Here is a 470,747-nt window from a genome sequence, read left to right as displayed (position 1 = left end):
AACGGAAAGTTGTTTGAGGATAAGGAGAAGACGTCAAGTTTCCCAGACATATAAATATCCCTGTCAATGCTGTCATTCTCAACGTCACGCCTGTTTTTAGAAACGAAGGATTCAATCCATGCGAGGGTCTTCCTCAATCGACGGGATGGTAGGCGCGAATCCTAGTAAACAAACAGAGTCAGATGACATTCGCGCGCGCGGGACAGTATGCACAATGCAATAACAGCATAATGCGGGGGTATGATCATCTTGTTCATATTAACTGCTATGACGAAACCCTGGACCCAATCCATGGGATGATCGGAGTTTCGAGTAGATTGAGTCTGGACAGGCAGAGGCTGGACCAAATGAGATGTGGGGAAGAACGGCAACGAAACCTAGGAGGCGCATAAGAGGGTCAAAGTCTCAAGAAGCAAGCCAAGAACCTCGAAAAGAAAAATGAAACCCCGAGGAGACATTTGCAAGCGATCTCAGGAGCTCAACTGTTTTCCATGTCACGAGAACAAGATACCGAGCCGCTGGTGTACGGAGCCTGCGCACCGGCTTCCTGGAAAACTCTTATCTTGGTTCTATCCAGTCTGTAGATGCCACGACGGTAAGAAGGCGCGGGGCCACGCGGGAAAGATAAGGGATCTGTAGCCCTGTAGCCCATGATTATCAGCAGCTCAGCGCTCAACTCACCTCGTACTCCTAGCCTCACTCATGCAAGAAGTCCATTGCGTGGGATGCCCCAAGTGCGACACCCAAAAAAGGGCTGTCGCGGGATCTATTCACTAGCCGGGTTAGGGCCAGAGGAGCAGTAGCGTTCAGTAAACCGCGGGGTATCACTCCGTTAGATAGAGATATTGACCTTGTCAATCAAGAGGAAGTATGCACTGTCGCAGGCGCCAACCTTGTTTTCCCGTGTTTTCACACCAACTCTTGCTGATACCGGGTGTGTTATCTAGAGATATTGTCGAAGGATTCTGGAAACCACCTAGTATGCGGACGATTGGGTAACTAGTCCCGTATTCCAAGAAACAAAATGCTATTTTTAGAGAGAGATCGAGGGGTGGAGACGTCGATTTTCATGTTTCAGTGGTGGTTTTCTGGCGATACAGTGCTTGAAACGAGCAAGTCCCGCCTGACAGCACAACTGCTTGGCGAGACCCTTAATTCTCCGAACCTGATGACTGATTTGCTGCTACAGAGCACGCAGAAAATGCAGGTCGTCATAAACTCGCTCTCCAGGGTGTATCTCCTCGCTGCTCACGATTTGTGTGCGAGGATGGTGCTGGACACGGGAGTGGCGCTTTTGGGTTGGCGCGGACCGAAAGTAAGAAGGCAGACGCTCTAGGCTCTGGCTTGCAATAACGTGAAAAGCAAGATCGTTGAGTCGAGTCAAATATGGTCTCTGTAACCAGAATCGGATGTTCGATAGACGTCTTCCCTCTAGGGGACAAGTTGGGTGGGCGACAAGGCGAGACAAGAACGGTTTGGCATCAGCCGGGGATGCTCTGAAAACGACAATTAGGCTCTGGATAAAACCAAGAACCACGCCATGGATTCTGAGGTCCAACGCCGGTGTATATTCCAGGCGTAATACAAGCGGGAAAAGGAACAACGAGTGTGTTTTCGGACTTATCAGGACATACCCAAACAGTCGCACGTCCCCACCCTAAGGTTAGTGTCTATGTATAGCCCGCAAGAAGTCAACGAGGCCCCCCCCATGTCTCGGAGATTCTGAGGTTAGGGCCATCATTTTTTTTTCCCGCTGCAAGGATCAGGGAAGGTTAGAAATTAGGAGCCTCATGACAAGGTACCGAATAGCCGAAGTAAGTGAGGCACTGCCACTGATGAGCAAAACTCTTTTGAGTGGTGCAGGAATCCATAGTACGTAGCTCATAGTTATCAATGTGTGCAATCGCAGCAGGTAGTTGCGACGATCCCAAGACAGGCCCCCTTCAGTCCGCACTCAAAGAGAGCAAAAAGCATGAGGCAGAGAAAAGAGATAAAGAGAGAGAAAAAAAAAAGCAAATCAAAGGAAAGCAAGGATGATCATAAGATGCAACAGATATGGGAAGGGGAGGGCATCCAGTGCCCCTCCCCTTCGCAAGTCCTAGCCCTCATTCTGTTATTGGCAAAACGCAACCGAACTAGACTACTGTACTATCGACAACCATGCGCAAGCCACGGCATGTTGCTCAACTGACAGGCTGGCTGGCCGCAGAGCGAGAAGACCAGATAGGTGAATAGAGAGATGGTCAAGAGTCAGGGACCAGATCAAGAGTCAGACCGCAGCGAGGCTAGCGTGTACAACACATCAGTCCAAGGCATCAGGAGATGGCCGTCTGACAGCATCGCATCGCGGGCGCATGCTCTGTGCCACGCAGGGTGATTGGAAAGAGAAGCCAGAAGACGACCGAAGCATCGAAGACGCATCGAATGATGGAAGCGGCTGAGCTGAGCTGACTAGGCTGGTGTTCCATGCGCATATGCCTCAGGCAGGACTCTGCATTCCCGCGCACATTTTTCAGCTGCCTCAATCGCACACTGCTGCAGTGCAGTCAGTGCAGGACAAGGCGATGCTCGGTACTCCGTAAGTCTGTCCTACGATGCGATTCGGACTACCAGTGAGTGTATATCTTGGATCGAATCGAAATGAGTTGTGACTTGTACATCGTAGTGCTACAGGCCCTATGGACCAGAGTCTCCGCAGTCCTCGAACGGGAATTGACAAACCACCCCGTGCTAAAAAGCCAGTGGGCAGGAAATTACATCCCAACCCCGGTTTGAGAGGCGCAACGTTCCATCCGGTTGGGAACTACCTACTGAGCTCATTATTAATTACAAAGGAATTGCGATTTCAACACCCTGGTCAGTGATGATGTCAAGAGTAGTGAATACAAAAATTACTGGTCTACAAAGGAGCGTTATCTTACCCGTTTTGCATTCCATTGCCTTTGTCAGTTGATTCCCCTGAAGATCAACTGCAATTGCCTAAGGTCACCTTTTCTTTTTTTTCCTTTTTTTTTCCCCGTCCTTGAGTAAATGATGAATAGATTGTCAGCTCTTGAGTCATCAAACCCGAGGAAGACTGAAAAACAAAAGAGAAATGAAGTGCTCCTACTCCTAGGTTACGAACCACTTGACTCGAGGGTTTGATGGAGCATCGTGGAATGTGGATTATTATTAAGGGTCATAAAATACCAACAAGGCGGGCAAGACTCATGAGTCTGACTGTACTTACAGAACGGTCATCAATACCGTAAGTCAGGTACGGAGGCTTATGGCGTACTGGAAATACCATCCTAGATCTTGTAATACACGCTAATGCATCTGATGCGGTAACCATGATGGCGGGAAACGATAGACTAAGGTACCTACTATCTAGTCTATCTAACTGTAGTCTCCTTTTTAGTTTTATAATTCTCTTTCTTGTGACCGATAGACTAATGAGCAACTCATGTTTCTTATCCAATTTCCCCCTTTCCACCCTCCCTTTTTCTACTCTATGGGTGCATGAAATAAATACATACCACAACGGAGCACCTCGCTGTATGATTGTCTGGAAACTCGAACAGCGGGGTTCCCTTGTGTCGCGCTGTTTGTCCATGATGTCATAATGTCCTCAACCCTGATCTGAAAGCGTTTCTGGTAGTATTGATTCATAGATTAAGCTACACCACCAAAGACTGGGCGGGTTAAACTGCCACAGCTGCAATAATTGTCATTGTGCAGGTATGCAAAAGTTCTTAGTCTTTTTGCATGTCATTCCCTCCTCTGTTGGTGGGGCTGAAATTAACAGTAGTCGTAGTTAGTCTCTACTTGCCAGGAGATATGGTTTGTGGGGGATGAAATGAGAAAACAAGGAACTTGGAACAGCGACAGGACCCAGGGGTATCTACTGGGGCCAGCAAAAATAATTGATTGATATTGTTGAACCAGTTATCTAGGTCAAATTGCTCTCGCTAGTCTATTAGTCTGTCAAATAGTTATCACTGCTAGAGGAAGGAAAGTCAGAGTGGGGGGGTTGACGGTGTCCAATGGACTATGGAGACGGAGTATTATTGAATATTATTGAGACTTGAAAAGCACTGAAAGTTAAAAAGCGTGATCGTAGCAAGGAATTCACGGATGCAAGATCCTGGGCAAAAACAGGAGAGAACAATGGACGGAATCATGGAAGGCTTGGAAGCTGTCACCTACTACTACTAAGTCTACTAGGTAGTACCAGGTAAGGTAAGTGTGGGGCAGCTACCGTTTGGGAAAGGCCCCACGAGGCAGACGTCAAGGGGCCAATCATCGCTGCGACACAGCAGACCTGAGTGCCTGAGGCTTTCTTTCCAGTTTCCATTCGGTCTGGGATGTGCAGGAAAGGAGGCTGTTGTTATTTGATGCCGTAAGGCAGCCGACAATAGGTAATCCAACGGACCTACCTACTAGTTACTACTAGATAGGTGTTATCCTGGTCAGCTCTCAGCAAAGTACTTAGTACTCATGCAGAGTACAGAAGTCCTACCTAGTATTTCTGTTCCCCCCTTTTCCGATAGATAGATAGTCTACATACAGCTTTCTGGTTTTATGTCTTTTTTCCGAATGAGACCTCCGAAATATTAATGCCTGCTCATAGATAGTTGCTGGTGCTGTATCACTTCAATTGGGTCCAACTGTCATAGTAACACAGCACTAGCAGCCGGCTCATCCCGCCACGAATAAGGGCGATGCGATGGTGGTCACGGGGCCCCTAGAGAATAGATGGGCTATTTACCCTCAGCCTTTCAGATCGTTAAGTCGTATCATGCCTGCCTACTTAGAGTAGAATTCATCCAGTTGAGAATACTCCGAAACAGAACTTGCTTTGATAAACCCAATCACGCCAGTCATCGATTCCAATCATCATCAACACTTGGATTGCAGCAAGAATGCATGTCGCTATCTGTGGACTTTCGTGGCACGTCAGAGCACCGCTGAATGATGTCCATGAGGGCCGTGACTCTCCGATCAGCATGATTATCAGCATACAAGATGCTTTGGAACTTTGAACATCGACATCATTGATTCTGGCTGGGGTTGACGGGCTCATGTGGCTTGACTGGCCAACTACATAGTTATCTCGCACGTTGTAGAAGTAGTTAGTAGTAATAAGACACGAAAAGCAGTTTTAGCGGCTGAGAAAGAAAAAAAAAAATCACTAAGAAAAGAAAAAGAAACCAGAGGGTGTTTTTTTTTTTTTTTGGCATCGTCATTGTTCATCGCATTCTTTGGGAGGGGTAAATTTGGTAACAGTACGGAGTAGGATGGGTTACACTCCTAGTCTTCATCCTGGTATCTCATCCCTTGAAGCAAGTCTCTTCATGTACATGCATATGCAATATGCAACAGGTAAGGTTGGGATGGAAGCACTGTGTCTGTGTGGTGTTATTTGTTGGCTTAGCATCCTGATTACCCCGGGGAGGTAACAATTTGATAACATGATCATTGCTTGCAGTTGAAGCGGAATTACACAGTCTGTCTCTGACCACCAGAACAATAGGGTTCTTCATGATGATCTCGCTGATGATATTGATAATCTCTGGTACCTAGATACACGGTAGAGGCTGCCAGTTGTCTGCTCCGACGACTATACCTGAACAGTTTGGACTTGCAGCCATTTTTCTTGTTGATCTTGAGCAGCATCATTAAGTATGTAGATATCAATATCCCTTGCGTCATAGGATTCAGACATGAGGCATTAACTTGAAACAAGTAGGTTCCTCCATTTGATGCTCCTCTAGAGTCCCGCTATAGCCGCGATATCGATTGATCATTAGACGGGTAAGCCGGCAAAGGAAGAAAAAAAAAAAGGAGGGAGGGAGCAGTAGGTAATCTAACAGTCACGATATTGAGGGTGAAAAACGACTGCCTGCTTCGCTCTTCTACATACTCCCGGGAGACCATTACAGAGTACAGGTCCAATCCGTCCAATCCTCTGTGGCCATTTAAATTGCGGTGATCTGAAGCCAAGACCGGGACTGTTAGCCTGCTGCCTCCCACCTGATCATTCGCATCGAGGCTAGCCGTCCATTGGAGGATATGCTGCCAACTAGTTCACGCCGGAGAGGCTGACCACTGTACTGTGTATGATTGTGAGACATCTCAGGAAGATAAATTCCACAGAGCAATCTAATCAGAACCTGCTCCATGGAAGCGTGAAAGAATTCTCGAAGACTAGAGTAGACTAAATGAAAGTTGTTGAGGGTTCCATGAGACTAAAACGTCGCGGGCCTGTCAGAGCCCGATAGCCGACCGGCCGGCCGGTCAGGAGGGGGCGAATGTCGTGCTTTGAGCAATGACACACCGAGTGAGTAGTGACACCTTCAGTCTGGTCTGCTCATTGATAGGGTTGGAAGATAAGATGCAATCTCCGTAGTGATGAAACGTCATCCCTTAATGGACCGGAGTAACCGATCAGTCGGTCGCGTCAGGCCCTTGATTGCATGAATTTCCTCGAACCACGTAGGTCGACTAAACCCACGCGCGACGAGGCAAGTGTAGATAGAGTTCGTCGACGCGAACCTTGAATTCAGGATATTTCCCTCTGGAGGGATGCCGTTCATGACATAAGCTGGGTATGGTAGGACGACGATGGACATCTCATTTTCTGGGCACTGGGCACGGTGGGCAGTAGTCATGGAGATAAGAAGAAATGAGCATCGTTGATTCAATTCAACGGGCAGAATCACCCATGTGTGCGGGGTTGGGAAAAGGCCGCCCCGCAAGAGTCATGTTGCTAGGTAGTCTACCTATGTATCTGGTCAGTAGTATTACTCTCACAGTAACAATGTCGAAGTCGGTGATCAGACCAGGTGCATTCGCGATGTTTGAGACTTTTGAGGATCGTTATCCAGGTAGTAATAGATCATTCTTGATGACGCTGTCACCAAGATAAATGATGAACGATCGTCAACAACCTAGCAGTGATGATAGCAGCTTGGTTGCTCTCGAGACAGCCACACAGGAACTCATACAAGTTTACAGGAATACCTCTAGCTGGACGAAAACAGGAACGATGCTCCGGTATCGATATTTGACCGCTATTCTGATGCGTCAACATTAATATTCTTCCTTTGAAAGTAATGGAAGGCAAGAAGAAATCGGATACACAATGTTAGGTACCTAGATAGTTTTAGGTATCTACATTACTTGTCTACGGAGTAAATAGTGTTCAACAAACTTCTGGAGAAACAGTTCCCCAGAGATCGGCCAGCTAGCGTTTGTAAATCACGGTTTCATCTTTCTTCATTACCTGACGGGATCACGGGAGATGATGATCTCTTTGATTATCTGTCGGAGTTTCCAACCTCTTTGCCCTGCGCTGCACCGCCTCTTGGCCGCTGTTTCACCGCCACTTAATACATCCATCCAGCCTCAGCCGTATGACTAAGAAACCTTATCCGTCAGTATCTTACCTGTTTTCATGACACTTACCACAGAGACAGAAATTACAGAAATACTGTAATTCAGAGCTTACCCCTCCCCCCCCCCCGCGTTTGACAGACAGATCCTGACCTGTAGTTTGCGATGACTCAGAATTCAGAAAGCTCGAAAAATTTTCTTTTCTTGAGATTTGAGAGGTCCACCTCAGTACGGAGTAGAACGAGCTGCATTATTGGAAAATTCCGCCTGAAAATCTCCCGCCTGAATTTCCACTGCCAACCAGTTGCCCGGGCTGCAGTTCTGATAACCCGGCCCTATTGATTTTTATCTCGATACGGTCAACATGGATAGCCATCAGGTGACTGACTCTACGCTTTGCTTTGCAAACGTATCAAAGCAACCAAGTAAGCGCTGGATGAGTCGGTAGGGATCCCTAGAGTTCGCCTGCATTTGTATGTACTCCATTGCAGCAAATTTCGTGATCAGTCTCATTGTGGTCATGGGGTTTTCTTGTCAGAGACCATCGTGTTGGTGCCATCCGGATGCACGCTTTCCGTAACGATAGTCATGGCAGCCAGGTATCAATTCTGGATCGACATGTAGGGCTTGTCATATCGTGTGGGCTGTATGGAAGTATGGGGGTATTCTACCACTTGGTTGTCCGGCATAATGCCAGACAGAGGAGACGAAACCATACCATGGTACACATACCTACCACGGCAACCTCTTGTGTCATGATTATGATCACAGCCTACGGATCTGTGACGGAAGCATTATCTACTGATTCATCTTGTTGACTGGAGCATGTGGATAGAAAGGATATCCCGATGCCATCCCCCAAACTCTTACCTATTTCTGACAGCGTATGGAGACTGGATGGAACGAAATCTGAAACATTCTATATGGGTCTATCACCAACCTATCTGTGAGATTGACATAGAGAATCGTCGAGGCATGCTGATCCAATCAAACCGTCGAACCCAGGTTCCTAGGAGATTGCATGATTGCTACCTAGATACCTCGTAGTAGTCGTGGACTTGTGGTAATATTGCTTTCCTCTAACCCAGGCTCCGACAGGAAGTAGATAGATATCTTGGTTGGTTGACGGGATACATCCATCATACCTGTTGAAGAAAATGCTTAGCCTATTGGCTGCTCTTTCTTTATTGCATTGATCCAATCACATTGCTTACCTCCGTTTCTCCATCTCTCGGAACGCAGGCGGGAAATGAGAATCAAAGAGAAAAAGAAAAGGATTCATTTTGGGCCGCTGTTATGCTGTGCTGTCCGAATGCCCACCCCCATAGTTGCGATGCCCTAGTGACAATCAATCAGTAATGGGCCATCACCCCCTTTCTTAACCCTTTGAGCCCCAGTATTTATATAGAAGGTTGCACTCCTCCCAGTGTCCATGATTGTCTCCATCATTGGAATCTTTTGACCCGATTTCTTCATACCAACAAGAACCTGCGATCGATAAGCCATCGCATAGGTCATCATTACTTGTGTCTCATCAGTCATACTATTTCTTTCCGTCCTCTCGTTTTATCAACCCAGCAAATAATACCTGCAATCTGCATGGAAAGTAGTGCAAAGGGCGACGAAATACCAAAATAACAGAGAACCAAGAATCGCATTACAACGTCAATTTCCATACATTTCGATACCACGGGAGCTGGTCTGTACGCGTATCAGCGTTTGTGACGATACATCAATACCGCCAGTGTACGTAGGTACCCACTCCAGCTTTCTTTCACCTGGTTGAAACATCCATTGGGTTTTTTCTTCGAATTCGATTCGAGCCTTCCAAAATCCTTCTTCCCAAACCAGCCCTGTGCCGTTCGGCCCTAAAACCATCATCCTCTTCCATCTTGTTCGGCAAACAGAGGTATTCAAGAAGACAAGAATAAAATCAATTGTTATTTTTGCCCCCTCCCTTTTTTCATCATCACCACCTTTTTTTTTTTTATATTTTACATATATCTCTTTTCTTTCTGTCTTTCTTTTTTATTTTTATTTTATTTTTATTATTTATCTATCCTCTTTCCAGCCTCTTCCCAATTTCTCCAATTCTATCCCTACAAGTACCTTGTATCAGCCGTCCTATCCTTTGCGTACCCGAATACCTGGACGAAGGATTAACACGCTGCCACACTTCTCCTCCGTCGCATGATCACCATCACTTCTTATCTTCATTAAGAAAAAAAGGAAAAAAAAAAGTGTCGGACTGCTTACTTCCCTGGACGGTATCGCTGCAGGTCCTCTTTCTCGCACCACGTAACTGTGCAGGAGGAACTTGGATAGCTTTGACATCGCGAAAGTGCACACCACCTCCACGACTCTTACCCTCCTCGGTCCAATCTCCGATTGCTCATCCTCGATTTCTCTTCCCTTTTTGGACCACCTGCATCCATCTGCGTTGGCAGGCATCTCCAGCGACTGGCATTGCAGTCGCTCCCGATCCTCGTCGCCGAAGTCCTTATCCGTCGTCCCGCGCCGTCTTGTCATTTTGTCAGAAGTGACGCCAGCCGACGCAGAGTCCATTTTTCCCTGTTCTCGCATACCAATTACCAATTACCAATTACCTCCTTGCCGTCGCGAAGAGGGAAAAAGCTGCCTGGTTTGCGGAGGGGGCTCTGCTAGCATCAAAGCACATGCGCAGTGCAGACGGCTTCTCGACTTGCATTCTGCTATCCCCTTAGGATCGAGCGGGAAAAAGAAAATTCATTCTTCTTTCCTTTTTTTTTTCTTTCTTTTTTTTTTTTTTTTCGACCATCCTGCGCCTTGTCTCACATCCTTGCGCAGAGGACATTGCACCACCTACCTACCTATATCGCAGACAACTCTAGACGATCCTGTGTCCGCAAGCCCCCCTCTCATATTTCCTGCAGCTATTATAGCTTTCCCCGCGTGCTGGAAGATCGGCAGGCTGAAGAGGGGCTTTATACCATAGATGACTGTGAGGATTGGATAGAAACGTCAAAAAAGGGATTATTATAAAGCAAAAAAGAAAAGGGAAGTTCCGGGAGATCGAAAATCAGGGCACAGGTCAGCTCATTTTTTTTTTTTTTTTTTTTTTTTTTTTTTTTTTCTCTCTTCCAAACAACCGAAGCCGACGCCAAAAAAGCAGACAAAGCACACACACACACAGCCTATTTTCCGGTCATACTTTACAAACGGGAATTGCACGATTGAACCACTCATTGCGAGCTGAGCACCTGTCAGATTAGTGGCACGGCCTTTGTGTTGTTACACAGCGGAATCAGTACCTGTCTCAATTCCTGTCAAGCACCTAAATCGACGCCCCGGTCCTTCTTTTTCTCCTTCTCCGTTTTCTTTTTCTCGCGAGCGCTCTCGGGCAGGGCTCTCCGCATTGCATCCAAGGCCGGCCAAGATGCAGATATCAAAACAGGAGCATTCCCGCTAAGGACGTGGCTTGTGCATTTCTCACTCAGACACGTTCCCTATTAGGGCTCGTATTGCATCCCAGCTAGCTTAGAGACCGCTCGCCGAAGCCGATTTGATCCCTTGGTCACTGCCTTGACGTTCATTCGTCCTTTGAAGAGTCCAGGTGACTCCAGGCATTGACACCGTTCGCATCACTGTTCTATATCCCACGCTTTTTACAGCTAAGCGGTACGTTTGACAGCCGCAATGGCGTATGCTACCACCTCGTCGCCTGCAACATTGAATGGTGAAGCTCCTCCTTCTCTTCCTCCTCCTCCTCCTCCTTCCAGTTTAAAACTCACGACCTCTCTCCCCAAACCTCAAACACTACATCATGCCATCGCTTCTATCCCGCCCGCCTCCAATTCCTCCTCCGCTTCCTCTTACGTTTCATCTTCTTTCACAAATACACCTGCCTCTCTATTTCCGCCCTACAACAATTCGAATGTGTCTAGTCCCTCCGGTACCCCCTTACAAATTGCTACAGACGCCCTTCGAGGACGTCTATCCTCCTACCCTCCCGTGTCTCTTTCTTCAGTCGAGCTTGGTGAATCTGCGATGGCTGTGCCAGGCAACTCGGCTGTCTCGACTTCCGGGGATTCGGTTGGTCCGAATTCCAACAAAGGTGCTGGGTTGATGCGCCGGATCTCCCGGGGCGCCGCCAGCAAACTCGCGCGAAGGAGACAATCCACGACTCACAGCGACAAGCGAGACCGCAGCTCGGGTCCCGTCATCATGCGCAGACGCAGCGACAGCAAGACCAACGCTCAGCCCAGCCGAGAGAGTGCGCTGGAATCAAGCAATGAGGAAGATAGCAACGATGCCTTGGAGTCTCTCGGAATCTGGTGCGGCTCCGAAGCGACCGGTCTTCCCAATGACCTCAATGCGATGGTCTCGCGGAACGCGGGCGCTGTTGCGCCCAAGGTTGATTCGGTGATCCAGCGCGGGACCGTGTTGACCAAAGTGACCAAAAAGCGCAAGAAGCAAGTGCGCTTCTTTCTGGATCTCGATGCGGGTAAGGTCTATTGGGACGTTTCGAATCCCGCGAAACGCTTCTACATCGACGACATCAAGGAGATTCGCGTCGGAGCGGATGCGCGCAATTACCGCGAGGAACACCTGGTTCCACAAGATGTTGAAAGTCGCTGGTTTACGATCGTCATTGCCGATGCAGAACGGCTCAAGGGTCGGTCTGTCAAGACTCTGCACCTGATTGCGCCCAACGACATGATCCTCGATTTGTGGACGACGACACTCGAGAATATCTCCCAGTATCGGATTAACCTCATGGCTGGCTTGGCTGGATCCGGCCAGAGTGAGGCTGTCCTGAAAGCCCACTGGCAACGCGAGATGTCGAGGTTGTTCCCTCAGGGCTTGAAACCCGGCGAAGTCGAGAGTCTCGACTTCAGTGCAGTTGAAACCGTGTGTCGGAGCTTGCATATCAATTGTTCGAAGAATATGCTGCGGGCTCAGTTCTCCAGGGCCGACCTTGGCTGCAAGGGCCGACTGAGCTTCCCCGAGTTCCAGAACTTTGTTGCTCGTCTGAAAGAGCGAACAGATGTGAAAGACCTCTACAGAGCCTCGGCTGCGAACGCCCACGAGGGCCTCACTCTGGACGATTTTTTAGCTTTTCTCCGTGATTCACAGCGGGAAGACGTGGACGGTGACCGTACCTATTGGGTTTCGGTGTTCGACAAATATGTTCGAAGATCCAAATCGCGTGCCCCTAGTCTTCCGGAAATCCCGGATGGCCAGGTTTCCCGGATGTCCCTCGAAGCCTTTTCTGCATTCCTCTCCTCTAACTGGAATGGGATCTACGCGTCTCACCCCCCTCAATCGCGATTTGACCGGCCGCTCAATGAGTATTTCATCTCGAGCTCTCATAACACGTACCTCCTGGGGCGCCAGGTGGCCGGTGCATCTAGCACGGAAGCGTACATCAGTGCTTTATCCCAGGGCTGCCGCTGCGTGGAGATCGATTGCTGGGATGGCGCCGATGGCCGGCCGATCGTTTCCCACGGGCGGACAATGACAACCAGTGTCCTTTTTGCGGATTGCATCACTGTCATTAATCGATATGCGTTCATCACCTGCGACTTCCCCTTGATCTTGTCTCTTGAAGTGCACTGCAATCCCGAGCAGCAGCTGGCCATGGTCAAAATCATGAAAGATACTTTCAAGGAGCGTCTTGTCCTAGAACCACTCTTGACCAACAGCTCTGTCCTTCCGTCGCCTGAAGAGCTGAAGGGTCGCATTCTGGTTAAAGTCAAAACGTGTGATGAGACGCTCGAGGAGATGCGACAGGATCCGTCGAGTTCTCTTTCCAGCGCCGGTCGCAAGCGGAGCTCGAGCTCTCCCTGGATGCGACCGACCGTGCCTGAGTACCCTCTGATCACGAGCCTTCCTGCCCTCTCCAGCTCCTCGACCACTGCTCAAGAGAGCGTTGGGCCTTTTATCTCACAGGATAGACGATCATTCACTACGACAAGTATCAGCAGTGCTACTGAGGACAGTGATAGCGCGCTGGTATCTGCCAAGAGGGAGCGGAGACGCCGTCAGAAGAGCAAGATTACCAAACCACTGTCCGATCTCGGTGTCTACACTCGTGGTTACAAATGGCAGAGTTTTGCATCTCCCGAGAGCCAGCGCTACAATCATGTTTACTCCTTTGCGGAACGTGCTTTTGAGAGCATCTGCCGTGATGCAGAGAACAAAATCGTTTTCGAGAAACATAACCGACGATATCTCACACGGGTCTATCCATCGGGTTTTCGTCTGCGATCGTCCAACTTCGACCCTCTGAAGTTCTGGCGCCGCGGTGTGCAGATGGCAGCTCTCAATTGGCAGACATACGACATCGGTATGCAGTTGAATCAAGCCATGTTTGCTGCAGGGAGTGACCGCACTGGCTATGTTCTGAAGCCCAAATCTCTCCGGTCTTCCACAAATTCATCGGATGAAGAGGGCAAATCCTCCACTGGGCGGAAATTGGTTCGGTTCTCAGTGGATGTCATCTCAGCGCAGCAACTCCCGCGGCCCCGCAGCATTGGACCCGAAGACAACATCAATCCTTACGTGGAGATAGAAATGTTCAGCGCAGACGACCGTGGCCAGAGTTTTGTCGTCGGCGAAGGAGGCATGAACGCCTCTGCGCGCAATGGCGTGTCAGGCATCGGCTATCCTCATCGCAGACGCACGAAGATCGAGCAGAGCAACGGGTATAGCCCGAATTTCAACGATCGCTTTAAGCTGTCACTTGAGACCAAGTATCCTGATCTGGTCTTCGTTCGCTGGACTGTCTGGAGCTCTCAGGATGGGCGCAGTACCGGGAATAACAACAGTATCCAGTTGGCCACCTTCACGGCTAAGCTCAGCAGTCTCTCGCAGGGCTACCGCTACCTGCCGCTGTACGATCTCGGCGGTGACCAATATCTCTTTTCGACTCTGTTCTGCAAGATCACCAAAGAAGAGCCGGTGCCTGTACAAAGGCTGGCTGCCGAGGAGCTTCGCGCTGAGCGCATGGGTATCTTTCGACAAATCGGCCAGACGGTTTTCAAGCGCGGTTCATCCACTGAGAGATCCGATAAAGGCAGCGAGACGCCTGTAAGTCCTGACGAGAAGGACAGCTCTCCAGCTCTGACGCCGACTGTTTCTGCCGCATCTACTTTATCACTGTTTTCTTAACATAATGTGTGTGTTGCACACGCAGGCCCCTGGGATCCCCATACCACCTGGTTCATTTACTTCCTTTCCCACTGGGCTTCCACCTCCCCGGAATCATCCACAATCTCATCATCTATTTTCGTTGATCATTACCCCTGTGCAAATAACGGAGCGGCGTTCTTCCGATTAGGATTATATGTGTGTTTATTTTGCTGTTGTTCTGTTCGACAATGAGGCGCTTCGCTTTGGGGAACCCTGGCGTACCACTGGTCGCTCGCATCACCACTGGATGGCTTGAGGGAATCCACGATATCATGTGTTTGCTTAATTTCGATCTTATTTGCTGCATCTGGGGCGTTGCATGGCATGCCTGTGCGTGCACAATGCACACCACAGACGCCCATTGTTTGATGGCGGTGTATCTGTTATGTCGATTTTCCTTTCCATTATACTGACTGTTATACCTGTGGCGATACCCAATGTGTTTTTTTTTTTCTTTCTTTCTGTCCGGTTGCGTGCATTGCGGCTTGTTTCAACTGGTTTACTTCTGCCTTTTGAGATCATTTATTCTCTGATCAGGATCCGATTCTGGGTCCTCAGCCATCGAGGCGGCGTTCCTTATGTGTTTTCTTTTTGTACCGGACGGCATGGTAGCATTCGAGGAGTTCCCAGCGAAAATGATTGTTGCTTCTGCTGAGCTGGCGAAGCATTGCGTCTGATGCATCGCTCTCATAGCCAGAACTCCCCAGGGGAGTTATGGATACTCATGCTTGGAGCCAACCCGATTGATCGAGAATCGGATTTCCTGAGGGTTCTGGATGACTTCCTCAGGGCCATCAAGGCCTATCTATCCTTTAGTTCTTCTTTTGAGTTAATATGAAGATGCGGCTGGGACGCTCATTTGACCAACTGAGGACAACAGCGATATTCCTTGTAGTTTCGTAGCACCCTCCAGCCGATGAAGCTGGCAGTACTCTAGAGCCAGAAATCATTCAAATCTTTCAAAAAACAGTCTGCGTTGAATACAGGCAGTTGTGCTCTGGAGATATGCAGCCTTTCGGATATGCCTCAGGAAAGCTTCGGCTCACCTGCTCTCACCGCCCTCGGAATTAAAGACACCGTGACGACTTGGGGGCAGTCTGAGAACCGGCGTCTACTTACTTGTCCTACTCGCTAATTCGGCATTGATTCCCTTCAATTGAACGAATCCAGGTTGCCTTTCTATTGCCTTTCACTCAAAATGGACCCGTTTTCCGCAGAAGGGGGTGCGTCCTAGCCCCTACCCCTGCCAAATTCGAGCTGAACTGACCCCCCTCTTCTCCGCGCAGAGCTCATCAACATCCACAATGCCTTCCACCAAGGCCAATACCAGAACGTAGTCGACTTCGACACCTCGGCGCTATCACCGGAGAACCAGCTGCCGGCGCGCGTCCTGCAGCTGCGCGCCCGCCTCGCCCTCGGCCAGACCGACGAGGTCCTCGCCACCGTCGACGGTGAGGATGAGACGCCCGACCTCGCGGCCGTGAAGGCGCTGGCGCTGCACGCGGCGGGGAACGGCGAGGCGGCGCTGACGCTCGCGCAGGAGCTCGCGGACAATTACCCGGATAATGCGGCGGTGCAGGTGCTCGGGGCGACGGTGCTGCAGGGTCAGGGCCGCAGCGAGGAGGCGTTGGCGGTGCTGGCGAAGCATCAGGGGGGTTTGGAGGCGTGGGTTTTTTTTCCCCTCCCCGTTTTTCCTTGGGTTATTTTCTTTCTTTGGAGGGGGTTGGAAAGTGGTATTGGAGTGGAGTTGGGGGGGAAAACAACGCTAATTGGGTTGCGGTTGCGGTTGTAGGGTTGCGTTGATCGTTCAGATCCATCTGCAGCAGAACAGGGCCGATCTGGCGCTGAAGGAGGTGCAGGCTGCGAAGCGCTGGGCGCAGGATTCGCTGCTTGTCAACCTGGCTGAGTCGTGGGTGGGCATGAGGGTGGTATGTCTTTCCCACTCCCACTCCCCGTCCCCCGTTTCTTTTGCGCTTCCAAGATGGCGGGCTACGGACGTGATTGCTAACCAGTCATCCTCTACTGTTCTCCCAGGGCGGCGAGAAATACCAATCCGCGTTCTACGTGTACGAAGAACTTGCCTCCGCGCCTGGCACGTCTGCTCCCCTTTCCATCGTCGGGCAGGCCGTTGCGGAAATCCATCTGGGCCGGTTGCCCGAGGCCGAGGCCGCGCTGTCTGCTGCGCTGAAGACTTACCCCGATGACGCGGAGTTGATTGCCAATACCATTGTGTTGAATGTATTGGCGGGAAAACCTACGGAGGATTTGGAGGCGTATGTTTTGTTCCGCTCCTCGCCTTGCATGGTGGTGTGATCGATCGATCGATTGATTGATTGATTCATTACGTCGACTAACCTTTATTGTTTCCAGCCATCTTGAACAGGTCCAGCCGTCGCATGCGCTACTCACCGACCTCCAGGAGAAGAGCGATTTGTTCGATACTGCCGCGGCCAAGTATGCGGCGAGGGTGACTGCTTAGAATGGGGCTGGTGCTTTTCCCTTGTTTTTGTGTATGTCGTCTTCGATTGGGGCCTTCTATGGGTGGATCGGTATGACGGCTAAGCTATTGTGTTACCCAGCGATGACTTTTTTTTCCCCCTCTGTTAATCATCATTACTGTGATTGTAACAAAATGAACCACTTAGAGATGATCATCAAGTGTGCAGTTGACATTGTGTGAAATTTGCATCTGATATAAGCAGAGCAGTACCGTCGCTGGTTGGACATGACTATGATTTCATCATATACCCCCCCCCCCCCAACAAGCTAAGCTGCGGGTTCTACCAACAGATTATAAACGAGCACTCAACCATCTCTTCAACTCTTTCCCCTGCTGGCTCTCCGTGCTCTTCAGCGAGCTACTGTAGACGGCATCAACATGCGTCTCGCCATATCCCACGACATAGGTAGTTTCCGGCACCACCGTCTGTCATCCCATTAGACTACAAGCTCCGAGGGAGGGAGGGGGGAGGTATGCAAAAGGAAATGCAAAGACCATACCTTGAACCGCGCCACAAACTCATCAATCATCGAAAACAGAAGCTCATCCCGTCCCGCCAGGATAAGCACCCGCGCCGTCTTCTCCGCAGCACCCGCCCACCACTCCACAGGCGCCAGCGCCGGCTCGCTCCACGCATCGCTCAGCTTCAGGTTCCCGCCCAGATACGCCGACGCCCACATCGTCAGCGCCTCCTTGGGGATCAGGTCCTTGTACCTGTTGAATTCCGTCGAGGCCCCGTCGGCGGCGAAGCTGACCCACGGCGCGAACCCGAAGACCCCCGCCAGCGGGGCCGAGAGCTCAAGGGGTTTGATCTCGGGATGCGGGTGGAGCAGGTGCAGCAGCGTTGCGAGGGCAAGGTTCCCGCCTGCGGAGTCGCCGCCGATGATCACGTTCGACGGGGAGCGGTGGGTTTGCGTGAGGATGTATCGCAGGGCTGCGATGGCTTGCTGCAGCTGCGTGGGGTATACTGCGTGGGGGGTGAGCGTGTATGCGAGGAAGAAGAAGGCTACATCGTGGCCGTTGGCGTTGAGGTCTGCGATGAGCTGGGTGAAGAGGTCGAAGTGCGCGGGGGTGCCGGCGAGTGCGAAGCCGCCGCCTGGGGATTGAAATGAGCATGGCTTGGTTAGTGATGTGATTTTTGGAGATGTGTTTGAGAAGCATTGCTCGAGCTTACCGTGGTAATAGATGACTACATTCTTCGCATTCGGGTTTCCGATCCAGTGGCCGCGCGCGCCGTGGTCGAGCGTCACGGTCTGTGGTCGGAGACCCTGCTTGCTCATGCTGTCGTCGTATGCTTTGCTGGTGGGCAATGCTATGGCCCTGGTGTATGTGGTGTTAGCGACTTTGACTCGAACCTAGACGGGTGTCATGCACACGTACTGCATTTGCCGCGACGAGAACCGCATCACCATCTTCCTCACGATCGCGTGTCCGACATGGACGCCGTACTCTTTGGCGCCGGTTCTCCCCCGAAAAAGCCCCGTCACTGCGCCGTACAGAGCACTCCCCAGAACAGACAGAAAGCCGGGGACCAGGTCGGCTTTCTCTAGGAGAGTGAGACGGACATTATCCGGGCTGTCTGTCATACTGAGCAAGGTGACGGCAATCTACGTATCCCAAAGACGGGTTCAAGACCATGAAGCTGCCCGGTAGAGATGCGTGATTGTACGAAGGAATGCATTCTGGGTCACTGTTGGAAATAGGATCAACCAGCAAATTTTGGGAATTTGGGATGGGAGCTGTTTCCCCGCACTCGCATACTGCAGAGTCGGGTGATAAGCTATTGACTAGCTGCAGTCGAAAGTGTGAATAGTCATGCAGAAGACTAGCTCAGAAAGATCGGTGATAGTGGTGTGTCATTGACTCCGATCACTAACCTCGGCTATTCTGCGAAGCGCTGTTGGCTGAACCTACTGGGCAAGTTCAAAACACAGCCTTTTGGAGTCTAAGAATTCAGCGAATCATAACAGAACGAGTTATGGAACCAGATTGCATCAATGAGAAAGGAAAAGAAAAAAAAACATTATCAATTAAAGGATAAGGATGGCATAAATGCGCCACAACTTTTATTGGCAATCTAGTTCCCATTCACCATGTCCTCCTTACCCGTCAAGTCGCAGAAGGCCTTGAAAGTGGTGAAGACATCATCTCCTGTGCTCTCAAGAATGCATTCCGCATTGGCTCCAACAAAGAACACATAGCCCTCTTTGACCTCCTCGGTCTTAGGACCGACTGTAATCTTCCCCGTGCCAGCGGTGCAGATCATAATGCTAGGACCTGAGATCCCGTCAAATGTGGTCTTGGCTCCTGTGCGCTTGAGATCCGTCTTGACCACGCTGAACTCCTCAATCGGGGGATCGTACAGGGTGCAGGAAGAACCACTGGAGTAAGCCGGGGCGTTAAGTACCGCATACGGATAGTCGGTAGGCTCCAGTTTCTGCTCCGAGATGGGCGCATAGGAGTATGTCAGCATGTCGACGAGTGTGTCAACATCTTTGAACTTGGGCGTGAAGCCTGCGCGCACGACATTGTCCGACGAGGCCATGCATTCGATGATGTCGCCAGAGATGTATGCGTGGATATCATCAGCCTTGAGGAACATGGCCTCACCGGGTTCCAGCTTGACAAAGTTGAGAAGGAAGAACACAAAGGAACCGATGTCGTTGGGGAATTGCTCATTCAGGCGCACGGTAATGGCTGCCAACTCCGCGGGATTGCTGGGGTTGGTTTCCGGTGCGCTATCCAATGTCGCAAACGTTTCTGGGGAGTTCTGCGCGGCGGCAACAAGGCCTTTCGTCGCGGCCTCAATGCTCTCGGGGGAGGATTTCATCAATGAGGCGAAGAGCGAGCGAAGCGCCTGCTTATTCTTCTCTGTAGCCGCCGGATCTTCCGAGTTCTCCGCGCCTTGGACTGTGTTCTCGAATTCGCTGGCAGCCTGTTCGCCGACCAGTTGACGGAGGGATGCTACCGCTTTGAGAAAATGGGAGATCTCGGCCAGAGGTCGGAAGCCACACAGGCCTTCGAAGGGGGTGATGGCGAGGGTCATCTCCGGTTTGTGGTTGTCATCTGAAGTTTCCTCACCACATGTTAGCACTCAAAAGCATTCGTGGTAGCTCTGTAGGTTTTGCTTTGCTGACCAGGGTAGTTTCGAGAATCTCTAGCATGAAGCTTCTCCGCAAGCTTCTTGTTCGGATGAGCTTGGATGCTAAGCGCTTTTCTGATCGAAAGCACCTTGAACAAGAAGGGGAGCTTTCCGCCATACCGCTGGCTGACCTCCGGAGAGATCAATGCTTGGTTGTCTTGTACCATATCGAGCAGGGTCCGCTGAGTCTCGAGGTCTTTCGAAGGAAGCGAAGGATGCGTGCCCATCCATAACTACGTCATAGGGTCAGCTCGTCCGTTATCCTCGGTCACCCCGAGAAAAAAAGGAATTGTCGCACCTCTGCATAAGGCTTGTCGGACTGTATTGAGAAATCAGAAGATGCTGTGGTTGCTGCGTATTTCGCAGCAGCCGACTCGTGGCCGACCTTGCCTATGACGATATCTCAGCTTCCGCTTCATGGTGTTGAACGATAAGGAGCTTACCCCAATCATAACTATTGACTCCTATTTGAAGGACATGAAACGTCAGCTTCTGGCCAGTTCTATTCAGGATGTCACTATGTTGATAATCAATAGCTTACCGCACTGGAGTCGAAGCAATGGTACCTGAGGCATTTTGATGGGGAGGGGTGATATGATTCCTGGAAGTGTAGTAGAGTGTAGAACAACAAGTAAACAGCAGAGGAAGCAGGGAAAATGAAGAGCGCTAGTCGATAGAGATTCACTTAGAATGCTGTGAATCTTCTCTCCAACATTCACTCAGCAGCAAACTGTGGATTGTATAAAAAGAAAAGCTCTGTCACCACCTTTTTGTACGTCTTCTTTCTTCCTCTCTCTCTGTCTGCCCCTCCACCTTATTGATTGCTACCTTACTCCAGAGGACACGGACTAAATCCCGATTTGGCTGACCGCATCCGTTCCTAAGGTATCCAAGGCATCCACAGCACTATCCTCAGGCACCCACATGGCATCTACCAATCAGAAGCCGCCGCGCAGCTCCAAACGCTTGGCCTCTTCGGGCAAAGCTAAACGCGATGCCAGTAAGAAGAACGCCAAGCCATCCCCGGCCACCGCGCTTGACAGGAAGAATAGCCGCCACGCTGCCCCCGGAGTGCTTATCGGTGTCAAAGTACCTCCTGCGGCTCTTTCTTCTGCTCAGGATCAGAAATTATCCATCAAGGGGTCGGTGTATACTCCGAGCCAGCCGGTTGCCGCGGAGTCCAAACAGTTAGAATCACCTCCTTCTACCGGGTCCGGAGGTCTTCCGCATCAACTACGAGTGGGTGCGGCTCGGGGCACACGCAGTTCCTGCCAGGACATCGTCTCTGCCTTTGAATGGGAGGCTTTGAAGCTTGAGAAGCTCAGACCCAAGCAGCCTGGCGCTGTTGAAGCTCTCAACACTGTTCATGTCAAAGAGGAACAGCTGACTGTCACGGTTAACCTTCGCAAGCCGGCACCAGACGAGATGTCCCGGAACCGGCCTAGAGGCCCTCCTATGCCTAGGGACAATGGTCTCGCGGCGAATGAGGAGACGGATATGTGGAACAAGATTCTGCAGGATCTCCGCAAGGCCAAGGAGAAGAATGACAAGCAGAAAGTGCTGGCTGAGCAGATTGCCGCCTTGAATGAGAAGATTGGCAGAGAGGGTGGAAGTAAGTCTTGTTCCTATTTTCATTGACTACGGTCTTATATTACTCGTCTTGCGATGCAACTTCGCTTTTCTTGTATCTGTTGCTTTCGGGGCCTGTAATTGAGATTCGGTGGACGCGCCTTGCTCTTTACCCCCCACCCCCTTCATCATTATGCCTCAAGCTAACTTACGGAACAGGACCAACTCTAAGCGAGCACAACCAGCTGGATAGTCTTTACCGTCAGATGCTGAAGCTCTGCGAGGACGAAAGAGCCATCCTGCAAGACGAACCCAGCGATGTAGTCAAGAACCTGGGCCTTTTGACCGCACTTCGCCAAGCATCCGAGGCTGAAGCACCATTCAGTCGCTCTGCTTCTCTGGTGAAATCCCGAAAGAAGCGCAATGACTTTGACGGATCGGCCACTGATTCGCCGGGCCCCTCGGGTCCCTCGGTCTCTGATAAAGTGAGCCGCGTCAAAAGTGCCCAGCGAAGCGCCAGTGCGTCCAGTTCTCAGCCCCGTGATCGGGAGATCCGTGATAATGTCATGGTGAAGATTGAAGAGACAGCGGAGAGCATCCGGGGTACTATCGCCGAACGCAATGGGCAACTGGCCGTCGGGGCGGAAGTGGTTTTCAAGCATAACAAGAACAAACAAGGTGTCGAAGGCGAGGGCATACAATGTATCATCAAGGGCATTTCTGGCGATGGTCCCAAGAAAAGGTAGGAAATTGTCTTCTATGCTTCTCGTTTTCTCTGGGAAATTGACCCGGTGGCGTATAGATACGACGTACAAGACCCTGAACCCAACGAGAATGGCGAACAGGGAGCCGTTTACAAGACTACCGCTGCATCGCTAATCCCAATCCCTCAAGTTGGTGCGACCCTGCCGGTGTTTGCTGTCGGAAAGCAAGTTCTTGCACGATACCCCGATACCACCACCTTCTACCGCGCCGAAGTGATGGGGACGAAGAAGGACACCTACCGCCTCAAATTCGAGGGCGAAGAAGACGACAAGGAAATGGAAGTAGACAGGCGGTTTGTCCTCGACATCCCCGGCAAGTGACTCGGCGAATGACCGGGGGAGGATGACGGCCAAAGCGAGGGGATAAAGAAAGACGAGGTCAATTATGGACCGTGGATGACTCCGTTACGATGATACCCTTGAATTGAGTTGTTTTTTTTTTTTTTTCTAAATTGTCACTGGGAAGAATAGGGTCGTTCGGGAGTCTGGCTTCTTCGATTGCGTGGTCTTCATTTCCTTCAAGAGTTCGGTGTTGACAGGGTATGTGTTCAGGATGAGAAGTTTATGCAGGCTTGTGATATTTCTACGGGATTCATCAACATTGTATCATCTCAGCCAATATAGGAGTAAGACTTTGCCTGATATTCTGCCTACCCAGAGTACAAGAATTGTTAATCCTTTTCCTTCTGCTTTCATCAATCTGCCTGAGCCCTGAGGATGGATTATGTGATAACTCCGCGTCAGACCTGACTAATGGGCCCTCTGAGATGAGTCAGCGGCAGTCCCCCACCAAACTTGAGCCTACAAGTACAAGATGTCCCGAGGAGCCGAGAGATCGGAGGCTGATGCGGATGGCGAGATGATCCAACTTCCATCTTTTCTCTTCTGTGGCTCAGAATAATAAAGAACATCATGAACTAAGCGATACTTCCATTTCTGTCCAGCTGTCTTTGATACCCCATTGTTTGTGAACAAAGCTCGCTTTTCCCTTTCTGTGCATTACATTTCAGACTCAGTCATTGCAATGGCGAATCTACCCTCCCACGCTTCCCCGTCTTTCGGAGCGCAATCGCCTGCGACGTCGCACAATGTCGACGAGCTATCATTGACACTCAATCCCACATCAACCCCTGCCTTACACTCTAGATTAGATGATATTCGTGACGATGCCGCCAGTGACCGCGGGGACATGACTCCTGCGGTGCCCGCGTCGCTCCTCTCCCCCTCCTTCACCCCTCCAGCAACCCCCGGGGGCACAATCAATACCGCCCAGCTGCTTCAACAGGCCCAATTAGCGGGCGTACGAACAGACACCACACACACAAAGCGTCCGAAACTGCTGTCCTGCTTGCCTGATGTCGAGTGTATTGTTCGAGCTCGGATACCCACCACAACGGGGGCGGAGATGTTTCTCCACCTGTACCACAATGATCTGGACAACAAGGAGCATTTGGCGATCGTGTTTGGAAATACCATCCGGAGCAGGAGTTTGGACAAGGTCCGACCGGGCGAGACGGAAATGGATCGCATGATCCGGGGTGCCTACATGGGAAAGCTGCGTCCAGGTCGGGTAAGCAGCTGGACTGATGACGAGAAGAACGGGGAGAGCAGCAATGCAGAAGTCGGCGGCGCCGTATCGGGCTCACAGACTCCGTTGCAGAGTAACCTCAACGAGGCGCCTCTGGTGAGAATCCATTCGGAATGCTACACGGGTGAGACCGCGTGGTCCGCGCGGTGTGATTGTGGTGAGCAGCTGGACGAAGCGGCCAGGCTTATGTCGCTGCCCATGGAGACACTCAACGAGGTTGCCTCGCAGCAGTCCATGCCGGTGCCGTCGAATGCTGCTGGCGGTGTGATTGTGTATCTTCGCCAAGAAGGCCGGGGCATTGGCCTGGGAGAGAAGCTGAAGGCATACAATCTTCAGGATCTGGGGTCGGACACGGTGGAAGCTAATCTCCTGCTACGCCACCCCGCGGATGCAAGGAGTTACGGTTTGGCTACGGCCATTCTGGTCGATCTGGGCCTGGGAGCGGATTCCAACCCGCACGGTATCAGGCTCCTCACCAACAACCCGGACAAGATTCAAGCAGTTGAAGGACCGAATCGGGAGGTTGTCGTAAAGGAACGGGTACCGATGGTGCCACTAGCTTGGAGATCCGGGGGCAAGATGGGCATCAAGAGTTCTGAAGTGGAAGGCTATTTGCAAACTAAGGTATTGTGGCCATTCCTGCCAACTGCGCTATTTGGCTGCAATCTCACTAACCTTTGGGGTTTAGATATCCAAGATGGGCCATCTCCTGCAATAACTCGGCTCTAACTTTCACTGATTCTGACATTCTGTACATTTTGAGGCCTTTCTAAGGGCAAGACAACCTGAACCATTTCCCCGACTATTTTCCCCCGTGGTGTTGCAGCGCATTCCCTGTGCCCCCTTTTTACCTTTTTTTTTATTATTTTTTCCCCCCCTCTCTCTCTCCCCTTCTCGTATACAACTTTGGTGTGTAGCACACTATACACAGATACCCGGCGGGTCTTTCGTGTCTCCATTATTCTGAGCAGACATTTGGAAGCATGAATCGGGTCGATAGGTGGCCACTAATCACTATTATGAGAGCGAGTCATGTACTTCTACTATTATTATCATGTGTGTGTATTCACGGGTTCCGTCTTGATCCACCAAGATATGGATATGGTCCTGGCATCAAATCTAACACTCTCAGCCCATTTGAGTCAATTGCGTCAAGTGGCAATTCTTCATGGTGTTCTGCTTCGTATCAACCCTGGTTCACTGTGTTTGTTGAGATGGAGAGTGCTTTTTGTTTTTTTGCCTCCCGTGGCTGGCGACACAGTGTGCCACAAAGGGAGCCTGCAATTGGGGAGTTTGGGAATTAGACGGGATCATTCATCTGGTCGCATCGGAACCATTCTGTAAAGAATCCTGTCGATTTGTCGCAATGAAGCTGGGGGGATGTTCAAACGTTCATAAGATCCAACCAAGGATGACTTGGCGACTTGGAAAGATTTGGCTGGAACTCCACTTGGTTCCCTCACAGTCCATGTCCTTTTGTCTTAGATCAGTCAATGAGCTGAAAAAACATTGCGCTTCCCATGTAAATCCGTACGAGTGTTAAGTCGCAGCAGCAGCAGCAGCAGCAGCAGCAGAAAAGACGCAGCACTTCCAGACTAAAAGACCAAGGGAAAAGAACATATTATACAAATAGCGAATACCCCGCCCCAACTATCCTCTGCCGGATGTTGATTCCTTTTGTCTCGTGCTTCCCGCTGTCCTAGCTCGCTCTCTCTCTCTCTCTCTCTCTCTCCTTTCCCCCCGGGGGTGTTCGGTCCCTCTTCATCTCCCTTCTCCATCGTCATCGTCGTGGATTCGAATTTCTCTCAAACCTTTTGAATGGCCGTTGGCGGTTAGCTGAACGCGCGACTGAGGGCCATGGCCAGTCGCCTGCCTCCTCTGAACGATGTGGCGCCCTCGTCGATCCTGGAGCCACCGACATCCGTGACCAGCACTCCAGCATCAGGACCACCACCGCTGCTCACGACGACCCCGTCCTCCTCCATCCTCCTGACCCCGATTCCCGAGGCAGACTGTGTGAAGCAGGAAGACTCGCCGACCCCGTCCGGGTTCACCTCCGCCGATGCCGAGACTCCCTTGGCGGACTACATTGGCGGGCCCGCAACGGCCGCCGGACGCAAGCGCAAGCTGAATAGCACCTCGTCGCGCGGCGTAGCCAACCTGACCCCCGAGCAGCTGGCGAAGAAACGAGCCAACGATCGCCAGGCCCAGCGGGCTATCCGGGAACGCACCAAGTCGCATATCGAGTCGCTGGAGCAGCGCGTGCGCGAGCTGTCGTCTCAGAAACCGTTTCTGGATCTCCAAGCGGCTCTCAAGCAGAATGAAGCGATTCAGGCGGAGAATTGCGAGCTGAAGCAGGGGCTGAAGGCTGTCATGGATATCATACAACCGTTGCTTGCGAAGCACGATGCGACGGGTGAGTTTGTCAATCGCGCTTCGGTTGCTCGTTTTTCTTTTGCTCTTTCTTCCCTATATTCCGGTGTGCTCATCTCGGTCATTTTCTAGCTTTCCCACCACCACCACCACCACCACCTCCTCCTCCTCCTTCTCATACCGCTACTGCTCATTCTCTCCCGCCTTTGAATCCTCTGTCGAATCCCCCACACTTCTCCGAGACGCATCACTTCACATCGACTACCCATAGATACGAACAGTCCTACTCAACTTCCACTCCCGGCGCGGGAACACCTACATCAACACACTCGGCACCGGTGGTCAGTATGCGGCGGGATAGCGGCAACGGCATGGCATCCTTTCGCATCGCGTTCGACTATCAGCGCGACAATCTGGCGCACGGGTTAGATTTCGGCGCCGACGAAAGGCTGGGATTCAATTTCTTGCTTGATGCGTCCCAACAGGTTCCCAAAATGGAAGGTTTCCGGCGATCAACTGAGAGTCTTAGGCCATCTCAGTCGTCTCAGATGAACACACCTCTAGCATATACGCCGTCACCGAGCGCCGCGGGGCCAGAGCAACCATTACCCGCATACATGACGCCGATTCGGAATATCGCTCCGACATGCACACTAGACGCCATCTTACTGGATTTCCTCCATCACCGACAGCGTGAAGCTGCCCAAGGGGTGCCCACACAGAGACTCGTTGGGCCTCCGTATCCAAGTGTTTCATCTCTGCTGAATCCGGAGAAAGGCGCTTATTCCCACCCTCTCTCCAAGGTCTTTACGGATATTCTGCGCACATTCCCGGACATTTCCTCCTTGCCCGAGCAAGTGGCGGTGCTCTACTCGATGTTTGTGCTCATGAGGTGGCAGATCTATCCCACGGCCGAAAACTACGATCGGCTGCCTGACTGGCTCACCCCCCGCCCTTCTCAGCTCCTCTCTCCTCATCCTGCCTGGATCGACTACCTGCCTTGGCCACGGATGCGCGATCGGCTTGTTATGTCTTACCAGGACTACCCATTCGACAGCTGGTTCATCCCGTTCACCCGGACCCTGTCGGTCAACTGGCCGTATGAGGCCACGGACTGCCTCCTGTCCACCAATGACAATGAGGACCTCATTATCAACCCGGTCTTTGAACGCCATTTCAGAAAGCTTAGCAATTGGTCTCTGGGGCCAGCCTTCGCCGAGGCGTTTCCGCAGTTGGTCGAGACCGCGCGAATCAAAACCAACTGACTTCCTCGGACTCTTTTTTTTTTTTTTATTTTCTAAAGTCCTACCAGACTTTCGTTTGCATACGTCTTCTTCTTTCTTCTCCCAAGTGTCTTTGATATCTTCCCTCTCTGTCTTGTTTGTTTCCAAAAGGAAATGGGCGTCCTTGCTAGGAACGGGGGCTGCCACTCTGTGATCGGCGTACGGTCAACCGGGTTTGTATAGGCTTTGGTGCATTCGTTTCAACAAGTGCTGCTCTCAGGGAGTAAGTGGCCTTTCTCTTTCTGTTGATCTATACGGCCTTGTTACCCCTGTTGTGAAACAGTGGTATATAGTATATATATTAAACAGTGTTGAATAACATTGACATCAACGATGAACAAACGAAAATTAGCCAGTATTTAGACCGTTGAGCCCCTGATTGATAGTCAGCCAGCTGTGTAGTGCCTGAGCCTGAAGGGGCTTATGCCTTTCTGTACCTCTATTTCCCTCCCTTCCTACTCTTCTCATTCCAGAACTCCAAGCCCGCCTGTTGGCGCAGGACTCCATACATGGAGCTACTATCCAGGCATTCGCCCGCATACTCTCGCGCCGCCACCATGTTCTCCCGGGCGATCTGCAATCCAGGCAGCTGGACATCATGCTCCTCGGCGATGGCAAGCGCATGGTTGGCGTCCTTGATGGCCAGCGATACCCCGAATCCCGGCCGGGAGTCGAGAGACGGAGCATAGGCGCCGGTTGTCAGGCTATCGAGGGATATGAGAATTGAGCGACGTTCCCGGATATCATGGGTGGAGTGTATATATATGTATATGTATATACCCATACGCATACGCACCGTTTGGAGTAACCACCCGCCACCGCACCGAACGCCTCCCCGATTAGCTCCTCCATCGGCCCCGTCCCCAGCCCCGTGCGCTCCGCGAAGACCTGCGCCTCGCCCACGGCCTCCATCAAGTTCACCGTGACGATATTACTGCACAAAAACGGAATCAGCCGACGTCGCCAAGATCCCTTACGAGATCTGGACAGAGAAAAAAAAAATCTCACCCTGCGATCTTCAACAGCGATGACTTGCTCGCATCCTCGCCGCAGTCAATTACCTTCCGCCCCATGACGTCCTGGATCAGCGGCTTCACCGTCTCCTTCGCCGCGTGGGGCCCCGCAATCGCAAACACCAGCTTCCCGTCCACGGCGATCGGGTTGCCGCCGAACACGGGCGCGGCTAGGAACGTCGCCTGCTGCTCCCGCAGCTTGGAGACGGTCAGCCCGACGGTCGCCGGGTGCACGGTCGAGCAGTCGACGAAGATCTTGTCCTTGAGCGGGTGGCCGGAGCGGAGGGCGGAGGAGATGAGGTGTTGCAGGACGGAGTCGTTGGAGACCTGATGCTGTTAGTTGAGGATGTGCGGACTATAGAGGGGCATAGAGGGAACAAGGCCTGGAAGTGAGAGGAAAGACGGAGACTGAGACGGTGACGGACCATGGTGAAGATGATCCCGCACTGCGCGACGACCTTCTCGAAGCTGGACTCGGGCACGGCGCCGAGGGTCTTGAGTGTGTCGCCGCGGGCCATTGTGCGGTTGGAGTAGACCAGGTTCAGCGATTTTTTGGCCAGATGGCGTTGCAGGTTGGTGGCCATGGCCAGGCCCATGGAGCCGAGGCCGTACTGTTGACGGTGTTAGCAAGTTGTTACATTTCAGTTCAGATGGGGTGGAGTGTGTCATATGTTGTGATTGCCGTACCCAACCGATTCGAGTCATCGTGGATGTATGGTTTTTAAGAGAGTATGTGGAGGAATCAGAAAGTAGTAAAGAAGGAAAGTGAAGCTATACTCGTAGGCTTAAACGATGTATCCATAGCACCGGGCGGTCCCGATCTCGGGGTGGGCATCGGCCGATACAGCGCGCGGAGAGGGTATTGGAACAGAGCAATTGATGGTTCTTGAGGTGTTGATGAATATTGCTATAATATTAATTGTCTAATTCTTCCCTAAATTTCAAGTCCAGTTCGTGTTCTGTGCATACTTCCGAAGTGTTGACTTGCAGTTCTGTTTACATTATTGCCGGGGTACACCCATTATTGATGGGATGAGCTGACCACCTTCACAATGATACGGTTTAAATACTTCAAAAGGAGAGTGATTAGGAGGGAGAAGTAGATATAGATCTCTCCAGATATCTTCTACCACTCTACTTTGCTTGTCTCCAGAGTCATGAAGCACCAGCCACTGGTGGAATGCGGCTCGGCACGCCAATGACGACTCTTCCTGTGTGCTCTTTCTATGGGGAAGCACTTGGCCAGGACTAAACTACTCCTATCACTACGTTGGCTCCAGCCCAAACTCCCTTTCCTTCCCCTCATATCCACGCTCCATAAACATCCTCCATCTCCAACGACATTCTTTGAGATTGAAAACTCCCCTTTTATTCGACAGAGGAATTGACTGGATCAGAAAGAGCCTCGTCCTCATCCATCACCATGGCGGAAATGCCCATTGGTGAGCATCTCCTGCTCCAGGCAGCTTCCTCCCCGTTCCGCCAGCTAATGAATCTCCCCGTTTAGTCCTCGACGGAGGAACTGGTTTCCTCAAGGTCGGATATGCTGCGCAGGTATGTCCATCTGATCTCAACAGTCCCTCAATACTCCCTGCTAACATGCTCTTCGCCCCTCGATAGAACTTCCCAGAGCACCAGTTCCCCTCGATAGTGGGGCGGCCCATCCTGCGAACCGAAGAGCAGGCCGGCGACATTGTTGTCAAGGATATCATGTGCGGAGATGAAGCAGCCGCCGCCAGATCAATGCTTCAGATCAGCTATCCTGTACGTTCACCTGCCAGTTGGGTTTCGCTGCGTCGTCGCAAGGATGCGCGTGCTTCCCTCCCGACATCCCCCTCAATCCTCCCAGTCCTCCTCCATCCGACAGACATGTTAATACGAGGGACCATTGGCTGTTTCCCGCCGCAATAACAGATGGAAAACGGTATCGTGAAGAAATGGGATGACATGCAACACCTATGGAACTACACTTTCTACGAGAAGATGAAGATCGATCCTACAGGGCGCAAGATCCTCCTCACCGAACCCCCCATGAACCCCCTGAAGAACCGCGAGAAGATGTGCGAGGTCATGCTGGAGGACTACGGGTTTGGGGGTGTCTATGTGGCTATCCAGGCTGTGCTGGCTCTGTACGCTCAGGGTAAGTGCGGAAAGGCGTGCCACCCCGATCGGCATGCGATAACTGACTCCGGCTCCATTCGTCGTTCGCATTAGGTCTCAGCAGCGGTGTGGTCGTCGACTCCGGTGACGGTGTCACGCATATTATCCCCGTCTATGAATCCACCGTTCTCAAACACCACATTCGCCGGCTGGACGTCGCCGGTCGCGACGTCACCCGGAATCTGATCGCTCTTCTCCTGCGTCGCGGCTACGCGCTCAACCGTACCGCTGATTTCGAAACCGTCCGCCAGATCAAGGAGAAGCTCTGCTACGTCTCTTACGACCTGGAGCTCGACAAAAAGCTCTCCGAGGATACCACGGTCCTGGTCGAATCATACACACTCCCCGACGGTCGAGTCATCCGAGTAGGAAGCGAGCGCTTCGAAGCCCCCGAGTGTCTCTTCCAACCGCACCTGGTGGACGTGGATCAGCCCGGTATGGCCGAGCTGCTGTTCAACACCATCCAGGGAGCCGACGTCGACGTCCGCTCAAGCTTGTACAAGGCCATTGTTCTCAGCGGTGGAAGCAGCATGTACCCCGGTCTGCCATCGCGGTTGGAGAAGGAATTGAAGCAGTTGTGGTTGACCCGGGTACTCCACGGAGACCCCGAGCGGTTGGGTGTACGCGGTCCATCCCAAAGCACTAATGCAAAGGTTTCGGGCGAGACTAACTCTACTCTTCTGCAGAAATTCAAGGTCCGCATTGAGGACCCGCCTCGACGACGACACATGGTCTTCCTGGGTGGTGCCGTGCTCGCCAACCTGGTAAGTTCCACCCATGTCTCCCTCCCGTCCATAACCGACATCTCTAACCCTTTGCCAGATCGCCGACAAGGAGGATATGTGGGTGTCCAAGCAAGAATGGGAGGAACAAGGGGTCCGTGCCTTGGCCAAACTCGGCACCAGCTAGTTTGCTCTTTCATTACTCCGCAATCCTCATCAAACACTCTTGTCGATATCTAGCCTCCTTTACACTTACCCCCTTCGAGAACCTTTCTGAGAATCATGCCATATATGGTTTCCAGGACGTCAACCTCCTCCCCTTTCGATTCTTTGTAGCTAGTATAGAAGTAACCAAAGCGAGCCTGGTTGGAATAAGCAGTGCACTGTCAAGTTCTCTCTTCCCTCCCTGCTCCGATGTGAATCCGTATATCTCTTCTAGGTGTTCTAGTTCTCTAACCTCCTGGTCTTTAAGCAAACCTCTATCGATTCCTCCCGCATCGCTCCGGATGCAAAGCCAAACCCCACAAACCCGGAACGTGTAGATTGTACAGTCCCAAGCACAAAAAGAAAAGCAAAAAGCAAAGAGATCAATCCCTCCATCAAGGAGATTCGGTCTATTGGATAGCAAACGCAATTGAGGCAAAACGATAAAGAAAGAAAGAAAGAAAGAAAGAAAGAAAGAAAGAAAGAAAGAAAGAAAGAAAGAAAGAAAGAAAGTTGTCTAAAATATAAGACAGGTTATGATAGTCTAGTATCATTCATCAGGATCGGATTCCATCTCCTCTGCTTCGATGGACTTCTTCCGCTCCTCGTTCATTTCGCGGTACGTGCTCCAGCTGAGGAGGAAAAAGGCGAGGATGATGAGGATGCCGCCCATGACGGACGAGGCGGGGAGAGGTTGACCCGTGCGCAGCCAGTCGACGATGGCGACGAGGAAGATGGTGAGGAGGGCGGCAACGGAAGAAAGAACCGGGGAGGTCAAGGAGATGAGGACGAGGAAGGAGCCGGAGAATGCTAGGGAATGGTCAGTATTCGTTTGATATGCGGAAGAGGGTGGGTAGACAGAAGGATTGGGGTTGACTGACTGGCATTGGCGAGAACGGAGATGAGGAGCATCCACGCGGCCTCGCCGGTGGGCCATCGGAATTCCTCCCAGCCCAGGACATGAAGGATGGGCAGGGGGATCCAGAGGACCAGTAGGGTGAAAGTCCCGATGAGACTGCCGAAGGTGTTGGCGAAGATCATGCTCCGGCCGGCGCTGGTGCCCTCCGGGGGACAGGCGAATCGCTTGTATAGCACCTCGTACAGACCGTAGAGCACGCTTCCGACGCCGATGATGATATTCCCCACGAGTCTGCGTGATGCATCGCGCTTGTGTTGGCCAGGTGTGCCATCTGGAGCGGTGGTTGACTCGTGCCGATCTCCGTACGCAACCACCAGTACTCCGACGATGGCAACGACCACCGAAAACACTTTGTCAAATCGCAATTTATCCTTCAGCAGCGGGATAGAGAAGGCGTAGGCGAAGAAGGCCGAGCAGTTGTAGATCGCGGTGAGGTCGCTAGCCGTCGTCAGATTGACGGCCACATACCACGATCCACCAGCAACCGTCAGAGCAACCGTAACGAAGGCCGTCGTTCTGAGCATGTAGGGAATCGGTGACCGGTGATAGTCGCGCGACGTAAGATGTAAATCTCTCGACTCGACCATCTGTGCCGTAGTTCGCAGTAAATAAACATGACGTCGCCAAAAAGCATCCCAGGACAGCTTTCTTTTCTGTAACCGCAGGATAAGAAGCTGGACGGGCCATAGAAGAGCCCAAGAACCGTGGGTGAGATAGCTATGAGGAAGCACAGAATAGTTAGACGGTATCCGATACAGATGGACCCTCATGGGATTCCTTTCTGACTTACAGCATACAATATGGCTTATCCCAATGGAGCTCATGCTGGATGTACACCGCCGTCTCGGTCTGAACCACAAAGCTGGCCAAGCTCAGAAGCAGAAACCCTGATGCAAGCATATACTTCCGTCGAGTCGCTATCTCCGCAGCATACTCCGGGGTCCTGATGGTCGGCCGCCGGGTATGGTGCAGCATCGGCCTGCCTTCCGCGTCACCATTGCCGAAGCTCGTGGTCGATAACCGCCGTCGCTCATCCTGCAGTAACGGTTGATGGGAGCGGCCGTCTAACGGACGATGTACAGCTGGACGATTTGGCGACATCTCGTCATCCGATTCGTGGGAGTCGAGGACCGGCGCGAGTTCCCTACCTTCCTCCGAATTTCCCGCGGCTGGTGTACTGGATAAAGCCACAATGAATTAATCGTCTGTATTATGGTCCTGCACGGGAGATGACAAAGGCGAACGGAGAAGAGTCTCCCAGCTTTCCTGTGGCGGATTCCAGAGGTTAAGCGTCTAGAAATCGCTGGGATGGAGGATCGGCAGCGTCTTGCAACGATGCGAAGGTGAAAGAAGGAGATATCGGCGCAGTGTATGGCTCATCCATGCAGAAATGCTCGGACATACGGCCGTGTCTATTGAATTCAGCCTGCCTCAGGACGAAACGGTCGCTGAGATCGTGGGGACATGCAGCTCTTTAAAGAATGCGCTTCCTTGGCCGATGAGGTCGTTTTGCTGCGGCCACGTTTGCCAAGTAGTATACTGAGTGATGTCCGCGGATCTGAGACTAGGGGATTGGGTCCGCAAGCCTCTTCAAGAAAATAACCCTAGCGCAACTATGTGGAATTCATACAATCAGAGAATGTCTGCTAAGACGGAGGATATCTGGCCATACTAATAGGAATAGGGACATGGAGAGCGTCGCATCCAAACGCAGTCGCAGCCTTACGTTGTAGGCCACACTCTTTACCGCTTTGGGACCGTGACGCTGACCCTGACACGTGATGATAGCCTTATCACCTGAACCTAGGCTCTTGGCGTCTTGTGCCTGAGGCAGCCCTACTCAGTAGATCTTGATTCTATTGCTAAGAGCGAGTCACAATGCACGACGGCTTTCTGAGGCCAAGATCCATTACGTATGCATGCAGTCCTGAGTTAATGTGCAAATCTGAAGTCCAGCCTCTTGTTTCCCTCGACTTTGGTGGTCGCAACATAGTCGACTCTTTGGTCCTCCGTCATGGCCATCCATTGCCTGTCTCGCCGGCGGTTCCGCAGCACATAGTATACCTTCGTCAATCCATACAGGAGGATGTTCGTGCAAACGATGATCAGTAGCGTTCTGTTTCCGACGACATAGCGCGGTGCATCCCCTACAAGATCGAAAGTGGATGCCTAATTAGCCAAGAAACAATGGGCGGTCACAGATGGATTTGGCCAGACTTACAGCCATGGTACACGTTTGAAGCGATGATTGAAGACATCTGCATGCACATGTTGTACAGTGCTGCTGCGACTGCTCGCGTTCGTACGCTGTTTGAATTGCGGGAGTTCCATCCAGCGTGCATTGCATGCGCTGAGGTGTTATCAGTATCAATCTCGAAAGCAGAGATAGCGAAAGAGCTTACGGTTTGGGAAAGCGAGTAGCAATGTGAGGACTGTCCATGCAGCCCACTTGTTGATCTGACTAAAATTGACTACATTCATGTACAGGAGCATTGGTAGCATCCAAACTTGGGCTAGAATGCCCATGTATGCAAGGGACCCGAAAGCCTCGGCTCCGAATGTGATGAAAAGTCGTGTTACGGCGCCCAGGGCCTTGTTATCAGTCAGTAAACATCAGGTATCAAAGTTTGGTCTTGAAATGACATACATTGTATGGGATGGACAAAAGGATGACTTTGAAAGTGCTAAATCCAAAGTCTTTCATGAGGAGAGTGAAGTACTGAGATATTGTTGCTATTCAAATTAGCTTATTTCAGTTGAGTCAAGGGATACGAGACAATACTCACAGTTGGGTATAACAAATAACAGACCAATGATATACAGTGGCCACAGATCGAAGTCCGTGACACTGCTCCAGATGAGTTTGAGAGTTAATGGCTGGCGATTATGCATGGTGCCCTTGCTCGGATCCTCTCGAATGATCCGATTGACCATGATGACCTCCTCTCTGCCTTTCATGTCAGCATGTCTTTCTTTTTACGCAGCAGAAAGCAGGCCAGGGAACGAACCTCTCTGTGAACCATCCGTCTTTGCCTCGCGCCCAGTTCGCCGTCTGTGTTGGAGATGCGGGCATCAGGGCAAATGCGAGTAAGCCAAGCGTCAGAGTGAGCAAGCCCTGTATCCGATTAGGAGTGAGATACCATAAATAAAACTGTTTGGTCACCGACCTCAATCAGAAAGAGCCAACGCCAACCAGCAAGGCCGCCGACTCCTCGGAGATGCAGAATGCCATAGGCCAAGAGCCCGGCGAAAATATCAGCAACAGAAGACGCTGTGTACCAAAATCCAAGTCGGATGGAAAGCTCATGGTGCTTGAAGAAGTATGATAGATAGAGGATCATCTACCCAGGCATGAGCACAGAACATCCCGTGATCTTCAGGAACGACATCACTCACCGTTGGCGTGAATCCTCCCGAGAGCAGCCCCAGAAGGGCTCGGGTGCACAAGAACGACGTCCTGCCGGAGAGCCAGAATTGGCATAGAGCAATGGTCGACCACGATGTCATCTGAATGGGGACCCATCTGTCGGCACCGACCCATTTCGCAATGACCTGTGCAGGCAGTTCGGCGAGTAGATAGCATAACTTATGAATCGTATTTCCTAGATTATAATCTAGAGGAAAGGCAGAGCCCGTATCAGCCTGATTGAAACGGTACTTCTGCCCTATGTAGACTGACCGTCTCGGGATAGATTCAAGTCGCGCAAGAAGTTATCCGCATTGGCTTGCTCTGAACACCACGTCAGTTTTTGGACCGGGCTTTTGTTTTTTTTTTGTTTTTTTTTTTTTGGCCATGGGTATACCCACGGATATTAGACCGGTCAAGCTCCAGAGCCATCAACATTATGCAGGCCCACACGGTGATACGAAGGTCGATCTTCCTGACAACTTTCTAGATCGCCGTCAGCTTCGATGCACAAGGAATTCGCAAGAGGCGGCTGACCTTCTCTTCGCCCCATGTCCATCTCGCTGAAGGATCGAATCGGTGGATATTCTCCCAATCTGTTCGTGGCCTATATTCCTCTGCCAGTTCCGGGTCGTCATATACAGACGGCTGAGTAGCGATGGCATTCAGGTCCTGGCCCTTTGACCACCGGAACCAGGACCGACGGTCTTTGCGTTGGTCACCTAAGTCTGACTTCTGTGTACATGATAGCACTCGCGTGATAGCAATGGGGGTCTTTTCAAAATCAGAGTCCAAAGGCGAGATAGGCTCGATGTCCGAGATAACCTCTTTCTTCACAGGGCGAGCAACGACAACGGACATCGTGGCGAGGATCGAGGGAACGTAAATCGACTACAAATATATTTACACGCTATATCCTATTCTCCGGTTGGAGGGGGCCATGGTGCTCAATTTAAGCGCTTATCCTTCCCATATGACAGTGTTATCATTATCAGAAGAACCACTCCCATAGCAAACAAGGGGCGCCATGGTGTCTAACCGCCATGATCCTGTTATCAATCCAAGTCCCACAGTATATCACACGACTAGAGCTTGTCCATGGCTGGGGTTGAACAAAGGTGCAGCCGTTTCAGCTCCGATAACTTAAGCAAGAACCCTCCAAAGACACCCTGCGGAGGCATGGAACCCCTTGATTCAGAGTCCAACCGCCACTGAGTCTGTGGTAGTGTGTGGTTCTAACAGCAGCAACTGTCAGAATGCTGAAGGGCTGCCAATGAATGGGACCTGGGTAGAAGAAACCATTGTTTGGCGAAAAGGGTATTGATATCATCTGGATTTTCTCGCCGCTGACTTCCTACATTTCTTGTTATTCCGAGTGATTCTTCAGACCGTTGTAGTCTGCGGAATTCCTTCCTAATTCCTTTGTTTGATCGCTCGCCGATCTCATAGCTTGCTTTCCTGCTATCGCTACGCAGGGAATGGATGTCCACATCGAGAAAGCATAATCGTTGATTGAGGCTAACGAGAAGTTCTGGAATGCTAGCATATCGGCAGTATGTAACAAAGCTAAGGGCCTCTGCCGGAAGCTTCTGATCCCATGTTCCAATCAAATACCGGTCCAGACCCGGAAGCAAGGGCGTCATATACTAGGCTACCATGGTGTCTTTCAGTTATGTGGCAAACTGCTGCATCGTGGAAGCGATACCTGCAGCATACTGTCTGGGTTCTTCACGCGCAGATTGGTGTATAGACGTAGGCCACGACCAGAATTGGGAGACTGGAGGGTTGTTAGAAAATGCAAAAAAAAAAAAAAAAAAAATCGCAGTTCAATCCTACCCTCTTCCCCATCTGGAATTCGGATGCAACGGTAAACTCGGTCGCAAGAGTCATTCAGCAAGGCATCGACATCGAGGTATGAAGATGCAATCTTTCATGTGGGAGTAATGCCAGCGTCTCCGGCACTGACGGACTTGTCGAACAGAAGCGTCTGTGTTGCCCTCTTGTGATACATGTTCCCTCTCACTTCTCATTGCAGAGCTGCACGGCTTGAATAAGACTGCCGGGCTTCTGTACATTCCGAGTCTCGAAGCAGATGTGTGTTATGTTCAAATCCACAAGGTTTGTGGAAAAAGTTGAATGTGACAGCCGCCTGCTGTGTACCAGTTCACGAATGACATTCTCGCATTCTTTGCAATTTGGGAGGGCGCATCACTGCATCCGAATATTGGATTCCGAGTTCCGTTCAGAAAATACTAATGAAGGCAAATGTCTTTTTCATTATGCAATGTCTTCGGGGTCATTCCCCCCTTCTTGTTTCTGATTTATCTTGTCAGGGCCGGGTGTAATGAAGAAATTCCCGGTGATAACCTCTCCTAATGTGCCAACGGAGACGACTGCCCAGTGAATCACGACCACCAGAGAGAGAATCTAGAACGAGCACCTTAGCGTCCATTTGCCTCGTCAAATGCTTGGAGTTACTTACAGTTCCCAAGACTCTGAAAAATGCAGAAGGGAGCTCCTTTCCCAACTGACATGTTGCCATCGCATACGCCCCTACCGGGAAGGTGAACGCCCACCAGCCGATGTTGAATGGGAACCGTCCGGATTTCAGGATGGATGCAAAAGCAAAGAAAAGCCAGGGAAGCCCGAACGCCCAAAGAATGAGAGCAGTCATAGCCCCAAACACATACACTATCGAGGCGGCAGAACTATCGCGGAATGTATAAGTTATCGAAAAGACAGCCTTGGCAGATTCGGCTAATTTCATTGCGCTGAGAGGAGGAAAGTCAGGATATCGTGCTTTGAAAACTCGGTGGACGTCTTACCCGAAAGATCCGGACCCCAAAGGTCCCATAGGGAGGAACACACTCATTATGACTCCCTTGTGCGGCAGCTTATGCATAGTGAGTCGCTGGAAATATATGACATAGACCATCATGGCAAGGCATATGCCGACGCCCCATAGGACGTAGCTCGCAACAATTGTCCACAATGCATGCTGGGTATTCGAGAGTATACCTGCAACAATCGCTCCAGTTCCCGATGTGACAACGCAGGTGACAATCGGCAAAAGCCAGATGGCGGTCATCGACGAGAGTTGGGCGTCGACATCTTGAGACATGCTGTTTTTGATCAGTAGAGTCCATTGATTGATTACCAGATAATATGGGAGCCAACGCACAGCGAAAATGGTAGACATAATGCTGACAATATCGAAAGAGAAGCATCCACTATCCACAGGGCCCAGGCGAGATCCTCGACCCAATACCCCCATACTGGGACACACACGTAACAGATCATGTTGACAATGGTCGCCAGTCCCAGTGGAATCGTACTTAGAAACATGGACTGAGCTGGTTGAGTCAACATGATCTTGAATGTCTCCGGGTACATGGTGTAGCGGAGGAAGCTCAGCAAGCAGCATGCTGCGAAGATGCCAATATTGACGGCGAAGATCACGATCGATATCCAATACAGCCAACGGCCGTTATATGGAAGGGTATATAGAATAGTGGAGACCATCCCCGTTCCCATCACCACAGAGAACCATCTGCGTTTCTTGCATTAGAGAGAGGCTCAAAAGTAACTGGCAACGGGTGTGTTGAAAACCAAAGACGTACGCTGGTGTGAAGTTATAGACGACCCGTCGCCAGCCCATATGATGCTTTGCAGGCAAGTCCTCGTTGAGAGAAGAGCGGCATTCATGCATATCTGGAGTTGCCTCCCCCTGATCTGATGGAGATTCATATACATCTTGTTCTTCCTTGTCCAGTCGGCTACTACTGGGCAAACTCGAAAGCGAGATTCGACACGACTTGATGATCTTGTCCATCGTCAATAGATGTACCCTTCTCATCACAGACACATACTGCGATAAGCCCTTCTCAACCCAGAACCCTCAACTCTCGACTCCGCGTGAAAGGACAAGCTTCAGTAGTTAAGGGCGATTTCCATAAAAATTCATCATTGGTCCTGCTTGGCAACTCTGCCCTCTCAAAGCAACTCGTCACCGCTGTGGTCATTAGCAATCGGGATCTGGGTCTCAGGCCAGAAAATGGAGCCTGTTGCCGAAATTCTCTGGTCAAGAAAGCGTGGAGATCCACAACGGACCGGTCTTCCATCCATAGTTCCATACTAATCACGACTCACGAGTGTGATGCTCGGGCTCCGGTGTTTGCTGAAAATCCATAACTATAGTAAAGGTGGACAATGAAGGCTAGCTGCCGAGAATCCCGATATACTTCAGAATAAGATAATTCCATCATCCTGTCTCCCCATCTTTGTGTGAAGATTCTTGCTGGTTCTTTTTTTTTCGATTTTGAGTTGCCTCTCTCTTTCGTGACATTTGTAGTCTTCCCTGGTTCTTAGCCAAAGCGGGTCTGAACAGATTGACGCTAGAAAATCATCCGTCATCTCAAGGATTTTGTTCGGCTCATTTTCGGCAAGTGGCGTAGCCGTGGAAGCCGTGGAGATAGAATATAGATATACGGAGTAGATAGATAGTGATATAGTGAGATCGCCGGCATATCAATTGCTAACAGTTCCTATCTACTATGTATATCTTCGATTCTTTATCTTCAATACAGACATGACATCTACAAGCTTCACATTGCAGAAAAGGCTTCAAGCCCCCGCGAGGTATCAAGGTTCTTGTGTCGTTCAAGCTGAGCATATGATATCGATCTAGGCCTTCGATTTGGGCTTGAACAATGCCTCCTTGGTATCATACGTATACTTCAGATCAAGATGCCAGTAGTTGGGTGCGGTTGGTTTGGCCACCAGCCAAGCTTGGTCAAGCGCATCGACAACTTCCTGGGGCAAGGGACCCTTCTTGACATCTTTGAGGTTGCTCTCCAGCTGCGCGAAGCTGCTGACCCCGATGATTATACCATCGCGGCCATTTTCCTCCATGTTGAGCCCGGAGTGGTGGTGGACCCAGCGGAATGCAATCTCAGGCATGGTCAAGCCATGCTTCTCAGCGACCGGCTCGATCAAGCGCAGAGCGTCAAACGTCGCATCCTTGAAGTAACGCTGGCGGTAAAGCAGTCCAGATGATGTCTGGTCACTATACCTTCCTTCCGTGGGGATGTCGTGCGTCTTGTACTTGCCAGAAAACAGACCACCAGCAAGCGGGTTGTAGATCACGATGTCAATCCCGTAGCGTTTGCAGGCAGGGATCAATTCGGTTTCGATGTTGCGCGCTGTGTGATTTAAGGTCAGTTGAAATTATTGATACGAGCAATGCTTAGAGAGGACAGGACTCACTGATCGCATTGTACATTGCCTGGTAGATGGTGGGTCGCACCCACCCTCTTTCGTTGCAGAGAGTGACAATCTCCGCAACTTCAAAGGCAGTGTAGTTGCTGAGGCCCAGCTCCACAAACTTCCCTTCCTTATGCAGCTCATTGACGGCCTCGAATGTTTCGGCAAAGGGCACGGATCGGTCCGGTGCATGAAGGTAGAAGATATCCACTTGGTTGGTCCCCAGTTCCTTCAAGGACAGCTCGAGATTCTCGCGGATAACATCAGGTTTATGCGTACCAGGACTATGGGGGTACCATTTCGTCGCCAGGGTTAATCCACGCTCCTTCCACTTGGCTTGTGCCGTGAAAGCCTCTTGTTGTCCTCCGATATAGACTCGCGCCGTGTCGACCTCATTATAGCCCTGCGACTGGAGATAATCCAGGCACTTGTTGAATTCGTCAAGGGATGTAATTCGAGCACCTTTGGACTCGTCCGGTCCAAAGGTCATCAATCCAAGGATAACCCTTGGTGTATTGATTGGTACAACTAGCGGCATATTGGCGATCGATGGGATATGTGGTGGTCAACCTGAGGTGATCTCAACTGCCGGTCTCTTAAAAGAAGAGTGGGAATTGACGGAAGAGCAAGGTTAGAGTCGACGCTCGTGGAATGACGAATTCGTGGGATCATTTCGCTCTCTTTATACGAATTTTGGCCTTTCTTGAATTATATTATTAATACGGCTTTAGGACTTAAGCAAGGAGATATCGGGATATTTCATGGCCGTCACAGGGATGGGAACCTGTTCATGTTCATGGGTTGATGCTTTACGGAGTACGGAGTAAGCTTACGAAGTAAGCATCATCAAAGTGGGATGACGATGATAATTATCTTCCCCGCATTGACCTGCCTGTTGGGACTTGGGATGGCTTCACACATAGGAAGACAGCCCTTTATCACTATGGGATGCTATAATACATACACGAAATCATTTTGCTGTTGCCATTATTAATTGCTATTACTCCAGCTTTAGCCCTCTCAAGCGATGCCGAAGTTCCACTCCATCTACTAGTGTAGAGCTGGCGGAGAAAAAGCAGGGGAATAGCTTTTGACTCCGCGAATCGCTCTCCATCCCCTACATGACCCATGAATCTAGCATAAAGCTATAATCGGAAGTGACCTGGCCGGAATCAGATCAGTAACGAAGTAAAATCATCAAGATCGCTGTTCATTTATTGCAACGAACTACAGCGAAATGGCTGCATCAAGAGCCAACCGCCGGTTCTCGGTGCTCATCGTCAACCCGAACACATCGACGCACATGACGGATGCACTCAAGCCCATTGTTGAGAGCTTAAACTATACAGACGTGCAATTCCATTACTTCACGGCCCCGACTGAGCCCGTCACACTTCCAGATGGGCGTGTTATTGACGGAGTGCCGAGTATCAACTCGGGGGAAGACTCGGTCACATCAGCCTTACACTGCAAACCCTTCGTCGAGCCGCTCCTCCCAAAATACGATGCGTTTCTTATTGCCTGCTACTCGGCTCATCCGCTCGTCGGCATGTTGAAAGATGCAATTGCGAAATTGGATCAGGAGACCAAGAAATATGCCACTGGCATCTTCGAAGCTAGCGTCTTGATGTCCCTCTCTTTGACCAGTTCCTTCAACCTATCAGGTGGACCAGGCCTAGAAAAGGAACAAGCAAAAGACACATTCGGCATAGTCACTACGGGGAGCATCTGGAAAGACGAGCTGACCAAATCCGTCACAGAATTGCTTGTCAATTCTGGTGATAGTCACAATTCGTCTACTCGTTTTGCGGGAGTGGAAACCACTGGGTTGACGGCCGTTCAACTACATACCACTGCACCTGAGGAAGTGAGAAAGAGAATCAGCGATGCGACAGAGAGGCTTATCAAGAGCACACCGCATCCTCTGAGTGCGATTTGCATGGGCTGCGCGGGAATGGCAGGCATGGAGGAAGCAGTGAGAGATGGCTGCATCAGAGTGTATGGCGAACGCCAAGGCCGTCGAGTGAGGATAGTCGATGGCGTGGTTGCTGGTGCTGGAATGCTTGTGACAGCTTGCAAAGCAGGATTCTGACGACCACTTGGGCTACTTTTGCTATCTTTGAAGAGCAAGTTGGTCGTACTGTGGTTAGCAACAGCTGAGCCCTGTCGAGCCTGAGTGATATCACCAGGATACATCTTTTGCATAGATGACTTTGTGATCTCGGCATAATGGGATTCAAGGGATTATTGATGTTTGCCTGCGTTTAGCGGATATGAGCAGAGGACATTGCAATTGTACAAAAGAAAAGGAAAATATATGATCTAAATCAAACAAATTTTACTATCGACTCTGAAAATAGATCACTATCAATGTAAATCCAGTCTATTTCATTTGTTGATGTTGCTACCAGCAGGTCATTTTTATTATCAGTCGATCTCAAAGTTGCATACCTCAGGCAGGCCCCCACCTACCTTCTCCAAAGCAAGATTCCCCGCGCAAACGCGCTACGCGTAAGGCTATAACCTCGACTTCTTCTGGTCAAGGGAAAGAAGATGCCCAGGTATGTGCACCACCCAGAGAGTTTTCTGCGATTTGTTTGATCTCTCGACTACATGCGACAGATATTAATGATGAACTAGAGAAATAATAACACTTCAAGCCGGCCAGTGCGGCAACAATGGTATGAAGTCCGCCGCAACCCAACCTCCGCCGTCGTGGGAGTTATCACGACTCGGATACGCGCTTTCTATGGGCATCAAGGCTTCGTTCGCTAACTGATTCAATGTGCAGTGGGAAGTCAGTTTTGGCAGCAGCTATGCCTTGAGCACGGAATAAGTCAGGATGGGAATCTGGAGGAGTTTGCGACAGAGGGCGGAGACCGCAAGGATGTGTTTTTCTACCAGGTACGACTTCTTCGCTTTCCAGTGGAAGACAGAGTGTATGAATTAGCAATGAGCTGACTGCGATGATTACAGAGTGATGATACCCGATATATCCCCCGAGCGATCCTGCTGGACCTAGAACCCAGAGTACGAAAACACCCACCCTTGACCCGATGATAGTTCGCACAATTCTGGATTTGGATTGATTTTTTGTGTGAAATAGGTACTCCATTCTATACAGAGCGGGCCATACAAGAATATCTACAACCCGGAGAACTTCTTCATCGGTCAACAAGGAATCGGCGCAGGAAACAACTGGGGTGCCGGTTATGCTGCGGGTGAAGTGGTACAGGAAGAGGTCTTTGACATGATCGATCGAGAAGCGGATGGCAGTGATTCTCTGGAGGTAAGTCTGGCTATATCAGACGGCCGCACTTGCGCATGGCTGATCTTGATGTCTTGTAACAGGGCTTCATGTTCCTACATTCGATTGCAGGCGGAACCGGTTCGGGACTCGGGAGTTTCATTCTGGAGCGGATGAACGATCGTTTCCCAAAAAAGCTGATCCAGACGTACTCTGTCTTTCCTGATACCCAATCCGCGGATGTCGTGGTCAACCCGTACAACAGTTTGCTAGCCATGAGAAGATTGACACAAAATGCCGACTCAGTGGTAAGTTCTTCGGCTTCAAGGATAATATTGTGTATGACATGGCTAAATCGGTATAGGTTGTTCTGGACAACGGCGCCCTTTCGAGAATCGTTGCAGACAGACTCCATGTGCAAGAACCTTCGTTCCAACAGACTAATCAACTTGTGAGTTCTGCTGAACCGTACAACCTCCTTATCGTACCGGTGACTAACTGTCGGAAGGTTTCCACCGTCATGTCAGCCTCTACCACCACCCTCCGCTACCCCGGTTATATGCACAATGACCTCGTTGGGATCATCGCCTCCCTTATTCCTACGCCCCGCAGTCACTTCCTGATCACATCGTACACGCCTTTCACCGGTGATAATGTGGAACAAGCCAAGACGGTCCGAAAGACAACCGTTCTGGATGTGATGCGTCGCCTACTGCAGCCGAAGAACCGCATGGTTTCGATCAACCCCAGCAAATCCAGCTGCTACATGAGCATCCTCAACATCATCCAGGGTGAAGCCGATCCGACCGACGTACACAAGTCTCTGCTGCGGATCCGCGAGCGACGCTTGGCATCCTTCATCCCCTGGGGCCCGGCCAGTATCCAAGTGGCGCTCACCAAGAAGTCTCCCTACATACAGAACACGCACCGTGTCAGCGGGCTGATGCTAGCGAATCACACGTCTGTTGCGACTCTCTTCAAGCGGATCGTTTCACAGTACGACCGCCTGCGCAAGCGCAATGCCTTCCTGGAGCAGTATAAGAAGGAGAGCCCCTTTACGGACGGACTGGGGGAGTTTGACGAAGCGCGATCCGTGGTGATGGACCTTGTTAATGAGTACGAGGCGGCCGAGAAGGAAGACTACTTGGATCCAGGCGCCGGCCAGGAGAAGGAGATGGGGCTGTAATGAGAGTGTGGTATTGCGAACCTGGCGTTAGTCGTTGCTCGTTGGGATTCCCTTGCGCTATTGCTACTGCTCTTTTTCCGATGGGGGGTTTCATTGTTCGGCAAAAGGCGTTTGTTGTATTACTTTTTTTTTTGTTTACATGATATCTTTGCTATTTCGTTACAAATAGTCTGGTTGCCACCGTGAAACCGAGAAATGAAAGTATTCTCAGGTCAGACCTGAGGAGATAGAAGTCAAGACGAATGAGACGACTTGGAGTTACAAACTCCGCCACCCTAGTCAGTCCAATCTCAACCTGAGCAACTCGAATAACTAGCTACTTGGCTTAAATACTAAGTAGACAGAGGACACTACTGCAGTGGAACTATGCATGTGCCTATCAGTGCACGGACAGGGATGATCTGAGCTCTCAGTCTCCCCGATGCTCCATCAGCCTACCTACGGCCTACATAAGTAGATATCTACCTGCTGCAGTCTGCAGAAGCGTTGGCGATGGATTTACGGTACTTCGTAGACCATTCCTCTTTCCGACGCTCTAACCGCAACAACGCATTGTCCACGAAGCAGAACCAGGGTGGGTTTTCCTGTATCTACATAGTACATACATATCTAGTACCTACTACCCAGGCACTGCACATCCTTCCCACCCTTGTACAGAGGGACACAGAAGCCGATCAACCCGCTCCATCTCGCCCTCAACATCCACATGACAAGTCAGATATGTGTGCAGAACTGTGGAGCATTTTATACTTATTCGCACTCATCTTGGCTGCCTACAGGAGGCAAGTAGATCAAATTACAGTAGATCGTATCTACAAGTTTAACAACCGTACTCTCTCTGCGGCAAGGAAATCCATTTCCAGGTATGCCTTTCACTAAAGGAAGCATAATCTGGAAGATCCCGAGATATGTGTGTTATTTGTTCATCCCAGTGGGCATGGTGGTGTGCTGGTCACCGCTATGACTGTGGATCCCAGCAGGTTGACTGATGCGCCCAAGTGGTTTCTCCCAAGGAGGGGTTGGGTTGGGTTGAGTTGAGTTGGGTTAACCGCCTCACCTGTAACTCGGAGGTAGAGAGATAGATGGATGGATGGATTATTTTACTTTTTGGTGCTTATCGAGTGGCTTAGCTTGTGCGGAGACGAAGACGGAGATGGAGATGGAGATGGACTATCGGGTATGGGAATGGGGAGCTAGGCTGTTATACAGTACTCCGTATACTCCAGGAGGGGATCTCTTGTATGTATGTAGTTAGTTGTACTTCGTAGGTACCGAGTACCGAGAATCTGTCCTCCATAAGCTATCTACCTTGCATGGTACAGAGGACGCTGTTACACTGTACACTGTAGGATCCGAGCTCATTGCCGGGTATGGAATATGGAGTACGGACTACGGAGTACATATTTTGGTTACAGGATAAGATGCTGGGGTGCCTGATGTCCTGTTAACGGTACGCATAGTCCATCCAAGTGATTTTGATGGAACCACGGCGGTGTCCCCCGCCAACTCAACGCATGCTGTGCTGTATCTGTGAGGTGGAAAGGCACTGGTGCAGGTAGTGGCGTTTCCCGGGTTGACTGTGGACTAACTATCTATCTAGCATATACAGTAGTGAGTGATTAAGTTCGTACTAAGGACATACATAGGGTCTGGAAATTAAGACCCAGCTTATCACGATTCACGATGCTTTGAGAATTGTTCCTTCGTAGACAGGCTGTCCACCACTGTACTTGGTCTTCAGATAACGGCTTCTACTCCGCACTCCAAGTGCAAGCTCCCCCTCGGAAGCGATTCCCCGAGCGAATTCGGACGCACTCTTCATCCCTGTCTGTCAAGGGATGGATTCTGAATCGATCGTGTACGGTGTACCTGTAGAGATAGATAGATAGATATATATAATATATATACGTGGGATTCTCTGTGAGACTGTTCGACTCCAATGCTTGCTTTTACCCTGGGCTACTGATCTGAAATGCAAAGAGCCTGGTTGGGGAAGAGACGGGTTCACGTGACGCTCTGTTCCTGGTGCGGAGAAGCCTCAGAAATAGCGCCATCGGGAGGCTTGAAGTTGAAGGTCACTTGGACAGAGAGGAATAGGATGGAGGATTAACTATTGAGTCAGTAGTAAGAGCAGATTAGAGCGCCTTGTTTTTGCGTGATCCCACCCCAACAGATCCCAGTTTCTGATTATCGAGCAAGGCATCCTCTTCATGCGAACCTTCAATGCCAGCAGATCACAATCAGGCGGATGGATTGCGATTTGCGGCCAATGTCCTCCCGTCATCTATCTGCTCCGGCGGTTATGACCTGCATTGCTGAGGACTGAGGTTGTTGAGGTGACGATCCCAGGGAGAAGACCAGACCCATCATGTATCTTGCCTCTTTCGTAGAGGACGATCAATTTAACTTGAATTATGGATAATTTGAATCATTGCTGGATTCTTTTCATAGCTCAATGATCAAGTCGATAGATAATAATAATAATAATTATTATTATTATTTGACGGTCGGTGCGTCCAAACTCCAAAGGGGTCAGAGGCACTGATAGGAGTCGTCATCTCACCACCAGAAAGGGGAACAGATGTCGTGGTCATCGGGAGGACAGGACACTTGTACAGTCTCATCTTGCTGATTCCATGATTGAGCTCGTCTGGTGATCTGTCTGGCCATCTCCTTGTTGGTCCATCAACCCATATGAAACCGCCATGTCGACTACAGCGCTAATCTCGCCAACAGCTAGCTACCTAGCTAGGTACTGTACAATGTTGCTTGTACCAACCTATGACTATTATTTAACCATCAATGGATACAATATGAATTGACACTCGACACGGCGGTTGAAAATCGTCAAATTTATGAGACGGGCTGTGTACCAATCACCGCAGAACCCGTAGTCGCTATTAGGTAGTAGGTCTTTACGGTCTCGTCACCCAAAGAACGCCAAAGTTGGTACCGAAGGCAAACCAAATCAACACCAGACAGACCTCGTGTGCATCCGAACAAGTCTTCAGTTGGAACTCGAAGCTTCCTTCATCGCTCCATTGAATGTAAAATAATCCGTCATTTCCTTTTATTTTATTTCCTATTATTTTTTTTTTTTTAATTTTTTTTTGGGCTCCACCCCCGATTTTGCCTCCATGGTAAGGACGGGAGTCGGGACACTACTTAACTAAGTAGGTAGCAATTCCATTTACAGTAGTCAAATCAAGTTGGCCAAAGTCTAGTTTGAAATATGTACAGAGTACTAATAGCAGTCTAGCAATCCAAATGTATTAAATGAATCCCCCCCCCTGTTGGATCGGCGGCGACACTAGTACCTCTATCGGCATTGGGACGTACTATCATGCTACGTACTATGTGACCACTTAAACCTCCTCCTACGTAGATGGTTCTACTACTATTGCTCCATCGCCTTGGACTTATTGTAATTGTAAAGTACTGCTGCTGTGACTCAGCGCGTGCCATTCTTCTACTCCTTCTTTCAGTTTCCTTTCCTTCCCCTTTGCAATAATACATAAGTATTATAAGTATTATTCATCAGTGTCGTCTGGCCCTCTCCTCATCCCTTCTCCCCCCCCCCCCCCCAATTTCCCTTCCGTTCTTATTAAGGGTCGTCTTTCGCCTCCTTTGTCTCTGTCTCTCTGGTTCTCTCCTCCATCCGTTTGTCTAAATTGACTTTTCCTATTTTTTTCGCCTCACTGCCACCTTCAGTCTCAAGAAACAAACCAGACATTTCAATTTCCCTTTCCTCTTTCTTCCACTCCCGTGCTTTCCGATTATCGGTCTGCTCTCCGATCCTCCGTTGACGGACAAGACCTCTATATATAGCCAACCCACCAGGGAACGATTGACCACCTTATCTTCCTTCCTCCTTATCTGCTTGGCTTCTTGACCGTCTCGTCTGCTTGCTTCTCTTCCTTATCCTCTTCGCAACTCCTTCTCTCACACACCGCACCCTCGCCACCGCCAACTCGTCCCTCTACTACTGTCAGCCTCGCCATCTCTGCCATCTCTCCGCCACGACAACAACCTTTCTCACCGTCCTCATTAATTCGAATTCGTGCAGCTTCAAGCTCATTAAGCGAACGTGACGACCAGTCCGAGAACGAACTGAAATACATTTCCTCTTCTCCAAAACCCTCAAACCCCCGTCACATCGTCAACATGGCTCCCCGCAAGCCTCGCTGCAACTTTAAGGAATGCAAGGAAGCCGCTCAGCGGATCGTCGGAGACTGCAGCTTCTGCAGTGGACACTACTGCTCGAAACACAGAATGCTGGAGGCCCACTCCTGCACGGGGCTGGAGGATTGCAAGAAGGAGTCCCATGCTCGCAACGCCGATAAGCTCAACAGCGAGCGGACACAGGTCATCAAGGGCGTATGAGCCACCTGGGGGACGACTTTCTTTTTTCGCCGCTTGTGGACCGTTTTCACATCTCCTATTATCATTCGACTCATCCTTCGTCGCGATCGATTAAGCGCGTTGGAATTTAGCGCGGTGTTGTGACTCAATTTGAAGCGTTGGGCCGGTTTGGGGAATCTCTATCGATTCGTTCTCTATGGGTGGCAGTTCGCCGCTCATCTTCTATTTTCACTAGGCTCTTGGATTGGGGAAAGCTCGTTTTTGGTTCTCGATTTTACTTGGTTCTTGACTATCTCAGTATCATACGCCTGGCGTTCATGCATTGGAGTTCAATGATTTCTTATCTGTCATCCTCAATTTGTTGCACGGGATCGAATTGTGACCATAAGACTATTGTCTAGTTAGCCATTGAGACGATCAAATTCTCCTATCTCTATTTCTCTTTTGTTTCTGACGGATGGGATCTATCGGGAGCTTCCGCCATCTATGGACATATCATAATGGCACGATCGTATAGCTTCCGCAAAATGTGACTCTCATAAGCAATAGTGAGGCGACGACAGGGATGCGGTATCCCACGTTTCATAGTTCAGGCCGCGTAGCTCGCCAGCAATCCCGGGTTGCGAACGATACCATGTCATATGATGTACAACAACAGCATGCAAGCACTATTGTCTTGGACATTGGCCTATCCTAGTCCGAGAAACATTGAAACCAGATATTGGAAACTCTACCCCATAGTCGTAGGAGAAATTACATTAATTTGAAGCCATGGATAAATAGTAGAAGAATATATGCATAAAATGAATAGGGGAAAAAAAACAAAACAAAAAAGACTATGTCTATCCTGGTCCAATCTTCGGCCTATACCATATCACGTCAGTCTCTTGCTCCAATGCATCACAACATCCAAAACCCAAAGGGCAGAAAAACAGGACATACATATCATGATGCTCACTCAACCTACTGAGATACTTATTCAACTCCTCCACCCGCTCCTTGTGAGTCTTGACGCCCTCGCGCTTCAAACGTTCCAGGAGCTATGAAACAATCACCCCATCAGCGTCCCATCCTTTAAAAAAAGTAGATGTAGATTATACATACCCGCTTCTTCCTCGCCTCCTCGTACTTCCGCTCCGCCTCCGTCTTCCCTACCCCGGCGGCGTCATACTCACCGCTGTGCTGCTCCTCGCTGCGACTGCGGCTGCGCTGCTCAGCGTCCTCGGACGTAGCCGCTGCCGCCGGTGACGCGAGAGCCTCCGTGTCGACGTTCTTGGCCTTCTTCTTCTTCTTTTTCTTGTCTACTCGGCCATCGCTCGTTTTGAGGCCCTTGAGTTTGAGTTTGCCGCCCCCGCCGGCGGCGTATTCGTCGCCAGGGGCCATTTGAGTGGGTGGGGTGCCGTAGTGTGAGGACCTTGCTTTTTTTTTTTTTTTCTCTTTCTTTTTGTTTCCCCCTTTTTTTTTCCTGCCTGTTTAGTCTGAAGGTGTTTGGGGGGGAGGGTCTGATCTGTTTGGTTTTACGGAGTACTTCGTGGGGTTTTGGCTGGGTGATGGGCGTTGTATGGGTGGGTGTAGATGGGAGGTCATGTGATTTGGATTGTTTTGAGTTTAGCGTATTTTGGGCTGTAGTATACAATAGTGATGGTCTTTTCGAAGCTCTCTAATAGGTAATGGGGTTGAAGAGGTTGCAATGTTCCTGAAAAGTAGGGTCTGAGACTGTCAGGCTTGAGCAGGAATGGGTATGGGAGTATACTCTGTAGATTATTTCGAATACACATGTATCCATATTTGCCATCCCTTTGTTCTCTGAGAAGGACTCCACGCTGCGGTTATGTGTCATGTCTGGACTCTGGAGCCTCTGCCTTGTCGACATCCATATCAACATGACGGATAAAAATACCTAGGCTTTGTTTCCATGCTGACTTTTTCCAGGCACGCATCTCATTGTTTGTTCCAAATTAGGGTAAAAGGAACCCCCCCCACCCACCATCCCCTTTCTCCTTTCATACCACCTTGATAGTCCTTTGAAACCAAAAGATGCATCCAAGCATGTCTCTAATACTTACATATGTATATGCCCCTTATTTATGAATAATCTTCATCTCCAACCCATTCTACCATTCCCAAATACACCATGTCACAATCTCCCTCCAACAGCAGCAGCAACAGCAACGGCGAAGACAACTCTCTCCCCCAAACCAGCCCATCGACATGGTACGTCCACATCCCTCTATCCCCCAGCTACGCACACTGCAACATCATCCTCTTCGACGCCCTCTGCGCCGCCCTGCAGGCGGGCCGGTACCAGATCTCCTCGTCGCCGGAGACTACGCGCGGTTTCGTGATTGAGGTTCGGGGGCGGTATACGCGGCCCGAGGCGATCTGGAGGGCAGCGTATGGGATTGCGCAACGGCGGTTGGAGTTTTGGCGGATGGCGAGGGAGATGAGCGGTGGTGTTAGGGTTGGGGTTGGGGTGGAGAGGGGGTTGGGGAGGTTGAAGATTGGGAATGGAGGAGAGGTTTAGGAAAGGGTGAGCTTGTGTGTGGGGTGGTGGTTTGCTGGAGGGGAAGGGGAGGAGTGGTTGTTTATTTGATTCTTTTTTTTTGGTGTGATTGAGGTGATATCCGGTCTGGGGGGAGATGGGGGTTGGGGGTTGAGATAGGCAGAGAAGAAGGCTTGGATATGTATGATGCCATTGTCTGGTGTGCTTTTGTCTAGTTGATGTCTTATACTGCGATAAAGCAGTTATTGAGGACAAGAGCATTGCCACCTTTCAAAAGTCTAGAACATGCATGCTCTTCTTCCAAGGTCTCTCACCTTCTCTCTGAATATTAACGATGAAAGCCCGTTGTACACTTTCAAGCTCTCCCACTCAGAGCCTCTCTCACTGCTGGCAGACACCATTTCCAACCATCAGATGGATGTCTCACTTCCAGACTATAAGACTCAGCATGAAGTCCTCTGTACCCCAGCATCACCAGCATCATCAACCAAAATGGGCCTCATCGAATTCCTCCAATGCCTCCGGGGCCCCAAACCCACCGGACACACCTGGTACGTCTACTTCCCCCTGCACGGAAACCCCGTAACCAAAAGCGAGATTTTCGAGACTGCGCGCCAGGAGCTGCGCGACAAACAGATCACACTGCGGGCGTCGAGACTTGGAGCCCCCGAGGACGGGATGCTGATGCAGGTCGTCGTGACGGAGAATACAGAAGAGGAGGTGCTCACGGCCGTGAGCGCGGTGATTGACCGTCAGTTGCAGGATGCGCGATTGTCACTTGAGCGGATCTTGCAGGTTGATAATGACAGGAGGGCCTATAATCGGGTTGCTAATCTGGAGAGGGAGGCGAGGGAGGCGAGGGAGTTGGGGAAGGGCGATAAGAAAGAGCGAATTAGTGTTCTCATTGTTGGACTATTCTGTGGGTAGGTTTCTTGAACCCTGAGAACCTTTTTTTTTAATGATTTTATTGATTATATTAACACGCTTGATCATTTCAGTCGTGCCAACAACTCATTGTAGAATAAGTTCTTTGGCTAATCGAATGGGATGGGTCGCAGACCTGATCCCCCGATTCGTTTCCGCATCTCAGCTCCCGCAGCCACAGTACTCGGCACTTTGATGCCGCAGCAGTCTCCAAAATAATCCGTGTGTCGAGCATGGGGATTTCCATCCCCATGGTCGTGAAGCTCCTCCGCCTCGGTGTCACCCGTGCGCTCTCCCATACTGGGATCCGCCAGGAGCAAGCTGCCAAAGAGAAAATGCTGCATGATGGGCAGTTTGCCCAGAACCTCTTTGATGAACATCTTCTTCATTCCTCCTTCGATCTTCAGCCAGTTCTTGGCGCCGGAGATGTCATCCAGCATGGGACTGTGCCACCGGAGGCCCTTGACTGTCTTCACACTGTCCACCCACCGCACTTGATCGAGGTAGATATATCTGTCCCCTTCTTCATCCAATATCGCCGTGTTGTGGATGCCCAGCGGTGTGATATATGGGTGGTCCACCAGCTGAGCTGCTCCAAACAGGAACGGCAGAAAATGGTAATCGTCCAGGCCCCACACGCCGTGGGAGCCAGCGGGTTCTAGATAATAAGTAGCTTGAACATCGCGCATGAGATGCATATAGCTCAGATAGACCCTGAAGACAATCATGCGAAAATCTGCAGTCGATAACATCTGCATCTGGCGAAGACACAATAGCCACATCATGAAATTCAGCTCATGTCCTGAGCCATAGTCTAAACGGTCTCTTGATCCCAGGGAGTGAATCAGATATGAAGATATCTCAGCTATCGCATCTTCATTTTGTAACCCAAGAATGTCTTTATGCCATGATGTGCTCTGCGCAGCCACATCGTCAAACAGATCCCGAAAAGCAGGATTGCCGAACCTTGAACCGCCCTGGTCAATCGACGGATGTTTGTCAAGAAGCTCTCGAATCCGATCTACCACGGAAAGAATTTTCGAGACATTGGCAGAGGCAGGCTGATCCTTGCAGTCTGTGACCGCATGCCCTCGCACGGAATCAGAAAGACCAAAGATGAAACCAACGATCAGCGTATAGGTCGGCGATGCGAGAAACGTCTCGTGGTCTTTGCGCGAGAGAATGCGCCGAACAGGTCGCATGTATTGATGGGATGATAGGTTTGGCGGGTTAGGAAGACGAGGGGTCACAGGAGCAGGCTCTCGTGACGAGAGACCAGATTGAGACTTGCGACTCACTCGGAGCTCGGACAGCTTCTTGGACAAATCGACCTTCGGTCCTGAGCCTGCAGGAGAGGTAGTCACGGGAGAAGTCATCTTACAATAAGATTCAGAGTAGGGGCCTCGTCGTTTGATCCGATGCTGAACCTATGTGTGCTGCAAGTGATATGGCTTGAATCAGTTGACGGCCCGACAACGAAATAGAGTGGTATCTTCGGGCGGCAGATCGACGCTCCAGATACCCACCGCCTACCCCTCGTAGTAATATGACGACATGGATACTCACAGTTTAGCGCCATCCCGTATCACCATGTGATTAGCCAAGGCGCTAACCTAAAACGGCTAGGAAGGTCTGTCGGCTGGCGCGTGATGTTTCTCTGGGTGAGACAAGACGAGCAGAAAGAGGCAGATGGAAGAACGAGGTTAGCAGTGGGAAGTCTCAGAAATTGCAGAGACCGACTACGAACTATCTACAGAACGCTAATCCAACTCTCTCTACAGTCTACATACAATCTTCATCTTATCGTTTCCCCACCAGCCGTGGTTGATGTGAAACTCAAAAGGACAATCTCGCCAGAATTAACATCAGGCAACTGACGGAGTACTTAGCACTTCAGAAGCGGAAGAAGCAAAAAAAGAAACGCGTTGGGTCAGACTGGTCTACTGCTGAGTGCTGACCCTGACGATTTAGCGAGCACGCCATCTCCAACACTTCTGATTTGATTGAATCCCACGCCAAAGTGGCCACCGACAGAGGACTCGCACACAACCCGTCGTCCATCTTCCCGATCCGAACATGTCTCTTTTGAACTCACAGGATCGGACTACCACGACCCCCGACCGTGGTCAGCCTCAGTTGACGAACAGGACTGGCTTGGTTGTAAACAATGGAGATGCAACACGGCAACATCCCGATCAGACGGAGGGCATGAGAGCCGGGGACTCGGCACCTGGCAACGGCCATCCGAAGAATCCGATACAGCAAAATCCAGGGAATGAAAGTCAGCAGAATAACCAGTCTGGCCCACAAGAGCCTCATTCAACGTGGTATAGTCGACTTGCGGAGAAGTATGGTAGTTTAGAACTAGAAAACAAGGGAAGCGTTGCACGAGATCATCTTGCATTAGGTGTGCCCCCTCCCACGTCCAAACCGCTTTCTTCATCGAGTTTGTATCAGTCATTGACAATGTGCATGGATGTAATGTATAGAGCGTACATTTCTCGCCTGGCTGAGGACGTCGTTAGCCTTCGCTTCCGTTGGTATTGCAGTGACACAGCTCTTCCGTCTCAACGCCGGCTCCACGCAAACGACCGAAATCACCTCCCAGGCCTTTCCTCCGCTTCTATCTCCTCCATTTTATGATCCTGCACAATTAGGAGTAACGTCCGCATCACAACGACTGCGAAATGTCGGCAAACCGCTCGGTACCACGTTCATAGGCATTGCTATCCTCATTCTGCTGATTGGGTTTCATCGCTACTTCGAGAGTCAGCACTGGATTTTGCAGGGTAAATTTGCAGCCAGCCGTGGGAGTATTGCTCTTATTTCGCTTGTTGCTGGCGCTTTGATCGTAACGTCTTTGGTTGTTATACTTGCTGTTTCTCCGGGTGCTGTTGAGACGTAACGGGGGAAGAGTCCACGAAACGTGCCGCATTCTTTCTTCCGCGGCGGGAGTTCTATTGTACATGGAATTTGCCCACGGGTTGCATTTACGACTGTCATCATGATCTGCTTTTTTCTTCCTCTCTCTTCCTTTTTTCTTGTACCCTATCCCTCATTAGAGACAGCGCTGATCTCAGAGGTGGAAGATTCGCTTGAATATAGATGAGAAAGATCTAGCCTAAGTCAGGCCCTTGAGAAGTTACAATTTTATGGCTTAGAGTACCGAATGAAGTAAGACGCCCTCGTATCTGGGAGGATGCTATCCCCTATCTGAGCATGGACCAGATGTGGGGTTCTGACTGAACTATGTTTGTTTTAAAACCACGATACATGCTCATATTGGACCTGGACGAATACAATGACCGACTTGATGATTGTCCTCGTATAGCCCACCCCCCAAGATCTTTGCCCAGGTGGTATGGTCCATTTTTTTACCTGCAAATCGAAGGAGTTGAATAGTCAACTTCCTCTCCGGCCACGATGGCTGGACGGGCTGAGCTATCGAGCATCCTCCTATACCAACTTGCTTGCAAAGATCCAGCAAGAATCGTATTCCTTGAATGACGATGGTGGTCCACCGTCAGAAATGATCACCATGTACACCTGAGTTGGTCCGTAGTAAAGGGGGAAATATGCCTCTCGCCTCTCGTCATTTCAATCCGTTATCTCCAGTAGAAAGACGGCTAATAGGGTCCTCCACTATAGAGAGGCAACACAATCCCCAGCTGATTATTTGGGGGGTATGCGTCGGGTCCGATTTCTTTTGGGTATCTAGCCCTGGGTTCCATGACAGTGCCATCACTGTATGTGCTTTAGGAAGCAGAGCAATGTAGCTCAGAACACTTTGTGTGTTCAGCGTGAGGGCCTGCCATTCACAGCACGCTCTAGCCATCATAGAGCGTGTTCTACGGGACGTCTGTTTAAAACTGTTTTATTTTTCTTATACCTTAGTGATGACTGTGGCATTACGAGCACATGATTGCATTGTGGATTTGAACTTTGTCGCGTGACCAGCAGTCTATCTTCGTCCGGTGCCCACTAGGCTCGGACGGACGGGTATATAGATACCTGTGGCACCGTCATAGCCATCGGCATACCAGCATCGCTTTTCTGCGAATCGATCCAGCGACTGATGGGCACTGGAGTCCATGGTGGCGCCCGATGCCTCTCAGTAATCCGGAACATGTACAACCCTCTCGAAGTCGGACATATAGACCGTCACCAAGAACGTCAAGGGCCCCATCTGTAGCATATCTGTGGCATACGCAGCTGGCCACCCATTCGTTGCAGATTGCCCAGGCGCACCCATCGTCTACCAACATCGAAATCCAGGTGGCCAATTTTTGCGAACACGCCCTAGTCACTGGGGAAGAGAACGGACCGGGTCATGAAGCGGATCTAGATCAGTGCCATTCAACCAGCCCAACGAGGACATCGTCGTCTACGGAGGTGTGGTGCAAAAGTATAGGTCAGTCACGTGATATTGTACATATCATTTCTGAATGCTAATTGGCTGTAGGTATGTGGGTCTACCGGATACTTTTGCACCACACCTCTGTAGATAGTCTAGCATTAGTTTTGGACGACACATAGCCCCGCATGAAGGGACAACCAAGAACCCGACATGCCGGCGGGCGAAATGACTGGCTCGATGCATCCGGCGTCTCCCTGGCGGAACCTGCGTTGGGTGTCCGTCAGCTCGCAGGAGAACAGGACTGCCCTGGGCTCCTGGCGCAGAGGCATGGGGCTGGCTGGCAAGACAGATGCATGTTGCAAACTTTAAGTACCTGATAAGCAAAATCTGTACGGAGTACAGACCGCAAAGAGTCAGGTAGCAGCCTTCGTATCCCAGGGAGAGCCGAGGAACAATCCCAACCAACGGCTGCAGTGAACCGAGACTGTAGGGCTGACATCACGATCGGATTTCGCCGGTTCGGGCGTCAGCTGTGGTTGTCCAGCTCTGACTGGATCACTGGACGTTGTCTGGATGAGCCACTTTCCATGATTTTCGGTAGAACCGGAAAATCGTTTTTATCTCGATCACCGAGTGGATCGAAATCAACCACATCCATGATCCAAGTTCCAACTCCACGAACAGGCAGCGATGTCCCGTTAACGTTAACCATGGTTCGGCCATTCAATGTCTCTGATTCCTTGGTCAGCCGAATCCAACAATAGCTTTGACAGTGATACTTCCATGATAGTTGTTCGGGACATTGTTCTCAACTTCTCGATGTTCCAGGTTTTTTTTCTTCTCTCGCGAAGACAGTTCAAGTGAGACAGTGATGATCTATCAAGACCCTTGCATGAACGTGGCTGGTGGTGATATCCCCATCCACTATTGTATTGTATTGTAAGAATGCATACAGAATGGAATACAGAAATAGCATTGGATCATTCGGAGGTGGAAAATAGGTACGGAGTACTACCTACTAGGTACCTAGTATTCTACCTACTGTGTACTCCATAAATTGTCTCAATATGCGAGTTAAGCGCCGATACTACCCAGGGGGGGGGGAGGAGTGAACTGGACTGCCTGTACTTACTTACTGTAGTCTACTACTTACCGAAGAGAACAAACCAGGATCTGATGCAAGAGAACAGAACAGGTACACCTGTGAACAGTCAATCTGCATCGAAATCAGTACTCCGGAACCAACTTCGAGAATATCCATATTTTGCTTTGTTCCTGAAATAGAGCTGGGTAGTTCAATAATCCGTTCATCCAATAACGATCTGACAGCGCTATCTGGAAATGAAACACATGGGCAACTCGAACTAATAATCCCCTCCTAGCGTCAGGAGAGTTCGTTGCTCAACATTATTATTCTATGGTGGATTATCACTCAACAAAATGGATCCATGCTTCATACGGTGTACTGTGTAGATACTCACTAAAGACTAGACAGCACTAACCTAGATAGATAGTGTCAGCACTCAGCATTCAGCAGTGAGCCTGGAAATAGCAGCAACCAATCGACCTGGTCCGTGTCTCAAACCATGCGCCATTGCTGACAGGGGGGTTCGAATTGGTGCGGTCTATCCGTGCTCCGTAGATACTCCGTAGTCCATCCGGAGAAGCTGAAAGTCTGAAACAAAGACAGACAACGCAAAAGAATCGTCCGAGGAATGTGTCAAACTGTCAATTGTCCATGGTCGACTCCATACTCCGTAGGCGCTCATAGCCTCACACTCCACTTGCCAATGCCAACAACAACGAAGGACGTGAAAGCTGGAGGCTGACTGAAGGAGTCCATGCCTATGTTGGTAACCTGGTATCTTTGACGATTGATGTTGGGGGCCTTGGAGCTTTTTTAGGGAATGCTGGTCCATGATCCATCCGGTATTTCAGGTTTAATTTGCCGACAGAGGCCTGCTCATTGATAAGCGACTCAAGCAGTGGCTAAGAGCTTTAGCCTTGAGATTGATATTCTTGAGATGCAGAAAAAGGAAAAGTTGAAACTCAAGAGAGAGGATGTTGAAATCCTTCTCTATGATCTATGAGAATGTTGTGCTCTGTTACTATTCTATGTCTTCATGGCTGGCCTCCAAAACAGGCATCCTTCTATCAGGATTTACTTTGGTGTTATATCTTGTAAAATACACTTAAGCCACGCAAGTTTACTGCTAGGCTACTTTCGCTTAGTAAATCCTGGCTAGCGGTGGCACTTGGCCGATTTTGCGAAAGACAGCAAGATTTCCATCATTTGCAGAATCTGCAATTCTGATTGGGTGCCATATTCAGGAACGGGCATTTAATTCTGCTGATGCCTGGAGACTTTTCTCCGAATGGAGCCGGGCTGGGAAATCAATATTAATCAACCTGATTGTCATTGAACATCCAAATTTACACTGACTATCATGAGATGAGTAGGTTGCATTCTTTTGAGTTTATTCGGACTAGTGATCTTATTTCAAATGAGATCTGTTATATGATGATTACTTCATGAGAGATACAGAGTCACATAGGGTATTTGTTTTATTATCTTATCCCTTTCACTAGGTTTCCAGTCCGTATTTCCCCAGTGGCAAGTGGCAAGGTGGCAGGGCAGGGTCCATGACGCTTTTATTCTCTAACCTTCCAGTGAGAATGAAGAACAGTTCTTGGATGACACTTACATCTCGCTATCTTATTTCTCCCATCTTTTTTCTTTCTTTCTTTGTTTTTTTTTCCCCCATTGTCTGGACTTGGGCCTTGGAGCTCATGCATCTTCTATTCCATGAGACTAGGAACGTAACTCCATGCTCCAAACAGCAACATGGATCGAGATATTCAGCGTACCTGAATGGATTAATGCGTCAATATCGATAATTAGTTAGGCTAAGTACTATTAATCAATCAACTATCCATGTTGTTGAAGAATTAGGACCAGGTACCTCGTAGTACCTAAATCAATTAATACCACAGAATTATTAAATTAACCTGTTCGGTACTGTAATATAGTAGTTCGTCCCTTTCATGGCACGCCGTCATTGGCTGGGTGAGGCGGGTAATACCGCGTACTGGGCCGGTCTGGTCAGGTACCATCGCGCTAAGGTAACTTACTAACCGTCCTTGGGCCCCCTCGGCTCCACTGTCATCAGCACGTTGACCAATCAGCCCCTGTTGCCCTCCACACTTTTGCTTTTTCTGAGTTTCTCCTCCTCTGGGCTGTCTTGCTTGCTCAATAATGCCCTGGGCTGCTCTCTTCTCGCTCTCCCCGTCATTATTATTCCACTTGCAAATCAGCCTTTCCTCCCTCTTTCCTGGGTTAACTTCGACTTCTTTACTCCTCTTCTTCTTCTTCTTCTTCTTCTCTTCCTTCTTACTGACCTTTCTTCGCCAACTAACCTTTTTTTTTTTTTTTGCTTCACATCCTTCTCCTCTCTCTCTTTCTTTCGCTCTTCTCTTTCCTTCTCCTCCTCCCCCTCGACCTCTCTACTCTTCGTTTCGAGACTCGCTCTGGCCCGTTCTTGTGGCCGTCCGCTCCTTATCCAACCAACATTTCCAGATTCGCGCTGCAAATTGGAAACTCCAGTCCAGTCAACGTCGAACGATTCATTCATATTGCCTCAACACTGCCATCAACTGTTGGATATCCTAGTGCAGCGTCGGGCATATTTCTCGATCTCAATTCTCCGCCTTCTTCTCCACCTGTTTTAATTCTCCTTATCCCGCAATTGTCCCAGCGTCGTATTTGGTTCGCCTCTAAGAATTCGGCTCAACGCTTTCGATGGTCTCGTTGCAAAGGTGAAGGCCTCCAGACATCGTCGGGCTTTCCAATTACTGTAGGAAAGTCACTTTGGTCTGGAGGTCCCTGTGCGTCTGGATCAACATCAACTGTCGATTTCATTTCTTCCTTGGAGTTGGTCGTGTAATCAGCTTTGAACGGGCAGGTCATATTTGCCCTCTGCTAATCATGGCGTCCATCTCTCTGCCCTTGCCGCCTCACGCCCCTACCGCATTTCCTCAACACATTGATTCACCTGGCCAATCTTACAGCCGACATAGCCGGCGCAATCTAACCATGTCGACTCCCCTTCCCAATCCGCCATTTGTCTTCCCCGCTCGTGAGCCAGACGATACGAGTGCTCAGCCTTCAGTAGTTCCTGAAACACATCACAGGGCCCCTCTACCACTACCAGCTTTTTCCTTCAACCCCGGATCTACCAGTACCACACAACCTCCGGTACCAGCAATTCCTCCGAATCGGGCGGGCGGGCACCGTCGACGATGCAGTGAGTTGATTGGGGGAGATAAGCTCGTCACCTCGGGGGCAGCGGAGGGCGTTCAGACTAGTGACGAAAGTCCGCTGCCAGCTCCTGCCAACCTTCCTACCCCCGGGCCTGGCTTCAGTGCTGGAGGACATGGACGGCGCCATCATGCTCACCGACGATCGGCAGCTATCTCTGGCGTAGATCTTGCTGCTATCACGAAAGCGCTTGAGTCAAAACCAGTGGGAAGTGCTCCACCGACACCGGCTGACTCGAAGCGTGAAAATGGTGTGCATGAGCTGGCCCGCCCTGTTTCTTACTCTGCAACCGCCTTGAACCGACCTACACCCCCTGCCTCTCCTCGAATCTCTATAACAGGAAGCTCACCGCTTCGAGCCAAGTCTGAGTCTCCGGACCGTCTTTCTGCAACTGGACTTCCGTATTCACCTGTCATAAGGCAAGGCTCTTCTGGAAGCATACCGATCTCCGAACCGCAGATAACCACCAGAAATATCGAAAAGACTGGTACGGCCGGGTTTCTTTACAACAATGAGCAGGCCTCTACTGCAAACGGAAGTATCACACCGAGACCGAAGACTGCCGACGCCCTCTTAATGTTCGACCTAAATGCAACTGCTGTCAATCATGATATTTCATCGTTGAAGCGGCCCACATCTGCGGCAGGACACACTCGTTTCCACAAAAGCCTGTCGTCTGGAATTCTTGATGCGACCACGGGCCGGAAGAACCGGGTTAGCGATGACTATCATCTTACAGACTCGTCTAGGCGCTCATCCTCTGATGACTTGAATTCAAGCTCGTCTGATGATGAACATCCCGGGTCAGACGAAGCCCATGCTTCAAAGAAGAGTCGATTAAAGGCCAAAAAGAGACAGAAGAAGGTCCGGTCCTGGGCGGGGGCCATTCTGACTCGAGGCAAGGGTAAGCGGCATCAGTCGAAGAAGGAAACTTTAGAAGCAGATTCTGCCGTTGTGCCACCGGTCATTACCCGCACCAATTCGGATCTTGGTTCTGGCTTGGATGTTGACTTTGACGACGATACTATTGTTGTTATCCGTACCCCAACCAATCCAAACGCCCCGGATTCGGGTCGTTTCCCCTCCGAGGTCGAAGCACAACCGTCGTTCGAAAATTCCTGGAAACCAAGGAGTTTCTACGAGCAAGGCTCACAGGACGATGCCCTCAGCCCTGTCATCGACTTGGATGCAGCTCTCGGTCCCTTCAACACTCCTGATATGCGCGCCGGAAAGGGTGCCGGCAATGGATTTTCCGCGGTGTCTAGACGGATGTACAGTGGTGGGCGACGGGGTGAATTTGTCGGCCCCGAAATGCGCTATCATCGTCGTGCTGAAAGCGCGCCTGAGATGCCTCCCTTTGATCGGAGTTTTCTGAACAATCGGCTGGCTAATTCCTCTTCTCTGGAAGTTCCCGATGTGTTCTACGAAGAAGAAGAAGATGCGTTCTTAGCAGCCACAACTGAATCGCCCCAGGATGGCCGTGAAACAGTGTCTGATATGTTGCTCAACTCATCAAATGACAACTCTGACCAGCAAACTGTTGGCAGTCGGGACACCGACGATACCATGATTCGACCTACTGCAAATGTTGAACCCAAGTCACAGCAAGCTGGGCTTGGAATTTCCAGCAACGAGTTGTGCGAAGGAACGATTGCCAACACCTCTTTTGACCGCCAGGAGATGCAGAACAAACCTGAAATGGTTGCGCAAGAAATAGCTGTGGACCACCTTCGCAATGCGAACAATCCTTTTGGCAGTCCTGGAAATCCAGTGGAAAGCCTTCAGCAGGAGAGCTGGCCGAACAAAGCACCAATCCCACTTAGCCCCGAAATCTCCCCTCGATTCCTGCCCGCTGACAGCCGGCCGGCGACATCGCCACTCGAACTCACCGGCAATATCCCCCAATTCTCTTTACAAAGCACCTGCTTTCTGTCAAACTCCTCTTTTCCATCTCCCGATTTCACCCTTTCTTCATCTGATGCTCCACGCTCAATAACAACATCGTCGACGACCGACCGGAACTTCTCCAACCCATCATATAATCCCTCTGTGGACCTACCTCATGCGTCTATGGAAGATGTGCCGTCATTGACCAGCAGTGCGTCGACCACGACCAACACTCTCGGCCGGTTCTCGGGGACATTCTTCCATCGGTCCCGCCCTTCCACTGACCGCTCCGCTTCTTTTTCTGCTGCGGTTCACCGTCGCAGCAGCCATGCTCGTAGCCAGAAAAGGTCGAGCCTGGCTAGTTTGTCCAAGCTGGTCGGCGGTCCCAACGGTGAGAGGAGCAAGCTCAGCATTGAAGAAAAGCCACCAAGTGATGCTCCCGAGAAGACCAAGAAGAAGGGCCGCCGGCTCAGTCGTCTCATGCACTTCTGGAGGACCAACGAGAAGGAAAAGCTGACCGAGGATGTTGTTCGAGAAGAACAGCGGTCATGAACATCCAGGTCACTTTCAACGATTCCCCTTTATTCTTGTACATATTCATCCGCATTATGAACGATTCGATCGGCATGGTCTCTGCAGGTCTATCCATTGCTGGCCTCTTTTGCTTGTTTCCCCCTTGTTTGTTCCTTCTTATTCTTTCGAGATCACTGACGAATCTCTTTTCTCGACATGTTATTTTCAGCGTAAGAGTGTGATGCTCTGGTTTTACTTCTTGTCTCTCGTTGATGTTTGATTGCTGTCCGCTTGTTCCCGAGTGTGGTCAATCTTGTTGCATTTACTTCACCTACTTCTTGACAGTCCTTTTCAGCCTCCATTTCTCTTCTCTTCCTTTTCCTTCTTGCTCCCCATCTCTAATCTTCTGGCGGTCATATGTGAATTTGCCAACATAGCTGCTTTTATTGCGGTGGCCGGTTTGAACAGGTGTTACTGGCTTTCATCTTCATTTCTTATCCGATGACGGATCTGCCTGGTCGGCTTTTTTCGATGTCTTTGGTGTTTAGTTTACATGTGTGAGGCGACATGTCCATGAGACTACCATAGATGTTAGTATCAAATTGATACGATTCAATGTCGAAAGTTTTAAGATAAATATGAGTGTCGTCGTCCGAGGACAGTCTACACTGCACCACTTTGTATGATGGTCTCCAGCATTAGATGGAAACTTGTCGTTGTGCTAGCTATGTATTTAGATGTCGAATCCATATCGTCCTTCATCGGCATTGTCAAGTTTAACACTGATTTCCTCATAGTCTTTTCTTTCCTCGAAACTTTGCTTGGATGTAGCTTATCGTTCAGCGGGTGGAGTCCCCAGAAAAAATATACTACGTATGTATGGAGAAAAACCAAAAAAACCTCAAACCACCAACAGAGAAAGCTCTATAACCCAACAAACCAAAAAATAAAAAATAAAAATGGCACCACCAAGATTAGGGGCCGGTAAAAAGCCCACCGCAAAGAGCCAGCAGGGCCGCGACGACAACAAGAAGCGACAGGCCCCGAACAAACAACCCCAGCGCAACCAAGCAGACACCAACACCGACACCAACCCAGACGCCAGTAACAAGATCGACCTCTCCGCCACCATCCCGCTTCCCCTCCAACAGCTCCTCCTCAACGTCTTCAAGTCCGCCCTACTAACAACAGAGGCACAAGACCGGAGAAATGACACTGAGAACGCCAGCAACGAGCCAAGCCAGGACACCGCACCCGCGCAGCTAGATATCAAGACCCTCGTGCAGACCATCAAGTCGCATCTGTACAACCGCGACTTCGACTCGGCGTTCACGGACGCGAGCGATGATCTGCTGCGCGCGTATGCCCTGCGCTGGAGCGCGTCCAGGGCCCTCGGGTACGCCGGCGTCTTCAAGTCGGTGCTAAGGGTGCTTTTTCCGGACTTGAGTTCGGCAACGGCTGCGGGCGCGGCCGCAGGCACAGGCACGGACCATGTCGTTTGTATAGGCGGCGGGGCTGGCGCCGAGATCACGGCGCTGGCGGCTGTCTGGCGCGATCTGAATGCGGGGAGCGAGGGGGATGCGACGGGGCTTGCGGGTGCTGTCGCTGGGGTCTCGCTAGAGGGTGAGGGGATGGGCGTGGAGGGTGCTTCTTCCGGTGTGTCTGCGCCGCGGCTTAAGGTTACGACTGTCGATATTGCGGACTGGTCGAGCGTGGTGGATCGGCTGGCGCGAACGTTTCGGTCGGCTGCGGTGCCGGCTTCGAAGGCGTGTCCGGCGCCGTTGCAGCGGGATGAGGCGGGCGATTTCGTTGTTGGCTTCAGGCGCGCCGATGTGCTTTCGTTATCGGAGGGGGAGCTAGGGGAGATCTTGCACCCTGATGCAGAGAGAGGAGGGAGTGGGAGTGGGAGTGAGGCACCTGTCCAAACGGTCATGGTCACGCTCATGTTCACCTTGAACGAGCTCTTCTCGACTTCCATGGCGAAGACTACGGCGTTCTTACTCCGCATGACGGATCTGCTGCGACCCGGCACCGTACTCCTGGTTGTGGATAGTCCCGGGAGCTATTCGACGCTGACGCTGGGGAAGGCTGCGAAGAAGGATGCGGACACTGCGGGAGATGCGACAGGCGCACAGGAGCGGCGCTATCCCATGAAGTTTCTGCTGGATCATACGCTGCTTTCGGTTGCGGTGGGCAGATGGGAGAAGATTTATTCGCAGGATTCGCGGTGGTGGAGGAGGGATGCGGCACGGCTGCGGTATTACGTTGGTGAAGGGGCGGGTCTGGAGGATATGCGATTCCAGGTTCATGTGTATCGTAGGTTAGGTGACTGAATGGGAGAGAGACGGGAGACGTTAGGATGAGATCGGAAGGGAGCTAGGCTAGGAAAGATACCACTTTGCGATATACTGTTGGGGAAATCCAGCAGGACAGAGGATAGAGAGGAATGGATATACTATTGCTACAGATAAATTATGAGAAAAGAGAATTCAGGTACAACCATACAACATCAGTTCGCCGGGAGATCATGCAAGCCTAAATCCCCATCCCGTTGGAATAAATGAGATTGAAATTCAAACGAAAGCCACATCCAGTGACAGCCCTTCTTGCTCTGTTTTCTTCATTGGTGCAAGTTTTCTCTTCCCTTGCCCTAGTTTCTCAAACCCAGCAGAAGGCTCGTGCCCTTGCCGCCCTCCTTGCCATCGCTGCCTGGCAGGTACGTGACGTTGGGGTTGCTCGCCAGCGTCTGGGCGATTTCCTTGGTGGCATCGATCCGACGGATCTCAATGAGACCGCTGCCCGCCCGAGCGACGGCCTTGCTGATGATATCGGCACTCTCAGCTTCACCCTCGGCACGGATAACGTTGGCCTGACGCTCCTGCTCGGCTCTCTCGACGATGAACCGGGCCCGCTCGGCGTCCTGCTGTGCGATCTGCTTCTGCTCGACGGCCCGCGTGAACTCCTTTCCGAAGGTCATGTGTGTAATGGAGACGTCTTCCAGAGCGATGTTGAACTGTGCGGCGCGCTTCAGCAGGTCGGTGCGGATGCGGTTCGATACAGCCTCTCGTTGTGTGATGAGCTCGGCGGCGTCAAACTGGGCGACGATGGCTTTGAGGACTTCGTTGCCGATCGAGGGGAGGACACGCTCATCGTAGTCGGTACCGTATTTCTTGACGATTAGCATTAGCATACATCGAATTACACATCCTTCTGGACAAGGATCAGCTTACCTGATAGATAACCGGCAGCTTCGGGACATCTGGACGATGAAGCACTCGCAGGGTCAAGCTGACCATCTGCAAGTCCTTACTGCCCGTAGTGGTGGAGATGTTGCGAGGCTTGGTGCGGACATCGTAGACAATAGCCTTCTGCAACCAGGGAATAAGGAAATGCGTGCCCTCGTTGATCACCTTCTCCTGGACACCAGACAGTCGGTCGAAGATGACCGCCCGTGTACCACCGCGGACATCGTAGATGGAGGCGTTGAAGATCATGGCGCCGGTGGCCACGGGGATGGCGAGCCGGTAGAGATTGTACAGTCCGTTAGCCGCCATGATGGATGAGAATAGATGTGATGGATGAGGTGGAAGCGGTTCGTTCTGGCGTCGATTAACTGCTCTCTGGACTGTCCTTGTCATTTGATGATGTCGGGCTTTTCGCATGCTGTCCCGATGCGGCCTAGCGCCGGACGCAGGGCCAAACCTCCAACTTCGCCGTTTTGGCCCGACTCGACCTCGTCTCTCTTTCTGCTGCTACTCTCGCCCTGTGCTGCTCGTCCACGCATTCTCTTTTACGTTTGTTTTTCGATCGTCTTGACTACAGTCACAATGGGTGGTCATCTGAATCCTAAGACCGGAGTGTGAGTTTCCCTCAATCGCGGCGTCAGGCGGCTCTGATATCCCTGGTATCCGTGGGCGGTTATATCCATCCTCATACCGGGGACAAAGCAGCCCTGTGCTCGCTGCCTCCCGATTCTTCATGCAATTGAGGATCTGCTATATGGCCGCATGTGCTGACACTATGGTTTTTTGTAGTTACATCGGCGACTGGGGTGACCTTGGTAGGTCTATGAACCCAATATGATTATATGAACGCTTTACCTGGATCGCGCATCGAAGATGACCTACTGGTTATTTGAGTTCAATGCATACTCGAGCCCCTGGAAAATTGATTTACACTATTTCCCTGATCATAGGGAAGCGATAGGCTCGTTATTTGCGGATGCTGATATTGTAATTTTGCGCTGTCTCTAGGCTGCCCGACTCCCCAGCGCATTACCACCTACTCTCTGTCTGCCAACCGTCAGCGCCCCCTGGCCGGTGCCTTCAACGCTGCCATCTTCAACACCTTCCGTAGATTCAGACACCAGGTCCTCTACGTCGTTCCTCCTTTTGTTGCCGCTTACGCCGCTATGAACTGGGCCATTGAGAGGTATGCGTCTTCTTCAGCCTACATCCCTCCCCAAAAAACCACTCGATCGATCGTGGCTCATCTGCTAATGCGTTGTTTTTGTCTAGAAACGAGTACCTCAACTCCAAGCCTGGTCGTCTCACCGAGGGTGGTGGTGATGAATAAATGGATCGCATTCCCAGCTAATTACGAAAAGTGACATGTGCGGGTATGGCTCTTGAGCTAATGGCGGGTGTGATTCTTGTGATTGCAATGTACAGTAACTAGAAAGCAATCAATTGTTCTTGTCTGTCTGAATTCAGTTCTGTTGCCGAAAGTGGTTGTAGGCTCAGCTTCTTCGGCGATGTCTACCTATATTCTGAGTAACACCTACACCAATCAAAGGCCTTGATTCTATGGAATCGACCTCTATTAAGTATAGTTCTAGATGTAGATGATGTTGAGAGCAACAGATGATGCTCAACTATCTCCCTAGTCCCTACACGCTACATGGCAGTACCTGAAGAACACCAGACAGATTTGATATGGCCTTTAGAAGATCTCCTATTGGTTGAACGGGTTCTGCTTCCTTATGTAATCTTTTTGTCTACTCCCGCTACTACTAGTACTGGGGTATCTACACAGTACGAGCAAGCTCAAGATACACTTCCCAAGTTCCCGTTTATCCTCTGAGAGTGACAGCATCCCAGGTGAACAAGAGAGTATGGATAGGCATGATACAAGGCAGTGAGGGCCACTATCTGGCTTCCAGCAACGCTATCTAGTACTAGATACGGTGGTGGTCAACAAATCGCACTTCGTAGATACTACACAATAGACAAAGACCCCACAATGCCCAGGGATTTCTCACTTTCTCTTCTACTACTGGACTAGCACGGAGTTGTATCTATTACCTAGATCACCTTGAGGTCATACAGCCCGAAAAATTAGCAGAATCGGGCAAAAGAAGTGAGAAGAAAAAAAAAAAAAAATCCCACACCACCAATATCAGGCAGTCAGGCATCCAGGCACCCAGGCCAGCTCCCCCACTTCCGCATGCGCTTCTTCTGCTTTTCTTCGCTTTTCTCATCGCCGTCTTCTCTTCCTTCTCCTCTACGTTCATCGTCTTCTCTGCTTCGTCTCCGTGCTCTTCCTCCTCGTCGACGTCCTTTTCACTCCATCACCATGTCCGAGATCACTCACCCCACTATCAAGGGTATGTACAGTCTTTCCTCCGTCTTCATGTCTCTATCAACATCAGCATCAAGCCCCTCCCATCAGTTTTTCCAACTACCCCGCTCCGCTCTACATCGCATGTATTTCATCAACGATATGCTCTTGGTACTCAATGAGCTCTAAACAAGCATTAATTGTGCTGTCATACTGTTTTTCTGTGGCTCTGGTGATTTCTTTCTTATAAGGTTACCCTGCTAACATCACTTCCTCGCCCCTCAGATGGCTGGTTCTCCGAGCAGTCGGGCATGTGGCCCGGCCAGGCCATGAACCTCAAGGTGAACCAGATCCTGCACCACGAGAAGTCCAAGTACCAGGATGTCCTCGTCTTCGAGAGCACCGACTATGGTACCGTTCTCGTTCTCGACAACGTCATCCAGTGCACCGAGCGTGATGAGTTCTCGTATGTTTACACGCCCCTCATGATCTTCTCCCAATGGATTCTGATGATGCGCTTTCGAATGACCACAGGTACCAGGAGATGATCACCCACCTGGCCATGAACTCCCACCCCAACCCCAAGAAGGTTCTGGTTATCGGTGGTGGTGACGGTGGTGTCCTCCGTGAGGTCGTCAAGCACGAGACCGTCGAGGAGGCCATCCTCTGCGATATCGATGAGGTATATAACACCATACTTTTAATTCCTCCCTTGCATCCCGCTTCAGAACTAACACTCTCCAGGCTGTCATCCGTGTCTCCAAGAAGTACCTCCCCGGCATGAGCATCGGCTTCCAGCACCCCAACGTCAAGGTCCACGTCGGCGATGGTTTCCAGTTCCTCAAGGAGCGCCGCAACGAGTTCGACGTCATCATCACCGACAGCTCTGACCCCGAGGGTCCCGCCGAGAGCCTCTTCCAGAAGCCCTACTTCGAGCTTCTCCGTGACGCTCTTCGCGAAGGAGGTGTCATCACCACACAAGGTTGTTCGTCGCCTTTCCTTTATCCCTTTTGCCCTCTATCATAATCTCCTCTCCCACCCGAATTTCTCTTCCCCCTTCGTTCCCTCCCTCCCTCCCCCTCTCTCTCTTAAATAATTTTTTTGTTCTTTTGCTTGTTAAGATCATGAAGCTAACCAGTATGCGTCCCAAATCACCGACCCCCCGCACGGGATCGGTTTGGGTTCGTGTTTCCCTCGCTATAGCCGAGAACCAATGGCTTCACCTTCCTCTCATCACCGACCTCAAGAAGTCGTGCAAGGAGGTCTTCCCCGTCGCCGAATACGCCTACACCACCATCCCTACCTACCCCTCCGGCCAGATCGGCTTCATGGTCTGCTGCAAGGATGCCACCCGCAACGTCCGCGAGCCCGTCCGCTCTTGGTCCCGCGAGGAGGAGGAGCGTCTCTGCCGCTACTACAACCAGGACATCCACCGTGCCAGCTTCGTCCTGCCCAACTTTGCCCGCAAGGCTCTGGATGCGTAAATTCCAAAAAATCATGAATCGCATATAAACTAATCTGAAATGAAAATGATATCAATTCACGTGCACTTTGATGTTTATATTTTTAGAGCCTTCCTTGGTGGCCTGTATGGACTGTATTCTGAGTAAATTGGTCTCACATAGATCGCTGGTACGAATTCGCGATATCGATTCCTATGGCAGGTACCACTACTGTACCGCACATTAATCAAACGGAAAGAACATATTGAACAATTTTGATCATCTCATTTTGATCCCTCTAAATCTAGCAGATATTCACTAACAACCAAAGGGGGGGGGATAGGACAGATAAGGACCATTTTCACAAAAAATTCGTCGAGCCGTTAAACCATTAACTTATAGAAAAAAAAAGGAAACAAGAAAAACATCCATCATGACGCGAAGACGGGTCGTCTACAGAATCTGCTCGAAGGCGCGGTTAATGGGCGAGCGCACGGTGTGGCCCTTGTAGAAGTCGATAGTGGCCAGAGCACGCTTGCTGATGCCCTCAGGGGTGAACTCGAATTTCTGATCATGGTTGTTAGTATACGTAGGATTCCGAAGAATAGGGTGGACATTAGTAGTAGTCTTACCTTGTAGACTTCCTTGTAAGGGCCAGAGGCACCGAAGCGGTTGAGACCGAACTGCTCGTGCGAGTAGCGCTCCCAGCCCATGGTGGTGAGGGCCTCGACGGAGAGGACGGGGATGCCGTCGGGGAGGACCTTGAGTCTGTAGTCCTTGGGCTGAGCATCGAAGACCTCGAAGCAGGGAACGGAGACGACGCGGGCGACGACGTTGTGCTTCTCCTTGAGGTAGGTGGCGGCCTCGATACAGATGCTGACTTCAGAACCGGTGGAAATGAGGGTGACGGCGGCGTTGGGGGCCTCGACGGCGGGGTAGGCACCCTTGAGGGCGACCTCGATGGTCGAGTTCTCGAGCTGAGGCAGGTTCTGGCGGGTGAGGGCGAGGACACTGGGAGTGTGCTTGGCGGTGAGGGCGGAGTAGTAGGCGGCGCTGGTCTCGTTGCCGTCGGCGGGACGCCAGACCATGCAGTTGGGGAGGGCACGGAAGTGGGCCAGGGTCTCGATAGGCTGGTGGGTAGGGCCGTCCTCACCCAGACCGATGGAGTCGTGGGTAGCGACGTGGATGACGCGGACGCGGGAGAGGGCGGAGAGACGGAGAGCACCGGCGGCGTAGGAGACGAAGTTGAGGAAAGTACCGCCGGCGGGGATGATGGTGCCGTAGGCGGCGAGACCGTTCATGATGGCAGCCATGGCGTGCTCACGCACACCGTAGCGGATGTAGCGGCCGGACCACTCACCGATACCATAGACGGGGGGCTGGAAGTCGACGGCGTTCTTCCAGCGGGTGTTGTTGGAGCCAGTCAAATCGGCGGAACCGGAGATGAGCTCGGGGAGGACATCGTGGACCTTCTCGAGGACGGTCTCGGACAGCTTACGGGAGGCAATGGCAGCGTCGCTGGGGTTGTAGGTGGGGAGGCGCTTCTCCCAACCCTCGGGCAGCTTGCCGGAGAGACGACGGACGAGATCGGCATGCTCGGTCTTGTACTCGGAAGCGTACTTCTCGAGGAGCTGGTTCCAGGCCTGCTCCTTGGCGGCACCCTCGGCGGCGTGCTTGTTGTAGAGGTCATAGACCTGCTGGGGAACGACGAAGCTCTGGTTGGGGTCGAAGCCGAACTTGGCCTTGACGCTCTGGGCATCATCGGCCTTGAGGGGGTTGCCGTGGACACCACCGGTGCCCTGCAGCTTGGAACCATAACCGATGGTGGTGGTCAGGCGGATAACGGTGGGCTTGTCGGTGACCGACTGGGCCTCCTTGATGGCGGCCTCGATCGCATCCAGGTCGTTATCACCGTCCTTGACCCAGACGTGGTGCCAGCCATAGGCCTCGAAACGCTTCATGACATCCTCGGTGAAGGCACACTTGGTGTCACCGTCTGATGGGGAAGAGGGATTATAGATTAGCCTTCTGGAGGGTAATTTTTGTTTTTTTTTTTTGTTGGAAACTCTAAAAAAAAGGGGGGGGAAGAGTGGATTAACTTACCGATGGAAATGTGGTTGTCGTCATAGATGGCAATCAGGTTGCCGAGCTTCAAGTGGCCAGCCAGAGAAGCAGCCTCGCTAGCGATACCCTCCATCGCGCAGCCATCACCGAAGAAGCAGTATGTGTAGTTGTTGACCAGGTCATAGCCGGGCTTGTTGAAGACAGCGCCGGTGTGAGCCTGAGCGATGGCCAAACCAACAGCATTGGCGAAACCCTGGCCGAGAGGGCCGGTGGTGACCTCGATACCGGGGGTGTCGTGGGCCTCGGGGTGACCGGGGGTGATGCTGTCAAGTTGCTAAAAACAGGCGGGTTAGGATAATTTTCTACCCCCTAAAAAAAAGATGTCCATTTTTTTCAATGGGGGTCAACCTACTCTGAAGTTCTTGAGATCATCGAGGGTCAGGGCATAGCCGAAAAGGTGCAGAAGAGCATACTGGAGCATGCATCCGTGACCGTTCCTGATGACGTAAACCGAATTAGAATCCTGAAATTCAGAATCAGAGCGTTGCAGGGAGCAGCTTACGAGAGAACGAAACGATCGCGGTTCAGCCAGTCGGGGTTCTTGGGGTTGAAGTTCATGAACCGGTTGAAGAGGACGTGGGCCACAGGGGCCATGCCCATAGGGGCACCGGGGTGACCGGAGTTGGCCTTGGAGGTGGCATCGATCTGGAGGAGCCTATTAGCACTGCCGTTGGGATAATACAAAGCTGTATAAATAGCATGCTGGGGAATTCTTTTTGAGGGTTTGCTAGAGCTGGTGCCCCGCAAAGATTACGATGATAGCATCATGATCAATCACCACTGGGAGACAGGATAACAGTGAGGAAGAAGGGAAATTGGATGAAGCTTACCGCGAGGATACGGATCGTATTGATAGCCAATTGATCAACGTCGGTGAAACCCATGATTGCAACTTTTGGAAAGAAAAGAGAGAGGTTAGATGGAGAGAGCGGAGGGAAGAGGGATGGAGAGGAGGGGAGGACATACTTATTTCACAACCTTTTTTTCTTCCTGATTAAATTAAGTTTGGATGGGAGGCGGGGGGGGGGTTCAGGAGAGAAGAAAAAGAAGAAGAAAGAGAAGAGAAGAGAAGAGAAGAGAGAGAAGAGAAAAGGAAGAAGAAGAAGAAGAAGAGTTGAACGAAGACAAGAGAGGACGGACAGAGAGACAAGGATTACTACTACTCCTACCTGGAGGAGGGGCTGTTGAGGTGGTGGGGGACAAATGATGTCGGCAGTGGGGCGCTCCCAAGTCCCAGTATAACTACTACTGTTAGCAACGATCACTAACGAGTGGGAGCTTCACCGAGTGCTCAATTGACTTGCCCAGGACGAATGCTTTCAATTTGCCTCGTGTTCTCCATGATGGCCATCTCATCAGTCAGACACGACTAATTATTTGTTCCAATTCTGTCTATTCTACGGGGTACATTGTCGATACTGGCGTACAGACGGGACAGTACTACTTCTGTCGTGTTCAGCCCAGTTTGAAGAAGGTCCGTGTATATACAGGGTACATTCCTCAGGCAGTCAGGCATCCACCCAGCAACTTCTCCCGCGGAAATTTGCCCGATTCTCTTAGTATTAATAATAATAATAATAATAATATTATTATTATTATTACTTCTCCCACGCAAAAAAGAAGAAGAAGAAGAAGAAGAAGAAGAAGAATGAGCATTTAGCATAATCTCTCAAAACATTACCATATCCTTATCCTGCTGATTATTCTTCCAAGACAGGCTAGACTAGGCTTTTGATTCCCGACCTGATACTCAGCAAGAACAACAGCAACAGCAACCGCAACGATGTAGCCAACTAGCCATGAGTATGACATTAGCCGATGCCGATCTCGGCCAGTATTCCCAATTTCCCATGCTACAAATAACCCCTAATCGACCTCCTCCGTAGTTAGTGACTTGCAGACTGAGCTCATCACCCAAATCACAGACACCTAGCATACGGGGTGAACCTCCCCCTCCCTCCCCAGACATTATAGATAATAGTACGGAGTACTACAGAGTATTTCCCCCTCCTAACCCCAATCCCATTGCAGCCATTCGACCACGAAGTATTGTAATTCATCACATATCATGACTAAAATATACTAAACCATCAGCTCCCAGATCCCCCAATGCTGGGTCCGGAGGACGCTCCTCCGACTCTTCCTTAGTCCAAACTACATACACTTGGAACTCCATAGTTAACTCAGTGTAGATGCGACTAGATAGATAGATAGCCGTTACACATGAAATAACTGTGTAGTGTGTACGGCAAAGCAAACCCCATAATTCTTCCCATGGCTATTTTAACTATTTCGGAATCAAATTGAAATCACGGATAAATAGTTCCTACCCATGAAGAGTTTTTTTCCTTCCCCCCCCCCCCACCCTCTGGATTTGTGATTAGTTTTGCTGATCTTATTATTATCCAGAAGACTACCCCTCGAGACTCTAGACTCTAGACTCCAGACTCCAGAGGCTAGATAGTAGATACGATATATTGTAGCCACTTAATGCCTGAGGTACAACACACTGATGCATGAAGTAGAATAATCAGCCTTCGTAAATATCAGATCCAACTACACTCCACTTCACAGACGCATGTGATCAATCTCACAAGACTCTTTCCCCCTAGGTCGAGAAAACGCTGGGCAATTGTTCGCGATTCCTCTGTTGGCGTATCGCGAACGGCTTTGCCGATTTCGTTCGTTCCGGGGACTATAGACATTAGAACATATCGTATATACCCCCACGGCATGCTGTTTGCGGAGGATATCAATCAGTCTTCTCCGTACTTCCTCCGTACGCCACCCCCCCCCCATATAAATATATAGATGTGTGGTGGAAGGGCTGGATTGGATTGAAAATGATAGGCACTGATTGACCATGTCTCATTCGGATGAGAGCTATTGTCGACAAATAGAATATGAAGTCCAATGCGTAAGGTTCATGGCTTGATCAAGTTCTCATTCAAAATTGGCTCCATATACACGACAGGGAGAGCTCCCCAAAGTCAAAACGAGAGACATATATATATACGATGGAAAAAAAAAGCACCAAGAAAATCAACGACAAAACCATCACAATAATGGCTGCACAAAAACCACACATCGTCAAACCCCCCAAAGACTCCAGAGACATTAGGTATCATGGCAAAAGAAAGGAAAAGAAAAGAAAACCAAAAGATCGCCCCCTAGACCCCCTAAATAAATCCATTGGCCTCCCCAAGGCAAACTCCTGAAAATATCAGAGAACTCAATTAGAGAGATCCCTCAGACGGCCAGCCGTCGGTTCCATCCGTGACTCATTCCAAATTCATCAATTTCGTCTTCCACCGCCGGGATCAGAATCCCCCGAAACGGATCCAGTTCATCCAGGGGGAGCTGCAGATCATGATACGGCAGGGCGTCCTCCGCACTGCCCATGCTCTCATCCGAGAAGCTGATGACACTCTGCGGCGCCGCACTCACTTCGTGATGAGCCAGGACCTCGCTGCTGCTGCTGGCCGACCACGCCTCGGGGGACAGTCCGGGGACATCATGTTTCGGTCCAGGTGTCAGCATCGGTGTCGGCTCCGGTTTGTGGGTGCACTCTGCAGTTAGCGACGCAAATGGACCGCTGTCTTCGCCGCAATCCTTGCCCCCGTAGATCCCCGTAAAGATGTTCGAGTAGCCGCGATCCATATCACTCAAGACAAACTCCCAATCCGCCATGGTCATCGTACCGGCGGCGGCGTTCGAGGGAGCCGAGCTGGACAGATTCTGGATAGAGTCCTGTCCCAGGTGGGGCGAAGTGTAGAACGCCTTGTTCATGTCATTCTGTTGGGTGGGATAGTGTTCGGATGGCAGGCTAGACCGGCTAGAGGACCGGATATGACGCTGACTGATTGGCGGGCTGGCACCTGAGATGGTCGCCCTTCGGGAGAGTGATTTGGCTGGCTGGCTGGACTCGGCATGGCCAGCAATGCGCGATTTAAGAGTTTGCAAGTGCTTCTTGGGCGACTTGAGCGGCTTCTGAGCGGGAGGTGACATGGCTTGGGGATTGGCGGAGCTCCCACGCTTGCCGGTGTCGAGCGAGACCAACACACTGGCCACCGAGCTAAACTCGGCGGCCGCGGGGGCGCACTCAGCCTCGAGCTGGTCAATGACAGCAGTGAGTAGTTTCTGACTCTCTTTGACGAGCTTGCTTTCGCGCTTCAGGCCAAGGCTCTGCCACAAAAGACCCAGACCAGAAGAGTAAACCAGCTCTTTCCGGTTCACACTGATCGAAAGGCAAAGGCGCCGCTCATCAAGCAGCTGCAGAATCTGGATAATATGTTTGCACGAGTCAGAAGTAGCGAGGATAGACTGTGACCGAAGATGCTCTTCGCCAAAGCAAACAGCAGGGCGATGAACGAGACAACGGATATAATAGTAAGCAAGCGACTAGATTATTTGGTTCTTGAATTAGCTTGACTGTATCGAACCGGCAGGCAAGATGCAGAGATTGCTTACCAAAAGAGGCGATCGACTGCTTGTAATATTTGTGCTCGGCTTATCTTGGGAGAACTCAAGCCGCAGATGAGCAGGGAGGTTCTTCACCCACGCATCCAGTTGTTCGGCCACGGTACGCATCTTCGACACCGAGATCTTATAACCGCCATCGGAAGGATACAGGCTCTCTAAGGCCTTATTCAAGATTCTGGATGCAGCGAACAACGCGAGGGCACTGGAAATACGAGTGGACTCGCCAGGAAGAGTGGGCAGAAAGCCAGTCTCGGTGACATTCTCATCATCGACATCCTCGGGGTACTCTGTGCGGATGTCCTCTTCGCGCATAAGCACGGGGAGTCCGGTCAAAGCAGCGGTGAAACTTTTGAGGGGGTCAGCTACTGAAGAGTCTGAAGGGGACTAGTGAGATGGGTGCCACTAACCGATCGAGAAGATACTGGCACCAGAACACCTTCTTGCGTGTTTCAGCAACAAGTGGGTTGGAGGAGAAACGCTTCTGACTCTGGTGGAGTCTCAATTGATGGCAGAGACCAACGGCAAGACCCCGGTAGCGAACCAGACCAGTGTAATCTCCCTTGGTCATGCAGTACATCTGAGCGAGCACATAGCATTGCAGCGTCGAAACTGAGATATCGTTCGAGAGCGACTCAAGGATCGGCGACCAGTTGTCCTCAAAGAATGTAGGATCCTGGTTGGTTCGTGACTTTTCAACAGTCAGTATACGGGTAACGACACTGTTTCATAGTCTAGAATCTTACAGTAGAGGCAAGGGCAGCAATGCCGAAAATCAAATTCAATTGTGCCATGTCGTGTGTGCTGCCCTGCAGAAAGTCCGAGTTTGAGAGATACTTCTCGTAAGCTTTGAGTATGGTCGGACGGTGGACAACAGGGTATAATGGCGCCCATTCCTGGAAGAAAATGTTGATGAGCTGGTCCGACACCAGCCGTGGCGCGGTTTTGATGGCTTGATCAACGCGAGCATGCGAAATTGGCGCAGGCGACGCTGTCAGAGCCTGGGTTGAGAGACTCGAGGAAAGTCGTCCTTGTTCAGTAAGTCTGTTGGTGAAGACATCTGCACTGCGTCAGCGGGACATTCCCCATCGCAAATATCATCAAGATTTGCCGCCTACCTGAGAATCCACGCGTACTAGAAAGGCCACCACACTGCGCGTCGACCGATTCCGACAAGACATCCGGAATCTGAATGACACCCTCCCCAGAATCAGAAGCTTTCGAGCGCACCGACTCAGCAGCTGGCGACGCCCGCGAAGCAGCCTGAGCCCTCTGTTGCACAGAGGGCGAAAAAGAATGAATACGCGACAGCACATCGATCTTCTCATCCTTCTCATCCAACAGAGTCTTAAGATCTCTCACTTCCGCCTCCAAGGACCGGACCCGTTCCTCCAACGATTCCGTGTAACCACGAGGAAACGCGCGACGGCTCAGCTTGTCGCTTGTTTTGCACTCGAAACCAACATTAGCGCATTGGGTGCAGCATGGACGGACGCCGTCGCAGCGGATCTTCTTGCTTCGGCACCGATCACAGGCCTGGGCGATACGGCTTTGCGAGCCGTTGCCGACCTTGATCACTTTCATAGGTAGAATTCCAGGCATTTTGGCTGGATGCTCTTACGCATCTGCCGCCGAGTCGATGGGTGGTCTCTCAAACTGGAGACTTTGGTAGATGACGGGCGAGACGGATTAAGGTCGTGTGTGCCGTGTAGTGTAGTCTACTGGAGTATCTCCCGCAACGGATCGAGGAACGATCGATGGTATGTTTGGGGGCCGGAAATAGAACACGAATGGCAGAGATGGAAGAGTGGAGATTTCGATAACGAGTGTTTTTGACGATCGGGCGGGATGAGCAGGAAGAAAGCGAGGAGAAGGGGCGGCAAGAGGAGTGATAGCTACGATCTGGTAGTGTTGAGATAGCAATATACGGAGGAAGATAGGGAGCGAGGAACAAAAGGAGAGAAGAGAAGAGAGGAGAGGAGAGTGAGAGGAGAGATGGAGGATCAAGCCTGTTTGGGACAAGAATTATGTGGGAAGAGAGACCATATTAGGAGTTTGAAAGTCAGGTACTCCGTAAGGTACTCCGTAAGGTACAGCGTACAGGTTTAGATACCAGATACAAGAACCCGAATCGACCGAGATTCCTCCCCAAGAGGAATCATAATACAAGAGTCACCGAGTGTATCACGCATTCTCTAAACTAGAGTATGGGAGAGTGTCAGGGGAGGGGCGGTGGGGCGCGAGCCATGTGGGGGCCCCATGCTGGGGTGTCTCACCAATGGAATGGCAGATAATACCGTGTGCTGCCTATTCAGCAGACACTGGAACAGTAACCGTGGCTCAGATCGTTACGGTAATACGCGTACAGTTACCGAATGGGGTTCTATCCTGAACCTACACAGTACTATGTACTAATGATCGCTGAGGTTAATCATTTTAGGAGTCGGTTTGTCGGGACCTCGCTTCATGATAGACAATGAGGTCGCCGTCATAGGATGATCATAGGTTTATCTAGACTTTGGGATGATGAAACCAAAGGAGTTCATGAAGACTTGAAGAGCCACGGGGTTTTGCGGAGGCGAAACCTGGAGAAACAAAACCATTATATGACTATTTGGCTGGGCACTTTGTCTGCCGTGCACCATTCGCAGGATTGTCCTCCCACTCTGTTGCCAACAAGACGGCACCTTATGATGCGATCTGAAACTCAATAGGTACTCTTCTATGAGTGATTAATCCTTCGATATGACATCCCTAAGCCTTGAGAGAGGATAAGTACTCTAGGTTATATCTGAGAATGAAGCAGGTGCAAGAGTCCTTAACAGCTCAGACCAACACTAGACAGGCATGATGAGACAAGTTCGGTTAGAAAGCGAGAAGGATGCATAGCTCGACAGCAGCCTGCTTCTCAAGAGCACTGATAGATGCTCGATAATCAATGAAAGCTCATCGTTTCTCCTCCCTCTGCAATGTACTCCTAAAATGACAGACAAGCCCGAATTAGATCTCTCAAGACAGCGATCCTGTCGTCAACGGCACGTCCATCAAGGCATCAACAAGTCAACTCTCCTCCCTTCAGAAATGATTTGTATCGAATGTACCCATGATCGGAGCCTCTGAAACAACTCAATACACAGATGTATCAAAACTCATCATCGTGGACCTCTTGGGGATACCGTGATGATCATGTCTTCCCCAGTCTCACGGCTAAACCCGCCGAATTATTCTCTACCGCTTTCAAGCTTTCACGAGAATCATTCTCTCCCACCCACAGGCAGGAGTCCTATTCCTGCATAAATCCTTGCATTATTGTCTTGGAATTTTCCGCAATAATATCACGATACACAGTAGTCTAGTCTAGTCATGAACAGACTAAACAGCAGCCCTGAGGGTACCCAAAATACCCTAACAGGGGAACCGAGTCTTGGCCGAGATTTTCATTACTGGTAGGAAAGACTCGGAACCACTTTTCCATTAAAGTTAGCTTGCCACTTTCAAAAAGCCCCGTCCGTTCGCAGCTGGAGAAAATCGCGGGGGATCCTCGTGGACTGGACTGGACTGGACTCGATTCTTCGATAGGTTGTCCTGGCCTGAAGGGCTAATGAGATCAGAAGACGACTCAGCCATTGTGACACTGGTCATGGGATGATGCCGCTGTGGCCACCGACCAGAGAATCATCCAAAAAGTAGAGTTTTTGGCGAGCACTGGGAATGTGATCAGCATATGATTGTCGCTTGACAACCCTGATTTCCGCCGAAACAAGAAAAGAGTTTGTTTCTCTTCAGCGCCGAGTGTTGACCGAGAAAATCGCGAGCATGGCCCTGAGCGTCCTTGTCAATATTTGGGTATGATGGATCCGCCAGCATCCGGGTTCCACCAGCCATGCGCTACTAGACTCTCAACGGGAACCAATTTAACCAACTTGATCAAAAATTCTGGTAGACTGTTGAAGACCAGCTCTGAAGTTTCTATACACAGCAGGTCTGTGTATTGGTAGTTGGTACTGTGTTGTGGGGGAGCACGCAACTACTGCAGTCATCATGACTCCTTTAAAGGTGCGACGCCGGGTTGCGCACTTGCGAGCCATTTTTACGGTGCAGTGCGGGATACTAGATGTCTGGGCACTCCTCCAGAGTCCAATGCCCACACGAGAGGGGCGTTTTGGAAGGCGAAATCTGCAATGGCCAGCAGTTCATTGGAGTTGATTGCGACATGGCGTGACTCCCTCGTGGCTGGCAAGGATGTTGTAGGCTTGTAGCTGAGCTTTGAGTCGTTGATTCTTGAACACCCCAGATAACCTTCTAGTTAAAGTTCTGGAAGGATGCACGCGATACGCGTGTATCAGGCCACACTCCATCTCTATCTAGAATTCTAGGACCTAGAATCTAGGTAGTCCATTCTGGGCTCATCAGTCATCATAGAAAAGTCTTCCAGTCCGTATGGAGTGGAGAACAGCCAGTTAGGCAACGTCATTTATCTCTTTCGGGCTTGTTTTCGCGTGGACTAGTAATCGTAATACCTTATCGAGTCTAGAAAGGAAAACGAAACAGAGTTTTTTTGCTCGTAAATGTTGACGTTAGACCAGAGAATCTCCAAGAGCCTCGAGGATTATGGTCCAGATCCCCAGTTTCTGCCCCCGTCGTTTTACCCCAGACCCTCAGAGACCATGCCCCGCCATCCACGATTTTTCGCTAATCGTAGGAATGAACCGGGTACCATTAGCGTGATCCTCCCAGGTTGTTCCTATTTGTTTCAGTTTGACCTATGGCATAGTGCATACTGTATCCTCATCCCGCTGTGGGGTGGCCTTGTGAGTTGATAAGTCAAAGTCCAGAGCTCAGAGAACCATGGAGATGACCCTTAGAGCATGGGACTCTGCGGTACAGTTAATGACTGAAATGAGCCACATTTCTTGAATCGAAAGTATCGTGATGGAGTACGGTACGCCCATAGTTGAATTATCGGGAGGCAAAATTGGAAACCAAGAGGCCAAGTGCACTTGATCTGCTCTCACGAAAAGTCTTCTTCTACGTCTTCGGCCGGTTGATTGAGATACAGTGTGACCGCCTCGGAGGCTATCAATTCCTGTCTCTATCGATTGATGATGATTAGCACTTCTGGATAGAATTGCACATATCTCCAAGAGATCTCTTACCCTTTTCATGAGGTCCTCGATGCCCGTATCCAGCAAATCAGCCTCTAATTTTCGTAACTTTGATACTGTGGCCAGGACATCGGGTCTGAACAGGGCTCGCATATCCTCATTACTGTTAATTTCGGAAACCAGCTTCTCAGTCTCGCGTAGAACAACGAGCTGGGTTTCCAGTCGCTCGAGTATAAGTACCACCGCACGAAGCTGGTAGATATCCCACAAAGGATCTGCTGACAGGAGACCTTTGAGGCGACTCGGAACATCCATGTCTTCCCCTTTCCAGCTAGCTCGTAGTTCTCGGCCTCCATCGGTGGTTTGCGCTACCGTGAAGTTGAGACCATCTTCCTCATTGACACAGGCCCACCAAACAAAGGGACTGTCCCAAGTAATCTGCCCCGAATCTGGCGATGTCGAAGTACTCCTGCACACTCGTACCCCCGGTGCCTCTTTACAGAACATCTGCTTTGCCATCCTCAAGGGATCATCGTCAGGAATTTCCAGGTCAAGGAAAATCTGTTTTGCATCGGTTCTCTCGTTTTCAACGAACCCGTACGAGAACACCATCTCTGATGCTGGTTTCTCACTGCCATACCTACCAAACCACCCCTGTCAGTAAAAGTTCCTGCACCGTATCACAGGTCCTAGGCCCTATAGACTTACGAAATTGTGACTTCCTCACCAGAACATATTCTCCTTCCTTGTCGAAGCTGAAGTAACGCATCTTCTGTTGAACTTTCGTCATACCGTGCTTTCACTGAGTCCTCTGAAGCATGATTCGCCATATCAACGCACGGGACGATTGCATGCCCGCTCTCAGGCAGCTCCACCACCCGCGACCGATACACAGCATCAACGTACTTCCAGTCATCGAATGTCAAGCGGCCCGTGTCCTCGTCCCACCAATACTTTTGACACCAGGGTATACCCTCTGTGGACTGGCGAAGGCGCTCGAATTCTTTCTCAAGGGAGGCGAGTTTCGCGAAAACTGCGGTCCGCAATGACGTACCTCGCAGTAGCTCGAGTTCTGCCTCCGTGTAGAAGGTCGGTAGACGTATGGAGGGGGGCATAAATCTGATATACTCCGTCCAAGGATTGGAGATGCCGATCGTCTGGTGCTCATCGGCAAAGTCTGGGCTGCAATGTGTTATTTGGAGAATTAGGAAGATTATGATGGCTCCTCTAGCTGTCTGTATATATTAGCTCAGAGTCGTCTACACGCCGTTGCCGAGATCCCATAAATTTTAGGACTTGCGGGGAGTGCAACATACCCTACTAAAATCGCCAACAGCATCCAGGACCTCTCGAAGGTAGTGATCCGTCTTCGCATGTTGATGAACCAATTCAAGAGAAAGAACTAAATCTGATGGAACTCTGAGAAGCGTTGTCGCTTCAGCCTCAGCTTCATCTGTATCCAACCCGTTTCCTTTCTGCTCGGTCGCTATGATGGCAGACCCCTTGTCTGTCCCGTCGTCTGCGTGAAGCTTCTGGAAAGTGACCCCGTCAATAGAGACGCTATTGAGCTTCGCCCACGATGGCAGAGACTCAACTGGTAGATAGTCCCGTCTCATCTCGTGCTATATTCCGCGATTATTGATGGTTGATTATGAAGTAGTACCATGGAGTCCTGGGCAGCTCCATCAACTCCCCAGTCCCCACCCCTCTTATCGATAAGCAACAGCAGGCCTCGAACCCTAAGCCCTACTACCCAGATCAGTGCAATCTCCCATTGCAGCATAAGGACGTCATACAGAGTCGCATCACGGGCTCGACACTTGGACAAGGCCCTCGATGGCGGCTCTCAGAGCCCAGGACTCTACTTATATAAACTCATTGTACTGCAAGGATTCGTAGTTCTCAAAGTCTTGAAGTTTCATCCTATCATCCTTGTTCACCTACAGAAAGAAACACTTATACCCGCAGCTCATCATGCCCAGCAACGCTCGCATTCCGTCTACAACCACCAAGCTCAAAAATATGCTCACTCCACGCCCTCCACGCGTCTGCATCCTGCCTCTCCAATCCGTATGGCAACCCGCCGGGTTCCCCACCCCTGCCAATGTGAGAGCCCGCCTCAATAGCTCGCTGGGCAAGGAGTGGAAGGGTTGTTCGCCCGATGAGCACGCCGTAAGGCGGACGGAAAAGAACCGGGATACAACCGACCCGGAGGCAGAGGCTTCTGCTTCGGGCATGAAGGAGAGAGCGGAAGACTATGGCATTGCAGATGATTCCAAGCAGCAGGGGGCAACGGAAAGGGAAGGGCGGAAGTTTCAGCGCCAGGCTAAGGAGGATCATCCAAAGGCGCCGGAGCCAGTAATCGGAATGAATGATGAGAGAGCCCGGGTAAGTGGTGCCATGAAATTGGAGGCAATACCAGCCAGCAGCTGGTTGCACTGTGTAAGAGTTCACTCGGCTAACCTGAGAGTGGTATATAGAAGGGCCCTTGAACTCGGATCTGCTGAGGTTATCTTTGCCCGACTTGATATGCGCCAGAAATCCATGAAACCAATTGAATGGTGAGATGCTTTATATTTGCATGACGATTTCGTTACAACTTTGTCCTTGCATCAACTGTACATAGATGAAATGATGATGTTGGTCTATCGGCCAGGCTTGAATGAGAGTACCTGTGATATCGTCGTTAGGGAAATTGTCATATGGCACAGTGGTTGAAACTTACATCGTGCTTCCCAACTCCGACTATCTCGTCTTCCGACACTCGGGTTCCACCGACACCCTCGATATATGAGATGGGTACGTCACCCATCACCTTGTGAGCCACGTCGCCCACCGTACTACCTCTGTTGGGAGTCAGATAGGATTTCCTGGTTCTCAGAGGACGAGATACTTACTTCTTCACTAATACACAATCTCTAAAAGCGGCAGATCCTGCACCAGATGAGAATGTGTGTACGTTCCTGACGGGGAAGACAGGAACAAGACCGAGAACCTCGGCTGCTCGCGAGAGACACTGCACGACTCCCGTGGACCCAAAGCGGTAGAGGACCATGTCTTTCAAATTTTCAACGCGACTAGAATATTGTTAGTCGAAACATTTATCCTTGATGAAATCACACATACCTTCTCAGTTTCTCATCCATCTCTTTCAGGCCACCCCCATCAGGATCACCCATTTCGATAAGGTCTTCTCGAGTGTCTACGAATTCACTGCCTTCTGTGTACTTGATATAGCCTTGTTTTGCCAATCTGCGGAGGAAGACCTCTGATATAGCAGAACAGAGAACTATAGATTTCGGATCCTGCATTTTCGCGATCTTGCTGATATTCTGCATCCTTTTAGTCAGTACGCAAGCCAGCAAGTTCCAGGAAGATCAGTGGTAGGGCCAACCTTGTCCGCGTCAGGATGATCAATCTTATTCAAGGCGAATACTGTAGGAAATTTTTCATCGATGAAGGCCTGAACGACCCGTTCAATGGTCTCATCAGACCAATCTTCGAGAGGTTCTTTCAAGCCTAATCGATCCAAGCAGCGTGCAACCGTTGTGGATGTGCTTCCGTAACCAGAGAATTGACCTTGCAAGGTATCCACGGCCGTCGATTCTGTGTTCAACGGTCAATATATGATGAGCAACACTGGGAGTTACGTCTGACTAACTGATTGCGATATGCCTTCTCTTGACAGAACCCCTGTAGAAGATAATAAGTCATGGAATTTACGGTGGATATCCCCAGATGTGCATACCATTTTTGCATCAGGTTACCCAACACCCATCGCACGATTTCGGACCGCAGCCACTCAATGTCTTGCGATGGGTCGTATCCTCGCGTTGCCTTACCTGTAATCACAGAGCTCTGTTAGCAGATATTTCTTAAAGAAAAGTGCCGAGCCTGGGCCAACAACGGCTACTAACCTTCCGCGTCTGTAGTCCCGCTGACATCAACAACATGAATCAGGGCGTCTGCATGGCGCAGATCGTCCAAGAATTTATTTCCCAGACCGCGCCCCTGGTGTGCTCCTGGAACAAGACCTGCGACGTCAAGAAGCTCGATGGGAACGGATCGGCGTCCTTCAACGCAGCTTCCGTAATTCGGCTTACATTTATCGGCAACATTATATCGTTGGCATGCGCATTCTATCTGGAGGTAGCCAATGGCGCGCTGAGGATCAATGGTCGTGAACCTGCATTATATCCGTCAATATCGCAATGCACACATGGACGGAGAAGACGAGAGCGGGTGTGTCGGAGGCTGACTCACGGGAAGTTGCCTGTACCGAGATAAACAGTTAGAGTCGGTATCTCACACGAAAGTAAGAAGTGATAGTTCATAGACTAACCAACTTTAGAGCTAGCATCGGTCAAACTATTCAAAGTCGTGGATTTTCCGCTGGATGGCTATATGCCCCTCCTCAATCAGCGGCGTGGTGCTTGTCCAAAACAACAGGAGATACAGACCTTTCCAACCAGCCCAATCAATGGATCTCGAGGCATTCTAGTAGTTTGGCAGGCGCCCTAGCTGTACACAACAAGAAAGAATACAAAAATCACGGTCTAAGTCGTTCACTTCTTTCCTGATCAAAAAATATCACTTTTGATGCAGCAGGGAAATGGTCAAATTCTGCCTACTATCTCAGGAAGGCGGTAGAAGCCGCCGGGCTGTATCCGATATGGCACGATCGCAACCAGAAGATTATCAGGAACAAACAACCAGAGAGATCGATTGAAAACCAATGCAATACTCATTTACATAATGTAGAGCAAGATCCAAACGGTCTCAAAACTGTGCAATAGGCCAGCCTAGAATGTTACTCCTACTAGAACACAATCTGCAGCAGAAGCTCATAAGAACCGATCAAGGACAATGCTAACACGTGCAGTTGTTTCCGCATCTATCTACAATGGCAGCTCACTTAAGTGGAAATCATCCCCGATTCTGCCTTATTGGATGCGACATATCCTGGGGTATTGCCTGGGTACCTACCTAGTCTCAGGTCACGACGGTTTCGAGTTGTCTTGCGTGGCTCAGGATTCCAAGAACTCCAGATGCTACTTACTCAATCACTGCTATGTTACCCTTGGATCCACGATGACGACTGTTGAGTCTTTGCGAGCATTCCGAGAACAGCAGAGAATCAGAGGGAATCTGAGCTGTGATGGCTCCCAGATGCAATCTCTGTACTATGACATCTTTTCGTGGTCGATTACTTACTGATATGGCAGTGCCCCTGTATGAGTGGAGAGGATGAGACCTAAAGACTGGAGGTACAACCGTACAAACAGTATCATTCAAAGCAATATTCGACAAAGATTCTCCTCCTTATGATGCATTGAAGCCCACTTCAACCGTTAATCTTGCCCTCCTTGTGCAGTGAATCCCCGCTGGAGTCATTCTGATCCAAAGGCGAACCAAGGCCTGCCCGAGCCTTATGGCGTCATTGCGGCCAACGTCACTGACCTTGCTTCGACGATGACGGGCAGCCGTTAACAACAGCTCAACATATATGAACCTCCATCTTCTTCATGCATTTGGTGAGAAACATACACATTTGACAACTCCTGACTCAAACAAAGAAAGCTATCTCATCAGCCTCGACAACCTCAAAAGAAGAACTTCTCCCCATTTTATTACACCGCAAATCAACGAAATCTCTCTACAAAATGTCTGAACAAACCTTCCACACCACTGCTCAAGACATCCGCAAGGCTGAGTCTCACGCCTCTCACGCTCGCTCCGGAAACACGCCTAAGGACTCGAACATCTCCGCCATGAAGGTAAAACATACCCACATTCCAAATGCAAACAAGCGAACGAGTTCTTGCCAAGATAGATACTAACCCTCGAACTTCAGTCCATCATCGATCAGAACACAGATAAGGCTAAGGAGATTGAAGAGCGCAAGGCTAACCTGCCTTTGCCTGACCAGCCTCCCGTCGCCAGTGACTGGCAGTCGGCTGATCAGCGGACCGTCAACGTCGGCTCGGGCAGATTTGAAGCCCCTGTTTCTGGCGAAGGTAACAGCGCTCTTAGAGGGCCTGCGACGGCAGGAAGCAGTGTCCGTATCTCGGGAGACGAGCTGCACAAGGAAACCCAACCCACAGGCAAGGTTGGCCGCCAGGCTGTTGAAGGCCTGTCCGACCTGCCCAAGGATGCTCTGGCTCGGTAAATTTTTTTCTTTTTCTTCGAGATGAATGTATTATTACAAACTTCATGATAAGCGACTTGATTTTAATGACGGCTCTCAAATTAATACTCGATTGAGTCTGGTAATTTTGGGTCAAATTCACCTTGTATTCCTGATCACGTCCTCTATGAATTCCGTAGCATTTGTAATTCCACCCGATACTCTGGAAGCTGGAAACTCCTGGTACAAAGAAAATAATCTGATTCTTTAGTTGCATCAAGACCCTGTCAACGAAACTGTGTAAGTACAGGTGTAGCCTTAGTCTGCCCTAACAAGCATAGACATGTCACATGACCTCTATACAAGAGGTTAAATCAACGTCCGCCTTGTTTTCTGCACGGTCGCAATCTCAAAATAGGTGGAATCAAGCGGCAGAATATCTCTCAATGCCATCAACTTGTTCACCATTGCGAACATCACTCAGTCTCCATGCATTGAGCTCATTGACCGACCAGACAAATAGTTGGAAAGTCAACATGCCTTGACGGTCTGACTGCCTGAGGCCCATGACGTCAAAGCGTCTGCCCGGGTCGCCGAACCTCTGCAGCAACACTCCATGGCGCAATCAGGGTTGCTTTCCGGGCTGGACAATAATGCTGCTATGTGGAGAGCTCGAGAGGGGCTGTCTACTCCAGTACAGAACTACGGATCGACCCAATAAGCCCTGGGTATGGATAGACGATCATCCGTGTCTTTATCTGATATGAACAAGAATGGGGATCAGGGGGGAAGGCCCGCCTGGATACCTCGGAAGATGATTGCTTGTGTTGCCGGTCACAGGAAATACCTAGAACAGAAAAGAAGGGATGGGAATGGAGGAAAGGCATCATGTCTATTACCTTTTTTTCCCATCTCCACCGGGTCTTCTGTTGCGCGTGCCACTCACAAGGCAATGAATGATGCACGTACCAGATGTTGCTTGCTGGCACACTGACTGCCTCGCTGTGGTGGATAGCCACCGTCAGGATGATATCACCTTGCTGATATGGCTGTCAATCAGCAGTCGTTCCTATATAGCTTTCCTGTTGACGCAGTGGACTGTATTTGGACAATAATCAGTTGAATATCAGAGCAGAATCACATAATTTCTCATTTTCGTTCGAGCTATCTACTCTTTCATCTTCATCTAGGACAACCTCAACATCATGGATCTGCAAGGCAACGCCATCCCCCCAGGCCACAGAAGCACCAAGGTAGGTGACATAAAACATCGTCTTCCCTTCTCCCCAACTTCCGAGAACTATGGCTAAGCGTTGGTATAGGTGACCCAAGACCCTGCCGCCAGAAACCCCATCCAAGAATCCACCGGAGCAGTCGCCAACGACTCTCTCGCCGCTGAATCGACCAAGTCCGGCGGAGGATTCTCTCAGAATCGCGGAGCCGCGCCTCTCGGAGTCTCCGGCAACCAGTCCACCTTGAACAACACAAACACCTCCGGCGCCAGCAAGCTGCCGCCGGCCTCTAGCGGCGCTGCCCGTGAGGACCCCAACAGAATGGAACGATACCCCGAAGCCATGGGTGGCCAAGGGAGCTTCCCCGGCACTCACGTCCCCGAGACCGGCTACACGGGCGGCTCCACCGCCGCCAAGCAGGAACTGGGGATCAACCAGGGCGCGTACCCCGCCTCGCAAAAGGTTTCGCAGGCCGCCCAAGCCAGCGGAAGCGGCTACGACAGTCAGGACAACGGCGGCCAGGCGCCTTCCTACGTCGAGGATGTGACCGGCCACCTCGGCAACGCCAAGCCCAAGGGCAAGAACCTGAAGGAAGGTGGCTTCGACGACGACCCGAAGAACAACGCCAGCTTCACCTCCGAGATTGGCAGCGACCAGGATCCTGGTCGGTACGCTGAGAAGGTGTTCGAGCGCAAGGTCGCCGAGACTGCCGCGGATACTGCCCGCGGTCCAACAGAGAAGGGCATCAGTGACCGAACCTGGTATCAGCCGCTGGAAAGCGACCAGAGAGCTTGAGTGGATTCATCTAGAAAATGATCCCGACGAGTTACGGTGGACGTATCAGCGAAAGACCTTGTTGAATTCCTTTTTTTTTTTTTTTTTTTTTTGAAAAAAGCGGACTGTGTCTGCAGATTGCATCTCTTATGTACGATAGAAACATGACATGAATGACTACTTTGTTTATGATTAAGGTCCATTTTGTCCTGTATCAGTATTGGAATCATCATGAGCTGATATTGTCTTCCTCACCGATTCGTTTCTACAGGGACTGGTCATTAGAGCCAACATTACTATCCAATTCGTAGTCAGCATAGACTCCCAACACCATACCAGTCTTTTCTCCCCGTTCCGAAACGGACTGCTTGTCTTGGTCGCCTATCCTCTAAGGGGGTCAAACATTCCCATGGAACTCAAAGGGACATCTTATACATTTACCCATTCTCGATTCAATTGGTCTACTATTAACCCGAATCTTCACTACATCGTGCGTTACAGACCATTTACACTAAAATGCCCATTGATCTATCCAATTGGCCATCAATTCAGGCGAAATGGGACCCAGGGAGGTCATGGTTGCGCTCGCCTCTTTCGTTCGGCTCACCTCAATCGGCGCCAACGATGCCCCCTCGCTCTTTACTAAGCAGCGATAGAAGCCAAGTAGCTTCAGAGCGGGCTTCTCTTCAATCTCCTCAGCTGACGGGTTCTCGATTCTTTCAAGATCCATGATCCAATCGGACAGCTCGACCGGTTGGACACCGTACCGTTCCACGATTGCTGGAAGGAGAGATTTCCACGATGTGCTGGCCGGATTCACCAGATGGAACACCGAGCAGCGTGTGTCTGACTGTGTACGGCGACGAGTGGCAATAAGATCGAGCACAATAGTAGCAAGTGTATCCTTAGCACATTAATGTTAGCCAGGGTTGTCTTAAGACTTTTTAAGAAAATTTTGGGATCCTTGGTACTCACCACTGGTATCCAGTCCACCGGCATCGATCCTAGAGAATTGGGAACCTTGCCAATAGCTTTAGAGGTTGTAACAATGGTAGGCAGCCATTCTTGCCGAGCCCACATTCCCTTCTTCGTAGTTGGACCGGCTATCTGTCCCACGCGCAGAACCGTTGTCGGTACCCCCGACTGTCGAGATGCCGCCAGGCAGATCCGTTCCGCGATATGCTTGGACTCTCCGTAGCCCTGAGCCATCGTCACCTCGCCGTCCTCCAAGGGAATTTCAGGTACAGTGGGTCCATGTCTCGAGTCCCAACCTCTGATTGTTGATACGGAAGATACAAAGATAATGTGTGCGTTGTGGGTGCTTTCTAGACTGAAGTCAACCAACCGACGCACTCCGCGGATATGAACATCCTCGAAAGATGCAACTGAGATGTTGAAGTCCACTCTCCATGCGTTGTGAATCACGGTGTCCACGGAGCGCACCATCTCCTCATACTTTGCCCTGTCAAGGCCAAACAGGGGCTCCCTCAAAGCCACCTGGAGGAACTCTATCTTAGCCCACGCGGCAGAGTCACAGTTGAGTCCCTTATCTTCGAAGCTCTTTGCCTGTCTAGCTTTGGCCTCGGATCGGTTCAAGCAGTACACTTTGGACACACTGGGATCTCCTAAGAGGGCGTTCAGAATGTAGTTTCCGAGCGAGCCTGTCGATCCAGTCAAGATGACAGTATGTTGGTCGTTAGCGCCAGAACCATCCGCGTGTTGTTCGGGAAGATCTTGGGTGTATTTTTCAACGAGCGCATCCAATCTTTCAATCCTCGAGGTAATACTCTCCGTCATCCCTGTCAGGATGCCGTAGAGGAGGCTTGTCAATTGTTCCACAGTGGGATTGGCGTAGATCTTTTGAGCAGTGACGCTGCCAGGCGACTGACGAGCGCGCAATGCACTCTGCAAAACCTTGCTGAGATGCATTGTCTGCAATGAATCAAGACCTGCGGCATAGAGATTGGTTTGGTTCGTGAATGCCGACGATGGCAGAATGTGCGAGACAACGTTACGAACCAATGTCTTGATCTCTGAAGGACTGGCTTCCACCGGCAGCTCAAACTCCAATTCATCCGCATCTGACTTGCTGTAAATACCGTCAATTTCGTCTTTGTAATCCTCGACAACGAGCCAACGACGGGTGCTGCCTTTGGGTGTGGTACGGAAGGGTTTGCTCTGAGATGCGACTCCAATTTTGTACTTCATGATCCGTCCATGCGCTTGGCCTACATTATTTGCTCGTTGAATGGTCGGCCATATATGCTCGATGAAACCCTGGACCGGCACATCTTCATTCCAAAGCTTCCAATTAGGCTCCACGAGAAGCGCCGATTGGAATCTACCTTGGCCTACAACAACCGCGCGGGAGACCAAGGGATGGCCCTCAATGACCTTTTCCATTGTGATGGGGTTGAATTTCTCTCCATTGCTCAACACAATGACATCATCTAATCGGCCATGATAGCGCCAAAGAGCGGGTTTGGTTGGGTGCGGGGTGAAGATATCCCTCGTGTGGTATTCTTGCAATCCGGGGTAGGTGTGGAAGACCGATTGGATATCTCGATCGACCTTCCTCAAGACAAGCTCATACAAGCCGTGGCCTGCAGATTGCATCTCAATACCGCAGTGCGGGTTCCATTCGAAATAAGACCAATCCTCCTCATCCCTGGGAAGCAATGATGGGATAAGGCCAGCCTCGCTGCTGCCCATGACATTGATGACCGTGATACGCCTACTGATGAAGTTGCCAACATCAGTTGAGAGAGGTGCACCTGCGTAACAGACACATCTAAGCCGGGAAAGGGCGTCCATAGCTGTGCTGGACTCGGACATGTCTTCCAAAAGAGATGGTGAAAATACAGCCGCAGTAGGCTTTGTCTCATTCAGAACTTCAATCACAAGAGCAGTAGACGGAGGTTTGTTTGGGGCTATCACGCAGGGAATGCCGTGAAGCACTGCCACGGCCAACATGATGATGCCCGTAATATGAAAAAACGGGTGAGTCACAAAGACAAGATCGTTGGCACTGAAGATGCTAGTTGGTGTTCCGGCCACTCGCCCTTCTGGAACAGGAACATGTGCACAGTTCTCGAGAGCACCTAAATAGCCGTGAGTGATGGTAACAGGTTTTGGGGTTCCTGTCATGATTTATGTCAGTATTTTCCTTCTCTTGATGGTAGGTGCCCATCGGTGCTCACCAGTTGTCCCAGAACTGTGGATGATCAATACAGGCTCATCCCGGACTTCTTCAAACGTCTTGGAGAACATATATGGCTTGGCCGAGCCTTCCAACATCTCGGTAAAAGATGGAATTTGGACGGTCTGAAGATCCGAACGAAGGGTTCTAATCTCCATCGCTCGTTGTTTGTGCTCTGCAGTGTAGGCGAGTCTCGAGCAATCAGTCACATCGAGGAGATAAAGATGAGCGTCATCCGAATTTCGCGGCGAGAGAAGAAGTGGCTGCAAGCCTTTTAGTTAGTCGAGGTTCAATCGCAGTAAACTCGAGGCCAGTAGGTCACCTTATAGCCAGTTTTGTTGCATGCCATGACCATCACAAGATAGCGTATATCATGGGTTCCGATATAGGCCAGAGTTTCCAGCCTGGAACTGGGACCCAGGGTATTCTCAATCCACCATGATGTGTAGTTGATCATTTGAGCGACTTGTTGGAAGGTCAAGTCAGAGAACCCATCTGATGGAGAGATGCCCTTGGGTAATGTGCAAACTTTCCTCCTCGGGTTCTGAACGGCCAAGTCGTCAATGACCTGAGCCATGATCCTCTTGCCGACATTGGTGGTATCTCCAGCCATGAGCAAGTATATTGATAGAATATGGATGTGTGAATGGAAGAAAGTTGAGGTAGACAACAAGTTCTCAAGAAGATGAGAAGAGACGTTTTAAAACAAGGCTATCAACCCAGAATGTAGGCCGCCACTTCCTGCTTTTCTAAGAGGACCATGCAAGTGTAGATGCATAGAATGATCGAGTTCGTCAATTCATCAGGGTCTAAACCCAATCCAAATGGATTTAGTTAAATCTATCTAGGTCTACCTATAGGATGCCTTGATGGTAGTAGAAGGATGATCTATCAGATGATGATCTCTATGCTAGAGATCATTAGCAGTGGCAGAAGGTATGACCTTTCTATCGTATATAATAGAGAGTAAGACTAGATCATTGTAATATCCCCCTTACATAAAGATAGAGTCAGTGAAAGAAAAGGTGTAATAATAAACAGAGATTTCTGAGTGAGGCATGGCATCTGACAGGTTAGGCAGAGTTCTTGAAGATGGACACAGAGAAGGAATGTCTCGAGACCAGAAACAGATCGACGGTCCAGTGTCAGCAGATCAACCCCAGCTTGTGTCCCGGTAGTCATGGCCACCTGGTCTGTAGAATACTGGAAAAGCATATATTGAGTTGATAGCAGGTTCCAGAGAGACCCATCAAGTAAGAGAGCCTCACAAGGGACAATGCCTCATGCCAGTAGGTTGCATGTTATCCTGCAAGTAGGTATGTATACTGCCTATTTGATCCATTAGTCTTGTGCCAACTTTGCTGGATGGTACACCTACCCAGTGATCCACCATGATCGATCTACTAGCAACATGACCTCGAGTAAGCAGGCATAAACGGCTGGGAAGCCCCGAGAAGTGAAAGAAAACAACAGACCAACAGAGGGCAGTCGAGAAAATACCATGCCGTCTGTCCCGCTTGTAGTCAACGATAGTAAAAATCAGATATCAACGTCATGTTGACTTTCATTTGAGACTTCCTGCCTTTTCATACACCAATTTACAAACGCCAGATTTTGCAACGGACATATCATCAAAGATCAACCCAAATGAACACGTCCCAAAGGCCAGACCCCAAAGACATGCACGGCCTTGTCAAACAAAAACGTGGAACTGTACAGCCATAGCAATTGACAAGACAGCAGGAAAAGAGAACAGCAGCCCTGACATTAAGATAAAACAAGGAAAGAAAAGCAAGCATAAGAGAAGTGGGAAAAAGGAAACAAGACGTCAGACCCTCACAGGTTCACCTTCTTGGCCTCCTTCTGAACGAGCTTAGCCAGCTCCTCAAATACCTCGCTGAAATCCTCTCCGTCTGACTCGCCGTCCTTCTTCTTGTTCTTCGAGGCTGACTTGGGCACAACCATGACGACACTGGTAGGACGCTTGGTAGCAGCCGAGTTGCCCAGCTCGGCTCGCGATGTGACGAAAATGTAGGGGATACCGTGATCTTCGCACAGTACGGGGATATGTGAGATGACATCCATGGGCGAGATATCCGCGGCGAGGACGACAATTCCGTTAGGGATAGAGATGGTAGCGTTGGCAGCGGGGGTGGGCGACTTGCGAAGGGCCTTGACGACTTCCTTGACACCACGCTTGAGGCACTTGTTCACAGCAGCTAAGATTGAGAATAGTCAGTACGAGATAGATAACCAAGGGGTTCAGCGAATAATCGTAGAACGACATACCCTTCTTGACGCTCTTGAGAACCTTCTTGGCCTGCTTGTCCTCGGCCAGAGGATTGGCGAAAGGCACCAGAGCGCCGACAGGGCGGCCGTCGACCTCCATCAGCTCGACCTCAACGGTTCCATCGACAGTGGCCTCGGCGGCGACAGCCTTTTCAATGCCATCAAGAACCTTGCTGGTGAGCTCCTGCTCTACTGCCTCGGCGAGAACAGTCTTGTCCTTCTTTTCCTTCTTGTCCTTGCTCTTGTGGACGCCATCCTTCTCCGAGCGCTTCTCCTTCTTCTCGCGCTTGTCCTTCTTCTCAGACTTGTCCTTGCCCATGTTGACTGAGTTGCGCCTCGCTAAGGGATATCTATCAAAAGAAATCAAAAAAGAGAAGCGAAAATTGGTGGGATTGGGCGTGAACGTGGGGAGGAGCAAATCACAGTATGGTCGTTTTGGTGTCTTGAAAATCCGCAAAAAAATCGAAATCCATCTGGAAAATTTTGACGCTAGTCCGATTCGGGAACACCAGCTTCCTGCACTAGGCTGCTGACTCATCACTTGCCCAATCGGGGTGATCAACCATTCATCGAAAACAAGCCCGATAACTGCGCAACGTTGAAGACTGGCACAAGCATCTCTTTGTTATTGTTATTGTTATTGTTGCGACTTTCTAGCAGGAAGGCCGTGGCATGCGGTGCGGCCTGTTGACTGTATGACCAGAAGACCAATTGAGGTCTGTTGCGCCTCGTCAATTATCTATTTTTAGAGGTCAGTCGCATTCAAACGGCGCGATATTAAGGGTGCTAGGACATCAGACCTGAGAGATACTGATGCTTTCTAGATGGATTCAAGTAGGAACTCGCGACCATCTTGGGGGTCACCACCCGGAAATGCCTCTCCCTTATCCATATCCGGAACCCAAAGCGTCCTCCGCCAATCTATCCGCCCTTCACAGCCTGCGAGGCCTGGTCAGCGCATACTACACTTCTTAGGAATTATAATGCCAAAACTGACTTGCTACATACAGATACGGAGAAGGAGGAGCTCCGCATACAAGTTAGCGCATTACGATATGAACTGGAGAACTTCAAGCAAGAACGGGATCTGATGGTCTTGCGTCATGAGAAAGAGCTTCGGGATTTACAACTGAAGGCCGACGGGGACTTCAAAAGGGCACAGGTCTGTCCTCAGTTGATCCGTCTATTGTTAACCTGCGGCAGTTGTTGACAGTCTGTCACAGGCTGCGGAATCCGCTAGCAATCGCGCTGCCCATAAAAGCGAGACACTTGCGAAGGAATTGAAGGAGACCCAGGAACAAACATTAACTGAGAAAGTCGGACTCGAGCGGAAAATCCGAGGTCTTCAGGATGAGAAGCAGAATCTACAAGAGGAGATGAATGAGACCCAGGCTCAGCTACTCGACCAGGAAAGGCAACATAAGCACCAGATCAACGAACTAGAGACTATCCGCTCGTCACTCCAAAAGACGCTCGAAGAATTGCAGAATGACCTACAAAGTGTGCGGAGTAACCTACAATCGACTCAGGAGAAGCTGACTCAGCGAGAAATGGATATCGGGACTCTTGAAACAGAGAATATTCGCTTGAAAACAGAGGGGGCTGATGGGGAAACATTAACGGTACTGAAAAGAGAGCTTTCCGACCAAGTGAGTCACATCAGAAATCTGGAAACAGCGAACCGCGACCAGACCGCGGAATTGCGCCACCTGCGGAAGGTTCAGAAGAATGTCGAGGTTGTGGAGGAACAAAAGAAGTCGCTAGAGAATCAACTGCAACTCATGAAAGACGTGGAGTCGGAGCTGGGAACCCTCCAGATACAGAAGCAAATTCTCGAGGACGAGCGAAGCTCGTGGACCAGCCTCTTGCAGGAGAATGATCAACCTGCCGAATTTGACTCACCGGAGGCAGTTGTCAAAGCTCTGCTGCAGGAGCGGATCGAAAAAGTGGCTTTGGTTGATAAGATGGGCAGCATCGAGGCACAATTTCTGGAGAAAGACGAAACAATTCAAAGCTTAGAGAAGGAAAGAGTCAATCTTCGTCAAGAGCTGGAGAAATTGTGTCCTGCAGGTGCTGCAGCTGGAGGAGCGATGGCCGAGAGCCGGATTAGAGCCCGCCTCGAACGTCAGCGGGCTCTTTCGGTCAAAGAGGTCGAATATCTTCGCGCTCAGTTGAAGACGTTCGACACGGAAGAGGTCACGATGAATGCGGAACAGAGCCAGTTCGACGAACACAAGTCGGAACAGATTGCCAACTTGGAGAAGCTCGTCGATGAGTACCGTGCGGAAGTTCAAAAGGCCCATGAGGAACTTGCGAAGCGCGAGGCCCCTCAGCAGAACGATGCCGAGCCTCGCGGGCTCAAGCGACCACTATCTCCTGCAGAGAGCGACGCAGAGAGTGAGCGACTATCCGTTTTATCCCGGAAAAATCGGACGCTGCAGGATTCGCTCTCCAAATCCGAACAGGCCGCAACCCTCCTTCGTCGCGAGCTTGACGCCACCAAGTCTCAGCTCAAATCGCTAAAGGCCAAGTCTCGCACGCGTATCCTAGAACTACGTGACAATCCCACCGCAGAGGCAGAGAATATCAAAATGTCCACGCTCACGACCCTCCGCGAAGAAAACCGCGATCTCCTAGCCCAGTTACAGGGCAATCATGCAGATGTCAAAGTCGTCCCAGTCAGCACGCTCGAGAGCATGAAACTAGACATCGTTGAGATGGAAAAGGTAGTCGCCGACAAGGAAAAGCGCATGCGCCGCCTCAAGGAGATCTGGACCGCCAAATCCTCCGAGTTCCGCGAAGCAGTCGCCTCACTCCTGGGGTACAAGCTCGATTTCCTCCCCAACGGACGCGTCCGTGTTACCTCAATGTTTCACCTCTCTGCAGCCTACCGCCATGGTGATCAGGATGCCTCGTCCGACTCCCGCGGCCCAGGAAGCATGGGTAACGGTGAGGAGAATTCGATTATCTTTGATGGTGAGAACGGGACAATGAAGATCTCCGGCGGGCCCAACAGTCTCTTCGCGATGGAAATAAAGCACCTGATCAAGTTTTGGGTCGAGGAGCGGAAAGATATACCCTGTTTCCTTGCGGCGATGACACTCGATTTCTATGATAAGACTACACGGGCGGCGAGGATGTAGAAGAATATGTTTTGAGTGATTTAACCAGAGAGTTATGATATCGGAGATGAAAGTTATCATGTATTGGCCTGCACCAACAGTCCCCGTCTATCAAAATGTGACTTGACTCGACAAGAGCAGTATGATTACGACTGAATAGAGCTCGATTATTACTTGTTTCCGCCATCAAACTGTTCAAATGGTTCGTTGCAGTGTTATTAACAGAGTCTTATTTACAGACCAGGTGGCATCCATGGATGACTGCTGTATCCTAGGTATGACGGTTGACAAAGGAATTAGATAAAGGAACAAATGAAAAATGGTAAAGTGTAAAAGGTCAAGAAAGTTATGAGACATCCAACACAAGCGGCTAGGAGAATAAAAAAGGGTCGATCACATGAATGCAGTATCGCCGTGATCAAGAGAAGGTATTTCCATCATAGGACATTAGTGTGAGGTTTTCCAGAGAGACGAGAGGATGCGTCAGCCTTAATGTGACACATATTTCCCAGCTACCAATTTCCGCGTGGTTGGAAGTCCCTTCCATACAGCCAACGGCTGGGACTCGGGAGCGTGTGTGGCTGCACCCTCGTCGGCGAAGGGGTCCGAATCATTTTGCGATGCGTATTCCGATGGGGACACCGTACTGATTCCCAACCGTGAGCCTGCGTCGGCTGTGTGAAGCTCGAACTTGGCATCAACCTTGCCCTTCCGCGGCCAGCTGGCCGAGGTTGCGAACCGGACGAGTAACTTTCCATCCGTTCCAGCCTGTACGTCAAGCTCGGGGATCTTCCAGGTCACTGCTGATTGCTTGCGACGGAACGCAGCCCCGGCATTGGGATACATGACGGCGCTAGTGGCATGAGCTACTTGACGACCGTCTTCGGGAGAAGTATCCAAGTTCACCGTCAATGTTAGGTTCTTGAGGGTTATTGATTGTCTCGGAACTGAGGAGGCGAATGATGGGTTCATGGAGTAGAAGATAATCACGCTTGCCTGGAACTCCTCGAGGTTCCAGGCAGGTTTGAAAATGACAGGACAATAGGCTGATAGATCTAACGGGTCGATATGAACTTGGTACTTGAACGCTACAGTCGGCGAAGGACGAGCAATATTCGCAAGAAGGACGTCGTATTCGCCTCTGTTCTCGTCTCCCTGTTCTCTCTCTTCCTTCACAAAATGCGGGTTCGCAGCGACTTTCTCCAGCTCTTGGAAGTTGTCAAGCCGCACCCGCATATGATCAATGCTTGGTCCAGTTGATGCATTGTAAGCTAGCGCAAGCTCTCCAACAACAAAGGACTTGGTTACCGCGCCCTCTGTAAACCATGCGCTGACTGTTTCAATGATGGATGCGTTGAGACCGGGTTGATGGAGATCAGGGTGGGCGACTGGACCCGAGATGCTGTGCAAGGTATGCGATGATCGGATAGACGTTGTGTCCGATAGAGTATGGTCGTCTGTGGCGGCACTGGGAGAGGTAATATGCCTGGTAGGCAGCCCTGGAGAAGTTGGGGCAGAGATATCCGACCCGGACGCCAAAGTAGGGGGTCCATGGCTCGACCCTGGGGGGTTTGGGATGAAAACTGTGTTGCGCACGTCGCGCCGGCCACGCAAGGTACTTGCAGTTCGCCTAACTCCACTATGTTGGGCTTGCTGCATGGAAGGTTAGTCATGAGAACAGAAAGATGGTGTATGTCTGGTAATCTCACCAGTCTTAGTTGGCTAGCCATCTCGTCCATGGCTTGCTTGGCCTGATTTTCATCTTCAAGAATCGGTTGATCTCTGATGGTGAGATTCATGCCTTGTTCGTCCAGTCTATAGGAATTAGCGCTCGGTAATTGTAATGAATGATAGTGGATCAATGTACCCAGCTGCTTCTCTCTGTAGTCGGGTGATTTCATCAATGGTTTGCGGTCTTTCCGAGAAACCCTCAGAATCGACTTGCGGCTCCTTTTTTTGGGGTCAGCAGTCTGATTTACAAAAATCTATTGGTCCAAGCATACCTCGTTTGCGGACGGGATAGGTGGGAGAGCTGGCTCATTCTGAATTTCTGGGTGTGGTGCTCCATTTGTGGCTGCTGGTGTCTGCTGGGGTCCAGGTTCTGGACTCATTGGCGGCGAAGCAGGCAGCTCGCGCTCGTGAATATCATTTGGAATATGTGCAGTTTCACCACGGCTCTCCTGGGTAGTTAGAGCAGTAGCGGGGCGATCTGCTTCAGTAGGAGATTCAGGTATGGGCATATCACGCGAGTCACCTCGCTTGAATGAGGCGAACGGACTGCGGTGTTTTTTATCTGAGGAGAATGGCGCACCACCTCCAGTGTGCACAATACTCTTTCTTCTGCCCATGACCGTCCCCAACCGCTTAAGGCCACCAAGAGGAGTGTTTCGGGGCTCGGGAACTATAGTAAGGATGTCAGGGAAACGCTGGGAAGCATATCGAAGTAAAGTCTTCGAGAAACTCACCTGGAGGGGGTCTAACGGCCCCTGAGCTTCCTGACCGTTGACTTGCAGCATCGTCTTGGAGCCGCGGCGGGGGAGCAAGAGGCGGCGCGCTGACGGGCATCGATTCTTGTCGTCTAGGAGCAATAGGTCTGCCCCCATTGACCTTTGCGGCAAATGTCTTGATCTCATCCGCAGTCTCGGCATTGAGAAGGACGTTTAGGCAGCTCTCAGCGGCTTGGCGAGATCGTTCCACATGATCCGACTCGTGAGTTTGTAATTGAGTCAACACATCACGAAGATGGTTCAGTCGACCTTCATCTGCGGCTTGCAATTGTTCGAAGACAAACGGCGCCCTTGATTCCCACTGTTCCCTTACCTCCTCAGCAGCAGAGATAGCACTGGCCAATCTGTCCGCTCCCTTTGGGCCCTTGTCGCGAGCCTTATCCACTTTCTTCTGGGCTACATCGAAGCTCTTTACCAGCGCAGCAAGGTCCCTCTCCACCCCGGGCATCGAGGATAGTTCTCGGTTTTTGCTGCTGTACTCCCGTAATGGGCGTTCAACATCCTCCTCAATTTTCTGCGCGAAAATCTCGTGGGACGACGCAACGGTCTCGGTGGCATTGATAATGCGCTGCCATGGTAACTGGAAGATCCTAGGTTGTCGCAAAAACACACCGAGCTTAGCAAGGCATTTTACTTGCGTATGATACTGATGAGATCGCTCTCAATGTCCGAGCTTACCCAAGCGCTGCCCCGTTATCCAGCTGCGGTCGATGCGCCAGCTTCCTTAGTCCTTGAGCGTATGCTTCCTCGACACGGCGGCGTTCCTGTCGCATGGATAGCAGAGTTAGGTCGACGGTATCCATGGCGAGTGCAGCCCAGAAGATCACAATCATACCTGAAGCCAATCCGCGATATCCGCGTTGATTTTGTTGATGACACGAATGCGATCATTGAGTACATTAATGGCTTGACTCGGTTGCAAGGAGGCCTATGCAACAAGCGAGAGCGAGGCATTAGCATTAATGGTAGGTTTTGTAGTAGAGAGGGCAAGCAGAACGCTCGCAGACAGGGAAACCCTACCAGCAAGGCTGGATACTCCTGCCGTGAGAGATCCATTTCGAAGATTCATAGATCGCTAAGACTAGAAGGGAGCGATCGGAATGCGCATAATAGGAATACGGAAGTAAGAATACAGTGGGCGGGGGCAATAGTGAGCGAGCGATTGAGCCACTTTCCACAAACAAATCACATCAATAAGAGAATAGGGATGGAATGGCGGAGGAGAGGACAGGTAAGGCCGGGTTGATGGGGATGAATGTGATGACGATGGGGTTGCAACACCGGAAGAATCACGGGAGAGGGAGGATTACTACTACTACACGGAGCCCCAAACGAAACAAGGTGATTGGCCAATTAGCACGGGGAGACAGGAGGCTAGCCGGATTGGGCTAGCAGAGTAAGTGGCGGGATGATACCTCAGGCATCGTAAGGCATGAATTTCCTTTGCCTATTCCAAACGGTCACATGTTCTCTTGCTGTCCATGCTGCTAGAGTAGCAAGTAAAAGAGGCACCGGAGAATATGCTCCTGCATCGGTAGTGCTGGATCCTGCTTTCCTTGAGAGAACTGTCGCTTGACGAGCTCATCCTTATCTATCCGTCATCTCCAGATTCATTCCGTCATTGCTGCCCCACGTGTCTGATCCTAAACATCGATCATCCGCGATGGCTGCTTCCGACTGGAAGAAAGCTCTGGGCTTCACAGATCGATTGACGGCAATCCAGTCACTGTGAGTAAGGTCAGAGAAAGCTCCTAAGTCGTACGTTCTGATACCTTCCAGCACCACCGCTTATCAACGAGCTTCATCTTCCGCTGCATTTGCAGAGGCTCAGTCTCAGGCAAAGCGATTCGAGAATGAGGCCTATAATCAAGCTACTTCAAAGGTCGGATTCGAACCATTAGGAAACAGGCTTCTGCTAATGCCAGATGTGCAGGAAGAATATGAACGAATGTGTCAGGATGCAATTGATGCCGCAGAAACTACCAATTCGGTGGCTCCAATGATCGGTAGTCCCCATCAACTGCACAACGAGCCCGAAGAGGCGGCTTGGACGGCAGGTGATACTATCGGTCCGTTCAAGGGATGTCTTCACCTGTTTGACGGACTACATTCCACCATTTATAAATCCAAACGCGAGGATGGATCTGTGGTCGCAGTGAAAGTCACCATACCACATCTCTTGTCGGCACCCCATGATGCTGAACGCGAGGCCCGGCTGCTGAAAGAGGCTGCCAGCCCTCATGTGATTGGACTGTTGGAAACGCTCAAGATCGACGGGGGAAGGCTGATCCTGGTTTTCCCCTATACGAAGTATAACTTGGAACATCTGTTTCGTCGCGACATGGTCACTGGAACGCAGACAAAATCTTACCTGCGCGACATGTTCAGTGCATTATCACATCTGCATAAGCTGGGGATCATTCACCGGGATGTGAAGCCGTCGAACATCTTGCTAAACTCACCTGCAGGTCCGGCTTATCTGGCGGACTTTGGCATTGCATGGAAAGAAGGGGACAAGGGTTCTGAGCCGGCTGATCAGAAGATTACTGACGTAGGGACTACATGCTATCGGGCTCCCGAGGTGTTGTTCGGATACAAGGGATACGGAACCGCTCTGGATCTCTGGGCCGCCGGTTGTGTTGTCGCAGAAGCTATTGCTGTCGGGCATAAGCAACTGTTCGATTCTGGGCCTGTCGGAAGCGACTTGTCGCTTGTCCAGTCCATTTTCCACACCTTGGGAACTCCGGATGCCACCGTCTGGCCGGTGAGTCAATACCCTCAGATGATATCCTGCTCTCTTGCGACTCCAGCCATGCTAAATTCCTGAATAGGAGACCGCCAAACTTCCCGACTGGGGAAAAATCGAGTTTTACAAATACCCTCCCAAGCCGTGGGACGAAGTTCTCAGGGGAGCCTCCTCTCGGGGCCGCGATCTCGTGAGCAAATTGGTTCGATATGAGGGCAGTGAGCGCCTATCTGCTGCAGAGGTAGGCACTCCACACCCAGGGGACTCAGAGGCCCAGAGCTCCTAGTTGCCGAGAAGAATCAGCCTGTCAAATCTGGTACTGACTGTCGCATAGGTCCTGGACCACCCGTACTTTTCTGCGACGTGAAGCTAGTGCAGCTCCGAGGTTTTCTATGCTCGAAAATGCACCTTGCCTCACATGACTCAAGAATCACGTCGTCTTGATTTCCGTGATTTAATTGACCAAGCTTCTAGTGGCCCACCGTTCTGCAGCGGGTGTTTCAGCCTTGGATTGGCTCAGAGCAGTGCCACTGCTAACCTGCCACAGGCTCACAGCGCTGGTCATGACTGGAGCTGCGCCCCAGTTGTTGGATCCCCCTCAAATTTGCTGGAATCCCGCGCGCTTCCTCCTTATTCGACGGCCACCGAGGCATCGTCGCTGCATCATTTTAGCGGGGGGTGATTTCAGTCCCATGGTACCATCATTACAGAACGCAGCGCAGAACAGTAAATCTTCTGCTGGCCTGCCTGAAAGGGTCCATACTCCATACTCCATAGGATGTGATGTAAAGGGTGGAGGAATCAATCATAAGATGTTAAGGTGGAACGTGTTCTCACCATTTGTTTCGATACCGTAGTGGTCGATTCGCTTGTCGATATCTAGGTTGCATATCTTCGGATTTATGCCAGGGGTACGTGACAGGTCAACGGGAGCGCAAATGTATTTATTGTTCAGATATCAGGCTCTCAGGGAGCCGAGAATTCTTCTTTCAAAATCTGAGAGGCCAAAATCCACTACAAGTCTCAATATGTTCAACCATTCAATACAGATGCCTCAGACAAATAGACTGATTATTCAATGACTGAAATTACTCCAATCCTTCAGATGGATGACGCTAGGAAGGGCCGGAGAAAAGAGGGGCTTGGCTAACCAAACTGACAGGGAACAACAGTGAACAGGGCAGTTAAGTGAGACAAAATGATCTGTGTATCTAATAGTTAACCAACCATCTATCTATGTATCTATCCTAATCAGACAGCAGGCAATTGATCTTCTTGAGCCTCGAGGTGCGAGTAATCCAGCTATATGCGTCTGTCTAAAGGCGCATTCCTCGCTTGAAGCCCCGAAAGAACTTGGTAAATATGGCGCGGGTGGGAAAAAGGGGCTAATCTTATGACAGTGACGGTGACAGTGACAGTGGAAGGGGACATCATCCAATATCCAATATCCAATGATTCACTTTGGGTGCAGCCGAGGATTCCTTCGGTATTTTGATTACAGATCTACTCCGATATCCATCTTTTTTTTAGTAGTAGGTATTTTCCTCGAGGTGAACCCTTGCTTAATATTAATACCAATGGAGGATCAAGGGTAGGTATTCACCAGCCTCATAACTCAATCAATTATCGATCTCCAATAGATTCCACACGCATCAATGAAGGCTGACAATAACAAGAGAATGACGTGCCTTGCTGCCTTGCTGTCTACCCCTGTCACTCATAGTATCTACTCCGGGGTGGTATCTAATCCTCCTTGTTGTACTGTGTAGGTACTAGGTACTCGTCTAGATTTGGGACATGAGCGGCACGTTCCTCGTGTTTGGAACCAATACTGTCATAAAACCAGGCACCGTAATCACGGATGGCCAATCACCACTTTCTAGTGCCTGCCGATAGTGGGTCAGAGACAGAGATCTTCACCCCAGTCGGTTAGCGTGGTCAGACCCAAATCATCTCTTGGGTGTTTTTGATTGGCCAGTCCCCCTCCTTGGAGTTCTGATCTCATTTCGTTTACTTTTCGACCCGTTTACGGTAAATGATTTACGGAGTACAGTTACACTTGACCAGACTCCAGTACACTAACTATAGGTACCTACCTAGTACCTACAGAGAGCGAGAGAACTACAGCCTCAATGATCCCATCCCTAGTGATTAGGAGGAATAAGAATAATAGTGACATGGAAGTGACGGTCTCGTAAATCCCTCCTAAGTGGAGGATCATAAATCATAATAATAGTTAGTACCAGCGACGAAGGAACTACTGAGTACAGCGCTACTACGACCGAGGTATCCAGCCTCTACACTTACAGAGTACCTAGTCACTCCCACCTCCAGGTCTTACTTCGCTTCCTGTGATTTCTCCCCAGAAACCCTTTCTCCTTCTCTCAACCTTCTTCTCCTCTTCCATCGTCCCATCCTTTCGTTCTTCTTCTTCCATTTCGTGGGGGTTTTCTCACGTCTTGGTCTGTCATTCTTTTGATTTGATCATCTTTCGCGGCCTGGAAGCTCGTCGTCCTTTCTTTTATCGAGCGGCTTGTCCTCTCCAGCCCCTCCATAGCACTCCAGTCCAGCCCGTCCATTCTTTTGCCTCCCACATTCCTCGACGCGCTTGCGCTCCTTCGCTTCGAAACGCGGTCTGTTCCATCAGGCCTGGACTGAAGTGAAGTCTAGACAGACCTCTCTGGTTTTAACGTGGTTCGATCTCTGTTTTTAACGAGCAAGATCCCCCCATCCGCTCCCTACTATCAGCGATCTTAGTGAGGTCCATCTTACCAGAACAATATCACATCTTATCATCTCTGAAACCAGGGTGAACCAACAATCATACGTCCCTTGCTTCAATCGTCATCTCTACCAACTGACTACGAAACATCGGTCAACAACAATCGCTCACTCTAACCACACCGCAATCATGGTGCACGCGCATGCACATCATGATCATAATGTCGTTCTCGAGCAACGAAACGTCGAAGAACGCGACCTCGAGAAACGTGAACCCCAGGGTCATGTGGTGACGATCATCTATGTCACGGCGCCTGCCACCTTCGACGGCCCTATCGGCGGCTATGTGACAGGCTCGGATCCAGCAACACAGCAAACTCAGGGTGTTGGCGCTCCTGTTGCACATACGCGACCTTCGGAAACTACAGAGGAGGAAGCGACAACGACTGCGGACCCAAAGACCAAGCCCACCGTGAAGACACAAGCCAGTGTCACCAAGGAGACCGAACCGACGACCAAGGAAACTGAGTCCAAAACGACTGATCGTGCCACCAAAGCCACGCACGAGATCACCACTGACAAGAATGCAAAAACCACTCCAACCACCTTCTCCACTGCCACATCGGACTCGACTTCATCGTTGGCCATTCCGGGTCTGGATGACAGCTCTACCACTCGGGGATCGTCCTCTTCGGGTCATTCAGCTTCCGCGTCCGCCAGTCCAATTTCTTCAGGTTCGGATTCTGGGCTCACAGGTGGCGCGAAGGCGGGAATCGCCATCGGAGTCATTCTGGGTATCGGATTGATCGCAGGCTTCATCTTCTTCTTCATGCGCAAGAGGAAGCAAGGGAGACAAATGGCTGAGGCGGAAGCCACGAACGAGAAGTCATTTGCCGCTGCAAACATGCCTCCGCCAGGTCCACCACCGAAACACGAACCCATGACCCCGTCGGAGCCTCCCCAACTCAATGTTCGCCCCATCACTCAGTTTGCTCCCGATTTGACTCCAACCAGCAGTGGCATGGCCGGGCTTTCCGCTGCAAACGCCGGTGCTGGTGCTGGTGCCGGTGCCGGTGCCGGTGCTACTCTCGCCGTCGCCGCAGCTGGATCGCGCAATCTTACCGGCAATCCTTCGCCTCCGCATACTCCCCAATCGAGTGTGAGTCAATCCGATCCTTTCAGTGATCCTGTCAATCCATTCGGTAATCAGGCCGAAGCACCTTCACCTATTGCACCAGCGGGTCCCATCAGTCCTTCCATCGCCTCTGGTCCGCAAATCCCCCAGATTACCATTGCGCAAGCGCCAAGTGAGCATGTCGTAGAATCTGCTGTGGATTCAGCCGCTACTACCGGTGCTGTCGTGGCTGGTTCTGCTGCTATTGGTGCCGCCGCCGCTATCGTTGCCAAATCCTTGGACGCCAAAGACCTGCCGAACCTCCCAGAGAGCTTATCCTCACAAGCATCGTCAGTTCCTGAAGGTTCCACTCAAAGCCCAGTCGGTGCTACCGATGCGGATGTGGCATCTCTTACCTCTGCCGGTGCAGTTGCTGCTGTTCCAGCTTTCGGACCCGGTGGAGCTGGCCCAGCCCCGATGCCATCCAATGTCCATCGTGTCCAGATGGATTTCAAGCCATCAATGGAGGATGAGTTGGAGCTCCACGCCGGTCAACTTATTCGACTCTTGCATGAGTATGACGATGGCTGGGCCCTTTGCGCCAGACTTGATCGCTCGCAGCAGGGTGTGGCTCCACGCTCTTGCCTTTCTGCCCGTCCCGTGAAGCCGCGAGCCCGTCCGCCACCAGGACCTGGTGCCGGTCCCGGTCCTGGTCCTGGTTCTCGCGGGCCCCCACCGACCATGATGGGACCGAATGGCCCTCGCGGACCCCCTGGACCCCCTGGACCTCCTGGTCTTGGGCCCATGGGACCGCCGCCCCCTCGCTTCTATCCTCAAGATCTCCGCCCACAATCGCCATCTCGTCCAATGTCACCAGCTCGCCCTCCGCATGGCGGCCCTCCACCACCACGCCCATACCCACAGCGCTCTATGTCGCCAGCTCAGTTTCCACCCGGTCCGCGATCCTTCTCTCCGGGCCCTGGAGGTCGGCCAATGCCACCCAGGTCCATGAGTCCCGGCCCCTATGGACCTCCCGGGTTACGGAGACCCGAAATGCCAGCGGCGAACCAGCGGAAACGTAGCAACAGCGCCAGTGGGGCGATGGGACCAATCTCCCGATCAGGAGGATCACCTGGTCCGAGCCCTCTAGCAGGACCCACGATGCCACCCCCATCAGGTGCCCTGCCGGCGATTCCTACTCCGCCGCTAGTTCCGCCGCCACACACCATCTCAGACGATTTCGCGTGAAGTAAATAGGCTTATGACCGTTCATATGGAGAACAGAGAAGACACTGCAAAATGCATTTGATTGATATGAGGGGGGCACACTTGATTGTCATGTCCGCTGGACGGAACGAGCCTGGGTATGAGTATCACTTGCGTCTGGGACGAAAGGATTTTCCCCCTGACCCTTTGTGCAATATGTTTCCAATGTCACTTTTTTATCTCTCGCCTTTTTGCTTCATTGAACCATGTCTCGTGCTTACACTCTTCTTCTCTTTTTTTTCTCTCTTCTATATGTCTTCTTCTATGATGCTGGCACTGCCCTGTCTTCTACAACTGGATCTTGTCTTCTGTGGACCAGCGGTGCCCATGTCTTGATTAACGGGAATACCCATTTCTTTTGAGTTAGCTTTTTCTTTTCTCCAGGGAGGTCGATTATAGGATTCATATATGGTCCCTAATCATTTACCCCCATACAATCTCTTTTTTTTTTATTATTATTCCCCCAGCCATTTCTTTCTCCCTTCTGCCTTCTTGCCCATGGAAGATGAGCAGAGAAAGGAAGCAACATGGTGCAACAATAATTCTGTCTGTGTTAAGTGTGCTTCATCACTCGTCGTTTCATGTACAGTCCGTAAATACTTGTGGAGAGAGTGGTAGATAGAGCCAAAATCAAGTACTACGCACCGACACCCGTGCATTGGCGATATCATTTTGAGTCACCAATAACCAATAGGTAGTTTATAACTTTGTCTGTCCCGGCGTAATCCAATAATCGTCTGTATCTATTTATACATTATACATGAATCGTACGCAGATTCTAGAGGTGCGGAACGCTCGCGCTCGCGAGCAGAAGATTGACAATGCTGATAATCCCTTCACCGAGGATCAGACCAGACGCCAGGACTACCAAGGACGAGGACGCGGCGTCTGCCTCCCTGGCAATCTGTTCGGCTGGTTTCCCGCCTGCGGGTGTTGTACTTTCTAGGATCTGCGGTGTTCCCGATACCACTGGAGCCTGGGGCGTAGAAGGCCGCTCGGGGCTAGAATTGGCGGGGTGTTTGCGGGACCACCACCAGGCAATCAGGCCGCCGATCGCTCTCGCAAGCGTAAAGGAGGGGACATTGAAGATGCCCACGGCCACGGCGATGCCGCCGGGGATCCATGCTCTCCAGGGTGCGGTGGCGTCGCGGCGGCCGCCGTTCGCCAGCGGCGAAGCGCCGAAGATGCGCAGGATGGTTATGCCGACGAAGACAATGCCTGCGGTTAGGGAGGCCTGCCAGGCCATTGGGGGTAGGCCTTGGCCTGTGACGAGACGGGCGGTGAAGATCCAAACGTAGGCGGTCGGGGTCTGGAACATGGGGCCGGGGACCTCGTAGACGCTTACGTACATTTTGTACACGGCGGTGGAGAGCACGGCGCCGACGAGGCTACCGATCATTTGGCCGTAAAATTGAGCCTTCGGGCTGGCGCCGAGCAGGTGGCCCGTTTTCAGGTCTTGCATCATGTCGCCAGCCTGGAGAGCGCCGGACTCAGAAACTGCGCCGGCAAGGAGATTGGTGATTAGTGCGGTTCGTCGGGAGAAGTGGGAGGCGGGTGTCGCCAGAGAGAAAAGGAGCTGGGTTAGTTTACTGATCCCGGAGACGGGATTGAGATCTGTCTCGCCTAGTGCACGAACGCCCATAATCGACAGCAGGACGGCCAGCAGTGTGGCGAGGCTGGAGAGCATAGGCGACATCACGTCGCCAAATACAATGTGCATGCAGACCACATTCAAAATCAAGGTCAGAGGGAGCAAAATCATCACGGTCCGAGTAGAGATGAGTTGGGACGGTGGAGCATCTTCTTCTTCAGGTTCTTCGTGCCTTGCGGCAAATCGGGCGGAGTAGGCTGCTGTAGATGACTCTTCCGAGATAGGACTTAGGGTAGAGTATCTGACATATTCATGTCGAGCCATGTTGCTCGATCCTTTAGAGAGAATCCACTGCCCAACCCGGCTGGACAAGAGTTTCGCTTTCAGTTTTGGAGCGTGAGTGATGAGAGGTTTCACCACAAGCCAGCCGAGACTGACAAGTGAATCGGCCAGCATGATGGCCAGAGACACCCACACAATCCAGGCTTTACTCCCGTCTTCCCAGCTGTCCACGGGGCCAGGTGCCCAGCCACGAGCCTTTGCAAGCGGGGAGAGGATGCCCCAGCCCAATATAGCACCGAGGAGCATGTGCATGCAAGTGGATGGTCCCATGATAATACCTTGACCGATATATGCGGGGGAAGGATTGAGAGTCCACAGCCAATTCTGCGCCAGGGTGAGACCGAGAATGGGTACATCGCGAACTTGAGGGACAAAGTAAGAGAAGAGCGTCTACGACAGTCAGTTATCACTGGACTTTTTCGATGTAGGAAGTGATAAGATGTCTTACATAAACACCAGACACCACGAAAGCACCAACTAGTAAGCGCATCTTTGATCTCCAATCCCGCTTATCGGCTGAGTGGCACTCGCTAGCATCCTTTTGTAGAAGGGTGCCTGTCTCTCCTCGTTCAGACGCCAATGCAACTGCTTCGCCTTCCTCTTGACGGTGAATAGAGGCGGAACCCACTGCGGTCTTTGCTTTCTCGCTACTGGATCCACTTCCATGTAGGACTTTCAGCATGAGCGCTGAAGCCGTTCCACTAGGGAATCTCAGTTTCTCCCTTACTATCACCTCCTTTCTCAATGGCACGGCAAAAACAACGCCAAAGAGACATACTCCCAAGCTCCAGAGGACCAGCTTCCAGAAATTGAGCTTTAGCGGCCCTCCTTCACCCACACCACCGTCACCAGAAGGTCCATCTTCCCCATCTCGGATGAGAAATTCCAGTGCGGGAATGACCCCCACAAAACCACATCCCAAAGGCATTGTTCCCACGGCTCCTGCTACCGTTTGAATGAGGACATTTTCGATCGGCGTAAACGGGTACGAGAGATATTTCGAGAAGACCTTGAAGACTGAAAAGCCGATAAGCGCCGATGGCATCGCCATCGTGCTGATCCAGCCTGTCTGTAAGCCGAAGTAGGTGTTGGAGAAGGTTATCAAGGCACCAATGACGATTCCGACAAAGAGTGACCGAGGCGTGAAGCTCTGGGGGGACGTTCGCGATGAACCCTCCGTTGCCAGCATTGTTCCGAAATGAGGATCCCCATCGTCAGCTCTTCGCTCCCCGTTATCGTCTGATGGCCGTGATGCCAATAAACCATCTGCCGAGCGGCGGCCATTGTTTGTGGCATTGTCCGCCATGGTGATGGATTGGTAATTCATCGATTTAGCTGCCCACAATGCATCTCTGAGAGCTATGGCTAAAGATACCTTCGACAGACTCCAAGGGAAGTACCCCACAAGATGGCTACCGAAGGTTGAAGAATAAGAGATTATTTGAGGAAGATTGACAGAAAGTCGGAGCTACAAGTGAGGCGTGACTCAGCCGATAAGATAAGTGATTGATAAGCAACAGTGATGTCAATTCTGGATGACACAAAACTCAGGCTGTTTTCTGAAGAATCATCAATTGTCTATCCTACAATCGTAATTCCATCACTAGTCTATGAGATTCAAACGCTAGGCTATTTCTATTGACCGTCAGAGACCGAGCTTCGTTTCATACTCAAGCCACAACGTTGCAGGGCTGCCCAGCGCTCCATCCCTCAATCGCCTTCTTCACCATCTGAGAATAGTTGGCCAAGGTCTTCCTCGACAGCCATGCTAGATGAGGGGTGACGATTAAGTTGAGGCTTTTTGTTTCTTCTGCTAGTAGAGGAGAGTTATGTGGAGCAGCAGGCTCCTCTCGAAAGACATCTGTTGCCGCACCCGCGATGTAATTCTCTTTCAAAGCGTCGAGTAGTGCCTCTTCGTCAACGATACCTCCACGAGACACGTTAACTAAGATAGCATGCGGTGACATTGCCCTCATCTCTGGAGTTGATATGAGGTTCCGCGTTGAGTTGCTCAAAGGCACTGCCACGAAAATGACTGTGCTTTGTTTGATGACGGAATCGAATGGAACTCGCTCGTCATCATTCACCATGCTCGACGAGTCTGTAGGGTCTTTCCGCGCAGAGATGAGCACCTTCATTCCCAAATTACGTGCAAGCTGGGCGATCTTTTGACCTAGGAGTTTCTGTCAGCTCTCAATCGACTGTTTGGGCACAGCTTGCTCTGGACGATAAAAACAGTCCACAGATCCTAACTCACCAACGATCCCATTTCCAACAATACCAGCTACTTCTTCTTGACAACTAAGAGGTGGCTGACCGTCCTTGTCGAGGACTTGAAACATGACAGTTCCCTTCCGGTGCCACTCGCCCTCTCTCGTCAGCGTGTGCATGTCGAGTAATCTTCGTCGTGCAGCGAAATACAGCCCGATCGCATGCTCGGACACTGCATCCACATTTGCACCGACGGATCTGCTCACGATGATGCCTCTTCTCCTGCATGTTTCTAAGTCAATGCAGTCGGTCCCCACCGCCGCAACAGCAATGAGTTTGAGGTGCGGCGTGATTTCTGGTGAAAGGGTATGCGCATCAAAGGGAATATAGGAGAACACAACAATAGAGGCATCACGAACTCGTGAATGCAGCTCTGAGACTGAGGTCTGCTGGTAGACCGTTGTAGAGAATGTATGACCGGGCGGGAAGTGAAATTCTGGCAACGGGCAGTAATCTGCCTGGAGGAAAACAATATGATGATGTGTAGGAGATGGGATGAGAGTCATTTTCGTCTTGGGAAAAAATCTTCTATCCAGCAATGCTAGATGAATCCGATATACAGGTACGTTCGTTGGGCTTTGGAGGTTTGAAGGCTTACCCATTTCTCACTGCATCCCCGCATTATATATCTTCGCTTTGTCCACGGACTACCACGCCCTGCAAGTGACAGTCAGCTAGTGGGTCTGATAACGCTTCGGCAAGACAGTTTCCAACAGTTCTGAACTAAGCAATAATGGCAAATTTGCTGTTTGCGTCCAATTTATCTCATGGTTAGAGAACAACTCGGCAACAGATTTGGGTGGTTGTTTCAGTCAACACGATACTATTGCGCTTAGGCCACCATCCAGGAGAAATTGCTGGCGAGATCCTCACAGACATCCTCTGGAAGTGCATTGAGTCGTTCATTCTTTTACATTCTCATTGGTACCTTGGAATGCTGCTTCAATTCTACTATCAAAGGACTAAAGGAGCTATTTCTGCACATGGTTTGCGGTCTTCGCGACGTCGTTGGGTTGATGGAGGACTCCCTCAAAGTATCCGGCCAACTCCTTGACATCCTCAATGTTTCCAACCCAACCAACATGTTGATCCGGCCTCAGGATAACGAGAGCTCCTCGCATCCTATCGACACCCCAGGCGTCGTATGCTTTCCCTTGACAGTGTCTATCCCAGGCGCACTCACTGTCACTCCAAATTTGGTCATAGGCCCAGCCCTTCTGCTCATCATATGGTCTCAGCATCTCGGGAAATTCGAAAAACTCCAATGCTTCCAGCGGATTGCTATGAATGGTGACAACATCGATGATACTGTTGTTTTGCTCCCCCTTGGGCGTGAAGCGTCGAAGGACCGAACCTGATGAAGCCAAGTACGCACTGAAGGTAGAAACTCGGTGTCTCTGCTCGTCGTGACGCATGTCTCCTGCCAGAAGCACGATACGGAACCTCCCGTCGCTCTCAAACAGCCGTGTTGTCCACCAGGCCCGGCCGTCTACCTGATTGCGAACCTTGGCCGGTAAGAACCTCTCTCCCGGGATCAGACTCGCACTAAAATCTTCACTCGATTTGTGAACTAAGGGGCTGGCTCCGTAATAACAGATGTATCCGTTGGCGAAAGACATGGTCAGTTCCATTACCTTCACCAGCGTTTCGTCAGGTGATATTGCTCCGGGGCCATTCTCTTGCTGCTTCGTGAACAATGGCTGCAGACGACGATCGAGATCGATGAGCATCTGGGCGGTCTTCTTTCGCTCTAGCTCGTAGGTATCGAGGATACAACTGCGAGCGACTCCTTTTGCGACAAGCGCAAGTTTCCAACCAAGGTTGAATCCGTCTTGCATACTCATGTTCATGCCTAGGCCTGCCTTGGGAGAATGGGTGTGGATGGCATCCCCGGCTAGATGGATGCGGCCTTTACTGAAAGTCGGCGCAAGCCGTTGGCCAATCTATTATCGTCAACGCTTAGATTATTCAAACCTGCATACTCAGTCTCTCGGGAATGATCATACCTGATAGACTGTCCACCAGTCGCACACCTTGAAGTCGAAGCTGAAGGAGCCAAACATCTTCTTGGCTTTCTCACGAATCATTTCCAATGTAACAGACGACCTGTCGAAAGATGATGATGTGTTATTGACATCGTGCAGTGGGAGGTATAGGCGAACAAGCTGCTTCTCCCTGGGAATGACCAGCATGGTGCCGTATTCACTTGCCACAGTGCTCACGCACCGGATATCAGCTATAGAGAAGTCAGCTATGATTTCACTGTTTGGAGCAAGGTCATGGACTGACGGAAATCCGTGATGGGAATCATATCAACAACGCCCCTACAACAAAGAGTCAGCTGATTTCGCACGCTGGATGAGGATGAACAATTACCATATGTGCTCGGTTGTAGACCCTTCAAAGGGTATTCCCAACTGCTTTCTGGTCCAACTGTGTGCCCCATCGCACCCGATGAGATACTTGGCTTTCACAGTCTCGATATTTCCTGGTCTTTCTTTGCTCTTCTTGATAAGATCATCCCAGTCATCCGGTGTTGTGTTACTCCGGAACAAGCCATTTCGGACACCTTCGGCACCTCCATACGCCACAGATGGATTCGCCTCTTCCTCGCTGAGGGTCCTCAGAGTAACCGTAATGGGATACTCGTCGTCATTCTTCTCGAGATTACTATCATAATTTAGAGAATCGGCAATGACGCCTCTTTCGACCTCGAGATCAGAATGTTCTTTGATGGCATCCAGCATGAAACGCTCAATTCTCCCTTGGTTTAAAAGGGCATTGCCATAGGGCGAGCATGAAATATCGTTAATTGGATTCCGGTCTTGTCGCTTGAGTTTGCCAGTCTCGTCTGGTCCCTATTTGTGACTGTGTCAGTCAACCTCCTCAAGAGATTCGTGATGTTATCCGAGCCAAGGAACCCGAACTGACCCAGAATGCGAATTCTGATGCTTCACAAGCCTCATGAAGGACGCGGTGCACAAAGCCCATGCTGTCAAACAGCTCAAGCGTCCTGGGCCTCAGCCCATCAGCTTGGCCGGTGAATACTTTCGTGCCGCGCTTATCGATGATCCGAGCCTTGACGCCACAGCGTGCCATCCAGTAGGCCGCCATCAGGCCGGATGGCCCCGCGCCGATAATCAGCCTAGCTTAAGGTGAGCATCTAGAAAGGGAGGAAGGTAGCATGAGACTTACACATCAGTATAGGATGCAGATGGGTCCGACATGATGATCACGTGAAGCCCGGGCAGAGATCTGTCCTTATAATTATTGTCACATTGAGGGTACGAGCGAGCACCTCCGCTTTATACATGGCTTCTTGAGCCTCAGTTTTGTCACTTCAGCTCCGATTCGGACATTCATCAAGCTGACATCAGAGTCTCCTCTCGCGCGGAGATTATCGGCAAGCGAGATTTCCTATGCATGGCACGAGACCTGAATGGTTGACATCAAGCCTGGCCAGGTCGATGCATGAGTCGCATCGTATCAGACCACAGAGCACAAAGATCAGCCCAACTGCCAAGATAGTAGGCGCTTGGCATGGGTTCCCTGGGGGAAGCTCGATGTACTTCATCATCTCGTCGCGGTCAGACCATTCACTGTCGGCGAGAGGTCCCGTTCCGAATGTCCGTGATCTCGTACAATCACTGAGCATACGCGTCTGTGCCTTGATCTTAACTCCTCAGTTTACTATGGGATACCCTTGCAGAATGCAGTCAGAAAGATGGAAGTCTTCTGATCCAGTTGTCAAGTATACAAATGGGTGGCTGCACTATACTTGTCATCGAATAAGATGACAACGAAAGCATCCAACACCCAGAGCTGAAACAAGTCTACAGATCAAGGCAGCAGCCATTAATTTGGGCAACGGTCATGGTATTCCTCAGGCGGACAGGATGTGCTGCGCGGAATATGCCTGTGGACTCAGCTGACGTCAGGAATAACATCCGCAACAGCGCTGATCATTTAGCTAAATCTGATCCGAGAGGAGGCTTTTTCGCGAAGCAGTATCCTAATCGCTAATGATGGAGGCTTTTCAGTTTCGGATTGGCTAGTTTTCCCTACTACTACATGCTTATTCCCAGACTTGATTGATCACTTTTGCATCACTGCATCATGTCCAAGGGTGTCAGTACGATCAACCACAAGAATGAGAAATACTTCTGAGAGATGATACAGGATTGACAACCCGCCTGGAGGGGAAGACACGAGACAAAAGCTGTGCAACATATCTTGTGGTGCTGCACATGAGGCATGAATTTGTCCGCCTTCCTTACCACATGAAGACACATCAGCAAAACTTCAGAGCGACTCAATACGCAGAACCACTCAAACGACTATCAAGAGATCGCTGGACTTGTCGTTGAACAAGAATCTTGGAGAAATGTTGAGAAACGTACGCGCTTTCGGGGATACTCATGGGACACTCGGGTTCAAGCTTTGGGAAAACAAGCGATGACTCCTGTGTGAGCCCTTGGTATGCCTGGAATCTCCCCAGGTGCATTCTCAGGCGTCAACATGGGGCTTGAAATTCATCAAGGGAACACTTTTCTCCCCTGACTTAGCAGCACGGCCAGCCATTGGTCCCAGCTGCATGGATGGATATGGCCCCTTGCAGAGGAGCTGCAACAGCTTCCCCAGGACAACCTGAGGTTATAGGGGAGAGAGCTGTTGGCAATGATTAACAGGTGCAGTTTCCAAGGACTAACTACGATGGGATGCTCCTAGGGATGATCGCGTTCCCACCCGGCCTCGTCTCTTCCATCGCCCTTCATGAACCAGATACAATACATTCCACATTCAACACTCATTATTTGGATATTTTAGTCTATCGCTCTGTAGTAGTGTTGTTTATACAAGCTCATCAGACTCCTACATTCCACAGGAGGACACTACGCATCCTGGTTGAGACAAGGATGATTCTTGCAGGATAATGGAGATGATTGGCACGCTGTAACGCGTTTAAGGAATCTTCTCATGCGGCGCACATAAATACGCGATGGATCGTCCGCAAGTGCCTTTTTGCAAATTCCATTCTCCTCAGATTTCGCCATTGAAGAGGCTACTGAAGAAAATCGTCAAGGACAGACACCCCGTGTCTCCAACGTGACAGTCAAGAAGATCCGCTGTAAAGACCTCAAAATGCATTTCTCTCAGGTAAGACTCCGCTGGTTTGTCTATCGAGGTGATAATGTCAAGGAGTCAATCTGATCGCTCGCATCCTGACAGCTTTTTGCCGTGGCCTTGGCCCCCGCAGCCGTCGTTGCCCGTTCGGCAGGTTCTGCTATGGTCTCTCTCAGCTCGCTGGACGAGTGCAAGAATGGCTTCCCAGACGAACAGGGTCAGGTGCACCAACCCTCGCCCGTGGTCGCCAGTCCGTATACTTGTGAAAGAGTCGCGCTCAACCACGACGAGCTGTTCTTTGCCTTCCATGCGAAGCTGATCGGCTCTGATACCGCTTCCTACTGTAGGGGTATCAAGGTTTACGACAATGACCACTGCGATGGCTCCCCTCGGTATTTCGTTCCCTTCCATGGGGACAAGTTGGATGTGCAGGATCGCTGTGTCCACGAGGACTACTTCGATAATGATGTGAAATGGTTGGGGATCCAGCTGGATTGTGAGGACGAAGGAGAACCGAAGACTGCCAAGAAGAAGGAGGAGGAGGTAGCTCAGCCAGTTGCACCCAAGCCTGTTGCATCTCAGCCGGCTGCCCCTGCCCCTGCGCAGGCAGCACCTCAACCCGCTGCGGGTCCCCTTGGCATCATCCCGGGTATTCTGTGAAGGACATGTGATTTTCAGGGAGGATATAGGTCCAAAGGGCTGCGAAGATAACGCTGCACAGATGTTGCATGTATTCTATAATTCTGACGGAATTCTTCCTCTTCATTCGTGTTATTGAAGACCTTAATGATAATCACTTTTCGAATAGTCTATATCAGCGGCTCGTAGTTTCCCATGGCCATTGCTGTTCAGCAGCTAATGTAAAGCTTCATTATTCCGACGGAAAGACCTCGCTCCTGGTCCAAAGCGCTTCCTTGAAGTGATCGAAACCCGCTACAACTCGAACCCTGAACGCCAAACCGCCGCAATACCTGAATCTTCTCAAAGTAAAGTACGAATTCAATATGTCGATCTATTCCTCTCGGCTAGAGCTCGCCGTGATTCCAGTATCCATTGCTTGCATAACAACCCATGCTTACATCGCATCCTTCAAGACCAGGAATGGAATGCCAGCCCTCAAGCCACTTGCCGACTTGCCGTCTGCCACCATGAGCTTGGCATGCACTTGATACTGGTGTACGTACTCTGGAATGCTCGACCTGAAGGACTTCTTTAATTGTGAGGAAATATGCGGAAGGTGTTTCAAACACGTTCAAGGTTTGATGGAGGTGTCGAATGTCAAGCATGAATGCTTCAGCCAGCCATCCGAATAAATGAAATAACAGGTGTAATTGAGTAGTGTCGAGGTGATGAGATGGGGCATATAAAGCGGATACGGTATTCGTCGCTGTAGACAACTGCTCATAATCATAGCCATACTCAACGAGAAAGTCCACGATCAATAGCCCCAACCCAGCGCAGGCCGCAAAAGACATACATACACACGCCTCTATACAACAACCACCCAAACATCCACAACCATGCATCCCACAAGCGTAAGACGCCGTTCATCCAGCCATCTATCCACGTCCAACAAATCTAACATCACCCAGTTCCTCGCCCTTCTTCCCCTCCTCACACATACACCACTCGTCTCGGCCCTGACAACCGCCCGCCTCTGGGCCCAATTCTACCCCCGGTGCCCGTCCACCCCATCCTACCCCTTCGACGGCCACAAGCTACACGAGGAATACATTTCCGCCGTGAACATCTACCCGGATACCTGCGCCAGCGTCTTCGTCCCGCTCTCCTACGCCCCGGAAGTAACGCACCTCTCCATCGCCGCAGAGCTCGCCGAGCCCGGGACCAAATGCACCATTGCCGTGCATGAGGTGCCGGGGTGCGTGGACCAGCCGCTGATCGAGGAGGAGGTGCGTCGGGGCGTCGGACTCAGCGCGTGCAAGGCGCGGAACTTCATCTCGTATAACCAGGTCTGGGTGAAGATGGAGTGTGTGGAGGACAACGACGAGGAGGAGAGTGAGAGTGATAGTCAGGAGCAGCCGGTGCCGTCGCGGAGACCGGTGCATCACGATGGGTTGCACCTGCTTGCTAACAAGACGATGGCGGTGGCGAACCAGACGGCTCCTTCTGCGAATCAGACGATTGCGGGTTACGGTGGTCGTGGGAACCTGCTGCGAAGGGTTTTGCGGAACCGGTCATAAGTGCTGCAAAGTGTTGATGAATGGGCCTGGATTTATTCTGATTGCATAACCTGTTTGTTGGGGAAGCTGAGAGGCAGAGGGTTATGTGTGTGATTTACATCTTGAAATTCACGAATTCACGTCCTCATTGACTTGGTATCAAGAAAGAAGCCCGTATCGAACCATATTATACAGGCAAATTGGAGGCCAGTCCAAATGTTGCTCAATCTGCGCGCGGGTAAAAGTAGTTGACACAAACAAACGCCATATATACATACACCAGGGACGCCTCCTCGCTAAAATGGACAGGTAGAAAACCGCAAGCGCTCAAAACCCAAAGCTGTCAAGCAGAGAGTTGGCATCCGGCTCGTGGAACATCGTAGGCGGGGGTTGAGGTTTCTTTGGCTCGGTGGATGGCTCTGTCTCCTGCTGTGCAAGCTCAGTCTTGGTCGGCAAATCCGCTACCACAAGACTGCTTCTTCGTCGCAGCATCTTCCGGTAGTCGACACCGTTCTCCTGCAATCTGGCCGAGACGTCTTTGATTGTCTTGGGAAGAGGTACGCTCAGGAACTCCCAATGGCGTACCAGGTCGAGAGCCAGAAGATCGCAACCCATTCGATCATACAATCGAGCATTACGAGTGATAAAATCCCATTCGGCTCGCGCCGATACTTGGGAGGCCCCTTTCAATGTCTGCAAAGTCTTCTCCCGAAGTTGCTTGTACAACACGACCAACGCAGGGTCATTCGATAGATATGATCTCGCTTGAAGCGAGATTGAGCCGGGGCTCCCAGGTGATAAAGGTGTAGAAGGGATCAGTGTCTCGATTGGCGACTGCAATGGCCCATTTGTTAGCACCTTGGAACCAGGTATAATAGAAAAGTACTCACAATCAGAGAGCGCACAGCCATGTCGCGGCGGCCCAGCATCCAAAAGGCCCACGATGCCATCCATCTGTTTCCGTCGGACGTTGCTTCTGGCAAAACTCTTTCTTCCAAAATCTCCCTTAGGACTGGTCCACTGTCGCCTTCGTAGGCACGCGTGATCGCGATGGCAAGCTGCAGATCACCAACCTGGTTCAAGCAGACATTGGCGGCATCGCGTAAATGGTCGGCAAGAAGAAAGAAGGCTGCCGCATATTCTAGAACAGAATGTTAGAGTCGATCTAGATAATTGGATTGTACACAAAAGACTCACCAAACCTCCGTTTCCCAAGTAAAGCATAAGCATTTTTCAGAGCTGCAGTCTTCCATCGCTCTTCTTGGAAGTTATTCGCCAGTAAACGTTGGGTAGCAGCTTGTTCCCGATGCCAGGTCGCCATTCGCCAGAGACCCTGGAGGATGTTCTTTTTCCGTAGTGCTATGTAGAGTAAGGAGCAGTCGAGAGGGTTCTTTTCCTCCGTCTTGGTATATTCATTCCGTGCGACAACTTCCAATTGTGCTCGCTGTTCAATGTCAGCAGATTGAATCTTTCACGCGATGTTTTATGAGGGCACAGGCATGCTTACTATAGCATAGGTATCGGCGAGCCACATAAAAATACCGCTCTCTCTCGCAGACGTCCATTGCAATTTGCCACCAAACTGTTTGGACACGAGATCAGAAAGGATATCCTGGCTATCACTATGGTAAGCCCAAACAATCTCTCGCCAAGACACTGTATCTTTGTTCGCAACTCCCTGACTCCTCCTTAGCATATGCTGCCGGAAGAACAAAAGATAGCGAGCGGCGTTATCATCCATTGACCTTCGGTGCTTCTCGACTGTCGCCACGCACTCGACCGTATCGGCGAGGCGAAATTGTTCATGGCTGGAGAGCTGCGGTAGTGCGAACCGAGACAGATTCTCATTCAGTGCCGTGGCCGTGGTTTCATCGATGACAGTGGAAGATTCATCCAGGTCAAGGTCAGCGAACGAGGCTTGAAGTTGTTTCGAGGACGCTTGTTGTGAGATCTGCTCATGTCAGCTTGGCCTCCATATAGTCCGCATACCACTACTTACATCGTGTTCCTCATAGAAATTCTCGAGAGGCATTTCCAAAAATCCATCGATATCATCGCCTTCGGTGTAGAATTTCAGCTTGCGGTAAAGAGTTGTCAAAATCGTATGCACCAGATTAGTCTTTCCGCTCAGAATGCACTGCGCAAGGAACTGTGGATGAAAGACGGGTAGCGGACCGTTCAGGCGGCCGACAACCTCAAATAAATCAACTGAAGAAAAACCCCGAGAAGGAATTCGAAGTTGCGAGACCAAACGATCGCTGGTCGCAATCTCGTTATCGTATACGAAAAGCTGATTTCCAGCACCAATCCCGAGGTGGCCATTGCTGAGCCAGCAAGAGTCTCCAATGGGATGGGGTGTCAAATCCCGGATCCAAATCTCCCTGACCTGCGTCCAGGACGGACCAGCGTCGAGGTAGTCATAGCGCAACTGAGATAACAGAATAACTTTGTGGGGGAAGCCGACCGCCAGTACTGACTGTTTATCTGGTGTGGATGTCCAATCGAGATCGCGAATCACGTCGTGCTGCGCGAAATGCTCCTCGAACTCCAGCTGTGCACCGTTTGTATCCCAGATCGTCAGGTGGGTTCGGTCTTGATCCACCAGGGCTGCTTTCCTAGTAGAACTGCCGCTGGCAAGAGTTGGGTTTTCAATACCCGTATTCACAGTCGAAGTCAGCAAGAATTCCACTTGGCTATTCTGCTGATCAACCTTGGCCGTCCAAGTATGGAGGACACCGTGACTCGTATATGACAGTGCAATGTCTGGAGAGAAGAGGTCGAAAAAACCGGAGACGGTTGTCTGAGGGCCCGCAGGGTCAACAGGCAATATGTATGACATGTCCTCGTCAAGTCCTAAATTGAAAGTACAAAACTTTCGTAGGGAGCACTGAGTTGATTCAGTATCACCATTTGTCTGGTGGGATGCAGTTGGCAACCGAATTTCCCATGCTATGCCATTCATATCGGCGCCTATTGTTGCGATATAGACAACGTTGCCGTTCCTATCTGCCGTGGGTATCGGAAGGACGCACAGTGGTTTGCTTGAGAGTTCAAATACGGAGAAGGCAACCTGCTGAGCATGGAATGATCGGATATCCCAGACAGAGATACCGTAATGATGAAGATTGACCAAGAAGTCGCCGCTTTCGATCACGCAGCTGCGATGGATGTGCTCGTCCGAATAGAGCCAACTCTTGCGGACTAGTATTGATCGGCCATGTCGCCATTTTTGCTTCCAGATCGTGGCTTTGTTCTCGTTGGTACGAGACACAAGCGTATCACCAGCTGCATTACGGACAATCTTTTTGATCGGGTCCGTGTGTCCGGTCCAAGACGCCTTGAGGGCTATGCGATTCTTGCGCGCCATCGGGTCGAATAAAACATCAACTTGCGAGTCAAACCATTCAATTCTGCCGTCAAAATGATGAACAAGGATAGACAGCGAGTCTGCCGATGGTGTGCTCTGAAACGCACAGAGCTGAGCATAATCTTCCTCAGCAGGAAGCCCGGGGATGAACGAGAAATCCAAGCCTTCCACATGCAGGATGTTGAAGACGTTCATATTCGATTTGACTTTAGAGCCTACATCCTCCAAAGCCCAAGCAGACATGTGACCTTGCCCATCCAGCACAACGCAAATCTCCGGATTTTTGTTCGCGACTTCAATTATATGTTCCAGCGCATGGTTCTCTTTGTCCCCAGCGCTTCGCTGTACCGCCCGTTCCGTAGCAATGCAGAAGTCCCGGCTGTCGACAATGAAGCCGTACCGACGAGTCTGCTCCCTCTCATCCGTAGTCTCTCTTGGCTGTACAGAGACACCCATGTCGATTTCCGTCCACAACTGGAGGGCCGGGGGACCATGATGATCTATTGTTGCCCATACCCTGATCTTGTTATCCGCGCAAAGTGTATAGAATACATTCTCCATTGACTGCTCACGGTGATACAGCTTGCGCCAGTGCATCCCAGTCACAATGGCCGGGTGTGGAAGGTACGAGACCTCGAACCGCACATCGTCCGCGCCAAAGGAGAGCCTTCGCCAGACCTTGACCATGCGGTCGTAGTGTCCTGTTGTTACCACGAGGGTCGAATCGGGCGAAAACTGCGCGAATTTTACCGGGTTGGCAAGCTTCCGCTTCCATACAATCCGCGGCACGTCGTTCAGAAACCAGAGTCTAAGGTGTGAATTGCCCAGGAGCAGCTCGTCGGAGGAGCCCCAGCACAAGGTGCGGATTGTTTCATCATCATCTCCGCTGCGAAAGGTATGTAGGAGGGACCACTGTATGTGGGATACATCAGCGACATCCGAAGAACCCAGTCACGTAGCTCCAGAGTACACCGTCCAGAACCACTGACCTTTAACGTTTCGTGTTTGATGCCGTACGGTTGGTAGATGAAGACATCTGGCCCCCCGCATACCGCGATCCGGCCCGATGCCTCATCGATCGTCACAGCTTCAAGGGTCTTGGTATCGTCCACGTAGATGGTCTGGAGGAGCGTATGCGGACCGCCGAGGATAACCAGCGCATTCCCGGAGATGTACACCTACGTAACAACGCGCAAAGGGCCGGAGTTAGCGGGCTCTGTACTCAAGTATTGCGCCCATCTTCCAGGAGCTTGTGGATGGAATGTGCTTACCACAACGCGGAGACCATCCCACAGCGCCGTGCTGAAAGATTGGAGCTTCGCTGGGGGTCTCCCTGGCAGCACCGCCCGCATAGAGGCGGTCGTTTGTAGAGGTCGGAGTTGGACGCTGGTTGCGCTCAGAGTGGTACTACACCATTGCCAGAAAAGCGCGCAGTGTCCTCAGCGTTGGACTTTGGATGGTGTTAAATTTTCAAAAGAGTTTCGAAATAAATATGTGAGAAGTCTGGAATATGTCTGTGGTAGTGCATTCAAGAGGTGAGGAAATACGGGGGAAGCTCGAGAGTTGTTGATGTCGATTACGCTGTTTCCGCTGTTGCTCCACCACACTCCCGTGTGACCAGACAGCATACGATCAACCTTCCACGGCTCGCGGTCACCCACGACTTGGAGGATATGTATGAAATTCTGATACAATGGAATGAGGCCAGATTCTCAGAGATATGGTCTAAGATGGTGCTCGAATTCTTAGAAGGCATGCAGATGCTCGAAATCTAGATGAACACAATAATTCCATGGCGTCACTCATTATCTCTGGATAGAATCGCCTGATCATCTATCATTCATGATACATACTTCTATCCAAAATCCAACATTGTTTAACGTCAATATAAATAAATGTCCAAGAGAGCCCCAATGCACTCAATCGCACGCCGCAGATCATGCAACGAGGTATCAACAGTTTTTCTTCCCAGGCACCAGACCCAAGACAGAACTAACAAATGGCATGTACATGTACAAAGCTCGAAGACTTCAAGTCTCCCAAACAAGAAAGCAAAACGAAATTCTCAAGGTCGTCGATTTCCCGAGCCTCGTCCGTCCGTCGGTGACTCGGGGGGTTGATCGGCAAATCGTACACTTGTGCCCATGGAGCTCCCCCGACCACTGCGGCCCCGGAAACTGGAGCCGGTTCGCGTGCCCATGGCTTCCGCACGCAACAGTCGGCTAGCAAAGGGCGTGTACAAAGGCGTCGCAGGTGTCGTGGATATCTGTGCCAGAGCTTTCGCACGTGCCGCTCGTTTGGACGGAGAGGCCATGTAGTTCGGCGTGGCGAGGGGAGTGGCCGAGGCGACCTGGGGCTCTACCGCGAAGTCATTAAATCTAAAAGGGGTTTCATCCTGATACCAAGGATCAAACAGAGGTCGGTCCAATCCGTTGACGAGTGGGCCATCAAAGGTCCTGGCAGGAGTTTTCAAGGGACCCGGAACGTCACGAGCCTCCAGTTTTATTCTAGCTTTTTCCACCCAGTGACGGAACATGCTTCTTGAGTGTTTCCTCAGGTTGCGCTCGCGCATCGAGTCCGCAGTCTCTGAAGAGCTTCTGATCTGAAAGATACGCAGACTCAATTTGCGGGCCTGCACGTTGGCTCGGCTCAAACCATGCAGGCGATAAACATCACTCGCCTGTTGTGTTAGGTCACGATATTTGGTGGACTTCTCCGTCCAGCGTGCCAACTGGTCACGGGCAACTTGACGGGCATAGAATACCTCAGCCTCTTCGATTTCTTGTATTCTCTTGACAGCCGCCTCATGCCACGTTTGCAGGAGCTCCGCTGCAAGGACCAAAGTTTTGCTTCGGCACAAATCAACCGCTTGCTGTTCCAAGTCGGCGATATGTTGAGCCCTTGAATGCCAATGTGTCAGTGCCTTCAGGGCAAGATTGATCTTGATCATTCTCCGGACTTGAGCATAGGCCTCCTGGCGACGTCGCTTGGCGGAGTCCAATGTAGCCTTGTGCCATGATTTGATAGTTTTGGTCGCTAAGAAGTAGAAGCGGGCATCATGAGCCCATCCCTCCATCTTCACCATCTGTTGGTGCTTCGAATGCCAGGCCACAAGCGACTCATGCTGGAGGCGTGGCGTGTAGAATTCAGAAGCAGCCACTTCGCGTTCGCGTTGAAGGGCAAGGCGATCTCGCCAGATGATCAGCTTCGAGCGCAGGAGTTCTTCGTTTCGGTGATCCTCGTGCACATCTGCATGATGCAAAAGACGAGAGTAAGTCTTTCGAACATTTGTCACAAATGTAGAGAAGACATCACGCGTGATCCGCTGATCTCGAATTCTCTGCATCAAAAGATATCGCTCCGCGAGAATCCATTTGTACATGGTCTCCATCTTCAAACGCTCTTCTATCCGAGCAGTTAAAGCCTGGCATCGAAGCAAGTCGTTCCAAGCTGTCCAGGAGTTGCGCATGATCCTCATTCGGTCCACCTCCCTTGCTTGCCTGAGCATTTGAAGCCGCCTGCCCCACTGCGAGAAGGCAGCCTGAACGATATTTCGATCTATCTTTGCGGAGACGTTCAGGGCCACTGGACCTAATCGAGCTTGTACTTTCCATTCCTCGAATGTGTCTTCCAAGAGTCGCTTGCGTTGGATAGATTCAGCTTCTCGTTCAGCAGCAACAACAGCTTTCGATCTCTGGGACCAGATCTGCCATGCTGATGTTATGGCAGCCTGTTTCTCCCTGACTTCGATCTCATGGATCTGTTCTCGGTTTGTGCGAAACTTTCGCAACCAGTAGAGCAGGGAACGTCTCTTAAGTCGATGATCGTACCACTGTGGAGCTCGGCGATCACAGAAACTCCAAAACCATTGCCAATAAACCGCGTGTGTCAATTTCTTGTTCTGAATAGCCACAGCTTTCTGCTCTATCCGCTTCACTTCAAGCGCCTTTTTCCGCCAAATGCTGAAGGGTCTTTTCAGCGCAAACCTTTGAGCCTTCAGCTCATTCACGGCCGTAATTTCACGCCAGGCATTAAAATACTTGACACTGAGGACATGCCGACGCGCAGCAGACGATTTTGCAACCTCATCAGAAGCAACTTGGGCCCAATGTGTGAAAGCCTTTGTCATGAGATAAAGATCTCTGGCGCGTCCAGCACGCTCTTCGAGATGTTTGAAGAATCTTTCTGTCTGAGCTGCGCGACGTTTGTCTCGAATAATCGTATGCCATGTCTCGAAGGCTTGGCGCACGAGTGTTATTCTATCGCGATTGACTGCCACAACTTCCATACTCTGGTGAGTTTGTCGCATCTGGACCGCCTTCTTCAGCCACTGGGTCAAAATACGTCGAGATATTGCGCGCTGGCGATACATGTTAAACGTGGAGGCGTCCCGCAGCAGATCAGAGAGCGATGGTCTATACAGCATCTCCAGTGGAGCTTGCTGCTTAGAATATGGAACATTATCGTCATGTTGCGCGGATGCCTCTGACTCTTCGCTGTCTTCATCCGAGGCCATCGAGGCTGTAGAGCGAGGGCCGCGCGAAGCTGAGGCTTGCGCCATTCTCTCCGAGCGGTCTTGGTCAACGGCGGACCTAGCATGTTTCCCACTGGATGGTGGTGAATCGCCCTGTTTACTCTTTTGAGAAGCGAGCATGTCGAGTCGATTCATGAGCTTCCGCCCGACATCAACAAACTCCGCCATCAATCGAGTTCTGTCGGATGATGGAGGTTTTCTCTGTGCTGGCGCCGGTGTCAGCGGAGGCGCGGGCTCCGGAAACTCCTGTTTCCCGGTCTGTAGTCGCGACATCGAGGAGCGGGAGCTCGGACGGTTGGCGAAGCTTCTTTGAGTAATGTCATCGCCGATATCATACATCGAATTGAACGATGCGCGTCTCCGCCGCGTCGTCTGTGTGGTATCTTCCTGCACGGAGACATCACGATCATGGCTAACCCTTTGGTGACCCCGGCCCTCAACTGAAAGCTCGAAATTTTCATAAGTGTCGTTTTCTTCAGTCCGCGTATCATCGCCGCCAACCTCAAGAACGATTCCCATCTGGTCAAGCAGGTTCTCGAATTTGTCGAATAGAGAACCACCTACGACTTCTTTGCTTCCCATCTTGAAGAGGAAGCGCATACAGGCATGGCCTGGATCCACGTCCACCTCATGTTCCGCAACGACTTCATCGTACGCGTTGAACAATGCCCTGAACGGAAGTCGCTGGGCATCCGGATCCAGCTCCGCGCGGGAAACAATCTGATACAGGAGACCGACATCTTTAGATGCAAGGGACGGTTGTCAGCCGAAGTCACCAAGTCGCAGAATTGCGACGGACAAACGAGAACAAAAGCGCTTACCTTCGTCTGCGAGCGCCGGGGTTTCCAAGGACAAAGCTCTACGCTGAGGGGGATTCGGAGGCATCGATAAGTCCGCGACCTAGGGCGCGTTCTTCGCAGATCGGTCATGGAGGCGGAAACCCAACTCATTCATTGCGGGACGCAAAGATTGGGTTGGTAGGACAAGAGTCTGCAGTGTCCAAACCTGCGAGTGTTTTAAATTTCCCAAAAAAAAATGAAACAGAGAGAGAAAAAGGCAAAAGAAGCCAATCGCTATCGCAGGCGGCGCAATGGCATAGTGTACCCAATTTTGTCCCCAACTCTTGAGTTGTTTTGTTCGTGTCGCGCCGAGCCAGAGGGAATGTGTACATCAGGTGATTACGAGCTTATGTAATCCGTCGCCCTGGAATCCATTCCATATGGCACTCCGAATTGCATCACCGCCGAAGAGCTTGTCGTAGATAATAGTCGAACACAACACATAAAATGCCGTCGACAAGGACAAGACCGATTGAGAAGTTTGCAAAAGCTGCTTCCAAGTGCTCCGTGGAGGTACAGTCATGACCTATCCAAAAGAGCTCATCGCCGGTATGCATGCTGACTGTCCTCCAGGCAGCTGCTTATGGCAAATGCGTTGTTGCTGACTACAATGCGGTGCACAAGGATATGTGTGCTAAAGAGTTCATGAGATTGAAAGACTGTTTCCTGGTACGAGTATCGTGGACTTGTTTTGGTACAAGATGGCTGACTGGGGGATTGACAGGCAGCATCAAAGAAGATCTAGAAGGTTGAAGCCAGGAATTGTACTGGGTCTGGCGTCAGGGATGTTCATTTCTAGAGCAAGTTTATGGCGTGAACCGGGTATCATATGCTGAAGAGATTCGTAAACATGATTCATTTTTATAGAAATATAAAGTCTTGGCTATCTTCACGTGGCACATTTCCGTCTAATTCATCCCAAAGCTACAGCTTGAGCAACCGCAGAAGGAAGGTTGCCTTCTGAACCTCCTGCTCCTCCTCCATAATGAGAGCCTCCTTCTCTTTACCGGAGACCTTGCCATCGACAACAGTCAATTGATCGAGCGGCCGGCGCACGGCCTTCTCAATGGCCTTGGCCTGAGTTTCGAAAGCCTCACTGATACCGACGCTATCGGGGTCAGAGAGAACAGCGTACTCCATCCTCACGTCATCAGTAGGGACTAGTCCAGCCTTCTTGCGCAGACGTTGCAGACGGTTGATGATCTCACGACCCAATCCTTGTTGGGCCAATTCTGGGTAGAGGTTGGCGTCCAGGATGGTCAACAAATCAGCATCGGTGTTGGGCTCCATCCCTTCAGATGCTGCATCCTCCTTGAGACCCCGCTTGACGACAAGATCACCTTCAACAAGTTCGATACCATCGACAAGGATCTTCTTATCAGCAACAAATCTCTTAACATCATCGCTGGTGAGGGAGGGCAAGGCCTTCTTGACCTTCTGGGCGTCCTTCTTCAGCTTCTTGCCCAGGGTGGGCCAGTCGGCACTAACGCTGTACTGAACGTTGTATTTGGCCTCATCGGACGACAAGACAAGTTCCAGGACGTTCAATTCCTCAAGGATGTAGCCTTCCAATGACTTCACGTCATCCAAGTATTGCTGATCCTGGTGAATGACAACCAGCGTCTTAAGAGGAGACTTCAAGCCGATTGACCGGCGCTCACGGGAGATACGAGCCATTTCGATGACCTTCTGCATGCGTGCCACTCTCCTCTCCACAACTTCATCGAACAACTCCTCGCGCACTTCAGGGAAAGAAAGGAAGTGAACGCTACGGCTGTCTTCACCACGGAGGGACTCGGGAATGTGGGGGAGAAGCTTTTGGTAGATGGTGTCGGTGATGAAAGGCGTGAAGGGGGCGAGACCTCTAACCAGGGTATAAAGAATCTCGAAGAGAGTGTTTAGAGCATGCAAAGTATCATTAACACCGTTCTCGCCCTTCAAACGCTTTCGGTTGAATCTGATGTACCAGTTGGTTGTGTTGTCAATCAACTCAAGCAACCGAGGAACGACGGTGTACAAGCGGTAAGCCGCCATCTCCTCGTTGACAAACTTGAGAAGACTCTGGCAACTTGCCAGAATCCAGCGGTCCATGACGTTAGTGTTAGTGGCTTCCGCCTTGGGGTCGAAGGCAAAATCCTCGCCATTGTTCTTTTTGAAGAGAGCCGCCTGGCCCTCAAAGAATTTGTAGCTGTTCCACAGAGGGAGAAGAACCTTTGCAACAATCTCCTTGACGCCAGCCTCCTTGAACCTAAGAGGTTCGGCACGCACAACGGGAGAATTGATCAAATAGAGACGCAGGGCATCCGAGCCGTACCGCTCCATAATCAGCGTAGGATCCGGGTAGTTCTTCAGTCTCTTCGACATCTTCTTTCCGTCTTCAGCAAGGACAATACCATTCACGACGCAGTTCTTGAAAGGAAGCTTGCCGAAGAGATGTGTACCCAGAACAGTGAGAGTGTAAAACCAACCACGAGTCTGATCCAGACCCTCAGCGATGAAATCACCAGGGAAACTCTTCTCGAACTGTTCCTTATTTTCGAAGGGATAATGCTGGGAGGCATAGGGCATGCTACCGGACTCAAACCAGCAATCAAATACCTCACTAACACGACGAAGGACACCCTTGCCTTGCTTGCTGGGGATAGTGATCTGATCCACCTTGTCCCGGTGAAGATCAGTGATTTCTCCTTCATAGCCGCTCAATTCCTTAAGCTCCTCAATACTGCCTACAGCCACAACCTCTTTGAAGTCATCGCTGACCCACAAAGGAAGCGGTGTGCCCCAGAATCTGTTTCTCGAGATGTTCCAGTCACGAGCATTCTGGATCCAACTAGCGAATCTCTTCTCCTTGACGAACGACGGAACCCAGTGTGAACCTTCGATACCTTCCAGCATTTGAGGAATGATGGGGCCGATCTTGACAAACCAGGATGGCACGGCGCGGTAGATCAGAGGTGTGTCAGAACGCCAGCAGAATGGGTAACTGTGAGTAATCTGGCTATCGACAATCAGACGGCCATTTCCCTTCAGGTGCTTGATGATAGCCTTATCGGCAGCTTTGACATGCTGACCCTCGAAGTCACGAACTTCTGCTGTAAAGCAGCCTGTCGCGTCGACAGGGTTGGGGGGCAGACGTGTCTCGCTGATGACGCCTCCATCCATAGCAACCTTGTAATCGTCCTCACCAAAGGCAGGAGACTGGTGGACAATACCAGTACCATCCTCAGCGGAGACATATTCGGCATTTAGCACACGGAAACCGTGGTCCTTGAATTCATCGTAAAAGTAATCAAAGAGGGGTTGGTACTTCCAATCCTTCATATCAGCTCCTTTAAACCGATCCACAATCTTGAATTTGGCCTTCTTGGGGTCTTTGTAAAGTGTGCGGAGGAGAGATTCGAGAAGAACGTAGTGCTTGCCAGAAGCTTCGTCAAGAATCTTGATGTACTCGAAACCTGGGTTGACAGCGAGGGCCACGTTAGAAGGCAGGGTCCAAGGTGTGGTTGTCCATGCGAGAAGGCAGGTTTCCGGATCGTTGACGAGAGGGAACGATACAACTACGGCAGGATCTTGGACATCCTTGTAGTTCTGTTGCGCTTCGAAGTTACTGAGGGGAGTATTAAGGGCCGTCGAGTAAGGCATGACACGGTAACCACGGTAGACGAGGTCTTTCTCAAACAGCTGCTTGAAAACCCACCATACCGACTCCATGAAGCTCGCGTTCATGGTCTAATTTGTCAGTATCCAAGAATATCCAGGGATAATACACAAAATGATTGGCGGGGTGACCAACCTTGTAATCATTGTCAAAATCGATCCAGCGACCAAGTCTCTCGATGGTCTCGCGCCATTCAGAAGCAAATCTCATGACAATGGCTCTGCACTCCTCGTTGTACTTCTCAATACCGAGTTTCTCGACAGCCTCCAAGCCCGACATTCCAAGCTTCTTGTCGATTTCATACTCGATGGGGACACCGTGGGTATCCCAGCCGAATCGTCTCTCCACGTAGTATCCTTTCATCGACCAGTACCGAGGAATAATATCCTTGATAGTCGAGGCCAGCAAATGGCCATAGTGAGGAAGGCCAGTCGCGAAGGGAGGGCCATCGTAGAAAGTGTAGGGTTTGCGACCACGGGAAAGCTCGACCTGCCTCCCGAAGGCATTGATCTCCCTCCAGTTCTTGAGGATGAGTTCCTCCTCAGCCGGGAAATCAATGGACATGACGGGCGAGCGGACAGTCGTCAATCAAATGGCTGTCAGTGCAGTGCAGTCTGTGCCAGGAGCGAGGGATAGGCCGCGGGGTAGATAAAAAAAGGATAATATTGAGCGGTAAGTGAGTCAGACCCCGCGGGCCGAGTTTTTGCCAAGTTTTTGCCTGATTTTCAAGGCATAGTATCGCCTATAGATACAGAAAGTAGAAGAGGCTTGAACAAATGAGTATACAAAGGTATGGGCAATGGTTGAAGGTATCTGGCATTGTGATCAAGATGCAATAGGCTATATCGTCTAAGTCTCATCTAAGCGTAGCATGCCTGCTTGGCTTAGCGGTCTCATTCTTCGTCCTCATCCTCCTCTTCCTCTTCGTCATCCTCAGCCTCAGATACTTCCTGTCCAAGGTCTTTCAAACGTTTCTACAATATCTTAGTATTCTTCCTGAAGCTGGAATGCGGAATCACATACCTTGTCTTGGTTTCTCTTTGCCTCTAGATCTCCGAACACTATCAGAAGATCTTCGAGCTCTGACTGTGCAGCCTTGCGAGCTTCCTCTTTCTCCTTCGCCTCTGCCCTGGCCTTTTCAAGTTGCGCCTGAAGTTCCCTGAGGGCTTCTTCGGATTTGTGCGCATCTGCCTCGGCCTTCTTAACCCTGCTCTTGGCGTCCTCGGCCTGGTTTTCCAGTTTCGAGCACTTGGAAGAGTAGTCGTCATGTAAGACTTGGAGATCTTTCTTCGACTTCTCCATGGCAGATTCAAGCTCTGATTGTAGGGATTGAGCTTTTGCTTGAACGTCGCTAATCTTTGTATTATGCTCCGCTTGCAGAGTTTCATTCTTGGCTTTCAGATCAGCAACCTCAGTCTCATGTTCTTTCCTGGCTGTTGCAAGTTCAGACTGAAGATTTTCAGTCGCAGTCTTCAGATCAGAAATATGATCAGCATGCTTTGCCTTGCTTTCATCTAGTTCTGATCGCAGACTTTCAATTAAACTCTGAAGTTCCCTGACCTCAGCCGAATGCCGTTCTCTGAGCTGGTCTGCTTCCGATTTCAGAGACTGAATAGTCGTCTGAAGATTACCAACATGGCCTGAATTCTCTTCTTTGACATGAGCAAGCTGCGATTCCAGCGATCGGATTTTTTTGTGTAAATCAGCAACCTCGGCGTCATGAAGCTGTTTCATTTTCTGGCTCCGTCTCTCATATTCGGCTGACGATTCTTTTAATTGGTTGTCAATAGCTCGAAGTTGTTCGCCATGCTGTTTCAACAATTCCTTCTTGGCATGTTGGTGTTGTTCTTCTAAAGCTGACAACTCCTGCTCGTGGTGTCGCTGAAGTGATGCGTTGATCTGTTGAATCTTGGAAGCTTCCGAGCTACTCAACTCCTTGGTTTTCCTATGCTCAATCTGCTCTTGCTCAAATTTATTCCGTAAACTGAGGATGTCAGATTCGAGCTTCTGCACAAGTTCACTTCGCTCCTCCAAGTCTGCCCTTAACGAGTCGACCAATTCGCGTGAAATTCCTCGCTGGACGCCATTCGTGATGATTGATACTTCAAAGCCAGGTTCGCGATCAATAGCACGAATTAGTCGACCAAAGTTATCTTTCAAGAAATCGATGAAGGTCCTGTCGAAGAAGATTTCAGGTAAACCCGCGTCGAATAGTCCTCCAACGGTCTGTGGTAAAACTTCAAAGTCCCTGACTAGAGGCGATTCTCGGAGCCGAGTAATCTTGTCGATGAACTGCTCTCTTCCCATTTGTTCAATCAATAATTTGTACAAGGTAGCACGGGGGATAGGGGAGTCTTTTGTAGAGAACTCATAAAGAATGCCCAGCAAAATCGTGCTCAGACCAGACACGAGTACATTGGAAACGCCCCGATGCTTGGTCTCTTGCAATAGTGTCTGGATGCTGCTTCCCTCTCCGAGAAAATCATTGACAGCGTCTGGCTCCTCGAAAAGCCATCCACAAAGCAGCATCAGATATCCTATTGTGATGCGCTCATCATCGCCTCTTTGAATCCCAGTAATCAGATTTCCTACTATTGTTTGGATGCAGGTAATCACCTCTTCGCCACTTTCGGCATCGCCCTCCGTCACCTCCATGGCAACTGCTTTCGCTTCGGCATTGTCGAACACCAAGTGAAACATCAAGACAGAGGCTATCCACACCTGATACGGATCGGCATTTCCCCGAGCCTCTGGCGGCACAAGCAAAACGGACAGGATATTCGGGATCTGATCTTGACCGCTGATATGTCCGTCAATGGCTCTCCTCAACACATGAACCCGGATTCCCACGTGGTTTGCGAAAAATGCCTTGATACATTCGCAAGCAGCAAGGCGGGCGTCCAATACTTGAATCGAAGCTGGTTCAAGACTCAATTTGAGAAGAGCTTCAATGACATTGACACGCTGAACCCCATGGTGCGCTTTATCGCCGTTAGCCGCTTCATCCCGGTTAGATTGTCGACCCCATGTGACTTCAATGTCCGCGAATCTTTCCTGCAGTGACGAGTTTCCGCGGATTAAGTCGGCACACGTCGCTAACGCCTGCACGGGTCAGTCAAAGGAAACGCCATCGGAAACGGAGGTGAGCGAACCTTAGATGTGACATTGACATTGAACTTCTGACCAAAAGCTGCGCTCAAAACTTGCTCCATTACCCCATTGTTCCAGAATGCCGTCTGGTTGGCAGGAGTGTTAACCCCACCCTTCACAAGGAAGAGCTGGATAATGACCAACAAGCCCCAGATGTTTTTATCGCGCTGAGCATGCGCCCACTGGGCAGCATCCTCAGTTGAGTCCTCATCCTTGTTCACATCGGCAAGCAACTTTGCCAATCTCTTTATGCAGCCAGTTTCCCGGAAGTGGGACTGGTTCGATACATTAAGCCGTAGAAGATTGGCCAGTAGTGACAAGCAATCTTCCACAACCTCCAATCCATGTGTCAAGCCACCTTCGTTCTCGATTAGGGATAAGGTCACATCAAACGCATTTTCAAAGGCAACGAGTTTCTGGAATTCCTCGGAGGCAGGCGTCAAGGCAATGAGAAGGAGTAGCGCTTCTATAGACGGGCAAAGCATGTCAATTAGGCACACAGGTTCATACACTATACACATATCCATCTTACCGTTGCGAATCGGCTCTCTACTATCTCCCATTGCACCGACAAGCCTGGGAATACCGAGCGGAGCTGTGAGTATGCATTCTTGCGTTCTTTCTGGGCGAGCACTGGATATCTGGAACATCAATTGTAACGAGTATAGCCGGGAGTAGAAATCCCGGGTATCAAGCAGATCTAGAAGTGCGGTGATATTGTCTTGTCGCTTTCACTTCATTAGCCATAGAAGCAACGCTTCATACCACGTTAAACCAGTTCATACCTGCGTAAATTCATCCGCAAGCCAGAGAGCAATTTCGTCAGACGCTTCGGGCTATAAGCTACATTAGCAACACCCGGTGGGCAAATCGAGGTACGTAACGCACACTGCTCTCGTCCGGAGAGAATAGCATCAACAAGGTCTCCAGGACCACCTTGATTGTGTCCACATCTTCTCGATCATTTCGCAAGCTGCTGATCAACGGTCGCAGCGCTCCGGATGCAACTGAGGCGGGATAAATTTTCGAGAAGCTCCTTAGTCCTTGGATAGCTGCACGTCGGTCCTCCAATAAAGTCGCACTCTGGAGTCTACTACTGAGAGTATTGATAGTGTCCGTTGCCGTTTGTTTGGCCGGCGCCTGTGATTCGAGGATTCGGAACATCGCAACTTGTTTCTCGCTGTATCATGGTCATCGCCGGCCGGGGGCGTAGCAATATGTAGGCATTGAATAATTTGACGAAGTAAATTCACTTCTTTAGCTGAGTTGTCACCATTTCCAGCGCCCAGTGTTGGTCTGGGGGCACCAGCTGTCCTGTGGCTCAAACAATCAATGCCAAGCGGCCACTAAGACTTCCGGAACCGCGACCAAAAAAGCGCCGAAAACCCGGGTTCATCGTTATCGCAGAGACTTTCAAACAACTGCCCTTACATCTACGCGCGGTTTGCTTGATCTTTCCTTCGCACGATTGCGATTTTTATCATTTTGGAGGACCTTCGACTTGGTGTAATATAAGTGAACGAGAAAACCGTCACATATTGTACAGGGGCCTTTATCTGGCCAGCGATAGGAAGGCTGCTTAGGAGCTATTGTTTGCGAAAGCCGATGGAGCAAATCAACAACTCGTGAATCTCGACTTTTTCTCCGTTTCTGCTACCTCGAGTCTGTAATATATATCCTTCGCTGTCGCCATCATGGGTGTCCCAGCCTTGTTCCGTTGGCTGTCCAACAAATACCCCAAGATCATTTCCTCGGTCATCGAAGAGCTGCCTTACGAAGTCAACGGCGAAGAAATTCCCGTTGACACTACTAAACCGAATCCCAATGGAGAGGAGATGGATAACCTCTATCTCGACATGAATGGTATCGTCCATCCATGTACCCATCCTGAGGGCAAGCCTCCGCCGGCGAACGAGCAAGAGATGATGGTGGAAATCTTCAAGTACACCGACCGTGTGGTGAACATGGTCCGGCCCAGAAAGGTCCTTATGATTGCCGTCGGTATGTAACTCAATTCAGGCCACCGCTTCGTGATTCACGCTAATTGATGATTCCTTAATAGATGGTGTTGCGCCACGAGCGAAGATGAACCAGCAACGAGCACGTCGATTTCGTTCGGCCCAGGAGGCGAGAGAGGCGGATGAGAAGAAGGAAGAATTTCGCAAGATGCTTGCGAAACAGAATGGCAACAAAGCCGACCAAGAACTGCACGAAGAGGTCATCCAGAAGACGTGGGATAGCAACGTGATCACACCTGGCACGCCTTTTATGGACATCCTTGCTGCATCCTTGCGCTACTGGATTGCTTACAAGCTGAATACTGATCCGGCTTGGGAGAAGGTATGATATATTTACAAGGACTCCTGCTATACTCCTGAGCTCATACTAATGGCCTTAGCTCAAAATCATCATTTCCGATGCGACTGTCCCTGGAGAGGGTGAGCACAAGATCATGGAGTTTGTTCGTTCGCAGAGGGCGGCACCGGAGCACGACCCGAACACTCGCCATGTTATCTATGGATTGGTGGGTTATACTACTCACAAACCCCACTGAGACACTGCTGATCATCTATTTTGTAGGATGCCGATTTGATCATGTTGGGTCTTGCTACCCATGAGCCTCATTTCCGAGTGCTGCGTGAAGATGTCTTTTTCCAGGAATCGCGGCCACGAACTTGCAATTTGTGCGGTCAGCCAGGTCACAAGGCAGAGGAATGCAGGGGTCAGGCAAAAGAAAAGAATGGGGAGTTTGATGAAAAGCAGAAAGGTTCCTCACTCAAACCATTCATCTGGCTCCATGTGTCTGTCCTCAGAGAATATCTTGCTGCCGAGCTGTATGTGCCGCAACAGCCGTTTCCCTTCGATCTCGAACGGGCTCTGGATGATTGGGTTTTCATGTGTTTCTTTGTAGGAAACGATTTCCTGCCTCACTTGCCGTCATTAGACATCCGTGAGAATGGTATAGATACTCTGATTGCAATTTGGCGTGATAATATTCCTGTCATGGGCGGATACCTGACAGAGGACGGACATGTCGATCTGAAGCGGGCTCAGCTCATTCTACAAGGACTCGCGAAGCAAGAAGATGCTATCTTTCGGCGTCGTAGACAAGCAGAGGAAAGGAAACTCGCCAATGAGAAACGACGCAAACAAGAAGCAAAGGCCCGCGAGGAAGACCGAGCGAGCAAGCGCAGAAGAAGCTCGCCCAATTACGATGCTTTGGAGTCAACCAGTGGCCAGCGTTCCCGCGGAGGCGGAGATCTGGCACCACCGACTCCAGTGGAACTGATTACCCCCGGTCGAGGAGTGCTGTCGCGGGAGACCAGAGAATTGACACACAGCATGGTTGTGAATCGCAGCGCGGTCTACAAGGCAAACATGGCCAACAAGAGTGCAGCTGCTGTTCTCAAGAGCAAGCTGATGAAAGGCTCCCAGGATGATGAAAATGCGGGAGCGGATGCTGAAGAGCCCGACTCGAACAACGGTGAACCGGCACAGGAGTCGCAGGACCCGGCAGAGCAGACTTCGCCGTCGGTTCTGGGCAAGAGAAATGTCGAAGTCGTGGAAGAGGAGAGTGCTGATGCAGGAACGCCAGTTGTGCCCGCGGCTGCCAAGGAGGACGAGCTTCCTCCTGACACGGTTCGCCTGTGGGAGGAAGGATATGCCGATCGGTATTATGCGCAAAAGTTCGGCGTTGGCCCTGAAGATAAGGAATTCCGCCACAAAGTTGCCAGGGCGTATGCCGAGGGATTAGCGTGGGTGTTGCTGTACTATTTCCAGGGATGCCCGTCCTGGACTTGGTACTTTCCTTACCACTATGCGCCCTTTGCCGCTGACTTCGTGGACATTGGCGATATGGAGATCTCCTTTGACAAGGGTATCCCATTCAGACCATTCGAGCAGCTGATGGGTGTTCTTCCAGCCTCATCCAACCACGCCATTCCTGAAGTCTTCCACGACCTGATGAGCAACCCGAGCAGCGAGATTATCGACTTCTACCCAGAAGATTTCGCTGTGGACCTGAACGGCAAGAAGTTTGCTTGGCAGGGTGTCATTTTGCTGCCGTTCATTGATGAGCGGCGGTTACTTGCCGCCATGGAAAAGAAATATCCTCTACTTAGTGAGGATGAAAAGCTCCGTAACAGCGTGGGCCGAGACGTGCTGTTGATATCCGAAGCTCATCCATTGTATCAGGATTTGGTCGGCAATTTCTATTCGAAGAAGCAGGATGCCTCCAAGTACAAGCTGAACATGCGCATTAGCGACGGCTTGGCCGGCAGGGTCGAGCGTAATGATGCATACATCCCCCATAGCTCGCTGGTATCATCACTCGAGGAGTATGGCATGCCGAGCTTGGATGATGACCGCTCATTGATGTAAGTTCCATTTTCTTTTCTACATTTTTCGAGTTTCCTTGATATCACTAACCTTCTCTTCTAGCGTGAATTACGAGATCCCCAAATCCTCCCACGTCCACAAATCCATGCTTCTTCGAGGAGTCAAGTTCGGTCCTCCTGCACTGGATAATGCAGATATTCAAGCCGTCAAGCATAGGGCTCAACATTCAGGAAGATCATATGGCGGCGCGCCCTTCCGCGGTGGCAATCGGGGCGGACGTATCAACTATGCAAGCGATCGGCCTAATCCGTTCGCTGCGCACCTCGACCCCAGCTTCATGCAAGGTGCCCCTGGCAATGCAGGTGGTAATGGTCCTATGATGCCCTCAGGATGGGCTCCGCCAGTTCCTGGATCGGGTGGATACTCCAGAGGTCCTCCTCCCCCTCCTCGTGGAGGAATGTCAGGCTCCCATCATCGTCCTCCTTATGGGCAAGGACCCGACCAGTATCAGGGAAGCTATGGACAGAACGATTACCGTGGTCATGGTCAGCAAGGGCACTATAATCAGTCCTCGTACTCCAATCACTCCAACCAGTATAATGGCGGATCGTCAGGCCATGGTGGTGGTGGTGGTGGTGGTGGTGGAGGATACAGAGGCGGCGGCAGAGGGTATTCTCGTGGAGGAGGAGGAGGAGGAGGAGGAGGAGGAGGTTATCGCAACCAGCGACAATATAACCAGGACAACTACTCTTCTAGAAATTCGGGCGGGTATGGACGTTACTGAGCATTAATCCGGTGACGCCGGATTACTGTGCCCATCGGTGACCGCGGATATGACTACTTCCACTATTGTTACAACAAACGGAGTTCAGCTGGTTGGGGGAAAGGAACAAGTCTTGGGTTCGGCAGACCGTATACATTTAGAGATTATCTGGAAATCTGACATTTTTGGTGTGACTATCCTTCTCTATCCATGTAACTTATAAATTTCGAGAACACTGCATGATTCCTCAGAGTTCGAGCATTATTATCCGTGGCTAAAGTACACCGAAGCCTCTAAGGTACTCTTGAATAAGGCCTTGTATTACCGCCGCGACATCGGAGCGGGACACGGTGAGTCAGGTCAGGCTTGGGGATTTCCGTCGCTGGGTGGGAAAAAAAAAGAATCGTCTGCTCTAACTCCACGATACTATCATTTCCTTCTTAATTGACCCTCTTTTTTGGTTCTCTTGCGAATTAATTGAATCATACTGGTCCAATTACTCAGCGTCCCTGCTGCTTCGCTTTTTGTCCAGCGGCTCTCCAGGTACAGTCCTGATTGTTCTCCCCCGCGCCATATTTCTCCGATTCCGTGATTCTTTGCTTCTTTACTCACTTTCAGCTCCTCCGTCACTCTCTAGTATTTGGAATTAGTGGCATTGAGCGAATCTCAGGGCGGCTTGCAAACTGGCCACAGTATGCAATAAAAGAAGAAAAGGTCGAATTTCCCTCGCAATTTGAACCGCATTCGCAATTGTCATCCTTTCCTCTACAAACCCCCTCCCCCCCCGCTTTCCTCTGACGATGATCGAACCTACGAAAATCAGCATTCTGGGTCAGGAGAGTATAGTCGCTGATTTCGGGCTTTGGCGCAACTATGTCGCTAAAGACCTGATCAGCGGCTGTCCTTCGACAACCTACGTCCTGATCACCGACACAAACATCGGGTCGATCTACACACCTAGCTTCCAGAAGTCCTTCGAAGAGGCTGCCGCCGCGGTCACCCCTTCGCCCCGCTTGTTGACCTACTATGCTCCCCCTGGAGAGGTCTCGAAGTCGAGACAGACCAAGGCGGATATTGAGGACTGGATGTTGAGTCAGAGCCCGCCATGTGGTCGAGATACAGTGATCATTGCTCTCGGTGGAGGTGTCATTGGAGACCTGACGGGATTCGTTGCAGCGACCTACATGCGCGGCGTTCGCTTCGTGCAAGTGCCCACGACGCTTCTGGCTATGGTGGACTCTTCGATTGGTGGAAAGACGGCCATCGACACTCCTTTGGGCAAGAACTTGATTGGCGCAATCTGGCAGCCAGCGAGGATCTATATCGATTTGGAGTTCCTGGAGACTCTCCCCGTGAGGGAGTTTATCAACGGTATGGCCGAGGTGATCAAGACGGCAGCCATCTCCAGCGAAGAGGAATTCACCGCCCTCGAGGACAACGCGGAGACGATTCTGGCCGCTGTTCGCCGTGAGGTCAAGCCTGGTCAGCGGCGATTTGATGGTATTGAGCAAATTCTGAAGGCGAGAATCCTCGCATCGGCGCGCCACAAGGCCTTCGTTGTCTCGGAGGATGAGCGTGAAGGAGGTCTTCGTAATCTCCTGAACTGGGGTCATTCGATCGGCCATGCCATCGAAGCTATCTTGACTCCCCAGATCCTCCACGGAGAGTGCGTTGCAATCGGTATGGTCAAGGAAGCCGAATTGGCGCGTCACCTTGGTGTCTTAAAGGGCGTGGCCGTAGCTCGAATTGTCAAGTGTATTGCCGCTTATGGACTGCCGACCTCCCTCAAGGACGCTCGGATTCGCAAGCTGACCGCCGGCAAGCACTGCTCTGTCGACCAGCTCCTCTTCAATATGGCACTGGACAAGAAGAACGACGGCCCCAAGAAGAAGGTCGTCCTTCTCTCGGCTATCGGTCGCACTTATGAACCTCGCGCCAGTGTCGTGGCAAATGAAGATATTGGGGTGGTCCTTGCTCCCAGTATTGAAGTGTTCCCCGGCGTCTCGCCGAAGTCAACCGTCATCTGTGCGCCCCCGGGTTCCAAGAGTATCTCCAACCGTGCTCTGGTTCTCGCCGCTCTCGGTTCAGGTACTTGCCGCATCAAGAACTTGTTGCACTCTGACGATACCGAGGTCATGCTGAACGCCTTGGAGCGTATCGGCGCCGCTACCTTTTCCTGGGAAGAGGAAGGGGAAGTCCTCGTTGTGAATGGCAAGGGAGGAGCTCTTCAGGCCCATCCCTCAGAGCTGTATCTGGGCAATGCTGGTACCGCCTCGCGTTTCTTGACCACCGTTGCAACGCTTGCCACTCCCAGCAATGTCGACTTCAGCATTCTCACTGGCAACAACCGCATGAAGCAAAGACCTATCGGTGATTTAGTGGAAGCTTTGATCGCCAACGGTGCGCAGGTTGAATATATGGAGAGCAAAGGCAGTCTGCCCCTCAAAATCGCCGCTTCGGGTGGCTTCACTGGTGGTCAGATCAACCTCGCAGCCAAGGTGTCCTCTCAATATGTATCATCGTTGCTCATGTGCGCTCCCTACGCTAAGGAGCCCGTGACGTTGAAGCTCGTGGGCGGCAAGCCCATCTCGCAGCCCTACATCGACATGACCACGGCCATGATGAGATCCTTTGGCATTGACGTGCAAAAGTCTACGACTGAGGAGCACACCTACCACATCCCCCAAGGACGCTACACAAACCCTGCGGAGTATGTTGTGGAGAGCGACGCCAGCTCTGCCACCTATCCTTTGGCAATTGCGGCCGTCACCGGTACTACCTGTACCGTCCCGAACATTGGTTCCAAGTCGCTCCAAGGCGATGCACGCTTCGCCGTTGATGTTCTGAGGCCCATGGGCTGCACTGTGGAACAAACCGACACGTCGACCACCGTCACCGGGCCTGCAGACGGAGTCTTGCGGCCCTTGCCCAATGTGGATATGGAACCCATGACTGATGCGTTCCTGGGCGCGTCGGTTCTTGCGGCTATTGCTCGGGGCGAGGGTTCGAACCATACTACTCGCATTTACGGCATTGCCAACCAGCGTGTCAAGGAATGCAACCGGATCAAGGCTATGCATGACGAGCTTGCCAAATTTGGTGTTGTTTGTCGCGAACACGAGGATGGCCTCGAAATCGACGGCATCGATCGCGCAAACCTCCGACAGCCGGCTGGCGGTGTGTTCTGCTACGACGATCACCGTGTTGCCTTCAGCTTCAGCGTCCTCTCGCTCGTGGCGCCTAAGCCTACCCTGATTCTGGAGAAGGAGTGTGTGGGTAAGACATGGCCCGGCTGGTGGGATACCCTACGTCTGAAGTTCGCCGTCAAGCTCGAGGGCAGAGAGCTGAAAGAGGCCGAGTCTCCAGTACTCACCAGTGCTGAAAAGGCTAGCGCCTCGGTTTTCATCATTGGAATGCGTGGTGCCGGCAAGACCACCAGCGGCCATTGGGTTGCCTCTACCCTCAACCGCCCTTTCATTGACCTCGACGACGAGCTCGAACGCATCGAGGGCATGACCATTCCGGACATTATCAAGGAGCGCGGCTGGCAGGGATTCAGAGATGCCGAGCTTAGTCTCCTCCAGCGAACAATGAAGGAGCGACCCACCGGTCATGTCTTCGCATGCGGTGGTGGTGTTGTGGAGGTTCCTGAGGCCAGAAAGTTGCTCATCAACTGGCATAAGTCGAAGGGCAATGTGCTCCTCATCATGCGTGATATCAAGCAGGTGATGGATTTCTTGAACATCGACAAGACCCGCCCGGCCTACGTGGAGGACATGATGGGTGTGTGGCTGCGCCGCAAGCCCTGGTTCCAGGAGTGCAGCAACATCCAGTACTATAGCCAGCACGCGAGCTCGGGACTTACACGGGCCTCGGAAGACTTTGCGCGCTTCGTTAAGATTGTCACTGGACAAGTGGACAGTCTCGGCGCCATCAAGAAGAAGCAGCATTCATTCTTTGTGTCTCTGACACTACCTGATTTGCGTCCTGCGGGTGATATTCTGGAGCAAGCATGTGTGGGCTCGGATGCTGTGGAACTCCGTGTCGACCTGCTGAAGGACCCATCCTCCTCGAACGGCATCCCGTCCGTGGATTATGTTGCTGAGCAGATGTCTTTCCTCCGCAGCCACACCACTCTGCCGCTGATCTTCACCATCCGGACCAAGAGCCAGGGAGGTTTCTTCCCCGATGAGGCTCATGAGGAAGCAATGCAACTGTACCAGCTTGCCTTCCGGTCCGGGTGCGAATTTGTGGATCTTGAGATCGCTTTCCCCGATGAGTTGCTGCGCACCGTGAGCGAGATGAAGGGCTACTCCAAGATCATCGCCTCGCACCACGACCCCAAGGGCGAGCTCTCATGGGCGAATATGTCCTGGATGAAGTACTACAACCGGGCGCTCGAGTACGGCGACGTGATCAAGCTGGTGGGCGTGGCCACAAAGCTTGACGACAATACCGCGCTCCGCAAATTCAAGAGCTGGGCCGAAGAAGCACACGACGTGCCTCTGATTGCGATCAACATGGGCGACAACGGGCAGCTGAGCCGCATTTTGAACGGTTTCATGACGCCGGTGTCGCATCCCGCTCTTCCGTTCAAGGCTGCGCCTGGCCAGCTCTCCGCGACCGAGATCTGCAAGGGTCTGTCGCTGATGGGCCAGATCAAGAAGAAGCGGTTCGCGCTGTTCGGCACTCCCATCTCCGAGTCCCGCTCGCCAGCCCTTCACAACTCTCTTTTTGCCGAGCTGGGTCTGCCTCATGAGTACACCCGTCTTGAGACTGCCAACGCGGAGGACGTCAAGGAGTTTATCCGCGCTCCTGATTTTGGCGGAGCGTCCGTTACGATCCCCCTGAAGCTGGACATCATGCCGCTTCTCGACGAGATCGCCCCGGAGGCCGAGATCATCGGCGCCGTCAACACGATTGTCCCTGTTTCCGACGGAGAGGGCAAGCCGCAACGGCTGGTCGGCCACAACACCGACTGGCAGGGGATGGTCCAGTGCCTCCGCAATGCCGGCGCGTACGGATCCAACGGCGATGCCAGCGCTCTCGTTGTGGGCGGCGGCGGCACCTGCCGGGCGGGGATCTACGCTCTGCACCAGATGGGATACTCGCCCATCTACATCGTGGGCCGCAACCTCGGCAAGCTGCAGGCCATGGCGTCGACGTTCCCGAGCAGCTACAACATCCGCATCCTCGAGGGCAATGAGACGCTGGAGCACGTCCCGCACGTCGCGATTGGCACGATCCCCGGAGACCAACCGATCGATCCCGGGATGCGCGAGATCCTGTGCCACATGTTTGCGCGGGCGGAGGAGGCGGACGCGGACGCCGTGCGGTCGATCGAGGGCTCGCCTCGCGTGCTGCTGGAGATGGCGTACAAGCCGCCCGTAACGGCGCTGATGCAGCTGGCGACGGATGCGGGGTGGACCACGATTCCCGGATTGGAGGTACTAGTTGGGCAGGGATTCTACCAGGTGAGCCGATCGCTCTTTTGTAAATGTAATCTTTTCGTTGCTGACGATAGGGGGGGATTACACAGTTCCAACACTGGACGGGCATTCGGCCTCTCTATGAACATGCGCGGGACGCTGTCCTGGGCACCAAGGCCGACTAAAGGATGATGGAAAAGTGTTTATTGTAACTACATGAGTCGACTTTATTGGGGGTATAATACGAACGGACTAAGTGTTCCATTTCGGGGGTTTCCAGTTGGATGGTAATGATCAATGTTTGCTTTATTCCGCTTGATCTTCGCATCATTCTCTTTCGGGTTCGAGTTGAGAGCTGTGAGAGTCGGTAGAGGAGAGGCCATCATTGTTATCACGATTCTACACCATAGTTCACTCCATTTTATTCGTAAACCGAGTACTTCATCGACTCAACCTCTCGATACCATCCTAATAATAGAAACAACGCGCAACCGTTGCGCTGTGGTCAGTCAAGTTGTGAGACACAAAGCACAAAATCCAGAGTCGGATCACACAATCCCAAATCAATCGGAGTCAGAGTCAGGAATCAAGATCTTGCAAAGTAAACTACCGACAGACAGACAGACTAGGCTCGATTGAAATTCCTCCGATGAAAGGAAAAAAAAGAAAAAAATCTGCAACTCCGGAGTGTCTATCTAGTCAGTCTGGATCGTCTAGATCGATAGATAATAATATAATAATAATACTTGCATGGTCAATTCATCAATTCCATCTGGGATCTCGACTCTTGTCGAACAGGCCTCGACTCGCATGGACCCGGTCGGATCGACTTCGCTTATGGCAGTGCTGGATCCAGAACGTCGATTTTGAATGCTTTTTCGACTGTAGAGTATAGGCAGATTTTACAGAACTGTGGGGAGAAGTAACTAACTAACTAACTAACTGTCTGACTTGCGTGGTTTGTATCAAATACTCCATAATCTGGTCTATACAGTATACTCCGCAGGGTATTTGAAAGGATCTCTCTGTCTATCAGTCGATGCGGACATGTGACCTCACCCCGGGTCGGTGTCACGCGACCGTGGATGACTGTTGCGGAGCCGAGAGTGGTGTTGTCCAATTCTTCTTCCAGAGAGAGAGAGAGAGAGAGAGAGAGAGAGTATCATGATAATGTTAATGATAATAATATGATATGATATGATTAGGATTAGGATTAGAAGTAAAATACAGCCATATCAAATATCATGATATGATCCGGTTCTATAAAGGATGAGTCAAGCGGTCGGGTTGCAGTGCTCCAGAGTACTAGAGACTAAGAGTATACGTAGGATACGTAGTATATAGCCCCGTCCACGGAGTCCTGGAGTCCTATCCTAGGTCTACATAGTAGTCTCTACTCTCTACAGATAAGAGAATCTTGGTTGTTAAGAAACTGGATCAGACTACTGACGACTCGTGGTGATTCGTATCGTCGTATCTGTCTCTGATTGCTAAATCCTTATCAATTATCAATTATCAATTATCATGAGATCGGAGGGTGAACCGTGGTGTAGTGTGTACCGTATGTGCCGCCTTTCCGAGCAGGATCTGCCGGGCCGATGGGTCCCAAGTCCCAACCCAGCCTGTTTTTGACTTTGATACTTTCCTATCTTATGTACGGAATCCGGAGTTGGTGCGTTAAGGCTGTCGGTAATGGTATATTGATAATCGATGATCGATAATCGATAACAGCTCGCATTCGTATCGCTTAACATCTACGTATCCGTATACTCCATATCGATATCGATATAGACATAGACATAGACATAGACATAGACATTGTACTCGGAGAGATATCAGTCCCAACCCATACAGATCCTTAATATTATTGATTATGCAATGCGTATGTACTATAGAGTACTCTTCGTATCTTACTCGAGTATAGTTATAGTTTGATTAAAAACTCTTCACCGAGATGGATGACGACCGTTCGAAGTTCGCTGTACGCAACCCTCGGCACAATCCCAACCATGAACCAACCATCCACACCGACCACAAGCCATGGAAGGAAAAAATTTTTCTTCCTAGCGTCTTCTTCACTCCTGCAACCTGCATGCTGCAAGAAAAAATCAAAAAGAAAGGGGGGGGGGGAAAAAAGTCAGGGACAAGAACCTCCGGCCAGCATCAACCAACCCAACAGGATTCGACGCACTGACAGCGCTAATGCATGGCCAAATTTAGACGGGCTTCTAGAAGGATAATGGAAGAGTTTTCTCTCTCTCTTTCTAACGGGGGGGCCGAGCTTGGCGCTTGGCTTTGCTGGTAAGTGGTAAGCATACTGTCATTATCAATACCAATGGTTTTTTTTTTTTTTTCGCATCGGTATTCCGGGATCGCAAATTTTTTCTCTTTTTCTTTTTCGTTTTTTTTTTTTTTTTTTTTACTCTTTGCGTACTCCGTATTACCAATCCATCTTTCCCCCCACCACCCCCTTCTTTGATCCACCACATGACTGGCTCCCAATCCCAATTTTGACCCACTCTTACCACTAGGTAGGTCTTTTTTCCCTTAGTCTCTTTTTTTATGCTTTTGTTTCTAAAAATCTACCGAGGAAATGGAGATCGGTCCAACGCTGACGGATGTGGCTGTGCTCAGACTGTTTTGGCTGTCTGCGAATCAGACAGGAGGGGAAAACAATGCAGCTGGGACTCTGCAGAGTGCAGACCTTCCCAGGAAGGAAGAGTGTGGGAGGAACTACCGAACAAAGAAACATTCTGTTCAGCCGTTGCATTATGCAGCTCTGCAATCTAGGATTACTGGACATGTGGCTTTTAAAGTGCTGACTGTTCGGGTAAATCGAGGTGATCTGGGTTACAAAAAGTGAAATTCTTTGGGTATTGCATACTCTGTAGATGTACTACTATGTAGTACCCCTTCTGCCAAAGTAAGCTGTGGGAGATGGGGGAGTACTCAACGTACTCCAAGGATAGGACAATAAAATCTCCAACGTAAAGCAACCTAGCCAGACCTACAGATGTGAGTCACTCGCTGTCAGAGAAGAAATATCGCTTGTGAATAATCGTAAGCAAGATCAACGACAATCACATGGCAATCTCCCCCGGATTTCTTCTCCTACCTAAATTAATCCTCGCGGAATGGAAGATCAAGATCCAAAATTGCAAAAGTACACCAGCGGGCTGCGGGCCAGCTGATGAATCGAACTCCATTCATGGTACGCCTGGCCTACCAATAGAACCCCGAATACCGGGGGAAGCCTTGCACGTTCTGAAATCCCGAGTCTATGATCCCCACTATCGCTACCACATTGCGAGCAACCAAGACCCCGCCAGGTCCAGTCTGGCTCGACAGCTGAAGCAGCCACTGCCCACTACCCACTGTTACATTGGAATCCACTGGGGCCAGGACACCGGGCTCAGAGCTAGATTCAACCTTGCACTTTTTGAGGTGTTAGTACTTAAGTAGCTGTAGCTGATCATTCGCCCCCAGACCTTAGTGCCTCTTTCGTACAGTAGGTAGGACTAGGTAGTAGGTATCCCTCCAATCTGGACAGCCAGGTTGGCTCCTCTATGTGTCGTCTCGCCCGGCTGAACGGAGGATCTGCGGCATTGCATGCGCAATTGGACACGCATACCGGCGGGGGGATAAAATAACCCCTGGACATCTTAGGGGAGCGCCGAAGGCAGCCAGATTTTTTTTTTTTTTTTTTTTTTTTTTTGGGACTTGCAGATTCGACGTACAAATACTCTGTACAGCTTCAGTTGCCAGTTGCCACCAAGTTCAGCTGTCATGGATTGAACCCCTCTCCCGGGTCTCAAGCTTGCATGGAGTGGGGATGGAGAGCTCCATAGCATGTATCTTGGACTCTTGTCAGGGAGGGGGGAGAGTTTGGCTGGCTAGTGTTGGGATACGGGGCGAGTTGGTCTTTGCGCTGATTTGGCTTTTTAGTTGAATAGAGTAGTACTTGGTGTCACTGTCCGCAGCCATGGTTTTGGGAGGCCATAGGTCAATTGGACTGCAGTAGTCGTAGCCTCGTAGCCTCGTAGGTACGATCCTAGTAGTGAATAATACTAACTAGCTTGCTGCTGCAGGTTACCCCTGGTCCTTCTACTCTCAACAGAAGTTTGTTTGCATGTGATCGAGCAGGCGAGGCTCGGCCGGGAAGGTAAACAGAGAGTCATGATTCATTGAATCAAATAGTAGAACTATCCTATTGTGGTATGACTCTTACATAGCCTTGTCTGTTGTCTGGACCCGCGATGCTGATATCGACCGAGACCATGATGCAGGTCAGATGACCTACCGTATAACGTGACTACAGAGCTGGTGCATGGAACCATGGGAATCAAGTCATGCCATTGGGGAAACAATGCATCAGCTGACTACCTAATTGAAGGAGAAGATGGTTTCTTGCTAAATTCCCCGCTTAGAAAAAAAGGAAATGGACTTTACCAGAGCACAAACCCCATGAACATCCAGCTGCAATTATTTTCGATGTGGTAAATAGTAGTTGTGTTTTTGAAAGGCTGAGCAAAAAAAAAAAAAAAAAAAAAAAAAAAAACCAGCAGCAACGATAGGTAGATACGGATTACGGAATACTCCTCGGAAAATCATGCCGCAAAGACTGCAAGGCTCTAGGCGATCCCGAACCCGGGATCGCAGCGGATGACCGGACATGCTTGGGTATCTCCGAATCTTCTCCGCTTTGCGGTCGAAGGAGTAGTCTCGACCGCATCGCTTAGATGGACAAGTTTTACAACAGCAGCAAGGGTATAACAGTTGATAATCAAGAACCAAGACCAAGACGACAGGGGTTTCAGTGACGAGTGGAATGCAGTAGTAACTGCCAGAAGAAAAAGAAACATCCTCGGGCAACTCCGTAATCAAGGACAAGTTCCATCCTCAGGCATCAATTTATAATCATGGGCAACTGCTACGAGCGTCATCCATCCAATCATTTGCGCCTCTGAGTACTAGCCACATATATGTGGCGCAGATGTGGCTTATGCATGGTGTTTGTACTTCGTACTAGTAGTTGTGCTACTCCATAGGCATACTCTCTGTTGGGTTACGAGTACAGACTACGGTAATACGGAGTATTGAAAGCCACAAAGCACTAAGAGGCAGAGTCTTTTTAACTTTTTATGAAGGGAAAATCGCTCGTAGGTTGTTTGGTCTGATTCGTCAGCTTTACACGGCCCTACCGTTTGGTGCATGTCAGGGTTCCCCCGATCGTAACGACACGAGATCGGGATCTTCAGCAAACTGCGTGGACACAAATGCATGGCTAAGCCACTGCAGCATGTGATTGGTAGCCCTAGCCTCAAGATGTCATTCATTGATTTCTCAGTGGTCAGTCAGCAGTAGTAGACACTTTTGGTGGACTGTCTTGACTCTTGAGTCTCTGTGATGGGGGGGGGTTCTGAGTTTCTCTAGTGTCACTTTAGGTATCTACATAGTACTATCTGCTTACTGCTACGATGATAATCCATTTGCCTTTCTTGCCGTTATCCCGTATCTATATAGCTACTCCGCAGTACATATGGTAGGGAACTGCGCAGATGGTCAAGGATATTCTGAGTCATCTTGTTCATCATCATTATCGATCACTTCAATCAGTCTAAGACTTCCGCCTAGAGTTGTTTGATGACAAATAAATCCAGATCACCAAATCCATATCATTGTCAAGTGCTATGTTGCTATGTACGTATGCTACACAAACGAACAAAAGAAGCATCAAGAACCTACTTGGATAATCGGCACATATTTCGGATCGTCCGAGTCGCATTTGGTGGGATTCCATGCATAACTGCTGCACTCCATACCCGGGAAGAATGTGGCTCAGTTCACTGCAAGGGGAGGAACGATAAAATGCCAGTCGTCCTCGACAGGGCGAGTGACCTGTCAGTAAAGGCCAACGCATCGATCTCTATCTACTGCATGAAGTGTGGCTTGGGTGGGTGCTCCATTCTCTCCATGGAGTCTTGTGGTGTGTAATCTGTACCAGCCTAAGGGGCCCTACTCCGGAGTAGGCTCCTACCCGAACCCCAAAAATGGTTGGTGGGGTGCTAAAAGTGGTGACTGACTGACTAGCTGGGTGGATGATTTGAGTCGGCCGGAAGGTGGAGCGTTGGATGGAAGTCCATGCAAGCGCCAAATAATCCCATCGGTCGATCGTTTTCCAATACGCCGTATTTTTTGAATGCTGGTATTTTCTATTTGTCACACTTGGTAATTCTGAGTCAAAGATCAGCTATTGTCATAACTCCGTCGGGCATACCCGTAATCAATGCCTCTCAGTCAGTTGAAGACTAACACCGACTACACACACAGTCACTAGTTACAGTCTAGCGTCGACTCACCCTAGCAAAAAAGAAAAAAAAAAAAAAAAAAGTTATTTTTCCATTTTACTTTTGTCGTACAATTAATACCTTCCACTAATCCCGTTTGGGAACACTTGATTGCATCATAAAAAGAGACCTTTGTCCCTCCCATACAATCATCATCCTGCTCCCAGTCTCCAGATATCTTGTATATCATACTAGCAATATCCTATCACTATTCGATCTCTCTCGAGTCATTGTCACATCATTATCATTCCAACTCGAACCTAACCTCCCTCACCTACCCAATATTTAACGACTATCTGGGGTTTCCTTCTTCTTCAAGTGAGTCAATGATCTATACTACACTACACTATACTATACTATCCTATCCTATCCAGCACCAAACTCCTACCACTACCACAACCACGTCTTCTACCACACTGCAGCAAACCTTCCCATAAAACTAATTCAAGAGGAAAGCTTTGCAGATAAATCCCAAGTACCAAATTTCCTCGCTCCTCAAACCTTAAAAGAAACCACTCTCTCGTTCCATCCATTGGAAACTCTGGTCTACCCGCCGCTTCCAGACTCTTCGATATCTCATCATCAATCTTCGACTCAACAGTCCCGTACCAAGCTCGTCTCGACTTTGACTTCCGCTCGAACCATTCACTCGGTCGCAATTGATCAGGAAGACTTTTATCGGATCTGAGCCCGTCGGGATTTCTTGGGGCCATTGGTGCCAACCTATTATATAACCCTCTTCTTCTACACGACCCCCCCCCCGGTGGCAAATCCTCTTGGGTTCCCTCCACTCGGTGTCCTCCATCTCATTTTGACGTGCCATCTGCTTTTACTCAGAGACCATTATGCTTATGTACCCTTCTGTACGTAAGGGTCTCATCACCGAACCGACTTCTGCACCTTTCATCAATCAGCAAGATACCGTTTGCATACAAGACGACCAATTCATTCCAGACTTCTCTCAAGAACCTTCTCTGCAGTGCTATTACCAGCAACAGCCTCGACTGCAGTCTCCCTTCCAGTACCATCCTTCGTTCGACTTTGTCTCTCCGCCCTCTTCCGCTCCCTCATCTCCTTTCTCCTCGCCCGCCTCTTCCTTCTCCCATCTTCCGGCGACGGCAGTCGCGGACTACTCACCTGTCGCCTACGACGGCAGTTCCTTTGAGGCTCCTTCGATGACACCTGTTTCCTCCTACAACCCTTCGATTCAGATCCAGCATTCTGCTTCGCCGCCCAACTCGAATCTATACCTTCAACAGTACCAGCAACCTCAATACCTCTACAGCAATCATCACCACAACGACAGCACTTCCATGTTGGCGCAACACACTGTCACAAACAACCACGGTTGGGATGGTAATCTGCAGCTGTTGAGCCCAGCTCGCATCCCCAACGGCCTCCCCCGTCACGCATATCAAGACTCGCAATTGCACACCTCGCCGGCTTCGACAAAATCGGCCCCAGGAGGGAGCGTGCAACGGTCCAACAACGGTACTCTGTCCAAGCCTCTGCCCACACCGGTGCAGACGCCTATACAGAATTCCTTCCTGGCTACTCCCTTCCAGAACTATGATCCTTCTGCACACGATGCTCGCCAGGCCGAAGCAGAAGCGGCTATGAGGCAGGCCATGATGGAGCAACAGCAACAGCAACAACATCCCCGTCAGTCAAGTGATCACTCTCTGGCTCCTTCGGTTTCTACCGTCAGCCACAACTCGCCTGTGACCCCGCAGACGAGTTTTGACGAGATCGACGATGCATCGAAGGCGATGGCTAATGGTGAGAACCGATTTCCTGATGTTGACCGGTGGATGGATGAATACTTACGTGCCGATGCGCTTTCAGACTATGGCAACCAAAATGGGAACAACCTCACCACTGGCATTCCCAAGCTCAACCGAACCATCTCTGACATCTACCAAGACGAGCTGTACAACCCTGCCATCATACCAACACCGCAGGTTCCCAAGCAGCCCTCCAACAACAACAGCCACCAGCAGCAGCAGCATCATCTCCTAAACCCTTACCGCAATGTCTTCGCCGATCGACTTCAGGCTGCCAATCAGGGCCACCTTTCTGCGCGGTCTCAGTCTCCTGCAGTCAACCTGAACCGTGATCGATCTCCCTTCCGCCAAAACTCACCTTTGGCTGCCGAATTCAGCGGTGCTGCTCTTCAGCAACCGCAGCTGGCGACCAGCGTCCCCATGACTCAAAACGTTATGAACCTGGGCCCAGTTCAAACCGAGCCTAAGACCATGTCCCCCAAGGATGCGGTTTTGGACTTCAGTGAAGCCGAAGATGCTGCGATGCCGCCACTGTTCTCCTCGAGTCAGCCTGACTTCAATCTGAGCGACGCTCTTGGGTTGCGACGAGAGAGCTCTTCGTCCTTGCGCCAGACTCAGAACTTCCCATCAATGGATTCGTTTTCCCAATACACTACGCAGACTGGCACTGTCCCTCAACAGTACCAATTTGCACCCCAGCCGCAGAATCACCGCCAGTCGCAGCAGCAACAGCAACAGCAAGCCCAGAACACTCTGTTGCATCACACGCCCGAATTCCCCGCGTCTCTTCCTCATCTGGAGTCTACGGGCAGCGATATCATCCACAATGACATGACTTCGCCGCAGTCCAACATGACACTTCTGCCAATCAAGGACGAGATTACTCGACCTAGTGATACTTCTACGGATGGTGGCACCTACACCTGCACCTACCACGGCTGCACAATGCGCTTTGAGACACCGGCCAAACTGCAGAAGCACAAGCGAGAGGCGCACCGACAGACCACCCCTGGTGGGCACCTTGTCGGCCGCGACCACTCCGCACGCAACTCGCAGGCTGGTCCCCACAAGTGCGAGCGGATCAACCCATCCACAGGAAAGCCCTGCAATTCGGTGTTTTCGCGGCCTTACGATCTTACGCGGCATGAGGATACGATCCACAATGCCCGTAAACAGAAAGTCCGCTGTCATCTGTGCAGAGAGGAGAAGACCTTCTCGCGCAATGATGCGCTAACCCGGCACATGCGGGTGGTCCACCCTGAAGTCGATTGGCCCGGCAAGCAAAGACGCAGGGGCCGGGAGTGAAGCTAACGCGGGACCAATTGCTTCACCTCTCGAATCTTCCATTGCAAGGCTTTACGAAGCGACGAATAGGAAGCGGCCCATCGGTTTCCGCATCGATTGTCTCCTTTCAATTCACTCTTCTTCATAATCATTACACACTATGACGGGGTTTAAGCCTATGATGTCAGAGGCTTGGTCCAATCGGGAAAGGACCCACCGGGGGTTCCCGATCGCCGGCGCCAGCTTCCGTATCTGGACTATTTGCCTGAGGCCACCACCGCAGCCATATGACATCACCATCTCGGGTGTCCAACTGACGTATATTTGACACCGTTGGATGATTTGCTGGTTACGTCCTGCCCATGGTTACGAAATCCATTCCATTGCATTTCATTCTATCTATCCATTTTTTCTTTGATGTTTTTATGATTTCAGCCGGCACTGATTTGATCATCTACTGCATTGCGCGGTCTTTTTTCTTTTTCCTCCTTTTTTAGTTGGGTCTGAGCACGGGGTGCCTCAAAAGAGACTTTTTGTTTGGGATGGGATCAGGGATGTATCTCGAAAATTGAGATTGACATTACAAATGGGTTTCTTCTGTTATTTTCGGCATGCGTTACGCCCTTGTACTATATGATCATTTCTGTATGATTGTCACGTTTATGATGTGCTGCATGTCTGTGATTTTATTTGCTTTGCATTGGCCTTGGGATGGCCCGGGGAGTGTACAAAGGATGCGATGGGATTTGTATAGTATGGGGGACTTGTACACTACGATCAGTGTCAATAGAGACTGTTGATATATTACATCTCTTTTTTAAATTGGTATATTCAATAATAGTTCGAAGCCTCCAAAGATCGCCATTCCTATCCAACCCCGAGTAGTACGAGAATACCCTTCCACCACTGAAAACTCCTATGACAATGACCTACATACCCACAGACATCACCACCGCCCAAAAAAACCCCCCCTCCTCAACTAGGTCAACTCAACGACGTCGTCAAAAGCCCGTCGTACATCAGATCCCATTTGCCAATAAGCCCCCATTATCCGCGATCTACACTCGCTACTGCGCTTCAGCGTCCAATGACCAGCGGGGAGAGGGTGTTCTTTGGGTCCTCTCGGCCAGGGTTCATCAGCCTGAAGAGACAACACAAGTTCAAGCTACGAGTGAATCGAGTGGTGCTTTTGGACTTTTGGGTGCGGAGACACGCTGTGGAGCTGTGTGGAGCAGTTGTTTTGGGGAGGGGGGGAGGATGGGGATGGGGATGGGGATGGGGATTGCAATTTGGAAACTGTCAACTGTGTACTTTGCGTCTTGCGGGGAATTTTGTATACTGTACTTGGTGTAAGTAAAGGGTATGGTTGTTTTTTTTTTTTTTTTTGACTGGAATTGACTTTTGATTATACGTTATTTATTACCTGTATGTGTGGATGGTGGACTGTGGACGGTGGACTGTTGGGTATCTCTATTACCTGCAGCATGGTGTTAAATTATCTGCATTGGGCTATTGTGTCTGCGTACTCTGTGGTCATTGATCGGACATGGTTGAATAGGCAGTATAGAACTGTATCATAGATATTAGATAGTGATACCCAACGAGTCAACTACAAACAGAGTAAAATGTAGGACTAAGGGCCCAAGGGGGCATTCCGTCGGTACGGATGCAAGGTAGATCATGACGCCATGGGCGGAGCATCCGCAATCCACAAGGGATCATCCACTATCGTGCTGATCGCTGGTTCCACCACCTGTGGCTGGTGAGACGTGACACTACGTAGTACGGGGGGTCGGGGCATTTATCGAATGGGGCTTTGGGCCATGGTGGTAGACTTGTAGTAATACTATTGATTGAGTTCAAACCCACGGAATATGGCTAGCATGTCAATCACGCCCAGATGGTAGGGTAGACCATGTTCTCCTGCTAAGCGTTGAAAGGAACAATATCAATGTCTGAACTGACTCTCTCTCAATGCTCGTGTGTGGCCTTCATTGGCTTCATGCAGAATCGCCTCGTCTGCTACCGTTGCCGGCAGGGCTTGCTCATGCCGGGCCATCCAGACTGCGTTGGCGAAAATGTCCGATTTCTCCTCCTCCTCGGCCGCAGCTGCCGCCGCTCGCCTCGCACGGTCTGCTTCCACTTTCCTCTGGTACATTAGATACAGTGCTGCTGTCAGCAGAGCCGCTCCCGCCACGGAACCGACGACGATACCTGCAATGGCACCGCGAGTAAGCTGCTTTTCGATCGATTCGGGTCCGTTCGCGCTGCCATTGTTTGGTAGAGGGTTGAATAAGCCAGCGACCTGTGGCATGTCGAAGCCGTCGGCAGGTGCTTTTTTGCTTGCATTTCCTTTCGGCCTAGCACATCATGTCAGTCAGTTTGCAAGGTGCGCCGCCAGAAAGCATACATGTCGCGACTTACCCGCCGCCTATAACTCGGTAGATCGCAGCAGGCACTTCATATTCAGGAGCAAGAGCGTTGTACACGCTGCCCCATGTCAATGTCGAGAGGTCGTACATCGCCACGCCCTTATACTCCCAGTCGCAGGTCGAAAGGTTGTCCGATGACGCTCCACCCACACTCACCATCTGCCTATTGGCAACTAAGTGACATGTGTGTCCGTATCGAGGGGACGTGCCCTCGTAGATTTTCGTCCATGTGAACGATGGGATGGACAGGACGTAGATCTGATCATATGTCCCGTTCATACCGGTGCCGCCATACATGTAGATATTATGGCTGGAATTGTCCTTCGCAGAGACGGAGACTATGCAAAAGTCGGACCGTCCAGCAGGTATGTCACCGGACGCTTTCTGGGTATACCAGAGGCCGTTATCGTCGCCTTCGAACACGGACGAGATATCGAAGATGTCGATTTCCTGAAAGGGCACCTGTGCAGCAGTGTTAGCACATCCCAGTCCGGGACCATCCGAGATCTGGACTACCCACATAGCTTCCCTCACTTGATGCGCTGTCATCGCTTGTAGGTTTGGTGATGCCACCAATCGCGACTAAAATGCCTTTAGGTCCAATACCCGGAATGTAGACCATGCCGCCCTTGGCTCGAGGAAAATTCGCTAGCGAGCTGGTAGATATATTGGTCGCCATCTGGCTATGCGTATCAATGACGATCAATCCGTCCAGGTAGCGCCGGAAATTATCCCAATGCTCTAGATCATTCGACGTCCCGTTGTTGATAAAGCCGTTGAGATAAAATGCCAGTCCCTGATCTTGTGCTTCGGCATATGCTCCTCCTGCAGGACGGTACTCGGTGCCCAGCGTGACATCGTACCGGTCCCAGACCTCTTGACTGGTGTTGTAAGACCACAGCGCATACTGCGACGAAGTCGGTCGCCTAAGCCCTGGGAAGCTCGTGTTCGCGTAGGAGACAGCCCCACCATACTGGTAAATGCTCTGGTCTGAAGATGCCCCCGCGTAGAGTGCGCCACGGACTACTACAGGAGGATCCGCGCCGGTTTTGGGGTTTGATTTCTTCGGGATGGCCCTGATGGAAATATTCTGCTTCCAGTCCCATGATGAAGTCATGTCGATCTCGATCAGGTTGGTGTCTAGCTTTAGTCAGCTCGTCTGCCAGTAACCCATCAAAGCGTATTGAACGGGGTACATACTGTATCCAATGATCTGAGTGCCGTTAATTGGTCCATGGTCGTTCCTCTCCACGAAGACCTCCAACCCTCCATCAATATACAACCGCCCATTTTTTACTGTGGACTGGTGTTTCAATCGCACACAGTAATTGTCGATGGGATCAATCCCAGATGCATTTGTAGCTCCGCTCACGCGGGACACAGCGAACAGAAGTATCCAGATTAGCAACGCAGGCATCTTGCCGGGCTATATTCTACCTCTGATCGTCTGGATGGTTGAGTTGCGGCATTCGGACGAGATCTGGAACGGCAAGGGCTCCGCACGCCCTCAGAAAACTGGTAGAAGCCCTCGACTTAATAAATGCATTGGGTAACGTCTATCTCCTGCGGACCGTCAGTTTGGGATCTTCCTGACCAACCCACCGGCCAGTGATTTGGGTTCCTAAACTCACCTGTATGGTGTACGAATCCTTTTTTCACAGACACAAATCAACGATTCCACAACCCCATCAATTCGAGGGGAGGCGGTCCGGAATGACAGACGTCGACACAAGGTGACACAAGGTGACACAAGGCCTTGCAGGTAACTATTTGAAACTAGGTTCTGTTATGGCAAGTCTTTCTGTTAAAGGGTCGTCGCGTGCTTGGTGCAGACGGGCAATTTGGGATCAAATCTGTCATCAGGGATTTCCCAGTCCCCCTGTGGGCAGAGGGATCAATCTCGTCTTAGTCGTCTAACCCTCACATTGTTCTTCTGGACAAGCGCCGGCGCACATGCATAATGCTCCGTCTCATACTGGTCCGTGGCGCGATCTCTAGTATGGCTGACTTTGGCCCGCACGAGGGAGATCTTCCCATGATTGGCGTAACAAGAATGTGCCAAGACCAGAATCACCCGCGCCAAGAATGGCTGTCGCTCTTGGAGTTGTTGGAGTTGTTGGAGTTGTGGGTGTTGTGGGTGTTGTGGGTGTTCCGTCGGATAACGATGCTTGTTGTGTGTGCACTTGCCACTTTGCCAGTTGCCTCCGTTGCTCGAGTCGTGGGGATTAAAGACACGACACGTATGAGCTAGCTGAGTAGTGGAACTACCTATGGCCGTTATCCTCGATGTGAACACATCAGTCTATTTGGCTCAGAGGGTTGAAGTTCCCCTAAAGTGATACCACCTTTTTGGTGAATTATTGTGAGACTTGGGGAGTTCATGGAGTGGGGCAGCCTCCCAAGGCAGAATAGTCATCAGTCAGCCTTTCGCTAGCTGTTGCTAGCTCGCAATAATCATCAGGATCGAGATATTTGATGGATGAATCCTTTAGGGACACAAATACTGACTATGCTTCTTCTGAGGCTGAGATGTTTCATATTTGCAAGAGTTGCAACACGTTTATACTGGTCGAGTCCTGGAGGGTCCTCGACCACAGTGAGGTGAGGAACCACGGCAGATGGGACACTTTAATCCCAATGTTCTCAGTCTCTGCGTTCTAGGCTGCTTCCTCGATCGAATATGGACATCGATGGGAGAATTCGGAGAATTCGGAGATTCCTCGTGATTTCCACCCCTGGTCACTGGTGTCTTACGGCATCAGCTGCAGGCAGGGGCTGGGTCTACGGCTGAGTTGTCTGACTTTTTAATTTCTACAGTCGCCTGTCGCGTGAGACTCTGCTTCCCTGGGTCATCTTGCTGGTGTTATAGTATCTTGTCCTCGGTCACCTCGGCCTGTCCAACCTGTATATAGCATCGTTTGTGGTGTGGGCTCGGGTGTAAGTGTTGATCCGGTCGTTCAGTCGAGTTCATGCAGGGGTGCGTATACCACTCCCACTGTTCCGTAGCCAAGCCCTGTATCTGTTTGCTATCCGTATGGTTGTGACTATGTCTCCCGACCGTCCGTTTGGGGGTGTATGGGAAGGGTGGTGGTTCGGACGCGATAGGTCTTTTGATCAGGATCGCAAGCTCTTTCATGTAGATATGGTCCGTAATGCTGGATAATGGGTTGTAGGTGTCGAAGCTTCTTTTTAGTTATGCATCCGTGAATGTCGCATTTCACTTCCCTGCCGGTCTGTAGTGTGAGGGGGGAAACCCCGGTCTGTGTTAGTCCAGCATGGTTGTTATGGGTCTTCGATTTGAGACCTCCTTTGCGTGTGTGATTCCGTATGGCTCCAGTAGCGCTCGTGGTTCCAGCTTGGGGATGTCGTCTCTTTTCTATATGTTGTAGCGAAGGTACTGCGTTGAGTCTGCAGCAGGACCACTGACGCGACGGGTATGGTAAATCCCTGATCTCGAGGTGTTAGCAGGCGATATGAGTATCATTTGGATACTATGTTGGTATTTTTTGGGGGGGCTTCATCCGTGTATGTCCTAAGTTGAAGGCAAATGGATTCCAATGCCCGTTGTTGCGTTGTCTTCGTTGTCTTGGTGGGCTGTGTTTTGGTTTGGTTTGGTTTGGATTATGCAGTTGAACCCCAGTTGAACCCCCTCGAGGTTCAACTTTCGCCACCCTGGATGTCTGATCTATGACCGACTGTCTACACTGATCCTGCTTGATCCTGGGCCTCTGGGGCTTCAATGTTGGCTGAGAATATCTGCTCTGTGCCCTCCATCTTGTTTTCCTGGTCGATTTGGATATAATCCCACGGGTTGAGCGTGTTGTGGTATGGTGGTCGCCCTTGATGGCCATTCCCTACATGCCACCAATATATATACGTAACCACCATAGCTAGTTGTCAACACCCACCTCAGCATCCAGCATGATAGCACTGCAAATGAACAATATTCGATAGAAGACCAAGTAGACCACACAATTACAACACATATACGCATAGTCTAACACATTAGGAATAAAGTCCAAACAGTGTCGAACCAGACGCTCAAGAAATTGAAGCTGGACCAGCCATAGTACATGATACGACTACTACATCTGCCATCCGAGCACCACGACAAGACACAAAATCGCCACAGTATAGAATCTCAAGGAGAAGGGACCATAGAAATGTAATAATACGCAGACTGAGGCAGATACTATCCGAGTCAACAGTTCTCAATGCTCGAACATCATGATCAAGGTCAAGTTCAAGCATACTGTGACCGCCAACCATCAAAGGGACGAAACAGAAGACGCGTACGGAACTGACCCGACACGAACGTAAACAAAGCCGCGCGCAAAATTACGTCCAGAGCAAAAGGTTGAATAAATTTTTTCATGTTTGTATTCATATTAGACTGCGTTTAATGTTGCAATCTCTTCGAGCCTTGGGGCACCAGCCGGAAGCATAAAGGCCGCTATGATACAGAAATTCAAACACGAACACTAGCAGACCAGTAGTGGACGCGCAATGGTAGTAAAGTAAAATACGATAAAAAGCAAACCCAGAGACCCATGACACTTGTAGTAAAAAGATCAAGAGAACACCCCAACGTCCCAGTCATACCGTAAACCAGCCCGAAAAAGCAAACCGTCGCGTCACTGCTGCGGAAGGACAATCGACGCGCCGACCGCGCAGGAGGGCCGCAAAAAGAAAAACAGAGAAATGAAATCGTTTAACCACCGAAACCGTAGAGAGTGCCTGAAGAAGTCACGTTAGAGACGCGTCAAAAGAAGCTGAAACGCAGAAGATACTTACGTCCTTGTCTCTTAAGAGCATAGACGACATCGAGGGAGGTGACAGTCTTTCTCTTGGCGTGCTCAGTGTAGGTGACAGCGTCACGGATGACACCCTCAAGGAAGGTCTTGAGGACACCACGGGTCTCCTCGTAGATCATGGCAGAGATACGCTTGACACCACCACGACGAGCGAGACGACGGATAGCAGGCTTGGTGATACCCTGGATGTTGTCACGCAAAATCTTGCGGTGACGCTTGGCACCACCCTTTCCGAGACCCTTGCCACCCTTGCCGCCTGAAGAAAAGAGACGCGTCAGTATTGTTGACAGGAAAAGCGCGTCATCGAACAAGAGATGAATGGGCGAAGCTACTTACGTCCAGTCATTTTGATAGATGTGAATTAAAAAAGGTTTGCGTGTGTGGAATTAAGATTGATAGATGCGGAGCTGTCGATATACGACTTTGAAGTGGATGATAAGCTGGGATAGATGGATGAAGGAAGAGAGTGACGAAGAGTTTGGGACGGGAGATATTTGTATAGCGAAAGGGAGAGCGCGGGGAGAGTGCTGGAATCACACGCTAAGGCAGGGAACGACCAATCAGAATGAAGGATCCGACCGGCGGGTTTGATCTCTCGGCAACGTGACCGAAGAGACAGTGATTCCGCTGGAATGGGCCTGATCTACACGGAATGCCGTCCAGCCACTTTGATTAGGATGGAAAGATAATCAGAAGCATTCTTGATCATTACTAGAGTTATTCTAGATAATCGAAATACCCAACATTCCACACATGTGGTTGGGATCAGGATGTTCTGGGGTGGCATTCTATAGCCGTGATCCTGCACTCCTATTGGCTGATGCAGAAGCTGTCTCGCTTAGGTACTAGCGTCCCGAGCAAGGGCCGCTCGCCCGCAGGCCTTTGATTTTGCGTAGGCTAACGTTGCTGCCAGAACTGCGGCCCCGAAATCACGGCTTATGGTGTGCTGCTTTCCAAACGTTTTTTCTGATCAAAAGTAACCGCGCTAAGACCACCCAAATTTGCTGGCAACCCAACACCACCTCTCAGATCACCACCCACCCCTCGCTTACTACAAATACCTTCCCCCCACCCGCTTTCTTCATCCTTCTTCCATCTACTCATCTCATCGACCACCCAACTCGACCATCCACTTTTCATCAATACCATCACATTTTCATCAATTAAACAACTAAATCCATCAAACCTAATCATCAAAAATGGCTAGAACCAAGCAGACTGCCCGTAAGTTTTAACCTCACTGTCTTTCCTCTTGTGGGGTCACTGGCCACCGCTGTCATCGCGTCACGGTCGCGTCGGGTTGACTGCCACACCATCGCGTCTCTCCAATGAAACATATCAACTAACTACTCTCTCATTATAGGTAAGTCCACTGGTGGCAAGGCTCCCCGTAAGCAGCTCGCTTCCAAGGCCGCTCGCAAGGCCGCCCCCTCGACCGGTGGTGTCAAGAAGCCTCACCGTTATAAGCCTGGTAAGTTCTTCATGTTATGATAACACCTTGATTATGATTATGATCTAACCCCTTCAAAAGGTACCGTCGCTCTGCGTGAGATCCGTCGCTACCAGAAGTCCACTGAGCTTCTGATCCGCAAGCTGCCCTTCCAGCGTCTGGTCCGTGAAATTGCTCAGGATTTCAAGTCCGACCTCCGCTTCCAGTCCTCTGCCATCGGTGCTCTCCAGGAGTCCGTTGAGGCCTACCTCGTCTCCCTGTTCGAGGATACCAACCTTTGCGCCATCCACGCCAAGCGTGTTACCATTCAGTCGAAGGATATCCAGCTCGCCCGCCGCCTCCGTGGTGAGCGCTCTTAGATTGTTTAAAATCTATTGAGTTCTTTTTCCGGTTGGCTCTTCTGGGAAGGCGATAACGGGGTTTTGTTTTTTCATTTTCACTTATGATCACTGGCGATACATGATGGGTTTGCTTGCTTTTCAAATATCAATGGGTTCGGTACTGGGTTTCTAGTTATTACTGCACGGTGAATAGTAGGCTGCTAATACAGCGGCTGGGACTTGCTCATGTACATTATGGATTTCACCGAGTGGTTGCTTCCTTAGGAGGTACCACATGACGGCATAGACGCGAAATGCGAATCTCTATGTTTACATCAATCAACCCAGTCCGTTCTACTTTCAATTATTTGCTCTTGATCGAGATCGTACATCGCGCCGATGAGGGGTGAACACTAAATTCTCCACGGTCGCGAATCCGGTGTGCGCGTCTTTGTTCGTTGCGAGGGACATCTGGGTCATCGAAGAATCATGCTTGGCAATGACCGAATCATGACAATGAAGTGCTTTACTACTTGAACTCAGCAAGTTTGTCGTTGTCCATCCTCATGATCATTCTGGCGGTCATTTGAGGATATCTACCTAGTAGTACCTGTATGTTGCAGGTTGCCATTTGAAGGGTTGAGTCAGGACGGTGGCGAATGCGACCCTGCTTTGATGTATGTATGTACTTCCCTAGGTATGGGGATACTTGATGCTTAAACGCATCAGTAGCGTCGGGTAACAAGTCTCTGGTATCTACTATAGCATCAAAGTGACTGAGGTCCTTTGTCCCTATTTTACATCGGGAAATCCTCACTGAATAACAGTCTAATAATATATCATACCAAACACTGAGCGAAGATACTCTACCTAGCGTCCCCAGTAACCTCCGCTAAGGGACACAGGCTATAAGCATAAGATTCCAGATATATATTATATATAAAAAAAAGTACTTTAGTAATAGCACAGGACTCAGGAACGTTTGAAAATTCGCTCCCTGGCCACTCTGTCTCGAGGTCCTGCTTGTATACGTGGGCTATCCATGGTGTTCATATGTTGGCTTAGTGGGAGAGGATTACTGGTTGAGCCGTGGCCCATGGTTCGTGGTCCCTGTTCGTTTTTTGCCATCGGGAATCGTCCATAGGGGCATCAGGTGAGGGGATATAGACGCGGGCTCGGAAGTGATATATTGCCGCTACTTGCTGGGTTGATTCTGATGGTGTTTGATTGAGTACCTCTTTTTCTTTCTTTCTTTTCTTGAGGATCTGCTTGATCTTGGTGGGTAGGAGGGTAGTGGCTAACTACTGTGAGTAGATACTGCCTCTCCTCCAAAGTATGTACTTGAAAGAGTAGTCTACAGACAGAACAGACGGGGCTTTCTCGCAGTATACATGCAAGAATCTAAATTATGTTTGATGATGAAGTGCATTTGAAACCCAGAAAATGGGACCAAGAAGCTTTTAACGATAAGACAGTCTTTGGCGGTGCAAAAGCTTGATATCGCTGTCATAGTATACGGATATATAATAATGCAGTAGACAACATTGGCAGAATACAGAGTACTGACTATTGGAGTGCACCAGTCGACTTCTGTGATGATTATAATAATCTGAGATATACTGACAGTCTCATAGAATGACCGCCTGCTTTACATATCGAATGTGAGGACCTCTGAAATTGATGCCAAAAAATGACTGCTACCGAGGCCATTTACGACCGCATTTCCCTCTGTAGTTGACTCCCAGCGGCGAGCCACTGTTTTACCGTACTAACACCTGCCAAGCATTTTTTGGTTAGTCCCCAGTTCATAGTCACCATCAGCTACTATTTCTACAACAACGTGCTAAGTCTAACCAGCATGCTCGCCGCAGCGGAGTACAGCTCGTACGGTACATCGCGCAGGCCTCTCCGCGTCGTGAGACTGTTTCCTTGCCAGAATGGATGGTCGTGGGATCCGAGGTGGCCCTTGCCCACTGCAGTTTCACCTCCCAAGAAGTTCCGAAACCGTCGCTCGATAGAATGGTGAGCCTAGTCCCTAACCTCTACATTGATTATTGTGAGGGTGGGTCTACCAATCTCCAACGAAGGCCACGACCAGGAATTGGACCCTATTGTTCCGGAGCACCGGGGCGTGAGGGTAAAGGAATATACTAGAGGTCATGACTCATGATAAAGGTGGAGTTGATAAGAGGGCATATCAGGACGCCATGGCGAAAATAGCAAAACTAACCATAAAAGGAGTTCACAGGTCCTTGTTTTACAAGTTTACAGGTCCCTTATGCGCACTGCTGATGACCTGATGGTCGGTTATGCAGCCTGACCAGGCCATGAGGACATCAACTCATCTTTTTACAGCCTCCACTGAAACAGGGGCAGTAGTGGACTAGCGATAGATAGTCTAGCCCTAGACTATCTAGAGTTCTAGACTATCTATTAGGCACCGAAAAGAAAAGGAGTGGGTCGAGATTACGGAGTTAGGTGATAAAGTCTGCCGATGGGGCATGAAGTTATGAACTGGTCAATGTCTACCCGGGTAGACATTGACCCGACACTTGAACGCTTCCCCAGATTGTGCAATCATCTGGCACTGAAATTTAAGGTGGCCTCGAAGGCAGTTCCTATATTGGAGGCCGCTTTATGCAACCTATCTACAGAGCAAATCCTTTTCATCTGGAGCTATGCGGCCTAGCAATAATCTGCAGCGCATTCGCACCAACCATCAGTCATCTGAGGCTATAGAGTTAGATTGGTTCAACCGTTGAAGTCAGGAAAGAAAATAGCTGCCGAATCGCATATTGGCTACCATCGTAAGCGCCCACAACTGATCATTCCAGTCAGATATTCCAGCGCCCACCTAGAGACCACGAGGCTGTCTGGGGCATCACCAACTTTCAGCGTTTCTGGTCCTTGTTCTGGCCAATCGTTGAATCAGGACTTGACTCCTATTCGAACCTAAAGCCCTTGTTCCCTTCAGGTCGTTCAGTATCTTGCTTGCGCGAAAGGGTCGTGCAGCCCTACACAACCTCACCCAATTCCACACTATTATGCATTAATTCTCAAGCCGCTACGTTTGATAAGATTTGACAGCGTGAGGCGCGGTTAGATCTGCTCTTCGACCGACATACTGGAAAGTCTAATGATTGTGGGCCAAGCGTTTGAGACAAGTCGAACCCCTTCTAGCTTGGCAGAACTGGGAACAAGTAACAACAAACGGCTGTTGAATGGGACTGCCAGGATTATGTGCTTGAATTGCTTGATAAGCTGGAAGACGAATTCATTCTAGATGGGGCAGATGAGGATTATCGCGAGGCTAGGAAGGACTTGAAAAAGAAACGAGGAGCTATCCTTTGAATCCTGTTTGTTTCCATCCCACAGATGGTATTCTTGAATCTTCAGGTCATTATCTATACTACTCTCACTTCTCGAGCCTGCCACTCCGACGAAGGTGTCTTCGAATGTCTTTGCAGCCTTCGCCCCTAACTTCTCCAAAGGGTGTGACTGTATCATACGGCAAAGACCTCAAGTCATTCATGATTAAGGTAAGCTGTTCCTTGATTACGGTTTTTTGGACTGTATTTAGAGACGGCCATACCTCAGCCAAGGTAGTCGAATGCAAGTGGGTCATGAATATGAGCGAGATATCGTTCATTCGAATGAAACCAAGAGGTTTTGGTGCAGCTATGTTCGGTTTGTGCTGGTGAAGGTAGGCTAGTGTTGTGTATTCAGTTGTATCGTCCAGGCCTCGCACGGCCTTCAGAATGATATTATGACCACAGCTCAAGACCATTTTCTGACGGGCAAAGGGTCCCTTCCAGACAACCTTGCTTGAGCCTATGACATCGATCAGTCGCTGCGCAAGGCAATCCGACTGCGCTGCGGCTGAACTAGACATTCCAAGCAGATCCTGAACTGTGTCGGATAGAGGGAAAACGATCTCAGCCAAGTCTGATGAGCGGATTGAAGCGCGAATGTCGTCTTCTCCGTGACATTCAGTTACGGTCGCATTCTCTAAATCTCGAAAAGATATTAGAGAGTGAATTGCTTCGGTGGAGAACTACTTGCCAATCTGGGCATTCTGGCGCATATCATTCAAACGATCGGAATACCTCAAGGGCAATTTCGCTGTTAGGTCAGTCTCCGGATCCTTCTCGATGGCCGCTTGAAGCTTGGTCAAGGTGCGTGCATTGAACTTTGCAGCTTTGGATTTGCTGATACGAGCCATAATCAGATATCATTCTATTTAGGTGATCAAATTCGTGCAAACAATTGTATATGAAGGTGAGAACGTAACTCCGAGAGCTCCGATCATGTGACTTCCCTAGGTAGTAACTGATGCGCTAGTCCGAAAGCTATCATGCAATATTATCTAATCAACGAGCGGCCTTCTGGTTTAGCCCGATCAAGAAGAGCCCTTTCGGACCCTGTTCGTTCTGTGAGTGCCATGCAGAAAGACTTGGGATGTGGAGTGTTGGTTTAGTGGATAAAGGTTCAGTGGAGCAGTCATACAAATTAAAATCTTTCCCGAATCGTGGTCATCGATCGCCCTGACGAGTCAATTCCACATGGTTTTAGGAATGCACGGACTATCTAGTCACAGTGATCCCAGCTGGGTAGCCCAGGTGGGAAAGAAATGAAATCACTGAATAAAGTAAACCACTATATTCTAAGAGTTAATGATAGACGGAATCGACGATCAATGACAGAGGGATCAAACTATCCAAAGCGAATCTTTTGCGCCTTTTGTTGCCAAGATATTTTCAGAGGAGGAAGTAAGGTACTTGGTTGATAAGCAATCTGCCGATGTTAGAGTAGTAGCTAGAGTCAGCCCAGACAACTTACAACTTACAACTTACAAGAGAAAAAAAAAAGCCAAGACTGTTATGAAGGGCTTAGCTTGGTGGCGTCAAGGTATCCAGAAACATCCAGATGACCCAGGAAATTTGACGAAGAATAACTAGTTACGGAGTAGTTACCTCGGCAAAAAAAAGCCAGTCACTTACGGAGTAGACATATCTATTATCTACCCTAGATTTGTGTGCGACGTGCGTGGCGCAAGATGAGAAGGAATAGAATATAGATACGGTCCATGCTTGATAATCAATTCTACAGATGATCTTGCTTATATACTACTCACCCGGCATATTATTAGATATTCTCTAACGGAGATAAGCAGTAGATAGTACTCCGTACAGTAGTACTTAACTGCAGTCTTGCAGATTTAAAGGAGCGGCGATTGATTAGGTAGTGGGCTAATATTAGCTAACGAGTAGATATCTAACGAATAATGAGCTGGAAATGCCGGAAAGCCGAGCACAACTGGCGCGCTAGTACTTAGTCCGCAACCAAAGTCTTTATGCACTGGATTATATCTACCAAGTAGTGCATTATTAGTCTGAATGCTCAATGCTGATGATCGATGACGCGACAACCAAACTCTGTCTCTGTCTCTCTGTCTCTCTCTCTCTTCTCCAGCATTAACTAGATATACTGATTTATCAACAGCAGAGACTCAAATAAAGTACACAAACAAGGTAGATTCTCTAGACTCCAGAGTCATGGGAAATTCCCACCACAGTTTTAGACCCCGAGATCATTTCCCACCACAGTCTTACACAGTAGACCATGAGATCCATCCGATATTCATCGCCCATGGATTGTAAGCCTGAAAGTGCTGGCTGCTGCTCCACTTCGGCTAAGCCCGATGTTGGCTGATGGCATTAATGCTGCGCATAACTCTGGTTAATGCTGAGAACCCTGGCATATGGAGATTGACGATTGGTCATGGATGGATCTCTTGTCAGTTCTCTTATGCTTTTTTGGCTCTTTTCTAGAGCCCAAAAATCCCCGGCAGGGATCCGAGGCTAAAAGTGACTCCCCAGTGACGGTGCCATGAAATCAAAAAAGAAAAAAATCAAGAAGCAAAAGAAGAGACTAAAAAAAAAAGGAAAAAAAAAAGGTAGTGGAGAAAGCGATTATATAGGTAGGCTGCTGCCTCCCTCTTAATCGCGATCTTGTCTGTTACTACGGAGTATTGATTGATAGTTGACACCTTTTTCCTGGAGTCTCCTATCTGACTCTCTTTCTGTACATACTCTATACAACTTACATCACCTCCCGCTTTCGGCAGTTATACTTCACCCCCCGTCTCGTTTACTTCGGCTGAGTTCATTCATTTTCACGGCCAATTTATTCTTATATATATATATATATATATATATATATTTACCAGTCTCGCCATCGGAAATATCGATTTCGGTACATACGGGCGCCCCATAATTTATATTGATATAACGCCTCATCATGGCCACCGAGAAAGGGGGCTCCATCCCCGATAAGATCGAAGCGCCAGCAAGACAGAAGATTCCATACTGGCGATTGGTGGTGGATCAGGGCGTCGTCACACAGGAGATTATCGACTATCCCTACGCAGGCTCAGGAACCGAGGAAGATCCCTATGCTGTTACCTGGATTGAAGATGATCCTCGTAACCCCATGACCTGGACGCAGCTGCGCAAATGGTCGTTGACTATGACCGTCGCCATCGCGACTCTCGCTGTCGCGCTGGTCTCTTCGGCCTATACGGGCGGTGTCCGGGAGCTTGAACAAGAGTTCCATGTTGGCAGTGAGGTTGCCATCCTCGGTGTCTCTCTCTTCGTCCTGGGTTTCGCTATCGGTGAGTGGTGTTTATACTGTGGTTCGGCATTGCTTTGGAAGGCTAACGTGCGGAATAGGACCTCTACTCTGGGCACCCCTGAGTGAGATGTTTGGTCGGCAGATTGTTTTCACAGTCACATATTGCGCGCTTACCGCATTCAACTGTGGAACTGCAGGCTCTAAGAATATCTGGACCCTGATTATCCTCCGTTTCTTTGCTGGAGCCTTCGGAGCTTCGCCCTTAACCAATGCGGGCGGTGTCATCGCTGATATGTTCCACGCCCAGCAGAGAGGTATTGCTATGAGCTTGTTTGCTGCTGCTCCATTCTTGGGTAGGTCTTTCTGTGTCTCTGGTGATGTGATCTTTTGAGAATAGAGCTGACGAGCCATAGGTCCTGTTCTGGGTCCAATCATTGGCGGCTTTCTGGGCATGAATGCGGGCTGGAGATGGGTCATGGGTTTCTTGGGTGCCTTCTCAGGCGCTGTCTGGATTGTCTGCACTATCTTTGTGCCCGAGACGTATGCGCCGGTTCTCCTACGTCGTCGCGCCGAGAAACTGTCCAAGCTCACCGGCAAGGTGTACCACAGCAAGCTTGACATCGACCGGGGTAGGGTTACTCTCAAGGAGGCATTCAAGACCGCTCTTTCCCGGCCTTGGATTCTGCTGTTCAAGGAGCCAATCGTTTTCCTTCTGAGTCTTTACATGGCTATCATCTACGGAACTCTGTATATGCTGTTCTCCGCCTACCCAATCGTCTTCCAGGGAGTCCGCGGATGGAACTCGGGTGTCGGCAGTCTTCCTTTCCTGGGAATCATGGTTGGCATGATCTTTGCCGTCACATACAGTCTATGGGACAACAAGCGCTATGTCAAGACTGAAGAGGAGCACGGTGGATTCGCACCCCCTGAGGCACGTCTGCCCCCAACTCTGATTGCCTCTGTTGCGATTCCCATTGGGCTCTTTTGGTTTGCCTGGACCAACTACCCATCAATCCACTGGATTGTCCCCATCCTTGCTGGTGTTCCTTTCGGATTTGGAATGGTTCTGGTGTTCCTCGGCATCATGAATTACCTCATCGATGCCTATACCATTTTCGCCGCCTCAGTCCTCGCCGCCAACTCCGTCCTGCGTTCGATCTTCGGTGCTGTCTTCCCGCTATTCACCACCTACATGTATCAAGATCTTGGTACGTCTACATGATCCTTTCCATCTTCCTGCTATCATACTGACTTTTTTGTTTTTTTTTTTTTTGTTTTCAGGTATTCATTGGGCATCGTCGATCCCGGCATTTTTGGCGCTTGCTTGTGTTCCTTTCCCCTTCCTCTTCTACAAGTACGGCGCCACCATCCGGAAACGCTGCACGTATGCGGCGCAATCCGATGCCTTCATGCGGAAGATGGCCATGCAGATGAAGCAAGCTGCCGAGCCCGAGCCCGAGCCCGAGGAGGCCAGGGAGCCCGTTTTTGACCGCACTGAAGCGCCCGGCCCCGAGGTTTCGGATGTCAGCGAGGCCGAGTCCGTCGAGGAGCTCCCCAAAATCCACCAAATACGCAGCAGAGCTTCCACGAAGACGGCTACTTCGCAGCGCCGCCAGAGCATCAGCTATGAAGGCAACCCCTACGACATCGATCGCGTCAACACTCGCGAGTCTTTCAAATGAACGTGACGATGCTTCATCATCACCAGCACCCCGAGGCAATGATCTTGAGACCTATCGATTGTCTACTCGACTGATTAGTAGCATATCCAAAATGCTGCTTGCCGGCCTCGCATCCCATGCGGCGTCCTTTTTGAGGTTTTCGACCACGCTGATGGCTAACGTTGACCTTTTTATACCCCCACCTATATCGAATATCTAATCACTATTACCGAGTGGCCGCGTCACACCGGCACTCCACCAGCTCAGAAACATATGCGTCTTCAATGTGGCATACGTATCACGGCGACGAAAAAAAAGTTTGTTTAGAAGTCATTATACCCGATTGACTGATCTCGACTCAGCTCAGCTCATGTCTTGTTTTGTTTTGCATTATAGAGGGCGTCATTTGCATTGGAAGAGCAACTTGGGAGGTTTATCGTGTACACAACGAATCGCACATAAATATCTAATTCTCAGAGATCTATAACGGAATGTTGGTACTTAGTATTCGGTCATTGTAGGTTTGCTTAGTAGAGAGCACTACCCTGACCCCTGTACCCTGTACATACTCTACTCTGTATGGCGGGCTTGACGACGGATATAACTGTCCGACGAAGGATCTCGGAAAGTTGCGGTCATTCGGCAGCGGACAAGGTTGAGTTTGTGCCGATGATCGCTGATGAGTATCTCTAGTCGCGGAAATTTCTCGCTCCCTTCCCCCCAACGATGACAAATGACTCTCTCTCTTCCCCTTCCCCTTGACGGTGTCATTATTTTTCTTTCAGATTCTTGCTGCATGATGTGAAAAAGAGCATTATTTGGCTTTCTTAGTCTATTTCTTTTGTTTATCCCAGTTTAATATTGCTGGACTCAATTCTCCACGACAAGCAGATTGCGCCTTATCGTCGGTCCTCTGCGCGACTTTCCTTATCGCTGTTTTGAGTCAGTCCCGCCAACAAAGTCTACGGAGTAAGGCAGTCTGTGTGTTTTTCTCAGATAGATACCTCACCTCCCTTTGCGACTTGGCTCTCGATCGGAATGACTTCGATCCTGCAGAATGGAAGGGAAACCCTGAGACAGCTGTCCAGGCGAACGGCCCAGAGTCTCCGATCGCCACGAAGGCACCATTCGTCCGAGCCTAACACTGTGCCTGAGAAGAACACAAAACCCGCCTCACAGCCTTCGTCACTCTCGTCATCTCCGTCCTCTTCACCAAGCGTTGGTCCATCTCCGATCACCGCTTCAGCCGCGCCCACAGTCCCTGCTTTCCCCGTCCGCCGAACAGTTTTCCAGGTCATCCAGGCAGGTCCCATTGGGCGACTTGGACAATCGTACTCGAGGGCTCAGCAGAGAAGGCCCTATACGACGCAGCTGATTAGTTCAGTTGTGATATATCTGTGCGGCGACTTGAGTGCCCAGCTGCTGTTTCCCTCTGAGAGCCCGACGCCGAAATCGCAAGCGTCATCCGAGACCGAGCCTGCGCCAGCGGAGGATGGCGAGGAACAGACTACTTCTGTTTCGAGTGGAGGGTATGATCCCTTGAGGGCTTTGCGGAATTTGACGGTTGGGGTGGGATCCGCGATCCCGACGTATAAATGGTAAAGCATTCTTTCCAATGATACTGAGAGGTATTCGAGTGGCTAATGCATTTGTGCTAGGTTCATGTTCCTCCACAACAACTTCAACTTCCGGTCCAAGTTCCTATCCATCCTTACCAAAGTCTGCGTGCAGCAATCGGTTTTCACCCCGGTTTTCAATACATACTTCTTCAGCCTCCATTCGCTCCTCGCCGGGGCATCCCTGGAAGAAACCTGGGAACGCTTGAAGGTGGCTCTCCCCGTCAGCATCACGAACAGCGTCAAGCTCTGGCCCGCTGTCACGGCCTTTAGCTTTACGTACGTGTCCCCGGAATTCCGCAGCATCTTTTCCGGCGTGATTGCCGTCGGCTGGCAGACCTATCTCAGTTGGTTGAACCAGAAGGCGGCCCGGGAAGTCGAGGCGGAAATGGCCGAATCGGAACGTTTGTCTCATACGGTGGTCTCGGAGAGCATCAGTCCTTCAGCAGCGACGATCAAGGCATGAGATACCATACCATGTTCGTGCTTTTGTTCATCTTCGATACCCCCCCCTTTTGCTCGTTATACGCATGTCCCGGCGTGACCGCCAATAGATTTCCCAAACTAGACGATAGATTTTTGTTCTTGCAGCGCTGCATTCTAGCAAAATATTCAGATAGAGTATTGTTTTTATAGATCTGAACTACCAACACCTGATCTGATTCAAGAGTTGTTCTAAACCGTTGAATAAACCCCGTCTCTTATGACAAATGCCCTAGAACTTAATGTCTCGCGGGATGACCTCCGGCGGACCACTGTGACTTCACTTGAACCCAAGCAATCCTTACACCAAGGACATGATCTCATTCTACCCGCGACGGGCTTCTTCCGCCCCCCAATAAATCCAGATTGTAATGCCGGTCGATTTCGACGATAGTAGTGACTACGGATCCGATTTTACCCCGGATGAAGAAGAGCTGGTGAACGAACTGCTCGCCAAAGTCGCCACGGACCACGCGACCGTCCAGGCCGCTGCCACAACCGCGGCGCCAGCGACTCCGACGACACTGACCTCGACAGCGGCAGTCCAGAATATACTACGGACGACTGTCGCTGCGGTCGCTGATATTGAGGACTATGCGGAGGTTTCAGCGACTGCACGAGTGCCTCGGGTGCTGGGTCGAGAGAAGCCCGATCCATGGCAGAAGCGCAAGCACTGGCAGGGTTCGACGGCTGCTGGGGGCCGGGCAGTTCAGATCTCAGGCGACGTTCTCGCCGCGTCTGGTGAGACTTTTTTTCTTTTTTGTCTCTCTCTCTCTTTTCATGGGAATCTTGGTTTTGTTGGTTTGTTTAGCTGCGGTGCTTGAGTGGGAGCTGACGAGTTATTGCGAAGCGCTTAGTCGAGCATCCAAGTTCCATCGAAGGTCGTCAACGACAGCGCGAAAGAGATGTAGCTCGGGAACAAGAGTGGGTTGGTGACTCGACCACGACTCCTGCGCCGGATTCCCGGTCGCCTATTGAACGTTTCAGACAGCCGCCCAACAAGGCCTTCTCGGTCACGGACTTGATCTCGCCTGCGTGGTGTGAGCTACAATACTGGTATACCTTGACCAAGCATGGGAGGAAGAGGAGGACCGCCGCTATGAAGCAGGGGAGTACGATCCACAAGACCCTCGAGGATGAGGTGTATACTACGGTGGCCGTGGAGATCACGACCAAGGAGGATGCGCTGGCCTTGAGGCTGTGGAACATCGTGCAGGGCTTACGGACACTGCGCGAGTATGGTCTCACTCGGGAGCTGGAGGTATGGGGCCTTGTGGACGGGGAGCTGGTCAACGGGGTCATTGATCAGCTTTCTTATGAGTGTCCGGACCCGGTGCTCGAGGCCACAGCCGCGAGCTACTATGCCGATGTGGAGGCCTCGAGGGCGGCCCTGCCTGAGTACCAGATGTCATTGACAGAGTACCTGCTATCTCCGTCGCAAGGTGGGAAGAAACTATCGGACATGATGTGGAAGGATGAACAACCAGACGAGCCGGTCGAGGAACCTCCAAGCACCCAGTCCTCCGAGGCGTTCAATATCCCCCGAATCTACCTAACGGACATCAAGACACGAGCCAGCGGCTCGATACCCACCACCAAGAGCACGTCTTTCCGGCCGACGCTCCTCCAGCTCCAGATGTACTACCACATGCTGAACCGTCTCGCTACCACTGACGAAGTCACGATCGAGCTGCTGGCTTCTCGGTACAACCTCGACCCCCAGCGCACCTTTACCGACGGCTTCATCGCCGAAGTCGGCGGTCTGAACGACCAGTTCTTCGATACTTTCTCGACCCCGGAGTTTGATCCGGATTTTACTCCGTCACCAGAAGACGCCGCGCGAAGACACCCCCACAACTCACCAGGCTCCACCCCCTCCGCCAGCCAAGACTCAACCAGCATTCTCCTCGCTCATAATAACCTAACCAGCCTGTGGAGATTTATGAAGGACCAGCTGCGCCTCACCTTCCTCCCATCCCAACAATCATCTATATCCATTGCGCCGTCCATCCCCTCCGAATTCCAGCCCAGCATGCTAGAATCCTACCCTACGATCATCTCCCCGCTCCTGACAGCGCGCTACCTCTCGTCTGCCCCGACGGCTGATCTCAACTCTCGCGTCCTGGGCAGTCGGAGCTTCCTCTTCGATCTCACAACCATGTCGTCGTATCTGTCGGACCAGATGGACTGGTGGCGCGGGAAGCGAGACCCGCGCGGCGTCGAAGTCATGGAAGCGTGGAAGTGTCGCATCTGTGAATTCCGAGATGAATGTTCGTGGCGCGAGCAAAGGGAGTGGGCGATGGCGAGACGTAAGAGAGGGAGGAAGTCTCTTGACTTCGCTACTGTGTGAGATAGAACTTGCCAGGCGTTTTGGGAAGTTACCTATCATGTGCTTTTGGGTTGGGGGTTTGTTGTGCTATGCCTTTATTGGGCATGGGCTACCATTGAGCCCTGCGTGCATAACTAGAGTTGTTACGTAGATTATGAAGCGTATCTCAAAAGGGTATGCATTTAATTTGATAAGACTCGATTCCTCAAAGCGGATAGCTCCGAACTTCCTCCTCCTTCTCCAAATCTAGCCCAGCAGCCACCTGCTCCTCATGCTTCCGATCTAGATACTCCAGCAACACCTCCCCATACTTCTCCCTCCCCTTGTACCGCGAGACGTCCCCATCCCAGCTCCGAATCGCCGACGCCAGCCGCCCAGGCACATACGGTTCCCTGGCGACCTCCGTGATCGGCTCAAAGTACGTCCGGATCGTGAACACGACCGCCCCGGACCGCGGCAGCCGGCGCAGCGACTGCCTCTCCGAGCGGAAATAGTGGTGCTCGATCGCGCGGTTCTTCTCCGCCGTGTTCCAGGAGACGACGGGCGCGTCCTCGGGCCCGATGCTGCGCGACCACGCGAGCCCGTCGTCGACCTGGATGAAGTAGTTGTTCCGCAGCACGGGGTCCTCGGGCCGGATGCGGCGGAAAAAGTTCATCATCCCTTTCTCGAGCTTCGCTTTGTAGCCCGGCACGTCGCCCGAGGTGTGGATGTCTGATAGCCGCATGCCGAATTTGTCTTCCAGGCGCCAGAAGCCTGCGAGCAGGATCGCGCCGGCGAGGAGGTGGTACTCGCCGTCCGGTTTCTCGATCATCAGCGCCAGATCGTCTTGGACGAGCCGGGCGCACGTCATCATTGGGTCTTCGGCGAGGGGGCGCTGGGTGGTGTTGAATGACTCGCCGGTGATGATGTTGTCGAGGCCGGTGGCTGTTTTGCGGAACATGGAGGGGTAGCGCTCAGGGAGGTAGGAGGAGCTGTTTCTCCGTAAGATGCTGTTTGGGCGGTTTGTGGTAGGGGGATACTGCGACTTACAGCTCTTCTAGCAATTCAATCGCGCCGTCCATCGCCTCCGGCGCGGTCTTGCAGCATTTTGCGCCCCGTTCGTTGATTCGACGTGCCTTGTCTGCGTGGTATCGCAAATAGTGATTGTCCAGCTCTGAGAGGTCTGTTAGACTCTGCAGGTATCCTCGTAGACGATGTCATGGTTACCTATCCACTCATCCCATTTCATGCTTCTCAAGCCCATCGTGATGAAGTATTTCCTGTGCTCTTTAGTCTAATGTATTCCACGGCGGCTTCCCAGACACTCACGGGCCATATCGGAACGGGCGATATGGAATTGGTTTCGTTGTATGAACATCCCAGTCAGGATAAGGAGAGGCAGTTGGTCTTTTGAAGTCCGAAGGTATCCATTCTTCAACTGGAGTTAGATGTAGCCTTAGGCGTAGACGATGGTACACATACCTCCTGGCCTCCGATCGGACTTCCGAGTTCTTGATATCGAAGATGATTCCTTATTAGGATGTTGAGCTGATTGCGGGCTGTCTCTCGTCTGTGCAATACGAAAAACAGCCGTAGCAAGCCATATAAAAGACACTATAAGACATAAGGATGCTGCATGCTTGATATGCTGTTGGCTGTACTGCACTAGTTCAAGAACCATGATCTCCAATGTTGTACGGTGGCTATGAGGGACAGATGAATATCATCTGTGATGGAAAAGCCCAGAGATGCATGTTATTATAACAGAAAGACAAGCTGTTGTACAAATAAGGCCCATTCACCCACTCCGTATTCTGCGTGTATGATGGCCACTCCATCAAGCATATCGCTCCACAGCAGTAGTTGCCCTATGTGTTAATCCGATGCGACCGCTGATTCGACTGGTCCAACCCAAAGCCTATCTGTATACCGTGAATCTGGTCTACATCTTGGAATCGAGCTAGGCGTCATTCGTGCGGAGAGCTCTCTTATCTCACGGGCTTTTTGATAGGAGATGGTGATCGAGGGATTTCTTATCCAAATCAGGTAAAGTCACACCGCGATTGGTGGTGCCTGAGCCATGAGAATGTTGGTATCGGTGTCGCACCTGTCCAGGTCGCTTGCGCTATACAAACTTGGGCAACAGCTCGAGAATACATGCATCAAGACCGAAGTGATGCATGGTGTAAAAATTTTCAAAATCTAATTTGACGCTGGAGTGACATCACGTCGCTTCAGGAGACAGTATTGCCCCCAGCTGCGGCGGAAGCGAGCAGGTATTAAGGGCAGATCGGGAACCCAGATCAGTCGACCTAGCAGGCTTGTTTGAGAAGCATCGAGGAACTCCTTGCAGGACACCGTCTCCCATTCCGATTCTTCGTGGAAAAAGTCAGGCTCTAGTTCGGTGACTGCGTGACCCGGGAAGTACGAGTCGACCAAGTACGAGCATTGAGATATATCAACCTAGATCACATTAGGCCATCCACAAAGATCGAGATGTGATGCACTATCTTACATATTTGCTGAGGTCCTCCTCATTTCGATCATTCATGCCAGAAGGAATCTGCGATGTTCCTACAATGAGGCTAGAGTAGCTCGTGGCATCGGGAAACTCTCCAGGAAGAAGCCCCCGGAATTCGCTCTTGATAAATTTCGCACGCAATCCATTTGGTAGGAAATAAGATGATGGAAATCGATACCATTCCTTGCCAAAGCAAACCGAGTCTCCGGGTTGAGCCATCCCCGTTTGCGCTAGCGGTTCCAGCACCTTTAGAGGTGCATTGTATGCTGTGATCATTCCAAGAGTCCGCAATAATCCAGCATTGATAGCCACCAGAATCAAAGACATTACCACCGTCAATTTCAGTTTTGGTGATACCCGTCCGACGATGTCTTTTGGATTGCTGGACCCGATGTATGATAGGATCATGTGAAACGAGATGGCAGCGTTGAGCGCAAGAAAAGGGTATACAGGGTACATGAATCTCTCCTCCTTGTGAGGTTGGAGAGTAAAGATAGCCAGCCACATATAGAAAGGCGTGATCAAGGTGATGGTCCGCAATAGAGTCTGTATATTAGTACTCTGAGACCGGAATGCAGCCTGGAGGGTAAGTATAGGCGCGGCGGATACAGCAAATACAAACCAGATATTGAAGTTGAGGAGCAAGTTCCTGACATAAAAGGTCCAGGGTTCTGTACCGAAAATGTCGGGACCTTTACCCTCGCCTCCAAAGATGTTATAGGCGACTATGTTCCATGGCACAATGGCAAACTTCTGGAAGAATACATAGTCGACTCCAACTTCGATAGTCTATATTGGTCAGCCGGGGAATGATACGGTCTCGGAATTGTCAATAGTTGTACCAGTATAGCGAGGCATCTCACAATGCCACCGACAATGCTCTTGCAAACCGGCCAAAAAGAACCCGAAAGGAAACCAATGATGATCTCCTCAAGTAGAAGAGGGAGAATCAAAGCTCCGGCGAAAGGCCATCCCACAATTGCTCCAAGGCCAAACCACATGACGCCCCGAGCCAATTTGTGTCCCCCTCTCCAGTCCAAGAAGGATGTGAGACCAAGCATGGACGTGTACATGGTAAAACTAGATGGGAGAAATGCGGCGGACGCATGAAACATGCCCGGGCTGAAAGCGATAATGATCAAGAATAGAAGACCGATCCGGGGGTTCAGTGTCCGACATATTGCAGAGTATAATCTGGTCTCGCACGCCGCGCAGATGGCCGCCAAAACGAATCGTATCACATAGAACTCAGTTGCCTTGCTGTTGCTCGAGAAGAGAGACACTATCTTCCCTACAAGAGCATGTCCAGAGACATAGAGCCAGCTTCGAATCGAATAGACTGGGGAATACTCCCACGTCTGAAGTCCGTATCCATGGTCCAAGTAATGCGCAGGTTCCCAGAAGTTGAAGACTTCATCGCAGTCTTGAATCGGGGCAAGAGCAGCCGCAATGCAGTTGGAAATGAGAAATATATAGAGCGTGGTATTCAATGGCAGGTAGAAAGGTACTGGTCGGGAGCTTTGAGAGGCACGAGATTGTGAGCTAGAAGTGAAGTGGGTTGATGCTGTTGGGAAATTGTACATACCGGCCTTTGGTCCGAGGAGGAGGATTGCTTGACTTCACTGGCTCACTTCCCGGAGCCATGACTGATTATTGTCGAGATTATCTAGATACTCGAAGAACCCATCAGACAGATTTGCTTTGTGGTTATAGCGACATTTTGGCAGCATCATCTACAAATGGACACGATAACGATAACGAGCTTATCCGGTGGCCCCAACGGCAACTTTTGGCAGATTCAGAAAAAAAGTTCCCGCGCAGGACAATCGCCTTTTTCACGCACACATTTACCTGACATTCGCATTTGAAGTTTCAGAAGATCTGAGCATTCAGAATGGCGGATCAGAATCCCCTTAATAAATTTTCAGGCACCTCGGAGGTCTCCAACGACGGTCCTGCAGTGAAACGAACCTGCACGAATGATACGCCACCCATCGCATTGACGCCCGCGGACGATGGCAGCGATTTTTACAACACTCCCTGGACTGCAGGTACACCCGTGAATAATACTGAGAGCAAAGATACTGCAGATACAGAAATGAGCGAGTCGGTTTCTTCTTCTAAACCAGCCATGGCAATCCCGGGTTTGAGCCTCGTCAATGATAGCCTCCAAGATCTGCAACCCTTGAGCCAGGAGTCCACACCAGCCCAGAAACCGCAGGTTGAAGCTGTTGGTGATGCGGTCATTGAGGATAAGCCGCAGGAAGCAATCTCACAGCAGACTTTAGAGACACAAGACCAGGCGAACAAGGAGCGACTTTCTGGAGACGCCGTGCCGATGGAAGTGGAACAACGTTCTGAACAGCCTGCCCAGGGAGAGGCTGGAAACCAGCATATGGAAGGAACTATCACCAACACACAAGGAAATGATGAGGCAAATCAATCTGCTGCAGACGCTGCAGGGAACCGACCACTTGAGGAAGAAGAAGGCGAGCATCCCGAATGGGAGATTGACTCTTCTCCTTACGAATCGTCTTCCGACGATTCTACGACTGATTCCTCCGATGATAGCGATGAAGATGATGACGAAGACTACCCGATCCTTTCTCCCGAAGAACAGGCGCGCATTCTGATGCTCGCAGAAGCCGGTTCCGACGATGAAGGAGAAGGAAAGGGCAAATCAGGCGGTCACCTAAGAACAGCGAACGAACTACCGGAGGAAGCACCCCCGATCCCTGAAATTACTATTACGCCAGATATGAAGGTCGTGCTTCTGGGGCACGTTGAAGCAATTGTCGAAAACACCCTACTTATCGCGGCCAACGTCTCCGGAGAATACCAGGTGCTCGAGTCTGGCTCGTTGCTCTGCCTCGAGGACCGAAAAGTGGCTGGTGTGGTAACTGAAACACTAGGAAGGGTTGAAAACCCGCTGTATGCCGTTCGGTATCCTAGCGCTGCCGCTATTGAGGAGCGTGGGATTTCCAAGGGAATACATATGTACTATGTCGAACCTCATTCGACGTTCGTCTTCACTCAGCCCCTGAAAGGACTCAAGGGAAGCGATGCTTCGAACTTCCATGACGAAGAAATTGCCGAGGACGAGGTTGAATTTTCTGATGACGAAGCGGAGGCTGAATACAAGCGGAAGTTGAAGCAGAAGCGACAGGAGCGAAAGGATGCCAGGAACGAAAACGGCGGTCCAGTTCGTGGAAAGAGAGGTCTGCCTGGCCCCTCGAAACTCGGCCAAGCAGAGCTTAACTACGATGATGTACCGACAACTGAAGATGGTTACACCCCATTGGCTCGCCCAAAGAATTTACACGAAATGATGGGCCACCAGGAGGCACCTGTTGAGAGTGACGGGCATGCAGGAAGGAATCCTGCTCCGCGTGGCGGTCGCGGTCGCGGTAGAGGCTCTGATCGTGGTCGGGGAAATCGTGGACGAGGAGCAGCAGGAGGATCGAGGGATTCTCGCGATTACAACTCGTACCAGGATCGCCAGCCTTACTCCATGCAGCAGCAAAGGTCGCCAGACATTCAGACTCAGCCTTCGAACTACAGTCAGCAGCCGGCATACCCCCAGAATCAGCAAAATATCTACGGCATGCCTCAGCAATTTCCCTTCCAGCCATTCCCTCAACAGCCCCAGCAAGCATTTCCTCAAGGCTCGTTACCGGCCCAGTTCAACTTCCAAATGCCTTTTCAGCAGGCTTATCAACAGCCGAATCCATATCAAAACTTTCCTGCCATCAATCCTCTGTTCTTAGCTGCCATGCAACAGCAGCAACAACAACAGCAACAGCAGCAACAGCAGACGCCCGGTCAACCTCAGGGACAGAATCCAACAATGAACTTTGATCAGGTCAAGGCTCAGCTCGATCTCTTGCGGCATCTGAGCAACGCGAACCAAGGGCCACCACGCTCATGAAGCTTTGATACCATTTCGACTTTTTAATTTTTCCTTTCTGGCTCTTGACGGTATTCAGTTTTGCATGAGAAAATTTGCATTGGGTGGGATCTCAAAAGTTACATCATTGTTTATATAGGTGTTCTGCTGAATGTGCAGCATATTTTTACGGCCACCCTAGATGGCCACTGCCTGTCATACATGGTGCTTGTTCAATATATTACATTGCCGTTATCCTCATGGGCAGACTATCTCGTAGAACAAATACTATGGACATTTAAAACTCCTTTTGTTTCGCAGTCTTGGCCAACGCCCAAAAGTTCTCCATCTTCGCTCGAGCCAGAACGTCTTTGGCTTGCGAATCAGTCTCACAGACTCTGGCACCCAACCATTTTCTGAATGAACGAGCTTTAGCCTGGCCTTCCCAAAGAAGACTACAAGTGTTTGTGCTAAGGTCCCTCAATTCTCCCGTTTTCTCATCCTCAGCCGAAAGCCACGACGCGAGAGCTTCGCGATTGCCTTCACGCACCGCATTCGGGCCCGCGTTCTCCGTCCAGTCAATCCGATTCAACATCAGTTTCTTGTAGCTGTTGATTGAGTGAGCACCTCCTTCCACAATCACCAAGTTGAGCCGAGGATGCATGATGCAGACTCCAGTAAGAGCGTGTTGTTCAGCATTCTTGCTGACTTTAAACCGATTACGTCCGTTTGCTAGGCTATCGATCCGGTAAACTGATACATGGATGCCTTTCTCCGCGTCCTTTTCTTGTTGCTGAGCAAGCTTCTCTCGTCTCTCTTCTTTTGTTAATTTTCGTGCCTCATTGGCAGCTTCGTGCGTTTCACGCCGCTCTGCGATCTCCCGGTTCACACGTGCCTCGACCGCGGTAGGGTCCTTGACAGCCTCCTCACCCAAAACCCGCATGAGGTTCGATTTCTTGACTTTTGGTGGAGGCGCTGGCTCAAGACCTAGCCGGATCTTCGCCTGTTGCTCTTTGAGATCGGCCATCCGTCGCTGACGACGGATCTTCGCTTGTTCCTTCGGTGTCAGATACATAGGTTTTTGTGCGGGCATATGCTTATCCTGGGGAGGTTCGAGGAGTACGGGGTGTTGGACGTAGACAGTAATGATGGAATCTGGGGTGTCTATCTTGAGATTCCGCTCGTCATCGATAGCAGAGTAGTCCTCCCCTTCAACCAAACCTTCGTCCCACCACTCAATAGCTGGTGGAGCTGAAACCAAAAATGCTTTCTCGAGATCCATGTCTTCATCAATACCGGCCTGCCGAGCCCTCTCTGCAATGCGCTTCTTCATGGCCTCCAATTGGGCCTGCCGGCGTAGGGCTGCCGCCTGTTGTATGTATTTGCCCTTCTGATTGAAAATAAGTTGCCGTGAATTCCTGGGTTTCGCGATAGTTGCTTTAGGACCAAGACTCGGATCAAAATAGGGGTTGTTCTTGATTTCTTCAAGTGACGGGCCTGACAGGTCGAGTCCGGCTCGATCTTTGGTGCCAGGTAACGGCGACTCAGCATGACGGCCCCCCGCAAACTTCTGCGCACCCTGTCGACCTTTGCCACTTCGAAACTCTGTCGTATCTGCGAGAAGTGCAGGATGAAGACCAACATCTAGGCCACCTCGAGCCCGTGAAGAGCCATCGTCGTCATCAAACGCAGGAGGCGGAGGAGCAGGTGTTCGTTGCTGCGCCGCAGCATTGGCTCGCCCAGTAGCTGCTGCTACTCTCGCTTTCATTTGTTCTAATTTCGACATGGCTGAAGTAGCGGCTGGGGGCGTAGGACTCGGGCTTGGGGCAGCTGGTGTGAGGGCTGAGGAACCGCCTCTGGCAGCTTGAAGCCTAGCGCGCACGGCTTCAGCTTTGGCTCTCGCCTCTGCCACCATTTTTTCAATGTCGACCTTCCCAGAGGCCGCGCCTCCCTGTGCTGGCATTGGAGAGCCATTGTTGGAGCGAGTTCGTTTCTGCGCGTTGTTGTCTTCATCTTCGGGATGAGGCCGCTTCAGCATGTTGCCTGACACGTCCGCCATTATTCAAACCACGTAAGCGCGTTGCGCACACCCACTGCTCAAATGAGATGATGGTCTGGAAAACGACGATGCAGAGATCACACCCCGGAGACGTAGCAAGGAACTGGAGAGAAACTTGGGAGAAGACGATAACAGTGGATGATCGTAATGCGGAACAAATCAGATGGAGATCACGGGATGAGCGCTGAGTGGAATGAACATAAGGGCGGTGGCACACGGCAGAAAAAGTTCTTGGGGTCAACTTTTTCGCAGCATCAAGACCGACCAAACCCGCCTTTTAATTTCTCCAGGCCAGCAGCCAAAGAATTCGCACTGCTTGCGATTTCTGTCGCTCAAGGAGCTGCAGGGAATCATGGCGACTTTTGCACGGCCCGTGGCCTCATCAATCGCGGGGATCGATTTTGGAGTCTATTCAGATGAAGATATCAAAGGCATCTCAGTAAAGAGAATCCATAATACTCCGACCTTGGATTCCTTCAACAATCCCGTTCCTGGCGGTTTATACGATCCAGCTCTGGGTGCTTGGGGTGATCATGTGTAAGTCAGAGACTTGTGCTTGTTTCATGCTTCGTGATCTTCTGTGGATGATCGTCGCTACTAGAAACTCTTTTCTCATACTGACTCTATTAAAGCTGTGCCACTTGTCGCCAGAACGCCTGGTCTTGCACAGGCCATCCCGGACACATTGAGCTTCCCGTTCATGTTTACAACGTTACCTTCTTTGACCAACTATTTCGCTTACTCCGGGCGCAATGTGTCTACTGCCATCGGTTTCAAATGCCACGGGTTCAAGTCAATGCCTATGTCTGCAAACTTCGACTTTTGCAATACGGATTGGTCGACGAAGTCGGTGTTATAGAGTCTATGGGAACCGGCTCTGGAAGCAAGAAGAAGGCGGCGAAGGATGCAGACGATTCTGGCAGTGAGGACGAGGATGACGAGGATCTCGTCGCTCGCAGAAACGCATACGTCAAGAAAGTGATTCGGGAAGCGCACGCGGCCGGCAGATTGAATGACATCCTATCTGGTGCGAAGAATCCGATGGCAACGGAACAGAGGCGAGACTTAGTCAAGCAGTTCTTCAAGGATCTCGTCGCTATCAAAAAATGCAGCAGTTGCAGCGGGTATGTCATGTCCTTCAATTCCATCTCCAGCGCTATCCAGTGCAAATGCTGACGAAGGGTACAGTATTTCACCAGCTTACCGGAGAGATCGTTCCTCAAAGATTTTCCGAAAGCCATTGCCCGAAAAGTCCCGGCTGGCCATGGTACAAGCCGGATTCCAAGCACCTAACTCCTTAATCCTTCTCCAGCAGGCCAAGAAACTGAACATGAAGGAGAAAGAGGCAATGGCCAATGGCGTCTCTGATTCAGCCAGCGCCACATCGGAAACACATGGAGCGGAGGAAGAGGTGGCCCGTGGTAATGCCGTTGTTGCAATGGCTGAAAACAAAGACCAAGCAGATGGCGATGGTGGACAATACATGCCGTCCCCTGAGGTACACGCTGCGATAATTCTGCTCTTCGAGAAGGAGAAAGACATTTTGAACCTGATCTACAATTCTCGGCCTCTGCCGAAGAAAGAGTCCCAGGTCAGCGCAAACATGTTCTTCATCAAAAATATTCTGGTACCACCGAACAAATACCGACCTGCGGCCCCTCAAGGGCCGGGTGAGATCATGGAGGCACAGCAAAACACGCCTTTGACCCAAATCCTCAAGAACTGTGACATTATCAATCAAATCAGCAAAGAAAGACAAAATGCAGGTGCTGATTCTGTCACTCGGATGCGGGATTATCGTGATCTTCTACATGCGATAGTTCAGCTACAAGACACTGTCAATAGCCTGATTGATAGTGAGAGAGGCGCTTCTGGCGCGTCAGCAGGCCAGGCCGCCAACGGTATCAAGCAAATCCTGGAAAAGAAGGAGGGTTTGTTCAGAAAGAACATGATGGGCAAGCGTGTCAACTTCGCAGCTCGAAGTGTCATCTCTCCCGACCCCAACATTGAAACGAATGAGATTGGTGTTCCCCTGGTCTTTGCGAAGAAGCTCACGTATCCCGAGCCTGTGACCAACCACAACTTCTGGGAGATGAAACAAGCAGTCATCAATGGACCGGACAAGTATCCCGGTGCCACGGCAATTGAGAACGAATTGGGCCAAGTTACCAACCTCAAATTTAAGAGTCTTGACGAGCGTACCGCGTTGGCCAACCAGTTGCTCGCCCCGTCGAACTGGCGGATGAAGGGCTCACGTAACAAGAAGGTCTACCGACATCTTACGACAGGTGATGTTGTCTTGATGAACCGGCAACCTACACTTCACAAACCATCTATCATGGGCCATAAAGCTCGTGTTTTGGCAAATGAGAGAGTTATTCGAATGCACTATGCTAACTGCAACACCTACAACGCCGATTTCGATGGTGACGAGATGAACATGCACTTCCCCCAGAATGAACTCGCTCGTGCCGAAGCTATGATGCTTGCTGATGCCGATCACCAATATCTTGTCGCGACATCTGGTAAGCCCTTGAGAGGTCTGATTCAGGATCATATTTCCATGGGAACATGGTTTACGTGTCGTGATACTTTCTTCAACGAGGAAGATTATTATGAGCTGCTGTATAGCTGTCTTAGACCGGAGAACTCTCACACTATTACGGAGCGGATTCAACTCGTAGAGCCTACTGTGCTGAAGCCAACTCGTCTCTGGACAGGAAAGCAAGTGATCACAACGATTCTGAAGAACATCATGCCTCCAGGCAGAGCCGGACTCAACCTGAAGAGCAAGTCGTCAACTCCCGGAGATCGATGGGGCGAAGGTAATGAAGAGGGCAGCGTCATTTTCAAGGATGGTGAAATGCTATGTGGTATCCTCGATAAGAAACAAATCGGTCCTACTGCTGGCGGTCTCGTCGACGCGATTCACGAGATCTATGGTCACACGATTGCAGGAAGGTTGATCAGTATCCTCGGAAGACTTCTGACCAGATATCTGAACATGCGTGCCTTTACTTGCGGTATTGATGATCTCCGCCTGACCAAAGAAGGTGACCAGGTACGCAAGCAGATCATTAGCCAAGCCGCCAGCGCTGGACGGGACGTTGCTCTCAAGTACGTTACCCTCGATCAAACCACAGTTCCTGACCAAGACACCGAACTTCGACGACGATTGGAAGATGTACTTCGTGACGATGATAAACAGAGTGGGTTGGATAGCGTCTCGAACGCTCAGATGGCGAAACTGTCTACCGAGATCACTAAGGCTTGCCTCCCGAAGGGCCTAGCCAAACCTTTCCCCTGGAATCAGATGCAGTCTATGACAATCTCTGGGGCCAAGGGTTCAGGCGTCAATGCAAACCTGATTTCTTGCAATTTGGGACAGCAGGTTTTGGAAGGTCGACGTGTACCTGTCATGATCAGCGGTAAAACTCTACCGTCCTTCAGGGCCTTTGATACCCATCCCATGGCTGGTGGTTTCGTCTGTGGTCGTTTCTTGACCGGAATTAAACCTCAGGAGTACTACTTCCACGCCATGGCTGGTCGTGAAGGTCTTATCGATACTGCTGTCAAGACATCTAGATCTGGTTACCTCCAGCGTTGTTTGATCAAGGGTATGGAAGGTCTTAGAGCTGAATACGACACCTCTGTGCGTGAGTCTTCGGATGGTTCTATCATTCAATTCTTGTACGGAGAGGATGGTCTCGATATCACAAAGCAGGTCCACTTGAAGGATTTCGACTTCCTCACTTCGAACTACGTCTCTATCATGTCGTCTGTCAACCTGACGAGCGATTTCCACAGCCTTGAGAAGGAAGAGGTCACGAACTGGCACAAGGATGCTATGAAGAAGGTCCGCAAATCTGGCAAGGTTGATGCCATGGATCCAGTGCTTTCGCGTTATCACCCTGGCGGTAACCTTGGTAGTACATCGGAGGCCTTCTCACAGGCGCTCAAGAAGGTATGCAGCCCTTCCCTAGCGCTTCAATCCCACACATTCAATACTAAAATCTTCTTAGTACGAGGACATCAACCCGGACAAGCTTCTTCGAGATAAGAAGAAGCAAATCGACGGTCTAATTAGCAAGAAGGCGTTCAACACCTTGATGAACATGAAGTACCTTAAATCTGTCGTCGACCCTGGTGAAGCAGTCGGAATTGTTGCTGGCCAGTCAATCGGAGAACCGTCCACCCAAATGACTCTGAACACCTTCCATTTGGCTGGTCACTCTGCGAAGAACGTGACGCTGGGTATCCCACGTTTGCGTGAAATTGTCATGACTGCAAGCGCTCATATCATGACCCCTACGATGACGTTGATATTGAACGAGGAGTTGTCGAAAGAGGATTCTGAGCGGTTTGCCAAGGCTATAAGTAAACTGAGCATTGCTGAGGTCGTCGACAAGGTCCAAGTCAAGGAAAGAATCTCTTCAACCGGTTCAAGGTCGAAGGTATACGACATTGATATTACCTTCTTCCCGGTCGAGGAGTATACCAAGGAGTATGCCATCACCACCAAGGATGTACAGAGCACTCTGCAGAACAAGTTCATCCCGAAGCTTGTGAAGCTTACTAGAGGCGAGTTGAAGAAACGAAATGACGAGAAGACATTGAAGAGCTTCTCGACTGCTCAGCCTGACATTGGTGTTTCGGTGGGCGTTGTAGACGAAGGCCCGAGGGGACCAGACCGTGAGGCCGAGCCTATGGAGGACGATGTTGAAGATGATGAAGATGATGCCAAGCGGGCCCGGAGCGGCCAGAACCGGTCGAACCAGGTTTCGTACGAAGGGCCCGAGGATGAAGAAGTCGCCATGGTCAGAGAGCAAGATGATGAGGAAGAGGATGAGGACGAGGAAGAGCAAACGGGTAATCGCCATGAGTCTTCTGACGTCGAGATGGAGGATGCTTCTGATGATGAAGCGGAAGACCACACCAAAGACACCAAGTTGCGCGAGGAGGATATCAAGGGCAAGTACGGCGAGGTTACACAGTTCAAGTTCAACCCCAAGAAGGGCACAACCTGTACCGTGCAACTGCAGTACGACATCTCCACTCCCAAGCTCCTCCTCCTGCCCTTGGTTGAAGAGGCTGCTCGCAGCGCTGTCATCCAGTCCATCCCCGGCTTGGGTAACTGCACGTACGTGGAGGCGAACCCACTCAAGGGCGAGCCTGCACATGTCATCACTGAGGGTGTCAATCTTCTCGCCATGCGCGACTACCAGGACATCATCAAGCCTCACTCGCTCTACACCAACTCGATTCACCACATGCTCACACTGTATGGTGTTGAGGCTGCGCGCGCATCCATCGTCCGCGAAATGTCCGACGTTTTCGAGGGTCACAGTATCTCCGTCGACAACCGTCATCTGAACCTGATCGGTGACGTGATGACCCAGTCTGGTGGCTTCCGCGCCTTCAACCGCAACGGTCTTGTCAAGGACAGCTCGTCACCCTTGGCAAAGATGAGTTTTGAGACCACCGTTGGTTTCCTGAAGGATGCTGTGATTGAGAGGGACTTTGACAACCTCAAGAGTCCCAGTAGCAGAATCGTGGTGGGTCGTGCTGGAATGGTCGGCACGGGTGCATTCGACGTCCTTGCTCCCGTGGCATAAGTAGATGTGTGAGTGTATAGTGTGCATGGCATATTACCTTATATTATTTTCAGTTACTGTACATGTTTGCGAATTTTCTTTGTCTATTGATTGATGTCTTTTGTATTTTTGATGTGTCCAATGATTCGGGAGTTTGTGTCAGCGGAACCCAAGAAAAAGTCTTGTTCCTTTTCTGATAGCATTTACAGTATTATTAGCAGATGGATAGATCAGTCAATTCATTCTATTAGTTTGTCTATATCGTATTCGCCTGATGCGCCCTTCCCATTTCCCAACCATGCCTCTGTTGTACTGCACAAGAATATCTCGAGGACTACCGTGGTATCATATCCAAGAACCCAAATATGCAAAAAAAAAAGTCGCTTGAAGAAGTGATGGAGAAAAGTTGAATTCTGCCAAAAGAAACAGTGTATGTGCTGAAATGGATTATTGAGCATCCAACATCATGAGGTCTTCATCTATGCCGTCGTCGAATTCGTCCGCAGCGGCAGCAGCTCCACGGTGAGTAGCCCCGTTTATGGTATGTCCATTCGAAACCACTTCTCTGCGGACTCTTTCCTCTTCTAGCATCTGCTTTTCTCGATGCCGTTCTAGGTCGGCCAAGCTCCATGTGGAGATGCCCTCTTGATCTTTGGCTTTGAACGGTTGAGCCATTGTGCGCAAGAAGTTCTTCGCGGTGGCCACAGCCATATCCGTACTAAGATTCGTCTCACTTTCCAACATGGCCTGACTGATCCATTTGGGCAACTGATTGCGTTTCTTCTGGAATCGGCGGTCAGCAAGAACCATGACTCCGTAGTCATCCTTGCCACGCAAAACACGACCCAGACACTGTGCGGCGTGTCTCATAGCGTCGAATGATAAGAAGTCGTTCTCCCGAATGCGATAATTCTCGCGCAGGAACTCCAAACGAGCCTTCAGGATACGAGACTCCGTATACTGGAAGGGGACCCCAATACATAACACGGCACGACCGTAGTGGTGGTCGAAATCGATACCCTCGGAGACTTTTCCTCGAGCGACGCAGAATAGAATAGCGCCTCGGCCATTGCAGCATGCTGTTCGGTAGGTCTCTAATGCTAGCGAAGACTCTTGCGCATCGGGGGTTTCAACCAAAATTAGTTTATAGTTCCATATTGAGTCTAGAATGCCCATTCCTTGCCACATGCTGACGATAGATTCCATATAGAGATAAGATGGAAAGAACACAACGATTCCGTCCGGTGTGATGCGCGAGAATTCCAAAACAAGATTTCCATAATTGCGCACGACACCGGGGTCGTTACGGATCTGGAAGGAAGATGAGATCTGCGCTTGATCCGACCCTCGAGTCACAATCATAGGTAAGAAAGATCGGCGTGCCAGAGTCATACTGTAAGACTCCTGCAGAACAGTATCAAAATCGAGCATCTTCGGATACATCTCGAGTGGAGAGAGAGTTCCGGAAGTTATAATCACTGAGCTGAATCGGTCAAAGACCGGTTTGATCGCGATAGAAGCGTCCAAACAAGTGAAATGCAGTATCGGATTTGGGACCGTCGCTGCTTCGGATTCAAATGGCTCCAAAATCAGCAGGAAACCCTTCTCGTAGGTCGCCACTAGAGTTGCAAACGTTGCAACTTCCTGTAAAGGTTGGTAGTCCTCAATATTGATAAGTTCTAGCGTCCGTACCAATGAAGTGAGGCGTTCCGCACAAAAACGTAGAGGCTTCCGCTCAATGAATGTGAGGTCTTTGACATGCGTCAAGAATGAGGGTGGTGTTTCGGATATAGTATGGGTGACTTTCATTCGAGTTTTGAGGTATTCGATAAACCTTTTCAAAAATGCGACGAAATGTTCTGCTCGCCGTATGTTACCTGGCACAGCCTCCTTGAGCAAGTCATCTGGAAGAACAGGGTTCGCGATAAATTGTTCCTCTTCTCGAGCTTGTTCTGCTTCCCTTAATCCCTCGACAAGTTTTGAGTATTCATTTTGGAGCTTCTCCGCATCTGAGCTTTTCATCTCCTGAATCTTCCTTTCCAAGTTATTCGCTCCCTTTGTGGCTTTTCGTAACGAGTCTTCGGTGATATCAATGCTGAGAGCTTCGATACATACGTTGTCGATGTTGTGGGCCTCATCGAATACTACTATGCAATCCTTCGAAAGTTCTCGCGATACTCTCTCGGCAATTTTAGGGTCAAGGAGGTAGTGATAGGAATAAATGATGACGTTGCAATATGGCATCTAATGTATGTTAGCTGACTATAATGCCGCAGACAGTCAAGGGGATACAATACCATGCGCCTTGCTGAGAAATAAGGACATTGCTTGTGTTCTTCTCCGTATTTCAGCAGTCCGTCAAGGGTAAAGACTCCGGGAGGAACGAGGTTATGCGGTTCGAGAAGATCGAGGTTCTAACCTGCGTCAGGCTCCTTCCTAATGGCGCAGAGCACAATTATCATACCTCGTGATAAATGCACAACTCCACATCTTCGCCCCTCTCTTTCTTTTCCTTAACGAAACCAGCCGTCAGACTCCTACACCTTGCATCGACAACTGCACCACTTTTCTCTCGCTTGACGGACGGATGTAGGCAAAGGTTCTTTCGACTGGTGAGACCCAACGCCCTGAAATCCTCAGTGTAGCCCAGCTGCTGAGTGCGATACTTCATTAACTCCTTCAACTCAGCTAAGGCCTTTTCGATCTCTGACATTGTTCGAGAACAGTAGATGAGCTTCCTGTGTTCCGGGTAATGTTGCTGATATGCAACGATCAACGAGAGCAAGGTCACGGTCTTTCCCGTACCCGAAGGCATCTCGAGAACGCAATTACCCTGGGCATCGAGGGTCTTTTTGAGATCACACATGTAGGCATACTGTTCTGGATATATACGAGGATAAGGGAAAAGAACGGGAAGATCACTATTCGACGAGAAGGACCATTAGAAGAGCTTGCTCCCCAAAAGATTTTAACTTGCTATGGATACTTATGAGCGATAGACTTACTCAATGAAGAACTTCATTGTGAGAATGAAGCGCCACTTGTGGTGGTGCTGCAACTTCCGGAGAGAACTAGAGGAAATCAAGAGGCTCTTTCTGCCTATATTCTTGACACCTTCGGCAAGGCGGACCGCGTCGACTTGACTTTTTTGGGCGATCGATGACACCAGACCACGTGACTTCCTTATCGGGACTCCGATCGTCAACGGCCGCCTTTGATATGGGAAAAGAAACCAAGTGACGTTTGTCAGAGCCGTCAGGGCATGATATAAAGAACGATACGTGGCGGATTCGAATGACTCTTGGGTTTGAGATTCATATACTGTCCGCGACTGAGTCTTCTGAGGGTTTACTTATATTCCCCTCATATTCCGTTCGTTTATATTTCTCCCAGTCAAAGTGAGCCAGTTACCCCACATTGCTATGAGCAAAAAGTTCAAATCGCAGGCTTCGAGCAGCCGTGCTGCTGCCAGTGCGTTTGGGTCTTTTGGGGGATTCTCAAGTGCCTTTTCGAGTCCCGGAAGAGCACCATCCTCTCTCACATATGTGACTGAGCCGCCAGATCTTTCACGGATTGCTGATGCGCAATTAGCCATCTCTTTCAAGAACTTTCTGAAGAAGGATGAAGTTACGAGGATACGGTCGTTAGATGAAATTAAAGATTTTGTATCTAAGGTGGAGAGCCGCGGTGGCACTCTCGACGAGGGATTCCTAGATGCCTGGGTATGTCTACAAGTATGTCTTGCAGGCTGGAAATCGATGTTGATTGTGTTCTGCAGATAAAAATCTATCCCCGGGCGTCAATCGACCTTAGTCGTAGGGTAAGGCAAACAGCCCACTCAGTTCAAGGATCTATTGCCTACCTTATTGGAAAGCGCATTGCCCCCTTCTTACCCAAGGTAGTTGGCGCGTGGCTAGCAGGAGTCTATGATAATGATCGGCCGGTGCATCTTTCAGCGCTTGAGTCGTTCACACGGGTGTTTTCCACCGATCAAAAGAGGAGCGGGGTGTGGAAAGTCTACCAGAGCTCGATCCTTGAGTTTGTAGATGATGTTATTCTCCAACAGACTCCTCAGACTTTGAGTGACGAGAGAACGGTTAAACCTGACGATGCGGAAGCGAAATATGCTCGTGTAGTAGGGACGGCTCTCATGTTGTTCAATCGGATTTTAGGTGTGTTTGTAGTGACTCCCAGGAAAGATAGCAGTTCTGACAGGTGATTTCAGCAAATTCGACTCACGAAGATCTCCAGAAGGATTTGTCAACCGTCGAGACTCTCTTGCAGAGCAAAACGCTATGGTCTCTCTGCTTTCATGATGACCCCTTTGTGCGCAAGTCTGTATATGTGTTACTCCGGTCTGCAGTCTCAAAAGAACCCGAGGAGTTGGATTGGAAAATCCTCAGTGCGGCTCTAATTGGCAAATCGTTGTCCACCCCTCAATTGGGATCGGGATCAGAGTTGTCTGAGACTTTACTGCAAGTGACATCGGCACGACCACAATTATGGACAGAAGATTACTCCGGGAAGACCACTTCGTCTAAGAGGTTGCTCCAATATATCCAAAAAGGCTCTCAAGGAGGCACGGCCTCTTTCTGGGCGAACCTCTCCCAATTACTGCAAATTCTACCCTCAGAAGTTTTGGCGAGAGCCGATCCTCAGGCTCCTGGCGAAGGTAATATCGGACTGTCCAGTTCGATCTCACTGTCGGAGGCATTCCAGGCTGGTTTGAATTCAAGGGAAGAACCTCGACAAAATCATCCAGCTGGCTGGAAATCTTATGTTGAGACGGGAATATGGCTCGCACATTCACTACCCGAGATCGACAGAGACAAATTTCTTTGCGCAAGGTTATCTCCTTTGGTCCTGCAATATGTGAGAGTTGAGCAGGATGTGCCCCAATGGTCTCTTCCAGTTCAAGCAGCTGAAGCTATTTGTACCGAGTACATTCTTGCTCTGGCTAAGTATCTATACGAAGGGGAAGTACGACGGCTATGGACGGACTTGACCGATGGGCTACTTGAAGCTGTCAAACTGTCAGCTCCCGAGCAGTCGAAAGAGTTCAGGTCTTCGCAGGACGCTGTATGCGCGCGATCTGGCCGACTTTTTGCTTTGGAGGCTTCGGTTCTTGCGAGTGTAGCTGATAGCGACTGTAGAGCTCTGCTGTCGAGGGTTTTCGAAGAAACAAACTTGCCACTGCTGGACGGTTGCTTGCAAGTTCTACAATCCCGAAATGGCAAGCCGTATGCAGCAGCTGCTGTTGTTGAAGAAATGATACGCAACGTTGCAGACATCGCACGGCAGTCTCGTGACTTGCCAGAATTTGTTCAAAACGAGGCGTCCAATCTTTTGGCCTCCCCATCAGCGGATCGTCTCATCTCGATCATCTTATCTTGCCGCTCCTGGGACGGGTTCGGTTCCAGCTTCGAGAAAGTAGTCGAGCGGGTAGCGGATTCTGATCTACAGCAGTCAAATGTACAAGCTGTCCAGAAACTACTGTCAACTCTCGATTTCGCAGAAGTGCGTGATAACAAAGGTCTTGATTCCTTGATCAAACAAGCATTGGACCAGGCCTGCAGAGGCAGCCGTTTCCACTGGCCAATCGTGATCGCAGCACTACAAAATCAATCTACCCAAGGCGAATTGGTTGATTCAATTTTTCTTTCTATCATCAATACTTTATCTGACAAAAACAAGCTTTCCGATGCCCTGTTTGGACTCTCTCAGATTGCCGACTCTGTCCCGGATGCGATCAGAGGATTCCAGAGCGGAGCATATGGGTCAAAGCTAGCTGCAAAGCTCCTGTTCCTGACAGAATCTTCTGATGAAGAAGTGGCAAGTCTTGCAGAATCACTCATAGTGAGACTCAAGGAAATTGCAATCGGTGAGACAAGTGCCAAGTCGAGTGTCGAAATTTTGCAGCATAACTTCGACCATGTCAATGCGGAATCGCTCTCGTAAGTTTTGACCAACAGAATGAATGGACGTTTGATGGTTGCTGACGCTTTTCAAGGCTTGGGTCCTTACTCAGCATAGCAGAGGACCTCCTTCAGGCTGTTGACTTCGAGGATATTGGCTCAATCGCCAAAGATATTTTACCTTCTCGTCAATCCTGGGAGAGAGCCATACAGCCGTTCCTAGATCTTCCTCCCCGCTCATCAACGGCTATCACAAACCCACTCGGCGGAACATTGTATTTAGTTCACCGGGATTTATCAGACACATTCAAGGAACAGTATCGCAGTATCCCTCGTGATGCCGGTAATTGTTCATCTGCATTTCGACTCGCATATTTTACTGTTCGAATTCTGTCCTCCTTCGACATAGTGAGCAAGCTTTCGGCAGTAGAGCTGGAGACAATAGCCTACTTTATGCCACTGGTTGTGCAATTGATTGATGATGATTTGAGTATTGAGAATTGCAACGGTATCACTGGGCTATCGCATTCAGATCAACGAGACGAATACATGGAGCTCGTCCATGATGGCCGGAAGATGATCAGCCAGTGGGCGCGCTCGGAAATCCAATCCTTTGGGACGGAAGAGAGCATTTCGTCCATCATTCTTTCGTTCTGGCAAGGCAGACTAGAAGCGTTGGGTAGTACCTCTCCGGCAGACTATCGCATTGGAGAAGCATTTGTGAAGTTGATGAATAGCGTCGATTCACCTGGCAGGAATAAATCCCCTGAAGATATTACCAAGTTGTGCAGGGAAATGCGAACAGCGAACGCCATCAAATCAGCGGCTTGGGTGGCTGTCCTGCGAGACTCGATATTGACCAGCCCAACAGGCATCCGGCTTTGCAACGAATTAGTTGCAGATTCTACCGGTCTTAAGCCGCAAGATGAGAAAAAGGACGGTTAGTGAGGTCGAAAATCGAGCTTATCAACGTTTTGCTAACGCGGCTTAAGGAATTCGAAAGCTGTCCATACTCAACCTTCTTCTGGCAGGAGAAGTTGATGTTGCAGGGACTTTTCCCACTCAGCGTTTGGTCTTCCTTGTCAAGCATCTCGTAAGGTGTCTCCAGTCTGAGGAGTTGCCACTCAGTCTCAAAGCAGAAATCATCCGTACCTTGACCTTCGTCCTTCCCCATTTGAATGAGATTTATGGATCCCACTGGGAAGACTGCATCGATGTTCTGTGCGCGATATGGCACGAAGTCAACGGTGGGGACGATGCTCTACCCCTCATCCTCTCTTCCTTCAGACTGTTTGCAGCTCTCAGGTCAATAGTCGCGGATGAAGACAGCAACGATGAAGTGAAAGATGTCTGGTCGGAGCGAAAGACGGAGCTTTTCAACAATCTAGTCTCGACTCTCGGAAAGCTCGGTAAGTTCAGATGCATACAGTTAGATATGCTGATGCTAATTGACTCTCGAAAGATCATTCTACCACTTTTCATCAGCCACGGGATATCACCGCCGAAGTTCTATGCCGCCTGATCGAAGTTATTCCCGCCGAAAGTCTTGAAGACGTGAACAAGATGTTTTACCTCCTGACTGCAAACAGTCGGGCTGTCCAAAAAGCAGCCTATACGCTTCTTCATCGTTATATCCCTTCAACACAGGAGCAAGTGTCTTTCGACGTGGCTTTATCCAACTCGGTGGCAAGACTTCCTGACGAGCTCATGTCTTTGCTTCTGGAAGCGCCTACAAAAGAATCAATCGCTCTTGCCGAAGACGACGATAGGACATGGACTGGTATCAGGTCATATCTCCTGAGCTGGAACGTGGTATTTGACCACTTTGTCAATGCGGTATGTGTGAGGGCCTATCAGTGGCAGCTCCGTGCTAATCTCGATAACATAGTCTCTCACGGTACAAGAACAATATGTTTCCGGCATCAAAGAAAATGATAGCCTGGGTCCATTGTTGGAATTCATGTTTGATTTGCTTCAGCAATCCCAGGGAAAACTTGTCGATGCCTCGAAGTTTGACATTCGCTCCTTTGAGCTCGATGAGTCAGAAACTCATGAGAAAGAGATACAGTGGCTCCTCGTCCACTTGTACTTCTTGTGCTTGAAGCATCTTGGCAATTTGACTAAGAGCTGGTGGCTTGATACAACGAACCGCATCAAAGGCCCTGTGGAGGCGTGGTCCGAGAAATTTGTAAGACTTGACGTACTAGCATCCGACTACTTGTTCAGAGTGCTAACTATCCAAATCAGGTCTCGCCTCTGATCATTGAGGACTCACTCAAGGGAGTGGACGAATGGATAGCAACCCAGGACCCGAATGAGGAACGCGCTCTGTCAGTGAAGATCGCCCCCAGGACAGCGGAGATCATTGCCAGCATTCCCGTCGACGAGGATTCGCCCCCCGTCGCAATCTCGATCTCTCTCCCGCCCGCATATCCTCTGCAGCCGGCCCTTGTCGTAGGACGGAGCCGGGTGCTAGTCGATGAAAGGAAGTGGAGAAGCTGGCTTCTCACCATCCAGGGTGTGATCATGTTCTCCAACGGTAATCTTGTGGATGGTCTGATGGCATTCCGCAAGAATGTGCAGGGCGCATTGAAGGGTCAGAGCGAGTGTGCCATCTGCTACTCGGTAATCTCGACGGACATGCAGACTCCGAACAAGCGATGCGCCACCTGCAAGAACACCTTCCACTCGGTGTGTTTGTTCCGGTGGTTCAAGAGCAGTAACCAGAGCACCTGTCCTCTGTGCCGGAACAACTTTGTATATGTATGAGATATGGTTGTTAGATAGAGTAGTATAAACGGCGTATTGATCTAGAGTCGTGGAAGGTCAATGATGGCCATTAAAATATATTTTCAAGATCGACGGAAATATAGCCCTGTTTTATATCATCGTTATCTGAGAAATACTTTTTTTTGTTTTTTTTTTTTTTTTTTTTTTTTTTGGCATGGCTATTCGAAGCGATCAAAGGACAGCAGGGCGTCCACGCCGCAAGGAGGCTTGCTGTAGGCTCCAGTGGGTCAAGTATGGCGGGGAGATTGACAACCCCGCCAGTATCATCATCACCGCCCAAAAGCTTCCCTTCTCTGGCCATAGAACCTCTTCCGCCATGTCAGCCCCGCAAATCCCCAACCTGAACACCCTCCGTCGCGGTGGAGGTCGAGGACGCTTACGAGGCCGCGGAGGTACCAGTGCTGGCGAAGACGGCCATGGACTGCGCGCAACAGCAGCCAAAGACCGGGTTGTACAGGGGACAGACAATGACGCCAGTGTCTCCCGGCTGAGTGCAGTGGAAATCGGATACCTGGAGGACCCATTCGCTCGGGCGTCGACATCGCCGGGATCAGAAACGAGAAGACTGCCCATCATCAACAGAGGTAAGTGGCTGCTTTGACTGCGATAGGGACCACTACCACCCTTTCATCCCTCCATGTCTGACTCGGAGATGTCTGCGATTAGGTACATACGTCCGCACCACTGCCATCGACCGCCTCGTTGCGCGATTCCTCGGCCTCGAATCAACGAACAGCACCACCACCGAGACCAGGAAACAAATCATCTCGCTAGGCGCTGGATCAGATACGCGAGTATTCCGTGTCCTCTCCCAGCCAACGGTCCGCAACCTCGTCTACCACGAGATCGACTTCCCCGTAAACACCGCAGCGAAAATCAAGTTTATCCGCGCGGCGCCCCTCCTCCAGCGCGCACTAGGGATTAAGGGCCCCAACGACATATCCATCTCCGACACGGGGGACGCACTGCACACCCCGACCTACCACCTGCATCCGCTTGATCTCCGAACACTCGCCGCGTCCGCGTCCACATCAGCAGAGCCAGCCGCGCCTCCACCTCCCCCCTCGCTCCCCGACATCGACCCAACCCTTCCCACCCTCCTCATTTCAGAATGCTGTCTGATCTACCTGTCCCCGCGCGAAGCCGCCAACGTCGTGGACTACTTCACGAAGATGCTGTTCCCGGCGCGCGTGCCGCTAGGCTTGGTCCTGTACGAGCCTATCCGACCGGACGACGCCTTCGGGCGCACGATGGTGGCTAATCTTGCGACGCGCGGGATCCAGCTGCAGACGCTGCATGAGTATGCGTCTTTGGAGGCACAGCGGCGACGGCTACGCGAGCATGGACTCGATGCGGGCCAGGCTGCAGCGGATATCGACTTCATCTGGGAGCGGTGGGTGAGTGAGGCGGAGAAGGAGAGGGTTGCGGGGCTGGAGATGCTGGATGAGCTTGAGGAATGGCGGTTGCTTGCGCGGCATTACTGTGTTGCGTGGGGGTGGAGGAGGGGGGCAGCGGAGGATGCTGTGGGAGTGTTTGATGGTTGGAGGGATATAGAGGGACAGTCGGGGGAGTAGATTTTGGTCTGTTATGCGTGGTTGGGTTGCTACTTGTTCGATCTTCATATGGACGATAATAATGACCGTCAAGAGGCAGCGAACACGACCGGAACCATGGCCGCCAGTTAGAGAACCCGGACCTACTCCACATCTATTAGTAGGGGAGGGGGGGTTATCTAGTCCCCAACCAAGTTACCAACATATAACAAGTTAACAACCCATGGCCCCATGGTTCCTGCTTGAAGATCGTTGATATATGAGTCTCGAAGGTATTCTTTGTTCTCGTCTGATCGAAGCATCCGATTGGCCCCCTTTTTCGCGACAGGCGCAAGTTGTTGCACCGAAAACTCGAATGAGAGTTTAATGGTGTCGGCTAGTGGAACTGTCAATGTGACTGTTGATTATAATTTATAACTATTGCTCGATCATGGTGCAATACTTAGCTTCAGTGTGGGGGCCTTATGAAGCGATGATCCTTATTTTCTGATGGACATTGTCTCTTTGGAGAGAAGGTCCAGTACTCTGTAGTACTACGCTATCTAGGCTGTAGCCATCGTCAACTACTTACTACTAATATCAATGCCCCTCAGCCGCAGCCGCAGCGATACAGTGATGACTGATGAAGACAGACAAAGAGAGTTGCTCAAGGATCCAACATCACACGCACCAGGAGTCAGGAACATACCCGCTGTGATTGGCCGAGATAAAACCCTCCCTTTCCCCACTGGGACTAGTGGGGCACGAACCACCGGGGCAAGATGTTGGATAGTGCTCTAATTGGCTGCAGCTAGCGAGGTCCCCAGCTCGATTGGGAATAGCTTTCAATAGCCTCGAGGTTATCCCAATGAGGAAATCCGTGGCTTCATCAAGCAGAATCACTTACTCCGTACAGTTACGGGGGGCGTTGGACGGAGTTTCGGATTGGTGACTCCCTAGCGCAGGCGCCATACGGTTCAAGTCATCAACTCCAGTCTGGAGTTGGCCTGATTTATGGGCTAACGATGGACTAGAACTAGTTCTCGTGTTGGGCTGGTCCCCCGTCCCTATTTCCTCGCTCACCCCAGTCACTTCTCTTACTTCTCTTTTCCCCATCCATCTCGCTCCTGTCTGGTGGTGGTTCCCTTCTTTTTTCGCTCTTCGGAGTAGTCACTCGTTCTTTTTGGTATTACTGACCATAGTCTTTCGTTCCTGTCGCGTTGAGATTGATTCGGATTCGACTCGATCCCAATCGGCCCACCTCCTCCAACAACTTCAGCGAAGTCGCACTATATGAAAGGAAAAGAATTTGGAAGAATAACGTCAGAATGAAGTTTGATATGGTTACCGGCGCATCGGCGCTGCTATGGCTCATCGCGGGCGTCGAGGCATCCGGACACGCCCGCCTGCATCAATCGAGACATCAACACGGTGGTATCCACTCAGTTGCCGAAGTGGGAGCTCCACTGGAGAAGAGAGGAGGGAAATGCGAGTTTCCTACCGATGCCGGCTTGGTCGCGGTGACTCCGAACATGAAGAACGCCGGCTGGGCCATGAGTCCCGACCAGCCTTGTGAGCCCGGCCACTATTGCCCGTATGCTTGTCCTCCCGGCCAAGTATCGATGCAATGGGACCCCAAAGCCACCTCTTACTCATATCCCAAGTCCATGGTGAGTCGCATCGAAGAAAGTGTCCAAGAGCAATCAAACGATTTCTGACAATCGTGCGCTTCAGAATGGCGGTCTTTATTGCGATGATGACGGCAAGATTCAGAAGCCGTTCCCCAACAAGCCGTATTGTCAGGACGGCACAGGCTCCGTCGGCGCCCGCAACAAGTGCGGCAAACAAGTCGCCTTCTGCCAGACCGTTCTACCTGGAAACGAGGCCATGCTGATTCCCACTCTGGTGGAAGAACTGGCGACACTTGCTGTGCCTGATCTCAGCTATTGGTGTGAAACAGCCGCCCAGTGAGTGCATATGCCCAGAAGAATACGACCACTGTAGAAATCTGACTGTATTCAGCTTCTATATCAATCCCCCGGGTTACGATACCGAAACCGCTTGCGTCTGGGGTACCTCTGACAAACCGATCGGTAACTGGTCACCGTATGTTGCCGGCACGAACACCGATGGAAACGGCAATACGTTCTTGAAGATCGGTTGGAATCCGATTTACCTCGAACCCGCAACGCCTTTCCGCAATGAGATTCCCGAATTCGGTGTCGAGATCGAGTGCGAGGGCGGCGGCTGCAATGGTCTTCCATGCAAAATCGATCCGGCGGTCAACGGTGTCAACGAGATGGTCGGCAGCTCTTCCGTCGGGGCCGGCGGCGCAACATTCTGCGTGGTGACAGTCCCCAAGGGCGAAAAGGCCAATGTTGTCGTTTTCAATAAGTCTGGTGGCGGCGGCGGCGGCGGCGGTGGTGGCTCCTCGTCGACCAAGAAGCCCGAACCCACGACTAAATCCGATCCCACAACTAAGCTCGATCCCACAACTAAGCCCAGCGAGAGCAGCACCAAGACTGCCGCCCCATCCAGCACGGATTCCCCAAGCACGTCGACCGATGCGCCGTCCTCCACCTCCGACGAGCCCTCTAGCACATACTCAAGCGCAAGCTCCACCACCATTACCACCACTACACCTTCCGTGACTAGCGGTCCAAGTCAGAAAGCTAAGGGCTCCAAGAGCGAGTGGCCTTCTGGATCTGCGTCTTCTGAATCTGCGTCGTCTGACCTGCCTTACACGTACGAACCGCAGATGTTTGTTAAACAATCGGTGTCTGTTGGACCTCTTCCGGCAATGACCACTGGATCCGCGCAAGCCAGTCCTACACCGGTTCCTGAGAAAGAAAATGGAAGCGCTGCCAATGCCGCGGTGTCAGTGCTGACACTAGGAATGGGAGCCGTTGCGGCCATCATGGTGAACCTCTAGGTTTAAAAGAAGCATGGCAACTGTACACGTAAGCTGCCAGGCGTGCAGTCTTCCAAGGTCGTCACCAACTTTACTTCAGCTATGAGCTCTCCTTTCTTCTCGTCGAAGTCAACTTCGCGTTATAATTCTCCCCTTTCTTGTTCCTTGTTTTCACTTCTCTGGGATACCCCTTGGTCCTGTTCAACTGGACCACTTTTTCTTATTCGAACCATACCATTCTTCTTGACGACTGACGTTATCTGTATATTGACGACCCTTTAACTTGATTATATTCTCTTCGTCTGCTCATCAGCAGTTTTCTTTTGGTTTTGAGGGCTTTTTTCCCCCCCCTTTGAATGGATGATCTGACACGTTAGCTTGGAGCTCTTGAGTATCGTTGACGATAATGGGTGGACGGGGATTGGACATACCATACTTTTCCTTCTGGAGATATTGTTACTTGAACTGAACTTCTTTTGATAATTTTTGATAATGTCGATAATTAGCTGATCTAAAATAAGGTAGAGCAATGTGATAATCCATAATAAAACCAATCCCTTGGAAGACAGAGATGTATTGGAGTCAGCAACCTTATCGAGACTTATCAGTTGATCAACATCCGCCTTGCACCTGCACATCTCAACTCCCCCCCCCAATTCCAACATCAATCTCTCCATCAGCAACATTCAACAGCCAAGATGCCTCCTTCAGTACAAACAGTAAGTCCTCCCGTTCATACTCAGTCTTCAACAAATCATTCTTCCCCTACCTTATCATCCTCCACACCCCGGAAAGCCCCCCATTGCCTTACCCCGCATTCACCATCCTCCCATGCATCCAAGGCAACACACCTCCCCGGACAAACAAACTAAGTAACCACCATCACCACACCAGAACAAACTCACCTCAACCCTGCGCCTTCTCATCCCGCGCCTCCGCCTCCTCCAGAAGAAAGACACCGCGTCCTCCGTCATCCAGCGCCGCGAACTCGCCCACCTCCTCGACGAAGGCCGCGAATCGTCCGCCCGCATCCGCGTCGAGAATGTCATTGCCACCGACATCGCCGTCGAGGTCATGGAGATGGTCGAGCTGTACTGCGAGCTGCTCCTCGCGCGCGCCAACGTACTCGATCAGGTCGCGTTCGGCGAGAAGGGCGCCCGTGCGCGCAGTCGCGCCAAGGAAGCCCTAAAGGCCGGGCAGGGTCATCGTCAGCCTCAGCGGCAGAGCGCGAGCCCCGCACCGGCCCAGGTGGATACGAGCACGTCCTCGAAATCCTTCCTCGGCTTCTCGCTATGGGGGTCGGGGTCGGGGTCGAAGAAGCAGGCCGGGGCTTCGGCTCCTGCTGCGGATGTGGATGCGGATGCGTCGACGTTGCGAGGACGCAAGACCGAGGCGGAGGAGTCGGAAGAAGTCGCTGCCGCAGAGGCGGACCAGCGCAGTTACATTGACCCCGCGCTCGACGAGGCCGCCGCTGTCATCTTCTACGCCTGGCCGCGCTTCCCGCACGAGGTCCGCGAGCTGACCATGCTGCGCGGCATGCTTGCCGAGCGCTGGGGGAAGGAGTTCATGGCTCTGGCGCAGGACAACAAACTTGAGGACGTGCGAGTGCCGGAGCGGGTCCTGAAGGCGCTGCGCGTGAAGCCGCCGACCCAGGAACTGGTCGACAGCTACCTCCGGGAGATTGCACGGGCGTATGGGAGTTCCTGGGGGGTGGAGGATCAGGCTGAGCTCGGCGGCGCCCCAGAGTTTGTTGATGATGGCGATGGCGATGGCGATGCTGCTATCCCCTCGACCCCATCGCGGCCGACGCTCGCAGAAGCGCGTCGCGCGTCTGAAGCCTCCGAGCTGAACAAGGCAACGCCGCCGCGTGGCTTCCACACTGGAAAGAGCCCTGTCAGCGTTGCGCCGCCGGGACCCCGGTCGGATAACCCGAACCCCCGAGTCAAGGTTCCCGGGAGTGATGTCGAGTCGGAGTCGCAGATTGACGGGCAAAAGCCGCGGAAGAACAATGCTGGTGGTCCGGGTTCGATACCGGAGCTGGACGAGTTGACTCGAAGATTCGCAGCGTTGCGCCGGTAAACCTAGAAGTTGAGACATTGAGCGAGATGGGTCACGTCGGACGATTGACGAATTGAAACGCATGTTGATGTTGATACGAGGTCTACGTTATTGTCTATGGTCGAGCATACCTCAAATCCGGTAATAATGAGAAGGTTAAATTCATGAAATATTATTTGTATCTGATGCATAGATACAGTCATCTATAATCTAGCCCGAAGCGGCCATGTGCCTTCATCGCTTCGTGCATGAGAAGGCCCCCCGTGAACGCAATGAGAGAGAACAAGTCATATACACAGAGAAGCGAAGAAGAGCCCTGCGGGAAACGAAGCCGTGACGAAGCCGTGAAGGCCAGTTCTTCGGCCCAGTCCAACAGTTCATGTACAACAGACAGTTCTCGCTGCCTGGCATCGTCCAGTCAACTGGACAATTAATATGAGCAAACTTGCGAAGAGCAAAAATGACGCAAGCAAGTGAACACGAATATGGTGAGCCACAAAACGGTATAACCCCGACAGGACACCAGACTATGCATGTGCCCGAAACATATGTACAGAGCAAGGTAAGGTAAAAAAAAAAAAAAAAGTGCGAGAACAGAAACAACTCAATGGATGTCTTCTTCCTCCCCGGGAAGAAGAACCTCATGGCCAGAACCTTCGTAAACAAAGATCGCGGCTATGCATCCGAAAACAGACACGAGGGCTATCAGCCACCAGGCGAAGCCCACCATTCCGATTTCTAGACCATATCCGTACCAAGCCCCAGAGAAGATGGGGCCGATGGTGCGGAAGGCCGAAGAGACTGACTGCCCGATGCCGTGCATCGTACCGAGCACCGAAGGATGTGGTGAACAGTTGTTGAGAAGAATGATCGAGGTCGGGAGTGTAAATGTCCGCGCGGTGACCTGCAGGAAGAGGACGACGATAATGGAAAACCAGACCCATGGGCCATTGGCTTGTCCGGGAGGAGCCGTAGTGGATGGCGCAAGCGCGATATATGGCGCAAAAGCATAGGCCAGGGGGAAGAGAGAGAGAAAGTACCGGTAGCTCTTGGCCGTACCCAGACGGCCATTGATAGAAGGATAGATGGTAAATTGGAGGAGCATGCCAATTACACCAAGGATAGCGGTCGCGAATCCAACACTCTGCGGCAACATGCCCAACCCACCGGTGAAGATGAAAGGGAGTTCCTGGGCAGGACTGGCGGGGTCGCTGGAGTCATATCGCGGGGTCGAGAGGAAAAGCAGCCAGAGATTGTTGAAGGCACTGTGAACGATGTCATTATACATGCACACACGAGTCGAAAGAAGTGCAATACATACCCCATCTGGAAATCGAAGAACGCCTGGGCTAAAAGAGTGCACAGAACATTCTTCGTCCAAATGCGCCGGAAAGGCAACACACGCGCATTTCTTCTAGAGTTGGTGGCCTTTTCTTCCAGTTCGTAGCTTTCGGTAGGATCGGTTGGTCGGCTCAGCAGCGGTCCTTCCTCGTCATAGTCGGAGAAAGGGATTCTGGTATACAGGGGTGATGAGGAAGGAACAACGGCCTTCAGACCACGGGCGAACAGTTTCAACGCAAAAGCGCCCAGGCCAGGTTTTCCCTTGCATGCTTGCAACGTTTCGTCCAGTCCCATGCCGACGCAAACGGCGCAGGTTGTCAATAAGAAGGCATTGGCCAGCATTGGCAATGCATACGGATACTTTATCAGCCATTGCACACCAGCCGCACCTCCAAAGGACGAATTGGTGCCAAACAGCCTCGGATAGCTCTTGACCGGATCGGCAAGCATGCCTCCCATAACTGGAACCATGGGAATTAGCAATCATCATCTTCGAGGGGACTACCATCGGTCAACGAGTCGACTCACCTGGGCCAAACAGCGCAGCGATATTGAACCCAATGGGAAGGATCAAGAAGGCCCGAGAATGGTATTTCCTCTCCTTAACATTCTCTGCGATCATTGTCCGAACGATCCCCACTGTTCCGTTGATCGCACCACTAAACGAACGCCAAAACACGGCCTGCGCGAATGACGTCGAAAAGGCAACACCCAGGCAGGATACTGCCGTGCCTATCAACCCCACCAACAAAACAAATTTACGACCACCCCACTCAGCATCTGCCACTCGACCCCAGGGTATCGCAGTCGCGAATTGTGCGGCCGTGAAAGCACCCTGAAGAATTCCAGCTTGTGTAGACACGTCGGAGTCGGAGAGCGTTTCGTCGAAGGATTTGAGCTGGTAGAACATGTACGCTTGTAACGAGGCGATCTGCAAGAAGTCGAAGACGCGACACAGACCCAGCAACGCCAGCTGCTTCTTCCTAGGCAACGACATCCAGGTGACGGGCCCGCCGCGGGTCGCTGGACCTCCAGCAACATGTCTCTGTTGTTGTTGTTGTTGATGTTGCATAGCGTTGGCCTGTGTGATACTCTGGGAATGATTGCGGGTGTGACCTCGATGCCATCCTGACGAGGTGCTCTTCATAGCCATATTGGGGTGGTCGAAGGATGAAGGAGGAGACGAGCCCTCAGAGAGGTCGGCGAGATCGGCGAGTGAGAGGTTCGATTCTCGTCGGCGCCGTGTGTGAGGGTGATAAGCGGGAAAGGAAGGTTCGCCGCCTTGATCGTGACCGGATGTCCAAGAAGTCGCCCGGGTATGGCGAGCATCCCGATTTTTGCTGCCGCTGCTGCTGCTGTTGCTGTTGTTATTGTTCTTGATGACGATGGCAGGTTGATGTTGAGAATAATTATTACTATTATTGGTGGTGGTAAAAGCCGTCGAAGTCGGATTGGAAGCGATAGGAGTGGAGGAGGAAAGACTGGTTACGGATTGCCGCCGGCTACCTTGGGAAGCCCTTAACTGGACAGGCATGAGGATGGAGATGCTTCAGAGCGATCTGATAGGGCGCCGGCTGAGGCGAGCTGGAACTACTCCGGAGTAGGCCGATTATGAAGTCGATGGTAAGACAAGTATCGAAATAAAGAGTGAAAAGAAATAAGAACTAGTGAAGCATCTGCCTGCAGGCTGTATGCCGTATGGAGTACGTAGTGGTGAGGCTTTACAAGAGGAGGGGCCACAGAACGCAGTGCTGGGGGGTGACGACAGCTGTAAAGCACCAGAGCGCATGAACGAGAATGGTTGATTTAACAGGGGGGAAAAGAGCGCGAAGTTGATGAAAAGACTGACTGCTACAGAAGAATTAAGAAAAAAAAAAAAAAAAAAAACAACCAAAAAGGCAGAAGAGAGCGAACTTCATCCAGGAGATGAAACGGGTGTCAATCATCAAGAATTAATCTTTACTGGGCGTAAGCGGAACGGAGTCGGTAGAGGACGACGGAGTAGATAGGCGATCCTTGAGGAATACAACCGATGCCAATAATAAAAATAAGAATAATAATAATAACAAGTGTGATTCTCCATCCTCTGTTCAACTCCGAAGTGCCTCACCAGCTTCATATCCTTCTGTCCCAAGTCCAACGCCTACCTACATAGTTACCTAGGTACCTAGGTAGTACCTGTGTGGACTTCTCCAAATGCCAAGTCTGTATAGAAGTTTCATCAGCACTGTATTCTGTGACTGAGAGGATATCCATCGCAGCATACCCCACTGTGATTAATTGTTTCTGGTATCCGCCAAGAGAATGCTAGATCCACTGATCCTTGGCTTTGACTAAACTCTTTTGATATTCTAGTAATCTACACAGTACTATAGGACCCATGGAAAGGCTGGATGTACGGAATATAACAATTGGTATTTTATTCAGGAACTGGACTTCTCCACTGTAAAGTGTAATCTCCTTTGCTGGTTTGGTGGAATCCATGAGAGTATATATATGAAAGTATCCGTAGACGTTGCTCAGTGACAAGAGGTAAAAGCTCAAAAGCATCCATATTTGGGTGGAGGTCGAACTATCTGATCAGTATCTACTTTTTTTTTTCTTTTTCTTTTTCTGCAAAGTAAAAAGAAAAGAAAAAAAGATACGTATGGACTTACGTACTCAGTACTTATGTATATACTCCGTACATCCTCCAGCTGTCGCGCGGTCAACGGCAGTGCAGATCGCTTTGACAGCAACGCTGCAGACAAAGAGGGCCTTCCATACGTCAGCATCGACACACGAGTCATTTGTACGCGAGTATTTGCCCATACGACGAACGGAAAACATGGAAAAGATATATATATATATATATATATAGGTATATTTTTCGTTCGTTCGGCCCTATGTACTGTCACGGCATGACAGAACGGTTCCATATCAATCCGTCAGGTATTGTCGTGCCGGATCATTCATCATCCCTACTTTTGCATATGCAAGAATATAGATAGCATTATGAGCATAATACTGGGTATCATAGTAGAATTTTATTCACGATGTGTCAAATCATACATCACTCCCGTGCCGTTGCGTCCTTGGCTCCGACAAGGGAAAGTAGTGTGGCGGATCGTTCGGAGCATCTATCCATCGCCGCCAGTTCCACCAGGGCAATCGAGCAGCATCTGGAGAAATCTTCTGGTCATTTGTCCCGTTCGCCACTTCGGATGAAGCTCTGTCTCGTTGGCGCTGGGGTTTTCGTCGATATACCCGGAGAATCACAAAGATGCCAATCGTAACGCCGCCAACTAATAGTACAGGAACAACCCATCCAGCTTTTCCTACAAGACATGTGTCAGCTAACTCAAACGAAATCACAGTGCACAACTATGTATGGCCTATGAGCCGAACTTACCGTATGTGGCCTTGGACCCAGCCGAAGGAGAGGATGAAGGCGCTGGAGCACCCGGCTGCCCCAGGTTGTTATGCGACGCCGGGTGCTTGGGATCAACCCACGGCACGCTATTGATTCCCACGGAAGGGATAAAGGGCTGTGGCTCCTCCTCGCCAGGAAGCCCGAATGCTGGCGCATTTGCGCAGAAACTGTCCGCACAGTAACCCTGCATATCGGCCGGTGGCGTGAAGGTGAATTGCTTCCGGGACGTGCCCAGAACCGCGCCCTGCTTATCCACGGCCTCCGCGTACGACCAGAGGTAGAAGGTCTGATTGGTGTAAGTGGTCTCGAAGCCATTCTTTCTGATCTGCCGCAAGAGAGTGTACGGGCCGGTGGGGTTGTCAGAGCCGTAGAAGCGCCAGTACTTCACGCGTGTGGCGCCATTCCAGCTCACATAGAAGGTGGTCGGGGACATCGCATCGGGCGATTTGGCGTACGTCCAGAGCGCCGGCACATCGGTCGGGTTGCCCTCCCATTCGAATTTCAATGCGCGATAGTTCATGATCCTATCCTTGTCGATGTAACCCCAGAAAAGAAGGTTCCCCTGCTCATCGTGCTCGGAGATATACGCATTGTTACCCCAGCCTATGAAGGCATTGCGATTCGGCAGCACCTGGAGGTTGCCTTGGCTGGAGCTAATCATTTCTTCATCAAATGGCTTGTACTCGCGGACTTGTGTCGCTGTCTTGGCCACGTGGTCGATGAGGATGATCATCCCGGATGAAAAGTCATGCGTCTGGTTGTACCCGTTGTAGCCGTTGTTGTACAGCGATAGCAGCGTATGGGTACTGTTCTCGCTGAGCCATCGCGCATCGTGCTGCTGCGAGAAGCTAAAATTGATATTCTTGAACGATGGGTGCGCTCCGTGTAATCGCCAGAGTATCGACCCGTCCTTGCCGGAGATCTTGTAGATGCAACTCGTATGGCGCGAGGATATCAAATAATCTCCGTCCTTGTTCTTGTCGACGGAGTTGATGTGGAAGTAGTCCCATGGCGAACGCGGTTCCAGCCCAGTGCCCGATGTGTCCGTGTGGGCAGGGTAGGTGTAACTGTCCGACGGGTCAACATGATCGAGAGACCGCCACTCGAATAAGACCTTGTTCGTTTCCACATCGATCTCCTGGAAGATGCTCTCCATCAACCAGCCCATGCCCGTTCGAACATTCCAGAGGCTCATGTCGAACTGCCGCTGCTGATACACCGTCATCAACGCCGTCTCGCCGCCGTTCACCAGCTTAAATTCGTGCATGTCGCTAGAGGCGATTCCACCCCCTGGGACAACAGTCTTGACGATGCGATATCGATTGTCCATGATGACCCCATGGCCCCTACAGTATCCATTTTGCTGAACACCCTGAAAGAAACACAAGTGATTTGTGTCCTTGTAGTTGCAGACGTGCATGCCATGGGCGTTCCCCGGGCCTGAATTGCCCCAACCGCTCCATACTAAATTCTGACCGAAATATTAATCCAGCTGCACAACCACACAATCCCGGATGCGATTGCATTCCTTACCCCTTCGGTATCGTAGATATATGGCCCAGAATTATCCGCCTCGTATGGACCGAGGAAAATGTAGCCAGGACTGAGCTTATCGGGTACGTTATGTTCGACCGTGAAGACTGGCGGATATAGATCGGGCCTCTTTAAAGGGCGCCATTCATGATAAATTAGCTGTCTCTCATTTCAATTTAGATTCCGGCCATCCCCGCATGTCCATACAGCCCTTCTAACCCCAAAAAAACTTACCGATTGGAATTCTGAATCAATTTCTGCAATGGCTTGATCGGAGCATCCTAGCAGCATTATCAGAAGGCATGCCGATATGGCCTGGAAGGCCAATGAGGGAGCCCATCCTCCGGAAATGTGAGTAGGATTGATCATCATGGGTACATGTCCCTCCGGTTCGGAACCTCCGACGGGAGGAAGAAAGGAAGCAAGGAGACGACGGAGATGTTGAAACTTCGGGAAAGATAGTCGCAGATATGCAGAAAAGAGTAAAAAGAGCAGTAGGTCAAAGATATACAGGGGTATTGTTGATATACACAAAACCCTCTCCTCCGGGGAGAGATGATACACAGGCCAACGATCTGCAGAGAATCAGGAGACAATACAGAAAATCCAACACTTTTTTTGAAGGGTTTCGACAACAGGATCACAGCCTACACATTGGAACTACATATTTGGTCTAAGGCACTAACTAGATACTGCTTTGTGCCTCAAGGTAACGCCGAGAGAAGTACAGATATTGTCTCCAGGCTTCTTCCGGATCCAAGCCGATATCAGTTCGAGCAATGGGTCTTGGGACATAAATTGCCAGCTACGTATCATCATTGGCCTGGTCAAATTACGCAGGGCTCTAGGAATGGAACGATGGAAGTACATGGTTCATCATTCACATTGCCATTGCCATTGCCATGGCCCATGGGCATGCAAATATCTCCACAGTCCGCAGCGATACTCCAGCAATCCATAGTGACAAATCATTGATAACCACTGACTGTATGGAGTACGGGGCTATCTACTGACTACGGAGTACTGACTTCTTGGATCTTTATTGATTACTGATGAGTAAAGGAAGGGCAAACTCACTCTGAGAATGTATCAGCCTGCTGTGACTAAAAAGATAGGTAGAGACGGTCACTATTTTCGTGAATAATTGCATGTTTAATATATGCTGCAGGTGCGATAAACTAATTCAGCAAAAATGCATTTTGAATGTATTTATGGAAACAGATTACTTCTATCTCAGTCTCCTATATCCCTCCTCGCCCTTTATCAAAGCCCATCACGTCTGGTAAGCTTTATTCAAACATATCATATCAGCCATATTCAACACAAACAAAAAGTTGAACTTTGGTTACGGACATCATCATCAGTTACAATCTCATTACAACTCCCTTCACCAGTGTATATAATACACCCATACCATACCCGTATATAATTCCAATCCTCCCGTATCAATCTCGTAAATCTCTCCCCCATTGAAGCCGAGAAAACCACCACCTTCTCGGGAAGCGTCACTAACCCGCATACCTTCCGCATATCGCATTAGTATTACGCTGCAACGCCCATCCCTAAGCGCCAGCGCCACGCTTTTCTGGGTTTAGCCGGGGGTCACAGTGTCAGTAGCGGCCTCTGTGGCTGGGAACGTCCGCTCCACCTCGCTTCGGTAACTTGTCAGGCAATGGGGTGGAAAACTAGACTAGGGGCCAGAACAAACTACTCTACAGCAAGATAGGTCGAGGGATTCGTAAGTCTGCTGCAGAGATGTATGTGGGTGACGTACCCGAGTACGTACACTCAGGAGAGGCGCAAGCGCTGAGAATCTAGCCAGGGAGATAGAGCACCAAATGGGATGTTGATTCCAGTTGGAACTACTGCGTTCATACGTATACAGCTTCTCTTCCGGAGTCCGGGCAGTGTAGCTGTGTAGGTATGCAGATTCGGACACCATCAGCATTCGTATTCCTAATCTAAATAAACAAGCCACAAGAATTCATGATTACCGAACTAACTACGCAAGTTGATATTATCTAGACTAGGTAGATAGACAGCGAGGGGGAGCACAGGTTCGCTTCTCTTCCCAGCAAATTGCAGATGGCCATGTCCCCGGGTATCCGGCATGGCCCACATGGCACACCCGCAACATATCAATAACAATTGTTGGGATTTGGGGCTCACTACTCAGTTATGTGCCCCCTTATAAAATACATTGTGTTTGCCTCGAGAGCCCAGTTCAACCAAGACGCCACGACTGTAGCCAAGCAGACCATCTCTCGCGGCGCCTAGTTCGGCAGCAAATAGGGCTGCCAAGTCTCCCAGTCCCAGGTCTGCGTCTTGGCCAAGGCGGGTGGACGGCTTTCCGACGTTGAGAATAATTATAACTGGAGATGCTGGGCCCCCGGGGGCCCGGAATCCTGCATGATAGCGAGTGCCGAGTCTCTCCTGTGCATGCTACAGCGGCCAAGACAGCGGCAAGGCTGAACGAAAGAGGAATTGATAGGCCAAATATGGAGTAATGTGCATTCTTTATTCATTCATCTTGAAATGCCTAGCTAGGCAGCAACAATTCGCATGTACCTGTGGTCGAAAATCCTTTGAACACCCCCTTTTTTAAACAGAGTCCCAACATCGAAGGCCAAGAGGCCTTCTCCACCGTCCCGGTCATAGATGATAGATCAGAAAACAACAAATGATAGAATGAAAGATAGGTTCGTTGTGCTGCATTCGGGGGTAAGAAAAAACCGAAAGGGAGGCAACAAATTGGAAAAAAAAAGGCTAAACAAAGAGATCAGAGAAGCAGTAAAAATTAGAAAACCAAACATAAATATGTTCAAACGAAGAGATTAAAGTAATTGGATCAGGAGCTTGGAGCGTGGGTCAAATGGAAGCTCCAGCAGCAAGTTTTGTCAATGGCGCCAGCACCCATGACAAGGAGATATTGGTGAATCGGTCGAAGAATGATTACCGGGAGAAGCGCTTGAACATCATGGCTGCGGCCATTCCAGTTGCCAGCAAAGCTCCACCCATGGCGACAGCCTGAAAAGCAGCGTTCATCATCTGGCGTCGGTTACGGGTACGGCATCGGTTGAAGAAGTCTGCCATGTCATTTCCGCGGGGGAAGGGAGTGTCAGGGACATCTTCGCCCAGGAACTCGCACAGCGGTCCCCAGCCATCCTTGATCTGGTACTCAAGCAATCTCTCAGGAGGAACCAGGCTGCGGATTTCTGCAACATGGTCGAGATAGACCTGCTTGCCCTTGTTGGGGAAGTCGCCGCGGAAGAATGTTTCGAAGAACTTGTTCAGCATGGGGTAGTACATGCTGGCGGCCCAGCTGAAGTGGGAAACTAAGCGGTGCTCGGGGTCAGTGACACGCCAGTAGACGGTCTTCATGACGGAACTGCGACAGGTTAGATTCCAGGTATCCTTTCGAGTATAGACGCGGATTTACATACGCATGCCACGAATCCACATCACGGGTCGACAGAATGACCTTAGCGTTGGGGTAGGCTTCGATCAACTCCTTCGCAAAGGCACAGGCAGGCCAGTCGCAAACAGCCTGGGGAAGGTATTAGCGCAACCTGATTCTTGCTGGTGGTAGTTCAATCAGCATCATACCTGGCAATCCCCCAGCAGCTGATCCCACTCCTTTCTTCCAAACTCACCAACACCATCGTACTTGGCGGCAAGCGCATCGTGCCACATCAGACAGTCGGGGGGGTTCTCTACACTGGCGGACATCATGTGGTAGCATTTGACGTATCCCAGTCTCTCAAGGGCAATGCGAAGAGCTAACAGCAGGTCAGCCAAAGTCCACCACTACTGCAAACCCGTAAGGTGAGACATACAGGCTGTGCCAGTTCTTCCTACACCCAGAGCAAGGACCTTCATAGGCACTGTGCGGTGGCATTTTCTGCGATCAATGCAGGTATCGCTGGTGAAGATGTCTGTGGCAGGCTGAGGAGCCAGGTTATCGGCGTGTATCAACGACATTGTGTATGGATGGGAGAGTTTCGAAGTCTATGGTGTCTTTTGAGGTGTGATACAAGCAGAACTGTCTGATAACGAAAGTATACGGCAGTAGAATTGACGCTCTAAGGTAAAGGATGGACAACGGCACAACAGAAGAGCGAGAGAAGAAGGTAAACGGCCGTTTGAGAAGAAAAGCGAATGTCCAGAGTAATAAAATAGGTGATGAAGAGTCTACGGAGTGATTAATTAAAAAAGGGAGACTCTCTTCTGAAGTGCAGATCAATAATAAGAAACAGATAGGAAACTACCTAGATCAGTAGGTATCTTTTCCAGAAAAAAAATAGCTGGTGCGTAGATGCCAAGGCGTTTGTAACAGATGGAACAGTAAATGGGCGGGAATACTATTGATGATCTGACCAATCCAATTAGAATACTTACTCTGTTACAAGTGCACTGGGCCGACGGGGTTGTTCCTGGAGCAATTTACTTGCAGCCCGTCCTCAATCCTTAGTGACCTTACCCCAAGCCTCTTACTACTACTCCGTAGGTAGTAGTACCTACGGAGTAGATATTTCCTGTTCAATAATAGCGTGTGGCAACTCTGAAGCATAATTCAATTATTTTGATTTTGATTTTTCTTCGGTTTCTCGTGCTCGATCACGCTGTCTCTTGCCTCTGTTGTCGCCCTGATCCATTGAATTCTAGGGATTGAACCTTGATCTCCCCTATGTGGCTGTTCACTACTTCACTGTTTCCTCGGTTCTCTCTAGCGGCCGCCCTCTCAACCTTCCGCCCACATTCTGGGTAGTCGAACTGATACCGATGGCTGATAAGAACGTCACAGGTATCGAAGAGAGACAAAATGACGATACCTATTGGGTTTCAGTAATAACTCCGTTTTCTCTGATAGGTGTCTCATCAACACACTGATAGATAGATAGGCGCTTCAGATAATGCATGGCTGTTGGTTGATGGCTGGACGCAAATACTACACTACGTACTGCGTATGCTGCCCCCCTCCTTCTGTGACTTGATGGCGGGGCAATTGGACGGAGAAAACCACTTGAATGGGCCTCTCAGAGCAAGCAGAAGAGCCCTGCCAAAAACTCTGGGCTGCAGACTCAGAGATCGGCCGCGTAGACAACTCGCTTGCCTATCGGTAAAACGGGTTGAGGACTTGAGCTTCCTGGATTGTGTGGAAATGATCCATACGGAATTCCCGGCTCAGTAAGGAATGGCGTTTCCCAATGCTAAGTGGGTGTACTCCGTAGATTGTGGCGCTGACGCGTATCGAGCTTACGGTACGTAAACTTTGAACTCTGAAACGCAGGTACGGCCCCACATGGCTTTTCTTCAACAATCATCCGTGCTGCCGTGCATAAACCGGTATCTATCAATACATAGTACCTCGAAACGAAAGATTGCCTGTCAGGCTCTTTGGCGAGACTCTTTCGAGACTGAGGTAGAGATACTCTAGCTACTTCAGATGGTATCTGGGATTCTGGGTATCCCATTGATATTCGTAGACCTCAGTCTGACCCTCTATCTTGAACAATGCAGCCATTACGTCATTTCCTTGATAGAGTTTCCTGTGCAGGGGTCAGTCGGTTACAGAGTAGTTGTCCCTGTCACAGCACATGAAAACTCCGTGACCGCCGTCGGGACAATCCATGGCGGTCATCAATCGTAAGTTCGTAACGCCTTGTACGGATGGAAACTTGTAACCTGCCAAAACGTCAAGTTTGGGCTGACTACTCCGTAGGTACTAGATACCTAGTCTTGATAGTCCCCGCAAAAGGCCAAAATCACTGTATCCCTATTTCCTTGGTTAAGTTGACGTTTCTAGAACAGGGCCGATATTCCGGCTTAGTGGGCTGGGTCGTCTGTAGCCAGAAGCGAGATGACCTGAACTGGATGCCTGTGCTACGATTAGTTGGCCCTATGTTAGTGGTCGACACTTCGACTTGGCACATTAATCATATAATGGTTCTCTCTTACCCCTTTCTTGAATCAGGACATCTTCCAGTTCCGTGGCGAGTTCAAAGCGGATTTTTGTGCTCCGTGTGCATCCTCTGGTTGCATCTGGCATTTGTTGATCAAATGGATCATCTGTTGACTTGACAAAACCACCACGTCGACCAGGGGTTGGGCTTCTATTCTGGAAAACTAGTCATGAGCTGAAGGCCTGAATGACAAGTGGCAGTGTAGTTCTGAACCGGTGATTCCCCGCTTTCCCGCATGGTAGGTCGATCTATGCTCAAATGATATAGCGGTATGGCCATATCATGAGTTGAACATCGACTATTATGGAGTATCGATGGGCTTTGTTTGAATTCTGCTCCGCTCCATCTTCGTTGATAGTCGCCCCATCACAAATCATCCGAGTTTCATCCTCATTGAGAGCGTTCAGTATGCCGTTGATCGACCTCTTATCAACTCGGCGAACAATATGCTGTCTTCGAAAGCCGGTGGGTAAACGAACCCTCTGGGAGCCAAGAAGCTAAGACGGCCGAGTTTGACGGGTAATCTCTGGAGTGGTAACGATTGTCGGATCGCTTATGAAGTGATGGTGATCTCCGACTGACTCCCGTTTCTGCCACCAAGGCTCCAGCAGTCGGCACGTAACAGACCACGACGTCGATATCATCCCTATCCGTCCGGACTACGGAGGATTCGGCATGTGGTCCAGCGTGTGGAGCAGAAGCTTTTTCCTCAAGCAGTCAATGGCAAGCCGGAGATGCCGTACTTCGCATGCTGAGACGGCAGGGTATCTTTAACGGAATTCAATGCTGGTTGTATTCCGTAAGCATCCTCATGGTACTCTGTAGTAAAAGAACCACAGGCATGAAGGATGCTGGGAGGAAGTCTCTGGTAATCAATAGCTCCTGTAGATCCACAGGAAAAATGGTTGGACATTCTGTCCGTTCTGGTCAGCAATGTTAGCTTTCTATGGCAGCGATTTCTACGGAGTAAACTGAACTGAGAAATCAATCAATACCATATTATCAGTCTATCCAAACCAAGAGTCTTCTTCTACATCAATGAGAAGAATTCTGAGAAGACAATATGGGAAGATAATATATTGAAAGATAAAAAAAAACAACGCTGTGAGAAGGTCTATATTGTGCCTTCTTATACCGGATGCCAAGACATGTTGTCACAATACGTACTACTATCGCAATCGCGAACCTCAATCACCTCACCTGCAACGATCGTGAGGTCCGGCATGAACTCCCCATGTTTCAGACTGCATGGGCTTTAAAGCAGCTACATTGAGCTTCAGAAGTTTAAATGAGCTTAAATGCTGTGGCTTGGTGCATGCAATCGTTGTTGAATCAGTTTTGGGCCTTTGGGGCTGGCATGTCTGACCTTGGTATTCCCCGCTAGCCCTGTCGAAACATCACGGCAGTTTTTTCGGCTGTTGCTGGTGAACCTCGTGACTTTGAGGCTCAAGCTCTCATCAATCCTCTTAGGCTGTTACAGACATATAGATGCAAGGCTGGCTTGGCTGGGGCTACCTGAAATGGATATTTCAGAGACTCGGTTTCACAGGCGTGGGTATCGATGTATTCAAGAATTAGGTACAGAGAATTTTGAATAAGATGCAGATATGAACATCGCGAGAAATGCGCCCAAATATGTGACGGATAATATATCAACTCCTCATAACTCCGTGAGATGACCATACCCCGAGGTCATCCTGATGCAAAATAACGACCAGTCCAGCAAGTAAAGGAAAGGCCAAGGGCCTCTATTCGCGATGCCATGATCCTTGATGGCACGCTTTCACTCTAGCTTATCCAGGTGCTCCAGCCTTGTGAGCACAACCTGCTTGCTAGTTTCTTCGATTTCGCCTGCGAGAAAGACCTCATCGAGAATCGCATAAACCTGCGTGCATGATCCAATTAGCTTTGATTCCATGGCCTCTGTCACGACAACTCGCGATTCTTAAGGGAATCTTGGACGACCCAGCAGGAATCCGATGTATACCACACGCACCTTGTAGAAGTTGAAGACCAGGTCCAGCTCACAGACATTGCCAAAAAACTGATCCAGAACCTCGACAAAGAAATGTATAGCCTCCAGGTACGCTAGCTCATTGTCCGTTGCGTCAACGCACACACAGAAGAACAACCCTGCATATCTTCGATACACGACCTTCGTACTCCGCTTGAACTCGACGAAATTTGACTGGTATTTCTGATCTCTGGGGGCGACAAGGCGATGAACCTGATACTCAATCGATTAGTTGTCCGCTCAAATTGTATGAGGCGCATGAGATCGCAAGGCCACGAACCTCGCCCTTGAGTTTCACTTTCTCCTCATCCTAGAATAGACATTAGATCGGCTTATTGCGCTCCCTTGCTAGAGGTTAAAGATAGACTCACGCTGTAAGGCGCATACCACTTGGCCAGGCGCGTCTTACCCCTGTTTCATCCGTTAGGAACGATACGGAGTCAACCGGACGTGGCCAGGCAACTCACTGGCGGTTCTGCACTAATATAAATGATAAAACCATCCTGCTCTTATTTTTTTTTTTTTGTTTTTTTGGCCGGTATGCAAGATTTTAGAAGGCTATGTAGCGGTCAAGAACATACCAGTCAATCCATTTGGCTGAGGTTCTCCGCATCGGTATCAGGGCCTCGATTCTACATTGCCACCACTCACCGCCCATGGTGATTGTGAAAGCAGAAGCTCCCTCCCCCCAGGTATGATGCGCCTTGCGTAAAGGGATATTGCAAGCGACTACGGAGTACTACTGCTGATAGGAGATACCGCAATTAGGGTCTTGTTATATTATCTGATCTACAATGGTGATATTGAAAGGAGAAACGTTTTCTTCCTCAAGCACAAATCCATAAATCGAAATGTCTGAATTTGTATGACACTAGATACTCCTAGGTCAAGGATTTCGTGTCATGTCATTAGAGAAACATCTCATGAACATCCGAGCTCATATCTTCGAGCGTACATTCGCCTTTCACCTGCCAAAGAACCTGACAAGCTTATCAGGAAATCGGGCCTGGAGGGACTTCGAAATATTAGCACAGCTTCCTCAATGAAGGGTGATCAGACTTACTGCAGCAGGACTGTTCGGCGTTACTGGTGCCGTGGAGTCCCTAGCACTTTCACCATTCGATTCGGTATACTCATCATAGTCATCGTCGTCATCGTAATCATAATCTTCACCATAGCTATCCTCGCCCTCAGAATGAGGATAATCTCTTTCAGGGTCCCCATTATAGACAATCCACCATCCAATTCTTTCGCCCGCGGCGTACTTATCTCGAAACTTTGTCAGAGCCTCCAAAGCGGCCGGGTCCAGTGGTGAGTCCTTGGCCAGATCCTCAGGGTTCCAGCTGAGAGCAGGGGCGCGCGCTCCGGGCTCAGAAAGTGTGATCACCTTGGCAGCGACATAGGCGTAGGGCTGGCTGACGGCCATTTCGCTCGTTGTGTCTTCGGGGTCATATTGTTCGATGAATCGCAGGTCCGGCAGATGAGCTACGATATCTGGGTCCGTCTTCTTGAAGCATTCGGTAAGCAAACGATTCGTCTCTGGTTGCTGAACATATTCGGCTGTAGCGTCTTCTAAATTATGGAGAACAATGTAGACTCGAATACCAGTGAAGCCAATGCGTGGCCACCGGAAACCATGGACCATGTAGACGGGCATTGCGGGAACGGAGCTAGATTTGGTTGCTAGATTTCGCGTCTCTGGCTGGAAAGGCGAGGGTGCGATAGCCCGAGTGGAATGTAATGCAACTTCATATTATCCTTGAAGTCGAGAAACAGCCATGTTGTTGCACAAACGGTATGCAGGTGAAAAGGAAGCTTGCTACCTGTCGCATTTAATCCATCGTTTTCTGGGTGGACAGGGGAATTTGGCGCTAATTCAGAACCCCATCAATTGCCCCGAATGGACTGCCACAAATGTAATTGAAGACTCGTCTGTGTCGCTCTGCCTCTGATGACATGATATTTGACTGCTTTCCGGTCTATCTACATGTGGAAGATCTCTGATGACTATTTTTTGAAGGTTAGCTTTAGCGTATGATTATCCCATGCAGAACCCTGCCATGCAGAACCCTGGTAATACTGCATAGCTAATTCTCCGATGAATATTTAGACTAAATTAGTAGAACAAGAACACCCATATTTTTGGTATTGATATCAATTTATTGTAACCTTCCTTTTTGATTTGAAATAGAGAACGTAGACACATTGCATCGGTATCATCATGAGGTCGCTCCATATCCCTTCTGCCAACTGGCATCGAAAGTCGCTTTATCCACAGCAAACTCCCTGATATAGTCCCTTTCCAGATCATGCGCCCTTCTACCAAGCAGCACCAAACTGTGCAATGGCTGACCCATATCTACCTCGGACAATTCCTTGAGTGTACCTGCAACCAATTTCTGGTCAGGGGCTCCAACTCTGGCAGCTCCGATCGCAAGGCTGTCGGGTCCAAAGACGCCCTCCTTTCGTTCTTCCTCGGTCTCCAACATCTGACTCGCGCATTGGGCGACCGTCATATATCTGGGAGGCTCAAAGACCCTGCGTCCTCTGGCCATATTCTCCAACGATTGCTCCTTAACCTTGATATCCAAGAGCACCAGTGTGTGAAGTCCCAGCTGTACATTTTCCTTGACGCGGTCATAGTAGGATGATGGTTTCCAGGTTTCTGTGAAGAAGACCATGCTCACGGTTTGACCGAAGTTGTAGAGTTGCAGGCCTGTGCATCCGATTCCGGACATAATTGAGGCATTCGGGATGACCTTGGATTCGATTCCCATCTCGCGGGCACGGAGGACAAGGTCCGTATGTGTCGTAGCACTTTGACAGTTAGACAACGATCAATGAGTGATAAAAAGGGACAAACGTACCCAAATGGATCGCCCACTACGAGGAATGCGATATCTGTCTTATCGGCTCCAGCCAGAATGTCATCACTGCCAGTCTCAACCAACTCTCTGTCCGCTTCAATGACAGGACGCCCATAGAACGCTTCCTACTGATGCGCCAACCATACTTTAGTCAAGCCGATTTACTTTGCAGTAACAATTCAAAGATTGACTTACTAGCTTCTCTTTGCTCACAAGGAGAATGCTCGTGTAGGCCTCGAGGTAGACACGCTCGGCCCTCTTGACAACCTCCAAGCCTCTGACAGTAATGTCAGTCTCATCAGCAAGCCCAAGACCCACGAGGTACAACATTGTGAATGCGAATAGTCAACAATGAATATTATCTTTCAATCGCTGGACAAGATTCCCCGCCAGAAATTCTGTCTTGTCACCCCACCAAATGCGCCAGGCGGAACGGGGACCGGAACAATTTGATTCCCGGACATCAGGTCCCTGGCCATCTCCGTGGATCTAGATACTCCATAGTAATCGTAGATCAGTTACTTCATCTCTCGATCCTATCATCTCATGTTCTCTGGATCCTAAGATAAAAGGAAGAACCATTGTTGGAGTATTGCCTGACGTAAATTTGAATTTTACACCTTGTTTATGTGTGGTTATTCCCTTGATCAGCTCCAACATGGCCACTGATCGAACGCCCAAGTATCGGCAGGAAATCCAGCAGGTATGTCGACGATGCCCATCCAGTCAATTCCTGCCCGGTCCTCTCAATGGCCTTGGGAGAAAGAGATATTTGGACTTGAAGCACAGGGATACCGTCATGCACCCAGTTCCTGGGCTGTCTGCGACCTTTCATGGTCGTTCGTTGCGTTGCTGGGTTCGGTATAGCATGTGCTTCAAGTCCATTTTGATCAATGTCTTCGCGCCCTCTGATAGTGCTTCGTCGCAAGGCTTGGGGGATCCAAGTATTGGGTTTTCTATGCTCAACACCTGGCCAAACATCTTCTTTTGCACACATCTACCCTGAAGCATCGAATTCCTACTTTCACATATTTTCATCGTCTTCCCCTTCCTATTCTCTACCTCTACACCCCTCTCAAGTCTGAAAGAGCGATGCCGCCTGGAAACGATTTGGTACTCTCAAGTGCTTCTTTTCGTCAACCGGCAGAGCTTCAACATGATGAGGATGAGCCATCTTTTTCCGATTCAGCCATGTCCTCTGAGTCGGATGATAGTTCAGACGAGACTATAATCTCCGGATCTGTGGACCCTCCGGAATCTCAAGAAACAGAGACTCGGGGTAGTGCTGGAGAAGAAATTGACCACCCTGACCTTGACTTTGGAACCATGGCGGATTTCAAGCACAAACTTGCTGACTTTCTTCGTCAGATGATGTTCGTCTCTGGGGAGACTGCCGAACCTTCTGTCGAAACAACAACCTTGATTGAAGAAATTGTCCGCCAGCAAGTTATTGAAATAGTATGGCCTCACCTCTATACGTCCTGGTAGTTTGACTAACAATTTTCTACAGCTCGTGCGAAGCACAACGTTAGCTGCGCGCCGTGGAGTCCGCGCCATCTCTACTGATGATTTAATATTCTTGATTCGACATGACAAGGCTAAAGTGTCGCGTCTCAAAACCTTTCTCTCCTGGAAAGATGTCCGTAAGAACGTCAAAGATTCCGACGACAAAGGCGGCGCCGATGCTGCGGACTTCGCAGGGGCCGATGATCCCATTGCTGGAGGCGTTGTCGCTGGACCCCAGGATGGGCCCTCTAAGCCTAAGAACAAAAGAGCGCGCGTTGGCCTTGCGTGGGATGTGAATAGCTTCTATTCCATCCAGGTGCCCGAACGTGAAGATGAAGAAGATGAAGAAGAAGAGGAGCAGAACTACGCCACCCTTCAGCGTCTTGCAGCAGCGGATGAGCGCACAAAACATATGACTAGGGAAGAATATGTGTTCTGGTCAGAATGCCGTCAAGCATCGTTCACCTACCGCAAAAGCAAGCGTTTCCGGGAGTGGGCTGGCTTTGGTATCGTGACAGAATCGAAACCCAATGACGATATCGTTGACATCCTCGGGTTCTTGACCTTTGAGATTGTCCAGACGCTCACGGAAGAAGCTCTCAAGGTCAAGGAACGCGAGGATCGTGAGAAGATTCGGCGAGGGGGGGCTGAGAGCGGAGCAGGTGAAAACAACAAGAAGCGTAAGCGCGAGACGGGTCTTTTCGATCCTCCTGAGGAGGGACGCACGCCAGTTGAACCTAGACATATTCGTGAGGCTTATCGTAAACTTCAAGCGACCCCGAACAAGAACATTGCGATGCTTCTTCACAATGGCCGTATCCCGCCTCGGATGCCTTTGAGATTGGTAGGTTTTTCGTACCTTCGGAACTGGGCTGGTACTGACATGCATTACAGATTTGATCTCCCTAACCCACCTCTTATTCTTTTTTGCGACTCAAGGCGTTTTGTTGTCCGGCGTCATTGTTATTTTGGGAGAAGCCATGCTACGATAGATACCCACAAGCCATGATTATTGTACGATACCAGATTGCTTCAATTGACACAGGGGCCTGTCCGACTAATTTGAACCACCCTCGAATCAGAATGAAATTTCACATTTGTTATTAACTGATCCGTACGACAGATTCATGCAGTATGAGAAGAAGAAAACCCGTAATAGATCGCCTAATTAGGAGATCGAAGCTCGTGATATCATAATTCGTCTTCAGCAGAATATTGACTTTATTGATGCGTGCGGCGCCCTGCGAACTGTCAGCACATATTGCACAACCCACCTTTGCGAGAGACCTCCAGATCTCCGAGTAAGGAGACAGAAAACACTCACATTCCGCCAACTCCTCCTCACTCAATTCCCTGATACTAGTGATCGCAGGGACATCACCCTTGGCAACGCTCTTGACCGTTTCCACGGCGCGCCCAAGCATCCCCTTACGCGCGAGCGCATACGTCGCCAGCTTCGCCTCGAGCTTGATCACCCCGATGCGGGGATCCTCGGGACCGCCATCATGCACGCCGTCGCCCAGATCACCCAGCCAGGCCTGCAGCGCCGGCGAGTAGTATTTCTTCACGGTCTCCTTGTCGGCGATGATGGCGGCTCTGCCGGAGATGGAGGCCCAGGAGCCGCTCACGGGGTCCAGGAAGGACATGTTGACTTCCTGCGGGTGGGCGGTCAGGTCCATGGTCTTGTTAGAGAAGAGGTTTGTGTGGAAGATGAGGTCGATGCCGCCGTTTTCCTGGAAGATGGGGTGTGGTTGTTAGCGTTCCTTGATCGTTTTGGTTTCGTAGGTGTTGCTTGTGGGCTGGGGAGGCTGAAGGATGTGAAGTACCTTTCCTGCGAGCGCCATACAGCGCGAGGTCAAGAGGTCCTTGTTGGAGATTTGCGTGGTCAGCATGCCGAACTTGGTCTCGGTGATGAAGTTGACCAGGTCCTCGACCTTCTGCGGTAGAGGGGGGTCTTCAAAGCTCTTGGCCTTGTAGGGGTCAATGGGCTTGTTGCCGGTGCTTGTGTTGATGGTGGAGGACATTGTGGTAGTGGTTGATGAGTAGTAGTTGATGTTGCTGTTGTTGTTGTTGTTGTTGGAAGATCAGTTGGGCTTGAGAGATGGAAGGTAGCTAGACGATTGTTGGAACTGGTGGGTTATATATAACACAACGGATAAGAGTATCATCGGATAAGTATTCTGATCACAGATTCGACTGACGTATCGTGAGCTCCTTAAAGGATCAGAGGAACAGGCCCATCCGGAATGTTGGTGATGATGATGATGTTGTTGTTGCATGCAAGCTGGCCCTGGCGTAGCAGTGACGTCAAGGCAGCAATCCCAATTCTGATTTCATCGAGATTTCCCAGTGAACATTATGCATAAACATAGAGGGACTGTGATCATTGCTTTTACGGGGTGATCAATATGGTAGATCGATAAAGAATTATCTATATAACTACAATACTGATCTACATAGAAGATGGGCTAGATTACTTAGTCCTGGTTGAAGTATACAGAAAGACTTTCTGCCAGCTACAAATCACCAATACCACAGACTATTTCAGATAGCTATCCACTTCTAAATTTATTCTCATTCAGGGTGCATATCCTTACATTAGAAGTATTCCTTGTAGGCTATCTATGCAGGTTTTGCACAGTAAGAGTGCTGCACATTAGGGCACATATGTAATATATACATAAAAACCCTTAGCTATCACTCAGTTCTTCAAAGTGAACAAATAACCACAACAAAGATGCCAGGAAGCGCTCAAGCCTCAAAGGTATGGCCTCATGTTGCTCATCCTCTGGGCCAAAACAGGGTCTCTGAAGAGCAGGGGCCAAGAAGTCTCGTGCTCTTATCACAATGCCAGCCCTGGAGCGGATTGTCGTCAGGTGCCAGGTAAACACCATTACAAAGCGTGAAAGCACTAATCAGGCTCTGAAAGACACAGCCTATAAGATCAGCATCAAACGGCACGAGAAGTTTGCTTCAGTCTTGAGCAACTCGCACACTTCAAGATGTAGCCACCACATGCTTAAGGTTTCCCCATTGTGCAAGGCACAGCAAAAGCAACCAAGAGACTCTGGAAAGAAGCCGCAGCTTAACTCTCAGTGTCCCAATGAGATGTTCGTCATCAACCTAGTATGAAGAGCGCAGATGCCTCAAGACTCACTCCGTATAAGGATAGAGCTTGGGCGAAGCCATGGGGTAATTCGACATTCCAGTGATGTCCATCGCACGGTATCTGGTATTGTTGGACAGATGGCACCGTGGATGCAGGTCCCAGGAGTATATCATGATGTCGTCCGGTAGTCCGTCAATGAATAAACCATCTGTGGCCGTCAGCGAGTGCTCAAGTATAACACCAACAGAAAGAGGCTGAATCTACCTCACAATGAGATTCCATAATAGGTTGATGCAAAGAGATATCAGCCCATGAACAAGTCCTACAGCAGACAAGAGTCAGCAATTATGAACACCACAGCATTTCATCGAGGCCTTGCAAGCCTCACGGTGATCGCTCCAGCACAGGAACTATCCTAGGAGGAAGACAAGGCAAACGGACCTTCATATCCCACATATTTGAGGAGCTTCACACGATCTTCCTTCTTCAGCCAGATGGGAACAAGATCCTTCTGGCACGTCCTGCCCTCAATGACCAGGCAGCCGCCTCTTCGCCGAGGGCATTCCCAATGGCGTCGTCTGCGTTCCATGATCCTCCGGATTCTTCGGTTGCAGAATGCCTCGTCTGTCCGAAAGGAGCACTTCTCCAAGGGACATTCCAGCTTATGTTCAAATCGCTGAACCAGCCAGTCGACCTTCAGATGCACGCCGGTATAGACCATAGAGTAGAAATGACGAGAAGTGTGTTTCAGGGCCAGCGCGTCAGGATAAGAAAGATACGAAGATATTTGAAAATGAAGCTCTGTGGGTAGACCCATAAGGAAATGCTTGGGGGAATGTTGTTGCTCTTCACATGGAGACTCCATGGTGGATTGATTGATTGATTAAGGGGGGAGGGGGAATGACTGGAAGAGAAGTGCTTGCTTTGAGAAGAAGGTCCAGAAGAAGCCAAAGACACCGACTTCAGCAGCTATATGAGATAGAATAGAGAATGGGAACCTTGACTTGAGCCCAGGACAAATATATACCAAGACAACAAAGGTGTTGCCTAGATCACTGAAGCAGAGCAACGTGGCTGCACAGCCATGGACAAAATGGATAGATAATACAAGGCGTTTCAACTATTTAAAGCAAAAAGCAAAGCACAGAGCGTCAAAAAAGGCAATTGAACGACGCCCTTGAGTCCCTCTCCTTCCTGTGTTTCCTGTCAAATGGGGGGGTTTCGGACGATTGGAGGATGATAGATGATCGTCCGCTATAAGATGAGGCTTGGAGCCACCCACATCACACAGCGTCTGTACTCTGTACACAAACGATCAATGTGAAACAAGTGGAAAATAGGTACATAGTCAAGATAGAGGGGAGGATGCGAGACTGAGACAGTATGATGCAGGATATCGATCTGCATTTCCCCTCATCTCATGTCTCATGTCCCATGAATCATGATACTTCGACTCGATAAAGGGTTACCTAGTCTGGAGTAGACTATCTACTATCTATCTATCTAGTAGTAGTCCCCTAGGATGAAAGTCAGATAACTGCGGATCTCACCGCCTGCCGCTTTTGGATAATCCTATCACCACCCATTCTTCAACGCTTCGAACTACATCCATTATTATTATTCGCCTCAATTTTAGAACACCTTAGGATCTACCTTACGTCACATCTGTCTATTTTCCAGACTTCCGTATCTGTATAAGATTACCAACCTCAGAAAAGAACAGAACCCCACACTCCCCAAAAGTGCTCCCTCACAAACTTCCTCTCACCATGGCCAGCAAAGGCAACACCGCATACGGCGCGCCCTCATCAGATACCGCCTTCCGCAAGACCTGGGACCGCGAAGAATACGCAAAAAAAGCCGCCGACGAAGAGACCAAGCGCAAGGAAGAAGGCAAGGCACGCTACGAGGCAAAGCTACTCGGCAAAAAATGGCACGCGCCGGTGGATTACAGCTCCCTCGAGGCGACGACATCCCGTAAGCAGCGGCTCGATGTTGCGTCGATGGTGGGAAAGACAACAATCGTGCCGGCGGGATCGGCAGTGGGCAAGAGAGGTCGCGGCGCTGGTTTTTACTGCTCCGACTGTGATCTCACCTTCAAGGACAACCTGCAGCTCGTGGAGCATTTGAACAGCAAACAGCATCTGATCGCCACCGGGCAGAGTGGGGAGGTTGTTCGGGCTGGGCTGGAGGATGTACGACAACGGTTGCGGTTCCTGGCTCATCAGAAGCGAGTTCGGGAGGCAGAGGAACGGCGGGCGTGGCAGCTGGATCTCGGGGAACGATTGAAGGATAGGGAGGAACAGGACGCCAAAGAAAGAGAGGAGAAGAGAAGGAAGAGGAATGAAAAGCGCCGGAAGGGTGGTGAGAACGGGATCAAACAGGAGGATGATGGTTGGGAAGGTCGACTGGGCATCATCGCATGACACAAGGCGTTTGGAAATGGGTCTTTTTGATTGCATCGGAAGGAGGGACACAGTTTGCAGTATACCCAGGCGTTTTATTCGTTTTTACTTTGGACCTCAGCTATCTTTTTCACTGACATAATTCTTCTAGCTCAGACAGAGCAAGGCATCGTGTTGACTGCGTTATGATATGGCAGATCGATTCAAATATAGTATCGCCGAATACTTCAAATAAAATAAAATAAAAGTGGTTATACAAAGACCCATTGTCCATTCGCCTAACACCAGCCCAAACCAGAATCCGAATGCCATGGCATATCAATCAATACATTCAATGCCTTCCAGTGCGTGCATCGCTCGAGCACCTTCCTTCTCAAATTGAGTAACCAGTCTTTCGCATTCACGCTTGAGCTTCTCTTCGCCGTTCTTAGCGTTCCAGAAAATCCATTCTTCGACTGTCATCTTCCTCTCAGGGCTAGTAAGGTCGCCTTTCAGGATGTTGAGACCAGCTCCAACATCGGTGTTCTCTTTATCGCTCATTGATGCATAGAGGACTTCATCGATATTGACAGGAGTCCATGGGTGTACGCTCTTCAATAGCCCGGTATTTGCATTTCGCTTCGATGGCGAGGGTGTGCTAGCCGCCAGAGGAATGCGAACTGCTTTCTCTTTGGATGGCGACGATAGAGGAGCTCGTGCTACTGATCGGTTCACAGTGGGGGGTTTGTTTTCAGCATCAGAGGACTGCGGCGACAAGGAAGGCGTGCTCTTCGATGTGGAAGGAAGGGGGGACACGGTATCGTTTCGCTGGATCCCAACGTGCACCCCAGTCCGCGGTGTCTTGTTGGAATTCGGCGTCCGTGTCTCCGCAATGGATTTTGCAAATTGTTTGTCCTGCGAAATATCACTAAATCTTTCGACTGTCTTGGGTGGTACTTTAGATGAGCGGCGACGGGCAGACGACTGGCTGAGATCTGGTGTATGCTCTGGCTGTGGCTCTCGCTCTGGCGACGGCGATGGCGCGAAATCCGGCTCCTGTTCTTGCTCCGACTCGATCTCCTGCTCTGGCTGATGTTCCAACTCTTGCGCATCTTGCTCGATGAGTTGTTCGGGTACAGGCTCGTCTGGTTGTGGGGATGTCTGTTTTTTGAGGCTGTTTCTTGTTTCCGACCTCTCGCTCGCACGGCTTTCACCCTTGGAAGAGTTTGAGTCCTCGACCTGACTAGTCTTCTTGGTCTTACCTGTTGAGGACTTCTTCTTTGCTTTCTTCACCTGCGGCTCGTCGTCCGTTGGTTGGTCTTTGACATCTAGCCCTGTATTTCTCGTCGTGATCTCCACAGACAAAAAAGATTCATGTCTGCGATCAGGCTCATCATCTGCAGTGTCATTGCGTGACTTTGAGCGACGTTTAGGCTGCTCGGAAACTTTGTCTTCGGATTCCCTTGTTTCTTTTAAGGATTTTGACTTGGTTGTAGACTTAGTAGAGTTTGGTTTTTCGAGCGGTATTTCAGCTTCGATTGATCGTTTGTAGACAAATTCATCGTCATCCGAGGGTACCGGCTGCTCCATAGATTGATCAACGGCATCATAGGACGCCTTGGGAGACTCTTCAACTGTCTTCTTGGCTTTCTTCCTGGATTTGGATTTCTTCGGGAGCGGTTGTGTCTCTGCAGGAGCTGCTTCGGTCATCGCCTCAACCCTGTCGAGATTGGGCTCAATCACCGCGTCAATCTCAGAGTCTTGTGATACATGGGTTTCTAGAGCTGCCTTTGCCAGGGATGAGGTCTCTGACACCTTACGAGCTTTAGAAGATGTCTTTTTCTTAGTAGTAGTGCGGCCCTTCTTGGATTCCTCTTCGCGGGAAATCCTGTCATCCTCCTCGCGCTCACCAGTGGGGGTGGTGTCTCTCTGAACGCTCTCCTCTCGCTGAGCGGTACTGTTGCGTGATTTGGTTGCTCTCTCCTTAGCGGGCGGTTCGGAATGGCGATCGGTTTCGGGAATCACAATGTTCGACTCGTCTCTGTCCATTTCCTCGCTCGTTCTCTTCTTGCCTCTGATGGCTCGCTTCGATTTCGGCTGCTCGGGCTCGACATATTCGGCGGGGTCCACATCCATCTGGCTGTCAACGTCCACTGCGTCATCTTTCTTGGACTTGGCGCTCTTTGATTTAGACTTGGAGGACTTCTTCGTTGTTTTCGTCTTGGCCACTGGCTGAGGTATCTCATCTCCGTCCATCGGATCGTCAAGCCCGACTGTGGGTGCTTCAGAGACTGTAGACTGAGTTGAGAGGCGCGATGAAGCCTTGGAGACACGCGATTTCTTCGATCGGGATCCTTTCGATTTCTTGCCGGGGGGCTGTGCAAAGACGAAAAAAGAACAATCGGCTGAGCGTCGGTAATGTTCATCGCTGGGGAAGTCAATAGCAGCAAAGAAGGAAGGAGCGACAAGATACTGACTAGGGATCATCCTTGGGTTCCCAGCCGTCCAGGGACAGTTTACAATAAGCGCAACTGGCTAAATCATTGCTCTCCTCAGTCGGGCAGAAGTACCAACCACCTTCCACCATCTGTTTCAAGCGAGGGATATTAGATTGCAAATTCATGATCACATGGTCGCCTTGTCGTGATAAAAGATGTTATGCACGCTACCTTTTCAGACTGGCAAACCCATCCCCGCTTCCCATCGTGAGGCCACTGTTCACCAAAAGTGGCTTGTCTTGCCCGTGCTATGTTGTCGCTTGTTGGGTCCTCAATCTCCGCGGGATTCGAGCTATGTTGCTCAATGTCCATCATGATAGCCCATCCGCAGTCTTGGGAATGCTTAAGATGCTCCGTCACCGGGTTATCCTCCGCTTCCCATCCATCGAGCGCGCGCTGACACAAATAACATGTCGTATTATCCGGGTTCGTCTCATATGGATTGTAGTAGAAGCCTGCGTGCGCAAGCTATGGACTGGAAGTCAGTCACAGCACGGAAAATCGGATTATTTTATGGGAAGTAGTACATCAGCTGGTGAGGGCCTGCTATGCGGCCAGGAAATGGGCTTCACGGCTTTTGCGCTTGATGTCCGCCGTCTTTCTGGATGGAGAACCAGGTCGAAGCTGGCCAGACGGGCGGCGAAAGTCTCCATTTCATGAATCATTGTTGGAAAATATACAGACGCATTGAGAAATTGTCGTGATAGAGAATCAAGAAGTGCTGTACATTAGATACATCTAAGTTCGCAGTCGCGGTTGTAATTGTCTGCGACGGTTGCTAAGTGGGGAGTGCGCTCTGTTTACAGTCTTGTTTGGGTCAAGTAGTCAGACGCGGTTGAGGAACACGGTAACACGTGACTGGGGCTTCGTGGGTTCGCATAAGCTGAAGGATTGTAGTCTTCTCACAGAATATCAGGGGACACGAATTGTCTACACTTTGGAGATAGGAGAAGACAATCTAGATTGGTATGTCGCACTATTTGCAGGCATTGTATCTCCTCAGCAATCATATCGCATCTTCTGTTGTTTATCTACAGGCGGTGAACGTTGCTATATCGCGCTTTAAAAAGCTTTGCTTCTTGGCTTGTAGTTTTATCTAGGGCCAACTCTAATGTCTTCTAAACCCCCGATGGTCTAGTTGGATATGGCGTTCGGCTGTAATGTAAAGTGTAACCGAAAGGTCGCCGGCTCGATTCCGGCTCGGGGGACTACAAGACTTCTTTTTTTTCTCGATTCTTATTCGAAGTCCTTTCCCTTCCCTCTCGATTGTATCTTTTTATTAAAAATTTGAAAGTAATCGTTTTTCTGCTAGGCTTGGAAGCAAGGATAACAAATAAAAGGAACACAAAGTGGCCCTGGATTCCTACAAGGCACACTCCCACCGACAATCTGCTGGTATGTGACTCCAATACTCCGTACAGCGGAATAAAACATACAGCCATGCTTGCCCTTCCTCCTCGCCGCTACTGCTGCCTTCAGGCTAGTTGTTATGTCCACATACACTAGCCTCGGTATTGGCTGGCATATTTGAACTGGCAGAGACAAGACTGTCACAGGCGAGACAGGGTATGTGAGAGTGATATCTGCGTCACTGTCCACATCTCATAGAGGACAATCCCCAGATACCCCCAATCTATTACCCAGGAAGCCTTTTGGTTGTTGAGAAGCTCAGGAGCTGGATACTCTAGCGTTCTAGCCTTCTAGGTATAATGTGATCTCCATCCCTGTCCTTCATTCCTTCCAATCTGAGAAGTGCGGGGTTGCATAGACTAACATGACTAGAGGGATCTAGAAAAATGCTCTCTGGCTTTAGAGAGGCAAAAGTGATACATTTATCATGCAGATATTCTAATATGCAAACCAGCTCCGCAGCATAGAATCTAGCCTTGCCAATGTCAAAGAAATTGTCTCTTTGTAAGTGGTCAAAGAGATATCCATTACTAGCCATTGGTGAAGGGAGGCTCATTGAGCCATTTGCCGCTTGAAAAGCAAACTTGAGCGGTGCGATGAAATGGTGGTGGATCGCGGACTAGAGGCTGAGGCTTTGTGCCATATCGATGTCCATGTTAGATTCAAGAACAGCATCATCGTCAACAATGTCAATTATTCTCATGCCATAGCTTCGATTTGTGTCTTTATTTTTAACATGAATGGGATCTAGATCACCATGGCTACTTTCACTATGGACACCCCACACTTCCCATGTCTCCAAGAGTTCTATTCTCTTCTCCGTGTAGGAGATTCCAAGTTGCACTCTCCCCATACCATTCTGATGATCATACCACTTTGGAACCGGAGCCTGAGCTTCCAGGAACGGGTCTATATTGACCGACCCAAGAAATATGATTTGGTGCTTGTATCTCCTCGCCGGCATCGACGCATCGAAGTTGCTGTTCTTGACGAACAAGGACACAGTCAATTCAGAAGAAGCAGAGGCAGGGATCTCAAATTTCACTGGTTTGCGCCATGCTGCCCATTTGCATGCGCCATTATACCGCGTAACCGCCCATCGCCTCGGTAGAGGCCTGGACCCCTTCATATTCAGCAACCGCGTAGGGCATCCATCGCTCCCACACTTCCGAGTCGGTAAGGGTCTCTCTCCAAATCAGATATCTTGAACAGGCCCGAGTTTGGGTTGTATGGTAGCCTCAGACGCTCAGAGAGGCTGGATTTAACAGTCAGGATTTCTGGTCCAAATAGCTTGGGTGTCTGGTCACACATAAAACCGTCGGTCTGGCTTGTATCGAATGATTTGAGCATTGACTCCTTGCACCGTTCTATTCTGAGCGGAGGGAAGAGGGAATATGTGAGGATCTTAATAACCTGATCAGGTGCCTGCATCGACAAAGTTGGGAGTGGATGGTTTGTTTATACTCATGGCTGCTGAAAGACTATGGCTTGTAGAGACACGTGGTTTGATCTATGACCACCGAAAATACATGGGTGTGTGCAAGCGGTCAATTAGCTAGTTCGAGGCGATATATAATACTATCTTCGCAACGGTCGTCCGTATCCCTTTAGAATGTTCAGGTCATTCACTACCCCAAAACCCACACAGACCAGAGTCAGGGTCCTAGTTATACAGCTGTTTGCCTTGTAGAAAGGACAGTGATACTTCGATACGAGCTTCTGTAAGTGCATCTGCGCAAGAGTGGTGCATATCCCTTGATATGACTAGAAACCAGAGATAATCGCTTCACGTCAGTGATAGAACGACTTGTATAGTTTTCAACACACGCGGAGTAGAATAGTGATGTGCTACTTGTTTGGGACGCGTCTATACTAGAAGCTCTTTTCGTGGAGATGTCAGCTCATGGCATGGTGCCAATGTAATTTATAAGATGGTCTGGAGTGACAAAGTAAGATACCAGGCGGTATAAAGTACCTACTATGGACAACAGCATCTTCCCAGCCTGGACGGAAGACAAGCTGCTGAGCTTGGATATAGAGCCAAACAGGGGGTTTAGGTTGTCTACCTAGGTGTCCAGCCAGCCGTCATCTCTTCAACCCCTGATGGTCTAGTTGGATATGGCGTTCGGCTGTAATAGAATAATTGTAACCGAAAGGTCGCCGGCTCGATTCCGGCTCGGGGGACTACGAGATATTTTTTTTTACCCATGCCAGCTATTCAAAATCCTGAACATAGGTGCTCTGTTTATTAAAGGTCCGTCGACTACCTGCTGAATATAGATGTGTATTGCCTTGATGTTGCTCGACGCGGTAAACCCCCAACTCCATGCACAGTGTATAAAAAAGGCTTGAGGATTGGAACCAGATAGGGCCTCAAGCGTTGTGTATACTTTAGTCGGATCAAAACATACTCTCACTAGTCGAAGAGGAGAAGCATCTACGTAGTGAAATTCAAGTTGCCTTGACTCTGTGCACACTTAAATGTCTATACATGTGTCGCGGCAAGGGGGTGGGCCTCAACGAGATCGGGCTGTGATGCATCCGCATGTCTGTGCATGTAGCTAATGTCCGGCGGAATGTATCAGTGTCAATGTCTTCATTCTGCCACCTGGTCGGGGATAAGACACTCGTCTCAAGGCGTCCAATGATGTAGGATTAAAACGGAGGTCCTGCTGGGATACGTAAGTGAGGAAGAGTAAAAAAAGAGGAGAAAAACAATTCTCTGAGTCCCCCGAGCCGGAATCGAGCCGGCGACCTTTCGGTTACAATTATTCTATTACAGCCGAACGCCATATCCAACTAGACCATCAGGGGTTGAAGAGATATTTTACGACGGGGTGCTTTGGTTCATCTATAGGGTGTACTTTTTAAGCGAGAGATCATGCATGTATGGCTTATGCGTCAAATCAATGTAGACTCTCCAGACCAAATTTCACCATACTCTTCAAAAACACCCTTATAATTTGATCAAGAGGGCGTCAAACTTGAGATTGAGCAGAACCCATAGCATTCTTCGGCTCGACCGGGGGGGCAAACGCATATTGATATTCGTTTTGTTGTTGCTTGCGTTTTGCATCGAAGCCTTCGCCGAGCCGACCCACCTGTCTATCCCACGCATCGCTGCACCTCAACCCTCCGGATACACAGGCAAAAAAAAAAGAAACAAGTGACCAGAAATAGGACAGACAAAAAGAAGATCCTGATCCCCCGAGCCGGAATCGAGCCGGCGACCTTTCGGTTACAATTCCCATTACAGCCGAACGCCATATCCAACTAGACCATCAGGGGTTGTGAGGATATCTAGATAGATATCCTCTTGACCTATGTTCCTTCCGGCTGACGTGAGATTGCTCCAGTGTATGGGTGTTTTTGGGCCTTGTGGACAGATCATCTCGGTCTTGCGAGTTGCGGCATGGTCCAGGATCGACCGTGGAAAGTTCCATCTTTTGCTGGCCTAGGGTAGACCGTCCGAGTCCGACAAATGAACCGGTGCCGTGACGAAGATCATACGGAGTAGACAATGGCAATGGAGCTTGGGAGCGATTAGGGTGGTGGACTGGTGGTAGTGGTACAGACTGCAGCCTGCCGGCCAGCCGGCCTGCACAACGTAATCCGCGAAAATCCTTCGTCAAGGGTCATGATCCTGATTGACCAGCCACCGGGCATCTCAGAAGAACTTAAGCGCCAATGCGATCTTCGACGGTATGGGGTTGATTCGGTATATGTCTCATCTCTTGGGACTTGATTTTGGTGATTGAGGGGTGGTTGTCGAACTGTCCAGAGCTGCAGACATAGGTTGGCGAAATTGGTAAGAGTTAGAGAACAACAGGGGGGTAGGGGGGGGGATAAAAGCAAAAATAAACAAAAAGATAACCATTTGTCCCCCGAGCCGGAATCGAGCCGGCGACCTTTCGGTTACACTTTACGTTACAGCCGAACGCCATATCCAACTAGACCATCGGGGGTTTTCTGGTTGAGGGCTTTCAATTTATTGTGGTTACATATAAGATATTTAGTAGTGTTGCAACCAACTGACGTATCTCAATGTTTATGGCGCTTCCGTTTCATTCATTGCATAAAGAGCATAATCTTGTAGTCCAACAATGCAGCAGCTAAGCATGTCGGAGATAAAATAAACCTATCATTCCCGTCAAATGCCTATTTAGAATCATGGTGCATGTGGAATCGTTGACTGTCACTTGGTTGGCGTCATATGATCTGATATATATTTGTCTCTGACACTCTTGGTGTGTCTCAGCGGATACATTCCAATCCCTCCCTGAAATGTTTCCGTCTCGAATGTCGACATGTCGCTTGGTATGAAGTTGCTCCACTGTGTATACCTATCATACCGGAAACGCTCCCCCCAGAAGAGGTAGTAGTAAAGTCGCACTGGAAGTCTCTCGACAGCTCCAATGAACGGCATGATCAATATATGCCATACGGTGAAGGTGTATTGAGTAATGAATCCGCCAAACCGGATCCAAATATGAGTACGAGGCTGCGGTAGAATACCCACAATAGCCAGGAGCATGAGATGACCGCCTGCTTACTGAAGTATCCGAACAAAGACACAGCAACTGCCTTAACATATTTATTAACTGGGTCATAAATCCCGCTAACCAACTAACCAGGCAATACTCCAAGCCAGACCTGAAAGCGCCATGCCGACGCCATCGCTATAACGCAAAGTAAACAAAAGTAACCTGCCAAACCAAAAAACCCAGGTCCAAAAGCCAATCCAAGGATAACATCACTCCAAGAGGATGAAGCAAAGAGATGCCACGTATTCATACACGAGAGAAGGTTGTTTCAGAATCCGCAAGATCTATGTGTCTCTCGAGAGAAGCCCGCCAACATCCTGGAGCTCCACATCATGGGCTCCCTCAAGGACCGGGGCATGGTTATCTGAGTGAGAGCGATACGGAGGGACTGGATCCGCCTGATTTCCGAGGTGGAAATTGGAGCTTATTCGGCGTCCGACAGAGAAGCTACGGCTGGTCAGCCCCCCGGGCCGCGAGAAATTCTGCGGAGAGTTATGTGGTGGAGACAAATGGTTGTTTCCCACGTTTGGGATTGGGGCAGAAAGTAGGCCTCCCACATCCTGCAGAAAAGCCCTGCTACCGCTACGGTATCGGTGCGAGTCCGGACTCAACCCGTGATCGCGCGCAGTACCAGAAGGGGCATGAGAAGCGGGTGTCGAGGTGTCCGACAGGAGTCCGCCGACATCAAAAATGGAGACCTTGCTGGGTGAAGACATGGCCCCGTCGTTGGATCTATTGGGAGGGATTTTGTTGGTTTCGATGTACTCATGGGGGCTGACTTTCAGCTCCAAACTACCAGTAGTCGACGTGCCATCGTCGGATTCCATCGAATGACGACCCTTGCTGAAAGACCAGTTCGGATCCACTGTCCCCGTACGGGCTGTGAAGGGATGATAAGGGACGGCAACTGGGGCTGGGCGGGGAGCTCTGGTGTCTGACTGGCAAAGCTCAGGGTTGAGTCGAATTCCCAAATCGCCAGCAAGATCCGAGTCACTGCCCCACTGATGATGGGTGATGGTTGTACGCCGCATGGTGCTCTGATCCACACTCTCGCTCACCGAAGCGGAACCGATGTCTTTCTTGAACTTGGGCTTCTTGACACCCTTATCGCGAACGAAAGAGCCGATCACCACCGCGTTCGAAACGGCAGTGGCAGCTAGAATTTCCAGCGACGCCAAGAGGGATCGATATTGCTGCGAGCCGTTGTGCCAGATCACCGATGGGACGCGATAGCAAGTGATGCCGACCAGGATCAAAGACAAGGCGAAGAGAATTGCAAGGAACGCCTTGCGCTTTACGGGCATATGGGTCATCAGAACCAGTGGAATGGGGAAGGCGACCAGAAGAAGATCGGTGACGACATCGCATGCCCCCATTGTGATCAGGTTGGCGTAACCCAGGCGACATTGTGGTCCTGGATCTGGGATAACCTGCCAGTAATGGTCGAAGGGATGGCACTCGGCGAGCGTCGCAATCAACACTGCAATCAACGTCGACGCCAGAAAATAGTAGATGATCTGGAGAAAGATCCGAAGCGATCGGCGCCAGATCATTCCCGCAACTCGTTTCAGAAATTCACATACGGTGAATTTAGCAGTCCAGATACTGTGTGATCAAGAAGGATAGAGTTAGTATTGCCTCGAGCAGAGAAGCGACAATCGGATCCGGGGATGCCGTACAAAATAGCATAGAATATACGAGCAGCAAGAACCAACTTGCTGCCGATCTCTCTTTGATGTATATCCTCGGCCGTCAGCCCGGCGGTTTTCGTATTGTTGGTGCCATAGAGCAAGATCACATGGACCAAGGCCATTCGAATAAACAGCGGGATGATGCTGGCCATCATCACCCTATCTTCGGGAAAGAAGCGCTCTGTCCGAATATAGCGACCGCAGACACGGGTAATGATGATGGCGAGGGAGAAACCGGTGGCCCACCAGCTCACCAGCAGCGTGGGGTGAGTGTCTAATCGGGTCTGTAGATCTGGGGGAGTCTCCGCATAGATCCCCCGCGGATCCAGCATCGATAGCTGTGCATCCATAACCGCTGCGCCGCCTCCGAAGAGGGGCCAGGGACTAATAGAGGGCAAGGGCGCCTTGTTCCTGTCCCGCGGTCAACCAGCGATGAATAAATCGGGAGAATATGCCGTGTGGATTCGACGCGTCCAGATCCTATTCACATCACTGAGCTGAAGTATCATTGAGGACCACGGGTCGAACCCAGAGCACGTGCGCGCAACTCTGGGGAAACGATGTGGGGAGAGAGCAGGCGCCAGGCAGAGCAAGGTGAGTGAAATGGTACTGGAGACTGGGGAGAGTTGGAGAAATCGAAGGGACGATTGGAAGATGTTAGGTTCCAGAAAGGATTGTTTAATGAAGAAGAGATGAATGAAAGATGATGTGATTGTCTTGTGTGAATGGCACTTCCCAACAATGATGGATGATATCAGCCGTGTCTGCTCTGGGAAATCAATGACACAACAAATACGAGAGGAGACGAGACGGACTGATCTGACAATGGAGAGAAACAAAGACCACCAGAAGCGTCGGATGCACCGCCGCTTTTTTTTTTTTTTTTTTTTTTTTATATAAAGGACGTTGATCCTGCTGATATATATATGAACGAAGAAGAGCTTCGATAGACTATCTACTACCAATCCCGGCGAGGGGCCTTTAGGAAGCTAAAGGAACTGGCTGACTCTTGGGAGTTGGGAATCTGGATGGCTTGGGAAACCTGGTTGCGCGATGAGCGCCATGCAAAGAGAAGCCCTGGTGGAGATTAAGAGATCAACCCAACCGTCGACTCGAGCCATTTTATTTTACCAAGATAATCACGATCGAATCAACGGGATTGGACGATGTCGAACTTAACCTACCTAGTTAGTCCCCGCGAGGATTTTCTCTCTAACAGTCCAACTATCTAACACCTCAGGTACCAGAGTTCAAAAGGCTAGAGGAGATAAACCAGGATTCGGAAGATAACGCCTGGGGGGGAGGAGGCTGGCCCCGACAGAGCAGACGACTTTCGGTTGCTGATTGATCGGGGGTGAGAAGGGAGCTCGTGTGATGGGACAAAAGGGAGAGGAAGAGAGAGAGAGAGAGAGAGAGAGAGAGAGAGACAGAGACAGAGAGAGAGGAAGAGGAGGAGAAAACAGAAAATGGCAAGGTGAGACTCGGACCACTGGAAGAGGCCAAGTCCCAGAGGGTCAGAGTTTGGAGATAAGTTGGTGGTAACTAATTCGACCAGCCAGGAGGACGCGATAGAGTCAGGGAAGAATTGATGGCGCAGGTGATGGCGTTCTTTTGGAGACTCGAGTCCAAATCAAATCAGGCCTCCCCTCAAGCTTTCCAACCGAGGATGGATGGATTATCTCTCAAGTCTCAGTCCTGGGAATCAATCAATCCATGATGGGATATGGACTGAGAGCTTTCCCTGATCGCTCACTAATTTTCCTTGACTCGCATGATTGATAGTGAGCAAGCAAACATGATTGCGCTCGTGCTTTTCTGATGGACTGCAAGCCATTATTTGAATGACAATTAGCGGAGATAATAATATGTGGTCGATTTCTAGAGTGATGGACTAGCACATACGCATGCAGATTGGATTGCAGACGCTGACTTCCTCGTGTTATTATTCCGCAGCCGGACTGATTGCTCTTCTCCGTCGTAGGTTTGGACTTTTCTTTTGGAGTGAAGTTACCCGATACTACGGAGTAGAGTTTGGACGGTTGGACTAGTCTGACTGACTAGGTATCTTCCACTTGGTTACAACTTACTGTGTACTGCTCCGTAGATACAAGATATCTCGACCATGGGTGATACCCGCTTGGCTCATTTTGGGGCTGCGAGAATGCTTGACTCTGTAGATACTAATGCAATGCAATGTTAGGACTGCGTGGCAACCATCGAGGTCAAATCCCTACTACGTTGATTTAAATCTAGTCCGTGTCACGGTCGACTGATCCATCGCGAAACCCTGCGTCTGTGACACTGACACCACAACCCTTCTGCCAGGCCCATCACCCATTCTCCACGTGGAAAATGCTGACTGCTGTGAGTTTGTGCGATAAACCTAAGACAGATAATCAATCTGGGTGGTTGAGAGAGATGGAGAGAGTACTTCGTAGCATCATCGCCGATCGCGACCCACGAATCCGCAGGAGTAGAACAAACAAACGAACACTCGAATGTGATAGAGGCCGCGAGACAGAGATAACCTCATTGATTCGAGGATACCTAGACTCCTCTCCGAGTCCCTTGTCCTCCGGAGTCCGTACTGCTCTAGTTCTGTTGACTAGTTGGCCTTGGACGAGATAATCGATTCACTCCCAGTGCGTCTGTCTGACTCTGAGACAATCTCTCGACCCTTGCCCTGAGCTAACTGCTAAGCCCATGCAGGCATGCACAGACGGACATGACTCGTCCGGGTCGTACCTGATCTCACTTTCCAACTCTTGACTTTTCCCAAGTACCAGGGGAGATAAGAGTCCAAATGCGAGACATTTGTTGTTGTACAGGGTGGGCCGACTATCACTGCTAGTCCTAGTCCTAGATAACTAGTAGACACCTAAATAGATAGTAGTAGTTGAGCTTGAGCTTATCTGTGTTCTGGACCTTGGACTCTGGTTTCCAGGACCCTGCCATCACAGGGCCGGTTTCCTGTGAATTCGGAGGTTACCGATGGTAAGTATCAGGTGTGCGCACTTATCCCTGTCGGGTAGTCTGGCTGTGCATCGGATCCCAGCTACTGGACCAGATCGAGGAGAGGGGGGAAATGCGAAGAATCTCATAAATCTATAGGTAGGCTAGGCTATAAAAGAAAAGCTCCCCCAAAACACAGCAATGGTCGATAATCAGGCAACAACTTGACTAGCTTCGTTCTCCTTGTTCAACTCGTCTTGGACCGATGGGATTTCCATGCCTTTCAGGATCCTGTCAAGCACATCGCGCAGCTCCTGCAGGAACCGGGTGACCTCCGCCTCGGTTCCGACTGTGATGCGCAGGCAGCCCTCGCATCCGAGCTCCTTGCCTCGGAACCGCACCACGACACCGCGCTTCTCCGCCATGGCCTCGTAGGCGGCCAGGGCGACGACATTGCTGGGCTTCCCCCCTACGCTGGCGGGCTTATCCAGCATCTCCACGAGAAGGAAATTGGATGCCTGTCCGCCGAGCAGGCGGCCCACACCGGGGATCTGGGGGAGCTCTTGTACCATCCGGTCGCGCTGAGCGATGATCTGTTCCCGGTACTGGCGCATGACGGCCATGTTCTTGGGTGCCAATGCGGCGGTCGCGATCGCGCTCGTCGGGCTGGAGATGTTGTAGGGGGCCTTGAGGCTGTTCAGCAGCCGAGCAATCTCCGGACTCGCGAACGCAACTCCGAGACGGATACCCGCAAGTCCAAAAGCCTTGCTCAGCGTCTGCATGACCACCAAATTTGGCCATTCATTCACCCACTCGGCCAGACTGGACCCTTCGGGTGCAAAGTCAATGTATGCCTCGTCCACCACCACCACTCCGTTCCATGTGGGGTGCTCCAGCACCTTCTGGATATCCTCCTTCTTGATCAAGTTCGCCGTGGGGTTGCCAGGCGAGCAGATGTACACCAACTTTATCGCAGAGTCCGCTGATAATTTTTCGCTGATCAGATCTGGCTGCAGTTGGAATCCATTGTTGACGTCCAGAGGCACCTTCACAATCTCGACGTCGTTGACATCGGCGCTGACTGCATACATGCCATAGGTGGGAGGGCATGTGAGAATCTTATCCTTTCCGGGGACGCAAAAGCATCTCAAAAGGGCATCGATGGCCTCGTCGGATCCGACACCAACAAACATGTTCTCCGGGCCCAACTCCTTCGGAGTGTGGACGTGGGTATTGCGGACCTTGCAAAACAGCTTCTTCAGTTCAACCTGGTGTCTGCGACCATATGACCCTGTCAGCTCGTCCATCTGCCCGTGCGTGTGTAGAAATGCGACCGTAGAAAATATTGCGCTTACGGGTCAGGGTATCTATTCAGTCCCAGGAAATCAATGTCTGGCTTTGAAGACCCCGTGGAATCTCCAGTCACCGTAGATTCCGCTAGGGCGCCTTCGGAGTCCAGAGCAAGTCCAGGGCCGTATGCATTTTCGTTCGCATCGAGCAAGATGTTTGTCCCGTCATCTTTGTAGTCACTGAGTTGTTAGGTCCTGGAGCGGCCAAGTGAAGAGATGGTTCAAGGGATGAGCATACTCTCTTGCGCAGCGGTAAGGCTGCAATTTCAGGATATTTGGCCGCGCGCATTTGGAAAGATCGAACGGTGATGTTCTTGTAGCCATTGTGACGGTTTGAATGATGGAATGATGAGAATTTTTGAGATCTCAAGGTGGTGGGGGGAACGGCGGGGAGATGGGAAAGTTGATCACCTCCGGAACCCGGTGTCGGAATCCGTGACTCGACTCTGCGACGAATGACTCAAAGGATTCTATCCCGCTGTCGTGCACCACTCTATACCATTTCTCTTATTTATGTAATTTGATATGCATGCAGCTGATGATCGGATACGATGGATAAATATATACTGTAAGAGAACTGAAAAAGAGAGAACGCCTCAATATGCCTTAGGATTCCGAGAATGGCCGATCCATACCAACCTTGTATTGACGATGTTCAGGAAAATCCATTGAACAAGTGCTTATTCTTGCTTCGTTTCTTTTGAAGTGGTCTCTTCAGGAGTAGCGCTGGTTTTCTTACCGGACGTCCTGTACTTACTCTGTTTCTCGCTCACGTAACGCCAGGTTCTGCTCAGTCCGGAGGTGAACAAACCCTTGATACTCTGTACAGTACTGGGCCAGCGGATCGTTTTTGAAATTGATGCCTGCACCTCCTTCTTGAGGTTCTCATCATCAGCTATTCTCTGCTCGAATGGGCCGCCCTGTCTCGGGCGCACTACTTCCGAGTTGCTGTCGCTGCTATCTTCCATCATTTTGTTAAATGTGGCGCGCGGAATCTCGAATCGCGACTGATACTGGAAGTACAGCTTCTGTTTGAATGACTCGGGTAGCCGTCGCACCATATTGCCGCGCTTCACGGGGTCCATATCCTGTGTCAGTCGCACATTGGCGTTGGGATCATCGATCCAATCTTCTTCCAAGCAGCGTTTGTCGTTGAATGTGACGTTAGGAAGATTCTCGATGAGGGGCGCATATAACCGCCGGAAATGAGCCATCTGACCCGAGACGATGTTCCTAACTTTCCGAGGATCCTCAGCCGGTAATGACATACGAAGGTCGCCCATATAACTGATTCCCGCGATAGTCGTGTACAGCTCAAATTCGCTGAACTCGGCTGGCAGTAAGAGCAATGCCACCCGGACCGCCGACAGCAAGTTCATCTGGTTGGCTAGGCGCACTTTGGGATGGTCGCGCAGAATCTTCACGGGTTTTTGTAACCGTCCAGCGAGATACAACGTATCCCACTGGGTAAGATCTCTGCACAGCGTGTCGAGATTCACGACACCGTACTTAATCAGCGTGCCATTGACGGTCACATATGGATTGAAATATACGCCCGCTCCCAGTTTGTCCTGAACTTGAGACACCACGTAAGACCCACAAGAGCCTAAGCCAGAGTAATGGTCACGGTGTTGATTTAAGTTCAAGGCGTGCCAATGCTGAGAATATGACACCCCAAAGATGAAATCGATCATTTTGCCCTTGCCTTGCTGCATATTCTGGATGGCTGCTGGGGCAGACGGGTGGCATTGGCTAGAGCCAGCCGCACTGCCGGATTGCGAGAAGACGCCGGAGCCATATGCGAAGGCGTATCGAATTGGGGCTCGAAATTGCCATAGAATCTGACGCAAGGCTTCCTTGAATTCTTGGTTGATGATCATATGTTGGTTGACACCGAAGTCCTTGGACGGTAATTCCGAGAAAGCAGATATTGAAAGATCGGGGTTCTCATCCCAGTTCTGGGGTTCGGAAAGCGATGCGGAGGTCGAGAATGAAGCTGTCGAGAGCGACGGCGAGTAAAGGCCATCGCTGGCAGTACTCAATCTCGCGCTGGGGCTTCCGCTGAGAGGGGCGTGGCCTCCGGATGGTAGAAGCGTCTCAATGGACGAATTCGAGCGAGAGTCGTTTGAGAAAGAGCGTAGAGAAGGCCGCGTTCGGGGGCATCGCGGAATCGACGGATAAAACGAGCGTAGACGGGCGTAAGAACCCGGTCCAGTTCTCACAAAAAGAGTCTAGGCGCGACTTGCATTAGCGAATTTACTCAATAAAGGACAGATCACAAGGAGAATGAGAGACAGCCGTACGGTCACTTCCTGCATCGTCGGGAGTCCGGCGATGAAGTCGATAGCAGGAGGTGCAATAGTATCACAAAACAAGGAGAATTTTATCAAGTTAAATTCAAACCATTCTTTCAAGCAAGCACAGAAAAAGTGAGAGTCGAAGCTAAGTGATTTTAATTTCGAAAAGATGGAAGGGATATGGCCGAGAATCACAAGTACAGAATAATTATGGCCGACGAGGAACATCGATAATAATAATCACTGAAATCACGGGGCGGCGCCCAAGATCAGATCTGACGTACTCCGTATTCTCGGCAGCGTTCTCGGCCTGTCCAGCGCGGTGGTCCGTCAGTGGAGCCTGAGTGCCTCAGGCAGTCAAGGCTTTTTGTTTCTCTTGTTTTCGTCCCAAGGCGCCTTGGGACCTTGGCCAGGCTCATGGTTCAAGGTACAATAATGAAGGCAAGATAGGAATGTTTCTCCTTTGGTGGTGTGTTTGAATCCCCAGAAATTCTCTGCCGTGGATATACAGCCATACATGAATGCATGGGGGGAATGTGCTTCTTAGAAAGTATTGCGATAAAATAGACATCCCAGCCAAAATCAAAAATCTCTCTTTCGCCCTTACGCCATGCTGCCCATAATACGTACAAGTGGACGCACTTTTTGATGTCTTTTCCTTCTTGTCCTCTGCACCGACCTCTCTCCTCCCTCTGCCCTCAATGCCCTACCTGGTTTTCTATGTCCACATCCTCCAATGGCTGTTCCCGTATTCTGAGGGTATAAATGAAAGTTCAAATCGAGAGCAGACCCAAAAGCGTATCAGCCCAGCGCAACGAACGGGAATAATAGTGTAGAAGGCCCTATCTTCCCATCCAATAGAAAGATGTACCAAACCTCAGTTCACCGAGCTTTTAGTCCTCGCGAAGGATGGACAGTTGGCCCATGGCAATGGGAGTAACGTACTACGGGACCCCTCGAAGCAGAGTATAACCCAAACCGATGTATTGGTCAACTTCAATCGCAATTAGATTACCCAGCGATAACTGGCATAACGACCGGCAGTTTCACTCTTGCGGATAATCTTGACCACCTGACCTCGTCGCAAACCCAGATATCTCGCCACAGGGTCGGAGACCTGGATCCGGGGAAGCTGCGACTCCTTCAGTCGGTATCTTTGGAGAAGGTTCTTCTTCTCCTCGGGGCTCAGCAAGACGTGTTTGGGGACTAGTTCGTGCCGAGTGATGTTGACTAGCAGATCCTGCTCCTGGAAATGTTCACAAATACGGCCGGGAATGCCGCTCAGCAGGCGCACGGCAGATGGCGAAATAGGGGTCTGAGTAATGAAAACTCCGGTGTGGAAGTTATTCTCATCGACGAAGTGATTGAACGCGCGAACTTGCTTGGTACCAACACCAGACGAATCGGCACAGAATTCAACATAAATCGTACCGCAATCAGGTTGAGGATCGGGGTTAGCAGGTGTGGGCAGAGGTGTGTATTTGGCTTGCATAGCCGCTGTGGGGCGAGCGCTGATTTTCATCTTGGTGCGGCTGTTCAAAGGCGAAGAAGAATATGTAAGATAAGCTCATGGCAAACTCCAACGAGAATGGGGGCAGTCGCATACTCAGGATAGCCCACGGCATCGGAATACTTGTGTCTGAACTCCTCGAGGGGAATTTGGATCTCCTCTTCTGTGACTTCGTAGCCCTACAAAGAACCATATCGTGTTAGTTGAGCCGCATGACAACGCAACCTGCAACGCCGAAAAAACTCAAAGAATCACTGACTCGATCCGCCAGCATTTCGAACACTGTTCTCCAGGTTCGCCAAAGTCTGGTCATCTCGCGGTCGGCCTCCGCGGAGCTGGTATATTCTTCATCCATGGCTGAAATATTTAAGGGCTCACCCAGTCGCTATTCTGAAACGAAGATTGTAGCAGGGATGATAGGAATTGGCCGCCCAAAAAGCGCTAAGCAGGATGTCGAGCGCAGGAAAGAAAGGGCCGTCGAAAAAAAGGTTGATAGGTGACGATCTGGAAATTGATAGAGAGCGAAGTTCTCGAAAAATCGGGCGGACCTGCGCTAAAGGCGCCAATGATAAGCGCGCCGGCAACACAGAAATCAAAAGAAATGGCCAGACCAAAAGAAGACAGCGGCAGAAAAAAAAAGAGAGTGAGAGAGCGGTTGAGTTTGAGAAAGTAAAGAGAGGCACGAGTCCTTCCCCGTCTTTCCGCCTAGCTGGCATAATATTATTACTACCACCACTACTGACGCCCTATTGTTAATTTCTTATCGCTTCTGTCTTACCATCCCCTTTCCCACTCCTGGGTTCTCTCTCTCTCTCTCTCTCTCTCTCTCTTTCTCTCTCTCTTTCTCTCTCTCTTTCTCTCTCTCTGTGCGATTGATCTACCACCGATCAATCTCAGCTCATTGAGTTACTTCCCCCCCTCTCTTCCTCTTCCTTCACTTTCCCTCCAAACCCTCACCATGGCCGACAATGCCACTTCTGCCACGGAGCAGAAGGTCAGACCGACCAAGCCCAACGAGGAGACCTTCAAGGCTGATCTCGCGCAAGCCGAAAAGGAGCATGCTGCTGTTCAAGAGAAATTGGTATGTGATGCCTCATTGAAGTTATATCATTCTATTTCCCTCACTGTTTTTTGTTGATTGATACTTCGCACAGTGAGACAATTCTCATATCTGTGCTTTTCTCCTGGTCCCTTACCCCTCCTCACGAGAAACCACCCTCACATCCCTTGCCTACATCTCTCATCTTTCTGCAAGGACTTGTACTCAATGCATTGTATAACCACACGTTCAGGATTGATATTGACTGTGCGCAGAACCAAATCAAGGCCAAGATCGAGACCGCCAAGCCCAACAACAAGGACTCGCCCGCAGCCAAGAGACAACAAGAGCTTCGTGCTGAGCTCTCGTCCATCCGTCAAAAGCAGCAGGGCTTCAAGGCCTCGAGATCAAGCACCCAGGAGAAGATCAATGCTCTGGAGTCGACCCTCAAGGCCCGCATTGCGGAGCAGAACAACTCCCGTGGCCGCATGTCCTTCAAGAATGTGGAGGAGCTTGACCGTGAAATCGTGCGTCTCGAGAAGCAGGTTGATTCGGGTACCATGCGGTTGGTAGACGAGAAGAAGGCGCTCGCCGATGTCTCGACACTGCGCAAGCAGCGCAAGAACTTTGCCAGCTTGGAGGAAGCCCAGAATGTCATCAACGACCTCAAGGCGCAAATTGCCAGCTTGAAGAAGACGCTCGACAACCCTGAGGCTAAGGCCCTTAGCGACAAGTACACTGAAATCCAGAAGGAGCTGGATGCGATCAAGGCCGAGCAGGACGGCGCCTTCAAGAACCTCAATGCCCTCAGAGATGAGCGGACTAAGCTCCACGGTGAGCAGCAGCAGAAGTGGACCGCCATCCGCGAGATCAAGGATACCTACCACAAGGCCCGCAAGGCGTACAAGGAGTATGAAGATGAGGCCTGGAGAATCCGTCGGGAGAAACAGAAGGCTCAGCGTGAGGCATTTGAGCGCGAGAAGAGGAAGAAGATCGCCGACAAGAAGCTCGAAGAGGCTTCCCGGCCTGCCTATACCGACGAGATCCTTATCGCCCAGGGTCTCATCCGCCACTTCAACCCCTCCTACGATTTCTCCACTCTGGGTCTTGAGGATAAGAAGGATGACTTTTCCGCCTTCCGTGCTCAGGTTGGACGTACCGTTGACGATGCCAGCATCAAGGGCATGAAGGTTCTGAAGAAGGATGACCGTGACGAGGACTACTTCGTCGGCACTGGCAGCAAGAAGGGAAAGAAGGGCAAGAAGGGTGGCGCCAATGGCACCGCCCCAGCTCCTGCTGAGACCGCCAAGTTCAACCTCAACGTTGGTGTCATCGAGGACTTTGCCAAGGTTAAAATCGATCCTCCCATGAATCAGTCCGATGTCCCTGCTGTGGTCGAGAAGCTTGCTGCCAAGATCACCGAATGGAAGAAGGACCAGTCTTCCAAGACTGAGGAGGTAAGCCAAATTCCTCGGAGATCTTCCCGAAGTAGTAATGCCCTGAACGCTAATTGAAATTTTACAGAACATCAAGAAGGCCCAGGAAGAAATCAAGCGCCTGGAGGAGGAAGAGGCACACTCTGACAGCCAGCGTGCTACCGATCATGCCAAGAAGGTTGCGATCGAGAACAGCGGTGTCAACGGCAAAGTCTCTGCCGAGGCTGAGCTGAAGCAGGAAAACGATGCCGCCGCCGACGTGTCCGAGGAGCTCCAAAAGGCCTCCCTCGAGGACAGCGCATGAGAAGACATACTCACGATATAGACTCGGACCGTGCATATCTACACACACACACGCTTCATTGCATCAGCGGGTGCTTCTAAACGTTCTAGATCTGCAAGAGCTTTCTGAAGTTTAGCGTTCTCATTTTGCTTGTTATTCAATCCCCAATATCCATTTTACCTACATTGCCATCATGAGCGCTTGCTCCTTTTCTCCTACCTGACTGACACCACCCCTTGAAAAAAACCGGCAGATGCCACGGAATGCTGGTGCCCTTTTTGCCGTGGCTGAACTTGAGATTTATTTTTCTGGCTTTGTCTTTATATATCTATTGCAGCCTTTCGTCTGGAAAGATTGCTGGACATTTCTCCTTGTGGAATAAAATTCTCACGTGTAATTTCACATTTTTCTCCAGTTTGTTTTCCTCTTCCTTCGCAGCATATGGGAGGATAATGTTTTAAGGAATAGGATACTTCTACCTCCTTTCCTCTGTGATAGTTTCTTTTTGGACTCCAAAAGCATTTGCAGAGAAAGGCAAACCGATCGGGTTAGCGATTCATTTCAGCCTGTAAGTAACGACACGAGCGTTGGAAATACACGTTTTAAAGGGAGTGCAAATGTTCGTATGAACAGGATAGTGGTCTACCATCGGCTTAAGCAATCATGGCCAGGAGGTGCTGTGTGCTTCTTTTGCACATTTTGATTTTACCTCTAATGGCCAAGCACCTCTGCTAGAAAACCTGCAACGGCATCCAACTGTTCAGGGTCCTTGAGCCACCGCTCGCCTGGCCGTGAGCCTGGAAACAGCCTGCAGACCATCCTTGCATACCCCAGTCGAACCAGCATGTCGTGAACCAACGTAGGAGTTCGCAAACCCACCCGCGCATCAGCCTCAAGGTAACTTAACAGAATTGGTGTCTTACACGTTGAATCGGGCAGCTCGTACGATGGTGCCTTGGTTGCGGCCGGGCCGGGAATACCAGAGGTTCCAGTAAGCAGCTCCAACCCCAGATGATCCACAAAGGCCTGTCGAATTTCTTCATCATCTGCCCCTTCGTAGCGGCCCATCTCCTCCAGAAGCGGAAACCACCCGTTCAGCCCGATGAAGCCGCCAACTCGTCCCCGAGCACACAGTAACGCGCCCACTGCGACAGCCATCCCCTGTCCTAGCCCCCCGAGAACCACACGACGACTGCGACCCGCTAACCGGTTGATCTCCTCATCTACAATACGGAGCGTGTACGCCACGCTCTCCCTGAGGCCGTCCATTGCCGCGGGGCCGAGCCGTCCCCCTGGGGAGGGCGACTCGAACCAGCTCCCCGGGATGGTCTGGCAGGTGTCTGTCTGGCGGGGCTGAGCGGAGGGGAACACCCAGCGACAGGAGGGGAAGTGTTCAAAAATAGAGGCTTCCGTGGACTGGATCTGCGACATGGCGAGCCGCGCGGCTAGCTCTGGGCCGGTGCTGTGTATGTCATGGAGCAGGATGACGGTGCAGGAATGCGAGGGTGTGGATGGGAAGTAGACGTGGCGGGGCGGGAAGAGCTGGACCATGCTGGGAGAGACGTGCGGTTGCAGCTGGAAGGAGTGATGGCTTCATGCTGCAGGTTTGTAGAGGGTTTTGTTGGGAAAGGGTTAAAGTTAGTGATGGGAGTTGTTTCCAAGCGTTGATCACTACTGTGTTGGCTGCTGGGAAGGTACGTCCACCTTTGGCTTTTCTTTTCCTCCTATGTGGTTTTTCTGTCTGTCTGTCTGTCTAGTTCTGGGAGATGAATTCTATAGATCTTGATCTGCGGACTCAAAAGAGACATACATATCTAGTAGCTAACTGGTGGAGAGACGGGCGATTGTAGGTGTGGGGGAATGGTTAACCGCTCTCCCAGGCGTGGCGGTGCTCAATGGTATATACTCTTGTGGTTACTGGTCTGTGAGAAATGTTGGATGCCTACAGCCATACCTACTATCTACTACCTAACACGTTAGAATCTTGTAGAAAGAGGCCACTTCACTGTCTTGATATCAAGACTTCTTATCGCTTCTCGTCTTCTGTACAGCCACACGAAACCAAACCTGCCGAATCCGGACTTCCCGTGCCAAGTGCTTGGTTCTGAATTCCGTGATGCGCTTTTTATAACTTCTCTTCTTCTCCCCTCTTGCTTGCATTCTATGCTCACTGTTTCTCATATTGTCCTTGCGACGACCCACCTTGAACCAAGTGAGCCTTAATTTACTGTTTATCCGCCCGGGTTCCAGTCTATAACTGCCTCACCACCTATCTAAACCTACTCTATATCTCGATACTTGCCAGCTGTTAGTGCACTTGTGTTCAGCCCCATATTCATAGGTATTGACTCGGTCTGCTGACAAAGACAAAGACATTATTACCTCTCTTCCTTCGACCAAGACCACGGATTCAGTCCTTCATCCTGATCCTGAAGCATCCTGAAGCATCCTGATCCCCTATACGCAGTAATATCGTCGCTGCGCCAGCCACCACCTCACTGTCAACATGTCCTACAATAAGCCTGTAAGCATCTCCAGCCACACCATTGTCTCTTGGTCTCATCGACGATTTTCTACTATCATGCACCATATCTACAACCTTGATGACCTCCTGTGCTAATGTACTATCTCTAGGACGGCCCTCCCCCCTCATATCCTGCCCCTGTTCATGATGCAGGCCCATACAACACACCTCCCCCTGGTGGCGCGAATCATGACATGTACAATCAGCAAGGCGGCTACTACCCTCCTCCCCAGAACTATGGTCCTCCCCAACCAGACTACGGTTACGGAACTCCTCCTCCCCAAGGACAGCCGATGTACTATCCCCCGCCGCAGGGATACCCGCAACAACAGCCATATCCTCCGCAACAACAGCCGGGATACTACGCTGATGAGCGCGGCGGTGGCTCGTCGGGCGGTGGTATCTGCGCTGGTATCATGGCTGCCCTGGCATGCTGTTGCTGCTTGGATATTCTGTTCTAAGCAGTGAGGGAGACGCGAAACCAACAGCAGAGGATCGGATGGGACATGGGTCCCATCTCTACAACCGGAAAGGGGCGTTCTCACGAGCACGCTGTTTCTACATCGAAATAACCTTTCTGTCCATCATTTTCTTGACTTCATTTGCAATGGCGCTGGATCGGGTACGGAGCATCGTCAGGGTCGGGGCTCGTCATATCTCTTTTTCTTTTCTTTTTTTTTTTCTCTTTTGTGTGTATCTTTCAGTCGCTCGCTCCATTGCTCATCCTTTCGTCTGGGTGGCTCTTTCCTCAAAGTCTTGTATATTCTTTTGTCCGTGGAATCGTTTTAGATATTGCTAAACAAATAATCATTTCCGCACTCGTGGATCAAACCGTCCAACTATATAAAGGCCTCCCTCCCGGTATGAAATGAAGGTAATAAGACATGGTATTCGTAACATCATTATCTAGGTATGTAAGCAGAACACCAAGCATGATCATAACATGAAGCGCAACAAAAAAGCCAACAGGGTATCCAAAACAAACAAACCAAAAAAAAAAACACAACCCACGACTCTCCTCCCCAACCTCACCCCCCTCCCCCCCATCCCATCCATCCCCTACCGCCCATCATACGAACTCTCCCCACCATACCCATACGGATCCACCGTCCGATACGACCCCGACACCCCGCGACTCCTCCTCGACGCAGACCGCGGCGGCGGCCTCCCATCCACAGATGAATGCTCCTCAATCACCTCGACGACGTCGTCGCCGTCCGTGCGCGACGCAGACATCACCGACTCCTCCACCGACACATGGTCGCGGGGTCCATGCCGCTGGTCCTCGACCACCTCGATCGTGTCGCCGCGCCGCGACCGCCGCGACCGCCGCGTCACCCCGGACTCCGTGCCCGTCCAGGTCATCGAGGTCGCCGTCGCGGTTACGTCGTCCGCCGGTTTGTTGTTCAGCCCCAGGCCCAGGTAGGCCAGGTACAGGAGGAGGATGAAGCCTGCGACGCTGCCGAGGACGATGCCTGCGACGGTGCCCGGGGTCGGTCCGTCGTCGAGGCGGCCGTACGAGGCTGGGATGGAGACGGTTTGGTAGCGGCGGTGGAGCGCGGGAGGCATTGGGAGTGGGTGTGGGAGTGGCAGTGGGCTCATTTCTTTTTGTTTTTTTTTTTTTTTTTTTTTTTTTTTTTTTTTACGTCCTCCAGGTTCTGGTCTCGGGGCCCTGGTAAGGAGTTTCGCGGGAAGATTATGGACAAGGGAGAGATAGAGAGGATGGTTCTCTCGTTTTGATTATTTTCTTTGCGATGTTATAGGTGTGGTGGGCTGAGCGACATGAGTCTGTCTGTGAAAACGAGGGTTGACACTCTCGCTGGATGCGCGAGAGGGGGTAGGATCATTGGCATTTGAAGAGGAGGAGAATCGGAAGAGAAGAGAGGAAGAAAAGAAAGAAAAGGGAATGGTGGCAGTGACACAGTAGATGCAATGCATTTAGTAAGGGTTGGGAGATGAACGATTGGGCGGAGCGTTTGATTTAAGCGGTGGCTGGGAAGATCGATTGTTCGCTGTCACATCGGGCCATCCTATAGGAACCACAGCTTCCGGGATGACCTGCGGCATAGGTAGTTACGATCTCTGAATGTGACGATGGAGAATTAATTTGGTTTAGGTGATATGCATGCCAACAGCGCAGTATGGTCTACATGAAGATACGATGGTTTAGATTCCTTTCGCAATACACCAACTTCCAAAATCAGCTGCAAGATCCACATCAGTCGACCTGTACGCTCTCTCGCAACCTAATAAGCTCCCTTGCGTGGGCTGTACTTCGGCTGCTTCGATGCCTCCACCTCCGAAAGTGCAGTCAAGACTGGAGTGGTGTTCGCCAGCTCAAAGCTCTCCAGCTTGGCACCTGCCGACTCCAGAGCCCACAGCGTCAGCGCAATCCAGTTGGTCCCGCGGTAGTTCAGGATACCCTCCGGAACCGGGAAGCTCGTCTGGGGGCCGATATTGCTAACCAGCTTGCCGTACTGGTATCCGTTCACGTACAGCTGCACCCGGTACGCGGCGCTCGTGGTGCTGTTGCCGAAGTTCAAGTACAGCGGCACGTCCCAGCCGCGGGGGATGTCGAGATCGAATCTGGCGCTGTAGAACCCGATGCCCGGCTTGGTTAGGCCGTCAAGTGGACTGGCGGATTCCCATCTCGTGCTTGGAGGCTGGGGCTGGTGGAACCCTTGCCGCTCGGCGTACAATCCGCCTTCGTTCAGGGGGCCTCTGATCTTGTCCTGATAGTCCTCGCCACCCAGATTGCCAGTCAGCCTCCAGGTGATGGCATCGGAGTCTCGGCCGGAGAGTTTATAGGATAGGATGCCACGGGGGTTCTTCATCTCGTCTGTGCCGACAACCCAGTTCTCGTCGAGTCCCATTGTGTCAACAACGACAGTGAAAACGTAGGGCTTGCCTGACTCAACCTTAGGTAGCTTATAGGTCGAGTTGTAATCCGCGTCCGCGTTGAGCCCAGTCCAGGATCCTAGAAACGTTCTATTCAACCATATAGAGCTTCCAAATACCGAGCCACCCTGGGTGCGCACGTCGAACGTGGTTTCGCTACCGTCCGCTACAAAGTGGCCGCGGTAGATCAAGTAGCCGGCATGAAAGCCGTAATCAGATGAATACAGCGACGTCGGAGTGGTGAGAGGTCGCAAGGTGTTGGGAGTTGTCTTCAGGTCGGCAGCCGTCCACGCGGAGTCATCGTACGAAGACTGGATCTCAGGTAGGGTGTCAAGGTATCTCCAATCCAAATTCTTCAAATTAGGCAGTTGAATCTTAGGAGGACTGTATTCAACCTTGGTGGACCAAAACCCGTTCTTATCCACATTGACTTGAGTCTTTTTGCCATTGATAAACAAGTGCTTGGCTGTTTCTGGGGCTCCGATCACTTCGAGGGGGGTCGTTGCATTGAAATCGGCGGTAAGATAGAGACCAGAGCCCTTGGTGTATGCCGTTCGGACGAGATAACCAGCCTTGACAATAATGGACGACGCAGTGGTCTTTTCCGTGCTGTAGCCTGTTGACGAGCCATCCTCGTCCAGCTGTGGTACCCAGTAGTTGTACGCGGAATTTCTATCTGGAACAAGAGTTTAGTCTGATCCAGGTGATATTGAGCCGCAGCAAGACATACCAAGAAGGAGGACCTTGAGGTCATCAATCTGAACGATACGTCGCGTAGCAGATACATCCCAAGCAACCACCACAGCACCGCTGATGTTCTTCGATTCGATTCCGGACTTGGACCCTTCGACGATTTTAACGTCGGATGTCGACGAAATGGCGAACTCGTGATGTTCACCGGGTCCGCCGTACAGCACCAGTACCTTACCATCTGCAAATTTCTTCCAGGTAAACACCTCAGCAGTCGAGTAGAGGATATTGGTGCCCGCAACTTTGTAATCGGCAACATGAACCTTGGAATCGCGGCCATTCAGTGACAAGGTGCCACCAAGCTGGGGAATAGTGACTTTGCCAGCACTGGTCGGGAGGGTGAGCTTGTAAGAAGTGGACTTCTGGCTGGTGTAATCCGTGTGTCTGACAACAAAGTACGATCCAGTCCCGTTACCAAGCAGCGGAGTTACAATCAACTCGGCAGTATCGGCATATCCAGTGGTACTCAGGCTACCAGGAGTAGCCACAAGGTAGGATGGCGATGCCTTGAGAAAGTTGCCAATCAACTTGAGCTCACTGTACTTCTCCCGCGTGATGTTACGAGATTCGGTCAGAGGCGAGCCGTAATCGTAGGAGGAGTATCCTCCGGGATGACCCAGATTCCCCCAGTTTGTTCCGCCAAAGGTCTTTGCCGTGTTAGCCATTTGTTTCCACTAAAGAGACAGATGAGCCCCTACCATGTACAAGTTCAGAATGGCAGACCCGAAGCTTAGGTCGTTTTTATAGAAGACTCTTTCGAACTCGTGGTCGACAAGTGCAGCGCATGCTGCAAACCCTGGACCACCCCACGGATCGAAGGCACCTGCTTGAAACTGCGTAATGTTTAGAGACCGACAACATAGGGGATCCGGAGATGCCCACCTCAACGAGAGAGTACGGGGTGTTGGGGCTTTGCGCAAGGTGATCCTTCCGGAAATTGGTAGGCAAGCTACCTTCTGGCCACACGCTTGGATTTCCCTAGCTCATGTTAATGCTTGCTCAATCATTTGTATGTCCGGAAATGGTCCATACACAATCAAAACCAAGGCTTATGCAAGTTAGCAAAATGGCTTCCAATTGCAAAGTGATGCAACTCACGGATAGCTATCATGGCCATAAATGTCAACCTCTCCATTGCCCGTTCCAGGAGCATTGTGTCCTCCTGCATAGGCATCGTTGCTGATCATTGGGACCACAATCCCAGCGTCACGAGCCTGGTCGATGACATATTGCATGTAGTCTGGATCAGGGAATTTCTGATCACAGCAAGCGCCGCTGTACTCATTCTCAGGTTGGTATAGTATCACTGGTCCGCCGTTTGTGATTTGAGCTTTGGCGATAGTCTTGGCCACATTGGAGATGTAACTATCGAGCGGTTAGGGATAATAATGCTCTACTCGCAGAGACCGGAATCATACTTGTCGGTGGCCTTCAAGAACGCTGGATCGGCTGAGCGCAGAGTTCCATTAACCCTCTGCAACCATCCGGGGAACCCACCGCCAGAAACCTCGGCGTTGATGTAAGGGCCCGGGCGTGCAAGGAGATAGATTCCAGCCTTCTTAGCTGCGTCGAAGAATGGTTCTAGGGCAAAGTTCCCCTCGGCAGTGTATTCCCCCGGCTTTCCTTCAAGAAGCGCCCAGTCGATGTAGAATGAGACGCAGTTGAAGCCCAGTGCCTTTATTTTCTGGAGAATATCAATCCACAGCGAGGGGACCGGAAGTCTACCATACAGTTAGGGTCGATCTCGCATCTCAATGTCTTCTCGGGTAGGTGCAATACCTGAACGGATGGAATTCACCACTGAATATCATGATCCTCTCGCCATTGATGAAGAGAGACTTGTCATCCCAGGCGACCTATCGTCGATTTGAGTATGCCATACTGGAACTGAATTGGTATCTATGCCGGCTAGTCACATACATGTTTCTGCAGCAGTTCCCGCTTCGCAGGGTCCGCGTGCTCTGTGAGAGTGAAGCCATTAAGCTTGTGTCTGATGGACGCACTCGCTGCCTGTGTCGCCAACAAAGCAACCGCACAAACAGAGAGAAGCTTCATGATGTCCCTCGAGAAGAAACCCAGAAGAAAATAGGACTGAAAACCCAAAGAGAGGAGGATAGCATAAAGCCCTCTCTGGTCCGGTCGTGTCTAATATAGGAGAGGACTGGACACCCCGCACATTCTCCGGAGAATTGACATGAACTTGCTAATCCTAGCCATGCAGGACTCTCATCATTGCACCGAGGCCATCGGCATTGTTCCATTCCAGCATAGCAGACATCCAGAGAGGAGAAGCGGATCTCCGGGGAAGAGACCAGACCCGATCTGCCACGGGGGTTGTACTCTCTGTGTATGCAATGCATAATTCGTGCTAAAGAAGGCCGAGACGGAGTCAATTCGAATTAGGGAAGGCGAACGAATGCCGGAGATGTGGAATGTCATCATTGCGGACGATGCAAAAGGACGCAAAATTGGACCGCCAATCCTCCACAGCTGGTCTGAGCGAGTGCTGCGTGCTGGCAGAGTCAACTATAACAATAATGGCCAAATGCATGCACGCTGTATATATTGCGGGGCCGGCCGGGCTGTATTTTTCCTCATATCGGAGATGCCTCCGGCGATGATCCCTGGTATTGTGATGATCCAGCAACAGTTGCATCGATCCATGCTCGATTTGATATGTGACTTACACACATGCAAGGAACAGGGTGTGTATTGTTGTAAATCTCGACGAGAATCGTGTTTGTCGCTGCGATTTTTCCTCATCTGGTCTTAGCAGCCCAAGCTTTCGGATGGCTGAGATGGACACGGGACCGCGAGAGTCTGTGTGGATCATCAACTGTCAAGTGGAGATTGTGGAGTCAAAAGGCATCAGTCAGCTTCACTCATGGCGTTATACTTATATATCTATCCTGCGTCCCTGTGGATTGCGTCGGTGGATATGCTTGTGGAATTGGGGACCCTGGGCATCTAACTCCGTATGTACGATCTGCTCCATGGATATGTACCCGATTTCAAAACCCGAGACAATCCTCCCGTGCGATAGTCGATATGGATTAACTCTCTAAAGAATACAGGCAAGTGAAAACCCCTTGACTACATGTACTTGTCAACTGTAAACCGCGTTCTCAACGCTTGGCCGTAATGGTAAAACAACCACGGCACTGGCATGAATGCCAGCGTGATAAACCCCAACACACTGTTACCCCAGCCCAGTCCAAGAGTCTCATATAAAGGCGCGGCGGCCAGATCCAGAAAGGCACCAAAAGGAGATCGGATGAGGAGGTTGGCCGCGAGGGCGGACGCTGCCGTCGCCGCTCCGAAGGCATCGACGAGATAAATCTGGCCGGGGATGACGACGAATAAAGAGCCGAAGCCGATAATGAATGTCCCGATGATTGGCACTATCCAGTGTGTATGGTACTGCGCACTCCAGCCATACATGAAGCACCCCAATGGGGCAATCGGAGCAAGCCACTTCATTAAAATAAGGCGTTGTTCAGGCTGGCCCACGACTCTGCCTGGTGTCTGTCTCAAGAGCTTATCGCTAACAACAGAGAACAGAACGAGACCGAGCAACATGCCAAGCCCTAGGCCAAGGTAGGCCAATCCAGAGGTTCCGGCGTCGAATCCGTAGACCCCTTGAAATACCGAAGGGAAGGTGGTAAACAGTAAGAAGATGAGGCCGAACATAACGCCCGTGTATAGCGAGATAAACAAGACGATCGGCGAGAAGATCAACATCTTCACAGGACGTGTAAGGGCATGCAACAGCATCTGACGGGGTGTCTCCTGTTGTTTCCCTTTGGGCTTGGTTATCATGGCGTTTCCAGTCTCTTTGCGCATTCGGTCAGCTTTTCGACTCAACAAGATAGCCGCACTCGTCTCTCGCATAAAGACGACCGTAGCAATTCCAAAGACCCCGGACTGAGAGCGAACCTGGGTTAGGAAGACTGCATATCAATCATGGGGGACCATTGTATCTTACCAAAATCAGAATGATCCGGAGTGTCCAACGCCAGCCTGCATACTGAGAGACAAACCCTCCAATGATTGGCCCCAGCACCTATGCTCCGAAGCCTCCTGTCAGTATTGGAATTACCAGGGAGAGCTCCTCTCCAAGATGAGATCACATACGGGTCCTAATATTGGGCCCATGGTGAACAAGGCCATGGCCTTTCCTCGTTTCTGGGGGGCGGTGACATCCGCAACTGTCCCACCACCAATACTCATAGGACCTGATGCAGCGCATCCGCATATAAATCGAAAGACCAGGAACATGCTAACGTTAGTGCTGAAAGCGCAGCCTGCTGTGAACGCAAAATATAGAGTGTTGCAAAGGTGGTAGAGGATGAGGCGTCCGTACAGCTCCGACAGCGGTGCAAGAATGAGAGGGCCAAAGGCAAACCCAAGCACGTAGAGGCTAACTGTCATAGCCTCCACAGTCGAATCGGTGACTTTGAACTCTTCGGCCAGCTGTCCTGCCCCAGGAGCAAACATGGTGGCCGCCAGGTTTCTTGGAACTGCGAATTAGCGAGCTTTCACTATGTATGTAGGTCTTTTGGTGAGGATTTCGATACTTACGCATTCAGCGTCAAGAGGCTCACGACTATGACGTGCAGATTTCTTTTGCGAGATGACCAATTGAGCGGATTCTCGGGATCATTGGGACCGTCCCAGTCAACCTCCTTGAGCTCTGCAAATGCCTCGTCCATCTCGTTTGTGAGCAGTTGGGTCTTGTTATTCACTTGATCTGCGCTGGTAGCTGTAGAACCTTGATGAGAGTCCAACTGGGGCTCGGAAGGATTTGACATGGACATAGTTCCAACTCGAGTGAATGAATTGATTATGATAGACTCGTCTCATACGGAGAGACATCATTTAAAAAGGAACAACTTGCTTCCTTTGACTGGGGTCAAAACCCCCTTGGCCCTGCTCCGTCATGGCGGACATAAACTGTTTAGCTAGAACATTACATTGGAGAGGAGCATCGGGACGGAGCATCGGGGCGGAGCATCGGGGCGGACGAGTTGAAGAGGAGGTATAAGTATACTCCTATAGATAATAATCTATATGATTTATATCCAGTCACATTAGTAACCGAGGAGACTAAAGGTAAATGGCAGAAATTATTCCAAGGGGGCGGAGCTGACCTCCACTGACCGAAACCCATGTCCATGCCATATTACTTCCTACCTCAAGCGAACCTCATGCCAGTCTAGTAGACTAGTCCATCGAATCAAAGTTTCTGGCAATGCTCACCTGGATCTATCGCAGTGCTTGATTGACTCCTTTGAATGTCTAGAGACGAAATATGGCAGATCACGAAGAACCTCAGCTTCCAGAATGGGGGCCGGGCAAAACAGCAAGAGGCAGAGCACGCCGGCCAAGTAGCAGACGTCGAGAACGACCACTGCTTTCCTGCCTTCTTTGCAGACAAAGGAAGTGAGTATGAACATGTTTTAAAAAAAAAAAGAAAGGAATTCTGAGTGTTGAACAACAACAACATCTAGGCTCCGATGTGACCGACAGCAACCATGTGGGACCTGTACAAGCAAAGGGTTGGGCTCTACTTGCGCTTACATGTCCAAGCCGATAGATAATCCGCAGCGACGGCCAAATGTTTATGAAAGGGTCCAGCAATTAGAAAGTCTAGTAGTCGACCTGATGCAAAAAACGTCAACAAGCGACTCGCATCAAAGGCCGTCTGTAATTGCAGCGCACCCAGATTCTCCTGCAGCTTCCAGGGATCGATCATTTGCAGCTTCCCCATATGCAGATCCCTCCAAAGGCAACTCCCCAGCATCTGATTGCGGCAGCTTGCAGCACACTCAATCGAGTACCAACTACGTCAACAGCTCTCACTGGGCTGCTGTTCTTGATGGGATTGCTGAGCTGAAGAATCATCTCGACGAGAACGGAGAAGTTCAAGATGATACTTCGCTGGATGATATGTCCTTTGCTGAGCAGGGCGGTCCGCAACTACTCTATGGGTGTAGCAGGCTTGTGACGAAGGAAGAGATTCTGGAGGCAATTCCAGAGCGGCCGGTTGTCGACCGGTTGATCTCACGCTATTTCAATTCATTTGAAATGTCCCCAGGTTAGCACCACCTCCCGAAATGCCTGGTGTGGATTTAAAACTCATGAATCATCAAGCGGTACTGCATAGTGTCGAGTTTTTAAACGAGGTATTGGAGACTTCTCCCCCATCCCCCCCCCAAACCCGGCCTGCTTGAGACTGACTGGCGGCTCAATCCAGTATGAAAGATTCTGGGAAAGCCCGTCGGAGACGCCAGTAATATGGCTGGGCCTCCTGTTTACTATAATGTGCCTCGCAATCCAGTTCCAGAAATCAAGGTTGGATCCAGGGATACAAACCCCCGCATCCTTGTCGACAGAGCATGACCTTCAAGGCAAGATTGAGCTTTACCGGCAGAAGGTCGTGCAATGCCTCGTATTGGGAGAGTATGCTAAAGGGGGTCCATATGTGCTCGAGACGCTTATGCTGTATATTGCGATGGAGTTATTTCTCCGGAGTGACGCCGAGATTGGAGTATGGATCCTGCTGGGAACAATAGTCCAGCTGGCAATGCATATGGGCTACCACCGGGACCCCCGTCACTTCCCCAGCATGTCTCCCTTTACAGCTGAAATGCGGAAGCGCGTCTGGGCTACAATCGTTGAGCTTGACCTTGGACTCTCTACTCAAATGGGTCTTCCCCGACTGATTAAGCATTGGCAGACGGATACAGGGGGCCCATCAAACCTCCATGACAATGATTTTGATCGATCCACGGCTGCTATGCCGGCGTCGCGGCCCAAGAATGAACTAACACCTATGCTCTACCGTCTTGTCAAGGCAAGCATGGTGGCAGCGATTGGCTTTGTGTGGGATCTTGCGACTGACACAAGGCCATGTTCCTACACCGAGATCATGAAGATGGATAACATGCTTCAGGACGCACATAGCGCAATTCCAGCATGTCTTCAGTGGCGTTCCATGGCCCATTGCATCATGGATTCGCCGCAGATGATTATGCAGAAGGTCTTCTTGGAGATTATGTTCCACCGTGCACGAATTGTTTTGCATCAAAGAAACCTGCATCGCTGGCAAGCAACCCTGCAGAATGACTACTCCCAGCAGGCATGTTTAGATGCAGCCCTCAAACTTCTCGACTATCAGCACGTCCTCCAAGAAGAGACCCAGCCGTTCTGCCGGTTATATCAGGAGCGATGGCGAGTCTCCTCTCTTATCAACCATGATTTTCTACTTGCCACTAGCATTCTGTGCTCATATCTACAGCAAGCTCATGCACAAGGAAAAGGAGGCGCGGGCTCTGTGATTGAGGCGACTATTTGGACATCACTACAAAAAACATACGACATTTGGCTCCATTCGAGCAGCTCTTCGAAGGAGGCACAGAAGGCAGCGAAAGCCCTGAGCGTGGTTCTCGGAAACCATAGTTATACCAATAGCGACAAGGCAAATGATGAGACAAACTCACTGCTCTCGCAGGTTTCACCGCCAGCATTTCCCAATGATACCACCTGTACAGATTCTCAAGGTAAGTGTATAAATCGTACCCCTTCGCTACCGTATTCACTAGCGTTAAAACCTAACAATCGGATGCTCAGGGAGTCCTGCCCGTTTCAATATCCAATTCCCCGTCTTTGATGCAACCGTGCTAGCTAATTGGTCTCCGACATATGACGGCATTGAAAGCTTTCCAATTACGACACCCGCCTCCAGTGTCGACTGGCAGATGATAGACAGTAAGCCCTGCTGTAGTAGCCCGTTGTCGTTGCTAGCTTCGTTAACGAATTTCCGCAGCGATAAGCACCATGCAGAGTCAAGGCGGCGAATGTTCTCAGTTTCCAGAAGGCGCTTCAGGACGTCAATAATGGCATTGGTGTTTCGCCTAGACCAATATCTCAGAATGTCTATCTATTATAGAAAGTAGCCATGCAGCACTAGTATCTGAAACCCATAACGTAGAGAAGAACAGGTATCAAAGTAATAAACTTATGGTGATCAACTCCTCTGCCCTATCCTTGCCATTCCAAAAACCTTGCAGATTTTCCCGCGATAAAACATCCGGATTTGTCAAGATACAGAGAGAGCAGCCTTTCAAAAGATACCTGTCGCAGTCATAGTGCCCGAGTAACGCTCATGGTGCATGGTGTCCGAGTACTGATCCAGAATCATTGGCAAATACGTCGTCGACCATTCTTCTTGCCTATCAGCAGTATGTTATGCCTTGCAAGCCTCTCAGTATGCAGGGAGCCAGCCCAGACAGATCAAAGTCGACAATTGAATTGCCACAGCATGATAAGGCTAAGATGGGGTCATGATAATTGTTACTATGGTGAATATCACCATGAGTAAACTTAATGGCACAGTTGTCTGGCAAGGTCCTGACTGAGTGCGGATCAGGCATTGGCCTTTGATATGAAGGTCCAGCTTCTGACATATAGATCTAATACTTCCCTCATCTCTACTCATATTGATTCCAGACCGATGCTGCTTTTTTTTTGTCTGCCGCTCCCTTGGCCTGGTCACTGAGAAGTACGAACGAGTCCAGCTCCTCCTGGAAAATATAGCAGCGAGTGTGTGCTAAGGTCACTCACGGTAGAAGTGGTTGGACAGCCTTGATCTGAGCTTGGATCTTCCTCCCTAAGTAGACCAGAAACGCGTAGCAATAAGTTCTATTCGAGAAGCAATATTGGTTTCCATGTCGTCCAAGCAGACATCGAGCCTTAGCCGCTCAGGTACATGCTCAAAGCTTCCAGATCATACCAGTAAGCCGGAAGATGCCGAATCTCTAATTCAAAGGCGCCATCTTGTGTAAGGGGAATTTGGGTTTAGATACGAAGAGGTAGGTCTCTGAGATGCCGGTGATTGTCGCCAGTGATTGTGGCAGACACGCAGCCTTTGTAAGTTTGAAGGACAGGCATGCATCTATATTTCTCATTTCCAAGATACAACACTCCCCCTCGGCAGAGCAGCAAATCCACCCAGTGACGGGAAGGGTGATGATTCACTGGTGCTTGGCTCGATCTCTCGACTCTCAGAAAAGTCTGCGGACTGGCTATATCAGCCATATCTTCGATACTGTTGCTGTCTGATGGACAGTTAGGGTTCAGCTATGCCATGATGTTTTGATAAAAGTGCGCTGCCTGGCTTGTTTTTATTGGACTGTGTTCTTGATTATTCTGCTAGCAGGATTCACCGATAGTAACCAGAATAGAGTCAAAGATGGTCACATTACTAGAGAGATTGCATCAAATCAGCGATTACGGTATCACATACTTTGGAACGCTGGGGCTTAGGGGCAGTATCATGCCTACAAGTCCATCCCTCCAAATGTGTCGCTTATTCATCCCCATCCAGAAGCTCTGGAGTACCTGCAAATGAAAGAAGCGTAAATCCAATTCTTTTTTCCCAAACACCGTGTCAAAGGCTAGATACAAAGTGTCCCAAGTCAGTTGGCATGACGCTAGTTATACAGTGGTGTTGAACCGGTCCTCTTCGTCACCAGCCTTGGTCCATGTCTCCCGCTGATCCACCTGCTCCTGCTGGTCCTCGCCCAAGACGAGATTCTCTTGCATCAGCGCCTTCTCCTCTGCCTCGCTGGGTGCCGTGGCGGACATGCCTTCTCCGGTCGCCTCAGCGGCAGGTGTCACCGGTGTCGATGTTTGGGGTGTACCCTCCTGCTGCTGGTTTTGGGTGATGTTAAGTAGTTCGGGCTCGTCATTGAAGATCCGCAGAAGCATGGCGCGGCGGTCTTCTTTGGGAAGCATCAGGTTGACGGAATGCAGCGACCTCCAAAGCGGGAGGACCATACGCTCGCTGTTTGATATGTTAGTCATTTGACTTTGGGCAGAGAACGAAAGAAGATAATGTACCTGAACTTCTCCTCGGGCTCGATGTACAGGATGCAACATCCCATCTCGATGTCTCGCACACGTTCGCCAATCTCGCCAAGATCCTTCCAGCCGCCATCAGTGACCTTGGGGAACATCTCCACGAGAAGCTTGCGCAAGGTGTCCTTCTTCGTCAGGACGACAGCGCGGCCAGGCCCAACCCAGGGCTCAAGGATTCTCAGACCGTCCGTCTGGATACGCCAGCGGCAAACGTTGGGACGCTGTGCATCCTGCTTCACAAACATCTTCACACCGCAGTGCACGAACTTCATGCCATGACCCTCGTTCGCCACCAGTATGTCGCGGGCCAGAGCACTGGTGTAATAGATGGTTCGTGTGGGAACGGCCTGCGCATTACGGACCATAAAGCGATCCCGTGGGAAGCGCTCGGAGATCTCAAAGAAGTTGAAAATTGGGTCGAGTTCCTCATACTTGGGATCTAAATACTTGAATGGCTCCTCAATGGGCTGACCAGGCTTCCGCTTCTGGGGGCGCTCAGGCCGTGCCTCGGTCGAGACAGCGGGTTGAGCAGTTTCCGTAGGAAGGGGAGTCGGGGTGACATCGGAGACTTCCACATCCTCAACCTCAGGCGCAGGGCGATGGATCGGTCGATCACCGAGCACAACTTCGGTATCATCCTCCAACTTGGCCTTCTTGGCCGGAAGCTCATCTTCCATGGACTCTGCGTCTCTCTTAGCAGGGGAGACTTGGTTGGTAGCAGAGTAGGGGAGCTGGTGGGTGGCTTCAGCAACGGAGGCATTCTTCGAAAGTTCCTCCTCTACTTCTGGACCCGGGACCACCAAGTCGTCTAGCGCTTCGATCTTCTGCAAAGGCTGCCCATTGCCATGCTTCTGTCTGTAATCGAGCTCTTCTGCCAAGGCTGCGACGGTGGCCTTGGGGATGACCTTGGAGGAATCCTCTGGCTTGGCGCGAATCTCGGACTTCTTCTCGAGGACAGTGATGAAGAAACCACCAGTATCCTGCAGATGGGGGTAGATACGGATGCATCTGTCAAGAGGCAGATCTGCATTCTCTCCTGTAGGAGGGAACATGCCTTCGGCAATCCGGCCCAGGCCGTTGATGCCTTCGCGCTCCCTCTGCTCTTCAACCTCCTTCCAGTTGTTGTACATCCGGCCTTCGCGATCCATGACCTTCCACGAACGCACACCAGCGGCTCTCTTCAGGCCGGGCAATTCCTTGCTGCAGTCAAGGATCTCCACATTGGCCGCTCCGCCACACCGGGCGATCGCACTAGCGACGACGGCCTCGTTCTCCACCGGATTCATACTGCAAGTAGAGTAGACAACGCGTCCACCAACCTTCAGCATCTGCAGGGCGCGGACGAGAATTCTGACCTGCGTAGCATACAGTCCCAAAGCATTGGCTGGGCCCCATTCTCTCCAGACGCTAATGTTCTTTCTAGCAGTTCCATCGCCAGTGCAGGGAACATCGGCGAGAATACGATCGAACTTCAGGTATCTGTTCTTGTGGACCTTGCCCTCTGCATCGAGGCGCGGCGGCAGCCTGATTGAGGGGTACATAGTGGCATCATGGTTTGTGACGATCAAGTTCGGCGAGCTCAGTCGCTTCATCTGATGGACAAGCATGTGCGCGCGCTTGAAGTCGGAATCGTTGGCGATGAGAAGACCCGTTGTCCTGCCGTCATCACTGAGGCCTTCTGGCCCAATAGGCTCCGGGCCCGCAGTTCCATCCTTCACCTGCTTAGTGACCTGCTCCATCGCCTCTTCTTCTCCCGCATGGAGGAGTTCCATCAATTGCGCAGACTTGCTTCCTGGTGCAGCGCACATGTCCAGCACTGTCATACCAGGCCTGACATCGATGAGCAATGGAGGAATCATGCTCACAACCTCCTGCCGGGTGATGTTACCGACATCCGTCTCGGCGACAAGAAACTTCTGAAACGACGCAAATGGTTTGAATCGGCGAACAACATTTTTGGGAGTCGTCATCCACCATGCGAGCTGGTCCGGATACCAGGGAACAGGGCGAGGTGGCTCAACAAAGTTGCCCTCATACTTGATCGAGGTGATTTCGGGAATATAGCGGTCTTTGAGCTTTTCCTGAACAGCAAGAGCATGTCTTCAAGGCGTGTCAGAAATGCCCAACATATCATTTGGTGCTTCGCGCATAACTGCATGCGCAAAAGATGCTCGTGACGTACCCTTTGGAACCAGTGAATCGGAAGCTGTTAGGAAGATCTCTCCGAAGCGTCTCCCAGAAAGCTTCTCTCTCCTCCTCCGGGATGAAGCCCTGCTCCGTATAAAAGCGCTCAAGCTTCTCATTCGTTTTGGGGATGTCCGCATAATTTTGGCGCTGCCCGCGCCCACCACCGCCGCCGCGACCACCCTGCGACAGAGAAATGTTAGAGAGGCAACGGTTTCTTGACACAGTACGACCAATTGGGGGTAAAGATGACTAACCTTTCTACCACCACGTTTACCCATGGCGAAGAAGTATTTTCAAAATGATAAAAGCCGAGACGCAGTGATTTACTCAGCCTGCCTCTGCGCAAAAATGATTCCTCTTCATTAATGAAGCGCCGAAAAGTAAAACATCCCGCATCGGATCATTCCTCGGGCCGGAGCCGGATTATGTCATGCTCTCTACATGCATGCATTCTAACTACAACGAAGCGAAAGCACGAGATGATTGACAGTATAATCGGTTTGAGGAGGGAAGTGTCTCCTGGTTTGACGTATCAGGGCTTGCAAGCAATGGCTAATTTCGCGCATGCCTCAATGAGTGTAGGCTAAATACCGTGGAAAAAGGGGTTTCCCCCAATGCCCCTGACCATGCCCTTACAACAATCGCATAACTACCAGCTCACCTCAAGAACGCGGAAAACACAGAGAAAAGGCTCAGGCCAGTTTGCTTCCAATGTTGGGGCTTCTTGCCTGTAGATTTGATTGGTCGTTGACTGTCGTCGGCTACGCAGAATACATCCGATGCATCTTTCAGCCATGATCAAACTACAGTCATATTGAAGGAAAACTTGAAGGAAAAGAAAAATACACATTTTGAGTATATCAGTCAACAGTTGTGTACTGTACAGGACACGCTACCTCTGCAACTACCACCTCATCTATCTATTAACCACCAACAGGACAAAGGAAACATAACTGGAGAAGCGGCAGCTGCCATGAACTTGAAAACATCAAGAAAAACCAGATGGGCTGTGTTTACAAGCTGTTCCGGCTCATGTCACTGCGGATACGCTGGTAATCCAGGATGCCCTCAATGGATCCAACAGCGCTCAGAGCGATGTCCTGATCCCAGAGTTTGCGGTTGGCGAAGTCCATGACGTCCTTCTCGGTGATGCGTCCGATGATGCGCTCGACATCCTCGGGGCTAAGACGGCGGCCGGTGGTGATGATCTGGCGACCAATGTCCTCGGCGACGGCGGTGGTGCCATCGAGAGACAGGAGGATGGAAGCCTTGAGCTGAGCCTTGGCACGCTCAACCTCGGCGGGGGTGACGTTGTAGCACATGCGAGACCACTCACGGAGGGCGAAGTGAACGAGGTCGTTGAGGTTGGTCAGGTTCTCGGAGACCATGTAGATACCCCAGAGACTATGATTCAGTCAGTTTCTGAGCGCTCCATATAGCTTGCTTGAGTGCCATGAAAGAAGTGAACTTACCCAGTGTCGCTGTAGCTGGTCGAGAAGCTCATGAAGCTGTTAGCGAGATTGTGGTGGTTGATGAAGGAGCTGAGACGGCTGCCCAGGTAGGGAGAGTTGCCCATGGCACGGTCCCAGTTGCCAACGATGGCCTGGGCAACGAGGGCAGTGAAGTAGTCATCATCCTTCCAGCTGACACCCTCAACAGCAACGGCAATGTGAGCAGTAGGGAGAGTGTCATCGCGAATTCTGACCTCCGATCCGATGAACTCGGGGGTACGCTTCTGCTCAGCGGTAAGGGCGAGGGCAGCGGAGGTTGGGGGCTTGCTGGGGAGGGAACCGAAGTGCTGCTCAGCGAGCTTGACGAGCTGCTCGTGAGGGATACCACCAGCACCAACAAGAACCATGCGGTCAGCGGTGTAGTTGGTCTTGATGTAGTCGGTCAGGTTATCGCGGGAGATGGTCTGGATGTTCTCCTTGGGGCCGAGGATGGTACGGCCGAGGGGCTGGTGCTGGAAAGCAGTGGCGTGCAGGTGGTCGAAGACAACCTCCTCGAGCTGCTTGTCAACCTCCTCCTGCTCACGGAGGATCACATCTCTCTCGCGCTCGATGGCAGCGGGCTCCAGCTTGGAGTTCTGGAGGATATCGGCGAGGATGTCGACGGCCTTGGGGACATCGTTGTTGAAGGACTTGGCGTAGTAGACAGTGTTCTCCCTCTGAAACCAATGTTAGCAGACTTGTATTTCTGATAAAGGATCAGTTCAATCGTCTATCCGGGTCGTACCGATGTGTAAGCGTTGAGGTGAGCACCCATGTTCTCAATCTCGAGTTCCAATTGGTGCTGGGTTCTCTTGTTGGTGCCCTAAACTGCTATCAGCATCCAGCTTACGATCTAAAGTCTCCACCAGATATATACCTTGAACGCAAGGTGCTCGAGGAAGTGCGCGGTTCCGTTGGTTTTGTCAGTCTCTGCCCTGCTGCCGGCATCAATCCAGACGCCAACAGTGGAAGTCTGAGCCCATGGCGAGTATTCAGTCGCGATCTATGATAGATTAGCGACATTGCGAGGCCATTGAGCTCTATTTCAAATTCAATTTTCGTACCGTGAAGCCGTTAGAGAGGGTCGTCGACTGGGTGGTGGTCGGCAAGGTGACGGGAGAAGCAAAGCCACGCTTCACGGGCTGCACGGCCTTCAAGGCAGCACGACTCCGAAGAGCCTGGTTGAAGTTGAACGCTAGGCGCCGAGAGGCCATTGTGAACGACTGAAGGTGAGAGTGGAGGGAGAGGGAGGGATGGAAGAGACGGTTGCTGGAGATGGGGCAGCCCTGGAGATGCGAGGTTGAAGTTCGGGAGTCAAATTGTTCGCCAACCCGGCAGCCAATCACATGACCCGCTTTTCCAAACCAGCCTGCATTCCATCCCGACAGTTTCCTACACGCTGAACAGCAGATGTCAATATGGCATTTTTGGCGTTCTCGAGCCCAACGTCATTTGTCGAATTTCTATATATTTATTTCATTATCTTATGACAATACTAAATCTTTCTGGAGGTATCTCGAAAGGAGATATCGAATACATCGGAGTTCATACTCTCCTCGTGGTTGGCATCATAACTCCGTTCCTCCGCAATCGGGTTGAAGTCACACACATCTATCATACTCTCCTCCCGTCTCCCATAAGCAATGCTACATTGAATGGTTTCGCACAATATAAACCCTGTAACGCTATATGGAACTGAAGAAACGCTCTGGTATTTCTATTGGAAAGCCATCGGCTGTACATGAGTCTATGCTGCAAATCACTGGAAGCGGCTGGCATATTGCCTGATATTCTCCACCATCGAAATGTCCTTTGAGAATCCCAACTTGTAAGCACGCGCAGTGTCAAAGTTGGGCGTCCATGTCTGGACAATCCGATCAACATCGGCGTCATACTTCTCCTCAACGAGCTCCCGCTTTTCCTTGCCTCCAATCTCCTCCAATGCATCCAGCATCTCCTGCACGCTGACCTTCAATCCCGGTAGGTTGACAGACCGGGAATCACCAAAGGCCTCCTTGGGGATTTCTCTCGCATGCAACAAATTCTTGACAACCGTGTATGGTGAGCAGATCCACAGCTCGGTGGTCCTGCTCACCGGCAGGATGGCCTTCTTCCCATTAAATGGCTCCCGGATGATATCACTGGCGAAGCTACTGGCAGCCTGCGTGGGCGCTCCAGCTCTCACCGTCACGGTGGGTAGTCGTACGGCTCGACCGTCCAGAAATCCACGTCTCGAGTAATCATTCAGAAGCGTCTCCATGATGAGCTTCGCGGAACCGTAGGAGGACAGGGGAACGGGAGGGAAGTTGGTCTCGTCGATCACAAATCCAGCAGGCGCAAGTCCGTATACTGCCAAGGTTGAAGTGAACACGACCTTTACCCCGGGCATGGTGGCGCGTAACCTGTCCAGGATGTACCGGGTTGCGTCGAGATTCACCCGCATTCCGAGCTCAAAGTTAGCCTCGGCGCCACTGGACATGATCCCGTGTAGAAGGTAGACGGTGTCGTAGCGATTGGACTCGGTGAACAGCTCGTCGACCACGCTGGGCACTGTAAGGTCTGCCTGGATGCTCTTCACACGAGAGGCATGCTGCGCAGCAGAGGCGGGGACTGTGGGGGCGACGACATCGGTAAGAATGACTGTGGCATCAGGGGAGCTCGAAAGTAGAGCAGCAGCCAATTCCTGGCCGACGTAGCCGCCTGCGCCTGTAATAATAATAGACATGGTAAGTGTATTGTCTTGAGGTCTTCCGTGGGCGTCGAGGAAGCTAGAACAAAGAGCAAGAATTGCAGCGAGCTAACTCTAATTATTCGGTTATAGTGCAATGAATCTCTCCATCGAGCCTCCTCTAGGAAATAAAGCACATGGCCTCGATATAAATACCCTCTTCGCTTTCCCTGGGCTGCCCAATTCTGCGGGGTCAAGCGGAGAGAACTGCTCAATGACCCCCACGCCCGCCATTCAATTTCTCCGTTGATCTCAACGATGCCATCATTAGCTACCAGTGCTCTTGCGGAAAATTACCTCACGAATCCAGTTTAGCCAGTAGCCACACATACCACCACGCAAGTGTTCCGATGCGAGTGGGCGTGGACACAGCTCGTCGAGTCGGAGAACTGCCCGACTACCGAACTGATGCTGTATCATGCAACGGTCGAGCCGGCGAAAGTCCGATGGAAGGCTGCCAGCTATCAGATTTCGTCTGCGGATGCACATTTTAATATGGTGCATGAATAGAAGCACAGGTCCTACGCGCAGAACGGGCAGCGAGAGAAGACTATAAGCCATCACCTTCGTTTGATATTGAAACAGAAAATGGGTCTCGAGCGTGTTCTTCCGAAAACAACCCAGAAACCGCGAACCTGGAATATTTTTTGACTCGAACAAAAATACATTTGTCAAAAGAAACCTGGACATGGACAAGGAACAGAGTGAAGAAAAAAAAAAAAAAAAAGGAAAGGGCCATTTCAGCATATCACGGAACACTCGACGCCAGAAAAGAGCAAAAATTTATGATTAGAAACATGACAAAGAGATAAGACCCCCAAATTTTTATGCAGAACGCTTGTAGATACCAGACACTATACAGTGATCACGTTCGAAAGGCTCCAGAGTCAGCTGTTCCTTGGGCTTGATCTTCTCTTCTCTCATCTTCTGGACCTCACGGGCGAACACAACCTCGGGCTTGGCGGTACTGTCGATACAGTTGGCCTTGACGGAGACAATGACACCACCCTCGTTCTTCAGGAACATGTGAGCGTTCAGACCGACGATACGAGCCTGATCGGGCTGGGCAACATCGGCGAAGATGACATCGACCATGGGGACGAGCATACGGTAGCGGAGAGGGTGTCTGGCGTCCTCGACGATGGGGATAACGTTGGTGCGGTGAGTAGCCATGCCGATCAGGTCACGACCGGAACGGTGAGAGAATTCAACAGCGTAGACGTTTCCAGTGGGGCCGACAATATCAGCGACGTGACTGACGGAGGTACCGCTGGCGGAACCCAGGTACAGAACCTTGGAGCCAGGCTTCATGTAGATTTCATCAAGACCACCGAGGATACCGGCAGCCATCTTGGAACGGAAAGGATTCCAAACACGGTACTCGGTCTTGGTAACGGCGCCATCCTCAGTGGCGGGACCCTCGACAGCAATGCGCTTCTCACCATAGACGGACTCGCCAGGAGTCAAGTTCTTGGTGACGAGCAGATCTTCCTTACCGCCACGGGCAACAAAGACACCAGCGTGACGATGGGGCTCCTGTGATTTTCCATATTAGCAACAGCTTCCGTGATTCTCTGCATCTAGCCAGATTGGAAAGACATACAATGATGACCTTGGCACCACCCCTGGCACCGCTGGCACCGCCGCGGCCACCACCACGGCCACCACGGCCTCCACGGTCTCCAAAGCCGCCTAAAGTTGATGAAGAGATCGAGTTAGCGTGCCGTTTTTCCAAGGGGACTCAGCATGCCAGGCAAGCTTTCAGCTGTTACGAGCTGGATTTCACAAGGAGAGCCAGTTCGAATGATAACAGCACAGCAGACTAGAGCATATATGCCTGTTGACTGTCCCAGGTCGAGGAGCTGATCATGAACAAACCTCTGCCACCGCGTCCACGACCACCACCACGGCCACCGCCGCGACCACCACGGTCTCCAAAGCCGCCTAGAGTTGACGAAAAGATCAAGTTAGCGTGCCGTTTTTCCAAGGGGACTCAGCATGCCAGGCAAGCTTTCAGCTGTTACGAGCTGGATTTCACAAAGAGAGCCAGTTCGAATGATAACAGCACAGCGCACTAGAGCATATATGCCTGTTGACTGTCCCAGGTTGAGGAGCTGATCATGAACAAACCTCTGCCACCGCGACCACCACCACCCCGAGGCGCACCACGGCCACCACGGGCACCGCCGCGACCACCTCCTCTAGGAGCACCGAAACCCATTGTATGTTATAATGTGATAGTTATCGAAAGAGATTGATATCGAAGTCGTTCACAGCCGAACAAGAAGGCTGAGAAGCAAAGGTGCGGAGCTGCTGTAACAGCGCTGAGGAAAGGGCAAGAAAAAAAAGTTTTCGTAGCGTCAAGAGGACAGTGAAAACTGCTGCGATAGGATAAATCTAAATGCGGATAGAATGAAATGGCCTTCAAATAGCAGCTTCTGCGATAATTCCGCACCCGCGCTGGTTTTCAAAATTCGTCGAGGCCGTGCTGCTCGTCGTTTTGTAGCGGTCGAGAATTTTCAGACTGAGCATTTGGATCTTTCAAAAATCAGAATTGACCTAGGCCGGATAGGGATTAGTGCGCCTCTGACTGGTGTGGAAACTTTGCTATCACGTGATGCTTGCTGTCGGAATAGCGAGATCACCTGACTCCAAGGAGCCCTTTTTCAATTGGACCAAGGAAGGCACTGCTTCTACGTGACTATCATTATTTGATCGCTGATGAATGGATATTGGGAATGCATTCGTCAATAATTAGGCTAATCGTGTCAAACTCGACCAGCTGTCAATATGTCCAAATATATATACATTACAAAAGCCAATGTGCCGCGATGCCCTAGGTATCTCACTTCCCGAAGAAATAGTAATTGGCTGCATATTGCACTGTAATCACAGGCGGCATGTTCTGGCAGGTCTTGGGCGGTGCTCCTGAGGCAGTATCAACGCGATAGACACTTGAGTAGTCTCCAATGGTGCCATTGATCGTTGAGAGGTAGAGCCATGTGACAGCACCATTGGCACCCTTGACTGCGTTGGATGGCGCCGGTAGTTCAGCCTGTTTCTTTGTGTAGGCTACTCCGTATTGGCGACTCGGGGTCGTGTCGAAGTTGAACACTGGTACAGGCCCTGAGAAGAAATGGTGGCCCAGTAGATTGATGTTTGCCGGTGGGAGAGGATCCCATGGATTCTTAGGGACCTGCATCTTATATACGATGTTCGGAAGCATGGCCAGCATGTCCGGGAACTTCGCTGCGATACAGGTTGCGTTGTAGAGGCTCGCAACAGCCCCAATGGCCACTGGTTTCGAGTCTGCGGTTGAGGTCGCGCAGGTGTAGTTCTGAATGGTGTTAGATACCTTGACCAGATATGGATGATTTGATTCATCAGCATGTACTAACCTGAGTACCGCGACCAACAGCGACATATAATGGTTTCTGGCTACTGGGGGACGGTAGTCCAGAGGCGAAAGCGGGCAGGGCAATCCTGGATGTGTCGCATGACATCGAGGCAGCAAAAGCATCCTTTGCACTGTCGATGTACTTGCTCACTCTGCCATAAAACTCCCCCAGCTCGTCTGAGTAGTCATAGGTGTTGTCAAATAATGTAGGAGCTGCACCAGCTGATGCTGTCAGCCAGGCAGAGAGCAGGATAAATGGCCGCATCTTGTATTTCTTGCGAAACAGCTACTCTTTCTTGTAACGCGTATACCCAGCAACGCACTGCGTCGGTGATAGTGGAGTGGAGATGTGTCGAAGTTGCCTGTTGAGTGGAGATGGAGTTTCAATGGGAATATAGTAGGAAGCCTGTGGCGCTGATGCAACTGAGGGGGTATTTGAAATCAACTGGTAATGAATGTAAGAGAAGAGGGAGATAATGAGAGACAAGGGGCCCGCCCAGAGGAAGTATACATGAACGAAGAGAGAAAGAAACAAAGAAATGGTCCATGGACCGTGACTTGGGCGTAAGCATGTCTTTATTGCACACATACGATGCAAACGCCATGTCCATGTCGGTTCCCCAGGCATGAGCTCCTCCCGGCCTGCCACAGGATCATAAATTGCACGGATCTCTTGACTGCATCTCGTCAGAGTTGAAATATAGAAACAACCAATTTAGGTCCGAAACCTGAGTCGTAGGATCTATTAACAACCTCGAGTTAGGAAACTGCTAGACCCGCCCACCCTGGCCGTGTAGCACGGAATTCGCTCATTGGCGCCAGTGTGCGCTGGTCGAATCGCTCAGGCTTCGTCGGGAGTTTACTCGAAACGGCGTGTGCTCACTGGGCGGTACATGCTGCAGAAGAAACGCCTTCCTTGCACCCAGATTGGTGCGTCTGACTCGGTATTCCTGACGATTACCGGCTCATTGGAGCTTGCATGTGTGGATGAGATCCGGCTGGCCTTTCTTCGCGCTGATTGGTATCGAACTCTCCGACCTCCTTGGGTGTCTAATTATATCCCCGTCTCGCATGGACGGCGCTTAGGGATATTGCCAGCCTGGGTTAGCGTGAAGAGTGCCATGGAGACCAATCCTTTGCCTATCAGTGGCGATCCTTGTTGCTATTTTTCCTTCTGCATCTCTGCGATCAGACGCGCATGGGTATTAAACAGACAAACTTCAACCGGAGCGTTTGGATACTTTGGAGATATATCCTGTTGCGGGGTAATCTCCGCGGTGGAAGTGGAGGCTCACAATAGTTATTCCATATGCAGCCATCCATTGTCAACTGAGCTATACCAGTTGCGCAAAGGCTTTTACCATGGTGCTAATATGTTAAGTGTGCCATACGTTCTCAACTCTACTTGGGACATGAAGTAGACTTAACCACTACTCTTCAATAGAAGCTGTTTTGGATTATAAAGACAAATATAACGGCGTTCTTTCAACAAGGCCCGGGTGGTCTAGTGGTATGATTCTCGCTTAGGGATTAACCCAAGCATATCTGCGAGAGGTCCCGCGTTCGATCCGCGGCTCGGGCCAACACCTTATTTTTTGGTTTTTTTTTTCTTCTTCTTCTTTTTCTTCTTCTTCTTCTATCTACTATAGAAGAAGTAGGTAGTATCACAGGAACAGACCCACTCTGCACAGAGTAGATAAGCAACAATGGCCTGTGTGCATGGACCGACAATGCTGCTCATACGTCAATGATGCACTTGGCTGACCTGTAGTCGTCCCTTGAGGTGTAAACATACCCATCAACATGGGAAACAGCACATGACGGCAGGGAAGCGTGATGGCTCATCCCCACACTCTGGTCACGTAGATAAAAGATGCTCCATTCACGGGATAACAGACCCAGATCAATACATACTACATAGCCAGTGAAGCAATATATCCATAACGACGGCTAGATAACTACATCTTCCCGACTCCATAAACGCCCAGTCCAAAAATAGGGAGTCTCACATGGAAGGCCCGGTGCAGCCATTAGGTTACTTGATTGAAACCCTCTGCCTGCCAATTATCACCGTGTAGCTTCCCACCACTACCACCGTAGCCACTGCTACTTCCGGACCCGCCAGCGCCGGCCATGGCAGCAGCAGCAGCAGCACCTAGACTGGCACCGCTGTTTCTCTCAATCTCCGTGGAGCTCATCATATACAGAACCAGGAAAAGTAAGACATGAAGCGCAAAGCAATATCCCGCGAAGAGGTTCCGGCTGGTTCGGTTGGCCAGGATAATGCGCGTGAGAGAGAATACGACCCTCTCAGGTAGGCTCATGCGCTTGTATGCACGCACTGACTCGCGACCTCGGAAAGCAGCAAACGGGGAAAGGTTCGCTTCGTATGCAGTCTGGTACCGGTCCAACGAAAGACCGGAAGGCGTGTCCGCCGAAAAATGGACGGACGAACTGCTGGGCTTGTTAGCATAGGCAGAGGCAGAGGATGCTGCCCCATGGCCACGGCTATACGTGGAGACATATCGCGTTTTCTCATAGAGATTGAGATTATCCTTCTGAAGGGAAGCAACCTCCTGCCGAAGGGACTTGACTGTGCTGTACAGCTTGGACAGTTCCTCTTCCAGCTCCGCATTTTTCGTCTTGAATCGGTCTCGCTGTGCCTGTATCATGGGCAAAAGGCCTGAACCACCGCCCACGGGCTCACCGGCGCGAATAGACTCCATTGTATTGGCGGATGCTGCCGCCTGGTCGAAGCCCGAGATGATTGACGAGGTCGGTGAAACTGCCCCCCTCCGAGACGAGTGGGGATACCTTGAGCTATAGGTCCCTGCCACGGACATTGCCGAAGACGGGAAAGCATTCGCTGCCTCTTGTTGCACACGGAGTAAGTCATTCTCAAGGGTCGTGGAGAGCTGTTGAGATTTCTCCAATTCCTGCTTGGTGCTGGTTAGGTCTTCCCGAAGAAGCTCTAGTTGCCCTTGCAGATCGCGGTGTGAGACACGAAGTACAGTCAGCTCATCTGTGAGCTTCTTGTTTCGTGCCAGAAGCAGCTGCTCCAGACTGGTATTTTTAGAGCCATCCCTGGACCTCGAAGAAGAACCATTGGCAGTGGTCCCGGCGTCATTGTTGACGAGTTCCGCAACCTCGTCATCGTCGCCGTCGCCCACAGAGAACTCGATAGACTGAAGAAGGATTAGCGAGCCCGTCGTAGCGCTATGTGCTCATAGATGCAATCCATACCTTGATCATTTCCAACTCTCGACGGATATCCTCGTAGTCAGCAGTCTTTTCCAACCGCGACCGCAGTTCATCTCTCTCCGCCGCGACCTTTGACCCTTGTCTCTCAAGCTGTGAAATCTTAGACTCCCATGTGTGGCGCACCGAATCTCGGTCATACCGTGCGGCATCTAACTTGCGCAGCAGTGAAGAGTTCTCTGATTGCAGGCGAAGATAAGCGGGATCATCCTCGACCGAGGTTGCCTGTGCTGTTTGCGACGAATGCGAGACAGCCTGAGCCAGCTCAAGCCTAAGTTGTTCGTTCCGCGCCTCTACTTCAGCAAGCCGCAGGCTGGTTTTTTCTAAATCAGCAGACACAAGTTCTAGCTCCGCAGCGGCCGCCCCATGGTGGGAGCTGTCACCACCATCATCTTCTTGTCCTAATCGCTGAGATACCTCGTAGCTTGCCTTGACCTCCTTCAGCAAGCGTTCCTGATTTTCAACCTTCTCCTCCAGGGTTTTCTCTTTCGCAGCCCAGTTATTCGTCTTCTCCGCCAGGACAGCTGACCATGACGACTCAATTTCCTTGATCTTGGCTTCCTGGTTGTCCTCCAGATTCTTTCTTGCAGACCTTTCCTCCTGGAGTCGCTTCTCGGTATCATCCAGCTGGGATGTGAGACGATTAACGGATGCTTGCAATTGCTCTTTCTCGGACGTCAATTTGGGTACGGTTTGCTCAGAAAGGACGAGGGAGTCAACGGATGCTTCGAGAAGCGGATAAGGGTCAGGAGCTTCCGATAGTGACGAATATAGCTGTAGAAACGCGGATGACGAGGCTTTTCCTTGGTTGGTCAGGAGATCAATGAAGCTTTGGTACGCTGTCGCATGTTAGCCCTTGGAGCAGATATCGATACTGTTCAGACCGAGACCGACATTTTAGGAGGCTCTTGTATTCTGCGAGCTTGGAAGAGTCGTCCAACTTCCGGAAGTCCTTGGTCTTTTGCGCAAGGTCCTTTCTCTGGACCAGCGCATCTCGTTGCTGAGCGACGATATCCGAGGCGGTAGAATCTAGTTTTGCGACAGTTGTATTCAGATCGATACCTATTTTGAAATCAAGGCTTTAGTACCGGCAAGGTAAAAGATAAACAGCAAGCGATGAGTGGCGACATACTTCTCCAAGCCGCAATGGCACGCTGAAACTTGTTGGCCCCCTCTAAGTGTTGTTCGGAGGTGGCATTTTCGGACTCGTGGCCATCTTGGTTGTTAGATTCGGGAACAATGCCTTCCGTTATCGCAAAGGTATCCATGATTTGTGTCTCCAATCCCGGGAATCGCTATGGAAGGGCCAAGTCCATCAGATACCGAAAATCAAACAACGCTCTCTATCGAGCAAGGCAACAACTAAACGGGGCGGTTTATCTGTGATACGGAGACCGTTGACAGTTGACACGCGGAGCGGATTGATGGTTGTTCCGAACGCGTAAGCTGGTCTCCTCAGGCACAAGGGACCGAGGACTTAATAATTTATACATTGGTCAAGAAGCATAGGGTGAAATTTTAGAAGGCATTGTCTTCGATCACAGCTGGATACTGACTTGAAGCCCTGACTGTACCAATTATCTCATTTTCTAAACTGCAATGCGAGACTCCACGGTCATTGCTAACTAAATGAGAATCGCCGAGGTATGATTCTAGCATATACATTGATCAATGAGGCTGCAACGTGGGTGAAATACCGCTGAAAGATGAGATATGGAAATCGATTTCCCGCACAGCTGCGAGTGCAATGTCTCTTCCATTCTTTCTCACCCACGAACCCCTTCTTTATTTTCAGCCACGTTGGTCTCCTGTTCTTGGTCTGAAGATCTCTCTTGATCTTGATAATTCACCCAGCGGATCAGGCTCTCACATAATCGGTCAAGGACCCACTCTGGCTCCGACTGTACTGAAAGCATCGGACTTGATTCCCCAATCCAATCCCAATCCAGAATACCAAAATCATCCTCGTGTAGTACCATACCGTGGGGATCGGGACTAGTGAACCGAATCAAGCTCATGATCTCGACCCATTCCTCGTAGCCGTAGTGTTTCGAAGGGCTTTGGAGTGCATCCTTGGTGGTTCTCTGGATCGCGAGTGCAAGTTGCTGGGCTAAATCCGTCGCAGTCGAAACCTGAGCGAGTTCTTCAAGAGATTTCGGACGATGAGAGGATTTGTCATCCCCATGACGAGACTTTCCTGGTTCAACGTCACCATCGGTGAACCCTTCTCGTCTGTTCTCTTCCCCCTGTTCGCCAGCAAAGGAGGACATATGTAGTCTTCGAAGGAGACCTCTATAATTGGCTGCTTGGGGAAGGACGGTCCAATCCGCGGCGACATCCGTAGCTCGTTTGAACCAGGCAACGACGGTGTCGCTCAATCCTGAGATAAGAATGGTCATGGTCGGAATTGCGATGAGAGACCACACCACAAAGAAAGGTCTAGCTGCGTTGGTAGTAGGGGTGAAATCACCGTATCCAATTGTCAGAAGCGAACAGAACCCGAAGTATAAGGAATCGAAATATGTCCAATTTTCCTCAAGCCGCCAGAAAACCAGTGCACCACAACTCCACACTATGCCGAACATGATTAGGCTCATTACTAAGTTATACGTCCGACGAAAGACGGTGGTCTTGTGTTGAACGGCTCGCATGGCATCAAATCGATCTTTTTCTTCTCTCAAGATGATAAGTTTTGACCGACCTTTTAGTCCTCGAGCCCAGGAGCCGATGTTGGTCTTCATCGGATGCCTGTCCGAAGAACGGGAACGGTATTCGATCTCCGCTGGTCCTTCCAACCCACTAGTGTATGATGCATTTCGTACTGCGCCCCTATGATGGTCGGGTATTGTGGTACTGGCATGTCTGACGATTGTCTGTCGTTTTCGCTCGAAGTGCTTCCGAATAACATTCTCATATTGGACTTCTTTGGCGAATTGATTGATGCTTCCGATCACCAAGCCTAGTATGACAATGCCCACTACCGCATAGGGAAAGACTATACCTCGACCCACGGCAGAAATAGGTACAATATCGCCATATCCCAGAGTTAAGATCGTTATATCTGAGAAATATAGCGCATCTGCGAAAGATATGTCTATGAGTTCGTGAAATATTGCAGCACCTACCAAGAGCCAGGCGACAAATGAAAAAGTCTGCAAGATCAAAGTCCGCTGGTTATCAGTACGAGCAGCATATTGTGGATAATGCCCCAATACGTAGCCAAGCATGTTGATCATCAAGAGGACGCTGAGAACGAAGTGAAGGGCCGCCGAAATAACGGCACTCCAATAAGCCTGGGAATAGACCTGCCCCGGCGGCACTGGGCTTGCATAGACATTCATCGTAACAGTTGCTGCGATCAACTGGTCGACTCTCAGGTCAGAACTTGTTCAGCAGGCTAGACCACCTCACTCACTAAAATTGTCGACAATGACCAGCTGATTATCGACGCAGGAAAAGCTATTGTATAACGTATAATTCGCGTAAAGTTGCATAGTAGAAAGACATTTCCGGTCACTCCAAACGCAAGAGAAGAAGCATTCAGTGCAATGGCCCTGCGAGGGTCAGCTTCGTTGAGTCGAGCGAAAATATACGCCCAGGCGCCTCTCTTACCATCTAGGATCATGAAAGCCAACTTGTACAACGTCTCCAAATGAATCTACCTTGTCATGAATGATATTGCTCCTCCATGGCATGACCAACGCAACTATTGACATAACATTTGAGAGCGGGGCGGATGCAGCAGCGATAAGGGGAATCGCGGTGGAGGCAAACCACCAATCTTGAGGCTCATCATCGTCGGGAGGCCGTGGGTTGAATTGGCTTCGAAGCCATTGCCCCCATGATTGCTGATCGGAGTTATCAGAGGCCTGATCGGTATAGGTATTGACGGCGTCGTCGGGGTTTTCGTTCACATGGGAATCCATTTCTGTATTTGCGTCCCACTAGGGTAACCAGAAAAGTGGTGACCAGACATCTTATTCCGCGCGCTTCATCATCATGAAGATCTGAAAATGCTAGACGTCACTGGCAGTATGAGCTGCGCTCTCTTGATGAGGTAGGCTGTCGTAACAACAGCTGCAATAGTGGTCTAGAATCAATGCAGATACTTCACGTTGGTCAAATCTTCAGCAGAACCCCCAAGGCCAATTTGGAGTGATTTGAAAGGAATGTAGGATGTACCTTTGTGCGTATTTATCCATCTTCGAAAGTGGCAGCTGTGGCTTGGATGAGAAAGGGCCCAGAGGTGACAGAGGGACATGTGCGGGGAGGATCTTCCAGCAGTGATTCTAATTCGTTCCGCCCGATCCGTCATACGGTCATTTATCATTATTAGACATCTTCTGCACATTATAGTATAATAATTATACAATATTTTAAGCTTAGCGCCCTCCATTCAAGGTAGGCGGTATAATGAGGTGAGTTCAGCACCCGCCCGATTATAATACGGAGTATACTGATTAGTCTATAATAATAATACCTATAATTATTATACGAACGTAATAGGCTTAGCGCTGAATGGTTGGCTGGCTCAACGCGCTCATATTCTGTATGTTAAAAGGTATCCCATGGTTTTTTAACACTCTATTTCTCCACTAATACTTGTACATACTGTGTATAGAATAAAATTAGGGTCTCTAGATTGATCTTCTTCAGTACTACTTTATTATCTGGTTTTATACTCTTAGGTGCTAAAATAGCTCATTAAAATACTAGAAAGTATGACCTTCGCGGTATCCTTTCACCTAAGTTAGCTGGAAATATATATTTCACCATGCTAAGATAGTATTCGAAGGGACCTCAATGCGTCGTAAGCGATATCAGACATACTTGAGGGTCGGTTTCCACTGTACACAATCAGGGAATACGCATAGGACATTTGTCTTTCAACAGTAGCCAATCTCAAGGTCTTTGACAAGCCACTTTGTACCTGCTGTAGCGCCACGGCCATGGAAAATCATTGTAATAGATAGCATCCAGTCCATGTGCCGCGCGGATGATTCGAACTCCTGCGTATTCTGGCGTTTTCCCGGATGCCATTGATGCGTGGTATGCACCTCTAGAGGTGCCCATCATTAAACGAGAAGCAGAGAACGCTTATCAAGTAGTCTCGATGGGTGTGGTGGTGTGCCTTTCAATAAGTAGTGATAATGAAGACTTATGCCTGGGGCATCAATCATGTGGAGCTCCACCTGCTGACACATCAAGGTCCCCCGGTTCAGGCCCACTTTTTGAGGCATCAACTCCGCCGAGCTCCCAATGCTCGTGTTGTTTCCCCTCACGATCCATGAGTTCATGACCGGTTTGTGTTGAGCGTGCCAGAGCTGGTCTCAGTATGGTGTCCGGAGATGATGGCATTGGCCCTCGAAAAAAGAGGAAGATTACTGCTCAGAAAGCAGCTCCTTATGTGCTTCGATCTTTGTTAGACCAGGTGCCATTAACCGCCGAGGACCCGCCAGCTGATGATGTCTACATCACTTGTGTCGAGTACTGGAGTGAGTACCCGATCTTTCTGTCTTCTACTCATATGAGAGGTAATTGATTGAATGACTGAAATGCTTGTTATGTCCCAGATGATAACCTCTACATTGGCACTTCCGTTGCGGAGATCCTCCATTTCGTCTGCTTTCCGCCGGACCCGTCCGACAAGTCGCTCGAACCCTCCTTTATCCTAGCCTCCAGACTGCCTATACCATTTTCGCAGAACTCCCAATTCGCTGCAAAACATCCTGGAATCCAGCAAATTGTTCTACTTCCCTCTGTCAACAAAGCATGCGTGCTTTGCAATGGGACCGTCACCTTCTATCATCTGCCCGAGCTCAGTCCAGCCTTTGGCAATACGAAAGTCAACAATTGTCGCTGGATTGGGGGTCTAGACTTGAATGCAGATGGCAATGACAACACCAATCCGGTGGTTCTGATTGGGGCGCAAAGCAGAATGATGTTGGTGCGAATCGGCGAGGATGCTCGGCGCGTTCGGAACATCGAGTTTCCTGCTTGTCTCATGGCATCGCGAAGAGGAAGCATCGCGTGTGCGGCCGATTCATACGCTTATTCATTGCTCGAGGTGGAACATCAACAGAAGATACCTTTATTTCCCATTTCCTCATCGAATGAAGTCTTTGTATCAGGCCATGTGGAGGATATGCCTACAGCTTCGTCTCCGCCCCCGCACAGCGGAGGCGCACATGGGAGAAGCTCCAGCTCAAATACTCTGGTTGGAATGCTCCAACCAAATCCGCCGTCCTTTCAGCAGAATCGGTCACGCTCTGCGACACCCGAACTTTCTCTCGACTCCGGGACTCCACGACGGTCAATCTCGCAGGATCGGAGTCGAAACGCATCGCCACGGACATCATTCGAAAACCAGTCAGCGGAACCACAGGCTGGCGCTGTCGGGGACAAAAAGCCACTTCCAGCATTGCCGAAACAGACCGTGACGCACTTGAAACCGCACATCGTTTCTCCGACGCCATCAGAATTCTTGTTGATTACTGGAACAGAAGAGAAAGAACCAGGAGTGGGGATGTTTGTCAATCTAGATGGTGACGTTGTTCCCCGAGGCACGCTCAATTTTCACAGGTACCCTGAATCAGTTGTCATTGACAGAGGGGAAGAGAACAACCTGATGCAATCGCCTGGAGACACGCATGATGAATTTGTTCTTGCGGTCATAGAGATGGAGCAAGAAGGAAAATGCGGTAAATGGCTAGAGGTGCAACCGTGGGATGTGGATCCAAGAGAAGAAGAGAATCCCAAGAGTTGGGTAGAAATACCTTTCACCGAAGGGGTGCTGTCTTGCCCTGTGGGCATCTGCCATACATTAAGCTCTAGCCAGCTCGAAATTGATGAAGTGGGGAAATTACTACAGATGGTTCGACTGAAGACACCCTCTCTTTCTCCTCATATACCGGCGACAGACCCAAGGACTCAGGCATCGATCGAGCAGCTCCAGAAGGAGAAGGAACTCTTTGAGTCACAAGAGCTAACGGACACTGAAGGGTCCAAGAAAGGGGACGGAACATCGGAACGAGGATGGGAGGCAGAGCGTAACAACGAAGAAGCCATATTTGCCCGGGCTCTGGGTCAGACTAAGAGCAGCCTAATACTGTGGTCCGGCAATCGAATCTGGAGAGTTGTTAGGAATCCATTAACGACCCAGCTGAATGATGTTTTGCATGAAGCCCAGGGATCCAAAGACCTGATGTACGCAGATTTGAAGAGGGACATGATTATGCATGTATTTGAACAGGTCCAAGTCGCCGAACCGCGCTCAGAAGCTGAGTTTCTAGGCCTAAACTTTGTGAAACAGAAGTCAAGTCTCCTTCTCTTTGGCGATCTGATTTTCATGGGCTCAGATGCCAGGGATGAGTCGGCTATCAATACTACGGAGCGGGTGCTGATCGATGGAGGCTTGGATCCTCGAGTCATCTTGTTGTTGATCCCAAAATTGCGACATGAGGCTCTACAAGGCCCGCAGGGTATTTGGGCTCATGGCGGCCTGGCGCAGGCTGCAGAGATCTACTTACAACGCCTAGAGAAGGCAGAAAAGCAGTCCAAGGAATTGAGTGCACTTGATACCGGAGTCTTGGACATGATCAAACGCTTCCTCTTGTCGTGGCAGCAGAAGAGGGGTTATGGCAGCATCACGGACGAGATCTATGTGTTCGATAGCGTTGATGCGGCTCTCCTGCATCTGCTCCTGGAACGGGAATCCATATTGCTAGCAGAGCAGAGCCCGGTCTCATCGATCCGCTCAGAGCTAAACAAGCTTGTCGACACCTGGAAGGGTAACTTCGACCGGGCAGTAACATTATTAGAGAGTTATCACCGGCTTTACCTCCTTAGCCGGCTGTATCAAAGTCAGAAGATGTCGCGAAATGTTCTCAAGACGTGGCAAAGAATCATTGAAGGCGAGGAGGATGTGGGTGGAGAGGTGACTGGCCCAGGTGTTGAAGCTCAAATGCGCAGATACCTGGTCAAGATCAAAGACGCGCAGCTTGTTGAGGAATACGGATCGTGGCTTGCGGGACGCAACCCTGACCTTGGTATCCAAGTCTTTGCAGACAACACTAGCAGAGTCAAACTCGAGCCAGCGGATGTTGTGACTGTGCTCAAGGAGCGCGCGCCGAACGCAGTGCAGGTGTATTTGGAACACCTCGTTTTTGCGAAGAATGTAAGTTCGATGGTAGTCGTTTTACTAAACCCATCGTCGGATGCTGATTCGTGCAGTACACCCAATATGCGGATGATCTTCTTTCCTACTATCTAGATACCGTGCTGTCGGTCCTTGAAACCTCACCTGCCGCTCGAGAGTCTCTCGCAGAGTCTTACAGCACCTACCGGGCGCTGCGACCGCCCAAACCGACGTACATGAACTTCATCACGGAGAACACACCGTCGGAACCGTGGTGGCAATCACGGCTTCGGCTGCTGCAGTTGCTCGGCGGCGGAAGCAGCAGCCAATTTTCCTCGATGCCGCCCCCTTCGAAACTGACATACTCGATCCCCGCAGTCCTTGCGCGGATCGAACCCTTCCAGAACGAGCTTGTCTCGGAATCCGTCATCCTGGACGGCCTCCAAGGCCGGCACCGGGAGGCCCTCCACCTGCTGACGCACGGACTCGGCGACTACGACTCCGCAGTACGGTACTGCCTGTTCGGTGGGCCTCACAGCGCCCACTCCACCGGGCCCGCAGTCGAGCTGGCCGACAAGGCACACCAGACGGAGCTCTTCCGGTACCTTCTCGACGAATTTTTACAAATCCAAGACATCTCGGAGCGGATCGAACGGACCAGTGATCTGCTGGGGCGGTTCGCAGCGTGGTTCGACGTCACAGAAGTTCTGCGGCTCGTCCCCGATGACTGGAGCGCCGATATCCTGCGCGGGTTCCTGGCGCACGTCTTCCGGGTCCTGGTTTCGCAGACGCGGGAGGCGCGCATTGAGCGGGCGCTGAGCGCGAGCCTGAGCCTACGTGTGGGCGCGGAGTATATCTCGGGAATGGAGAAGGCAGGGGCGTGGCTTGAGGATGATTCGGGGGTAAGGAGGTTGAAAGACGCCGGTCCTGGTGCGGGTGCAGCGGACCCGGACGCCAATCTGGCTTCCGGCGCAGGGCAGGTGGTTGAGGACACGAGTGAGTTTGGGGATATGGTGGTTCCTGAACAGACCGGATCCTGAGGCATCTGTTGTTTCTTGTTCGTGGTCGGTCTATCAATGTATATTTGCAAACTATATACTACGATGTCTTAATGATAATGCTAGAGATAAAAGTACTCATGAAACAACTCCCTTCACTCAACCAATATATACAAGAAAAAAAAAAGGTATATAATAACGCATATCTCAATCCAAATCCGGCACCGGCAACCCATTGACGATGCGCACCTTGTGCCCCAGCTTATCCAGCGCCTCCCTGGAGTTCTTGGCGCGCAAGTCGGCAGTCTCCTGGTCGGTGACGAGGATGAAGTCGTAGGTGAGCAGGGCATGGTCCTCGGGGACGTTGTACTTCTTCGCGTACTCCGGGCCGGCCTTGCCCAGGTCGACGATGAGCGAGTCCTTGACGCCGAAGACAGCGTCGGAGGTTTCGTAGGGGTCGTTGCGGAGGTAGAGCGCCCTGTTGTTTTTTTTTTTTTTACTGTTGTCAGCATTTGGCTACGGCAAGAGGGAAGAATGGGGCTGCGGGAACTGAAACGGGGACGGGGACGTCGACATACGTGATCAGATGATCGTAGCCCTCCTTCTGGAACATGAAGTGCATATGCGAGGGCCGGTACGGATGGCGGTGCAGTTTCTTCAGCAGCTTGCCGACGGGCCCGTCGTGCGGGATGGGATATGGCACGGGGGTGATGGCCTTGAACCAGAAGACGCCGTCGGCGTCGCTGCGCATGATGCAGCGGCCGTCTGGCCCGTCGCGGCCGGCATACTGCACGTCGTAGTGGCCGGTCGAGTCGGTCTCCCAGATGTCGACCTTGACGTCCTTCAGGGCGTTGCCGTTGGTGTCCTTGATGGTGCAGACGACGAGGAGGGGCTTGCCCTTGGGATCGTGCGATATGAGGCCGCCCTGACTGATTTCCTCGGCTTCATGGGTGTGGAAGGGTCCCAGGACGGTGCCTTCGGTGGAGCCGGGGAGTTTGGGGTGGTCGATAGAGTCCACGAGGATGGAGAGGCCGAGGACGTCGGAGAGGAGGATGAATTCCTGTTTGGGTTGGGCGCGTTAGTTCTCTCATATCGTCTTCTTCGGCATGGCGCTGTAGCTCTCAGCTACGGGAAAAGTAGAAATACGTACCTGTCGTACATCGGAGGAGATCTGGCCCACCTCCTTGAGGAAGGTCAAGCCGGTCATCCACTCCTGTGAGCTGAGCCGAGTCTCGCGGGCGAAGTCGTGGAGATGCGTGACCAGTCGCTCAAGGACATACTTCATGCGCTCGTCCTCGCAGAGGGAATTGATCCGGATGACGTTCTCGGTGATGTTGTCGGCCGTCAGGTCTTTCATGGGAGGGATCTTGACCTGCGAGGGATCCATTGTTCACAACCGGACAACAAACACAGCGTAGACAGGAGAAACAAAAAGAGAGGAAGAGGGGGGGGGGGATATCTTGAAGGTATTGACAAAATAGAGAAAGAAAAAGGGATTCTCCAAATGCCGTGACCGGGGAGGGGAGGGGGGGGGGGCGGAGATCCCTCGATTTTATCACTCCTGGCCCTGAGCCCAGCCCATACTCCATCCACATCCCCCGCATGGAACTGGAGGTGCCGACGGATATCTAGTCGGCCATGATCGTCTAAGCAGAGGTTTGTGGGCCATCATTGGCATGGCAGGATCTCGGCAATACCCCCGCTGTATTGCTTAATGCCTTACTTCCGGAGATATCGACTTGTAACGATTGATCGTTGTTATTCGTCTCCCAGACAGTTGGAGCCATAAGGAGACCAGATCCCAGACGTTGATCTTCAGGATTGCGCTCGGAAATCCCCCCCGCGCCATCAGCCAGGATTTCCTCTTTGGGAATTCTGCCTGGAGCGGTCAGAATTATAGCCAATCATTGTCCCGGAATTACCGCCTTCGGCCTCAGGCTCGAATCCTCAGGCAGATCCGCAAATCCGTAAATCCGTAAATCCGACATCATTCTTGGATGACTACGGACTACGGAGTACGGAGATGGAGTCAATGAATGGACAGTGGATGGTATGTAGTACCAATTATTGACTATCATTTAGCGGAGAGCAAGCATGTTGATGGGTGTCTCTCACAAGTGTTGTGAGCACAGGGGCATTATTTCGCCCAGGTCCATCATTCGTCGGGTAATTGCTTATCCAGCCGGTTGAGACTGTCTACTGATATAAATATTCTTCGATTCTTCCAGTGGTATGATGAAGAGAAACTTGCTGTACAATATCAATTTATAGAATATATATGACATCACGAATATAAAACACCAGGGATATCCGCTGAATTCGCTCAAAAAAAGTACAAATCCATCAAAGGGGGAAAAACAAAAAAAAAAAAAAAAGAAAGGTAGCCACCTAATTTAAACATCGGATCCAAGACGCCCGCTCAGATCCTGCGCGAGAGTGGAAACAATTGGATTCAGGCTTTTACGAGCTTCCGCTCTCGGTCTCGGTCTCGGTCTCGGTCTCGGTCTAGATCACCGTTGAGCGGTTCGGGCCCGTTTTCTTTGACGGCAGCCGCCACGCGCGCGTGGTGGTCGACCGTGTCCATGATGGCTTGCATGAGCCGGGAATTGGCGTCCGGGTCATCGTCGTCCGGCAAGGGCTCGTTGTTGCGATTGATACCGACACGCCGGTCATGGTTGCCCATCGCACTCCCATGAATCTCACTCATCGCCCGTCGAGGGGTGGCATCCTTGAGTGCTGGTGTTCCCGTCACAGGTCCTCCGGTCGGGGCGGATTCCCTTCGGGCGTTGTAGATGCTCGCCTCTTCGCGCGGTCGGTCCTGCTCCGGCGTGTATGTCATGGAGGGGGGCGTAAGGGCGGCAGAGGCCATGGTGGTAGTGGTGGTGTTGGCGGCGGTGGCGGCGGCAGCGGTCACCGGCACCGAGGCGGGGGCGGGAGCAGGAGCGGGTGTGGGTGCCGGTGCGGCGGAAGAGTCTTTCGACTGGGTGCCTTCAACAAACTCGCGAGGAGTGCCGTCCGATCGCAACTCGCGCAGTTCTTCCTCGCGGACGTCCTTCCAGGAACACTTGGCATGCTTCTTCGTGCATCCCATGCAGGCGGTCAGGTTCTTCAAACAGTCCATGTGAAGCCGACGACACCGATCGCACGGGGGAAGGATGCGCTCCCCTCGTTGCAGTTCCTCCATGCGCGCAACCATTTCCATCTTGAACGGACCCCCGTCATCCTTTTCGAGATGGTTGGACTTGGGTGGAGGTAGTAACGAAGATGGTGTACTGGGAATTGCGACGGTCGCTGGAGTCGGGTTGTACATGTTGTAGTCAGCCGCATCCGACGCTCTCGGCCGCGGCCGGGACGACCCCCGGTTAGTTGACCCCGGGGTCTCTTCGTAGCTGCGCGACTGGCGGTCTTGCGTGGTGAAAAACTTCTTCATCAACTCCGCGCGTGTCGTCGGAGATGCGCCTTTGATCGACGTTCCATTGATGATGGTGACATTGTCGGTGTTTGAATGCGAGAACATGAACTGCGACGAAAGCGTGTTTTCTTCCGCAGGAGGCTCTCCGGGACCATGCCGGACAGCATTGACGGCGACAAACCCGGTCGAGGGTGAGTGAGCGTTGGAGGAAGGATTGCCGTTCAAAGGATTGTTGGACACCGCGCCGGCGACATCACGCCAGATGGGGCTGAGCGAGCGGGGCGGTTGCGGTTGCGGTTGCGGAAGTTGATGCTGCTGTGGTGGGAGGTGGGACTGCAGGGAAATATCGTTTTCTCGGCGCGTGACAATGGCAGTTCGACGATTTTTCAGACGATGGTTAAGCTGTCTTGCTCGAGCGGACACTACAGTGAACGCGTCAGTAAAGCGCTTGAGTCCTGTGCGCGCCAGAATTCGCGAAACAACATGCAAACCAACCTTGATCGGCAACCTGGATGATCTGCTGAAGATTCTTCTCCAGAATTTCCAGGGCTCCCAACTCCTTCTCCTCATCCTCGACAATGGGTTGCGGCGGGATCATCTTCTGCGGCATTCCAGACGCGATGAGCACAAAATCCTCCTCGCTGATCTCAACCCGACACTGCTTGGTATAGAACTGACAGACGCGCACTCCGTTGCGCGACTTTTCTAGATTGAACTGTTCCGGTTTGCTCTTGGCGAACTCCACGACATCCAGCCAGGTGATAGTGGCGTCTTTGCCGTGCGACTTGAGGACCCGAGGAGGGCCGTCGAACAGGCGCTCGAAGCGCTTGATCAGGATGGGTCCCAGAGGACATGCGCCCAGGTTACCAGCGATGCTTTCATGGCGATGAAGCACGCCGTCATATTCGCCGATCAGGTGTAGAATGGCCGGCATCGTATCATCGAGAGAGACCAGAGGCAGATTATCCGGATATTGACGCGCGAGATAGTTGATCTGGAGATGGTTTGAGTGGCTCTTGAGGATCTTGGAGGCAATGGGATGGTAATCGCCGGACGGCGACCTAGGCCGTTTGTTCGACGGCTCTGGCGCCGCTGGTGGTCTGGACTCCATCGGGATATGAATGTGAATCGATTAGAAACGAAATGGGAAAGGGCGACTGAGGGAAGGGAAAATGAAATGATGAGGTCGTGTGCAGTCGGGATCGGAGAGGGAAAAACCAAGGAGGAGGATGGGATGCTCGGGGATTTCCGAGAGAGAATTATTAGATAGTGAGGGAAAAAAAAAAGTCAAATAGCGGATCGAGTAAGACGACGGAAGTTGACGAGAGTGACGCCGATGGCGGAGCATAAGGCTCAGGTGCGGATTCAAAAATTAGCCACTGGGCAGCAAGGAATTGTTTGAGTTAGGTAATAAGGAACCCCCAAACAAACAAGGCAGTCAGGAAGGGGAGAACGGATGCAGGACACTAGAAAAGAAAAAGAAGTCACGAAAGGAGACTAGGAGAGGAAAGTGAAGAAATGGGAGATCGGAGGATGGCGGCAACTAAAGAGGTTAAAAACAGGACGGGAGATAAGACAAAGAAAGAATAATACACGAGAGCGAGAGAGAGAGAGAGAGAGAGAGAGAGAGGGAGGAAGAGAGGAGATGATGGGTGGTGGAGAGGCGGAGCTGAATAGCCGGTGTTGGGTAGTCACAGACACGGGAGTTGGAGTTGGACTAGGCTTGGAGCGTCTGGATAGCCAACAGAAACGAAGAATGAGGAATGATGTTGGAGATGCTGCGGATGGCGGAAGCCGTCCAAGATAGATAACTACAGAGTAGGGTCCTACTTCCTCGGACTTCAGCCATAGGTAGGTGTATCAGGACCCAGGGGTTTAGGACATGGGGGGGGTGCTATCGGAAATCAATCCGCAACAGGGATGTCAACAGTAGTTAAGACGCGAAGTGACCTCAGATAACTACCTACTCTCCTGCCAGTCCCTATCGCTAACCTACCTTAGATAGTAGGTAGTAGTAGATACACTCTTGAGGTACAGATCTCTCTCTCTCTCTCTCTCTCTCTTGGAGTGTGAGAGGGCGGAGTCCCGCCGGGCTATTCCGCTGGCCATTCGGTATGGCTCGGGAGACCGGAAAAGACGGGTAATTACCTTACCAGGATTAAATACCTACAAGGGAACTTTTGGAAGACAGGGAAGATCAGAAGCTTCTTTGCAGCAGAGAATAATCGACAGGATTATTATAACTTAATAAGTAGTAGTAGGCTAGTAGCCCTTATCATTATTACTATAATAATTATAATAATGATAATGCAATGAATAATAGCTATTGTAGCTAGCTAGATGATCGTCCGATCTGTGATAGTTAGATACTCCTTGCCCTTCAACTCTGGCCAGACCCCTTGCAACGGCCGATACACATAGTCTAGTCAATAGGTGGACGAACCTGGCGGCTCCAGACACGTCGGGGTCGGGATGACGCGACTGGAGCTCCTTGTTGCTGTCACATTCCGAAGAGGTTTTTTTTTTTTTAATTATTGGGTGTTGAACTTGATCGTTACTTTTCTTAATAGAAAGAGGAAAGGAGCGGGCATCTATTCGTATTTGAAAATGTTGCCCATCTTTCATCCATACGACGAAGAACCGGTTACAGGTTAGGCGGTTATCCATAGCGCTCTCTCCCTTGATATGCTGATAGATGCAATTGCGCTCCGCCGTCTGTTGTATGAAAACCGCAAGTCCCGTAATACCTTTTCAGTCACAACTTCACAAGATAGGTGGTTGCCTAAGTCTCACCGCTGTATCCAATCAGCAACCGCCCACCTGCCGCATTTCCCTCCATGACGCAGCCGTGAAGCCACTAAAGAGGTATAGCGTAAAATACACGGGTGGTATTGGTGGTGTATGCGACTCCCAGCTGTGTGACTTCGGTTACTCAAGGAGAAAAAGGGTTGTCAAGTGACTTGGGTCGAATTTTCCTACTTACTTACTTTTCCACCTGTTGTATTCCATACAGCAACCAGCATCACTATCTATCATCGACAACTAACTCTTATTGGCATTTCCCCCAAGGCCCCCAACGGTGTACAGAGCAAGGTACCACCACCACGTTTGACCCTGCTGGAAAAATCCCTCATACAGACTTGTCCCTCCCCCAACAACAACAACAACAACAACAACAAGTTGACACAGCTTGAAACCCCCGAAAAGTCCTAAGGTAAGCTCTTCTTTGGCCCCCCCCCCCCTCCCCCTTCCAGTCTTCTTCTGCCCTCCCACACCGAGTCTAGTCTAGACCAAACTGCTGTGGTGGGATCACATCACGCCCCTCTTCCCTTGCCAGCCTAGCAGTCCATGAGGTCTTAACACTGCAGACATCGTGACCGACTCCCTCCGTGCCCCCCCCAAATCCTGTCTCTCCGCCCACCCCCTCTTTTTTTTTCTATTACTTTTTTTTTTTTTTTTTTTTTTTGAATATCTTTCGGTTATCCTTATCTTTTTGTTTTAACATTATCATTACTAAGCCAGACTTCTTTCCCATCCCGACTTCTTGTCAATTAAACAAAAATTAAAAAGAATTAAAATAATAACCCCTAGGCTAGCCAAGCCATGTCCGAACGAGGTTCGTTCCGAGGAGGTCGTGGTCGCGGCGGAGGTCACGATCGATCTGGCGGCCGTGGCGGTGCCCACTCCTCCCAGCACAGAGGTGGCGGTGCGGGTGGCGGTGCGCAACAGCAGCACCAGCAGGAGAAGCCCAAGAAGGAAAACATCCTCGATCTGTCCAAGTATATGGATAAGGAGGTTAAGGTGAAGTTCAATGGCGGCAGAGAGGGTAAGTAATTGCTATCAAGGTTGTCGCCGTCTCTCTTTAAACTGACCCTTTTTTTTTTTCTTTCCCTTAGTGAGCGGAATGCTCAAGGGTTATGACCAGCTGATGAACTTGGTGCTGGATGATGTGAAGGAGAGTATGCGTGGTAAGTACTTTCCACCCTTTCCTAGTGGGATGGTTGTCTAATGCATGACCAGATGACGAGGGCAACGAAACCACCCGCTCCCTCGGTCTGATTGTCGCCCGTGGTACTCTGATTGTGCTCATCTCTCCTGCGGATGGCAGCGAGGAAATCGCCAATCCTTTCGTACAGCAAGAGGAATAGATGACATGGAAATCCAGAAAAAGAATGAACCGATTTCATCAGTAACATGCCTCCCCCGATCTCTTCCTGAAGAAGAGCCATGAGTCCTCTGAGCCACAACATACAGCTAGCGGTGTTTGATATTCCTTTTTCTCCATCAGCTCCCTTTGGACTTAGGACTTGTGCGTCACCGACGGTGTTCTTTAGGTGTATCGTGGAGGGAGCCTCGAACCCATCTTGATATGTGTCCACGAAGCCAGCCAGTCCAGTACCTACGATAAATGTAATGGATTAATAGTTCAATAACTCTACAAGCAAAGCTCCGTCCTATCTTATGCATGTACGTTTTTTATCATGGTTCACAGACCTGGATGCGTTGTAGTTCCACTATCACGAAGATGCCTCAGGCAGCACATCCAACATCTCAGCATAATCGTCGTCTCCAGCCGAACTACTCCTCCATCACCTCAAACCCAGTCAACTTACATATCTACGTTAATAGTATCAGACACCATCAGATAATGTGTGTCAATATCAACGAGTCAGTCTAGATCTTCAATAACCAACTATCAGCTAGATGCCAACCTGCGTGGCCATATCCTTACATCACCCTATTGCCTCTGTTGCTGTCGTCATGGAACCTCCACAGCCCAAAGCTAAAATCAGCGTCCCGTTCAGCGGTTCGAATCCTAATTCCATCCAAAAGAAAACCGATTGGACATGAACATGAAACTTCAAGGAATCATCCCTGTTCGATGGGAGTCTGGCTGCCGACTTGACAGTCAGCGCTTCCGACCAATTCCACCACATGGCGTCGTCATCCACCTTGAAGTGCTTTTAAGTGTTGCACAGTGCACCCGGATGGTCGGATTTGAGATGATATTGGTTTTTGGATTTCTCTATCAATCAATGTGATCCTTTTGATCGCTCAAAAGAAATAAAAGAACTTAGCGAAATGAAGTTCTTCCATCTCTGGCCCGTGGCACTCTCATTGTGCTCCGCCATCGTCATCCCCGATGAGCAGGTCCTCGGTAATATCGCAAAGATCGATACACACCACAGGGATAGCAATAGCCAGAGGGAGTCACCATCGTTCTTCGGCTCCATCCATGATGTCGCAATTGACTTCCGAAACGCCCTGGATGAAGCCCTCGACTCCGCCTCGGACGCCGCCTCGGACGCCTTCAACACCGAGCGACTGCAGACCAGCGCCTTCGAGGCCTCCTCCTGGATCACCAACTTTTTCAAGTATCCCATCGACGCAGAGAATCTGCCAAAGGACCTCAGGCAGCTGCCCCAATATCTGCATCCCCGTCGGCCCCTCCCGCCTCACCACCCGTCCTTCAACAAGACCATTTACGAGCTGATCAAATCCAGCAAGTACACCACCATCCTGGCCAAGATCATCGACGAGGACGATGAACTCGTCCAGTTCCTGAACAGCACCAAGGCAAACCACACCGTCTTCGCGCCCACCGACAAGGCCTTTGCCAAGATCCCGCATCACCACTGTAGGCATGACCATGACCATGACCATGACCATGATGATGACAACGACGACGACGACCATAAGCACCACAAGATTCCTAAGGAGGTGATCGGCAGAGCTTTCCGCTACCACACCGCACCAGGCCGCTACTCTGCTTCAGACATCTTCCACAGCCATACCATCCCGACGATTCTGAACGAGTCCACCCTGGGTCCCGACCTTCCGCAGCGGCTGGCCGTCCGCGTGGGATGGAAGGGCCTCAAGCTGAACTTCTACAGCCGCATCATTGCCGCAGACATTGTACGTCCCTTTCCTCATCATCCATGACATTGATGATAAAAACCCCTTGACCATAAGAAACCTAAAACTAACCCCAAACCAAACCAGGGCGCCACAAATGGCATCATCCACGGCATCGACGCCATCCTCCTCCCGCCCCCAGAAACGCTCACCCTCCTCACCATCATCCCCTCTGAATTCAGTACCTTCACCCTGGCCCTGCACAAGACCGGCCTCGCCGCCACCCTCAACGGCACCGCCACCCCGCACCACCACGGCGGCACCATCTTCGCCCCGTCTAACTCCGCCTTCCACCGGCTAGGCTTCAAGCTCAACGCCTTCCTCTTCTCCCCGCACGGCGAGAGATACCTCCGCGCCCTACTGCAGTACCACATCGTCGCCAACCGCACCCTCTACTCCGACGTCTTCTACACCGCAGACGGCAAGATCGAGCCCTTCGGCGTGAAGGGCTTCACCCACATTGATCTGCCCACCCGCCTGCACGGCCGCAAGCTCGCCGTCGACCTCGCCCGCTTCGGCCCCTATGCGTCTCTGAAAATCAATGGCTTCCAGCGCGTCGCCTTCGCGGATGCCCTCGCCAAGGACGGCACGGTGCATGTCGTCGACCACGTTTTGATCCCGCCCCGGAAGGTCGATGGGTCAGCGCCTAATTGGACGGGTCATGACGATGAGTTGACCGTGGAGGATCTGAAAAGTCGTCTTGGAGATTGGTTGGACGAGGAACAGGAACAACAACAGGAGAAGCAGCGAGATACAGTGGGTGTGTTGGATGATATGCTGGGACATACATTTGAGTTGTAAATCTGCCATGAGTGAATATTTGTTCAGTAGCCATCGTTTCCATTTCATAGGGTCTCAGGTCGCACATACCTGCTTTCTAGTTTTATTTAAATTCCCTCGTTGGGAGGCAGGCATCTAGATCACTGTACAAATGATACAGAAAAGCGAGCAATATACGGAGAACTCCTGGTAAATCGATGAAATCAAGTATATTTTCTATTCAATTTTGCTTGTATTGTGTATTTGTATATCAGAACACCAAATCCTTCCAGGTACATTGGACTCAATGCCACCAATAATATGCCGTGGCTTCCTCATAGCAAGAATTCCAGTCAAGCAGGCAATCGATGCTCGACTCAAGAAACCGCCGCCTTCTGCCAAGGATCATCAGCTCAGGACATGTATTCATCGTGTTATCAGTGGTACAATATCCCCCTTTCAATCGTCACTACCTTGGGACGATTGGGAAAGTGATTCAATCTGTCAATTCGTCGACATCAATATAGCAAAGCGCGTTGCGGGAAAGAGAAATAAATCGGCCGTCGTCAAAACACAATATTGCTTGCTGCCGGTCATTCTAAGGATGCCGCTCAATGCATCCTCCTTGCCGGCTTCAGCAGAGCCTGAAAGGATGACTCAAGTGCCTTTTTCAGCTCCTTGTAGCTGACAATGAAGCAACTCTGTTCGTCGCGACTCACTAATGTGATCTTTTCGTCCGATCCCGCGTCCAGTTTGTTCAAGCATGAAAGCACATGACCAAGATCGACGACAGCATCGCCCTGGGCATCCACCTGGTGAAAGACATAATCACGGAAAATCTTCAAGAAATAGCGCTCTCCATTTTCTGACCACTGTCTGTCATGCTCATATTCTGGTCGTTCGTTCACAAGATTCAATTTCGTCATCAGGCGCACAAGGCGGCCATTCTCGAGTTCCCGGCTCAAATCCGAAGTGAGTTGATCGTCCAGGTGGAGCGCTGAGTCAAAAGTCGACATTAGCTGTGACGATATGCCGGTGATGAAGATGTCGATATTCCGATCCTGGTCTTTCTGCAATCCATTAAGTAGCCAAAACACCGAATTTTTCATCTGCGGACTGTAGGCACGGGTAAAGTGCTCCATAGCTTTTGTTGGGTTATGCATAACAGTGGGGGAGTTAGCACCCAATGTAACAATAAGTTGTCCAAAATTGACCAAATCCTGACGTTGGAGGTCCGCAACTGTCCGCTGGCTATCATACTGGACGACATCCATAATTGCACAGGCGTTAAGACGGATGCGGTTCTTGCCAGTCAGAAGAATCTTGCTTGCGTCAATAATTCTCGCTGCAAGTCCATTGCTATGAATGGCCTTCAGAGCGTTGGCAATCTGAGTCATATAGCCCCACAACACTTGCTCAGGTATGTGAACATTATGGCGGCCTTGGAATCTTTGACCAGTACCAAGATGCTGTTCAGCAAGTGTTTTCGAAAGCGGATAATAATCAGTAACAAAGATCAGCGAGCTGTCCTGAAAGCTTCTGCTGGTGAATGCGTCATGGATCGTAACAACACTGCCATTGCATACACGTTTCCAGGCCTGTACGGATCGGATAGCTTTCTCGTTTGTCAAACGGAATCCTAGGAAGTTGTAAATATCCACAACCGAAGAAGACTAATGAGAGTTTGGCATTCTGCATACCTTCCAATCTTCGAAGAGCATAGAAGTTGCCATCCTTGCTGGATTGTGCTTTGTACACCCAACTCGGAAAGCCAAAAACAGTCGCGTTTTTCTGGTGATTCAGATCTAAGGGGACAAGAGAGTGAAAGTAGTCGATCTGAGCTGGTAACTGGGTGTCTGGATTCGATTAGCCTTGACATGACGCCACCGACTTGATGCCAAAACACATACTGGGTAGAGTTTGCAGTGTGGCCGCTGCTTTCTTCTGCAGTTCTTCTCGAAAGTCATTGGGAAGGAAAAGATCGTGAACGTTTCGCTGGTATCCCAATGTGTTCTGGTTATGGGGACCGATAGGAGCATACATATGGTATTGGACCTGTTGACATGATGTCAGAGGAACTGCGGAAAAAAGGAAGACAGCACGTGTATGACATGGACTGGAATACTCACTGGTTGCTGAAAGCCAGATGAACCGGGGAAGAAGGCAGCACCGCCAAGTGCTGCGCTGTCATGCGAATAGGGATTTGGCTGGACCGGGCCGACGGCACCACCAGCGGAAAGCGGAGTAGAGGCTGTCACGAAGGGATCAAACGCATTTGTAGGTGTAATAGTTCCATTCCCATTTCCTTGTAGAGCAGTCTGGAAAGAAGGGTTAGCCATGGGAAACCGCACGCGAGGCTTGCGCTTTCGACGTCTGAAGACATGACCCGATACCATAGATGGAATGGGGTTGCCTTCACTGGGAGTGGACTGTCTAGTACTAGTTGTGAACGATGAAGGGGAAGTAGAAGGCAAAGGAGAAGCATTGGGGTCAAAGTCATCAGCAAGAGCATTCAGCCCGCTATGAGTGGGAGCAGTGCCCATCGTGAAGACAGGTATCCCACCCTTTGCGCGATAGAAATCCTTGCTGTGCGAAAACATTGCGGATTCCAACGAACACCTTGTTCCTTCAGACAGATTCATATGTGCAGGCTGAAAATGTAATAGTGTGACAAAAGCAGAGAGGATGACGAGTAGGCGAGCAGACAGTGATTGTGATAGCACTCGCAAGCTGTGAAGGAAAGCGCGACTTACCATGTGTGCCACGTCAAAACCTTGAGGAACAAACTCTTGTACTTCGGCTACAGTCCAGTCGGGGTTTATGTTCTCTTGTCGAGAATTAGGAGTGCTGGTATTGGATCCTGATTTAATCAGCACAGCTGTTCATGATTCATCTGTGGAACGACTGAATCATACGTGAAGCGACACTTCTAGGTTGAAAGGGAGCTGCATTTGCAGCTTTGGGGGATATCGTAGCCATTTTCTTCATTGTTGCTGATGAAATCGTCGGTGACGAGCCATTCGATGGCAGAAGGGAAGGGGTGAAGCTGGGGGAGTCGACGTTGAACCGCTTTTTACTGCTGTGATTGATAGTTTCCGTGTAAGCTATCGTCCAGTCTACAAACGTGAATCTGACTACCCGACGCAGATGGAGGCAAGCGGCAAGGTTTCGGAGTGAGGAAATCCAACCTGTCAAACTGATATGCCGAGTTGACCTTGAGAGGGTCATGGTTGAAAGCGCACCCTTCGAGGCGATATACCAAGGTTAGATGAGCTCGCAGTTTCAATATACGCATTATGAACCAGGGATAATCGCAGCACCTTTATCTTCATACCGACATCGACCGTAGATAGTGACATTGCGACAGAGAGTGTCTTTCGCATTCTCTAAGAGGGAAGGACGCGTCGTGTCAGCTATTTCGTGCTGCATTAACCTGACCCATGTCTCTCAAGAAGAAGATAGTAAATCGATTTCGTGAAGCAGACTAACCTCTCGCCTTCATTTTTGGGGATCCCGTCCCGCGTCGAGAGTCGTCCAAAGCAGGCTTCCCAGCAGAAGCCATGGTGTGTTTCAATCCAGATTCAAGCGGGGATCAACATAGAGGAATCTCCATTGAATCAAAATAAAGGAAAGGAGGACGGCCGGATTTATCGAGGTGAGACCACATTCCTCTATTGATCGCAAGCAAAGATATTTCGTACTCGTAGCCAAGACACTTGATAGATGGAGTCGGATGCCACTAGGGCAAAACACACGGGAGACCAAGAACAGACAGATGGCCCGGAGATCCCCACCTCAAGAAGAGCTGGACCTATACGGAGTACAACCAAGCGATACCAGGCGATGGCCAACACTATTCAAAGACGATAGGCATCGAGACAATATCGACACCACGGATGGTGGAAATGGAAGGGCAGTGACTCGCAAGGCGACTCGGAGGAAGAAAGAGCCCGCGGGGGGTGGAGAGGGGAAACGTCGATTGGTACTCGACAAGTTGACCTTGACCTCTCCGATGCGCGGAGCACGGGCCAATATCCGCAGCAGGCGCGCGTTTCTGGCGCCAAGGTCCCAAACCCGGCGATGACGAAGCTTTCAAAGAGGACAGCTAGACTGTCTATCCATCAGCTGGATTGTTGAGTTCTTGCACTCTCATCGTGTATCTCGCTGCTACCATCGAATCTATCGCTAGAGATTACCTCGATTACCGTCTGGTAGTGTGCCCGAAATTTGCAGTCGCATTCGACATAGTGTCCTCCTCCTCCGCCACACGTGATAGCTTCCTACACTTCCCTCAGATCGCACCACTTCCATCCTGGGATTGTATGGATTACGACTTTCGTTGACCATGTCCTCCTCAGGGCTGGATATTTCTCAGCTGTCTGACAGCGAGAAGTCTGCTCTTGAGACCTACATTGCCGTAACAGGACAGGAGCCATCGGAGGCGATCCCATTGCTGCGCCGGTCCGAATGGAATGTGCAGGTATGCATGAGGATTGATGGACTGGATGATCAAGGCTGAGGATGCTGACACGTTGATGCAAAGATTGCCATCTCTAAGTTCTTTGACGGGGAAGCGCCGGATCCTCTAGAAGAAGCTCGTGCCGCTCTCAACAACCCGCCGCCCCCCCGACCTAGCCGTCAAACCCAGAATCTTATGAGCGATGACCTGACCGCGCGATTCTCTCCGGCAGCTCAAACTTCTGAACCGGCCCCTCATATTACCACTCAGCCCGAAGACCAGACTGCCTACCGGCCTCCTTTCTTACTTGCTCTACTATTCACTCCGTTCAACCTCATATACCGGCTACTCTGCGGCTCCTTTCGACTCTTCAGCACGTTATTCCCGTTCTTACCTCGGCTGCTGAATACCACCGTCAACCCAGCTTTGCAGAGTGCACGGCGGAATACCACCGGGCGCCGGGCTCTGGGACCCCAGGATACGGCCGCCCGGTTCATCCGAGAGTTTGAAGAGGAATACCGGTCGAACTCGATTGGATTCTTGGAAAATGGATACAATATGGCGTTGGAAAAAGCCCATCGGGATTTGAAGTTTCTCCTTGTGGTTCTTTTGTCCCCTGAGCATGACGATACGAACCGCTGGGTACGGGACACGTTGCTCTCGCCGGAGGTCACCGAGTTCGTCAATGACCCCCAGAATGATGTGCTTGTGTGGGGAGGCAACGTGCAGGACTCTGAGGCCTACCAAGTGTCTAATTCTCTCCGGTGCACCAAGTTCCCCTTTGCGGCTGCCATTGTTCATACCCCGAATGTGTCCTCGACTGCTATGTCCGTGGTCTGTAGGATCTCCGGACTGACGTCACCGTCTGAGTTCGTGGAGAAGCTCCGGACCGCTATCACACAGCACAAAGAGGCTCTGGAGCGCCTTCGGGCCTCGCGCGCCGAGCAACAAGCCTCGCGCAGCCTTCGAGAGCAACAAGATTCAGCCTACGAGCGATCGCTGGCTATTGATCGGGAGCGTGCCCGACAACGGCGGGAAGCGGAGGCCGCTCAGCAACGGGCCGAACAAGAGGCGGCCGATCGCCAAGCGGCCGAGGAGAAGCGGATCCGTGATCTTCAGCAATGGAAGCAGTGGCGGGCGCAGTCGATCCAAGACGAGCCCGGCGCGGATGTCAAGGACGCGATTCGCATCAGCATCCGGCTACCATCCGGTGAACGAGTTATTCGCAAATTCGCGCCCGAGGCCGATCTCGAGGAGCTCTACGCCTTTGTCGAGTGCTACGAGGTCTTGCAAGAGGCACAGGGGCAGGAGAAGCCGGTTGGGGCGGAGAAGCCCGACGGCTTTGCGCATCAATATGGATTCCGACTGGTGTCTCCGATGCCACGGACGGTGTATGAAGTTGCCGCTGGGGGGACTATTCGCGACAAGATTGGGCGTGGAGGAAATCTTCTCGTTGAGCCGATTGAGGATGACAGCGACGAGGAGGAACCATGATTGGACTTGGATCTGTACTACTTATACATGGACATGGACAAATAATCCTCGGCTATTGCAGACTTTGTAGTAGATGTCGCTCTACCTTTTCTCGCCTTGCACGTGCTGGTGTCGTTCGAGTAGGAAGGTAGTCTCCCCCCGTGCACCCGTCGCTCAGACCCGTCCCGTCGGGTAGATCTACGGAAGACGGGACATTAGCCGGCAACGCCATACTGAGCCAATGAGAAAGTGTGGTCAATGACAATCTACGACTGAACATCCTGGTGAGCAGAGAGATTGTATGAGGGTATCTATCTATCTATCTATCTATCCACATCTTGGGATGAGGAGCAGTTGGTCGGAAGCGCTGAGATACTTGCATCATCTCGATGGCTGATGATGCGGCATGCAGGTGCGGAGGTCTATCTTGTTCCTTTATGCTTGGCTGTTCGGATAGGGAAAAGCATCGAACTTGAATCTACCTAGGTACTCCATAGAGATCTATCTAGTAGCTATTTTGTAGTATCCTCGATCCAAATACCAAAGTCAATCAGATAGTTGAATGATGAATGCGATTGTACTGTCTTCTTGCATCGGTGATGTTGACCACGAGGAGGAAGCAAGGATGATCCTTACTGTTTGCGCACTATGACTATGACATGACCGTTGTAGATAGGTAGTTCAGGATTGTTAGTTGTTGTTAACTTGTTACACAGCATAAGACGTTGGAGACAAGACAAAACGATTGACTCTGGAATGTTAGCTGACAAGTAGTACTGTAGTACATACGGAGTACTCTGTACCAGACTACCAGTGTATACAGACTACAGAGGAGATCAGGGTTATGCTCACAGAGCGGATTAATAATAATCACCCAGTTATGCCTTCGGAGACGAGCAGATCCGAAATAGTTCAACTTGTACCGGTTCTTGTCACAGACTGTTTTGTTACAGGGTCACGGCTTCGGATGACTTGAATCCCGCCCCACACTCGGCCAGTCTACGATGCCCCTTTTGGGAAACACTGATCATGCCTCTTGGAATTACCGATACCAATATTGTCAATCTTGTCAGAGTGACAAGTGGAGGATGTGTCACTGCCCAATGCCACGTTTTTCCAGGCGGAGATTTTCTTCCTCATTCAACTTGCATCATTATTATTATTATGATTATTATGGCCACCATAGGATCGAGGTCCGTCCTGTAGGTACTAGGTACATCTACGTTACGTATCTACCGGTGGAATGAGATCATGATTGACTTCCATTTTCATAATAATTTCATTGCTTACGTTGGACTTGAAATCATTTGAATCAGAGATTGTCTCTTCGACTAAGGAGTAGTTTCATCTTGGCAGTAGTACCCTTCGGAAGTTATGACTTAGACTATGGGGATGGGGATATTCATTTTGCTCATTATGATTCATACTACCGAGTATAGGATTGTTCTCGGTATGATAATCCTCTCTTTTTCAGGGACCATCTTGATAATATCTGTACATAGTAGTCTTAGTCTTAACTACTACTACTACTCCCCCCATAGATAGAAGTATCAAATGATATCCTCCATGCCCCATACAAAGTCTCGACCTGAGTCAGGATTCGCGGTGGCTCCGATCCGGTTCCATTGCACGACTCAGCCCCATTACAATCCGAGTTAGACATACCGAGTAGGCTAGTAGGCTATGGCTATTAGACTGTCAGACTTAAGAGGATTACTCGAATTCGCTTAGTGCAAAGAAACCCCCCCCGGTTGTCTGGCTGCGATTAGTTAAATGCTAACAGCCTAACAGTAACATCATCGGACGGAGATAATCGTCGATTCTGTTCCCGGTCCTCGTCTGGGTCCGGAGTGAGCTGCGTAGACAGACCCGATTCGTTGTTCCAGACGGGGTTCAAAAAAGTTTTTATACTGTTCAATTCAACTCTGCATGGTGATTGGCAGAGACAAAGGGGACCAACAGAGATTGACTACTAGTAAGTAAAAAGCCCAGACTAAGTCCTGTTTAAGAAGCATAGAAGTTAAAAGGATACACGGGGGGGGGGGGGGGGAAGGCCCTCTACTTTATTTGATCTTCACTCTTGTCTCCATCTTGTTTTCTTAACCCCCCTCGATCCATTCATTCTTTCTTTGATTCTTATTCCCTTCGTCGCCCCTATCTTTCTCAAGTGCTCTCTTATACTCTATTCCTTTACATCTGGTGTTCCCAATCCTTATGCGTCCGAGCGTCTGGACGCCTTCTCACCCGATTCGAGACTAGATATCCATCATGTCTCTCTTAGGGACCATCAATCCTAATCTTAATCCAGAGCGTACCGTGGCTGGCCAAAAGGGTCAGGAAGAAGAAGATAGCGGCAGAGTCCAGTCCAACCATCACAAGCTTGCTAGCAGTGTGAGCACCGATGAGACCATCCTGGACCATTCAAAGGAGGTCGGCAATGAGGAATACGCAGAGGAAGAGGTCACCCGTCTGGCGCGCCAATTAACCCGTCAATCAACCAGATTCTCCGTCAGTGGCCATGTCGAGAATCCCTTCCTCGAGACCAAGGAGGATTCGACGCTGAACCCCCACAGTCCCAACTTCAAGGCCAAGAACTGGATGAAGAACCTGCTCGCGCTGTCATCACGGGATCCAGAGCGATATCCCAAGCGTGTGGCCGGGGTCTCGTTCAGAAATCTGAGCATCCACGGCTACGGCAGTCCCACCGATTACCAGAAGGATGTCTTCAACTCCGTCCTGCAGGTCGGCACCCTGGCCCGCAACATCATGGGCACCGGCAAGCAGAAGATCCAGATTTTGCGCGGCTTCGACGGTCTCGTCAAAAGCGGAGAGATGCTGGTCGTCCTCGGTCGTCCCGGCAGTGGATGTTCGACCATGCTCAAGACTATTGCCGGCGAGATGAATGGTATCTACATGGATGATAAGTCGCAGCTGAACTACCAGGGTATCTCCGCCAAGCAGATGCGCAAGCAGTTCCGCGGTGAGGCCATCTACACCGCCGAAACCGATGTGCATTTCCCACAACTGTCGGTGGGTGATACGCTGAAATTCGCGGCGCTCGCTCGTGCGCCACGGAACCGGCTGCCGGGCGTCTCCAGAGAACAGTACGCTACCCATATGCGGGATGTCGTGATGGCCATGCTGGGTTTGACGCACACAGTCAACACGCGGGTCGGTAATGATTTCGTGCGTGGTGTCAGTGGTGGTGAGCGGAAGCGTGTCAGTATCGCCGAAGTGACCCTCAGCGGCAGTCCTCTGCAGTGCTGGGACAACAGTACCCGTGGATTGGACAGTGCAAACGCTCTGGAATTCTGCAAGACTCTGAACTTGATGACCAAATATGCCGGTGCTACGGTTGCTGTGGCCATCTACCAGGCCTCTCAGAGTGCTTACGATGTCAGTACCGAAGACGAAGGGGTTATCCTATCCACTTGGTCTGATCAATGCTAATCCTGCTGCAGGTCTTCGACAAAGTGACGGTGCTCTATGAAGGACGACAGATCTACTTTGGACGCACCGACGAGGCTAGGGGATTCTTCACCAACATGGGATTTGACTGTCCTGAACGTCAGACAACAGCCGATTTCCTGACATCCCTCACAAGCCCTTCGGAGCGCTTGGTGAAGCCGGGCTTTGAAGGCAAGGTCCCGCAAACTCCCGATGAATTTGTCCAGGCCTGGAAGAATAGCGAGGCCTATGCCAGACTGATGAGAGAAATCGACGAATACGACCGCGAATATCCCATTGGTGGCGAGTCGCTCGATAAGTTCATCGAGTCTCGCAGAGCGATGCAGGCCAAGAACCAGTGAGTCGCAGCAATGTTCCACGTCGCAGTCCACGAGCTAATTTTTTTTTTTTTTTTTTTTCTCGCAGGCGCGTCAAGTCTCCTTACACCATTTCCGTCTGGCAGCAGGTCCAGCTGTGCATGACCCGTGGCTTCCAGCGTCTAAAGGGTGACTCCAGTTTGACCACGTCCCAGCTAATCGGTAACTTCATCATGGCTCTGATCATCGGAAGTGTCTTCTTCAATCTGCGGGATGACACGTCTAGTTTCTATGCTCGTGGTGCCCTGCTGTTCTTTGCCGTGCTGCTCAATGCATTCTCCAGTGCTCTCGAGGTAAGCCTTTGGTCCCCGAATCGCTCGATCACTCATCTAATCCCCTCTCCAGATTCTAACACTGTACGCACAACGTCCCATCGTCGAAAAACAATCGCGTTACGCAATGTACCACCCCTTCGCCGAAGCCATCGCCTCGATGCTCTGTGATATGCCGTACAAGATCCTCAACGCCATCATCTTCAACATCACCCTCTATTTCATGACAAACCTTCGCCGGGAACCTGGGGCGTTCTTCGTCTTCTTACTCTTTTCGTTTGTCACCACTATGAGCATGTCCATGATCTTCCGTACCATCGCCGCATCGTCTCGGACCCTCTCCCAGGCTCTAGTGCCTGCCGCCATCCTCATCTTGGGTCTAGTCATCTACACCGGCTTTACGATCCCCACAAGAAACATGCTTGGCTGGTCGCGATGGATGAACTATATCGATCCCATCGCATACGGATTCGAGAGCTTGATGGTGAACGAGTTCCACAACAGACGGTTCCTCTGCCCCGACTCTGGATTTGTCCCGTCTCGTGGTGCCTATGATAGCCAAGCTCTGCAATACAGGATTTGTGCGACGGTCGGTGCCCGCGCCGGCTCTAAATACGTCGAGGGCGACGACTATCTCAACCAGAGCTTCCAGTACTATCAAAGCCACAAGTGGAGGAATCTGGGCATCATGTTTGGTTTCATGTTCTTTTTCATGATGACCTATCTGCTTGCCACCGAATACATCTCGGAAGCCAAGTCCAAGGGTGAAGTCTTACTGTTCCGCAGAGGGCACGCTTCCTCCGCTGCTCCCCACGATGTCGAGACAAACGCTCAGGTATCCACCGCCGCGAAGACCGACGATTCCAGCGGCAAAGAGGCTACCGGTGCCATCCAGAGACAAGAGGCGATCTTCCACTGGAAGGATGTGTGTTACGATATCAAGATCAAGAAAGAGCCTCGGCGGATTCTCGACCACGTGGACGGCTGGGTCAAGCCTGGTACTTGCACTGCTCTCATGGTATTTTCACTTCGCATAGCTGAAGGAATTGACTATCCACTTGCTAACTTCGTCACCAGGGTGTTTCCGGCGCCGGTAAAACTACCCTTCTCGATGTGCTTGCCACCCGCGTGACTATGGGTGTTGTGACTGGCGAGATGTTGGTCGATGGCCGTCCTCGCGATCAGTCTTTCCAGCGTAAGACCGGATATGTGCAGCAACAGGATCTTCATCTTCACACTACCACCGTCAGGGAGGCACTGCGCTTCAGTGCTATCCTCCGGCAGCCCGCTCACGTCCCCCGCCAGGAAAAGCTCGACTATGTTGAAGAAGTCATCAAACTGCTCGGCATGGAATCCTATGCTGATGCCGTTGTCGGTGTCCCCGGAGAAGGTTGGCATTCTTAACTATCCCTTCTGGCCGCTTGATCTAACACATTCCGCCCCAGGTCTCAACGTCGAACAGCGCAAGCGTCTCACCATCGGAGTTGAACTCGCCGCCAAGCCTCAACTGCTCCTCTTTCTTGATGAGCCTACCTCCGGTCTTGACAGTCAAACCTCTTGGTCCATTCTCGATCTCATCGACACTCTCACCAAGCACGGCCAAGCGATTCTTTGCACCATTCATCAGCCCTCTGCGATGCTCTTCCAGCGTTTCGATCGTCTGTTGTTCCTTGCCAAGGGTGGTAAGACCGTGTACTTTGGAGAAATCGGAGAGAAGTCGTCGACCCTTGCCAGTTACTTTGAGAGGAATGGTGCGCCGAAGCTCTCTGCCGAAGCCAACCCCGCCGAATGGATGCTTGAGGTCATTGGCGCCGCCCCCGGATCGCATAGCGACATCGATTGGCCTGCAGTCTGGCGTGACAGCCCGGAACGCAAAGCGGTGCATGACCACCTGGAAGAATTGAAGTCGACGCTCTCGCAGAAGCCCATTGACGCCTCCAAGGCCGATCCCGGCAGCTACAACGAGTTCGCCGCTCCCTTCGCCGTCCAGCTGTGGGAGTGTCTGCTCCGTGTCTTCTCTCAGTACTGGCGGACGCCTGTGTACATCTACTCCAAGGCCGCGCTCTGCATCCTCACCGCGCTCTACATCGGTTTCTCCTTCTTCCACGCGCAAAACAGCGCGCAGGGCCTGCAGAACCAGATGTTCAGTATCTTCATGCTGATGACCATCTTCGGGAACTTGGTCCAGCAGATCATGCCCAACTTCTGCACGCAGCGCTCCCTGTACGAGGTCCGCGAGCGACCCTCCAAGACCTACTCCTGGAAGGCCTTCATGACTGCCAACATCATCGTCGAGCTGCCCTGGAACACCCTCATGGCCGTCCTCATCTTCGTCTGCTGGTACTACCCCATTGGCCTGTACCGCAACGCCGAGCCCACCGACTCCGTCCACGAGCGCGGCGCCCTCATGTTCCTCCTCGTCTGGACCTTCCTCCTCTTCACCTCCACCTTCGCCCACATGATCATCGCCGGCATCGAGCTCGCCGAAACCGGCGGCAACCTCGCCAACCTCCTCTTCTCTCTCTGCCTCATCTTCTGCGGTGTCCTCGCCTCCCCGGACGCCCTCCCGGGCTTCTGGATCTTCATGTACCGCCTCTCCCCCTTCACCTACCTCGTGTCCGGCATGCTCGCCACCGGCGTCTCCGGCACCCGCGCCGTCTGCGAGAAGGTCGAGCTCCTCCACTTCGACCCCCCAGGCAACCTGTCCTGCGCAAAGTACATGGCCGACTACATCTCCTCCCGCGGCGGCTACCTCGAGATTCCAGACGCCACCTCCAACTGCGCATTCTGCACCATCTCCGACACGGATACCTTCCTTGCCGCCGTCAGCAGCTACTACAAGGACGCCTGGCGCAACTTCGGCATCATGTGGGCCTACATCATCTTCAATATCTTTGCCGCCGTCTTCATCTACTGGCTGGCGCGTGTGCCCAAGGGCAAGCGCACCAAGGAGTGAAAGAAAGTTCTTCTTCATTCATCACCCTCCCTCTTTCAATTCTCTGAAATATTGACAATCCCTTCCCATTGAATTTTTTTAAGGGACCTGCGTCTTTTCTTGTTTATTATCTTCCTTTTTCCTTTTTTTTTTTTTTTTTCTCCTCGCTCTATATTGTTCCATTTATTTTCTATTCCCCACCCCTCCCTCCTTCATTGTTCCACGTATCTTGCGGCAATTTCTGTACTCCTGAAGATCGACATCGTACGCAAGGTTGGTTGTGCATATTTGGTTATTCTTGGACATATATTGACCGACTTTTCCCGTGGCTTTTCTTTTCTTTTTTATTTTTATTTTTTTTATTTTTCATATTCTCTACTACTCTTCTTTTGTTTAATTTTTGCTCCTGTACGGGTCTTTTGCTTTTGGATTATCCATTGCTCGAATAATAGACCGATAGATAACAATTGTCAATTTATTATCAATGATCCTGAGGAAATATAGATAGATAGATGTATTTGCTATTCGAGGAAGAAATTTTTTTCTTGGGGACAAGTTCTGCATTGGCTGTGCGAGAGATGCGTTATATTCACGGCTGTACCCGGTTATGGGGCTAGTTGCAACAAGTGAGATGATAGTACTCCGTAGACGCCAGGTGATCGACAGGAAGGAAGTCAGAGAGAGAGAGAGAGAGATTGTGCAAGGCCGTACAAATGTAGATCGTCGCCAGGACAGGTGGCGCCGGACAACTTCTATCAGCGCAGAAGCAGATATAGAAATGAGAGAAAGAAAAGAAAAAAAAAGGCTAATGACACGAAAAAAGGTCGATTAATGTACATATTAACCAAAGAGATCGACAGCGAAATTAAGAGAAAAAGAAGGGAGCAAGGCAATCTCGTCGTCAAGACCAATAGGGCTGGGTACGAGCCTACCACGTGAATGCTTCTTCGACGAAATCAACCACCGCCCCTTTGCCGATATTACTCCGCGCTGCCGCCCGGACTTCATCTGCGAACGCGCCTGGTCCGCACACTGACACGATAGTGGCACCAATACGTTTTGGGATGACTTCGTCGAGGACAACTTCAGGTCGGCAGCGACCGGGGAACATCTGCACGGTTGCGCTGGGAGAGACGATCTCGCGACTGCTCTTCGGTTTTGAGACGAAAAGCTTGACGGTGAGGATTTCGCGGCGGCCCGGAAGGCGGAGGATCTGGTCCATCCAGTCACGGACCCATGTAAGGTGTTCTGTGTTGCGGACAGACCAGATGAGATAGATCTGCTGAGTGGCTACGCGGCCCTCCGAGGCACGAATCAGAAGGTCGCGTACGAAAAGCATATGATGCGTGATGCCGGCGCCGGCGGAGAAGAGCACCGCTGTGCCGTAGCTACCCATGTTTGACGCGTGGGACGAGTACGGTCCTTCAATGTAGCCAGTCGCGTGGAGGGTCTGGCGCGGCGCGACGAGCGCCTTGTTGTACAGCTTGCGGGTCATGCCCTGCCGCGCACCGATGATGAGGGAGACAGAAGTGGGCTGTCGGTTGCCTCGCATGTAGTCATCGAGATCCAGGGCGGGTTGCTTTTCGAGGAGGGATGGGGTCATGGGACTCGAAGACGCCTCCGACGTCGAAGATGAAGTCACGGCGTTGCTTGGTTCAACCCAGGCAATAGAGAACGGATGTGACATCCATAGGGAAACGCTGGGAATGTAGGCGAAGACGTGGCCACCAGGGTTGATGCGTACACTCTTGGGCAAGTGGAAAGTCACCTTGCAGGCCTCTCCGGGCAACGCTTCAACGACCAGTTTGGTCGCACCCTTCTTGAGCGAAAAATTGAGATAGAGCAAGCGAAGAAGTCGAGCTGTTCGCTCAAACAGCCACAATGCACCGATCGCCTGGGCCCAGGGGATCTGAGGGAGTTTATCCAGGTCCAGATGCACGTAGACGCCAAGGAAGGCCAGGAAGGCAGCAAGTTGGTGGAGATGCAAAAAAGTCTCGTAGAAAGCATGGCGGACTGGTGAAGGAGAGTGGAGGCAGAGGAAGACCATCGCCACTGTTCCGACAAGACCCCAGGTAAAAAACGGCGTGGTGGTTAGCCGTTCCAGCATGCGAGAGAAATCCTCTTCATCCACGGCATTGACAGCCCATGCTATGGTGTGCACCACACTTTCCAGCACGACTATACGACCCAGCCACCGGTGAAGAAGGTTATATGTGTCGAAGCTAATGTGTAGCAGTGGAATCAAGGGGTTATTGCGGCCTGCGAGGAGAAAGAGTGGCACCATGTTCATGACGGCGAGGGTTCCCGACCGTCCGCGGAGCTCAGCAACGAGGGCTGCTTTCACGTTCACTTTGTAATCCAAGAAGCAACAGTAGGCTACCTGGCTGACCAGGTACAGCAAAATCAATATGGAATGGAACCTCGACGGCAGGGTGCCCACGTTGAGGGCCGACGAGAGTTGGATTTCTCGGTTGTGTCGCTTGCGACCCAAAGGTGCATAGAGAATGTGTTTTTTGATGTTCGCCCATAACCGTGATTCCTCCACGCTCCAGAACATTTGCTGCCTTCGACCTGCCGTCAGAGAAGTAATATGGCGAAGATATGCATGGCTGATCTGGGCGATTCGACCGCAGAAGACGAGCAGCGCTCCTATAACGACAGATCCATAGATGATACGCGTGAAGATAATATCTCGGGGGACGTTGACCCCGCCAAGGCCTCGAGAGTACTCGTAAACATAGGTGGCATTTGACCCATGACCACGAGGGGCGATGTGTTGATGAAGGGCGTCCATCGGAAATTGAGGACTATGCCGCCCAGGAAGTCAAAAGGCCGCCTGTTCTGCTAGGATACGAGCGACTTCAAGGCTGAACAAGGGCGGGGGGAGACAAAAAAAAGAATGACGAAGGGAAGAGATCCTTTGCCAGAAGGTCTCAGTGGCGGGCAATGCAATTTTGCAAGGGCCTAGACACCAGTGCCGTATGATGATGTAGGCGTTAATGATGGCTGGGGAACGGCTGGAATGCGGAGAATAGGCACGCTGTCCAGAACAACTATGAGTCTTCGAAGCGGGATTGACAGATGACAAAGGCTCTGTGTGTGATCTAGGCAGACTGATGATTCTCGATAAAGGAATGACGGCTGAGATCTTTTGTTTGTCCAGAAAAAAAGAAATCAAAAATCAAAAAAGGGCGATTGTTTCAACCGGAGAGCGAACAAAAAGAGATTCTCAAGATGATTGTTTCTAACACAACCGACGATGTCAATACCTCAGCTAAGAGTTGCAGGCTCCACGTCTTAGTCGCTGAAGCAGTGCGGATCAGAGACAGTCTCGTCTCTGAGAGCCGACAGGAAGACAAGCCTGGAAGCACAGCGGTACAAAGCACAATGACACTCACCTTCCACGTGCATGATCGTCCAACGAGGATTCCAGCAAGCTTTTTACGAGACGCTCAGCGTCATGAAATATTCAACGGCTAGTGACGTCGGATGTGTTGACAGAATGAAGATTGACGACCCTTATTTTGCAGATGCGAGCCATCCAAAGCGCTCTGAGGGAGGAAGGGATCGACAAGAACGAAGGGAGACGGGAGATGCTCAAGCAAATTCCGTCTCTGATTGAAGAAAGAAGCTGCCAAGAGAGTCTAGCAGTGGAGAGAAAAATAGATGCTACTGGGGAAGGGAATCGAAAGTCTCCTATTTGGACGCGACGATCAGAGCCAGCTGAAGGCGAAACCGTGAAATATCGAGTTATAAACACCAGAAGAAGAACTCGAGGGGGGGGACAAGAGATTCCCTGATTTTCAAGGCAAGATCCACCAGGGCAGTGAAGAAGTAAAGTGAAAATCAGGAAGAATCAGAAAAGCAGACCGGTCTGCAAATGCTCTCATTATGAAACAAACACACAGGTCAAAAGGGGATGGATGTACCCCATATACGGAGTCCTACTCGTCTTAGAGGCGAAATGGCGTGGTCTTGGAAGCAGAGTTCTTCTTCAGAGCCAAGACGGGCGTCTGCCGTGGAGCGGTGCAGGCCAAACCCTATCAGGCACCCCGCGACGCTGATGCTCTGGCTTCGACGGAGAACAGGCGAATTATCGACTTGGCTTGCCTCCGTACCTTGGAGTACCTAGTCTTTCTTTGATCCGGGAAAATCTTCATGATGGTGAAGAACACGATGATGGATATGATGATGATGATGATGATGATGAGCGGACAGCGCTCCCTTGCAGATGACGTCGGCCCAACAGCGTATCGCTGGCCATACTCTGTACATTCAGAGGGTTAATCAACCCTCCGGGTAGGCGCTGAGCTGGAGGAGGAAGCGCCCAGCGCCCCAGCCCCTCTTCAGCAGAATTCATTCACCAGTGCCCCCGAAGGCCCGTATACTCGCCACTTGGAAGTGGGCTGGCTGGCATTAGTTAGGTCGGATGATTGTGGGAACTGGGAAGAGAGAAAATAGAATAAACAAAAATAAAAAAAAAAAGACAAATCACCCATCGAGTCATCGACAATAATACATTATTATTCGATGAATGGAAGCCTGAACGTGTTTCAAACTAGATAGATCAGACTGAAACACTCGGTCCATATTGGCCCAGCGCTAGCTGATCCACTGAGGTCTGTACAGCTAGTCGGCTACAGAGTGTAGATAGACTGTAGACTTGTACTCCGTAGATAAACCACGATCGAGTAGATACTCGACTCACAGACTGTCATCTGCAGAGGCGCTTTCAGAATCACCGAGCTGCGATAACCCAATGAGAAATAGCATCGCCATGCTCTTCTGGATAGGAAATTAGAGATGAAACCCTTGAAGCCACTGTCTGCGACGGTTGAGTTGTACAGACTCCCAGGCCGGGGGAGATGAAATCATGTTGGGAATCAGCCGGGGTCACATGGGTGTCACGGGAACCATCCGGTAAAAGAGACAGACGCCTTTTAATCTATTTTCATATAGCCTGTCTCATCTTCACTTCTTATCATCCTCCTGAGTCCTGATTCTTTTGGGATCCAAGACTCCAAGACTCCAAGATCATACTAACAATTCAGCTATCTGTTCATGGCATGCCCATGCTCAGGGTTTGACCGTCTGAGCTATCAAATAGTTACCATTCAGCCGAGCTCCGGAATCTTTTTACGCAGCCCCTGAAGAGCTCTGGAATCCTACGAGAAGGTCGCTAACTTCGCTTCCATGCGATGAAGCGAGTCGCGATATTGACATATCCACCTATCCCAAACCCAAGGACCCATCGGCCATCGGTATCGGTTGGGTCGAGGGTCGAACCGGATCAACCGATGGATCCCATGTGTCCATGAGTCTCTCCCGTTATTATTATTATCCAGCCGATTTTGCACATGTGAGCAGTCATAATTCATAATATCCTCATAACCAAGGTCCAGGCCTCCTTGGTTATTGACTATTGAGCCTGGATGGAGGCGCCCAGACACCGGACATGGCAAACTAGCAATTCTCAAGACCATGGCTGAGGGGCCGGCCAGCAATGGTAGGACAAGGTAAAGGAGAAGTTAATATCGTCGGTTCCAAGAAGTCCAAGTGTGGCTCTCCATGAGATGGTAGATACTTCCTACCGGCTAATCGATCCATGTCACAAAGTTATCTATTATTATCATACCAAGATCATAAAAGCACCATAGAAGAAAAATCATCGCAGCACCCCTTTATCGTCCCATCCAACCGCCATCGACGCAAATAATATCCCCTGAAACATAGCTACTTGCTTGACTCGCCAAGAAGACGACCACGCCCTTGAAATCTTCCGGCTTTCCCCATCGGCCGGCTGGGATTCTAGCCATGATACCGGCGTTCCGGTTGGCATCGTTGATCAAGGCCACGTTCATGTCTGTGTCAATATACCCAGGGGCAATGGCGTTGACATTAATACCCTTGCTGATCCATTCGTTCGACAAGGCCTTGGTCAATTGGGCAATGCCACCTTTGGATGCTGCATATGCCGGTACGGTGATGCCACCCTGAAAAGAAAGAAGCGACGCAACGTTGATGATTGAGCCCCTGCGGCCGGAAGGGAATTCAGAGACATCCCGAGCCAGTAAGTAGGCTCCGAATTCGCGACACAAAGTAAAGACCGAGGTCAAATTCACTTCGATAACCTGTGTCGTTTCGTAGAGACTGTTAGCTTCTGGACGGTGGGAGGCTGTGCGCCGAATCTCCACTAACCTCGTCCCAATCTTCGTCTGGGAATTGTTCGCTGGGATGCCTTCTCTGGATGCCAGCACAGTTTAGAAGGATTTCCGGCTTCAGCCCCTGGCCTGTGACTGCTGGTATGATTCCCTTGACGGCTTCGCGCTTTGACAATTCTGCGACATGAATCCAAGCTTTGCGACCAATCCGATTGACAATCTCATCCCGGGTTTCTGTGTTGGATTCGTCTCGCTGGTATGGGCTGTTAGCGATTCCAGCATTCATGAAACAAGTGCACCCCCTCGATATACTCGTACCTGAACCAGAACGATATCAGCACCGGCCTCGGCCAGGGCCAAGGCCATTGCCTGACCGATCCCCCTTGTTCCACCCGTTACAATTGCGGTCTTTCCGCTGAGGGAGAATAGTGAGGTGACCGTTGCGGACATTGTGATGATGGATAACCGAGGTCTCCTCGTAAACTGACGTTGATGAGTAGGTAGGCACTGGACGAGGTTCTGCAAGAGGGATAGGTATTGTCCAATATACTCTTGTCGGTAGAGATGCAAGAGTTGATAGAGATGATTTACTTGAGAACAGCAGATGACTGGGACTGACGAAGTTCCCATCCATAAATATCAACTTGCTGTGTGCTGCGATGCTCGTTCTTTTCCCCACGCGCGGGGCAACCCAACCATGTTGCCCAAAAGGGGTATGTCCATTGCCGTCATTCGCCGCCCCCACACACCAGTCGGTGAATGAACTTTCCTGAAATGGCTAGTGGATGGCACGTGGACTGTATTACCACTGTCATGACTACTACTGAGTACCTAGGTACTGACAATACCTGAATCTGGGGTGTAATAATTCCAGCCAGATATCAAAATACTACCTATTGACCTCCCTGGCATGTCCCTTTTCCCACGGCTCAGAGACTCGAAAGCTTCACTGCGACAAGTTGACTGACCATCTTTGATGAAGCTGTCCCGAGCCGATTGCTACGGTTGCAGTCGTAAGTTGACGTGAAACGGGGCAATCATATACATGGTCGTTTGCTGAAACAGAGGCATGTCGAGGTTGAACTTGGAATCGGTCTGCTTGATGAGGACAATAAAAGCATGATATATACATGCTTGGCTTCGATTCCAAGTCAGAAATCTCGCATCATGCCATCACCGATTAAATATGGGATGATCGAATATTGTATCACTGGGTGGGAGGGACTTCTGTCAGCCTTGTAAGTGATGATTCCTGATGGGCAGACGGCAAGAGGTAGATCTCTAGCAGATCAGTATCGAATTCCAATTGCCCTTTTAAATTTCAGGATATTATCAGTGATCATCTTCATTTCACCTTCATTTCATCGTTTCATTTGTTAATGATTCTGGTGACCTCGGTGGACTTGGATAGATAGTGTGGTATGTAGGTATGTATGGTTAGTAGTATTACCTACTATGTACTCTTTCATACTCGTATATACGAAGTATGGAGTACAGCCAGCCCATTCAACCCACAAGACCCTACAAATCAGTTGGCGCCAGAAATCGCCTTAGTAGTAGTACTTTCCATCCACTTCCCCCCCCCAAAAGAGACAGGGATTTGACTCCTATCGTCCTTAGCGATTCTTTATCAGCATGTGTCCAATAATTTCCTCGTCCAAGTAATCGAACTGTAACCCCATATTCTACTGTGGGTCTGTCTAAGCAAGCATCTTCCCCAAGATTCCACGATCGTCCGGGGTTGACAAGAGCTGTTCGAACTTCCATTCCAGCCAGTGTTGACTGTTGCCTTTCTCATCTAGTCTGTGCTTTCTAGACCCTGAGCAGATGTGACATACGGCTGTATTGCAGACTGAGAAATACAACAGAGGTGGCTACTTTCCAGACACCGCAAGTCTCCTCAGCTTCGCAGCAAAACGGCTTCACATATGCACGCGTCCAGCCGCCAAGCCTCACCAGCACCACGTTCATGAGGACAATGATGCTGTTGCATCACCAAATTTCTGATTTGTGACCCGAGCTTGATGTTTTCTGGCGACAATGGATCAAGACGACCAGACTCCACAGTCGGAGAGCGCCTCCGGATCGAGGCTGAAATCTCGCTCCGACCCTTCAGCGAAGCGCGTGTCAAGAGCCTGTTTACACTGCCGACAGCGTAAATCCAAGTGTGACTTGTACGTCCCTGGTGTCTTATACGCACTGAATCGGATGTTATTTGTTTCCGATCGCTAACGGTAGAATAGAGATAGCAGTGGCAGCCCCGGGGTGCCACCATGTCAGCGGTGTCTCCGAGAGAACCGCGAATGTGTCCTTGGAGGCTCAAACCGCGGAGGACGCCGGATTCGAAAGAACAAAATGAAAAATTTCACGCCGAGCACTGACCTGGCCGCGCGTATAGAATCGTTGCTGGACACCACCAGTCCGTCCACCTCAGACAGTCGCAAAAATCCGCCCGGTGCATATTCAAATCCGGTTGTCTTCGTGCCTCCTAATCCTCCAGCGACGGTTTCCGTATCGGTGGATGACGGAGACACGGCCTCGATCGACTCGGTACCGCAAAACCCGTCGGATGCATGGCAATGCTTAACGGGCATTGCCAAACGCAGTGCGGACGACCCAACTCCCGAGACGCACACCGACTCCATGCAATCGGGTCCAGGTGGGTTCCCATCCTTGAATGCGTTCCAGAATCCTGCGACTGCCGAGTATCAATCAGCCACGGGTATCAGAACATACAGGCTGGTGCAAGCAAGGTCTCTGGACCCGGGCACAGTGTGGCAGCTGGTGGCTCGCTATGCCAAGAACTTTCATCCTTATCTTCCACTGGTGCCCCGCAAGTACTTCGACCGCAATGCTCTGGACGCCTTCGCCAACAATGAGAAACATCTCCTGACCGCCGTGCTTACCATCGCTTCGAAGGACCTGGTGGACCGGCCGGAGATCCATGAATACTGTTCCAAGTACATGCACGAACTCATCTCTGGCATCGCGGCTGGTGCCGACTGCGACGTTGAGGCTGTGGAAGCGCTTCTTCTTCTGGCAGAATGGGAACCCCAGGGTCTTCGGCCCCGGATTGAGCGGGTTGGGCGTGGAGAAGAGGACCGGGCGGCCTGGATGCATGTCGGGTTGGCCTTGCGATCGGGGTATTTCTTGGGATTAGACCGGACGTCGTTTCGAAGCGACACCTCGGGAAACACAGAGACCGAAGCCCGCAGGAGACTGGCATGGACCAGTTGCTATATCTCCGACCGACTCATATCCGTTCGGATCGGACGGGCTTTCTGGTCGCGAGGTCCAGGCCCTATGACCGGTCTTGTCAGTCAGGATTTTCCTTCCTTACTGCCCGTCAATGAGAGTGACGAAGACTATGCCAAAATCTTCCAGGCCACATTGGATCTTACGCAGCTCTACAACAACGTCCATGATGTATTGTACTCTGGAATGCGGACCAGTAATCAGATGATGCTCATGGGCGACTACGTGAAATATGTGGATGATTTTCGTCTTGCGATTCTTCGTTGGAAGTCCCGCTGGGGCTCGCTGCCCTGTATGTCCTTTCCATGCAATTGCGTGGTGTCAGATACTAACATCTCTCAGGTTCTGCGCCGATGCGAGCCACTCTGCAACTCTCGTACGAGTATCTGAGACTCTATACCAATGCATTTGCATTTCAAGCCGCGATCTCCCAGTCACTGGTATCCAAGCACAAGAACAACGATCAATCACAAAGAGAACATTTGCGCTCGACTTTCAACAACGTGGCATCGATGCAAGATGCGCGATTCATCTATGAATCTGTGGATGCCGCAAAAGCGTACCTGACCATCCTTGTAGATGAAGTGCACCCGGAGAAGCATTTGCATTTCATGCCTCTGCGGTATTACTTGTACGGCATCTACGCGGCTGTCTTTTTGTACAAGGTGGGGTTCGAACTCGCATAGTCTTGGCTTGGAAGCTCACGAGTGTTATAGGCGCGCTCATTCGGGGTCATGCCCAACTCGGAAGAAACCAAGGTACGCAACTTGGTCACTCGCACAACCGAAGTCTTGAAGCGAGCAAGTGCTGGACCAGACGATATCGGGGCCCGTTACGCACGGCTTTTGGAGCTCTTGTGGCAGGCCAAAGCTCCGGCTACCGTCTCCCCTGCGACCACACATCATAGTGATATCCTTGTGCAGAGTACCCTTGCCAACCGCCTGCCGGAGCAGAATGCTTACGTGCACTTCAGCCCTGCCAATGATTTCTCTTGGCTAGACCTTGAAGCAGTCGGGGACTTTGTTTCCGGAGACCAAATACCAGGAGCAGGCACCATGGCGTTCGATGCGTTCCAGAACCCTGATCTGTACCAGACACAAGATCGTTCGCTGGCGTGGCCGCTGGCAACCTGGTCCGGTGATATGACCAACCTTTTATTCTAAAAACTCTCGTCGGGGAATTTACACATCGGAATACCTATATAATCATCCCCCCCCCCCGCACTGAAAGTCATCAGATCCCAGATCGGTTGGTTCCAGCGTGGTTCATAGCCGTGGAATCACTGAGTCGATTGCCCACTCTGTTGTGTTACCCCCACACTTGTGAATGCGGGGCTGCGGGGCGACGAAGACTCGGGAATCTCTCCGATAAAGCAGCGTTCGAGTGGGTAACCGAGGGCTGTGAGCTCAGGAATTGCTTTGGTTTCTTTCGCAGGGCTAGCAGACGCTAGTTTGTGTGATTCACTCTACGCTCCGTCTTCTGCAGATCGCCATATCTCGATCTCTTCAATCTATTACATTCCCGACCATGGCGCAACTCAATGAGATTCGCGGCCGTCTGGCCCTGATCACAGGCGCATCTGGAGGGTAAGCAGCGCGCACCTGTCTCTTGACTATTCGCCCGCCCACTGGTATGTCGCTGACTGCATACTCTCGACCAGAATTGGAGCAGCCTGTGCTAGCCAGCTGGCGCAACGAGGCGCCCACCTTGCACTGACATACTCGACCAACCTAAACGCAACAAACGCTCTTGTGGAAGAGCTCAAATCCACCCCCGGCGGTGACGCACTCCGCATCTCGATCCACCAGGTCGACGTCGCCTCCGCAGACCAGATCCAGAACATGTTCGCACAGATCGACAAGGAGCACGGCCAGCGACCGGACATTCTGGTGTCGAACGCAGGCTACGGCAAGCGCATCCCGCAGGTATGGGATATCTCGCTGGAGGAATTTGACTACACCATCAACGTGAACCTGCGCGCCTCCTTCATCCTGGTTAAAGGCGTGGTAGACCACATGAAGGAACAGCGATGGGGGCGCATCATTTTCATGTCTTCGATTGCCGGATACGGCGGGGGAATCAATGGCTGCCGTAAGTACCATATCATCCTCCCTTTTTCCCTCAGCCAAAAAAGAGGCTGACTCTGGCATGCAAAGATTACGCTGCTTCCAAAGGCGGCATGACCGGCATGATGAGGAACCTCTCGACGCGTCTGGCGGAATACAACATCAGCGTCAACGACGTGGCGCCTGCGATGATCGGCGACACGGGCATGATCCCCAGTGCCCAGGCCATCCCCGAGGTGGCGGCGGGAATCCCTCTGCGGCGCCTGGGGGCTCCTGAGGAAGTGGCTAATGTGGTGACCATGCTCGCGACGACGGGTTACATGACGGGTCAAAGCCTGCTGCTGGCAGGCGGGTTGAAGTGAGCCCGTATATATATGTATACACACACACACACACACACACAAAAAGATACCTATATATACAACACTGAGAAATTGTTCAAACATGCCGTGATTCAATTGATTTTCATCTTATGTACATCCTTGATCTGTCCTTGCCGCGCAGGGCCATCATGCAATCGTTCTGTTCGAAAGGGTATAAACAGAGTATCTGGAAGAGGGGGAAACGAAGAAAAAAAAAACACAACATCAAACGCCTAGCTCTCAATCACAACCTTCACAACCGGTCTCCCCTCCTCATCCACCCCCTTCCCAGCCAGACTAAACGCCCGCTCCCCCTCCTCCAGCTTCACCCGATGCGTCACGACCTGCTTCTCCACATGATCCAGCTTCCCACTCGCCACCAGCTCAATCGCCGCCGGGTACGCAAGCCCATCATACCGAAACACGCCGATGATATCGACCTCGCGCAGCGCCGCCGCCCCCACCGGCAGCGTCTGCACGGGATTGCCCATGCCGATTTGCACGAGCACGGCGCCCGGCGCCGCTGCATAGATCCCCGCCTGCACGCACGCTGGCACGCCGGTGCAGTCGTACACGCGCACGAAGCCGGCGCCCACCCCCAGCGCGTTTTTCAGCGCGGCTGCGGTACGCTGCGCGCTCTGCAGGGCGTGGGCGACGTGGTCGGCGTTCGGGGCGGTGGCGGGCGGGGGTGGGTGTGCGGGATCGCCCTTGGGCAGGAGATGGGTCTGGAGGCCGAGGTTGAGCGACTCGGCGATGCGGAGGCGGGCCGGGTCGATGTCCGCGACGACGATGGAGGTGAAGGGCTGGGAGGTGGCGAGGGCGGCGGCGAGGAGGAGGCCGATGGCGCCGGCGCCGAAGATTAGGGCCGCGGAGGAGTCGCCGAGGGAGCGGGCCAGCTCGACCTCGGCGGGTGTGGGCGGGTGTGAGCGGCGGATGGCGTGCAGACAGACGGCGAGCGGCTCGACGAGGGCGCCGCCGGCGTAGGAGACGGTGTCGGGCAGCTTGTGGCACATCTCGGCCGGGTGGTTGGTGAGCTCCATGAGCGTGCCGTCGAGATGGGGGAAGCTCTTGGCGCTGCTGCGGAACTTCATGTTGGCGCAGATGTTGTAGCGGCCGGTGCGGCAGAGCGTGCAGTTGCGACAGGGGAGTCCGACCTCGAGGGCCACACGATCGCCGACCTGCAGGGTAGTCACGTCTGGTCCGACAGCGGTCACGGTACCCGAGGACTCGTGGCCCAGGCACATGGGCTCGCGCACAACGAAGTCGCCATTGCGGCCGTGGCTGTAGTAATGAAGATCTGAGCCGCAGAGACCGGTGGCGCGGATGGCGACTTGGACGTCAGAGCCTGTGGGAGGGGAGATGGATCGTGATTCCTGGTGATCACTGCGTTAGGTGCTGCCCACGTTAACATGAGGGGAAAGCGGAAGTATATACCAGACGGAGATCTTTGGCGCCGTGGAGGACGAGAGCTTGTGTGGAAGTCATGGTGATTTGATTAGGTTGTCGGTGAGTAGTGAGATGGATGTAGAAGAGAAGAGAGAGGATGTGCCTCTCATATTCTTGTTCTCATGATAAACGCCTCAGCCTGGCTTTGATCACAGCTTCCCAGCTGTTTGTCGGCCATTGAACAACGTGGGGTCAACTTCCGGATTGGCTCCGCAGCGGGATTTGACCCGGCCAGGTCAATAGCCGACAGTCGTGTAGTAGTGGGATGTCAACAGCACTTAAGAGAGAGGGCACATTCACCCCGTAGCTGATGGTTAAAGATGGGTTCATTGACTCAGTAGAGACCCAGTGGATTGGATTTCTGCCGAAAAGTATGAATAGATATTGCACTACTTTTTTCTTCGAGGAAGCAATTCGAGTCTGTATCCTCTGTATGGATGTATTCGAGTATTGTCATCGAACCGTATGTAATAACGTACCGTATGCAAACCAGGTAATAATACCCCCACGCAACATGGAGAAACCTAGCGGAAAACAAATACAGACACGAATGGAGTCTCGTAGATGTCCAGGTTGAGGTTTCTGGGTACATCATCAAGGGGATTATTTTAATCGTCTGCGGTCGAGCGTGTTTTCCTTTGTTTTCTCTTCTCTCATTGCATCTTCCTCTTCTTCTTCTTCCTCCTCCTCCTGCATACCCTCTTCTCATCCTCTCTTATATCTACATCTTCATACTTTGCGATAAGAATATAACACCCCGCTCTCCAACTCTGACATCATGCCTGCTGCACTTTTGATCGGGGCCATCACCCACGCTAGAAAGGAGTGGGAGGATCTCGCTGCCATTCTGACCCTGAAGGTGAGTTTGTGATTCATGCTACCTGATTGAGAGAGAAATTCTAACTTAAGTTTCTCAAGGAATTCCCCGAGGGCAGCCGAGATGACTTTATCCGCAATTGCAAGGACGGCCAGTATGACGATGTGCTTGTGATCTACCGGTCCAATACGTCCACAAAGGTATAGCCCGATTTCTCTGAAGGATTTGGGAATCTCCATACTAATGGTGTCAAGTTCACCGGTCCGTTCGATTCGGAGTTGCTTGCAGTTCTTCCCAGATCGGTCAAGTATATCTGCCACAATGGCGCTGGCTACGACAACATCGATATCGCCGGGTGTTCAGAAAAAGGTATGCGTGTTTCCCCTTGATGCGTAAACAGAGCGCAAGTGGAGCTGATAATTACAGGAATCGCGGTCTCCAGTACTCCAGTCGCCGTGAACCATGCCACAGCCGATGTGGGGATTTTCTTGATGATTGGTGCTCTGCGCCAGGCCTATGTGCCACTGTCTGCTCTTCGCGCCGGTTAGTTCATATACGTCGGATCTACAGGATACAAAGTTTGACAAGTGACCACAGGTCAATGGCAAGGCAAGGCAACACTGGGTCATGACCCCCAGGGCAAGGTGCTCGGTATTCTCGGAATGGGAGGGATTGGAAGGGTAAGTCCATCCCCGAGAACCGCTGCGCCAGACTGCTCTAACCCCCTGCTTAGGAAATGGCCAACCGTGCCAAGGCATTCGGAATGAAGATCCAATACCACAACAGATCGAGACTGTCGCCGGAGCTGGAGGGGGACGCCCAGTATGTCTCGTTCGATGAGCTGCTGGCCAACTCAGACGTGCTTAGCCTGAACCTGGCTCTCAACGCCCATACCCGCCACATCATCGGCGAGAAGGAGTTCCAGAAGATGAAGGATGGCGTGGTCATCGTGAACACGGCACGTGGTGCGCTGATTGATGAGAAGGCGCTGGTCGCCGCTTTGGAATCGGGCAAGGTAAGCGCTATGCACTCCATACTGATTGATATCTGATCACCAAGTCTAATGGGGTCCTGTTTTGCAGGTGATGTCTGCTGGTCTGGACGTCTATGAAAACGAGCCCGAGATCGAAGCTGGTCTCGTAAATAACCCTCGGGTGATGCTGCTGCCGCACATTGGAACCATGACATACGAAACGCAAAAGGACATGGAGCTATTGGTGCTGAACAACTTGCGCTCGGCGGTGGAGAAGGGCGAGATGATCACATTGGTGCCGGAGCAGAAGGATGTATTCAAGGGACAGAATGGTCAATAGATCGCCAGTATGATAGAGCATTTGAATTTCCTTAGAATAATGTATGTATGTCTCATGAGCTACTTCGGTACACAAATAAAGATAACCTCAGTTCCTCACTCTATGAGCACAAGTAGCCAACAGCCCGACCGCAGACTGTTTGGGCGTGGTGGTTGTGTCGCGGCAGAGCGTGACTGTATCTTCCTACCTCCATGATTCTGTTGGTGAAGACGAAGCGTAAAAATATTAACATGTTATCTTGACAACAAATGCAGAAGATACTACACCTTTGGTCAAGTAGATGATAGAGATATCTTCGTTGTCAAGGAGTCTACACGGTTATCTGCCTAAGGCAAACTGCCGGGCGGTGAGCAGGCCAGCCGCCACGGTGGGACTAGTGTTAGGGCTCGCTTAGGGCAGGCGGGCGCCAAGAGCGAAATAGCGCACCACAACGAGCGAGCATCGCGATCTCAAGATTCCAGCGGCCGACGAAAGAAAAGCGACAAAACTTCTCATCCGACATCGAGGACCACCCCGCTCGGCAATCGCATCAAGATGGTGAGTGCTTTCTGGCATACATGAAGACGACGGAAACGGCTGGGGAAAGGAATGGGGCAAAAAAAATATACAGAAGTAAAGGAACGGAGGAAAAATTCCACGCCTCGAAGAGACTATGTGTCCCGTTGCACCCCCGATGACTGCTCGACTCTTTGACTGCGTCGTTTCTATCTGGCCTGTGACTCTACCTTCTCTCGAAAAAGAAGGAATGACACGCTCCGATTCCCACCCGTGACCGTCGTTTTCAAGCCGTCTCTCTACGTTGATAAAGAATGGGAAATGGAAATGGATATATGGAATTTTTTTTGCTGATGTTGGGTCTGTTTTGCATCAGGTCCGTTACGCTGCTCAGGACATTCCGGCCGCTAAGAGCGCCCGCGCCCGGGGCTCTCACCTGCGTGTCAGCTTCAAGAACACCCGCGAGACCGCCCAGGCCATCAACGGCATGAAGCTGCAGCGCGCCCTTACCTTCCTCGAGAACGTCACCAAGAAGACCGAGGTTGTTCCCTTCCGGCGGTACGCTGGCAGCATTGGCCGCAGCGCTCAGGGTGAGTGCACGATTTCCTTTTGCATTAAATGAATCGGATCATCGAAAAATTGGAGCGATCAGCATCAAGTGGAGAAATAATTGGAAAGAGACGGACTCGGCTATGCTGAGATGATTTATGGAGCACGAGCGGATGATGCCGGTCGATTTTGGTGGAATACAAACCTCAAGGAACATCCAAATGGCTGACTCGGTTACAGGCAAGCAGTGGGGTGTCAGCAAGGCTCGCTGGCCCGTCAAGTCCGCCGAGTTCCTCATCGATCTCCTGAAGAACGCTGAGTCCAACGCCGACACCAAGGGTCTCGACACTGGCAACCTTGTTGTCAAGCACATCCAGGTCAACCAGGCTCCCAAGGGCCGGAGACGCACTTACCGTGCTCACGGTCGTGTATGTTGAAACCCCGATCCGAGCTTGGTCTTGAGCTCTCAATGGGAAGAAGAAGAAACAAAACTAATTGAACCCATAGATCAACCCCTATATGACCAACCCCTGCCACATCGAGCTTATCCTGACCGAGGGTGAGGAGACCGTCCAGAAGGGCCCCGTCGCCAACCGTGACGCCCATCTCAGCTCCCGCCAGCGTGGTGCTCAGATCCGCCGTGCCCTCACCGAGGCGTAAGCGATCTGTAGATGTCGGGGGGTTAAGGGGCAGTCGGAAAATGAATGGGAAAGCCGGAGTTTTCTGTTGTACGGAACAAATACCTGGTCACGGAAGGAATACAAAAGAATTTACATTATTCTATCTCCTGAATAAAAAAAAAAACGAAAAACATTCGAACCCCATGGGACGATGATCATAAGACAGAGCGATGTGCTCCGGGTATCTCGTGAAAGGGCCCGGTAGCGTTGAACCTTTGGAGATCAACTCTCATTCTTTTCGAGATCGAGCTTCAGCTACAGCCGTTTTTCACTGAACTCTCCGATTGGGTTTTCTGGTCCTGGTACAACGGATCCGGACTTCTCTCGCTCACATATTTTTCGAGATAATGAATATCAAGCGCTATTTCATGAATGGGATCCGGTTCTTCTTTTCCGTCATGTTTTCGAACTACCCAGACTATATCTCTACATTGTAATACTAGCAACACGAGGCATTCTCTTGATCTAACGACTCTCCCCCGTAACTGATAGCTTGCATGTATTCGTCATGTTGGATCTGCATGAACACTGATGCCTTGAGACGCGAAGCCGCCAAGAGTGGCGGTGCTGCTGTGCTTGAATGTCATTCATCAATGAGCAGAACGATTTGCGTATTGTCTGGTGAGCTTAAAAGCGATTCGACAACTGAATTGTCCTGATAGCAGTGGACTGTGCTGCGTGTGGCTTTGAGGATGACGAGTAATACTCTTAACTTCGATATGCATCCATGTAGAGCGTATCTATTCCTGCTACTTTACACAATCAGCACCACATCCTCCACTCTCGACTTACGCAGCGTGGGAATATATCTATTTCTTGACTTCTTTGTAGTCAAATGCCCCGGGATGCTTGCGTGTCATGCAGTCGTCAAATGGTTGAAAGAGCAGTCACATATATCTATACGGCCACCTCTCTATTTGGAGGGATCTGGTCCAGGCACGCCTGTCCTCCGCGTTTCTGCCTTCCGCACTGCCTAAACTACTAAGCCTACTTGAGTCGGCCAATTTTGTTTATTTCGCCCTCTGCGTTTTTTCTGCATCGTGCTTTTGATTCTGTTTCTTCTTCTTTCATCTCCCTCATACCCATCTTTATAGCGTTTTTTGTTTAATTGTTCCTGTTTGATCAAAATGAAGCGCATACTCAGCACTCTTCATAAGCGCTCGGGTGAGTTTCCCTCGGCCGATGTTGTTTACCCCGAATGCTCACAAGCCACAGGCCCCTCTCTCAACAATGCTTCGGAATACACCAGTGACTCACCGGAAGCAATTATTCTACAAGGCGTGGTATGTGTGATTCATTGGGGTCATGTTTGACCGGTCTCATAGGGCAGTAAACACTAATGCGGTGACGGTGATTACAGAAAGCCTTCTGCGAGACGGAAGAGAGTAGCGTACGTCCACAAGCGACCGACCATCTCCTGGCATCATCACCATCCTATTTTCATTGCTAATGGAACGGCCTTAGCAAGGAAGCGAGTTCGTCCACCTGCCTGCCGTCGTCGAAAGCGCAGAGTCCAGCCCCAATGCCGCCAGCGAGGCCGCCCACCGAATTCGCAAGTACCTGTCCGATCCTGCATCGACACCAGGCCGTATCCAATATAATGCCATCATGCTGATGCGCATCCTGATTGATAATCCGGGCCATACGTTCACGCGCAATATCGATGCCAAGTTTGTGGCTACGGTGAAGGATCTCCTGCGGGATGGCCGCGACATGGGCGTGCAGCACTTCCTCCGGGAGACGCTCGATACGTTGGAGTCGCAAAGACCTGACGACCTAGATCTTGCGCAGCTGTCGCAGATGTGGAAAAAGGAGAAGAGTAAACTGAGGAGGACAAATAGCGGGGTATGATTGTCTACGACGATGAGCTGGTGATGGTAACTTATATGCTGATCGTACTGCGTCGCTTAGAGCACCTGGAGATCGTCACTGTCGCGGCAATCGCAACAACAACAACCGGGACAGCAACAGCAGCCACGGCCACCAACCTTGCCCCGGCCAGGACCGTCATTACCGCCACCAGATGAACTGGCTGCTCGCGTGACGGAAGCCAAAACCTCGGCTAAGCTCCTCCTCCAAATCGTCCAGTCGACTCCTCCGGCAGAATTCAAAGGGAATGAGCTCATCCAGGAGTTTTGTAACAGATGTCAGACGGCATCGCGGGCTATTCAGAACTATATACATGCGACGGATCCTGCGCCCGACGAAGACACGCTTCTGACGTTGATCGAGACGAACGACGAGCTGTCGGTAGCCATGTCCAAGTACCAGCATGCGTTTCTGACTGCGCGGAAAGCTGCAAGCCCTTCAGGCAGTCAGTCACCTGAGTCTTCAAGTGGGGCCACCGCCTTCACCACATCCGGCGCTGTGCGTCCAGTCCCTGCGCCGCCAGTGCCACGGCGCCATGTGCAAAGTCCTTCGCCTGTAGTGTCTTCGTCGGAGCCGCTGCAGCCGCAGTCACAGCCGCCCAACACTGCAATGGCTCCTCCCCCGATTCCAGGCTCTTTTACCAGTAATAACACGGCTCCGGGTCGTTATGAGTACCGATCTGAAGATTTTCAGGTACAGAATCCATTCGCGGATGATTACAGTTCGACCAACAACACTTTGAGTGCTACAGAGAATCATCGGCCTGCAGGATTATACCAGCGCCCTGCACAGCAAGCACCTTGAGATGGCGGCTGATCTACATCATATTTTGACCATTTGGCGGCCGAAGCCTTGTTGATTGACTTGTTTCAAGTGTTGGAGAAAAGAACTTTATATCTAAGTATCTGACTGACTAGTCATTCTCACATCATGTTGTCTTCTTCCTTCAGCAACTTCCTGTGATGGATACTATGAATGATGCGATACCACTTTTGCGATTCATGAACATTGGAATATTCCCCCTGTGTTTTGATTGATTGTAGCTTGCTTTTCTTTTCTTTTGACTGCTCGTGTTCTGGTCTTTCTGCTCCTTTCCATGTGATATAAGCTGCGACTTGCGAGTGATCCATTTTGGAGGATTCTGGATTCAGGATTCAGGAATTGAACACACAACCTTCATCTTGCAGTGGATACTCTGGACTTTGGCGCCTTTTTGACCATTGGATGTCGTGCTCCACACATGGGAAGATTGGAGTCAACTCTTATGGTTATGAACTGTTTATGATAACTATGTTGAGGTTTTTCAAGCTCCAAGTCGTGAGCCATCCACGGATATTACACCAGGACCATCTAACTGACCCAGCTGCAGACTAAGAACGATAGTCTCCATCAACTACAAGTCTAGAAGTCGCACGATACGAAATTTGCCCTTTCGCTTAATGAAGATGAAACTCCCAGAGCGCCAAGCATCCCCAACTGCTCCTTAGCACGAATCCACCCGCCTATCCCCATCTCTCCTGTTTCACGCCCATCAACTTGAAACCACTCCGGCGCTTCGGTCCATCCCAATTTCTTGTTACCTGTTAGCTATCTAATTACTGGGTCAGTCTTCGGCTGGGTTCCGATTCCCTATGTTTCTCCTCGGCTGTACTATTAGGTATCCAGTGCCTCAGACCCCTATTCGAGTATCGAAGTGTGTCTCACGATGGACATCACCAGGGGTCGTTTGGAGTTGGTCGAGTTCGGCCGTTGAGCAGAGGGCTTCGGTATATAGACTCAATGGAATCTCCTGGTTCTTTTGGTTCTCCTCACTCTCTCAGCACGCAGTCTTGCTTTATTCACACTCTTTCTTGAACGTTCTAGGTCTGTGACCATTCATTCATTCTCTACCGTCTCTCGTTGATCCTTTGGTATACTGGTATACCTGATTCATTCTCTTCAATCCATTATCTTCTATTTTCATTTTTGAATTTCTACCTCAAAAGAAAACACCCCCACAACCACAATGAAGCAAACCGGAACCCTCATGGCCCTTGCTGGCCTGGTCTCCATGGTCCACGGTCACGGATTCGTTACCTCTCCTAAGGCCCGTATGCCCGGTCCGGCCATGAAAGCCGCCTGCGGTAACCAGGTGGAGATCAACCAGCAGTCGGACAACTACGGCAACATCCAGGGCGAACTCCAAGTTGCTAAAAGCCAGAGCGACTACAACGCCGAGGCATGCAACATCTGGCTCTGCAAGGGTTACAAGTTCGACGACAACAAGGACAATGTGAACTCGTACACTGCCGGCCAGAAGGTCGACTTTACCGTCGACATCCGCGCCCCCCACACCGGTGTGGCCAACGTCTCTGTCGTCGATACCACTACCAACACCGTCATCGGCGAGACTCTCAAGTCCTGGACCAACTACGCCTCGACTGCCACCGGTGTCTCGGCTGATGAGACCAACTTCAGCGTCACCATTCCCGACAACCTGGGCGGCAAGTGTTCCGAGGCCGGCGCCTGTGTCCTTCAGTGGTACTGGTTCGCCGAGTCGATCGATCAGACCTACGAGTCCTGCATTGACTTCACTGTCAGCGGCTCCGGCTCCGGCTCCGGCTCCGGCTCCACCCCTTCGGCCCCTGCGACCAGCAGCAGCGCTGCTGTGACTGCTGCTCCTACCGCTGCGCCTACCCAGGCCACCACCATGGTCACCAGCGTCAAGCAGACTTCCACCGCTGCCGCCCCCAGCGCTACTGCCCCCTCTACTTCCTTCCCCACCGATGGCAGCGCTGAAGAGAAGCTGACCTACATTGCTTCCCTGCTGCAGGGCCTGATGAAGTACCTGGGATAGATGGATTTGTTGTGGAATCATTGATGTGGGGATGTGTGTAATTAGTGATAGAGAGCACAATTGTCTGCGTCGTGTATAACTGCGAGAAATAGAACAGAAACCTATTATCATGGGTGCCTACAATGCCGAGTATTCTGATTTGCTGGGCTTCAGATTATCAGATAAGATAGTGGAAAAGCTCCGCCACCGCCAAGCCCGCCCGATTTCCTCTTGGGGGAACCCGGAGTACCTCATCTTTTGTCTCACCTGAATCAAAAAAAAAAAAAAAACCTTTTCCCCCCTCCTTCCACCACCCCCCGTCTTGTTTATTTTTTTTTTCCCATCATTCAATACCATCCTCCATCATCCACGATCAATTCACAAGATGGAGGACAGTCACTTTCGCCACAGTATCTCCAATTATCCCTCCCCCTTGAACCCGCACACGCACACCCACGTTTCTCGGGACCGCTCCACCTCCGGCTTGTCCTACAATGAAGCGACAAGCACCGCCCTCGACCCCCTCGATCAACAGCCATCACACACCTCGCAGCACCGCGGGCACACAAGCAGCGATGAAGAGGACCAGCCGCCGCCCCGATACACGCAGGAGAACGATCCCTTCCAGCTGGCTTCGAAGCTGAAGACGGCCGAGGAGATCCGGCAGATCCAACCGCAGGCCAACACGTCGCGCAAACGCAACATCACCAGCACCACGACCCCCGCCGCCAACGCCAGCGACAATGGGCGCCGCAGCACCCGCAACCCGATCTCCCGCACGCTGGCCTCGCGGCAGCTGCAGCGCTTCTACCGCACGCAGAACGAGAACATCGAGCGCATGCTCAAACCGGTGGAGGAACACGTGCGGGATGCGCGCGAGCTGAACGCCAACAACCAGCTGCGGTACCGCATCGCGGTGTACGGCTCCTTCGCGGCCAACATCATGCTCTCGGTGCTGCAGCTGTACGGCGCCATCTCCAGCGGCTCGCTCTCGCTCTTCACCACGATGGCGGACTCGATCTTCGACCCGTGCTCCAACCTCACCCTGCTCCTCTGCAACAAGGCCGTCAACCGCGTCGACCCGCGCCGCTTCCCCGCCGGCAAGGCCCGCATCGAAACCGCCGGCAACATCTGCTTCTGCTTCCTCATGACCGCCGTCTCCTTCATCCTCATCGCCTTCTCCATCCGCGACCTCGCCGCCGGCTCCGACCAGGCCACCGGCTCCTTCCACCTTCCCTCCGTCATCGCCGTGGTCGTCGCCTTCTGCACCAAACTCGCCCTCTTCCTCTACTGCTTCGCCCTCCGCAACCAGGTCTCCCAGATCCGCATCCTCTGGGAAGACCACCGCAACGACCTCCTCATCAACGGCTTCGGTATCCTCACCTCCGTCGGCGGCAGCAAGCTGCGCTGGTGGATCGATCCCATGGGCGCCGTCATTCTCTCCGTCCTCATCAGCGGCCTCTGGCTGCATACCGCCTACCACGAGTTCCTGCTCCTGATCGGCGTGACCGCCGATACCAAAATGCAGCAGCTCATCACGTATATCTGTACGTCCTCCTTCTTCCCCCCCCTCCTTCATCTCATCTCATCTCCTCTTTTTTTTTTCCCTTCAAAGGCTAATGTTGGTGGTTTAAAAAAAAAAAGCAATGACTCACTCCCCCCTCATCACCGCCATCGACACCGTCCGCGCCTATACCTCCGGCCCCCGCCTCCTCGTCGAGGTCGACATCGTCATGGATCCCGAGGACTCCCTGCGCGCCACCCACGACGTCGCCGAGGAGTTGCAGATGAAGCTCGAGTCGCTGCCGGATGTCGAGCGCGCGTACGTCCATGTCGACTACGAGACCACCCACAAGCCGGAGCATTCGCTGAAGAAGGAGCTGTAAGTTTGTAAGGTTGCTTGAGTTTGGTGTGGACTGATGGTGTGTGTGGATATGGATTTGTTTTGGGGAGGGGGGAGGGGGGGAAGTTTCCTTTTTTTTACTTTACTTCACGGTACGCTACTTGATAAATTTGAAGTATAGTACTCTCGATAATAAATCATGACCATTTACTGGGCACTGGACGGAATTGGAAAGATAAGTCGTAGTCGTGGCTGTAAAAATTGTATTTATCGGGTCTCTAGCTACCAAGATCGATTACGAAGAGAGCCAATCAGTATCCACAAAAAGATCGCAAATCACGACTGTTCAAAAAGAGCGATGGTTGAGCAGAAATTGCTCCTGTTCTCATCCTGAGGCACCAGACCTGCACCGTCGGAGGATGTGATCATGTTGGTGCTGGCCTTGGTGCTCAGCCCGTACAGATGGATGTCCGAGCAGTCCACCTCCACCATGTTCTCCTGGCAGGACTCCGTGGCCAGACACGACTGCTCGTAGTTCTCGAAGAAGCTGTACAGACCCGCGCCGTACACGAACATGTCCGACGTGTTCATGACGCGCAAGCCCCACGCCTTGCGGCAGCCGGCGGTCGTGCACTGCGCGAAAGTCGGGTCGTGCCACGAGGCTTGGGGCGTGAACGGAGTCAGCGCGTCCGGGTTGGACTGGTAGTACGGCGTCTCGGTCTGGATCAGAGCCATGAAGACGTTCTGCGCATTAGTGACCTGGTAGTTGTACAGCTGGTGATGCTCCGAGGACGTGCCGTACATCCAGACGGGCCCGGTGCTCTCCACCAGCACCCCACGACCGTTGTAGACGTTGATCTGGTTGTGGTCTGGCAGATCCAGCTCGTGGTCCGCCGTCCAAAACCAGTTATTCTCAATGTACGCGCTGGCCTGCTCGGTGATGTGCAGCAACATGAACGAAGCAATGCACTCCGGGTTCGGCTTTGTGGTCGATTCGGGAGTCTTGCTGCACTTGTCGCTCTGCAGTTCCGTGCCAGCGGAACCGCCAATGCGGAAATGCACGTCCCAAGACCCCGCGGCTCCTTGGGTGACTCCGGCCACGTTCCACTCCATGAGGATCGCACCCGGCGCAGGACCCTTGGTCTGGATGACCAGGTCAGTGATCTCCACGGAGCCCTTGTCTCCCACTTCACCAATCTGAAGAAGCGGAATGGGGTTGTGCTCGTCGGCAAACTTCTCTCCATGTGCCATGATCAAGGGCCAGATTTCACCGGTGATCTTGATGTTCTTGGGAACCTTGATGGTGTCGGTGATGATGTACGCACCATGGTCGAAGTAGACGATCTGGTCTTCGGTCGCGCTGTTCAGCACCTTTTGGATGGCCACGGTATCATCGGTCTGGCCGTCACCCTTGGCGCCGGCGGATTTGACACTGATAAACGATGACGCGGGGTAGTCGGTGTACAGAGGCTTAGATCGCTCGAAGACCTTGTCCCCGGCCAGGAGGGCGGCAGGTTTGGGTGCCTGCGGCATAACGGTCTGGAGACGGGTCTTCGTGACGGCCTGGCTCACGCACTGGCGGGCACCGTGACTGGCTCCTCCGGAAGCGATGGTGGCCGAGGACTGGGGTCCATGATGGGAGGGTTCGATCGCTTTCGAGCTCGTGGGCCTGGCAGGATCGGGAGTGCCGTTGGACTCTCCCGGCAGAGAGCTTCCTGTGACAATGGTGCCAGCCGGAACAGATGGTTTCTCAGTCAGCGATCCAGAGCCTGTCGGGACCACCGTGGGGATGGACTTGAATGGGCCAGTTTCGCCAGCGGCCTGAGTCGACTGGGCAGGATCCGCGATCGGCGGGTGTATGTTGGTCGACCATGCCTCAGCTGGAGACGTCTCGGTGGGCTCCGGGTATTCTGCAGCGCAAGCGACAACGGTTTCAACGATCGTCTCGACCACGACATGCTCCTTGGGCTGAGTGGCACGCTTGTTCAGAGTCTTGGACGGGGAATAAGCGTTGCCCTGAATCCAGCTCGCAACCACCGAGCCACCCGGCAGGATGGTCTTTCCATTCACGTCGGCGACGGCCGCCGTGGAGCCCGTGAAATCGACATTGTCGAGCACCAACACACCGCCACCAACGGGGATACTGTCTTGGGAGAAAGCAGTGATCACACCGGTGGGAGTATTGACGAGCTTACTGTCGAGGAGCAGAACGGAGCCCACGGTCTGGTTCTGGGGCACGTTGGACATGTTGAGGCCGACCTTGCAGTTGTTGATGGAGACGGATTTCAAGGTCCAGGCCCAGTTCCAGTTCATGTAGATGGCGGTGTTGCAGTTGTTGAAGACCAAGTTACGGGTGGTGAATTGCTGGTTGCCCAGGAACATGCCATAGTTACCACCGTTGAATGTCAGATCCGACATGAAGCCACCGGAGCCGTTGTCCATGAAGATGCCCTGCTGCCGGTTGGCCTCACCGCCGCCCTGGACCATCTCGAAGCGAATGTTCTGCAAGCTGGTCGCCTGACCCACCTGCCAATGGATACCGGCACCGGCTCCCTGGGGCATGGCGGTCAGATCAATGACCAAGTTGCGGATCGAGCGGAAGAAGTTGTTCTGGTTGGTGAACCAGTTGGAGCCATCGTTTTCGTAGGGGTCGGAGTCGATGACGGCCATGCCTTGGAAGCCCGGTGCGGCTTTGATGACGGGCAGGTTGACGGCATCACCAACGATCTGGGTATAGTAGTACTGGAGGATGGGCTTGGAGACGACATAGGTACCAGGCGGGAAGTAGACCAAGGCGGGCGTGGTGGTCGAGGAATCACATCCTTTCCCGCAGCGGTCACCAGAGGCGATTGCCTGATTGATAGCGACGGTATCATCGGTGACGCCGTCACCTGAGCATGATTAGCAGAAGGCCCAGTGGATCTGAAACACACATGACATACCTTTGGCGCCAAAGTCCTTCACATTGCGGAATACCTGATAGTCGGGGTTCTTGCCGAACGGCACAGCGCCCTGGCGTTTGATATTGGCTACCCAGTAGGTGCCCGCCGCGTCCCTTGCGGCGGGAGCTCGGACATAGAGAGACTGAGGGGTCGGGACTGCATTGACAACACCCAGGAACAGTAGAATGTGCGCCAACAGAAGCATGATGGAAGTGTGGGAAGCCATCTTCAAGATGACTGATGGAGGAGTGATCACTGAGCCAGCAATGATCAATGCAAGAAGCAGAGAGACAGACAATGAACTTCAGCAGCCCGCACTGAAGATCCTCTCTTCTCCCTAGCCAGGTTCTTTGTCCTTGGGGGTTCTGAATGAAGGGAGTGGGGAACAAGGGAAAGAACGAGACTGCAAGGAAGAATGAGAGAAAGGAATGAAGCAGAGAGGGAGAGGGAGAGACAGAACACAACCACACCGCCACTTGATGGAAAGAAGGATAGGAAGAAGGACAGGAAGAAAGAGAATCAGAGAGAGAAATCAGCGTGAAGGGAAAAGTGACAAAAGTGAAGGGATCCAGATGGATTCCTCAGGCTGCACCGTGTTGATACCTGAAGCAGCAGGCAGAGCAGCCGTCACAGTACGGTCAATACCGTACAATACCCGTGATCGCCCAATCACAGTATTCCTTTCTAGCAGCAGCTGCCGTTCTGTATCGAAATTACGCTCTTATAGTCCGGGAACACAATGACAGCCAATCAGCAGTGCGTGTTGGGCCGACAATCGCCCTGGACAGCCAATCACAGGCACGGAACGCGAGTCTCCGGGGGGTGCGTGAAACACGGAAACAGGGTGATGAAACAATCACAGCAGCAGATCAGCTTCGCTCTTCACCCGGATGGAAGATGGATTCTATTGAATGACGGCCGAGCGGTTAATCGAGATGAAGATGAGCCTGAAGAAATTCAAGGAACAACAAGCCTTGACTATCTAGCCCGCCACTCAGCCCATCGGGCAAGCATGGACCTGGAAGAGATACGAACCTTGAATGAGTGAGTCAAGAAGCAGAGCAGATCGGTGAGAAAGGCCTCCTGATTTCCGCCTGAAGCATCATGGGAAAAGAGATTGCTACCGTCTTCGAAAGCAAAAGACAGAGAACAACCCATGCCCTGAAGCTATATACCTGATCCCGATGATCTACGCGACAACAGGAGGGAAAAAAAAAAAAAAAAAAAAAAAAAAAAAAAAAAAACTCAGCACATGCCTCACACGAATCTCGGATTCCTTCCAGCCCAGGCTGTCACTCCCCAACCTGGCACAGCGCATGGGCATTCCATTCCAATCGAAGCGAACGGGAGGCCCTGTTCGTCTTGTCGCTGGGTCTCGGCTGGTATCTGAAATCTTACCTCCCTCCCCCGATCGGCTCGATGATTCGCCGGGACTGCCAGGGACAAGTATCTGGGATCTCAGGGCGTGTCGTCGCACATTCTTGTTGACGCCAGCCGAGCGCGTGCGGGTGGTCTCAACGCGCAGATCTTCGGGGCTCCACTGGAAGAGTCATCACTCCGTTAGATAGACACTAGGAGGTCTACCCCTGGTAGATAGTCAGGACTCAGGAGTAAGAGCTCTTTCGTCCCGTTGCTCCGAATGGTTGGAGCCATGGGACATTCTTGACGCGGGACCAAACAGGCCATGGTCTTCCGGCCACTGGGCAGTAATGTGAAGGAATCTTGAAGGTTTCGCATAGAGCGGATGGAATATGGATCATACTGTGTTTATTCATGACGGGTGGTGGCACTTTCATCAAGGAGTCTGACTGCACTGCACTATGGAGTAGTATCAATCACATCTTCATGTCCTGTTTAAGCGCACAGGCATCCCACTGTGTTATCCAAGGGGTAACACCTGCAGGTCACTTAACTATCTACTTAGCCTCCGTAGTCCGTACAGTCGTAATCTCTATTTGAATTCCAACTTCTCCCCAACTGATTAACCCCGGTGGAAAATCAGCCATTTCCAAATGTCGATCTACTCCTCCCGCAAGCCAAAGAAATATTAGAAGTCCTCCGCCTGCACTCTGTACTCTAAAAAAAAAAAAAAAAAAAAAAAATACACAGTTATCTAGAGTGAAGATATCAATCACATCGGCCCGACTCCCCTCAGCTTCTTCCTCGCCAACACAAAGAATCCAGGAGAGACCTGGTCTTCGATGAACCAAGTTTACCAAAGGCCTGATTCATCCAGAAAAAGAAATGACTGTTTGGGTCGTCCACGCTTCCTCCAGTTTAGCCAGGACTCACTGGACACGGACGAGCACACAGACTTGTTCCAATCTGATTCATTTATTGATATTGAAAATCAAAGATGTCCGTGATGACATGAGTCTCGTAACAATCCTCTAGAAGACAGATCTAATCGAATGGATGTATTTACAAAAGTCTAGTATCTATATCTATGCTTTCTATGTCCAACCTCCGGGCCGATCCGCAGCTCAACCACGGTCCCCATCTATTTACACTGTATATCAAACTCAATCCATTTGTCGCCAGGTCTACAATTTCCCCGAGGACTCGAGAGCCTCGCGGATCGCGCGTCCGAGCCGACACACTCCCTCCGCGAGCTGTTCCTCCTCCACCCATGCAAAACACAGGCGCAGGTGGTCGCAAAAGTCATTCGCGCCGTGCTCAGAGTCCCCGGGGACCTGGAAGATCTCGCCCGGCGCCACGTTCACCTGGTGCTTCTCCAGCGCGGTGCGCGCGAGATCCCTTGCACGTAGCGGGGCAGGCAGCCGCACCCAGATAAAGTAGCCGCCGGCGACCCTGGACGACTCGCGGGGTGCGGCGCCCACAGGGACAAGGTGTTCGCGCACGGCGGACATGAGACGATGGTAGCGTCGGGCATATGCGGGCAGCAGCACCTGCGCCAGATGGGTCTGGAAGGCGCCGGTCTCGAGCAGCTGCGCGACGATCGTGGATGCCATCTGGGATGGAGCTCCTCCAGATCGCGACGAACCTCTGCCGTGCCATGTTAGCTCACATCGCATTCCCATTCCCATTGTGAAACGAACGCCGAGGACGAGGGGACATACGTTTGAGAAAGACCGTAGGCAAACTTCGCCGTCCCCTCCGCCCATCCCGTCCGCATCCCCGGTCCGATCAGCTTGCTGAAGCTCCCGTTGCTGACGACATTCCCCCATTCATCCTTGGGCCCGCCGTCGAGGTAGGCATCCACGTCCACCAGGCGCGGCTCGGGCGCCTTGTGCGGCGTGGACAGGGGTGCGTTGGGATCCGCTGACCACTGCAGAAAATCGTAGACGTCATCCGTCACGATTAGAGCGTCGAAGTCGCGCGCCAGCTGCACTAGACTCTCCCGGTCGGACTGGGACATGGTCAGGGTTGAGGGATTGGAGAAGGTCGGGATGGCATAGATGACATGTTTGTAGATCTTCCCCCACGGTCTGGGGGGTTTGAGTTTCTTTTCCACCCCGATCATATCTACGCATTAGTTGGTCATGGCAGAGAAGAAAAAAAAAAAAAAAAAAAGAATCGCAAAGGATCGCAAGGCTCCGAGCATTCTACCGTACCGGTTCAGATCGATGTTCCGCATTGGCCTTCTCCTCAGCGACTTCCAGCTCACGACGGAGGAAGGCCAGATCGAGCCCCGTGGCATCCTGCGGGATGACCCTCATCCGACCCGCGAAGCCGGCGTCATCGACCATGCGTGAGGCCAGCTGGTAGGTCGGCGCGACCATCCAGACATTGCGGGTGTAGCTGGGGTCAGTGAAGACCTGGAAGATACAGGCGAGATTCTGGCTGGCGCCGCCGGTGATGCAGATGCGGTTGGAGGTGATGGGATGGCGCGGGTGGTAGAAGGAGGTCAGCCACTGGGCCACAGCCTGGCGCAGGGGCTCATAGCCCGGATCGGGACCGTAGAGCAGCGCGGGCGTCCAGATGGATGGCGTGGACAGCACGGTGGCTGAGGCATTGGCCAAAGCGGTGGTGGGTAGGAGGGCAGGGTTGGGCCAACCGCGGGAGAGATCAATGACCGAGTCCATAGGGTACGGAGTAGTTTGAGTCTGGGCTACTACTACCGTAGTATGTCCTAGGTAGGTACTAGGTTGTCTGTTAGTGTCGACTGTATGTAAAATGCAAGTCGGGTAGGTAGGGACTAGGGAGTAGTCAAAAAGTAAAGGCGCAGTGGGCGAAAGTAACAGTGGATTATAAGCCTGTAAGCCTGTAAGACTCGGGACCAATGGAGGACCACAGTTTGTCGGTACACGTCACGGCTCACGCAGCCCAGTGGGACTCTTCTGAAGTATTTTGGGATTGAATACATGGTAGATGACTATGTAGAAGTATATTTGCCGCCTAGAACTAATAATGATGATTCTAAGCATGAAGTAATTTAGATATTTTTCCATTATTTTCATGTTGGTCCTCGGTCGTCCCCAGGTCTCTGCGACAGACTTCTCATGACTACAGGGTCCTTTGTAGTGTTCAGTCCCATCAGGTAGAAAATTAGTGGAGGCAGCAGATGAATGACAATTGGATGATACAAGAGCGGTGTGGACTTATCATCTCAGTGATGGTATGCATTTTATTGCCTCTTATTGGCCACATTCTAATTTATATTCTATCTATATATTCATCTATCTACATATTCTATATATATATATCCATACTATATATCCATACTATATATGCCTTCCTGATCTCCCTCCTTGAAAACACATTGACCGACTCCATTCAATCAACCCAACAAACCCAATAAGAGCAACCTAGATAGGTCCGATCCCTAAGAAAGAACCTGAGACTTCTTCAACCACGTATGCGCCTCCTCATAAATCCTCTGCGCAACCTCCTCCCTCTTCCTCCGACTATTCCCCCCCTTCTTCCGTCCTGGCGACGCATGGGTAAACCCATGCGGACACCCCCTCGCCAACGTCCACTTATACCTGCCCACCTCAAAGTCCTCCTCCTGCTCCACCCCGACTCTCTCCTCCAACCCGGCCAACCCATGGATCATCTGCTGCGTCTCCAACCGGAGCATATCCCACTGCGCCCCAATCATATAGATCCACGGCGGCAGCTCATCCCTCCCCGCATACACCGGACTGAGCAGTGGATCCCTCCGATTCTGCCCGACACTCACATACCCCCAGTCCAGCCACCAGGAGGTCTTTTCCAGCGTATCCGCCGGACCCCCTTGGTACGGTCTCGAATCCAGCTTTTCGTTGGGTGGGTGGCTGAAATCCACGATGGGGTAGTAGATCACCGCCGCGTTGATCCGGCCTTTCAGACCGGGTAACTGCGAGGCAGACAGCGCGAGGTTGCCGCCGGCGCTGAACCCGCCGATGGCGATGCGCGAGTGGTCAATGGGGAGGGAGTCATCGGCGAGCACGCTCTTGGCTACCTCGGCAACGTCCCAGGTGGCTGTTGGGAAGGGATGGAGCGGCGCCTTGCGGTAGTTGAGGCTGACGACTAGCATTCCGGTGCGGTTGGCCCAGGCGCTGCAGAAGGGGTCGTCGATGGTGGCGTCGCCCAGCACGAAGCCGCCGCCGTGGATGTTCAGGTAGAGTGGGAGGAGTTGGCGCTGGGCGGAGTGGTAGGAGCGCGGGTAGAAGACGCGGGTTTCCAGGGTTGGACGGCAGGCGTAGCGCTTGGTGAGGGTTGGTTGGGTGCCCGGTTGAGGGGGTTTGACAAGGCGGAGGCAGAGGAAGTAGAGGGTGGCGAGGGATTTGAGCAGCCAGAGTTGGAGGAAACAGTTTAGGCGGTGGGGGAGGGATCGTCGCTCTTTGGGGAGAGGAGGGATGGGGATCTCCATCGCTATTTCGTCCTTGTCTGGATTCTCGATCATTGTGCTGGGCAGTGGTGGTGGTGAAAGGAAGAATCGAGGTGTTGGCGGAGCAGGGTCAGTCGGGCGAGGGCTGTCATGGGTGGATGAATCTGTTGGGATACAGCGAGGGTGACTAGTATGTGTTGGTCATAGCATCAGCACTACTTATCGTTCTGTTGAGCTTGTCGAGTTCTTTATTTTATGAACCCTAGGCCCACCGCACCAGGCCCTTCTCCCACCGGTCTCGATTCAGTCTCGCGAACAGGGATAGTCATAAAAGCTGAGGATGCATATAGGAACTAGCTATTAGAAGTATAGAATAGAGTACTACTGTAAGGTTAAATAGATACCTACTATGTATAATCTACAGAGTAGTACTTAGTGTCTTCTAGTATAATATAACAGTGCTAACTAGAGCTCTAAATTAGACTATAATCTAATAAAAACAAAGGAGTCTAATAGCTAATAGTAATAGACTTAACCCCTTAGAGACAGAGCGTTAGTACGTAGTATAGCCTTCCTGAATTGCGGAGGTGATAACTCTGGGCTACTTACGGCACTAAGGGCCATCTCAAGATAGAGCATGGTTCTGCCCATGCTTGCTGGGTGTTACCTGTTCCATGGAAGCTAATATTAGATAGATTATAAGCTGGTTGGGTGGAAATCAGTACATCCAGCCTGAGCGCCTGGTGGGTTCTTAGGAGCGAGCGGGCCGTTCCCGAGGATGGTGGTGCACTGGTGCTATATATATATATATATATAATCTAAAATTGCATGAGTAAGAGACGGCCCGGAATCTAATGTCTTGTAATTAAATTTCAATCAAGACTTGGTTTGCCCTTCCACGCATTGGAGAACCTTCCATGGTACCTATAGGATATAGATTCGGGAAGGGAGTGTCAGTGAGCAAAGCCAGATACCTAGCCTTGTCAAGACCATCCCGAATAGACAGCACACGAACCGACCGCGGGAGCACATCCCATAACGGCGTGATGGGGACGTGGCGACACTCATGAAAATGCATGAGATTACTCGGCCGCATATTGATGGTTTCCAGCACAGAGGAATCAGCCAATGACCCAAAGAACCGACCGAGGCTGCGGAAATTGCGCATTTTGATTGGTGTCTGGTTCCCCATGGAACAATTCCCATGCGATATTCAGCCCCCGTAGGATCGGTCGCGGCCTTCGGAGAGGGGGCGTAGAAGGCGCAGGGATTCATGAAATCATGGCCACGATGGGGCTCATGGTATGGGTTTGAATGGTGAGAACCACAGGCGATCATCAACTCGTGCAATCGGCCATGCAGAAGGTCTATGCTATGGCTATACCGTCCAGAGCGGAGATTACTGCGCTCTCCTCGCCCAAGAGCAGTATCACACGACGGATGAGATCGAGGCGTACAACTCCGAGACCCGGGGTTGGATGGGCTGCTATCTGCCTCAGCTCCGACGACCCTCCTATGCCGGCTATTGGCAGAAAATACGCAGACTGATATGTATTGGTCGTTCTAGAAGCACATCTGATGATTCTCAAGTCTTAGAACGCGATAGCACAAACTGCCGCAGGCTTCGTGGACACTCACTTGTGAATTTGATAATGTCTTAGCGCCGCAGTCGGCCCACTGAGACGGGTCTCATTGGCCCGTTACTACTTCTAGCATAAAGAAATGAATGGTGCCTTGGCTACTTACTGATTATGCCTAAGTAGGTAAGTATTGCATAATAGTCCCCCCTGTATGCGTACTTGACTCAGCCTACATACCAAAGGTACTCACCCTGACCCAGGTCAACTACATGATCTCAGGGCGGCACTGCTCACCTACTAAAATCAAAATGGTCATGTAGAAATAGATAGTTCGATAAGTAAATAAATACATACCAGGATAGGACCGTACCAAGGCACAGGAACTAGCACTGGCACTGGAACTGGAACGGGAACGACCGAATCCAGGGGATATATACCGAGTATACGGACGGGAGTACCTTACCCTGTTACCATACTATTACCAGGATGACCAGGCGCCGGTTCCGGAAAGCCAGCATTTTTGTAGGCTCAGCTGAGCATTGGGATTCTTCGTCAAAGTCTAGAGAGTAGAGTATGGAGAGGACCATGATCGCTGGAGAAGAGGTATGTCCGAAGCATGGACCTGGCCAGAATCGAATACATCCGCGGATCAATATTATGCAGGAAAGAACTCGCAGGGGATCAGATACATCAATTGCTAATAGAGTACGGAGTACCTGTACATAGACTAACTACTACTAGTTACTCTGTAGAGTGTAGTAGAGTACTAGAGTGTAGTAAAATGCTCCGGTTTCTATTCTTAGCCTACTCCCAGCGATATTAAAATGAATATTATTGCCTTCGACGAACTTCGACGACTTCTAGTGTCAACGGCCCCTGTCTGAGCCTCATGATGAAGTTGTCGTCTTGTTGAGCTTCTAGTTCTCCTAGTTCTCCTAGTCCAAGGACATACTAGTCTAGTCTACTACCCTCTGTACCCCCAGCTCTTAACTAAGACACATCCCACGTCATTATTCACTTCCACCACGCGTTGGAATTCCAACCGAAAAAAAAAAAAAAATGTCCCACTACTTGATTCTTCTTTGCTCGCTTCCATGATTCCATCATCAGGCAGATTCCACGGAGCACACCGGAGACTAACTAACTAACTCGATAGTCTATGCGCCGCCTGTCTTGCTTATGGATAATGACTGCACTATGGAGTAAAGTCAAGTACCTCCTCTGAATCCTCAGGCACCAACATTATCAGTCATATGGCGTTGGAACAGCTTCATCATTGGCGGGACTCGGGGAGGGAAGGGATTTTCTCATTACTCGAATACGGAGCATATTAATGGCGACGGAGGGAATGATCGCTTCTTCTTCTTCTTCTTATTCTTATTGATCAGGTCGAACTCTGTTTTCAGACACAGCCCTCTCGTCCCAGCTGTCCAAGGTCCAGTCCAAGACGAACGCTCCACTTGGGATGGAGACACAGGAAGAAAGTATCAACAGAAAAGAATCTCTAGTTTTGAAATAAGTAATAATAATAATAATAATAATAATAATAATAATAAATAAATAAATAAATAAATAAATCAGATCTCATCGTTTGTTCCTATTATTATTGGTATTATTACTATTCCTACTGTTGTTGGTCATCCTCTTCTTTTCTTCCTCATCCACATCCTCTCTCTCTCTCTCTCTCTCTTTCCAACTTCATCCTCAGGATCAGCATCCTCTCTGTCTTGGTTTCTTCTTCTTCTTCTTCTTCTTCTTCCAGTTAACATCCCCTCTGATCAATTCGGATGAACTACTACGTAGTCTCTCCAGTCCAAGAAAGAAAACTCTCTTGGATCCACTCACTCCTCTTCTGATCCTCTTCCTGCCGATCCATTCCCCCCCTACTCCTGTCACAAGAAGAATCGCTGGGGATTCCTTCACTCCCCATACTTCCACTTGCCTAATCCCAATCTTCTCTTTTCCTCGATTCACCTCTCTCTCTCTCTCTCTCATTCTTCGTTTCTTCCTTTCTGTCTAGATCATTGATCTTTTCCCTTTTCTTCTTTTGTATCACCTCTCTTCCTCAAATGATCGGCAAATAGTCATCAACGGATTCATTTTTACCTCCTCCCATCTCATCGCCTCGTTTCTCTCTAGTCTAGTTCGACTTCCCCCGCTGTTCTTACCCTCCGCTACGACAAAGAGGACAGAGACAACTTCCTACTGCCTACGATGTTGTCAGCTCCAGTGAGATCGGCGAGGCGGATATCCTCGCTCTTCTCTTTGGGATCCCACAAAGAGAGCCCTCCGACGCCGTCATCTCCAGTGTCCCCGAGCATACCGAAGCAATCTCCTGACCAATACCCGCAAGATGCCCAACAGCGTCCGGGAAGCAGCTCCCGCCCCGCGCGTTTAGTGTCAAACCCCATGTCCGAATATTCCGACGCTCGGAGCATCCGATCCTCAGCACCCATCGATCATCTTGACCTGGATGAACCGTTACCCCCGCCTCCGTCCCTGCTGGCCGTGAACCAGGATCTTGCGACCAGTGCCAATAGCGCCCCGGATGGTCGCCCACAGAGCAGAGGCCGGTCAGGAAGCAGACCCTCCAGTTCCGGCGGATTATTCGTCCCCGGCACTGCACCAGATTCGCGCCCAGGCACGCCCTCGAAACGTCGCAGTTGGATTCCCGGTCGAGCACGAGCCAGTTCAATCGATAATCGTCCGCAAAGTACCAGTACGCAAACTACGCAGATGCCCAGTGCCTGGATCGCTGGCTTAGACCAGAAGATTCTCTATGATATCGGGCCGTTGGTGCGAGGGGAACAGGTCGGTTTCTTAATCCTTTGCATCGTTCTGAACCAAAAAAAAAAAAGGAGAAAAAAAAAAAGAACGAAATTGGCTAATCCATCACCGACAATCATAGATCCCCGAACTGTGGAATGAAAGTGGCGACACCTTTGTCTATCTCTTCCCACAAAACACCGGGCGGTCGCCCTCCTTCAAAGTCCACTCCACCATCTTCGCGGAATCGCCATCCCTCACCTTCCTCGCTCGCGGTACCGATGCCAACAAACTCGACTCACAGACCCGTTCCATATCGCTGGGCAGTCCGACGACAGGGCCGGCGTCGCCACCCTTGACCCCACAGGATCAATACGCCGACCACGATAATGAGAGCACTGGCAGTAGGCGGATGGCTTTTGTGGAGGATGAGGGGCTGGAGGACGAGCAAGAACTGCATCTCTACCTACCGATTCCCCTGAATAGCGACGTCTCTAGCTCCGAGAATCGAACGTCGTCGGAGGATACCGAGACTCTCGTCCTGTTCCGCAACCTTTTCGCCTTCTTGCTCGGTCAGTCGTTGGTGGCCACCCCCCGATCTCCCACCCTTTTCTCCATCTTCATGGACGTTGCCAGCTTGCTATCTCGATTCGAATTCAGCAACTTTGACGGCACCAACTTCGGCGAGACGGCAACCAGCAGTTTCAGCAACTATTGCGATGAACTGCACCTGGCGGATGTCCGCAAGAGTCGGGAGAAGACCATCGAGGCCATCATCCTGGGAGAGCGCCTGCGGTTCTTCCCCCTGTATCTCGAAGGCTTTGTCCACGGAGTCGGCAAGCTGGACGAGTTGAAGCAACTCCGGAGTCCCAAATACACCCTCATCAGCCCCGTCACTCAGAAACGGATGGAACGCGGCTTCATCGATCTTGATACCCGACTCCGCATCCTGCATAGTAAACTGAACGAATTCGAATTTCCCTCGGTCTTCTCCGGCGTTGCCAATTCCACCACCTCCGCCGAGAGTAAGGTGGTGAAGTTCAAACTGTGGAAGGTCGCCTTCATGGAGTTCCGGCGGTTTACCATGCAGTACTATCGCACCAAGTACGGCTCCTGGCCCCCCAAGGCGCGGTCGAAGAAGAATCACTTCGAGGAGAGTGGACTCAATCGTCAGGTCCTGAAAGATCTGTACGACGACTTTGCCAATCTCTACGATATGCTGGTCGATCGAACGGCTCTCACCACCCGCACCGTCGACATGGCCGCGGACGGCGAAGTGTCAGCCGACCCGCATGAGACCATGACCCGGGCGCTGCGCCAGGTCCTAAGCGAGTACGACCGCGCCACACCGCCGGTCCAGCCACCCATCCCCTTCGATGTGCCGCAGTTCCCGTCGTTGGAGGCGCTACAGCTGAAGCCCGCGGATCCCAAGAAGGATGCCAAGCGCCGGGCCAAGAAGCTGAAAGACGCCGACATCAACGCCGTGCTGATGGGATCATATACCCGGGAGAGCATGCGACCCACTCCGTTCATTGAAGCCTTCATGCAATTCGAGCGGCGCAGTGCGCATGGCAAGAACCTCGAAGACCTGATCGATCACCGGTGTGGTCAGTGGATCTTCCTCTACTGCGTCATCCAGGCCCTTCCCCTGCTCGTCGTGGATGTTCAAGATGTCAAGTATACCGAGGGTGTGGAGTACCTCCTCTGCATCGCCCCTCGTGGCGGTGCCCCTTGGATTCATAACGATGGCAAGACCGCGCGCAGCTGGTTCGGTGTCGCTGGTGGAGCCGGCGTCGTCAGCTTACCGTCCGATGTCGTGGTCAACGGCGTCGAGGGCATCTACCGACGCAGTCACTGCTGGCAGGTCGCCGAGCAGTGGGCGGAGAAGGACGATATCCTGGGCCCCCCAACCATCGATGACCCGTACGACGATGAGTCCTCGCTTTCATCCCCGTACCCCGGCCAGCCATCATCTGGGGGCTCGTCGACTGAGCAACAGTTGCAGCAACCGATGTCGCTCATGGGACCTGGCGGGCTCACCCCACCGCCTGTGATTCCTCGCACGAGCTCACCTGCTGCCCGAGCACGTGCTGAGCATCGTCATTCCATCTACCCGGGTCTGGAAGCGCTCCCGTTACCAGCAGGAGTTGCGCCAGTGGATCCTCCTGCCAGACCGATCAGTCGATTTAACCCTAACATGAGCTTCGATGATATCTTGAAGCAGGTGCCGAATCAGAAGGCGAAGAAGTGATACCTCGGATAGTCTTCGTGTGTACAGAGTCTGGGAGAGTTCCTCCCTGTAATTCATTTTTTTAATTTCTTTCTTCTGTTTGTGTGTGTGTGTGTGTGACAGAGCATTATTGATTCACTCCATCTGATCTTGCATTACTACCCGTCATGTTGTTACCTGGCCATCACATCTTTCCTTTGCAGACCTCGTCTGCCATCATTTTCCTTCTTGCTCTTCCTTCTTTCCATTAATCATTCATGGGTGCACACATTTACAAGGACCCAATGGAGGGCCGGCGCATTATAAAAAAAACCATGGGAACAGCATCTCGGGGCCGGACACTGGTCATTGTGTCTTCTGCTTTTCATTTCTTTGGGTCCATTTTTCCAATTCCCTTGTTTTCCTACAAACCGGCTGGGGCAGACGGCCTACCTCGATGTCACTATAGCATGACCGGATAGAGATAATAGGTCCCAATAATGGACTGGCAATCGAAGACCGAGAGACTGTCGTTGGGGGGACGTGCCTTGTCTGTGGCCATAGTACTCAGGCAACAACACCTCCCATCTATCTTCCTTCTCCCTTCTTCCTTCTTCCATCTTCCATCTTCCATCTTCCATCTTCCATCTTCCATCTTCATAAACCACATCGATTATCATCCACAAGACCCTCGTTTCATCATCAATAGACCTTCCCTTGTCGCATAGAGTATCAGAGATGCTCGGACTCGATTGTAGATATTACCATGCTCTCCACGCCCTCGCCGTATCCCGCAAATCAGTCACAGGGAGTGACAGGGGACCCAAACCCATCTGTCGCACCGGCTATTTAACGATTGCTTGTTTCTTCATCAGAATCAACCCAAGTGAGCATTTCCCAGTCCAGACCGCGTGGCGGATGAGGTGTCTCACTCTGACAGCCGCCAGTGGCCGATCTGATTCGACCAGCATGCAGCTAAAGGGCCGCCGGCCGACTCTTAAACGATCGTCCTCGTATCGCGTTCTGCGGCTGAGCTCTTAAAGTCGTAAGTGTTTCCGACTAAAATTTTTTTTTCTCCAACCATTTGTTTTAACTACTCTGTTCAGCGGTTGTTGATACTGGGGTGTCTAGGTTTCTACTGTTTTTTCGTTGTTTTATCTGCAATATATCTAAGGGATAATATTTGGGGTGGAAACTGAACATGAGGAGATAATTGTTGATCATGTCCCGCTCACGCTCCAGCGTCGCTAGTGACAGCCACGATCGGCTAGAACCTCAGCTACTGCGCGCAGCGGAGCACGACGACGTCGAAACCCTGCGACAGACGGTCGCGCTGGCTCGCGAGAATGGCCAGCTCAGCGATAACTTCCTGCGCGTCGGGCTCATGCGCGCCTGCGAGCGCGGTTCCGTCGCTGCGACACAGTATCTCCTGAGTCAGGGTGCGAGAACCGACGTGGCCGGCCATCGGCTCTCGCCGCTGTTGCGCGCCGTCGAGCGTAACCACGTACGGATTGTACAGCTGCTTCTCGACTACGGCGCCTCGCCGGCCACGGCGGATAAGAAGGGCCGCACGGCGTTGATGACCGCCGCGTGGCGGAACCACTGGCACGTCCTGCAGCTGCTGATCGCGCGCGGGGCCGACGTCAACGCAAAGGATCTCCGGCGTAGGAATGTCCTGCACAACCTGGCGGCGGACAAGCAGTGCGACTGGGGGGAGGATGTGCTGGAACTGCTGCTGGGGACGGGGTGCGCGCTGAGCGGGGTCATGGGCCAGGACGAGCTGGGCCGCACGCCGCTGCACTGGGCCTGCGCGACGGGCAAGCTGCGCTTCGCGGAGCTGCTGCTGATGCCGCGCGCGCACGGCCCCGTTGCGGACGTGGACGCCGTCGAAGCGCGGGGCAAGACGGCGCTGCACATCGCCGCGGCGCATGACCGCGACGACATCGTGCAGCTGTTGCTGCGTCACGGCGCGGACATCGAGGCGCGCAGCGACGGCGGGTGGACCCCACTGCACAATGCCTGCGACCGGGGCTGCGTGGTGAACGTGCGGCTGCTGCTGCAGGCCGGGGCGCGTGTCAACGCGCAGCTGCTGAATGGGGTCACGCCGCTGCATCTGGCGGCGCAGGCGGGCCACCGCGACATTGTCGAGTGCCTGCTCGAGCGCCCGGAGATCAAGCGGCGCGTCCGCGACAATTTCGGCAGCACGCCGTTCCTGCGGGCGGCGCAATTCAAGCGCAAGGACATCGTGCTGCTGCTGGCGCCGTTCAACAACATCGAGGCTTTGTCGGCGGATGCCCGCGGCGCGTGCGAGGGCTTCGAGGCGACCGTGGTCGACTTTGGCAACTTCCACAACGAGAACCGGGTGAAGAAGACCTCCGTGTTTAACCTGCTGTACGGGCGCGACGCTGAGAATCCGCGCAAGCAGGCCTTCAGCACTGCCCCTGCGGACAGCAAGGCCACCGAATTCCGCTGGATCCACCTGCCAGCCAACAACATGGCCTGGGTCGAGGCGCTGCTGACCAAGTCGTTCATCGAGGAAGGGGCGCACGACGTGGAGGGGTTCAAGGGGCTGGAGAAGTCGTTCAATTACCAGCATCGCGGCCAGCGCACGCATTCCCACTTCATGCGCCCGCTCTGTCAGAGCACTCCTCGGGCGCGACATTTCCGCGATGAAGACCGCGCGAAGGACACGCCGAGGTCGGAGGTCGCCGAGCTGCCCACAATAGTTGTCAATGGACAACAGCGGGACACCAAATCGGCTGATGATTCCAAGTCCAAGAAGTCGAAGGCGTACGGGTACAAGCTTGAGCAAACGGACTCCTACTGTCAGGATGACGGGCTCAGCAGCTCCCAGGGCAAAAAGGGGAAGAGTACGCCCAAACGGACCACGGGGAAGGCCTCGAGCAAGACCGACACGAAGAACGGGAGTAAGAATCCCCACGACGAGAAGCACCGCGCCCCCTTGTCTTTGTGCAAAGACCACCCGCTCACACCCTCCTGCAACGTCTGTGTGTTCATGCCGTACTTGCATTTCGAGACCGCGGAGCGACGGCAGAAGATGCAGGAGGCGATCCAGCGGGCGGAGATGCTCAGTTTCCAGAGTCCGGGCATCTCCCGGTCATCGACCCGCGATGAGATGCTTATCAGCGCGCATCTTGCATCCTCAACGACCTCGCTGCACGTCCGACGCACGCTTGACCAGTTCTTCTACCCGAACATCGACACCCAGAGCCGCGATCAGGACCAGGTGATCTACCGTTACCAGACCAAGGGACAGGGGCGGGAGAGGTTCCGGTCGGACCCCAAGATCTTCATGGTGGACCAGCTGTGGATGTGGATCCTGGGGACCAACCTGATTGTCACCAGTTTCGCGCAGCGGTGGGAGCAGCCGAAGAATGATCCGCTCAACGTCCTGGACGGCATCATCGAGGACATCAACTCCAAGACCCGCGAGCCAGTGCGATCTATCTACGACCTGGCGATCATCATCACGAACCGCTGCTCGGGGGTCTTTGACCGGCACCGCATGGGGGACGAGGAGTACCAATTCCTAGACATGTTCGAGTCCTCGATCGGCATCGCCACGGACCGCGAGACGCTGCTCTTCACGATGTTCAACCGCGCGTCCGCGCAGGCGTCGGACTGGCTCAAGAACCACCGCAAGCTCAGCCGGTTTGCGCGCAACGCGCAACTGCAGGACGGCGCCCACCGGCCCAAGGAGTTCTGGTGGGAGGAGGACGAGAAGGACGAGGACGAGCAGCCGCTGTTCGTGGACAATCTGCTGGACATCGGACAGGAGACGGATCTACTCGCCGAGGCCAAGGACATTCGTGACGAGCTCAACATGATTCGCCACGTGCTGCAGCACCAGCAGCACGTGCTGGCCGACTTCCAGGAGGTGATCTGCGAGATCTACCAGGGCCAGCACCGCTCGCAGTACGAGGTCAAGAAGCGCTTCAAGGAGCAGCAGCGCACCATCGACATGCATCTCAAGGACATCGACCGCATGGACAAACAGGCGGAGCGCATCTACGACTCCATCACGGACCTGCTCGACTTGAAGCAGAAACACGCCAACGCCTTCGAGGCTCGCTTCGCGCGCGACCAAGCCGCGGGGACCACCCGCCAGGGAAAGACCATCATGGTCTTCACGGTCGTCACCATTATCTTCTTGCCGCTCTCGTTCATTGCCTCGCTCTTCACCATCAACCTGCAGGAGTTCCCGCGCGGGCCCGACGGCCAGGAGTTTCTGTCACTCTCGTACGTGGCCAAGTACATCTTTGGCATTGGCTTTGCCATTTCGATTCCTTTGATCTTTCTGGCGCTCTCCGTGGACGAGATCGGCGATGGGTGCCGCGAAGGCTTGAGGCATCTGCGCCGGTGGCTCTCGGACCGGCGACGGCGGCACCGGGAGGGAAACCACGACGATGACGGGCCGACGGTCGAAATGGAGAAAATCATCAGCATCACCACGACGCGTCGCAGTATAGAGGCGGAGTTTGCCGGGACTCTGTTGCCTGTGTCGACCAGGGGGACAGGACGCGCTTGATTCATACTATATGCAGGATACGGAGCATACGGACCGCTTAACGATTGACGAATAACGCACCTAAATATTCTACTTTAATCATTGCTTGTTTTCTTCGTTATTTACACTTTCCAACTTCCATGGATCTGTTATCTCAGTTAGCCAGCGTTGACTCGTTTGCACTACACATTTTTGATTCACATTGGCAATGCCAGTCTCTTTCCTCCTCACATGGACCCTTTCTATCCACGGGATTGTCATTATCGGCTCCAGATCCACAGATCCCTTATGACTCTTCACCTCATCTTTGTGGGTATCGGGATTCTATCCGCCACTTCCCGCTCGGGACGAGAACGGGACTATCTCATCTTCCTAGCTTTGACGGAAGCATCTATCGAATTTTACAAGCTCAGATGTCTTCTTCGCAAAGATCAAGACACCATCTTCGTACCCAATCGCGTATCTACTATGTCCTGTACAGACTCAAGATACAAGACCGGCCGAATTCTCCCGACCGAAGCCTGACACGTGCCTCGGAGGCAGCCGGAGGGCGTCGATCTGCCCTTGTGGATAAGCTTGCGTATCAGTACTCCATCCAGCCTTACGCAGTACAGTACAGAACGCACTCGCTCTCGGTGAGATGGAAGTCCGCCCGACAAATGGTTTCTTTGCCTCACTTCTTATCTTTGGCATTCCTTTCATAGTATCAGCTTCGGGATCCGAATCTTGCCGTTGGGTTTGGCTGAGGGGATGAGGTCATCATGTGTTCAGACCCGCCGGGCAACAATCCACAATCACTAAGTTGTGGTTGCTTGTTTAAATAGAGAGAGCGCCTAGGGAGACCTGCGCTGAGCTTTTACGATGCCGATTGGCCTTGACACGATCCGTTGGACTAGGCGTGGCTGGATTGACGCGCCAGAATGAGACCGAGAACGGCACTGTTGGACTCAGTCCTATACCTAGGGCGACGAAGGGTACCATGCACGCTTCGGAGCAACGGAGGAAGTATACATACTCACACACGAACACTAGCCACGCAAGCCGAGCATTCCACCGCCCTACCCGACTCGGAAACGGGAAAGGAGCGCGTCGTGATCCTGGGCTCGGGCTGGGGCGGCTATACGCTCTCGCGGCGGCTGTCGTCCAGCAAGTTCTCGCCGCTCATCATCTCGCCTCGCTCGTACTTTGTCTTCACGCCGCTGCTGACGGATGCGGCGGGCGGCTCGCTGGATTTCTCGAACATCGTGGAACCCGTGCGCGACCCCAGGGCGCACGTCGACTTCATCCAGGCCGCGGCGCGGGCGGTCGATCTCGTGAACAAGCGGATTCTCTGCGAGGCGACAGTTGTCAAGAGCGGTGTTACTGAGTCGCCGCGGACGGAGGAGGCGGCGGCTGAGAGCAGTAGTACTAACCAGTCCGAGGGTCAGAGTCAGAAAATGACTCGGTACCAGCCGGAGTCGGCGGCGCGCCGCTGGGAGGAAGGTGAGATGTTTGAGATCCCATACGACAAGCTGGTGGTGGCCGTGGGCGCGGTCAGCCGCACATTCGGCACGCCGGGCGTGCGCGAGAACGCCATGTTCTTCAAGGACATCGGGGACGCGCGGCGGGTGAAGCGGCGGGTGCGCGAGTGCTTCGAGCTGGCGGTGCTCCCGACGACGACGCGGGAGATGCGGGACCAGCTGCTGCATTTTGCGATCGTGGGCGCCGGGCCGACGGGCACGGAGCTGGCGGCGTCGCTGCGCGACTTCATCTACCGCGACATGATCACGTTGTACCCCCAACTACACGGGGTGCCGCGGATTACGCTATACGATGTGGCGCCGACGGTGCTGTCGATGTTCGACGAGACTCTGTCGCAGTATGCGATGGAGACGATGCAGAAGGAGGGGATCGCGATCAAGACCTCGCATCATGTGGAGAGTCTGCGCTGGGGGCCGCCTGGCGCGCAGCCGCCGTACGAGATGGATCCCAAGCGTTGTCTGACGCTCAAGACCAAGGAGGAGGGCGAGGTGGGCGTGGGCATGTGCGTCTGGGTGACGGGGAACGCGATGAACAAGTTTGTCCGGAACGCGCTGCAGGACGTCAAGGCTCTTCCTGCGTCGGCGGTGGTCAAGGACGCCGATACCAACACGAACCCCAGCAACAGCGACAGCAGCAATGCCTGGCACGTCAAAAAAGCCAAAAACGGCGCGCTGCTGGTCGACGGCCAGCTGCGCGTGCAACTCCAGAGCGACGACGGCCGCACCGCCGTGCTCCAGGACGTCTTTGCGCTCGGCGACAACTCCATGCCGGAGACCGGGGCGCCGCCTGCTACAGCGCAGGCAACGTTCCAGGAGGCCAAGTGGCTTGCCATGCATCTCAACCAGGGCGACCTACAGCAGTCGGGGCCGTTCTCATTCCGCAACCTGGGGACGCTGGCGTACCTCGGCAACGCGCGGGCGCTGATGCAGCTGCCGCACGAGAACGGGAAGCAGTCCAAGTACCTGCCGACGGGGCTGACAGGGCGCATGGCGTGGATCGTGTGGAATTCGGCGTACCTGACGATGAGCATCAGCTGGCGGAACCGGCTGCGGGTGGCGTTTCGGTGGTTGTTGAACAATGTGTTTGGGCGGGATGTATCTAGATATTGATGTAGTAGTAGCGGCCCTGGTAGAAGGAAATTGCATTGCCAATGTTATTCCATCGTCCATCCGACCAGCCGAGGTCAACTCGTGCCGTGAAGAACCTCTCCACTCGCTCTCCCCGCATTCTCCACAAAGTCAAATACATCCACTTGCCGAAGGGATTCCAGACAATCCGGACGAAACAGTCAATTGAATATCGACAAGCAGCAAGAAAAAAAAAATGAGCTACAAAGAAATCTCGCAGCGCAAGCTCGCCGAGCTGGACGCGCAAATCCCCGCGGAATGGCGCCTCCACCCCTCGCAGATCCCACCAGGCATGCTCTCGCCGGCTGAGTCCGTCACGAACGTGCAGCACGACCGCATCAGCGTGATGCACATCCCGCGCAGCTGCGGCCTGCTCAGCGCGCGCGAGCTCGCCCTCACCGAGACCCACGACGTGCGCAGCCTGCTGCACGCCCTCGCCACCCAGCAAACCACCGCCGAGGAAGTCACCACGGCGTTCAGCAAGCGCGCCGCCATCGCGCACCAGCTCACCCGCTGCCTCACGGAGCCGCTCTTCGCGCGCGCCCTCACGCGCGCGCGCCAACTCGACGCCCACCTCCAACGCACCGGCCAGCCGGTCGGTCCACTGCACGGCCTCCCCGTCTCCGTCAAGGACAGCTTCCACGTGCACGGGGTGGACGCGAGCATCGGGCTCGCGGCGCTGGCGCACCAGCCCTCGGCCGCCGACGCGCCCCTCGTCGCGCTCCTCACCTCACTCGGGGCCATCGTGCTCGCCAAGACCAACGTCCCGCAGACGCTCGGCGCGCTCGACTCGGCCAACAACCTCTTCGGCCGCACGCTCAACCCGCTCAACCGGCAGCTGACGGCGGGCGGGTCCTCGGGCGGCGAGGGCGTGCTCGTCGCCATGCGCGGCGTCATGGTCGGCTTCGGCACCGACATCGGCGGCAGCATCCGCGTGCCCGCGCTCTGCAACGGCGTCTATGGCTTCAAGCCCAGCGTCGGCCGCGTGCCGTACGGCGGCCAGGAGAGCGGCCAGCTCGCCGGCAAGGCGCGCATCGCGCTGCAGGCCGTCGCGGGGCCCTTGGCCCGCTCCGTCGCCGACCTCGGCGCCGTCCTGGAACACATCGTCCCGCGCGCCGAGCTGTTCGGCGAGGACTGCATCCCGGGCTTCTGGGGGCCGTTCCCGCGTCCGGCTCCAATTTCCTCCTTCTCCTCCTGTCCCACTACGGGAGTGGGACAGGGACAGGGACAGGCGGGTAAGTTGCGGGTGGGCGTGCTCCGCTCCGACGGGCTGGTGGAGCCGCTGCCGCCGATCGCGCGCGTGCTCGACGAGGTGGCGGCGGTGCTGCGGCGCACGCCGGGCGTCGAGGTGGTCGAGGTGCCGGTGCCTGCGGCGCTTTCGAAATGCCAGGGCGTGGCGGGCCGCCTGATGGGGGTGGACGACGGGGGCCCGATGGTGGATCTGCTGACGGCGACGGACGAGCCGCTGATCCCGTGGCTGCGCGGGCGCATGCGGCTGGCGCGCGGGCGCGCGCTGAGCATCGAGCAGCTGGCGGGGCTGCAGGCGCAGCGGACGGCGCTGGAGCGGGAGATGCTGGGGATGTGGACGGGGGGTGAGGGGTCGGGGGCGGGGGCGGAGCGGGTGCTGGATGCGATCATGTTGCCTGCGGCGCCGCATCCGGTGCCGGAGCTGGATCGGTGGAATGCGGTCGGGTATGCGTCGAGTTTCGTGCTGCTGGATTATCCGGCCGGGGTGATTCCGGTGCGGAAGTTTGGGGAGCGGGATTTGGAGCTGGGCGTGGAGATGGCGGCGCCGGTGCGCGGGAGCTGGGATAAGGCGAATCGTGCGCTGTGTACGGTTCCCTTCCTTTTTTTTTATTTTTTTTTCCCCCTTTACTCCCGTCTATGTGTAGACTTGCTAACTGGTGGGTAGGGACCGAGAAAACCGTGGACCGCCGGGTGTATCTGGACTCGCCGCTGGGCATCCAGGTGGTGACGCCCAAGCAGCACGACTACGACCTCTTCCGGGCTATGGAGATCATCGACCGGGCGGTGCGCGCGGAGGGGACCTGGGAGCCCAGTGCTAGATTATAGATATTCTCCCGAAAAAAAAAGCTCTGTCCATATGTCATGACCGTCTTCTATTAGGGTATCGTATCTATCTACCATCCACCACACACCAAAGATTTTCATAATTTGCCCTTCAAGAGAGCGCCCCCATCTGTCACGATCACCGCGCCGTTCAGATGACTCGCCGCCCGGCTGGACAGGAAGACCACCAGGCCGGCGATATCTTCTGGCCGCCCCAGTCGGCGGTTGGGCGAGTGCTCCTCCAGCTGCTTGAGGCCGCCCCGGGCCTCGATCAGCCCGTTGGCCATCTTGGACGGGTAGACACCCGGGGCGATGGCGTTGCACAGGATGCCGCGCGGGCCCAGCTCGACGGCCAGGTTCTTGGCCAGATGGATGACGGCGGCCTTGGAGGCCGAGTAGGCGGGGGTGCCATTGTTGCCCACGGCGCCGACCCCAATGCCAGCGACGGAGCCGGTGACGATAACGCGCGAGGGGGCGTCACGGGTGGCCTTAGCCGTGAGCAGGGGGGCGAATCTTTTTTTTTCCCCCCAATCAATCATCAATAAACCGCCCTTGTAAGAATGGACACCACTGTACTGTCCCACTCACTTCTGCACCACGTAAAACACACTCTTCACGTTCAGATCCATGACCTTGGCAAAGGCCGGCTCCGGATACTTCTCGAAGCGCTCGCCCCAGGATGCGCCGGCGTTGGCGAAGAGGATGTCAACGTGGTCGGTGGTCTTCTGGACCTCGGCGACCAGGCGGTCCAGGTCGTCCATGCTCGCGTTGTCGGCGGGGACGGCAATGGCGACAGCACCGGGGCGTTTGTTGGGGAGGGCATTCAGGGCGGCGACGGCTTCCTCGCAGGCTTTGGCTTTCCGGGAGGTGATGTAGACCTTGGAACAGCCTGCCTGGAGGAGACTGCGATCAGTTCGTTAGCCGGTTGTTCGTGACTCGTGGGGGAGAGGAGACATAGTAGACATACCCGCTGGCAGCGTGGAGACCGAGACCCCGCGACCCCCCAGTGACCACGGCGACTTTGCCATCGAGGGAGAAGATGGAGCCAAAGTCTTGGAGCCGGACTTGCTCTTCGGCGGACATTGTGTGTTTTTTTTTCTCTTTCTTTTCTCGGAGAGTTGGTGATTGATTTGGGGGGGTTGTTCATGATGATAGACCGGATGGACTTTATATAGTGGCTGTTCTGGTTAGCTTTCCCCACGTTTGAACCGACTGGGGCCGAGGTTCGGCAGGTTTGATGATCGTATCGAATTGTTCGATCTTGGAGGTTGACGAGCATAAGTCATCATGAGGTTGATAGTGATGATAGGAACTGTCAGAATATCGCGAATGATGAGGAGATTCGATGAAGTGAAGTGAAAGAGATGCGATGAGTCTGGGTGCCTAGATGCCTGGATACCTGGATGCCTGGGTCATCAGTGTAGCCTCAGGCTGCACCTCCATATATCCATCGATGATCCATCTCTCGATCCTCTCGATCCTCTCCTCAACTAACCAATCCTCCATCCATCGGTCTTCCTACCAATGATGCAACACTGACAAGCACCGCATCCAATCAGTAAGCCCAAAGCGCCCATAATCTGCTCATTTGTGCTCAGGATCCCAAGGTCCTCTCACGTCAATTGCCTCAAACCCGCTCATCGGCAGCATGGGGACCTTTGCAGTCAATCCAGTCATAGATAGATAGATAGTAGCATTAGCCCCCATCTCTCACTCCTTATTCCTCATCTCTCTATCTCTCTTCTCTTCTCTTCTCTTCTCTTCTAATTCTCTATCCAGTCAACCCGGAAACAGCAAGCTATCATGGCCACCAAGTACACCCTCCCACCGCTTCCCTACGCCTACGAGGTCTGTCTCTTCTCTCTCTCTCCCTCTATCACCAGCACCATCACCAACTAACAAAACCCAGGCCCTCGAACCCATCATCTCCAAACAGATCATGGAACTCCACCACCAAAAACACCACCAAACCTACATCACGAACCTCAACGCCGCGCTCGCCGCGCAGACCACCGCCCTGCAGGCCAACGACGTCCCGCAGCTCATCGCCCTGCAGCAGAAGATCAAGTTCAACGGCGGCGGCCACATCAACCACTCGCTCTTCTGGAAGAACCTCGCGCCGCCCGGCGACCCGCAGACGCGCCTCGACGCCGCCGCGCCCGCCCTCAAGGCCGCCATCGAGCAGCGCTGGGGCTCCGTGCAGGGCTTCACCGAGGCGTTCGGCGCTACCCTGCTGGCCATCCAGGGTAGTGGCTGGGGGTGGTTGGTGAGTAGCGGGCCGCGGGGGAAGTTGGACATCACCACGACCAAGGACCAGGATCCGGTGACGGGGGCTACGCCGGTGTTTGGGGTGGATATGTGGGAGCATGCGTACTATCTGCAGGTAAGTTTTTTTTTTTTATTTCCCCTTGGGTGTTGATGGGACTGGAGATTGGGGAGGGGCGCATGGCTAATCATGAGGGATGGATGGATAGTACTATAACAACAAGGCCGCCTACGTCGAGGGCATCTGGAAGATCATCAACTGGGCCACCGCCGAGGAACGATACAAGAATGGCGTCGAGGGACCGTCGATCCTCAAGTTGTAGCCGTAGCTGTAGCTGTAGCTGCTCTTGCTATGAATCTGAATATGAATATGAAGTACGATGATCAATATGCAAAGAATAACCCCATCCCTAACTCCCACACAAACAACTTCACACCTCTCAATCATACCCAACCACCCCCATCCCCATCCCCATCCCCATTCGCAACATCATCCTTCCCTCTGCCACCACCGTCACCGTCCGCCCCACAATCCCCTTCTCCGAGACCCCCAGATCCAGCTTCTCGGGCAACTCAAATGCCATCTCCGATTCGATCGCTGTCATGCCCTGCTTCCGCGAGTAAGACGGCCGGAGCCGGAATTGATGGAGAGGCGGCGCAGTCAGTGCAGAAGTAAGATCGCCATGGCGTCTGCCATTCATCATTCAGCAATCCGTCGGGCAGGAGTAGAAGAAGAAGAAGACCTACTCGATTCGGAGGTCGATGCTCTCGCAATCATGGAATGCGGCCCGAGTCAATGGATCCTCGATGCGGAAGATGGCGGTTGTACGGTCGCCCTCGTAGAAGAAGAGCGTGTAAGGGTTTATGTTCATATTCAGGTTCATGTGGTTGGTGGTGGAAGCGGAGGGAAACATGACTGCGATGCGGCCGCCGGAGCTGGGGCGGGAGGAATTGCCACACATGATGATAGATAGGTGATAGAGAGAGAGAGAGAGAGGGATTATTGACATATATACATCCATCTGCTGTCTCCAGGAGAGAGAAACTATTTATACCCGGAATGAGCAGGATTGAGCGAATATCAGTCCCCAAGGTTGCTCAAATGTGCTCATGTGGGTCGGGGAGGAATGTCATTCATCATAGGCAGAGACTCCTGGGGCATAATTATTATAGGGATATGAATGGATAGATAGAGAGGCAGATATATAGATAGATAGATATTGATAAATATATAAAAATACTGCCTATCCTCCCTCTCACGTATAGCTCAGACCGATGAGCAGATCGATGAGCAGATCTAGGAATGATGAACCCGGATGGGATGCGCTTCAGTGTTGAACACAAACTGGTTGCCGTCTCCCCGTTGGACTTGCCATGCATCCTCTGCTGCCATTAGCTCTGAAGGGATGCTAGGAACCCTCCCCCCCCCCCCAAAGAGACATACCTTCGGAGTGCGTCAGATACGCATACTTCAACACCTCCGCAAACAGGAAGCTCTCCTGGTTATCGTAGCGACCCCCTCCGTTCTCTGCGTTGACATTGGTCAGGCCAGCGTATCCAGAGCCCGTGCGGCACGTCTTGTTGATCGCCACAAATGCCGTCCACACCCAGTCGCGGTACTACAGGAATCAGCAGGGGGGAAAACCTCCTCTCGATCAGGAATCCAAAGGACCAACCTCGCTCCGGCCAGTCACGCGCCACGCATAGTAGAAGCTCTCGATCACCTCCGGTCGCAGAATGTACGCACCATTCTGGACATAGAAGCCGGCGCGCTCATACAACTCCTTCTGGTCGGCCGGGACCGAGTTTGCATCCCAGCCGAAACTCTCGGGGCCGATCCCCGTCAGCGTTTGGCTGTACGTTTCATGGCAAGCATCGACCAGCGCCAACCCAAAGTCGATCAAGTCGCGGCGGTCCAGCACCGTCCCGCCCAGCAAGAAGTTCCCGCCGTCGAAACAGGCCAGGTGCTGCGAGCTGAGTCCGTAGCGACCGCCGTCGTAGGTCGCCAGGAAGGTTAGATCCGGGCGAGACGCCGGGTGAGAGGCGAGATGTTCGATGCTCGACTCCGCGGCGGCCACCCAGCGGTCTCTGTAAAGTGCAAACCGCGTGGGATCGTACACGTACATCTTGATCAGATACTCATAGTAAGAGTCGTCGCCACCGTTCCAGCTGACGTGACCGTCGGTGAACTGGCCGGTCTTGATGTCGATGTTGCTCCCGATGAGGCCCGGGAACGGTTCAGCCGAGCTGGGCTGCGGGTGCAGCAGATAGGATTCGGCCTTTTGGCTGAGTTGCGCATACTCGGGGTCTCCCGTCAGATCGGACAGGCGGGTCCATTCCAGAACCAGTGTGCCGGTCACCGCCAGGCCGTTGGTTTTGGCGCCGTCGTGGCCATGAGAGGTGATGTTGATGTTGTTGTACGGCACGCCCGACGGAGTATCAAAGGCGAATTTGAGAATGTCACCGAGGTTCTTCGACTGCTTCAGGAGGATGTCCACTTTGGAAGTATCCTTGACGAGGTCGGCGGCGGGGCCTTTGAGCAGGTCGTAGCCGGACAGCATGCCCCCGAGATAGCGGATGGTCGTTTCAAACAGACTGACGGTATCCGAGGTCTTGGAATAGTCGATGGTGGCGATGTGATCGAGGATCTCATGGACAATGGTCGCGTTCCGCATCACAATGGCCGTGGACAGGGCGTCAACGGCCGATGCGCCCCAGCCGTTTCTACGATCTCTGGTCAGACAGACATCCCATGTTCCGTTCGACATAAAAGCTCGACAGGGTCATACCTGGAATTGCCGTAGCCATTGGAGATGGGGTGCAGCTCGTCGTGAGGAAAGGCATATTTCTTGTAGCCATCCCAGGCATGCGAAAAGGCCTCTTTGACGGCGGCTGCACGAGACGACGCTCTGTCATCCTGCAACACCGGCTGCTCGGCTTGCGGCAAGGCCAAGGAGGAGCCTGCGAGGGCCCAAGCGAGGGACAGCGAGGGCAGATGCATGATGATGATGATGATGATCCAGGCCGACGGGATAACTTCAGGGGCAACAACAATGGAAAAAAAAGAAAGAAAAAAGAAAGAAAGATAAAACGAATGACAGGCTGGGCGAGCAGGCGAGATTTATGTTTTTAAAAGAGTGAAGAAAGTGGAATCAATCAATCATTCTGGATGAAAGCGAGGAATGAGAGAGAGGAAAGAGGGGGGAGGAAAGGGAGGGGAGTCGCGTGTTGAGGGAGAGTGACGAGCAAACCGGAGGTGCATGATGCATCTTATTATTTATGATGATGATGATGAATCTGGAGATGATGATCATCACCTTCATTTGATCATTCAACTATCATTAATTGATTCATTAGTGTTGGACTGTTGGAGGGCGATCAAAGCTCGGAGATATACATCGTTAGTTGGTGATAGTGGGAGTCTTGATCGATCGACTAACTATAGAGTATAGACTAACAGTAGTAGTGTTAGTCTCTGGGTCTCTCGTCATCTTCAAAGACCTCATGTCCTGGTACACCACAGATATCCCGATCGCTTTTGAATCCGACTATTCTATATTCTATCTATAGTCTGTCTACCTATCTTGAAATGTTGACATGTTTCTGATGCAGGGGAACTCCAGGTACCAGGTACCGTATCATATCATATCATATCATATCATCCATACCGTTACTGTTTCAGTATGTATTGGGCAGTACCAGTCATACCTGTATATACATCCATGTATCCCATAGGTATCCTATATCTATCTATCTATATATCTCCCCCAACATAACCAGATCGATGGATAGTCACCGGTTACACTCCCAGTTCTGTTATAATCTTCTTATGTTCTCAATCCTAATCCTCTTATAATCCTGGAAGGTCATTGTGATTCATCAGCTGGTCCGATCACTACTGACTCGCAGCTGACCGTCTCTCCCAGATGACTCTCCGTAATCGGCTCATTGATACTGCCTCAACATTACAGAGTATAGACTCTCTCTCTCTCTCTCTCTCTCTCTCTCTCTCTCTCTCTAGACAACACTCTATAGACACAGATCCAGACACAGACCCTCGTAGAATATCATCTTCCACTCTTATACCCTAGAAATATCTACTACCCTCTGTGTTGTTCACACCAACGCAGCTCTGCAGCGCTCAAGCGGGTTCCCAATGCGGGGCACCCGAATCCGCCCAAAAGAATATTTCTTTCTTGCGATGATTCACAGCCTCCAGTATTCTCTCTCAACCATCTTCATCTTCCCTCCTTCTCTCTTCCCTCATCCCAGGGATTGGGATTCATCTTTCATCTTTCATCCATCCATCATCATCATCATCGAATTAGATCTAACTCTTGTATCAACCTCCCAACTCTCACACTCTCACACTCTCACCATGGCCACTCCCTTCCTCGTCTCCCTCAACCCCTCCTCTCCCTCCGGCCTCCCTCTCGCCCAGATCGCCTACTTCGGTCGCGTCCTCATCAAAGTCTCCTCTCTCGCTCAGGCTGAGGAATTCCTGCGTCAGAACTTTCGTCTTCTCGATGTCTACGTCGATGCCACCGAGATCGCTTCCGCCGGCGACATTGTCGATATCCTCAATGCCGGTGCCGCCAAAGTCTTCGTGTCCCTCGACCAATTGACCACCCTCTCCCAAGAGCAATCCGTTCCCTCGTCACGGCTCGTCGTCTACACCTCATCGGACAGTCAAGTCAACGCCTTCAAGACCTGGGTGGGTGAGGATGCCGAGAGAAAGGATGCGGGTGTTTGCACCGATTCCTCCGCCGTCAAGGCCCTGGCCGACAAGCTGAGCTTGGACCTGGAGGCTCAGAACCTCTACCGCACCTACTCCAACAACACCACAGCAGTCACCGAAGAGGCGCTGAAGGAAACATTGAAGCACGGTGCCGTCAGCATCGTCACCTCCGACGCCCTGACCCTCGATCACAAGAACCCCGACGGCAAGATCCCCGCCGCCGCTCTCGTGGCCGCCCGCGCGGTTGCCGACCAGAGCAACGGACTATACGCGACCTCGGTGACGGATGAGCGCGGTACATGTCTGGGCCTCGTCTGGAGCAGCGACGAGAGCATCGCCGAGGCTCTGCGCACCGGAACCGGCGTCTACCAGAGCCGCAAGCGCGGCCTGTGGTACAAGGGCCAGTCCAGCGGCGACGTGCAGCAGCTGGTTCGTCTGGGTTTCGACTGCGACAGCGATTGCCTGGTCTTTGTCGTGCGACAGATCGGCCGCGGCTTCTGCCACCTGGGCACCGCCAGCTGCTTCGGTCCTTACAACGGTCTCTCGCGTCTGCAGAAGACCCTGCAGGCCCGCAAGGCCGACGCCCCCGCCGGCTCCTACACTGCCCGCCTGTTCAACGAGCCCAAGCTGGCGCAGGCGAAGATCATGGAGGAGGCCGACGAGCTGTGCCGCGCGACCACCAAGGAGGACATCGCCTTTGAGGCCGCCGATCTGCTCTACTTTGCGCTGACCCGCTGCGTCGCGGCCGGCGTCAGCCTGGAAGACATCGAGCGGAACCTGGATCTGAAGAGCTTGAAGGTGAAGCGAAGAAAGGGCGATGCCAAGGGCCCCTGGGCCGAAAAGGCCGGTCTAGCCCCCGCCGAGCAAGCGAAACCCGCGGCCCCGACGGAGACCGCGAAGAGCCAGCCCGTCGCGGCGGTTCCGGATGACTCTCGCATGGAGATGACCCGCGTGTTCACCGCCTCCACGCCCGTTGACGTCGTCAAGGATTACCTGAAGCGTCCCTCGCAAAAGTCCAACGACGCCATCGTGGGTCTCGTCCGCCCCATCATCCAGGACGTCCGCGAGGGCGGCGACGCCGCCGTGCTCAAGTACACCCACAAGTTCGAAAAGGCCACCTCGCTGACCTCCCCCGTGATCCGCGCTCCTTTCCCGCCGGAGCTCATGCAGCTGTCGCCCGAGACCCGCGACGCGATCGATGTCAGCTTGGCCAACATCGAGAAGTTCCACGCCGCCCAGCAAGACAGCACCGCGGTCCTCCAGGTCGAGACCATGCCCGGTGTCGTCTGCTCGCGGTTCTCCCGTCCCATTGAGCGGGTCGGTCTCTACATCCCCGGCGGCACCGCCGTGCTGCCCTCCACTGCCATGATGCTGGGTGTCCCCGCCAGGGTGGCGGGCTGCCAGAAGATCGTCTTTGCCTCCCCGCCCCGTGCCGACGGCAGCATCTCCCCCGAGATCGTCTACGTCGCCCACCAGGTCGGCGCGGAGAGCATTGTTCTTGCCGGAGGTGCCCAGGCAGTGGCCGCCATGGCGTACGGCACGGAGAGCGTCAGCAAGGTGGACAAGATCCTGGGTCCCGGCAACCAGTTTGTCACGGCGGCCAAGATGCTGGTCGCCAACGACACCTCAGCCGGTGTCAGCATCGACATGCCGGCGGGCCCCAGTGAGGTGCTGGTGATCGCGGACCGGGACGCCAACCCGGCCTTTGTGGCATCGGATCTGCTGAGCCAGGCCGAGCACGGCGTCGACTCGCAGGTGATCCTCATCGCGATCGATCTGGACGAGAAGCAGCTCCAGGCGATCGAGGACGAGGTGGACGCGCAGGCGCGGGCCCTGCCCCGGATGGACATTGTACGCGGCTCCCTGGCGCACTCGGTCACCTTTGTGGTGCGGGACCTGGACGAGGCGATGGCGCTGAGCAACGATTACGCCCCCGAGCATCTGATCCTGCAGGTGCAGAACGCCGAGGCGGTGGTAGAGAAGGTGCAGAACGCCGGCAGTGTGTTTATCGGCCAGTGGACCCCGGAGAGTGTGGGTGATTACTCTGCGGGTGTCAACCACTCTTTGCGTAAGTTCCTCGTCTTTCATCGGGATCCTCATACGGCTTGTCCAGTATAGCTAACATGTCGCAGCAACCTACGGCTACGCCAAGCAGTACTCCGGAGTCAACCTAAGCTCGTTCCTCAAGCACATCACCAGCTCGAACCTGACGGCGGAGGGCCTGCTGGGCCTGTCTCGCACGGTGGAGCAATTGGCGGCTGTGGAGGGACTGGATGCGCACAAGCGTGCTGTGAGCATCAGAGTGGCGGCGATGAAGCAGAACCCGCGTAACTAGAGCTGGAGCTGGGACTGGGACTGCATGACTTTTTTTTTTTTTGACTTTTTGCCATGACGACGAGATGCACAAGGGGAAAAGAAAAGTGTAATTGATGAGATGAAGTTAATTGAATGGAAAGAAGACATTCGGATTAGTAGCAATGATAAATGATTTGGTATTGCAATGGATAACTTTCGGATCCACGCCTGAACGCCTTGACCTCTATATAAAGGAAAAAAAAAACTTTTGTCCGGGCCCCAAAACGAAATACACACACACCCAGAGACAGAGAGAGAGGTATCATCATCATCAAACTATAGGCGAATCACTTCTTGCGCTCGCGGATCTTCCACTTGATCCCGTGCTTGTTTGTCCCTCCGACGGAGTTATCCATGCGGCCTCGCTGCCAGTCCAGCTCGCGCTCGGCAGCCGTGAGGTCGGCAAACTGCTTCCGGAGCGCCTGGAGCTTGTTCTCGCGGGCCTCGGCGGCGCGTTTCTTCATCTTGCGGGCGCGCCGGGCCTCGACGAGCGCCTGCCGCTCGGCCTCGAGCTGTTTCGGCGTCTTCCTCTGCGCCGTCTTCTGCCCTTGTTCCTGTCCATCGGTATCATCCCCAGCCTCATCCCGCTCGTTCTCCCTCAGCCTCCGCTTCTTCAGCACCCGCTGCTCCCGCTGGTCATCCGCAAAGACCAACTTCCGCCTCCCATTCCCACTCTGCTTCTTCTTTTTGCCGCTGCTGCCCCCCTCCTCATCCCCAAAGTCAAACCCACCAAACTCATCATCATAATCCTCCTCGGAGTCGCCATCTTCACTCCCACCCTTCTCCCCCTCCCCAAGAACCTCCCTCATCCCCTCCTGCAACCGCACCTCCCCCTCCACCTTCTCCATCTCCCGCCTCACCCGCTCCGCCGTCGTCCGCAGATACCCCGCATCCTGCGTCTTCAGCAGCTTGATCGCGTCATGGCCCAGCCCGCGCTTCGCAGCCGAGTCGCGCGCCCCGGCCCCGTGCTTCCCGCGCACGCGGCTCTCCGCCGCCATCATCCCGAAGGCGAATTCATCCGGGTTGCGCGCCGACGCGAGTTCCTGCAGACGCTTGATTTTGGTCTTTTTGGCGTTGTAGTCTTGGGCGCGGAGGGTGTAGTCCTACAAGCCATGGGGATGTTAGTTGGTGGGATCTTGGGGGAGAGAGAGAGAGAGAGAAATGGAATGGGGGAAGACGAATAGAGAGAAGAAACGGACTTTGTGTTTTTCGAGAATACCCCATTTTTCGCGGCCTTGGAGTTGGCCTCGTTCGCGGTGTTGCCGTCTTTGGACGGCGTTGCGCATGGACGACATTTTGGTGATTTGGTTTTGTTTTTTTGTTTTTTTGTTTTCTTTTTCTGCTCTCTTATTGAAATAGATGTGTATAGTGTAGAGTGTAGAGTGTAAGGTGGTGGTGGATTGAGCGGAGTTTTGAGGTGAGTTGGTTGAGTTGCGTACGGAGTAGAAAAAAAAATAAGTGATGTCGGGCTCGGCGGAGAATGAAAGAAGTTGAGTGAGATGACCGGAAGGTGAAAAGACCTTTTGCTTTTGCTCCGTCAAAGCACAGCACCACCACCACCACCACCACCACACCCACTGGCTGGCTACCACAATCCACTGTCTCTGTTTCTCTGTTTCTAACATCTGATCCCCGAATACATTCAGACTGATCTCAATTGAACTCCTGGTTTCATCCCTCCCCACCAGAGCAAAACATGTCCTCCTCACCACCACCACCAACAACAACAACATCATCATCATCATCACCAGACTCCCCCCTCCCCCCCAGCAATAAACCCGCCTACAACCTCCGCAATCCGCTACCCTTATCCGCGTCCCAAGAGCAAGAGGTCAAGAGACTATACTACAAGCGTGTACGCGCGCACTGCGCCCCGGAGATCAAAGGTACCCTACCCTACCTCGCCCGCTTCCCCCAGTCCCAGTCCCAGTCCCAGTCCCAGTCCCAGCCCGACGGGACAACAAGCTAACAGACGACGACGAACGCGCAGCATTCGCCGAATGTGCTGTCAACCGCACCGTCACGGCGACGTGGGTATGTCGGGTGCAGCGGCTGGCCATGAACTCGTGTATGCTGGAGCATGCGAAGCCCGAGGAGGAGGACCGGGCGCGGGAGGAGTGGTTTGCCACGGTTGAGGAGCGGCGGCGGGCCAAGGAGGAGGATCTGGTCAAGGTGGAGAAGCGGCGGGAGGAGGTCATTCGGATGATGAGGGAGGATGAGGCGCGGAGGGGGAAGATGATGCGGTGATGCCGTACTATTATTATCTCCTTCCTCTTTCCTCTGGGTCTCTTGGGGGTGTGTGTTTGATTATGGGGATGGGGAGATGGATGAATGGGAGATGGGTGAAGAGGATGGATTGAGGGCGTACATAGGATGGGCGTTTCTTTGAACTTTTCTTTCTTTCTTTCTTTTTCCTGCATGCTTGCTTGCTTGCATCCGTTGCGTGATGGAATTATGGTTATGTACAATAGCTTTTGTTTGAAGCGCTGGCATCGGGGATCGTGACACCAATGCATATGCAAATCAATGGGAAATCTCCGCCCTTAACTATCATGGAAATTCCATATCAGAGAAGAAGAGAGAGAGAGAGAGAAGAAACGCCAGAAACGCCCATGCCCTAGTCCCAGTCCCAGTCCCAGTCAAGACGCCCCGTTTAAACATCCGTCATCGCCTTGTCCTCATCCTCCCCATCCCCCTCCCCCATGGCCGTATCCTCGCCGAAGATATCCTCCATCTTCCCATCCCCATCATCATCGTCCTCATCCCCTTCTGCTTCCTCCTCCTTCACCCCAGCTCCAGCCTCCCCACCCTTCCCCTCCCGCTCCGCAGCACCCGCCTGGTCTCCCTCCCCCTCCGTCTCCACCTCCTCCTCCCCCTCACTCTCCCACTCATCCTTCATATCCCACCCCGTCCCCGTCAAACAGAACCTCTCCGGCGGCAGCCGCATGCCACCCATGATGACACTCTGGTTCACCTGCGCAGCACTCTTCGCCTGCGCCGCCGCAGAGTCAAACCCCCTCGCCGCGCCCGGCAACGCCACCCGGTTCCTCTCCGCCGCCACATCCAACAGAAACTCCTTCGGCAGGCCCGTCTGGAACTGGTAGTGCAGCCGCGACGCAATGCTCAGCCGCAGCGCAGGCAGCGACACGCTGTTCACCTCCACGGGGCCGCGGCCCGCTCCGCCGCCGCCGTCGCCCACCGCCCCCGCGTAACCCTCCGTTGCCAGGTGCACCGCGTCCTGCAGCACGCCCGACGTGTACCGGTACGCGAAGTCGAGCAGTTGCAGCGGCACGCGCTCTTGGTACGCCGTCACGCCGAGCGAGGCGAGGAGCATGTGGATCAACCGGACGTCGCGCGGGCGCCGCGACTTGCCGCTGTCTTTGAGTGAGGTGGAGGGGATTTGGGCCGGTTGGGCCGTGTTGTTGGAGGAGGAGGAGGGCATGGTTGTGTTGTTCGTGGTGTTGTTGGTGTTGGGGGCGTGAGCGGGTTGCGAGGAGGTCGTGGCGATCGGGTTGGTGGAGGAGGGTTCGGCGGGTGGTGTGAGTGGCTGGTTTGATGACGAGGCCGGGGCCTGTGTTTGAGCTGGCGATGCCATGGTGTGTTGGTGGTGAGGTGAGGTGAGAGAGAGAGAGGGGTGATGAAGTGCTGGGGGGATGAGAGAGCTGGAGAATGGGTGTGAAGCTATAGATGGTCGAGGATGGCGGTGTGTCACGTTGTCTGCAGTGCAGCGGTTCACTTCAGAAGATGGGGACCATGCAATTCAATGTCTCTGATCGCCGGATATCATGAACAATAATGTCGTCGAGATGGAATGAATCCCCATTCATGTTGTCTGCTGGATTTCTTCGACTCCGAGGCGGCGCTAGACCGCATTCGGAAATCTCCTCTCCTCTCTTCTCCATCGACCATATCAAAGACGCAAAATTCAAGTTACCAACAGCACGATTCCTGGCTCTAAAAATGTATATTCTAACGCTCTATCTACCGGCCTTCGTCTAATATGCAGCTTGACAGGCTGAACAGCAAGCAGCAAAGACGCGCCAATCGACCTCTCCTGCGCCAGACCGTCCAGCAATGCTCCACCGAATAACAAACAAATTAAACATGACTATACAATGGTTCAGAACGCCGCTCATGCAGATGACTGGGTTGAAAACAGGCTGTGCAAGGTATATGGTGTGTCGAGTGACAGATTGTCTTACTCGCCGATGGTGGGTATCATTTAAGCGTGGCCGGGGCGACGCGAAACAGCTTCCAATATATCCAGAATCGTTTCCTGCAAAGATGTCTCACGCAGGACGGACGACTTCAGACGAGGCTTTCTGCCTCGACTGCGTCGGCTTGGAGCCGATGGTCTCATCCTCTGCATCTTCATCGTCGACAAGACTCTGGCCGTCTGCCACGAAGTCGGTCCTGTGCTCGGACATTACGATTCCGTCCATCGAGAGTTCTGAAATCATACTGGCGCCCAGGTCACCCTCCTCGTCATCGAGGATATCACTGCCCTCCTCGCCCTCACTCAATTCGCCGTCATACTCCTCCTCATCGTCGTCTTCCTCTTCGTCTTCGTCCTCTTCTTCCTCGTCCTCCTCCTCCTCGATCTCATCTTCCTCGTCTTCCTCATCCTCCTCACTGTCCGTGTCCGAGAGAAAATCAAGCTCTGGAGGAGGCTCCCTCCAGTAGGTAAAATCCGTGTAGTTCTCACCTCCAGGCTGGACCAGCAGGCTGACCGGTGGAAAGAAATGATCTAACAGCTCCCGCATGGTGACGTAGCTGCTCTTGTACTTGTTCAGACTGAGCAGATCCAGAGAAACCTCGGCGTTCGAATTGATGGTAAAGATCCGAGTCGAAGGGATGTTCACCGATCGGTAACTCAGTGCATCCGTCAGACGGTTGCCGAACCCAGCGTAGAAAGGGTTCTCCTTGCCGTGAAAGAGACCCAGGATGTCCCGCAAACACGCCATCTTGAACACCTCCGGCTTCCGCAGATAGATCTCCCGCCGGAGCGCCGCGATCGTTCTGTCAGGACTCATGATGACCGGTCCTTTCGGTAACCTGTATCCATCCTGACAAACTCCGTAGATGTACGTGCGGGTGGTGTCCGCTTGCCCAACAGATCGGCTGGTGAGATACATGATGTTGTAGCCGTTATTGACGATGTCCGTGTATAACTTGGCCACTCCAGCATGTGTCCAATCCCGACCGATCATATTCAGAACGTGACCCAAGGCATCAGACCTAAGCTTTTGTCAGTATGGTCAAGGACAAAGAAAAAAAAAAAAAAAAACAGCAAGAGAAGACGGTGATAACTAACTTCGTGATGGTTCCATCGATATCTGATATCACGATCGGCGTGTTGCTGTCCCACAGATACATGGTCGCTGTGCAGGTGGCTCTGTTGACGCTGAAGGACATCGGATTCGCCCCAGCTTTCAGGTTCAAAGCCTTGAGCTGGTCGCTGGTCAGACGCAGGGTCTTCGCATAATTCCGGGTCTGATCTGCCGGCGTTGTGTCGGGAGTTGGGGATTGCGGAGGAGTAGGGAAGCCTGGCTGCACATCAGACTGGGCCCGATGGTGGCGAGTTGTGAACGACGACGGGTCGGACATGGGACGATCCGTGTCGCTATGATACCCAGGGTCGGAGACGGCGTTCTCGCTCATGGCAGAACTAGGTCTCATCGCATTGAAGGTGGCCCGGCGGTTCGCGGCCTCCTTGGCTTCTTCACTGCTGTAGATCCACAGGTTCCCGTGCTCGTCGGCTCCGATGAGGGCACCAATATCGTAACTTCCCTCCAGCTCCTCCGCAAGAATCTTGCGGGCAACGAGTTCAGCACGTAGGGCATCCTCCTCGTTGCTCTTATATCCAGTCATATCGAGCATGAGATCGCCCGTCTCATTGACATGAGTTGGGATGTTCGACGACGACAGTCTCTTGGAAAGAGATAGTGCGCGTGAGACGGCCTCCTCTGGGCTGAGCAAAGGAGGACTGCGCGGGCGTTGGGTGTGACTAGGATCCTCGCTGGTGGTTGGGCTCGGAGGCTGCGCTCCGAGAGCGAAATCACCCATGCCAGAAGTGTTGGGGTGTTTCTTGGTGGTCAAAACACCCTCGGATGCTGCCCGGTCAATAAGGCCCGGTCCGTCTCCAAACGAACTATGGCGAACCCGGCTCATGTTGGACTCTTCTAGCGAGCGCGACAAAGGGGTGATGGCACCTGGATTCAAATGAGCAACAACCTCTGGATCCAGGATTCAGGAGGACAGATCGTACCTAGATCCGTACACGCCCTCGTCTCTCTCGAAAGCATGGGTATATCTGCAGCGGCCTTTGCATCCGGCGACTGTCCGATTCCCGCGGATTTTTCGAGATCCAGGAATTCCGGTTCCTGGAGGGACGTTGGGAGATCTTCCTCGCTGCCGGCTCTAGGACTACCCGCCGGTGATACCAGCGGCGATGTCTGCAGCGAAGCCGGGATCTCGTCTGATGTTTCAAAGACGAAAAACGCCTCTCCACCTTCTCCCAGCTTCATCGCATAATCCTGCTTGACACCATTGACTTGGAATTCCACCTAGCAGACAACTCAGTCCTGCCTGGATAGTATCGCTTGAACAATGTATAGGTACCTTCTTCTCATATGGACGGAGCAGCGAAAACTTGCCGAATCGTACGTGGAACGGCGAACAGGCGAGTGTCCCTGTTAGTCGTCATGAGTAAATAGTACACCACGGGAGTTCACGGAGAGCACCGAGAAACGTACCATCTTCCTGCTCAATAACGATGACATCAATTGCTCCGCTCAAGGTAGCTGGATTGATCGAATTCCACGTCTTCGACACCGAACCGCTGATGCTGCGGACGTACTGCATCCCGAAACGTGGACGTGGAAAACGCCTGGAGTTATTGTGTGAAAAAAAGGCAAAGAGTATCTAGGTGAAATCTAATGGCCGACAATAATTGCGATAAAAACAAGTCAAAGAGACTTCCGAGACGGAGATTGAGAAGTTGGCAGCAGGCAGTTCGGAGAGTTGCAGGAATTGCCGCCTACATATGGCCCATGTGACAGTGCCCAAGACAACGCTCCAACTGTGACATACCCAGCTGGGGGAGGAGGGGGGGGGAGGAACGAACGTAATGCCGCTAGGAGAACAATAGACACTAGAGTCTAGACAAAGACTCAGTGAAGGAACAAGGAGCGAGATCTAAATAAAGATCGGAGAATGAAGCAAATAATGGCGAAGGATAAAGAGAGAAGAGTTGGGATGGATAGATGGATGGGATGGATGGGATGGATGTATGTACCTCCGATAAGCGTTTCCCACGACAAGAGATAAAGCACTACTCCATAGTCCACACTGAGTATCTACTACGATCTAGTCTACCACTCACTCTAGAAAGTTGTTGACGGTTGGGGGAATCCTGTAGGATCAGTCAGCAGTCCGCCTGGATGGTCACTCTAAACAAAAAAAGTCACTTGGAAATTCCTCAACCGCTCAACAGTCAACACGCACTGAGTGCCTTGATGCCTTGGTGCCTCAGTGCCTCAGTGCCTCAGTCCTCAGTCCTTAGTCCCAAACAGGAAAGTTCCTCGGCTTCTCACAGGGCATAGGGGGCATAGGGGCTGCGCTAGTCCGTTTATGGCATTGCCTGTCTTCACTGCTCGTTCGGGAAGGGATCGTCATGCCAAGACTTTGTCGCTCGGAATTCTAAAAGAATGATGACTAAGGAGCAGATCTATCAGCTGACCTCACCTGACCCTCCCCTCATCGGGTTAGATCCTCGTCCCCAAGAGCTGATCTAACGCAGACTTGCTTTTTATTATTATTGCGGTGGAAAGAGACTAAGAGAGGTTCGCAGTGGGCGACAGAAGAAGGAAGCGTTAAGAAAAGAAAGAGAGACTAGGTTTTCTCTCCATCGGACGATCTCCTTCTGCCCCTCTCTCTTCCTCTTTCTCGCTCTCTCTCTCTCTTTTTTTTTTGAAAATCCATCAGCGAAACCCCAGTCTCCATGGGTAGTATCCAATGCTGGGATGTATGAGCCGTTGTATCTTTCCTTTGACGCCTACCCTAGCGTGGTTCCTCCTGTGAGGGTACGAGGCGTCATGGCTCTCTTCCTGGCTGTTACGATTCTATGGGCGCTGATATGGTGAGTCGGATTCGTTCTCTTCCCCCGTCCTTGAATCTGACATATCTATTTCACACAAGGTTACTCTATCGTGCATGGCAAGTCTGTCAGACCCCCAATGATGTGTTGGTTGAAAAACTCGGCCTGGACATCCCTCCGCCGCCGGAGGTGACGCTGGAGGAGATCACCGCCCGTGAGATTCGAATCGCTTGGAAACAGCCGGACTTTCACAACTCCATACACAGGCACATCATCCAAGTCAACGGCTCCAAAGGTACCTTGTGCTGCGCATAGTCTTTACCGCTTAAAATCGTCATGATGAAGACTAATTGGTGATAGTGGGGGAATCAAAACGAGCAGAAACCGTGGTGGAAATCTCGAATCTAGTCCCGGGCAGCATCTATCACGTGTGCGTCTTTTCCGTCAGCGCAGCCAATTTCCAAACTCCTAGCGCAATCATCCACGTGCGAACGAAACCTCTTCCCTTGTCTCCGTCTCAGCAAAATGCTCCGGTCGGTCCCCCCACAATCCGGGCTTCGATTCCGCGACCCGCCGCCGGGTTGGTGGCTCCTTCAGCCCCCATGATGGCTCGTGAGCTCAGTGGCGGGCAGTTGCAAGTAAAGCGCTCCTCGGCCGGACGTAGGCAGTCTCCTGCCGCGAGCGGAGTGGACCTCTCTCACGGCCAATCCGAAGAAACTCAGAGAAACACGACGACCAGTGATATCAATCAAAGCGTGGAGCGACTGGCTGAGAGGTTGAAGACGCTGCAGCAGGAGAACGAGAATGTGGAGAAGCAGGCTGCGGAGGAAGAAGAGGAACACGTCGCGCTTCTGAAAGAACTTGAGAAACAACGTGACGAGTTGAGGAAGCGGGTCAAGGAGAAGGATGAGGCCAGTGGCGACCTGAAAAAGCATGTCAACAAGCTGGAAAGCGTCAATCGCACGGTACAAAACGAAAAGGCGAAGCGTGAAAGACTCCTGCAGCAGAAAGAAACCGAGCGGAACAAGCGCAGGGAGGACATCATCCGGTGGCGAGAAGAGATGGTGCGGATGACTGCCGAAGTCACCCAGATCAACGAGGAAAAGGCACAGGTGGAAGACGAAGGGAAGAGGAGCGCGGACGAAATTCGCGAGAAGATTGCCAAGGAGCAGGCGGAGATGAAGGTGCTCGACGATGAGATCCAGGACAAAGGGGGGCGAGTCAAGAAGCTGGAGGAGGAGCGCAAGCGTCAGCAGGGAGGAGACAGTGAGGATGGAAGGGAGTTGGACCGCATCGACAACGAGCGAGCCAGACAGTGGGAGATCAAGTTGAACAATCTGAATGCACGATATGCCTCGATGGTGAATCTGCATGCACAGGTTAGTGCTTTGATTACGTCGTCCATATTCAACCGGGAAAACACTGACTTGTCCAAGGCTCAACAGCAATACCAAGACGCACAGGAGCGTCTCAAATGGTTGACAACCCAGCGTCCTGGCAGCAGCGGGCCGTTTGCCCTGCCCACCCTGGATATGGATCTGTCGAACACAGCAACTATCCGCCCGCGCCGCCATCGCAGTTCGCTCAACAGCAATGTCTCGTCTCCTATGAATTTCCCCAGTCTCGAGCCATCGTTCCCCGGTGGTGTCAACTTCAACCCACCGTCTACCAACTCGCCCACATTCGCCCCCATCCCCGCATTCTTCAACATCAATAATGGAATGACATTACCGGGCTTGTCAGATTCTTTTGATGCCATGCGCGGTGAACTAGATCTCTCCTTCGGTAATCCGCAAATGAGTCCTCGCGCCGATGCTCTACTCCCCTCCGATCTGCTCGGAGACGAAGAGTCTCCTGAACCCCCTCGTCCCATTATTCGTCCCCGGTTCTCGAATCTCGACATGTCCGATCCGCCTCTCGAAAGCTTCTCGCGGGGCCCATCATCCCCAGAGTCTGCAGCGAGCAAGCCAGCAAGTATCTTCGCCAGCCCCCATGAGGATCTGAACGAGCCCCGACCGCAATCGGTACATGTGGTGGAGGTTGATGACGCGCCCAAGAGTGCTTCCAGGAGACTCTCTGGTCTGTTTGGCTTCCATCGCCCTCGTGGTAAGACATTGGCCGATGAACCACCTTTGCTGGGCACTCTGAAAGCAGGGCAGAGCCAATCTTTCCCGCGTAATCTAGACGAGATGGATCCGATTGGCGCTAGGCGCCGTCGATTAAGCCACACAGGCAACTGGGCCAACCCCATCTCGTTGCTTCCTAGAAGCAACACCGCCGGCGTCACCGCAGACAGCTCTTCGGACCATTTGCCGTCTCGGCGGACAGCCATCTCGAGTATTTTCAGTCCCAGTCGATTTGGGTTTGGTGGTGGTGGTGGTGGTGCCAATGGTGGTGCCAGTGGCGGCGGGAGTAGCCTCCTTAAGTCGAGCGAGCCCTCTGACCTCAGCAGTGGGTATAACCAGTTTAGTCCGCGACACGACCCTATCGATCCAGCATCGATCCTCGGTACTGTCCGACGAGGTTCGCTCTCCCCTAGACCCTCGTCGACTTTCTCCTTTGAGAATCAGCTTCCTCATCCTTCCACAGATCATCGTCTCTTTGGCTGGGGCTCGGCCGAAAAGGGTCACCGCAGTCCTCTAGGCTTCGATTGGGCTTCTCCATCCACCTGGTCCAGGGCTCATTCGCGTCGCCCATCGATCCAGTATGGATCCTCGGGGCACTTGCCTTTGGGGCTCACGGGTGAACCTGATTTTCCTCAGGAGTCCTTTGAAAGACAAGGCCGCCCATTGCAAGCGCCCATCGGCACACGGCCTTCTTCCTCCCACCGCCCGGTTACGCCCAAGTTAAACCCCGCAGCGCCGTCTTTCAAGACCATCTTTATCCGGAAGTCCGACAAGGATAAGGACAAAGAGAGAGGCAGGGACCGAGACGCTGACGTTCCTTTTGACTTCCATATGGAGGAAGGATCTCCGTCGGAGTCGCGTATCTCAAGAGACTCTCGCCCTCGATCTTTGTCTGTCTTTACTGGTGACTCGTACGAATCGTTGGAGCGGATGCCCTCGGCCGCTTCTGCAGATAACAGTACTTCGAAAGAATCCTTCATTCGGAAGATTACCCGAAAGGGCAGCTCGAGCAAGTTTAGTTCGTGGAAGGATCGTTCAGGCTTCTTCTCGAAGAAGGGCGATTCGTCCCAGGGTGACATCGACGAGGACGCGAACAGCGAGGCACAACTTGCCAAGAGTATTGACAGCACCATCTCCAGTGTTCCCTCCGTGGACCGATCGACTAGGAGCAGTCTCGGGTTTTTCAGTCGGAAGTCTAAGAAATCCGATAAAGCGGCTAGTGAGACGAGTGAAAGACCTAGCGAACTAGCCAGCGAAATGGGCGACGAGGAGCTCCCTGAGGATACCCATGAATCTTGATCTGGATTACTTCCTCTTTCCCATCCTATTTTTACCTCATACAGACTTGCATGAATCCCTTGTTGGCACTGCAGGCCGTATGCATTCCTTTCTATCTTGTTTTCCTTGCATATCCATGATGAGAACCAGCGCCTGTCCTTCTGAAGGTTTTCCTTTTCCATTACTTATGTTCAAAGCCATTCACCTGGTATATAGCCATTTCGTATATGAGAAATCGTATAGGTGACAAGTGAAAGGTCCCCCTTTCACTAGTATAGTACCAGATTGAATAAATAATTCATTCAACTATTCCCACATCATGTCCAGGTAAACTGATCGATTGCATTCATCCTGGGTCGCGAAGGTGAATCATGGCCCATCTCAGAAATATAGCGGTCCGCTCGGCGGGGGGCACAACTGATGAAGATTTTATTCCCACCTGTACTGCCCCCCTCCACACAGCGTGTAGACTACTACGTGAGCGATACCATCAGGATGGCAAATTCAAAGTATCTATATTCTTCTCCTAGCTACTAGCATCGTATACATAGGATGAAAATCGCTAATCAAATGCAAGATACGAATACGTCAAAGCATTCGAGCAGCCCGACGTCCTGCTCCCAAATACCTGGATCGTGGTCCGCATCGATGGCCGCGGATTCCACAAGTCAGTATACTCCCAAACCCAGCTCTTCTTCTTGAATCATCCCACTGAGAATGTATCCAGACTCTCCGATCGCTATGAGTTCATCAAACCCAACGACCGCCGCGCGCTGGACCTGATGAACGCCGCCGCCGTGGAAGTCATGAAGGAACTGCCGGACCTGTGCATCGCATACGGCGTCAGCGATGAGTACAGGTGCGCTTTCCATCTCGCTTCCCCGCCATTCTGTCTCGAAGAGGCCCTCGTGCTAACACAGCCCCCTCCCCCCCGCCAGCTTCGTCTTCCATCCCAGCTGCCAGCTCTTTGAGCGCCGCAGCGCGTGAGTGTTACTCCGCCATCGCATATCGAGAGCGTATCCGACCCTTCGAGCTGAAGCTGACTCGTGCGAGCAGGAAACTCGTCACAACGATTGTGTCTACGTTCACGGCACATTATATCTATCAGTGGGGGTCGTATTTTCCCTCGATGCCGCTGCAGGCGCCGCATCTGCCCTCGTTCGATGGCAGGGCGGTCCTGTACCCGACGACCAGGATCTTGCGCGATTATATGAGCTGGAGGCAGGTGGACTGTGAGTTCCGGGCGCTGACTATGATAACGCTTGCTTGTTGTATGTTTGGGGGGGCGTTATGCTGATGGTGTGTCCTCAGGTCATATCAACAACCTCTACAATACGACGTTTTGGACAATGGTTCAGAAGGGAGGGATGAGTAATACGGATGCTGAGAAGGAGTTGCAGGTATTTCTGCTCTACTGGAGTCCCTCGTACGTGTCTTGCTGTGCTGACTGATGGGGTTTTTGATACAGGGCACGGTCTCGTCTGATAAGAATGAGATCCTCTTCAAGAGGTTCGGCATCAACTACAATAATGAGGATGAGATGTACAAGAAAGGAAGCGTGCTCTATCGTCAGGTAAGGAGTCAGAGCTGTTCATTTTCCGGCTTGAGAATGTGGCTGCTAACCTACCGCCATGCAGTACCAACTCGAAGACCCCAAGCCGACATCCGACTCGAAGTCGGGCACTCTGGGGGATGACGGTGAGCCTGCGCTCGTGCAAGAGGCAAGCATGTCTAGGTCACAGCAGGACAAAGTGCGTAAACTCCGACGGAAGGCACAGGTGGTAGTCGACCATGTGGATATCATCAAGGATGAGTTCTGGGAGAGACGGCCGTGGATACTCTCTGGGAAGCCCGGCAAGCTGCCGACAGAGGTTTGATCTAAAATAACGATATATGGACCATGAGAAAAAAAAATCGATATGAAATGATTGACAAGAACTTTTATCAAACCGCCGTAGCAGTGCCAAATGGGTATCTAATCTGATGGAAACCAAAATCTATATGTAAGGAAGTATGTCGTTGTCGATAGACGGGTTCAATCACGGGGTTGACTTTCTGCTCTCTTTGGATTTTTTCGATTTCGCCTTTACGCCGTCGTCGGATGAGGAGGCCTCTCTCTTCCTTGCCTTCTTCTCCTCTTTCGACTCCTTCGACTCCTTCCGCTTCTTCTTGGGGATATCTGTCGAATCGGTCTGCTCCTGTTCCGTCGACGAGGGGGTGGGATATTCATCTTCCGGCTTCTTCGCCTTCTCTTCCTTCTTCTGCTTCTTCTTGTCCTTGCGAGACACGCTCCTGTCCTCACTGGCACTGCTATCCTCCATCTTCCTCATCTCCTTCTCCTTCTTCCGTCTCCTCTTCTCCTCCTTCCTCTGCCGCCGCTCCTCCTTGCTCTCGGCCTTGGTCTCACCAGAGCCCTCCTTCATCTTGCGCTTCTTCCTCTTCTCCTCCTTCCGGCGCGCCTTCGCCTCGTCATCATCCGCCTCCTCCTCGCTCTCCTCCCCCCTCTTCCTCTTCGACTTGGATTTCTTCGTACCCTCCTCCTTCACCACAATCTTCGCCTTCTCCCCGATCGTCCCCGCAATCACTTCCCCCCGCACGAAGAACCGATACAGCTCACTCGTCAACGCATTCGGCGCAGAGACAGCCCCCGCGCCCGCACCCGCATCCCCCTGCCCCACGCCCTTCAGCGCATCCTCAAACCCGCGCAGCCACCACTGATTCGTCGGGTCCTTGGTCGTCTTCTTGCCCACGCCTTGGTTGCCGGAGCGCCGCGCCACGAGGATCGGGCGTGTGAGACCCAGGCCGCCGCCTTGCGGGCGGTCCGGGTTCAGCGGGTTGCCTGGTCCGGACCAGCCGTGACGGATGAGGTAGGCGTGTGCGTCCATTTGAATATGGAGATAAGGTGATGCGATGTTGGTAGATGTGATGGGGTTGCTGAAGCGCTTGGGTGGGCGCTTGGTTGGGTTTTATCCGGTATTAGAGCGGCATGTAGATTTTTATTTTTTTGGGAGGGGGCCGGCGGTTCGTCAGGGTTGTTGGGTTTCGAGGGCGCTAATATGTGTTGGTGGTTGGAGAGGAAAGAGGAGAGTAAATCAGGGGTATTGAAGAGCTGTGCTCGTGTAATAGAGATATGTAGAATTAAAAAAAAAAAAAAAAAACAAAAGGATATGGAAGTATGGCGAGACCATCGAGAACAAGTCGCCTGTCGGGGAACGAAAGGAAGGAAAAAGTTTGGATGAAATTGCGGATTGGAATGAATCTCCATCCATTCTACACTTGGAATACGTAGTACTTAGGTAGTTACTTTCCTGCTTTCTTCAACAAGCAGTCGCGTGGTCTAATGGTTATGATTTCTCGTTCACATCAGTTGAACTAGTTCCGAGAAGGTTCCCGGTTCGATCCCGGGCGCGACTACTTTTTTGTTTTTTTTTTGGGGAGTCATTTGTTGCCCCTACGTCTAGAAGTAATAGGGCAATATATTCTTTTATTTTTGGATTTTTTTTTTGTTTTTCTATTTTTCCATTCGTCATTGCTGGAAGCAAGTTGGTTTGCACAATCACAGACCATATCTTACTTAACCTGAAATTGCTCCAGTGGATTAATTATTTGCCCTGTCTGAAACCATGGAGTGGATTTGTGCTGGGTGGATATATATTTAGGGGGTTATATGTGCGAGAAATGCATGGCCTGGAAATTGGAACACCTCATCTAGCAAATGCATACATACATACTCCTGTAGTCCCACAGGCATGCTCTATCTCAACATATGATAGGATGGGAATTACTAATTTCGCATACTCACAGCTACATACATGGATTAAAGCTGGGGATAGTATACACACCACTCAGTGGGCGCCCTGTATGCACATAGATAGTAAATGATCTGGCCTAGGACTTGATGCAGACATGTTGAGTGCATCCAGAGGTAGTATATATATCTGTAAATCTAATCTACCAGGCTAGTAAGGCTTGAACCGCTCCTTCTCCCGCTTCTTCTCCTTCGGCCGCGACGCCTTGACCGAAGTCGAGTCTGACAGGCCGTCTCCACCATCCTCTGGTTTCCACGCACGCACGAATCCATCCTCGCCGCCAGTGAATACTGTCCGGCCCTACAACAGACGGGGTCAGTCAGCCCGAACAACCAAGAAGAAAGGAAACAAAGCAGAAAAGAGATGAAGGACACACCTGCTCATCGAGGTAGATAGAGCGAACAACCTCCTCACCGTGGGCACCCGGGAGGCGCCAGAGATTGGCCTGGTCGAGTCTCCACGGGTCGGGGATAAGGGGAACAAGATCGAGTCGGTTTCCACTGGAAATAGAAGAAGGGTTAGCCGCCAATGCGATGGGTTGCCGGGGAGGGGTGGAGATATACAGTTTATTGCCGGCGGCAATGTACGCCCCCTGGCTGCTGACGCACACCTGGGCGATGTACTCGCAGCCGAGGGGTTCTCTGAGGTCCCCAAAATGGATCGGCTTGGGCTCCGCCGTCTGCTGGTCGGGATCCGTGGCCGGGTGGACGGAGAAGTCCTCGTCATGGCTGAGGGCGAAAATGGTGCGCTCGCTCAAGAATCCCGCGTGGTGGACGGACCCGTGGTTGATGACCTGCACCAGCGCATCGTCCTCGTCCGTGATGGTGGTGTCGTAGATATTGACGAGACCGTCCGTGCTTCCGGAGAGCAGGATATTGTCCCGGGTGGGATGGTATTGGAGCTGGGGGTTGTTAACAATGCCGCTGCACATATTCCCGCTGCCTGAAGGCAGGGTCAGAGCACAGAAATACGCACATCGGTCACGTCATCATTGTGGCTCTCGATGTACTGGAGCCGATGGGTGCCCGGCGATCTGATATCCCTATACCGTCAGTTAGCAGCCCAACGTAGATGTACCAGCAGCAGCAGCAGCAGCAGCAACCGCAGCAACACCATGGTCACTAACTCACCAGAACGCAACCACAGCCTGCGAAGAAACAAGCTCCGTGCCCGCAACAACGGTGTTTGTCCCGGAACAGCAAGCCACTGACAGCACGGGGGCGTTCCTAACTATTCACCACCCAAAAAGCAATTGTCCTTAGCAAACTGCCTTCCAACATCCAACATTGAGACGAAAAAAAAAAAAAAAAAAGCAAAGCAAGAAACACAAACTCCAAAGCCAACACAGCAACCAACTCACCCGTCTCCATCTCCACAACAGCTGCACCCCTCCCTTTTCTCGCATCCCACACCTTAACCTTCCCATCCCGCCCCCCAGTCACCAGCAGCTGCTGATCCTTCCCAGCGCCATACGTCCGCAGCGCCGTCACACCCCCCGCCCCATGCGTCTGGGCTGCAAGAACCGTGACGCGGTCAAGACTCGCGGCGTCAAAGACTCGCAGCGAGTCATCCGATGAGATAGCCGCCAGCGACCCCGAGGACGTGGACGTGATGGCGTAGATGTAGTTCCCGGGGCTCAGGGATAGCGATGATGATGCCGTGGCTGTGAGCGGGTGCATGGTCTTTCTTTTTTTTTTTTTTTTTTTTGTTATTCGGTAGTTGAACTGTTGATGTAATGTGGCTACCTAATTCCCTTTCTTAGTGATGATGATGATGATGATGATGATGATGATGATGATGATGATGATGGACAGACGCGCGCGCCTGGGCTATTAGACGCTATTGTATGTATGATGATGTTGGTTGGGATTTCTTCGAGCCGCTACTGTGTTGGTTGGTTTGTTGGCGGCTGATAGTCAGGAATCTGACTCGACTCTCGAGAATAAGGGAATCTTGCTGATCAGACTAGAGTGGATCTATGATGGCCTTTATTGGTGGTTCTTCAAACTCCAGTTGGTGATGGTGATAGTGATGAAGTGGGCGGAAAATTTGATTTTCTCTTCTTTTTTATTTTCTTTGGGTTTTCCTCCCCTCCACCATCACCAAAGCCGTAATTGATGCAATACAGATAATTCGAGGACCAAGTAATTTAGAATGATGAACTGGAGTAGATGAAGAAAAAAAAAAACACACACACAATTTGATAAATACCTATAGAGACAGCAATACCTTTTCATCGCCTGCCTGCCCTGGTCTCTCCAATGGTTCTTACCACCGGACCCTTGTACGGATACAATCTGCACACACACTCGAATGACCATATCACTTCAATCCCTGTCTTTATTATTATCCCAGGTCATGTAGGTAGTCGGTATCCCGTCAGATCCATGCTATCATGTATTCTAATCAGATACCGAGCATCCATGTCGGTACCTTTGCTGATCTCCCAGTTCCATCACCAGTAGCCACCTCATCTGTCACTTGATCACTTGATCGAGCAACTTCCAAGGCTATGCCGAGTCTGCCCTGCAAGAACTCAAGAGGAATCTTTGACTTTTGGACTGGCCTCCTGCTTCCTCGGCGCAGTTGTAAAGTGAGGACGGAGGACCTGTGAATTCCCCCGTATGGTTAGTTTTACTTACTGTCTTTAGTATGGCCTCCCAATACACCATCTTATAATCACACCAGAACCATCCTCTCACTATTCTAACAAGCAATCAATCGAAAGAAAAAAAAATAAAAGAATCAGAATAGAAAACCCATCCTTCATCTCTCATTGCCTGCGTTATCCACATCCCTTCTCTTGGTCGTCAGTCACGTTATTCCCACCCCCGCAGTCTAGACGAAAGTTCCATTTCGAACCGTTCAACCGGAAAAGGTCCCTCCAGGATCTCTTTTAACATATCAGATCCCGGTGGGAAGTCGTGTTCAACCGAAGGCTCCCCGGCCCCCCTCATGTTTGCAAGAACGCTCTGTCTAAAGTGCCAGCGCAAGAGGTTATCTGAGACGCGATTTGGGTCGGCAGGATTTCAACACACAGGGTCAAGGGTTCTTCCATCCACTCCCATATCATTAGGAATAAAAGAAGTGATCTTATAATTGTCCTTTAGATAAATTAGCACAGCATCTGTTATATCCTTATAGAGTAGGTAAAATCACTTACATCTGGGTTCATCAAAACTGAGTAGTCATTAAATAGTTGATGTAGGCTTGCTAGAAACCCATTTTGAATAGAGTTGATGGGTGCAGAATGGTTTCCCAAGTGCGCATTAGTGATCCATTGGCTGAAATTGTTTGCAATCCAATATCTTTCCTTCTCAAGCAGGGATATATGGGCTGCTTCCCAGCCTTTCCATTTATCTAGATGAGCGCGACGGTTATTAACCCCAGAGAAAGCACAGGCGCGGTGCAGTAAGTGGGCGCGGTACAATGACCAACACAATATTGAGCATGTTGATCAAGTTGGCTTGAGTCATTGAGCCATTTTGGAATAGCCCACCTAGCATGTCACCCGTCGAACTGTCGAAAAAATGGACATTTCGCCCATCATCCGACAGTGACCCTGAGAGTGCCCGCTGGGGGCGGCGGCGGCCCAAAGACAAAGGCTCCCCTTGCGATGGGGGCCGGCCACACATTCGTCAACACGACGAAAAACAGCCTGAGGGCGGCCCCCACAGACACAAAGGGGGAGAGAGGGAGAAGGAGCCGCGGCAGTAGCAGTAGCGGGCGCGGCAGGGGCAGGGGCAGGCACAGTAACAGGGGCGGCAGCGGCAGCAGCCTCCTCCTTCGCAAAGACCATTAGCAATAACACCCAAGCTCGCAAGCCTATGCTTACCTTGGATAGGTCTGAGGGGACCAGCATCAAAGGGGACATTGGAGTAAATGCATGCAAAGACATCTTTCAGTAATTACTCATGACATTATAACAACTTCTCACCCAAACATCACAAAGTCGTGGAGGATGGGGAGAATACAGAAGATAGAGAGAAGAAGGGTTTATATACTCTCCAGAAATTACTAATGCCCTAAACCCTACTCTCTATAGACTTAATGTGATGAGGCTATTAAGGGATTATTAGGACCATCATGAGAAGATTTAAATAGTGATGAAGGCATCACATTTAAGGGGATGCACCCATGACCAAGCCCTCATGAGAAGACAAAGGAACACAGGTTCCTGAAGGAAGGGGGTAGCAGACCTTTTCCCTTGTTCTTGGTTTTCCCTCCGCGAAAGGGGTTTTTACTGAACAAGGGTTTTTACAGGTGCACCCACTGCGAATAAGGAACTGTGGACAGCCCTTAGGGGCTAAAGGCAAGTGTATATTAGACTCATTCAGTAACTGACAGCCAATCTTGCAGCTTTCAAATCTTGAGACGACAAGATCCAAATATTAAGGAGAGGGGACTGTGTCCTGGAAGTGATCGACTTGGGGATTGGAGAGAGAGGTGTTGAGACGAGGAGGATCGGAGGGTGGGAGGGGGGAAAGGATGGAGTGAGAGTTGTGCAGTGCCCAACCAGGCCGTTTGAAATTTGAGAGGAGCTAAATTCGGCGGCAGAGGAGGCCATTTTTGGCGTCGCCTTGGTTGTGAGTTGAAATGAAGACAATACTTACTGATGTTGAGTGCCAACATCACATCAGGATGATGACTAAACAATGCTTAGCGGGTGCAGAATAGTGGTGCAAAATATGTGGTGGGACGTTGAAGCAGTGGCTTACCGCTGGGAATTACAGGTGGAAATGCGGCCGTTTATGGCCTCAGCAGCGGTCATTTTCAGCATCGATTTCCCAGGTCCTCACATTCTATATGTAATTTTGCTAGCCCAAACAGGCGCTTTGATAGTTCATATCTGTCGGTCTCTTCACGGAGGAATGACCAGTATCCTGCCAACAGGCTGATCCTGTTTCTGCATGCCATGAAGCAGCTAAGAGGCTAGGAGCAATGACGTGGTACTTTGTATGGCCTCCCAACCTGTCGATGGCTTGATGAAAGACAGGACAATTGTGTATCTCTTAGGCGGATAGGGTCTGGAATGATTGACCTCGACTAGAGTGTAAAGGGAAGTATGATCCAACAGTTTCCGAGACATCATCCATGGAACTCAAATGTCTGGTCCACGGCCTGTGCGGAGTGCGGGTATGTCCTTTCTAGCCTGACATAAGCACAAGCAAGATCAGCTGAAGCCTGAGGACTGATTCCTGTCTCACAGTTAAGAAGGGAAAAAAAAAACAGAAATTGAGGATAAATTCTCGGGAGTCGGGATTAGGAGCTTCTTAGTCCACTGGGCTGGAGAAATTCAGGTCAATAGATGACCTGGTCGTATAATTGGTCAATTACCTGGAGAGTTTAATCAGATTGTCAAGCCTGTGTGGAGCCACAGGGGAAGAACGGCGAATAGACACGGTCGTATCACTTGACTTACCAGGCGAAAATGCCAAATGCATCTAGTTACATATGCACAGCCGCAAAAACTGCATGTTGCGAGTGGCCCAATACGTTAGGCTAGGGTGCCCCAGTCGCCCATCAGGGCGAGTTCCGAGGGCGGGCTCATACCTGCAGGCTGCAGCATGATCGATGTTTAGTAGTATTGTTGAGGAGATGTCTAGGAGCAGTTAGTGGATGTAACCCTGCCAGTGCAGGACGCGAGGGACTCAGGCAATCCAATACTGAGTTCAACCCGGAAGGATACGGCTCCTATAGCTAGAAAGAGCGTCTGTTCCTGTGAGATCGACTGGCTGGAAGGACAGCGAGCCCGCAAGTATGCAAATTGCAACAAGCTCCGGTGGATATTCAGAGGATTTAAACTTTGCAAGAGAATGTGTCTCATGTTGGCCGCGCTGTGTTCATCGGTGTAGATTGCCCTGGGCTTGTTTCTGCCTGCAGTTTCTTGCGTCCAAGCCACCTGGACATCGTGCAAGGAATTGTCTGTGATATGTGAAATCGGCCCAATGACACGCCATTTACGTGTCCTGGGAAGTGGGTGATCATGGTCAATCAGTAGTTTGGCACCACGAGTTTTGTTTGCCATGCATTTGTTGTCAATTTCCGGCCTATGGTGGCGCTTCAAGGTATCGAACTGTCCGATATTCAGCTCACACTTCGCATACTATGTATGCTGGCTGAATGGCGGAAACTAAAAGAGGAAAATTCACACAACTAAACGGAGCGACCCCACAAGGCTCATGACTAGGACCACTAGAGATATTGGCCTTTCCATGACTCGCGGTCGGTACCAGACATCGATGATGTTGAAGGCGCCTATTCGCGATTCGTGATGCGATACCAAACTTCAGAGATGGGGCAAATGCCCAAGGACGAGTTCGAATTTCAATGGACCATTTGTGGTTAGGTTAGCTGGACAGATCGTGCAGTCCAGGCTGATATGGTTGCACTTCGCAGGTGGGCTAGAGAGAGTCTAGATGAGGAATATGAAACAGAACGCATCCGAAGGACCGAGGAACAGATGAAATTGTGGATTTTCATGAAGTTAGAAAGATGGGTGTTGTTAAGTTGGCGAATTGGGGGACATATGGGAGATATACCCATCGTGATTCTGTATGGATGCTGATGGCGCGCTAGGTTCGGGCGTAGTCGGCCGACGGGATACTGCAGCTGAAAACTCAGACTCTCGATTCGACGGGACTGGAAGGCAGAAGCCAGTGTATTTACACAGTCCATAGTCCGTAGTCCGTTACCCTTAGTACCAAATAGTGTAGATACCAACCAGGAGGAAGAGGAGGAATAGGAGTAACTCTGAGCGACAGTGGAAAAGGACGAGGTGGTGGTGGTGGTGGTGCGTGGCCCTTGGCACCGAACCCGTGGCCTTTCCCACGCCGCCAGTCACCGCTAACCCGCCGTGGCCACATCCCCGTTTCTTCTCTTCGTTGTTTATCGTCGCGCATTCGAACAGCAACCCACCCCCAAAAAAATAAATTAAAAAAAATGGATGTCGCTCTCGAGTTTCTCGATCCTCTCGTTCTGGATAAGGCCTATGCCTGGCTACTGCCCTCCAATCCTCTCCTCACCGACTCGACGTCGCAATGGCCGCGCGACAACATCTATCGCCAGATCATCTCGATTCTCCTTATCACGCAACTCGGCGCAACCTCCCTCTACCTCTTCTTTAGCGCTCTGTCCTATTACTTCATCTTTGACAGACGACTTGAGTACCATCCGCGCTTCTTACAGAATCAAATTCGCCAGGAGATCATATCGTCGCTTACCGCCGTTCCCTTCATCAACATTTTGACACTGCCCTGGTTCCTGGCTGAGGTCCGTGGCAAAAGCTTGCTGTACGCTTCAGTGAGCCACTATGGCTGGCCATGGCTGGTGGTTTCGGCGCTGCTGTACATGGCGTTCAACGACATCGCTATCTACTGGATTCATCGGCTAGAGCACCACCCCAGCGTGTACAAGTACATTCACAAGCCACATCACAAATGGATCGGTCAGTCTGTGGCAGAACCCCCCATTTATCGGCAGGGCGGCAATGCTAACGGTCTTCTAGTCCCCACACCCTGGGCTGCACTGGCCTTCCACCCGCTCGATGGATATGTGCAGTCTCTACCGTATCAGTGAGTACCTCAATCTTCGGTCTCGACGAGTCTTCGGGGCTAACCTCTCCAAAGCGCATTCGTCTTCATCTGCCCCATGCAGCGATACCTATACCTAGTCCTCTTCGTCGCGGTCCAGATCTGGACCATTCTCATTCACGACGGCGACATGATTACTGGCCATTGGACGGAGAAATTCATCAACAGCCCCGCGCATCACACACTGCACCACATGTACTTCACCGTTAACTACGGACAATACTTCACCTGGGCTGATACCTATTTTGGCTCGCACCGGGCCCCAGAGCCTGCACTGGACCCACTCCACGACGCCCTCAAGGTGATGCGCGCGAAGGGGCTTGTGGATGAGCAGGGTAACCCCATCCAAAAGCCTAAGGCCGAGTAGAGGGCCTTCAATGACCCGGTGGCAGATGGAGCTTTTTGGTATATACGCATATGGTGATTGGACGACGAGTCTTTTCTCCGGTACAAAAATATCCAGCAATACGTAATGTTAATAGGTATGTATCAACGCAAGTGTTATTCTGGTTTCAGTGCTCTTTTCGCAGATAGAATTGTGTTTTCTTGGGAATGTCTTACAGTCAACCAGGACGTCCTGGCGGCTTTTGTACATATATATCGTTTTCATGTATTATTGAACGTTCTTCCATTGCTTTGATCCCTGGTACTCCATACAGTATCCATTATCCACCAGCCAGCCATGGGTGATACCTCACATTTGACAGGGGTCAGTAATCATTATCGGCCGCATCCAAAGTCACCTAAGAACACGTAGCATGGAGTTAGTTCACGGGGAGAACCGCGCCTGGAGATGGGGACTCTAACCTCTCTTGGCCCGATGGTGGATACAACAAGGTTAGCTGTGAGATTCCGAGGCATAATTGTCCAATATTGATGGGGGACACGAGACAAGGCTACTGTACCTACCACATAGTGCTCGGCTGCTTGCTGCACAATGTAACTATTTGCTAACTAGTCTAGACCTGTCAGAGGAAGGAAAACGTGGGTAAAAATGAGCTTGGCCAGGGAAACAATGTCCGAGCTTATCGCTTTTTCCCTGACGGATATTGTTTTTAGCATTCTGATAGACAAAACACTAATCAGCTAAAATGTGAGATGAGTGAGTCTTGGCCCTCCTAGGTGCCATTTGGTTCGAGTCGCATAATCAATTACTAAGATAGACGAATATTGTCATGACTCATATATGGTGTACACAGCTCACATGAGCAGTCCGGACTGCTCATATGAGCCATACCCCGTACATGTGACCGCCAAGACCATTAATAAGCATTTACGGCTCGCGCGACCTATATAATAAATTACTATTCTATCTGAAATTCTAGTACAGTAAATATTTTAAATACTTATTTAAGTACTTAGTAACTACTTCATAATTAATTTATTAATTATAGAGGCAGCTAAGACTTAACCCTATAAATATGGCATCAGTTTGATCAAGCTCTATACCAAATGATAGTCTATTTAACTAGCCAGAAGATACAACACAAAGTAATGAAGTATGGTTAATATAAGTACTTTTTAAGCAGTTGCTAACTGATTGCTAACTACTTAGGATCAACATCTACTAATTCCTCTCACTAATGCAAAAACCTCTGCTCTTATAACATTAAAGACTAAGTATATTAATGATCTCCCTGAGTATCCTACTAGCCATATTCTTAGTTATACATATATCATTCCAGTTACACAATATACACAGAATGAAGCAGAGCAAATGATACAGGAGGTATGAAAAGACTAACTTATATAGTACTTTTTAACTGCTTATAAACTGCTTATAAACTGCTTAGATTTAATATGCTTGGAAGCAGACCTTTAGCCAGAGAAAACACAGTGTCTATTCATCTTTCCTATTATATTTAGTAAAAAAATAGACATGGAAGTACTTAGGTATTCTAGCTTGTGAATATCTTAGTCCCTCTCTTCTTTCTTATCATCATACCTCAGTGAATGAGAGTATTTGGAAAAGAATTCAAGAATCTCAGGGATTAATCCAGATTCTTAAGTCTAATGTTCAGAAGCGGAATGCCTATAGGTAAGTAGTTTATAAGTACTTCTTAACTACTTGCTAACTGCTTAATAGCTACTATCGCTCCAAACTTAGCTTATTTAAGAGGGGATTAGGTTGTATATCATAGCTCCCATTATGCAAGCTAATATTTAAAAGATATTAATAACTAGTATAGTTCAAGCACTTCCTAAGTATTTACTAAGTACTTACTGACTACTTTAGAATATTTTTGGAAATCATACACCTTATATTGGGTGTGTAAATGAAACAGCTAATACTATAATAAAATATTATTATAGAGTAGTTTAAGAACATACTTCTATTAATTTTGATTTCTTGGAGAAGCTTTTTAATGAGGATATTATACCTCAGTCTGAAGAATGTGGTGTCTTTGAGCCACTGGCATCCCAGTGAAAGTTCTGTGGTAAGTACTTATCAAGTACTTAGTAACTCCTATGGGAGTACTTTCTAACTAGTTTAGATTGTGATCATCCACAGGGCTCTGGATGCCTAAAGTATACTCCTTGTAATGTTATCTTTAATGCTTTAGTCCCTATGGATATTTCCTAATGTCCATATATCCTATTTACCTCACATGGTGTTCATCAGCATCCTCTACCCCCACCTACCAAGCCTCCTGAATGTATTCTGCAGGCAGTAAGGCAGATTATCCAGGAGATCTAGGACCCCAGCTTAACAACTGGTAAGTAGTTCCTAAGTACTTATATAGTACTTACTAAGTACTTAATAGCTTAATTTCTTCGAAATCCTCAGCTTGAAGCCTTCTGTAAGAAGCATAATGCTTCTATATTAGCAGATATTCATAAGAGTTTCTGTAACAAAGATCAAATTGCTGCAGTTATTCAGAAGCAATGGCTTCTTTCATATCTAAATAGATAGGATATAAATGGTCTGATATTTCTCCAAGGGATTGATCTGTATATGAAGGTAAGTACTTTACAAGTAGCCTTAAAGTGATTTCTAAGTACTTACAGCTCTTAGACATATATCCAGAGGACATTCCATGATTTATAAGGAACTATAGTTCTTTGCACATATAAAGAGCAGATTTAACTGCTTGTGACACTATCTTCTTTTAAAGTAGATATATCTTTTAAATATATCCACTTAAAAGAGATAAATGAGGTCCTTTTTGCAATATTTCTGCCTGATCAGTCAAAAAGTAAGTACTTCCTAAGTAGTTAGAGAGCACTTGCTAAGTACTCCTCTTAGTTATTACCTTATTTTGTGTCTTTACAAGCTTTGATTCTGTCAAATGATATTATCTACTATTCAAAAGGGTTTTCTCCTTAGTAGAAAGTATTCTGGGACGGTTGATATCCTTTGATCATCTCCATAGTACTGGGATATATAGGATTATAATAGATATGGACTTAAAACAATACACTAGTAAGTAATTAAATACTACTTATAAACTACTTACTAAGTACTTAGGCCTTGGGCAATATCTCTCTAAGGTTGATCCTCTATATTAGGATGTGACATGGCAGTTAGAGCATATTTTACTATTCTATTGTGTCCATTTCCAATGTTCAATCCTAAAGGCTATTAGTACAAGAAGCTAGGGGAGCCCTCTTTGGAGCTATATAATAAGTCTTCTAGACTGTCCATCTGAAGAGGACTATGATAAACTACTAGAACTTTTAATCAGTTATGAATTACTTGCCAACTGCTTGGGAAATACCTACTAACTGCTTTTAGAATATGAAAGTCCAAATGTTCAAAATTAGGCACAACAGAAGAAGAGCTAAGTGATTAAAGCAGGCTTAAATAGAGCATGCTCTTAAATTCAGCCTTATTATTTTGATTTATTATAAAATTATACTAATGCTGTTGAGCAATCACATTAGAAGTTATATGCTTTAGGGAAATACCTTACATTAGTAGAAGCAGTCAAGAAGTAAGTACTTTCTAAACACTTAGGAACTACTTATTAAGTACTAAACTTTAATCTAGTTCAGCAAAGCTTGATCAGGAAGATATCTTACAATATAAGAACTTTTCTGAGTTGAATATTCACTACTCATATCAAACATTAAATATGGAGGCAAATTACATCTGTTATATAAGTTAAGAAAGTATATTAATATTTGCTAAGTACTTGCTAAGTAGTTTTAAAGTAGTTGCTAACTACTTTCTTAGGGAGCCAGAAACACCGCCGGTCAGACTCCTCAGGTATTACTGAAACACGAAGTACATCAGAATCAAGAAGGGGTAATACCCATGTTAATTCCTAATAATCTCCATCCCAGATAAGGGGGTCAAGGTAAGTACTTCCTAACTACTTAGGAAGTGCCTGCCAGCTACTTACTAAGTACTTAGACCTAGCCATTCCCTTCGCCGTGTTGCCTCAATGAATATAATAAATCTAGAGTAGAGATGACAGGAGCTTGAATTGAAGAAGCTTGAAATTAAAATAAAGAAACAGGAGGAAGAAATTTGCTTATAGCAGCTTGAGAATGAAAGATTAGAACTGGATCTTATGGAGTGGCGAATGCGAATTAGAGAGACTTCTTAATATAGATTAAGTAGTTTCTAAGTACTTCTAAAGCAGTTCAAAAGTAATTAGAGTTAAATATTCCTCTATAATAATAATATCATATTTAATTTAGCACTCCTAGTGATTGGGTTAAGTACTTAGCAAGTAGTTATTAAGTACTTAGGAATATTAAGCTACAGTACACTAGATATAGTGATTGGGTTAAGTACTTGGCAAGTAGTTGTTAAGTACTTAGGAATATTAAGCTACAGTACACTAGATATAGTGATTGGGTTAAGTACTTAGCAAGTAGTTATCAAGTACTTATTAAGTACTTAAGTATATTAAGTTATAGTGCACCTTGGATATATTAAGATTATATATCTTGGTCATTAATTCAGTACTGATATATCAAACTTATAATATATTCTTTCTGAGTACTTTCTAAGTAGTTATAAGGTATTTTAAAGCTATATTTTATAGTGAATTCACCTCTCTCATGCCTCATGATCATTATTCATTATCCTAATATAAGAACTAGCTAAGTAGTTGCCAAGTGCTTTAAAACTAATTACTACTTAGCCTTAGTCTTAACTGTGTCCTCCGCCTCCTTAGTATTCTTAGCTTCTTTAGTCTCTTTAGATCTCTTACTATATCCTGGCTGATGTTCTTCTTCCTCCTCAGCTTTAATACTAAGACTAGAAAGAGTAGACAGTATACTATCTTCATTACTTTCTTCACCTAATTCCTCCTCTGTCTCCTTTTCAGTCTCCTCCATACCTTTATTATTGCATAGAATACGTGGTCTCTGAGCTCGTGATGGAGTAGGCGTAGGAGTAGAATGGGCAGGAGTGGGCATTAGATCTCCATAATTAAAAAGAAGAAAATGAGTACACTAATTGATGTCCTTGCAGTAGTTCTTATACTTCTTGCAGGGGCTGCAGGGAACTTTCTGCCTAAGGTCTGCTACCTGCTGTCTTATGTGCGTGATGTGGACCTAAGTAGTTAGTAACTACTTAGAAAGTAGTTTATAAGTAGTTAGGAAGTACTTACAGAGCTGTCTTTCTTGCGGGGGAGGGGGGGCTTTAAAGGCTATTATGAAGTTGTACTTAGCCCTGTAGTAATAGTGACAGGGGTAGCTGAAGTTGCATCTATACTACTGAATAACCCATTATACTATTCTAAGTAGTTCACAAGTAGTTAGTAAGTACTTATAAATTGATTCAGTCATATAGTATACTTATTGCCTGATCAACATCTGCCTGCTTAGCCCGGCCACCAGTATTTCCTTCTTCGAGTTGGGCCTTTATTGATTCATGTAGACGCAGGTGAGATTGGAGATTGTTTATTAAAGTATATTTTTGCTAAGTAGTTGTCAAGCAGTTCGTAAGCAGTTATTAAGTAGTTATTAAGTAGTTAATAACTACTTACCTATCCCTTGGAGTAATCAGGAACGTGGTAAAAAACCTCCTTATAATAGATGATAATCTTTCCCTCATTGTTCTGTAAGCAGTTAAAAATTAGTTTCTAAGTACTTAGAAGTGATAATACAAGTTCTTACTATCTTATATTCTAGTAACTATAATGCACCCTTCACCACCATCTCCAAGTACTACTTGTATCTCGGCTATTATTATCCTGTCAGCTGTCTATATCCTAAGTAATAATAAGGTAGTTTTTAAGTGATAAATAATTACCTTTTCAGCAATTTGAGCCATGGTTGTGTTGATAGTGGTACAGTGTAAGGTTCGGAAAGAGGTGGTGCGAGATGAAATTTTTTCTGAGGTCGCGCGAGCATCACATGACTTATTCTTGTAATTTACAGATTTACCGCTCGCCGGAGTAAAATTACGAGCTCATCCGACCTGCAACCACTCATATATGCGCTCAAGTCATCCGGTTCATGCAGCTAAGGCTGGTGTTACTGCTAGGCCTCTGGTACCTACCTTAGCTAGGTATCTAGTAGGTACTAGTAGAATCCTCTGCTTACGGCCCTACGAGTAGTGGTAGTAGTACAGATTAAGCGGTAAGGAAAAGATAAGTCACAGGCTATGTACCACAACTCCACAAGCCTACATAGAGTCATAGACATACCTAGACATACACATAATACATTGCATAGTACGTCGATGTACATCCGACCCGGCAGTCTGGGAAGCGGTGTATGGACCAATAGTGACGCCTGACAGACTAGTAGATACGGACTATGGAATAGGCAAAACTCTCCTTGAGTCGTTAGGATCAGTTAGAACTCAGGGATAGTATGGAGGCACTACGCGTCGAATGGGGTCCTTGGATCGGGAGGTTTATCGTGCGAACTAGGTACGGATACGGGGGGTCTGTTCTTCTTTTCACTTGAATCGCTATCAATCAAGGTTCTAGCATTCAGGTACCTGGCCTGTACGGGTTACAACTTACATACGGTGTAGTCCAACTCAACTCTAGTTGAAACTCAATTCGGAGGCTAGGTAGGTAGGTACCTAGTACTCCGTAGATTGATTATTGTCACGGCACTTCTTCGTTCTGTATCTACTATCATCTAGCCCACTGCGCCAGAGTCCCCAGATTAATCAAGTTGCCTTACCTCGGAGAAATGTGGTCTAGATACCTCGCAGAGTACATGTTCGAGTGCGCCTTGCAGTTCATCCTGCAGAGAAGCTAGAACCCCTGACCAGCCTAAACAGCTGGTTGTAAGCAAGCCATTCAGTGTGTAATTGGCTGTGAAGGTTAGTAGTTCTGCAGCCATATAAGTATTATTAGGTATCCTCCCACGGTACCTCAAAATAGCTGCTTGCTGGCCAAGGTACGTCTTGCTCTGGCTGAGAGTATGTACCTATTTAAGGACTAAGGTACATAGGTACCTCGGTAGGTAAGTGTGATTATGTTGGTATTTTGAATGATAATAATACAACCTAGTATATATATGATACCAACTCGCCGTATCACACTCTATACAAATTCACTGAATAGCATGGAAAGATCCACTATCGGAACGGATCCACGCGATACCGTGGACTGATGGGTCTGAGGACCAAAGGAGGCAATGGAAGGGCCAATGTATGACCGGGGATTATTTATTCGAAAGGAAGCAAGTAAGGTAGTACCAAACTAGTAGTAATTATAATTTACAGTTAGTCAGTTACACTTACACTTACAGCACGTGGATAGGCTAACAGAACAGGCCAAGTAACTAACTAGTATCTAATATCTAGTACAGTAGTACCTAGGTCCTACTACGTAGTAGACAGGTAGTTTATCTACCCCGTAGGTACTATGGAGGTGTGGCGCAAAAGTATACGACAGTCACGTGACTCTTCACATACAATTCCTGAATGCTAATTGGCTGTAGGTGTGTGGGTCTGCCGGATACTTTTGCACCACACCTCTGTATTTAGGTAGCAATTGACAATTTAGATCAGGATTCAGCCGTGGAGAGTCTCACGGACGCTAAAGCCCAAAGGAATCAAGAAGGAGCTGAAAGAGCGTAAGACAACTAGACATCCAAAAAGCTTCGGATCCTTCAACCAGAGTGTTGGTACCTGAGCGTCAGAAAAACAGGGCCCCGACCATAGTATGGGTCACGGTCTCACAGAGTATGATAATCGTTACTATTTGCCATATTGAAGGACTTGAAACGTGGGAGAAGTCCAAAATCTTACTTTAGATCGTCTAGTCACGGAGAATTAATTGCCTTAGCCTGGGTTTCAGTCAACCACCGTCCGTCATCCATCATCCATGATCTGAATCCATCACAACTCCCTGTTCCGTCCTAGCCTGCTATTGGCGAATTTGACTTTCCTCAAGTGTGGGAGACTGTGAGACGGTCCGCGTCCCGCCCCGGAAGTCACTTTTGAAGCTGAAGTGGGAAATGGACTGGGAGTGGATATTTACTGGAGAATTGAAATTTTTGCCTTGCCTTTGTTTTATCTTGTTTTCAGGCTTGGTAATTTTGGTGGATCTTTCGGGCTCATCAGCAGATATCAACATACAGTATCAGTATAATCTTTTTTTACCCCTAAGCTTGAGCTGGTCCCATGTAACTTGGTCACTTATCTTTCTTGAGCTACTCCGTACATACAGTGGTCGAGAATAGATACTTTAGATACATACCTAGGTCCCGAGGTAGATAACAGGTGTCAGGAACAGGACTTACAGTTACACTATGTTCTGCTTCGGAGACTAGTACCTGTCAGTAACTTAGTCCCTTGAGATATCCAGGACGTTGGTAACCTAGCTTTTTTCAGAGCGATCATGAGAAGAGAGTATATATTCATGGAGTACAAAGTACTATAGTCACCTTTCTGAGGTGAGAATATCTGATTATCCCTCCTGAAGTGGAACAAACAACTAATAAAAGACGATGAGTATTGTGGATAAATTACCTACCTTCCAGATACTCCGTACCTACCTACCTTTTCTACCTACTATCTACTCCGTACCTAGGTAGAGACCTCAGGTCTCCTCTTATAGTCCATACTCCCTCCGTACAGCCTGGATCGTTGACTTGGCCTTGACTCCACCCGGCGGGTTTACCGCCACTTACCCTGATCCTTTGTTGGTTAGTTTCCTTGCTTTTTCCTGAGGTTTGCCTTTTTTTTTTTTTTTTTTTTAATTTTATTTTTCTTTTGGCCTTTTTTTTCTTCTTGTGCAAGCCCGAAAACCCGGGTGCTGAGTTGGTCTAGTCTAAAGTAAGAATATGTAGAAAAGTATGTTTTTAAGAAGGCTTAGACTACGGAGTACGGAGTAGAAGCTGTACTAATTTTCTTTCTCTCTCTTTTTTCGTTGGTCTCCTTACATACAGGGTTCTCTGTACCTGTTATTGCAACGTCGCTTAATAGGAGGCTACCCAATTAAGTATGTCCATTCTTGTTATGAGGTAAAGACCAACAGCCCTAGATTTAACAGTTTAGTATAGTGCATCCTAAGGTCCGTCGTGTTGGTACTTCAAGGGAGTCGACTTTCAGTTCTGTACATAATATAGCGTATGAGATGTAGAGTTGTGGGTGCTCAGCGCATATGGTTATCCTACTCGCAGCAGTACATGGATTCTGTCCGATTCACATACCCGAAAATAATGCAGGCAGAGTCTCAGATGCTATCCAGTCCCGACTAAGCCGGGATTTTTAGAACAATGGACTGAGGTCTGAGGGCATTGATATTATTTTCCTTGGCTGGGGCTGGGAGTTGGGCTCGTGATACAGGATTGCAAAGGAGTCTAGTCATAACAACTCGATCAGCAGCAGCACAATGACGATCCCTACATGTATGTCCTCGACTACTGTGCACATTGGTGGCATGGTGCTGCATTCGCAGTGACAACGACTACTTTATCTATGTAGTCAATCTGGTCAGTCCAGCAAAAACGTTCTTTTGACATATTTCCAGTCATCTACACAAGGAAGCAGGATCTCTGTATCATCCATGCATCAATCTACAGGGTACCTTGTCTATAGGTCCCTGGCCTATGTGTACAGTTTACGTCGTTAGCCATGAAAGAGCGAGTATCTTGCCCCGAGAACCTGAATAATACATCGATACATGCCATTACAGCAAGGTACCTGAGACTATTGCCTATATCAAGTCGCTGATATTGCCTGGTATGAAACCATATCCAATGAACAGAATGATTCTGATATACCTAACTCCTCATCGACGTTGGTGTCTATACCCTACATCTGACTAGCAGTCTAGTCTAACAGTCGACTGCACCGTACGTATTACGGAGTATAATCCCCCCCCTTCCCCCTCCTTTTCCGACTTCTCTGAACATGTCTCTAACCTGGTGGTGGACAACATTTCTCTTCCATCCAGAGTTATCCGCTGTTCATCGTCCAGGAACCGCTCTCTTTTTTTATTTTAATTTTGTTTTTCATTTTTTATTCAAATTTTATTCAAACTTTATATTTTATTTTATTTTATTTTTTATTTTTTATTTTTTTTTGGACCTTGGTTTCCCTTGTGCACCAGTGACCTCTCTCGTCTCCTCTTGATCGGTATTTTAGTATTTTATTTTAATTTATAATTTTTCTTTTTTCGTTTTTTTTTTCTCTCATTTATATATATATATATATTTTTTATTTTTTCTCAGAAGTTCAGATCACTGGCGCGCTGACCGAAGTTCAGTTCGGGGCCCTTCCAACCGCCCCGCCTTCGCGCCCGTGGGCCACGGGTAGGGAGACAGCGGTTGCACAACCTTAAAGCCTTGGTGCTCTGCCTCTGCTCTTGTTGCTGTTTTCACTTTTCAATCTTTTGGATTTTTGTGGAATTTTTTTATTTTTGACTTTTGATCTTTTGTTGTTTTATTTTATTTTATTTTTATTTTCACAAATTACTTTTTATTTTTATTTTTTGTTTCTCACTTTGATATTTCTCATCAGACCTTCCTTTTATCTTCCCTGGTAGTTGAGATTTCTTATTACTCTTACTGTACTACGTACTCCGTCCCTCTCTCTCTCTCTCTCTTTCTCTCTCTTATTTTATTTGATTTGACTTCTGTATTAATATTAAAAACCCAACAACAAAAAAGAGAGTATTAAAAAAAATAGAGACAAGGAAAACAGACGAAAAAAAAAAAAAAGAAAACTCCCCTCGCTTCCGTCGTTTCTTCTTCTTGTATTAATTACCCGCCCCTCGCTCCATCTCCATAGGTTCCTCCTCAATCATATTCAATTATTATTACCTTTGATTCATGGTTGAGTTTGGCCCACTAAACTCACCAGGCACAGCTGTTGTTCGCTCGACGCTTAACACTATTACACCCACAGGACTCCCCTACACTGATTGACCACGGTGAACTCCCTCTGCTGCATGATTGCGTCGTGACCTGCTCTTGTGCGCTTTCTCCAGAGACTTGGGTCTTCTGTGGGGAGGTAGCCGCGGCGCTTCAAGGTCTGTTCTGTTCTGACAGTCTGTGTGCGTGACTTTCGCCTCCCGCTCATTCATCATCTCGCTCATCGAAGTACGGCTGACGGATCGGATCGCTTGTCTTTTTGATTTTCTTGTCGCCGTGTTGGTTCAGCTGCGAACTACTAAAAAAGCTCCTGTCTTTCTTGTTATATGGATTGTTCTTCTCCCCGTGTGTGGTACTTCCTGTCATTTGTTCCATGTGTTTCTTCGCCGTGGGTGCGATTCGTGACCTCTTCCTTCTTCTCCATCTGTCTATGCTAGTATTTCTACAGCCGCTGCGCTCAGCCTTGTCCTGTTCCCCATGTTGGATGCGCACCGTGATAGTTCCGCCATACTATCTTCTATCCACCTATCTCACCGCTACTGATCCCTTCAACCGGTTAACCTCGTGTGTCCGCTACCCCGTCCTCTTTCAGCCTCCGTTCTTCGCTTCCTTCCTGTCGTCTTTCCTCGATTGCAATTGTCCCTCCTTGACCCGATGTTCCTCAACGGGCAGGGTGGACAGCGACCTCCGACGGTGGCCACCCCGCCACTCAACATTCGCACTTCCATGTCGACAGATTCTAGTGGTCTAGGTCGTTCAAGGAACAACTCCGATGCTATGGATATCTATGCAATCACGGACAGGAGTCATGCAGAGCGAGATCCGGCTGCTGGCCGATGGCACGGCAATGGGTCCCCCAGCATCAATGCTACGAGTAGCAAGTACTTCTCCCCCTCTCCCTCTTGCCTTGCACCCTCGTACTACCCTTTCCCTTGGATTGTTTCAAAGCTGTCGCATGACTTTCCTTTATTATTTATCTCATTTATTCCTTTTTCTTTTTTTTTGTTACCATTGGGTGACTAATGTACAACCTCCCTTTTTCCTTTCTCCCTCCTTAGGAATCCTGACAGATACCCATGTTATCAGGAGAACGGACGAACCTACCATGGATACCGCAAAGGAATCTATATGCTGCCGTGCGATGAACAGGAGCAGGACCGCCTGGACATTTTCCATAAACTCTTCACCGTGGCGAGGGTCTCTGACGGCTTGATTTACGCCCCGCACCCGAGCAACGGTCGATTCCTGGACCTGGGTTGCGGAACGGGAATCTGGGCGATCGACGTCGCCAACAAGTATCCAGACGCATTCGTCCTTGGGGTCGACTTGGCTCCCATCCAACCTCCCAATCACCCGAAGAATTGCGACTTCTACGCACCATTCGACTTTGAAAGCCTTTGGGAGATGGGGGAGGACTCGTGGGACCTGATTCACATGCAGATGGGCTCTGGGAGCGTGGCAAGCTGGCCGAACCTCTATCGAAGGGTCTTCGCTCATCTTCGTCCTGGTGCCTGGTTCGAACAGGTGGAAATCGACTTTGAGCCCCGCTGTGATGATCGCTCTTTGGATGGCTTGGCTATCCGTCAATGGTACCAGTTACTGAAACAAGCCACCGAGGAAAGAATGCGGCCTGTCGCTCACAGCTCGCGCGAGACGATTCGAAATTTGCAGGAAGCTGGCTTCACTGAGATCGACCATCAGATGGTTGGGCTCCCTCTCAATCCTTGGCATCAGGATGAGCACGAAAGAAAGGTAGCTCGATGGTACAATCTGGCGATTTCGGAGAGCATTGAGACGATGAGTTTGGCCGCCTTTAGCCGCGTGTTTGGTTGGCCCATTGACCGGATACAACGGATCTCCGCTGATGTCAAGTCAGAAGCCTTTAACAAAGAGATCCATACTTACAATATCTTGCATATATACCAGGCACGCAAACCGCTGGCCAATTGACGAGACTCGCCCTTTCGACCATTGTACCTCGCGGCGCAGCCATTACAGCGTGTCGAAGATACTTTCAATTCCTGCTGAAATCCTGAAGCGACCGACGAATGCGAGCGATGTTTCTCGTCCCTTCTTCTTCTTCTTCTCCATTTTCCTTTACCGATTGTGCCCAGAGGCACCTATACGATCTATTTTGGCAGATGTCCTACGGGTCTACATCGACTAGGAAGTCGGTTGCGCATCATAGGGACACCTATCCTTTCTGACCTTTATCGGATTCAACCTTATACGAGAATATTATAGGGGAAGCCTAGCCCTTTTCCTTTCACGACCAGCAGGCAGATTATCCCGCCCAGGAGAGGGGTTTTAAACTCCCGAAAAGCCGACAAACAGCACGTATCTTCGAATTCATCAATATGTTGCTACCGGCTGCAGGTCCATTTGCAGGGTACCAATGATGAATTTGGCCTGGATCTCTTGGTGATATAGCGGAAACATGAACCCACGAGTGTCAAAACGCATGATAATGACCACGCCTATACTTTCAAGGCGGACAGACCAGGGGCGAACCGGAATTAGCGCGGGGAGTTTGGTGATTTACTTTGTTTTTATTATACTTTGAACAGATGGAGCCGAGGGTTGCATTGCACTCCATAGCATGTCTCTGGGCGTTTTGGAGAGATGGTCTTGGTCTTCCCTTTGCTTGCTTGTGGCTTTTATACCCCAGATGAACCATGCCTCAATTGTCTTGGACGGCGTCATATTCCTCTTTGCTCTTGATGATACTTGGGTCGTTCGACGTTCACATATTTTTGGAGAAAAGAAAGAGAGAAAAAGAAAACAAAGAAAGACAAATATGACTATAATCAGGTGATGAATAACGCACAAGCATTTTATTTTGCTTTGCGCGCGAGTAACCTCCCTTTAATTAAATACCGTTGGATTGGATATCATATCATACATGAATTTGGGGACTTTTTTTTTTTTCTCTCTCTTTCATTCTTCAATCATAACTCTTGCGCAATCAGACCCTGTTGTGAGAGAAATTGTGGTATACCCGGGCTCTTTCCCGTGTTAGTATCCAATGTATCACCGAACGCCATGCCATGCTTTCATTGCAAAGTTACAATCTCCCCAAAATTGTTGCTAAATGTGGAGACCCCGCGAGAAACGGCATTTACTTGCGCCGTCCCCGCTGGCCGCGGCCCGTGCCTGTTTTCCCAGTCGCAGTCTCCTTCTCGCCGTCGCCGTCGGGATTCATCCACTCGCGACCTGCGCCGGGGCTTCGACGACGCATGGTTCCCGGGCCCACGGCCACGATGTCTTCTTCGCTTTCGCTGTCCGAGATATCCAACAGCACAGGCATGCGGAAGGCCTCCGTCTCGCCGTCTGCGCCGCTCTTGAGCGGTTCAATGGTGAGCACGTCGGGGACCTCGTCTTCCTGGTCGAGGCGGCGCTGGTGGATCTCCTCCGCCGGGTGAATGTCGAATTCGTCTTCGCGCTCCATGTACTCGACGTTCTCCTCGACTTCGCCGAAGTCCGGCGCGAGCGCCGACCATTTTTGCGGCGTGACGATGGACCAGGTGTAGATGCAGCCGGACTCGAGACCGCAGGCGACCACCATCGGCCGTGACGGGTGCCATTCCACGACGCCGAGCTCCTCGCGCGGTCCCTCGAGGATCTTCACGAGGGAGCCGTGGCTTCGTTCCCAGACGTAGATGTCTGGGTTCATGAAGGTGGAGGCGGTGACGAATTCGCCCGTGGAGGAGAAGGTAACGTGATTCCAGCTGAGGCGGTTCACCACGTCTTGGAATTTGTGTTCCACCTGTAATTTGATGTTGGCGGGCTCGAGCTCGCTCCCCAGCTGCGAGAGATCGGGCATGATGATGGTGCGGATTACGCGGTCGGAGCTGTTGATTAGTAGATCGCGGCCGTTGCTTGCGAGCCGCAGCAAGATGACCACACCATTGCAGAGCCGGGTGGAATGGATGGTGGTGCAACTCTGGGTCTCAATGATGTTGATCCAGCCTTTGGATGTCCCGGCGATGATGTGATTTCCAAACGCCGAAAAAATCGTCACGCATGTTGAGTGTTTCGCATCCTGCGCGGCTTGTTTTGCAGCGACGGCCGGATCGACTTCTTCAGACGCGGAGGGTGGAGGACGGAATGGAGCGGAGGGGAGGATGCGTTTGATCGATTTGGGAGATGAGACGTCAACGAGGACGGGTTGGTCTTCGAAAAGTGAAGCGACGAATAGTAAACTGATCAATCAAAGTCAGACAGATCTCTTCGGCCCGTGTATGTCTGAAGAGGAGCAAGACCCACTGATTGAAAGGATGTAGTTCCGCAATATACACAGGGGCCTCGAATCGAACGGTGCGCACTCGGGAACCATCTTTCAAGTCCCACAGAATACATTTCCAATCTTGCGAGGAGCTGAGGAGATACCGACCATCTCTAGACCAGCTGTACTTCCAGTCAGCCTTGCCTTTTTGATCAGCCCCCGCAGCCGGACGCCCAAGCAATGATCCCACCTGAGAGATTGAATCTGTCTCGTATGCCCCCGTAACTTCCGCGCAACTCCATTTGTTTCTATATCAAAGATCACCACGGTGCCGTCCACCTAGAGCACAACGTCAATACGGATATAGATTGGCGATAGTTCGGTGCGCGCGGGGACTAACTCGGCCGGAAGCAAGGTAATCGCCTTTGCGATTGAAGCGCAAACATGTCGCATGTCCGCTCCCTGTCTAATATGAGTCATGAGTGACAGACAGAGTGAAGGAAAGACCCCACATACTCAGTTTCTCCGTCAAGGTATCCGGGTAGTCCTGAGCGAGGACAAAGGGATCAACCAGCGACAAATTCATTGTGTTTCATTCGATGGGTGGCAGGTTTGAGGGTGAGAGTGGCGCGAGATGTGGAGAGTAGTATAGTGAAGGGGTTATAAAATCCCAGCCTGATGAGAGGCCAGGAAAGATAGCCGTGAAGAATTCATCCAGCACCTCTGGTGGCTAGAAAGTCCGCAATCAAGTTTCACCTGGTTGGTATATAGGCCGATAGCAGGTGAATGTGATCACTTCTTCTTGACTGGAGGATTTAATACGAGACGGGGCAGTTGCCGGGCGGTCAGCAGCTGTTTAAAAGTCAGCATCAAAAGTCTGTTTCCCTCCATCATCCAAAGCATTCTATTGGGGAGCTCGGAATCTCCTTCTATCGCATTCCAAGTTCAGGGAGTTAGCGCTGCCGCCCTTTAGCGAGCGCCGGCGCGGCTCAAGAAAACTCGTGCCCCATCCGCCAACTGAGGTGACATCCCATCTCCCTTTCATCATCTCAACACGCTGCTCGCCCATCCTTCAACCACCCTCCCCGAGATCATCGCGTTCGCATCGCGATATCTACCTGTCTCTTCTGGACGACTGAATCCGCTATTATCGATCGAGATACCTTTTTTTCCCGCCCGCTCTCCCCGAGTTTCGTGAAGTCCGGGGAAAAATCCAGGTCGCAGGCGCCCTCGTGGCAAGGGCTGCCAAAGGCCTCAGCCGGCCAGCTGCTTGCAGATTCTTTTATCGTCGCTCGCGTTACGATCGAATCTTTTACGCATCTAGCATCGCTTTGAATCGCTCCAACGACTTGACAGCTCTCCGTTTCGTTGATCGGCAAGCAGCTTCGTTTTCGAGTCCCATATCAACCCGATCACCGCCACCATGTCGAATGTTTATTTTCCATACTCCAAGGCGCCCTTGCGCACAGTCAAGGAGATCCAGTTTGGGCTCTTCTCTCCCGAGGAGATTAAGCGGATGAGTGTGGTGCATGTGGAATATCCAGAGACGATGGTTCGTACTACGTGGCTTCCGTTGTTGACTAAAGCCAGTGGGCGTGGGTTTGCTGACACTGTTTGAAATCATGATTAGGACGAACAAAGGATGCGACCGCGGACTAAGGGTTTAAACGATCCTCGCTTGGGTACGATCGATCGCCAGTGGAACTGCGAGACTTGCGAGGAAGGTCAGAAGGAATGCCCTGGGCATTTTGGACATATCGAGCTCGCGACTCCAGTCTTTCACATTGGTATGTCCCATGTTTTAGGATTCGTTTGTGAGAAGTCAAACCGGCTAATCATTTCATTTCTTCAGGTTTTTTGACAAAAGTCAAGAAACTCCTCGAGACTGTCTGCCACAACTGTGGCAAGATCAAAGCCGATACGGTTAGTCATCCCTGATGGGATGGCAAATCCTACATGGCCTGTGATGCTGACAATAGAACCAGTCCGATTCCAAGTTCTTAGAAGCCTTGCGCATGAGAGACCCCAAGCGACGTTTCGATCACATCTGGAGACTCTCCAAGGATGTGCTGATTTGCGAAGCGGATCCCCCAGCGGACGAAGACGAGCCCTTCTCCAAAGAAAGTTCCAAGCCCGTGCGCCGGCATGGTGGGTGCGGTAACGCCCAGCCAACGATTCGAAAAGAAGGTATCACTCTGGTCGGAACATGGAAGCCCAACAAGAGCATGATGGACGAGGATGATATGCAGCAGCCAGAGAAGAAGGTTATCACTCCCTTGATGGCTCTGAATGTCTTCCGCACCATTTCCCAGGAGGACGTCCGCATTATGGGTTTGAGTAATGACTATGCTCGACCTGAGTGGATGATCATCACTGTCTTGCCTGTGCCCCCTCCCCCTGTCCGTCCCAGTGTTCTTGTCGGTGGCAGCACAAGTGGCCAGCGCGGTGAGGATGACTTGACCTACAAGCTGGCTGAAATCATCCGAGCAAACCAGAATGTGCAGCGCTGTGAACAGGAAGGCGCACCAGAACACGTTGTGCGCGAGTTCGAATCACTTCTGCAGTATCACGTCGCCACATACATGGATAACGATATCGCTGGTCAGCCAAAGGCCATGCAAAAGTCAAACAGACCGGTCAAGGCTATCAGAAGTCGTCTCAAGGGTAAGGAAGGTCGTCTGAGACAGAACTTGATGGGCAAGCGTGTCGATTTCTCGGCCCGTACCGTCATCACTGGTGATCCTAACCTGTCACTTGATGAGGTCGGTGTGCCAAGGAGTATCGCCAGGACATTGACCTACCCGGAGGTCGTCACTCCTTACAACATCGAGAAACTCCAGCAGCTCGTTGCCAACGGTCCCAATGAACATCCAGGAGCAAGATATATCGTTCGAGACAATGGAGAGCGTATCGATTTGCGCCACGCCCGGAGAGCTGGAGGTCAACAACTGCTGTATGGCTGGAAGGTCGAGCGGCATCTCATGGATGGCGATGTTATTCTGTTCAATCGTCAGCCCTCTCTCCACAAGGAATCAATGATGGCTCACCGTGTCCGTGTCATGCCTTATTCGACGTTCCGAATGAACTTGTCCGTCACGACTCCTTACAACGCCGATTTCGATGGTGACGAAATGAACTTGCACGTCCCCCAGAGTGAGGAATCTCGTGCGGAACTGAGCCAATTGGCTTTGGTCCCCATGAACATTGTGTCACCCCAGCGTAACGGTCCGCTCATGGGTATTGTACAAGACACTCTTTGCGGTATCTATAAGATCTGTCGTCGTGATATATTCCTCACCAAGGAACAGGTGATGAACATCATGCTATGGGTTCCCGATTGGGATGGTGTCATTCCTCCCCCGGCTATCCTCAAGCCTCGACCCAGATGGACCGGAAAACAGATGATCAGCATGGCGCTTCCGTCGGGTCTCAACTTGCTGCGTGTGGAGAAGGATAACTCTTCCCTGGCGGAGAAGTTCTCTCCTTTAACGGACGGCGGTGTCCTCATCCACGGCGGACAGTTGATGTATGGAATGCTGTCCAAGAAGACTGTTGGTGCTAGTGGTGGTGGTGTCATCCACACGATCTTTAACGAGTATGGACCGGAGACTGCAGTGGCTTTCTTCAATGGAGCTCAAACCATTGTTAACTATTGGTTGCTCCATAATGGATTCAGCATTGGTATCGGTGATACCATTCCGGACGCAGTCACAATCCAACGGATTGAGAACTGTGTGCGTGAGCGGAAGCAAGAAGTTGAGGCTATCACAGCAAGTGCTACGGAGAATACCCTGGAGCCCTTACCTGGTATGAACGTGCGAGAGACTTTCGAAAGCAAGGTCTCGCGCGCTCTGAACAACGCTCGTGATGAGGCAGGTAGTGAGACCGAAAAGAGCTTGAAGGACCTCAACAACGCCATTCAAATGGCTCGTTCTGGATCCAAGGGTTCGACGATCAATATTTCTCAGATGACTGCGGTCGTTGGACAGCAGTCCGTTGAGGGTAAGCGTATTCCGTTCGGATTTAAGTACCGTACCCTGCCGCACTTTACGAAGGATGATTACTCTCCTGAATCTCGTGGCTTCGTTGAGAACTCCTACCTGCGTGGTTTGACACCCACCGAATTTTTCTTCCATGCCATGGCGGGTCGCGAAGGTTTGATTGACACTGCTGTCAAGACTGCCGAGACTGGTTACATTCAGCGAAAGCTAGTCAAGGCGTTGGAAGAGGTGATGGTCAAGTACGATGGCACTGTGCGAAACTCCCTGGGTGATGTTATTCAATTCATCTACGGAGAAGACGGTTTGGATGGTGGCCACATCGAGAACCAGCGGGTTGACATCATCAAGTGTTCCGATGAGAAGCTCAGAGAGCGGTTCCGTGTTGACCTCATGGACCCCGAGAGGAGCCTGGGACCTGAAGTCTTGGAACAAGCTAATGAGATTGCGGGTGATGTGGAAGTTCAGAGATATCTTGACGAGGAATGGGAACAGTTGCTCAAGGATCGGGCCTTCCTTCGCAGTGTCGTGAAGGAAGACGATGAAATGATGCAACTTCCGATCAACGTACAGCGAATTCTTGAAACTGCCAGGAGCACATTCAGGATCCGTGAGGGAGCTATCAGTGATTTGCACCCTGCTGAAGTTGTCCCTCAGGTTCAATCTCTGCTTGACCGCTTGCTCGTTGTGCGTGGTGACGATCCTATCTCGCACGAGGCCCAGGAGAATGCTACCTTGTTGTTCAAGGCTCAGCTTCGCAGCCGTCTCGCATTCCGTAGACTAGTCACTGAGTATTCGATGAATAAGCTGGCGTTCCAGCACGTTCTTGGTGCCATTGAGAGCAGATTTGCTAAGGCTGCTGCCAGCCCCGGCGAAATGGTTGGTGTCCTCGCTGCTCAGTCTATTGGTGAGCCTGCTACGCAGATGACCCTGAACACTTTCCACTTCGCTGGTGTTTCGTCGAAGAACGTCACTCTTGGTGTTCCTCGTCTGAAGGAAATTCTCAATGTTGCGACCAACATCAAGACACCTTCTATGACTGTCTACCAGATGCCTTCTAAGTGCCACGACAAGGAATCTGCCAAGCAGTTGCGAAGTGCTGTCGAGCATACGAGTCTGAGATCGGTCACTGAAGCGACCGAGATTTACTATGATCCGGACATTCAAACTACTGTCATCGAGAACGATCGGGATATGGTCGAGTCTTACTTCATCATTCCTGAGGATGTCACTGACGCCTCTTCTCGTCAATCTAAGTGGCTGCTTCGTATCATTCTCAGTCGACCAAAGCTTCTCGACAAGGGTCTTACGGTACAGGATGTCGCTGCTCGTATCAAGCAGGCGTACCCCAAGGATATTGCTGTCATCTTCAGTGATAACAACGCTGATGAGCAGGTCATCCGTATCCGTCAAATTCAAGACTACAAGGAAGACGAAGAACATGATGATGACATCGAGTACGATGTTACTCTCAAGAAGTTGGAGCAGCATCTTCTTGATACTCTTACTCTTCGTGGTGTTCAGGGCGTCGAACGTGCGTTCATCAACGAGAAGAGTAAGGTCCGGGTCCTCGAAGATGGTTCCTTGTTCGCCAGCAAGACCGATCCACTCTGCAAGGAATGGGTTCTGGAAACAAGTGGCTCCTCGCTCGGAGAGGTTTTGGCCGTTCCTGGAGTTGACGCTTCCCGTACATACTCGAATCAGTTCATTGAGGTGTTTGAAGTCTTCGGTATCGAGGCTGCTCGTACAGCTGTCCTTCGTGAGTTGACTCAGGTGCTTGCTTTTGACGGTTCTTATGTCAACCATCGCCATTTGGCCCTTCTGGTCGATGTCATGACCGTGCGAGGATACCTCACACCAGTCACTCGTCACGGTATCAACCGTGCCGACAATGGTGCTCTGATGAGGTGTTCGTTCGAAGAAACCGTGGAGATTCTGCTGGAAGCTGCGGCCTTCGGAGAGCTTGATGACTGCCGTGGTGTGTCTGAAAATCTGATTCTGGGTCAGATGGCGCCAGCGGGGACAGGAGAGTTCGATCTCTACCTTGACCAGACCCTCCTCAACACAGTTGTGTCGAACAATGCCAGATTCGGTGTCATGGGAGCTATTGGGGCCAAGGATGCGATCATCTCCGATGGTGCTGCTACGCAATACGACACTGGTTCGCCGATGCAGGAAAGTGCATACATTGGTACGCCAGACCCAGATTCGGCGTTCTCGCCCATCGGGCAGGCAGGTGCGGAAACTCCTGGTGGCTTCACCGAATATCAACCTACTGGTGGATTTGGCGGTGGATTCAGCCCTGCGGCTACAAGCCCAGCAGGCTACTCGCCTACCAGTCCATTCTCCGCCAACCCAACGTCTCCTGGTTATTCGCCTACGACGAGCTATTCCCCCATAGCTCCGGGTATTACCAGTCCTCGCTTCAACACGTCTCCAGGGTTCATGACGTCTCCAGGGTTCTCTCCAGTCAGTCCGTCGTTTGCCCCGACGTCGCCTGCTTACTCGCCTACGTCGCCGGCTTATGGGCAAGCATCGCCGACTTCACCGTCCTACTCTCCCACTTCGCCCGGCTTCTCGCCAACGTCGCCCAATTATAGCCCTACGTCACCCAGCTTCAGTCCGGCATCTCCTGCGTTCAGCCCGACATCGCCAAGCTACAGTCCCACCAGTCCTGCTATTGGTGGCGCTGGCCGACATCTATCCCCCACTTCACCTACCTCTCCCAAATACACTCCTACTTCACCTGGCTGGTCTCCTACGAGCCCGCAGACGTACTCTCCAACGTCACCTAACTTTGCTGGATCGCCGACGTCTCCTGGAGGCCCAACATCTCCTGGATACAGTCCCACTTCTCCGGCCTTCAGCCCATCGTATGTTCCTCCTCCCCCCTGCCTGATTGATGATTGTACGTCTGGCTAACACACTTTCCAGGTCTCCACGCCAGTGAAGCTAGTACTTGCCTTGACAACTTCTTTATGGCTTCCGTTCTATCATTGTACCATCATCCATTCTACCGGACAATCCATAAAAAAGAAAACATTTTCCATCTTATGTTGCGGACTTGGTTGGTTATCTCATCGTCAATCTGGGCGTCTACAGCCTTTTCGAATGTATGCCTTTTTTTCTCCCTCTCACGTTTCAGCCTGAATGCCTTTTGTCGTTTCACGTCTTCATTAATCTGAGCTGCCCGCTGAAATTGCGACTCATTCTTGTGGGATGGCAACGCATGTTCTTTCTTCTTTCGCCCCTTTCTTTGTCCCTCTTCATCCATCACTTTGAAATACCAATGGCTCTAGATTTGAAATGAATTGTGAATCATCGCTTCGAGTTTGGCGAATGCTTTTGGTGCTTCGAGGACGTTGTTAATGAGTGTATTACTGCCACTTCTTGTTCATTTCATGTACGCAACCTAACATAAAACGGATTTAAGACGAAATGGATCAGTAAAGAATTCAAGGAGTTTGGTAAACCATAGAAATCCCCAGCGTAATTCGTGTCCATTGCTCCTCTATCATATCAGCAATGTGGAAGTCGAACACTTCGGCAAAATGAAGCTCCGCAACGCCAGGTGGCCCGTTTCCCGCGTGAGCTTATAATAAAGAGGATCCAGCTTCCCCCCAAATCCGACATCCAACCCCCTCCATTTCCCACATGCTGGTGGATGACTGATTCATTGTGAGAAGAGGAGTCGCAATGCGCCTCTTATTTCTACTCACTGTTACCGAATTCTCCCAGGCATCATGAAGAACCTGTGGTTATGGCGCTTCCTGCCTCTGGCGCTACGTAAGTCATTGCGGATCCCGCTGGTCTTAATGATGACAGCACCGAGGTTGTAGTACTGACAACCAGCAACCATCTCTAGTGCTTTTGCAAGTGCTTGCAGTTGAAACGCAGACTCAAACACACGATGATCACACATCAGTAGTCATCGCACCTGAAGCACATCGGCGTGGCAGCCAATCTGCAGATGACGCTGAGGGGTCTTACATTTGGCCCGGGAATGGTAAGATGCTGTTGCTGGTACCCCGGGGAGGGAAACCGAAGGCTAATAATATGACTCGCCGATAGAACGTGTCGAAAATGCCATCAAAATCCTTCACAATGTCAAAACCTCCGGCGTTCAGTCCGAGAAGCCGTCTGGCCTGGTGGGATATGCCCTGCATTACATCCGACAAATGTTTCGCATCCTTTTCTTGAATTCACCTCAGTCGGAAACTCCTGGAAAGCAGAAAGTCGACCCTATTATCGTCAAGGCCGTGAAGGAGCTGAAGCTTGCGGCGGAGCTGGATGAGAACCCCGATGCGATGTTCCTCTTAGCGGAAATGAACTTTTACGGCAACTTTACTCATCCGCGCGATTTCCAACGCGCGGCTCACTGGTATCAGAGCCTCGCCGACTCGACCGGGAATAGTACGGCGCAATATATGCTTGGTTTTATGTATGCCACTGGAATCGGAGGAGGAGTTGAGCGCGACCAGGCAAAGGCACTTCTATACCATACATTTGCGGCGGAGGGAGGCAATACAAGGTCGGAGATGACGCTTGCGTATCGCAATCATGCTGGCATCGGGACGCCTAAGGATTGCGATCAAGCAACGTATTACTATAAAAAGGTTGCGGATAAGGCGATTCAGTATCTTCGATCTGGGCCGCCCGGGGGTCATAGCATGGTCCGTGAATCATACCGCTGGGCGGATGAAGAAGGTGGTATCTATGGTGAGGGTGCCAGTGTATCGAGCTCGGGACCCAACGCGCTGCGTGATGGTGTTCAATCCAGCACCGAGGCTAGTCTTGAAGACGTTCTGGAGTATTTGGATCTCATGTCACGAAAGGGCGAGCTTAAGGCCACGTTCAGCTTGGGGAAGATGCACTATGAAGGGGCACGAGGTCTACCTCGGAACTTTCGAAAGGCAATGCGGTACTTCAAACAAGTGACGAGAAGGTATTGGAATAGGGACGGGTCAGTCAACCCGAATCATCCCATGAATATTGATAAACTGGCCGCGAAAGCAGCGGGACATGTTGGGATGATGTACCTCCGTGGCGAAGGCGTGGAGCAGAATTTCAACACCGCGCTCACCTGGTTTAGACGTGGGTTGACCAATGGCGACGCGATTTGTCAACATGAGATGGGACTCATGTATCTTCATGGGTACGGCGTACCCCAAGACGCATTGAAGGCGGCCTCGCTCTTCACAATGGCGGCCGACCAGGACTTTGCTTCGTCGGAAATTCGACTTGGCGCTTTATTCCTGGACCAAGGAGATGTACCCACGGCCACTCGCTATTTCGAGCTAGCTGCTCGCTGGGGCTCTATGGAAGCATTCTACTACCTGGCTGAATTGTCGAACAATGGAATTGGCCGAGAACGACACTGCGGCATGGCTGCGTCGTATTACAAGATGGTCGCTGAGCGCGCGGAAATCATTCATTCTTCTTTTGCTGAATCCAACGCTGCATATAAGAGCGGCGACGAGGAACGAGCCTTGATACCGGCTATGATGGCTGCGGAGCAAGGATACGAAAGCGCTCAGTCGAATGTGGCATTCCTCCTTGATGAACAGCGGTCATTGTTATCGTTGGACACTATCCTCCCTGGGGCCAAGAAGACTCGCCCATCACTTCTTCGAAACGCTGCCCTGGCTCTGATCTATTGGACGCGATCGGCGAAGCAGGCGAACACCGACTCTCTGATCAAAATGGGCGATTACTACCTTAGTGGCATTGGCATCACAGCGGATGCCGACAAAGCCTCAACTTGTTATCATACCGCCGCCGAAGCACATTACAGTGCACAGGCTTACTGGAATCTTGGCTGGATGCACGAGAATGGCGTCGCCGTGGAACAGGATTTCCATATGGCCAAGAGATACTACGACTTGGCTCTTGAAACAAATACAGAAGCTTATCTACCCGTCAAGTTGAGTCTGATCAAACTGCGGATGCGGAGCTTCTGGAATACCATTACAAATGGAAAAATTAACTCCATTCAGGAGGAAGAAGGTAAGGACGGCCAGGTTTGAAGCGAGATGATTATCGGTGTATACTGACTTGGACTTCAGAACAAAAGCCTCGCCGAACATTCAAGGAGTGGATCGCGGCATTCATTGAAAACGATGAAGAGGAGGAAGCCAGCTACCATGCCCAGCTGTACAAACATGCCGAAGGCGAAAATGACATGTTGAATTCGGAGTCTGACTCGCATCGCCTTGACGAACATCGCCATGAGGACGGTTATTATGACGACCTCGAACTTGACATTGACGAAGGCGTTCTGGAGGGTCTCATCATCGTGACCTTGGCTGCTACGCTACTGGTGCTTGTCTACTTGAGACAACAACGCAACAGACAGAGACAGAACGAGAACCCAGGCGCCAATCCAGCAGCTGTAAACAATCAGAATGATCGGGGATTCTTCCCACAGCCTGGAGACCCGGAGTTTGCTCAATGGGTTGCAGGAGGAGTCGGACATTGATGAATCAGGAGTTATCTGCTTGTATTTCTTAGAATTGTATATGTCTTTTCTGGGAAGCGATTATCATGCTTGTCGTAGAATCTTTCAAATAACAATTTCAATCTTAGTGGTTAGGTCTTGATTTGCAGTTGATTTTATACAAATCCTCGCTTTATCTTATCGGGGCAGGCGCTCTTATCGATAGGCAGCTTTTTGGTTGTTCATGTTCTCAACAGCACAGGAGTTTCTCCAATCACTTGATTTCCTGACAGTATCAGGTTGATGGCAATGAGATAAGATGAGAAGTCGTTCAACCAGTGCTTGATAAGAATGGCATTAGTAAACCTGAACAGCAAACGACGTCGCGTCGACCAGGCTGCCTCATCGCTCTCGAAGCCGTTCAAGTCACCACTCCGCAGGCCAGCTCAACAGGGCACAGAAAAGGAAGAGGCATCGAAGAATATGACATCTTCTGTCAATTCTGAAGCCGAAAATCAAGCTGTTGGAGAATCTGATACACAAGAGCATTCCTTGCTATCAACACCAGTCTCTACATCCACTCGTCTCCCCAGCTCAACACCCACCTCACCCTCCCCAAACTGGCAGGTCCGCAAACGAAAATCCATTCCAAGCCAGATAACCCCCTCAAAGAAAGGTATACTCGCAGATCCTGTGATATCAAAACTCCAGAAGGAACAGCGAACTCTCCAGACCAGGCTCTCTGCCCTCCGCTCCCAACTCGATACCGCGCAGCAAGCTCTCAAAATCGAGTCGTCGACTAAAGATGCTGAGCTCGAGGCTCTGATTCTCAAATGGAAGGCCGTAAGTCAGGATGCTGCTGAGGAAGTCTTCGCAGGAGCACAAGAGCGGGTCTCTCGGATGGGTGGCATGAAGGCTTGGAGAGAGCAGATGCAGAGCAACAGTGCCAAGTGGGAACAGGAGGAGTTGGAGTCCTGGTATGGAAGTGCCGAAGCGGAAGATGTCGAAGCGGATGACGATCAATTGGAGCGGCGGAAGGTCGAGCTTCTTGGCGAGGTTGAAATGCGCAAAAAGAAGCAAAAGGAAGGTCAGGGAGATGAAGCGGTTGAGGATGAGGTAAGTTTGATGAGCTTGTTTCTTCTTTGCCTAATAACTGGTAAAGTTGATGCTAATGGCCTGACTATGAAGGAGTTCACGATGGACATTATGTTGAAGATGCTTAAGATCGACTTGAAGATGGTCGGATATGATAAGGCAGCACAAAGATGGATCAAATACTGACTTTTTACTGCTTACGATGCTGCATTTGCCTTGTATGACTGCAATTCTCACGATTTATACCCTTCTGCAATCCTTGTATTGCGTTACAGACGGGGGTATATCAGCCTTATCATTCTCTATCTGTTATATCCCAACGCTTTGCTAATGTTTCCGTTGATTCTCTGTCTGACCGTTAATATAGCCTGAAAGAATACCGAAATCTTCTCTTCACTATCTGTGCGCACTGCGGACTGGGTCAATTGATACCCCAAACTCCAGCCTCCAACGGCAACACCCCATCCTTATCTTCTACTGTCTCCACCATGTTGATTCCCCACTCTTCGCGTGGTTCGGCTTCCTTATCTCTCCATTGCTCATCTATCTAGTCTACAGGCATCCGCGACTCTGTTGTGGTGTCATTCATGATTGGGTCTGAAGTAGATTGTCTATTGTCTTAACATATGCCCGAAGATTCTAAGCGCCCGAGACTCCTAGCCTGTGCGCGATGCTTTCGTCTGAAGCGGAAGTGCGATCACACAAAGCCGACTTGCGGAGAATGTAGGCGCAGAGGTGCGGAGTGTCTTCCCGTCGGATCCTGCAAAAATGGAGATAAAATCACCGTTTCGGTCAAATATCTCAAATACCTAGAGTCAAGAGTTGCTGAGCTCGAAGGTGCACTGAGGGAACGGAGAACTTCAACAGAGCTGCGTGATGCAGGGGTACAGACAGAGTCTTCCAATGGATTATCCGAGCTCAGTGCTCTGCCTCCTGACTGTTCTCGAGGCTGGTTCTCAGCATGTGTATCAGCAAGACAAGAGTTGCGGCCTGCCTCACTGGCGTCGAATGGGACACCGACTGATCAATCTCCGACCCATACCCATGCTGCAAGTCCTCACGCCGAAATTGTGCAAGTCATTGACCCTCAATCCATAGCACCGAAGCTAGAACGATCCCTGATATCGAGGCTTGCATTTGAAGTATATCCAGAGCCTTTAGGAATGGAATTCGCCCCGCACCGGGACATTGGCTTCCTATCCACATCGGAGTCTACTGATGGCACCGCATCCTGGAGCGAAGAAGTGTATGGAGATCTCTATTTTTCAATTACGCATTGGGTGTGGCCATTTCTGGATCAAGACTCTTGGAGGGCCTGGCATCATGACTGGAGCCGCAATAAGTCCAGGGATCAATGGAAAGGGTTCTTTGTACACATGGTTCATGCCGTCGGAGCATTGTCGTGCAACAACCTGCAATTCAACCAAGGCCATTCTGTACGCGCGGCGGAGCTCTACGTATCTGCAATGTCGTATTATCCTTATGTCATGGGGCAGGCCTCAACCATCCTCCAGATACAAGCGTCGGTGCTCATGATCCTGTACGCGCTGCAATGTCCTTCGGCGGAGGAGATATCCACCACAGTCTCCTCCATAATACCTTTCTGTACTGCGACTATAGCAGAGATACGAAGACACACATCCTATAACGGTAGCGACGATAGTCCGGAAGTAGCAACGTCTACGGGCGAGTTCTTTACAGAGTCCTTGTTCATCACTTGCTACATGTTGAACGAAATTATCGTATCCGGGTGGGACAGACCAGTTTCTGCAGCCTACAAGGCAATCGACGACGACGTACGAGACCCTACGTCTGGGTTAATTACTTTGAGATATATACTAATTTTTCCATAGATGTTCACGATCAGCAATGAGGTTCCATCGTTGTCGACCTCAAACACAGCGCTGAGCCATCTGTTCCGACTCCGCAAAATACAGGCCGACATCCGGCGGTACTGGCACCAAACTCAAGAGGCAGAATCAGAAGAAGTACATAGAGATGACCTGCTCAAGTCTGCATTGGACACTTGGAGAAAGGATATCCCCCGGTATGGTCTGGAAGGCGCCCCATGCACCTACCTTCATCCACTCTGGATGGCAAATCTCTACGACTACAGCGTTATCATTCTAATGCAAGAGAAACGCCACCGTCTCAAGTTCAAGGATATCGAGGATGTTCTTTGCGCGATTGTCGAGGTCTGCCTCAATTTCAGGCAGCTCCAAGAGGAAGGACAGGTGATGTGCTATACCTGGTCTGCAGTGAGTGCCAAAATTTTTTAGTTGACATAAAAACTAATTCGATTGCTAACGAACTCATTCTGTAGCTTGTCTTCCAATTCAGAGCTGGCGTCATGCTCCTCTACATCTTCTGGGTGACACCGCGCGAGCAGAGATTCATGCAACAAGCGCTAGAAGCGCTAGAAGCTTGCTTGAAGACCATAGACCAGTTTGCAGACCGGTGGCACGATGCCACTCCTTACAAGAATGCCCTTGATTTTCTTGTTCAGAGAGCTCCTTGGATACCAAAGGTCTTCACACAGCAGCAATGGGTAAATTGGGACCTACAAAAGATGGACGACTGCTTGGCAAGGTTGAAGAAGCAGTATCTGCACAAGGGTGTGCTAGAGATGATTGAAGACATGATATATCGGCGTCCTGTAGAGGATCATGACAAAACGTTATTGTGAGAAATAGAGCTTCGGACACCACCATATGAAAGATATCATTAAGTTACAAGAGGAGCAATTTCCCATTCGCTAGGCCGTCATCCGTATAAGCTACAAGGACAATGATTGTCTGTTTCGAAGCAGGGCTTGTCCACCGAGACCACGTGCTGTCACGGGGCGATGCTGGATATGTTGTTGCCAGACTCCATCTCTCAGCCTCGACCTTGATATCCGTGCAGATCCCATTGACATAGCAGGAGATGCGCTCCAACTTCGAATCACCAGATATCTGCAGGGTCCCTTGGATTTCAAGATGAACGTTTGAGTTGGAGAGTTCTTTCGACTGCACCACAACATGAAGCTGAGGCAAGTGTGTCCGCGCGCAAGTCTCTGAACGGTAATGAGGGACGCTCTTACTGATGAAATCAGAGTCCAGCTCAGGTACAAGAGGTGGAGCCACACGATGTTTAGTCGCCTGCTCAAAGGCAAACGCGTAGCGCAGGAGGTTGTTGTCCTCATATGCCTTGCCTGCAAAGGTCAGATTTACCGGCATCCTTGTGTCTTCCATTAAGCCCATCGGCACAGACACCGTGGGCACACCTAGGTGACGAATTGGCCGGTTGCCATTGGAGTATTTAACCCCATTCTGCCAGGCATAGAGAGAAGAGTCAGGGTCTTTGTCCGCGTTGGCGCGTCCGACATCCCCGTTCGCAGGGAACACGACCGCATCCAGATTATGGCAATCCATCCATTTCTCCAGTGTCTCCTTTCGAGCATTCTCCAGTGCATTTAGCGCTTGTGCTAGCTTCGGAAATTGGAAGATCGAGTCATGTCTCTTCTGGGGATATTCAACCATCTCGTGCCATTTGAGCGCGTTTGCTGCGTCAGGGGCCCCGGGAAGAGAGCCCGGAGCGAGGGGGAATATCGTGTCAGGATCAACACAAGAAAGGGAGTTCAACCCGGCCTGCCCGTTGCAAGATAAGAAGTCGTCCCAAGCATGGGCAACTAGCTGACATCTTTCGACTGCAGGCCAGCCTTCCGGAAGACCGTCGACGTTGACGAGTTGGCCTGTATGAGCTTTGGCTTCATAAGTTGTTACCAGTGGAAAATCCACTTCGACTACCGTGGCACCACAGGCTTCCAGAGCACCCTTGGTTGTCTCCCAGAGCTTCAAGATGGATGGCCTTGTGCACACTTTGTCTGGGAGAGAACAGGCGCCGCCAATGTACATGGTTGGTACTCCGATCCTTTTCCCTTCCAGTGAGCGCCTGCCCTCAAGCTCCATGAACTTGTCTGGCCGAGTATCTGCCACAGAAGGGATAGTGATTATCTTCTGCTCGTTCCAGAAGTCACCGTGCGGGGTTTTATCCGCAACTGCCAACACATTAAGGACATGGAAGAGATCGGACATGGTGCGAGTATGTGGCACAAGAACGTCACAAGTCGGATATAGTGGCCATACTCCGCGAAGAGGCAACAAGCCCTTGGACGGGGTATAAGCAACAATGGCGTTGTTCGAAGCAGGAGACCTGCCCGAGGAGACAGTCTCAGTTCCTAAGCTAAAAGCACAGAAATTGGCCGTTGTAGCCGTCGCGGACCCGTTGGACGATCCTGATGCATACGCAGCTGTTAGGTACTCCGGGTTGTAAGGACTCTCAGCCCGGCCATAACAACCGCGCTGCATCCCTCCATATGCCATAGCGGGCATATTTGTCCGCCCCAGAAGGACCGCACCTGCCTCTCTCAGAATCTGAACGCATGCTGCATCTTCCGTGGCGATAAGACTTTCAAAGGCCGGCGATCCGTTGGCGATTGGCATTCCTTTCACTTTGACGTTATCCTTGACTAGATACGGAATGCCTTCCAGGAATCTAGGTGGTAAGCTGGCGGCTCGTCGAGCATCCGAAGCGGCCGCTTCCTCGAAGACGGATGCATTCAGAATGGGAATGGCGCTCAATGTGAGCCCGGAAGCATCATATACGCTTATCCGTTGGAGGTATCTTGCGACCAAATCGACGCTTGTTATCCATCCCGAGTTCAGAGCGTGCTGAAGATCCGAGATACTAGCATCAACGAGACTGAACGTCTCTGTTGTGCTCTCGGAAGCTTCTTTCTGAGTTCAAGCCATTAGCCGAGCTTCACGCAGAAAAGCCTTATCGCAGGAAGCTTACGATGCTCATTGCAAGATCAAGAATGCGATGGGCTTTTCTAGACCGGGTGATTGAGGATTCAAATCCGCATCCCAACAACTGAACGATCTCGGTGTCTTTATAGCTAGGTTGGCGAACCTGCAAGCGAAGGTAATCTTCGTGTTACATGAAACTTATCCATTCGTGGATCACATTGTCCGTATTTGACCTGATGCTAAATGGATCGTCGACTATGCATGGGCAGCTCATTGCTTTCGATTCCGAAGGCATATCAGAATGACGGGAGCGGATGTTGTCCGCGCTGTCGAATCAGGATCCAACTCATATTTCGCATATCAGTCTCCTGGAAGTGCCGATTCATTCTGATGCCGTCCAATCAAGCCAATCTGGATTACACATTCCTTGACCAGATAGATAGATTGGGGTAACCCGTCGGACTTTAGTCCGCTGGGATTCTAGCTCGCCCTCTTTGCGCGTTTGTGCGGGGGATGAGCTTGGCATGCAATGCAATTTACGATAAGAGGCCATGATAGGCGTGCGGAGATAGTGATCCTGACCTATTATCTCCAAGCAGCTGATAACAGGACAGTACCTTATGGTCTCAGGGCATATTTATAACGGAGGGTACAATGACACGATGCTCGAAGAATCCAGAATCCCACTCACTGGGTAGAGAGTCGACATTGTTACATTGAGGACGATCCATATCGCAACCATGTCCGACTTCAAGAAGACTGATGAGGCGGACGTACAGAGCTCCGACAGTGTGGAGCAGAAGGGCGATGCTGTCTCTGGGGAGATTCGAGATATCGGAGCCGACCTCTATGCAGAGGGCGAACAATTGACAGCCGAGGAGCTGGAGGAAGAGGGAAAAGTTGTGCGCAAGCTGTTGGATCGGCGGATCTTACCTATGGTTGGACATGAACCGTTCTTCGCATGATTGTTGATGCTGGGTCACTAACTGATCCTGTGATTAGCTATATCTGACATATGTCCTGCAGTTTCTGGGTAAGAAACCTGTCAATTACGCTGAACAGGAACCCGGCTAACAGCGATGGTGATCCATAGACAAGCTGTCGCTGAACTATGCCTCTGCGTATACTCTGATCCCGGACCTGGGTCTCGAAGGTCAGAGATACTCCTGGGTTGCAGCCATCTTCAATTTTGGGTACGTTGATTCTGCCCTACTCGACGTGTGGGAGATGGCTGAACCTGTGAAAGCTACCTCTTCTGGGCCATTCCCGCAAACCTCTTGATCCAGCGATTGCCTCTGGCAAAGTACATGGGCGTGGTCATCATAATCTGGGCCGGACTTGTCATCGCCCACGTCGGTGCTAAGAATTATGCGGGGATTCTTGTTCTGAGATTCCTGCTGGGCATGGCTGAGGCATGTGTCAGCCCGTGCAGTAAGGATCCACCCAATAGACAGTGCATGGAGCAGGAGACTGACCAGAACAGTGATGAACTTCACATCCATGTTCTACAAGCGATCCGAACAACCGCTGCGGATGAGTCTTTGGCTGTCCGGAAACGGCATGGCCACGATGGTTGGAGCCCTGCTTGGATTCGGACTGGGCCACTCGCACAACACCAGCCTGCATAGCTGGCAGCTCATCTTCCTGACCATCGGACTGATCAACCTCTTGACCGGCTGCCTGTTCCTCTGGCTGATGCCCGATTCACCCAGCACAGCGAAGTTCCTCACCCATCGGCAACGCGTCGTGGCGGTCCAGCGCGTGTCAGAGAACATGATCGGCGTCAAGACCAAGCAGATCAAGCCGCGCCAGGCGGTGGAAGCCATCTACGACCCCAAAGTCATCTTCTGTGTGTGCATCGGAATCGGCTGCGGCGTCATCAACGGCGGGGTCTCGAACTTTGCCTCGTCCCTCATCAAGGGCTTCGGCTTCGACGGCATCTACGCGACGCTTCTCCAGCTCCCCACGGGAGCCATCGAAGTGGTCGTGGTGCCCATCTGCGGCTTGATCTCGACATATGTGCGCGACTCGCGCTGCATCGTCCTCGCCGTTGTGTGTCTCATCCCGTTCGGCGGCCTCCTCGGCATCCGATTCACCAGCCTCGAGCACCGCTGGACCCTGGTCGGCTGCACCTGGCTGCAGTACATCGTCGGGGCACCGGTCATCGTGTCGTGGAATCTGCTCGCCACCAACGTGGGCGGACACACGAAGCGCTCGATGGCCAACGGCCTGTGGTTCACCATGTACGCGGCCGGCAACGTCGCGGGAGCCAACATCTTCTTCGCGCGCGAGAAGCCCCGCTATCAGTCCGCCCTGCTGGGACTCCTGATCTGCTACGCCGGGATGATCGTGCTGGCCGGCGCAGCGTACTTCTACATGAAGTGGGAAAACAAGCGGCGGGACAGGAGGGCTCCTGCAGGCGAGAGCCCCAGCATGCGCGAGGAAGCCGCCGTCCTCGATGGCTTCAAGGATCTGACGGATATGCAGTCGAAGAACTTCCGTTATGCTTTATAGAACGATTGCCAGTAGAAGTATCGAGACCGGTTATATAATACCCCAAATAATTTCCCCCAGAACTTATCCATTTATCTATCTATCTATCTATCTATCTATCTATACGCTCAAAGAGCCAACAAACTCCGTGGTCCAGTCCGTACAAAGTACCCAAACCCCAGTCCAGGTTAGTTAGTTAGTTCAGTTAAGCCCACGGCCCTAACCAAACAGCCCAGCAGCCCAGCAGGCTAGCAGTAGCAGCAGGGAGTGTTTGGAGTTGTGGAGAACTGAGGCGCTCAGATAACAGGTCCACGTGATGCATCATGCATTAATGCACTAGTGCAAGTTTGCCCACCAAACGGAGTCAGAACACTTCAGGCGCGGAAATCAAGAATCCCGCATCGGAATTGGCAGGATTCCGAAGCCAGACTCCGTTCCTTAATAGGGTTAGTCCTAAAGCCAGGGTTCGGGAGTGTGGGTACTAACTACTACTCCGTAGGACTAGGAAGTTAGGAACTAGTTCTCACTTCTGAGTAACTACTACGGAGCAAGCGTCCTTCCTCTCTAGGGACTCCACACTTCCCTATAGTACTAACTACTAGTTAGTGCTGGCGAAGCTGTGGCTTGCGACTTGCGACGGGCGAGGAATAATGCACGTGGTAGTGGCATGTATCATGTAGATAGATTACTGTATGTAGATTTGTAGACAAGGGAAAAAAAACAGCCCCGGCCAGAGGTTGGATTTGGAAAATTGGAGAATCATCATTGTTGGGTTGGGTTCTATATACACGCGTTTCATATCCTTCGCTTTCATGTCATACAAGGGGATGGATGGTAGATGGTAGACTGTAAATGGTTCATGTTTCCGCCATCCAAGAACCTGCCTTTCACGGCCATATGGGGGGAAGGGGGAGGACATTCCAATCTACGCCTTCTCGATGTACTGGTTGAAGATGTCGCCGATGAGCCTGGCGCTCTTCTTGGGCATTCTCTTCTGGTCGTTCTCGTAGTCGACGTAGGTGACGCCGAAGCGGGTCTCATAGCCTTCGGCCCATTCGAAGTTGCTAATCGGAGGGAGAGCATGGTTAGTGAATTGTTTGGAGCTGGTAATGGTCATGGGGGGTTAGAGGAAGAGGGAAGAAACGCACTCCATCAAACTCCAGGCCATGTAGGCCCGGACATTGACACCATCCAGGGTATACGCGTCGGCCATGGCGCCGATGTAGTCGCGGAAGTACTGCACGCGGAACTCGTCGTCCAGCAGCTTGTCGACGGGCAGGTCGTTCTCGCCCTTGAGACTGGTGCCGTTTTCGGTGACGTAAATCTTGGGCTGGTTGTAGCGGTCGCTGAGCCACTTGAGCAGCTTGCGGAAGCCGAGGGCCTGGGGCCGCAGCCAGGGCGACTGGGTCTCGGGGCCGATCCACTCGTCGTTCTTGTTCTTGAGCAGGATCTCGAGGTTGCCGGCCACGTCGTTCGGGTCGGGCTCGCCCGTCTTAGCCTTGATGTAGTTGGCGCAGTAGTGGTTCATGCCGTAGAAGTCGTTGCTGCCGTGGACGAGCGCGAGGTCCTCGGGCGTCCATGTGGGCAGGCGGTCGCCCAGCTGCTTGATCATGCTGTCGGGGTACTTGCCGTGGTAGATGGGGTCGGCGAACCAGGAGATGGCGAATTCAATCTTGCGGTCGCAGGCCTCGACGTCCGCGGAGTTCTCCGGGTCCCAAGGCTCTGCCCAGTCACCTAGTCGCGTTCGTGAGCTTACTAGTCGCTTTTGTGCTGTCTGTGGGGGAAGGATCGCAGAAAATATCTAACGTACCGTTGAGTGTGATACCGATCTCCCCCCCATCTCTGGCCTTGAACTCCTCCCGGTAGATCTTGACCGCCGCGCCGTGAGCGACAAGGAGATTGTGGCCGACGATCCAGGGCTCGCGCGAGCCATCACCCACGGGGCTCTTGGAACGATCACTGGTCCTGCCAGGAGCAAACTGACCGACGTTATAGCCGAGGACACTGCTGCACCAGGGCTCGTTGAAAGTAATCCAGTACTTCACTTTGGAGCCGAAGGCATTGAACATGATGCGGGCGTAGTTAGCAAAATCGGCAACGAACTCTTCCTTATTCAAGAGGCCACCATAGCGCTTGTCGAGCTCATCGGGGAGATCCCAATGGTAGAGGGTGACGAGGGGGGTGATGCCGGCGGCGAGCAGGTCATCGACAAATTTCACATAGTGCTGGATACCGTTTTCGTTGACAGGGTCGTTGCGGCCACCCTTGGGGATGATACGCGACCTGGATGGGACAAAATGCGCCGTTAGTATTTCTTTTTCGGGCGCGGGGCTTGGAAAGAGCGGAAAACAAAAAAATAAATGAATAGAGTTTCTCTAAATGCAAGGATAAGAAAACCCACCAAGAGATCGAGAAACGGTACGCCTGCGCACCGCACCCCTTCAGCAGAGCAATATCCTCCTGGGTGCGGTGGTAAGAGTCGCACGCCACGACACCAGAGGATCCATCAGCGATTTTACCGGGGATTTTGCAAAAGGTATCCCAGATGGATGGGCCACGTCCGTCTTCCTCCACAGCTCCCTCGATCTGGTAACTAAAGATCGAAGTAAACAATCAGCGCGAATCAACCACAAGCAGTCCAGGAGATTGCGAAATACCTAGCGGTTGCAAATCCCCAGAGGAAATCAGCAGGAAGAGTAGAGGCAGGTGTGGAGCCCATCGTGAATGGATTTCTAGTGCTGGAGAGGGTTGGAATCGAAATCGGGGACAGCTGGCTTCTTTCCTTTAATGCAGAGTGGTAAAGAGGCAGACGTCGGGCGTGGGATATGACTCTCGAGTAAACAACGGGAGAGGGTAGTGACCGGATATTTAAATCCTTCTATGATGTGTCTCTCTCTCCCTCTCCCTCTGTCTCTCTCGTCGTCAGGACATTCTCCCGGAGCCCGTCTCAATCAGGCAATGGAAAGGCAGGGCGGGTGAGAGGGCAAGAGGAACGACTGGAGAATCATCAGCAAAGTGGACAAAATGGACCAACAGTGCATGCCAAATCCTGGATCCCGGGTTCATGGATCACCCCGAGGGCACCCTGCTCTGGATCCAACCATGATGAGTACGGAGTCAGAGACTGGAGCTCCCCAGAAAAGGAAGACCTTGTCGACAGCTTACCCAGTTGGTTCAGGAAGCAGAAGCGCGGCCGGAATAATCAGAGAGATGTGGAGAGACTTTTCCAATAAAACATTTTTATCGATCAGAAGGATTTAATCATTTAACACTTGAGCAGAAATCAGAATAGCCACGCCCCGGTGGTGGAGTCTACCAAAGAGGGGTGGACTCGCATCGTGGAATATCTGTCTGAATTGATGGATTTGGGTTAGTAGGATGAGCAGGACAGACTGAGCAGCAGAAGCCACCATCGCATTGGCAGCACCAGCAGCCGCGGCAGGACGGCCCGCCAAAACCGGCTAAGGTGAAAGGCATTGCACTGGATGATTGGAGCGTGGAAAAGGTCAACGGCAGAACTGTGTCTGCCTGTCCGGTAGAACATCGGGAAAAGGAAAAAGAAAAGAGAGAGAAAGGTTTCATGATACAACAGTTAAGCTATCGGAACTATCTATCTATCGAGTTTGCTCTTCGTATATCCATCATGGTCTCATGACTGCTCTGGTACGAGCTGGGGAAAAGGCTCATTGCTAAAATTTCCGCTATACGGAGAAGGGTTCATTGTATCTCGTATCCTTGAGGCCAGGGGGAAAAATCATAAAAAAAAAAAACCCGCCCGTCAAGTGAGTGATTAAAGGAAGAATATAGTTGGTTGGCGTGCTGAGCTTCTCTCGGATGCACCTGGAAGGTATGGGTCGCTCGTAGCCTCAAGCCCTTATGCAATCTCCATCCCGTCGACCTCATCGCCATCGAGATCGTCCAGGTCGTCCGTCATAGCGCCCCCAATCGACGGCCGCGACCGTTTGGCATCCCTGCTGAGATCAAGCCCTTCCGTTCCAAGTGCACCGACTAGTTCCAATTCGGGTCCGGCCACAATCCGGCCCTCCATGTCAACTACCTCGCACAGTTCGATTAAGCTCTGACGGCTGAGTGATTTGAAGCCCTCGGTCCGGACAATGCGCCCCCAGTGGCTAAGGCAGAACTGAGCTGCACGGCGCATCAGCCAATCCTCATTAGTCCGCCCGGCCCTTTCCCACACAATGGCCGCGTTCTCCACATCGAGCTCCCGGCTCAGGCGATTGACGCAGAGAAGGCGCAGCTTCGGCATGTCGTACAAATTCGCCATCACAAGCATCCCGGCCACGTCGATGATGCTGGAGCAATACTCCGGATGCCCCGAAATGCTGTCGGTATACAGATAGTAGAGAAACGCGCGCACAACAGAGTAAGGTTCTGGGATGTGCATGCGCTTCGAGTGATACTCCGCCATCTGCGCAGAATACAATCGCTTGAAATGTGGCCATCGAAGCTGTAGGATGATCCGATGCACATGGATCGGAGGCGAAGTGGGGGCATTGGGCGGCAGGAATTCCGGTTGGGTTTGGGAGGGAGAGGCATCTTCTGCTGTCGCTTCTTCTAGAGATTCCAGGTCATCCGGGTTGGCAGTGATGATGAAGTCAGCATCACTCCCAGATTGGGGTGACTGGTCGAACACGGCCGACAAATCCGCACCCAGTCCAGAGAGAGGCGGCAGTCCTGACCCTTCTGACCCCATGACCCGACCCTGGTCAGGAGAGAAGGTCGTCAGCTCATTGCCGAGGAGACCATATTTCTCCAGGTCAATACAAAGCACTTGGCTCATGTGATTCTCGTCACTGGTGCCGGGTGTGCCCCCAGCATCAAGGCTACACCCTAGCAACCAGGCTTGCGTACCATTTGGGTTGACTGTACAGTAATGCCATCGATAACCGGGCTTGAAAATCTCCTGTCCGTCGGCTAATTTCTGCCATCGCAGGGTGTCGAGCTCTAGGGATGACAAATTGCACTCGTAGGTTCTTACTGTCTCAGACGGAGTGATCAGATCCAGAAGGACACCTGATGCATACGCCTGAAAGTGGGTTCCAGAACACAGTGTAGGGACATGAGGCCCGGAGCGAAATTTCAAACAAGAGATGGCGCCGGGGGCAATGGGCTTTCGCCGACCTGAACCGCGCACTTGCACACTTCCAGAATTCGCGGCGTAGCTCCCGGACCGACCTGGCAACTGTTGTGTTGGGCTACTATACATCGTATCGGGGCTCTGGGTCATCCTGCCCGTTGTCCCAGGAGATTCCATAGTACCATTTGAGGATGACGTTCCAAGAAACGGAGAGCCCTTGAGATCAAGCCACCAGATATCCGTTGTGCGTTCCATATCTGGATCGAGACCCCCAAAAATCCATAGGCGATCGCCCCAAACCCAGGCAGTGTGGTCGAACCGGGCTGTGAATCTCCAACTCCGAGACCAAGTCCACGTCTTGAGATCGAGGTATGATAGGTCGTCGAGGATCACATTGTTCTCTCCCGTGACGCCGCCGATCACGAACAGTTTCTCGTCGTAAATCACAGCAGCATGACGCCCCCTGCCGCGCGGTATTTGTCCCCGAATCTCCGGCTGGGTCCAGGTGGAGGTGGGGATATGCAGAATAACGATATCGGAAAGGTATTCACGGTGTTCATTTTCTCCCCCAAAGACTATGAGTTTGTCGCCTTGGTACAGAGTAGCAGTATGGCCTATCACAAGGAGAGGAAGGTCTCAGTAAAGTCCGAAGAGAAGCAAGCCATGGGGTGATGAGACCTACCCATCCGAACACCCGGAATATCGCCATAATTGTCTACTAGTTCCCACCGAAGCGTTTTCAAATCCAATCTCAGGACATGGTTGTACACTATCTCAAGGACGAGAATTAGCACTTCAGACAAGCGAACACCACAGGAGTTTTCTAGTAGAGGAAACGGGAAAATATCAACCTTCATCAGTAAATTGATCGAACCCTCCAAAAGCATAGATCTGATCGTTGTTGCAATACGTCACTGACGCATTGACAAGACATGCGGGAACATTGCCCTGAGCCTTCCGAATGACCGGACGATAATCCGTGCTCCCACGGCGACCCTTTGCTGGACTGGTAGGCATGAGATATGCGCTCTGGGGTCTCTGATGAGCAAAGGAGACGGATGCCATGGGGTTCGAACCTCTGGATGATCTGATCCAAAAGTGTGGGTCCTCGCGGAAATGGGAGACAAATGCGGTGGATGCCAAGGGAGCGTTACTATTACTGGTAGCTGCGGAGGACGGTTGCCGCGCCATCAGGCGTTTGGAGGAAGATATGCTGTTTGCGAGCACTTAAACAGCACAGCTGCCAGAGAGATAAAATAAACACAGACAGACTCAACACACATATCAGTGTTGGAACTTGGAAGTGCTTCTCTTCAGGCCTTGACACAGCATTCTCCGATAAGATCGGATCAGAGGGTGGGATGCGATGACGATAAGGATGAAGCAGGCAGAGAAAATGCCAAGACGATCGACGCCCAAAGAGGGAAAGAGCCGCATGTCACGTTTACGCTAGCCATATCGGTGTTAGTACAGCCGTACCTCAGGTAACCGTTGCCATGGGGAGAAAGAACTATACATTGTATTTATTCCCCTGGATCTCTGGATCTCTGCTCCCAGAATCTCTCTTTTCTTTGCTATCTTCCTCAGTTACGTTCGTATCTGATATCTTTTTGCATAGTATATGTTCTTTTGGCTTCTTCTATACCGGCATCAACTACTATTTCGTTGTGTCTTAGATCTGCGTGGTCATTGATTGACAGGACTTGGCAATCAAAATCAGGAAAAAAAAAGAAAAAGAAAAAGAAAAAGAATCCCCTTCACCTCTGGTAAAGCTCTGATATATCGCTGCTCGGAGATTGTCGCATCCTAAAACATGGCTACTCCATTGATATCAACTCCGGTGAAGTCCCACCACGGACTGTTCTCATCCAAGACCGCTGGCGGCCGCATGCCTCTCACACCATCTCCTCATACACGAACAACTAGCCTCACACCGAATCGCTCATCTCCCTTTACTCCCCCTCGTCAATCCGCCGATGGGGCAAAAGACAATAACCGTTCCGTCTACGGCGGTAACCTTTCCTCATACTTTGCCAAGTCGATCTCGAAAACATCAAGGGCGTACCGCGAGTCTCCCAAACCCATCAAATCAAACATTGCCAGGGTTCGCAAGTCTCCCCGGCATTTGGAGCTCGGTGTGTCAGATTGGTCATTGACCGGTACCGGTCCGACGTCAGCTCAGTCGCCCTCGTCGAAGGAGCGAGTGCGAAAGGAGGTTTCCACTCGCACCACGAGATCTGGCAAGACTACCGTCCGCATCTCTCACAATGCTGGCGACCGGTTCATTCCCAACCGTACCGCTAGCGAAGGGCTGGCAACAGCTGGAACGGCCAAGCCCGAAGAGAACCAACGCCCCAAGTCGAGCAGTAATGAAGGATCGTCGGTCCTGGCGAGTGCTGCGAGCGCATTTGACATTGGCGGCCGCGGCACAGACGACGATCTCACCGCTGCCCTGGAGAACCTGGGGCTTGAGGATAACGACAGCACAACTTCATACACCCGGCCCGCGCCTGATGCTGTCGCTTACGAATCGTCACTGGCTGATGCGTGCGGCGTCAATCTCAACACTCGCATTCTTGCCTTCAAGCCACCACCCCCAGAATCTTCCAAGCCCATTGACTTGCGCGCTCAGTACAATCGTCCTTTGAAGTCGAGCAAGTCCAAGTCGTCCCAGTTTCGTCGGAGAGTGCAAACCGCTCCTGAGCGTGTCTTGGATGCCCCGGGCCTGCTGGATGATTACTATCTTAACTTGCTGGACTGGAGCTCGGGAAACCAGGTTGCTATTGGTCTCGAGCGCAATGTCTATGTATGGTCGGCAGAGTCGGGGACTGTGAGCTGCTTGCTGGAGTCTGCTCCTGACACCTACATCAGCAGCGTCAAGTGGAGTGGCGATGGTGCATATGTCGGAGTTGGTCTCGGTACTGGAGAGGTCCAGATTTGGGATGTGGAGGAGGGCACAAAGCTGCGGAGTATGTTTGGCCATGATTCCCGTGTTGGAGTCATGGGTTGGTCCAAGCACACTCTGTCGACCGGTGCCCGTAGCGGTCTTGTTTTCAACCACGATGTTCGTATTGCTCAACACAAGGTTGCAGAGCTCGTCTCCCATACTTCGGAAGTGTGTGGTCTCGAATGGCGGCCTGATGGCGCGCAGCTCGCTACTGGTGGTAACGACAACCTAGTTAACATCTGGGATGCCCGGTCTCTCAGTGCCCCCAAGTTCACCAAGACTAACCACCGCGCCGCTGTGAAGGCTCTGAGCTGGTGCCCTTGGCAATTGAACCTTCTTGCTACTGGCGGAGGCTCCTACGACCGTCACATCCACTTCTGGAACACCACCACTGGTGCCCGTACCAACAGCATTGATACCGGCTCTCAGGTCACCAGCTTGAGATGGAGCAACCACTACCGGGAGATTGTCAGCTCCAGCGGGTTCCCCGATAACTCCCTCAGCATCTGGAGCTATCCCACCTTGGTTCGCAACGTTGAGATCCCTGCTCACGAGACCCGAGTCCTTCACAGCTGCCTGAGCCCTGACGGTCAGTTGCTGGCTACTGCCGCTGCTGATGAGAGCTTGAAGTTCTGGAAGATCTTTGAGCGCAAGGCTGGAACTAGTGCTTCGGCATCTCGAGAAGGCGGTGTTGGAAGCAAAGCTCAGATGACCAAGTCAATGACTATCCGGTAGATGGATACTTTTAGAGTTATTTTTCGTATTCTGTTGATTCTGTGTGTCTATTTCAAGGGCTTGGGAAATGCTTTTCCTCCATGTTGGTTCTCCATTAGCTTTCGGGGTTTCTGTCTGGGATCTGTTTGAGGCGTTTGCAGGTCACCGGCGTTGCTATGGGCTGATCTTCTCACTCTTCGATTCTTGTATGAACTATGGGTAACTAATTGATGTTATTGATCATTTTGACTCTCACTCGCCTGATTCGTATGGATTGCTCTGCTTCATTCAACCTGGAACAAGCTTGACATCCAAACGAGGTTACTCCAACACTCCCATTGACACCGGACTTGAATCAATTTCTCTATGAGATCTTAACGACCGGAGCTTGGGTCTAAAGGGATGGTACAGTAGCAGTCATTGAAGTACCTAGATAGATCTAGTAAGGAAGGATGTCTGGCTACGGGAGGACCATCACTAGTGAGCTGGGCGATGACTAAGCAGTCCGGAGGGAGGATGGATTTCGCCCAGAGAGAGCGACTTTGACCTCAACCAGTCCCTACAGTACGCTGCGCTGCGAGCTCTTTCCATCGGCTGATTTCCACCCACAGAGTGACATTTTCTCACTCTTTCTTGACATTTCAAACTATAGTTGATTGACTGCAGGAAGGGGATTCCAAGAATCGCAGTTCTCAAACCCGGGAGCTGTTCAGGTATTGTTCGCCGTCGGGGTTGACCGGTCGCATTGGGGCCGTGGCAACTGATCCCGTTGCGACGGAGCATCACCTGTGATAGAGCAAGGAAACCACAAAACTCTTCGCCTGTCGAGATAAAACAGAGCAGAAACAAATAAGAAAAAAGAACCTTGTCTACGTGGTCCTCATTCGTTGCGTTCCTTTTTTTTCATTGCCGCAATCATGTCCAACCAGCAGGTGGTGAGTGCTAGAACAACCCCTGCCCTGTCCTGCCTTACCTGGCTTGGGGAAGACACTGGAAGATATCCAGCCTTCCTTTCCCTTCTCTTCCATTTTCCGTCTTGCTGTTGGATGTCTTTCGATGTCTTATGATGAGGATGTTGGCTTATACCCGGTGATTTGCAGGGCACGGTGTTTGACCGTGTCATCCAGGAGGTCTGCGATGCCTCCCAGGTCGATTTCGAGGAGAGTGGTGTGGACCAGCAGACGCTGTTAGACCTGCGAAAGGTGAGTTTTTTGTTAAACAATCTTCTATCTTCTCTTCTCCTTGCTTTTCACAAATTCGAGCTTCGTTTGATTCATGAGCGATGATCGCCTTGAAGGGCTGTCGTGCTCACTTTCCCGGCCCATCAAGGCGGGGGTCCGAGGATTGCGGGAGGCGGTGCTGCTTCTGGGGGAACCACCAGCTTTTGAGTCTCTTTATACCATGCCGCTTTTACCCGCTTCTCTGGCCCGTTTTTAGAGCGGGCGTTGTTTAGTCCGCCAAGGCCTTTTCTCCTCCACCTCCATAGTATACTCCCCCCCCCATGCACTTGTTTTATGTTTCATGATCTAGATCTTCTTTATCTTTATTATTGATCTCTTCCTTGCTTAGCTGGATTGCTGCTGAATTCTCATACCAAAACAGAGCTGGCAAAAAAAGCTATCGTCGCTGGGTGTTGCCCATTTTCCTTGGGATCCTGCACCACCACAACCCGCCCCTCCCCAGAATCAAAATCAAATACTCCCACCTACAGCTCCAGTTCCCTCAAATGCTCCTCGGCCTGCTCCCCTGATACAAACACAGCAGCAACATGTGCCGCAGCAACAGCAACAACACCCCCAATCTCTCCCGGGAGCTGTTCCCCCAATGCAGACACCTGCTCCAATGGGACAACCACCTCATATCAAGACCGAACCTGGTCTGAATGGCCAGTCAGGCCTACCACATATGAACAACATGATGCCAGTACCTTCATCAAACCCCCAATCTGCTCGAGAACGGGCTGCCAATATGCTTCATCAGAGATATGGTGCCGCCGCGGCTAGCTCGGTCAGCCAACTGCAGGCTCAGTCTCAAGCCGCCATGGGTATGCCCGGACAACCCCGTCCCCAGAACCCGCCACAGATCGCCAATGGTCAAATCCCTCAAATCAAGCAAGAACCGTCTTATCCGTCCGCGCCCCAGCCTCATATGCACAATTCCCAGACGGATGGTGCCTGTGACGATGCATTATCAGACTGGAAAGCGGAGGTTGCACGACGACGCGAGGCTGCCGCACGCCAGAATGGGGAGGGTGACAGGCTTCTACGAGACCACCTTCGACAGCGCATGCTTGAATTCGAAGGAGGCGGTCTCCTCACCCCTTTGGATGAACGCCAGTCCATGCCGTCAACATCGAGACGGGATCTCCTTTCGATCGATGCGGAATCCTCGGGTATCGTCGCACCTTTTGCGCGTCCTGAGAGACCAAGAGCCCAATTCGATGGTCCAGGAGGAGATGATGACAGGGTGGAAGACGATGAAGATGCCATCAACTCCGACCTCGACGACCCGGATGACCTAGTTGCCGAGGATCATGATGCCGAGGACGCTGTCGGGCAGGTCATGCTCTGCACATACGACAAAGTGCAGCGCGTGAAGAACAAGTGGAAGTGCACTTTGAAGGATGGTATCCTGACAACAGGCGGCAAGGAGTAAGTGTCCAGTCCTCATTACACACGATTATTGGTTACAGTTGCTGACGCGAAACAGATATGTCTTCCACAAAGGCCAGGGTGAATTCGAATGGTAATGACTGTATCAGCCCCAGATTGGAAGCTCAAAACCTTCCACTGTGTACCCCCTCGATTTCTCGTTTCTTTGTGCGTCTTTCAACACTCTTCCCCCAGAACGTTTCACATATTCGAAGAAAGAAGAAAACCCACCTCAATCTAGTCATTTTTGATCTGATACACCCCTGGAACGGCAAGGAGCACGCGTTTGACTTTCTCATTTTTCTTTTCTTTTCTTCTGACTCTCATGATCTCGTTTTCACGAAATACCGAAGGACCTCTGATTGAACAATTTTACGATCTCAGCCACTCGGCCGAAATCTGCTTTTCAAACCCTGAACCCGGCGCTTGCACATGAGGATGGCTTGCTCTTTTTGTTCACTTTCTTCATCTTCTTTTAGCTTGTACTAGAATAGTCAATGAAAAATGATCCGGCGGTTTCTGGTCTCTTTTGTGCATATCGCAAAGCTCGATGTCTGCTCTACACGACCTACGCAAGTATATACCATAGAAGAAGACCAGCAGCTTGATATTTTCAGAGAAGGAAAACTTTTTTTATCCTGGCCAACCTCGCACACCAAATGAACGTCAAAGGGAATCAAGCAGAAAAGAAGAAAGCAGGGGAAGTAAAATAAAATAAAATAAAATAAATAAAACAAAGGTTTCTATTATCAAAAAAATTAGCAAATCCAGTAGGGAAAAAGCCGAGCAGCGATGAGCAGTAGACAAACTCCAGAAACGCCACCGAGGCAGAAGGATGAAGATCGCATGAGAGGAAAAAAAGACAAAGAAAAAAAATCCAATCTGGAGAGAAGAAAAAAGGAAGAGGAAAAAAACCCTTATCTACAAGAGTCGACGCCAATATACCGAGAACTTTTTCTGAATTTTTTGGTTTCCTCCCTAGGATCAAGGAATCCAACAACCGCCGCCCTGAGAAATCAATAGAGCAAAAATGTGTCGAACAAGCAAGTTCAGGGTAGAGGCTTCCTTGGTTAGTGCAATATCCAGTCGTAGTCAGCATCTGTTGGTTCAATCCCGATGCGATTCTTCTTCCTCTCTCGAGCACGCGGCAAAGGAAATTTGAGCGCGACAGATTGTGACCTGGTTCGTAGAAAAACAAGACCAATTCGACAGTATCACAAGAAACGAGAAATTGACCCGCCACCAAATGAACAGGTCATGAAAGGCTTCCATGGAGAAACGAAAAGCTCTATCAACAGTCCATGACATGGCCATCTAGAAAACCCTTGTTGTCATCCGAGCAAGACAAGACATTCGTACCAATATCAACTCCAAGCCTAAACCGGTCATTAAATCGTATGTAGTGCGACGAGGGCCGTGAGGTTCATTTGAGTCAAATTAGCGTAGAAGACAATCGAAAAGGCGGCTGATATCGCGAAAAGAAAGGTCACCCCCTCAAAGAAGACCTTCCTCGCCGATACCGGGGAGGCCAGCCCCAGCAACATTGATGTTCTGCCCCTGCATGACTCCTCCTCCGAACGCCAGATTGCGACCTGCGGCAAGCTGGAAATCGGGGTTGCATGGCGGGGAGTGCGATTTATGATATTTGAGACCATTGAGATTCTTGTAACGCTTCCCGCACACTTCACAGCGGTATGGCTTCTCCTTCTCCATGCCCAGAGTTCCGGGATATGGTGTGGAGGTCTCAGGGTTAACGATCGAGAAAGTTCCATCAGCGTTGTCATGCAATTGCTGGTTGTTGTGACCGTGCTACAAGCGAAAAACAGTTAGAACCTCAGCAAAAACCATGCTTGGAGATGGGTTCACTTACAGCTTTGTGATACTTGAGACCGTTTTGGTTCTTGTAGGCCTTTTCACACCCAATGACAGGACATCTGAAAGGCTTGGGCTCTTCGTTGGGGAGTAGAGCCGTGGTATCGGGAACGCCTGCCAGCAGCTGCTGCTCCCGGATGCGCCGGGCAATCTCACTATTGGGACCATATTGCGCTCCGCTAAGTTTGAAGTGCGCATTGGACGTGTTGAGTCCTCCAGTAGGACTGAACAGTCGTTTCGCAGGCTCGTCGATACAGAGATCCACCATGTCATTACCACCAGCAAATCTGAACTGTGATTGTCCTTGCATCATCGGGTTGTTTTGCATCGCTAGATCGCCGAAGCCGCCTAATACGCTCTCGTCCAGCTCTGCTGGAGTGCCTGGCGCCGATGAGTCTGGTGTGTTCCGAAACTGAGAGGTTTGAAGTGGGTTCGCCATTAGAGTGGGTGTATTCACAGAAGATACGGTGGGATTGTTCTGCAAGGAAAGAGGGTGTCCAGAAGGAACTGGGGTCCCGGGCTGCGAGCTCTTGAAACCTTGATGGCTTGGGAGCATAGACAAGTTGAGTTGCGGAACCCTCGGGTTAGGAGTTCCGTATCCTCCTTGTGTGTTATCCCGCGCCTGGCTCGAGAACATCTGCGAAGCGGTCGGATCGATGTCTCCCATGGCATCATCCAGTTCCATGTCATCGATGGTATCTAAATCGGGGTGTTGCTGGAGTGGTGGATTCGGACTCAATTTTCGTTGCATATCCAAGCCTCTGTCCACCTGCAAACCACGACCCTGATTGTTAAGCTGTTGGTTCTGTTGTTGTGCCATTGCCGCGGCGGCTAGCGCAGCTCGGCCATCAGTTTGACTTGGGCGATGACTCTGCTGAGGCGATTTCGTGGCATGTGCTTCTTCGTAGTGTTGCAAAAGATCGTGAAGAGTTGGAAGCGTCACTCCACAGCAAGAAAAATCCCGCATGAAGTTCGCTTCCAGTTTCGGCAGGTATGAGGAGGAGTGGAAAGAGGGCGATTGTCCAAAAGCGAATGGAGAAGTGCCAGTCATAATAATACTAGATGGAAGTGATGCAAATGTCAGTTCTCTGCTCTCTGAGCTGTATCTGTATCGCAAAGGCAAGAGCCCCGCATTTTTTTTTTCTCTCTCTGCGGGCCAGATCTGATACTCACTCATCACGGATCCAGCTGCCTACAGACACACCTCCCCAACTCATACCACCAACTAAACTCCCAGCAAGAGATTCTCGACGGGGTTTATCGCGGTTGGACCCCGCCATCGAAATTGGTTTTGTTCCATTGCCCCATTGCGCGGTGGCTGCACTGATTGAGTCCTTGCGAGGAGGCGGGGCCTTGAAGACGTTGAGACCCACGCCACTGGAATGAGAAATGCTCCCGGTGCGCTCTCCATTGGCAGCTCTCTGCAGAGCAGATGTTAAATTCGATGCCTGCTGTCCCGGAGGAGAGACAGAGGTTTGACGAGTGGCAATGTCGATGGGAGCAGCTGTTCCTGCCATCTTGCCAAAGGTGGTCGGTGAGGATGGAAAGAGAGGAAAGTCGAGGTCGTCTTTCAGATGAGTACGAAAATCTCGAGTATCGTGGTATGGTGAATGAATGTCTTCTGGGTCGAGTGAATTTCCAGCCCACGAATGTTCCAGGGCCTGTTCCCTGACTGGTTTGCGGGACGATACGCCAAACCCGAGGGGGGTGGTGACGGGTGTCGTATCCCGAGTAGAAGCGCGATCGTGGTCTGTGATAGAAGGAGAGTGGTGAAGAGGAGGAGGAGAACTATGAGTTTCCTCTGATGAACCGAGCATGAAGGAGCGATCCTTGATGGCGATTTTGGGCGGGATCACACAGGGAGTCCACCCTCGGATGTCGTCCCGCTTTGGTTTATTGGGCCTGCGGAACCGTGACGGATTCGGGAAAAGTGGCGGGAGGTGTTGGATGATCTCCGAGAAAGCAATCAAGCCAGCAAGGTGAAACTGAGGCTAAAATGGGAGGGAGTGATCCTGATGATAGAGATAATGAAATGAATCTCATTCAAAACACAGGATGATTATCCTTGCACAGGTAAGGATATCAAGTGTTAGGGGCAACTGGCAAGATGGAGAGGGCTTCGAGCAGTCATTAATGTATTAATCATCGGTACGGTATGGACCTATGGAGGCAACACTGCCGTATTGGGATTCGTAGTTACAGGAGTACGCATGGCTGTATCGGCGGTGTAATGTATTGATACGCGGGTCTCAGAATCCTTCCCCAAGCCAATCTGAAACTATGAGCTAGCCAGCGAGCCGCTGAGTGGTAGGATCTCAGTGATGGCTGGGCAGCCAAGGCGTTTAGCACAACTGTTTGAAGCACATAAACATCGAATCACACGAATCCAGCTTGGTCTTCAACTGAGCAAAGTGATCCACGAGAATGTGAAATTGAGCAGCTCATTGATCATTACCATTGCTGTCCGCAAGTGGACCGTCAGAACTCAGAAGCGCGAGAATGGTACCGCTTGCAGTTCCAAAAGTCAATGATGATGATGACGGACAATAGGTTGGAACCAAGAGGGGTCTCAACATAACAGCGTTTGGTAATGTATTTAGGTTGTTCGTATTGATACACGCTAGTATCTTATACAGTACCGGGGTATATTATGATGAATCAGATACCGTTCGACCTCTGTTGTTCTTCTTGCGACACCAATGCATCATTCATTTGTGATATCAGTCTAGTCACTCTAGTGACCAGCACCGAGGGATCTGCAGCTGGAGTAAGATCCTCAGACTCTGAAAGCTGTATAGATAGGTCATAGTCTGTCTTGAAAGGACAAGTGGCATACATAGCATGATAATTCGTTCGGAAAGGGAGGCAAGGTCGTTGAGTCAAAGAACCATAAGGTAGAAACTATCCATGGTTTGCATTATGCACCAAGCTCGTATCGATATGCCATTGAAGGTCTCCTCGGCCTTGACCAACAGTTGACGGTCAATGAATCGCCTCGGGTACAAATGTATAGAGCCAGTTATCTCTACGATGTCTCTGAGGGGGCTGGAAGAAGGCCTTCCAGAAATTGATGGGTTTCATTGACGACGATCACTATCAACTAGTAGTGCTCGATAGCGAGTACACTGATGCCAAGATAAGCGTCCAGTACAATAATCCGACCTGACCGATATCTAGCTTAATGGCTTTGGACTTACCAGACTCCAAACACCACTTGGGAACTTAGCGAACGGGTACTTCAACACCTAGTCCAAGGACATTTCCCGAAACTGGGTAGCCCACCAGCTGCATTAAACACCTCGAGATCAGCCTGCGAACCTTAAGACTTTGGTAGACAGCAACGTGAAGTACACCGCACGAGATTCCGTAAGTATACTAGGTGGTGGGTAACCAAGAAACTCTCTTCGCGTCTAGAGTTTGTATCCCCGCGCTGGCTGGTTGTGATGACATCAACTACTATCAACAACATCATTGTCCGAGATCGAGCTGGGCTGGTTGTTATCTCTCAATCTAGATATAGTTATTGGTTTCTCACCCCAGGTTTAGATTAGCAAGCCAAAGGAAAATAGACGCCTTGCTTGTTGATCAAGGTATCCATTACTGGTGGTCCGATCATCGCATTCTCAGACTTATTGGACACCGACAGTTGGCCCCTCACATTATTCGTCAAATAATATCTATTCTACGAAGTAGTTAGTAGTGCAGATTGTAGAGTCATAGAGTGACCTGACCACCTTGCTGGGAGTTGCGACTCAGACTAGGCGACGATATGAACTACTACTACATAGTACTTGGTAAGGAACGGAGTATTATCTATTCTACCCCAGATGCGAGTGCCCTTGTATTGAACTGCTGCAGTACTTAACTACCTTCTTACCTTAGTGTAGTTGGAATCTTGGCTTGCGCTAGAAAGGTCACAGAAGATTATTAGTGGTGAGCTACACCGCCTTGCTCTCATCTTTATTTCACATGTTGCTCTTAGCTTTCATGGTGCACAATTGTTATTTGGGTATATATACCAAAGAGTATGAGCAAATCAACACAGCGACAGAGCGGATGAAATATGTTTTTTCCATGTAATACATGTTCCCAAATGGCTTGAATGGTTGATTGAATCATACTTCTCTTGTCGTGAACCAGAAGATGGTGATCATGATGTACTCCGTAGTACGCAACGACTGACACAGAGATGATCTCCATATCCACAATTCCACATGTCTGAGGCGATTCCTCAATGATGCCGGATATACAGAAAGGCGCCCTCGGTTAGCTCTGTCGAAACTCGAAAGAGGTATTGCTCAGTACCAGAACAGACTGTTGATGATCCTTGATCTTGACACTCTGTACAGAGCATGTATCCCACATACAAGAATACCATGTATCTACTAAATACTGCCTAGGTACAGGGAAGTGAGTACCTTTAATCAGATTATTACAGTGCACACTGCACATCTTCATTCTTCATGAGAAAGTGTACTCTTCCAGCCACGTGTGCAACTGCTAAATCACCAGAATCTATACTACGTAGTAATACTGCACCCCTGAGGTCCTTCAGCTAACTTATGATCACTTGTTCCAGTTAGGGTTCGACCGTTTGAGGCATTTGAGCCTTGAGACTTGTTCTACTGCTAGCTGTTACGTACCCAATACCAAGTACAGTGGTACACTGGAGTTGGACAATGACGAGACCTGGGAGTTTCCACTATCAAGGCTTGGTATTCGACTCTCGGACTGCCACTTGTGCAATTGTGCTTGCTCAATCCTGGTGATAGAGTGGTTCTCATATGCAGGGGCACAGAGGAAATAATTTCGGACACGTAGATCTTCGGACACCCGGGCTGCAAGCTCGGTCAGTTGCATATCAGAATCCCTCTACTCCGTATAATTAGTTTCTCTACAGGTGTCTTAACTCTTTAAGGGCTCTGTAAGGATCAACGTCTGATGGATAAACATCACTTCAACTGGGGTATGATCCTAATCAGACTCGAGAATGATGAATAACCGACCAGGCCAGGATATCTCCGGTGTCATATGATCTACAGCCAGAATGTAGATACTACTAGATAACTAGTACTATTGTTGGGACTTGAGCTGTTCCCATGATCCCATGATCCCATTACTCGGGTTAGCTTGGAGTAGTCGACTTTTTGACGGCAGGATTTCTTGACTTTCATTGCCATGTTCCTTACTAATACCTGAGCCAGTTCTAGCTGCGTGGGATTGAAGTATCTGCTACCTTACTTGAGTTCTGCAATCCGTACCTTGAAATCTGCAGCCTCTTAACCATCGACAGACTAGATACCAAATGCTTCTCAGAAATAAGAGATTATTACCTACCCAAGCCCTTCTGGAAACATTCGAACCAGATGGGTGTATTCTGTGGGTCCCTGACCCATTCGACCGGTACCATAGGTACGTAGGCAAGTAAGTACAGAGTACGTACTAAGAAGATCGCTTCCATAGTTTCCGGACTCGAAAGTTGAAACCCGCCACTGTAAGGTACGTCCTACGTATCTCCAAAGATCTTGTAATTTATGTTACCGCGCATGCCGCTTTCCCCAGGCGGAGAGGAAAGCGGCGCTATACGCGATACCATGTAACCATACTGTCCAATTCGGTACCTACCAAAGTAGGCAAGGTAGACCGTTTCCTCACATGACCAGCCCCCATCTATCTAAGAGCACTTTAGTGATGAAGCACTGTGACCGCCTTCCTGTTTGATAACACGCTGCAAACCGATATCAGCGGGCTTCAATCGGAAATTTTTTTGTATGCGGAGTAGACCACATTATTGAATTAAGTTGCGATTTACAATCACACGATCCTACTGTCGTTACATTTTTGTCATCTAAGGTCGCTCAATTCAGATCTCTCCTTGGCGCTAGTATGGATTCTACCCCCCTGGCGCAACCGCTAGTGGTGGACACAGATAACAAGACGCCCAAGCACGACCTCGAGAACGGCGCTTCCACCGCTGATACCATTGAAGAGCATCCGGCCAAGAAACCGAGACTGGAGAACGCTCCGGTCACCGAGAAAGAAGAGGCTGATGCCGCTCCTAAACGGGTGAAGGGTATTGCTCCCGTCAAAGCTGAGTATGTACCGATACGCCTCCATTTCTCAATTGATTTGTCCCTGCTGACTGTGGCTGCGATAGATTCATTGTCCAGAAAAGCGCAAGACCCCAACCCGTTGAAGCAGATAACACGGTCGACGCAGACGATGCGGCCGAAGCCGCCTCACACCAGCAACGCGAGAGCGAGCAGAAAGGCAAGAAGAAGACTTCCGGTCAAAACAAGGGGCGCGACTTCGGCCAGCATAACGATGCGAAAGGATTGTGCCCTTCCAGAGCTTTCAGCCCCGAATTCTCCCCGAAGGAATGCAAGTTTGGCGACAGGTGTCGCTTCGAACACGATGTACGCACGTACCTGAAGGAGCACAAGCGGGCAGATCTCACGACTTTCGGCGGTATCTGCCCATTGTGGGAAGCCAAAGGCAGGTGTCCGTATGGATACAAGTGTCGATTTGTGGGCTCGCATATGACAGAGCGAGAGACGGCGGACGGCAGGAAAGAACTGGTTTTGGTTGAAGATGAAACACGCAAGAAGGCTCAGCCTTTGGTCCCACATGCATCTGAAGATGGGATTGTGAACGCTGTTTCGATGGAGGATAAAGTTGCAGTGGCGCGGAGAAAGATTAAAACTCCCAGGTCCGATGCATACCTGACATGGCTTGACAAGACCTCGAAGGCCCTGGAAAAAAACCTTCACGGCCGACACTTCGACGACGATGCAGAGGGCGAGGTTGGTGCGGACGTCAAGGTCTCACTCGAAGACGTCCGAGCTGCCTATGTTGAGCCCCCATTTTTGCCGTCGGAAAAGCGGCGTCTGTACTTCGGTCCCGAAACTCCTGCGTTAGCGCCTTTGACTACTCAGGGAAACTTGCCTTTCCGAAGGCTTTGTACAGACCTTGGTGCCCAATTTACCTACTCGGAAATGGCCATGGGCATGTCATTGATTCAGGGTCAAAAGTCTGAATGGGCTCTGATGAAAGCGCATGAGACCGAGGCTATCCCACCGACGATCTCCTCGGGAGCCAACATCGTCCAGGGCTATGACAATTCTCAGGACCTCAAGTTCGGTGCTCAGATTGCAGCAAACAAACCTTGGCACGCGATCAAAGCTACCGAGCTGCTAGGACGATTGACCCCTCATCTGCGTGTTATTGATTTGAATTGCGGCTGTCCCATTGACCAGGTCTACCGTGACGGAGCAGGCTCTGCTCTCCTTGACCACCAGTCGAAGTTGGAGAAAATTCTTCGTGGCATGAATGCTGTGTCGGAGGCCATTCCAATCACGGTCAAAATCCGGACGGGGACTCGAGACGCTTCTCCGAATGCTTTAAAACTCATCGAACGTTTGACTCTGGGGGGTCATGAGTCTAGCATGTTGAACATCGGGCCTCCCGGCGTCGCAGCCATTACTCTGCATGGACGTACCAGACAACAGCGCTACACCAAGCAAGCTGACTGGAGCTACATCGCTGAATGTGCCGCGCTCATCAAACGACTGAATGAGAAGACGGACGAAGTGACGGATACTGTTCGCGAACCGGACGCGCGGACGCTGCCTAACGGCGGAAAAGTCTACTTCCTCGGAAATGGCGACTGCTATTCTCATAAAGACTATGAGGACCATATCAACAATGCCGGCGTGGATGCTGTCATGGTTGGCCGAGGTGCAATTATCAAGCCATGGGTGTTTGAGGAGATCCAGACAGGGCAGTACCTTGACAAGACAGCTACGGAAAGATTGGCTTATGTCGAAAAATTCGCCAAGTACGGTCTCGACACATGGGGTTCGGATGAGCACGGTGTCGGTACGACCAGGCGCTTTATGCTCGAGTGGTTAAGTTTCACTCAGCGCTATGTACCAATTGGGCTGCTCGATTATTTGCCTCCTAATATCCAAGACAGACCTCCAGCCTGGAGAGGCAGAAACGAATTGGAAACTCTCCTGGGCAGTCCCAACTACAAGGACTGGATTAAGATCACGTGGGTTTCTTCCTAAATTCGCATTTACGATATACATCCGTACTAACCAGGTATTACAGTGAGATGTTCCTTGGCCCAGCACATAAGGACTTCAAATTTGAGCCCAAGCATAAATCCAATGCTTATGAGCCACAAGGCTAGTTAGCCATGGCCAAGTGAGCTGTAGAGACTAGAACCCAATTTAAGGAACGAATTATGTACATACAAATATAGATACGGAGGGTTTTTCTTCCCAAAGACAGTATACCCTTGGTATATTCAGGCACCAAAATTGAAACCTGTGCTAAGCATTCTTCCATCTGCAGCCGCTCGATTCCCCGATATCAGGATCGGCGTGAACGAAAGAACGGCCGTAGCACGTGACCTGTCCAAGATCTGAGCGGTGATGACGTCTTCCTCGCATCTCAAAAGCTGCAAAAAGACCACCTCAGCCCCCTTTTGCACCCTCACACATAAATTCAACTCTTCACCTGTATCTACAAGTGTCAGACTCGGCATCCAAAGCCTTGCCGACTATAAATTCTGCTTTTCAGTTACTATCTCCTACTCACTAGGCTATCTTTGGCCCTTCCGACTCTTTGTTTATCCTCTTGAACTTCCCCACCGACAAACTTGGTTCCAAGCTCAAAAAGCACAAACAACAACAATCTCTTTCAAAAGCACACGTCAATTACTTTGAGCCACGATGACTCTTTACTACAGTCTGGTGGGTATTGATCAGTCCCTTTTTTAGTGCTGGTTGCGGCATTTTGAGGCCACAGAGCATTGGAGCCTAAAACCTCCGCTACTTGCTGTGACATCCCAGATTCATACTCTCAATGGGATCAGCTATCATTGATGATGAGAACCATTTGTGCTAACTCTTGAAAAGGTCTTTTGCCTTCTCATTTTTGAGATGGTGGTCTTCATGGGCCTCATCGTCCCTCTTCCGTTTACCATCAAGCGCAAGCTATTCACATTCATCTCAGAAAGTCCCATAGTAGCGAAATTACAATATGGGTTAAAGGTATATTCATGGCACTGTGATTTGAAGGAGAATAACTATTAACTTATGTGGCCAGATCACGTTTATTTTTATCTTGATTCTTTTCATTGACAGCGTCAACCGCGTCTACCGTGTGCAGCTGGAGCTTGCCTCCTTCTCCCGGGAAGGCAATCCTATGGGGTGAGTCTACAGTCTCCCATTGCTCCCTGGTATATCAGTTGTAATTTGTTCTGACGATACGGCGAATCCCGCCACTTGTAGAGCCGCTGCACTTGGCACAGATCGGATGGAAGTCCAGGCTCGGAAGTTCTATTCCCAGCGCAACATGTACCTTTGCGGCTTCACGCTCTTCCTGTCTCTCATCCTCAACCGCACCTATACCATGATCCTCGAGGTTCTCCGTCTTGAGGACCGCGTCAAGCACCTCGAAGGTGACAAGAGAGCCGGTGGCAAGGACTCCGCACGTCTCGCCCAGGCTGGAGATATCGGAGAGATCGGACGTCTCAGGGAGGAGCTCGAGGCCAAGAACCGCGACATTGAGACTCTGAAGAAGCAGTGTGAGGGACTCACCCGCGAGTATCACAGCCTAGGCGACAAGGTTGCTGGCACTACCACCGACGGTTCCAAGAAGGATCTGTAAACTGGCTGTCTGCGTTCCTGATGCTCGCTCTACAGCTTTGACGGATTTGGCCAGCCGAAAGGCTTGATTTAAGTGATGAAGTTGTGGTATCCCGGAGTCGGGGAAATTGGGGTGAGAGTGTGTTTTGTCGAGATGGAGCAATGTGGCATGATAGGATTTATCAATTAGCAACTGATTCTTAACTATTAGATTAGGCAGAGGGCTTTTATTTCGGGGACTTTTTATCCGAAGACTACGTTTGTTTGTTGGGCATGCGTACAGCGCGTTGTGATAACACTACGATGCCTGTATAAGCCGTTCACAATCCGCAGTTTTTGTATGATGATGTGGGTATCAAGATGACTCATGGTCATCACAATGTACGCAATTCTCATCAGTTATATTTTAGATATATTCCAGACACTGGGATTGAAGAGGGGCCCTGCACATGGAAATTACTTGGTCTTGGCCAAGTCCAATAAGTTGAGACAGGATTCTTCTAGACATATTACTAAGAGGTAAGATGAGTGCTGCAGGCTAACTGCCGGCAGCTCGTACAGGTTCATGCAGCTTTGCTTTTTCAGCTAATCCTGGCCGCAGTGACGCTTGGGGGCTGAACAAGGGGAACCAAATCCTTAATAACGATGACCCGGGGAGAGGAAAAGGGAAAAAACAAAAGAACTTCCACAATACTCAATGAAGAGAGAAACAAAAACAAAAAGAAAAAAGTAATCATTATTCATCACGCTTTTTCGGAGATCAGATGAGAAATGTCCAGAAGCTAGGATACACAAGTTCTTCCTCGAAAATCCTGCGCACCTGCGCGAGGACAAATCGCTCGACCTTGCCCACATTCTTCAATACCTGCTTCCCGTTTTCCTTGCGGCCAATCTCGCTCTCCACCCGGATCTCCTGCAGCAGGCCCCCTTGGCGTTTCTGGGACGTGTGGGCGGAGGAATCGGCACCGGACCGGGGGCGGTGATCGTCCCCGCCAGATTCCTGCTGCTGCTCCGAACCAATCAAGGCGTCCGCGTCTTCGGCGGACAGGAAGCAGAAATGGACTCTTTTACGAATATACGCGACGACAGCTACTCCGTCGAAGGTGATACCTGTGACATTGAGTTTCAGCGGTAAGCCCACAAAGCTGGGCATCGGATAGTCCAGCAAGATCTCCGCCGTCAGAGACAGACGCACATCGCCGGCGTATTTGGCATGACACAGGACTTGGAAGTCTTCGGGCCGGCGCTCGCGCATCCGTGGGGGGAGTGGGAGGTGGCCTGAGCAGGTATGATCTGCTAGTGGGTCTCCGTTGTGCAGCGAGCCACGCTCGTTCCTCCCGGTCGCACCGTCCGCGTTGAGATTATTAGATTCCGAGAGGTGGGAAGGTAGAGTGTTGGCTGTTGACGGGCGAGAGGTTGAGTTACTGGTGTCGATCTCGGGCTCGGGGCGGTGTTGCGGTATTGGGCCTTGTCTCTCCGATCGACCCCTGTTCCCGAAACCCATTCCGGAGTCCGACCACCCGCTTGCAAACGGGTTACCGCCCGCCACTGCAGCAAGAGGCGTTTGCGTACCAGAAAGGCCACCCAGGGACATCAAGTGATAACCCAAATTCGACGTACCGCCGGGAATACCAGGAGTGCCGGCACGGGGTAGGAAGTGGGGGTTGAGGTGTTCTCCAAGAGGCGATCGCAAGGGTGAGGGAGGAAATCCTTCATGGAATGGGTCTCGTAGACCATGGTTCATCGCCGACTCTTCTCGATAAGGTGGTTCATTGAGCTCCGAGTGCGTCCTGTCCCACTGACTCGAGTGCTCCGAGAGAAGGTCCTCAGACACATCGGACGTGTCGGCGTCGTCATCCTCCTCGTAGAAGTCGGCAAAGGGCTCGCAAAAATCTTTGATCTCAAGCTCGGGCGGAATTGTTCCGAAATCGAAGGAATGGACCTGAACAGAACGGATGAACCGGGGGAGAGCCACCTGCTGAAATCTGTCGTGAATGAAGGAGCGGATGCGCTCCGCGAGAGCTTCGCCGTCTGGACCAGAGGTGGCGGTCCTCCAGTTGATGTCTATGGACATTACATGTGCAAAAACAACGAGGTCCCACACGACTAATTGCGCCCGACCGAGAGTTAGAGGTGATGTTGGTGATGATGATGATGATGCAGCAGCAGATGGAGCTTGAGTCTCTGCCGGGACCTTGACGCCATTGTTCCGCCGGCAGCTGGTGTGGTCACGTGATTGTCAACGACAAACAACATCGTCAAAACCAACCACCAGCATCAAGATCTTCAATCAACTGCTTCGCCTGACTCTCAGTTGTCACATCTTGGCTACACAACATTCAGGGCCGAGATTTGATTTCTTTGTTGGCCACGTTGTCGGCTGGTTGATTCATCTGGCCCGTCTTCTCTACTGCACATGGCTTTCACACCGCTTTAACTATGCCTGTCCCAGCAGTCTGGTTCACCCAGTTCTTCCCGACGCCGTCGCAGACACACCACAGAAAATTCCGCGGCGTGGTGCCCTGAAAGGAAGGTGAAACACACTCAGCGGCAATGGATCCGCTCTGCACTCGTGGAGACAGAAAACTGAAAGAAATGTTAAGGTTCAGGACTGCCATGAGACTGCTGTGCAACCATTAGGCCATGAGAAGTTTGTTATCTTTCTTGACTTCATTCCACCATCAAGGTACCAACAGTTCCCGAGCTCAAGGGATGTCCATTGGCTTGTTTATTTATGCCTTCGTCAAGGGTAGGATGCGCAATTTTGCCATCTGGCTCGTTTGTCTTCCTACGTCGGGGTTTGTACCCGAGCTGGCTGCCTGGTCCCAGAGAAGGCTGGTAAACTTGGTTCTTTGATTGCGGCGCGATGTGCGTGGCAGATCGAACCGGAAATTCCGCGTCGCCCGTTTCTTTCAAGGCCCTCGACAACCAGCTTGGCGCAGTGAAAAAAATTTCGAACCCGCCACAAATAGGTCGTTTCCTTTGAATAGACCTACCCCAAATTGCTGATCCCACCACGACTGGTCGAGTTTATCTACGAATTGTGAGAACCCAGTAGCCTAACACTGAAAGCCTGTGGATCTGGAGCTTGCGTCTTCGCACAATGATCCGTGCCATCGAACTGCTCTGCTCTGTTGGCATAATATTGGCCCATCATTGCCTCCCCTCAAACCCACCAAAACTCACCAACATAGGCGCTACCACTATCCCTATTGAGTCATCTCCTCGCTCTCACCCCACTGGTGCTTCTCATGCCTGTGTTGGCTCCAGTTAGGCTTAGATCGCCACCAGATAAGTCGTGTCTGTACCTTATTTTGCATTTGATTCGATGGCTCCACATCAGATGACAGAACTTCTCTGCGGTGCTAATGCAACCATGCGACCTGTGATGCACATTTTCAGTCATAGCGGCCAGGGGTCGTCCAGCCTCGACCTTTCTTAATCCTTTGGTGGGGTCGATTAGGCGATTGCGCGCACACTCAAACAGAAAACTCAAAGATCGCAGAGGGAGATCGCTCGTTCCGAAGGTTCTATCATTGCCCGTCCCTGATTCCCTTCATGATTTGAAATTCCGAATCTCCGATGTGGTACTCTTCTTGCTTTCGCGCCATGTGTCAAGTGGCTTCTAGAAGTTGTTCTTTCCTCTTTCCCATCACAGTTCTTTCAACCACAGATCTGTCCCGTAGAGTGCGCCAGAGTTGGGATCGTCGTACACCTGCCCGGCACTAGAAACGTTCGAAAGGTTTCGCCGACCAACTACTCATTCTGGCAGTCGGTTCATCACTAATCGTCACATCTTCTTCGCGGTATCTTCCAGAGCATTGGGATTTTGCCCGATGAAAGCGAGGTATTCTCATATCCTGAGACAGCTTAGCTTCGTTGCTTAGATACTCTGGCAGTCCTCGTCTACAGTTTCATAAGAACTGGTTAATATCAACGAGTTTCTAGAAACAAAACGCGGAAGCTGGAAAGCACTATGCAGATTGCAATCAACTCTTGTTACGCCCGAAGCTACGCCCAGGGCTCCACCCTGTGTTACTACGGCTCGAAGCAAAGAGATTTGAAGATCAGTCATGAACACATGGCTTTCATGCTGATCTGCACCTATATGCAAGGAGTAAAGGGGAACAAAGCGACCAACAGGGCTAGTACGGCCTTTGTCGAATAGAGCCACATGGATTCATAATGAAGAAAGACGAAAGAGCGTGGTATTAAGCTATCGGCTAATCAAAGAAGTAGATATCTCTGGACAAGTGCAATGCAGCAGGTAATTGGCTTGACAGGCAGAAGATGCTGGAGCGGAGCAGAAGGGCCCTTGATATCTTGAACAATTGCAAGCAGATCAAAAAGCAGTACGAATGCAGAGAAACAATAATGAGCAATGAGCAATGAGCAACGAAACATGTATGCTGGGGGAATAATGGTGTGAAACAGTTGAAAGCAAGAACAAAGCCAAAACTATTTTTTTCATGGGGTTTTCTCTTTGATAGATCAGGATGACCTTCTTGCTCCTTATTCAGATAGCGCTTTCAATCCTGCATGTGTCGAGCCAAATTGTAATGGCACAAACTTGGACATTTCGCAGATCATGCCCTCCAGCACTCAAGAACCGCAGACCATGACGGTCCGCAGAGCTCGAGTCTAGACGAGGTCACTCTGTCTCTTTGTCAGTCCAAGGTCACCTCCTGTATGCGGGGACGCTAGCTGTACCTCTGGATGATCTAGCCACCGTGGGTAGGGCAGTTGTAGCCCTCTCGTCGCCGGATCTGCTGTCTCACGCCGGTGCAAGAGGTGCCCCGTTTTGCGCAGTAGACGACATCACCCTCGGGGACAGTGCAGCCGCAGTCGTACTTGTAGAAGTATTGGGAGCACATCTTGCTGGATGCTATGGGAGTAGCCGCGGGAAAGAATGTGATACTCGAGTAGAAGAATTGGTTTGCTTCGCAAGAAGTGGTCGTGGACTCGAGCCAAGAGAGGGTTCTGCAGAACGCAAAAGTGATGATGAAGTGTGAGTTCGAGGCAGTTGCTTTGCAAGCTGATGAGCTGAGGATTGTTGCGATGATGATTTGAGATATTCGACGGGTCACAATGGCCTTTAAATAAGATTCCGGTAGCCTTGGTCTCAGATGAAGATGATAGAGAAAGGTGACTGCGGACAACTGTGCCGCAACAACACTACCTACTTAGAATTGGTAAACGAAGGCATGCCCGGAGAGAACAAAAAAAAATAATAAATAATAAATAAAAAAAAACACAACAAAATTAAAGGCCAGATTTTTTTTTCTCCAATATTCCAAAATGGAGAATAAAGATAGTCAAGGAACAGTAAACTACGCATGCAGCTTCGCCTGCGTTTTTTCCCCTGGCAAGTCACCATGGGAGAGTGCACGGTGGAAGTTGGTGATTCGATCTACAGCACGTTCGCATGAAAATAAACCCAACAATCTCAGTCAGATAGCAAATCAAACGCTTGCTTGGCCCCGAGAACTACTGCACTAGGTTTCCCCAACACCAAGCAAGATTGGCGGTTATGCGGATCATCAGGGAGGGTGGCGGACGACGAGGTCGGTCTAAATTATGTGGTAACTGTGATTATCGAGGCCGTCGGCAGGAGTCGATCAGAGACCCTGATCCTAAGCTCCTAAGAAATTTAGAGTTCCGCATCTGCATCAAGTGTAAGAAGTTGACATCATCTTGAAGACACTGTGGCACTTCGCCAGGGGGGGGGGTGACCGGTCACATATGCGGGAGACAGGCACCAACAGAAGCAACTATCAAATCACTTGTCAAGTCGGGCCAACAAGTTTCGTCTGTTATCGGTCATGCCGCAGTCAGGCATTCTGCTTGCCTTAGCATCTGACAATTGTCACGTAACCGGCAGACACTGACTGCTCTTGTCGAAGATGGACGCCTGTCAGAATGCAATATCGGTCATGTGTTCTCCATTGAACCCAGACGATAAGATCGATTGCAAGGGGTGGGGGACGGAAATGTCATCATCAGACAGCCCCCGGCAAAGATCGGTCCAGTATCAAAATCAGAACACATCTTCGCGGTTTCTTGATCGTCGCAGTTGGTACGGAGCAATCAGCATCAAGGCTGAAACGATACCTGGACCGATGAGCCACCTGCCCCAGTTGACGGTGCCGCAACTTCCCCGTCAGGCATACTCGTCCCCCATCCGCGGTGATGGATGGGCATCTTCGTATGGGTTGGTGACTGGGTGACTCAAGCCAGTTGGATAGACTCTCGAGGTCCAAAGCAATAGAAGGATCTGCAAGAAAAGCATTGTGATCACAAGAATAAAGGCTGTTAATTGTTCAATTGGCCAATCTTTGGAATCGCCTACCAAGGCGCAGTTGGTGATGTCTGCAAGATTCAAACAAAGTCGTTGGCGAAAACTGCATTGTGATGATTGAGTCGACTCGGCGTAGATGATCTAGTCTGATGTCTGTTGATTGTATTGCGACTTGCTCCTCCATGTTGGCTGTATGTTAGACAACTGACAAAGTTTGTCCACAACCAAGCTAACATCAAGAACTTCGTCCTGTGAGAAGTTTATTCGGCGGTGCAAAACCATCTCCGCCTATAGAATCCCCCTTCTGACTGAGATCGATGGAAAGCATGGGCTCAACAGAAAGTGATGAGCTTGAATGTGAAGATGGCACAGCACTTGCGGCGCTCTCAAAGAAAGTTGATGAAGGGAAATCTATGGACAAGAGCTGAGTCTGATGGCCTCTTTGAGCCGCTGACGCCCGTGCCACAAACAAAACATTGTACTTCACGTTCGTAACGGCGGCGGAGAGGCTTGGGGGCGCCAAGTCAGCGACTATCCACAGGTCGAACCGGGGGGGCAGGGCCTAAGATTAGCCGCCGTTGGCTGTTTTGACTCGAGTATGGGGAAAACGTGAGATGGGTCAACCGGTCAAGGCTGTTTTGCTTACTTGACTCACTGTGCTCACAGGGCGGAATTGTCAGGGAGGAACTAGCGTCAGAGAGGAGAGAGGGAAAGACGGCATGGAAGCAAGTTTGGCTGAGGTTGCTATATTTGTTGCATTGTGAATTCGTCTTGCTTGTAGAAGCCTTAGACCACGTGACTTGGCCCTTTCCATCTCTTCTTCATCTGCTTCAACTGTCACTGTCATCATCTTCGTCGTCCTCCATCGCCATCATTCCGAGAAACCATGGCTTAACTTGACAAAAAGCAGCTTTTGAGCAGGGATTCATCTCTCTGGATATCAATCCAGTCATGGTTGAATTTCCCTCCTCCCTTTTGCTCTATTGATAATTTTCTTCCAGCTGAGGGCAGGGAAGAGAGTCATGGCATCATGTCTCTCAATTACTCATGATTTCTCATCTACTCTGTACGACCTGCACTTGAAAATTTCACATAGAACAGCTTCATCGAGGACCTCTTATGGGATATCTATATCGAGCTTCGGAGTACAATCTCCTACACTGCCAAGCAAACTATCAGAATGATCGACGAGGTCATGTGCCTGGACTCTCCACAAAAAGGAATGCTGGAGATAAAGGAGGGATGCGGATTGCGGACATTACGGAGATTGGATTAATAATAGATCCAGTCCAAACATCATTGTTTCTTCCCTTTCAAAGCCGGTACCGTGGCATTGTATTCGCTTACCACTAACCTCCTATTCGCCATTGATAGTCTTAATCAATAGTTAAAGCTTGTGCCTTGGCTACAGTCCCTGGCCGCTGATCATCGGAGGCAGAGCGGTTGGTATCGGGTCCGGATGCTTGTGTGAGGGACAACCCACAATCGACGGCTCTGAAGTCTGGAGTACAAACATCCTTTTTGACTTACACGACGACTATGTCCAAGTTTTACAAGCGGACTGCGCAAAGCTCGGCAGATATGGAATTACAAGCAATGATAATCAGGGGTCCAATGAGCCAAGCTGACTTGAGTCTTGGATACTATCTGGCCCTAGAGCTGCAAAAGGGAAAGGGTGAGACCTCATCTTCCAATAATGACGTCTTGGCCCCTCCCTTTTTTGTTGATGGCTGAATCATGTGAAGCACAAAGTGCATTTTTATGCTTGATCCACCTTCCAACGGGGGAAATGAGATGTTCGACCCCGGCCGCCCAGCGCTGACTTGTTCAGCAAGTGAGATGGGAAAATTACCAGATCGGCACCTCTCGGTGCCGGAGGATCATCTACTTGCGAAGTTACGAACCTCCGATGTTAACCCCTCCTCCTCCTCCTCTCGATCCTCAGTCTTGGCTGGTTTGTTCACATGTATATAAAGGCCGCCGAATCTCGCGCCGGTTTCTTTTATGGAACATCCTTCAGTAATCGTCTCTCCTCTCATTCTCGCTCTCCCGCAAGTCTCCGTCCCAGCAAGACAAAAAACACATATACACCCTGTCGCCGACTCTTGAACTACGTGCCTGCTTCCATCTCAAAGATACAGCCAAAATGTATACCTACACTCCCACTGCCAAATTCCTTGTTCTCTCTCCTCTTCAACGCACCCCTCTCAACAAGTTCCTCGTCCTCTCTCCCACTGAGTCTGGTCCCGAGCAGTATGAGAGCAGCCCATCTTCTGCCAGCTCCACGGGCGCTTCTCATGTCCGTGATCGCTCCGATAGTCAGTCTTCCACCAGCAGTGATAGCTCGGAGACAGGAAGTACATTCTCCCTCGATGGCAACTTTCTCTATCTGGGCCACCGGGCCCGTCCCAAGCCTATTGTGCCAGTCGATGCTGGAATGAACCAGACCAACGATACCCCTCCTCCTGCGCAGCACAAGTTCATCAACCTGTCGCCTATGTAAACCAATCGCGCTGGACCTGATGCATATTCATCAGCTTTGTCAGCTGATGGGCTTTGAGAGTTGAGACAGCTCGATGGCGTTCGTTGGTTTCATTTTTAGCGCTTGTGATGGATAAAACACGGCCCAGTCAAAGGCCCACGGGATTCGGATTTTTATTTTGTTTTGCTTTTTTTTTCATCATGTTTTCTTTTCTCTTTTTTCCCCCTACCCGCCAGCTCATCGGCGGAGGTGTCAAATCACATCGATGTCTATCCGTTCGGCGCCCTAGATATCACCCCGCCTTCCACTGTCCAGCTGTTTGTATTGAGGCCGAAGGAAGGGGTGGCGGATTGTATGGCTGCCAAGTGACTTGTTGATGACAGCCAAGGCAGGTGTGCGATCTGATAATGCCAAAATGGCAACTATCTACTGCGTATGTTTCACAGCCAAGCAATGGGAGACTGCAAAATGATGTCGGAATATCTTGCCAAGATCCTCTTCATCCCTTGTTGAGCGTCCGTTGTGCAACCGTAGGCAGCGGAGAGCAATAGGTGGCTGTATCAACACTGTAGACTTCCCCGTAACGTATCATATCCCATCCATGGATCATAAGTAACCCCGGACTCTATCTAAGTACCTGGTACCTTGTACTCCCCTCCACAATGATAAAAAAAAAAAATCACTAATTAGTGATTATCTAGTCCTATCCTGTCCGTCCATCTTCTCCGCTCACCCGCTGGACCCAGTTTCTAATCACCATCAATCTACATCAACAGGGGAATCCCAGTCGCATGCTCACCGGCCATCGAATCTGATCGAAGCTTCTTTCCGCAATGACAAATCGGACCAGTAGATAGAAGATCCAAGGGGCGAACTATCTCCTATCTACTCCGTAGTTAGTTAGTACTTAGTAGTACCTTGTTGATCCAAGCGATCAACCACCCCCTCCCCCCACATATCTCTTTTCCATTAATCTATTTTCCCGGTGTAGATACTAGATAGAGTAGTAGTTACTAAGGACCCTACCTGCTCCGTGCGGGAGTAGACTAATCCAGTTGTCCACACCTCTTTCCCGTCCAGCTTGCATTCAATCATCATCATCATCATCATCATCATCATCATCATCATCATAATGATAATCAACGAGATCACCAAAAGTACGAATCTCCCCATCTCCTAGTACATCATCAACAATGCCATCCCAGATTACGAATCCCGATTACTGATGACGGATGACGGATGACTTGCTCTGGCTGAACTGATCTGAAACAAACACCATCTACTTCCACTGTAAGCCACTACTAACCTTAGTCAGATCCCTTATCAACAGGGCCTCCCAATCCCCCCATATATAACTACACACTGCTTAGTAGATAGGAGTGATGAGTGACTGATGTAGTGACAGTTGACAGTTGACAGTTGACAGTAACAGCACAGCCAAGCCAAGTAAAACCGCTGCTCGGGCGATTCGGCCCCTCCCTTTCTTTTCTCCCAGATTCCCACCCTCCGCCCCCCCAGAGCATGGAGGGGGAAAAATAAATAAATAAAATAAAATAAAATTAAACTACTATCTAGCCCTAGGTCGAGAAGGGTCCATATGATACAGTATTCTGTAAAGATAACGAAATGACCCGGGGTCAGGCATACATAGGGCCACAGGAGTAGCACACACATACCTCTCCGTCCTCCCCGTACGCCATGCACAGTGCTTAGCTTTATGTTTGCATTGTTTCAAGCTTGTCTGCCTTACTCGGATGTTCTCAGCATCACGTCGGGTATCAGCATTAGCATCAGCAACCCTAAATGGCGATCCTCTTGGCTTGCAGCTTGGGCTCTGAAAGTCTGGAGTCTGGACAAGTTGGCCGGTGGACGGTGGACGTTGGTTTTGTGGATTGGAATGGATTTTTCCTAATGTGGTAAATGAAGGATATATAATGGAGGGGAGGTATAGATGCATAGAATACATGTAAGCTGCAGGATGCGATGCAGTCGGGATTCGGTTTGGTCTGGAGCTTGGGGGTTGGATGTCAGAGATAGATATGACTATTGATTAACTGTCTTACTATCTTGAATCTTGAGGCTGTCCTTGCTGTCGGGGGTGGACATCTTTATGCACTTAGGGGCCATCAGCAAGGCTTATCTATCAATATTCAACTTTTCATCCCCCACCCCCGCCACCAAGAACCTTCATCACTGAACGGTGGCATATGATGAGATTTGCGGTTGGGTAAGGCTTAATCAATGCTGGTGATATGCAGAGTAGTTCTTTGATATGTCACAATCTGAGGCAAAGCAGAATCATTCTTCCCCATGAGTTGTTCCCTGCCGGTGATGCTGCATCATCACCAACCAACGGTTACTTTCGGCCCTCAACTCCCAAGTGTGCCTTACTACCTCACCAATGATGAAACATCCCAGATGTCACAGAGCCTCCGGATTGAATATAATATAGACAGCCAACATATATCCCCATCGCCTCGCTGGTTCAAGGTTGCCAACACCAGACACATACGGAATGAATCACATATCATCATCTAGGTGCATACATGTAAGTATGCCTGGCCAACTAAGGCGCATCATGTTTCACATGCACGCAACAGTGCACAGCACCAATGAATCGCTCTACCAAGCGAAGAGATCCTCACCCTGAGGGGGATGAAAGGGACCATATTAGATTACTCAGACAGAATCCTGGCCAGTGAACGCAACATTCATCTCAAGTACGGAGTAAAGGCCCTGCCTTAGCAGTAAACTCATAATCACGATAACATGAATTGGAGAAGACAAGTCAACAGGGGGAATCCACAAGGGTAAGAAGAGTCAGACATTGAATCAATTTACAATCAGGGCTATAGAAACAGAGGGTGAAATAAGTGGTAGGGATTTGGACAGAGCGAAAAAAAAAGGCAATGTATTCTGACAAAGGAAATAAAAGGGGTTCAAAAAGAAAAAGAGAAATAAAAAAAATATAGAATCGAAAGAAGCGCCATGTGCTAGATAAAAAAGGCTATGTATGCGAAAACAAACGGTCGCTGGACAAATGCGAGGACAAACCGATGCGGCAAGCAACAGAAGCGGACAACAAGCTGGGTGGGTATCAAAGGGGTATCCAAAGGACCATTCTGCTCTGCTCTATCGATGTAGGCTTCTTTTCTTCAAGCCTAATAGACGCATGTTCCTCCTTGTTCCTGTGTCAAAATGCTTGGCATGAGAGTATCGGCATGCGAGGATCCGTCCTATTTCTGATGGACATCTTGCTAGGCGGTCTGTCGATGACACGCAGTCTTTGGACTTGCCGCATAGGAAGCCATGGGACACTGTGAGAGGTTTTCGATTCCCGAGAAAGAAAAAAAAAAAAGGGGGGGGGGCGGTAGATGGACAGAAAAGAAGAATAAATAGAAATTAGAATTTACACCGAAACGGCGTGGTCTGCCGTGGTTGTCTGTTGAGGTATGGTAGTACACCCTGCGTGTGCCAATGATACTATTGGTGTGGAGGTGAAGAAAGGAGGAGGATAATGGACCGAAATATGGCTGAGAACCCATCCATGGTCACATCAACGATCGTCGGTGGCTCTGGATTTGGCTCTTCGGCGGAAGAAATCCATGACCTTCCTAGCCGCGCCAGAACTACCAGAGTGATGGGACGGGTCTCGCTCATATTCATAGGCGTCCGCAAATTTCTTGTGATTCTTCTGTAGGACATTCGGGCCTCTTCCCGGCCGGGAAGCTTGCATCGACGGTCGCGGGTCCTGCGCGTTGTTGTAATCATCGTAGTAATTGGGCGCCGAGTGATTGGCGTATTGATATGCATAATGCGATTCGTTGTTGTTATTAGGATAGACTTGCTCAGCCGAAGCGCTGCTGTATGATGTTGGCTGATACGGCCCCGACTGAAGCCCATCCAATTCCGCGAACTGCTGGTCAATACGCGCTTGATAGTTGACCGGCTCCTCGTGAGCAAGCACCTCGTCTCCCGGACCGTCAGCCACCACTCCCATTGCGTCCTGTGTCCCATGGCTGGTCGCGCGAGCACGAGGTCGGATAATGCTGGCCGATGGTCTTTGTTGAACTCGTGGATCGGAGGAACGATTTGTTTGCGATTCCTCTTCAGGCGTCTGTGATCTGCTCGAGGAGAAACCTTTGAGTGAAAAGGAGGCTGGCAACAGAGAAAACCGACGTGGTCGGTTCTCTCCGCCAGTGTCACTCATTTTACGGCTGCCATACTGGCCAGAACGACGCGAATCCATGGAGACTCGAATTTCCTCGCCGGCAAAAGGATCTCTCATGCTTGTGGGAGGATACTTCTTGCCGGACTTTTGGCGAGGAGCGGTTTGCGTCCCACGGCCGCCAAAAAAGGAGCCAGACCGCCCAAAAAGTTTTTCGCCAAAACCTGAAACAGTGTTTGACCGTTTGTGTCCTTTGGGCGGCTCTTGCCGAGGGGTGGTATTAAATTTCGCCGGAAGAGCCTGGGTACTGGGGCGCCCAATAGACAGAGCGCCGGATTGCGACGAGTCTTGGGGTATGGGCGCCGAGATCACATATTGCTTGCTCTTCGGCTGTGCAAGACGACCTTGTGCATTAGTTGCCGCAACAGTAGGGGCCACAGGCTGTCCGTATGATCCTCGGGAAGGTAGGCGACCAGTATTGAAGGAGGCCATGGAGGCGCCTGTCGCCGGACGGGTGGCTTGCGTGAAAGGTATTGTTGTATGCGTCCCTGTGAGTGCGGTGCTGTCCGAGATGGAACGAGGCAAATGCCCTGGAGGAGGCGGTACCGGACCAGCGGGTGCCTTGGCCTCTCCAGCCCGCTTTGAGCTCTGCTCCATGGGATAAATCTGTAACCAAGCACCTGGCTGAGCGCCCGTGGTCGCATCTCGGCTGGTGGGCCTCGCGGCCGGCGGGGCGGCCTCTGCGTCGAATGGCCTGGCAGTGGGTGAATCGGGCGCGGTGGGACTTTCCCCTCTGGCTGTCTGAGATTGCGGCGCGACGTACTCGACTTGGACTGTTCTCCGCTTCGTATCCCGGGAAGTCTTCGATGACCGATCGGCGGATTGTTCTTGAGAGATGTCTCCGGAGTGATGGACCAAACCGCCAACCGTGGGGACTGAGCTTTGATATGCTTTGGGGGGCTCCCTGACGGAGGCGCTCCGGGCCAGTACGGGGGCTTCTCTGTGGTTCTCTGTAAAAGACGCAATATAGTTAGCTCACGCAACCCGCAGGACATGAATCGGAACTGACCAGGAGGGACCGTCGTGTCGGCGATATCAGCAACTTTGGTAGTGCTGCTTGTGATGTGCGACACGACATGCGAAAATTCGCTCAGCCAGCTGTGGCGGGCCACCTCGAACAGGTCTGCTCGTTTCCGCGGGTCGGGTACCAGTATCCGTCTCAAGAGGTCACGAGCATGCGGTGTCACGTATTCGGGAAACGTGAGCGGAGTGCTGACGATGTATTTATACAGCAGATTGATATTGTCACCATCTGGATTCGCCGGATCATCATCAAATGGCAAATATCCGGCCAACATGGCGTACTGGCAGGAATGAGTTGGTATGTTCAGAAATGCAACGATTGACGGAACGACATACCAGGATAACACCGCAACTCCAGACATCGACCTTGCGTCCCGTATAGAGCGAGTCGCTCACCACCAGTTCCGGAGCCGCATAACACGGACTTCCACAGCTGGTCTGCATCAGGTCTCCCCGCCTCACCCCCTTGGAATTGGGCTTGTCCAAGCGCAATCTCTTGACGAACTCCTTGTTGGTGAGATTGTACTCGATTTCCTCGCCCAGCTCATCGATTGGGTCAAATGTGTTCGCGAATCCGAAATCAGTAATGATGATGTTGCGATTCCGATCCAGAAGCAGGTTCTCCAATTTAAGATCGCGGTGAACGATTCCTTTCTTGTGGAGATAGCCCACCCCAGACACAAGCTGGGCAAACAGGCGCCGAGCGGAATTATCTTTGAGGTAACGATTATTCAGGATATGGTCGAAGAGCTCTCCGCCGGAAGCATACTCCATGATGATGCCGATGTGACGATCGGTTTCGACCATCTCATGGAGGCGAACGATATTGGGATGGTGAAGGTCGCGCAAGATGGAAATTTCGCGATAGATCTTGGGTAACCGCGTGGGATTCGAACCGAGAGATTCCCTCCGGATAAGCTTGATGGCCACCTGAACGCTGCCATCTTTCTTCCAGCCCAACTTGACCTTTCCAAATTCACCCTCTCCTAGTGTCTGCCCGAGGATGTACTCGCCGAATGTGGTCTCTTTGCGCTTGTTCGCATCCTCGTTATAATCGTGTCGACTCCGCAAGCCGCCACGCCCTCCATCATCCACGCCCTCGCTACCAACCAAGGCCAGACCCGATGGACGAGCACTTTCTGGTGGTGGGGATTCTGACGCTTCGGTTTGGCGTGCCTGTTCCCTGACAATGTCCACAGAGGGATCACTCACCGCCGCTTGGTTGATCACCGTACTGGATTCCTTCACCAAAGTTCCCTGACTTGAGATGGTTTCCATGGTCTCCTCCGAGCGCGGCTCAGCCGCCCTTGACGATTCTGCGTGACTTTGATTCGTACCCTTGAGGGATGTCCCCCGCGCTGGGTTCTCGGACGATTGAGGAGCCGAACGGCGTGTCCGGGTTTCGTCGCCCCTTCTCTCCCGGTGGCCAGCGCTTCGATCATCCACCTTGTTTTTGGAGCGTCGGGAACTGGAGGCTCTGTCGGTTGAAGGTGATGTTTCGCTCAAACCATGATGACTCTGATGAGTCGAAGACGTCCGCGGCGGGATGGGAGGGCCACCTTGGAAGTCAGCGTAGACGGGCGACCGATTGTTGCTCTGAGCGGGAGACGGCGCTACAGGATTCAAGGCTGGAGATACATGGGTGGACAATGGCGGAGGCTGCTGGTGGGAGTCGCTCATAGCCGAAGAAACTATCGGAATCGGACGGTGAGACAGCTGCTGAGGATTTAGTGGGGAGCTCATGAATGCGCGTGGTGAATTACGCGACCGCGGCGGTTGGAGCGTTGATCGGGGCAAATCATTGGAGTCTGTCTGCGGCGCATCATGGTATTGCGACGCCGAAGGGGAAATTGAATGGGAAGGTGAAGCATATGTGACGGGAGAGTGGGCGAATGTGTTCTGAGGGACCGTTTGCATAGCAGCAGACGACATACCTTCGTTTGGTGAAGGCGCAGCACAGCGATCGAAGACGCTGCGTGATGGACCGACACAGTCTCTTCCAGAGGTGGGCGGGAGATGAGCGGTCAATTGCCTCCGTTGGACCAATTGCGATCGGCAAAGCGAGTGCGACACGTCAAAGCCCTTCAGGGGGTACTTGGATGACTCGTTCACCAGTCTTGCTCAATTCGGTTCGCGAAATCGATTATTCGAAAGTTTCTCTTCTTCTTTTTCTTCTTCTTTTTTTTCCCCGTTTTATTATCCCCCCTTAGTCTTCCCTCCTTTTGGCGACCAGAAGGATTGAATGTTGTGGTCGAGTAATAATGCTGTGTTTGCAACAAAAGTTAGTTTGGATGATGGTTGGGTTTCCATCGTGAGCGAGGGAGATGTGTGTGTGTGTGAGCACTGACAGCAAATAATAGGGGATAGTAAATCAAGTTACAGCAGGGGTTTCAAAGTAATGCAACAGCAAGCACAGGACGCAGACACCAGGCTAACTGAGAAGAAAGCTGCGAAAATGAAGCAGATCAATGAGATCAACCTAGGAACCAAATGTAGTTGAAAGGGAACACACGTCGTCAAGAAGCTCAGATAGCTTATTATTCTTGTTTTCCCCCTTATTCTTATTCTTTTTCTTTCTTCTTCTTTTCTCTCTCTCTCTCTCTCTCTCCCTCTCTCTTTTCTTCTAGGAGATTTTCTTGTGATATCCCCTTTCTTTTCGTTCGCAAACAAAACAATTGGAAAGGGTGGTGAAATCTGCACTGCAGAATTATTACCTCTTGAAGTTCACCTCTTCTCCACAACAATCCACAACCCAGTTGGGTAAACTTGTCGGGAAAGATCGAAAGTATGTTGCGGCTCGAAGCAAAGGGTGACCTGAGGATCGGGGAGTCCGACAAACGCGGGCGGGAAAGGGAATGTTCAGCCTCGGAGGCGCGAAGGAACCAACCACAAGCCGCGCTTTCAGGTATAATTTCCCTTGTGCTTTAGATACTGACAACTGACAGTATTTTCGAGGCGCCGGGCACGCTCAACACTGGTGAGATAATTGACAAGACAAGGACACCACTGTGGTGAGGATCATGATCGATGGGGTAGGTGGTGGGAGAAGCGCGACGACAACGGAGGAGGGGGGGGAGGTTGTGTGAGCTGGTCGCTTTCTCAAAGAGCGGACAGGGGGCGAGGAAGCTCGGACGCGATGGCAGCGGATGGCCAGATGAATCGGACGAGGGAAACGAATAACAAAGAATTAATTGAAGAAGACGATAGGAGATGAACTAAGAAGGGAAGAAAAGGGAAGATGAAAATAAAGAGAAAGAGAAAGGACGACGAGGAAGAGGAGGAGGAAGAGGAGGAAAGATGAAAGGAAAAGGAAAGGAGGAGGGTCACCTAAGAATAATAATGAATAATAATACTACGTAGTCTCCGTAGTAAGAAAGAGATGAGATGAGATGAGATGACTTATTAGTTAGTTAATAGACTCACTAGTCACTAAGTAAGTACTACTTGGTAGCTGTTTAGTTAAGTTACTGCTAGGTATAATTAGCTATGCCTAGTCCACCACCAACTGCCTAACATTGTTAAACAAGAAGAAAGCTGGTCCATGACTTAAGTTTGGTACCTAATCATACTAACCATGTCTGGGATCGAGTTTATTCCCTTGTATTATTGGAGGTAGTGGAGATGGTTCCCTGGCTCTATAAATCGTCCTCCTTGTCTTTCTTCTTCCACTCTTCCTCTAGGTCTTCCTCTCAAGAACTGACCATTATTGGTGCTTCCACCACCCCCTTCTGTCCTATGCCTGCCTTCTAACTTGTCTTCTTCACTGCCCTGGCCAGGTTTCGGTCACAAGCCGATAGACAAGATATCCCCAGAGAAACAGATGAGATGCATAATGGTACTCGATTATGCGGTGGTTGCAACCCACATAATTCGTGGATATGTCTCGATGGGCTATGGATAGATATAGTATGAGGTTCGTTGCTTTCCAGTGCAGTAGCACTATGTTGTAAGACAGTGGTTGCTATAGTTATGAGCACCCATGCAACTAACTATATGAACAAGGATGCGATTATCCTTGACCAGAGGTGAGG

The 470,747-nt window shown here is 51.0% G+C and overlaps 157 protein-coding genes and 7 non-coding genes across 164 annotated transcripts, besides 180 other annotated features; 78 read left to right on the top strand and 86 right to left on the bottom strand.

Annotated features, from left to right (window-relative positions):
• Nucleotides 1–9,402: 9,402 nt before the first annotated feature.
• Nucleotides 9,403–9,433: a microsatellite.
• Nucleotides 9,434–9,476: 43 nt separating this feature from the next.
• Nucleotides 9,477–9,906, bottom strand: ACLA_022190 (uncharacterized protein; the record flags this gene model as incomplete). Its single annotated transcript, XM_001268930.1, has 2 exons — nucleotides 9,477–9,524; nucleotides 9,745–9,906. The coding sequence occupies 2 exons, from the start codon at nucleotides 9,904–9,906 to the stop codon at nucleotides 9,477–9,479; spliced, it is 210 nt and encodes a 69-aa protein (XP_001268931.1).
• A 54-nt stretch (nucleotides 9,907–9,960) lies between these two features.
• Nucleotides 9,961–9,984: a microsatellite.
• A 141-nt stretch (nucleotides 9,985–10,125) lies between these two features.
• Nucleotides 10,126–10,167: a microsatellite.
• Nucleotides 10,168–10,455: 288 nt separating this feature from the next.
• Nucleotides 10,456–10,489: a microsatellite.
• Nucleotides 10,457–10,489: a microsatellite.
• A 609-nt stretch (nucleotides 10,490–11,098) lies between these two features.
• Nucleotides 11,099–11,130: a microsatellite.
• Nucleotides 11,131–11,403: 273 nt separating this feature from the next.
• ACLA_022180 (putative 1-phosphatidylinositol-4,5-bisphosphate phosphodiesterase Plc1) lies at nucleotides 11,404–14,529 on the top strand (the record flags this gene model as incomplete). Its single annotated transcript, XM_001268929.1, has 1 exon — nucleotides 11,404–14,529. The coding sequence occupies one exon, from the start codon at nucleotides 11,404–11,406 to the stop codon at nucleotides 14,527–14,529; it is 3,126 nt and encodes a 1,041-aa protein (XP_001268930.1).
• A 1,219-nt stretch (nucleotides 14,530–15,748) lies between these two features.
• ACLA_022170 (putative Coatomer subunit epsilon) lies at nucleotides 15,749–17,029 on the top strand (the record flags this gene model as incomplete). The annotated part of the gene is made up of 5 exons (XM_001268928.1): nucleotides 15,749–15,773; nucleotides 15,837–16,215; nucleotides 16,343–16,478; nucleotides 16,585–16,823; nucleotides 16,921–17,029. 5 exons carry the CDS (start codon nucleotides 15,749–15,751, stop codon nucleotides 17,027–17,029), a joined length of 888 nt encoding a protein of 295 aa, XP_001268929.1.
• Nucleotides 16,861–16,893: a microsatellite.
• A 312-nt stretch (nucleotides 17,030–17,341) lies between the features above and the next one.
• Nucleotides 17,342–18,636, bottom strand: ACLA_022160 (putative 6-hexanolactone hydrolase; the record flags this gene model as incomplete). Its single annotated transcript, XM_001268927.1, has 4 exons — nucleotides 17,342–17,476; nucleotides 17,551–18,146; nucleotides 18,225–18,370; nucleotides 18,431–18,636. The coding sequence occupies 4 exons, from the start codon at nucleotides 18,634–18,636 to the stop codon at nucleotides 17,342–17,344; spliced, it is 1,083 nt and encodes a 360-aa protein (XP_001268928.1).
• A 491-nt stretch (nucleotides 18,637–19,127) lies between these two features.
• pmi1 (mannose-6-phosphate isomerase pmi1) lies at nucleotides 19,128–20,767 on the bottom strand (the record flags this gene model as incomplete). Its single annotated transcript, XM_001268926.1, has 5 exons — nucleotides 19,128–20,116; nucleotides 20,188–20,425; nucleotides 20,491–20,582; nucleotides 20,636–20,656; nucleotides 20,734–20,767. The coding sequence occupies 5 exons, from the start codon at nucleotides 20,765–20,767 to the stop codon at nucleotides 19,128–19,130; spliced, it is 1,374 nt and encodes a 457-aa protein (XP_001268927.1).
• A 349-nt stretch (nucleotides 20,768–21,116) lies between these two features.
• On the top strand, nucleotides 21,117–22,846 carry ACLA_022140 (SAGA-associated factor 29 family protein; the record flags this gene model as incomplete). The annotated part of the gene is made up of 3 exons (XM_001268925.1): nucleotides 21,117–21,804; nucleotides 21,981–22,503; nucleotides 22,564–22,846. 3 exons carry the CDS (start codon nucleotides 21,117–21,119, stop codon nucleotides 22,844–22,846), a joined length of 1,494 nt encoding a protein of 497 aa, XP_001268926.1.
• Nucleotides 22,847–23,549: 703 nt separating this feature from the next.
• Nucleotides 23,550–24,831, top strand: ACLA_022130 (GTP cyclohydrolase II; the record flags this gene model as incomplete). The annotated part of the gene is made up of 2 exons (XM_001268924.1): nucleotides 23,550–24,737; nucleotides 24,802–24,831. The coding sequence occupies 2 exons, from the start codon at nucleotides 23,550–23,552 to the stop codon at nucleotides 24,829–24,831; spliced, it is 1,218 nt and encodes a 405-aa protein (XP_001268925.1).
• Nucleotides 24,832–25,659: 828 nt separating this feature from the next.
• Nucleotides 25,660–25,687: a microsatellite.
• Nucleotides 25,661–25,687: a microsatellite.
• A 129-nt stretch (nucleotides 25,688–25,816) lies between these two features.
• Nucleotides 25,817–25,845: a microsatellite.
• Nucleotides 25,822–25,845: a microsatellite.
• Nucleotides 25,846–25,970: 125 nt separating this feature from the next.
• ACLA_022120 (bZIP transcription factor) lies at nucleotides 25,971–27,751 on the top strand (the record flags this gene model as incomplete). The annotated part of the gene is made up of 2 exons (XM_001268923.1): nucleotides 25,971–26,529; nucleotides 26,619–27,751. The coding sequence occupies 2 exons, from the start codon at nucleotides 25,971–25,973 to the stop codon at nucleotides 27,749–27,751; spliced, it is 1,692 nt and encodes a 563-aa protein (XP_001268924.1).
• Nucleotides 26,624–26,646: a microsatellite.
• A 457-nt stretch (nucleotides 27,752–28,208) lies between the features above and the next one.
• On the bottom strand, nucleotides 28,209–29,487 carry ACLA_022110 (NAD(P)-dependent oxidoreductase; the record flags this gene model as incomplete). The annotated part of the gene is made up of 5 exons (XM_001268922.1): nucleotides 28,209–28,473; nucleotides 28,566–28,703; nucleotides 28,778–29,109; nucleotides 29,208–29,393; nucleotides 29,470–29,487. The coding sequence occupies 5 exons, from the start codon at nucleotides 29,485–29,487 to the stop codon at nucleotides 28,209–28,211; spliced, it is 939 nt and encodes a 312-aa protein (XP_001268923.1).
• A 718-nt stretch (nucleotides 29,488–30,205) lies between these two features.
• Nucleotides 30,206–31,851, top strand: ACLA_022100 (actin-related protein 2; the record flags this gene model as incomplete). Its single annotated transcript, XM_001268921.1, has 6 exons — nucleotides 30,206–30,224; nucleotides 30,290–30,336; nucleotides 30,403–30,546; nucleotides 30,697–30,922; nucleotides 30,997–31,706; nucleotides 31,765–31,851. The coding sequence occupies 6 exons, from the start codon at nucleotides 30,206–30,208 to the stop codon at nucleotides 31,849–31,851; spliced, it is 1,233 nt and encodes a 410-aa protein (XP_001268922.1).
• A 462-nt stretch (nucleotides 31,852–32,313) lies between these two features.
• Nucleotides 32,314–32,381: a microsatellite.
• Nucleotides 32,315–32,381: a microsatellite.
• A 37-nt stretch (nucleotides 32,382–32,418) lies between these two features.
• On the bottom strand, nucleotides 32,419–33,888 carry ACLA_022090 (putative DUF6 domain protein; the record flags this gene model as incomplete). The annotated part of the gene is made up of 3 exons (XM_001268920.1): nucleotides 32,419–32,678; nucleotides 32,750–33,504; nucleotides 33,578–33,888. 3 exons carry the CDS (start codon nucleotides 33,886–33,888, stop codon nucleotides 32,419–32,421), a joined length of 1,326 nt encoding a protein of 441 aa, XP_001268921.1.
• An 831-nt stretch (nucleotides 33,889–34,719) lies between these two features.
• Nucleotides 34,720–37,054, bottom strand: ACLA_022080 (putative MFS transporter; the record flags this gene model as incomplete). The annotated part of the gene is made up of 11 exons (XM_001268919.1): nucleotides 34,720–34,934; nucleotides 35,009–35,137; nucleotides 35,190–35,379; nucleotides 35,435–35,520; nucleotides 35,574–35,734; nucleotides 35,796–35,902; nucleotides 35,955–36,128; nucleotides 36,184–36,401; nucleotides 36,467–36,517; nucleotides 36,595–36,679; nucleotides 36,731–37,054. The coding sequence occupies 11 exons, from the start codon at nucleotides 37,052–37,054 to the stop codon at nucleotides 34,720–34,722; spliced, it is 1,740 nt and encodes a 579-aa protein (XP_001268920.1).
• Nucleotides 36,548–36,576: a microsatellite.
• Nucleotides 37,055–37,992: 938 nt separating the features above from the next.
• Nucleotides 37,993–38,012: a microsatellite.
• A 458-nt stretch (nucleotides 38,013–38,470) lies between these two features.
• On the bottom strand, nucleotides 38,471–39,902 carry ACLA_022070 (TDT family transporter; the record flags this gene model as incomplete). The annotated part of the gene is made up of 5 exons (XM_001268918.1): nucleotides 38,471–38,620; nucleotides 38,676–38,964; nucleotides 39,019–39,315; nucleotides 39,375–39,743; nucleotides 39,814–39,902. The coding sequence occupies 5 exons, from the start codon at nucleotides 39,900–39,902 to the stop codon at nucleotides 38,471–38,473; spliced, it is 1,194 nt and encodes a 397-aa protein (XP_001268919.1).
• A 974-nt stretch (nucleotides 39,903–40,876) lies between these two features.
• Nucleotides 40,877–41,993, bottom strand: ACLA_022060 (aldo/keto reductase family protein; the record flags this gene model as incomplete). Its single annotated transcript, XM_001268917.1, has 2 exons — nucleotides 40,877–41,394; nucleotides 41,459–41,993. 2 exons carry the CDS (start codon nucleotides 41,991–41,993, stop codon nucleotides 40,877–40,879), a joined length of 1,053 nt encoding a protein of 350 aa, XP_001268918.1.
• Nucleotides 41,994–42,692: 699 nt separating this feature from the next.
• ACLA_022050 (aspartate/glutamate racemase family protein) lies at nucleotides 42,693–43,547 on the top strand (the record flags this gene model as incomplete). Its single annotated transcript, XM_001268916.1, has 1 exon — nucleotides 42,693–43,547. One exon carries the CDS (start codon nucleotides 42,693–42,695, stop codon nucleotides 43,545–43,547), a length of 855 nt encoding a protein of 284 aa, XP_001268917.1.
• Nucleotides 43,548–44,008: 461 nt separating this feature from the next.
• On the top strand, nucleotides 44,009–45,888 carry ACLA_022040 (gamma-tubulin mipA; the record flags this gene model as incomplete). The annotated part of the gene is made up of 7 exons (XM_001268915.1): nucleotides 44,009–44,016; nucleotides 44,116–44,221; nucleotides 44,270–44,359; nucleotides 44,432–44,485; nucleotides 44,562–44,744; nucleotides 44,807–45,010; nucleotides 45,067–45,888. The coding sequence occupies 7 exons, from the start codon at nucleotides 44,009–44,011 to the stop codon at nucleotides 45,886–45,888; spliced, it is 1,467 nt and encodes a 488-aa protein (XP_001268916.1).
• A 1,016-nt stretch (nucleotides 45,889–46,904) lies between these two features.
• Nucleotides 46,905–46,934: a microsatellite.
• Nucleotides 46,935–50,052: 3,118 nt separating this feature from the next.
• Nucleotides 50,053–50,271, top strand: ACLA_022030 (AN1-type zinc finger protein; the record flags this gene model as incomplete). Its single annotated transcript, XM_001268914.1, has 1 exon — nucleotides 50,053–50,271. The coding sequence occupies one exon, from the start codon at nucleotides 50,053–50,055 to the stop codon at nucleotides 50,269–50,271; it is 219 nt and encodes a 72-aa protein (XP_001268915.1).
• Nucleotides 50,272–51,092: 821 nt separating this feature from the next.
• Nucleotides 51,093–51,633, bottom strand: ACLA_022020 (DUF1754 domain-containing protein; the record flags this gene model as incomplete). The annotated part of the gene is made up of 3 exons (XM_001268913.1): nucleotides 51,093–51,114; nucleotides 51,193–51,290; nucleotides 51,355–51,633. The coding sequence occupies 3 exons, from the start codon at nucleotides 51,631–51,633 to the stop codon at nucleotides 51,093–51,095; spliced, it is 399 nt and encodes a 132-aa protein (XP_001268914.1).
• Nucleotides 51,634–52,384: 751 nt separating this feature from the next.
• Nucleotides 52,385–53,680, top strand: ACLA_022010 (uncharacterized protein; the record flags this gene model as incomplete). Its single annotated transcript, XM_001268912.1, has 2 exons — nucleotides 52,385–52,644; nucleotides 53,059–53,680. The coding sequence occupies 2 exons, from the start codon at nucleotides 52,385–52,387 to the stop codon at nucleotides 53,678–53,680; spliced, it is 882 nt and encodes a 293-aa protein (XP_001268913.1).
• Nucleotides 52,702–52,806: a microsatellite.
• Nucleotides 53,594–53,617: a microsatellite.
• A 107-nt stretch (nucleotides 53,681–53,787) lies between the features above and the next one.
• ACLA_022000 (serine/threonine-protein phosphatase 2A activator) lies at nucleotides 53,788–55,053 on the bottom strand (the record flags this gene model as incomplete). Its single annotated transcript, XM_001268911.1, has 1 exon — nucleotides 53,788–55,053. One exon carries the CDS (start codon nucleotides 55,051–55,053, stop codon nucleotides 53,788–53,790), a length of 1,266 nt encoding a protein of 421 aa, XP_001268912.1.
• Nucleotides 55,054–55,753: 700 nt separating this feature from the next.
• Nucleotides 55,754–56,582, top strand: ACLA_021990 (uncharacterized protein; the record flags this gene model as incomplete). The annotated part of the gene is made up of 2 exons (XM_001268910.1): nucleotides 55,754–56,084; nucleotides 56,167–56,582. 2 exons carry the CDS (start codon nucleotides 55,754–55,756, stop codon nucleotides 56,580–56,582), a joined length of 747 nt encoding a protein of 248 aa, XP_001268911.1.
• Nucleotides 56,583–61,390: 4,808 nt separating this feature from the next.
• Nucleotides 61,391–61,427: a microsatellite.
• Nucleotides 61,395–61,427: a microsatellite.
• A 592-nt stretch (nucleotides 61,428–62,019) lies between these two features.
• ACLA_021980 (putative cell wall proline rich protein) lies at nucleotides 62,020–64,791 on the top strand (the record flags this gene model as incomplete). The annotated part of the gene is made up of 1 exon (XM_001268909.1): nucleotides 62,020–64,791. One exon carries the CDS (start codon nucleotides 62,020–62,022, stop codon nucleotides 64,789–64,791), a length of 2,772 nt encoding a protein of 923 aa, XP_001268910.1.
• A 920-nt stretch (nucleotides 64,792–65,711) lies between these two features.
• Nucleotides 65,712–67,085, top strand: ACLA_021970 (25S rRNA (uracil2843-N3)-methyltransferase; the record flags this gene model as incomplete). Its single annotated transcript, XM_001268908.1, has 1 exon — nucleotides 65,712–67,085. The coding sequence occupies one exon, from the start codon at nucleotides 65,712–65,714 to the stop codon at nucleotides 67,083–67,085; it is 1,374 nt and encodes a 457-aa protein (XP_001268909.1).
• A 317-nt stretch (nucleotides 67,086–67,402) lies between these two features.
• Nucleotides 67,403–68,306, bottom strand: phb1 (prohibitin subunit PHB1; the record flags this gene model as incomplete). The annotated part of the gene is made up of 2 exons (XM_001268907.1): nucleotides 67,403–67,921; nucleotides 67,983–68,306. The coding sequence occupies 2 exons, from the start codon at nucleotides 68,304–68,306 to the stop codon at nucleotides 67,403–67,405; spliced, it is 843 nt and encodes a 280-aa protein (XP_001268908.1).
• A 273-nt stretch (nucleotides 68,307–68,579) lies between these two features.
• ACLA_021950 (ubiquinol--cytochrome-c reductase subunit 8) lies at nucleotides 68,580–69,327 on the top strand (the record flags this gene model as incomplete). The annotated part of the gene is made up of 4 exons (XM_001268906.1): nucleotides 68,580–68,611; nucleotides 68,787–68,812; nucleotides 69,006–69,183; nucleotides 69,270–69,327. The coding sequence occupies 4 exons, from the start codon at nucleotides 68,580–68,582 to the stop codon at nucleotides 69,325–69,327; spliced, it is 294 nt and encodes a 97-aa protein (XP_001268907.1).
• Nucleotides 69,328–70,326: 999 nt separating this feature from the next.
• Nucleotides 70,327–71,795, top strand: ACLA_021940 (spermidine synthase; the record flags this gene model as incomplete). Its single annotated transcript, XM_001268905.1, has 5 exons — nucleotides 70,327–70,357; nucleotides 70,597–70,777; nucleotides 70,846–70,993; nucleotides 71,056–71,296; nucleotides 71,515–71,795. The coding sequence occupies 5 exons, from the start codon at nucleotides 70,327–70,329 to the stop codon at nucleotides 71,793–71,795; spliced, it is 882 nt and encodes a 293-aa protein (XP_001268906.1).
• Nucleotides 71,358–71,400: a repeat region.
• Nucleotides 71,796–72,206: 411 nt separating the features above from the next.
• On the bottom strand, nucleotides 72,207–74,761 carry tktA (transketolase tktA; the record flags this gene model as incomplete). The annotated part of the gene is made up of 6 exons (XM_001268904.1): nucleotides 72,207–72,320; nucleotides 72,386–73,749; nucleotides 73,857–74,151; nucleotides 74,230–74,314; nucleotides 74,380–74,522; nucleotides 74,708–74,761. The coding sequence occupies 6 exons, from the start codon at nucleotides 74,759–74,761 to the stop codon at nucleotides 72,207–72,209; spliced, it is 2,055 nt and encodes a 684-aa protein (XP_001268905.1).
• A 151-nt stretch (nucleotides 74,762–74,912) lies between these two features.
• Nucleotides 74,913–74,991: a microsatellite.
• Nucleotides 74,915–74,990: a microsatellite.
• Nucleotides 74,992–75,440: 449 nt separating the features above from the next.
• Nucleotides 75,441–75,463: a microsatellite.
• Nucleotides 75,464–75,491: 28 nt separating this feature from the next.
• Nucleotides 75,492–75,526: a microsatellite.
• Nucleotides 75,496–75,526: a microsatellite.
• Nucleotides 75,527–77,008: 1,482 nt separating this feature from the next.
• Nucleotides 77,009–77,032: a microsatellite.
• Nucleotides 77,033–77,126: 94 nt separating this feature from the next.
• Nucleotides 77,127–79,958, bottom strand: facB (C6 transcription factor FacB/Cat8; the record flags this gene model as incomplete). Its single annotated transcript, XM_001268903.1, has 5 exons — nucleotides 77,127–78,278; nucleotides 78,348–78,705; nucleotides 78,767–79,047; nucleotides 79,103–79,416; nucleotides 79,475–79,958. 5 exons carry the CDS (start codon nucleotides 79,956–79,958, stop codon nucleotides 77,127–77,129), a joined length of 2,589 nt encoding a protein of 862 aa, XP_001268904.1.
• Nucleotides 79,959–80,315: 357 nt separating this feature from the next.
• Nucleotides 80,316–80,351: a microsatellite.
• Nucleotides 80,352–80,421: 70 nt separating this feature from the next.
• Nucleotides 80,422–80,450: a microsatellite.
• A 1,450-nt stretch (nucleotides 80,451–81,900) lies between these two features.
• Nucleotides 81,901–81,921: a microsatellite.
• Nucleotides 81,922–83,367: 1,446 nt separating this feature from the next.
• On the bottom strand, nucleotides 83,368–85,077 carry ACLA_021910 (SET domain-containing protein; the record flags this gene model as incomplete). Its single annotated transcript, XM_001268902.1, has 4 exons — nucleotides 83,368–83,448; nucleotides 83,513–84,101; nucleotides 84,170–84,696; nucleotides 84,778–85,077. 4 exons carry the CDS (start codon nucleotides 85,075–85,077, stop codon nucleotides 83,368–83,370), a joined length of 1,497 nt encoding a protein of 498 aa, XP_001268903.1.
• Nucleotides 85,078–85,435: 358 nt separating this feature from the next.
• Nucleotides 85,436–86,026, top strand: ACLA_021900 (uncharacterized protein; the record flags this gene model as incomplete). Its single annotated transcript, XM_001268901.1, has 1 exon — nucleotides 85,436–86,026. The coding sequence occupies one exon, from the start codon at nucleotides 85,436–85,438 to the stop codon at nucleotides 86,024–86,026; it is 591 nt and encodes a 196-aa protein (XP_001268902.1).
• An 80-nt stretch (nucleotides 86,027–86,106) lies between these two features.
• ACLA_021890 (Ygr210 GTPase family protein) lies at nucleotides 86,107–87,957 on the bottom strand (the record flags this gene model as incomplete). Its single annotated transcript, XM_001268900.1, has 11 exons — nucleotides 86,107–86,133; nucleotides 86,187–86,307; nucleotides 86,359–86,538; nucleotides 86,588–86,793; nucleotides 86,856–87,067; nucleotides 87,123–87,154; nucleotides 87,210–87,303; nucleotides 87,379–87,647; nucleotides 87,725–87,734; nucleotides 87,804–87,861; nucleotides 87,922–87,957. 11 exons carry the CDS (start codon nucleotides 87,955–87,957, stop codon nucleotides 86,107–86,109), a joined length of 1,245 nt encoding a protein of 414 aa, XP_001268901.1.
• Nucleotides 87,958–89,124: 1,167 nt separating this feature from the next.
• ACLA_021880 (uncharacterized protein) lies at nucleotides 89,125–89,630 on the top strand (the record flags this gene model as incomplete). Its single annotated transcript, XM_001268899.1, has 2 exons — nucleotides 89,125–89,238; nucleotides 89,316–89,630. The coding sequence occupies 2 exons, from the start codon at nucleotides 89,125–89,127 to the stop codon at nucleotides 89,628–89,630; spliced, it is 429 nt and encodes a 142-aa protein (XP_001268900.1).
• Nucleotides 89,631–90,793: 1,163 nt separating this feature from the next.
• ACLA_021870 (uncharacterized protein) lies at nucleotides 90,794–91,615 on the top strand (the record flags this gene model as incomplete). The annotated part of the gene is made up of 2 exons (XM_001268898.1): nucleotides 90,794–90,841; nucleotides 90,911–91,615. The coding sequence occupies 2 exons, from the start codon at nucleotides 90,794–90,796 to the stop codon at nucleotides 91,613–91,615; spliced, it is 753 nt and encodes a 250-aa protein (XP_001268899.1).
• A 70-nt stretch (nucleotides 91,616–91,685) lies between these two features.
• Nucleotides 91,686–91,707: a microsatellite.
• Nucleotides 91,708–92,105: 398 nt separating this feature from the next.
• Nucleotides 92,106–95,406, bottom strand: ACLA_021860 (putative NRPS-like enzyme; the record flags this gene model as incomplete). The annotated part of the gene is made up of 4 exons (XM_001268897.1): nucleotides 92,106–92,498; nucleotides 92,570–94,734; nucleotides 94,795–95,056; nucleotides 95,116–95,406. The coding sequence occupies 4 exons, from the start codon at nucleotides 95,404–95,406 to the stop codon at nucleotides 92,106–92,108; spliced, it is 3,111 nt and encodes a 1,036-aa protein (XP_001268898.1).
• A 1,223-nt stretch (nucleotides 95,407–96,629) lies between these two features.
• Nucleotides 96,630–97,401, bottom strand: ACLA_021850 (ribosome biogenesis protein Nhp2; the record flags this gene model as incomplete). Its single annotated transcript, XM_001268896.1, has 2 exons — nucleotides 96,630–97,012; nucleotides 97,083–97,401. 2 exons carry the CDS (start codon nucleotides 97,399–97,401, stop codon nucleotides 96,630–96,632), a joined length of 702 nt encoding a protein of 233 aa, XP_001268897.1.
• Nucleotides 97,349–97,383: a microsatellite.
• A 505-nt stretch (nucleotides 97,402–97,906) lies between the features above and the next one.
• ACLA_021840 (coiled-coil domain-containing protein MAD1) lies at nucleotides 97,907–100,225 on the top strand (the record flags this gene model as incomplete). The annotated part of the gene is made up of 3 exons (XM_001268895.1): nucleotides 97,907–98,033; nucleotides 98,093–98,244; nucleotides 98,306–100,225. 3 exons carry the CDS (start codon nucleotides 97,907–97,909, stop codon nucleotides 100,223–100,225), a joined length of 2,199 nt encoding a protein of 732 aa, XP_001268896.1.
• Nucleotides 100,226–100,693: 468 nt separating this feature from the next.
• On the bottom strand, nucleotides 100,694–103,767 carry ACLA_021830 (uncharacterized protein; the record flags this gene model as incomplete). Its single annotated transcript, XM_001268894.1, has 8 exons — nucleotides 100,694–101,857; nucleotides 101,914–102,019; nucleotides 102,072–102,154; nucleotides 102,208–102,605; nucleotides 102,670–103,301; nucleotides 103,390–103,475; nucleotides 103,547–103,639; nucleotides 103,732–103,767. The coding sequence occupies 8 exons, from the start codon at nucleotides 103,765–103,767 to the stop codon at nucleotides 100,694–100,696; spliced, it is 2,598 nt and encodes an 865-aa protein (XP_001268895.1).
• A 607-nt stretch (nucleotides 103,768–104,374) lies between these two features.
• On the top strand, nucleotides 104,375–105,824 carry ACLA_021820 (putative cell division protein kinase (Ctk1); the record flags this gene model as incomplete). The annotated part of the gene is made up of 4 exons (XM_001268893.1): nucleotides 104,375–104,439; nucleotides 104,491–105,475; nucleotides 105,543–105,698; nucleotides 105,792–105,824. 4 exons carry the CDS (start codon nucleotides 104,375–104,377, stop codon nucleotides 105,822–105,824), a joined length of 1,239 nt encoding a protein of 412 aa, XP_001268894.1.
• Nucleotides 105,825–108,368: 2,544 nt separating this feature from the next.
• ACLA_021810 (SH3 domain protein) lies at nucleotides 108,369–110,540 on the top strand (the record flags this gene model as incomplete). The annotated part of the gene is made up of 1 exon (XM_001268892.1): nucleotides 108,369–110,540. One exon carries the CDS (start codon nucleotides 108,369–108,371, stop codon nucleotides 110,538–110,540), a length of 2,172 nt encoding a protein of 723 aa, XP_001268893.1.
• Nucleotides 109,225–109,261: a microsatellite.
• Nucleotides 109,504–109,582: a microsatellite.
• Nucleotides 110,541–111,336: 796 nt separating the features above from the next.
• ACLA_021800 (OPT family oligopeptide transporter) lies at nucleotides 111,337–113,797 on the bottom strand (the record flags this gene model as incomplete). Its single annotated transcript, XM_001268891.1, has 2 exons — nucleotides 111,337–112,881; nucleotides 112,940–113,797. 2 exons carry the CDS (start codon nucleotides 113,795–113,797, stop codon nucleotides 111,337–111,339), a joined length of 2,403 nt encoding a protein of 800 aa, XP_001268892.1.
• A 364-nt stretch (nucleotides 113,798–114,161) lies between these two features.
• ACLA_021790 (D-isomer specific 2-hydroxyacid dehydrogenase family protein) lies at nucleotides 114,162–115,268 on the bottom strand (the record flags this gene model as incomplete). The annotated part of the gene is made up of 2 exons (XM_001268890.1): nucleotides 114,162–114,664; nucleotides 114,749–115,268. 2 exons carry the CDS (start codon nucleotides 115,266–115,268, stop codon nucleotides 114,162–114,164), a joined length of 1,023 nt encoding a protein of 340 aa, XP_001268891.1.
• Nucleotides 115,269–115,733: 465 nt separating this feature from the next.
• ACLA_021780 (putative phenol 2-monooxygenase) lies at nucleotides 115,734–117,989 on the bottom strand (the record flags this gene model as incomplete). The annotated part of the gene is made up of 6 exons (XM_001268889.1): nucleotides 115,734–116,705; nucleotides 116,769–116,998; nucleotides 117,052–117,086; nucleotides 117,139–117,620; nucleotides 117,694–117,907; nucleotides 117,958–117,989. 6 exons carry the CDS (start codon nucleotides 117,987–117,989, stop codon nucleotides 115,734–115,736), a joined length of 1,965 nt encoding a protein of 654 aa, XP_001268890.1.
• A 1,915-nt stretch (nucleotides 117,990–119,904) lies between these two features.
• ccpA lies at nucleotides 119,905–120,546 on the top strand (the record flags this gene model as incomplete). Its single annotated transcript, XM_001268888.1, has 2 exons — nucleotides 119,905–119,919; nucleotides 119,992–120,546. 2 exons carry the CDS (start codon nucleotides 119,905–119,907, stop codon nucleotides 120,544–120,546), a joined length of 570 nt encoding a protein of 189 aa, XP_001268889.1.
• Nucleotides 120,547–121,406: 860 nt separating this feature from the next.
• ACLA_021760 (uncharacterized protein) lies at nucleotides 121,407–122,087 on the top strand (the record flags this gene model as incomplete). Its single annotated transcript, XM_001268887.1, has 1 exon — nucleotides 121,407–122,087. One exon carries the CDS (start codon nucleotides 121,407–121,409, stop codon nucleotides 122,085–122,087), a length of 681 nt encoding a protein of 226 aa, XP_001268888.1.
• Nucleotides 122,088–122,393: 306 nt separating this feature from the next.
• ACLA_021750 (WD repeat protein) lies at nucleotides 122,394–126,785 on the bottom strand (the record flags this gene model as incomplete). The annotated part of the gene is made up of 7 exons (XM_001268886.1): nucleotides 122,394–122,900; nucleotides 122,957–123,207; nucleotides 123,264–123,510; nucleotides 123,574–124,017; nucleotides 124,066–126,345; nucleotides 126,423–126,611; nucleotides 126,705–126,785. 7 exons carry the CDS (start codon nucleotides 126,783–126,785, stop codon nucleotides 122,394–122,396), a joined length of 3,999 nt encoding a protein of 1,332 aa, XP_001268887.1.
• Nucleotides 126,786–127,498: 713 nt separating this feature from the next.
• ACLA_021740 (Sfi1 family protein) lies at nucleotides 127,499–130,852 on the bottom strand (the record flags this gene model as incomplete). Its single annotated transcript, XM_001268885.1, has 2 exons — nucleotides 127,499–130,707; nucleotides 130,789–130,852. 2 exons carry the CDS (start codon nucleotides 130,850–130,852, stop codon nucleotides 127,499–127,501), a joined length of 3,273 nt encoding a protein of 1,090 aa, XP_001268886.1.
• An 878-nt stretch (nucleotides 130,853–131,730) lies between these two features.
• Nucleotides 131,731–135,028, bottom strand: ACLA_021730 (isoleucine--tRNA ligase ILS1; the record flags this gene model as incomplete). Its single annotated transcript, XM_001268884.1, has 2 exons — nucleotides 131,731–134,535; nucleotides 134,600–135,028. The coding sequence occupies 2 exons, from the start codon at nucleotides 135,026–135,028 to the stop codon at nucleotides 131,731–131,733; spliced, it is 3,234 nt and encodes a 1,077-aa protein (XP_001268885.1).
• A 329-nt stretch (nucleotides 135,029–135,357) lies between these two features.
• ACLA_021720 (putative intracellular protein transport protein (UsoA)) lies at nucleotides 135,358–138,778 on the bottom strand (the record flags this gene model as incomplete). Its single annotated transcript, XM_001268883.1, has 6 exons — nucleotides 135,358–135,438; nucleotides 135,488–137,566; nucleotides 137,617–138,080; nucleotides 138,147–138,342; nucleotides 138,400–138,450; nucleotides 138,503–138,778. 6 exons carry the CDS (start codon nucleotides 138,776–138,778, stop codon nucleotides 135,358–135,360), a joined length of 3,147 nt encoding a protein of 1,048 aa, XP_001268884.1.
• Nucleotides 138,779–139,308: 530 nt separating this feature from the next.
• On the top strand, nucleotides 139,309–142,743 carry rat1 (5'->3' exoribonculease Dhp1; the record flags this gene model as incomplete). The annotated part of the gene is made up of 6 exons (XM_001268882.1): nucleotides 139,309–139,615; nucleotides 139,677–139,954; nucleotides 140,013–140,138; nucleotides 140,195–141,990; nucleotides 142,055–142,317; nucleotides 142,382–142,743. 6 exons carry the CDS (start codon nucleotides 139,309–139,311, stop codon nucleotides 142,741–142,743), a joined length of 3,132 nt encoding a protein of 1,043 aa, XP_001268883.1.
• Nucleotides 142,571–142,597: a microsatellite.
• Nucleotides 142,572–142,597: a microsatellite.
• Nucleotides 142,632–142,663: a microsatellite.
• Nucleotides 142,633–142,663: a microsatellite.
• A 772-nt stretch (nucleotides 142,744–143,515) lies between the features above and the next one.
• On the top strand, nucleotides 143,516–148,329 carry ACLA_021700 (pentafunctional protein ARO1; the record flags this gene model as incomplete). The annotated part of the gene is made up of 2 exons (XM_001268881.1): nucleotides 143,516–148,189; nucleotides 148,240–148,329. 2 exons carry the CDS (start codon nucleotides 143,516–143,518, stop codon nucleotides 148,327–148,329), a joined length of 4,764 nt encoding a protein of 1,587 aa, XP_001268882.1.
• A 738-nt stretch (nucleotides 148,330–149,067) lies between these two features.
• Nucleotides 149,068–149,088: a microsatellite.
• A 186-nt stretch (nucleotides 149,089–149,274) lies between these two features.
• Nucleotides 149,275–149,304: a microsatellite.
• Nucleotides 149,276–149,304: a microsatellite.
• Nucleotides 149,305–149,643: 339 nt separating this feature from the next.
• Nucleotides 149,644–149,669: a microsatellite.
• Nucleotides 149,670–149,932: 263 nt separating this feature from the next.
• Nucleotides 149,933–149,963: a microsatellite.
• Nucleotides 149,964–150,523: 560 nt separating this feature from the next.
• Nucleotides 150,524–150,565: a microsatellite.
• Nucleotides 150,566–151,366: 801 nt separating this feature from the next.
• On the bottom strand, nucleotides 151,367–152,423 carry ACLA_021690 (uncharacterized protein; the record flags this gene model as incomplete). The annotated part of the gene is made up of 2 exons (XM_001268880.1): nucleotides 151,367–151,579; nucleotides 152,373–152,423. 2 exons carry the CDS (start codon nucleotides 152,421–152,423, stop codon nucleotides 151,367–151,369), a joined length of 264 nt encoding a protein of 87 aa, XP_001268881.1.
• Nucleotides 151,833–151,859: a microsatellite.
• Nucleotides 151,834–151,859: a microsatellite.
• A 250-nt stretch (nucleotides 152,424–152,673) lies between the features above and the next one.
• Nucleotides 152,674–152,702: a microsatellite.
• Nucleotides 152,675–152,702: a microsatellite.
• Nucleotides 152,703–154,509: 1,807 nt separating this feature from the next.
• Nucleotides 154,510–154,534: a microsatellite.
• Nucleotides 154,535–154,822: 288 nt separating this feature from the next.
• Nucleotides 154,823–154,861: a microsatellite.
• Nucleotides 154,862–155,336: 475 nt separating this feature from the next.
• Nucleotides 155,337–157,580, top strand: ACLA_021680 (stress-regulated transcription factor RPN4; the record flags this gene model as incomplete). The annotated part of the gene is made up of 1 exon (XM_001268879.1): nucleotides 155,337–157,580. The coding sequence occupies one exon, from the start codon at nucleotides 155,337–155,339 to the stop codon at nucleotides 157,578–157,580; it is 2,244 nt and encodes a 747-aa protein (XP_001268880.1).
• Nucleotides 157,581–158,815: 1,235 nt separating this feature from the next.
• Nucleotides 158,816–158,842: a microsatellite.
• Nucleotides 158,843–158,990: 148 nt separating this feature from the next.
• Nucleotides 158,991–159,020: a microsatellite.
• A 487-nt stretch (nucleotides 159,021–159,507) lies between these two features.
• Nucleotides 159,508–161,408, bottom strand: ACLA_021670 (putative cell wall anchored protein; the record flags this gene model as incomplete). Its single annotated transcript, XM_001268878.1, has 4 exons — nucleotides 159,508–159,919; nucleotides 159,984–160,453; nucleotides 160,512–161,131; nucleotides 161,192–161,408. 4 exons carry the CDS (start codon nucleotides 161,406–161,408, stop codon nucleotides 159,508–159,510), a joined length of 1,719 nt encoding a protein of 572 aa, XP_001268879.1.
• A 309-nt stretch (nucleotides 161,409–161,717) lies between these two features.
• Nucleotides 161,718–161,745: a microsatellite.
• Nucleotides 161,746–162,090: 345 nt separating this feature from the next.
• Nucleotides 162,091–162,117: a microsatellite.
• Nucleotides 162,114–162,142: a microsatellite.
• Nucleotides 162,143–163,591: 1,449 nt separating this feature from the next.
• Nucleotides 163,592–163,611: a microsatellite.
• A 1,091-nt stretch (nucleotides 163,612–164,702) lies between these two features.
• On the bottom strand, nucleotides 164,703–165,151 carry ACLA_021660 (histone H4; the record flags this gene model as incomplete). The annotated part of the gene is made up of 3 exons (XM_001268877.1): nucleotides 164,703–164,728; nucleotides 164,786–165,061; nucleotides 165,142–165,151. 3 exons carry the CDS (start codon nucleotides 165,149–165,151, stop codon nucleotides 164,703–164,705), a joined length of 312 nt encoding a protein of 103 aa, XP_001268878.1.
• Nucleotides 165,152–165,930: 779 nt separating this feature from the next.
• Nucleotides 165,931–165,969: a microsatellite.
• Nucleotides 165,970–166,004: 35 nt separating this feature from the next.
• Nucleotides 166,005–166,614, top strand: hhtA (histone H3; the record flags this gene model as incomplete). Its single annotated transcript, XM_001268876.1, has 3 exons — nucleotides 166,005–166,029; nucleotides 166,169–166,276; nucleotides 166,337–166,614. The coding sequence occupies 3 exons, from the start codon at nucleotides 166,005–166,007 to the stop codon at nucleotides 166,612–166,614; spliced, it is 411 nt and encodes a 136-aa protein (XP_001268877.1).
• A 4,015-nt stretch (nucleotides 166,615–170,629) lies between these two features.
• ACLA_021640 (uncharacterized protein) lies at nucleotides 170,630–170,797 on the bottom strand (the record flags this gene model as incomplete). The annotated part of the gene is made up of 1 exon (XM_001268875.1): nucleotides 170,630–170,797. The coding sequence occupies one exon, from the start codon at nucleotides 170,795–170,797 to the stop codon at nucleotides 170,630–170,632; it is 168 nt and encodes a 55-aa protein (XP_001268876.1).
• A 609-nt stretch (nucleotides 170,798–171,406) lies between these two features.
• Nucleotides 171,407–171,430: a microsatellite.
• A 578-nt stretch (nucleotides 171,431–172,008) lies between these two features.
• Nucleotides 172,009–172,040: a microsatellite.
• Nucleotides 172,041–172,768: 728 nt separating this feature from the next.
• Nucleotides 172,769–172,797: a microsatellite.
• Nucleotides 172,770–172,797: a microsatellite.
• A 78-nt stretch (nucleotides 172,798–172,875) lies between these two features.
• On the top strand, nucleotides 172,876–174,890 carry ACLA_021630 (MFS transporter; the record flags this gene model as incomplete). Its single annotated transcript, XM_001268874.1, has 4 exons — nucleotides 172,876–173,248; nucleotides 173,307–173,561; nucleotides 173,622–174,416; nucleotides 174,490–174,890. The coding sequence occupies 4 exons, from the start codon at nucleotides 172,876–172,878 to the stop codon at nucleotides 174,888–174,890; spliced, it is 1,824 nt and encodes a 607-aa protein (XP_001268875.1).
• Nucleotides 174,891–175,907: 1,017 nt separating this feature from the next.
• On the top strand, nucleotides 175,908–176,951 carry ACLA_021620 (Mpv17/PMP22 family protein; the record flags this gene model as incomplete). The annotated part of the gene is made up of 2 exons (XM_001268873.1): nucleotides 175,908–176,467; nucleotides 176,528–176,951. 2 exons carry the CDS (start codon nucleotides 175,908–175,910, stop codon nucleotides 176,949–176,951), a joined length of 984 nt encoding a protein of 327 aa, XP_001268874.1.
• A 388-nt stretch (nucleotides 176,952–177,339) lies between these two features.
• ACLA_021610 (exonuclease V) lies at nucleotides 177,340–179,318 on the top strand (the record flags this gene model as incomplete). Its single annotated transcript, XM_001268872.1, has 2 exons — nucleotides 177,340–177,709; nucleotides 177,808–179,318. 2 exons carry the CDS (start codon nucleotides 177,340–177,342, stop codon nucleotides 179,316–179,318), a joined length of 1,881 nt encoding a protein of 626 aa, XP_001268873.1.
• A 184-nt stretch (nucleotides 179,319–179,502) lies between these two features.
• On the bottom strand, nucleotides 179,503–180,540 carry ACLA_021600 (heme-dependent oxidative N-demethylase family protein; the record flags this gene model as incomplete). The annotated part of the gene is made up of 3 exons (XM_001268871.1): nucleotides 179,503–180,268; nucleotides 180,327–180,450; nucleotides 180,504–180,540. The coding sequence occupies 3 exons, from the start codon at nucleotides 180,538–180,540 to the stop codon at nucleotides 179,503–179,505; spliced, it is 927 nt and encodes a 308-aa protein (XP_001268872.1).
• Nucleotides 180,541–181,478: 938 nt separating this feature from the next.
• On the bottom strand, nucleotides 181,479–183,441 carry ACLA_021590 (dolichyl-P-Man:Man(6)GlcNAc(2)-PP-dolichol alpha-1,2-mannosyltransferase; the record flags this gene model as incomplete). Its single annotated transcript, XM_001268870.1, has 4 exons — nucleotides 181,479–181,739; nucleotides 181,792–182,586; nucleotides 182,640–183,339; nucleotides 183,383–183,441. 4 exons carry the CDS (start codon nucleotides 183,439–183,441, stop codon nucleotides 181,479–181,481), a joined length of 1,815 nt encoding a protein of 604 aa, XP_001268871.1.
• Nucleotides 183,442–183,691: 250 nt separating this feature from the next.
• Nucleotides 183,692–185,725, top strand: ACLA_021580 (RNA-binding snoRNP assembly protein NAF1; the record flags this gene model as incomplete). The annotated part of the gene is made up of 1 exon (XM_001268869.1): nucleotides 183,692–185,725. The coding sequence occupies one exon, from the start codon at nucleotides 183,692–183,694 to the stop codon at nucleotides 185,723–185,725; it is 2,034 nt and encodes a 677-aa protein (XP_001268870.1).
• Nucleotides 185,573–185,610: a microsatellite.
• A 256-nt stretch (nucleotides 185,726–185,981) lies between the features above and the next one.
• Nucleotides 185,982–187,742, bottom strand: ACLA_021570 (U4/U6-U5 snRNP complex subunit PRP3; the record flags this gene model as incomplete). The annotated part of the gene is made up of 1 exon (XM_001268868.1): nucleotides 185,982–187,742. The coding sequence occupies one exon, from the start codon at nucleotides 187,740–187,742 to the stop codon at nucleotides 185,982–185,984; it is 1,761 nt and encodes a 586-aa protein (XP_001268869.1).
• Nucleotides 187,743–187,935: 193 nt separating this feature from the next.
• On the top strand, nucleotides 187,936–193,357 carry ACLA_021560 (DNA-directed RNA polymerase I core subunit RPA190; the record flags this gene model as incomplete). The annotated part of the gene is made up of 4 exons (XM_001268867.1): nucleotides 187,936–188,279; nucleotides 188,375–188,866; nucleotides 188,931–191,706; nucleotides 191,765–193,357. The coding sequence occupies 4 exons, from the start codon at nucleotides 187,936–187,938 to the stop codon at nucleotides 193,355–193,357; spliced, it is 5,205 nt and encodes a 1,734-aa protein (XP_001268868.1).
• A 426-nt stretch (nucleotides 193,358–193,783) lies between these two features.
• On the bottom strand, nucleotides 193,784–196,202 carry ACLA_021550 (TFIIH/NER complex ATP-dependent 5'-3' DNA helicase subunit RAD3; the record flags this gene model as incomplete). Its single annotated transcript, XM_001268866.1, has 3 exons — nucleotides 193,784–195,580; nucleotides 195,634–195,750; nucleotides 195,801–196,202. 3 exons carry the CDS (start codon nucleotides 196,200–196,202, stop codon nucleotides 193,784–193,786), a joined length of 2,316 nt encoding a protein of 771 aa, XP_001268867.1.
• Nucleotides 196,203–196,758: 556 nt separating this feature from the next.
• On the top strand, nucleotides 196,759–202,020 carry ACLA_021540 (ubiquitin-protein ligase RKR1; the record flags this gene model as incomplete). The annotated part of the gene is made up of 8 exons (XM_001268865.1): nucleotides 196,759–197,058; nucleotides 197,115–197,508; nucleotides 197,562–199,290; nucleotides 199,347–200,191; nucleotides 200,244–200,660; nucleotides 200,714–201,087; nucleotides 201,140–201,439; nucleotides 201,499–202,020. 8 exons carry the CDS (start codon nucleotides 196,759–196,761, stop codon nucleotides 202,018–202,020), a joined length of 4,881 nt encoding a protein of 1,626 aa, XP_001268866.1.
• Nucleotides 202,021–202,157: 137 nt separating this feature from the next.
• Nucleotides 202,158–202,192: a microsatellite.
• Nucleotides 202,159–202,192: a microsatellite.
• Nucleotides 202,193–202,195: 3 nt separating this feature from the next.
• On the top strand, nucleotides 202,196–203,615 carry ppm1 (protein C-terminal leucine carboxyl O-methyltransferase ppm1; the record flags this gene model as incomplete). The annotated part of the gene is made up of 2 exons (XM_001268864.1): nucleotides 202,196–202,625; nucleotides 202,708–203,615. 2 exons carry the CDS (start codon nucleotides 202,196–202,198, stop codon nucleotides 203,613–203,615), a joined length of 1,338 nt encoding a protein of 445 aa, XP_001268865.1.
• A 1,286-nt stretch (nucleotides 203,616–204,901) lies between these two features.
• On the top strand, nucleotides 204,902–206,505 carry ACLA_021520 (SUN domain-containing protein; the record flags this gene model as incomplete). Its single annotated transcript, XM_001268863.1, has 3 exons — nucleotides 204,902–205,243; nucleotides 205,308–205,540; nucleotides 205,596–206,505. 3 exons carry the CDS (start codon nucleotides 204,902–204,904, stop codon nucleotides 206,503–206,505), a joined length of 1,485 nt encoding a protein of 494 aa, XP_001268864.1.
• Nucleotides 205,972–206,001: a microsatellite.
• Nucleotides 206,041–206,074: a microsatellite.
• Nucleotides 206,271–206,306: a microsatellite.
• A 677-nt stretch (nucleotides 206,506–207,182) lies between the features above and the next one.
• Nucleotides 207,183–208,563, top strand: ACLA_021510 (DUF292 domain protein; the record flags this gene model as incomplete). The annotated part of the gene is made up of 2 exons (XM_001268862.1): nucleotides 207,183–207,203; nucleotides 207,379–208,563. 2 exons carry the CDS (start codon nucleotides 207,183–207,185, stop codon nucleotides 208,561–208,563), a joined length of 1,206 nt encoding a protein of 401 aa, XP_001268863.1.
• Nucleotides 208,564–209,146: 583 nt separating this feature from the next.
• ACLA_021500 (putative MFS transporter) lies at nucleotides 209,147–211,036 on the bottom strand (the record flags this gene model as incomplete). The annotated part of the gene is made up of 3 exons (XM_001268861.1): nucleotides 209,147–209,807; nucleotides 209,864–210,344; nucleotides 210,412–211,036. The coding sequence occupies 3 exons, from the start codon at nucleotides 211,034–211,036 to the stop codon at nucleotides 209,147–209,149; spliced, it is 1,767 nt and encodes a 588-aa protein (XP_001268862.1).
• Nucleotides 211,037–211,221: 185 nt separating this feature from the next.
• Nucleotides 211,222–211,250: a microsatellite.
• Nucleotides 211,251–211,747: 497 nt separating this feature from the next.
• Nucleotides 211,748–211,770: a microsatellite.
• Nucleotides 211,771–211,920: 150 nt separating this feature from the next.
• Nucleotides 211,921–211,952: a microsatellite.
• A 767-nt stretch (nucleotides 211,953–212,719) lies between these two features.
• Nucleotides 212,720–212,749: a microsatellite.
• Nucleotides 212,750–212,928: 179 nt separating this feature from the next.
• Nucleotides 212,929–215,119, bottom strand: ACLA_021490 (arylsulfotransferase family protein; the record flags this gene model as incomplete). Its single annotated transcript, XM_001268860.1, has 4 exons — nucleotides 212,929–213,200; nucleotides 213,275–214,766; nucleotides 214,829–214,957; nucleotides 215,063–215,119. The coding sequence occupies 4 exons, from the start codon at nucleotides 215,117–215,119 to the stop codon at nucleotides 212,929–212,931; spliced, it is 1,950 nt and encodes a 649-aa protein (XP_001268861.1).
• Nucleotides 215,120–217,780: 2,661 nt separating this feature from the next.
• On the bottom strand, nucleotides 217,781–218,809 carry ACLA_021480 (sulfotransferase family protein; the record flags this gene model as incomplete). Its single annotated transcript, XM_001268859.1, has 4 exons — nucleotides 217,781–218,216; nucleotides 218,272–218,375; nucleotides 218,435–218,607; nucleotides 218,665–218,809. The coding sequence occupies 4 exons, from the start codon at nucleotides 218,807–218,809 to the stop codon at nucleotides 217,781–217,783; spliced, it is 858 nt and encodes a 285-aa protein (XP_001268860.1).
• A 3,765-nt stretch (nucleotides 218,810–222,574) lies between these two features.
• On the bottom strand, nucleotides 222,575–223,307 carry ACLA_021470 (AP-2 complex subunit sigma; the record flags this gene model as incomplete). The annotated part of the gene is made up of 5 exons (XM_001268858.1): nucleotides 222,575–222,676; nucleotides 222,788–223,018; nucleotides 223,086–223,115; nucleotides 223,177–223,216; nucleotides 223,273–223,307. 5 exons carry the CDS (start codon nucleotides 223,305–223,307, stop codon nucleotides 222,575–222,577), a joined length of 438 nt encoding a protein of 145 aa, XP_001268859.1.
• A 406-nt stretch (nucleotides 223,308–223,713) lies between these two features.
• On the bottom strand, nucleotides 223,714–224,462 carry ACLA_021460 (uncharacterized protein; the record flags this gene model as incomplete). Its single annotated transcript, XM_001268857.1, has 2 exons — nucleotides 223,714–223,785; nucleotides 223,869–224,462. 2 exons carry the CDS (start codon nucleotides 224,460–224,462, stop codon nucleotides 223,714–223,716), a joined length of 666 nt encoding a protein of 221 aa, XP_001268858.1.
• Nucleotides 224,463–224,849: 387 nt separating this feature from the next.
• Nucleotides 224,850–224,878: a microsatellite.
• A 146-nt stretch (nucleotides 224,879–225,024) lies between these two features.
• dph5 (diphthine synthase) lies at nucleotides 225,025–226,002 on the bottom strand (the record flags this gene model as incomplete). The annotated part of the gene is made up of 3 exons (XM_001268856.1): nucleotides 225,025–225,622; nucleotides 225,673–225,797; nucleotides 225,868–226,002. 3 exons carry the CDS (start codon nucleotides 226,000–226,002, stop codon nucleotides 225,025–225,027), a joined length of 858 nt encoding a protein of 285 aa, XP_001268857.1.
• Nucleotides 226,003–226,330: 328 nt separating this feature from the next.
• ACLA_021440 (transcriptional regulator SPT3) lies at nucleotides 226,331–228,078 on the top strand (the record flags this gene model as incomplete). The annotated part of the gene is made up of 4 exons (XM_001268855.1): nucleotides 226,331–226,375; nucleotides 227,041–227,130; nucleotides 227,183–228,022; nucleotides 228,073–228,078. 4 exons carry the CDS (start codon nucleotides 226,331–226,333, stop codon nucleotides 228,076–228,078), a joined length of 981 nt encoding a protein of 326 aa, XP_001268856.1.
• Nucleotides 228,079–228,399: 321 nt separating this feature from the next.
• On the bottom strand, nucleotides 228,400–229,202 carry ACLA_021430 (blue light-inducible protein Bli-3; the record flags this gene model as incomplete). The annotated part of the gene is made up of 3 exons (XM_001268854.1): nucleotides 228,400–228,419; nucleotides 228,503–228,911; nucleotides 229,005–229,202. 3 exons carry the CDS (start codon nucleotides 229,200–229,202, stop codon nucleotides 228,400–228,402), a joined length of 627 nt encoding a protein of 208 aa, XP_001268855.1.
• A 24-nt stretch (nucleotides 229,203–229,226) lies between these two features.
• Nucleotides 229,227–229,257: a microsatellite.
• Nucleotides 229,258–230,456: 1,199 nt separating this feature from the next.
• ACLA_021420 (F-box domain protein) lies at nucleotides 230,457–231,152 on the bottom strand (the record flags this gene model as incomplete). The annotated part of the gene is made up of 3 exons (XM_001268853.1): nucleotides 230,457–230,495; nucleotides 230,557–230,609; nucleotides 230,729–231,152. The coding sequence occupies 3 exons, from the start codon at nucleotides 231,150–231,152 to the stop codon at nucleotides 230,457–230,459; spliced, it is 516 nt and encodes a 171-aa protein (XP_001268854.1).
• Nucleotides 231,153–232,056: 904 nt separating this feature from the next.
• ACLA_021410 (U4/U6-U5 snRNP complex subunit SNU23) lies at nucleotides 232,057–232,713 on the top strand (the record flags this gene model as incomplete). The annotated part of the gene is made up of 1 exon (XM_001268852.1): nucleotides 232,057–232,713. The coding sequence occupies one exon, from the start codon at nucleotides 232,057–232,059 to the stop codon at nucleotides 232,711–232,713; it is 657 nt and encodes a 218-aa protein (XP_001268853.1).
• Nucleotides 232,714–233,010: 297 nt separating this feature from the next.
• ACLA_021400 (baculoviral IAP repeat-containing protein) lies at nucleotides 233,011–235,834 on the bottom strand (the record flags this gene model as incomplete). The annotated part of the gene is made up of 4 exons (XM_001268851.1): nucleotides 233,011–235,099; nucleotides 235,149–235,258; nucleotides 235,341–235,637; nucleotides 235,697–235,834. The coding sequence occupies 4 exons, from the start codon at nucleotides 235,832–235,834 to the stop codon at nucleotides 233,011–233,013; spliced, it is 2,634 nt and encodes an 877-aa protein (XP_001268852.1).
• Nucleotides 235,835–236,292: 458 nt separating this feature from the next.
• On the top strand, nucleotides 236,293–236,377 carry ACLA_021390. The gene has a single exon. It is a non-coding gene; the product is annotated as a tRNA-Tyr (tRNA).
• Nucleotides 236,378–238,676: 2,299 nt separating this feature from the next.
• On the top strand, nucleotides 238,677–238,763 carry ACLA_021380. The gene has a single exon. It is a non-coding gene; the product is annotated as a tRNA-Tyr (tRNA).
• A 543-nt stretch (nucleotides 238,764–239,306) lies between these two features.
• Nucleotides 239,307–239,393, bottom strand: ACLA_021370. Its single transcript has one exon. It is a non-coding gene; the product is annotated as a tRNA-Tyr (tRNA).
• A 389-nt stretch (nucleotides 239,394–239,782) lies between these two features.
• On the bottom strand, nucleotides 239,783–239,867 carry ACLA_021360. The gene has a single exon. It is a non-coding gene; the product is annotated as a tRNA-Tyr (tRNA).
• A 592-nt stretch (nucleotides 239,868–240,459) lies between these two features.
• ACLA_021350 lies at nucleotides 240,460–240,544 on the bottom strand. Its single transcript has one exon. It is a non-coding gene; the product is annotated as a tRNA-Tyr (tRNA).
• Nucleotides 240,545–241,407: 863 nt separating this feature from the next.
• ACLA_021340 (putative integral membrane protein Pth11-like) lies at nucleotides 241,408–243,164 on the bottom strand (the record flags this gene model as incomplete). The annotated part of the gene is made up of 2 exons (XM_001268850.1): nucleotides 241,408–242,728; nucleotides 242,803–243,164. 2 exons carry the CDS (start codon nucleotides 243,162–243,164, stop codon nucleotides 241,408–241,410), a joined length of 1,683 nt encoding a protein of 560 aa, XP_001268851.1.
• Nucleotides 243,165–243,684: 520 nt separating this feature from the next.
• Nucleotides 243,685–243,708: a microsatellite.
• Nucleotides 243,709–244,198: 490 nt separating this feature from the next.
• Nucleotides 244,199–244,264: a microsatellite.
• Nucleotides 244,210–244,258: a microsatellite.
• Nucleotides 244,265–245,978: 1,714 nt separating the features above from the next.
• ACLA_021330 (histidinol-phosphate transaminase) lies at nucleotides 245,979–247,439 on the bottom strand (the record flags this gene model as incomplete). The annotated part of the gene is made up of 3 exons (XM_001268849.1): nucleotides 245,979–247,041; nucleotides 247,122–247,295; nucleotides 247,354–247,439. The coding sequence occupies 3 exons, from the start codon at nucleotides 247,437–247,439 to the stop codon at nucleotides 245,979–245,981; spliced, it is 1,323 nt and encodes a 440-aa protein (XP_001268850.1).
• A 356-nt stretch (nucleotides 247,440–247,795) lies between these two features.
• Nucleotides 247,796–249,433, bottom strand: ACLA_021320 (phosphatidate cytidylyltransferase; the record flags this gene model as incomplete). The annotated part of the gene is made up of 2 exons (XM_001268848.1): nucleotides 247,796–249,346; nucleotides 249,419–249,433. The coding sequence occupies 2 exons, from the start codon at nucleotides 249,431–249,433 to the stop codon at nucleotides 247,796–247,798; spliced, it is 1,566 nt and encodes a 521-aa protein (XP_001268849.1).
• A 985-nt stretch (nucleotides 249,434–250,418) lies between these two features.
• Nucleotides 250,419–251,277, bottom strand: ACLA_021310 (DNA-directed RNA polymerase core subunit RPB5; the record flags this gene model as incomplete). Its single annotated transcript, XM_001268847.1, has 3 exons — nucleotides 250,419–250,944; nucleotides 251,019–251,101; nucleotides 251,182–251,277. The coding sequence occupies 3 exons, from the start codon at nucleotides 251,275–251,277 to the stop codon at nucleotides 250,419–250,421; spliced, it is 705 nt and encodes a 234-aa protein (XP_001268848.1).
• A 446-nt stretch (nucleotides 251,278–251,723) lies between these two features.
• Nucleotides 251,724–251,788: a microsatellite.
• Nucleotides 251,725–251,788: a microsatellite.
• A 92-nt stretch (nucleotides 251,789–251,880) lies between these two features.
• bfr1 (putative nuclear segregation protein (Bfr1)) lies at nucleotides 251,881–253,701 on the top strand (the record flags this gene model as incomplete). Its single annotated transcript, XM_001268846.1, has 3 exons — nucleotides 251,881–252,003; nucleotides 252,237–253,418; nucleotides 253,486–253,701. 3 exons carry the CDS (start codon nucleotides 251,881–251,883, stop codon nucleotides 253,699–253,701), a joined length of 1,521 nt encoding a protein of 506 aa, XP_001268847.1.
• Nucleotides 253,702–254,391: 690 nt separating this feature from the next.
• Nucleotides 254,392–255,231, bottom strand: ACLA_021290 (uncharacterized protein; the record flags this gene model as incomplete). The annotated part of the gene is made up of 1 exon (XM_001268845.1): nucleotides 254,392–255,231. The coding sequence occupies one exon, from the start codon at nucleotides 255,229–255,231 to the stop codon at nucleotides 254,392–254,394; it is 840 nt and encodes a 279-aa protein (XP_001268846.1).
• Nucleotides 255,232–256,107: 876 nt separating this feature from the next.
• Nucleotides 256,108–256,133: a microsatellite.
• A 53-nt stretch (nucleotides 256,134–256,186) lies between these two features.
• On the top strand, nucleotides 256,187–256,665 carry ACLA_021280 (uncharacterized protein; the record flags this gene model as incomplete). The annotated part of the gene is made up of 2 exons (XM_001268844.1): nucleotides 256,187–256,204; nucleotides 256,315–256,665. The coding sequence occupies 2 exons, from the start codon at nucleotides 256,187–256,189 to the stop codon at nucleotides 256,663–256,665; spliced, it is 369 nt and encodes a 122-aa protein (XP_001268845.1).
• Nucleotides 256,666–257,263: 598 nt separating this feature from the next.
• Nucleotides 257,264–257,773, bottom strand: ACLA_021270 (uncharacterized protein; the record flags this gene model as incomplete). The annotated part of the gene is made up of 1 exon (XM_001268843.1): nucleotides 257,264–257,773. The coding sequence occupies one exon, from the start codon at nucleotides 257,771–257,773 to the stop codon at nucleotides 257,264–257,266; it is 510 nt and encodes a 169-aa protein (XP_001268844.1).
• Nucleotides 257,515–257,538: a microsatellite.
• A 32-nt stretch (nucleotides 257,774–257,805) lies between the features above and the next one.
• Nucleotides 257,806–257,848: a microsatellite.
• Nucleotides 257,811–257,848: a microsatellite.
• A 602-nt stretch (nucleotides 257,849–258,450) lies between these two features.
• ACLA_021260 (glycoside hydrolase family 35 protein) lies at nucleotides 258,451–261,907 on the bottom strand (the record flags this gene model as incomplete). Its single annotated transcript, XM_001268842.1, has 7 exons — nucleotides 258,451–259,778; nucleotides 259,833–260,499; nucleotides 260,551–260,830; nucleotides 260,951–261,217; nucleotides 261,271–261,573; nucleotides 261,632–261,708; nucleotides 261,773–261,907. The coding sequence occupies 7 exons, from the start codon at nucleotides 261,905–261,907 to the stop codon at nucleotides 258,451–258,453; spliced, it is 3,057 nt and encodes a 1,018-aa protein (XP_001268843.1).
• Nucleotides 261,908–262,945: 1,038 nt separating this feature from the next.
• On the bottom strand, nucleotides 262,946–264,669 carry ACLA_021250 (MFS transporter; the record flags this gene model as incomplete). Its single annotated transcript, XM_001268841.1, has 4 exons — nucleotides 262,946–263,788; nucleotides 263,838–263,915; nucleotides 263,987–264,365; nucleotides 264,434–264,669. The coding sequence occupies 4 exons, from the start codon at nucleotides 264,667–264,669 to the stop codon at nucleotides 262,946–262,948; spliced, it is 1,536 nt and encodes a 511-aa protein (XP_001268842.1).
• Nucleotides 264,670–264,834: 165 nt separating this feature from the next.
• Nucleotides 264,835–264,875: a microsatellite.
• Nucleotides 264,876–265,146: 271 nt separating this feature from the next.
• ACLA_021240 (fungal specific transcription factor domain-containing protein) lies at nucleotides 265,147–267,751 on the top strand (the record flags this gene model as incomplete). The annotated part of the gene is made up of 5 exons (XM_001268840.1): nucleotides 265,147–265,294; nucleotides 265,629–265,949; nucleotides 266,146–267,414; nucleotides 267,485–267,622; nucleotides 267,729–267,751. 5 exons carry the CDS (start codon nucleotides 265,147–265,149, stop codon nucleotides 267,749–267,751), a joined length of 1,899 nt encoding a protein of 632 aa, XP_001268841.1.
• Nucleotides 267,752–269,350: 1,599 nt separating this feature from the next.
• Nucleotides 269,351–272,238, bottom strand: ACLA_021230 (tRNA (cytosine-C5-)-methyltransferase; the record flags this gene model as incomplete). The annotated part of the gene is made up of 4 exons (XM_001268839.1): nucleotides 269,351–269,699; nucleotides 269,756–271,873; nucleotides 271,956–272,140; nucleotides 272,215–272,238. The coding sequence occupies 4 exons, from the start codon at nucleotides 272,236–272,238 to the stop codon at nucleotides 269,351–269,353; spliced, it is 2,676 nt and encodes an 891-aa protein (XP_001268840.1).
• A 735-nt stretch (nucleotides 272,239–272,973) lies between these two features.
• On the bottom strand, nucleotides 272,974–274,664 carry ACLA_021220 (mitochondrial processing peptidase; the record flags this gene model as incomplete). Its single annotated transcript, XM_001268838.1, has 5 exons — nucleotides 272,974–273,364; nucleotides 273,433–274,127; nucleotides 274,196–274,273; nucleotides 274,328–274,453; nucleotides 274,515–274,664. The coding sequence occupies 5 exons, from the start codon at nucleotides 274,662–274,664 to the stop codon at nucleotides 272,974–272,976; spliced, it is 1,440 nt and encodes a 479-aa protein (XP_001268839.1).
• A 545-nt stretch (nucleotides 274,665–275,209) lies between these two features.
• On the bottom strand, nucleotides 275,210–276,175 carry ACLA_021210 (SDR family oxidoreductase; the record flags this gene model as incomplete). Its single annotated transcript, XM_001268837.1, has 1 exon — nucleotides 275,210–276,175. One exon carries the CDS (start codon nucleotides 276,173–276,175, stop codon nucleotides 275,210–275,212), a length of 966 nt encoding a protein of 321 aa, XP_001268838.1.
• An 828-nt stretch (nucleotides 276,176–277,003) lies between these two features.
• ACLA_021200 (rRNA methyltransferase NOP1) lies at nucleotides 277,004–278,399 on the bottom strand (the record flags this gene model as incomplete). The annotated part of the gene is made up of 4 exons (XM_001268836.1): nucleotides 277,004–277,714; nucleotides 277,782–277,870; nucleotides 278,057–278,122; nucleotides 278,309–278,399. 4 exons carry the CDS (start codon nucleotides 278,397–278,399, stop codon nucleotides 277,004–277,006), a joined length of 957 nt encoding a protein of 318 aa, XP_001268837.1.
• Nucleotides 277,796–277,855: a microsatellite.
• Nucleotides 277,829–278,333: a microsatellite.
• Nucleotides 278,055–278,107: a microsatellite.
• Nucleotides 278,307–278,378: a microsatellite.
• Nucleotides 278,400–279,023: 624 nt separating the features above from the next.
• ACLA_021190 (uncharacterized protein) lies at nucleotides 279,024–279,840 on the bottom strand (the record flags this gene model as incomplete). The annotated part of the gene is made up of 2 exons (XM_001268835.1): nucleotides 279,024–279,515; nucleotides 279,577–279,840. 2 exons carry the CDS (start codon nucleotides 279,838–279,840, stop codon nucleotides 279,024–279,026), a joined length of 756 nt encoding a protein of 251 aa, XP_001268836.1.
• Nucleotides 279,841–281,068: 1,228 nt separating this feature from the next.
• Nucleotides 281,069–281,157, top strand: ACLA_021180. The gene has a single exon. It is a non-coding gene; the product is annotated as a tRNA-Pro (tRNA).
• A 19-nt stretch (nucleotides 281,158–281,176) lies between these two features.
• Nucleotides 281,177–281,213: a microsatellite.
• Nucleotides 281,184–281,213: a microsatellite.
• A 392-nt stretch (nucleotides 281,214–281,605) lies between these two features.
• On the bottom strand, nucleotides 281,606–284,101 carry ACLA_021170 (CCAAT displacement transcription factor COY1; the record flags this gene model as incomplete). The annotated part of the gene is made up of 4 exons (XM_001268834.1): nucleotides 281,606–282,760; nucleotides 282,819–283,672; nucleotides 283,728–283,895; nucleotides 283,966–284,101. 4 exons carry the CDS (start codon nucleotides 284,099–284,101, stop codon nucleotides 281,606–281,608), a joined length of 2,313 nt encoding a protein of 770 aa, XP_001268835.1.
• A 498-nt stretch (nucleotides 284,102–284,599) lies between these two features.
• On the bottom strand, nucleotides 284,600–286,759 carry ACLA_021160 (potassium channel family protein; the record flags this gene model as incomplete). Its single annotated transcript, XM_001268833.1, has 3 exons — nucleotides 284,600–286,195; nucleotides 286,249–286,387; nucleotides 286,446–286,759. 3 exons carry the CDS (start codon nucleotides 286,757–286,759, stop codon nucleotides 284,600–284,602), a joined length of 2,049 nt encoding a protein of 682 aa, XP_001268834.1.
• A 1,409-nt stretch (nucleotides 286,760–288,168) lies between these two features.
• On the top strand, nucleotides 288,169–292,010 carry ACLA_021150 (putative TGF beta receptor associated protein 1; the record flags this gene model as incomplete). Its single annotated transcript, XM_001268832.1, has 3 exons — nucleotides 288,169–288,328; nucleotides 288,407–291,009; nucleotides 291,066–292,010. The coding sequence occupies 3 exons, from the start codon at nucleotides 288,169–288,171 to the stop codon at nucleotides 292,008–292,010; spliced, it is 3,708 nt and encodes a 1,235-aa protein (XP_001268833.1).
• A 165-nt stretch (nucleotides 292,011–292,175) lies between these two features.
• Nucleotides 292,176–293,355, bottom strand: ACLA_021140 (intradiol ring-cleavage dioxygenase; the record flags this gene model as incomplete). Its single annotated transcript, XM_001268831.1, has 3 exons — nucleotides 292,176–292,446; nucleotides 292,547–293,028; nucleotides 293,119–293,355. 3 exons carry the CDS (start codon nucleotides 293,353–293,355, stop codon nucleotides 292,176–292,178), a joined length of 990 nt encoding a protein of 329 aa, XP_001268832.1.
• Nucleotides 293,356–294,321: 966 nt separating this feature from the next.
• Nucleotides 294,322–294,347: a microsatellite.
• Nucleotides 294,348–294,420: 73 nt separating this feature from the next.
• Nucleotides 294,421–296,491, bottom strand: ACLA_021130 (Zn(II)2Cys6 transcription factor domain-containing protein; the record flags this gene model as incomplete). Its single annotated transcript, XM_001268830.1, has 2 exons — nucleotides 294,421–295,802; nucleotides 295,876–296,491. 2 exons carry the CDS (start codon nucleotides 296,489–296,491, stop codon nucleotides 294,421–294,423), a joined length of 1,998 nt encoding a protein of 665 aa, XP_001268831.1.
• Nucleotides 294,444–294,475: a microsatellite.
• Nucleotides 294,837–294,872: a microsatellite.
• A 484-nt stretch (nucleotides 296,492–296,975) lies between the features above and the next one.
• Nucleotides 296,976–297,022: a microsatellite.
• Nucleotides 296,977–297,026: a microsatellite.
• A 392-nt stretch (nucleotides 297,027–297,418) lies between these two features.
• Nucleotides 297,419–297,443: a microsatellite.
• Nucleotides 297,420–297,443: a microsatellite.
• Nucleotides 297,444–298,532: 1,089 nt separating this feature from the next.
• Nucleotides 298,533–298,559: a microsatellite.
• Nucleotides 298,534–298,559: a microsatellite.
• Nucleotides 298,560–298,807: 248 nt separating this feature from the next.
• Nucleotides 298,808–298,846: a microsatellite.
• Nucleotides 298,847–298,983: 137 nt separating this feature from the next.
• Nucleotides 298,984–299,528, top strand: ACLA_021120 (putative small nuclear ribonucleoprotein (LSM7); the record flags this gene model as incomplete). Its single annotated transcript, XM_001268829.1, has 3 exons — nucleotides 298,984–299,206; nucleotides 299,277–299,348; nucleotides 299,401–299,528. 3 exons carry the CDS (start codon nucleotides 298,984–298,986, stop codon nucleotides 299,526–299,528), a joined length of 423 nt encoding a protein of 140 aa, XP_001268830.1.
• Nucleotides 299,529–300,462: 934 nt separating this feature from the next.
• On the top strand, nucleotides 300,463–302,097 carry ACLA_021110 (fasciclin domain-containing protein; the record flags this gene model as incomplete). Its single annotated transcript, XM_001268828.1, has 2 exons — nucleotides 300,463–301,296; nucleotides 301,384–302,097. The coding sequence occupies 2 exons, from the start codon at nucleotides 300,463–300,465 to the stop codon at nucleotides 302,095–302,097; spliced, it is 1,548 nt and encodes a 515-aa protein (XP_001268829.1).
• Nucleotides 300,666–300,690: a microsatellite.
• Nucleotides 301,025–301,052: a microsatellite.
• Nucleotides 301,025–301,074: a microsatellite.
• A 569-nt stretch (nucleotides 302,098–302,666) lies between the features above and the next one.
• On the bottom strand, nucleotides 302,667–305,283 carry ACLA_021100 (PAN-complex poly(A)-binding subunit PAN3; the record flags this gene model as incomplete). The annotated part of the gene is made up of 6 exons (XM_001268827.1): nucleotides 302,667–303,694; nucleotides 303,756–303,911; nucleotides 303,966–304,110; nucleotides 304,185–304,706; nucleotides 304,809–304,915; nucleotides 304,971–305,283. 6 exons carry the CDS (start codon nucleotides 305,281–305,283, stop codon nucleotides 302,667–302,669), a joined length of 2,271 nt encoding a protein of 756 aa, XP_001268828.1.
• Nucleotides 305,284–306,400: 1,117 nt separating this feature from the next.
• ACLA_021090 (clathrin-mediated endocytosis regulator UBX3) lies at nucleotides 306,401–308,008 on the top strand (the record flags this gene model as incomplete). Its single annotated transcript, XM_001268826.1, has 2 exons — nucleotides 306,401–306,535; nucleotides 306,599–308,008. The coding sequence occupies 2 exons, from the start codon at nucleotides 306,401–306,403 to the stop codon at nucleotides 308,006–308,008; spliced, it is 1,545 nt and encodes a 514-aa protein (XP_001268827.1).
• A 287-nt stretch (nucleotides 308,009–308,295) lies between these two features.
• Nucleotides 308,296–308,319: a microsatellite.
• An 817-nt stretch (nucleotides 308,320–309,136) lies between these two features.
• Nucleotides 309,137–309,162: a microsatellite.
• A 1,093-nt stretch (nucleotides 309,163–310,255) lies between these two features.
• Nucleotides 310,256–315,039, top strand: ACLA_021080 (pleiotropic drug resistance family ABC transporter; the record flags this gene model as incomplete). The annotated part of the gene is made up of 6 exons (XM_001268825.1): nucleotides 310,256–311,383; nucleotides 311,449–311,792; nucleotides 311,861–312,104; nucleotides 312,157–313,101; nucleotides 313,161–313,473; nucleotides 313,529–315,039. 6 exons carry the CDS (start codon nucleotides 310,256–310,258, stop codon nucleotides 315,037–315,039), a joined length of 4,485 nt encoding a protein of 1,494 aa, XP_001268826.1.
• Nucleotides 311,834–311,853: a microsatellite.
• Nucleotides 315,040–315,946: 907 nt separating the features above from the next.
• ACLA_021070 (ferric reductase family protein) lies at nucleotides 315,947–317,812 on the bottom strand (the record flags this gene model as incomplete). The annotated part of the gene is made up of 1 exon (XM_001268824.1): nucleotides 315,947–317,812. One exon carries the CDS (start codon nucleotides 317,810–317,812, stop codon nucleotides 315,947–315,949), a length of 1,866 nt encoding a protein of 621 aa, XP_001268825.1.
• A 1,364-nt stretch (nucleotides 317,813–319,176) lies between these two features.
• Nucleotides 319,177–319,228: a microsatellite.
• Nucleotides 319,195–319,228: a microsatellite.
• Nucleotides 319,229–320,699: 1,471 nt separating this feature from the next.
• ACLA_021060 (putative 2-deoxy-D-gluconate 3-dehydrogenase) lies at nucleotides 320,700–321,629 on the bottom strand (the record flags this gene model as incomplete). The annotated part of the gene is made up of 3 exons (XM_001268823.1): nucleotides 320,700–321,149; nucleotides 321,217–321,432; nucleotides 321,498–321,629. The coding sequence occupies 3 exons, from the start codon at nucleotides 321,627–321,629 to the stop codon at nucleotides 320,700–320,702; spliced, it is 798 nt and encodes a 265-aa protein (XP_001268824.1).
• A 1,590-nt stretch (nucleotides 321,630–323,219) lies between these two features.
• Nucleotides 323,220–325,597, top strand: ACLA_021050 (Zn(II)2Cys6 transcription factor; the record flags this gene model as incomplete). The annotated part of the gene is made up of 4 exons (XM_001268822.1): nucleotides 323,220–323,353; nucleotides 323,423–324,726; nucleotides 324,777–325,099; nucleotides 325,151–325,597. 4 exons carry the CDS (start codon nucleotides 323,220–323,222, stop codon nucleotides 325,595–325,597), a joined length of 2,208 nt encoding a protein of 735 aa, XP_001268823.1.
• A 364-nt stretch (nucleotides 325,598–325,961) lies between these two features.
• Nucleotides 325,962–326,862, top strand: ACLA_021040 (SDR family NAD(P)-dependent oxidoreductase; the record flags this gene model as incomplete). Its single annotated transcript, XM_001268821.1, has 3 exons — nucleotides 325,962–326,020; nucleotides 326,095–326,525; nucleotides 326,591–326,862. 3 exons carry the CDS (start codon nucleotides 325,962–325,964, stop codon nucleotides 326,860–326,862), a joined length of 762 nt encoding a protein of 253 aa, XP_001268822.1.
• Nucleotides 326,863–326,880: 18 nt separating this feature from the next.
• Nucleotides 326,881–326,903: a microsatellite.
• Nucleotides 326,904–327,095: 192 nt separating this feature from the next.
• On the bottom strand, nucleotides 327,096–328,347 carry ACLA_021030 (NAD(P)-dependent alcohol dehydrogenase; the record flags this gene model as incomplete). Its single annotated transcript, XM_001268820.1, has 2 exons — nucleotides 327,096–328,235; nucleotides 328,297–328,347. The coding sequence occupies 2 exons, from the start codon at nucleotides 328,345–328,347 to the stop codon at nucleotides 327,096–327,098; spliced, it is 1,191 nt and encodes a 396-aa protein (XP_001268821.1).
• A 739-nt stretch (nucleotides 328,348–329,086) lies between these two features.
• On the top strand, nucleotides 329,087–330,438 carry ACLA_021020 (D-mandelate dehydrogenase-like dehydrogenase; the record flags this gene model as incomplete). The annotated part of the gene is made up of 7 exons (XM_001268819.1): nucleotides 329,087–329,167; nucleotides 329,227–329,325; nucleotides 329,380–329,494; nucleotides 329,552–329,668; nucleotides 329,723–329,805; nucleotides 329,859–330,140; nucleotides 330,208–330,438. 7 exons carry the CDS (start codon nucleotides 329,087–329,089, stop codon nucleotides 330,436–330,438), a joined length of 1,008 nt encoding a protein of 335 aa, XP_001268820.1.
• A 191-nt stretch (nucleotides 330,439–330,629) lies between these two features.
• On the top strand, nucleotides 330,630–332,142 carry rpl17 (60S ribosomal uL22 domain-containing protein; the record flags this gene model as incomplete). Its single annotated transcript, XM_001268818.1, has 5 exons — nucleotides 330,630–330,654; nucleotides 330,833–330,975; nucleotides 331,310–331,523; nucleotides 331,723–331,910; nucleotides 331,990–332,142. 5 exons carry the CDS (start codon nucleotides 330,630–330,632, stop codon nucleotides 332,140–332,142), a joined length of 723 nt encoding a protein of 240 aa, XP_001268819.1.
• Nucleotides 332,143–333,289: 1,147 nt separating this feature from the next.
• Nucleotides 333,290–334,835, top strand: ACLA_021000 (VHS and GAT domain-containing protein; the record flags this gene model as incomplete). The annotated part of the gene is made up of 4 exons (XM_001268817.1): nucleotides 333,290–333,445; nucleotides 333,523–333,552; nucleotides 333,627–334,007; nucleotides 334,074–334,835. The coding sequence occupies 4 exons, from the start codon at nucleotides 333,290–333,292 to the stop codon at nucleotides 334,833–334,835; spliced, it is 1,329 nt and encodes a 442-aa protein (XP_001268818.1).
• A 1,201-nt stretch (nucleotides 334,836–336,036) lies between these two features.
• ACLA_020990 (lytic polysaccharide monooxygenase) lies at nucleotides 336,037–336,867 on the top strand (the record flags this gene model as incomplete). Its single annotated transcript, XM_001268816.1, has 1 exon — nucleotides 336,037–336,867. The coding sequence occupies one exon, from the start codon at nucleotides 336,037–336,039 to the stop codon at nucleotides 336,865–336,867; it is 831 nt and encodes a 276-aa protein (XP_001268817.1).
• Nucleotides 336,613–336,642: a microsatellite.
• Nucleotides 336,868–337,231: 364 nt separating the features above from the next.
• On the top strand, nucleotides 337,232–338,732 carry ACLA_020980 (cation diffusion facilitator family transporter; the record flags this gene model as incomplete). The annotated part of the gene is made up of 2 exons (XM_001268815.1): nucleotides 337,232–338,393; nucleotides 338,491–338,732. The coding sequence occupies 2 exons, from the start codon at nucleotides 337,232–337,234 to the stop codon at nucleotides 338,730–338,732; spliced, it is 1,404 nt and encodes a 467-aa protein (XP_001268816.1).
• A 293-nt stretch (nucleotides 338,733–339,025) lies between these two features.
• On the bottom strand, nucleotides 339,026–341,857 carry exgO (exo-beta-1,3-glucanase Exg0; the record flags this gene model as incomplete). The annotated part of the gene is made up of 2 exons (XM_001268814.1): nucleotides 339,026–341,580; nucleotides 341,632–341,857. 2 exons carry the CDS (start codon nucleotides 341,855–341,857, stop codon nucleotides 339,026–339,028), a joined length of 2,781 nt encoding a protein of 926 aa, XP_001268815.1.
• A 982-nt stretch (nucleotides 341,858–342,839) lies between these two features.
• Nucleotides 342,840–342,875: a microsatellite.
• Nucleotides 342,841–342,875: a microsatellite.
• Nucleotides 342,876–343,709: 834 nt separating this feature from the next.
• Nucleotides 343,710–343,733: a microsatellite.
• A 441-nt stretch (nucleotides 343,734–344,174) lies between these two features.
• On the bottom strand, nucleotides 344,175–345,677 carry ACLA_020960 (aminotransferase-like domain-containing protein; the record flags this gene model as incomplete). Its single annotated transcript, XM_001268813.1, has 3 exons — nucleotides 344,175–344,637; nucleotides 344,712–345,097; nucleotides 345,207–345,677. 3 exons carry the CDS (start codon nucleotides 345,675–345,677, stop codon nucleotides 344,175–344,177), a joined length of 1,320 nt encoding a protein of 439 aa, XP_001268814.1.
• Nucleotides 345,144–345,168: a microsatellite.
• A 569-nt stretch (nucleotides 345,678–346,246) lies between the features above and the next one.
• Nucleotides 346,247–346,324: a microsatellite.
• Nucleotides 346,256–346,298: a microsatellite.
• Nucleotides 346,293–346,324: a microsatellite.
• Nucleotides 346,325–346,417: 93 nt separating this feature from the next.
• ACLA_020950 (alpha/beta hydrolase fold protein) lies at nucleotides 346,418–347,479 on the bottom strand (the record flags this gene model as incomplete). The annotated part of the gene is made up of 1 exon (XM_001268812.1): nucleotides 346,418–347,479. One exon carries the CDS (start codon nucleotides 347,477–347,479, stop codon nucleotides 346,418–346,420), a length of 1,062 nt encoding a protein of 353 aa, XP_001268813.1.
• A 721-nt stretch (nucleotides 347,480–348,200) lies between these two features.
• Nucleotides 348,201–348,220: a microsatellite.
• A 2,119-nt stretch (nucleotides 348,221–350,339) lies between these two features.
• Nucleotides 350,340–350,363: a microsatellite.
• A 135-nt stretch (nucleotides 350,364–350,498) lies between these two features.
• Nucleotides 350,499–350,540: a microsatellite.
• Nucleotides 350,500–350,540: a microsatellite.
• Nucleotides 350,537–350,562: a microsatellite.
• Nucleotides 350,542–350,562: a microsatellite.
• Nucleotides 350,563–350,652: 90 nt separating this feature from the next.
• Nucleotides 350,653–350,677: a microsatellite.
• Nucleotides 350,678–350,716: 39 nt separating this feature from the next.
• Nucleotides 350,717–350,743: a microsatellite.
• Nucleotides 350,718–350,743: a microsatellite.
• A 455-nt stretch (nucleotides 350,744–351,198) lies between these two features.
• On the top strand, nucleotides 351,199–354,001 carry ACLA_020940 (uncharacterized protein; the record flags this gene model as incomplete). Its single annotated transcript, XM_001268811.1, has 2 exons — nucleotides 351,199–351,780; nucleotides 351,893–354,001. 2 exons carry the CDS (start codon nucleotides 351,199–351,201, stop codon nucleotides 353,999–354,001), a joined length of 2,691 nt encoding a protein of 896 aa, XP_001268812.1.
• Nucleotides 351,830–351,859: a microsatellite.
• A 549-nt stretch (nucleotides 354,002–354,550) lies between the features above and the next one.
• Nucleotides 354,551–354,618: a microsatellite.
• Nucleotides 354,619–355,181: 563 nt separating this feature from the next.
• Nucleotides 355,182–358,508, top strand: ACLA_020930 (ankyrin repeat protein; the record flags this gene model as incomplete). The annotated part of the gene is made up of 1 exon (XM_001268810.1): nucleotides 355,182–358,508. One exon carries the CDS (start codon nucleotides 355,182–355,184, stop codon nucleotides 358,506–358,508), a length of 3,327 nt encoding a protein of 1,108 aa, XP_001268811.1.
• Nucleotides 358,509–359,407: 899 nt separating this feature from the next.
• On the top strand, nucleotides 359,408–361,117 carry ACLA_020920 (putative pyridine nucleotide-disulfide oxidoreductase; the record flags this gene model as incomplete). Its single annotated transcript, XM_001268809.1, has 1 exon — nucleotides 359,408–361,117. One exon carries the CDS (start codon nucleotides 359,408–359,410, stop codon nucleotides 361,115–361,117), a length of 1,710 nt encoding a protein of 569 aa, XP_001268810.1.
• A 214-nt stretch (nucleotides 361,118–361,331) lies between these two features.
• ACLA_020910 (putative general amidase) lies at nucleotides 361,332–363,208 on the top strand (the record flags this gene model as incomplete). Its single annotated transcript, XM_001268808.1, has 2 exons — nucleotides 361,332–362,967; nucleotides 363,048–363,208. The coding sequence occupies 2 exons, from the start codon at nucleotides 361,332–361,334 to the stop codon at nucleotides 363,206–363,208; spliced, it is 1,797 nt and encodes a 598-aa protein (XP_001268809.1).
• A 95-nt stretch (nucleotides 363,209–363,303) lies between these two features.
• Nucleotides 363,304–364,288, bottom strand: ACLA_020900 (oxidoreductase, short-chain dehydrogenase/reductase family; the record flags this gene model as incomplete). Its single annotated transcript, XM_001268807.1, has 3 exons — nucleotides 363,304–363,718; nucleotides 363,794–364,108; nucleotides 364,173–364,288. The coding sequence occupies 3 exons, from the start codon at nucleotides 364,286–364,288 to the stop codon at nucleotides 363,304–363,306; spliced, it is 846 nt and encodes a 281-aa protein (XP_001268808.1).
• A 654-nt stretch (nucleotides 364,289–364,942) lies between these two features.
• Nucleotides 364,943–364,970: a microsatellite.
• Nucleotides 364,944–364,970: a microsatellite.
• A 38-nt stretch (nucleotides 364,971–365,008) lies between these two features.
• ACLA_020890 (superoxide dismutase) lies at nucleotides 365,009–365,793 on the top strand (the record flags this gene model as incomplete). Its single annotated transcript, XM_001268806.1, has 3 exons — nucleotides 365,009–365,053; nucleotides 365,115–365,588; nucleotides 365,680–365,793. 3 exons carry the CDS (start codon nucleotides 365,009–365,011, stop codon nucleotides 365,791–365,793), a joined length of 633 nt encoding a protein of 210 aa, XP_001268807.1.
• Nucleotides 365,794–365,910: 117 nt separating this feature from the next.
• ACLA_020880 (uncharacterized protein) lies at nucleotides 365,911–366,432 on the bottom strand (the record flags this gene model as incomplete). Its single annotated transcript, XM_001268805.1, has 2 exons — nucleotides 365,911–366,160; nucleotides 366,218–366,432. 2 exons carry the CDS (start codon nucleotides 366,430–366,432, stop codon nucleotides 365,911–365,913), a joined length of 465 nt encoding a protein of 154 aa, XP_001268806.1.
• Nucleotides 365,925–365,951: a microsatellite.
• A 219-nt stretch (nucleotides 366,433–366,651) lies between the features above and the next one.
• Nucleotides 366,652–366,690: a microsatellite.
• Nucleotides 366,691–366,739: 49 nt separating this feature from the next.
• Nucleotides 366,740–366,768: a microsatellite.
• On the bottom strand, nucleotides 366,768–368,471 carry ACLA_020870 (glycoside hydrolase family 47 protein; the record flags this gene model as incomplete). Its single annotated transcript, XM_001268804.1, has 4 exons — nucleotides 366,768–366,868; nucleotides 366,915–367,089; nucleotides 367,147–368,194; nucleotides 368,260–368,471. The coding sequence occupies 4 exons, from the start codon at nucleotides 368,469–368,471 to the stop codon at nucleotides 366,768–366,770; spliced, it is 1,536 nt and encodes a 511-aa protein (XP_001268805.1).
• Nucleotides 368,470–368,489: a microsatellite.
• A 39-nt stretch (nucleotides 368,490–368,528) lies between these two features.
• Nucleotides 368,529–368,556: a microsatellite.
• A 545-nt stretch (nucleotides 368,557–369,101) lies between these two features.
• Nucleotides 369,102–369,132: a microsatellite.
• Nucleotides 369,108–369,132: a microsatellite.
• Nucleotides 369,133–369,449: 317 nt separating this feature from the next.
• Nucleotides 369,450–369,489: a microsatellite.
• Nucleotides 369,451–369,489: a microsatellite.
• A 359-nt stretch (nucleotides 369,490–369,848) lies between these two features.
• ACLA_020860 (histidine biosynthesis protein HIS4) lies at nucleotides 369,849–372,543 on the top strand (the record flags this gene model as incomplete). The annotated part of the gene is made up of 2 exons (XM_001268803.1): nucleotides 369,849–372,276; nucleotides 372,341–372,543. The coding sequence occupies 2 exons, from the start codon at nucleotides 369,849–369,851 to the stop codon at nucleotides 372,541–372,543; spliced, it is 2,631 nt and encodes an 876-aa protein (XP_001268804.1).
• Nucleotides 372,544–372,850: 307 nt separating this feature from the next.
• On the bottom strand, nucleotides 372,851–373,858 carry ACLA_020850 (rRNA-processing protein UTP11; the record flags this gene model as incomplete). Its single annotated transcript, XM_001268802.1, has 2 exons — nucleotides 372,851–373,666; nucleotides 373,763–373,858. 2 exons carry the CDS (start codon nucleotides 373,856–373,858, stop codon nucleotides 372,851–372,853), a joined length of 912 nt encoding a protein of 303 aa, XP_001268803.1.
• Nucleotides 373,859–373,872: 14 nt separating this feature from the next.
• Nucleotides 373,873–373,896: a microsatellite.
• A 215-nt stretch (nucleotides 373,897–374,111) lies between these two features.
• Nucleotides 374,112–374,135: a microsatellite.
• A 124-nt stretch (nucleotides 374,136–374,259) lies between these two features.
• Nucleotides 374,260–374,810, top strand: ACLA_020840 (uncharacterized protein; the record flags this gene model as incomplete). Its single annotated transcript, XM_001268801.1, has 2 exons — nucleotides 374,260–374,449; nucleotides 374,506–374,810. 2 exons carry the CDS (start codon nucleotides 374,260–374,262, stop codon nucleotides 374,808–374,810), a joined length of 495 nt encoding a protein of 164 aa, XP_001268802.1.
• Nucleotides 374,270–374,313: a microsatellite.
• Nucleotides 374,476–374,514: a microsatellite.
• Nucleotides 374,478–374,511: a microsatellite.
• Nucleotides 374,811–375,216: 406 nt separating the features above from the next.
• On the bottom strand, nucleotides 375,217–376,158 carry ACLA_020830 (putative transcription initiation factor TFIID, 31kD subunit; the record flags this gene model as incomplete). Its single annotated transcript, XM_001268800.1, has 1 exon — nucleotides 375,217–376,158. The coding sequence occupies one exon, from the start codon at nucleotides 376,156–376,158 to the stop codon at nucleotides 375,217–375,219; it is 942 nt and encodes a 313-aa protein (XP_001268801.1).
• A 694-nt stretch (nucleotides 376,159–376,852) lies between these two features.
• ACLA_020820 (putative lipin Smp2) lies at nucleotides 376,853–379,427 on the bottom strand (the record flags this gene model as incomplete). The annotated part of the gene is made up of 5 exons (XM_001268799.1): nucleotides 376,853–377,801; nucleotides 377,878–378,775; nucleotides 378,832–379,129; nucleotides 379,185–379,255; nucleotides 379,319–379,427. 5 exons carry the CDS (start codon nucleotides 379,425–379,427, stop codon nucleotides 376,853–376,855), a joined length of 2,325 nt encoding a protein of 774 aa, XP_001268800.1.
• Nucleotides 379,428–379,817: 390 nt separating this feature from the next.
• Nucleotides 379,818–379,853: a microsatellite.
• Nucleotides 379,819–379,857: a microsatellite.
• A 232-nt stretch (nucleotides 379,858–380,089) lies between these two features.
• Nucleotides 380,090–380,121: a microsatellite.
• Nucleotides 380,090–380,130: a microsatellite.
• Nucleotides 380,093–380,130: a microsatellite.
• A 363-nt stretch (nucleotides 380,131–380,493) lies between these two features.
• Nucleotides 380,494–380,527: a microsatellite.
• Nucleotides 380,528–380,659: 132 nt separating this feature from the next.
• Nucleotides 380,660–384,086, top strand: ACLA_020810 (Fibronectin type III domain protein; the record flags this gene model as incomplete). Its single annotated transcript, XM_001268798.1, has 3 exons — nucleotides 380,660–380,703; nucleotides 380,763–380,956; nucleotides 381,022–384,086. 3 exons carry the CDS (start codon nucleotides 380,660–380,662, stop codon nucleotides 384,084–384,086), a joined length of 3,303 nt encoding a protein of 1,100 aa, XP_001268799.1.
• Nucleotides 383,027–383,058: a microsatellite.
• A 474-nt stretch (nucleotides 384,087–384,560) lies between the features above and the next one.
• Nucleotides 384,561–385,942, top strand: ACLA_020800 (tRNA guanylyltransferase; the record flags this gene model as incomplete). Its single annotated transcript, XM_001268797.1, has 8 exons — nucleotides 384,561–384,574; nucleotides 384,643–384,732; nucleotides 384,793–384,924; nucleotides 385,004–385,048; nucleotides 385,122–385,297; nucleotides 385,377–385,465; nucleotides 385,534–385,638; nucleotides 385,703–385,942. 8 exons carry the CDS (start codon nucleotides 384,561–384,563, stop codon nucleotides 385,940–385,942), a joined length of 891 nt encoding a protein of 296 aa, XP_001268798.1.
• Nucleotides 385,943–386,104: 162 nt separating this feature from the next.
• On the bottom strand, nucleotides 386,105–386,950 carry ACLA_020790 (uncharacterized protein; the record flags this gene model as incomplete). The annotated part of the gene is made up of 1 exon (XM_001268796.1): nucleotides 386,105–386,950. The coding sequence occupies one exon, from the start codon at nucleotides 386,948–386,950 to the stop codon at nucleotides 386,105–386,107; it is 846 nt and encodes a 281-aa protein (XP_001268797.1).
• Nucleotides 386,951–387,391: 441 nt separating this feature from the next.
• On the top strand, nucleotides 387,392–387,479 carry ACLA_020780. Its single transcript has one exon. It is a non-coding gene; the product is annotated as a tRNA-Val (tRNA).
• A 545-nt stretch (nucleotides 387,480–388,024) lies between these two features.
• ACLA_020770 (WD repeat protein) lies at nucleotides 388,025–389,553 on the bottom strand (the record flags this gene model as incomplete). The annotated part of the gene is made up of 5 exons (XM_001268795.1): nucleotides 388,025–388,174; nucleotides 388,251–388,775; nucleotides 388,850–388,916; nucleotides 389,005–389,104; nucleotides 389,235–389,553. 5 exons carry the CDS (start codon nucleotides 389,551–389,553, stop codon nucleotides 388,025–388,027), a joined length of 1,161 nt encoding a protein of 386 aa, XP_001268796.1.
• Nucleotides 388,952–388,986: a microsatellite.
• Nucleotides 389,554–389,557: 4 nt separating the features above from the next.
• Nucleotides 389,558–389,581: a microsatellite.
• Nucleotides 389,582–389,636: 55 nt separating this feature from the next.
• Nucleotides 389,637–389,683: a microsatellite.
• Nucleotides 389,638–389,683: a microsatellite.
• Nucleotides 389,684–391,373: 1,690 nt separating this feature from the next.
• On the bottom strand, nucleotides 391,374–391,748 carry ACLA_020760 (uncharacterized protein; the record flags this gene model as incomplete). Its single annotated transcript, XM_001268794.1, has 2 exons — nucleotides 391,374–391,658; nucleotides 391,710–391,748. 2 exons carry the CDS (start codon nucleotides 391,746–391,748, stop codon nucleotides 391,374–391,376), a joined length of 324 nt encoding a protein of 107 aa, XP_001268795.1.
• Nucleotides 391,572–391,652: a microsatellite.
• Nucleotides 391,749–394,816: 3,068 nt separating the features above from the next.
• On the top strand, nucleotides 394,817–395,833 carry ACLA_020750 (sterol desaturase family protein; the record flags this gene model as incomplete). The annotated part of the gene is made up of 3 exons (XM_001268793.1): nucleotides 394,817–395,321; nucleotides 395,382–395,448; nucleotides 395,503–395,833. The coding sequence occupies 3 exons, from the start codon at nucleotides 394,817–394,819 to the stop codon at nucleotides 395,831–395,833; spliced, it is 903 nt and encodes a 300-aa protein (XP_001268794.1).
• Nucleotides 395,834–397,228: 1,395 nt separating this feature from the next.
• Nucleotides 397,229–397,258: a microsatellite.
• Nucleotides 397,259–398,185: 927 nt separating this feature from the next.
• Nucleotides 398,186–398,227: a microsatellite.
• Nucleotides 398,228–400,120: 1,893 nt separating this feature from the next.
• Nucleotides 400,121–400,307: a microsatellite.
• Nucleotides 400,276–400,318: a microsatellite.
• A 1,050-nt stretch (nucleotides 400,319–401,368) lies between these two features.
• Nucleotides 401,369–401,399: a microsatellite.
• A 4,482-nt stretch (nucleotides 401,400–405,881) lies between these two features.
• Nucleotides 405,882–405,921: a microsatellite.
• Nucleotides 405,895–405,918: a microsatellite.
• Nucleotides 405,922–406,247: 326 nt separating the features above from the next.
• Nucleotides 406,248–406,329: a microsatellite.
• A 92-nt stretch (nucleotides 406,330–406,421) lies between these two features.
• Nucleotides 406,422–406,452: a microsatellite.
• Nucleotides 406,453–407,364: 912 nt separating this feature from the next.
• On the top strand, nucleotides 407,365–408,660 carry ACLA_020740 (class I SAM-dependent methyltransferase; the record flags this gene model as incomplete). Its single annotated transcript, XM_001268792.1, has 2 exons — nucleotides 407,365–407,591; nucleotides 407,769–408,660. 2 exons carry the CDS (start codon nucleotides 407,365–407,367, stop codon nucleotides 408,658–408,660), a joined length of 1,119 nt encoding a protein of 372 aa, XP_001268793.1.
• Nucleotides 408,661–409,828: 1,168 nt separating this feature from the next.
• Nucleotides 409,829–411,521, bottom strand: ACLA_020730 (Set1-mediated histone H3-K4 methylation subunit Swd1; the record flags this gene model as incomplete). The annotated part of the gene is made up of 5 exons (XM_001268791.1): nucleotides 409,829–410,912; nucleotides 410,977–411,117; nucleotides 411,186–411,274; nucleotides 411,336–411,397; nucleotides 411,452–411,521. 5 exons carry the CDS (start codon nucleotides 411,519–411,521, stop codon nucleotides 409,829–409,831), a joined length of 1,446 nt encoding a protein of 481 aa, XP_001268792.1.
• An 837-nt stretch (nucleotides 411,522–412,358) lies between these two features.
• ACLA_020720 (DNA-directed RNA polymerase II subunit RPB1) lies at nucleotides 412,359–417,855 on the top strand (the record flags this gene model as incomplete). Its single annotated transcript, XM_001268790.1, has 4 exons — nucleotides 412,359–412,487; nucleotides 412,566–412,722; nucleotides 412,788–412,858; nucleotides 412,915–417,855. 4 exons carry the CDS (start codon nucleotides 412,359–412,361, stop codon nucleotides 417,853–417,855), a joined length of 5,298 nt encoding a protein of 1,765 aa, XP_001268791.1.
• Nucleotides 417,856–418,676: 821 nt separating this feature from the next.
• Nucleotides 418,677–421,411, top strand: ACLA_020710 (ubiquitin ligase complex subunit HRD3; the record flags this gene model as incomplete). Its single annotated transcript, XM_001268789.1, has 4 exons — nucleotides 418,677–418,719; nucleotides 418,799–418,939; nucleotides 419,005–420,939; nucleotides 420,999–421,411. The coding sequence occupies 4 exons, from the start codon at nucleotides 418,677–418,679 to the stop codon at nucleotides 421,409–421,411; spliced, it is 2,532 nt and encodes an 843-aa protein (XP_001268790.1).
• Nucleotides 421,412–421,720: 309 nt separating this feature from the next.
• On the top strand, nucleotides 421,721–422,650 carry ACLA_020700 (putative DNA repair protein Dds20/Mei5; the record flags this gene model as incomplete). The annotated part of the gene is made up of 2 exons (XM_001268788.1): nucleotides 421,721–422,485; nucleotides 422,558–422,650. 2 exons carry the CDS (start codon nucleotides 421,721–421,723, stop codon nucleotides 422,648–422,650), a joined length of 858 nt encoding a protein of 285 aa, XP_001268789.1.
• A 1,190-nt stretch (nucleotides 422,651–423,840) lies between these two features.
• ACLA_020690 (fungal specific transcription factor domain-containing protein) lies at nucleotides 423,841–425,150 on the top strand (the record flags this gene model as incomplete). The annotated part of the gene is made up of 3 exons (XM_001268787.1): nucleotides 423,841–424,260; nucleotides 424,318–424,722; nucleotides 424,788–425,150. The coding sequence occupies 3 exons, from the start codon at nucleotides 423,841–423,843 to the stop codon at nucleotides 425,148–425,150; spliced, it is 1,188 nt and encodes a 395-aa protein (XP_001268788.1).
• A 43-nt stretch (nucleotides 425,151–425,193) lies between these two features.
• ACLA_020680 (amidase family protein) lies at nucleotides 425,194–427,309 on the bottom strand (the record flags this gene model as incomplete). Its single annotated transcript, XM_001268786.1, has 2 exons — nucleotides 425,194–427,242; nucleotides 427,301–427,309. The coding sequence occupies 2 exons, from the start codon at nucleotides 427,307–427,309 to the stop codon at nucleotides 425,194–425,196; spliced, it is 2,058 nt and encodes a 685-aa protein (XP_001268787.1).
• A 685-nt stretch (nucleotides 427,310–427,994) lies between these two features.
• ACLA_020670 (putative MFS allantoate transporter) lies at nucleotides 427,995–429,768 on the top strand (the record flags this gene model as incomplete). Its single annotated transcript, XM_001268785.1, has 5 exons — nucleotides 427,995–428,192; nucleotides 428,257–428,287; nucleotides 428,348–428,447; nucleotides 428,501–428,685; nucleotides 428,738–429,768. The coding sequence occupies 5 exons, from the start codon at nucleotides 427,995–427,997 to the stop codon at nucleotides 429,766–429,768; spliced, it is 1,545 nt and encodes a 514-aa protein (XP_001268786.1).
• Nucleotides 429,769–429,832: 64 nt separating this feature from the next.
• Nucleotides 429,833–429,871: a microsatellite.
• Nucleotides 429,842–429,871: a microsatellite.
• An 801-nt stretch (nucleotides 429,872–430,672) lies between these two features.
• On the bottom strand, nucleotides 430,673–432,466 carry ACLA_020660 (glycoside hydrolase family 1 protein; the record flags this gene model as incomplete). Its single annotated transcript, XM_001268784.1, has 5 exons — nucleotides 430,673–430,811; nucleotides 430,896–431,481; nucleotides 431,558–432,030; nucleotides 432,149–432,340; nucleotides 432,405–432,466. The coding sequence occupies 5 exons, from the start codon at nucleotides 432,464–432,466 to the stop codon at nucleotides 430,673–430,675; spliced, it is 1,452 nt and encodes a 483-aa protein (XP_001268785.1).
• A 169-nt stretch (nucleotides 432,467–432,635) lies between these two features.
• Nucleotides 432,636–432,665: a microsatellite.
• A 956-nt stretch (nucleotides 432,666–433,621) lies between these two features.
• Nucleotides 433,622–436,036, bottom strand: ACLA_020650 (Kelch motif domain protein; the record flags this gene model as incomplete). The annotated part of the gene is made up of 3 exons (XM_001268783.1): nucleotides 433,622–435,459; nucleotides 435,528–435,614; nucleotides 435,697–436,036. 3 exons carry the CDS (start codon nucleotides 436,034–436,036, stop codon nucleotides 433,622–433,624), a joined length of 2,265 nt encoding a protein of 754 aa, XP_001268784.1.
• A 530-nt stretch (nucleotides 436,037–436,566) lies between these two features.
• Nucleotides 436,567–436,596: a microsatellite.
• Nucleotides 436,568–436,596: a microsatellite.
• Nucleotides 436,597–436,658: 62 nt separating this feature from the next.
• ACLA_020640 (WD40 repeat domain-containing protein) lies at nucleotides 436,659–438,527 on the top strand (the record flags this gene model as incomplete). The annotated part of the gene is made up of 1 exon (XM_001268782.1): nucleotides 436,659–438,527. The coding sequence occupies one exon, from the start codon at nucleotides 436,659–436,661 to the stop codon at nucleotides 438,525–438,527; it is 1,869 nt and encodes a 622-aa protein (XP_001268783.1).
• Nucleotides 438,528–439,423: 896 nt separating this feature from the next.
• ACLA_020630 (transcription initiation factor IIA large subunit) lies at nucleotides 439,424–441,255 on the top strand (the record flags this gene model as incomplete). Its single annotated transcript, XM_001268781.1, has 4 exons — nucleotides 439,424–439,441; nucleotides 439,607–439,708; nucleotides 440,109–441,157; nucleotides 441,216–441,255. 4 exons carry the CDS (start codon nucleotides 439,424–439,426, stop codon nucleotides 441,253–441,255), a joined length of 1,209 nt encoding a protein of 402 aa, XP_001268782.1.
• Nucleotides 441,256–441,859: 604 nt separating this feature from the next.
• Nucleotides 441,860–441,895: a microsatellite.
• Nucleotides 441,864–441,891: a microsatellite.
• Nucleotides 441,896–442,651: 756 nt separating the features above from the next.
• ACLA_020620 (zinc-coordinating transcription factor SFP1) lies at nucleotides 442,652–444,846 on the bottom strand (the record flags this gene model as incomplete). The annotated part of the gene is made up of 3 exons (XM_001268780.1): nucleotides 442,652–442,966; nucleotides 443,028–444,087; nucleotides 444,203–444,846. 3 exons carry the CDS (start codon nucleotides 444,844–444,846, stop codon nucleotides 442,652–442,654), a joined length of 2,019 nt encoding a protein of 672 aa, XP_001268781.1.
• Nucleotides 444,847–448,915: 4,069 nt separating this feature from the next.
• On the top strand, nucleotides 448,916–451,223 carry dus3 (tRNA dihydrouridine synthase DUS3; the record flags this gene model as incomplete). The annotated part of the gene is made up of 3 exons (XM_001268779.1): nucleotides 448,916–449,124; nucleotides 449,187–451,082; nucleotides 451,142–451,223. The coding sequence occupies 3 exons, from the start codon at nucleotides 448,916–448,918 to the stop codon at nucleotides 451,221–451,223; spliced, it is 2,187 nt and encodes a 728-aa protein (XP_001268780.1).
• Nucleotides 451,224–451,977: 754 nt separating this feature from the next.
• Nucleotides 451,978–452,707, top strand: ACLA_020600 (putative BAP31 domain protein; the record flags this gene model as incomplete). Its single annotated transcript, XM_001268778.1, has 3 exons — nucleotides 451,978–452,088; nucleotides 452,144–452,247; nucleotides 452,329–452,707. 3 exons carry the CDS (start codon nucleotides 451,978–451,980, stop codon nucleotides 452,705–452,707), a joined length of 594 nt encoding a protein of 197 aa, XP_001268779.1.
• Nucleotides 452,708–453,445: 738 nt separating this feature from the next.
• Nucleotides 453,446–454,759, bottom strand: mdm12 (ERMES complex subunit MDM12; the record flags this gene model as incomplete). Its single annotated transcript, XM_001268777.1, has 1 exon — nucleotides 453,446–454,759. One exon carries the CDS (start codon nucleotides 454,757–454,759, stop codon nucleotides 453,446–453,448), a length of 1,314 nt encoding a protein of 437 aa, XP_001268778.1.
• Nucleotides 454,760–454,819: 60 nt separating this feature from the next.
• Nucleotides 454,820–454,845: a microsatellite.
• A 2,561-nt stretch (nucleotides 454,846–457,406) lies between these two features.
• Nucleotides 457,407–457,559, bottom strand: ACLA_020580 (uncharacterized protein; the record flags this gene model as incomplete). Its single annotated transcript, XM_001268776.1, has 1 exon — nucleotides 457,407–457,559. The coding sequence occupies one exon, from the start codon at nucleotides 457,557–457,559 to the stop codon at nucleotides 457,407–457,409; it is 153 nt and encodes a 50-aa protein (XP_001268777.1).
• A 3,570-nt stretch (nucleotides 457,560–461,129) lies between these two features.
• On the top strand, nucleotides 461,130–461,486 carry ACLA_020570 (uncharacterized protein; the record flags this gene model as incomplete). The annotated part of the gene is made up of 1 exon (XM_001268775.1): nucleotides 461,130–461,486. One exon carries the CDS (start codon nucleotides 461,130–461,132, stop codon nucleotides 461,484–461,486), a length of 357 nt encoding a protein of 118 aa, XP_001268776.1.
• Nucleotides 461,487–462,555: 1,069 nt separating this feature from the next.
• Nucleotides 462,556–462,596: a microsatellite.
• Nucleotides 462,557–462,596: a microsatellite.
• Nucleotides 462,597–462,865: 269 nt separating this feature from the next.
• Nucleotides 462,866–462,892: a microsatellite.
• A 2,129-nt stretch (nucleotides 462,893–465,021) lies between these two features.
• Nucleotides 465,022–468,648, bottom strand: ACLA_020560 (putative serine/threonine protein kinase (Kin4); the record flags this gene model as incomplete). Its single annotated transcript, XM_001268774.1, has 3 exons — nucleotides 465,022–466,643; nucleotides 466,703–466,997; nucleotides 467,053–468,648. 3 exons carry the CDS (start codon nucleotides 468,646–468,648, stop codon nucleotides 465,022–465,024), a joined length of 3,513 nt encoding a protein of 1,170 aa, XP_001268775.1.
• A 226-nt stretch (nucleotides 468,649–468,874) lies between these two features.
• Nucleotides 468,875–468,903: a microsatellite.
• Nucleotides 468,904–469,303: 400 nt separating this feature from the next.
• Nucleotides 469,304–469,333: a microsatellite.
• Nucleotides 469,334–469,976: 643 nt separating this feature from the next.
• Nucleotides 469,977–470,010: a microsatellite.
• An 82-nt stretch (nucleotides 470,011–470,092) lies between these two features.
• Nucleotides 470,093–470,114: a microsatellite.
• Between the last annotated feature and the right edge of the window lie 633 nt (nucleotides 470,115–470,747).

This window comes from Aspergillus clavatus, genomic scaffold, assembly GCF_000002715.2.
Source record: "Aspergillus clavatus NRRL 1 1099423829805 genomic scaffold, whole genome shotgun sequence".
Taxonomy (NCBI): Eukaryota; Fungi; Ascomycota; class Eurotiomycetes; order Eurotiales; family Aspergillaceae; genus Aspergillus; species Aspergillus clavatus.
This window is presented reverse-complemented; position numbering and strand designations above follow the sequence as displayed.